The sequence below is a fragment of the Leptopilina heterotoma genome, unplaced genomic scaffold, assembly GCF_015476425.1.
Source record: "Leptopilina heterotoma isolate Lh14 unplaced genomic scaffold, ASM1547642v1 Lhet_148, whole genome shotgun sequence".
Taxonomy (NCBI): Eukaryota; Metazoa; Arthropoda; class Insecta; order Hymenoptera; family Figitidae; genus Leptopilina; species Leptopilina heterotoma.
The window spans coordinates 441,904-940,308 of NW_025110866.1; the positions used below are offsets into that span (position 1 = coordinate 441,904).

The 498,405-nt window shown below is 24.5% G+C and overlaps 21 protein-coding genes across 30 annotated transcripts; 11 read left to right on the forward strand and 10 right to left on the reverse strand.

Annotated features, from left to right (window-relative positions):
* Positions 1 to 31,315: 31,315 nt before the first annotated feature.
* On the forward strand, positions 31,316 to 167,056 carry LOC122498355 (cuticle protein 79-like). 2 transcript variants are annotated; one of them, XM_043606045.1, is made up of 4 exons: positions 31,316 to 31,400; positions 93,157 to 93,316; positions 137,383 to 137,420; positions 166,164 to 167,056. In XM_043606045.1, exons 3-4 carry the CDS (start codon positions 137,406 to 137,408, stop codon positions 166,773 to 166,775), a joined length of 627 nt encoding a protein of 208 aa, XP_043461980.1. In that variant the 5' UTR covers positions 31,316 to 31,400; positions 93,157 to 93,316; positions 137,383 to 137,405; the 3' UTR covers positions 166,776 to 167,056. The 2 variants fall into 2 exon arrangements, with proteins under 2 accessions (XP_043461980.1, XP_043461979.1); XM_043606044.1 differs by lacking the exons at positions 31,316 to 31,400; positions 93,157 to 93,316; positions 137,383 to 137,420 and adding an exon at positions 162,083 to 162,215.
* Positions 45,535 to 46,806, reverse strand: LOC122498359. 2 transcript variants are annotated; one of them, XM_043606050.1, is made up of 2 exons: positions 46,245 to 46,806; positions 45,535 to 46,099 (listed from the first exon to the last, which is right to left on the reverse strand). In XM_043606050.1, exon 2 carries the CDS (start codon positions 46,048 to 46,050, stop codon positions 45,649 to 45,651), a length of 402 nt encoding a protein of 133 aa, XP_043461985.1. In that variant the 5' UTR covers positions 46,051 to 46,099; positions 46,245 to 46,806; the 3' UTR covers positions 45,535 to 45,648. The 2 variants fall into 2 exon arrangements, with proteins under 2 accessions (XP_043461985.1, XP_043461986.1); XM_043606051.1 differs by having other exon boundaries at positions 46,241 to 46,264.
* Positions 48,428 to 48,880, reverse strand: LOC122498349 (probable salivary secreted peptide). The gene has a single exon (XM_043606039.1). The coding sequence runs from the start codon at positions 48,878 to 48,880 to the stop codon at positions 48,428 to 48,430; it is 453 nt and encodes a 150-aa protein (XP_043461974.1).
* LOC122498362 (probable salivary secreted peptide) lies at positions 49,512 to 50,092 on the reverse strand. The gene has a single exon (XM_043606054.1). The coding sequence runs from the start codon at positions 49,968 to 49,970 to the stop codon at positions 49,572 to 49,574; it is 399 nt and encodes a 132-aa protein (XP_043461989.1). The 5' UTR covers positions 49,971 to 50,092; the 3' UTR covers positions 49,512 to 49,571.
* Positions 51,545 to 52,726, reverse strand: LOC122498361 (probable salivary secreted peptide). Its single transcript, XM_043606053.1, has 2 exons — positions 52,576 to 52,726; positions 51,545 to 52,047 (listed from the first exon to the last, which is right to left on the reverse strand). Exon 2 carries the CDS (start codon positions 52,027 to 52,029, stop codon positions 51,631 to 51,633), a length of 399 nt encoding a protein of 132 aa, XP_043461988.1. The 5' UTR covers positions 52,030 to 52,047; positions 52,576 to 52,726; the 3' UTR covers positions 51,545 to 51,630.
* On the reverse strand, positions 53,625 to 54,292 carry LOC122498358 (probable salivary secreted peptide). The gene has a single exon (XM_043606049.1). It carries the CDS (start codon positions 54,128 to 54,130, stop codon positions 53,708 to 53,710), a length of 423 nt encoding a protein of 140 aa, XP_043461984.1. The 5' UTR covers positions 54,131 to 54,292; the 3' UTR covers positions 53,625 to 53,707.
* LOC122498363 (probable salivary secreted peptide) lies at positions 55,017 to 55,725 on the forward strand. Its single transcript, XM_043606055.1, has 2 exons — positions 55,017 to 55,141; positions 55,268 to 55,725. Exon 2 carries the CDS (start codon positions 55,276 to 55,278, stop codon positions 55,672 to 55,674), a length of 399 nt encoding a protein of 132 aa, XP_043461990.1. The 5' UTR covers positions 55,017 to 55,141; positions 55,268 to 55,275; the 3' UTR covers positions 55,675 to 55,725.
* LOC122498364 (probable salivary secreted peptide) lies at positions 56,440 to 56,907 on the forward strand. Its single transcript, XM_043606057.1, has one exon. The coding sequence runs from the start codon at positions 56,499 to 56,501 to the stop codon at positions 56,847 to 56,849; it is 351 nt and encodes a 116-aa protein (XP_043461992.1). The 5' UTR covers positions 56,440 to 56,498; the 3' UTR covers positions 56,850 to 56,907.
* Positions 57,853 to 58,687, reverse strand: LOC122498360 (probable salivary secreted peptide). The gene has a single exon (XM_043606052.1). It carries the CDS (start codon positions 58,471 to 58,473, stop codon positions 58,072 to 58,074), a length of 402 nt encoding a protein of 133 aa, XP_043461987.1. The 5' UTR covers positions 58,474 to 58,687; the 3' UTR covers positions 57,853 to 58,071.
* Positions 73,788 to 75,919, forward strand: LOC122498357. Its single transcript, XM_043606047.1, has 3 exons — positions 73,788 to 73,812; positions 75,024 to 75,262; positions 75,604 to 75,919. The coding sequence occupies exons 2-3, from the start codon at positions 75,033 to 75,035 to the stop codon at positions 75,902 to 75,904; spliced, it is 531 nt and encodes a 176-aa protein (XP_043461982.1). The 5' UTR covers positions 73,788 to 73,812; positions 75,024 to 75,032; the 3' UTR covers positions 75,905 to 75,919.
* Positions 75,927 to 78,167, forward strand: LOC122498353. Its single transcript, XM_043606043.1, has 6 exons — positions 75,927 to 76,133; positions 76,414 to 76,710; positions 76,824 to 76,979; positions 77,298 to 77,538; positions 77,627 to 77,731; positions 78,030 to 78,167. The coding sequence occupies exons 1-6, from the start codon at positions 76,131 to 76,133 to the stop codon at positions 78,143 to 78,145; spliced, it is 918 nt and encodes a 305-aa protein (XP_043461978.1). The 5' UTR covers positions 75,927 to 76,130; the 3' UTR covers positions 78,146 to 78,167.
* Positions 78,343 to 83,421, reverse strand: LOC122498351 (protein phosphatase 1H). The gene is made up of 7 exons (XM_043606041.1): positions 83,131 to 83,421; positions 82,617 to 82,922; positions 82,112 to 82,369; positions 81,738 to 81,955; positions 81,323 to 81,593; positions 79,888 to 80,147; positions 78,343 to 79,802 (listed from the first exon to the last, which is right to left on the reverse strand). The coding sequence occupies exons 2-7, from the start codon at positions 82,800 to 82,802 to the stop codon at positions 79,547 to 79,549; spliced, it is 1,449 nt and encodes a 482-aa protein (XP_043461976.1). The 5' UTR covers positions 82,803 to 82,922; positions 83,131 to 83,421; the 3' UTR covers positions 78,343 to 79,546.
* On the forward strand, positions 83,571 to 87,029 carry LOC122498350 (calponin homology domain-containing protein DDB_G0272472-like). The gene is made up of 4 exons (XM_043606040.1): positions 83,571 to 83,781; positions 84,131 to 84,313; positions 84,386 to 84,518; positions 84,805 to 87,029. The coding sequence occupies exons 1-4, from the start codon at positions 83,734 to 83,736 to the stop codon at positions 86,859 to 86,861; spliced, it is 2,421 nt and encodes an 806-aa protein (XP_043461975.1). The 5' UTR covers positions 83,571 to 83,733; the 3' UTR covers positions 86,862 to 87,029.
* LOC122498352 lies at positions 87,928 to 91,583 on the reverse strand. Its single transcript, XM_043606042.1, has 9 exons — positions 91,396 to 91,583; positions 90,297 to 90,370; positions 89,859 to 90,029; positions 89,507 to 89,589; positions 89,203 to 89,258; positions 88,907 to 89,117; positions 88,646 to 88,812; positions 88,422 to 88,539; positions 87,928 to 88,288 (listed from the first exon to the last, which is right to left on the reverse strand). Exons 2-9 carry the CDS (start codon positions 90,361 to 90,363, stop codon positions 87,974 to 87,976), a joined length of 1,188 nt encoding a protein of 395 aa, XP_043461977.1. The 5' UTR covers positions 90,364 to 90,370; positions 91,396 to 91,583; the 3' UTR covers positions 87,928 to 87,973.
* LOC122498356 lies at positions 145,058 to 149,007 on the reverse strand. Its single transcript, XM_043606046.1, has 2 exons — positions 148,877 to 149,007; positions 145,058 to 146,055 (listed from the first exon to the last, which is right to left on the reverse strand). Exons 1-2 carry the CDS (start codon positions 148,898 to 148,900, stop codon positions 145,498 to 145,500), a joined length of 582 nt encoding a protein of 193 aa, XP_043461981.1. The 5' UTR covers positions 148,901 to 149,007; the 3' UTR covers positions 145,058 to 145,497.
* A 36,456-nt stretch (positions 167,057 to 203,512) lies between the features above and the next one.
* LOC122498347 lies at positions 203,513 to 209,229 on the forward strand. Of its 2 annotated transcripts, none has more exons than XM_043606037.1 (17): positions 203,513 to 203,660; positions 203,740 to 203,754; positions 204,084 to 204,098; positions 204,236 to 204,250; positions 204,408 to 204,422; positions 204,571 to 204,585; positions 204,936 to 204,950; positions 205,126 to 205,149; positions 206,139 to 206,153; positions 206,442 to 206,456; positions 206,639 to 206,668; positions 207,225 to 207,239; positions 207,519 to 207,542; positions 207,646 to 207,660; positions 207,831 to 207,845; positions 208,818 to 208,835; positions 208,970 to 209,229. In XM_043606037.1, the coding sequence occupies exons 1-17, from the start codon at positions 203,589 to 203,591 to the stop codon at positions 209,060 to 209,062; spliced, it is 426 nt and encodes a 141-aa protein (XP_043461972.1). In that variant the 5' UTR covers positions 203,513 to 203,588; the 3' UTR covers positions 209,063 to 209,229. The 2 variants fall into 2 exon arrangements, with proteins under 2 accessions (XP_043461972.1, XP_043461970.1); XM_043606035.1 differs by having other exon boundaries at positions 203,517 to 203,660; positions 207,643 to 207,660.
* A 2,425-nt stretch (positions 209,230 to 211,654) lies between these two features.
* LOC122498346 lies at positions 211,655 to 224,850 on the forward strand. Of its 3 annotated transcripts, XM_043606032.1 has the most exons (10): positions 211,655 to 211,808; positions 211,987 to 212,023; positions 222,338 to 222,358; positions 222,453 to 222,617; positions 223,028 to 223,125; positions 223,299 to 223,366; positions 223,438 to 223,663; positions 223,802 to 223,971; positions 224,077 to 224,194; positions 224,394 to 224,850. In XM_043606032.1, the coding sequence occupies exons 1-10, from the start codon at positions 211,752 to 211,754 to the stop codon at positions 224,724 to 224,726; spliced, it is 1,293 nt and encodes a 430-aa protein (XP_043461967.1). In that variant the 5' UTR covers positions 211,655 to 211,751; the 3' UTR covers positions 224,727 to 224,850. The 3 variants fall into 3 exon arrangements, with proteins under 3 accessions (XP_043461967.1, XP_043461968.1, XP_043461969.1); XM_043606033.1 differs by lacking the exon at positions 223,299 to 223,366 and having other exon boundaries at positions 211,656 to 211,808; positions 223,601 to 223,663; XM_043606034.1 differs by lacking the exons at positions 223,299 to 223,366; positions 223,438 to 223,663 and having other exon boundaries at positions 211,656 to 211,808.
* Positions 224,851 to 239,201: 14,351 nt separating this feature from the next.
* LOC122498345 (cubilin-like) lies at positions 239,202 to 486,298 on the forward strand. 3 transcript variants are annotated; one of them, XM_043606031.1, is made up of 12 exons: positions 239,277 to 239,315; positions 239,405 to 239,571; positions 288,763 to 289,100; positions 290,429 to 291,042; positions 353,866 to 354,027; positions 355,751 to 355,934; positions 388,678 to 388,794; positions 428,396 to 428,508; positions 436,573 to 436,738; positions 484,986 to 485,114; positions 485,482 to 485,597; positions 486,036 to 486,298. In XM_043606031.1, the coding sequence occupies exons 4-12, from the start codon at positions 290,913 to 290,915 to the stop codon at positions 486,296 to 486,298; spliced, it is 1,380 nt and encodes a 459-aa protein (XP_043461966.1). In that variant the 5' UTR covers positions 239,277 to 239,315; positions 239,405 to 239,571; positions 288,763 to 289,100; positions 290,429 to 290,912. The 3 variants fall into 3 exon arrangements, with proteins under 3 accessions (XP_043461965.1, XP_043461964.1, XP_043461966.1); XM_043606030.1 differs by having other exon boundaries at positions 239,202 to 239,571; positions 290,370 to 291,042; XM_043606029.1 differs by having other exon boundaries at positions 239,202 to 239,571.
* LOC122498343 lies at positions 371,351 to 376,681 on the forward strand. Of its 3 annotated transcripts, none has more exons than XM_043606026.1 (3): positions 371,351 to 371,497; positions 372,822 to 374,320; positions 376,630 to 376,681. In XM_043606026.1, exons 2-3 carry the CDS (start codon positions 372,879 to 372,881, stop codon positions 376,640 to 376,642), a joined length of 1,455 nt encoding a protein of 484 aa, XP_043461961.1. In that variant the 5' UTR covers positions 371,351 to 371,497; positions 372,822 to 372,878; the 3' UTR covers positions 376,643 to 376,681. The 3 variants fall into 3 exon arrangements, with proteins under 3 accessions (XP_043461961.1, XP_043461960.1, XP_043461959.1); XM_043606025.1 differs by lacking the exon at positions 376,630 to 376,681 and adding an exon at positions 374,887 to 374,942; XM_043606024.1 differs by lacking the exon at positions 376,630 to 376,681 and having other exon boundaries at positions 372,822 to 374,649.
* LOC122498344 lies at positions 458,552 to 460,462 on the reverse strand. Its single transcript, XM_043606028.1, has 2 exons — positions 458,704 to 460,462; positions 458,552 to 458,603 (listed from the first exon to the last, which is right to left on the reverse strand). The coding sequence occupies exon 1, from the start codon at positions 460,454 to 460,456 to the stop codon at positions 458,987 to 458,989; it is 1,470 nt and encodes a 489-aa protein (XP_043461963.1). The 5' UTR covers positions 460,457 to 460,462; the 3' UTR covers positions 458,552 to 458,603; positions 458,704 to 458,986.
* Positions 460,523 to 462,750, forward strand: LOC122498342. The gene is made up of 2 exons (XM_043606023.1): positions 460,523 to 462,598; positions 462,699 to 462,750. The coding sequence occupies exon 1, from the start codon at positions 460,705 to 460,707 to the stop codon at positions 462,313 to 462,315; it is 1,611 nt and encodes a 536-aa protein (XP_043461958.1). The 5' UTR covers positions 460,523 to 460,704; the 3' UTR covers positions 462,316 to 462,598; positions 462,699 to 462,750.
* Positions 486,299 to 498,405: the final 12,107 nt, after the last annotated feature.

Genomic DNA, 498,405 nt, shown 5'->3' on the forward strand with positions numbered 1-498,405 from the left:
TATTTTTGAAAATTGAATTTTATTACTTTTGAAAATAATTGAAATTCTTGTGCTGAATATTGTTATTTATAAAAATAATTGACTTTCTTTGTATGATTTTATTATTTTTAAGAGAATAATTAAATCCATGAAAATAATTTTAAAATATATGAAAATAATTGAGTTACTGCGAAGAATTAAAAGGAAAATTTTAAAACATTTGATTTTTTCGAAAAAAATTATGCAAATTCTATTTTAAATAAACTAAAAAAAAATATTTGATTTTAATAACCGATTACTTGACTATTAACAATTTAATATTTAATTGAATCAAATAATATTTATTGGAGTCAATATAAATGGTATTTGATTCATATACTGAAATTATTGTTTCAAATACCATTTAATTGGCTGCAATAAATATTATTTGATTTAAGTAAATATTTAATTAAGAATAGTCAATTAAACGGTTATTTGAATCAAATAAATTTTTTTTAGTGTAATTGAATTCCTGTGAACATTTTATTTTTTTTTGAAAATAATTTTAATGTTCGTGTAGAATATTATCAAAATTTTTGAAAATAATTCAAATTTTGCCATGAATTTTATTAAAATTTTTGAAAATTATTAAATTTTATTGCTTTTGAAAATAATTGAATTCTTGTGATGAATATTTGAAATGTTGACAATTTTTTTTCGATTTTTTGAAAATAATTGATTTTTTGCGAATAATTTTATTAATTTAGAAAATAATTGAATTTCTGCGAAGAATTTTATTAATTTTCAAAATAATTGAATTCTTGTGATGAATATCGTTATTTATGAAAATAATTGAATTTTACAATGAGTTTTATAAAAATTCCTAAATATATTTTAATTTTGGCGAAGAATTTTGCTATTTACAAAGATAATTAAAATGTTGACGAGAATTTTTTTTTAATTTTTGAAAATAATTGAATTTCTGAAAAGAATTTTAATATTTATTAAAATAGTTAAATTTTTTCAAAGAATTGCGTTAAATTTATAAATTTCAGCAGAATTGAAATTAAAAATTAAATTAGTTAATTAAATTGAAATTAAAATGAAAATTCTTCAATAGAATTAAAGTTTTTAAAATAAATTATCAGAAATAGAAAAAATTTAAGGTTTTTTTTAGAATTCTTGGTAATTTCATAGTTTACAAGGTAGACAAAAAACACAAAAATTCAGAATTTTCTTATAAATTCTAAAATTTAAATTTTTTTTTTATTACTTTTAATAAAAATCCCCGATTTTTTCCTAATTTCCCTGACCTGTAGCAACAATTTTCAAATTGAAATTATGAAACTTTATCAAATTCGGTTAAATATAATTTATATTCAACCGAATTTGATATATTTTCATAATTTCAATTTTCATCAAATAGAATTTCCATTTAGCACATATTTTATTTTCAACCAAAATGATGTTTTTCGGTCAAATGTAACGGTGGGAATTTTTCTACAAATTATTTTTTCCTGAAGAGTTACAATTTCATCGAATGTTGATATTAAATTTATATGTACATGTACATGTTATGCAAGGGAATTAATTGAATATTACATATGTATCGGATATGTACAATAGTCGTTCTTCAAAACGTGTGTGTCGTGTGATGTTAAACTATCTCACAATCCTCTCCCCCTAATGTAGTAGGACAGCAATCAACGGTGGATCATTGAAAGTGCAATTCCACTGATGAACGCATCGTGGCCATCTGACTGGCGGCCGATTGGCTAGTTACCGAAGCGGTGATTTGATTTCCCGCAATAACGAAATACAGTGAAGTCTCGCGAGAACGAGTAATCCGGAAAACTGCCAGCAATAGAAATTCGATACTTGTTCCATTCGCTTTAACCACGAGGATTAAGGCCTTTACCACCAGTAAAAAACCTATTTCTCTATAAAGGTAACGAAAAAAAAGGTGCCGCTAAATCCTAAATCTACCTAGTATATGATTTAAAAATCTATTTTCAATCTTTTATCTTGGACTTTTTTCAGTTAAATTTTAATTAGAAATATTTTTTGTCCAATTTTCAATTTATTAATAAAATAATCAAAGTGGAAATAAAAAGATGGAAATTATTTCCAAGCAATTGTTATTTGAATCACTTTTTATTAGCACCTATATTATATTTTCTTTTTAATAATAATAAAAGAATTACATGGCTCAGCGGATTCTCTACTAGACTCGTAACTGGAAGACAAGGGTTCGATTCTTCGCGACTGCGAAATTTTTCCTTTCCGGAATAATGATACTAATTATTATTTAAATAATTTAATATTTAATTATTATTAAAATACTGCTAGTAAAATAATGCCTACTATTAATTGTTGTTAAAAATATTAATTAATAATAGTTATTATCTCAAATATGAGTAGCAAAACTCTTCGCCATCTATCGGTCAGCTTTAGAACTATATTGGCGCGAAATTCAAATTTTACTGACACGAAAAAAAGCAATCTAAGTAAAAGTAACTTTTGAGTGGATTTTAATTCACAGAACGTTAAAAATTCATTTCAAAAATAGTCTTACAAAGAAAAAAAAAGAAGAAGAAGAGTAAAAAGAGTAAAAAGAGTAAGAAGAGTAATAAGAAGAGAAAGAAGAAAATTTTTTACACGTGTAAATTCATGATACATTTTTATAACTTAATTAAAATACGACATGCCATTAAAAGTACAATCTCATTTCGTGAAGAGACTAATTTCTTCGAAAGTGTTGCGTGACTAAAATGTTGAAAAAAAGAATATTGACCTTATAAAAAAGTAAAGGGGAGGAAAAAAAAAGAGAGATTGACATACCAACTGACTGTAAGTAAATCGTTATTGTGGCATAAGTTGAACGAAATGAGAAGAAGAGAAGAAGAGAAAAAGAGAAAAAGAGAAAGAGAGAGAGAGAGAGAGAGAGAGAGAGAGAGAGAGAGAGAGAGAGAGAGAGAGAGAGAGAGAGAGAGAGAGAGAGAATGATATACAAAGTGACGTCAAAGTTAAGACCCCCTGAGGCATAATTTAGCGCGAAGAAGCGCGTTAAAACGCCATGGCGCTTTCAAGAGCACGCTCGAGTTAACGACACTCAAACTTGAATTAATGCGTAATCAAGGCGAGTCCTTTTTCGATTGGCGACACGATTTAAGGACCTTTTTACGATAACTTGTGCAAAAAAAAAAAAAAAATTGAGAACTCTTCTCTAAATACGCGAATTATAAAAAAAAGAAGATAGAGAATGCAGAAACGAGAGATACAAATTGAATAAGAAAGGGGGGATTTTTCTGTACTTTGGCCAAAAGAAAAAAAATTGTTGTAACAATTTTTTAAATTATTTTTTCCTTTTATTAAATTTTTTTGTAATTGTTATCTGCACCCAGGGAGAAATTTTATTTAAACCAAATATAATTTTTTTGAACCAAACAAAATTTATTTAAATATTTTAAATCAAATAAAATTTATTTAAACCAAATAAAATTTTTTTAAATGAAATAAAATTTACTTAAACCAAATAATTTTTATTTGATTTAAATAAAATTCAATTTTTGTCTTGTATCAATTTGATACTTTTAAATTAATTCAATTTCCGTTTGGCTCAATTTTTGCTGAAAAGAAAAGAAAGAAAAATTTCTTTTCCCCAGTTGTTCGCGTACATATTTTTTTTGCGCATATAATTTTATTTGTTTTCTTGTGCCCATTACAAGCTTGCGCTCATCACAACAAAGACATCAGAGGACGGATTATAATTAAGTCAAAACAAATGAAAGTTGCTTCTAATCCAGTAAGTCTCGTCATCTCAGTGAATCCTAACCTTGTTTCCAGTTCCCTCGTGGCGTCGTCGCAAGCTTGCACGATAAGAGATTATGGTACCGCGTTACATACAACTACGTTCGTTTGTGTGTACATGTATACATTCACAATTCAGCGTAGTTGTATTTTATGAATACATAATACGTAATAATAATAATAAAAATTAATTAAAATATATGCATTTTTATTTACTATTTCAAAATTGTAAAAAAAATTCTACTTTCTTTATTTTTGATATCGGAGTACTTTTCAATATTTTTTTGTTCGTAGTACATGATTTCGGATTCTAAAATTCGAGTACCTCGTTAGGATTTTGAAAAGAGTGGGGGTAAAGATCCAAAAAGCTAGTTTTTGGTGGATTTCAAGATATTTTTTCCCTTTCATCTGAATTTTTTTAGACTTTCATAAGGTTTTAAATTAGCGATTGAAACATGAACTTTAAGACACATGTGGGCAAGATAAAAACAGAAAAATTTGAGAAAAGTGGGGGTAATGACCTCAAAAATTTTTTCTTTTATTTGTTTTTGTTATAGTAGTGGTTTTCAATGTATTTTTGTCCGCTAAACAAGATGGCGGGTCCTAAAATTAACTTGCCAGGATCTTGAGAAGAGTGGAGGTAAAAACTTAACAAGATTTTGAGAAAAGTGGGGGTAAAGAACAAAAAAAAGTTTTTTGACTTATTTTTGATATGGGAGTCGTTTTCAATGTATTTTTATCAGCTGAATACAATGCCGGGTTCCAAAATTTACTAATATGTCACGATTTTGAGAAGAGTGGGGGTAAAGGCTCCAAAAAAGGAATTTTTGGGGATTTTCACCATTTTTTTCCTTTTTAATCACACTACTTTATTCAACTGAATTTGTAAAAAATCTATTGTCACTAAATGTTTAAATTTTTTCAAACGCTCAACAATGTTCAAAAATCAGTCTTAGAAACTACAACAATTTTTTCTATTACTATTTAAAATTTCCAACCTACAGCTCTCTGGATGATATTTATTTATTCATTTTCTACTTATTCATTGTTTACTTATTCACTTTTAGCAAAAGAAAATTTACCTTTGGTGTAAAATTTCGTCAAACAACTTGTTTACAAAAATTAACGTGTCTCGCTATATAGTCATCGTCTTTTTTTTCTTTTTTATTATTTCGAATTCATCAGCGTGAGCAAATTTCATATATACATATATATATATCCGATATTTTTCCAGACCGATGTGTTTTATTTTTCTCGTTCCACCAGTCGCATTTCGCTATCTGTTTTTCTCTGAGCTGTGATTTTTTTTTCATGTGCTAAACATTCGCGGTAGATAAAAGCAGCAAAATAAAAAAATGCCGCAAATATTGCATTCGAGTTTTTTTCTGCACGTATATATATATTTTGTGTCTAGTTAATTGAGTTTTTAGCGTTTGTTGATTACTGTATATTTATTTGTCGAAAAGGACAAGAAGAAGTGCTTTTGCATAACAAAAAATAGACAAACAAACAAAAACTAGTAATAAAAAAATAACTTTTGATTTACTTATTCTGTGTAAAAGTCTGGAATTTCGTGGACAAGAAAGCAAAAATAAAAAAAAAACTAAACGAGAGCAATGAAACTTACGGGACACTGTAATGAAAGTATTTTTCTTCGTAAAAATTGTCGAGCAGGGATATGTTCCGTACTTAATTTCTTTTCTCTTTTACGAGAAGCATTTTCTCACATAGAATCCTCTCTCTCTCTCTCTCTCTCTGCTTTTTTCACCAGACCTCTTCAACAAACGCATTTTAACTAAATATATATATTTTCATAAATATTTTTCTTCTCGTTTTATTCATCGAGTCACACTTCTCCCAACTTTTGAAATTTAGGTAAACTGGTAAAGTTTTCTGGACTTGCTAAGCTCCCCAAGAACTATATATATGGATAAGCCTCCTTTTCATTCTCGACCTATAAAAAAAACAAGTCCTCATATTTTTTTCCCACCACGAAAAACTTTTGCTCTTTATTTATTGTTTTCTGAAAAAAAAATTGTTCTTTCTTCATCTAGTCCAAAACTCTTCATTTGCGTGAATTCAACCACTTGGGCAATTTATTTTTCGCAGGTAAAATGTCGAGCGGGAACTTTAGGTCAGATAATTACACGGAAGCTTGGACGCCGTTTCGTGACACCGGAAGTCTTGCCGGTCGCGTATAAACGCCTGACATTAAAGAGGGATTAGAAATGAAGAGTCTCTCTTTCTTTCTCTCTCTCTCTCTCTTTAGCAGGAAACGGAAATAAATTTTCTTTCTTTTAGTAGATCTCCAGACATGTAGTACCAAAAAGAGGTAAAAAGAAAATTTTAGAAAATATTTTTAACAAGAAAAAAATAAAGTTTTGTTTTTAACTCGAACTTTTTGCACTGAAAAAACCTGGGTTCGAAATGAGTTGAAAAATGAAAATCCAAAAAGGGTCAGAATATTTTCCTACCAATTCAGGGCTCGAACTACTATAAAAATAAATTTTATGAAAGATTTAAATCATTTTCTTGATATAGTTTTAAAAATGTAGTTTTGGTTGACTAATTATTTTTTGATTAAAAAAAAAATTTCCTGTGAAAAAATTAAATTTTTTATTCAATTAATTGTCAAGGGGGGGGGCTAAAAAACAAAAAAAAAAAGAAGTGCGTTGTCGTTTCAAGCACCATTAACGTGTCTGACGATATAAGCTTTTCTGGGCTAAACGACAGTGTTACTTTGGTAAAATGAAATAAAGGCAACTTTCATATCGGCCTTGGCTCCCGTACTGGATGAGAAGGAAGGTTGAGTAACGAGGCTAAACGCTTCTCTTTTTTCTCCCCCCGCCCTCACCATTTTCTTTCCTCCTTTTACACTAAACTTGATCGCTTTATCTCTCGTTCACAATTTCTCATTTTTATCTACCGCTCTCTTGTTGCCCTCACTGATTTCTAACTTCCGAAAAACTTTTTCCGTTTCATCTTCTGAGAGCTGAAGAATAAGAAGCAGATTCTCGAAAAAATTTTTGTTACTCCTCGTGCATAATTTTTTTAACCCTAGACTCTAAGACTAATTGGGGTATTTTAGTACCCCAGTCTGAAATATCAAAAAATAAAAAAGGCAATTTTTTCTTTAGAGGGACTTTCAAAAAAACCCCTTCCCCTTCGCTCTTGAAAGCGCTAATTAATTATTAATTAATTATAAAAATTAAATTTAAAAAAAAATTTTAATAGAACAAATTTTTTTATTGATAAAAATAAAAAATGTTTATTAAGAATTCTATTTATTGGTAAATATATATTTGTCGAAAATTACTATTCTCAATAATTATAGTTTATTGAGAATTATTATTTACTTTATTTAGAATTATGAAAAAAAAATATCAACTAATTTACAGGTAAAAAGAAATAAAAAAAAAATTAAATAAACACTCTGACAAATTATTCACAGCACGTTTCAGAATGAACTGTTTGTCTTCGTTAGTCTTTGATTGCTGATTCTCTCTCTCACTCCCTCTCTTTTCTTTGGATTGTATACACACAATCTCATTTAAATCACTACAGATCCAATGATTCCCTGGAAATGGCGAACGAAGACAAACGGAGTATCAATTTCCGGATAAAATCCTCGTGTGCGAGAGACTATCGACCAATATGGGAATGAAGAAGAAGGAAAACTTGAATCGTTAAAAGAAAAGAGTTTTCCCGAAAAAAAAGATTCTCTCTCTCTCTCTCTCTTTCTCTTTCTTTTTTTTTCTTTTCTTCTATTTTCAATAAAAAAGGGGTAAAATCCTATATATCGACAATCGAAAAACCGACAAATTTCTTATATGAGAGAAGATTGTTTTGTTTCGACGCAAACTTTGCTTCGTGAATTCTTGTATATGTATATATATGTTGACTATAACGCTGGTAAAGAATCCTATAAACTATAACTATAGTACAGCAAGGTCCCACCTCCTCGCCGACATTGGAATGTAGTTGCCCGGGAACTTCTCTTTTGTCCACAAAAATATATTTACTGACCCGCCCAAAGTATTTGCTCCAGATAAAGTATCGGATACTTTAGTGTGTAGTGCGCCTATACATATATACTGACCATTCGAGGGAAATTTTAACCACACTCCAAAGGGGGAATGTAACCACTTGGAATATAAATTACCAAATGAGGAAAAAAAAATAATGATGATGATGACGATAATGATGATGGTGATGATGATGAAACGAATAGTGGAATAAGAAAAACAAGAAGAAAAAAAGGAGGTAAAAAGAAGAAAAGAGAAAAAGGATTTTATTATTTAAATATTATTTAAATAAATAAAAAAAAATAAAAAAAGAACAAAGAAAAGAATAAAAAAAAGAATAAAGAAATAAAAGACACCAAATTGAAACAGAAAAAAATAAAGTAAAAAGGAATAAAACGAGGGAGGAAATAAAAAATGTAAAGAAAAGGAAACAAAACAAAACATTGTACGAAATGTAGAGAAACAAAAATAAACAAACTAAAAAGAAGATAAAAAGAAAGAGCAAAACGAACGAAAGAGAAGAAGAATAAAAATAAGTACAAGAGGAACAAGGATAAAAATAGAAAAGGAAAAAAGAAGATAAAGAAGAACATAAAAACAAGAAAAAAGAAATAAAAATAAAGAAATGGTTTTTAGAATGAGAAAGATAAAAACATTTAAAGAAAAAAACATGGCTAGAATAAAGAGCAAAACAAAAATAATAAGAAAATAAAGGACGAATTGCAAGGAAGAAAGTAGGAAAATTCCAGCAAATAAAAGAAAGGTAAAAGAAAAACAAAAATATTCGAAGAAAAATGCCTAAGAAAAGAAGAAGAAAAAGAAGAATATATTTACAAAACAAATAAGAGCAAAAAGAAAAATTATAAGAATTGATAAAACAAAATTATGAGCAAAACAAAAAGAAACAGAGTTAGAATGAAGAGACAAATAAAAATAAAAAAATAAAAAAAACTTCAAAAACAAACTCAAAACAAAATTGTCAGCAAAACAAAAAGAAACAGAGTAAATATTAAGAGAAAAACAAAAAGAAGAATCACCGACGAAGCAAATGCAAAAAATAAAGACAAATAATAAGAAAAGGAACAAGTAGAAAAAAAATAAGACAGAAAGAAGAAAAACGAAAAAATCAATAATTGCAAAACCTGAAAACAAAAGAGTAATAAAAATAAAAAAAAGAAAATAAAAAGCTAAATAAAACTAAGAAAAAAAGATGCAAATGCAAAAAAAAAAAAAAAAAAATAAGGGAAAAAAGGGAAAAAAGAAACAATGGAAAAATTGCAAATAAGACAAATCGAAAAAAAAGAAACAATTCCAAAAAATGAAAACAAAATAATAAAAAAAAAGATAATAAAAAAGACAAAAAGAAGAAAAAATGAATCAAGTGCAAGAAAAAACAAAATAAATACAAGCGAAGAAGAATGAAAACGAGGCAAAATGAAGAAAGAAGCAAGTGTGAAATAAAAGAAAACTATTAAATAAAAAACTAAGAGAAAATGTAGAAAACAAAAAGATTAAGGAAAAGAGACAAAAATGAAAAAATAAAATAAAATTGATGAAAATGAAAAAGAAAACAAAAAGAAGAAGAAACATATGAAAAAGGAAAATTAAATGGAAAAAAAGAAAACAAGAATGAGAGAAACAATGAAAATCAAACAAGAAAATTAAAAAGAGAAACAAAAAAAGTAGAATCAAAACAAAAGGAGGGAATAGAGAAAAAAAGCAGCAAGCAAAAATAAAGCATACGAATAAAAAAGAACAAATGCAAAAATGAAAAAACAAAAAAAAAAAAAAGGACTTCTCCTTTGCTGTTCGTTTGCGTTATTTTTGCTTGTTTTTTTCCATTTCCTCTTCTTCTTTTGATTCTACTTTTCTTATTTCTCATTTTTAATTTTCTTTTTTGGTTTTCATTATTTTTTTCATTCTTGTTCTCTCTTTTCATTTAGTTTACCTTTTTAATATGTTTCTTATATTTGTTACCTTTTTCCTTCCATTTTCTCTCATTTTTTATTTATTTAGTTTTTCTTTTTTTTCCATTTTTTATTTATTTAGTTTTTCTTTTTTCCCCTCATTTTTTATTTATTTAGTTTTTCTTTTTTTCCCTCATTTTGTAAATATGGAACGAAGTTAAAAATAGAAAAGAAGGAAAAAAGAAGATGAAGAACAAGAAAAAAAAAGAATAGAAGAAGAGGAAGAAAGATATAAATAAAGAAGGAAATATGGAACAAAGATAAAAATATAAATGAAGGAAAAAAGAAGAAGAAGAAGAAGAAGGGATTGAGAAAGAGGAGAAAAGTAATAAATAAAGAAGGAAAAAGCAAACCGAAGGCAAAATAAAATGAAAACAAACCCAAAAGAAAGAAAGTTAAAAAATCCAAAACGAAGATAAACAAAAAAATACAGAAACAAAAAAAAGATGCTAATAAACAAAACTAAGAAAAAAAATTAATAAAAAGTCAAAGAAGACAAAAAAAAGGCCAAAAGAAAAAATAAAAGCAAAAAGACGAAGGGAAAAATTCCAAAAGGACAGAATTTATTAAATTAAGAAATGCAATTACACAGCAATTGCCCGTATCTTTACACGGAAGCTGGCTTGATTTTCGGCGAAACGAGATGATGAACTAAAATGCATGGTTAAGTGCAGACGAGGCGTACAAAAGAAACAAGGGGTCCAGGGGGTGGGAGAAAGGGTGAGACAGAGAGAAACGTGCGGGGGTTTGTTGATGCAGGGATGCTGTGTATATCGGAGAGAAAGAGTGAATATGAGCGATGAACAATCGTGAGAGAAAAAGAGGTGAAGAAAGACAGAAGAGAAGAATATATTATAGGTGTGTATATATATATAGCGTCAGCTGTGCTTTATGACCCAAGCATCGGGTGAGTTGACGGTGTGGGTAATCAGTTTATACGAGAACACTGCATCCAGCCAACCCTTACTAGTCTCTCTCTCTCTCTCTCTCTCACTCACTCACATTTGCGTGAGTATAAAATTTTTTTATTCCATCCTTTTTCCAGTAGTAATACGATGCCTCATTTCGTCTTTGTCAGATAAAAGAGAAACGCTTCCATTCGAGTACGAGCCTCGTTGGAAAGCACTCTACTATACGAATCGTTAGAGCTACGTTAACCTTTCGGCCGCAGATCTGGGATGCGTCCGATGGTCCTGCCTCAAGCAGCAGCCCTAATCAAATATATGGGAGCCACGTGACCCTCCACTAAAAGATATATTATTTAAAAAAAGAGAGATTCTCCCCTTCATCTACAAATTGCAAATGAAAAATTTCAACTATTCTTTAGTACTATTGTATATGTTCAGTTTATTCAAATCGGTCAATTTATTACCGACAATGTTTGAGAGAGAAATTGAGAAGATTATAAAATAACAATGAAATAGAAAAAATAATCCATTATAATCAATGTGAAAAAAAAAATTCCCTCTACATTGCTTTGGAAATAAAAATATTTAGAATTATTATTCTAAAGATAAACATATTTAGAAATCATATTTAAAGCTACTTAGTAGGAGATTGCTGGTAGATACTAGTAATAGTAGATAACAATTTTTTTCTAAAATTTGCCATAGAAATCAAATGTAAAATCTAATTACACAATAATATAAAATTGAAAAATATTATTTCACTAATTTAAATTCCTTCTAATTAAAAAACACTAAAATTTAGTAGAATTCATGTAGAAATTCTATAGAATCATTCTTATCAAATTCTGTAAAACTTTTTTAGCTGGGAAGACAATTGGATACAAGGATGAATAAATAAATAATCTAATTAAAATAGAGAATATAATAAACCACTAAAGATGAATATTGAAAAGCTTTCTCTTAGCATAATATCCGTTGAATTTTGCCTATATACCAACAAACAAAGTGAAATAAGCTAAAGTTAGCAACTTGCAAATGACTTTCATTGGCGAAGGTGCGCGCAGCAGCAAAAGTAATATTGACTTGACATTGGTTTCAGTATCTCGTAAATGTAATGTTACACCGTTAATACACAGCAAGTTGACTATTTCTCGTACGTGTAAATACGGGATATACGGTTACGAGTTCTCGAGGACCATACAGCGACAACTACGACTACGCCTGCGACGACGACGACATCCACGACGTTCATTTGATTGTGTTTAACTGTTTCACGTACGCAGGTCAAGTGCACACTAGGTAAACCGCCGATCTATTAAACAGTCTCGTACCCGGTGTATAATGTTGCCTTGTCGGTGGCTTTATTCCATAAGTTGCGCGAGTAAACGTGCTTGTTAAATGCCTAATTAAGTTTACGATTATGGGGACGAAGATAGCATCTTACCGCGTGGGGTTTGAGCCATCGTTTTCATATATATGTATGTTTATGTATATAATATTCAACTCGGTGGAGATTATTTTATTTTAGACTATAGCATCGAAATTATTATCAACTAAGAGAGGAATATGATCTTGTAACATTGGGATTTTTATTGCATACTCTATTATAGAACATGTCTCATGATTTATCGAAATTAACATTATTTTCCATCATTATTCGAAGGAAGAATTTTAGTTAACTAGAATCATAGTAAGCTGCAATTGCATACAGAAAAAACGGTAATCTAATTTTAAGAAGCGCCTTCTTAAATAGTAGCCAAGAATTACTAGGTCCAGAAGAAAAACTAATATCTTTGAAAAAATAAGATTATTAAACTATTCGATGTCTGCTATAAAATATCACAGCGAAAAGAAGAGAATTTATAATTTATTTGTATACACATAACAATAACAAAGAATACTTTTTCCACTGTTACATCAGCCAAAAGAAATCATCATTAAGATGAGATCCTTAAAAATCAAGCAAATAAATCAATCAACGTCCAAAAAATTCAATGAGTAAAGCAACACATATATATAATATGTATAAAATTGTCGAAGGAGGAAATTGGTGCTGTCGATTTTCTTGCAAACCTAATCCTGAAGAGATTGACATTGATAGATTCTTTGTTTTTGGTAGTCGATAAAGCGCCGGAGATAAACGGTGATATTTTAGCGAGCAAAAAAATAGGAGAAGTAAAGCGGGAAAGCTTCTGGATGAAGAGAGAGAAAACCGCCGCGAGCAATTGAAATGGCTCTTCTCGTCTCTCTCTTTCTAACACACCCTTCACATTTGTCCTATAGGCTAAAGGCATTTTTAAGGTCTTTTGCTATGTTTTCTCCATAGTTCGCGTTCTGTCGTCACGATGATAAAGTGAAAAGAAGCCGCCATCACCTCCTCCAACCCCTTCTTTTCTCTTTCTTCATCACTCGTACAGAGAAACAGAGAGAGAAAGAGAGAAAAACTTGGCAAGTTCTCAACTTTCAGCACCCAAAACCAAAGTCAGCAAGTTCCATTAGAGACTTACTTAAATGTTCATAAGACCTTGACTTTCGATTGACAGGTCACCCTCCTAGAAAACTTTCCCGCTTCTTCGCAAATCATTCTCTTCGCCTTTCTTTTTGCGTCGGCTTTCAACGGAAGTTCCATCAATGAATCATATAATAAGAAAAAGATTTTGTTGTTTCACAAAACACCCTTTTCTGTCTATCAAACTATTTCTATTTCTATTTATTAACATAGTCATTAGATGTATAATTTCACTGAAGTCAATTGATTTTAAAATCCTTTTTTTTTGTTAAATGCTTGTGGTTCGTTGTTGGAAGGTATAAATACATACACAGTATGTATATATGATTGCGTAGAGGTTATAAAGGCGAACGAGCAATGTATGCATGGGACACGTACATAACTATCAACGAGATGTATCATCCCCGCGGACCAAAGGCAGTACATGTTATGCAGCGACGAACCAATCTCTGAAATCCAATGGGAATTATTGTGCATCCCCATGATATAAATACAACGAGAAATCGACGGTACATGCGAACTCTATAAAACTCCTTTACTCACACACAAATATGTGAACAAACATTTCATTAAACGAAAGTTTAGACACAAAACAAAAAAATACGAAAACATGATATCATATGTCTTTTTTTTAGACAAACAAAACTTATACCCTCTCTTTTTCCATACATGAAAAATTATTATTCGCGTGTAAAAGTATATATTGGATATATGTTACAGAATATTGTTGTGTCTATGCTTGTATTTTATTGGCATTATCGGAAACATTGTCACTTAAACGAAATGACATACTGCCGATAGAAATTCCATTTCGATCAGCATACATTTATATGAAAATCGATATAATGATGTCGTATATACGAGATTGGTCAATTTCAAAGAAAAAAAAGTCATATATATAAATATCAATAAACTTCTCTATTTTCAAAGTGCATCCATCTTTTCTGTGCGCAGTCAGTGTACATATAAACGAGCGCGATTCAATTCCTGAAAAAGAATTGACAAAGTTTTCCACCTGAATTTCCGTATTGAATTCTCGATATTCATCTGCTATCTATTTACTAAAACTCGTGATTTATAGAAAATTGTGATTAGTGGACAAAATGTTAAAAAAATTCACTCAAACGGAAAAAAGATTCTTCTTTATTTAGCGAAAAAATTTCTCTCGAGTAAAAAAAGAATGGGGTAAGAAAAAAAAGAAGGGCAGGTCAGCGTTTGAATTTGGGACATTCGAATGGTAAGTATTGCATTTTATGCCGTGCTTTACACACGTGAAGGTCCGTTCGAATAATGTACGAACGTGGCAAGCTTTCTAAGTCATTCGTGAAAAATACGTAAAACCATTTCGTGAAGGAAGCAACGAAAATAGAGGGATTCAAGAACGCCTAAAGGGAAAACGCTTTAAAAAGAGAGGGAAAAAAAATTATCGCTTCAAAATGAAAACACCTTTCGATATTTTCCACAAGGATAAATTGTATGCTGTTTGTCAATTATTCCTTTAATGTTCCTTTCTTCGAAAGCTCTGTTATTTACCAATATTGGTTAATATTAAACATTAACTATATTAATCTCCGTATTCTTTCATTCATTCTGTCCGCAGTTTGAAATTAGTGTATACTTTGTCAATTAGAAAATTAAATTAAAAATTTTTGAATTTTTAGAAAATAAAGGAAAAAATTTTATTGTAAAAAATGTTCTGTTAAATTTATTATTTATATTATTATTATTTATTTTTAATTCTAAATCGAAATTTTCATTTTGTCTTGTTATTTTCAATTTTATTTATTTCTTTAGAATTAAATTAATTTTTAATTAAGAATACTTTCTTGTGCAGTTGAAAATAGCGAGCGCGTTATCCCCACTTTTTAGTATTGGCGCGCGCAGACTAGAAAGAGTGGGGATAGTGGTGCCGTGTCCTCATCTGCGCACGCAGTTTGCAGAGGAAACACCGTTCCAATTTCAAACTCAAATGAAATTTCCCTCTGACTAAATACAAATGAGCAGTAAATTTCCAAACAAAAGGAACAATCTTACCCTGCCAGAATCTAAAATTTACAAATTAGCGGAAAGAAATAATGTGAAAAATTCTAAACCGATTTTTCCAGTTGACCTAAAAGAATTTTTTTTTTTCTTCTTTTTGCTAAAGCAGAGAAAGAGGCGTTGTCTCTGTTTTCGCAGTTGAAAGAGAGCTGCGACCGAGGAAGAAACTCCGGAGAGAATTTGAAAAAAGCCAAACAAAGATAAGGCACAAAGGTATATAGGAGGTTACACAGGAGGTATGAGCTGGCAGATACGAGAGAGAGAGAGGGGGAGTTTAGAGCTTATACTGGTTACGGAAAAATGGAATACGAGGAAGTGTTATGGAAAAGTAAAGATACCGCACATTCCCAACAGACTCTCTTTCCCTCTCCTCTTTCTCTCTCTCTTGAACGATCTAGTGTGTGGTAGCATCGTCGGTGGTGTTCTCGATTCGAGATAATGTGATTCGGCATTTCTCGATATCAACAATAAGGACTCGATGGTGAAGAAACTTCATTCTCTATCCCACTCTCTTTTTATCTTTCTCTATCCGAAAACGAACATTTTCCCACAAATGACTTAAAATATCCGTTTTTTGAATTTTTCTAAACGGCGAATACGAAAAATACAAAAACAGAAAGAGGAAAGAGGAATAATGTTAAAAAAAAATTTTTAATTCTCGTCAAAATTTCAATTATTTTTAAAAATAATTCAATTCTTCTCCGAAATTCAATTATTTTCAAAACATTTAATAAAATGCTTGACAAAATTTCAATTATTTTCAAAAAAATTTCCTCAATTTATAATGATTTTTAATATCTACTAAATTTAATAAAATTTTCAAAAAGAATTCAATTATTTCAAAAAATTTTCATAAAATTCTTCGAGAAATGTAATTATTCTTAAAAATTTTATTAAAATTCGTCAAAAGAATTCTTGTTCATAAAATTCTTTATCAGAATTCAATTTTAAAAAACATTCAATTTTTCAATTTCTAAATTATTTATTTTTCTATTCAAACAATTAAATTCTTGTAGAACTTTTTAATAAGAATTGATTTAAATTTGAATTTCAGTAAGAATTTTAGATTATGTTCAAAATTTAAAAAAAATTCTCTTTAAATATTTCAATTATCTTTATAAAAAATAAAATTCTTCTATGAAATTAAATAATTTTCAAAAATTTCAATAAAATTCTCGGCAAAATTTCAATTATTTTCTAGAATTTTCTAAAAGAATTGAATTATTTAAAAAAAATTGTTGATAAAATTTTACTCAAACATTCAATTACTTTCTTAAATAATAATTTTCCAGAAATTCAATTATTTACAAATTTTTTTATAAATTTCTTCGCAATGATTAAATTATGTTCATCAAGAGTAAAACTCATTGCAGAATTTCAATTATTTTTAATACAATATTTATCAAATTTTCTCGAAAATTAAAAATTAAAATTAAAATTATTTAAAAATTTATTGATAAAATTTTTTATGGGAATTCAATTGCAATTATTTAATAAATTGTTTTTTTGTATTTAAATAATTTAATTTTAGTAGAACTTTCTAATAACGATTGATTTAAAAATGAATTTCAGTTAAAATTTTAGATAATAATTGAATATTAAATTTTCAGAAATTTTACATTTTTTAGAAATAATTGAATTTTGAAATTAAATTTTTAGAAATAATTGAATTTTGAAATTAATTTTTTTGAAAAATATTAAATTAATTTTTTTTTAATATTTTAAGTTTTTACTTTCTAAAACATATTAAATTGAGGAATTTTTGAATAAATGAAATTTCGTAAAATTGAATATTGTAAACAAATCAATTTGAAAATTGTCAAAGAACTTTTTCGAAAATTATTAAAAATAATCGATTTAAAGAAGAATTTTGGTTAAAAATTCTTAAAAATAATAATGAAATTGATAATGATTTTATCGATTTCTTCATGTTTTATAGTTATAAAAAATTTAATTTATAGTTTTAACAAATTAAAATAATTAAAAAATTTTGGCGTTCAATTAAACGTTCAAAACTTCAGGAACATTAAATAAAAACATATTGAACAGAAAAATATTAATTATAGAAAAATATTAAAACAGAAGGACATTGAATAGAAAAATACCAAACAAAAAATCAGTTTTTAACAAATATTTAAATTCAAAAATAAGAAGGAAAAAAAATGTCCAGTGCGTGGGAAATATTTCAAAAATATACATATTTAAGTGTATATAATATTGAGCAAAACGTTGCATAATTCAAATCAGAATTTCGACAGGATGCTTCGAAATATAATGGGGCTCATCAAAGCATGATCAAATTTAATCGAATATGCAGGAAAGCTTTCAGCTTTTGTGAAATTAATGACATCAGTTGACGTCATATACTGAAAATGGAATAGAATACGTCGCTCCATTTCTTTTTATTATTAATTTAAAAAAAAAAAAATAAATAAAATAATGCATAAATAAAAATTACGAAAAATACATTATCCAATTTTTAAAAAAAAACAACATGCACAAAAGAACTTAAAAATATTACCGAAATTTAATACAATAAGTGTTTATGAAAAAAAAACTCAATTACATTTTTTAAACAGAATAAATGAAAATTTATCGCAATCTTCTTCACATCAATTTAACATTATTATTTCAATGTTTTTCTTTTATTATGATTACCACTAAAATGAAATATTCACATTTACAAAAAAAAAAAATATTTAAATATAATTTTTTCTTTATTTTGAAAAAAGGTAATCGCGGTGCATTAATAAAATGAATGATAAAAAATGAAACAAAAACTCTTTTTCGTTATTAACCGTGTGTGTGCAGGTTGTGGTCCAAACTGGGAATCGATTAGCACTAGTCCAGAAGGAAATTAAAAAACCAACAATGGATTAATTCTTTGTCGTGAACGAGTTACCACAAAAGCTCTTTGAATTTCAACGATTGGAGCGGCTAGCAAGTTACGGGGATGAGGGGGGGAAGGGGAGGAGGAGGACTTAAATAAATTATCAGTCAGAAGGACGAAAACCATCACATAGAAAGAGAAGGAGAGAGAATAGAAAAAAAGAGTGAGGGAGAGAGAAGACGAGGGTAATTTAAAACGAAATAACAATAACAGTACAGTTTGCGATTGTGTGCGATTAAGCAAATGTCCGATAACCTTTTTTTCCATTCCCTGAAAGCGCAATATGAAATTACTTTGCTTTTTATTCGTCAATTTTTTTTTCTGTTTTTGTCTTTTTTTTCGGTTTTTATTCATTCAACCATCGTCGCACTTGCTTCGATATTTCAAACGATTATAAAACAATGGAAATATTAATAAAACTTTTTTTTCATTCTGTTCAATAGTGTTGTCAATTTGACTTATCTTCCCCTGCGCGCAAAACAACCCTGTATATTTGTTTGATAAACACTATTTTAATATTTAAAATTTATTAAGTATTATTTTTTGTATTTTTTAATAAAAATAGATAAGATTAAATCAACTATTTTTTTTATTATTAATGTTAATCAGGGTTGCCACGCTCTTTGCTCGTTTCAAATTCCCTGACTTTTCCAGGTTAAAAAACGAAATTTAAAAACGGAATTCCAGGTTTTTAAAACGAAAATTATTCGAAAAAGATCAATAACTTCATTTTTAAATAAATATTTAATCATTATTTTTTTATAGAAATTAAGATATTATTCAAAAATTTTAAATTCAATATAAGAATATTATTTTTATTATAAAACATGAAGAAAGCGATCACTCCAAGTCGAAGACTCGGAGTAATCGCTTTCTTCATGTTTTATAATAATTGCATCATTAAATCATCATTACGATTATTCATTTCTAGAATTTTCAACTAAAATTCTACTTTAAGTCAATTTTTTAAAAATAGTTTTTGAAAAAGTTATTTGTGAATTTTCAAATTATTTTGCTTACAATTTAATTCTACAAAATTACGATTATTCTGACATTCTTCAATTAAATTTATTAGAAATTAAAAACTTCAAATAATTAAAAAAAATTCCATTAAACTTATTGAGAAAAATTAATTCTACAGAATTCTTAATTAAAAGTGTAAAAAGTTAAAAATTTTCCAAGATTTTAATTTGAAATTAATTTTTAAATCAATATTTATACGAGAATTCAATTATTTTATTTATTTAACTATAAAGATAAATATTTTATTAAACAATTAAATGTTTCTTAAAATTGAATTTTCATAAAAAATTTTATAAAAAAATTTTTAAAAAATTGAATTCTCTTGTCAAATTTAAATAAAATTTTTAAGAATAATTGCATTTTTAGAAAAATTCGATAAAAATTGTATTAAAAACAATTGAAATTCTGTAATGAGTTTTATTATTGATGAACATAATTTAATCATTGCGAAGAAATTTATAAAAAATTTGTAAATAATTGAATTTCTGGAAAAATTTTACTATTTATGAAAGTAATTAAATGTTTGAGTAGAATTTTATCAAAAAATTTTTTTAATAATTAAATTCTTTTGGAAAATTCTTGAAAATAATTGAAATTTTGCCGACAATTTTATTAAAAGTTTTGAAAATAATTGAATTTTGGAGAAAAACTTTATTATTTATAAAGATAATTATTTTGAAAAAATTAAATTGTTACGCAAAGAATTTCATTAAAATTTTTAAAAATAATTTTATTCTTTCAAATAATTTAATTAAAAATGTGCGGAAAAAATACTTAAATTCTAATAAATAAATTGGAGCAAAGATTATTAAAATAAATTAAATTTCTTTGATAAATTTTAATAAAATTTTCAAGATTAATTACTTTTTTCGAGGAGTTCCGTTAAAATTGTATTAAAATTTAAAAATAATTGAAATTCAGCATTGAGTTTTATTATTTATAAAAATAATTAAATACCTTTCAAAACATGTTATTATTTATGAAAATAATTGAATTTCTGAAACCATTTGATAGTTTGCTTCAAAATTCGTTTTTTTGTTTTAGTGTTTTTAACTAAAATTCTTCTTATAAATACATTATTTTTAATAATCAATTTCAATATATATTAAAAAATTTAACTAATTTCAGAAGAATTAAAGTTTTAAAAATGTTTTTTAAATCTAAGTTTTTTTAAAATTCTAATTAAATTGATTTAAAATTGAAATTTTACAAAATTTTAAATCAAAATCTTTTGAAGTTCATCTACTTATGAAAATTGTAAACGCAATTCTTTTAAAATTGAATTTATTTTGAAATATTTAAGTGAAATTAGATTTCAAGAATAAACACAATAACTCTAGAAAACAACAATTTTCAAGGATTTCGATCAAAATTCTCAGACTTTTCCAGGTTATTTTACTTTTATTTTTGATTTTTAATTGTTTGGCTATTTTTATATTTTTCTTCCTATTATTACTACTATGTTAATTTTTTTAATTTTCTATTTTTGTGTTTCTAAAATAGAGAAAATGTTAAAAGAAGGTGAAACTCTAAACAATGATAATTTTTTTTACTTTTACGACGAATAAAACTCGCAATGTGTGTTCAAACACTCGAAACGCAATTTGTTCCCTGTGAAACCACAACGACAAACAACTGTTATGTCTACAAGGTGTATCTTTAACAAAAGATTTGCAAAAAAATCAGAAGGAAAGTCTCAGTTGATACCTTTAATTTCATGACAGGGAGCTTTATTTTCCTGTTTTCTTTCTTTTTTACTGAAATTATAAGTTAAACAACAAAAAGCAGCAGTTTGCTTCTATCTCAATGGGTCTTTGTAGGGAATTTTTTTTTCACTTTATTAAATTTGCTCTTCGGAATATTACTGTTTATATTTAATACAATACTCACAGAGAAAAATCGAATCTGAAATATATCGTGAATTTCAGGTTAAGTAATAATTTCCGTAAAATAACATTCATTTTAAAACAGTTTAGTAATCAGTCCCATGCTACAAAAGTATGAATATTTAGTAGTCAGTTTCTTAAAATTCGATTTTTCTCTGTGTAACAATTAAAAAACGAAAAAGAGATTATATATTGGATATATCTAGATATATTCAAGAAGTAATTTCAATTTTTTCGAGGGATGATAAAAGTAAAAATTTTATAGTAAAAAAGAAAATCTACTTAAAAACAAAAATAATTACTTTCCTTTAAATGTGAACATATATTTTAATTTTCATATATCGTGACCTTATTTCCGGTTAAACGTTTGTTTCGGAAACTTTGAAGCATAATCTTGATAAGTTCCTTGAAGTCTTGAATAGAGGTCCGTTAGAGATACACCCTATACATGGACTATAGTCGTTTGAAGTTCCTTTATAGTTTGCCCCGTATATATACAGGTACGATCCTAGTCGTCGAGAGTCAATTTCCTTGAATGAAACTACCGACAGGAAGAGAGGACGACTTGGTTTCCGGAGTGAAGTCCTCAAGCTCCTCGTGATCACATAGAAAGAGCGAGAGGGAGACAGAGAGTGAGAGGAGGAGAAATTCGAACAGCTTAGAACTGTATGACTTGGGAAATTTGCTAGCGAAATCTCCGTTGACATGAAAACAATCATCGACCATTTCAAGTGAAACGTTCTCTCTCTCACTCTCTCGTTCTCTTCACAAAACATGAAAACTATTTCCTCGATTTCCAGGGAAATTGAAGGATTATTAATTTTCCAAACTTAAAATTGTTTTCACTAATTTCTCTATCGAATTCGATTAAATTTACCCGAACACTATTTTTAAGTCAGTTTATGTTTGGAAAACTAAAGGAGGAATATTAAATTATCTAGAAAAACGATGAGAAATACTAAATTTGACTATTATTTTTCAAAAGCGGTAAAGAATTGTGCTGAATCTAGCGGTAGCCGCAGCCGTTAAGGCGCTTGCAATCCTACGCGGAACTTGAATTCATAGGTTCGATTCTTCCCAAAATAAAAATTTTTTTTCTATAGTGATAGTAATTAATTAAATGTTACGTGTTCCTGAATGTGAGGCTCAAGTCGGCAACATTTTATTCTTTCAATCCATTAAAGTACGTCACCTTTATTTAAATTATTAATAAGATAAATATTCGCTCGCAATTATTTGCCCGTAAAGAACAATGATAATTTTTGTTCGAAATGAATGAAATTCATATTGAATGAATTATGAGATTGAAATAAAAATAGAATTCAAAGGAAAGCGTTGTAGATTGAAAGTGTCAAAAATAAATGTTCTATGGACAAATTGTGACTTACATTGGATTGGTGGAGTTCCAATAGATGTCCGGCAGGCGGGAACAGGTGGCCTCCCGGGGGAAGGCCTCCATCACGGCAAGCAAAAGAAGAAAAAGAATAAACCAGGGCATGATGTCCAGCTGAATCTTGAGGCCGTTGATTAACTATTTCCAGGAAGAAACTCGGCGACTGGGCCACCTGTAACAAAAAAAAGAAGAAATTAAATTAATTAAATAATCTTCATTACACTACCGTTATGAAACTAACAATGGTAATCGAAATATAAATCATCGGAGTTTAATTACAGTGACAGGTGGGATAATTAAGGGATTTTTCCCCTCTTTTTTTCTTTTAATTTACCAAGTGACCTCGGAAACCTTAAATACGACTGAATCTTATTTTTTTGAAAGATTTTTCTATAAAAAAATATAAAGACATAATTTGTAAATTTTAAAACTACTTTTTTGCTCAATATAAACGTATTGAGGTCGAAAAACTTACAGGTCCGTTAAGAATGTCAGTAATAAGCACGCACTTGAAGAGAGGCTGCCTTCTCCTATCGGGAAAAAGGTGCGCGCGACGGTTTCCCCCACCCATTAGCAGACGACCAATCAGGAGAGACTTGCCCCGCCGAGTTGGTATATAAGAAGCGGTCTAAGCGTCAGTCTAGGACTCACGTGTTTCATTCAGCGGAATTATGGTATTCTATACATTCGTTACATTTTCTCATTCCGAAAACGATTTTTTCACCAGATTTCGAAGAAATTAAAACTACTCATTAAATTTGAATTATTAAAAAAATGTTTGATCAGATTCCCCTTAAAGGTGAAGTTTTGAAAGTAGCCTAACCTGGTTAGGTTTGGTTCTAGATTTTAATTATTTTACACCGGTAATAATTGAAAAATACGAAGTGTAAAAAACAAGTGCGTGTAGAGATTGAATAAAAGAACGACAAGAATTGAAAACCTACGATGGTCATGTATGTATATTGCATTGGCAAAAAAAGGGGTATGAGACGAAAGCGGTATAAGATAGTGGTGAAGAAAAAGACAGCTATGGATGGTGTTGAGATGCAGTTATTGCAGTCACGTCTAGTCTAACCTCGATAGGTCGTGGAGTTGCAGCCAACTGTCTCCGAACGCTCTTTTACTTCTTTTTCACATTAACCACGCTCCATTTAGTTCCCACACCCTTTCATATGACGCTCCTCTTTTCGAAAAAAGTGACAGCTTCACGGATTCTCAATGTTCAGGAGGAAAACTCCCAAACGCTTTCAATCGCGATATCAATTTTCTTTTCATCTCTTTTGTTACCTATTAGAAAGGAGAAAATGAGAATGAGAAACAGAGAGAAAACAATCTATTAGAGGAACAAATTTTTATTATTATTCTGTTATTTTGACCCCAAAATAAGTGGTAAACACTTATAATATAGAAAAGAAGAAATATAAAATTAAACACCCGCTACTATGGAAAGAGGTGATTCTCAGCAAAAAGTGTGCCAAGTTTTTTGCAACAGTACATTTCTTGAGAAACTGAATTGATCCCTAGCTTAAAATGAAAAAAATTTATAATTTTCATTAATTGAAGAACTTTTGGACAAAAGAAAAAAGAACAAAATGAGAAAGATTTTTAAATGAAAACTTGAGAAATGTCGAGAGAATTTGAATGAAAAAGAAATAACGAAAAACACATTTTTAAATTGCAAATTTGATGAACTGCGTGTTTCCTTTTGTATTATTCGTTGAATACGAAACGTTTTATACCCAAAAAAAAAACCGGAGGAAAAAAAATTTTAACAAAACAATAATAAAAAGTGGGTCACAATTTCAATTATTATACTTTCTTCTTTCTTCCCTCTATAATAGAGCATTACTCTATCTTAGGATTAAAAAAGGGCGTACATACATTTTCTGTATGTGCGCTCTTGTCCTTGATTCCCCTTTCTAGACCACCCACTCATCCTGAATCAAGAGTATATCGAGTGAGCCGAGTCGTGTTAGGAAGTCACCTGTTCTCAGGGACGCGCAGTGAACAACATTACAAGATATTTTTTTTGTTTTGTTATTATGTATCGCAAGTGGAATAAAAGCGAATTGGAAACGAGGATGGGGTGAAATACACACATACAAGTGGTTACAAAAGAAACTTTTGGCTAAAACATATTATTCAGTGAAGAAGATGCACATTAAAGATCCAAGCGGTGGATACCCCACAGCGGATCCTGTCAGCAGGACATTCAACCCACGGTGTTAGATATCTCCGCCAGTATATATACAGATTCCCTACGGATTCCACTCTTCACCATAGCACTCTTCCTTTCTCTCTCTGTCTGTTTTTATTATATGCATCTTTTCTCATACTCTTTTTTTTTAAACAGCAAAGTGCCAGGGACTACACTCAATTCCCCTTCGCCCCACACTCATACATTTCTTATTCGTTTAGAAAACAATTTTTCTCTAATTATTACTATTAAGGGGAGACGCACACCTAGGAGGCGCAAAAGTCGCTTTAATATTCGAAAGTACTTTCAAAACTCATTCGCAACTAGAAAATCAAAAATCTTATTAAAATAGATACTTGACGCAGTCGATTTTAAAAATAATAGAAACTGTAATCTGATCTTTGACGCGTAATCGATTTAGAAATTGATGATTTTGATAAAATAGCGATAATAGGCGGAACTATTGAGAAACCTTCGAGTCGCAATAGACTTCTGCGCAGACCAGCTGTGGGCAATATGCGCAGAAGACTACTGCGACTTGCAACTTATTCAGTTGTACTGCCTATTTCAAAAAACCAATTTTTCACGATGGGAGTAGTATAAGGAGACGGATCTGATTGTTAATTGAGTATTTTCTATTTTTGAAAATAAATACTTTTAAAAAGACAAATAATCAAATTTTTTTAAATTTAACCGATGCACCAGAAAGCGTTTTATAGTAATTATCTCGCGTTACAACCTATGAAATATTAATGTAATTACTACAGAAATTAATAAACTTACATACACATCTACGGAATTTTGGAAATAATATTTTGCGACCACCCTGCATTGAGATGCCAATTTTATGTTTCCAACAATTAACCGAGAAATATAAATTATAAGAATTGAAAGAAACCGCATAAAGTTTTTTGTTTCTAAAAATGTGTTAAAATGAGAATAACAAAAATTCACCAGTTGTAATTACTTTTTAATTTAATAAAATTAGGCTAATTATGCAAAAAAAAAAAAAAACAGTAGTAGAAACAAGAAGACTAAAAATATAAAACGTTTTGCTTCAAGCATGAACGCGAGTAATTTGACAACTTTTGGTACCACTCTAGGAAAGTTGGTAAATACATTAAAGTATCTGCGCTGCAGATGGCGCCAACATACAAAAGTGCGATACACTCTACAAATAGAGATAAACATTAGCGAATATTATTAATTACACAGAAAAAACATAAAGTTAATTAAAATAAATTAACTATGAAACCAGTAGAAAAAGTTACACTATTTTGCTAAGGATATCAAATTAAGAAAAAAGGGTATAAAATTTTGATATGTTTTTTCTCTCGATTTCATATCATTAGAAGAACTGTATAATTTTATCAAATCTTAATAAATAATTCTTTAAAATCAAGTAAAAATTGGAGAAAAATAATTAATATTATTATAGTAAATCTCAATAATTTTTTAACCAAAATTACCTCTAAAACCACTAGGAAAAATAACTTCATTTCAACGAAAAATCTTGATACACTATAAATAACAAAAATAAACTTTAGAAAAGAATTTCCTCAGTTAGTTGTTGTTACACAAATAAATAAGAAAATGTGGTTTATTGGTTTTCATTTTACTTCGACTTGAAATGACACATAGTCTGCATAGCGATAAAAATCCCGCAAAAGCTTGGAAATCAAAATTTCATTTTGATTCTGTACTGCAATAAATTTTGATGCGCAAGTAAAATATTCGCTAAATCAACATGATCTCATTTATGGGACCAACTTTCCAAGAGAGATAAGACTTTGAGAAATATAACATTCTTTTTACTCGCAAGTTTTTGTTTATCATTTCCCTTCTTTTTTATGTTAAATAAGAAAGAACAATTTTTGTAATTAAAGAAAAGTTTTTCTCATAACTTCAGAAAGTCATAATTCAGTCAAGTCACAGAAAACGAAAAAAAATCTCTTTTTCTGACAAAAAAAAAGTAATACACGTGTATTAATAAAAAGTTTAAAAAAAGGTACTAATGAAGAATTAAAAATTAGTAAATAAATAATTTCAATAAAGTATTAAAAACTTTGCAAATAGAATTATAAATTCCCTCTTCTGTAAATTTTTGGCTTGACCTAATTAATAATTTTCAAATGCCTCGGTTTTATATCTAGAGATAAATTAAACGATTTGTTGTAAAACAATTACAGTTTTACCTCTTATTACAGCCCTGGCTACTTCTTCACGGGGTGTCTACCGTATTCCCCCAAGTTCGTGGGTTCACGCATTTCAACCGGATCTTTATCAAAACATAAATTTTGCACATCCGAGTAAAAGATGCATGGCTTCAAACTACGAGGTTTGTGCACATGCTTCACATATACTCTTTCCCTCTCTCTCACTCACTCTTTCTCTCTTTCTTTCTCTCTCCACACTATTTGTTACAAAAAGATACAGTTATTTGGAAAAAGAAGAAATATTCTATTTCCTTTTTTTTATTCAAGAAAGTAAAATATGTTTGTCCATTATTCACTTATATGGTAGCGATGCATTTCTTCATTTACTGAACAACATTCCTATGGGTAATCGAAGCCTCTACATGAGGTGGCATGCCCTTAAATCTAATTTACCCCACAGACAGTATTATAGCTAAACTTGAAACTACATATAGAGACAAGAAAAAATAAATGCTAAATAAGTTACTTTCTGATCAATTTATTTATTAACTAGTGTTATTTAATTATTCATTTATGTCAAACCTTTTTTATCATTAATTATTTTCTTTAAAAATTTGTTAGTTGTGATTTAATTTCGTTAATTTTAGTTAATCAGTCAGTGAACTAGTGGCTAATATTGCTTTAATGAATTTAAATATTTATATACAGTAAATTGATTTTTATTTATATAGCTAATAAGTGAATTAGTTATTTGGTTGATTGCTTTAGTCAGTAAAGTAATTAATTTTAATTTGTGCCGTACTCCTATGAGAGTTACTTAAGAACCTAACGAATCATAGGTTATGTTTGCCTTACATTTATTTTTATTAGAACTTCTTTTTTAATTATTTAAATTTGAAACACTTTTTATTGAATATTTTGAATGTAATAAAGTCTTTAACATCAATGATTTGTAATAGTAATTGATTCTCTTTCTGTATTTTTACTCTAAAAATTGTAAACATAACCTAAAACTGTTTGCTTCTTAGATACCTTTCTTAGGAGCGCAAGTTATTTTTTTATTTAAAAAGTAAATAAATTCTCTGGTTGAATACCTTAATTTCATGGCCGATTTATCATTATTTACACCACTGTTAACTCAAAAGTATCAAATTGCAACGAAATGATACCAAAAATGTGGATCAAATAAAAAATTATGCTCTATATTTTTGGCATCAATTTAATCCACTCTAGTAAATAAGTAGTAGTAATTAGATAATTAGTGATTAATTTTAATTACAATTTTAGAATTTTATCTTAAAACAGAAAATACCAATTTTTACTGAAACATACATGTATAAACAAAAGGGAATTAATTTCATCTTTGACAAAAATGAACTCGAGTATAGAGGACAACAGGATCTATCCAATTTTCCATTGTTCTGATGAAAACAAAAATAAACCCACGTTTTTCTATGTGCAGCCGCTAATTGAATTCGTATGCATTTTTACCAATAAATGCTAAAAATACACTCGAGAGAAATAGTTTTACAGTGAAGTATTGGTAACTTTTATAATAGTTGTGGATAAAATCCATTACTATTTTATAGTAGTTAATTATAATGATGAGAGTAAATTATATCAAAGATAATATATCAATGGTAATATTGTTAATTATATCAAAAGTAATAATGTATTGATAATTAACACTACTGTTGTTGCCAATGATAATCATAAAAAATAATCACAATTTTTAATTTAAAAGTGTTGGTTACTAATTAATGCTGATGCTAAAAATAATAATGACAATTATATAACAAGGGGAAGTTTAATATTCAACTTTAAAGTTTAATTCCCAAAATTAAGTGAGTGTTGACATATGAATGCCAGTTTCAGCTTTATTTTATAATAATGATAATTCTAATGATGGAAATATGATACGGATTGTTAATAATAATAAAACTTGTACTATAACTATAATTGTAAGGAATAAAATAAATTTTAGAAAGAATTCGAAAAATGGTAATGGGGTATTAACGTTAATTATGACAAAAATAAGAATAATTATAATAATAGCAACAACCATAATGATAATAATAGTGATCATAATAATACTTTTGGTAAAATGATAAAAATAATGGTGGTAATTTTGAAAACAAATTGAAGTAATTGATTTATAAAAATTCTAAACATAATAATTAAACTAAAATATAATAATTAAAATATTCAATAAAATTACTAAATTTTACCTTTTTAATACTCCAGCCAAGAGTAATCCGCACTTTGCTCACTAAAACACTCACTCGAATGAAAAATCACGAAACAATAAACTTGTGTTGTTTTTTTCCCCACGAGAAAACAAAAACTTGACAATTATTGACAAAGAAAGACCCGCGAATCGAGGCGATCAAGAGGAAAAAAGAAACAAATTAACTTTCACGATTTAAAATGTAAAACACGTAATTGACAATATACGAAACTAATGCGGAATCAAGTTTTCTTTAAAACGCAACTAATGAGAAAAAATCACGACACAATAATAAGCGAAATATTTTGCGAAATATTATTTTCCGAAAAAATATTCTCTACTATACGTTTTCCACTATATTAATAAAAGAAAATAATTCTTCTTTTGACAGCGAGCGCGCAACACACGAATTGTAAATCCCCGATTGCAAGGTGTTTCGCACACGTGTTTACTCGCGTGAAATCACGGAAACGGTGTGGAGAGATGTTACTATCAAACGACACCAACTATATATGTATATATCACCGGCCCCGGATATTACAAACACTGGAAGATACAGAAAACTTTTGCTACTTAATCCGACATTAAAACAGTAGAATCTCAGTTTATCTTTTCGTGCGCGCACACAATATATAAACAGACACAAAATAAAAAGAGAGAGAGAGAGAGAAATAGAGAAACACTAAACTCCCGCGAAAAAACGACACAACAACCTCTCGTAAAGCGTCGTCGTCGTCAGTGAATCCCGGAAACAAAGCATCAAGCGGTTTTTACACCTCGAAGGAGAAAGATTTAGTCGAAAAGAAAGCTTTAATTTTTTTTCCCTTTTCTCACACGTGTGAGTATGTATGAGCCTCGATTCAACGTTCTTTCCTTTAGAAAATACACAATTTTTTTTTATTTTCAACTCCTGTCAGTCAATTTTTTGATGTTATTTATGCTACTGACAGGCATCAAAGTTGCGAAACAAAACAATAATTGGTTGAATAGTTTCCACCCAAAAAACTTTTGCACCACACGTCAAAACTATTATTGATATTTGTATATCCAAAATTTGTGTAGTTGAGGTTACGTTGCTTTATATTTGTAGCACTAATTACACACACACTTTTTTCTTTTGACACAACAAAAACTCTTGTTTTGAGGTTAGATTATACACACTCGTTTGTTGTAAACAAAAAAAAACAGATAAGTGGATCCGATAATCCTGGAGATTATTTTTTTTACGTGTGGAAGAGTCAAGGACTTTCCTTTCACGAACACTATGTTTTAAAAGCACGTGCGATATCTTTCGAAAGGGAGCAAAGAAGAAGGAGAAGAAGAAGATGAAAACAAAACACTGGTTTCGATTTATATCGATAATTTTTTTTTCACGATCGAATTTAAATTGGAGATAGAATTGAATTTGGATTTCGCCACTTTTTTTTGCTAAATAGATGTATAGTTCCGACCCGTGGTTGCTCCGACCGTTCGCGGGCTTCGAATGACGAACTCCGCTCCTTGCCCCACGCATCCGCGCACTTTCTATCCTTTCGTGCTCTCTGTCTCCGTTGCACAGGCGCACTGCACAATCGTTTCTCTCCCTTTAGCCTTGCTAGACGATTTTCTGTCTTTTGCCTATGCATTCAGGGGGTTGTTCGCGAATGAATGAGAGAGATGGAGAAAAATAAAGAGAGAGAGAGAGGTAATGAGAGAACATGAAGTTTGGATTGTCCACGAGTGAGAGTGAGAGAAAAACAATGGGAAGCGCAAGCGCCAACTTCATATGTGTCAACGAATAGGTAAAAACATGCCCCTGTGTCTGAATCACGGAAAATATAATATACATATTCTAAAGTTTCGTTTCGTCGCCTATAAAATTAATTAATATTTCATTGAATTAAAAATTATCTACATTCGCGAACCCTCACGAACCCTTTTAGGTTATGTTTATTTACTCACCATAACTGCCAGTGCCACAAGTCCTGTCCCAGAAGGTCGAAACAATAATCTGCTCCATCGTTTGATTATCCAATCCTGAAATACAAAATAAATTATTTAAAATAACACTGACGAAGTTATTATAATGTAACACTCTCGTATTTTTGATACTTACCGCAGGAAAACGAATTTTTCCTTTGATTCTCTTCAGGATTGGCAACGCACTGGACAGTTGGACACTAACGCGCGCATTTGTCCGTTTCGATAGGATAGGAAACCTTGTTACCGACTGCTGAAGCTGTATTATCGACTGCTAATAGTTTCACAGCTCGAGTTGAGAGGTCGCTGCTAAAGTGACACCGGGCATTAATTTTCTCATCTTTGTATGAAAGTATACAGTTAATATTTATTTTATGTGTAAAATTCGAGTTGATATTAAAAATAATATAATCAACAATCGTTTCACAGCTGCTGGAAAATTTAATCTTTCGGTGAGTCTCCAAACATAAATAATTATTACTCGACAAGTTAAAATTCGAAAAAAACTCGACTTCTCTTTGTCTATATGAAATTATTCGCTTTAGTCACGTAAGATTAATTTTAATCTTTGGATTTCTTTCCCCGTACAATACAATAATATGAAGAATCATATTACAAGTAAAGAGACTCCAACTCTTCAACTTAATTTCCTTTATTTATCATTTATCAAAGTAAATAAAGTAACTTTTAGGTTAGAAACTCTTGTCAATTATAGATGATTGCCAACCGTCTAAAAACAAAGCATTGTGGCGCGAAATTTGAATTTATTTTCGAATTAGTTAATATAACGGGTGTTCAAAAAGTATGGAAACCGTACAATTAATAATTTAATACATATTAATTAATGTAATTAATTATTACAAATTTATACTTATAAATAAATATTAAATAATAGTAAATGCTGATTAATTTAATTGATAATTAATGAATTTAATTAATTTTATAATTATAATTCGCATTTCGGTTAAAAATTGATTATAAAAATGAAATCTTGGTCTAAAATTGGCAAAAATTATAGCCAAATAATTAGGAGGGAAAAAAATTCATTTAGACAAATCTCACGGCGATTAATGAAAATATTCGCCTAAGTAGAAATAGTCGTTATGCGTCAGACAATCACCACATATCAAGAAGAGTAAACGTAAAAGAAACCCAATATTGATTCCATTCTACGTAGAGAATACCAACGTTAGCTAGAAAATTTCTTAGTCATCAGGTAAAAAGAGAAATTTAAAATTACAATAAAGTAAAATCAACGTGTTGTCAGAGAAATTTTTTACTATAGAAAAATTTCTTTTTCTAAGAACAAAAAAATAATTTTCCTCACAAAAGAAAAATATAAAGTAAATTTTCAATAATTCAGTTATTTTACAAAAAAAAATCTATTTTTTGATGCGATACAAATTTCTGTAAAAGAATTTCTAATTTAAATTTTTCTGCAATTGTCACACATCCATAGTATAAAAGTAATAAACTTCAAAAATATTTTACATCTTCGCAACCTGCAATTTACACCAAGGATGAATGTCTTTTTCATGTTATATACGATGTGACACAAATGCTTCATTAGAGGCGTGCAAGATTCTCATTCGTATATATACTTATATATATATACACACATATATATAATACTCTGTGTAATTAGCGTCCAGAAATTCATTACTCTTTTCATTTTTCACCCTTGAATATAATTAATTTTGCGTGAAGCATTGAAAACCGAATTACTAAAATTTTTTAAGAAAATATGAATAAAATTCTTTTTTATAATAAAAAAGACACTTTAAGATAAAATAAAATTTCAAATCAATTTCAATTTCCCAAAAATAGTACGCAAACATTTAATTATTTTCGAAAATACTAAAAATATATTTCTCATAGGAATTCAATTATTTAGAAATTTTTCATAAATTCCTTCGCAATAATTAAATTATTTTTTAAAATAATAAAATTTTTTTTAAGGAATTCAATTATTTTCATAATAAATAATTAAAAATTGTAGAAAATAATAATTGATTTGAAATGATGAAAACAATTTTCAAGAAGTTACTGTAATAATATTCTTATAATATAAAACAATAATTTTATCGCACTCGGTCATTTTTAATTATTATATATAAAACATGAAGAAATCGATCACTCCGAGTCTTCGACTCGGAGCAATCGCTATCTTCATGTTTTATAAAAATGTTCTTGAATTTAAAAAGATTTGAATTTTAATTTTTTGAAAATTCTTAATTACTATGGAAAAATAATATTGATTAAATATTTATTTAAAAATAGTACATTGTACAACTAGTGGCGAAAGTGTGATTTTTCGAGAGTGAAGTTTGCGGCTCGAGCGTAGCTAAAAATTACTTTCGCCACGCTGAATTTACTTTCGCCACGCCAAATTTTACTTTCGCCACGCTCTTCAGAGCAGTTGAGAAAAGTTCTACTTTCGCCACACTTTTCTACCAAGAAAAGTACTCCTTTCAGAGCAAGTGTTGGAGAAAAAGATTTATTGATGTTTTCGAATAATTTTACAATTAAAGAAATTCGTAAATAAATGTAACAGAACATTTTCTTGAGTAATATTTTTACCTTTATTTTCTAAAATTTCTAAAAATTTAAAAAGTTTCAAAAAGAATAAATTTCTGAACAATATTGTTATAGAGAAATATAAATTATGCATAAAATGGGTGTATTTCATAATTCTTAATTATAATTTTTGAACAATTAGGTAACAATTTTCTCATATTTTTTATAAATAAAAAGGAGAAAAATTTGCATAATTTAGATTCGTTAAACAATTTTTTTTCCATTAACAAAGAATTAATATTTTTTTGAAAAAATACACAAATTGAAATGTTTTTTACCTTCTGGTAAAAACAAATTTCCGTTCTTCTTCCATAAAGGAAAATTTGGGTAAAAATTTTTCGGCTTTATACTTGGAAATTTTGGTGATTAAGGAAACCCAGGTGTCACTGGTTATACGTACTTAAAGTTTCTTATCTGCGATGGCAAAAAAAAAGTCTCTTAAGACTATATACATATAACATCGAATGAGAAGATAGTGGAGAGAGCTTGCGAGCCTAGACTCACTTTGGCCATCAGCAAAAGGGAGATAATATCTCTCTTGTTTATCGACTTTGTTTGCTCGTTATGCGCTTTTCGTTCACACTCACACTTTTTTTTTAGAAATAATAGGGAAAAAAATTTTTTTTTACTATATACTGGATCAGTGAATCGTTTAATTAAAAAAAACATCAATTGTTATTTTTCCACCAATACATCTGTATTTTTATTTTCAATTTTTTCGTGTCCCCCTTTTTTTATCTGTTAGAAAGTAAACAAAATATATTGAATTTTTTTCCAATTTCTGTTATAAAAATTTAATAATGAATGGTTCTCTTCTTTTTTATTGGCGGATTGTTTTTTTTATATTCTTTTTCTTTTTGAGATATATAATAATACTTAGAAGAGAGTTTTTGCGGCTCATTAAAAACTTACTGTTGCATTTTACCAACGATTTCCTCTCTCAAAGATTCAACCGCCGGAGATAGTGAAGATTCCCCTGAGGTACTTGCAGCTGAAAACCGTGTTGACCTAACTCTTTTGCAAAAAGTAACTCCATAGAAAATGTCAAATACAAAAGCTTATATTCTTACAAGTAAAATTTACCATACCTCCCGTCCGCTATTATTTTTTTTCTCGTCACATGCGAATCAGAAAAAATCAAGTGTTATTACTATAATAATAAAAATCTATATTACTAATTGTCACGCAACCTGGAAAACCTGGAAATGTCGGAATTTTATAAACCTTAAAAAAATTTGGAAAAGTCAGGGAATTTTCATCGAAATCCTGGAAAATTATTTCTTTCTCAAATTATTGTGCTTATTCTTGAAATCTAATTTTACTTAAATATTTCAAAATTTATTCAATTTTTAAAAATTAGCGTTTACAATTTTCATAAATAGATAAACTTTAAAAGGTTTTAATTTGAAATTTTAGAAAATTTCAATTTTGAATGAACTAATTAAATAATAAAAATGTCACAGAAATTCTATTATTTACAATTTTTTTTATAAATTTCTTCACAATAATTCAATTATTTTTATGAAGAATAACATTTTTACCAGGAATTCTATTATTTTAAAAAATAATAAAACTAATCTTAGAAATTCACTTATTTTTAATATAATTTTAATGAGATTTCTCGAAAAATGTAATTATTGTTAAAAATTTTATTAAAATTCAATTTCCTCAAAGAAATTCAATTAATTTAAAAAGCCTTCCTATAATTTATTTATTAGAATTTAAGAATTATTGGCAATACATTTTTAATTTAATTTCTTAAAAGAATAAAATAATTTTCAAAAATTTTAATGAAATTCTTCGCAGAAATTTCATTAATTTTAATTTTAATTAATTTCGGTTAAAATTTTAGATAATAATTGAATATTAAACTCTTTTTACTGACATTTTTTCAAACAGAATTAGCAATTTTACTTAAATATTTCAAAATTAATTCAATTTTAAAAGAGTTGCGTTTAAAATTTTCATAAATATATAAACTTCAAAAGAATTCACTTATTTAAAAACAAATTTTAGTAAAATTCCTACGCAAAAATTTAAATATTTGCATAAATAATAAAAATTTCACAAGAATTTAAATATTTACAAATTTTTTATAAGTTTCTACTCAATAATTCAATTATTTTCAGAAATAATAAAACTCATCGCAGTATTTCAATTATTTTTAATACAATTTCAATCGAATTCCTTGAAAAATGTAACTATTCTAAAAATTTTTTATTAAAATTCCTCAAAAGAAATTAAAGAATTCAATTATTTAAAAATTTTTTAGTAAAATTCTTTATAAGAATTAAATTTTAAGAAACATTCAATTGTTTAATAAATAATTTACTTTTGAATTTAAATAATTGAATTATTCTCGTAGAATTTTCTAATAAAAATCGATTTAATGAATATTAACTAAAATGAATTTTAGTTAAAATTTTAGATAATAATTGAATATGAAAATAATTTTTAAGAAGTTACAGTAACAATATTCTTATAATATAAAATAATTATTTTATCTCTCGATCATGTTTTATAACATTTATTTTTAAATTGTTTAATTTCAAAAAGGTTTTGAATTAGAGTGTTTTGTAAAATTTTGATATTTATATAGAAAAATAATAATGATTAAATATTTATTTAAAAAAGAAGCAATAGAACATTTTTCTGAGTAATGCTTTTTTTAACTGGATGAGAATATTCTTTAGAGTCAAGGAGAAGTTAAAATTTTGTCTGGAATTCAAGGGAAAGTCAGGGAAAAATAAAATAAAATTTTTGTTGGCAACAATATTGTAGTTACTAAAAACTGGAAAAATGACGTTTTTTAATCTGGAAAACCTGGAAAAGTCAGGGAATTCGAAATGAGCAAAAGCGTGGCAATATATTTTTTGCATAAAATTGATATTTAAATAGATAACGATTTTTCTTCAACTACGATTAGTAGTTTCAGATAAAGCAACAAAAAGCATGAAACAAAAGAAATATGTTTTTAAAATCCGTTTTCTTCGATTCAAAAATTTGTCCTTAAAAGCAGAAGAGATTTAAGTAATGGAAAAAGGAGAGAAAGTTTGAATGATTCTTAAAATATAAATCCAATGCGGATAATCGGTTAGGATTGTGTTGGATTTGTACTTATTTTCACGATATTCCTCCCTGTTGGCAACCACGCACATATGGAAGAGAATATAATGAATATTTTACTACAGAAAATGGCATTTGAAAAAAATACGAAACAAATTTGTGTATTTCCTCACGTATATACATCATTGCTCTTTTCTCGCTAAAGTTGTATATATGTATATTTATATTATATCTCGACTTCTTCTTCTTCTTCTTCCTAGTCACTCGTTTTGCTACCCCTCGCGTATAAGTAAGTATTGAACTTTCTTGGTATGATTAAATATTTAATGAGCCGATCAATACACACAACGTAGTACACGGTCTTCCAAAGCTCTTCTTGACTCAACGAACGAATTGAACATATATTGAACATTTGCATATTTCGCAGTCAATAGTGAAAAAAAAACTCTTTAAATATTCATTTATCGAGAAGAATACATATTTTATATTAAAAAAATGAGAATTTACTGGGAAAAATAAATGCTGGTATTATTTGCAAATGTGAATGAATTACTGCGGGCAATTATAATACTATATTATCAATTTAGTTCATTTATTTATTAATTTATTTATTAATCAATTTATCAATTTATTTATTAATTAATTTATCAATATATTTGGATTCAAATATATTTCGATGTTTATCTAAAAACTAAATTATTTACGTTTTTTTCTTTCAATTTTTATTAACAAACTCTGGTAATAACACTTAGCCCATATTTTTGTTACTCAAAAAACGTAAAATTTTTCTAGAAAAAAATTTATTTTTTTCAATATCTTCCCTCTATTATCTCATATAAGATTATGAAAATTTGATGAAAACGACTGTCATTTCGGTGGAAAACTAAAAAATGAGAGAAAAGAATCATTAAAAAAAACTGTTTTTTAAGAGTATTTTCCACTAACTTTCTAATTTACAAAGTGCAGGGAAGAATTATCATAAATAATCCATTCAAAGCAGTGAGCTTCCTCCAAGGATGGTGACCTCATTTTGATGTTTTATGGGGTGTATTCATAAGGTAGACGGCGGGGACAGACACCTAAATTTAAAATTAATGTAAAAGACAACGATCAAAGATAATGAATACTTTAAATCAACTTAGTAAAAATGCATTATAAAAAAATGACGAGCAAATTTTCCTTTTATTTTTTTCAAGACTCAACTCAAATTATAATTTTTTAATTAAATAAAATAATGATTTCCTCCGAAACACTCTTTCCTTCTCGTTTTTCCCATTTTTTGGAAATAATTGCCTTTTTATTTATTTTTACACACAAAAAGTATTTTTTGAAAATATTCTATTTATAAATAATAGTGAGAAAAGTATTTATTTCGTTAATAGATTATATATTTTTAAATTTTTTACCGTTTCCTGTATTAAGAAAATAACTGTAACTCCTTTATTATTTTTATACTAAAATTTACCTGAAGTTTCTGGCGATTTCTGCTATAATCTCCGGAGTTAAATGAACTATTTTCGAAGTAATTTTTAGTACTAATTAAATAGAATTTATACTGAGGATTTAAAAAAATGATCTATAAATAATCTAGATTAATTGGAATAGTAGGTAAATTTTTTTTACACAAATACATTCGGATTTATTCTAGATTAAATTTTAAGTACATTTTAGTCAAAATTAGAAAAAATTCACATCAACTGCGGTAAAAAATGTGTAAAAATTTCTTCGCCTATAGTAAAAATTCGAAAAAATGTACTTCTGCTGCACTGAAAAGAAAAAAAGGTTACATCAATAAAATTTGCAAAAAGAAACAATAAAAAATTTTCAAATGCAGTAAAAAATAGTAAAATTTACTTCAAATTTAGTAAAAGGTAATTTTTAGCACAATTTAGTAAAAAAAAATTTACATCAGCTACTGTAAAAATCTGCAAAACTTTCTTCTGCTGTAATAAAAAATAGTATAGTTTACATCAAATGTAGTCAAAAAATAATTTTAGTTCATTTTAGTTAAAATTAGAAAAAGATTACATCAACTACAGTAGTAAGAATTAGAAAAAATTGACATCATCTGTAGTAAAAATTTTTTCTGCTTTAGTAAATATTAGTAAAATTTTCTTCAAATATATTAAGTAAAAAGTAATTTGTAGTTAATTTGAGTAAAGAATAGAAAAAAATTTACGTCAGCAGCATCAAAAAATAGTAAACTGTACTTTAGATGTAGTAAAAAGTAAATTTTTAGTACATTTCAGTAAAAAGTAGAAAAAATTTACAATTGCAGTATAAAAGTTAGTAAAAATTTTTTCGGCTATAGTAAAAATGAGAAAAAGTGTACTTCTACTGCAATAAAAATTAAAAAAAAGTTTACAAGTACAATAAAAATTTTGTAAACATTTCTTCTGCTATAGTAAAAATTAGTAAAATTTACTTCCAATGTGTATTTTAAAAAATAATTTTTAGTACATTTTATTAAAGAATAAGAAAAAATTTAAGTCAAATGCAGTAAAAAAATAGTAAAATTTACTATTTAAATAAAAATAAAAATAAAGTAAAAAAAAATAAATAAAAGTAAAAAATAGTACAATTTACATCAAATCTATAGTTAAAAATAATTTTTAATTCTTTTTAGTAGGAAAAAATTGATATCAAAACTGTAAGAATTTTTTCGGCTCTAGTAAATATTAGTAAAATTTACGACAAATGGATCAAGTAAAAAATAATTTTTAGTACATTTTATAAAGAATATAAAAAATTTACATCACATGCAATAAATAACAGTAAATATAAAATTTCCTCAGCTGTATTTTTAAAAAATTTTTTAAATTTTTATTTTTTCAAAAATTTCTTTTTCTGTAGTAATAATTAGAAATAGTAAAATTTACTATTTATTATAATTTATTAAAAATTAGAAAAATTTACATCAACTGCAGTAAAAATTTGTTGAAATTTCTTTTACTTCTGCTTCTGTAGTAAAAAATAGTACAACTTACATCAAATCTATAGTTAAAAATAATTTTTAATTCATTTTAGTAAAAATTAAAAAAATTGATATCAACTGCAGTAAAAATTTTTTCGGCTCTAGTAAATATTATTAAAATTTAACGACAAATGTATTGAGTAAAAAGTGATATTTATTTTTTTTTTAATTTTAAAAATTTTCATTTTTTAAAATTTCTTCATCTGTAGTAAAGATTAGAAAAAGTCTATACTTCTGCTGCAGTAAAAATTAGAAAAAGTCAAATTCACAGCAATTGTAGTAAAAATTAGTAATATTTACTTTAAACCTACAATAAAATTGACTTCCGGAAGTAGTAAAATTTGCTTTATTAGTAATACGCGGAAATTCCAGAAAGTTTCCATTTTACCTTCTAAATAAAAACAATAAAAGTTATACTTTACATTGTTTTTTCCCATGTAGAAGAAAAAAGTATACAAATAAAGTTTAAATCGATAACAAAGTCTAATGACACGAATTGACAAAACAGAAAAAGTTTATTGACATTACTCTGCGGTGCATAAGAATCTTATAATATGAAGTAAATAGTTTAGTTTTCTATAGGCAAAAAAGTTGTTTGTTCCCTCTACAGTTTCTTGCTGTTATTTATCATTCCACCTTTGGATTTAAATATACACAACGTGTATAAGTGAATTATAAATGTTTTATAATTACGTACACGTATGATTAAATTTTAATTTTGAAACATTTATTCCTAAACAGTTGAAAGGAAAAAAAAATTTTATTAAATTAAAGGTTGCTTGTAAATTCTTGACCTGTAATTGATAGGTTTTTTTTCTCAATTTTTTTTTCTCCTGAAACAGTGTATGATAGACGATGCTACTTAATGATTTAGACGAGTTCTTAGAAGGAGAAAGAGGAATGAAGGGTCGATACAGCAAATGCTGCATTCAAAGCGCTATATAGAGATAAGTTATTTACGTCTAACCGCATATCTTTCCCTCTGATTACCCAGTTTGAATTATTGACATCTGTCAGTCAATGAGGACATACTTCCGATTGCAAATGTCTTTTACTATTTATTCCGCTATTCCTTGAGAAAATTTTATATGTATACAAATCGTAATCCCTGAGTTCAAGTTGAAAAAAAACTTGTTCAATTTCACCCAACAATGATTTAACAATGATGAGAAAAATAATCTATTTCAATTTTTCCTCTACGTTTCTATAATTCAAGAGAAAAAATATATTTGTATGGAAAATTTTCCTTTATAATATATTTCAATAATTTTAAATTTAATTTTGTAAACATAAACAAGTAGTCCGCTACTTTGAAATTTTTTAAATTTGACATCAAATTTATAATCAACGATTCGAAAAAATTGCGAGTACCAAATATAAAGATTTTAACTTCTGATCGCCATATTAGATCCATTTATAAAAAATAAATTATTTGACGATTGGATTTTATATTTTTTCAATAATTTTCTTTTCTTTTACAGATAAAAGTTTGTTTTTATATAGTTCATCTAGTTTTCTATTAAAGCAAAGAAAAATAATTTTTATTTTAATTTTTAAGTAGTGAGGGTCAATGTGTCAGACAAATCGCACTTATTATTATTTCAGTAGAAAAAGTAAAATAAGTCAGCCTATTTACAGATAATTACTGAATGGAAAAGAATAAAAAATAATCACTATTTGTTTTTAAGTAGAAAAGGCTATTTTTCATCAGACAAGTTTTTATCGACGAGAAAACTGTTAAAACAAAATATAAATTCATTTTTAAATAGAAAAAGTCGTGTTTGGTCAGACAAATTCCACTTATCACTGAAGGAGCCGACAATAATACAAATAAATAAAATAAAAAGCGTTAATTTTTCTAGTTAATTTATATTTAATAACAAAAGTAAATAATTATTTTAAGTTTTAACTTTATAGTTATTGTTAATATTTATTCATTTATTTATTTTATTTATTTTTATCATTACGATTATTCATTTCTAAAATTTTCAACTAAAATTCTTCTAGATATAAGTAAATTTTTTTTAAATAATGTTTGAAAAAGTTCTTTGTGAATTTTCAAATTCTTTTGTTTACAATTTAAATGAATAAATATATAAATAAATTTAATTTAAAGAAATTTCGATTATTATGACATTTTTCAATTAAATATATTAGAAATTAAAAACTTCAAATAATTAAAAAAAAAAATTCCATTAAACTCATTGAGAAAAATTAAATCTATAGAATTCTTAATTAAAAGTATGAAAAGTTCAAATTTTCAAAGATTTTAATTTGAAATTCATTTTTAAATCAATATTTATTAGAAAATTCTACGAGAATTTAATTATTTATCTGTAAAAATAAATATTTTATTAAACAATTGAATTTTTTTTAACATTGAATTTTCATAAAGAATTTTATCGACAAATTTTTAAATAATTGAATTCTCTTGACAAATTTTAATAAAACTTTTAAGAATAATTGCATTTTTCGAGAAATTTGATGAAAATTGTATTAAAAATAATTGAAATTCATCCGTCAAGAATTTTATTAAAAGTTTTTGAAAATAATTAAATTTCAGAAAAAATTTTATTACTTATAACAATAATTGAAATTTCGGCAAGAATTTTTTGTAAATTTTTAAACATAATTGAATTTCTGTGAAGAATTATTAAAATTATTTTGAAAAAAATTGAATTTTTACGCAAAGAATTTCATTAAAATTTTAAAAAATAATTTTATTCTAAGTTCAATTAAAAATGTATTGAAAATAATACTTAAGTTATTTATGAAAATAATTGAATAATATATGAAAATAATTTGTAAATAATTGACTTCCTGTGAAATTTTCATTATTTATGAAAATAATTAAATGTTTGCGTGTAGAATTTTATTAAAATTTTTTTTAAATAATTGAATTCTTTTAGAAATTTTTATTAAAGTAGTAGATATTAAAAATCATTGAATTCAGGAAAGTTTTTGAAAATAATTAAAAGTTTGACAAGAATTTTATTAAAATTTTTGAAAATAATTGAATTTCTGAGAAGAATTTTACTACTTTTGAAAATAATTGAATTTCTGCAACAATTTGTACCTAACTGCTTCAAAATTAAATTAATTTTAGTGTTTTTAACTAAAATTCTTTTATAAATCCATTATTTTTAATAATCAATTAAATATATATATATATATATATATTAAAAAATTTAACTAATTTCAGAAGAACTTTAGTTTTAAAATTGTTTTTTAAATCTAAGTTTTTTTTATATTTCTAATTAAATTCATTTAAAATTGTCTTTTGAAAAAAATTTTCTAGGATTTCGATTAAAATTCCCCGACTTTTCCAGGTTTTTACAAGGTTTATAAAATTCCCTGACATTTCCAAGTTTTCCATGTTTAAACATATTTCTAAAAGAAAATTATTTCCTCACCTATAGAGTCGATAATTTTATGCTCATGTAATTAAAATTGTATATCGATAAAGTGCCTTTAATGACTATATTTAAACAATGGAAATAATAAAATATTTTTAGTAAACTATTGTTGTTTTATGGCATTGAAATGATTGTAAAATGTGTCTCTGCCATACATATAGGTACAATATTTACTCTATTCATGGTATTTGTATTCACGTATTTCTGATTATTGTTGATCATTTCACAACTTTACAGGCAATGAGACAATAACCAAATGTCGTCGGTTTATGATCGTATATTTCAGACCGACTCGTCACACTTCCAATATCGTCAGGTGCCCATTGGAGGGGCAATTTTCACGAGTCTTGTTTTTACGATCATAACGCAGTGACCATTTTGTCTCATTTTTGCAATATTACTCTCACATTGGGAATATTCTGATGTTTAAATTTCCTCTTCCTTTTTTCTTCACTCTTCACCTTCAACTTCACACTTCACTCTTCATAAAAAATGCAAACAGAAGTACATTTCAAAATTTAAAAAAATTTCCACTTTACTCGAATTGAACGCGTTTTTTAAAAATGATTTTAAAAAGGAAAAATTATTATCATTAATTTATTAAAACGAGAAAAAAAATTTTTTTTAAAAATAAAACGTTTTCGCTTTTATAATAAAAAAATAATGCAAATAATAACAATAATTAATTGTTAATAATAGTTATAGTAAATAATAATAAATATCAAGTCCCGTTCTTTCTAAATTTGAATTATAGTAACAATGTTTACTGATTTTAATTAGTTAATAACTTTTTGCTTTTGAATTAGTAACTTTTACTAATAAACAGTAATTTCTACTAATTTATTAACAATATATTAGAATTTTATTCTTTTTTTTTGTAAAATTTAATATAAAACGTTACATTTATAATAGAATTTTGATAAATGGGAAATTATAAATTTATATAAGTAAATTAAACTTTTTGTATCAGAACTGTAGCTGGTAAAAGGTAAATGTTCAATTTTCCCCTATATATATTGAATAATTAATATGTTTAAATTTATATAAATTTAATCGATTAAAGAACATTTGTGAAATATGCGATTTATTAAAAGACGAGTTTATATAGACGAGCTATTTTTTGCTCACGTAGATAGTTGCCGTTTTATTATTAGAAAGTTGTGATATAAATATGAACATAAATCATAGACTATAATCTAAAATGACTGAAAGACGTTATTGACCTTAATAGTATAAAAAAATTTCAGGACAATAGAAAAGAATTATATTTCAATATTTGTTTATCATTTTTCTTTTTTTTTTTTTTTGCATAAATATACTTTTTTGCATAAATGTTCTTTTAACAAATCCCAGAGTTTTAAATATATTCTTTGCTCTCTTTCTATTTTGAAAAATTTTACCCTGGGAGAGTGAATAAATATAAACTGATTAAATTTTAATTAGTAAAAATGTTTAATAATTTTGAATTAGTAACTGATTTTTTGCTTTTGAATTTGTCAATTTTTCTAATAAGTGAGTAGAAATATTATATGTAACAAAATTCATAAATTAAGAATGTGATTTTTTTCAAGATTTAAAAATTTTCAATATCTTATCGCTATTAAAATTGATAATTAATTAATTTTTTTCCAACAGTCACACGAATATCTTTTACTTACTCTGCTAATTGCATGCATTGTGTCTATAATTACCGATATTGGCAAATTTTATATTTTATTTAATTCTTATAAAATTTTAATACTCAGAATTTGTCGAGTGAATAAAATTCTTCTCACTATTGCATGTTAGACAAAGTTTTTTTTTCTTTTCCTCAAATAGGTGTTGGTGTTAATTAAACTTTTTATTTCGAATAAGATCAAATACTAAAACTATATCTATAACAGTAGGAGAGGGGGCGGGGGGTTAGGAGATCGATAAGAAAGTGAACAAAATCGGAACAGTTATAAATAAATGTGTAGAGAAACAATTCTAAATACCATAAGACAAGAATAGAATGCATATATATATTCTTAGATTCATTTACCTCTTATTATAAGTATCGATTGAAAAACTCTTCGAAACTGTAAGAATATGTCGCATTTATTAAAAGACACTAGTTCTCTGACATATAAATACAAAATTATTATTGAAGAAATGCAAAAATAGTTTTCTCTCATCTTAAAATATCAAACAGATAATTTATTATTTGTGCACAAAATGTGATATTATTGCTTTTCATGTCAATACTAAAGACATATAATATATAAAGATAATATCAAAACTACAAATATGAATTTAAAGGAAAAATTAAAAAAAAATTTAAAATTTAAAAATTAAATTAAAATTAAAAATTTTAACGTTTTGCATTATATTTTTAATTTTTCCTTTAAATTCACTTCAAAAATAAAATTTAAAAAAAAACATTAAAAATAAAAATAAAAATTGTAGATACAAAATTTTAATATAATATTAATGGTAGCATTAACGTTAACATTAGTATTGATAGTAAGATTAACATTGAAAGTAATAATAATTTCTTTTAATTCATTTTAATATTCATTAATTTTAGTTGTTTGAAAAGAAAGATTCGATTTCAAAAACGAAATGCCATCAGTTTTTTGGAAAATAATTTATTTACATTAGTTGGTGAATAGTTAATTTTTTTTCTTCGTTAACTGAATGTAAAAATTAAATAATCATAAAAACCTTGACGATATAATCAAATCCATAGCCTTCCTGACCGACAAATTTCAATGTAACATTATTTGTTCCAAGACTTCCATATTCAATACTAACTTCAGCTCCAGTACCATTTTTCCATTGATCTTCAACAATAAGTTGTGTAATTTTCATTAATTTGCTCAAAAGTACAAAATCATGAAAAATTGGAACTTTTGACGGTTTTGCCTTTTGCTTTACGACACTTTCCATAATAAAAGTGTCACCGTTTATTCTCGAACCAAAAATGAAATCGAGAGAAATATTTTTTCCACTATCTTCATTCAGCATTGTTGGATGACCACTGATTGTACTTACGATGATAAATATCAAAGTTGTCGCAAAAGTGAAAATGAAAATATTTTTGTTCATTTTGGAATCGAAATCACTTTTGTATACTTGAGGAAGGTTAATTTTTTATCTGAAATAATAATTAAATATTAAGTTTGTTAATAATAATATATTACTAAATATTAGTTTCTTTTAAAACTAAAAATCTGCAATATGTTATTTTTTAATTTTTATTTATTAGAATTTAGAAGACATTTTATTATTTACATACTTACGAAACTTATTTTTAATTTTAATTATTTACAAGTTCCTATTATTAAAATTATATTAACAATTATGTCAAATTGGAATAATGCAATCGATTTATAAGTCAATGGATGAGAAATCATATATTTAACTCTCAAGATAAGTTTTTATCGTAATTTTAGATGAATTTTGTTCCCTTTCAAGTGGATTTGCAGCAAAATTCTTTTTTATACAAATTATATGATATCTGACGATAAGATTAGCAATTTTATTCTTAATTAAATATTCTCAATTCGCAAAAATTTTTTGTTTACAAAAAGTAATAGAATTTAATTATTTTCTTAATGAACAATTTTAAGAAGCTAAAATTTTGATCTGTTTAATTATTTTATTGATGTCTTCTTATCAAATTTTTTTTTCAATTTCAAATTTACAAAACTACTGCGGGAATAAAATCCTTAACATTTTGAAAGACTGGTTTTTTGTATCATCAAATTTTTTAAATTTAATAATTTTTAATAAATGAATAGATGTTTTTGAAAATAATTTATTTAAGGGCATTTGAAACTTGATAACGTCACACATGCTTTGCACAAACTGAAACGTCATCAAGGTTCAAATGCCCTTAAATCAACAATTTTTCTTAGTAACATGATTGAATGTACGAATTAAAAAATATAGATCTTGACGAGATAATGGAATCCATAGCCTTCCTGACCGACGAATTTCAATGTAACATTATTTGTTCCAAGACTTCCATTTTCTATACTGACATCAGCTCCAGTACCATTTTTCCATTGATCTTCAGCAAAAATTTGTGTAATTTTCATAAAACTTTTCAAACGTATAATGTCATGAAAAATTGCAACTTGCGGTTTAGCCTTTTGCTTTACAAGACTTTGCATAACAAGTCTGTCACCCTTTATTCTCGAACCAAAAATAAAATCGTTGGAATTATTTTTTCCACTATCTTCATTTATCATTGTTGGATGACCACTGATTGTACTTACGATGACAAATATTAAAACTGTCGTAAAAGTGAAAATGGAAATATTTTTGTTCATTTTGAAATCGAAATCACTTCGTATAGTTCAAAAATTTTAATTTTTTATCTAAATTAAATAATTAATTAAATAATTATACAATTAATTAAGAATTAATTATTAATTTTGATAATTATTTTTACTTAAAAATTATATTGACAATTATGTCAAATTGTAATAATGCACTCGATTTATGAGTCAATGGATGCGAATTCTTATTTATTTAACTCTCAAGATAAGTTTTTATCGCAATTTTAGATGAATTTTGTTCTCTTTCAAGTGGTTTTGCTGTATAATTATTTTTTTAACAAAGTATTGATTTCTGGCGATAAGATAAACAATTTTATTTTTAATTAATAAAATAAAAAAAAAATTTTACTTTTAATTAATAAAATGAAAAATAAAATTGCTAATCTTATCGCCAAAAATCAATAATTTGTATGAAAAAATTTTTCGCAAAAAATTTTTGTTTCCAAAGAATAATACAATTGAAAATAATTATTTTCTTAATCATCAATTTGAAGGAGCTAAAATTTTGAACTGTTTGATTATGTATTTTATTGATGTCTTCTTATCAAGTTTTTTTTCAATTATAAAACTGCTGCGAGAAGCGAACTCCAACTTTCAGACTGTGAGACTAGAACGCTAACCACTAGACTATGAATCCTAAAATTAAGTTATTATTTTAAAATTCGTTTTTTGATTAAAGCCTTACGTAATTTATGAACGATCTCTAATTTAAAAAATTAAAATTTAATAATTACAGTTGATTTTTTGTCTACTTCTGTTGACAATAAATAAAATAAAAACTTCTGTTGATATTATTGTATTTATTTCGAAAATTTTATTATTTATTTCGAAAATTTTATTATTTAATTCGAATACATCATTATTTTGTGACTATTATTGCCCTTGGGTAAAAAATGGATTCCTTATTGACCTAGGACAATAATAAGTTCCTTATTAACCTAATACAATAATGGTTCTCTTGTTAACCTAGGAAAATAATAATTTCCTTATTGACCTAGGGCAATAATGGGTTTCTTATTGACCTCTAGGCTATTAGAGTGAACTTAGTATGCACCTCTATTTACGTACGTAAAGTGACTACAATTCCCCTGAGTTGTCATACAATAATTTATTTTTTAAATTTATATAAAAATAAATATTCAATTGTTATACTCATCAGGAAGTGTTTTTAAAGTGTATACTTGAAGAAGAAAGTCAATTCCATAACTTTCTTGACTTTTGAATGTAAGCGTGAAATTATTCTCCTCAACACTACCACTCTCCAATGTGACATCAGCTCCAGTTCCGTCTGTTTTCCAATCAACAGCAGCGATTTGAGTAATGTTATGTCCCAAATGAATAAAATACGTCGCACTTTTAATGACAATTTTCGACTTTATTGCCGGAGCAGTTACATTTAAGTCAATGTAAAGTTTATCACCCGGTTGTCTCGATCCAATAATTAAATTGTGCGAATTGTTTGGTTTTTCTTTATCTTCATTATTAATATTATTATTATTATTGGAATGTTTATCAGCAGTTATTGGCCAGATATTTACAATCAAAATTAATGACGTCACGAATAGAAAAACAATACTTTTCTCAAATGTCATTTTTATTTTTAAAAAAGAATGTGAATGATAGAGTTTTTAATTAATATGATTAATAAAAATTACTTCTTTCTATATAAATAACGATTATGACTTAATCTCAACGATAAGGATTTTTTTTATCGAAATATTTTGATAAGTCTGCATATATAAAAGAAGTGGTAAATTTTTTATTGATGTTACTTAATGATATAACACTGATTTATTTTAGTCTCTAATTTGTATAAACTATCGGGCGGATTCTAATAAAGTTAACAAAGGAATAGTGAAGAAGAGCACACGACGTACGACATTCGCCATCGAATGGCAACGGAAAATAGATTAACATTTACTAACAAACTTATTTAAATACTAATTGATATAATAAATAAATTTAATAATTAAGAATAAGAAATCAATGCAACAAGACAATTTTCAAAAAATAAGAATTTGAATTCAATATAACGGGACACAATTTACTAAAAATCATTATAATATTGTAATTATAATCTTATTAAAAAATTAATTGAAATTAATTAAAAAATTAAAAGAAATAAAAAAATTTAATTTAATTAAAATAAAAAAAAGTATATTTTAATTATTCAAAAAAATTGAATGATAAATAATTATTGAAAATAAGTACCATACGACACAATTTTTTTTACAAAATAAGTTTAATTATCTATTTGAGAAAATTTACAAAAATTTTTTTGTTTCAACGGGCAAATATTTTAACGATAAAATGAATTCCATGGCTTCGTTGACTTTTAAATCTAAGAGTGGCGTTCCTTTTTCCAACACCTCCACTCTCCAGTGTAACGTAAGCTCCAGTTCCATCAATTTTTTGATCTAATGCAGCAAGTTGTGTAATATTTTTGCCGGCTTGAAGAAGGAATTGCACACGTCTCGTTACAATTTTAAATGTCGATGCACTTGCCGTTATATTCTGTTGCATTACAAGTCGATCACCAGGTCGTCGCGATCCAATGATGAAATTGTGAGAAATATTTTTTCCACGATTATAATTATTGTATCCCGTTGTTGGCGAGACATTTGCAACTAAAATTAAGGCCGTCGCGAATAAAAGGACAAAAATAATTTTCTCGTACGCCATTGGAAAAAATGTTACTTTTAGGATTTAAGACTTAAAAACACTTTCAATTTTGAATTATAAATTTATAAATTCGTTTGTGGCGAATATTGTTAGAAGACTGTTGTAGATTGATGAGTGTTAAAGGCTTTTAAGTAGGTCTTGCATAAATGTATTCTTATCAGTTTTTATTTTTATTTATTTTTATTTTAACAGTCAGACGAAAAGTGGTTCTTGAAACTTTATTTTCTACATGAATTGTTATGAGTCATTGATGACACATGTGATTTTTGTGATAAGATTTTCTATTATCATTAATTAATTGAAAACATATTTTTTTCGATTGAAAAATGTCGAGCAGGAAAATAATGACGTAGTAACTAATAATATATTATTAACGTATAATATATACGACCAGGAAAAAAAATACAGCGAACACTTATTTTTAATTTACAGTTAAAATTCCATTCGTTCATTTGAAACGATTTCTCATAAGTGGATAATGTAACAAACTATCCAAGATTTTGTGATTTTTGTTTTTTATTTATTTAAATAATATTAAATAGTATCAATTAATAATAATTTATAACTTATTCATTAAAGCCAGAGAAATATGTTAAAATTTCAATTTTAAATGGTAAATCTGTTGTTTTTATTTTACATAAAAATGTTAATTACTTTTTGTGATGTAAAAAAACTTGTGTTATTGCCTATTATTATTTTTCACTTTTAACCATATTTTATCTAATAATTTTCAAATTATTAAATTGACATGTTTCACATCTTCAATTACAAAGTAAATTATAAAAAATGCCTTTTGTTTCCGGTATTGTTTTAGATTTATGAGTGAAAAAAAACATAATTGTCTAAATTGTAGGTATGCTTATCAGTTTTTTAAAATTTCGTTTTGTTTTTTGTTTCCTACTCTTCAGACTAAAAATACTTCTCTTAAAACTTCATTTTCTATAGAATTATTATGAATCATTAATATCACACCAGATTTTTGTGATAAGATTTTCTATTATCATTAATTAATTGAAAACATATTTGTTCTCATTTTTCGGTTTGAAATAAATAAATAAAATAATAATAATAATAATAAAATATTTCTTTATTGTTTATTGTTTAAAAATGCATTAATAGCATCTGACTGTTAGAAATTAAATGTTAATTTCTCAACCGTTTTTCTCTTAAAATATTAAATAAATTCAGCTATTTTTTTAACAACTCTAAAATAGCATGAATTTTTTGAATGACAATTTTTACCTTAACTATTAAAAAATAATTGGAAATATAAATTGTTTTTAAAAACTCAAAAAATATGAGTAACTTTTATTAATGTAAAGACAAATTACAAAATTTGATTTGTGTTTTATAAATTGAAAAGAAAACGAGAATAATTTCGAAAATTCAAAACAAAATATTAATTCTATATCAATTATAATTGATTTGATTTATTTTTAATTAAAAAAATTTACAAAATGATGATACACGTTGTTTGCTTAGTCAATTAATAAATAATTACCTTAAATTAATTACTATCAACTTAACTTTTTTAAATAAAAAAAATATTTTTTCAAAAACTTTGATGGAAATAGTAAATTGTTATAATTATTTATTTATTACATAATTAATTAATTATAATTGATTAAAATAATATTTAATTTTGAAAAGAAGATTTTTTTCAATGACGAGGATAATAAGTTCCGTAAATTTCAACGTCAAAATTGATTCCATGTCCGCGTTCGGATTTAAATCGTAGCGTAACATATTGTGCTTGTGGTCCTCCGGCAGTAAGTGCAACGTGAGCACCAGTTCCATCATTTTTGTGATCGTATGCAGCAACTTGTGATATGTAACCAGTAACGTTGAATCTTCTTTCAACGACGACTTTTCTTAACCATTTAGATGGCTCAATAACATTTGTCTTAAACAATAATTTATCATCCCAATGTCTTGCACCAGTTGAAAAATTATGGGATTTATTTTCTGAATATGAATCCACACTTTGAATTCCGTATGACGATACTGTCAATGCCAGAATGAAGGTTGCAATGATGAAAATACATTTTTTCGCTTCCATATTGATTCTTTTTTCTCTCTATTTGTTGGCGAAAAGAATTAAAATTATTAAAAATTATTTATTAGAAAAATAAAATTATTTATTTATTTTATAAATCATTTATTATATTAATTAGTTATTTAGTCAAAAAGTACAACATATGGCAATATTGTCACCATATGTTCTGCTATTTTGAGATCATCTCTAATTTTAAATAAATAAAAAAATTTTTAGATTCTTTCTTTTAATTTAATTATTTTTAAATTTATTTTGCAACAATTAGTAATTAATTTTTATTAATAATTAATAATTAATTAATTTTTATTATTTAGTAATAATTAATTTTTATTATTAAGTAATAATTAAATAATTTTTATTATTAAGTAACAATTAATTCATTTTTATTATTAAGTAATAATTAATTAATTTTTTGTATTGTTAATTATTTTTCATTACAAATTAATTTTAGTTTACTCTTTTTTTAAAATTTAATTATGTTTTTCCTTGCAAAATAATTTTTTCCTAATATTATAGTTTATATATGAATTTAATAAAATAAGTGCTTACGAATTTTTCTTGAATTCCAAAAGTTTTTTGAAACACGAATGTTTTCTTGAGATCTTTCTATTGTAAATAGTTAACGTACAATGAAACTAAACAGTGAGTGTCTTTTATTTAAATCTCATTCTCATCAAGGCGCTATGTTCGATAAGGAAATTATGTGTATTCGTAATAGAAATTTTGGGAAAAAACATTCATATGGTAATTAAATACAAATAAATGAGTAATTTCTATTTATCACCTGTAAATATGATTTTTATTCAGTGAATTTGTCAAAATTTTTTTTAAACGATTACACAGTTTTCAGTGTGTTGAACGATCAAATGAAAGATAACAATTTTATCAGTATAAATGACACGTATAATACAGTAAATTATTATTTCAGTGAGTAATCATTTTCTTTTTTCAAATGAATTTTACAAAATTAGAAAATGATTAATTATCAATTGATGTAAACAGAAATTATTTTTAACTTCTGAGAATAAGTTTCTTAGTTCTTTTGGTTGTCATTTTTTTCTTGTCTGTTTTTTTTTATTTATTAATTAATTTAATTGTATTGTTGTGAAATAATTAATTTATTACTAAACTTTTATCGCCGCACTATTAGCCCAGGTTTCGTTTTAAAAAGTAATTTTCAAGTAAAGCAATAAAAATTATATTTCATAAAAGAAATAAAAAGTAATATATTATAATATTTAAATTATTTTAAATGAAGAATAAAAAATTTTTTTGTAGACAAAATTTCGAAACTTCGGTTAATATTGGCTATGGAAAGGAAGAGTGAAAAAATAAACAGGCATATGGCTTTTTAAGTAAAATTTATCAATTACCAAAACGAAGAATAAATAGAGAAAAAAATATTAATTTGGAATTATTATGAATTAATTACAAATAATTAGTTATCAGTAGTTGATTATAAAAAATGATTTATTAATAAGTGCAAATAATTATTTAGCAATAATTAAGTACAAGTGCAAATAATTAATTTTATTTAGTACAAATTAATAAATAGCAATAATAATTAGTGACAAATAATTAATTGTCGACAATAATTGTTAACACATTTGAAAAAATTGACAATTTGGCATAATTAGCATAGTTAAATTTTTTTTTTTTTATTTATTTTTTCTTTTTCAAATTATTTGCCAAAGAGTTCAACAACAAAGTCGATGCCACGACTCAATTGTGAGACGAATCTCAAACCAACGTGTTGAAATCCAGGACCACCGGAGATAATAACAGCATAAGCACCAGTTCCATCGGATTTTTGATCATAAGCGGCGACTTGTGTAATTTTTGCATTACTAAACGTTATATTAATAATTCTCTCAATTGTAATGATTCTCTTCAATTCTGGACGTATATAAATATAATCCCTCGTCAAATCACTATCACCTGGTAATCTTGAACCAACAATTAAATGATGTGATTGACGTCCAACAGTTTCAATATTTCCTCCATTCTCATTAGGAATTCCCCACGAATTCACTGATAACAATAATATCACCACTATTATCGTGAAAATGAATTTGACAAATGTTTTCTCCATTATTTCAAACATTTTTCTTTCCGAAAAATTATATAGTAGTTGGTTTTTTTTATTGAAAAAAAATCACTGAATATTTTGTATTTTAATTATAAGTATAAATATTTTAATTATAAATCGGTTAAAATTGACTTTTTACAAAAGATATTAATGCAAAAAACAGTTTCTAACTTTACTGAGAATGTACATAATGAAATGAATTTTGTTTTTGAGAATAATTTTTATATTCTGCATTCTTATCAGCTGTGTTTGTTCTACAAAGTTTTTTATTGTACAAAAATAAGGAAAACTGTACTATATCGCAATCAAATGAAATGAAACTTATTATTTGGGGGTTTTTACAAGTTTTAAAAATTGAAAATTTATGTCAATTTAAAAATTCAAAATGGTGGATCCAATATGGCGAACAGTGGAAAATTTTCCCTGCATTCGAATTTTTTTTAAATATGACATTAAATTTGAAAGCAGTAACCCTAAAATGACCCAAATAGACATTTTTAGACGAATACTAAAACAAATTCTGAATTCTAAAAATCTTGGTCGCCATATTGGATCTGACATTTTGAATTTTTTAAATCTGACATTAAATTGAAATTTAGAGAACCCAAAAAGTTCAGTGACTTTAAAATAAAAATAAAATAACACTAAAATATATAAAACTGATTTTTTTTCATGAAATTAAAGGAATCGAATGAAAGTTAGTCATTCGACTTAAAAAACACAAATTTATACACAACGCAATATTATTTATTTATTTTTCTTATTTCTAAATAACTTATCGATAATATATTGTAAAGTTTTCCTTATTTTATAATAACAAATAAATTTTACAAATCAAATAAATCTGATAAGAAATCAGTATATAAGAATTATTCTTTAAAAAAAATCCATTACCTTCTCAAAAAAGTTAGAAACTGTATTTTGCTATAATAAATTTTCACAAAAATTGTTTTTAACAAATTCTAGTTTGATTAAAAGCGGGAAAATTAATATTTTTTCTTTTTTTGCAATCAAGGAAGAAATAAGGTAATAATTAGAAATTATAATTTAATTATTATAAACTGAAAAAATAATAAAACATTCAGTGAAATTTATTTTTCAATAAAAAAAAGCCAAATAATATATAATTTTTTCCTTTGAATGAAAAAAAAGTTGAAATAATGAAGAAAACATTGGATAAATTCATTTTCACGATTATAATTGTGATTTTATTATCAATGAATTCGTGGGAAATTGCTAATGGGGATGGAGGAAATGCTGCAAAACAGAGTGTTCGTTGTAGTAACTTAATTGTTGGTACAAGATCTCCATCTGATAAACTTTTGTGGAGGATAAATGTTAATGAACCACCACAATCAGGGCAATATATTACTATTAATAAACGGTTCAACGTAGACAGAATTCTTACACAAGTCAGCGCCTATAATCAATCACCAAATAATATCTGTGCTTTTCCGTCTCTTATTGGCGGTGGTCCTGGATTTAAATATGTTGAATTGAGATTCGTTTCACAAAGAAGCCGGGGTGTCGATTTTCTTGTTCTACTTTACGTCAAATAAAAATTAATTAAAAAAATAATAAATAATGAATTATTTTAATCATTCTGATTTTGTCACTTTCTAATAAAAAAATGTTCTGTTTTAAATTGTTAATAATTATTTATTAACGATTAATAATTAATTTTTTTTATGTTACATTTTGTAATTCACAAATTTAATTTGTAAATCAAATGGAGGAACCAATAAAATTATAAGATAAATTAAAATAAGAAAAATAACGATTGTTAGGTAATAATAATAATAATAATAATAATAATAATAATAATAATAAAAAAATGAAAGTTAGTAATTTGATTTAAAAAACAAAATTTATATATTACAATTTTATTTATTTATTTTTCTTCCTTCGAAATATATAAAATTCAAAATAACTTATTGATAATAAATATAGTAAAAGTTTTCCTTATTTTGGAACAAATAAATTTTACAAATCAAATAAAGCTGATAAGAATGCAGAATATAAGAATTATTCTCAAAAATAAAATTCATTGTCTTCTCAGAAAAGTTAGAAACTGTTTTTTGCTGTAATAATTTTCACAAAAAATTAATTTTTACAATTTCTTGTTTGATTAAAGACTGGAAAATTAATATTTTTCACAAGTTTATTAATTTCTTTACAAGAAAGGAAGAAATGAGGAAATAATTACAAATAAGTTAATGATTAGAAATTGAAAAAATAAAAAAACACTCAGTGAATTTTGTTTTTTAATAAAAAAAAACCAAATAAAATAAATTTTTTCTTTTAAAGAAAAAAAAAAGTGTAAATAATGAAGAAAACTTGTGGTTAATTCATTTTCACGATTATAATTGTGATTTTATTATCAATGAGTTCGTGGGGAATTTCTAATGAGGATGAAGGAACTACTGCAACTGTTGTTCGTCGTCGTAATCACTTGATTGTTGGTACAAGATCACCAGCTGATAGATTTTTGTGGTTGGAATATATTATTGAATCACCACAATTGATGAAAATTATTACTAAAGAAATAAGGATTGACGTAGGAAATAATAAAAATATTACACAAGTCAATGCATATGATCAAACATCAGATGGTACCGGTGCTTATGCCACTCTTATTTCCGGTGGTCCAGGATTCCAACACGTAGAATTGAGATTCGTTTCACAAATTGGTGGTAAAATTTACTTTGTTGTTGAACTTTATGGCAAAAATTAATTGAAAAAATAATAAATAAAAAAATTTATTTTAATGATTCGACTTTTGCCACTTGCTATAATGGAAAAAGTTCTGTTTTAAATTGTTAACAATTTGGTATTAATGATTAATAATTATTAATCATTAATTAAAACGAATCTATTTTTATTCTATGTTACATTTTATAATTTACAAATGACAGAATTTGTAATCTGTAGAGTTAATGATCTGTTACTATTACTACCGAGAAATTAGTCATTAGACTTAAAAAAGACAAAAATTTGCTCATCGACATTTATTTTTTATAACACAGTTTTCCTCATTTTTGTACGAAAAAAGAACAATGCAAATCAAATAAAGTTGATAAGAATGTAAAATAAAAATTATTCTCTTGTCAAAAAAGTTAGAAACTGTTTTTTCCATTAATAATAAATTTAGTAAAAATCTAAAAATTAATTTTTACTATTTCTAGTTGGATTAAAATAGTACATATTTTACAAGACTATTTCTTTTCCAAAAATGAGAAAATAAAGAAACATTAAATTAAATTAATTAAATTAAATTAAAAGAGGCGAAAAGTGAAAAAAATAATAAAATAATTGATTTTTTGGAGAAAGTTAATTAAATCAGTATTGAAATAATTGAATTCTTGCAAAAAATTTTATTAAAATTTCCAATTAACAATAATTAAATGGTTTTATTACAAATGTTTGAAAATAATAAATAATAATAATTTGTTAATTAGTTAATAAGTGAAGTCTTTTAATGTAGATTCAATTTAATTTAATTTAATAAATTTAATGTAGAATTTGGATTTTTCAAAAATTATTTTTAATTACTATTTACTATTGATATTTTCCTATTACTATTAATTATTGTTAAAATTATTGTTTCCTATTAAATAAGAAAATCGTTTAGAGAACTTTTGAAAAAGACGTACAATAAAAATAATAATTGTTCATTATTATTATTTTCTGTTACTGTTAATTATAAATCATTGAGAGGCAGAGAGAGAAATAAAAAATCATAGTTATGAATCGTTTCTTCCTTGTTATTAAAAATTACTTTATTTACAATAAATAAATTCTTATTAGCAAAATAATAATTACAATTGAATTTTCAAAAAAAGAAAACAATCATCGTTGATAAATTTTTGAACATTGAGAAAATTTGAAGAAAAGAGAGAACACTTTGTTTTCAAATAGAGAGAGAAAAGAATTTTTGTGAATTAAAAATAAAAAAATTAACGTGCATAGAGTTCGACGATAAAATTAATGCCATGTCCTCGTTGTGATTTAAATTTCAATGTGACCTTATCAGTTCCAGGACCTCCTTTAGTAAGTGACGCGTAGGCTCCATTTCCATTTGTTTTTTGATCCAAGGCAGCAATTTGAGTGATTCTCTGGAATTGTGTTGTGTTAAAAGTTTTTTCAACAACCACAACTTGCATCCAACTGGAATTTTTCTGGATATTCTGCCTGAGAACTAATTTATCGCCAGCTAATCTTGATCCAACAATTAAATGATGTGATTTATTTGCCGTTCCTCTTGCATAACGATTATGCTCATTTGGTATCGCATAAGAACTCACTGACAATGCAACAATAAATGTTAAAATGAGGAAAATACATTTTTTCGCCTCCATTATTTTTGTTTCTTATTTCTTTTTTTCACTTGGAAAATAATCTTCTATTTTTGTTGATTGCAAAAATAGTTAATAAACTATTTTTATATAGTTTATAATTTTAGAAGAATTTTCACTTTTTGCTTTTTATAAGTTTTTTTCTTACTGAATGCAACTGCAAGTGCTTTCGTTCAAGATTGTGGCACTTGACTAAAAAGAACAATTTGTTGAACGAGTGCGTTGTTTCCAGTGTTTTATACTTATCGAGCCTTATCTTATTCTTGATTCTTGAGAATGATGCATTATTTAGTCATATCATTTTTTTTAACAATATAAAGAAAAGGGAAAAAATTAAAAACTAATACTTACTTTATTTCGTAATCTGATTCTCGATAATTTTATAAAAGATGATAATTTACTTCGAAATTTTCTTTTGATAGTAAAACTATACTTTAAATTATCACAAACAATATTATTGTAATAACTATTCTTCGAAAAAATAATTTTTATTTTTCCACTTTACATTTTATTTTTTTTTAACATTTATAATTATTATATTTTGTTCGATGCAAAATAACAAAGTCAACTCAAGCAAAAAATAAAATACGTCTACTTTATAATTAGCATTATCCTCAGAACGTCATATAATTAGAAAAACCCTTTTTAACAAAATTCTTCATCATCTTTCTTTTATTATACATAATAATAAAGAATTTGTTTTTAATTATTCAGAAAAATTAATAATTCAATTTACAGTTTGATGAAAAAAAAAATTTTCGAGTCAAAGATAACTAAAAAAATACAAGATCATCAATTTCTTATATAATAAAATAAATGTTAAATTAAATTAATTGAATTAGTTAAATAATTAATTCGTTTTATTCAATAATTTTTTATATACGAAAAATTTATTATTTACTTCTTTACTATATAATTATTATTATCGTATTATTTTTTATTTATAATAATATGTCACAAAAATTTGATTTTGTATTTTCCTGATATTTTTTTGACTTTTAGATAAATTTTTGATTTTTCCCTAATTCCGTTAAAAAAGGAAAATTAAAAAAAATTCAATTTTAAAGAAAGAATTTTTAAAACAAAAATTTGATTTAAAAATTTGAAAAAAAAAATTTTAATTCATTTTTAATAGAATTTTAGAAAATTTAATTAATTCAATAAATTTTCTATTACTTTTTTATAAAAATTAAATTATCTCATGAAAAAATAGGACTGGAATATTTAAAAAAACTAATTTTAAATAAAATTATTTAAAACTTGAATAATTTTTTATATAAATATTTAATTATTATTAATCTCTTCACGGCCATTGAAATTTGCAAAAATTTCATTTTAAAACCTTTTGAAATTCAATTAAAAAGAAATGTTTACTAAATTAGTAATTTTTTTCTTTTAAATTAGTAAATTTTACTAATAAATTTGTGGAAAGTATACTAATAAGTTTCATAATAATTTCTTAATATTAAATAAATAAATTGTTTAGCCAATTATTACTAAATTTATTAGTAGTTTCTACTAATATTTTACTGCTACTTCTTACTAATTTTTACTAATTACTTTTAGTAATTGAAATTAGTAAATATTTTTACTAATTCAATTTTAGAGTAACAATTATTTTATTCGAGTAAATATTAGGTAATCTGACAATAATCGTCAATTTGAATCAAATAATATTTTTTTCAGATGTAAAAAAATAATCTATTTATAAAAAGTGACCAACAAAAGTAAGTGATAATTTATAATCACAAAATAATTAGGTTTCTGGGAAAAAAATCCCCAGATGATAAATAAAATTAGTCCAAAAAGTTAAAAAGACTAAGATATCATTCGAAAATATATATTTTTATCAATATTCCTCATCAACAGGTGTATTGCGATAAAAAAAAACATTTCCTTATTCCACTTTGTATGCATGTGAAAGCATATTTTTATAATAAATGAATTCATTTGTCGAGAATATATTAAAAACAATGTTATTCTTATGATATTCAAATTTTCATTATTACTTAATAAAATTTGTATATCTCAATTAAATTAAAACATTAAATTATGAATTTCTGTAATTCGTGAAACATGATTATCCTACATATCATTAATTTAATCACCTTATCATATTTCCGATAAATTGTAGATGCGATAAAATATATGAATCATACATATTATTAATATTAACATATAATATTATTAAAGAATATAATGTCTTATCATTTCTCAAGGATTAAAACAAAATTTTGTTAATTATATGAGAAATTATTAATTTTCTGTTTCTGAGCACATATTCTTATTCTTCTTATCGAATAAGAAAATATTGAACGGCAATATATATATTATTATTATAATTATTATTATTTTTATATAAAAAATGATACAAAATATAGCAATATTATTATATTTAATAAATAATTTCTAACGCCTGATAGCAGCTTGTTAAAAGCTATCATAATACACGCGGAGAACTACTTAACCCACAAAACTTCTAAGTGCTTTCACTTTATAAAGGGTCTTGTGTTCGCCACATTTTGGCCAAATGCAAATTACATTCAATAAGACGTTCTTATTCTCATTTGAACGACAATGCAATAATTTTCATCTCAAGACATCTAATGACTGTATAATTAGATACTTTTTTTTTAGCGAAAATAACTTTTTCTTTCGCCATTGTCGTATAAAACTATTTTCTTCATCCAAAATTAAAAAGAAAAGAAATTTATAAAGACATTTTTTTAACATTAAATTATAAGTTTTGGTCAACTTTGTTTCTTTAAAAAAAAATTAGGGGTAAGTTTTTTTAAAAATATATAATAAATAATAAATAGTTCCAATAAATAATAAAAATTAGCTTAAATTTAAATTCAACTCACCGAATTGTAGAAAATCTTTTTTGCCGAGCCCCAAAATTATTTCATTTGAAAAATAGTAAATAAAAAATCCATAATTAAAATGAAGTAAATAATAAACTCGCGTAGGTAAACATTTTATTATTTATGTAGACTAACAATTAATTGATGCGCTTTAAATTCAAACTTTTTGACTTTTGTTTAAGCAAAAAGTTTTGTTTGACCCAATGCGAAAATTTCGATTCGTTTCATTTATATATAATATTAAAAAAAACTTCTCTTGGTAAATTCTCTTTTCTTTTTCCTTCATGCTCCTCTTTTTTTTGTTTTTTTTTCTAATTATTAAAACAAGAATAATAATTCTAACAATTTACAGAACTCTCGTACACTAAAACGCAAGCATCGTGGTTTCATTAAACGAAATGAAGAGCGTGCATAGTGAATTTAAGCTTTCATAGTTTATTAACTATTTCTACGAATCCGCGTGCCAGTTTAATTAAAATAGAGCTTACATATAAAATTACTGTAGCTCATCAGACAGACGAGCTTCCTTTATCTATATAATTTTCAATTCTTGTTTGTTCATTTACAATAATAAAAAAAATAATAATCATAACCATAAAAATAGTAATAAATAATAATAATAATAATAATAATAATAATAATAATAATAATAATAATAATAATAATAATAATAATAATAATAATAATAATAAAAACAATAACATTAATAATAATTATTATTATTTGTTACTTTTATTATCATGATTATTATCAAAATAGTATGATAATAACAATATGAAATAACAATAATAATAATAACAATAAAAAATAACAATAATTCCTGCGATTTAAAAAGAAATTAATTAATTTTTTAATTATAATAAAAAATTACAATTGTTAAAAATAAAATATATTATAATAACATTTCCAAAATTGTATGAAACAGAAAATTGAATAGAAGCAGGAAACAAAAAAATAATTAAAAATACTAAAATATTAATTAATATAAATTAATTATAAACTAACTTTTTATTAACTTTTTACCAACTTTTTAAAATAAAATTAGCGATTCTAAAAATAATACAACGTAAAATTTTTTTAATCAAATTTATTTTCATAAAAATAAAATATGAATTGGAATAGGTAGTTTTAATATTATTATAACTAGAATAATTATATATTCTGATACAGGAAATTCAAGGGAAAGTAAGTGATTTTTATTAAAAGTACTGAAAAAAATTAAATTTTTAGAATTCATAAGAAAATTCTGAATTTTTGTGTCTTTTTTGGTTTGCCTCAAAAAATATGAAATTACCATGAATTCTAATACAAAACCTTCAATTTTTTCATTTTCTGCGACAATAATTTCTTTTAAAATAACTTAAATCTTGAGGAACAATCATAAAAAGAAAATTATTCAATGTTGAATGAATTTAATTAGAAATTTTAATGAACTTAGATTTTTGAAAAATTTTGATAATATTCAAAATCTTCTAAAATTAGTTAAATTTGTCAATATACATATTATATTTAATTAAATTATTCAAAATAATGGATTTATAGAAGAATTTCAGTTAAAAACACTAAAAAAAAATTGAATTTTGAAGAAGTTACAAATGATTACAAACATTCAATTATTTTCAAAATTTACAAAAAAATCTCGACAAAATCCTAATTATTATCTTTATAAATAAAAATATTCTTCTTCAAAATTCAATTATTTTCAAAAATTTTAATAAAATTATTGTCAAAATTACAATTATTTTCAAAAATTTTCCTCATTCCAATGATTTTTAATATCTACTATTTTAATAAAATTACCCAAAAGAATTCAATTATTTAAAAACAATTTTAATAAAACTGTACGCAAACGCTTGATTATTACAAATTTCACAGGAATTCAATTATTTACAAATTTTTTATAAGTTTCTTCTCAATAATTCAATTATTTTCAGAAATAATAAAACTCATCGCACAATTTCAATTATTTTTAATACAATTTCAATCTAATTTCTCGAAAAATGAATTATTTTTAAAAATTTTATTGAAATTCCTCAAAAGTATTTTAATTACCTATTTAAAAATTTGTTGATAAAATTATTTAAATGAGAGTTCAATTTTAAAAAACATTAATTTCTTCAATAAATTGAAAAAAAGAGTTAAAAAAAAGAGTTATTGATGTTTTTGAATAATTTTACAATTAAAGAAATTTGTAAATAACAGAACATTTTTTTGAGTAAATTTTTTCCTTTATTTCTAAAAATTAAAAAAAAAACACAAAAACTAACTTCAAACTGCGGACAGAGTGAATAAAATGGAATGAAAGAATATGAAGATTAATATAGTTAACTTGACAAAATATGGAAAATTTTCTAAAACATTAAAATAGAATAAATGTGAATATTATGTATGTGTTAATTAACGTAAATTAATTATAGATTTGGTAAAATATAGAATATTTTCTAAAACATTAATTTATAGAATAAATGAGAATATTTTATAAGAGTCAGTTAAAGTTAAGAGACATTCTTTTTTAAAAGAAAATTAAAAATTAATTCATTTCATTTCTCTATGTGCAAGTGAACTGAAAAAGATTTTAGAATGACAAATTAGATATTATTAAAGAAGTTAATAAATAAAAAGATTTCAATATTTAAAAATTTTTTTTAGTATGAATTAAACGAGAAAGAGAGAATTAAAATATATTTAGTTGATTAATAATAAATAACAGTTATTTAATCAAAAATTATCTGATATTAAAAATTGTAATCTAAATAAATTAATAGTAATGTATGAATAAAAAGAGAGGAAGAATCGAGATTTTAAATTATTTAACTAGTATAATAATTAAATAATATTTAGTATTAATATTAATATTTATTAATATTTATTAATATTTAGTATAATTTTCTTATTATTATCGCTGCTATTAATATGGTTATTTATATTTTTATTATAATATTTTTTTAGCTTTTATTAACAACTAATTAAAAAACTTACATCTATTATCAAAAAACTTTATATTGAAATATGTGAAAAAAAAGAATGTAGTGTTAATTAAAAATTGAAAGAAAGAAAAATAAATAAAGGAGAAAGTTAAAAATTGAGAAGATATAGGGTTGAAAATATTTATAAAAAAAAGTTCATGTAGTCGCCTTGAACGGGATTAATCGGAATATTTAATAACTAACGTAACATGATATAAAGTGTGTACATAAAAGAAGAAATTGATTAGTTCATAGAAAACTTTTCCGTCAATTTTTACAGCGTTCGCAACATGGTTGTAAACTCCATAGGTCGTAACTTTTCTCCAATATTAGTCCATGCAGATTGGCGGTTTACAATAATTCTCTGTATAGATGTATCAAGAATTATACGATCAATTTTTTTTTATTATCTTTCCTACTAAATTATTATTTAATAAGTTCTTTATATTCTATCTTGTGCTTGCAAAAAAAATGTATAATCTACTTTTAAAATTCTATAAATAAATTATTGTTTCGAATTTTTTCAAATTCATCTGTTCAAAATTTTTTTTCTTTGTTATTTATTTATTACTTTATTCATTTATTTATTTACATGTTTACTTATTTACTTATTTGTTTATTTATAAGTTTTCCTATTTTCTTATTTATTTATTAACTTTTAAAATTATTTGTTTGTTTGTGTTTGTTAGTATATTTATTAACTTTTAAAATTATTTCTTTGTTTGCAAAGAAGCAACAATTTAATTTCGAAATTAAAAATATGTAATTAAATTTATTGAAAGGAACAATTGATGTAAATTAATTTTGGTTTCGCATTTTTTTAATTTTTTTAAGATTATAGTCAAAATTAAATTAGAAACTTATAAATAAAATTAAGAAACAAATGCAACTGTAAATGATACTAAAATGAATAGCAAATAAAAAAATTAATTTAAATTTTTTTTAATTAATTAAATTTATTTCCTTCAGGTAATAATAATTAAAACAAAAATTGAAATAAAGGAAAAAAATTGTTGACTAACAAAAAATTCAATATTCTCTTCCATTAACAGCGGATGATATTAAATTTTCCCCAACTTCACTGTTTGTAAATTTTAATTAACATTCTTTTCAAACAATATAATCGAACAAATTTTATTTTCCTCGTTTAGTTTATATAATTCGCTTTTATTTTCAAATAAACCTGTCAGAAGTTTCTTTACAATGCATACGTTATTTTTTAACAGCACTATTAAAATTCGAATAAACAAAAGAATAACAGTTATTATATAATTATGTGTTCATATATCATAAATATTATATGCGGCGAAGGGATATGAAGTCGAAAAAATAAATATCGCGGTAAATTTAATAATATAATGATGAAGCGTTGGACAAGGTATTAAAGAAAGAAAAGATTTTTTTTTTTTTTTAGAATAAGTATCCGTATACTATATATATATGGTATTTTCCCAATTAAGTTTGAGATGATAGATGATCCCTCGTAAAATCATCCTGACCGTCCGCTCTTCCGGAAGAGAGGGTTGAGAGTTAAAGGTAAGCAAACTTGAAATAGCCGGGGCGGAAGGTATAGAAAGCAGGAGCTACAATTAGGAAACGTTTGTCCGTTTGAGTTTACTAAAGGATCTCTAACTAGCTTAAGCAATCTATCTGTTTACAACTGCCTTATATACTTGATATCATTATCACTTGGGATAAGTTTACATTTAAACAATTCATTTACTATGTATATAACAAATCACTTAATTGTTTAGTCAATTCTCTTGCTCATCGATTTACGAAATATCAATTTACTATTTCATTTATAATTATTTATTTATTTAACAATACAAATTTTATTCAGATTTATTAATCTTGAAATTTATTTAATTGATTTATTCGATACGCAAAAAAAAACTAAAATTTTTACTGATCAAAATTATATTAAATTATTTTTTTCGTACACGATATTTAAATTATTTTTTATTTCCCAACGAAAATTTATATTATTTATTTATCAACGAAAGTTTATTTTACTAATTTAGTTATCTGGGATATTTTAATTATTTTTCTATTTTTCTTAAAAATTTTAAATTAATATATTTATTTCAATACAAAATTTTTTTATTTACCTACGAAATGTTATTTATTTATCAACGTAATTTCAGTAAATTTCTTTAGTTATCAATGATACTTCAATCAATTTATTTTTTTATCAACGAAACTTCACTAAATTTATTTATTAACAAAAAAAACTTGACTAAAATTATTTTTTTATCAACAAAAACTTGAACTTATTTCATGAAATTTCATTTGATTTCTTTATTTTTATCCATACGAAATTTCGATAATTTCTTTTTTATCTATAAAATTTTAATTACTTTATTGATATTTATTATTACTTTATTTATCAACAAAATTTTTTTTCACTTTGTTTAATTATTGAAAGAAACAATTATTTACTAAAGTTGAGATTTTTTTTTATTATAAATTTATCAGAATCAGAATTGATAAGAAATTTTACTAGAAAAAATTTGTCTGATTATAAATGACTTTTACTACTAGATGAAGAATGTACATAAATTTGAATGTCTGACTAAAAATTAATTTAACTACTGATATAGAAAAAATTGCAACTAATCACACTTGCAATAGTAGCAATTGTAAATATTTTTTTTAATTAACTAAAATTGTCTTTTGCTGTACTACTTGTTTCTAATTATTCAAAAAAACATTTTTGTCTGACTAGAAATGTTCTATACTACTTTGGTCGAAAATAAAAAAAAAAATTATAATAATTAATTATGACTAGAAGTAATTTTTTGCCCTGAAAATAAAATTTTAAATATTAACTAATTCCCCTCGATTGCAAATAACTGTTTGTTCATTTATTTAAAATAAAATTTTCCAATTTCGCCAAAGAAATAAAATACGTTTTTCTGTCTGACTTGAACTTACATTTTCTACTGAATTTGATTTTATTTACCACAATTTCATTGAAATTAAGTCAGTAATATTTATTTTTAAAAATATATAAAAAAAACATTTTTGAAAAAATAATCACAATTTCTGAAACGAAAATTAGAAAAATTTTTTTTTCAAAAAAAAAAAAGAAAACATGGTATCATTAATTATCCAAAAAGCATAATTGACATTATATTACGCCCGGCATTTTTTGTGAAATATTTGTCAAAAAAAATTAGACTTTAATGAAAGGCATGTCTAATAGCTTGTTTTTATACAAAGAAAAAGGAAATCGAAGCATTTTTTTTACACGATGATGGATCGTTTATATAAAGTACTATACTCGCTCTCACTATATATATTTACAGATAAAAAGGAGACCCAGTTGATCAGGAAGAAGGAAAATTTCCTCTTCCGTTTTGGCCCCGCCTTGATCGCTTATGCTTTTTGCATCCATTAGGGGGGAGGGTTATCCATAAATGACGTCTGGTTCTATAAAAAGGAGAGGGAGGAAAATATTGTACGATGGAAAGAACAGAAAAAACAGACATAAAGCAAAGAAAAAAAAATAAATAATAAAAGAATTAAACACTCGTCGATATTCTAATTTTTTTCTTTCTCTCATATTTCAATATCATATATACTTCAATTTTTGTTGAAATTTCAATCAATTTGTAATTATAGGAAAACTTTAGGTATTTTATTCTTTACTCTCGTAATTATTTGTCATCACAAAGCGGAGGGTGAAGATTGTATTTTTTCGATTTATTACATTTATCTCGGTGAATGTTTGTCTAGAAAATTGTCTAGTCAAAGGAGGGAAAGAATTTTTTTTTTATTTTTCTGTCAAACTGTTAATAAATAAAAATAGACAAGTTTTCAAATAATGATTTTTTATAAAAAGTAAAAAATATTTTATAATTATTTTTATATTAAAATGTTTAAATTTTGGTAAAAGATGTTTTTTCCAGACAATGGAAGAGGAACATTTTTCCAAAAGGGAAAAAATATTTTCCCCATTCACAAATAATAAAAAAATGGTAAATTGTAGGTACTAGTACAAAAATAAATTTTCTGTCATTACTTTTAATAACAATGTCTGTGAAATAATATCAAAAGGAGAAAAATAATTTTTTCGAATTATATTTTTATAAGAGTTTGAATAGAGTTTGAAAACTTTACCAGTAAAAAATAATTTTGTTTTTAATGTGTTATACGTTTCGTTACATTTATCAATTTGTGTTCGTTGTCGATAAATTTAATTTAAACGAATATTGTAGTTTGACAAGAAAAAGAAAAAAAATCTGATTTGTCAAAGTATGTTTTTCAAGGGTGGTTACTTTTTTTGCAGATCTTTTTCACAGTCAATTTTGTCAATTTCCCTCCTCTCTATACTTGTTACAATTCGAGAAATTCAATTCAGAGAATCCTTTGTTGGGGACATTTTCTTGCTTTCCAACGCCAATGAACTACTAGAGAGAGAGAGAGCACAGCTTAATTTTATCATCTGTGCCAGGGACCGCAAATTACAACCGAGAGAAAAGCTTAAGAATCCGATCAGAAATTAAATTCGAACGGATTAGTTGCGATAATAACTTTTGCTCTATACTGTCGAATTTATTTGTAATTAATGTTTTATATGATGTATGAAATTTTTATACTGCTTCAATTATTACCTGAGACAGTGAAAATCCGGTAGTATTATGTTTAAATTTTTTTTTCTATTTATAAATCAATTTAATAAATTATTATTTATCATTATTTATTATGTATTTAATTATTTGTTCTGTATGTAGAAAATTTCAATTCTTCTCCTTAAAGTACAAATTTATTTATTTCTTTTTCTTTTCTTTATTTTTTTTTTAATTTTTAAAAAATATACCAATAATAGAAAAATTTTCAAATAGCTGAAATTTTGGAAAATTTAATTGAAAATAATTGATTTTATTCATTTTTATTCAAATTTTTGAAAATCAACTTCTGAAGAATTTTAATTGAAAATTATGAAAATAAATTGAATTCTTAAAAATTTTAATTGAAAAATCCTCAGGGAAAAATTAAAAAATTAAAATTAACGAAAATTTGTTTCTAAAAATTGTATAAAACATTTTTGAAAAAAGTAATTCTTCTAATGTTTTCATTCTAATTTTTTACAATTCAATTATTTGCAATATTTTTGAATTACTTACATATTTCCGAAAATTGGTACAAAAAACAATCTGCACATTAAAATTTTTTATAATTATTTTTAACAATTTGAAGAAAAGAATCATGTTGAAATTTTTTAATTAAAATTCTTCAAGAAACTAGTTTTTTTTAATTATACAAATTTTTTTTTTTAAATTCAATTATTTTCGAAAAAGTATAATTACAATTTTTTTAAAAAAACTAGTTTTTAGATTTTTCTCACAATTAAAAAGTAAAGAAAAAAGTAAAACATTTTTCTTATTATTCTTTTTTTCACAAATATGATACTAGAATAGTATACAAATATTATATATAATAGTATACAAAATTTGTCTGACCAAAAATGAATTTTACCACTGTTGGTAAGTTTTTTATAATTGAACAATTTTATCGAAAATTTGACACATTTTTCTTTAACTGAAAATTAAGTTTTACTCTTAATAAAACTCTCTTCTTTTCAAAATTATACACTTGAAAAAAATGCAGAACATTGTCTGACAATTATAGACATTTTCCACTGCTGCCTAAATAATAACATGATGTCTGACTAAAAATGTCTTGAACTACTAATTATAGAATTTTTAATATTCGAACAAGGATTTTAGTCTGAAGGGAGTCTTTTCACTAAATACCAATATATTTAAAAATGTAGATGAATGTCTAATTATTGACGACTTTTTCCACTAATACCGAAATAGTTAAAAAAAATTGTCTGACTACAAAAGTATTTTACCACTCATTGAGAAGGAAAAAATTATATATTTTTTTTTATTTTTCTAGTTTGTTTGCAATGTTGCCTTTCCTACTGACAACATTGTTACTTCAAAATAGAAATGTCTGACTAAAAATGTCCATTTTCACTGAAAAATTTTTTTTGATGAAAAATTCACTAATTGCAAATTTTTATCTGATTTATACTAATTATTATTATGCATATAATAATTATATAAATATAGCTAATAAATAAATAAATTTTTACTCCTTTTTTTACTAATAATGATAAAATAATAAAAAACTAATAATTATTTTTCCAGTTATACTAAAAAAATCGTTCTTGTCGTCTGAAAACTACAATTACTACTTTAAATTACAAATTATTTTCTTTACTAATACTAATTATTTTTTCGTAAATTAATTTTTTTTTTTAAATTATATCGTCTTTTTCCACTGACAACACTTTTAACGAAAAGTAGAAAAAGAAGAAGTAGAAAAAACATTTCTCGCTAACAATAAAATTTGAAAAATAAGACAAAAAAAGAAGCTATGCTGATATTTAGTGTTAGTCAGCACATCAACTTATCACTCTGAATAGTAGAGAAAAAAATATTTTTTCCTCGTTTTTTTTTGAGCTTAAATTATCTTATCTAATATTGAGTCTGGCAGAAGAAGATATATCATTCAATATATCGGTAGAAACTATCAATGGAGAAAACCAAGGAGCCGTCCAAAGAGTTTCTAACGATGATGTATCGTGGCAACTCAGGACCCTGAGTTGAAGGTACACTCTTTCTCGTCTGTCACGAGCAGCATCCCCAACACACATTCACATTTACTATATATACATATATATTATAAAACCCCCGTTGAGTTACGAACTCAGATGGCTAGTGTAGTCGTTCATCATAACTCGCGCGCGCAACCATATAATGTAGAAAAAAAATATATTAATTCATCGACGAAAAAATTAATCGCAATTCTTACGATGAGAGAAAAACGATTTTTTCTTTATCGCCAGCTGTCAAATTTTGACCTCACGAAAGAAAGAGAAATTAGGCAAATATACCTATTTTCCATTTTTTAAAGAAAATATTTTAATTTTGTAACAAAAAAAATTCTAATTGACAAATTACATGCAATTTTTTTTTTATAAAATGCTTATATTTATTTGACAAATCGAAATTATGCAAATTTTATTTTCTATTTAGAAACATTAGAAAATTGTTAAAAAATAGTAAATAAATATCCATTTTATGCATAATTTTTATTTCTCAATAACAATTTTGTTTTACAAATTCATTCTTTTATTTTGGGAAAAAAAAACATTACATATTCCCGTTTCTTAATATTTTTCTAGGAAATTTTCAATTTTCATAAGGAAATAATTTCAAAAATAAAGGAAAAAAATGTTTATAAATTCTATTTGTCAATTACAAATTTCCATTGAAAATGAAAATTTTAAAATTTTTAGAAAATAAAGAAAAACTTAAAAAAATATTCCGTTACATTTTTATGAATTTCTTTAATTGTAAAATTATTCAAAAACATCAATAGCTTCTTTTTTAAATAAATATTTAATTATTATTATCTTACGACAATTAAGACATTAAAAAATTTCAAATTCAAACCTTTTTGAAATTAAGCAACTTCTAAATGTATTTTGTTATAAAACATGAAGATATCGATTGCTCCGAGTCGAAGACTCGGAGTGATCGATTTCTTCATGTTTTATAATAATTTATAATAATTAAAAATTTTACGAAAATAATTGAATTATCCCGAAGAAATTTATAAAAAAAAATTGTAAATAATTGAATTCCTGCGTGGAATTTTTATTATTTTTGAAAATAATTAAATGTTTGTGTACAATTTTATTAAATTTTTGTTTTAAATAATTGAATTCTTTTCGGAAAATTTTAATAAAAACTTAAAATATTAAATATTAAAAATAATTGAAATTAGGGCAAGAATTTTATTGTCATTTTTGAAAATAATTGAACTTTGGGGAAAAATTTTGTTATTTAAAAAGATAATTTGTATTTTGACAAGAATTTTTTTTTTAATTCTGAACATAATTGAATTTTATTACTTTTAAATTTTAAAATAAAAATAATTGAATTTCTCCAATTATTTGTAATTTTTCAAAAATTTAATTTTTTTAGTGTTTTCAACAAAAATTTGAATTAAAAATTTTTAAATTCTATTAGGTATTTTTAAAAATGGCTAATTTTATTTAAAAAATGAATAAAAAAGTTAGCCGCGCGCTTTAGCGAGGGAGTTGTTGCTAGTTTGTTATTAATTAAGTTAAATTAGTTACAAATTGAATTAAATTTGTTACAAAATCATTTAAGTTTGTTACAAACTGAATAGAATTTTGTTATAAATTAATTGAATTTGTTATAAACTAATTGAATTTGTTATAAATTAATTGAATTTGTTATAAATTAATTGAATTTGTTATAAATTAATTGAATTTGTTATAAAATAATTGAATTTGTTATAAATCAATTGAATTTATTATGCATCAATTGAATTTATTATAAATTAATTGAATTTGTTATAAATTAAATTGAATTTTTTAAAAATTTGAAAGAAATTTATAAAAATTAAATTGAATTTGTTATAAATTTAATTTAATTTGTTACAAATTCAATTTTTTCACTTACAGATTTTGTTTCTGTTTGTAATAAAATTTAGTTCAATTCAGTTTGTTGCAAATTAAATTTAGTTTTGTTAAAAATTTAATTTAATTTCTCATAAATTGAATCTCATGTGTCAGAATAATTTTATTAAAATCATAACTTTATTTTTTTTCTTTACAACAATTATTTAATTTATTGCAAATTAATTTGTCTGCTAAAAATTAGTTTGCTAAAAAATTATTTCAAATTTTCACTAAATATTTTTTATACTAGAAAAAACTTTAATTGAATTTATTACAAATATCACTTTAATTGTTACTTTAATTTACTTCTCGACAAATGTAATTTAGTTGTGCACAGCTAAATTATTTCACTTATGCAAATTTAATTTATTCTCGTTACAAATTAAATTAAATTTTGTTGCAAACTCTCTACTTTGAGTTTGTTTCAACAAAAACTTATCTTGTAAAAAAATTCAAAAGATTTATTACAACTTTTATTTTCATTCTTGAAAAATTGTTTCTGTAGCTGCAAATTTAATTCAGCTTTTTAAAAAAGTAGTTGTTTAAAAAAAAATCAATTTGATAACAATTTTAATGTAATAATTTTCATCAAATTCATTTTTATTAATTTTTTAATTAATTAATTTTAATTAATTAAAAAAAACAATTTTCTACTATAATTCATTTACGAGAAAGAAAATAATGTCCTTAAAAAGTAATTTTTTAAGTTTCACTCCCAAGATTAATAGAATAAAAATTGAATTTTTTAAAATAGCAATAGTCTTTTGTCTCTTTTCACTCTCTCTCTCTCACTCTCGCTCTCTTTCTTTTTCTCCAAAAGAAGGTGTGTGTGTGTGTGTGTTCAAAAACTATTATTTTCTTACAACTTTTCTGTCATCTCAAATCAGTCGTCGAGATAAAGTGGTTTATGTTGTCAACACTTTGCAAAAATATTGAGAACACTTGGGAAGTTTAAGTAACATTGTCTTTGTACACAAAAGCGCATAAAAACGAGGACAAAGTAAGTAATCGCATTCTCTTTTCATTCAGTGAATTTCTCGTGGAGACAATATAAAGTATAATGAATCGATTTCATTTTCTTTTTTATTAACAAAAAAAAAAAAAGTAAAAAAGAAATGAAAGCATTTATATTTTCTTTTCATTTGAGTTCTTCTGAATAATAAACTTTTTTGCATAATAAGTTTCCTTTCAAGAAGTGTAAAAATAAAATTTAGGTTAAATTTCACATTTGCTGTCATTATTACTGTTCTTATTTTTTTTTTCTTTAATAAATTATCATTTATGTAAAAAGTTTTTCTTTTTAGTTTTCTGTTCTTTTTATCGTGGATTTAATTTTAAATACTATGTATTACAGAAATAGAACATAAAACATTGCAATTAAGATTAAATTACTAAATTATTTAATTATTAAATGATAAGGAAATTACTGTCGAATAATTTAATTAATAGCTTAATAATTTAAATAAATAATTATCATGTAGGTATTGATTAACGTTAAATTCATATTTATAAATATTTTAAACTTTACACATTCAATCTTTAGAAAATTAATTAACAATTATTATTTATTGCCATTAATTATTTATTTAATTAATTAATTGATTAATTAACGAAAAAATAATAATATTCTTTCTTCTGGAAGATGTTTCTTTAAAAAAAAGTTTCTAGAAAAAAATTCATTTTTCAATAGTAAATAAATTTTTAATTAAATTGTTAATAATAATTGTTTATTTTGTATTAAATTGCATTTCCTGCAAATTTAGAGCATTTATGCGCCATCTCTTCACTTCTCGTAGAATTCTTTAGAACTTTAAACTCATTCGGTACATGCTATCGATTTTAAAAATAAAATTATTAATAATAATAATAATATTATTATTGTTATTAATTATTTTGATTTATTATTATTTTATTTTATACTGTAATAATTATTTATAATTATATTATATTTTTTATGATTTTACTTTTTATTTATTTGATATACAACAATTTTAAATTAATGATTTTAAAATATTATAATAATTATACAGTAATTATAATATTATAATTGTTAATATAATCGTTTTTAAACAAAAATAGTCTCATTTAATTTTATGGCAATTTTTCTATTTTATTGTTTTTAATTATTCATTTATTTTAATTTTGAATATTACTTGAAATATTAATCTTTTGAAAAACAAAAAAAGAAATAAACAGAAATTTCTTTTAAAGGTTTATGCAATGTACACCCTGTCATGTTTGCAAGTGGCATACGAATTTTTAAATCGCGAATGGATGTATTTAATTTACGGCGATCAGAAAAAAACCTGTTACAAAATATTGAAAACAAAAATACATCAATTATATTATTACATATTGAATTTGTTTATTGGAAAAAATCGCAATGATTGGTATTCAAAGGATAATTATAAATTTTTAATTATCACTCTTGTCACGAGTTTTGGAATTCTGTAAGATATATATTTTTTCAAATCGAAAAAATTATCATTACCGCATTACAAAAAAATTTCCATTATCATTTCAATTAATTAAAATATAGGTATACAATTTGCAAAGTAATAATAATCGACTGTTAATTTTTTTTTATTAATTATTAATTAATTTATAAATCTTATAATTAATTCTAATTTTGAATTTTGAATTGAATTTATTATTAATTTTAATTTCAATTAAATTTCAGTTTAAATTCACAAAAAAAAACTAATAATGTTTAAGTTGATAATAAAATTGGAAGAAAAATCTCTCTCTGTATACTTTTCTTAAGAAAAAATCATATATATCTTCTTCACAGTTTTACTACTTACAAGGTAATGAAAATTTTACATTCACCGGAAGTGAAGAATATTATGGAATCACAATGGCGAAGAAATGAAAATTCCAACAAGATGTCTTCTGCTTTTCATGAGAATAACAATAATAATAATGAGAGCTCTCAAATAACAAACGATTTTCCTGGCGGGACATCTTTAACTGCCATTGTAAAACCGACAATTCGAAAGAGAAAAATGAGAAAAAGTTTAGATAAAAAAAAATGCAAATTTTGTTTTCTTTTTTATGAATTTAGACTCTTTTTATTTATACAAAGTTATTAATTACTTTTTTATTAACAATCGATTTCATTTATAGTTTATTTATTTTTTATTGATTGTAAATATATTTTATTTATCATTTATCAAGAATTTATTTATCATTTATTAACTTTAACAATTTATTTATAATTTTCTATTAATTTAACGCTGACTTTGTATAGATGATAAATATTCCGATGGCGAAAACTCTTCAGATTCTGAAATCAGTGGATCACGAAATAACTTGATCATGGTAAATTCAATTTAAATTAATTAATTGCAATTTTTCTTCAATTCATTGAAAAATTAAAATTAACTTTGAAATTCAAAAATTAAAATTAAAATAAAATTTAAATAAAAATTAAATAAAAATTGAGATTAATGAGAAACTTAAATTGTAATTAATTATTAATTACAATTATTACCTAATGAATTATTTAATTACAATGATTATTATACATTACAAAATGAATTTCCATAAATTAAAAAAATAAATTAAAAATTAACGAGAATGAAAACAAAATTTTTTCTAGAATTTTGCGGACAATTTTGATTTTCTAAAACCACTGAAAAAATGTACTTCATCGTTACGTGTTGTAACGAGTAAAGATTCCCTCAATGAACAACTTTTCAACAATTTGCCAAATATGAAAAATGAAAATAAAAGAACAGAAAAAAATGAAAAAGAAATAATTTCAAATGAAATTAATAATAATGAAACATTTGCAATTCAAGATACAAGTTCAGTTTTTGAAGTTGATGATTGTGTATCATTAGCACAAGATTCAATTAATCCTTATCAATTTTCAATGCTGACATCACCTGACACAGTAAAATATAAATTTTTTTTATCTAATCTCATCATGTTTTACATTACTATTTTTTTGCTTTGATATATATCAAGAAGATAATGATCATTTTAATTTTGTATTTTCTTTATTAGCAATCAATTCGTAAGAATTCTTCCTACGTCTCGGGACATTTTGTGGAAAATTTTCCTGATCTTGATTTGTCACCTATACCAAATATTTCGCCGAAAAATGATAATTGTCAACAATCTAAAATCGAATTTAATGATAAGGAATCTACGCATCTGAAAGTAGGAAAATTTTCTATTTTTCTTCAAATTAAAATAAGTTAATTAATCATTCAAAATGTAAATTAATAATTAACTAAAAAATAATTTAATCAGTAAGGTATTAAATTAATTTAATAATAAATTTGTTAATTAAATTATTTATTGACTAATTATTAATTATCTAAGCAACTCATTAAATTAATTAAGCAGTCAGTAAATAATTTAATTATTAAATTAGTAAACCAAAAAAACACATAAATTAATAAGTAAATATTTAATTAATTAGTGAAAAATTAATTTTGTAAAAAAATATCAAATAAAAAATTCTAACTTTACCAGGACAATGAAAAAAATCATCAGAAAAATTCATTGAAGTGTGAACAGATGAAAAATTTTTCCAATTCAACACAAAGTGTGAACTGTTTAGAAAAATCGTCAGACTTTTATTTTAGTTGTAGAGATTTTAAATCGTTATTATCTGATGAAATAAAGTCCAACGGGAGAAAAATAAAAATTCCAAAACTCAATTTAGAAGAAGAAGGATCAGAAATTCAAAAAACTAATACACCTGACGTGTTAGGTATTAAAAGAAAATAATTAAATTTTGAGAAATAATATTGAAAAAATATTCAACGAAATAAATATAGAAAATATTTGATAATTTGAAGGATCGAAAATTCCAATTCCTTCGAGAAAGTCGAATGTTTTTACAAAAACCGAATCAAATGAACATTTCAAAAAACTAGAATTAACTAGATTCGATAAGAATAAAGGTAATAAATCAATCTCTACATTTACTCTCTCAAAAAATAGATCAAATCTTTAAACAGTTCTTTATAAATAAATTTAATTTAATTTTTAGAAAATTTTGTAAGTGTTTTATTTTTTTAATTTGTAAAATTCAATTTGAATTTTTTAATTCGTTAGACTAAGAAAAATTTTTAATTGGTAAAATGAATTAAATTCTTTCTCAATTGAAAAGATTGGAGTTAAAAAATTGTTTTAATTTATTTAATTGAATCTGAATAAAAAAAACTTAAATTTTAAGACAAAATTAAATTTTCCCAATAGAAAATTTACGATTGAGGGAATCGGAAATTTCTTTAGAAAAATTTGTACAACTGGAAATTTCAACGGGCTGTTGCAGTGCGTCACATTTAAACCAAAAATCATCTAAAAAAACCTAAAAAAAAATTAGAGAAAAAAATTTTGAAATTAAAAAATAATTTAAAATTAATACAATAAAAATTTCAAATAAATTCAAATTTTTAATTTAAAATCCTGTCTTTTCCTTTTCTTTTTTTGAATTTTTAAAGTATTTAGCTGTAAATTTATGGAAATAAATGACGTATTTTTCATTTACAAACTCGTGAATAAAAAGACATTCTGTAAATCTGCATATAATTAAGAATAATTTTTATTGTGTACATTATACACTAAATCACTTATTAAATGTAGTTTACAAAGAATTTCATAAATTCTACTTAACAACACTTTCTTCCCCTTTCCCCACGAAAAAAAGACTGCAAGCAAAAATTGAACTATTTACAATTTTTTTTGTTTGTTATATTTTATAAAATATCAAATATTCCATTATTCGAAAAAAATTAATTGCAATTATTTTCAAACGTGAAGAAGAATGAAAAAAATGTAACATTCAATTAATGCCATTCTGTGTTTTTCTTTCATCATAATCATACAAATACTTTTTTTTTCACAAAAAACAATAAAATCACTCATTCACAAAAGTTACGTAAAAATTTCTTATTCACGAATAAATTTAGAATTTTAGAATATAGAAATACGTATATTTCTCAGTTACATACAAAACAAATTCACGCACACACAGTTAAACTGGAATGTTTCTTTTGTTCTTTTGGTATTTCTTGTTCCATTAATTTTAATCTTGGTATAATTTATCAGACTTTATATATTATTATAAACAGTGATAAATTATAGAAGTATAAAATGTACAATTATAAAATGCACAATTGTAAAATCACAATTGTAAAATTTACAATATAATTATAAAATATACAATTTTAGTTATGACATAGAATTATAATTGTATTGTTTATAATTATATTATATATAATTAATTATACAATATTGCATTGTATTTAAAAAATTGATAAAGTTAAAATTTAAAACAATAATTCAGTAAAATTAGTCGAGGAACAAATAAAAATAATAAAGAAATTAGTCCGTATTGACAATTGTAGCTGCCCTTAGAAAATATATTATCTACTTCGTTGAAATCATTAAAATAAAAAATATATATCACTTATTCCGTTTGGTACAAAAAAAATGCGCCCGTTCACATTTTAAAATGTGATAAACACATCAAGATTAAAGACTATTTTTAATTTGCGGCAGTTCATTCTGAGTTGATTTAATTAAATTCTAAAGAATACTGTAACTAATCGTTCGATTTCTAATGCACTTGTTTTTTTAAATGCTCAGTACTTTATATCGTAACGTGTTGTAAAATAATAAGATAAGAATGTGAATTTGTTTTTTTTTTCTTTTTTTAAATTTGTTCCTAAAGCATTTTTTCTATTGATCTAAAAATACCAACTCTCCATACCTCAAATTTTACTATTCGTTTGCATTTGTGATGAGTCTGTTGAATATCTTCTCTCTTGTTGTGCATTTTTTAGCCATTGTCGATGCTCACAAAGATAAGGATAAAGTGGTATCACCATTACGCTAATATCATCGACAGACGCAATTGGCAATAATGTCTCGTCATTGTCGTCTGGATTTTCCGATTTTCCACGCCATAAACGGCCAATTAATTTCCCTCTTGCCGCTTGTACTAATTCTTGAGCACCCATTGTTAATCTGAAAATTAAATCGATATACAAACAAGGAACAATTTTTTTTTCTTTTATATTAAATGTTTATTTATTTATTTTTATTAAATTACCTGTACTCTAGAGATGGTGTATCGGGTGCTAATGTCTTCCTGAGAATATTTGCAGCATCATTGTCACTGACAACGTCCCATAAACCATCAGTGGCCATGATAATGCAATCTCTTTCGCTTAAATTATAATCCTCTAAATTCAGAGATTGGACTTCTGGTTGTGATGATAAAAATGGTTTAATATTTACTCCCGTATTAACTGCCTTTAGGCCGTGATCGCCAAAACCCCTAGTCACTCCTATCGTTCCCATTACTCGACTCTGTTAAATAAAAAAAGAATTAAAATTTACCTTTCACAAAAAAGGAAAAAACAAGTTCGTCTTGAAAAATTTTATATTTTCAAGAATAAACATAAATTTTCGAATGATTACAGATTTAAAATTTAAAGAATCCACTTATTAAGTACAAAATATTATTAATATTCTTGTTTTTATTCAAAAATTTTAATAAAATTTTTCGCAAGAATTTCATTATTCTCATAAATAATATTGTTTACAGCAATTTAATTATTTTCAATACAATTTTAATAAAATATCTCGTAAGAAAACAATTATTGTAACAAATATTAATTAAATTCGATCATTTTCAAGAATTTGAATATAAATTCAATTATTCTTGACAATTTTAATAAAATTCTTCTGAGAAATTCAATTATTTTTAATACAATTTTAATAAAATTTCTAAGAAAAAATTCAATTATATTCAAGATAATTTCAATAAAATTTCTCTAACAGGTTTAATTATTTTTAAAAATTGTAATAAAATTTTTCTAAACAATTCAATTGTTCTCAAAAGTTCTTAATAAAATTTATTCTTTGTAAATTTCAATTATTTTAAAAAATTTCAATTAAAATTATTTTTAAAAATTTACATTATTTTTACGAAATATAATGAAATTCTTAAGAAAAAAATGTAATTATTTACAAAAACTCTAATAAAATTGTTTAAAAGAATTATCATTTCCTATGAATAATTTCAATATAATTTAATAGGAAAATTATGAATTACAATTAATTGTAATTAATTGAAATAAATTCTTCAAAACAATTAAATTATTTTAAAGAATTTTAATAAAAATCTATCCAAGAATTAAATTATTTTCAATACAATTTTAATTACATTTTCTAGAAAGAATTCAATTATTGAAAAAAATATGGATAAAATTCTTGAAAATAATTCAATTATTTTCAAATTTTTTGATGAATACTTTGCAAGAATTCAATAATTTTCAGTACATGAATTTTAAAATTGAAAACATTTAAAAAGGAAAATTATTTCAAATGTTAGGAAACAAAAAAGCAAACGGCAACAAACTTCAAACAGATTACCGGAATACAACGATTATTAATATAGATTATTTAATCCTTTATTAAAATTATTTTCTTTTTACTAATTAGTAAGAAAGGAAGATATTAAAAATAAAATTATTACTCACTCTCTTTCCATGGCCGGAAATAAGTGGTAATCTTAAATCCGGTTGTGTTAAGAGTTTATAGGCCCAGCCAGTCATATAGGGTTCCCGATACAAAATCATAGAGCCCAAATCTTTTTGCAATGGTCGCTTTTTAAACTCCAAGGACGTAAAGTGCCCCTTTAATAAATCATTGCCCTTTAAATAGCCTAAAGCTCGTATACGATTTGATTCAGAATCCGGAGTGTGATCTCTCGTTAAAGCTCGTTCACTTTCTCCAAGAACAAGAATTGCCCTAATTTCATCAATCAAAATTAGTTAAATTAGTTCGATATTATAAATATCAAATTAGTTAAGAAAAACTAAAAAGTTTCTTAATACTTGAATAAACGAAATAAAATATTTAAATATTAGAAAACAAATTAAAAAATGCAAAAACCTGGAATCGCCAGCACCAGCGGCATACAATCGTCCATTAAGAAATAAAACTGATATCGCCGTACAACCACCACCTCCATTTTGAGCTTGAAGCTCAACCATTTGATCCATTTGTCTATAAGCTAATTCTATCGCGCCAATTACTAAATCTCTGCCTTTGACTAAATTCTCTTCTTCTTCGCTCAATAAAATATTCTCCGGAATAGCGAGTAACCTTTCCTGAAAAAAAACAAAATTATTTTCACAATCATTTAAAAAACGAATCAACGTTCGCAAAAAGAATCTAAAATTATAAATTAAATGACAATTATAAATTTATAATTAGAAAGAAAATAATATAAATTTTTCAGATAGAAATTATTTTGTCCCTCTTACAAGAATAACTCGATGAAGATATAATCTCGAGGTGAGTGCAACTTGATATCCAGCATGTCCATCAAACATGGAAAATAGAATGTAAGGTAATGAAGTATTTGAATCGGGTAATTTTAAGTCTCCTCGCGTTGCCGTTGCCTGATCTTCATTCCAGGTACTTTTACCTGCATTTATACATTCTGCATAGCCAGCACACCAGGGCAAACGACTCAAATCTCGTGGAACCATAATCGGTCTCACTCGATGATCAGCACTAACCTGTAATTCGTAAAAATTCAATTAATCAAAATCATAATTTATAACTAAAAAATAAAAATTATTCATAAAATATATTTATACAATTATACGTAAAATTATTAATACAATATTAGTTAATAATTAAATTGGAAAAACTAAAAGAATAAGAATTGTCATAATGCAGACAAAAAAATACATAAATATTTATTAGTCAGTAATTAAGAGTTAAAATTAAACACATAAATTAACAGTATTTATATATTCATACCTGTATTTCATCATTGGTAAGACCTAAAAAACTCGGTCTACTGTAAGGTTTGCATTCCACTTCTAACACTAAATTGGAATTAATATAATCCGCAACTGCATCACTGTCTGAATCGTGAGGATATTGTAAACCCAATTCACTTGCACCGACAGCGTTCATTAACGCGGATTTAAATCGGCTCAACATATTGATAGACTTATTTTAAATTGTTCTTGGAGTGAAAATTTTTTTCAAATAAAAACAAAAGTTAATTAATTATACGAGGGCGAAAGGCGAGGTTATTTACATTTAGTAGGAAATCGATTTCTAAAACAATTAACGAAACATTATCATAACAATTAAAAAGAATCACGTGTAATAATTACTGTATTTGAATAATCCTTTTTTTTATCTTATCACACACCCACACAGAACTAAAACTTTTTTAGTTGTTTGTTATAAGATATTTATAGGTTAACTGTCAGCTGTCAGAATATATTATATATTTTTCACCATATGAATGAAAATTACATACGTTTCTTTAAATTGTAGACACTTTTTGTTTATATCTTTATATCTTTAAATATCCATAACTCATTAGGTGGAGATTTTATTTTTAAATAGAAAATTAAAATAACAAGAGGTTATTTTGACAGTAGTGTTGGCAGATCAGCTGCCGCAAGTGTACCAATTGTTTAGTGTAAAAATTCACGTCATCGCGTAAAGCGGGAATTTGAAACTATGAAAACACGTTAAAAATAAACTTTTTCATTTACGAGTGGAGTATAAAATTTAGTAAATAAATATACTATTAATTTCTAAGTATATATAAAATTTTTCACTTTTAAATAATATCATTTGTTGTCTTTGTGTTTCTTGTGTTTATAATGCAATTTTTAAATTTTATTGTTGTCAGTCCTGCCTGGTGACAACTTTGGTTCATACACGCATGCGCGTTCTAGACGTCAATACTTTGGGGTTATGTTTATATTTATAAAAATAAATAAACATTTCTGTGAGAAAAGAAATTATTGTTTTGCTTTTTTAAATGTTGTTTGTGCAAGAATTTGTTATTTAAAACTTAAATAGAAGAATTAAGTACGCAGAAGATTGAGTGCAGCATTTTCTGTATGTAATAATGTCTGAAAGAAGATCGAAAATGAAACCACCACGAAGGACAAGTCAGGTAAATTAAATTATTTCGTAACAAATTTACTATTTTTCAATATTTAATTAAAGTAATTGTAAAATATTTCGGATATTTTGATTTTTTTCTGTATTTGAAAATTATTTTGAATGTTTTTTATTTGCACGAGACATAACCTCAATCTTCGAAAAGAGTAATTTTGCATTATTTACACACTTTTTGCAATTATTATTATTATTATTAGTTATTATTATTTTAATTATAACTAATAATATCAATTATTATTTTTATTATTATTGTTTTTATTAATTATAAAATCTGAAAATATTAATATTTTTTACATTTAAAACAATGTAACTATAAATTTTCATTATAATTTTTTGATTAGAATTCTGAGTCCAGTTCGAGTTTTGAATGTACTTCGTCGGGATCCTCTGAAGAAGAGGAGACAGATGCCCGAGATTTAAAGCCAATTAAAGAATATTTAAATGATCGTCGAGAACTTGCTTCTCAACTTTTTAAATCAGTCAAAATTGAGAAAATTCGTATGATGTTGCCTCAAGCACTAAAGGTAAATTGAAAAAACCTGAAAATGTTGTTAAATTTTCTCGAAAAGTGTTAAAAATTACTTTATTTTTTGCAGAGTATGAATTTATACGATCTCGAAGAATATTGTGGAAATGAATTAAGTGGAATGTCAAGGAAAAGAATTCTTAGCATTATAAATGGTCAACGAATGGCCGAGTCTTCAGACACTGACGAAACTGACGATTCTGGTAAATATTTTTAGGAAACTTTGTTTCTTTACAAAAATTATAAAAAAAGAATAAAAATTCAATACTTTTTCATGTAATAAAAGCGTAAAAACAACTTTTTTTAATACAAAAAGCAAAATTCTATTTTATATTACAAAAAAATAGAATATAAAAAAGTAGAAATATAAAAGAGTAAAATTAATGAAAAAAGTAGAAATAATCTAAAAAAGTAAAAATAATATTAAAAATTATTTCCTTGAATTTAAAAATAATTGTGAATATTTTAAGACCAGTGAATTTTTTTTAGGTCCATCACTTGAGATAATATCCGACACAGAAGAATGGTTAACAGACGACGACGTTGTGATAAAAGAGGAAAATCCATCGGACAAATCAAAGCGAAAAAAGCCAACGGACAAATTAAAAGGTAAGACAAAACCTCAATCGAAAGATAAAACAAAAGCAGCAGCACCAAAACCAGTCGCCACCAATCAAGCAAAAACAAAAAAAGCAACCAACGTTAATGTTAAAATTGAAGGCGAAAAACCAGAACCAAAAGAAGGCGAAAGTCTCCTTGATCTTCTTGAACTTGAAATGAGAGCACGAGCAATTAGGGCTTTAATTCGCAAAGAAGAAGACATTATTCCAGATAAAAATACCAGTTCTACAAGTGCAACAAAAAATAATCCCACAACAGCAAATACAAATGCAAATGCATCGACAAGTAAATACGTCGTTCAAGAAATGCAACAAATCAGTCTTGCATTGAAACAAGGAAGTGGATTAGACGACGACGTCATGTTAGTCATTCAACCAGCACCGACAATTGAATTATTATCCAGTGAAAGCGAAAATGAAAACGAAAAGGAAAAGGAGAAAAACGAAGATAAAGAAGAGGAAATTGTAAAAAACTTGGAGAAGGAAAAAACAACGAAAGAGAATCAACAGAAAGAAAAATCGAATACCGAGGAATTTGAGGAAAACGAGAAAGCAGAGTCCAGTAAAAGAATAAACAAAAGATTAGAAAACGAACGAGGAACCGAAACTACGCACAGTACCAGTACAATCGGCGATGAACCGACAGAAATTCTCGATGACGATTTAAAACCAGAGGAAGCAACCAACAGCGAAAAGAATCCACCAGAAATTAATTTAATCGAAAAATCGTCTTCTGAAAATAATGAAAAATCTAATCAATCCAATTCAACCAAGGAGTCTGTAGTTGACAAAAATTCCCCAAAGAAAAGAAAATCCGAAAGTGGGACAACAATCCCCCTGATTGAAAATGAACCAACACTTAAAGAAATTAAAATTGAACAAATCGAACCAAAAGAAAGAATTGATAAATCAGAAAATCAAAATTTAGAACCAAATAAAGAAGAGAATACAGAAACAAGGGAAAAATCGCCACCGAAAGAATTGGAAGACGGTGAATTAGCTTCCGAAAGTGATTCAATAGAAGAGACCGAAGTGGTGACAAAAAAAGGTACAAACAAACGATTCAGAAAACGTAGACTTAAAAAAATGAGCGAATCATCTCAGAAGGATGTTGAAAATACGGAACAATGTGAAGATAATAAACTGAAAAAAATTGAAATCAGTCTGGTTGATGGTAAAATTTCTGAAAATTCGAAAGAAACAGAAAAAACTTCGTCAAAGAATGAAAGAAAAATTTCCGAAGAATTCGACAAAAATGACATGGATGAAATAATAGATCTCGATGATTATCCTGACGATATGGATGATTTGGACACCACTCAAACGAACAGTACGAGGGAAAATTCGAAAAATTCCAAAAATGCAGAAAATGGAAAAAATGCAGAAAGTACAAAAAATACTGAAAGTGCAAAAAATGCGGAAAGTACAAAAAATACCGAAAGTACAAAAAATACTGAAAATACGAAAAATACAGAAAATACCGAAAATTCGAAAAGTGACGAACAAAATGAAACAACGGAAACATGGGCATCGCGTTACTATAATACAGACGATGTGCAAAATGTCATCAAGGAATCGAAAATACAATCGGAAATACGTAAACGTTTACGTGAGAGGCAACGATTGAGTAAATTGAATAATTCCCCGAGTACAAGTAAATTGGAGAATAATTCGCCGACTGATAATAAAATTGAGGAGGAACAACAAAAACCATTGGGATTAGTTGAGGAATATTTAGCATTAAAAGCAGCGACTGCAAGTGCTGTTGAATCAAGTTCAAATCAAAAGTCTTCTACTGGGGAAAAAATTAAAAAATCACATCGAAAACGTGATAAAACAAAAATACATAATTCCAAACAAAAATCAAGATCTAGTGATAAAAATTCATCCAAGAATGGCGAAAATAAAAAAAACACTCTCCAATAGACTGGATTAAATATAAGTACTCAATTTTTTTTGTTCTTAAATTTCTTCTTAAAAAAAATATTTTATATTCAAAAAAATAAAAAAGTGGAGAAAAAAGACAATTGTTTTTTGGAAAAATTGAAATCCATTCTGCTTTCTAACAAATTGCTTGTTGGATTTATTTACGATTATATTTTAAAATAATACCTATGAATTTTAAATTGGAAAAAAAAATCTCTCAGGAGGTAAGAAATAATATTATTCAATATTAGTTTCATTAAAAAGTGAAATAAGAATTTACTAGAATATTTTCTTCATTTATTGAAAAAATTTATTTTATTAAAATGAAATTCGTTTTTTTGAAATTAACTAAATTTTTAAATCTATAAGTAATTGAAAAAATTTGGACAAAAACAGTTACAATTTTCAAAAATAATTAAAATTGAGAAGATTTTAAACTAAAATTTTAAAAAAATTTAAATTTCTTTGAAGAAATTAATAATAATTAAATATTTATTTTTAAATTTATTTAAATTCAATAATAATTTTATCTAAAGTTATGAAAAATATGTTTCTGAGAAATTTTAATTTGATTGTTTAAAGATATTTAAATTTTAAATAAATTTTAAAAAAGTTTATCACTCTAATTTTATTTTAGAAATAGGCAGACACTGTAAAAGATTTAAATTAAATGTTTGCTTCTGGAAATTATTTTTTTTAATAATAATAATTTTTATGAAAAAGATAATTTAATTGATGAACCCTCAAAATTTTTTAGTGATCAGGGAAAAAATTGAAATAAAATCTGGAAATCAGGGAAAACTGACATCAAATTTTTGTGTCAGTTCTGTTGAATAGTAATTTTGAGAAAAAATTCTAAAGGGAAAATTTTACCGAATAAAAATCCAGCTGATTAAAAATTCACTTTTATATTTTTTTATTATTCATTGCAAATATTTCTTAAAATAAACTTATAAAAAATATTATTTATAATACTGAAAATTGTTCGAAAAAAATGAACAAGTTTTACTGGCCACAGTTTTTTTTGAAAATCTTGTTAATTATGAATGTCAATTATAATAACGAGTTTTTCATATTTCTGACTTATTAATTATTGAAACGTCATTTTAATATTAAATTCTAAATTTTTCACAATCAAATTTATCAAGTTCGTAAGCGACAATTTTGGTGATTTTCGATTTTATCATTTCGATTATTTCATTTTCCCATTTTTTCGATATCCAAGTGGCGAGTGATGATGCCAATGAATTAAATGGCGATAAACCGGTGACATTAATAGTAATTTTTCCATAATCAAGAATTTTAAAATATTCCATTGTTGTTTTACATGGTTTTGAATTGTAGTCAACTGAAACTTTTGCTTCTATCGATATACCATCAATTCTCGCCGATAACACGCCATCGAGTTTTATTATTCCAAATTTTAACTGAAAAAATGATTTCATATGTTAATTGTTAAATTAATTATGTCATTTCTCATTGGGAATTAATTATTTCAGTTACTATAATTAATTATTAACTATAATTAGTTTAAAAAATTTTCAATTTCTTTTAACGTACCCTATATTGACTATATTGAATTAAGGCTTTTGTTAATCCAAAACCACAAGATGCTGAAAATTTTTTGCCATTTCGATCGAGAACAGCGTCTGTTGTTCTCTGAAGTGTTGTAAGGTCACTAAAATTTTATTTATTTATTATTTTTAGTACTTTAAGCAAATATTAATTATTTTATTGATTACAAAAATTTTTTTATGAAAAATTTATAGGAAAATAATTTCTACCTAAAGTAACCATCGACAGTGATAAAACGACCATTTGTTTCAAAAATTCCAGAACCAACTTTAAATCTTTCATCGATATTTGGAACTCTTATCATTTCATTGTGATTTTTCTTTAGGTGATTTATAACTTCATGCAAGACAAAATCGACAATATGATTTATATATGACTGAAAAAAATGATTAACAATAGAAAAATTATTAATTATTAAAATCAGTTCATCATTTTTTTTTTTTGAATGAAACAAATAATTATAATTTTACTTGAAATTGAGTAGAACTATTGAATAAATTCCTGGCATGTAGTTCAGGCAGTGAATATTCATTTTCAATTTGATTTTCATTTTCATCATTATTAGTGGAAATGAGAAATTCAGAAATATATGGCACGGTGATTTTTGTAAATAATTCCTCCACCATACAAATTTTTGCTTTATTTTTTATTGCAACTTCCAATGACTTAGGAATATTCAAACTGCAAAATAAAAAATTTAAATAACATTTTTCTTGATTATGACCAAAAAGTAAATTTTTAATTTCAATGATTTTACAATTCTTACCTTTGGCTTTCATTTCTCAGTAAATATATATTGCAGTTTTCAAGTGTTCTCGTGTCCTATTATTTGCAAAAATAAAATTGTAAATATTAATGTGAATTTAATTCTTTTTGCAATTACCAAAATAAATTCGAATTATTTAATTAATTAATTTATTTATTAATCTATTAATTATTTAATTTACTAATTAAATAATGAGTTAGTTGACTTAGCAAATTAAATTCTTTAATTAATAATTAATAACTGAGTTTATCAATTAATATGATCAAAAATTAATTTGATAAATTAATATTTTCAAAATACTCACCTGCAAATAAGCAGTGCCTAATACTTGATAATAAGATGCTAATGCAATTTTGTCTGACTGTCCTGAAGAAGTTATTAAGTTTCCTGATTGGGAAAAAATGTTTATAGGAATAATTTCAGTATAAAATATCTCGGAAAATTAGATAAAAATAATTAGCACCATTAATTTAATATTTAATAAAAAATTTAATATTTTAAACGTTTACAAATAAAAATTTATTAGATAAGAATTTGAAAAGTAATTGAAAATTTTAAATATGTAATAAAAACGGAATTTAAAAATTAACTCCAAGTTTTTAATAATAAAGAATTAAATTTATTATAATTATAAAATGTTTATAACTCAGACGTACCTTTAAAAATGATTATTGTGTCATTTAGAAGAATATTGACTAGATTTGTATCTGGATAAGTGAAAACTCTAAATTTATCCATTGAGTATAAAATACTTAATTCACCCTTCTGAAGTTGAATATCATTTCCATTTGATGTATTTACATCATAATCCCATATATTATTGCACTCTAATAAAACCATTAGTTTATATAAATAATATTTAAATCTAGATTTTAAATTCTTTAAAAAATTTTATTTAATAAAAAATAAAAAATCTAGATTTATCTTGACATTAAAAAATGTATTACATTTTTATTCTATTAATGAAACAACCAAAAATAATTCGATTTGCCAATGAAAAATTCTTAAATAAAAAATAAATAATAATAATAATTATTATGCGTAAATAAAATTGTTTCCTAATCTTTTGTTTAAAAAAGAAGATAATGACTCACCAATTCTTTCTAGAGATGAATAAGCCAGTGGCAGTGAGAAAATAAGAAGAAAAATATAACGTATCATTTCTAATCTGTTAAGAAAATTTATAGTATTTACTTTCTTTGTTATCAATAATTTTAACCGAATTTTAATTCTTTAATATTTACTATTAGTAATAGTAATAATAATAATAATAATGCTTAAAATAAAACAATGAATAGCAAACTGGTATTTTCTGTGGCCTTTGGTCCACAAACAATACTCTGTTATTCATACAATTAAAAATCTTTAAAAAAACTACAAAAATAAAATAATTTTTATAATATGGTAATAAATAATAAATATTAATAATTAATTAATTATAATTTCTAAAAATTAATATAAAATATTGAATAATAATAATGATTAAACATAATTATAGTAATGGAAATAATGATGATAATAATAATAAGAATATATACATATAATAATGATGCTATCACTCGGTCGATAAAATATTAAGATGATGAAAAAATCGATCACTTCGAGTCAGGATGATCCTGACTCGGAGTGATCGATTTTTTCATCATCTTAATAATAATAATAATAATAATAATAATAATAATAAAATCTAATTAATTTTTAAAATTCAGTGTTTATTTATTTATATGTTAACGGCCTGACAAAAGATTAATTAAGAAAAATTATTGTTAAGAAATTTTTAATTTGTTGTTATTATTCATAGGGACGAAAAGTTTTTAACACCCTGTATATAATGACAATTTCACACAAAGAATTCTATGATTTTAATTATAAGGTTCTTCAACAATGAAAAAAAAAATTTCCTCTCTAATTACTTATCACAATTGCGATAAAGATTAAATTTTTCTATTGCGTCACTAAATATAATAAACATGTCAATTTTTTCTTTTCAAACATTGCAATTATTATTTGTTAAGTTTTATATAGAGAAAATAAAAATAATAAATTGAAAAATAAATAGCAAATAATAATAACTAACAAAATAAATTTTAAATATATATATACAGAAATGCGTAAAATTGGTAAATTGCGTAAATTTTAGGAAAAAATGTGGAGGCAAATTTGGAGTAAATTTATTATAATTTTTCTACATACCTTGATTATTGTCTTCTCATTAGAAATACAGAGTGCAAATTGTGAAGGAAATCACAAAGAAGTCTTTATTTAAATATAAATGAGAGTACACAGATAAGTTGAATAAAAAAAATTACAAAAATAAAATATTTCATAAGATGCTGTTTAACGTCAGTTAATGTAGAGCATCACTGAAAACATATAATGAGAGTGACTAGTTTGTCCGAGGAAGGCATTCTTGTAATCAATTGTGGTGGGGGGACGCTTTAACTTCTCAAATGCGTGCGATCAAGGACGCTATTATTTTCTTTGCTGTTTACTTAACAAAATATTGTTTTAAATTATTAAAAAATTATACAATTATTATTTGTTTGTTTGTTAAATATTTATTTTATTATTCTTTATAATTTTTAACCAAATTTTGTTAAGTAAATATAGAAAAAAGAAACGGCATCGTTTCAATTTTCAAATAGTGGTAAAATGTCCCCTCAGTGCCGGAGATTAGGGATAAAAGAGTTAATTTGCAATTAAATTAAAAATTAAATTGTAGTTGATATAAAAATAAATGTCGATTATAATTTTCTGTCAAGCATATTTTTTTTTTGTAAATTAATGGTAATGTTAAATTTATTGCTACATAGTGGTAGTTGGCCCCTTTGCTCCCTTTCTCTTAATCCGGCACTGTGGAGACGCTTTAAGGCTGTTGCTGTTCCTATGTAGGTATTACAGAGTCCTGTGATTAAAAATTAAATTCAAAATTATAAAGTAAATATTAATGTTAATTTTTATATATTTATATATAGAGTAGTAAAATTTACTCCAAAAATAGTAAAAATTGCTATAATTTAAAGTAATTCCAGATAGTTTTAGTTTCAGTACACAAAAATATAGTAAAAATTACTTTATTCGTTTTATCATTGTTATAAAACATGTACGTACATTGTAATCAAGGATACTTGACTTGACTCGAGCTAATTATAGTTCCATACAAATTATTTATTAATTATGACAATAATACCATGATAATTGAACGAAATGTACGTGTACATTTAATGGGCATTGACCTTTGTTTAATGTCAATAATTGAACTTCAATTTGCTTCTCTCTCTTTCTCACTCTACTTTGCCATGAAATATTTACGAATCAATTAACCTTATTAATTGCCATATTTCATATTATTAGAATATAAATCAAAATTTCCGATTATTTAAAAATTCCTGAATATATGATGTATTTTTATAATTATGAGCAAACCTTTTAATAACTAACTTCAACTAGTCGTCTATACTTTTATTATCACTTAGAAAAGTTAAAAATTTTATTTAACTTGTTTTTGGCATTTTTAAAAAAAAGTGAATGTGATAAATAATTAAATTAATTAATTTAAATATATATTTATTTCGCATTCAATTATTCGACTAAAATTCATATGAAGAAAACTTTTTTAATATATCATTGTAAAAGGGTTTTAGGAGAACTATGTATATTACAAATTGTTTTTCATCTTGCCAATTAAGCATCACTTAAAAAGTGATAATTACATTTTAATTTACAAATAACGACTGGTGCAGTCGGCTTTATCGATTAAGACATTGTCTATTTCTAAAATTAAATTTATAATTTAAAAACAAAAAATTTCTTCAAGGAATAAACTATTTCTTCTAATATATTAAAATTTTATTGTAAATTTATTTTAATTTAGTAAATTTAACTTATTGTAAACGTTTACAACTATAAAGTGTATTAATATTTAATTTTCAATCATATTCTTCCATTTTTCAGTAATTTGGTTCATTCTTATAAAAATCAAGAAGAAGGACAGGAAGGATGTAGAAAGAAAAAAAGTTTCTACTTGTGTAGCAATTTGTATTTGAGCGGTATGTGAGAGAATTTTGTATATTTTCGTGTCAATCAGGAAGTGATTAAGGCAGTTTTTAATAAGGTAAGATTATTTATTTAAATTTAATTTATTTTCTATATTTTGCGAATCATCATAATCCTTACACTGCAAAAATAAGTGTCTTATTTGATATCTTAAAATAAGATGTAAGATGGAAAAATGGTATCTTACATCTTAAAATAAGATGTTTTCTAAAGTATCTTACTGATTTTTAAGATGTTTTATACGTCTTAGATATTTCTTCTATCTTAAAAAAGTAAGATACTTCTGTAAGTTTTTTAAAGTATCTTAAATTAAGATGTTTCTGTCTCAATAAGATGTTTAGCGATAAGATACTTGTGAATTGTAAGATGCGAAAAAAATTTAAGTTACTAAAAACTAAGATGCATAAAATGTCTTACATATAAGCCCATAGTTAACCTCAAAACTTTTTTCCCGAAAAATATGCTGAAAATATGTACGAAGATGCTTTTAGTATCTTAAATTAAGATATTTTAAATGACTAAAAAGTGACTACAATAACATCTTAGAAATGACTACCGAAACATCTTAAATAAGATACTACTTTTTGCAGTGTAGTAAAAAAAAGAAGAAATATTGAATATTAAGAAATTCGGTTTTTCGAATTTTTGATAATTTTTAATAAATTTAAATTTTTGACCAAAGAGTAGAGACTATTAAATAAGTAAAGTGTTTTTGAAGAGCCCAAAAATATTGAAGCTAAATGCCATAAAACACAAGAGAAAATTGTTGAATTTTAAGAAATTCGGCTTTTGGAATTTTTGTATTTTTGTAGCAACCCTGAAAATTGAAAAAAATAATTTCGATATTCATATATTAATTGTTTAGAAAATAAACCATTAGACGCAATCATAAATGCTGAATACTAAAAGAATTGCATTCCAATTAGTTCTACTGTAAAGAGTTTTAAATTTTGTAATTATAAAATCAGACTTTTGTATGTACGGTGCTAAAAATTAATATTTTCTTGCACGATTTATCATTTTAAGTAGTAAAGATTGTAAGTATGACAAAAATAAGAATTCTGTTGATAATTTGCACGGGCAGCATTTTTAAAGGTCTTAATCAATAAAAATAAGCCTGTCAATCTGTTAGGTATTAATAAGACTTGGAAATTTTTTCATATCCGATTAAAAAATATTAAGCTGAATGATAGTTATCATTTCTTCCAAAACGAAATGCATATTCTTTATTTTTTTTTTGGCAGATTGATGCAACACTATCCGTAGCTCATTTTTTGAGATAAATACAACCCATTTTTACAATAAAATTTCAAAATAATAAATCCGAATTTCTAATCAAAAAGCATAATTTGAAGAATTTTAAAAATTTATTTTCCGATTAAATATTTGTTGAATTGTTTAATGAAGTTTGTATTGATGTTTCTTGATGTCGAAGACAGGTAGGACAGGTAGGACATAGTTTTATATTTAAGTTACAACCTGTGATTATGGAAAGAGAGGAAATAATAGTAGTGGCAGTAGTAGAGAGTGCATGCAGGAAGAGAAATAATCGATTTCCGTAAGTGATATCCGCGTGTTGAAGAAGCTCTCTGTGGGTCTTCATAAGTCTTGACAACGAAGAGAAAGTAGTTTCCTTTTCAAATGTCCTTCTTCTTTTACTTCTGCAGATATCTCGTTACTTCTTTAAATTACATGCTGTCTTATGGAAGCCCCATCATAGCCGCTGTCACACGCACAAGAGTCTTATGTCTAATCTTGTGCAGTGGCCAGCAGCTGCATTAGGGTCCGTTTTTCTTCAACACTAATCTGCTTTACCTGTAAAGAAAAAAGAATTATTTATTTTACTTTTCTCATCTTGAAAGATATTCTCATTTTTGGTGAGAAAATCTTATATTTAATTCTATATTTAGCCAAATCGAATAACTTGATTTAAGAATCAGTTTACAACTGGAGTTTTGGGAAACATTCGATTACTTCGCAGATGATTTTAATTTTGAAGCAAATTGTTATATAGTAATATTAGTTAATAGAATTGTGGATATTATTTTACTTGTATTTAAAGAATAGTTTTTATTTAGTGACATAAAAAGATGTGTGTATAAAAGGAGGGTTTATGACACAGTTTCACTCGTGATAAAATATTCACGAGTGTAAAAGTTTTCCTTACATAATAATTATTCGATCACGGTTGTCGTTCGTTAACCTTGCATTACTTTCTGAAGAAAATAATTTTGCTATCAACTTTTTACATTTATAGGATTGGATATGTGGTATTATTTTTTCTTATGGCTACCACATTAATGTCTGGCTGACACAAATATTATGTAATTGTGTCGTCTGTAGTTTGTATAATAACTAAAGTAGTGGTATGGTTTGATGAGAATCAAAAATTTATGTACTTATGATAATAAAGTTTATGTATTTGTGATATAAAGTTTATGTATTTAGGACTTAAAGTTTATGTATTTAGGACTTAAAGTTTATGTATTTACGACTTAAAGTTATGTATTTATGATATAAACCCAGCATTTTTGCTGGGATACTGTTCGGTCTGATAACAGTACCTTGGGATGAAGATTAATTCAGCAAAAATGCTGGGTTACGTTCTAGGATGTTGTTAGTGCTTCTCTTTCTCTACTAATTTCTTTTTGCATAAGATGCATTTTCTGCTGTTTTCAGACATTCAGCTTCTTCTCAGTTCTTCTCTCAATACTTAAACCATGCAGATGATTTGTCTATTGTTGTAGAAACTTCCTATGATAATAATTATGGAACAATTTCTACCAACCGTTAAAATCAAAAATGTCTTCTTGGTAAATGCCTTCTTGTCCAAGGTGCTCTTCTGTCCCCTTGTCCAAAAAGAGTATTCCGGACCTTTTTGAGTCCCTAAAAATCTGATAGTCTTTCATACTTTTTTGAATCTTTAAAGACTTTGAAACTCTTCTAGACTTCTGTGAGTCCTTAAAGAATTTGTTGAAAGTCATGCAGACTTCTTTAAATCTTTCAAGAGTTTGAAAGTCTTGAAGCAATTTTTGAATCTGTTTTGAGACCTTAAATCAAGTCTTGCAGACTTTTTTAAATCTTTGAAGAGTTTAGAAGTCTTCCAAACAGTTTTAAATCTTTGGAGACTTTGAAAGCCTTCCAGATTTTTTTGAGTCTGTAAAGACTTTTTGTAGTCTTCCAAATATTTTTGGGTCTGTAAAGACTGTAGAAGTCTTCTAACTTTTGGTGTCTATGAAGACTTTGAAAGCATTCCTCAATTTCTATAGTTTCTAACTCTCCTTCTTCTAGAAATTCATTGTTACCTCTAAAACTTTTATTGACTCCTCTGGTCTTTTTGAACTTTCTCATCCAGACTAATGCTTTATAAAAATGCTATTCCACCCTTTTGGTGCTGCTTTCTTTGCCTTTAAATTCTTTAAAATTGATTAATTAGTATTAATAATTATAGTTTTTACTATTATTATTTACTATACTATTAATTGTTATAATTTTTACTATTATTTAATATTTACTATATATTTACATTATTTACCATATATTTATTCAGTCAAGTAAATAGTAATCGTTTTTAATATAGAAAATGGTTCGGAAAGTAAACTAATAATATAGTTAGGGGGGTAAAGCACGTTGATTTGCGATCGTTGAGGTTAAGCACAGTTGGGAACGGTTGGTACTCGGATGGGTAAACCTTTCTTGTAATAAAAAAGTTGTAGAAACATTTTTTCAACTAAAATTTTAGCAGAATATTTAAAAAAGTAGAGGATAAAGAAAAATAAAGACTGTCAATAAAAACGTATTAAATTAAAATTAAGCGCTTAAATAAGAAAAAATAGAAGAAAAAAAGTCAATAAAGAACTTTTCTATTTTTCCACTACTATCTTTTACACTTTTAACAACATCGTACCGTAAATAAAAATTTATTTATTATAAAAATTATTTAGTTTCGATATAGTATATTTCGTAACGAGTGCGAGCAGTTGTCAATTTTTGAATAAGCACTTTTTTTGGAACAAACTGTAGGCGAAGCGAAGCTTCGCCTACAGTTTGTTCCAAAAAAAGTGCTTATTCAAAAATTGGCAACTGCTAGCACTAGTTACGAACGATATTTTTCATAACAAGGTGCAAAAAAGTGCCCTTTTTTGCACCGCGTTATGAAAAATATTTATTTAATTCAAGTCGAAATTAAAATAAATTAGTATAGTAAATTATATAAATTATATATAAAGTATAGTAAACATTTCTTTAATAAATAGTCAAGATTGAACTATATTATAAATTAAACGTTAAATTCACAAAAAAGTTATAAAACTGACAACATAAAATTAAATACCCCACTCTTTAATGTGATAAGAATATAAAAATACAAGAACGTTTTTTCTGATTCGAAATCTTTTTGAAAAATAAATAAGAGGCAGAGGTAGTTTTCTATTGTATTGATGAAAAATTAATGAAAATGTGATGAAAATAGAAAAAAAAAATTATGAAAATTGCAATTGAGTAAATTAGTTTATAATGTGAATTGTACAAGTAGAGCAGTAAGTTTATATGTTAAGCTGTGGGGACTGGACATATGGTAACTATATAGAAGGGGTAATTCAGATCGAATACAAAATTCAGTATCTTCGATCTCAGTACAGCTATACTACATACCTACAAAAGATTGTCGTGTTGTAACTTGATCACAATTTTTCAAGTCAAGTGTTTATGAAATGAAAAAATTTTCCTTCCCTTTTACAGATGAAATTATAATTTTCATCACACACGCACATTTAGGGATAATTATTAATTTAATTAATTTGATTATTTATTCATCAAAGCAAATATTATTATTCATTTATTAAAATAATTGTTGCAACAATCATTATTCTTTATTTATTGCAATAATAATTATTTATTACAACAATTGTTATTTGTTAATTACAAAAAATATTATTATTTCTTCACATAAGTATAATACAGGTAAAAAAATTAATTCAAAACTAAAAAAAAAATGACGATTTTTTTATTTACAGTTTCAAAATGGTTTTATTTAAAAATAGTTTAGTTGTAACTAAGTTTCAAAGTTTTGAAAATTTATAAGAAACTAATTAATTATTGAAAACATTATAAATAATATAATGAAAATAATTTTTTTTGGAAAATATTTTCTAAAAATGGCTAATTTTTAAAGAAGTCATTTTAGATAAATATTTTTTTTGTATTTTATATTACATTTTGATAGTTTAAAATTAAATTGATTGTGATTCTTCAATTTTATGAAATTTTGTATTTTAAAACCGCATAAATGAATAAAATTATTTAATAAATGAGTGAATAAATAAATAAATAAATAAACTAATCAAAAATAAAATAGAAAAATAAACGAAAAGAATAAATAATTACAAAAATGAAATGAATAAAGAGTAGAAAAAATGTAATTTTTCAAAAAATTTTTTTAAATAGTTAACATAATAAATATGAAAAAAATAGACTAAATGATAAAAATTAGAGTCGTTAAAAAAAATTAATTTTTGTATAGTAATTAAACACTTGTTTACCTATCTCAGCACATGAAATATCAATTTGCATTTCTCCCTCGAGTAATTTTGATATGAAGTGGACTCCACTCACAAAATTAATTCACTTGACTAATTTTATAAGAAAAAAAGAAAATTATTTTTCACTTAAAATTAACTCTGACTATTGCATTGAAAAACAATTATTTTCACTTAAAGTTCAATACTACTAATTTTATTTATCACTTTAAATGATTACCGATTAATTTTATCACTTGATAAAAATTGCAAAAAAAATTTCTCAACACTAGGCTTAAAAATGAATTTCTAGTGTCTCCAAAAACAGAGCAAAAAAAAATCACTTGAGTAATTTTGGATTATAATAAAAAATAAAGAAAATACGTCCAATATTGTTTTTCATTCATGCTGAAAAAATAAAATCTCTCTCACCGCGAAAAACACGAAACAAAATGCACATGTGAAAATTCTAAAAACTTTTCAACGAAAAAATTCACTAATCAAAAAGTTGTGTATTTTTCTTGAGAGATCTTTTTTAGAAAAAATTCTATTCTCCACTGTAATTGAAAAAAAATCACTTTTATCCCGTGGAATAAATAATAAATGCGAGAGAAGAATTTTTTGCAAAAATAAAGAAAATCGGAAGACAATTTGCTTTTGAATCACATTAAAGAAAAGGGTCACAGTCTTTTTTATCACTGTTGGAGAACAACTGCTGTCGTTTCTTACTTCACCCTCTGTTTTATACTGGAACCCCAACGTGGTCATTTAATCCAACGACCAATAGTCGGTGGTGTTAGGTGAAGAAGGGCCAATCAGTTGTATGTATTAGCGGTCCGAGACACGTGTTCTTTGGAAATAAGGACATTGCCATATTTTATATATATACTTGAAAAAAGAAAAAAAATTTATTTCCCTCAAATAATTTATTAAATTGATCATTTTTCACTAATTTAATAATTATATTTTTGGATATAGAAACAAATTCGCTTCATTTGTAGACAAATTTTTTAGATATTGAAAATATGGACAGGGGAAGAAATTTATTTGATTCATGTAACCGAATATTTGTCTATTATCGCATAAAAATATTTATCTGAATCGAATAATTTTTATTTAAATCAAATAAATATTTACTTGAATCAAATAATTTTTATCTACACCCAGAGAAAAATTTCATTTGAATCAAATAAACATTTACTTGAATCAAATAATTTTTATCTACACCCAGAGAAAAAATTTCATTTAAATCAAATAAACATTTACTTGAATTAAATAATTTTTATCTACACCCAGAGAAAAATTTCATTTAAATCAAATATATATTTACCTGAATCAAATAATTTTTATCCACACCCAGAGAAAAATTTTATTTAAACCAAATATAATTTATTTGAGTTTAATAAAAGTGTGTTTGTCTCAGAACCAATTTGTTTTAAATGAAAATTTTGACCAAATTTTAAATATTACATTGATTGACTCAAGCAATTGTTGTAATTTGTGAATTACCGAAAATTGAAATTATATAATTTTTTTTTTTTTGCTTTTGCATATAAAGTTACATAAGTGTACTTTATTTCATATGTGCTTTGCATTGTTTAATGACATTGTGAAGAAGCGAATCCTTAAAAATGAACCTCGCATACATACCACCGTCAAGCAAATTACATCGTTTGGTAAATAATGGGATTTGGTTCTAAGATGACCCAAATTATGAATTACATTTTACATGATGACGTAACAAATTGTGTAAAAGCTTCTTTAAAAATAAACGTTCATTTTGAAAAGAACTTTAAAGTTATGCTTTAAAAATAATATTTTTTTAAAAATATTTCCTTCGCTATAATATTAAAAAAAAATGTAAATAAATATGAATTATTATATAATAATTATTATTTATGATAATTACTAATTACAATTACACTGAAGAAAAAATTATTTTATTCAAATAATTAATTACTTGTTTATTATCAACTAAATATTTGTTTGAATCAAATAATTTTTGTTTAAGTCAATATAAATTTTTTTGAACCAATATTTTCAGTATTTGAAGCAAATTTTATTTAATTAATTTACATAAAAATTATTTGATTCAAGTAAATATATATTTATTTGACAATAGTCGGTTATTTGAATCAAATAATTTTTTTATACTAATTAATTATTTTTTTAAATTAATTTCACCAAATTTTGCATAAATTAGAAACAATTTTATAGTTGAACGTTATAAATAACTGCTAATTGATCAATTACGAAATAATTTATTGATTGGTTATTTATTGACTTAGACAAAGATTGGATTGCTTTAATTCAATTTGGATTAATTGCCTGAGACAAATATTTGGTTGCTATGATCAAATTTGTGTGACTTCATGTAAATTAGTTGGTTTAATTAAATATTTAGTGGATTTAATGAAACATACAGTCAATAATTAAATTTTTGGTTCATAACCAAATTTTTCTAAGAGAAACAATTTTTTTGTTAATAACCAATTTTTTAGTCAACTAAAGATTTATTTTTAATTAAACCAACTTTTTGATAATTTAATAAACTATTTGGTTCGCCTAACCAAATGTTTTCTGAGCTAATGAACAATTTAGTTAGTAAATCGAAATGTTAAATAATAATTAATTTTTTTTTGTAATTAGTTTAGAGAAGTATTTGGTTAATTGAGCTAAATTTGGGAAAACATAAAGAAATTTGGTTAATTTGAACAAATATTTGGGTAATTAACCTAATGCTTGGTTAGTAACTAAATTTTGGTTTTGGTTTATTGCATCAATTAGTTGGTTTGACAATTGATTAATTTTCGGTTAATTAACCAATTTTTCGATTAACTTTGAATATTTTTCGAATGGTAAATCACAATGTTTGGTTGGTTTTTTTTTCGCAAAAAAATTTTTGTTTTTTTTAAAACCGTTTTATATATCAAACAATTTTTTGAGAGTATCAAATTTGATATAAATTTTTTTTAAAATTAATAAAAAATTCCCTTCAAAATTGATAAAAAAAAAAAATTTTAATATTTTTAAATATTATTTCTGTAGACGAAAACCATTGTTTCTAGACAAGTGTTATAATAAGCATCGTTTGGGTGTGAGGGTCTCTTCTTAAAAAAAAATGTCTTACACTAAAAGCCTACTTTTTCTTTTCTCAGACTGCAATACAATGAAAGCTGTGTAAATAATCTTATATCTCACTTCAAGTTTATACCAAAAAGAATTTAAAGCTTCATTCTTACGATATTCTTACATAAACTTTTGCTGCAAAAAATAATTAAATTTCACACGTCAACCATTTATTTCAATCTGCTGAATTTGAAAAATTATTTTATTACTATTAGGTATTATTAATTAGTTACTTAATTATTATTTTCTATTCTTTTTAATTTATATTTATCTTGTTCCCATTTCATTCTTCCAAAAATAAAAATAATAAATAAAAAACAAAAATTTCTTTATTCTCATTGATTAGTGAACACAAATAATATTTTATTTGGTTCGAATATAAATTTTATTTTTGTCAACTAAACAAATAGAATAAAGCAATTTTTTGAATCCTTTAACGCCCCCGGAAAAGGAGGAGGAAATTTTTAATGAACAAAAAAGATTCTTAGAGGTTTTTTAAGAGTGACTGACTTGAGGTCAGTTTTTTAAAATTCAAAATGGCGGATTTAATATGGCGGACGAAGTTTTAAAATTCTAATTGTAATTTCTTATTTTGTGGTTCTTTGGTTCAAATTTTGTTTAAAATTGTCAGTTTAATATTTTATTTCTTACTACTGTGGTTATAAATTAAATAAATATTTATTATATATAATATTATTATTTAACTTATATTATATTGTTTTATATATTTATTTTTTGATTTTTTTCGTCTTTTTTTTGTAAGTTGTATTCTAAAGTAGCGTTCTAGAGCGCAACATCGATAGGTAATGAGACGAAGCAAGGATTGAATCTAATAAGGGTGGAATGCGAGCACAGCAAAGAAAAAAAAGGGAACGGGGGACCCCCTTTTCATAAAAGTCTCTTTTGCTCTAGGTAACACTAGCCAAGTAAGCTCTCTCTGACACTTGACAGGATTCAGCTTAACTCTCCCACTTTGGGCTTCCCGTCTGCCTGCCCATACACGCACCTTTTCCACTGTCTGACTGTTCCTTTCATCTTTACTACTTTATTGATAATGATTTAAGAATCTGCTTCTCTACAAGATTAATTCAAACTTTATTTCTAAGAAGATAAATATTTTTTATTCAGAAATTTTCACTTTTTAAGTGGGAATTTCTTTTTATTGTTACTTCGAAACTTTTTTGTTTCTATTTTTTGTTCTTATTTATTCAAAACTTTTCCTGAATTTTTTCTCTCTCTGTTTGTTTTCTTTTATTTCGTTAGGAATTTGTTTATTTTTATTGTTTTGTTATTCTTTTTCTTTTCTGTTTTCCTTTATTCCCCCCTCCATTTTTATCTTGTTCTCCGATCATTTTCGATTCAATTTTCTTTCTTCTTTTCTTTTCCCTTTTTTTTCCATTTTCATTTTGTTTTTCCTTTTCTTTTTATATTTATTTTTGTTTTCTTGTTTCTTTTATTTTCTTTACTTTTTTCATTTTTTGCTTTTTCTTTTTTTAGTTTTCTCCTCTGTTTATCTTTTTTCTTTTTGTTTTCCTTTTTGTTTTTATTTATTTAAGTTTTCTTGTTTTATTTTTCTTTTTGCCATTTGGTTTCCATTTTTTTTGTTTCTTTTTTTTCCATCTTACTTTTTGTTTTGTTTTTTTTAATTTTCTGACCTCAAAGAATGTAAAAAAATATCAAAATTCTTTTACTTCAATTAAGTTATCAAAATTTCGTTACATGTCATACCAAAAAAATCTACTTTCGCAAATACAAATTACTTCTTATAAATTACAAGTAAATTTTACTAATTTGTTAGTAAAATTCAATTCAAAAGAACTAATTTAAAAGCAAAAAGTCAGTCACTAATTCAAATAAATAAATATTTTTAGTTTTTTACTAATTCAAATTTAGAGAGTATGACCTAAATGATAATAATTATAGTCTGATTTTCCACTTTATTTCTTTTAATTATACATCAATTATTAATTACATAATACTTGGAAAAAACAAAAATAAATAATTATAAAGAAGAGAGAAAAATGTTCTTCATTTCATATCCTCGCGTGCGGTAATAATCTTCATTCTTCTTGTTATCCGATAACTGTTGATTATATAGGGAACCACCTTAAGTTTATGTCATATTTCATATCTCAATTGTACAATGAAATAAGACAGAAACATAAGACGGCTTGCCTATGTTATAGTTTTCTTCAGATTTTACTCCAATTTTTTTTTATATTGTGCGACGATATTGATAAATTTTATTTTTTAAATTGTTCCTCCTTCTCTGAAAAAAAGAAATCAAGACTAAATTTTACATTATATTTATATTATTACATAAAATTAATTTAATTAATTTTTCTTGTCGTGTTACTGTGCAAAATTCTATACACCATATACAGTAAGCACGTAAAAACCAGTAATATATTTTCTAATTATTTTTTAATAGAAATAAAAAAAATGCTGAAATTCGAAAAAAATTGAACTGAATTAAGCATAATTTTTTCGTTAAAGAATCAGTTTCATGAAAGTGTGAGTCGATACATACGTGGAGTTGCATAAGAAGCCCTAAATCTGCCAGAAGTAAACTGGATTAATCCCAACCACCCCAGAGAAGCCATGTTAGAGTCACTAGCATAGAATGCAAAGAATATCCTTATAAGTAGAGAAACCGATGTATTTTCGGATTATTCAACATTGCAACAATAATAATTATTATTGTTGCAGCTTTCATAAGGAGAAGTTAATTTTTCTACCACCTAAATTTTCAAAAATTTGTTTTTTTTCTCAAAGGTTTGCGATTTTTTTTTTATTCATGACTCTTTCATCTATATATACCACTTGACTTTAGAAACCTAGAGTTTAGAATTTAACTTAACAAAATTTTAAGAAATCATATAGACAATATTTATAAATATTTATAAATAATTAAATATAATTACATGTAATGTAATTTATAATAAATAATAATTTAAATATAACTAAATTTTTAATTTGGCAATTTACAAATGTTAATTAACATTTATATATATTAAATTTACCAATACAAAATAATTACATGGTTTCGTGTATTAATTTTTATAGTTTAAAAAATAAGCTATGATCTTATTTATAGATTAAGGAGAAAGAGACTTTCTTCTATAATATTTATATATACAGTGTTCTTCTTTCTTGAAATTCAAATATCTAGAGTTTTTATCGACTATTCTTGTCGCTCTCATTTTTATCGTAAAGATTTTCTTATAGGTGTAAGTTGCGACTATAAATAATTTCGTCTCCTTAATGGTAAGAGCGGTTTCTCTTCGTACGTAAAACTATATTTTATATAATAATTATTTCAAGTAACATTTCGTCAATAAATTCGTTTTGCTAAAAATATAACATTTTTATTTTAAACTCTACTGCAATAAATGACAATCTAATTAGATGTTGAATTAGTAAAAATATTTTATTTTTTTAATTATTCTTCAAATTTGAATTAATAAAAATACTAAAAATGTTTACTAATTTGAATTAGTGACGTGACTTTTTGCCTTTGAATTAGTAAATTTCACTAATAAATTAGTAAACTCTACTAACTCAAAAGAAAAAAGTCATTCACCAATTCAAATTAGTAAACACGTTTAACTAATTCAAATTTAGGGAGTAAAAAATTTTTATAATTATAAATTTTTTTCATTAATTCTTTGTCTCTAAATTTGAATTAATAAAAATATTTACTAATTTGAATTAGTGATTGACTTTTTGCTTTTGAATTAGTAAATTTATTATTTAGATACTATTTTCTCTCTAAATTTTAATTAGTAAAAATATTTACTAATTTGAACTAGAGACTGACTTTTTGCCTTCGAATTAGTAAATTTTACTTATAAATTATTTCGAATTACTAATTATTAGTAAAGTTTACTAATTCAATTTCTTATTTACTCTCTAAATTTGAATTAGTAATAATATTTACTAATTTGAATTAGAGACTGACTTTTTGCCTTTAAATTAGTAAATTTTACTAATAAATTAGTAGGAATTATTATGTATTTGTAAAATTTACTGATTCATTTTATTAATTACTCTTTAAATTTGAATTAGTAATAATATTTACTAATTTAAATTACAGACAGACTTTTTGTCTTTGAATTAGTAAATTTTACAAATAAAAATTAGTAGGAATTATTATTTACTAGTAAAATTTACTGATTCAATTTAAGATTTACTCTCTAAATTTGAATTAGTAATAATAATTACTAATTTGAATTAGATACTGACTTTTTGCCTTTAAATTAGTAAATTTTACTGAAGAATTAATAGGAATTCTTATTTATTAGTAAAAACTTATTCAATTTATTATTTACTCTCTAAATTTGAATTTGCAATAATATTTACCAATTTAAATTAGAGACTGACGTTTTGCCTTTAAATTAGTAAATTTTACTAATAAATTAGTTGAAATTTAGAGAGTAAATAATTAATTTTTTATTTAAATTTATCAAAGTATTGATATAAACATTATAATATAATATACAATAAAGTGAAGAATCCTATTAATTATTGTATATATTTAAAAAAAAAGAAATGGAAAATGGAGAAGAAAAAATTATTCAAAAAGAAGGCAACGAACTTGAAATGAGAATTATATTTGAGAGGAAATTGAATTTAAGTGGAAGTGATACGTGTTTTGTCAGACAATTGAATAGAGCGACGCCAAGCGTTCGAATTGAGAACAATGTGAGATAACTCCTTCAATAATGTAACCCACGACCTCGACTGTAGTTTCTTTTTACCCTTTGGTTTTATGTAAACGAAACCAGCGCAACTGTTTTGAAAGCTTCTTTTATCGACCTTCTTGGATATTATAGTTTTCTCTAGGGTTTTATTATTATCAAATACGGACAAAAACGGAAGTTGAAAATTTTTTTTTTTGTGCTTGCTTTTAATTTTGAATTGAAATTTCTTCTTTTAAATAAATTTATTTTTAATTTAATTATTAATTCTTATTTATTGATTAATATTTATTGATATTTATTGATATTGATTAATATTTATTGATATTTATTGATATTGCTTAATATTTATTGATATTAATTAATATTAATTGATATTTATTGATAGGGTAGAGTGGGGTAAAAAAGCCATGGTGTAAAAAAGCCATTTGAGTTTTATTTGAAAACTATTAAGCCGATTTATCAGCTGTTTAGAATATAAATACTATTAGGTAATACGCAACTTTTGAATCTAATTTGAATGTTGTACCTAGATTAATATTGTTTTTATTGTAATTTTAATTTTTTGTTGCTTTTTTGAAAACATTTTGGTAAACTTTTTAAACATATTACAATCTGATTAAGTGAGCGAATAATAAAAGTAAACGTTTGTACATAAGGAGAAAAGTATACTGAAAACGTATGCAATGTTAATTTTTGGAAATTGAACTGAATTAACAATTTATTTTTGCTTTTTTTAATAACTGGTCTTGGGTGCAAAAAAGCCAGGGCAAAAAATCCATTGAATATTTTGTGAAATTCACTTGTTTTCTATTTAAACTAACCTTCTTATTTTACAAAATTTCTCGTGTTTATTTAATAAAATAAATTAAACACGACGAAAAAGTAGTTCAAAGTGCATTTAAAAAATAAACAATGAATAAACGGTTGCAACGAAATATGTTATCTGTGGTGAAACTTAAAGAGAACTTCTAAAAAAGGTACGAAAAATTGGCAGTGCAAATCGAAAACAGGTAAACTCAATATAATTTTTAATTTTGCTTGTTAAAAACTCTTTCATAATTATTAAAATATTTTTCAAATAAGACTATTTGTCATATAAATAAAGGAAAACTATAAAAATACCTACATTGATAACATGTTTTGCTAAAATCGTAGGGTGGCTTTTTCACCCCACCAGGTGGTGCAAAAAAGCCACTTACAGTGCTTCCGTAAAACTCTTATAACTTAGTCCTTTCATGAGATAAAAAATATTTCCGTCAAGAATTTTCAAGCTTAATAACTAAACTTTCAATAACAATTGGAAATTTGAGAAAAAAATTTTAAATACAGATTTTACAGCATCAAAAGTAAAAATGTGTCTTTTTTACCCCACTCTACCCTAATAATTGATATTTATTGATATTTATTAATATTTATTGATATATTTATAACTATTAATATTTATATTTAAAAGTTTTAGTGAATTATAAGTTAATTCTTTGGTTGTTATTTTGCATATATTGAACTTGACATTAATTGAAAATGAGGAGTAAAATTTTACTCTTTTTGCTTCAACTCCAAAAGGGTGGTTTTTATAAAATCCTATCGAGAGTTAAAATTTTACTCTTTTTTCTACAGTGTAAATTACTTCCAATTTTCCTCTAACTTTTTTATTGAATTTGTTACAATTTCACCCCTTTTGAATTTCATCTCCCACTACACTTATAATCAAGGTGTCTATTGTAATAGTTGTAATCGTAAATTTATTTTTTAGATTAGATATATTGGATTAAAAATTAGAATAATTGCATCAAAGTTATTCAACCACGTCCTTATTTCAAATAATATATATATATATATTTTTTTTTCAATGACTCAATATCAAAAATAATAAATCCCAACATTGAAGTGTCTCCCAATGTATAGACATAGTATTTTCTAAATGTTTTTTGGGTCAAGGAAAAAAGATTTCATGGATCACGATTATAATAATAACAATAATAATAATAACAAAAAGAGAAGTGCGACTTTTATGATCGTCGATGCAAGAATCATTTCTTACGACGGCTGCGGAGACGCAGTTCGATGACGTGGGGTCGTTGATGACGTCAGTGGGTAACACGCCTGCGCCAGGCCACTGAACTCCTGGTGCTTCTCGCGGAAAAGGTTATCGACTTCCTGAAAACGCGATTCCTGTAAATTTCAATTTTTTCCCCCTTTTTTTGAAGATCAACACTTGCAAAATTTTTATCTCCTTCAATATGGAAATTTCTTTTTTAAAATTTCAATTTTTCTCTCGTCAATTAATTTTTGTTTGAAAAAATTTTTATCAGTAGAAGTAATGAAGTAAAATTGCAATTTTCTTTTTGACAATTTGAATATAATATTATAATATATGTATATTATAAAAATTATAATTTCATCACCGGAAATGGAAGTCTTAAATTGTAATTATAATTTTTGAATAAAAATGTTTGTAAATAAATATTTTTATTATTATTTTATTCTGTATATTTATACATAATAGAATAAAATAATAATAAAAATGAATGTACATAAAAATTAATAAGAATTATAATCAAAATTAAATTTATAAGTTTCAATGGCAAATTTTACTTTTTGATTATTGTTCTTATGGAGAAAAATTAGTCTAATATTTCTCTTTATAAATAATTAAATAATAATAACATTATAGTATAACAACTTAATTAGTAAGTTATAGTATTAAGTTTTTGAGTACAAGGGTTGCTTCATTAATTAATGAACAAATGGATAAATTATTAGTGTGCCTATGGGTATATCTCGAGAAACATTATTGATTTTAACATTCATTATTTACAAGGTGTCGATCATATAATTATTTTTTCATGAAACTTTCAAGAAGAAAATTTACCGTCGCTGCATCGAATGTTTAATATTTTACACACCGTTTCATAAAAAAAAAACAAAAAAACAAAAAAATAGGTGTAAAAATAATTATATTTATTTACATTTAATTAAATGTAGTTTATAGACAGAAAATAGTAAATAACCAAAAACAAAAATCAAATATATTATATAATAATTATTATTAATAAATTAGTTTATTAATAATTTAATAGACATTATTTATTATTATTATTATTATTATTATTATTATTATTATTATTATTATTATTATTATTATTGTTATTATTTATTAGGGAAAGAAGTTTCCTTTTTCTTTCGCAAAATTTTTAGATAGAATTTTAAATCAACAATTATTTTCTGCTTTTTACTAATATATTATTATTATCATAATATTAATATTTTTTATCTATTTATTGTATTGTATATACACGTGTAGCGCCAATTCATATTATTTTCAATAATTTTATAATATTATAAATAGGTATAAATACGTGAAAATAAAATACAATGTAAAAATGCAGATAATAATTAATTGTTAATTTAAAATTATATCTAAAAAAAAATCTGCGATAAAAAAAGGAAACTGCTCTCGTTACGAGATCAGAACTTTTAATGTCAGACGTATTCTGCAAAGTTAATCGTAAGTTTTCATCCCCCTTCTATCGTAGGTCGTGTGTCGGGGTGGTTCTATAAATAGCAAACCGACTCTATATATAGACATTCAGGTCACTGGGGAAACCACGAGGTCGAACCAAGGGCGCCTTAATTGCACATTGTCAATTTCTTGTTTTTTTTGTCATTTGTTTATTATCGCAAATAATTATTGTATTAAAAAAAAAAAAATTTTCTATTAATCAATCAATTTTTCTTTAAATGATATAATATTGTATTATATAAATTGTAGGTACTAGTTTTTATTAAATTTATGGAAAAATTATTGAATGGAATTCGAATTTTGGGAAATATTCTATAATTTGTGATTAGAAAATAATTTATGAACAAGATTTTTATTATTATGGAGAAAATAAGTTTATTTTAGAAAAAAATATTATTAGTAAATTATTCTTGATTCGATCGAATTGTTTTTTTCTTTTTCTGATTTCATTTTTTGGTTTTTTTGTCGTCTTTTTGTTTTCTGTCTTTTCTGCTTTTCTGATCTCTTTCATCTTATGTTTTCTTTAATGTATTTTTTGCTTTTTGTAATGAATTTTTGCTATTGTTCTTATATTTATATTTTTTTCCTGTTCTTGTTTTTCTTGTTTTTTTTATTTTTTGTTTTCTTTTTTCTCTGTTTCTTGTTCTATTTTCTATTCCTTCTACTATTTTTATTATTTTACTATTCTTATTCAACTATTATTATTATTGTTTTTCCCTTTCTTTTGTTTTATCGTTTTCTTGATTCTTTCTTTTATTTTCTTCTGTTTTCCTTTTTTTCTTGTTTTACTGTTTCTTCTTCTAATTCTTTTTTGTTTTTTCCTTTCTCTTGTATTACCGTTTTCTTGATTCTTACATTTATTTTCTTCTTTTTTCGTTAACTTTTTGGTAAATTTTTTTTTCTTACTCTATTGTCTATTCTTCTCATTCTTTTTTGTTTTTATTTTCTTTTTTTGTTTCTTAAACTTCTTATTCAACTGTTTTTTATGTTCTTTTTCGTTTTTTGAACTTATTCTTATTCTACTGTTTTTTCTGTTTTTTCTGTTTTTTGTATTTCGTTTGTTTCTTCTTTCTTCGTTTTGTTTTTCAATTTCAATTTTTTCCATTCCTTTTTGTTTTCCCTTTTTGTTTTCTTCTTTTCTTTTGTTTTATCGTTTTCTTGATTCTTACTTTTATCTTCTTTTTTTTTCTTCTGCATTGTAATTTTTTGTTTTTTCTCCTTTTTCGGTTCTACTTTGTATTATCCATTCTTGTATTTTTTACTTTTCTTTTTTAGATTTCTTATTATATTGTTATTCTCTTTCTTTATCCTTTTTTCTTTATTTTCTTTTTTAATTTTTTCTTCTTAATCTTCTATTTTCTTTTCGTTTTACTATTTTTTTTTGTTTCACTACTTTTTTTTCGTTCTTCTTTTTCTTACTTTTATTTTTTCAATAGTTTGTTCTCTTTGCTTTCTTCTTTCTTCTTCTATTTTATATTTTCATTCTCCGTTTTTTCTTTCTTCTTCTTTAAGTTTTTGTTTTTAATTTTCTATTCTTTCTTATTCTAATTTCTAATATCCATTTTCTTTTCTATTTTTTTAAATTTGTTATCTTTTTCTTTCATATTTTTAATATTTATTTTTTTTGTATTTTTCTTCCTCTAATTTCTATTTTCCACTTTCTTTTCTATTTTTTTACAAAATTTGTTTTCTAGTTCTTTCTTATTTTTTTTTATAAAATTTGTTTTCTCTTTCTTTTATATTTCTAATATTTATTATTCTACTGTTAAACTTTTTCTCTTTTTGTTCGTTTTTGTATTTTAATTTCAATTTTTTTCTTTTTCCTAGTTTTCTTTTTTCATCTTCTGCTTTTTTGGAATATTTTCCACTTTTATAATTTTTCTTCTTTGTATTTTTCGGTTTATCGTTTTTCCCTCTTTGTCTTTTCTTGATCTCTTTTTCTTTCTTATTTATTTTTCCTTTTTTGTTCTTTTTCTTTTGTTTGATATTTATCGTTTTTCTTACTTAATTGTTATTCTATTTCTTACTTTTATCAAATTGTTCTTGTATTTTTTTTCTTCGTTTTCTTTTAATTATTTTCTATCCTTTATTATTTATCCTTTTTGTTTTTGTTATTTTTCTATTTTACTTCTTTTTTTTGTTTACTTTTTCTGTTCTTATTCTTCATTTTCTTTTATTATTTTCTAACCTTTTTTATTTTCTTTATTCTACTGTTATTATTTTTCATTCTTTACTTCATTTTTCTTGTTTCCTTTTTCTATTCTTGTTCTTCTTGTCCTTCCTTTCTTCCTTTCCCTTAGTTTTTCTTTTTCTTCTTCCTCTCGTCATTTTTAGACTTTTTTTTACTTACTTATCTCGCAATGAAATTAAAATAACATTTTTTTTCTTATTTGCATTACGAGTATGAAAATGTTGCTTGATTCATTTTTTTTTGCATCAGGAGTGTACTGTCTTTTTGTTTGTTGTACGTGTGGTGGGGAGAGATTGTGAATGACGCAAACGTGAATGTGGGTCACCAGGTCATGCTACTCCATACTCCATCGTCATTCTCCTCAATGGGACTTTATTTATGGAAGGAGATGACATCCCCGAAGGATACACAGCATAAAAATTATTCCCAGTAATTCTGGAATCATTAAACTTTACAAGATTTTCCTCATCATAATCTGTTTTTTTTCTCCTCTTCATTTTTATTATGAAAATCACGATTATCTCAGAAAATGAGAGGAAAATCGAAAGAGTAATTTTGTCGATATTTAATGACTAGAAATATAATTAATTGTACAAAAAATAATTTGCATAATAAATTATGTAATTATTTTTCTCAAAAAAAGAATGTTAATTATTTTTAGTATAAAATATTAACTCTGTTTTATAATCAGTAACAAAAATTATGGAAAATTAAGTTTAGCATTTTTTTAACAATTGTCCTTTTGTTAATATTTATTAACTCTGATTTGACAAGTGAATAATTGTTTAAATAATTTTTTTGTAAAAATGAAAATTGTTTCATTTTTCTCCAAATTTATTACTTTCTGGGTACTTAAAAGTTTACTGAAAAGTAATTTTGACAAAAGAATTATAAATTTTTAAATAACATTATCTTAAAAAAATTAAGAAAAATTAAAAATTAATTTCCGTTAATTATTGTTTAAATAATTTTTTCTAAATAACTTCTTCTTCATAATGAGAAATGTTTCTCAATTTTTCACAAAAAATTATTAATTCCAGGGTAGTTATTATAGAACAGAAAAAACTATTTTGTTTAAACAAATTTTATTTTTAAATAAATTATTCAAAAGTATAATAATGAATGTTTTTTCATTTGAATTTATTTTTTCAATTAAAAAAATTTTACTTACTTTTTTTTTGTATTTCATTAAACATTTTTTGTTTAAACAATTTTTATTTTCAAATAAAATAAAATTTTTTCCATTAACTATATTAGTTTGAATAATTTGTTTTAATAAATAAAATCCTCTTTTTATATTTTACCAAAATTATTAAATACAGAGTACATAAAGTATTTACTGAAAATTTTTTTTTGAATTATTTAAACAATTTTTATTTTCAAATAAAATAAATAAAAATAAAATAAATTGTTTTAACTGAAAAAAAATCCGATTTTTTGATTATGGTTTATAGAAGAAAAAAAAGGGTTGTGAAGGTTATCGAGGAGATGAAAAATGGGTAAAGGTGCGAGGAATAGGAGGGAGGCTGGGAGAAAAAATTCCCAATCTACCAACAACAAAGCTCGGCGACCTCAACGGACTGAGCAGCCTTTGGAAACTGGGACTTTGAACTCCAATGCACCCCAGTGTGAGATGCTTATTGCATATAGACACATGCAAACATACACAGACTTAAACAGTGACGTAGTTTGCCGTCAACCAATCAGATTTGAGAATTTCTATGACGTACTATCCACCCCCACCCCTCTCCATGTGACGTACATTTTACTTTAAGGATTGTGGGGGGGATTCATTGCTTAAATAAGGGGGGCAGGGGTACGCGTCATATATTTTGACCCAATTAACAAAAGCTGACAACTGATGCAAAAAAAAAAAAAAATTGTTCCCAAAAAATGTTTCACTCTTGACATACTTCAAATCTATATATCCTCTGTTTTTTTTCATTCATTTATAAACTCGAGTTTCTTGATTTGATTCATTTCCGCATTTCTCGATAATGTGCATTATTTCGGATATTGTATTTTTTCTTGGTTTTTTAAAAATTTTTATCGTTATTTAATTTTTGGTTTATAAAAAAATGAGAATTCTTTGTTTTAAAATTGAATTAATATTCAAAATTATTATTTAATATTTTTATTTAAAATAGAATTGTTTAAAATTAGAATTATTATATAAAAATAGAATTCTTGTTTAAAATTAGAGTTTTGATTTAAAATTAGAATTCTTCTTAAGCACTAGAATTTTTATTTAAAGTTATAAAGATTATTATAGTCTTATTAGAATTATTTATATTTTTATTTAAAGTTATATTTTTTGTTTAAAATTAGAATTTTTCTTTTAAAAATATATTTTATATAATTAAAAATATATTTTTCCCTTAAAAATCATAAAATTACAATTTTTGTTTTAAAATTCAATTTTTTAGAAACATTATTTATAATTTCAAAAATTAATCGAATTCTTTTTCCACTATATGAAATAAAATTTTCCGTTTAAAGTGAAACTTAAAATATCATTTATTTTTTTGTAAACAAAAAAAGTTTCTTTTTAATTCTCCAATTATGAAAAATGCTACTGGAATAAATCTACGTTAGGAAATTTGCATTAATTAATTATTTTAAAGAAACAAGTTGGAAAAAATTTTTTATTATATCCAACCACATTGTTTAAGGACTTAATTTATCAACTCAAACGACATTCTTTTATGCGAAAAATTCAAATTGAGTTTCCCTCAATTAAAAACTGTCGAGTAGTTACATATTTTTTTTATTAAGATAATATTGTACTTTTTGAAAAAATTTCTAATTAATGTTAATTGGAAGATGAAGAAAGTTTGTGAAAAAAATTAGAATGAAATTAAAAAGTTTCAGTTAATTTGCAAAAAACGTTAAAAGTTGCAAATGAAAATAAAGCATACAATTAAAAATCTTAATTATCAATTGTGAATTGTAAATTGTAAAGCAAATTGTTATTATTTTTATTCGATTATTTTCATTATATTTTTTAGGTAATAATCTTGTATTATTATTTAATCAATTATAATTATAATTTACTATTTATTTTTTATAATTATGATTGTAATTAATCAATAAATATTAATCAATAAATATTAATCAATAAATATTAATCAATAAATATTATTTACATTAAAATCAAATTTATTTTTGCAAATAAATAAGAAAATTAAAAAAAATATGCGAAATTATTTAAATACAGAATAGAAAAAATTACAATAGAAAAATGACTTTTATTATTTATTATTATAAACATTCATTATTAAAATTATCAGAAAATTGTACTTTTTTTGATTAAATAAAAAAGCAAGAGAAGAAAATAAATTGAAAGGATAGAAAAATATAAAAAAGTAGCAATTTTTTTTTGATAATTTTTCAAAGAATTTGAAAAATTCATGTTCCCGGAAGAACATTCCTTGAGAATCGATTAAGAATGACCTTACTTCTTTACCGCGAAATCACGAGCATCTTTATTCGTAATTTTATTACTTAAAAATTTGATATTATATTTTATAATATTATTATGAATTAATTAATTAATTTTCAAGTGAATTTTTAATTAACCAATTTTTAATTTAATGCATAATTTCGCTTTTAATTTTTTACTTTTCAATCTAGTAATTAATGTTTTTTTCCTCTTTAAAACAATTGAAAATTTTTAATAATCATATAATAATTTCAACGTTTCAAAAATTATTTTGAATTTTATTTGTTTATTTTTGTTTTATTTTTCATTAAATTATTAAAAGTCTAATTAATTTTAAATTACAAATAGAATTATTGATGATATTAATAATGTATTATTAATATTAATTTTGTTTTTCTTTTTTTTTTCTTTTTGTTACTATTATTATTATTATTATTCAGTATTTATGACTGTAATGAATTTTAATTTTTAAGTATTTAATTATGATTACAGTATTAAAAAAAATTGTTTTGTCTCCATATTTAATTATATTTCAATTTGGCAAATTTATAAAATTTTCACAACATTTTGTGTTTCAAGTTGGTAATTAAAAATTCATTTAACACAAATGTGCTTTGCAAATTTCGTTTATGCCTTTCGCCCAGAAACCTAAAAGAGTCGCGTCCGTTTATTGCTTGGGAATTTAAAATCTACTTTACCTCTAAGCTTTTTAAGGGAAATTAACTCACCAGCGTTTTGCAGAAATTGCATCCTCAGGAAAAGACATGCTTTACCTCAAGTCCTGTTATATAATCTCAATCTCAACTATGACACTATGTTCGTATACAATTTCTTTTTTAAACTATCTCCTCCACTTTTGAGCCTAAAAAACTTATAGTTTCTCTCTCTTTATACTCTCTCTGTATTATACAGTTCGATATCGCGTGAGAGATTTCATTTTCTTTTTTTTTGTGATGAAGAAAAAAAAATGGGAACAATCACTTTAATAAAATTCAAAAAATTAATTTAGAGAAAAAATGAATTATTTATTTATAAAAACACTTTTTTATACTAATGAGTACAAACTGAAAGGTTTTGATATTTTGGGTAAATTTTGTTGATTGTAAATAGAAAAAAGAATTTTTCAACAATGAAACAAGATTTTGAATTTTTGAATGTTGCAAAATAAAGAATTTTTTTGTTTGAAAAAATTACGAGAAAATAAGTGAAATTTGTGGTGAAAATGGTAAATTTGTACTTATGTTTTGATTTTTGAAAATAAACGAAAAAAAATATGGTAATAAAATGAAAATTAATTTAATTAAATTCAAAGAAGTGGATTATTGATTCAAAAGTTTTAAAATATAATTATTAATTTCAAATTTGAATAAATTATTGATTTTTTCATCAAGGAAATTTAATGATTAATTTTGCTACAAAAAGGTTGAAAATAAGTTTTCTTTATTATTCTTCTATGCCTACAACTGAGAGCACACTCAAAAAAAAGTTTTAATTTGAAATCAACGAACTCACTATTTTTAAGCTTTATTTTTTATTTATAATTTTAAAACTGTTTCTTTAACTAATTTTTCACTGGTAAATTAAAACTAAATGAGCTAAACTAAAGTAAACTAAAATAAACAAAATAAATATAATAATAAAGAAACTATAATAAACAAAATAAATATTAATAACAATAAATAAACTATAATAAACAAAATAAATATAACAATAAAGAAACTATAATAAACAAAATAAATATTAATAACAATAAATAAACTATAATAAACAAAATAAATATAACAATAAATAAACTATAATAAAGAAAATAAATATAGCAATAAGTAAACTATAATAAACAAAATGAATATAAAAATAAATAAACTATAATAAACTAAAAAAGTAAATTAAAACAAAATAAACTAAAGCATTAAACTTGAAATACTAAACTAATAAAAAACTATACTAAGACAAAGAAACTACAACAAAATAAGTTAAAACTAAATAAATTATAACTAAGTCAACAGAAATTATTAAAACTAAAAAAAATTAATTTCTACAATAATTTTGAAAATTTTTCTTATTTATAGAAAAGTTTTTTTCAAATAATTGTTTAAAAGAACCGAATATTTGATTTGTTTAAACAAACACTTGGTAAATTTTAAATCAACACATTTTTGTAAAAGAACAAAAATTTTGTGTTTGAATTTGTGTTTGTTGTTGTAGATTTTATTTAAACATTTGTAAATTTATAAACAAAAAAATTTTATCTGCTTCAGGTATAGATACTTTTTTAAATGGAGAAATTTTTGTTCAAACTTTTTTAGATTCTAAAGAGAAATAAATAGAAATTATCAACAAGAATTCAATTCAACAAAAAAATTCAATCTATAATTTAAATAAAATTACGTTCCTTTTGATCAAAAATTTTTTTTCTGAAATTTTCATTCTTATCAAGGAGAAAAAAATTGAATTTTAAATTCAAAGAATTTTTGAAATTAAAAACGTTTCAATAGGAAACTACTGAATAATTGATTTGAAAACTGATTTTCTTTTTAAATTTTATTTCTTACAATAAAAATAAAAATTTTTTTTAAAAAATTTTGAAATTGAAAAAAATTTCAAGATGAAAAAAAATTTTAATAGTGAATTAATAATGGTGGTTGTAATATGATAGAAATAAATTGTTTCCCGCAATTGGTGAATTTTTTGAGTGATAAATTGTGAGAGGGAAAAAAAGAAGTTTTCTTTTATTTTTTTTTGAAAGAAGCGCGACAAGGGTGAGATATTTGGAGGAAGCGAACCGTTGGTTACAGTGATCGAGGATGAACTGCAGTCGGACAAAGTCTGACGGAACTCGAAGAGTTTTCACTGAGAGCGAGGTTGGCGGGTTGAATGGAGCTGAGAGCCGATTGGTCAGTGTTGCGATGACGTCATTGCATTGATTGTTCCGCGCGCACACCGCAGCACGTGGTCCACACACTTGGATAAGGAACGGGGCGCGCACTGCTGCTGGGGTCGCGATCGACACTCGGCTGGATATTCCTCTGACCGAGTAACGGAGGCCACTTTGGATACATCCGAGAGAGAGTTTTTTTCTCTCTCTCTCTCTTTCTCTCAACTCTTTTTTTCTCCCCGTCGTCTTTTTTTATTATCGCCAAGGAAAGAAAATCACTTGAGTATCCCTATTCTTCTTTTATGTGACGCTTTAGAATCGATCTTTTTTTTCTCATGCCTTCTACGTCAAAAGAAAAATGTCATTTGTCGAGGCTGAAAATTCCAAAATCAGGCCACGGCCTAGGACAGTAATTTTCAATTTTGGCATTTTTTTTAATACAATTTTCCTTTCATATGATTTTTTTTCGTGGTCAAAGATTGAAGGTAAATATTTTGACCTGGCATTCAATTGTCAAATATTGGTTTAAAATTGGATTACATATATGTATTTATAAATTCGGGTCAACTTTTGGACCCAAAAAGCCAAGAACGCTTTTTGACTATTTTTTTACATTCAATTTCAATTCTTTGGTATAGAATTTCCCTAGTAGATCAAATTTCAAAATGTTGGAAAACATAAAAAAAAAGTTAGATTTGCTTAAAAATACTGATAAAAAAATTAAATTTTTAGAATTCAGGATAAAATTCTGCATTCAAGTACAAAACTTTCAATTTTTTCTATTTTTGACAATAATTTATTTTTAAATAACATAATTATTCTCAAAAAAACTATCATAAAATTACTACTTATAAATTATTTTATGAATAATTTTACTTAAATGTTTCCAATTTAATTTTAAAAAAGTTGAATTTACAATTTTCATAAGTAGATAAACTTCAAAGGGTTTTAATATGAAATTTTATATAATTTCATTTTTCGAATAATTTTAATTACAAAATTTTATAGAACTTAGATTTTTGAAGAATTTTAATAATTCAAATTCTTTTAAAATTATAGTTAAATTTTTTAATATATATTCAATTATTTATTAAAGATAATGGATTTATAAAAGAATTTTAGTTAAAAACACTAAAAGCATTGAATTTTGAAAAAGTTACAAATGATTGCAGAATATTAATATTCATTTAATGTAATTAAACATCAAAGTAATTACAATTCAAGTAAAATTAATTGTAATTTAAGTTCACTTAATTTAAATTTAATAAAATTTGAAAGAAAAGAATAACTCGGAGTCAAGGTTTTTACAATAAAATAAACGATTCTTTATGTGAAGGTTAAACAGAACAGCTGTTTGGATTTTAATTTATTTTCACTAAAATTAATTTTAATCTTTATTGAAGCAAAATTAATTATTAGAATTGATATCAAAAGCAATGAATAAATTATGTGACGCTCTCTGAAGAAATGCACTTAAATATTTAGACACTTGTAAAATGGAAGTCAATTTTTATGACAATTCTTAAATATTAATTTTACATTGTAACACTATATTGATGTATCCTGATGTAATTAGAGCAATGTGGTACTTTTCTCTATTTCCGGTGAGATATTCAGGAACTAATTACGCTAATCAATAATTAATTAGCAGACTATTGTAATGGAGTGGCTAATACCACTTGTAATAACTTCTTATTTTTTATATCTCAATTTTTCAATTCAATCAAATTTTTATTTAATACTTTCTTTTTATCTGTACTACTCAGCACTGCGTCAGTTGGTTTGCAGTGCAACAGAATTAATAAATTTACTTCGAATAAAGTTAATAATAATTTAATTTAAAATTTAAAAAATTTAACTTTGTTTTTCCCTGATCTAAAATTTTAACCGAAATTCATTTTTAAATCAATTTTTATTAGAAAATTCTATGAGAATTCAATTATTTCAATACGAAAATAAACAATTTATTCAATAATTGAAAACTTTTTGAATAATTTTATTAAAATTTTTAAAAATAATTAAATTCCTGAGAAGAATTTAAATAATAATTTATGAAAATAATTGAATTCATGCGATGGATTTTATTAAATTGTGTTTAAATAATTGAAATTTTGACAAGAAGTTTATTAAAATTTTTGACGATAATTTAATTCTTGAGAAGAATTTCGCTACCTATAAAGATAATTTAATTATTGACGAGAAAATTCCTTAAAATAATTGATTTTATGGGGAGAATTTATCAAGATAATTGAAATCTCTTGCTGCATTACTTTAAAATTTTTTGAAAATAATTGATTTCCTAAGAAATCAACTGCATTTTGCGAGAAATTTATTTAAAATTGTATTAGAAAATATTTAAAATTCTGCTGTGAAAATAATTGAATTCCTAAATGAAATTTTATTATTTATGAAAATAATTGAATCTTTTCGTAGAATTGTATCAAAAAGTTTTTTCTTTAATTAAAGCTGTTGATAAATTTTATGAAAATAGTAAATATTGAAGATTATTGAATTGCGAAAAACTTTTGAAAATAATTGAAATTTTGCAAAGAATTTTATTAAAATTTTTTTAAAATAATTGAATTTTTGACCAAAAAATTTTGCTACTTCTAAAGATAATTATCATTAGAGATATTCGTTAAAATTTTTAAAAATAATTGAATTTCTTCGAAGAATTTTAGTACTTTTGAAAATAATTTAATTTTTTGTGATAAATTTTGATATTTATGAAAATAATTGAATTTTGGAAAAGAATTTTATTAAAATTCCTTAAAATCATTGATTTTATGGGTATAATTTTGCTGTTTAACAAGATAATTGAATTCTTTTGCAGAATTACTTAAAATTTTTTTGAAAATAATTGAAATTTTGCGAAGAATTTTATTTCAATTGTTTGAAAATAATTGAATTTTTGGCAAAAAATTTTGCTATTTATAAAGATAATTGAAATTTTTCCAAGAATTTTATTAAAATTTTTGGAAAATAATTGAATTTCAGAGAAGAATTCTATTACTTTTTGAAAATAATTGAATTCTTGTAATAAATGTTGTTATTTATAAAAATAATTGAATTTTGCAAAGAATTTTTTTAAAACTCCTAAAAATAATTGAATCTTTGTGAAGAATCTTGTTATTTATCAAGATAATTGCATTGAAACTTTAAAAATAATATTAAAAAATTCATTCTGGACAGAAATAGAAAAAAATTTTGAAGGTTTTGTGCACTGAAAAAAAAATTTAATTGATTCAAATAACCGATTAATTGACTATTATCAATAATTGAATATTTAATTGAATCAAATAATATATATTGGCGTCAATTAAATGATATTTGAACCAACAATTTCAGTATTTGAAGCAAATATGAATTGAACCATTTAATTGACTCCAATAAATATTATTTGATTCAATTAAATATTTAATTGATAATAGTCAATTAATTGGTTATTTGAATCAATTAAATTTTTTTTCAGTGTATTAGAATTCGTGGTAGTTTGATAGTTTATGAGGCAAACAAAAAAGACACTAAAAATTCAGAATTTTCTTATGAATTTCAAAAATTTAATTTTTTTCAGTACTTTTAATAAAAATTCCTGACTAATTCTACTTTCCCTGACTTTTCCCTGAATTCCCTAATTTCCCTGATCTGTGGCAACCCTGTAGACAAATAATCGCTTTGTTAAAGTTTCTCATATTGAACTCTCGCAGATTTAATCTATTGGAAAGAAATATCTCGATTTTTGATAGAAAACTAAAGGAGGAAGGGCATATCAGCATTACCAAAACATTATCATCCATATTCCTCATTCACCCACTTTTCAATCCTGTTCCTCAACGGGCACTTGAACGATCCTCCAGGGGGGCGTCAGGTATTGGATACGAAGACCGTGAGAAGCTCGAGGAGAGTTGTATGTATGTGTGCATGTGTATAGCAGGTCAGGGGAGAGTTTGCAGAGTTCCTCTCACAGTCATTCTCCCGGCGTCCTCGGCACAGATATTCTCGTAGGAAGGGATGCTGGTGTGCGAGGCCGGGACGCCTAGCCAGGCAACTGGGGTTTGAGGTCGCTGCACCTTTCGACCAGGAGTTCGACGTCCTGTCATCGTTGACGTCAGTTGGTTGCACTATCCTTCCCTCATTCTCCTTCTTCCCGGTGCGATACATGTGAACGCATTTCGCGCGCGCCGTCAGGGTTTTGCCTCAGCCTTCCTTCATCTCTCCCCCTTCTCCCTCCGAAAAAACGTATAGGTCGGGGATAAATTTCCAAAAGTGGGACGACGCGACGCCACCACCCAATTTCTCCTAATTGGCGAGTCTTTCGGTATAAACGATTCTAGCTCTCGTGAAATTTCCCCTTTTTCTCTTCCTGACGCACGTACCACCTCTTGCGCGTCCTCGTACATAGTTTTCTTAACGAGCTACCTTTTTACACTCCCTGCAGTTTTGCAGCTTTCTGCAGTTTTTTTTTTTTTTTTTTTTGAAAGGGTTTGGGAGAAGTCAATCTTTTCGAAAAATGGTTTTTTTTGGGGTACTACTACAATTAGTGGAGGACACTCTGATCCTTGAAGGCAGGCTGATCCAAACCGTCTAAAAATCATCCAAGATCGGTTTTATCTTGGATGATTTTTAGACGGTTTGGAATAATTGCTGGTCAATGATCGAAGGACCATTTGTTAGACGTCCGCCCTAGGGTTGTGGACGACGTGACTAGAGTGAAGCGCTGCATGCGGATACCATATGAACTATTACCGACTGTCGGTAAATACTATCGCGAAACCATCAATGACCATGCTAGCATGGTGATTTTCAACCACTTCGAGATTTAAAATTAACGAATCAACATCGTCGCCCTGACGATCCTAATCATTACCAATAAGGCTAGTAGCAATCCTTCCTTAGACGATTTGGAATCTATATTACTTGAACCATACCTGCGCTTGAGAGAGAATTAACTATAGTTTATTCTCTCACAAGCGCAGGTTGTGAGAGAGTATTACTTGAACAATACCTGCGCTTGTGAGAGAATTCCAAATTACAAATATTCTAACGAGTCCGATTAACATCGACGTTCATCTAATTAAAAACCATTATGAACAAATTTCATTTCTGCAAAATGAATGTCAATTAATATTATCAACAGTAGCATAATTAAATTATTTCCAACTGAATAAAGTTTAGGAGTAAATAATTTAATTCATGTATAGCGTATATAAATATTGAAAATAGATTTGGTGTTTTTCAATTTATAGCAAAATCAATTGGTCTTGTATTGGAGTTGCAAGGACATGGTATACGATCTGCATCTGTTACCAAGAATATTTTCAATCAATACAGCGGATTAATATTCTCGGTGCAGTCGGTGTTCAGTCGATAACCTGCCCCTGACGTAACAACCGAATCAGGGTCCGAGGTTGGGGAAAAGCGTTGGGTGTTTTAATGGAGGGTGGCGTCTAAGTAGGTCACTGGAGCTTCATTCACATTACGCGACCATTCATGAGATCTGCTAAACATTCGACTTTTCAGTTTGTTCGATTTAAAAAAAACAAAAATAGCTTCTTCTTAAAAGTATTTTTAAAACTCTTTATCATTTTTTACTTTGAATTATTTCTTTTATTTATGCTATTTACTCACGATAGTTGTAGTTTCATGAAAGATATATGGTAATTCTGTTAAAGATCCCAATTTCTCATGGTCATTTTTAGTTTCGTAGGAATTTCTTTTCACTGTGATACTGTTTAAAAATAATTTCCACTAGTAAGGAAATCGGTATTTTATGGATAGAAATTTTATTTTGAGTTTGATTTCTAAAACTTGCATGACGTGGTAGCTGGATGGAAGGTAAACTTCCGCTGTATTCTTTCTGCACGAGGTAGCTGCTTGGTGGATTAGGACTTAACTTATTACCGTGAATGGGAAAGTATATCAACTTTAGGTAATGGTTTTTCTGAGGAATTATATCAGGCCACGCTTGATGTCGTGAAGAAAATTGCTTTTACTATGAGCAGACTTACGGCACCGGGGGAAAACGACCTTTTTTTATTTTTCTACTTTGTTTATTATGAAATTTTCTATGCGGCAGAGTAAAGTGTGCAAAAGACGAATTTGGGAATATTCCCGGTAGGCAAAGGGACGTAAGTTGTCTTAAAGACGTGTTTTGGAGATTTTTTGGACGTCAATGTGCATGAGTAAATGTCGTTTCATTCACGCTATTCCATCTGTCTTGGATAAATATTTTTTATTCGGAGATAAACTGCGGTAACCGGGTTCAAGATGGAATGAGACAGATTGTCAGATATTCAGCGGAATGCTGGTGGCGATATCGCCGGGGTATGCGATTTGAACAGGCCGAGGTCTTTGCGATAAAGAACTGCGATTAGATGACTTTAGAGGAAAGCTAGGTCGGGCAAAAGGATCAGTGTTTGTGTAGATAGGAATCTTTAGGAGCAGTGAATAATTCAACAATCGAATCGACGAATGCCGTGGATTACTCGAAAATTTTGATTCAGAACAACTTGGAATTAGAGGTACTTGCATTTTAATTGATGGTCTTGGAGGAAAGGGAGACAGTCGTAAAAAAAACCATCTGAGTGTAATCGTCAGTGTACAACACTTTATTCCGAAGTCAAACTGCCATCGTAACCTTAGTGTAAAGCTAGGATTCCATGAACGCTCATCAAGACTTTTGTGTGCCCAAAATTTTCCAGTATAGGTCAAGCGAATTAACGAACATCGGGTCTAATTTTAAGCAAAAACCCAGTATTTGTAGGAGTCTGACATTTCAGCTAGGATCGAGTCCCTTTAGTCCCAGAACGGATTAGCCAACTGTCAGTGGAGGAAATACTTGGTCTTTTGTAGAAGGACGTGTTTCTAGGTAAAATCACTATTTTCAAACTAACTGGCCACTGGATTTAATTCCCATTGAGTATCAAAACAAACAAAAATCGTAATTACATAATTAGTATCGTATTCGTCAAACTAAATATTACTCTCGATGAACTGTTTCAAGAAATCTATCTAAAAGGAAAAGAAGATTTAAAAAAATAGCCTGCATCTGAACGAAAAAAAGAAGTGTCTGAAAGGAGCGTTTCAGTTTTCCCGTCTGGTAAAAAAGTAGACAGCCAGGGGTTTCTTACGTTAAAAGTGACGCGTTCCACATTGACCATTTCACTTTGTCGCAAAATATGTTATTTCCAGCCAGGTACACAAAATTTATTTGGGAATTTCTCAATAAACTAGCCAGTTTCCCGTGGAGGAGCCTGGGTCTGCATGACCCAGTTTCGCCCGGGCAATGACGTTGAAGATGACGTCATATGAGGCAAACTGGGTCGCGGGGTCGTAGCTCCCCATCGGATTCTGAAGTAGTAGACTGGCTGACTTCGATGGCCAATTGATTTTTTCTCCCTATATTCCAATATTTCCTATATAAATTGGAAAAATCTATTTTTCTCCTATACTGGGAGCATATGAAAAATTACAAAATTTAAGAGGAATTATTATAAAAAAGTAGATCAAATAGAAAATTCCCAAAAAAAAGATGATTGCAAAAATCTTTTTTTGTAGTCTATCTTTTTTGAGGGATAAAATCTTGTTTTAAAAAATTCTTGCTTTACATGTGCATGATAGGATATATCAAGTCGTTCGATAAGACAGCTATGGCTTTAGAGTGAAATATCAAAAATGCAGTTCACAGATGTTCTAGCCGAGAATTATTGAATAGAACCAAAGTAGGAAACAGCCATAAGACGTATAATGTTTCTTGTGGAATATACAATAACGTTTTATCAATTATTTTCTAGAGCATCAATTGTATTGACCGATTGCTATGGATACTAGAAGTGACATTACACGGAGAGAAATTTCTGTTAATATTTACCGTGCTGACACCTGAAACTGTGTGCAAAGTACATTCTGGCAGTTTTTACCGTGCTGCCTCTATAATTTTGCATTACAGATTGTAGAGGCAGCACGGTAAAAACTGCCAGAATGCACTTTGAACACAGTTTCAGGTGACAGCACGGTAAATATTAACAGAAATTTCTCTCCGTGTACATATATTATTCCATATATTACTTGGGAAACTTTCATCAACCAAAAATGAGAAAAATCCCCTTCTCTCTTGTTTGATTTCGTAAAATTGAAAAATTAAATTTTACAAGTATTAAAATAGGGTGAAAATGAAATACTAATGATTATTTATAAAAAAAATGCAATGAATATTGTTGATTAAAATTTGTAGATTGGAGAATATGTATGATAAATTAGGTTTGAGGGAGGTAGAAAAGGGGTGAAGCTAGAAACCCTCTTTTGATATCATAACCTCTAACCTATTCACAACCGTGGATTGCAGAGGGAGGAAATTGACCCGGCGTCCCTCTTACTAGGACGAATGCTCATGTGACGTCACGGGAAAAGCTTGGGTTTATAGCTAAAATCGCTGCCTAGTTTTTTGAGGCTCTGTATTTATTCATCCATTTTTCATTCCTCGAACAAAAATCGGAGCATATTTTAAAAGTATTTTTTTTTATTGCAATTGAATTTATTATTCGTGAATTTCGTTTCTTTTAAAGGAAAAATATGAAATAAAAGATTGATTCTTCCTTTAACATTTTTTTTGTTTTTGAAATGGACCATTGAAACGCAAGAAATAAATTTTATTTACATTTACTCGGAGTAATCGTTTATTTCAATATTTTTACTAGAAAATAATCTCCTAAATAAATCCGTAATTAGTTCACTAAAAATTTAATACATTGTGAATTATGGTTTATAATCTAGAGATCTTGAGAGAAATTGTATTGTCTGGGTCATTTGGATATTATTTAAGAATTTACTATCTTGTAACTGAAATTCGAAACAGAACCAACATGGTGTTTACATCTGGACTTTTATTGCTAGGGTCGAACGATAGTAAAGATAAGGCTTAATTGCTTTTACAAAATTGTATTTAGAATTTCCTATCTATGTTTCATTTTTGAACTTTACAATTTACAATAAATTAGTTTATTTGTGTGTTAATCAAAAACTTTTTTATTACTAAACTTCTTGTTAGCATGTTGGAATAAAACAAGAAGAATTTGTTTTGGCCGTAGTGCAATAAAAAAACTTTGATTTTCACTGGATATTTGTCTATTTGTTTATTTATAAATGAGTTGTAATTTGAAATAAAAAAATCCTGAGTATTTCGGATGCAAAAAAAGTGTATGAAATTAGGGCAAGTAGAAGAATAAGAATACCGATCCAGTGAAAAATTCTGAATGAACGTTATTTTACAGAGGTAAAAGTTTGCCATCTAGTGTTACAGCTTTAGAGTTTAGAGTATGGAAGCTTTCAGGTCCTGACGGTATCAGCGTAGTCTGCTTTATCAAAGCATTATTTTCTACAATAATCGTTAATTAACTGCGTTTTCAGGGCTCGAACTAGGTCCGTAAATCCCGTAAAGGTCCGTAAATTTGCTTGAAGTCTGTAAAAGTCAGTTTTTTTGAAAAAAGGTCCGTAAAGTTCGTAAATTGTACGATATAATTTGCAGAATTTTAGAGAAATTACAAATGATTGCAGAAATTCAATTATTTTCAAAAGTAATAAAATTCTTTGCAGAAATTCAATTCAGTAACAAAATTTTTTTAAAATTTTCTTTAAAATTTCAATTACCTTTAAAAATAATTAAATTCATCTCCGAAATTCAATTATTTTTAAAAATTTTCATAAATAAAATTCTTGGCAAAATTTCAATTATTTAAAAAAAATTAATTAAATTCTACGCAAACCTTTAATTATTTTCAAAAAATAATAAAAATTTCACAGAAATTCAATTATTTACAAATTTTTTATATAATTCTGCGGAATCATTCAATTATTTAAAATAATAAAATTTTTACAGAAATTCAATTATTCTCGTAAATAATAAAATTCTTTTTAGGAATTTAAAAATGAATTTTAGTTAAAATTTTAGGTAATAATTGAATATTAAAAGCATTATAGCGTGAATTTTTAGAAATAATTAAATTTTGAAAAGGTTTCAGATTAAAATCTTTAAAAATCTGAATTTTTAATATTTTTAACTAACAATTATGTGGAATTAATTTTTTTGAGAAAGTTTAATTGTGGATTTTTTTAAAAATTATTTGAAGTTTTTATTTTTAAATATGTAATATTGAAGAATTTACGAATAATTGAAATTTTGCAAAATTGAATTGTAAACAAATGAATTTGAAAATTCTCAAAGAACTTTTTTTAAAGTAATGCATTTATAGAAGAATTTTAGTTAAAAAGACGAAAAAAAGATTTAATTATGTAAAAGTTACAAATTTTTGCAGAAATTTAATTATTTTTAAGAGTAATAATATTCTTTGCAAAAATTAAATATTGTTAAAAAATAATAAAATTCTTTTTAGGGATTCAATTATTTTCACAAATAATATAACTTATTGCAGAATTCCAATTATTTTTAATACAATTATTTTAATCGAATTTCTCGAAAAAATTCATAAAAATTTTCTTAAAATTCGTCAAAAGAATTTAGTTATTTAAAAATTAATGTATAAAATTCTTTGTGAAAATTCAATTTTAAGAAACATGCAATTATTCAATGAATTGTTATTTTTGCATTTAAATAATTAAATTCTAGTAGAATTTTCTCAATAATTGAATTTTGAAAGGGTTTCGGATTAAAATCTTTGAAAATTTGAATTTTTTATATTTTTAATTAACAATTCTGTGGAATTAATTTTTTTTTAGAAACTTTAATTGCAAAACTTTAATTTTTTTTTGAAATTATTTAAAGTTTTTATTTTTCAATATATATTTAATTGAAGAATTTATGAATAATTGAAATTCTGTAAAATTTAATTGTAAACAAATAAATTTGAAAATTCTTAAAGAACTTTTTTAAAAATTATTCAAAATAATGAATTTATTGAAGATATTTAGTTAAAAACACGAAAAAAATTCAATTTTGTAAAAGTTAAAAATTATTGCAGAAAATCAATTATTTTCAAAAGTAATAATATTCTTCGCAAAAATTAAATATTGTTTAAAAATAATAAAATTCTTCTTAGGTATTCAATTTAATCTAATCAATTTAATTTAATCAAATTTCTCGAAAAATGTAATTATTCTTAAAAATTTTATTAAAATTCGTTCATAGAATTCAATTATTTGAAAATTTGTTGCTAACGATTCTTTATGGGAATTGAATTTTAAGAAACATTCAATTGTTCAATAAATTATTTATTTTTGTATTTAAATAATTGAATTCCAGTAGAATTTTCTAATAAAAATTGATTTAAAAATGAATTTCTGTTAGAATTTTAGATAATAATTGAATATTAAAAGCAATGTAGCGTGAATTTTTAAAAATAATTGAATTTTGATTTTTAATTGTTTTTTTGAAAAAGTTTAATTGGATTTTTTTAATATTATTTGAAGTTTTTATTTTTTAATATACATGTAATTGAAGAATTTACGAATAATTGAAATTTTGTAAAATTGAATTGTAAACAAATAGATTTGAAAATTGTCAAAGAACTTTTTCGAAGATTATTAAAAATAATCGATTTAAAGAATAATTTTAGTTAAAAATTCTTGAAAATAATAATTAAATTGATAATGATTTTATCACCTTTTTTTAAGGATTCAAAGATACTTTCTTAGCCAGCTGATAAAATAAGCTAATTGACCAATTTATTCTTGTAATCAAAACATTTTATCAGTTTTTGATTGTAGTGAATTTAAATGATTCGAGCTTGTTACATTAATATCAGTAGGTAAAGTCGATTGCTCCAAGAGTAACTGTAAATTGAATTGCTTTTGAATTGGCGGGTGGTACCACCGACGGTAGATCAATAGTAGAAGGTACAGAAGAAAATGCAGTTTTTTTATTAATCACAAGAGTCGAGTAGCACACCATAACTTTCAGTTTGCTTTCTACCTTTAGAGAGGTCAGTACTGTTTCTCTTATTACACTTCTTTTTATATTTTCTCTTTCTCTTTTTTCTCATATCAATTTTCTTTTTTTTTTATCCATTTTGCTTCTTCATTGAAGCATTGCTTTATCGAAAATTAATCAAAACCAGAATTGTATAGCAGTAATTAGTTTTCATAATACAAATATTTACTATTCAATAATGAAGTTCACTTTTGCTGTGCATAAATTTAGAATTAACTAAATTGAAAATTTTTTAAATTATTACTTGTTAATAATTATTTTTTGTCCTAGAAAAAACTTTAATAGTAAAAGAAAAAAAACAGTGTAAACGTTCGTTGTATAGCTAGTAAATTAATAAAAATAAAAAACCATAATTAAGTAGGTGGTTTTTTTTAACGACGTGTTATAGACTAATGGGATGGTATAACTATTGGTTTCGTATCGTTACCCTCCGCCCTCCCCTTTCCCTTCCCTAACACACAGATTTAATTACACTGCGGGTAAATTCTTTTATCGTCGCTTATTTCAGGCTTGACGTGTGTTTTTACACGCGTACAACGCACACGACCTGCTTTTACAACCCATTAATGTCTTATGGCACGTTTCCGTGAGGATTAAAATGGAATCGCACACCCTGCAGAAAATTACGATCCACTAAATTGGTGCAACTGATTTCATTTATTTCTTTATAAATGAAAAAAAAAACATTGTCAATACTTTGCCCTATAACTTTCACATTAACTGTTATTAATTTTTTTAAATTTACTTTTGTAATGAAAATATTAAAACTTAAAATTATTTAAAATCAGTAGTACAACCAAATCAGAGTCAGACAATTTTCTTGACAAGAAGCTTCAGGGAAAAGATTTATTTTTATTAATTTCTTTTTCTTATTAAGCTCCTTTCTTTATTTGTTTCAGTAGTAAATGTAAATTTCTTTATTTTTATTAATTTTTTATTATTATTAAGCTCATTTTTTATTTGTTTAAGTACAAGAAGTAAATTTCAGCCAGTCAAATTTTCGACATAAGTAGTAAAAGCCATTTTTATTCAGGAAAAGCTTAAGCTAAAATTAAAAGTCTTGTGATTAAAAGCTTAACTTTTTCTTTGACCGAATATTTTGAAATTGTACTTTTCGTATTACTGGTTAAAATAAATTTACATGAATCAAATTTTTAGCATTAGTTTAGTAAAAGTCATTTACATTCAGACAAAGCTTTTATTTTGTCTTTTAGATTTAAAATCAGTAGTAAAGGCTAATTAAAGTCAGACGATTTTTTTTTACATAAATTCCTCCGTCGTTAAGAAAGTTTTCTCAATTGTTTCAGTAGCAAAATTAAATTATTTTTTATCAGACTGATTATTTTAAAATTGTGATTCTTGTATTAGTATATTAAAAGTGAATTTTAAACAATAAAATTTTTGGTATTAGTAGTAAAAACCATTTGTAGTCAGACAAAAGTGTTTTCTTTTTCTTCTAAATTTTAAATCAGTAGTATAAGCTAAATACAGTCAGACGAATTTTTTCCCATTATTTCCTTTTTATGAAGAATTTAAAGAGTGGAATTTTTAAAAAAGTGTTTTAATTTCAATCAGTAGTGGAACACGATTTTAGTCAGACTGAGCTTTTAGAAATGGAAATTTCGGCATTAGTGGTAAATGTCAATTTGTTTGAGTTTTTTTTTTTTTTGGTAATAGTAGTAAGAACTACTTGACCTCAGACAAAAATTTTCTTTCTTTAATTAAATTTTTAAATCAGTAGTACAAGCTTAATACAGTCAGACGATTTTTTCCCCATATTTTCCCTTTTCATGAAGAATTTGTAGAGTGAAATTTTTAAAAAAGTGTTTTAATTTCAATCAGTAGTGAAACACGATTTTAGTCAGACAGAGTATTTTGAAATTGTAATTTTGCCATCAGTAGTAAAAGTCAATAATCACCAGACAACTCTTTTTTTCCTCAATTCTCACAATTTTTTCCAAAAAATTCAAATATCAATAAATAACGTTTCAACGTTTTTTCAAAAAAGAATAAAATTCTGAAAAATTCACTGAAACTAAAAAGTGATTTTCGAAAATATTTCCCCTTATTGAATTTAACAAGAAATTCCCCAAGTTATTCCATCATCTCGTTCAACTAATATTTTCCTCGAAATATTTCCTCTTTCTTGCTCTAAAATTTCGCATAAATCGATTGTTGAATATAGTAATAATATATACCGCCGAAATATATTTTTCTTTCCTTCCTTATTTCTCTCTTTTTTTTTTATTTATCAAGTCAAGTTTGAAACAGGACAAATATTATTATATTACAAAACACCGACCAATATTTAAAAGAAAGAAAATAAAAAATCTAACTCGTTTATTATTGACGTCAATTGAAGCCAATCAATATTCTAAACTTGACATTAAATATTTGTAAATCGCAAACTCCAATCCATTGCAACAGTTTCAAGCGCAACGAAACCTTGTGCAATGAAATTGACTCTAACTCGATAATACATTATAAAAATGATAAAACCCATACCTTAATGAATTTATGTGGACATTCACTTCTCTATTAATCTAGTTATTGGTGTTGATTTTTTTTCCTTCCTTCACCAGTTGTATAATAACCTACGTACGACAAGAATTGGTCAATCGTCATTATTCGTGCCTGTTACAACTTGTCACAATTTCCTTCCTTTTTTATTTGCTCTTAAAATATTGAAAAAATCATTATAATTATACACTTGGTACTTTGTATATTAAATTGCATTTAATATTGATTATTTAATTTTAATTATTTAATGAAAGGGGTAAAAAACCGGATACATTAATACATATGATAATAAATATCAGGAGGATATGGAAAATTAATTTCCAAGTTGAGGAGAGGGGGGTAAATAAAAAAATGAAAAAAAAAATTTCTAAACTTTGTTGTAAGCTGAAGTTAATTACATGCATGTGTTTGTGTAACACTAAGTTGTGCAGTTTATGCGCTCTAATAGTTACTCGAGTTCTAGATGAAGTGTATAATGCAACACATGATACGCAACGTGCGAGCAATTTCTGAATGTAATTTACAAATATGTTTTTGATGCCTGTTTAAAAACTTATCTCAAATGATTATATATCTCGAAAATAGAGCGATTTGTTACAATTTTCATAACATGAGAAAATTACATTAATTATTGTAATTAGTTGTGTATACATATTCCTCACATTTAATCTCAGCAAAAATATTTCCATTCTTTTTTATTAAAAAATAAAAAAATATTTTACCAGACTAAATACTTCTTATTAATAACTTCTAAATTTTATTTCACTACTGATATAAATAAAAATATTTTTATTCAAAATAGTTTCCACCTGACTTATTTAAGAGTTTTTCACATTTTATTTAAAATCAGTAGTACAAACTTAATGCAGTCAGACGAATTTTTTTTTACAATGTTCACCTCTTTCAGGAAGGAATTGTAAAGTGAAATTTCTGAAAAAGTGGTTTAATTATGAAATTAATAAAGAGCTTTTTCTGAAACACGGAGGTACTCAGAAATTTTTTAGAATTTATTTCCGATTCAGAAAAACTTGGTGTCTTGAAAAACGACTCTGGTCTTGATAATTTTTTTTTTTTACCAATTTTTGAGTTCGAATATCAAATTTTGTCTTTTCTTTATCGAATTGGAGCTTTTTTATTAAAGAAAAGCTTTTTCCCAAACACGGAGGAATTCAGAACTTTTTTAGAATTTATTTCCGATTCAGAAAAAAATTGTATCTTGGACGCTGGGCTTTATAATTTTTTTAAACAATTTTTGGAGTCGAATGTCCATTTCGTTTTTTTTTCATCAAAATTGGAACTTTTTAAGAATTTATTTCCGATTCAGAAAAAAATTTGTGTCGTGAACAATTTTTGGTAGCGACTGTCAAATTTGGTCTGTTTTTTATCACATTAATGCTTTTTTTATTAAAAAGAGCTTTTTCCAAAACATAGAGGTATTCAGAAATTTTTTAGAATTTATTTCCGATTTAGAAAAAATTTGTGTCTTGAGAAACGACGCTGGTCTTCATAATTTTCTTTTAACAATTTTTGAGTTCGAATATCAAATTTGGTCTTTTTTTCATCGAATTGGAGCTTTCTTTTATTAAAGAAAAGCTTTTTCCGAAAGACGGAGGAATTCAGAACTTTTTTAGAATTTATTTCCGATTCAGAAAGAATTTGTGTCTTGGACGTTGGGTTTTATAATTTTTTTAAACAATTTTTGTGTCTAAATATCAAATTTGATCTTTTTTTCATCAAAATTGGAGTTTTTTTTTATTAAAGTAGAGCTTTTTCCAAAACACAGAGGAACTCAGAACTTTTTTAGAATTTATTTCCGATTTAGAAAAAAATTTTAACTACAATTTGCCTTTCTCAAATTTAAACATTAATTTAAATTTTAAAATCAGTGAAAATTCTAGATTTCTAGAAAAATTCTAAAAAAAAAACTATAGAAAGAAATTTCTGTGGCATTCATTTTAAAAAATTGTCTTTCATAAATATGGAGTATTGTAATATTTTCAAAGAACGTATTTCTTTTTATCAAAAAAATTCTAAAAATTTTCAAAATTGATTTTTTTTTTAATTTTTCACGTATTTTTCAATTGTTTATTTAAAAAATCAACATGTTTGTTGTTATTTTCTCTCCTTTTCACTATATGCTATATTCATATATTTACATAAAGCGCGCAACAGTATCCTTTTGCTTTTTGTCTATGAACGCGCGAATTACGCGATTTTCGAGTAAACAGAAGCCAACGTTGTGAGGATTTCAGAACACAATGAGTAATATCGTAACAGTTCGTGATCTTTTCATGAATAAACAAACAAATCGACATATGAACGTGACACACCATGTTGAACGCAGGATCTGTTTAAAAACATTCAATTCAAATTCATGTAGTTCGTTCGTGCGTTGATGTGAAAATCATCGGATTTTCAATTGCTCTTGGGTTTTTTTTTAAAAAACAGCACACAACAAGCTTTTTGATTCTGTCAAAGAAAAAAAAAATATTCAACACAACAAGTGTGAAAAGTTATTCATATAGTTTACATTCAAAGAAAATAAAAATAATTTTTTCTTTGTCAATATACTTTTTATTAAAGAATACAAGAATATTTATTTATATATTCTAATATTTCTTTATATTTTCTAATATCTATTTATATTTTCAAATATTTACCTAAATATTAGAAAATTTATTCTAGATTTATTCAGAAATTGTTTTTTAATTATTTTACAATCAAATTCTATTAATTTAATTTAAAGGTTTCATAGTTCTGCAATTTTTTTCAAAAAAAATAATATTGGATCTGTAGTTTCTTTTTTGTACAGCAGTATTGGATAGTTGAAAAGAAAAAGTGTAATGTTCTCCAAGTTCTTCAATATTTCATGTAACTTACAAGAAACATAATTTCACAAGAGAACTTAAGAAAACTTCTCAGGAAACCTATAGCAAATGTTGATCATAAAGTTTAGCAAGTTTGTTTAATTTGAGAACACTGAATTGATTCTCGCAAGTGAGCTGTTTCAACAGTGAGTTAAGACACTGTGTGTCAATATTTTACTCCACCGACCTTAACTGGTGAATTAAATTTCCAACACTTGTAAATAATTCAAAAACTCAATAATCCACTTTTATCGCAAAAAAGTAAAGGAAATTAAACAAAAATCTTCGTCTTTCAATTTATTGAATAAAAATAAAATTTATTTAAACTTTTATTCACTGAAAACAACAATGTTGACACAGTTGTCATTTATATTTTTAAAATTAACCAAATTCGATTAAAAATCGTTAATATAAAAATATAAATAGTATATTAAATTAAAGCTTTCTGATTTTCAAAGTTTTTAAATTGAAATTTCATGTCAGAATTAAACATTAAACTTGTTCCCGAGGGTGCATTTACGTAACTTTCACTTTCACTCAAAAAAAGTTTCATTTTCAAATTCACCCAAAAAAATTTCACTTTCAATTTTATAAAAGAAATTTTCACTTTCACTCAGAAAATTTTCACTTTATTGCAAAAAATTTTCGCTTTAACCCACAAAATTTTCACCTCCACTCAAAAAATTCTCACTATCAATAAAAAAATGTTCACTTTCACCCAAAATATTTTCACTACCACCAAAAAAAATTTTTACTTTTACTATCAATTAAAAAATTTTCACTTTCAATTTCACACAAAGAGTTTTCACTTCTAAAAAAATTTTTATTTTAATTTTCAGTTTCAATTTCACCCAAAATATTTTGACTTTCAATTTCACAAAAAATATTTTCACTTTCAATGAAAAACTTTTTAGTTTCAATTTCAACGAATATATTTTCACTTTCACTTACAAAATATTTTTTACTGGTCCTAAACTATTGCTAGAACAATTCCAATTAATGTCTGGGTCCTTATAATTAATTTAATTCACAATTCATAAAAAGCAACCACAGCCGATAATCAGCAGAAGATGAAAAATTATTTTTTAAGCGAACTTTATTTTTTGTTTTTGTTAGTAAAAATATTTTTTACTGGTCCTAAACTATTGCTAGAACAATTCCAATTAATATCTGGTTCATCAAAATTAATTTAATTAATTAATTTAATTAATCAAAATAAAGTTCGCTTAAAAAATAATTTTTCATCTTCTGCTGATTATCGGCTGTGGTTACTTTTTATGAATTGTGAATTAAATTAATTATGAGGACCCAGACATTAATTAGAATTGTTCTAGCAATAGAATATTTTTAAATATTTTTTTTTATTCAATATTTCCAGGATATCCATACCTTTTTCTTAATTCCATACTTTTTCCAGGATTTCCAGGCTCTGTGGCAGCTATGTATTATTATTTGGTAAGTTTTCATAATTATATAATTATTTTTTTTAATTGTATACTTAATTAATTGTCACCTCTTTCTATTGTTTATCATATTTAATCACTTATCATATCTTAAATTAATTATCACCACTTTTTATTAATTGCCATAACTATTCAATTATTATTTATTACAATTATTAAATAAGTTGACTCAACTATTTAATTATTAGTTACCACAACTATTCAATATTAGTTTTCCTAACGATTTAGCTACTTATTTAGCAACTTTAATTGCCAAAAATTTCATATACAATTTTCTATAATTTCTGCGGAAATTGCAATTAATTTTCTGTGAAATAGCTTAATTAATATTAATCTAGTTGTAAAATAAATAAGTTAATATTAAAAAAATGCCGAAAAATATTCATAAATTGTTTTATAAATATTTATAAATTTTATTATAAATATTCATAAGTTGCATAATAAATATTTAGAAGTTACATAATAAATATTCATAAGTTACACTCTCTAAATCTGAATTAGTAAAAAGTTACTAATGAAATGGCGAAAAGTCGTCCACCAAATGATTTAGTAATATATTACTAACAAATAGTGAATTTTACTAATTGATTAGTAGATTTCTACTAACAATTAGTAGAACTGTTTTATTAATAGTCGATAAAACAGTTTTACTAATTCATTTAGTGAAATGAGTGACTTTTAATTAGTGAATTTCTACTAAAACATTAGTAAAATTTTACTAAGAATTAGTAATATTCTACTAATTGAAAAGGGAAAAAGTCGTCCATGAAAACTACTAAAAATTAGTCAAATTTTACTATTCCTTAGTAGAATTCTACTAATTCAGATTTAGAGAGCATAATAAATATTAATAATTTACATAATAAATATTTACTAGTTGTGTAATAGTTATCACTAAATTGCATAACTATTCTCTATCAGTTGGATAATAATTCTCCATAAAATACCGACAAAAATATCCAAATTTGTACAGAATTAATTCACATATAAATTACATCATAACGTTTCTAAAAGAAAAATTATTTTCTCTCGTTTATTTATTTATTTATTTTTTTTTGCAATAAAATACTCTCTTGATACAAATTCTCATATTTCAACAGAAAAAGGAAGTGTTGGAAATTAAAGAAAAAAGCAATACATATGATCAAACAACAATGTAAAAACTGGTAATATTAAAGCACACCACTTTTTAATAGTTTTCCTTTTCCGTTGGACTTTCTCTCGCACGCAGGCCAACATTAGATATACATAAATATAAATAAATGTCCATATGACGAATCGATTAGTTTGTTATCACCCAGAGATTTATATCTTGTTTTAGTATTCATAGTGTACATATATAGTATACATTGAAACTTTAAAATATGTATCTGTATATATATATATATATATATATGTATATATTTTGTAGGGAGTAAACGAGGAGAAATTCGTGCCACTCATGTGTATAGACAAAATTGAACAATCACCCCTCTCGTATTCCCGTTGGCATTGCCGGAAATCATAGTTTCACGTTTGCTCTATGTCGTAACATTGTACTTCAATTCTATAGACATATGGGCACTTGACGTAACTTTGTTATACCGACTATACAACGGGATATAACGTGAAAGGCTTTAAAGGCTTTCGATTCTTCTCTCGAGTTCCTTGTCTTTCGAGCATGATTAATATCATCCATTGTGACAAGAGATATTCTTGAAAAATCGCTTCTTTCCTCAAAAAAAAAAAAGAAAAAAATGAGAAAGAATACAGAAGAACCTCGATAAAGATCCACAACTCTTTCACAATTTTACCCAGTGCAAAGTAATCGTATGGGAATTTCTGATTACATACGTGTACTATTTTTCTTAAACGTTTTCCATGAGAGGAAAAATATCGTAATAATAAATCAACGGTTTTTTTTTTACTGAGTTTAAATACAATTTCTTTGTAGTGTTTATTTCTTGTTTTGAGGAAAACAATTTATTTTTAATTTATTTATCTTGCTCTTAACCTAAACAAATTTGCTGTGAGGTTGTTGCAAACTTGAAGCAAGTTGGCTTAAATTTTTTCATCATAAATATTTTTTCAGTTCTTGTAACTTTTTATCTGAAATTTAGTTGTCAAAATTGTTTAATTATTATGTCAACAGTATGATCGTTGTCATAACAAAGGCATTATAATTAATTTATTGCTTGTTGTACATTTCTTCGTTAGTTGTAATAATTACTTTGTTAGTTGTCATAATTATTTCATTAGTAGTTGTACATTTCTTCGTTAGTTGCCATAATTACTTTGTTAGTTGTTGTACATTTCTTCGTTGTCACACATTTTTTTGTTGTCATTAATTTCTTCGTTAGTTATCATAATTACGTTGTTAGTTGTTATTATTAATTCGTTAGTAGTCATGAACATCTTTGTTTTCATACATTTCTTGTCATAAATTTCTTTGTTAGTTGTCATAATTACTCTGATAGCTGTCAAAGTTACTTCGATAGTTGTCATAAATTTCTTCTTTAGTTGTCATAATTACTTCGTTAATTGTTATAAATTATTTCGTTGTTATAAATTCTTTTGTTAGTTGTCACAAATATCTTCGTTTTCATATATTTTTTTGTTAAAAAAAATAAATTTCTTCATAAATTTCTTCGTTAGTTGTCATAATTACTTTGTTAATTGTCATAGATTTGTTCCTTAGTTGTCATAATTATTTCCTTAATTGTCATAAATGTCGTGATACTTTTCTTCATTAGTTGTCATAATTACTTTGTTAGTTGCCAGAACTATTTTTCTGATTATTCCAACTATTTCGTTTTCTTGAACAATTAAGTTGTTACGACGCGACGTATTTTTTCCGTTTGCTTGAACAATTTCTTTCGACTTACAACTATCCAATTTTCTTTCCATTGATTAAAATCGAATGCCTTCACAATGAATTATTTTCCCTCCTAAGAATTTCTGACTCATTTTGCAAAAAATACAAAAAAAATATCCTTTTGCAAGATTGCATTCCCTTTTTGTAACACACAACATTGATTTGCATCCTATACACACATATGCACACACCTTAATAATTTTTGCATCATATGCGCGAGATCAAATGAAAGGTAACATGCTGTACAATTGACACATTTAATGTACACAAGAAATAAAAAAAACAAGAATGTCTATATAAACACAGTCTCTGTGTCCTGCTTTTAAACATGAACATAATTGAACTTTGATACTGATCGCGAGAAAATTATTTTTCCTTCTTACAAGTTAGGCACAATTTTTTCCCTCCGTCAGCCCCCTTTTTCTCTACAACATAACCGGAACTTCCTGCTTCATTAAATATATTATTACTCGACTCAGTAATGTACAAGTTTAATAATACCTGATTCTTATATTTCACGTTTTCTATGTACAATTTAGATCACATTACAAAAGTATTTTCTCATTTTACTTTCTTTTTAGAAAATTAATTTTTTTACGTGAAAAATAATGATCTTGTAAACAATTATTTTTAGGTAAAAGAGATTATTCTTTTTTTTAATAAAAAGAAAATGTTTTTTTTTTAATACAATAATAATTAAGTAAAAATATTTTATTTTATTGAAAAACAAACTTATGTTTGATTTAAATAAAAATTATTTTATTTAACTAAATATTTACTTTTATTTTAATATAGATTATAAATAATAAACAAGTGATCGGTTATTTCAATCAAATAAATTTGTTTAGTATAATAAATTAATAATAGAATATAAATAAAACTAAGAAAACAATAATTTTAAAAAAAAAATTAAAATGGAAAAAATTATGACAAAAATAGTTATTGAATAAATTAAGAAAACTGATAATAAAAAAAGAATTAGAATAAAAAAATTAAAAATTGTATATTATTCCTTTATTTTATTTACTGTAATCGTGTAATCCTACAGTCGCTCTCGTTTTACTCTCGTTAGAGCGGAAATGTATATTGAAGATATGATAATTAAAATTATGAAATTTTGTTTATCGTTCAATATACACCAGCCAGCTATGGAAAATCGTTTCTTAATGCTTCAATTTACTTTTTTTTTTTTATTTTTTTGCTAAGTTATAATTCCATAATTTTAATAACTGCTTTGGAATTCTGTGTGTTATTTATTATTATTTGTAATTTCAACTCCAGTGAGTCATAGCTTGCAAAATTTGCGTAGGCATGTCATTTTGTATCTCATTAGTATTTTTCTTCTTTATTTACTTTACCCTATTTATCAATCTCACGTAACTTTATTTAAAAATAATTAAATTCAATTCAATTTATAATTTATTTATTTCACTTTATGTCTATATTCAAAATTTATTATTTGTTACATTATTTATAAAAATCGTCAAAAATATTTATTATTTCGAACAGAAGTTATATGATAATGTGTTAAATTAAAATTTTAATTATTATAATCATCAAGCATTAAATTATTGTTAATTATTATATTTATCAAGCTTTGAAATATTTATTAGGGATACTTATCATGTGTTAAAATGTTTATTATTTTATTTACCGTTAAAATATTTATTATTATATTTATTATATTTATCAAGCATCAAAATATTTATTATTATATTTATCTACTGTTGAAATATTTATTATTACAACTATCAATCGTTAAGATATATTTATTAATATATTTATAAATATCGTTAAAACATTTATTATATTCATCAATCGTTAAAATAATTATGAATATATTTATATAAATATCGTTACAATATTTTTATTACTTGTATCATCAATTATTATTTTAATTGCGTTATTTATTTCTTGTCACAAATTTAATTTTCCAAATAAAATAACTAGTTATTTTAACTTCTTTTTATTAACTTATTACTTATTATTTTTTAATACCTTTTTTTATTACTTTACTATTTTTTATTACCTCATTTTTTGTAACTTATTATTTATAAATTTTATAATTATATCATTAATTATTATTAATTATTCGCATAAGAAATATTTTATTGTTACATTATTTTTTATTATAGAAACACATTCTTTTCATGGTCTAATTCATCAAAAAAAATAATTATCCTCAACATTATCATTATTTTTAATTAAAAAAGAAAATTTTCAATGAAAAGCAGTTTTAAGAACACATTTCACATAATCTTTTCTTTTTTTTTCACTTTTTCTTGTCGACGCAACAAAAGTCGAGTCATTTATTGTTTAGAGCGAAAAGAAAAGTGTGTAATTTATTAACGATGTCAAAGTGAGGAAAGAAAAAAAAATGGCAGACAAAAAAAGGAAACCTAATGAAAAATGGGTCGAATATTTTTGTGTTACGCGACTTTCTTTATAATGTAATGTTGAATAGAAACGCGTAATAGTAATAGCGTAATAGTAATATATTCTTACGTCTTTCGACCCGCCCCAGCGTTCACTTTCGAGACGCTGCTCTATAGAGAGATCATTTACGCCAACGGGAGACTTTCAGTTTCAACGAGACTCTGTGCACAAGCATCAAAATACAGGATGGTGGATGGAGAGAAAGAGAGTGAGAGAGAGAGACAGTAGAGAGAATGTTGTTTTCGGAAGCGAATTGCTCGCCTGCTGTTCAAATATCCCTAGGGGTGTCTTCTATATATATCTTAAATCATAGATTTAGAAAAACAGACTTTTTCCACTATTTTAAATTTTATCAAGTCCCCTCTTCTATTTTCCATCCCTTAACTACTGAAATCGTTGAAAAAAATAAAAAATTTTATTATTTACTATTTTCTGTCTCCAAAAATCGAAGAAAAAAATTGTTTTTTATTATTTTCTGTCTCGAGAATTTTCGACTCATTTTGCAAAAAATGCCAAAAAAATGTCCCTTTGCAATATTTTAATTTTTTTTGGATATTTTTTATAAAATGAATAAAAAATTCTCCAGATTTTTGTTAAAAATACTAAAAAAAATTCAGTTTTGGAGAAATTACAAATAATTGCCGAAATTCAATTATTTTCAAAATTAATAAAATTCTTCTCATAAAATTCAATTCTGTTCAAAATTAAAAATAAAAAAATTCTCGTCAAAATCCCAAATATCTTTATAAATAACAAAATTCTTCCCCAAAGTTCAATTATTTTCAAAAATGTCAATAAAATTTGTGTCCTAATTTCAATTATTTTCAAAATTAAAAAAAAAATTATCGTCAAAATCCCAAATATCTTTATAAATAACAAAATTCTTCCCCAAAGTTCAATTATTTTCAAAAATGTCAATAAAATTCGTGTCATAATTTCAATTATTTTCAAAATTAAAAAAAAAATTCTTGTCAAAATCCCAATTATCTTTATAAATAACAAAATTCTTCCCCAAAGTTCAATTATTTTTAAAAATATCAATAAAATTCTTGTCCTAATTTCAATTATTTTCAAAAATAAAATGCATTTTTCTAATTTCAATGATTTTCAATATCTACTATTTTAATAAAATTTCCCAAAAAAATTGAATTATTTAAAGAAAATTTTAATAAAATTATAATAAAATTCTTCGCAAACATTCAACTATATTCAACAAATTTTTTTAAATTCTCGTCAAAATATCAATTATTTTTATAAATAATAAAATTCTTCTCTAAAATTCAATTATTTTCATAAATATTAGTAAAATACTTAGCAAAATTTCAATTATTTAAAAAACTTTTCCTCAATTTAATGATTTTCAATATTGACTATTTTAATAAAATTATCCAACAAAATTCAATTATTTAAACAAAATTTTGATAAAATTCTATTCAAAAATCCAGTTATTAAAATTTCACAGGAATTCAATTAACAAATTTTTTTTTAAGTTCTTTCCAATCATTTAATTATTTTTCTAAATAATAAATTTTTTTTAGGAATTTAATTAACAGTAAAAATAGTAAAATAAAAATAAAATAACAGTATAAAAATAATAATAAAAATAAAATTATGGTAAAAAATAATAATAAAAAATAATTAATATTGGTAATGTTAATAATAGATGTGATATTGTAAATAAGTAAACTACCTAGTGTAAATTTTGACAAGATAAATAATCATTAGAAGAGGTTATTGGAAGCAGACTGTTGTAATGTATAAATATATGAAACTAGACACGTAGGTGCGATCACACTAAAGAACCATCTATTCAGCAGTTAGCGGTGAGTTAATGAGCAGCTTCACTTGTAGGCGAGACAAACGCTCCTCGAAAGTCTTCCTCCTTCTCATTTACATGAAAACTCGACTCTATGTTGAAGGAAATGTCGAAACAATCGTTAACGAAGCGAATCGTCCGGATAACAATTATAAGTATGGCGCCAAAACCCTCTCAACAATGCAATATCAAACACATCTTTGAAAATAATTATCTAATAATAATAATAACAATAATAATAATATTAATTTTCCTCCTACGACTTATTATGTCTCTATTGGGAATTTCGCTATAATTTAAGATGATAATAATAATTATTACTCCTAATAAACGCAATTAAACAAACACTTCGTTGGAATTAGACGATATTCCAGAAGCAATCAAAGAAAATTTGAAATTACTTTCATTTCTGTTCGAATTATATTACAAGTAGCCAGGTTTCCAGGTTAAATAATTGTAATAAAAAATATGAAAAAGTGGAGAGAGAAAAAGAGTAAAAAAAGAGGGAGAGAAGAGAACCATCTTCCTTTTCTTAAATAAAAAGTATTCACTTCTATTTATTCGTGTAGAAAAAAATACAAATATTTTACATTCCAATTTACATCACAATGAATACATTATTGGTGTTTTTCTCAACTTAGATCTATTTCGCACGAGTTCACATATTTTTATTTTCTTTTTCATCAAGTACAAAACAATCCAGCTTTATCATCGCCGGAAAACAATTAATTAACTAAAAATCTAACACCCGGACAAAGAATTTCAATGTCCATCGAATTTAGGACCAAAAAGATCAATTGAAAAAATGAATTAAAAAGAAACAAGAGATTTTGTAAGAAAAAATTTCTATATCCATAGGATACACATATAAATATAATTAAAAATTCATACTTCCTTGCACTAAATTTTCACAAGTCCGGGAAATTTTTCAATAATAGGGCAAAGATTATTTAAAAATACAGCTCAGTAATGATGTCCACCCCAGCTGCCGATATCACCGAGTCCTTGATCCCAGCCATGATGAGAATGCTCCTTAACGTAAACTGGATATGGTTCCTTGACAACAACGGGGACCTTGACTGGATATGGGACGTGCTTGTGTACCTCGACTGGAACCTTGACGGGCACCTTCACTGGGTATGGTACCTCAACTGGGACATGAACTGGAACTGGGACATGTACTGGATAGGGACGGTCGACTTTGACTGGTACTTTAACTTTAACTGGAACTGGCACGTGCTTATCGACATGCACTGGATATGGTTGTGGCACGTGAATGTGCTTTGTTATTGTCACAGCTTTAATGTGTTCTGTTTCAATGTGCTCGGTGTGACCTAATCCACCTTCGAGACCAAGACCGACGCCAATACCACCAAGACCTACGCCAATACCACCATGATCACCCAGGACATGATCCAATCCTCTCTTGGGCTTGTCCTCCTTTTTGATTTCTGGTTTTGTGTCCTTCTTCAATTTATCCTCGGCAAAGGCCACGGCCAAGAGGCCGACCAGGAGGATCGCCTTTATTAGGAAAATTAATTTATTAGTAAAGTTGGTAGAAATTATGATGAAGGTGATGCTGATGAATATGATGATGATAATGAGAACAATATTAATAATCATAATAATGATGATGATTATGATGATAATAATAATATTCATGATAATGATGATGATGATAATGACAATGATGAAGATGATGATGACAATAATAATAATAATAATGTTGATGATAATGGGAATAATAATAATGATGATGATGATGATGATGATAATAATAATAATAATAATGTTGATGATAATGGGAATAATAATAATATTGATGATAAAGATGATGATGATGATGATGATGATGATGATGATGATGATGATGATGATAATGACAATGATGAAGATGATAAAGATGATGATGATGATGATAATGATGATATTGATGAAGATGATAATGATGATGATAATGAAAATAATTATGTTATTGATGATATTGATAATGACGATGATAAAGATGATATTGACAATGACGAAGATAAAGACGATTATGATGATATTGATAATGATGATGATAATAATTATGATGATGGTAAGAATTATTAAGATAACAACGGTTAAAAAATTTGTAAATGTAAAATTTTGCCAAAAGAACAATTTTTTCAATTAAAAAAATTTAGTCAATGAAATAATTTAGAAAGAGAAATTTTTTAATAAAGGAAATTTTCTTCTGAAAAATATTATTAATGGTATCATTAATGATAATGATGATAATGATAATGATAATGTTAATAATTATGATGATAGTAACAATAATTAAGATAATGACGGTCAAAAAATTTGTAAATATAAAACTTTGCCAAAAGAACAATTTTTTCAATTAAAAATATTTAGTCAATAAAAAAAAATTTCTAAAGAGAAATATTTTTAATAAAGGAAATTTTCTTCTAAAAAATATTATTAATGGGGAAATTTACCAATAAGCAATTTTTTTGATGGAAAAAATATTCTAATCGGAAATTTTACAATTAGAAATAACATTTTTCCAATGAGGAATTTTTCCAATGTGTGAAATATGTTGACAATGGAAAACTTTAAAAACAGGAATTTGACCAATGAAAAAATTTACTAATAAAAAAAATGTATTGGGGTAAAAAATTTTGACAACGAGAAAATTTTGCAATAAGCAATTTTCCCAATTAGAAAAATGTTTTCAATGAGGAAATTTTCCATTGAAAAATTTTATTAATGGGAAAATTTGCTAATAAACAATTTTTTCAAGGAGAAAAATCTGTCCAATCAGCAATTTTTCCAAATAGAAAAATTTTGCCAATGAGGAATTTTACAAGGAGAAAAATTTTGCAAATTAGAAAATATTCCAATGAGGAATTTTACCAATGAAAAACTTTTCCAATAAAAAATTTTCTCAAATGTAAAATTTTGTCAAGGAGAAATTTTTCCAAAAGGGAATTTTGCCAAGGAGAATTTTTTCCAAATAGAATTTTATCAATAACAAAAAAAAATGAGAAATGAAAAATTTTTGCGATAAGAAATTTGTCGAATTAAAAAATTTGCACAAATGAAAAATGTTGACAATGAGGAATTTTTTTAATAAAAATCTTTGCCAGAGTGAAATTTTTGTAAAATAAAAAATGTTCGTAGAACTGATGAATTATTTCAATGAGGAATTTCGCCAATTAAAAATTTTGCCAACGCAACGAGGAATTATCTCATTGAGAAATGTTTGCGAATAAAAAAATTTTTTTTTTATAATGAAAATTTTTGTTTAATGAGGAATTTTTATCAATATTAAATTTTTTAAGAGAAAACAAATTTTTTTTTTAATATTAATTATTATTGTTATTTTTTTTACAAAATTTTGAATTCTTTTTGTTCCATTGCTTATTTAATTTGGGATAATTAATTAATTTAAAAATTTGTATGAATTTGACACTGGCAAGCTAACTGTGCAAAATAATTGGTTCAATTTTCTTAATTATTCGAGCTGTTCTTATTGATATTTTATTAGTTCTTTAAAACTATTTTTTAATAAAATTATTTTTCTAATTAATTGGCATAATAAATATTTAATTATTTGAAATATTTCTTTGAGCCACAACGGTTTCAAATTATTTTCTCACTGTTAATAAATAATATTATTTATCCAAGCTTCTATGTTCATATTTTTGTTACTATTATTATTATTATTATTATTATTATTATTATTGTTATTGTTATTACTATAATTAGTTTTACACATTATTTTGCAACAAGTTAGAATGTAATTTATTAAAACAAATTAAATTCAATCAAACAAACAATTATAAAATAAAAAAATGTCAGTGTAGTTTTTTTTTAATTTTTAAGGAATATAAAATTATGCAGTATTTTATTTTTCTTAGAAGTTAAAAATAATTTTCAAAGACAAAAAAATGTTGTTTTGTTTTAAGAAACAATAAATATTTTTATATTTACAGAATAAGAGTAAACTGTTTCTCAAAATTAATTAAAAAAAAATTTTAAAGCCATTAATAACTTGTCAAGTTTATTTGAAATAAATAAACAACAATAAGATTATGATATTAAATTAAAAATATTAATAAGGGAGATAAAAAAAATAATAATAATGAAAATATAAATAATAGGTATAGTCATAGTAATATTAATAATTAATAATAATAACAAAATAAAAATGAAATTTTTTTTTTGGAAAAAGAAATTTTTAAAAATTAAATTTTGAATGTATCTTTCACTATTTTTTTTTTTTTTTTTTTGCAAAGAAACAAAAAAGAGAAAAGTTGCGCGTACTCCAGAGAATGCTAGATATGACGTCATTGGTAGTAAGTTTACTCACTGTCAGTTTAGCTGTGCTGCGCATGATAGTTACTGAAATCCTCCGCAGGCAGCCCTCGCTTTTATAAGGACGCTCAAGTCGAGCGCACCAAAGAAATCGTTGCCCGCCCGATAGTAGAGGAAGAAAATCAACAAGCGCTCAACAAACCTCTAACTTTTATTACATTTCTCCAAAACTCCACTCTCGTTCATTATCTCCCATTATATAGATCCTTAACTCTTCTTATATTTCATTTTACAATTAAAAATAAAAATAATAAAATGGCACATTCTTTTTGGAAAAAAAATTTTTTAATGTATCTGTCACTATTAAAATTATAATAAAGATTGAATATTGATAACTTATTAAAAATATTCGCTAATTAGCTTGTTATATTTACTTCTTATTAGTAGTAGAAAATTTTAATTAGTAGTAGAAAGCTACTATTTTTTTTTACTATTTACTTTTACTATTATTATTTAGTAGCAGAAATATACTAATTAGTCGAAGAAAATAATTATTTATTGGTAGAAAACTACAATTTATTTATTTTTTATTATTTATTTGTACTATTACTATTTAGTAGCAGAAATATACTAATGAGATGAGGAAAACAATTAGCCATTGGTAGAAAACAACTAACTAGTAGTAGAAATGTATTAATTATTAGGACACTATTAACCAGTACTAAAAATGTAGTAATTAGTAGGAAACTACTAACTAGTAGTAAAGAGGTACTAATTTGACGGAAACTACTAAATAGTGGTAAAAAAAGTACTAATTAGTAATTAAAAGCTATTTGTAGTAGAAAACAACTAATTAGTAGGCGAAAATTATTAATTAGTTGTAAAAGACAACGTTAAGTATGAAACTACTAATTATTATTAAAAAGAACCAGTTACTAGTAGGAAATTACTAATTTGTAGTAAAAGTAAGTTATTAGTTAGAAAGTACTATTTAATAGTAAAATGGAACTAACTAATAGTAGGAAAATATTAATTAGTAGTAGAGAGATACTACTATTAGTAGTAGTTATATTAGTAGTAGTTATATTTGTGCAAATTAGTAGTAAAAAAATACTATTTCAGTTAGTAAACTTACTGACTAAAATAGTATTTTCCTACTACTGTTTTAGTCAGTAATCTTACTAACTAAATTAGTAATTTTTTTACTACGAATTTGCATCATTCTACAACTAAATAGTATTTCCTCCTACTTATTAGTATCTTTCTGCAAAAACAAAATTACTTTCTTTCTAGTATTAATAAGTAGAAAAAATACTAATTTGCAGTAGAAACGTACTAATGAACACCAGAAAATACTACTTGGTTAGAAAATACTAGTCTACTACTACTAATTAGTAGTAGACTAATACAAAATCGTAGAAAATATACTAATTAGTTACTGAATAATTAGTATGAATTATAAATACTATAAATACTATAAATACTATAAACACTATAAATTCTCTAAATACTAAATTAATTTAATACTGATTAGAATAAAAATAAAAACTATAAAAAAAAGAAAAAAGTATAAATAGTAATTAGTAATAGCACTAATTACTACTGACTAAATTCGTACCTAATTATTTTACTATTAGGTACTTAATTATATTTGACTAATTTTTTGAAAAAAAAACAATTTCAAATTTATTTAATGATTAAATTATTCGTACATATTAAAAGTATTATCATCTAAAACTTTGTAAGTGTCACTTTAGAGAAAATCTGATACGATTGTAAAATTTTGTTTTTATGTCCTTTTTTATAATTTTACAAAAAGAGTTACTTTCTTACTAATGTTAATATAAAATATAAAATTATTAATTGCAACCTTGTACAATGTGAACAGTAAAATATGCAAATAGGCAATAAGCACATAATAAATATTTTAATATGCAATAAGTAAAGACAATGAATGCAAGAAATTTACTTTTATGTTAAACGCATAAAAATGTAATTCATTAATTAATGCAAATATAGAGAATAATACCATAATTAAAATAAAAATAATAATTAAGCAATAATGGTTTACAAAAATAATAGATATAGTAATAATAATTTCAGTTTAGAAAAGTGAATAAAAAAAACTCTTCTATTTGTTTTGGCCTTATATGACATATATTAAAAAAGATTAAAAATCATAACTAATACTACTACTAAATAATATAAATAAAAAAATAGAAAACAAATAAATAAAAAATAAATAATAATAATAATAAATAAATAATTGTGTAAAACTGAACAATACAGACAAAATGAATAATCGCAAAAGGAAACATTGTTAAGATTGATATAAACATATAGGTATATAAAAAAAGCATTAGTAAACGAGATGAAATTCATAAGTAAACAATAAACGCGTGCATGCTTAAAAAGCAAGTATAGATATTAAATAATTCACTCGCATAGTTCGATATTTCGCAGCTAATGGAAATTTGCAATCGAATGGATATTATAAAAGAAGTAATAACAGTTTATTGAAAGTTAATCATGTAATTAGGATATCCAGTGCATTAACTCATTGCCAGATATACATACCACAATATATCACTATTTCTCGATTATATTATTAATAGAATTCTCATAAAATTATTACGCACTTTTTTTGTTTCCATCACATATTTGTGTATAAAATTATATATTTATATTTAAATAGATATTCAAGAATACAAATAGAGATATCATATATCATCATTCGATTTCTCTATCCACAAATATGAAAGTCGATGGTACTTGCTTTTGCAAAACCAATAGAGGGTTGTAATATATGTATGTGGAGCAATTGATTATTGACCTCGCAGCATTCTATCCTGTATATATATATATATATATATATATATATATATATATATATATATTATATATATAATAAATGTATATATATAAATATTATACAAAAGCAAAAAAGAGATTTTATTAATTAAAATAGAAATATATTATTTACAAGAAAGAATACAGTGTATATAGGTATTTTGTATTCAATAACTTTTGTTCCACAATAATAATGTCTGAAAATGTATTTTTCTTATCAAATCAGATGTATACTTCAAAATGCTGACGAATTTTATTTCTCTAATGGAAAATATCAATTTCTCTCGTTTCTCGGGAGAAAAAAAAACGGGGACGAAGAAAAATATACAACAGCAAAAAAAAAAAAAAAAAGATAAACAAAAAATGTATCTTGTAGAAAATCTGAGAATAAAATAATTTTATTATTTTTTTGTGTTTTTATTTTAGGTAAGATATATTTTTGTTATTATTCCATGTCAATAATTAAATTTTGCAGTATTCACGAAACGAAACATTCGTGACGATACATTAATATTTTGCATTAAAGTCTATTTTGCATTCTCTCACTCTCTTCTTGGGGATTTTGTGTCTCTTAACATTATATATTTAAATTTACAAATGCGAAGACTAGGAATATATTTTTTTTTTGAGAACAAAATAATCTTCAAACATAGGAAAATGGGGGAAAAAAAGAAAACACTAAAAATTTAGGGCAAAAGACATGATTTAGGTCAAAAATTGTGCAGGTAAGCAGGAGAAAATAGCTTTTAAATTAGGACAATATTCGTACAAACTTCAAATTTAGAAACTGGTGAATATATTAAAAAAGAATTTAAATTCAGGTCAAAAGGTGGGGTTTGGGTCAAAATTCGTAGGTAAAGAGACAAAAGACCTATTTAATTAGGTCAATATTCATACAAATTTCAAATTTAAAAAAAGATAACAATATAAAAAAAGATTTTAAATTTAGGTCAAAAGGCAGGATTTGGGTCAAAATTCGTATATAATTTGGTCAAAGTTCAAAAGACAAAATTTACAAACAAACTTTAAACTTAGAAAAACGTAAAAATAACAAAAAGATTTCAAATTAACCTGAAAAGGAAAAATTTATGTCAAAAGAGTAAGAAGATCATTTTTATTTGGTCAAAATGCACACAAATTTTTAATTTAGGGGAAGGTCAAATTGAGAAAATAGATTTATATTTTAGGTCAAATCCAAAATTTAGGTCAACATTTGAAGGAAAAAAGTTAAAAATTCCATTTCTGTTTTGACAGAATTCATTAATTTTATCAAAATGAAAAAGGTTTTTTTCCTCTTTACCTGTTTTTACTTTTTACAAAAAGTAAAAATTTAAAAAAAGGTCAAAATAACAGAAAAATTGTAAAATTTAGGTCAAAAAGCAACATTTAGAAAATACATTAATCACAAACATTTATTTTACACTATATTTTATAATTTTGTTATTTTTTATATGAAAATTTGAATTTTAATGAAATTGAAATTTGATACAAGTATAAAATGAAAATGAAATAAAAATTAAAGTTAATTAGAAAAGTAAATATAGTTAAAATAATTTAAATATTCTTCTTCTTCTTCTTCTTCTTCTTCTTCTTCTTCTTGAAAATTATTGCCTACTTGAAAATTGACGTTATCTTGGAAGGTTACTTATACTATTACGGCAATGCAAAATAATTTAATACGAAAGAGAATTGCTATTTCATCAATTCGTATTTTTATTTTATAGTGACTATATTTTTTCCTCGCTATTGAATACAAACAAGGTATTTTATGTATTTGTGTTTGTGTGGCTGCTATACGATCGTCAGGTATCAATTTGAATGAAAAATTATTTACGGGTCAAAAGGGAAAGCTGAACCCTCCCAATGGTCGACAAACTATCTGCAATAAGATTAACCCACAACCTGTGGGCGCCGTGAGTGTTTGTTATGTGTGTGACCTCTCACGCAAGTCAAAGGTTTGCAAAAATTAAAGCGTCTTTTAAAAATAATATTCATATTGTGTGTATGTATATGTAAACAAAGCAATTATTATTAATGTAATAAACGCAGGAATATTGGAATTTTTCAGTATTTTTGCATTTTTTACCCTCAATATTTAATTATTTATATATACTGTGAGAATTTTATATCTTTTGTTTTTTTTACTTTGCGTATTTTTTACCTTCTGTTTTTTTTACTCTGCGTATTTTTTACTATGTGGATTTTTTACCTTCTGTTTTTTTTTACTTTGCGTATTTTTTACTATGTGAATTTTTTACCTTCTGTTTTTTTTAATTTGCGTATTTTTTACTATGCGAATCTTTAACCTTTGGTACTTTTTTACTATGGGTATTTTCACCTTCAGCATTATTCAGCTTTTAAATTTTTATTCTGCGAATTTGTTACTTTTTGTATTTATTTTTACTATGCATATTTTTTACTTTCTTCTATTTTTACTAAGCGAATTTCTTACCTTTGATATCTTTACTCAACGAATGTTTTCCCTTTGATATTTTTACTATGCGAATTTTTACTTTTTACTATTTTGACTAAACGAATTTTTTACCCTTGCAATTTTTAATCTATGCATTTTTTCTCTTTTGCGTGTTTCCTATTAAAAATTGTAGATAGTTAGTAATTGTAGATAGGTAATAAAAAATAACAACAGGTAAAATTTACCTAAATAATTACCTAATGAATTATAACATTACTATTGTAATTGATTAATTATTACTGTTATTGTTAATTATTAGTAAAAAATAAATTATTATTAAAAATTAATAGGTAATAAAAAGTGATTATTATTTAAAATTGCTAAAAAAATACTTATTTGACGAAAATACTGAAGATTAAAAAATCAAAAATAGTAAAAATATTGAAAGTTGAAAAATATGAATATAATTAGAAAAAGGATAAATATAATACTAAAAAAATATAAGTACAAAGTTAAAAAAAAATAATTAACGAGAATAGTAATAAATAATAATAATTGTAAACAAAAAGTAATGTTTTTCTTCTTTGATAAAATAATTTTTGCCTAGTTATTTAACGTACATAAAATTTCTTGAGCGATTATAACAAAAGTAACAATTCAAAGGATTCGATTTCAAAGTTTAGTCTTGATAATTCAAATATTAGAATATGGAAGCAATCCCCACGGTTTATCAGTCTTATCGGTGGAATACATTTCCATGTATATGGATTTGAAATCTACATATTTGAATCCGAAAATATTGATTCAGTGTTCCCATAGCGAAAAACGGGTACTATTCAACATCACTATAATTCCTATATATATGTAATTCGTTTATGTACTTTCAATTTGTATATAAGATAATTCGACTTTGACGTAGATAATTTACGAAGGAATAATTACTTGATTATATTCACATTTACTGACTCAAAAGGCTAGTTGAAAATATGCCAATATACCAGGTGTTCAAAAAAATACAAAAAGAGGCAACTAAAATAATAATCATTTTAATTATTTATTTATTTATTCGTTTCAGCTGGAAAATAATTGACAATTTCGGAATAAATTAAAATTCAAAAAATACAATTAAAAACAATTTCAAAAAATTAAAAAAAAAATTTTTATTTAATTTTAAACACCCGTTATATTGAAAATTTATTTTTCAATTAAAAATTGCATTTTAAAAATTACAACTAATCAGAAATATATTTATCAAGTTAACAAATATATATACCGAGAGCGCCTTTTGCCTTTTATATACCAATTCTAATTTGCATATAACAGAATTTCTATTCTTATTTCTTTAGAAAAACTGATTTGCATAGTTATTTAGTTACCTTTTAACATCTCCTCGGAGCGGTAAAGCTTTTTTTAATTTATTATTTTAGACAATTTCTTTTTTCATGCAAAATAATTTTCACATCGCGCGCCGCCTCACGAAATATAAGAATGGAAAAAGGGAAAAAAGTAAAAGCGAGCGATGAACACAAAAATTTCCATGATATGTTCCAGTGTTTTACTTCTCCAGAAACTTCTTTTCTTTTGAAACTATTTTCATTAAAAGAAAAAAAATTCCATTTATAAATAATAATTTTGCTAATAATAAATATATTATTATTAATTATTGTTAATAATAACTTTTATCATAGGAATTATTCTTTCTTAATAATTAATAATAATAAATAATAATTATAATTAATAATAATAAATAATAATTATAATTAATAATAATAATAATTTTTAACAATAGTTTCTTTTAGTAATAAATATTCTATATAATAATAATAGTTAATTAAAATAATTATCACCTTTTTTTCATTAATTAAATATAAGCCCACTGTTAATATTTTTCTCCAATCAATTTATTATTCCAAGTATGAAAAAATGAACAAAAATCTACATAAGTAATTCAAAAAAATTGTTGAATAACGATTCCAAAAATTTTAAGGCGAAAATATTTTTTTTTCCCAATTTTACTAACGGGAAACTGGTTTTAAAATTTTGCAATATTAGACATTCGCCCTAATAAATTACTAAAACTGGTTTCACGTTTTGCAAGCATTAATAATCTACTTTTTCAATCGTATATAAATAATGACATACCAAATTTTTGAGTGTTTATATTTATATACATATATATACTACAATTTTCAAACAATATTCAAAAAATTAATAAGAAAATGATTGAACTGGTTTTTGCTGTGTAAAAATATTGCCTGAAGTAAAATTATTTTTATTAAAATAGTACTTTAAATTCATTAAATATATTAGGTAAACAACTTTTTTTTTACATTTATGATTAAATGTTGGGAAAACAGGAAACTCCCATTATAATTAAATTTTTTGAAAATTCACATGTTTATTTATTTTAAATTAATATACATATCTATTATAGGAAATTATTAAATAAATATAATTTCGCAAATATTTATATTTTGTTGTTTTCCATTACATTCTATTATGTATAGAATAAAATATAAATAGTAATATTATTATATTACTTTACATTCTACAATAATTATTATAATTTTTCTATAAACTTAAATAATTTAATATTATATAATTTTTAATTATTTTTTATGTACATAAATATATATCTAATTAAATATTAAACACATGCTAGAGAGAAAATAAAAAATGATTATTAAAATCTTAATGAAATTGATTAATTGATTGTAAAATGGACTCGTCATTGTACAATAAAATCATCATCGATGTTTTTAAATTACCTTGTAATTATGATCATTTAGAGAGAAAATGTGATAACCATAAATGCTATTTGAATACTTTAATATAACAATCCAATATCTGTAAATTACACAATTATTATTTAAGCTCTAATTCATGAAAGCAGAAATTTTGTAATCAAAATTGGATCATTATATTACATTATCGTATCCATTAACTCTGTACTAATGGATAGAAGGAAAATTTCAAACTCAGGAAATTTTCACTCGCAGATATATATATGTCGAAAATTTAATTACAACCATTAAATAAAATTATTTAGTTACTATTAAAATAAATTAGTGTCCTACAGAAATAGAGATATAGAGATGGACTTTCTGCTACTTTTTTTTTGACAAAGCGCAGGAGAAAAATTCGATTTTTGAGAAAAAGATGGTTTAAGTGGAAAAAGTGTTTCAGGGTCAGACCAACTATTGTTAAGGAGAAAAAATCTTTTCTAGTCAGACCAGAAAATGAAGTAAAATATGTTCACTAGTCGAAAAACGCTGTTTTTGAATAAAATGCGATTTAAGTAGAAAAAGTGTTTAATGTCCAGACGCACTATTTTTAAGGAGAAAAAACCATTTTAGTCAGATTATTTTAATAAAATTTTTCAAAATGATTTTAATTATTTTAAAAAAATATAATAAAAATTTGTTGCAAGCAAATTATACAAATTATACAACAAATTATAAAAATTCTATTTTACTGAATCAATCAAATCTCTTTAATGAGAAAAATTTTACTCAATCGTACGTAAAGCTTTGAGTAGATAATTTTATCGAATCAGACGTAAATTTATGTTTAAGTAGTAATAAGTATATTAAGTCAGCCAAAAACTTTTTCAAGAAGAAAAATCTGAGAAAACAGAAAATAATTGTCTTTTAAGTAGAAGAAGAAAATGTAAAGTCAGACAATTTTTAAAGAAGGGTGAAATTTTTTTATTAACTAAAAAATTACTTTTTAATAAAAAATAGTAACAATTAATAATTTATACAAGAAATTTTGTATAAAAATTATAAAAATTCAAAATGACAAAGTTTAGAGCCTATTGAATTAAAAAAATAAAATAAAATAATAAAAATAATAAATGAAAATAAATGTAAATAAATTAAAAAATTAAGAAGTACCAAAAAATTTGTTTAAATTAATTATCAACAATTATTGTAATAAATAGAATTTAATTAGGTACAAAAACATTAATTTCCATTGAATAACAAATTATTAAATTATTATTACAACTTAATTCCTCTACATTACTTGACAACTTGTAATTTTTCCATTACCGCAAAGAAAAAAAGAAAACAATAACAACGAAAGGAAAATATCTAATTTTTGATTTCCTTTTCTTCCCACAAATCTTGTCGGAACTCTAAACGATTGATACGTTAAATATAAATCTAATTATACCCTCGAGTGTTAATTAATTACATAACAAAACACCATAATTACAATTGCGAAGTAAAAAAAACAATTATTTTTCCATTTCTCAATAATAGATTGATTTTAAGGTGTCTAATGACATCCGGTAAAACAATTTCAACTGTCACTGTATTCCTGTGTACGATATTTATCATCACTATTTTATAATTAAGCATAGAGAATAATATAATCACAATTCTATGAATTTACTGAAATATAAGTTTTCGAAGTCTGTGTTTGTTTGTCTATCTGTGTGTGTGTGTGTTTGTTAGAGCATTTATTGCTTTATAAAAGGAAGAGAAAGTTTTCGCGCGCGACTCTTATAATACCTGGTTATTATTTAACTCCATATTCTTGACCCGTACTCGTCAAAGTCAAATAATCCTGATAAGGGAAAATGTATAATCTAAAATCACGTAATAGAGGAATGTTGTCAGTGAAATAAATTTTTACTAATAAAACCACATTATTACCTCTCAAGAGGAGGTCACTGATCTCTCTTTATAATCTTTTAAATGATCGCAATTTTAATGGGGAAATTTCTAAAAAGAAACGCAACAACTTTATATATTTTTATATACGTTTATACTTACAAACATTTATACACATATATATATATATATACAGAGAGTGAGAGAGACATCTATGTATTACATACATACAAATAAATAAAATGAGACGCAGATGCAATGAACCGAACAGAATTACGAGAAATTTTATGTTTGATTACGTCTACAAGTATTGAAGGCGTAAAAAAAATTTACCACCCACCAGAAAAGTGAAAAATAAATATATGTTTAATATATGTATATATATATATATATATATATATATATTGTCACAGGTCAATAAATTGAAATTTAATAACCATATAAAGTGACTAACTGGATTTTATGTTTGTAAAGTTCTGGGGGGGGGAGGAAAGGGAAATATTGAAAAATCATCTTTTTTTTTGTAAATAAAAGTTTGGCGTGACTTTGGTTGCAATGTCAACAACACAGGTTTACTTTCAACAAATTTCACGCTTGACCGTCACGTTTAAATGTCACTTGTGGCTATAAGTCCGTTTCTACGCATTTAGAGCCGAAAAAAAAATATTAAAACGTTACCTTTTACGTTTTCTGGTATTTTTTTCATTTTGCTGATTTCTTATCGTCATGGGTATTAAAGTTGTTTTAATATACTTTTGATATAAGGAGTAATTTAGTTTCATAAATTAGGTAGTAGGCGAATAGATCTTTTAGCGGAGGAACTCTGGGTAAATGTTTAAAATAATTAGTTATGTAGTTTTATTTTTTTTACATTTCTTATAATTCTGTTTTTCATTTCTTTATTTTCTTATTTCTTATTTTCTTATTTATTTACTTATTTCTCGATTTATTTATTTATTTTTATTGTATTTGTTTATTTACGTTTTATTTGCTTTATTGTAGTTATTTTATTTATTTTTATTTAATTTTGTTTTATTTTATTCTTTTTATTCATATTTTTATTTATTTTTAATGTGATAATTTATGATTTTTTTTAGTACTTCTTGACTCGTCTGGCAGGTGTGAATGAAATATTTCATTGCCAACGTATTCGATGAAGTTGTTTCATTGCATAATAAATTGACCGATTTGTTTCTTTATTTTTAATTGGCAAGCGGATCTTGATTTATGGGAAAACTTGCTTTGTAAGTTGATTCAAAAACTGAAAATGATAATATTTTTTGGAAAATTGTAAAAATTTGAAGTGATTGTTATATTCTCAACAATTCGCATCGAAGTGATAAAATAATTTTTATATTATTTAATAAGAAAAAAATTATTTGAATAAATTTAAAAATATTTCATTAGATGTTAAAATTTTATTTCAAGAATTATAAATATTATTTGAGACAGTTTTAATTGTTTCAAAGAATTTTCTTTCAAATATTAAATAAATCTAAATAATAGAAATATTGAAAATAATGTTTAGAAATTAGAAGTTTTAAATTTAACGTATCACAAATAATTTACAAATTATTTTTATAATATTCTTGAGAAATTAAATAAAATTTGCAAATAATAATAATAATATAAAAAATAAATAGCTGAAGGAAGCGAAATAAAAAGTAAAAATCTAATATTAATAAATGAAAAATAAAAATTTTAATATAAATAAAAATATATGCATCAGAATAAAGAAGAGAAATAATAAAAATAGTAAATAAGTGAAATAAATGAAATAAATAAAGTATGAAAAAGAAAAAAAAGAAAAAATACAGAAATGGAAAAACATGTAGAAAAAGGAAATGCTCTATAAAAATTTCTATTTCTTTTACACACGAATAGGGTGAAAATGTGAAGAATATTATATTCTGACAACCTTGACGTAAGAAACTCTAGCCCAAGAGAAAAATCGAGATTGAATTCTCTCGGCTAGAATTGCCAGTACTTTCTTGAAAAATTGAACGACTTCTCATTTACTGTGACTTAAAAATTTTATTGAATATTGTTGGAATTTTTCACAATGTTCTTGAGAATTGTAAAAAGTTTTCTTTCAACTATTTCTTATATTTGCGCAAAAAATGATAATTTTAAGAAAAAAAAAAGAAAATCAAAAAATAAATAATCGTAAAAAATTTGTTTAATTTCTAAATTTGTACAATTATAGTAGTTATTATATTATTCTGGTAAATGACAAGTTGGAAAATTTCTAAAATACACGGTACAAAAGATTAAAAAAATTGGCATAATTAAATTTTTCTGTAAAAAAAATGCATTTTTGGTAAAGAAGAAAAATAGTTTATTTCTTATATATTATTTATTATTACTTCTTGTTTTCTTTGCAGTGTGATAGAAAATCGTTTTTTCAATATTTTCTAATTTTATTTCCAATTATTTTGTTTACTTTTTTTCCTTTTTACCTGTTTATCCTTTATTTTATTTATTCGTATTTTTAGTATTTTTTTTTATTAAATATTGATTCGTGGTTTATGTGGCTTTCATTCGTGGTTTCCTTTTTCTATTTTTGAAAATTGCTCTTTGTATTTCTGTTTCAGTAGAAAACCCATTGTTTTGTCAGACGAAGTCACGCATTTAGTAGAAAAACTATTTTTAGTCAGACAATAATAAAATTTAAAAGTACAATAACAAATTTTCCATTGGGTCTAAAATTATTTTTTTAGTGGAAAATATATTGTACAATCAAAAGTTTAGATTATAAATAAAAAAATTCCGTAAATAGAAATTAAAAAAATTTTTTTTCACATTAATATTAATGAAAAAAAATCTGTCATTCGAAGAAAATTTTTTTAAAAATAAAATTAACGTGGAGGTAAAAATTTAGAAATGCAGAAAAAAAATTGAAAAGTAGAAAAATCGTTTATGGTCAGACAAGTAAAAAGAACAGGTAATAAAAACTTATCAGTGTCCCAGTAACAACGAAAATTTCTTAATATAATTTTGGAATTATAAAAGGTACTTATTATATTTATTGATTTAATAAATTATAATAATTAATAATTGGAAAATATTACAATAATAATTAACTAATCAATGGAATAATAATTATTGGAAAAACTAATCAAAAGTTCAAAAAACTATTGCATAAAAGATTTTTTTAATGCATAAATTATTTCTCTGCTCAAAAGTCATTCTTGGAATAAATCATCAGTTGAAAAGATTTTTTGTTTGTCAACTTGCGCGCGGGTTTAAATAAATAAATAATTGATTAATTAATAAATAATGAGACCTGACGAATGATAATTAAGGCAAACGTGGGAATTATAGTTTGCAATAATATTTGTAGGGCAATATACAAATCATGAGTGTATATCGATGACGAAGACGAGGTATACGATTAACAACAACTTAGGAGTGTGGGTCTCCATGCAGCGAAAGTGCAGGTATATATTCAGGTGATAGTCTCAATGCAGTCTCAGTGTAAAATCCCGCAGGCTAACATGAGCATCCCACAGGTGAGCTCTCGTCGTCCGAGAGGATGTTTAATTACAATTTTTGTGGTGGGGATGGGCCAACGCGCGAGAGACGAAAAATTAAAAAAAAAAAAAAAAAAAACCCCGAAAAAAGCACAGCAAAAAAACATCCAATTAATTTTTAAAAAGAAAATAAGCTGAGACATAAATAAATAAATAATAAATGATATAAAAGAAATAAAAATAAAAAAACAAAAATAAAAACAAAAAAAAATAAAATAAAATAACAAAAAGTAAAAAAAAAGTAAAAACATAAGTAGAACAGAATAAGTAAAAAATAAGTAGTAAAAATAATTAGTTAAAAACAATAATTAATAACAATAGTATAACAACAATAAAAAATATAAATAATAATTAATAAAAATATGAATAAATAATAGAAATGTATGCAAAAAGTTAATGAACCTTCAATAAAGTTAAAAAGATAAGAAATAAAAGAGTAATATTAATATTAAATATAAAATAATTAAATAATTAAACTTTCAATCAAAATTAAAAATAATAAAAATATGAGAGAAATACTAAATAAATAATTTACTAATTTATTTATAATAAATAGGAGTAAATAATAGCAAAGAATAATAATAAATAAATAATGAATGTAATAAGAAAATAGAAATAAATAATTATAAATGAATAAATAAAAAAATAAAAAATCGTGTTTTTAAAAACGAAAACAAGAGAAAGGAAATATTGTTATCTTCGAATTGTGCTACGAAAAATACAGTGTCAAGTGTTTAAATAAAATTCACAAATGAAATTAAAATTCTTTAATTAAATGTCACTCACCCTTAAATTGTATTTTTGAAAAAAATTAAAACTGTGGGCAAAAGATTTCAGGGAATCGGAAAAAAACTGTGAATCGAGATTTTTGAAAATTGGAGATTGGTTAAACTCTATAAATTTGAATTAGTAAATAGTCGTTCACTAATGGAAATCAGTGAAAATTTTTACTAATTCTTAGTAAAACTGTTATTTAAATTATGTTTAAATAATTTTTATTTAAATTATTTATAAATATTTTTTATTTAAATTATTTATAAATAATTTTTATTTCAATTATTTCAATATTTTAGTAAAATTTAAGTGGAAGGAAATTTTTTTTACTAATTTAAATTAGTGGACGACTTTTCGCTAATTAAAACTAAGGGAGAATTGTAAAAATAAATGATAATAAGGAATTAAAATTGCACTAAATAAAAATAGAAGTAATAATTATTTTTAATTTTAAAATGAGAGAAAAAGTGAATTATTATATTTTTTGTCGATGTTTAATATTGTGTTTACCAAATCATAGTGAGTTTTTAAAAATTGTGCTTGTCCAATATTATATTACTGTAAATAAATAAATGAATAAATACACAATTCATAATAATTATTTTTATTATTATTATTAATATTATTATTATTATTATTAGGTATTATTATTATTTTTATTAAATTTGTTTTAAGTAACAGCTTTTTAAAAAAGGTCTTTACTCTCTTTATGAAAAGTAATAGAATAAAATAATAATTAGGAAAAAATAATTAATAATTATTGTTATGAATTTTTATTATATTTTTTCCTTAAATCTTAGTTATTAAGAATATTAAGTAAAAGTGTTGTACTTCATTTCAAAAGTATTTTATGTTAACCAAAAAGAATATCAAAGATTTTTTACTTTTCTTATAAAATAAAAAGAAAATAATAAAATAAATTGTTATTATTTTCATTGTTATTATTATTATTAATTCGTTTACTGTAATTTCACAATTAGATTCACGTCGACGCTTTAGTTTAAGGTTAAATCTAGGACTTGTAGCAAAGATGTGATATAAATTGAATTAAAATATTTCACCAAGAAATTGTTATTGTTATTATTACTATTAGTATTATTACTAGCATTTCTGACAAAAATTTCTTTTTAAATAACTTAAATCTTGAACAATATATATATATATAATTAATTATTACAAAAAATGGATTTATAGAAGAGTTTTAGTTAAAAACATTAAAAAAATTAAATTTTTAAGAAGTTACAAATGATTGCAGAAATTTAATTATTTTCAAAATGAAAATAATAATAATTTATAATAATAATATAATAATTTATTCTTATCACAAAATTCAATTATGTTCAAAATTTACAAAAAAAATCTCGACAAATCCAAATTATTATCTTTATAAATAAAAAAATTCTTCTTCAAAATTTAATTATTTTCAAAAATTTTCCTCATTTCAATAATTTTTAATATCTATCATTTTAATAAAACTACCCAAAAGAAATCAATTATTTAAAAAAAATTTTAATAAAATTGCACGCAAACATTTAACTATTTGATAAATATTAAAAAATTTCGCAGGATTTCAATTATTTACAAATTTTTTATAAGTTTTTCTCAATAATTCAATTATTTTCATAGATAATAAAACTCATGTCAGAATTTCAATTATTTGTAATAGAATTTTAATCGAATTCCTTGAAAAATGTTACTATTCTTAAAAATTTTATTGAAATTCGTCAAAACAATTCAATTATTTAAAAATTTGGTAATAAAATTATTTATAAGAATTAAATTGATTTGAAAATGAATTTTAGTTTAAATTTTTGATAATAATTGAATATGAAAATAATTTTGATGAAGTTCCAGTTACAATATTATTATAATATGAAATAATTATTTTATCTCTCAAACATTTTTAATTATTATAAAAAATGAAGAAATAGATCACTCCGAGTCTTCGACTCGGAGCAATCGATATCTTTATGTTTTATAACAATATTTTCAATGCTGTTTAATATTTCAAAAAGGTTTAAATTTGAAAATTTTGAAAATCTTAATTCCTGTGGAAATATAATAAATAATTAAATTTTTTATTTAAAAAAGAAGTTATTGATTTCTTTAAATAATTTTGCAATTAAAGAAATTCGTTAATAAATGTAAAAGCCAATTTTTTTTTAATAAAAGTTTTTCCTTTATTTTTTAAAAATTCAAAAATTTTTAGTTTCATTTCCAGTTAAATTTTTTAATTAACAAATGTGACGCGCTCCCAAGAAAGGTACCTAAGAAGCAAACGAATTATAGGTTGGGTTCGAGTTAGATTTATCTTGACTAAAAGTTCATTTTTAATTATTTGAATTTGAAACCAATATTCATTGAATATTTTGAATATAGTGAAGACTTGAAGACCAACAATTTTTAATTAATAATTGATTCTCTTTTTGTATTTTTACTTACAAAATTTAAAACATAACCTCAAATTTTTTGCTTCTTAGGTACCTTTCTTGGGAGCGCGTCACAAATATAATTTATAAACATTTTTTCACTTTATTTTTAAAAAACTTTGAAATTTATTTTAAAAATTGAAATTGAAAAATAGAATTGGTGCACAAATTATTTCCTTACGAAAATTGAGAATTTTCTACAAAAATATTGAGAAACGGGAATATCTTATGTTTTTCTTCCCAAAAGAAAAAAATTAGTTTGTAAACAATATTGTTATTGAAAAATAAAAATTATGCATAAAATGGGTATATTTCCTACTTCTTAATCAAAATTTTATAACCATTAACAATTTTCTAGTATTTTTTATAAATAGAAAGGAGAATAATTTGCATAAGAATTTAGATCAGTCAAACGAAATTTGTTATAGAAAAAAGCATATAACAAACAAAATGGGTATATTTTTCATTTGTTAATAATTTTTTTAAAATTTTCTAATTTCTAATAATATTTTATTATAATTCATGAAAATATACCTGCATATTTTTTATTTGTCAAACAATATTTTTTAAAGAAAAAAAAAGCAAAAGCATACACAGAAACTAATTTTAAACTGCGGACAGAATGAATGAAAGAATACGAAGATTATTGTAGTTAATTATTATTATCATCATTATTACTATTATTATTATTAATAGTATTATTAATGAAAAAATCCTGTTTCAGAGAGTCGTGCTACTGGTGCTACTGGCTACAGCGGTGGTGGCCACTGAAATAAAAAAAGCCGATGACCTCAAGAACAAAAGAGGTTTGGATCATGGACTAGGTAACTTGGGCGGTCTCGGTGACCTTGGACACGGTGATCTCGGAGTTGGTTTGGGAGTTGGCGGTGGTCTCGGCGGCGACATCGTCGTTGGAGGAGGAGGAGTGGGTCTCGGCGTTGGTGTCGGCGGCGGTATTGGAGGCGGTGACAGAGGACGCATTTCCGGTATCACAATTCATCGTGAAGTCACTATTCCCGTACCACAACCCTACACAGTCGAACGACAAATTCCCGTTCCATATCCAGTTCACGTGAAAGTGCCCGTCGATAATCCAGTTCCATATCACGTGCCAAAACCATACGCCGTTCATGTCGAGAAGAAGGTGCCCGTCAAAGTACCCGTCAAGGTGCCCGTTCACATTGAAAAAGAAATTCCCGTACCAGTTAAGGTGCCCTACATTGTCAAGGAATCGTATCCAGTTTACGTCAAGGCTCACGATCACCACGATCTCAGTGGATTGAGTGGATTGAGTGGTTGGTCTGGTTTGGGTGGTCACGATTTGGGACACCTTTGAAATTGCTCATTTTACATCATTGATAACTAATAATAATAAGAATTAAAAAAAAAAAAAAATACAATGTCCAGCCGAGCAAATTCATTTGTAAATAAAAAAAAAATAATTTGCTGGATTTTTGAATGTAAAGAATAAGCGTTACGTTATAAGCTGTGCGTAAATTTGTCAGAGAGACTGTTTTTAGTGCAATGCTGTAAGTAAATTATTAATAACAAATTTTTTTTTGACGAGATTTTTTTTATTAAATAAATTTGCAGACCTTGTCCTTTTTTTCGATATTATTTCCTGTTAATCATTTCTTATTCCTTGTTTCCCTTTTGTTAGTTTCTTTTCTTTTGAATTTAGTTTTTTTTTTTGAAAATTTAGAAGATAATTGAGGGAAATTTTTAGAAGTTACTCAAATTCTATAGAATTACAAACAACTTGAGATTCAATATAGAGATGCTACTCTCCACCTGCGAACGCCAAGGTCACCGCTAGATGTCAGTTTAGTTCTTTCTTGGAATTTCTCCTGCCACCTGGTGGCGACCTTGGCGTTCTCAAGTGGAGAAATTAAACCACCATTTTATGCCTCAAAAAACTATTTTGTAATTAAAAAAATGTTATTATGAGAATAATTTAAATTGTTGTAAAAACATTCACTAAATTTGAACAGGGTTGACAGAAAATTTAATTTTGTTTTTCCCTGATTCCAGACAAAATTCTTACTTTTTCTCTGACCCTAAAGAATATTTTGATTCACTCTAAAAATAATTAGATACTCAAAAAAATGTTCCATTAAATTTATTTACGTATTTTTTTCATTGTAAAATTATTCGAAAACATCAGTAGTTTTATTTAAAAAAAATATTTAATAAATATTTTTCCATAGGAATTAAGATTTTCAAAAATTCCTAACTCAAACCTTTTTGAAATTAAACAACTTCTGAAAAAATTGTTATAAAACATGAAGAAATCGATCACTTCGAGTCTTTGACTCGAAGCAATCGATTTCTTCATGTTTTATAATTAAAGATGCTCGAGTGACAAAGTCATTATTTTATATTATAAGAATATTTTCCTTAAACTTCTTGAAAATTATTTTTATCATTTCAAAAAAAATTAATTCTTCAGAATTGTTAGATAAAAGTATAAAAAAATTCAGATTTTCAAAGATTTTAATTTGGGACGATTTCAAAATTCAATTATCATAAAATTTTAACAAAAATTCATTTTTAAATCAATTTTTCTTAGAAAATTCTACGAGAATTCAATTATTTGAATAGAAAAATAAATTTATGAATAATTGAATGTTTCTCAAAATTTAATTCATATATAGAACTTTATCATCAAATTTTTAAATAATTAAATTCTTTTGGCGAATTTTAATAAAATTTTTAGGAATAATTAATTTTTTCGAGGAATTTGATTAAATGTGTATTATAAATAATAGAAATTGTACGATAAATTTTATGATTTATGAAAATAATTGAATTCCTAAAAAGAATTTTCTTATTTACGAAAATAATTGAATTCCTGTATAAAAAATTTTGTGACTTGTAAAAATAATAGAATCTTTGCGAAGAAATTTATAGAAAATTTGTAAATAATTGAATACCTGTGAAATTTTTATTATTTATGAAAATAATAATGAAATGTTTGCATAGAATTTTATTAAAAATTTATTTGAATAGTTGAATTCTTATGGAAACATCGATACTGGAACTTCATCAAAATTATTTTCATATTCAATTATTATCAAAAATTTAAACTAAAATTCATTTTCAAATCAATTTAATTCTTATAAATAATTTTACTACCAAATTTTTAAATAATTGAATTGTTTTGACGAATTTTAATAATATTTTTAAGAATAGTAACATTTTTCCAGGAATTCGATTAAAATTGTATTAAAAATAATTGAAATACTGCGATGAGTTTTATTATCTATGAAAATAATTGAATTATTGAGAAAAATTTATAAAAAATTTGTAAATAATTGAATTCCAGTGAAATTTTTTATTATCAAATAATTAAATGTTTGCGTCTAATTTTATTAAAATTTTTTTTAAATAATTGATTTCTTTTGGGTTGTTTTATTAAAATAGTAGAGATATTGAAAATTATTGAAATGAGGAAATTTTTTGAAAATAATTGAAATTTAGACAAGAATTTGATTAAAATTTTTGAAAATAATAAAATTTATAAGAAGAATTTTTTTATTGATTAAAGATAATAATTGGAATTTTGTCGTGATTTTTTTTGTAAATTTTGAACATAATTGAATTTTGTGATAAAAATTTTATTACTTTTGAAAGTATGTAAATAGAATTTCTGCAATTATTCGTAATTTCTTAAAAATTGAATTTTTTCTAGTGTTTGTAACTAAAATTATACTATAATCCAAAGTTAAGAATTTTTTTATGAATTCTAAAAATTTAATTTTTTGCAATACTTTTAATAAAAATCCCTAACTTTTCCCTGACTTCCCTGACCAATTTTACTTTTCCCGATTTTTCCATGACCTGTGGCAACCCTGTTGAAATTTAGAAAAAGTGTTATTGAATGAAAATTGTTTTGATAAAAATCGCGCAAGTTTTGGAATTTTGAAAATAAAAAGTAGTATCAAATATTAACTCGTTAGTGACGCAAGGCATGAAACTGGTAATTTGGCTTTAAACGCAGAATGCTCTTGAAAATACTGACTGAGTAGCTAAGACTTCGAAGAGAACTGTTTAAGATATAAGCAGATTAACTTCAAAGGAAACGTGTTTAGTAAGGTTCAGAGGTCAAAAGGACTAAGGGGGCGTTGCATCTCAGTTTAATGTTGTCACTCTAATTATCAACTTCCGTCAGCATTCCAAACTCCTCGTTGTCGTTAAATTTTCGAAAGTCAAAATTTCAGAACTACTTTTGTAAATTTCAAAAATTTTCTTTTAAATATATTTCAATTTACAACTTTTACTTTTTGTAAACTGTTGTTTAAACAATTTTACAACTTAGAAATTATTTTGAATTACCCGTGAAATTAAAAAATGTTTATAAATTAAAATCTTATTACTTTAGAATAGGATAATTTCTTAAAATTCACTCAACAATGGAAAGTTTATTAAATCAGAATTCTTTCGAGAAAATTCTTTTTTCAATTTCAACACATTTTTTTTTTTTGACGATTATTTTTATTCCTTCTTCGTGTTTTTTTTTATTATTTCTTTCTCAAACTATCTTTGCGCTTAAGCCATCTATCCACTCTTTTGGTAGATAAACATCGGGATCAACGTAATACCGCAGCAAAGGAAGCACACGGCAATCTCGTGGAGGCAATTTTACTCTTTACGAGCAAACATAAAGAAACTTTTGCACACTTTTTTTTCTGCCCACAGAAGGATTCAAGTAGATTAAAAATTCTATGAGTATTAAAAAAAATGTGTCACAAAGATTCGTTAATAAATTCGTAAAGGAAAACAAAATTTATAGAGGTGAAATTTTTGTTTTTTGTACACGAATTTGATAAAAGTAGAAAAAACGTTAGGAGTCAAAGAGCTAAAAAATCGGGTGTATAATAATTCACAATTTTCGACGACATCTAGTGAAAGATAATTTTTTTCTCTTCTCAGCTCTAATGCACACTTATGGACAACGAAAAGCTTTCAGAAGATTTCGAATAATATATTTCTGAGTTCTTTTTTTTTTTTTGCTCGGAAAGTGCGCAGAACTTTCCATAACGAGCAACTGAACATTGATCTTTTTCTAAAAAGACGAAATTCAAAAAAAAAAAAAAAATAACAGATTTCCAGTTATATGTAACTTCAAGAGTTGCGAGATTTTCTCCTCAATGAAAATTTGCTTGAAAATATTTCACATCATTAACATTTTATTGTCAAGAAAAATTGCAGAAAATTTAACCTTTTTATTTTTTATGTTCTTATTAAAAATGTTAAAAATTAAAATATTTTCAAACAGCAAATCAATAATTTATAAATGTTAATTAATTGATGTATTTTTTCCATGTCTCATTAACAATAAGTTGAAAATTATAAATAATAAAGAATAAGTAAATGATAGATAATGAAATAAATAATAATTTTTTGACAACTATTTTTAATTTATTTAATATTCAATTATTCAATTATTCAATTATTTTACATTCATGCAGAAGAAACTCCCTCTTCATAAGCGCACAGAGTATAGAATACATTACATTCTTAAATATATAAATAATATGGGTTTGAAAATAAATTATCTCGTGTTTGAAGCATTAAAATCAGTATTCAGTGTGATCTATTTATGTATGACAAGAGCGTATGAAAAGCGGATTTCTCGAATACTGCGTGAAACTTTTGCAACGCGTGGATTGACTGGAAACATGTATGTCTAATCGATTTTACAGGAATTAATTAGTCATGCTGAACTGACGCAAAATAATGCCACTGAAAAAAAAATCACCAACACAACTACAATACAAGAGAATAATGAAAAAAAGGGAAAAATTGTTTTTGGCATGTTAATTGCCATTGCATAAATTCCTTCTACTTTGATAAACATTATTATAATTATTGATATAACAAAAGCCTCCTGTGGTTCATTAAAAACTTTATCGTATATGCCAAATGAAAAGGTTTTCTATTAGCCAAAAAAAAAAGAAAAAGAAATTTAAAAAATTGTGTTAACATTTAATTGTATGATAAGAGAAAAATTTTTCAACTTTTTTTAAAAATATTTTCATTCTTCAGTTATTATGAAAGTAGGTGAAAAAAATGTTTACATAATTAATCAACTGTTCAACTTTGTATATTGAAATGGAATTTCTCTTTAGTAAATAATTAACATTAATCTCCGTATTCTTTCATTTATTCTGTCCGCAGTTTGAAGATAGTTTTTGTGAATGTTTTTTTTTAAATATTGTTTGGCAAATCGAAAATATGCAGGTATTTTTTCATGAATTATAATAAAATAATATTTGAAATTAGAATATTTAAAAAAAATTATGATTAACAAGTGAAAAATATACCCATTTTGTTTGTTATATGCTTTATTCTATAACAAATTTCGTTTGACTGATCTAAATTATTATGCAAATTATTCTTCTTTTAATTTATAAAAAATACTAGAAAATTGTTAATTGTTAAAACATTTTTATTAAAAAGTAGGAAATATACTATTATATTAAATTTATTAATTCTCAATAACAATATTGTTTACAAACTCATTTTTTTTCTTTTGGGAAGAAAAACATTAGATATTTCCGTTTCTTAATATTTTTGTAGAAAATTCTCAATTTTCATAAAGAAATAATTTGCATCAATTCTATTTCTTAATTTCAATTTTTTTAAATAAATTTCAAAGTTTTTTAAAAATAAAGTGAAAAAATGTTTATAAATTATATTTGTTAATTAGAAAATTTAATTAAAACTGAAACTGAAAATTTTTGAATTTTTAGAAAATAAAGAAAAAAATTTTATTGAAAAAAAATGTTCTGTTAAATTTATTTACGAATATCTTTAATTGTAAAATTATTCGAAAACAATAATTTCTTTTTTAAATATTTTAAATATTTAATTATTATTATTATTCTTTCGTAGGAATTGAAATTCTTCAAAACATTCAAATTCAAACCTTTTTGAAATTAAACAACTTTAAAAATATTGTTATAAAACACAAAGATATCGATATAAAAAATTTTATGATTTGTGAAAATAATTCAATCTTTGCGAAGAAATTTATAGAAAATTTGTAAATAATTTAATACCTGTGAAATTTTTATTATTTATAAAAATAATAATGAAATGTTTGCGTAGAATGTTATTACACATTTTTTCAAATAGTTGAATTCTTATGGAAATTTTATTAAGATATTGAAAATCATTGAATTAAGGAAAATTTTTGAAATTAATTGAGATTTTGACAAGAATTTTATTAAAATTTTTGAAAATAATTGAATTTTGAAGAAGAATTTTGTTATTTATAAACGTAATAATTGAAATTTTGTCCAGATTTTTTTTATTACTTTTAAACAAAATTGAATTTTGGGATTTGAATTTTATTCATTTTGAAAATAAATGAATTCCTGTAATCATTTGTAACTTCTCCAAATTTCAATTTTTTAATTAATTTTAGCTAAAATTCTTCTATTAATTAAATATTTTTAATAATTAATTAAATATATATTGACAAATTTAACTAATTTTAGGAGATTTTTTAAAATTTATTTATTTTATGATAGTTGTTCAAGATTTAAGTTATTTAAAAAAAAATTATTGTTAGAAATTGAATATATGATTATTACAATTTTAATAATATTAAAAGTAAAACTATATATTCCAATTCACATATTTTATTTTTATTAAAAAAAATTTGAATTAAAAATTTTTATGTTCCATTAATTTTTAAATTGATAATTTTATTTTAAAAAAGTGAGCGAGAAGTCGGCCTCGCGCGAATTGATACTACCTAGTATTTTTTATTAATTTTCATTTGTATAATTAATAAGTAATATAAATATAAAATAAAAAATAATAAAATTTATAATATAATTATTGTAAAATTATAAAGTAGGTACTATTTTTCTTTTGACCTAAATTTAAATGTATACGCTCGTCTTTTGACGTAAATTTTAACCTACATATTTGGTTCGTTCACGCTTTTTGACCTACGACATTCTATTGATTTTTTTTTACAATCGTTGTGTGTGTTTTTTCGATTCTCCGAGTTATTAAAAAGAAAATGGAATGGTCAATGTGTAATTCACTGGAGCGGGCAGAGGTCATCGTTTTCACCGTCAAAATAGGTAACCTGTGTGTAATGAAATACCATCCCTCGAAACGGTTCCTGTCCAATCGTAACGGTTCTAGTCGATACACAATTCAATATATATATATATATATATATATATATATATATATATATATATATATATCTACATTTATATATACATATATATCGACCACATTGCATGTATACACATTGAATCGCGAAATACATATATATGCATACATGTCCCTTCTGAACGAGGAAAAGCAATATGCCTGTTAATACCACAAATAGTATAGATTGATACATCCTGAAGTATGTATGTATATTCACTGCAATATCATTCCCCCATCTCATCTCTCAATAATCCGACTATTTTGAGAAATTTTCAATCTTACTTGTATATATGTGTATAAAAAATTGTCATTCGTTTGAATATTATTTATAAATGCATTTTTTATTATAAAAGTGAAAAATAAATTTAGTAAATTTTTAAAATCTAATTTAATTATTTAGTTATGGAATGATTAAATAAATTAGATATTATTGAATATAATAATTTAATATTGGTCAAAACTAATGAGAAATCGTGCTCTTTGTGTTTCAGTAGTAATAGCCAATTTTGGTCAGACGGATTTACAATCGAGTAATTTTGAGATAATTAGCGAGAGTAAGTAATGTTTTAGTCTGTCTAATTTTTTTGCAGATTCTTAAAGTTTCGGCATCAGTAGTACAATCCGTTTTAGTCAGACAAAATGTTTCTGAGTTCAATAAATTTTAATAAGTGTATATTTCAAGCGTAGGTTAGACAAAATTATTCCATTTTCTGGAAATTTTTTATATTTCAGTAGTACAAAATTTTTGTTTATTATCAACTTTCGGACACTCAAGAAATTTGTATAAATCAGTAGTAAGAGACACTTTTAAGTCAGCCTCATTGTTCTAGAGTCCGAAATATTTAATCCGCAGTAAGTGGAATGTATGGTCAGACATTACTTTTTAACATAAGCGCACTTCACAAGAAGTAGTAAAACCCATTATAAGTCAGACAGGTCGTAGTAAATTTCTCTATTTTGAAATTAATAGCCACGTTAATTTTACTCAGACAGGAATTTTATTTTTGGGAATTTTTATAAAAATCAGTAGAAACAGTAAATGTTGATCAGACACACCTATTAGAAGACCATATAATTTTACTGTAAATAACAAAAAAATTAGAATAATTGTTTAATTTTTTACATTACACAGAATTGTTAATTAGACAATGAAATCTTTGTAAAATAAATATTTAAGTAGTTAATTGTTATTTTAGTCAGACAGACCTTTCAAATTATTAACTAATTCAAGAAGCAGTAGTACTAGTAATTTTGTGTCATAGACATACTTTTTTAAATAAATAGATAAAATAAAATAAATAAATTATAGAATGTAAAATTTTTGTACAACTAACATGTAACAGATAAATTAAAAAAAATTTATTTATAAATTTATATGTAAATTTTAATATAGAGGGTATAGAGAGAGAGAGAGAGAGAGAGAGTGAAGCTGTCAACGATGTCACTATTAGAGAAAGTTATTTGACTCCGTTGGCCAATAGAAGTTTTACAAGTATCCTTGGACAACCACCTCGATCGTCTATTTCCTCTATTTCCGGTACATATATCGGCTTCCTGTAAAATCACTTTGAAAATTGCTTCAATGTGACCAGAGGTAACCAGACAAACTCAGCCAATTTTTCTCTCACAGCAAAAGCCGATTTATTACTACACCTATAAAATGTAACAACTAAAAAGATTGAATTGTAAAATCCTCTCTACATATATATTATAATATAGAAATTGAAAAGCAACGCCCAATTGAAAAATTCCATTTCAAATTTTCAACCAAAGTTCATAAGTTCTATCTGTAAAACTTGTAAATTTTCATTTTCATCAATTAAATAATTCAAATTGCGAAAATTTTAATTAGAATTAATTAATTAAATAACAACAATTCGCGCGCGAGAATAATTTGCATAATAATTTCGACCAGTCAAACGAAATTTGTTATAGAAAAAAGGATATAACAAACAAAATGCGTATATTTTTTATTTGTCAATCATAATTTTTTTCTAATTTTTTAATTTATAATATTATTTTATTATAAATAAATATAAATACAGGTCCCTTGCAATATTCACGATTCAATTATTGTCGATAAAATTAAAAATTGTTCAATTAAAAATAATAAATGAAGAGACATTCTAGAATGATTCAATTTTACATTTTTCGAAAAGCAACTGGCAATATAGAAGATTGAATAAAGAAAGAAGGAATATAAAGAATGTAAGGATAAAAAAAAAATTCAATGAAAAGACGCTTTTTCGATGGGCAAAAAAGATCCTCCGGAGCTTTATAAAACTCGCCAGTATAAATATAAATAAAAATAAGCGCGTCTATAAAAAGACACCGGGAGCTTTTTCTCAAAGTCTTAAAATAGAATTAAGAAGATTAATTCATTTTTAATCCAATTGAATTAACTGTATCGACTTCCAGGTCAATTTAAATCGAAAATAACATCTACTTATACCTTTTTTCCCTCTCTCTATGTATAAAATACAAAAAATGTATTTTTAATCAATTTAGTAATTTTCGTTTTAATTAATAATAAATATTTACATTTGTTTTATTTACCCCTCTCCCTCCTCTTCTTTTTCTCTCTATGGTATATAAAAAATTCAATTAAAATTTTGTATTTATTATTTACCGTTCCCCTCTATATGTATAGTGTAAAAAATTCATTTCGTTTTTTTCAATTAAAATATTTATACATTTATTTATAAATTTCATAGAGTATCTCTAAATCCCTTTTCTCTCTCACTATATAACAAATATTTAATTAAACATTTTTTAATAATTTTAATTCAATTCCATATAAAATAAAAAAAATTTTTCTCTGGTAATTTTATTTTAATTAAAATATTTTTTTTTCTTTTATAAATGGGACTGATTTTTATATACCCTTCAACCTTCTCTCTCTCTGTAGATAGGAAAAAAAACCACCGAATTCGTTATTATTTGATAAAAATTTATTTATAAATGTAAATATACGTTTTTATATCCCCTATTGTATATTCTCTCTTATAAAATTTGTTAAATTGGTATAAATATATTTTTTTTATAAATAGAATTTTTAAATATTGATTTATTACTATACTACTGAGTTATAGTAACAATGTGATAAAGAAAATAATAATTAGCTATTTTAGGAATTGATAGAAAATTTTTTATTACATACAAAAATTTCATCTTATAGAATCATAAAATAACGAACGTTTTTTTAAAATTTATTTATGGAAGAGAGAAACTGAAAAAAGATGCAAATAATTTTCCAGTGTGCGCAAACGCGAATTTATATATATATACAGAAATAGAGAAAAGCAATCGGTAATTGAGTCAGTGACGCGAAACAACGTGCAGTAACCCCCACGTGTAAACAATATTATGTATACATTTTCGCATCGTCAATTCGTAACTGAATATCCGTTAAGGCGTGATAGTACAACCTGATACTACAGCTTGATAATCCACTTTTTTTTGAATTGTAAATTGAAAAAAAAATTTATTGAATCTTCTTCTTTTCATAAAAACAAGAATTAATATTTTGTTAAACAAAAATGAAAAAACAAAAAAGAAATGATATTGTTTATTATAAATATTTTATACTATAATTTTAAAATAAATGAAAAATAATAATAAATAATATTAATATAATAATAATAATAATATAAATAATAATAAGTAATAAGTAATAATAATAATGATAAATTTTAATAATAAAATAATAAATTATAAATATAATTATAAATGGAATGTTATGTTACACATACAAGAGTCAAAGACAGATTTCCTCAGGGAACAGTTTGCGAATCAACTTTTTAAACTCTCTATTGGGAGCTTCATTAGAGAGATAACTCTCGAACTCGTCCGGATGCTACTCTGGATTTGTGAAAAACTTTAAACCTAATTTAATTAGAAAAAAAACTTTAGAATGCGCTTTTTCATTAATTTCTCATAAATCGCGTAACAAAAATTTTATGAAACTTTCCCACAAAGTAAATTAAAAAAAGCATATTCTTTAATTTTAATATTAAAGAGTAAATGTGTCAAAATTTATAACTGCAAAAAAATTAAATCTATATTTCTTTATTTATTTGAAATAAATTGGTAAACTTTATTCGAAATTCGATAATACTTTTCAGTAAAAAAAAATAAATTTACCACTTAATTGACAATTTAACTGATATTGGAAATTTAATTAAATAATAATTATTTTACAGACAATATAAATTTTTTGCTAAATATTTTTAAATGTTACTTAATATAAAACATAAAAATGAGTTAAATATTTATTGGTTGAAAAAATAAAAATTTTCGTTAATAAAAGTTTATTGAAAATGGAAACTGTTTTAATAGTTATTTAATAAAAACAAACTCTAATGCTTTAACACTAGAGTGTTATCTTTTGTTGAAAATAATTACTTAATTAAAAATAAAGAATTGTTAAGCAATTATTTAAAAAAAAAAAAATTTCTAGAACAATTTTTTTATTATCTATTAAATAAAAATTCGTTAAAAGTAGTTATTGAGTTAAATAATAATGAAATGTTTGTTAAACTTTTATTTAATTTCAATTTAATAAATTTTTTTCAGAAAATTATTTATTGCCAGTGACACACTTTAGAAAACGACTGAAATGCAAAATACGAATTACTATTCGAATGAGCGCGTAAATGATGTGCGAAGAGACGAAAGTTCTCCTTCTGAAGCTTTTCTCAAAATACGATTGAGAATCTTAGTTCGAGAATTTTCGTCTATTCAAAACTTTAGTCGATCAAAGAGATGAATTTGCTGATTACCACACGCGAGATAATCCTTTAATGTCAGAAGATCAAATGGAAGCTGACAGCTCTTCGACGGATCAAAGCATTAAACCTGTAGGAATACGCGTTAATACGTTAATAGTCAAAAACTTTTATAATTTCACAAATTTTGAAACAAAAATGAATATTTCAGAAAATATGAATTATAAGTAGTCTAAGTCAATATATGATGAGACAGCGAATTTGATTTTTTTTTAAAATTAAAATTAAATTTTCATCAATTTCCAGTAGTAAATAGAAAAATTTGATTTTAGTCAGACATAAAGAACTGCTGTAAGTATATTTGAGGAAAGATTGAAAAATAAGTAGATTATATCAATGAATCGTCAGACAATCAGTAGTAAAATTTCTTTTTTAAAAGTAAAATTTGTAAATTAGTAGAGCAATTCAATTTAAATTAGGTCAATATGCAGTCAGACGGTAAGTAAAATTTAATTTTGAAATATAGAGTTTCTACTTCCCGTGTAGAAAAATTTCGTGGCGCTAGCTAGCAGCGCTAGACTGCATGTAAATTTACCATGTATCTAGAACTGCTAGCTAGCGCCACGAAATTTTTCTACACGGGTTTCAGTAGAACTATTCAATTTTAGTCAAACATAATTACATAACGAAATTATTTTAATATTTAAGACAAATTACAATGGTAAGTAGTCTAAGTCAGTACATGGTCAGACAGTCAATTTAATTTGTTTCTAAATTAAAATAAGGTTTTCATCAATTTCCAGTAGGATTAAGTAGTCTAAGTCAGTACATAGTCAGACAGTCAATTTGATTTGTTTCTAAATTAAAATAAAGTTCCCATCAATTTTCAGTAGGATAACTAATTTTTTGGTCAGACGCAACAAATTTGTGAAAGTATTCAACCATCTGAGAACACATAAGGTCCTTCTGACCAAGGTTTTTTGTAAAAGATAATTTTTCATTAAAAAAGGTGTTTTTAGTTAATTTTTTTAACGTTATTAATTATTTGAACAGTCTATTTTGTACTAAATACTAAAATTTATTCTTTCAACAAAAATTGATTTTTAAGTAGAGCAATTCGATTTTAGTCAGACATACATAAGTATTTCAGAATAATTTGAATTGTAAGTAGTATAAGTCAATGCACAATCATATGTAAAATTTGTGTAAGTATTTCAGTATAAATTTAAATCTAAGTAGATAAAGTCAATATGTTGTCAGTCAGCATTTAATTTTGAAATATAGAGTTTGGCGAATACTTTCAGTACAACTATTCAATTTTAGTCAGAAATAAAAAAATATATTTAGTATTTAAGAAAAATTTGTATTGTAAGTAGACTAAGTCAATGCATGGTCAGACAGATAATTAGGTTTTTATTCTAAAATAAAGGATTCAGTAATTCCCAGTAGAACAATTTCTTTTTGGTCAGACGTAAAAAATTGATTAAAGTATTTAAAAAGTAATTAATATACTAGTAAATTAAGTCAATGCATAGGCAGACAGGCAGTAAAATTTATTTTTGAAATAAAAAATTTTTGAAATTACGTTCAGTAGAATAATTCCATTTAAGTCAGACATAACGAAGTGCTATTAGTATTCGAGAAAAAATTCAAAAATAAGTAGATTATGTCAATGTATTGTCAGTCTGTAAGTTTCGTTTTCTTTTTAAACCAAAATAACGTGTGTAGTAATTACTAGTAGATTAAATAATTTCCTTAATCATTTGTAACTAATTAATGAAAATATTTCTGATAAAATTGTAAAGTGAGTAGAATAAGTCAATTCGTAGTCAGACAGTCAGTCGATTTTTTTTAAATAAAAAATTTTAAAATTATTTGCAAAAGAATCATTTCATTTCGCCGTCAACGATTGTGAACTAATCTAATTATTTAGATAAAAATCATAATGGTAAGTAGTTTAAGTCAAGGTCTAGTCAGACACTCAATAAAATTTCAATTTCAATTAAAATTTTTAAACTATTTCCACTAGAGTAATTTAATTTAAGTTATTATAAAAATACTACAAGTATTTAAAAAATAATTTATTTTACGATTAATTTTGTCTATGAAAATGATTTATCTCTAAAAATCAAATTATTCGTGACAATTTATAATACAATAATCTTTCGATGGATTATTTGAATCCTTTGACGATGGATTATTTTAATCTTTTGAGGGATTATTTTAATCTTTCGATGGACAATTTTAATTATCGGCAGCTCAAAGTATCGTATATTAATTTAATCCATTTTAATGTTATTAAAATTATATGTCAAAATTTGCTATGGTAGGTATTTATTTATAATGTCTAAAACACTTTTTCAAATTCAAAAATTAGCAATTTTCGATTTTTATTTTTTTTGATTTATTTTCTTTCTTTTTTTGCTTTCTTATTCATCTTAATTTTGAACTAAATGTTTTGGGTTTTTTCCCCTCAATATGGTCTAATTTTGAAGTTTTCAATGAAATTTGACCTAAATTTTGTGATTTTTTCCCTCTCTGCCTGTATTTGAATGTTCACCTTTTTTTGTGAATCTTGAATGACACAATATTTCGCAGTTCAGTTATTTCGATTACAAAAGTAAAATCTCAAATGTCTGCGATATAAAAAAAAATGGTAAAATCGTAGTAAAAAAAAAACTCTTTTCATGGTCCTTCAACTTTTTTCCAGGTTTCATGCAAGGAAAAACGATTCGCGCAATCATCCGAAGACAAGTGCAGTATTCAGGAGTAATTTCGCTAGAAAGAGAGAGAAAGAGAGAGAGAGAGAGATAGAGGTAAAACTGTAAATGTATGTTCCTCATGGCAATAATGGCAAAACCTTGGTTGGACTGTAGGAAAGTTTTCGTCTCTCTAAATGTAAGGCACTCATATTCTACTAACAATACGTCTACCTCTATTCTATTTACTCGTGGTAAATCCCAGTAGACATGGGTATCATCCCGCTCTTATATAACTCCTTGATGCTGTCACACACACACACACTCACACAAAGCTGCTACTTACGAAACGAATCTATATATAAAGTGACTTCTTGCGACTTCACGCTTTTAATTAAAGAAAGAAAAAATCCCTTTCAGTTTGTACTTAAGACTAAAATGTGTTCTTCAAAACTTTCGTGAACAGACCTAAAGAACAGAACTGAAGTAGGAGATGTTAAAGATGAATAAGGATTCAATGATATACAGAGCTAATACTTGAGAGAAGTTGCATTTGTTGCGTTTATAACTCAATTGCGAGTAAATTGCATTATTAATACTAAATTTTAGTTGTAATAAATAAAATAAAGGTTTTTATTTATATTCATAAATAATAAAACTCATCGCAGAATTTCAAATATTTTTAGGGGAAATCTTAATGGAATTTCTCGAAAATTGTAATTATTCTTAAAAATTTTACTAAAATTCATCAAAGAAATTCAATTACTTTAAAAAGCCTTCAGTAGAGCAATTCCATTTTAGTCAGGCATAAAGAATTGCTGTAAATATTTGAGAAAAGATTGAAAAATAAGTAGATTATATCAATGAATAGTCAGACAGTTAGTAGTAAAAGATCTGTTTAAAGTAAAGCTTTGTAAATATTTTTAGTAGAGCAATTCGATTTTAGTCAAACATACATAAGTATTTTAGAAAAATTTGAATTGTAAGTAGTATAAATCAATGCACAATCATATGTAAAATTTGTGTAAGTATTTGAGTATAAATTAAAATCTAAGTAGATAAAGTCAATATGTAGGGGAGAGTTTCATAAATAATAAAACTCATCGCAGAGTTTCAAATATTTTTAATGAAAATTTTAATGGAATTTCTCGAAAATCGTAATTATTCTTAAAAACTTTACTAAAATTCATCAAAGAAATTCAATTACTTTAAAAAGCCTTCAGTAGAGCAATTCCATTTTAGTCAGGCATAACGAATTGCTGTAAATATTTGAGAAAAGATTGAAAAATAAGTAGATTATATCAATGAATAGTCAGACAGTTAGTAGTAAAAGATCTGTTTAAAGTAAAGCTTTGTAAATATTTTTAGTAGAGCAATTCGATTTTAGTCAGACATACATGAGTATTTCAGAAAAATTTGAATTGTAAGTAGTATAAATGAATGCACAATTTTTAATTAAATTTCTTGCAAGAATTAAATTATTTTCCAAAATTTTAATAAAATTCTTTTTAATAATTCAATTTTTTTTCAAAATAATTTTAATGAAATTCTTTGTAGAAATTTAATAAATTTTAATGATTTATTAAAATTCAATTATTTTCAATATCTACTATTTCAATAAAATTTCACAAAAGAATTCAATTATTTAAAAAGGATATTAAAATTCGTCTCAGGAATTTAATTATTTTCAAGAATTTTAATAAAATTCTTGGCAAAATTTATTCAATTATTTTCCAAAACTTTTCAATTTTGTAAAATTTTAATTTTGAATGAATTATTCAAATAATAAAAACACAGGAATTCTATTATTTACAAATTCTTTATAAATTTCTTTGCAATAATTCACATATTTTCATAAATTATCAAAATTTTTCACAGAGATTCAATTATTTTCATAAATAATAAAAATTTTTATAGATTTTCATTTATTTTTACAAATAATAAAACTCAACGCAAAATTTTAATTATTTTTAATACAATTTTAATCTAATTTCTCGAAAAATGAAATTATTCTTAAAAATTTTATTTAAATTTGTCAAACGAATTTTAATTGACTATTTAAAAATTTTTTGACAAAATTCTTCGAATGAGAGTTCAATTTTAAAAAACATTTAATTGTTAAATAAATAATTTATTTTCGTATTTAAATAATTGAATTCTCGTAGAATTTTCTAGTAAAAATCGATTTAAATATGAATTTCAGTTAATATTTTAGACAATAATAATTAAATATTATTAAACTCTAAATTTGAATTAATAAAAATCTTAGCAGATTTTACTAAAAATAGTCGTTTCTACTAATTTAATATTAAAATTTACTAATTCAAAAGCAAAAAGTCAGTCACCCATTCCAATTAATAAACATTTTTACTAATTCAAATTTAGAAAGAAATAATTGAATTTTGAAAAGGTTTCAAATTATAATCTTTGAATTTTGCATACTTTAACTGAAAATTGTGTAGATTTAATTTTTTTGAAAAAATTTAATTGAATCTTTTTTAAGTTACTTTAAGGTTTTTATTTTCTAATATATATTTGATTGAAGAATTTCCAAATAATCGATGAAATTTCGTAAAATTGAATTGTAAACAAAAAGGATTTGAAAATTTTCAAAGAAATTTTCTTCAAAAATTATTAAAAATAATTAATTTAAAGAAGAATTTTAGTTAAAAATTCTGGAAAACAATAATTGAATTGAAGTGATGAAAGTAATTTTGAATAAGTTACAGTATATTCTTATAATATAAAATGATTTTATCAGTCGGTCACTTTTAATTATTTATAAAACATGAAGATATCTTCATGTTTTATAACAATTCTTTATAAGTTAATTTAATTTCAAGTTTGCACTGCAAGTTTCATTTATTAATTCTCCCATATATGACAATGACAAAAAATAATAATATTTAACACAAAAAACTAACGACCATTTTGTTCCTAATTTTCAATCAAACAACGAAAACTAAACTAATTTAATGGTAAACCAACAAAAAGGGGTAGCAATTAAAATTGGATTTAAAAAAAGCAACAATAAAACGAAATCGCGAGAAAATTAAAAATCGTGAAATTGAAATTCATTTCTGAAGACGAGGAATATAACAACAACAACAACGTGCAAGCAAATGTATTTTCACCACACTATTTCTGTGGCAATGTGAGAGTTTAATGTGTAAAACTAAGCGTAAAATGAAATTATTCTAGCGCTCTTGCAAATGGACGAAATTTGAATTTTAACACAATAGAATATAGCAAGCAAGTATGACGACGCAATAGAGCAGAGAATTTCAGTGCCATTTCTCGATACTACCCTTCAGGGAAGTTCTGTTTACCTTGCCATCTAGTTATTCAGTTGTATTAGCCTTTCTCCTACGTATTCTCATATATATATACAATTCTCTCAATTTTCAAAAAAGTATTAGTGTCCTTAAAAATCGTTCCCACCAATGTCACTGTGAAATTACATTCAATAGAATCCAATTATGGTTAAAACTTTTTACATTATTGTTACATAACGAAATTCTAGGAATATTTCAGAAAATATTAATTATAAGTAGTCTAAGTCAATACATGATCAGACAGTCAATTTGATTTTTTTTAATTAAAATAAAATTTTCAGCAATTTTCAGTAGTAAATAGAAAAATTCAATTTTAGTCAGACATAAAGAACTGCTGTAATTATTTGAGAAAAGATTGAAAAATTAATTAATTTAGAATTTTTTTTTTAATTCTGAAATATTTTTTTTAATTAATAATAAAGAGTTTAGTACTTTCCTGTATAGAATTCAGTATAATTTCTTTGGTCATGTATAAAATTTGAGCAATTTTTTATAAGTAGAAATTGAAATGTAAGTAGATTAAGTCAATATGTAGTCAGACAGTCAGCAAAATTAAATTTTGAAACAATTTTCTGCTTTTTCTGAAAATTATTAGTGTCCTTAATCTGTCTACAAAATATCCAATAAAGACTAAAAATTTAAATTCGTGTTTGTCCATTTTTATAGTTCATAGGTCAATAGGTCAAATAAAGCATAAGATTTAGGTTCAAAAATCATACAGAGGTCGAGAAGATAAAAATTTTCGGACTAAAAAATTGAAGATCATGAATTGAAAGTTAAATATTTTATATCCAACAAAATTAATTCGAAAAACTAATTCAAGAAATTAATTCAAGAATTAATTTAAGAAATTAATTAAAAAATTAATTAAACAAAAATTAATCATCTACATTTCAAAAATTGTGAGTCTGTAAACACCACTTGTTATTTATGAGGTAAAACGTGATAATTCAAATCCTGGCGCATAATCGTCAGCAAAGTTATGAGAGACAGGAAAGAAAGCTGAGCGTGAGAAAAGATACTTTCAAAAAAAGAAAATACAAAAAAAAATACAAAACTTATTCACGATTAAGACAAGCGGATGTCGTTTGTAATAGTTTATAGCACTACTAAAACTGTGGGTTATTTTCTCTTCGCTATTTTACGGGTTTCTTCATTTTTTTTCTTATTTCTTGTTTAATTTTTTTTTTAGAAACTTTTTTTCCCTTCGAAAAGAAGAACGGTTAAACAAGACATTCTTGCCAGTCTTGTTGTGGTTTTCGTGAAATTGCTTTATAATTCCTGATTTATATTTCCGTTTCATCCGCTCTCTTCCCCCCCCCACCCTTTGAGTCCTCTTCTCCTTTTGTCTATAGTAGGGTTTTTGGTTCGCGTGCATTTGCAAATGACTGCGAGGGCTTTTGTTCCTCTTCATTATCAAACGGCGATTCATTAAAACTTTTCCCCGCGCGAGCGCCAGAGTGTTGAAAATGACTCAATCATTTTTGTACAATTTTAACGTGAATTCATTCTATACTCAAATTATAAACATATTGAATATTGGAAATATTAATAATTACAAGCTTCAATTATTTAAAGCAAACAACTTTCTTTCATCATGTGATGAAAGAAATCCACATTGTTTCCATATATTGTCTGAAACGGTCCATCGTCGATGGACGAAAAGCTTCACATTTGACATAAATAATCGTTTGAATAAATGTGGATTGATTTTTTAAAAAACAAATAACATCTTTTACTAAAGCAAACAACATTCGTTTTTATTTCTAAAATTTTAATAAATCCTTCGAAATAATTCAATTATTTTTTTAAATAGTAAAATCTTTGCAAAAATTCAATTATTTTCAAGAAAATTTAGCGAAAGAATTCAATTTTTTTTTCTTAATTCGTTATAAAATCTTTGTAAAAATACAATTATTTTCAAAAAAATTTTACCAAAGAATTCAATTTTTTTCTTAATTCGTTGTAAAATTTTTTTAAAAAATTTACTTTCTAAAATTTTAATCAAATTCAATAATTAAATGTCTAATTTCAATTTTTTTCAAACACGATTATTTAAAAATTTTAAAAGAAATTGTTCATAAGATTCAATTATTTTCAAAATTTTTAATTAAAATTTTTAAAGAAACTCCATTATTTAAAAAAAATTCAAGGACATTTTTGAAAAAGAATTCAATTAGAATTTTCAAAAATTTTAATAAAGTTTCACGAAAGAATTTAATTATTTTTTAAAATTTAAATAAATCCCTGTAAACAATTCAATAATTTTTTTAAATAGTAACATCTTTACAAAAATTTAATTCAAATTCTTCATGAGAATTTAAATAGTTTTATAAATAGTAAAATTCTTTGCAGGAATTCAATTATTTTCAAAACAATTTTAATTGAATTCCTCGGATGAATCCAAATATTTTTAAATATTTTCATACATTTCAATTATTTTCTAAAATTTTAATTAATTCTTCAAAATATTTTCAAAAAATTTTCGAAACAACTTTAATTAAATTTCTCGAAAAAATTTCATTATTTTTAAATATTTCTATAAAATTCTTCATAACAATTTATTTATTTCCTAAAATTTTAATAAATTCTTCGAAACATTTAAATTCTTTTTATAAATAGTAAAATTCTTCGCAATAATTCAATTATTTTTGTTAATAGTAAAATCCTTTGCAGAAATTCAAATCTTTTCAAAACAATTTTAATAGAATTCCTCGAAAGAATTTAAATTTTCAAATATTAACATAAAATTCATTTAATTTCTAAAATTTTAATAAATTCCTCGGAACAATTCAATTATTTCTATTAAATAGTAAAATTCTTCGCAAGAATTCAATTTTAATAAAATTCTTCTTCATAAAATTTAATTGCTTTCAAAATATTCAAATAAAATTATTAAAGAAACTCCATTAGATTCAAAAAAATTCAAAGAAATTCTTCAAAAGAATTTAATTAGGATTTTTAAAAATTCTAATAAAAATCTTTGCCAGAATTCAATTGTTTTCCTAAATAATAAAATTCTTTAAAGATTTTCTATTATTATAAAATTTTTTAATAAAATTCTTTGCAATAATTCAATGATTTTTAATACATTAATTTTAAAATTGAAAATAAACAAGTTGATCATTTCATGCTCATTTAGCTTCCTCAATACAATATATACCTATTGTATAATTTTTTATTTTAGAATAATTATTTAAAAGTGTTAAGATACACATGCTAGTGTTCAGTCGGGTTCAGTCCCTACTAGAACTCTGGTAATTTTCAGAGGATTAGATTAAATAAATTTGGATGAAATAAATTTTTATTTTCGTTTTTACCAAATTTTGATTGTCTGATGGCGTTCGGGTGAGGGTGCTACTACTAAAAAATTGAAATAAAATTCTCTATTCTTCAGGATTTTGTAGGGTTCAGTCCCTACTAGAACTCTGGTAATTTTCAGATGATTAGATTAAATAAATTTGGATGAAATAAATTTTTATTTTCGTTTTTACCAAATTTTGATTGTCTGATGGCGTACGGGTGGACCTGCTACTACTAAAAAATTCAAATAAAATTCTCTATTCTTCAGGATTGTGTAGGGTTCAGTCCCTACTAGAATTCTGTTAATTTTCAGATGATTAGATTGAATAAATTTGGATGAAATAAATTTTTATTTTCGTTTTTACCAAATTTTGATTGTCTGATGGCGTACGGGTGAGGGTGCTACTACTAAAAAATTGAAATAAAATTCTCTATTCTTCAGGACTGTGTAGGGTTCAGTCCCTAATAGAACTCTAATAATTTTCAGATGATTAGATTAAATAAATTTAGATGAAATAAATTTTTATTTTCGTTTTTACCAAATTTTGATTGTCTGATGGCGTTCGGGTGAGGGTGCTACTACTAAAAAATTGAAATAAAATTCTCTATTCTTCAGGATTTTGTAGGGTTCAGTCCCTACTAGAACTCTGGTAATTTTCAGATAATTAGATTAAATAAATTTGGATGAAATAAATTTTTATTTTCGTTTTTACCAAATTTTGATTGTCTGATGGCGTTCGGGTGAGGGTGCTACTACTAAAAAATTCAAATAAAATTCTCTATTCTTCAGGATTTTGTAGGGTTCAGACCCTACTAGAACTCTGGTAATTTTCAGATGATTAGATTAAATAAATTTGGATGAAATAAATTTTTATTTTCGTTTTTACCAAATTTTGATTGTCTGATGGCGTACGGGTGGACCTGCTACTACTAAAAAATTGAAATAAAATTCTCTATTCTTCAGGACTGTGTAGGGTTCAGTCCCTACTAGAACTCTGGTAATTTTCAGATGATTAGATTAAATAAATTTGGATGAAATAAATTTTTATTTTCTTTTTTATCAAATTATGATTGTCTGATGGAGTTTGGGTGAGGGTGCTACTACTAAAACAAGTTGTTCATTTCATGATCATTAAGCTTCCTCAATATAATATATACCAATTGTTTAATTTTTTATTTTAGAATAATTATTTTAAAGTGTTATGATAAAATGTCAAAATATACAAAATTTCAATTTTTTGTGAAAAATTAAAATATTTATTAATTCTATAAATTTTGATAAAATATATACTTTATATACATGAATCGATTCGTTTTTATGTCAGGAATGCATTTTTGACAACAAATAATAAAAATTTTAATATAGAAAAAAGTTATTTCAAAAAATCCAAAAATTAATTTTTTCAAAAATTAAAAAATTGTTGAAAAAAATTTTTTTTTAAGATATTTTTGAAAATCCTTCTGTCTGATTTTTGGTATTCATGACCGTAATACACCTACAAAATTTTATCAAAATCTGTCAAGACGTGTAAGAGAAAATTTGTCCACAAGAATCGGTGACATACACACACACACACATACATCCGGACATTTGTTCCTCTCGACGAATTATGTATACTACACTTGAAAATTTGTAAAAATAATTGATTCTAAAAAATTCGGAAATCGACATCACTATAAGGCTTCCTTTATGAGGAAGCAAAATTTTAAAAAAGTTAAGAAACAAAAAAGAAAACAACAACTTACTTCAAACTGCGAACTGATTACCGCAACATGTAATTTATTATTATTAAATATTATTATTATTTATTTTATTTATTTTTTAAAAATTTTTTTATAATTTTGAGAAACTTTAATTAATTAAAAAAAATTCTCGCTTATTCTTGTTCTTTAAAAAATTTTGGAAAGAAAGGAAGAAGAAAAAATTTACTTTTCAAGATACTTATTATTGCGTTGAAATAGTTTATATGTGAATTTTTCAAAAAATTTACTCAAGTTCTCAACGAAATAAGCGGACAACGCGTAATTCTCAAAAGCAAGAATATAAATTACTTTCGTGATAAGCCGGTATCTCGAGCACGATTTCTTCTGCCAAGTCGACTTTTATATCGTTTAGCTTCTGGCTGAACAGTTTTACTCATAGAGAAACACTCTATGACATTAAAAAAACAAATTCAGTTGAACTATATTTAATTTCTTTTTCAGTATAAATATTCTTTATTAATATTTATTAATATAATTAATTGTTTTCAAAATTAATAATTACCTATAATGTCAAAATTAAACAATTAAAAAAACTTTATAGATTATTTCATCGATAGCACCTTAATTGTTACATGTAGAAGTAAATATTTTACAAAAAGTTAATTCTAAAAATTCTTGGATAAAAATGATAAAAACGCAGCTATTATTTATAATTTTATTCGAGAAATAAAAGGAAATTAATAAAAAATATTTCTGTATTTAAAAATAATTTTATCTTCCGTAATCGTTTAAATGACGATACATTGTTTCTATATAACATTTCACTGTGGTCACGCAATAACGACGACCTGTTTTCATTATCGAAAATTTGATTTATGCTTCCTTTGGGAACGAGCTAAACAGCGGTTGTAACAAAGTTTCTGTTTTTGCTCAAATGCCAATAACAAAATATTACTCAAGTTAAATTAATGTATTCCTATAAATATAATTATAATTACATATATATGTACATGTATATTATGCTTTTGTTTTTTTTTTCTTTAAAAAATATTGTTTGACAAATCAAAAATAAGCAGGTCTTTTCAAATCTTTTTAAAATTAAACAAATTATAAAAAATTGTTATAAAACATGAAGAAACCGATCACTCCGAGTCTTCGACTCGGAGCAATCGATATCTTCATGTTTTATAATAATTATAAAGATGACAGAGTGATAAAATCATTATTTAATATTATTAGAATATTGTTACTGTAACTTCTTCAAAATAATTTTCATCATTTCAATTCACTTATTATTTTTCTGAATTTTTTAACTAAAAATCTTCTTTAATTCAATTATTTTTAATAATTTTTCAAAAAGTCCTTTGAGAATATTTCCAAATCCATTTGTTTTAGTTTCAATTATTTGAAGAAATTCTTCAATTAAATACATTATTAGAAAATAAAACTCCAAATAATTTAAAAAATAATCAAATTAAACTTTTTCCAAAAAAATTAATTGTACAGAATTTATATTGCTAAAAGGATGAATAATTTAGATTTTCAAAGATTTTAATTTGAGACAATTTTAAAATTCAATTATCTAAAAATTTAACTAAAATTCATTTTAGTGCCGTGAAGCTAGCGGCCCGCCATCCACCAGACACCTGACAAATCCATAGGCGTCGCAACTAAATAATACGAAATGATCCATTTTTCATTCTTTCTTTTTCGTGATAATTTCTGTCACTATAGAGTTAAATATAAATATTCTAGGAACATAATTTAACATAAAAATCATTTGTTTATTATCAATTGAATTTTTTAAAGCTACTAGTTTCGTAAAACCAAAAGATTCGATTGTCTGCTAATTGACGGATGGAGTTTCCTGACTAATATCTTTTCCAAAATTATTTTACAAAAATACATTCTTGTAAATAAACATGTAATAAACAATACACAACATAAAAATGAATTGTTTATTAACAATTGAATTTTTTAAAAGCTCTTACCTTCGCAAAACTCCAATTAGCAGACAAACGAATTTTAGAGTTTTGCAAAGCTCAGAGCTTTAAAAAATTCAATTGTTAATAAACAATTGATTTTGTTGTTGCTTATTGTTAACCAGATGTTTATTTACAAGAAATTACTTTTGTGAAATAATTTTGCCAAAAATACTAGTCAAAATACTCCATCCGCCAATTAGCAGACAATCGAATTTTCGAGTTTTGCGAAGCTAAGGGCTTTAAAAAATTTGTTTGTTAATAAACAATTGGTTTTGTTGTTTCCTGTTGTTCATCAGATAACTGTTTAAAAGAATTTTTATTTTTTAAATAATTTTGGCAAAATTACTAGTAAAAATACTCCATCCGCCAATTAGCAGACAGTCGATTATTCGAGTTTTGCGAAGCTAAGGGCTTTAAAAAATTTGTTTGTTAATAAACAATTGGTTTTGTTGTTTCCTGTTGTTCATTAGATAACTGTTTAAAAGAATTTTCATTTTTAAAATAATTTTGGCAAAATTACTAGTCAAAATACTCCATCCGCCAATTAGCAGACAATCGAATTTTCGAGTTTTGTAAAGCAAAAACCTTTAAAAAATTCAAATATTAATAAACAATTGATTTTGTTGTTGCCTATTATTTATTATATGTTTATTTACAAGAAATTACTTTTGTAGAATAATTTTGGCAAAATTACTAGTCAAAATACTCCATCCGCAAATCAGCAGACAATCGAATTTTCCTGTTTTACAAAGCTAGGAGCTTTTAAAAAATTCAATCGTTAATATACAATTGATTTTTAAGTTGTCTATTGTCTATTGTCTATTTATTGAATTTCAGAGAAGAATTTTATTATTTTAAAAAATAATTGATGTTTTGAAGAGAATTTTAAAAATTTTTTGAATATAATTAAATGTGTACGAAGAATTTTATTATACCTACTTTTGAAAATAATTGAATTTCGGCAATCATTTGTAATTTATCCAAAATTCAATTTTTTAAAATAATTTTCGAAAAAGTTCTTTGAGATTTTTAAAATCTATTTGTTTAAAATTCAATTTTATAAGAAATTTCAATTATTTGGAAATTCTTCAATTGAATATGTATTAGATTTTTTTAAGTGCTTTTAACTATTATTCTTCTATAAATCCATTTGTTTAATAATTAATATAACTAATTTCAGAAGAATTTGAATTATTACAATTTTTTAAGAATGTAAGTTCTTTTTTCTAATTGAATTTATTCGAAATTTTATAAAAATTTTATAAAACTTGAAATTGAAACCTTTTGAAGTTCATCTATTTATAAAAATTTTAAACGCAACTCTTCTAAAATTGAATTATTTCCGGGAATTTTTAAGTAAAATTATTCATTTAACAATTTCTAAATAATAATTTAATGATTTTTCTTGAAGAATTGTTATTAAAAAAGAAATTATTGTCAGAAATAGAAAAAATTGAAGGTTTTGTTTTAGAATTCGTGGTTATTTCATAGTTTGTGAGTCAAATAAAAAAGACAGAAAAATTATGAATTTTATTTAAAAAGTGAGAAAGAATATAATGTTAATAATAATGTTAATAGTACTGTAAATTGTAATATTATTATCAATAAGTTATTAATGGAATATTAATAAATATATATTCTATTTATATTATCATTTTGTATTATTTATTTTAGAGATGTGATAGTTTTAAAAATAAAATTTCTCAAATTATACGAGAGTGGCTTGTTAAAGTTGATGTAAGTTGTGTATATTGCAGTCACCTGCCTTCTCTAAAACCGGGAAGCAACGACAAATTTATGGATTTTCTTGACAATAGCGAGGGTAGAACGAAACAGGAGATGTTGGCAGATTTGCCAAGTGACGAGGTCCTTTTGCCCTGTTCTCGCTCTTCCTTCTTATTTCCTGTCTTGGAAATACTTGTGGACATATATATATATATATAGTCGAGCCTTGCCTCAACTTTCTATGGTCGGCAGGATTAGCAAACCAAATCGTCTGGACCGTGAGCGAGGAAAAAAGGTCAAATTTTTATGAGCTCGAATCGTTGTATTTATTGATTTTTTCCAATGCAACCTCCACTGTATTTTCAGCTTTGCACAATCAACAGAAAGAGAGAGAGAGAGAGAGAGAGAGAGAGAGAGAGAATGAGAGTATTTTTTCTCCTTCTTCAAATATTCATAGATATTAAAAATCATTTTTATCAAACAAAATTTTTCTAACAGTACAATACAATGAATTTCTCTAAATTCTCTGCCATGTTTTGATGCTAACTTATAACAAAATTATAAATAATAATAAGTATATAATAATAACAATATAACATAAAAATAAAAGAAGTAAATAATGCGTGAAAATAAAAACAAATAATTCATCAACAATATTAACTTTCAATCCAATAAATTCCAATACATTTAAAATTCAATTCAATTTCTAATACTAACCGGAAGTCCATTCTTTATCATAGTCACCAATATAAAATTTATTTTCAAAGAAATCAACTGTCAATATTTCCGATAAACGTTGAGAGTGTAATAAAACGATTTACAAATTGCGACGTTTCCCTCATTTGAAAATGAGATAATATTTTCTCATCGATATCGGCTTTTAGAATTATATGTATATATAAGGCATTGAAAGTTAAAATGTATGCGCTCCATTACACTCTTGGCTCGCTTCCAAAATATTGGCATTTTCTACGGTAAATTGACAAATTGTTAAAAAGAGAAACTTTGCGATGAGTTCTTTTTTAGGGATATGTAATGGAGATAATACAAATTTCAACTTTTTTTTTTGCTTTGTTAAATTGATATTTCATGTTGTTATTATTGACATTTGTGTAACACAGAATTGAAATTTTAGTGAGTTGAATGATACTCTAAAACTTGTTAAAATACATAGGATATCAATTAAAACGATTTGAATAATTAAGCAATAAAGTTGTTGGAATCTGTTTTTTTCTTCAAATTATTGACAGTTGACGCTTTTAGAGAAAATTTAAAATGCGAATTCTATAGTGAATATTCAATAGAATTTCACTAGAACGATTCTATAGAATTTCTACATGAATTCTGGTAAATTTTAGTGATTTTTAATTAGAAAGAATATAAAATTTGTGAAATAAATTTTTTAACATTATATTATTGATTACAGGAGAAAAATCCAATCCAATCTAACGTTTTACGCCATAAAATCGGAATTAAAAATGTTAATGCTAAAATCGCAGGATTTTAATTATTTACATAAATAATAAAATTCTTCACAAAAATTCAATTAATAACAAATAAATAATAAAATTCTTCACAAAAAATTCAATTATTTTCATAAATAATAAAAATCTTCACAAAAATTCAATTATATTTTCGTAAATAAAAAAAATTTCTAGAAAAATTTCAATTATTCTATAAAATTTTTAAAACAATTATTCCAAGAAATATACAATTATTTTCACCAATTTTGATAAAATTCTTTACAAAAATTAAATCATTTTTTTCAATATAATTTTAATTTAACTAATCGATTAATTTAATTATTTTCAGAAATTTAAAATGTTAAATTTATCTACTTTCGATTCACAATCATCGAAATGAGCAAATTAAAAAAAAGAACAATTTCATTCAAAACAGCTATTTAAATTTTTATATCTCAATTTTTTTCATTGGATTTTTAATTTCTTTGGACTTTTTGACCAGAACAAAAAATCCAAAAAATAAGTCTAAAGTAAAACTATTTTTTTTCACTTTCTTGGATTTCATAAACATTTAATTATTTTTATAAAATAATAAAAACTTCACAGAAATTCAATTATTTACAAATTTTTTTATAAATTTCTTTGAAATATAATTCAATTATTTCTATAAATAATAACATTTTTACAGGGATTCAATTATTTTTCTAAATAATAAAATTCAATTATTTTCATAAATAGTACAACTCATTGCAGAATTTCAATTATTTTTAATACAATTTTGATCAAATTTCATAGAAAATGTAATTATTCTTTAAAAAATTTATTAAAATTAAAATTCGCCAAAAGAATTCAATTAATTAAATATTTGTTGATAAAATTTTTTATGAGAATTCAATGTTAAGAAACATTTAAATATTCAATGAATTATTTTTTTGTATTTTAATAATTATTTAATTCTAGTAGAATTTTCTAATAAAAATTGATTTAAAAATAAATTTCAGTTAAAAACAAATAAATTTAAAAATTCTCAAAAAATTATTTCAAAAATTATTAAAAATTATGGATTTATAGAAAAATTTTTGTTAATACTAAATAAAAATTTAATTTTTGAGAAGTTACAAATTAATGGAGAAATTCAAAATTTTTCTTAGGAATTCAATTATTTTCATAAATAATAAGACTCAATGCAGAATTTCAATTATTTTTAATACAATAATTATTTTAATCGAATTTCTCGGAAAATGTAATTATTCTTAAAAATTTTATTAAAAATCGTCGAAAGAATTCAATTATTTAAAAATATGTTGATAAAATTCTTTATGAAAATTGGATTTAAAAAAAACTCAATTGTTCAATAAATTATTTATTTTTGTATTTAAATAATTGAATTCTAGTAGAATTTTCTAATAAAAATTGATTTAAAAATTAATTTCAGTTAACATTTTAGATAATAATTGAATATTAAAAGTAATATACCGTGAATTTTTCAAAATAATTGAATTTTGAAATCAATTTTTGTTGAAAAAGTTTAATTGAATTTTTTAAATATTATTTAAAGTTTTTATTTTCTAATATATATTTAATTGAAGAATTTACGAATAATTGAAATTTCGTAAAATTGAATATTGTAAGTAAATTGGTATTGAAAATTGTCGAAGAACATTTTCGAAAATTAATTGATTTAAAGAACAATTTTTGTGAAAACTTCTTTAAAATAATAATTGAATTGAAATGATAAAAATAATTTAATAAATTATATATATTTAAATGATATAAACAATTTTTGCCTAAAATTTGTCATAGAAATCAAATGTAAAATTTAATTACACAATAATATAAAGTTGAAAAATATTATTTCACGAATTTAAATTTTTTCTAATTAAAAATCACTAAAACTTCGTAGAATTCATGTAGAAATTCTATGGAATTATTCTAGTGAAATTCTATATAGAACTTTTTCAGTTGGATACAAAGTAATGATTTATTAAAACAAATAAAACTTTAAAAATTTTCTTTTCTTATGTTTCAGACACATAGAAGAAGAACTGTTGTATAGAGTCTAAAAAGTAGGATATGTTCTATCTAACTATTATTATTTTTCTCCGTGTCTGTGAGGAGTCAATTCGTAACTTTAATTATTTACGTAAAATGCATCAGAAAAGTTTGGTGAAACTGTAAAAAAAATAGTGGATAAGTTGAATAGGAAATGAAGAGTTCTTCCTTATATAGGTGAATTTGCACTATCTAAGTGGGTGTTTCCCTTGTGTCTCATATATTTTCTTCGCGGCTCTCTTAAAGTCTAAGCCCATGGGAAGAAGCTGAGATCGAGCGAGTGCTTGAGAAAGGCGTTTTAAAAAAGTCATTTAATATGCGCAAACATTTCCACCTAGTCATTTAACGCCTCTAAATGAAGTCAATCATTTTATCACCTACATTACTTTTTCCTTCCTACATTAATATTATTCAAAATATATCCTATATTAATAAACATATGGATCAAAATAAATTAACCCCTAAATACCTTTGTCTTGTAATGTGCAAAACTAACGAGTAAATTAAAAAAAAATAGTCTTAAAAATTCAAGAAATTATGAATATTTTTCTAATGACTAGGGAAGAGAGGATTTTATATTATTTTTTTTTAATGGAATTTTTTACTAAAAGCAGATAGTACGCCTTCGAATTTCTGACATAATGCTTTAATTAGCATAAACAATGTGTAGCACATTGAATGGAAACTTAAGTGAATTCAAGTGCAACTTGCGACAAAGCTAAGACAGAATATATCTGTCTAATGATCTTCATGAAACTTTAGAAACTGCGAAGGAAAGTAAGGAAATTGTTTGAAGTAACGCGAAGTGATGAAGTGATATATGTGTATATATATATACATACAAGGAGATAGTTTCCAACACAGTTGAATCCGAATTAATTATCACTGTGTCGAGTGATGATGCCACCATGTCAAAGTTCTTTACCGCAGTTCCTTGCTTCCAGCAAATTTACTTTGTGCGAAAATTGCTTAAGTGCCCGTCCAACAATGTTTATTGTCACTTTCAAATAATCGAAAACAACTGTCTATTGTATCCAGTTAAAAAAATTATTTCTATTTACTTGAATTAATTAATTCCGCTTAATTTTGTAACTGAGAATTATTAATAATAATTATTTTTTTTCTATTTCAACCATTCAGTTATTTTTTAGTTATTCTATTTACTAGCAAATGTTACTAATTAATAACTAATTTACTAATTAATTGTTCTCATTTATTAATTTCAAAAATTTTAATAAAATTCTTTGCAAGAATTCAATTATTTTCTAAAATTTTTTAAAATTCTTCGAAAAAATTTAATTATATTTAAAAATAGTATAATTCTTTGCAAAAATTCAATTATTTTTAATGCATTTTTATGAAATTTCATGACAGAATTCAATTTTTAAAAAATGTTTAAAAATATTTTTCAAAAAAGTTGAATTATTTCCTAAAATTTTAATAAATTCTTCGAAAAAATTCAATTATATTAAAAAACAATTTCACAAAGGAATTCAATTTTTTTTCTTCTTTCGTTATAAAAAGATTCAATAGAATTGAATTATTTTCTAAAATTTTAATAAATTCTTTTAAAAAATTCAATTATATTTAAAAAAACCGCTGCCAAGTTGTATTTTTTTTATATAATTTTGGTGCTCATTTCATGAACACTTTACTTCCTCATAGAGATAAAAATAATAGAAATATATGAATGACTTTTTATAAATATGGTAAAAGTGATTGAATTTTGAGTCAATCAATGTATTTTTAAATACACTACAAGATAGTTACAATAATTTAATAGTTAAATAAAAATTTTCAATCAAAAAAGTTGAGAAAATGTCATTTTTCACAATTTTTGGTTTTTAAAATACCAATAATTTTGAAATTTATGATCGAATTAGGTTCAAAAATAGGTCAATCGAAGCGTTTTTTAATGCTCTACAAGTTGATAACGATAATTTTAAAGTTACTTCTACGTTTTTTAACAAAATTTTCAAAAAAGTCTTATTTTCCAAAATTTTTGATTTTTAAAAGTTTAATAACTCCGGTTAATATGGACGAAAAATGTTCAATTAGGGCTCAAAAGATGCGTCTAAAAAAACTCTACAAAATTATGAAAAAACATTTATAGGTGTCCTAACATTTTTTTAAAGTTATGGTCAAAAAACGTTTTTTTGCAAAATTAAAAATCAAAAAAAAATTTAGTTAAACTTTATTAATATATCAGAAAGTACTCTCGCTTTATGTCCGCAGGTGAGATCTACAATTTAAAAAAAAATTCAGTCCAATAGCTCTTCATGATTTCGAGATATTTATGAAAATGTGATGTTTACACACACACACACACACACACATACGGAATGACATTTTTTAAAAATGTCATTTTTGAACTCCTGAGGTCAAATAACATAAAGATATGTCAAAAAATCGAACTCGAAAAATTTCGGTATTACAATACTTCCTCTATGAGGAAGTAATAGTATAATTCTTTGCAAAAATTCAATTATTTTTAAAAAACACGATTATTTTAAAGAATTGAAAGAAATTGTTCTTGAAATTTAATTCTTTTTAAAATTTTTAATTAAAATTATTAAAGAAACTCTATTTTAAAAAAATTCAAAGATATTCATCAAAAAGAATTAAATTAGAGTTTTCAAAAATTTTAATAAAATTCTTTCAAGGAATTCTATTAGTATCAAATTTTTTGATAAATTTCTTTGCAACAATTCGGTAATTCGCAATACATTAAATTGAAAATTGAAAATATTTAAAAAAGAAATATTATTAAAAAAGTTAAAAAACAAAAAAGCTAAAAACAACTTCAAAATGCAAACAGATTACCGGAAAACAAAAATATTATTAATATAGATTTTATTTAAATATTTATTACTCAATAAAGAGAAAACGAAAGTTTTAATTATTACACTTTTAGCATATTCTTTTTAATTTAAATTTTAAATAAGTAACTTTATTTTAAAAATTGGACATTCGATTAATTTTTTCAATTTATTCGCAATATATTCTTCTTATTAAACAGGTCAGTTTTTCTTGTGGAAATTTTGTTTAAATACTAAGATATTTTGTCGATATAAAACTCTTAAGACATGATATTTCGAGAGGACGAAAAAAAGTTTTTCTCCTACGAAACGAAGAACTTTGGATACTGATGTTTTTGAAGTCCCACTCAAAAAGTTATTTCAACTCAATAACATCCCGTTACTTTAATATATGACCCTTTATAACTGATGTTAAAAAAGTTTTTCAAAATGTACCTGAAATATTCAAAAAAAATTTTTTTTTACTTTTTTTGTTTTCCATAAACCCATTACAAGATTTCCACTTGTTGTATTTATTAAATAATTACAAATTTAATTAAATCTAAATATTATATTTCTTAACTCCTTTTCTGTATTTCTAAACTATTTTCAAATGTAAATTCTTCAATGTAATTGAAAAATTCTCTCAATTTCTCTTATATAAGCAAATAAATAAATAATAAATTATCAAAGAAATTGAGATTAAAATTTGATGAAAAAGGATTAAAATATATTCTTGAGGGGCAATCGTAGGATTATAGTGTTGGTTTATGATGTCTCCAGAGTGTCCAAAATGCTTACATCTCCTTTTTTCTCTCACAGTAAAAGTGCTTTATTCTCCATGAAAGCGAGTCTTTCGGGATTTTTCGTTTATGAAAACTTTGTATGGTCATGCAATCTTCTTCAAAAGCGTTATATGTGCGCGATGGATAAAATGGTTTCGAAATAAAAGAAAAGAGGGAAAAAACTGCAAATTCAGCTAAACCAACAATCGAGTTCGTTTTCTCTTTTTATATTTATATATATTATAAGCAAACACGCAAAAAAAAGTTATATCCATATTTGCTCCGCGCTTTTTTCCAATGAGCTTTCGAAGGAGGAGTGCATTCAAGCTAATATAGATAATTAGAGAAAAATTTTTTCCATTTACCACACAAGACGAAAAAAATACTATTTATTTGGAAAAATTGATAAAATTTTTTTTTTCTAAACTTACAGAAAAGAATTTTATTAATTTCAATGTAAAGTTAAACAAAGATGTAAATATCCAGATGTTTATTAAATTGATATTTTGCTTCCTCTTTACGATCAGCAAAAAAATTCTCTTCCTCGTGGAGGAAGGATTAAAATTTAAAGAACTATTTAATGATTTCTTTTACAAATCGATAAATTTTAATTTATAATTTATATTTATAATTTAATAAAAATATTTATTTATAGCCCAGGAGAAAAAAGATTTGGGAATTTCCAGGCAAGATTTTTTTATACTTTTTTTTTGAAAGGAGGAAAGCTTTCGTGTAAAATTTTGAGTCTGTTAATCATTGAGTTAAACCTGAGGCGACATTGTTTCCACAAGGAACTTTCCACTTTGAGTTGAGGACGAAATTCACAGAATAGATTATGCGGTAATCCACAATCGAATTTTATTAGTACTTTAACAGCCAATGGTGCCCAGGAAAGTTTAGCGCGTTTAGCTAACGACGTAACAACAAAATATCCCACATCTAGAGACAGTTTATTTACTCGAGATTTTTCAAATCTATTTTTTCAATTCAATGTATAAAATGTTTTGTTCTGTGTATTTGTAAAAATAGCTGAGGTGGTATTTTAAAAAAATTGAATTATTAAGCACGATTATTTAATTGTTAATTAAAAGATAGTTGGCTAATAAACTAAATAAATAAATTTATACTTTCTCACTGCATTCTCTTTCTTTTATTTAAATTAGATTTCTCTAGACAGATTTTTAAAATTCATTCCAACTTTTCAGGCCAATCTATTATTTACATTTATATTAACATAATAGATTGATGGTCAACAGTTCATTTTTTAAACAAAAGAATTTTTCATGTAACATCATTTGTGTTTGAGTAAACACCTGAAGAATAGTTTCCTGAATATAAAAATATTCTTCTATATACAATTTGAAAATATGTATTTTGGTTTAGTTTATTTCTCCCCCACATAAAAAAGAAACAAATTTACATAATCAAATTACAATATCGGTACATGAAATATTTTTATAAAACTTTATATTTAAACGAAACAATTGAAGGATATTTTCTGTTAGTCGCTTTTTAAACTGTTGTCCTTTTCAGTTTTCTTTTTTATTGTATACACAAAATTAGTTTTTTTTTCCTCTACCTCTCTCATTTCTTATATATATATATATTTTTGATCAAATTGCGCTTACAAGCTTTGTGCAAATGCTAACACACTGATTGTTTTTACTGCAGCATACTGTACACATACATAGAGAGAATCGAAGAAGAAAATGGATTCGTTTCACGTTTTCTCTTCAATAAAAAAAGAAGAAGAAAAAAAAATAGATAGTGTATTGACTTCCCCCAGCGTAGAGTCCGCATTCAGGATGCGCGACTCCGAGGTATAGAGAAAGAGAGAGAGAGAATTCTTGCCCACAAAAGCAGGTGACATATCGGACACCTGAGTCACTCTCAAATCCATATACATTGGATTTACGAGTCCCTCTTCCGTTTATCATGAATCAATTGAGATACACTATTATAATTTATATGCACACAATCAATATTTTTTACCGTCAACCCACTTTTTTTTCAATAGACATAGAGACGATTAGAAAATAAAAAAAAGAGTTTATTTGAGTTTCAGAAGAAAAATTCTTTTGAATACTTTATTTATTTATGAGAAATTAGTCCTTGATTGTGATTCGGTTTTAAATTTCCTTATTGCAATTACAAAATATTTTTTTTCTTCTATAAAATGCTATTATATTTTAATTATTTAAATTTTAAATGTTAGGTAGTCTCCAAAGGAAGCTTATTTAATTTTCAAAAAATATATTTTAATATACATTAAATTTTATAAATTAAATATTTTACAATTTGGGGAAAAACCGAAATTTTGACATAGAAAATACTAAACAGTGAATCAAATAATATAAAATTAAGTAAAGTTATATTAAAAAACTAAAATTCTTATATTTGATATAATTATACTAAATTTCACATAAGTTTCCGTTTTTTTTAAACTTTAGTATTTTTTATATCAAAATTTCGTATTTTTTCCCCAAATTATGAAATACTTTTACAAAATTTAATATAATTTTCTCACAGTGTATAAAATGCATTAATATTTTTTTTAACAAAAGAAACAAGAAAATACAAATTTTTTCATAATACAAAAATCTAAAAGATAAGCCGAAATCATGAAGTTTAATACTAAAGTTTTTTTTATTAGACAACCATAAAAGTTTACGTATCACTTTCTATTTAAAAATCACGTATCTCCACATGCCAATGTTCAAGATATATTTAATTGTTTTAAAAATTTAAAAACAACTAAATGAAACTTGAAATAGAATTTTTTTTCAAAAATACATTACCTACATAATTTAAATATTTAAAAAAAAAAAAAATAGAATTTAGATTTAATAAATATTTGAAATTATTTCTCTTTTAATATATCAGTGATTCCGAAAATAAAAATTAATCACTATTTTCATTTTTAGCAAAATATTTAAAATTTTATATTTTTTGGAAAATTTTTCTTAACACTTTGCAATAATTATTATGCTGCAATAAAAAATTAAATGATTGACAAATAGAAAGTTTAATTCTCATCAAATATTCGTAAAAAAATTAGAAAATTATGTTCCATGATAACATGGAGATTTTTTGCTTTTTCAAGAAGAAATAATTTGTACCTATAATTAATTGGTTCTCTTATGTTTCGAGATCATTTTCTTGTAAATTTAAGAATAAAAATATTTTTCAATATTATAATCAGTTGAAAACTTTATTTTCTTGAAAATAAATTTTTTTGTTACTTATCTTAAAACACGATTGAAGATCACGTTTTAAATATTGTTTTTAGAGATACATTAGAAAGAACATAAAATTCTTTAGTATATAAGGAAGAGTTTAGTGGATTTTTCGTATTGTGAAATATTCAAAGTCGTTGCTAAATAAAAGTGAAAATGAATCATTTTTCATTTTTAATTTTGACTGTCAGTTGTATTTTTATAATACCTTCTTACGCAGATCAGAATGTAAATATTCGTAATACAAAAATATATTCGATTTAAAACATAAGGATTAAAATACATTTCACTTTTATTTCTTTCACAGACTGCTGAATTAAATGTAAGTTTAACCTGATTAAAAAATCCTATTACTAATTAATCTGTCAATATTTCAAAACTATGTGATATATTGACTTTATAGTCATTAGAATACTGGAAATGTCTTCTATTATCATAAACTGCACTTTAGAGTTAAGAAATGAATAAGAATACAAACATTTTACTGTAAGGTGGTAGCAACACTTCACAAAGCGAAGTTTTAATGGATAGTAAAAAAATAAAGAATAAAAACATCTGTTTATTTTAAATTTATTTTTCTAAAAATATCGCTATAATTATTTTTACAATCTAAACATAATAATCATCATTTCTTTTTAATTTATTTTTCAGCGGTTAATAGAAAATGTAAGTAAATAAAAAAATTTAGATTGTACTAAATGAAGATTAATTTTAATAAATTTTACATATAATTAGCATATTTTTAAAAACAATTTTAATTTCATGAATTAACGTGCTTATATTCTTTGTTTCTTCTTTTTTAGTTGACTGCAGAAAAGGTAAGTGTAACCAAGTGAAAAATCAAAAATATTCATTTATTTAGCTGTATTCAAAAACTCTACCATTTGTTGCCTCAACTTCGCACACTGTTGAGACCTTATAAAAATAATAATAAATTTAATAATTACAATTAATAATTGGTAATTCATTTTTTAGAAATATTTGGAAGAAGTAAGTATATGTAAAATTAAAAACATTTATATGGGATTAAAGGAGAAAAAATTTCTATAAGTGTAACATATAGTTAACATATTTTATGAACACTTTTTATTCTCATATTGACAATTAAGACTTCATTCTGTTTTTTTAATTCTTTTAGAAAATAAGGGATGCGGTAAGTGTAACTTAAGTAAATATATATTAAAGGAAGAAGTTAACAATCTCTCCAAATCATTTCTTATTTAAAACTTCATTAAGATTGCATGTATATCGACAGCACAACCGTCTTAATAAACAATAAAGTAATACAGAAACCTGCTTTTTCAGAAAAATATTTTTCGAAATCAATTAACAATTTCAAAATTATCAAAAAACTCAGAAAAAACTTGTCTAAATGTATTAATTTTATTGTATTTTAAGATTAATTGTAACTTTTTAAATTTTTTGAGGACAAATTGTTTAAAAAAGTAAGTGTATTTACAATATCAAAAATTATAAATATGGCACAAATTTCTGTTCCCCTAGGATAGTCAGAATTCCGTACGTTAAACCCTAATTAACTAATATTTTAATTCACTTATCAGTAAGATATTTTTAAAAATCACTAGTTTAATTTATCATTTATTCTAAGGTTGACAAAGATTGCATTTTTTTAACTTATAAACAGCACTTAAATATTTCGACTGTTATGTAAAAAAAACCCATTTTTTTACAGGGGGCAGCGACAAAAACTTTCATGGTATTTAAAAAAAAAAAAAATTTATGGATATATTACCAACTAATAAGATAAAAATTTCGATTAAAAATTGTATTTAATCAAGTACACATATTTCCTTTTAATGAATAGAACTTATATTAATAAGGGTTCATACCACTTTGTTAACTTTAAGAAATCAAAAAAATTTTTATTACGGATTTCGAAAGTAAAATATGTTAAAAATGTGCAGTGAAAATCGTATTGACTATTAAATAAATAAGTTAATTATAAGTTTAAAAAAAAAGTGCACCTGCGCCAAGTTACCCTACCCGAGCGGGTAATACGGCGCACTCTAAGCCTGAAGTATAAAAAGAAAGGGAAATTAATTGCAATGTTAAAAAAATTTTATTTTGATGCAAAAATGTATCTTAATTCATAATAATAAGGTAATCAATAATAATCAATTCCCGCTAACTATTATTTCTGACTCTTAAAAAGTCTTGAATTTTTTAAAAATAAGAGTTTTTCTATAATCTTTCTTATTGATTCATATAAATTGAAATATATTTTCAAATTACATAAAGTTGTGGTAAACTATACACTGTAAAAAATTTAGGGAGTTAACGGACTCGGGAGTTAGGAGTGAAATTTTTCGAGTTAAAAATCAACTCCAAAAGAGAGTTAATTTACTAACTCCCTCTAACTCCCTTCATTTAACACCCGCGCGAGTTATTTTTTCCTTGGGGAGTTAGCATTTGGGTGTAAAGTTTTAACTCTCTTTATTTAACTCCCCTGGCATTAACTCCCCAATGGGTGCGACTTTTATAGACCCCCCGGGGGAGTTAAAATTTAACTCCCTTTTTTTACAGTGTATTTAATAAAGAGGTATAAACCCTTAAATTCATATTATTAACATTATGTTTAAAACGATTCACAATAGATGCAGATACATTGAAAAAAGAATTTTATTCACCTTGATTTTATTTGAAACATAAGAATTAAAATGCTTTTCCCTTTTGTTTCTCTTGTAGAGTTCTAAAATACGTGTAAGTCAAACATAATTAAAAAATTCTATAACTGATTTATTTGCTAATATTTTAAAACTATGTTATACATTGCCACTACTTTACAATTAATAAAATACTGGAGAAGTATTTTACTTTTATTTCGTTTAGAGTTAACAAAAATTTTTAAATATAATCATTTTACATTAAGGTAGTAGTGATACTTCACAAAGCGAAGTTTAATTATTATAAGTTGAAATCATCATTTCATATATTAATTGTAATCATTTTGACCATAATAAAAAATATAAATTTTTTAAAATTTTGCAGGAACAAGCTGAGTCAGTAAGTGTATTGACAATTTATAAAAATATCATTAAATTAAAAGAAATGTATTGTCAAGAAATATTGAATATCCTGATTAAAAGCTAATAGTGTATATATTTTTCTGTTGTACTAAAATATTGAGGTTTCTCAAATAGTATTATTTACATTATTATTCTTTTTTGTTTCTTTTTCTTCTTTAGAATAAGAGGGGATGGGAGCAACAACACAAGGTATAACAATACTGAATATTAAAAATATTATAATTGTTACTACTATTAATGCGATCAATTTGTAAACTTTATTGGTTTTGAATTTAAATTTCATACTGTAATTAACTATAAACAAATGTTAGCTGTTCCTCAAGGCACTTTTCCTATGTGACGGTTTGAAAAAATCGATTTTTATTGAGGTTCACGCGATAACAGTAAGCCTACTGAGTAAAACTACGTTTGATATTTTTATTTCAGACAATACTGAAGAAAGTTATCATTGCGACCGTTCACCCGTGCATTTTCAAAGGAGTCACCTTTGACTCATAAAAATAATTATTAAATGATTTGAAAAATCACTAAAAAAATTTTTTTGGTATATTTTTAGACACCAATTATAACATGTAAAATAAGTTATAGAATTATATTTTATTTTCTGTGAAACAAAAATACCTGAAAAAAGCCTGAAATTTTGGCCGTCACATAGGAAAAGTGCCTTAAAGGGATTATTAGCCCTAGGAACCATTTTTTTCTTTAAATAAATTAAATAAATATGACTTTCTATTGTCACCATTAGGAAGTGGAAACAATGGTAAGTTGTTTTTTAATTATAATGTGAATATTATTATAATTCATAATTCATAATTATAATTCATTATTCATTCAGTTTTTCATTTCATTTAAAACCACTGTCAAGTTTTATCATTAATGGTTTTATCTTGGTTATAATTTCATTAACAACTTTGCTTTATGCACTTAAAAAAAATTCTGGTTGGAAGAACCAGAATTTAATTTTTAAATTGTTGTTAACATTTTTTCAAGACCCTTAATATTATGACTTTAAATATAAATATCTCTTTCTGCCTTTTAGATTGAGAATCTACAGAAAGTAAAAGTATTGACAAAAAATTAATACTCTTGATATAATTTCTATGAAAATATTTACCCTAATAAATTAACTTAATTAACTTAAATAAATTAAACTTTTTTTGTAGCAGGAAAAACAAGAAAATGTAATTATTTTTGATACCTATAGTGTGCGAATAATAATATAAAAGAATTCATTTAAAAACCATTGAAAGAAAACATTATTTTACATTTAACTAAGTTTACTTCGCATATTTTATGAAAACTTGATATTCTTATGTTACTAATTCTTGATTCTTTTAATGTTATTCTTCAGAGAAAAACTACTCAGGTAGGTATATTAAGAGTTATCCGGTAGAGATAGAACACCTTTCTTAAGCCTTTCCAAATTTAAAAGAAATAAACATCGCAATCTAATTCAAGTGCAATGCATACTGTTCTCATTTAACAATATTTTAAACAATTTTTATAAACAAATAGTTTTTTGAAAGACACAAATATTGAAAAAAAAATTTGTCTCCATATCGCACTTATTTTTAAAGCTGCAATGAATGTTGAGAATAAAAATTTGTTTAACATTATTATTTAATAGTGTTATAAACAATTTTATAATTTTATCATTACTCTACAAATTTTATAAACAAATTAAGAATTGACAACAACTGAAGCTGATAAATAGTGTCTTTCTTTTTTGACTTTTTTACTGTTCTCTTAATAAATATTGGAGATAAAAATATTCACCACAATCATTTAACAACTTTATAAACAATTGTTATAAACAAATTCCAAATTTGAAACAAGTAAACGTTTAATAATTTCGTTTTTACTTTTACTATCTTTTTTTCTCAAGGAATAACGAATCTTGAAACTTCAATTTACTTATTAATATTGTTTAATAAAGTTATTAACAATTGTTGCAAACAAAGTACATATTAACAATAAAATTGAATATAAAAAAATTGTTTAATATTGACTTAATTCAAATGCAACAAAAATTAAAATACGTTTTTTATGTGAGAGTAATGGCAAGAACAGCATTTTACTTCATTTATTGTTTATAACTTTATTAAACAATATTAATAAGTAAATTAATGTTTCAAGATTCATTTTTCCTCTAGAAAAAAAATAGTTAAAGAAAAAAGGAAATTTCCACACGTTTACTTGTTGCTAATTTGGAATTTGTTTATAACAATTGTTTATAAAGTTGTTAAATAATTGTGGTCAATAATTTATATCTCGAAGATTTGTAAAGAGAACAGTAAAATTCTTACTAATTCTTGATTCTTTTAATGTTATTTTTCAGAGACCAATTACTAGTGGGGTAGGTATATTAAGAATTAAAATCTTAATTTAAATTAATTAAATTTATTATTCTGTCAAAAAGGAATCAATTATAATCCGCAATTAGAGAATTCTTGATTTTGTATAACACTAATTTTTTTTTTCTATGCGCAGAAAGAAGGATCCTCATGTATGAATACATTGGCCACCGTGTTATGCTCCTTGTTCTCTTCGTTATGCATTTTTCAATACTTACTTTATATTTAAAGTTATAGTTTTCTTTTCTTATACGAAATTAATTACAATTTTCTTTATAAAAATGTGGATTTTCAATTCTTTTACATACATCGTTCTTTTTTAAGGTTGAATTTTGATTGTAAACTAAAATTGCATTCACTATTGTATTTGAATAAATTAATGTTGTTAATATGAAATGCATCTTCTTATTGACTACACTGTTATCTCTCTTTTGAATCACAAACACATTACCAACCCAATTTATGCTTATTATATTATTATTTTACTATTTTTTTCACCATAGAAAAAAATGTTTAATTAAACCATTTTACAAAAAGGAATAAATTGCTATTATCTCTAGAAAACTGGAACAAACAAACTGGGCCTGATTTATGCAGACATACAAAAATATTCTACTCATATAAAATATTGCTAATGAAAGGAGCCATTTCCCTATACAGTCATAAAGAATTTTCAAAAAAAAATTTAAATTTCCGCTTTCAATTTGCGTTTGATGATTTATTTTTGTCGGAAAACTGTTGAGTGAAAAGTGAAGAGGTGTGTGAAAAATAATATGGTACAAAAGAGTAAGCGGCGAATTGAAGAAAAGGGTCTCGCGATGGTAAGAGTACAAGGGAGGAAAGAGAAAGAGGAAGTAGAATAAAAAGAAGAAGAAGAAGAAGAAGTCTTTTGGAGAACTACTGGGAAATCTCCGGTGTGATTTGTACGAGGGGTTTGATTTATAAGTCTGTGAGTATTGCGAAGAGAAGGGTGTAGTATTTCCCCTTGGTTTCTTCTTCTTCTTCTCCTTCAGAAGAAGAAAAACTGGAAACCGCGTTCACTGTGCAAAAGAAGGGGTAAAATGGGATGAGAGGGGAAATAAAAAGTAGAACCCCACAACCGAGGAATCGTGTGCGGAAACCCAGAAATCATGCCTGCGGCATCACTTACAAGCATGATGCATCGCTTCCAAGTCAATTTCAGGCATATAGAAAGAATCATATAAGCTTTAAAATGGACCATTTTTTTCCATGCTGAAACGATTTTTTCTTTATCTACATTTATTTTTTGAATTGTCCTCGCAACGGGAAGTAAAATATTTGTCGAATTGATTTTCCAAGTGAAACATTTTGAATTCGATGAAAATGGGAAAGAGATAAAAATGAAAGAAAGAGAGAGAGAAAAAAAGAGAGATAGAAAGGAGAGAGAGAGAGAGGGGGGTGCAGAGAAGAGAAACAGAAGATTTGTTTCAGTCGTGGCGAGGTCTTGAAGATCCAGTGGTTACGACGATGTTTCCCAATGGCAAGGAAATAGTAGCAAAGTGTAACCTGATTTATGTTAGTCCCTCGAATACCCCTTTTCCTTCTTCAAACCGTCCCCATTCCTCTTTCGAGTCCAGCCACTGCATTCCAAATCCCAAAGGCTTCCTGGGATCAGGTGATACCAGGTGTCCTAATATCTCACCATCTCAAGTTGCCCATTAGGAACTTGGACCACTTTGTGACTATAAAAAATACCATCGATGACCAACTTTCTTTAGGAAGAACAATATTTTTTATAACACAATTTTTCTTCTCATCTTTTCTAACAAATATACGTTCTATGAAGAAAAAAAAGTTTTACATTTCGAAAAAGAAATAATTTACCCAGGGTAATTCCGGTAGAGAAAGAACACCTTTTTTTTTAACCTTTTTGCACTTAAAAGAATTAAACATCGTAATCTAATTCAAGTGCATTGGATATTGCTCTAATTTAACAATATTTTAAACAATTTTTATAAACAGTTTTTTGAAAGACACAAATATTGGGAAAAAAATTTTGCTTACATATCGCACTTATTTTTATAGCTGCAATGAATGTTGAGGATAAAAATTTGTTTAACATTATTATTTAACTGTGTTATAAACAATTTTATAAACTTATCATTACTCTACAAATTTTATAAACAAATTAAGAATTGACAACAATTGGAGCTGATAAATAGTGTCTTCTTCTTTCGACTTTTTTTTACTGTTCTCTTAATAAATCTTGGAAATAAAAATATTGACCACAATCATTTAACAACTTAATAAACAATTGTTATAAACAAATTCCAAATTTGAAACAAGTAAACGTTTAATAATTTCGTTTTTACTTTTACTACCCATGTGGAAGAGTTGCGGAAAATTTCCGGAAGAGACTTACGGAAATCATCCGAAAATTGAATTTTTGACAGAAATCATCCGGAAATCTTCTGAATATGTCTTTAAAAACATATTCAAAATGTTGCCCTGCAAAAATTTTGATACGTTTTTTGTCTCAATTTGATATTATAAAAAATAAATAAATACCGATAAATTAGTTCAAAATCAAATTATTTCTTTAATTAGTTATTATTTATAGAAGAAAAATTCACCACGAATGACAAAAAATAATTTTTTCAGATAAGGTGAATTTATTCTAAGTCATATTTTAATAATTTTTAAACAGAAAAGCATTTTTCATGCAAATATTTTTTTATCTTTAAACTATAAAGAAAATTATTTCTCCCAACTAACATGGTAAACCTGTAGCATTCTTATTGGCTCGATGCTAATAAACTCTATATAGATAACTAAAACACATTTTATGTATTTTTAGAAAATGTAAAAATATTTGAAATAAAAACTTATTAATACGTGGCGTATTGTTAATTCTTTAACGTCTGAATAAGTTTCCAAAAATTAGTAGTGAACCGAAAATGATTTATGCCTGTGTTTTACTTTGTGCATTCATCCCATTCGCATACACATTAGAGGTAGATATTTTTTATTTTAAATCATAATTTGACAATATGTGACATTCGATACTTATCGCTAATCTGAAATATTATAATTGAAACTAAATATAACAACATTTTCCTACTAATGTAATCAGTAGTAATTAATAAATACTATTGTTGGTTCACAAAGTAATCAGAAAATTTTTTCCATTAGCCCGAACAGTATTTTACTGATAATGAAGCCAAAGAAGGTATTCAATTTTAAACATTTAAACCTTTTTTAAACATATATGTTTTTTCTAGAGGAATAATGAATCTTGAAACTTCAATTTACTTATTAATATTATTTAATAAAGTTATAAACAATTGTTGTAAACAAAGTATATATTAACCATAATTGAATATAAAAAAATTGTTTAACATTGACTTAATTCAGATGCAACAAAAATTACAATACGTTTTTTATGTGAGAGTAATGACAATAACAGCATTTTACTTTACTTATTGTAAATAATTAATTTGTTTACAAGAATTGTTTATCACTTTGTTAAATGAAAAATAAGAATTAAATTTATGTTTTAAGATATATTCACTCTAGAGAAAAAAGTATATTGGAAGAAAAAATAATTTTTTATATTCCATTACTGTTAATATTTACTTTGTTTACAACGATTATTTATAACTCTATTAAAAAATATCAATAGGTAAATTAATGTTTCAAGATTCATTCAGCCTCTAGAAAAAAGATAGTTAAAGAAAAAACGAAATTTTTACACGTTTACTTGTTGCTAATTTTGAATTTGTTTATAACAATTGTTTATAACAATTGTTTATAAAGTTGTTAAATAATTGTGATCAATAATTTATATCTCAGAGATTTGTAACGAGAACAGTAAAATAGTCGGAGGAAGAAGACACTATTTTTCAGCTTCAATTGTTCTCAATTCTTAATTTGTTTATAAAATTGTTTATATAACATTGTTTAATAATAATGTTAAACAATTTTTATCCTCAACATTCATTGCAACTATATAAATAAGAGCGATAAGGAAACAAAAATTTTTATTTCATTGTTTGTGTTTTATAAAAATCAATTTGTTTATTAAAATTGTTTAAAATTTTGTTAAATTAGTCATTTCTTGTTTAAACAATCGTAACTTTTAATCCTTAAGTCAAAAGCTAAATTTTCTATACTAATAAGTTTAATTATTGTTTTTATTGTTAGCCTGGGATAAAATAAAAATTTTATTATTAATATTATTAAATTTGACATTTCCTTCAAATAACTTTTCAAAGTAACTCAAAAAATGGTAATTTTTTCTTATTAACAATTTTATTCTCAACTTAAAAGGCATTAATTTAAAATTATGTTTCGTATATCTGCGCAATAGATAAAGAAATATCTATATATATATAGTTTGAGAATAACAAGAATAAGATGAACTAAAAAGAAACTGAGTAAATTTTCCACTTGGTCAGGAAATCCGTGCATTTCACAGACTTTAATGGAAGAAAGATAAGAGTTGAAAAGATAATGCAAAAAGGAAGTCGAGCGCTTTTCTTTACTTTAACTGAAAAATCAGTTTGTTTCGCCAATGCCAACCTCTTGAGAATTATTTCTGCTTTATTTCGTGTCCTTAATTAAATCTACGTGAAATCCGAAAATAATGACGAAAGTATTTAAATTCACTTATTATAAATTTAATTCAGAAATTTTATTGTTATAATTTCTTTCAAATCAGAAGATTATTTTCATCTTAAAATCTTAAATGTGATTAAAAAAATATATTTATTTTGTTTTTAAATGAATTTTAATAACAAATTTATTTTTATAATTTTAGTAATAATATTATATATTGTTTATCATTTTATTATTATTATTTCTATTATTATTTATTTTTATTAATTACAAATAATATACTGATCCATATGATAGGATTTTTAGAAAATATTTCAAAGTGGTTTCCGGAAATTGTCGAGCAAATTTCCGGAATAATTTCTGGTTTTATCCGGAAACTACCTTCGGATGTTTTCCTAAAATCACTTACTGACATTTCCCAAAATCTTTGGATCTCGGAATTATTATTATTATAATTATTATAATGTGCAATTTTAATGTAAAATACTTGATAATTATTATAGTATTATTATTTTTATTGTCTAAATAGTAATTTTTACAATTATTCATAATTTAATTTTTATTAGCGAGTTTATATTTTTAATAAAAATTAATGATTTTCCTCATCTCTATACAATAAAAAATCATAAAAATAAAATCTATTATACAATCGATTTCATAATTAGTGTTTGAAAAAATGTAATGTACAATATAATATATCAAATTTTTTATTTCATCGTTGAAAAATAAACATTTACGAACTATATATATATATGAGGTGAAAAGATGTCCATAAAATATGTTTTGGTTTATTACCTTACTCGACTCGCCTTCTCACATCAGTGAAATTTCCTCGCGTCTAGAGAGGATGAGGGATGCCGAGAAATGACTTTTCATTCCCCGAGGGCTGACGCGGATACAGGCAATTAAAATTAGGAGGGAACCGTGTCGATAAAGTTAGTCTATTTATTTTTTGATTGTATTCTAACTCTCGAGTATTTTAAAAAAAGGTTTTTCAATTTTACAAAAAGAAAATACTGTTTAGTGTTCATGTAATTTTAATTTAACAAGTTGGAGATGGGGTAATTTTTTCAAAACAATAAGCTTTCATAATTTTGTTGTAAAAAAGTAGTAATACTTTTTGCAGTAAGGAAATTGTCAATTTTTATTTGTAGTAAAAAATTAGCAATTTTAACTTTTTGTTATAAAAAAATTAGCATAAATTTGTTCTATGGAAAAAATTGTCAATTGATTTTTATAGTAAAAGGTTAGGGATCCATTTTTGGTATACATTTTTAATTTGTAGTAAAAATTTAGTGATTGTTTCTTGTGGTAGAAAAACTATCAACTGCTTTTTGTGGTAAAAAATTAGCAATAGATTTTTGTAGTAGAAAAAAAATAATATTAATAGTTTTTTGTAGTAAAAAATATTTAATTGGTTTTTAATTTTTTATAATACATCATTATTAATTCCTGTTTGTAGAAAAAAAATAGTGATAGTAGTTGTAGTAAAGAATTAGCGTTAATTATTTGTAGTAAAAAATTGTGAATTGTTTTTTATAGTTTGTAGTAAAAAATTAGTGGTATTTTTTGTAGTAAGAAAATTATCAATTTTTTACTTTAGTAAAAATATAGTTTTTTTACAGTTAAAATTTAGAGAGAGCATTTTTGCAGTTAAAAAAATTTTTAATTGGTGTTTATAAAAAATTATGAATTATTCATAGCGAAAATGATCAATTGTTTATTTAATGAAAAATTATTATTGATAGTTTCTTTAATAAATGATAAAGAAATGAAAAAGTAAAATGCTTCTAAAAGATATTTAACCAAAGGAGAGTGTTTTTTAAAAGATAAAAATGTTTTATAAGGGTAATAATAATGTTTATGACTTTTGAAATAAATATTTCACAAGCTCCTATTTCCCATTTTCAAGTTTGCTAAAAGTTTATTTTACAATTATCGCAAACGTGACATAATTATAGTAAAGCTCAGGTGGAAAAATAAGACATAAAAATCTACAGGGAATTTGCAATAAACCAAATATTAAACAATACACTTTAGTACAGTAAATCTTAACTAACGTGGAGTTAAATTTATCGTACTATTAGAAAAATACGTTTCTGATCATCGCCAATATTTTTTTTTTGTAATATATTTAAAAATTTTAATATTTACCCATTTTTCAATTACTGAAATTTTTTTCTTGGTTTAAAAAAAAAAGAAAATTATATTTGAACTAATATATTTTTTCATGGTATTATTTAATAGAAAGCTATAAATTATTTTCTTGTTTTCGTCTGTACAATATTCAAAAATGTTTTAACGAAACTGAAATCTTATGGGAAGGTTATAAAGTCAAGAGATGAGATTGAAGTATATTCTTATCTGAGGGCGACGTTTATTTTCGTTGTCAAATCGATAAAACTGAGGACGAATGAGAAGGAGATAAAGAAAAAAAAGGAAAAAGAAGTTTCGCGAGATTTATGGAACGACGAAAGCTTAGATTATGGTCAATTCGCAAAACTCTTGTATTGCGAATGAAACGGAAAAGATAATTCTCAACTTTTTCATTTTAATTTTATTGCTTATTGTTCTGTTACTTCTTGAATATGAACAGAACATAAATGTTTCAATTTTAAAAGAAAAATGTCATTTTCGAGTTTAAATTTTGTTAATTTAGAAAAAGTGGGATCGAAATTTGAAGCATTTAGAATTTAGGATAAATTTTTTAATTGTAGATAAAATTAATAAATATGTTAATATATAAAGTTAATTTAATAATTAGTAATAGAATTAGCAGAAAAATTAAATTACGATTCGTAGTCACAGTGCAATGGATTGAATTTCATTTGTTAAGAATCATTTCAATAAGGGAATGGAAAATTTCAATTTTTTTTCCAACGACCCATTAAGGTAACATCTGCTTTTTCTTTCCAGGCATTTCTTTTTTCTTCTTTCTTTCTTTCGTCCCTTATTTCTAGCTCCATGGAAAATATGTCTTGCATGCGAGGTTGAACTGCGAATAAGGTCTCATTTTTAACCATTCTTTAAACGTTTTCCGGTATCGCATTCTTCACTCGCGTTCCTGATCGAAAAGGGAGCTGAACTCTCATAACGTTATCTCTTAGCAGAACGACCATAATTCAACGTCTCATACTATGCACTCGGTAATTTCTTTCTTGAGAATTTCTCCAACTCGATCTGTGTGATGGATTTCTTGACACGCGGCACACGTATTTTATAATCGAGTAAATCGATAATGCTCGACATGAATTTCACTTGGTCTATAGATATATATATATATATTTTTCGACATTAAGAAAAATTATTCCACTGAAATTACATCGGATATATATTATTCAAAATTCAACACATTCTCCAAAGAATATTTTCAAATAAAATTGATATTGAATTAAAAATAATTTTTTTAATTACTGAAGAACAATAAAAAAATTACCGATTAATCACACAGTTTTTCGAAGGATATCGAATTGAAATAATAAACGTATCAAAATTGTTGCGGTGCAGCTTTATCGAAAGAGAGAAAATGTTGAATAAATAAATTACAAAATAATTATTTCAGTCTTTTTATTGTATGATTTTCAAAAGAAAAAAAAGATTGTTGGATCTTTGGAAAATGTTTTACTTCAGTTGTAAGAAATAAGGAAGCGGGTGTTTAGAAAAAAAAGTCTTTGGTCCATCTATAAAATATATATTGAGACGTTTCATCGCTTCTACGATAATAGAAGAGGAAATGAGAAAAAGTGTATAAACTCAAGTTTTTTTTCTTCCTTTTTTTTTGAAAAAAGGGAAACGAAGCCAATAGATATGACTCGACTGTGAAACCACGTAAAGGATATGTAACGCTTTTTCTTTCATTTTGACTTTTCGTTCAGTTTCACGAATCTTCGTCTGGCGAGACGCGATAATAACGCAAAGTTTTCCAGTGCTGGTGGTGGTAATACGGGGGGAAGGGGAATGTAAGACAGGGGGAAGGTTCCGTTGAGACGTGCATTTAGCTTTGGCATGGTGAAAAGCAACAACTGTGAGAAAGAAATAGGGATCTAAAAGTACATTGAAGCGTGGAAAACAGTCGAAGAAACAGAAGAAACGGAAAACAGTTGTGAAACTCGTGCAATTCTTTCAGTCACAGTCCCCTTGTGTATTTATTCCACTATATATGTATACACGTGTATATATGTATAGCCGACCAATAGAGGGATTTTATCATCTGCTAATAGCAAAACAAAATCCGGTAAATAAGACTCTAGTTTCTTTTTTCCAAATTGTAGTCGTAATAGCAAACTACAATCAATGCTGTTAAAAAATATTTACAGGAAATTAATATTGTCAAATTTTAATTTTTTTATCAAGTAAATCAAGAGAATTTTAGAACTTAAGTCACACCGGGTTCTATCAAATTTTAATTTCAAAAGTAAATTGTTCAGAATTTCTACTTAATTATTATGTTTTAAATTTATTTTTTAAATAAATAAATTTAATTTGTTTAAACAATTTTTATAATTGTTAATTTTCGTATATTATTAGTATTTAATATTAGTAATGGACTTTTATAGGTTTTCTATGTTGAAAAATTAAGAAAATGTTACAATTACTTAGCCCTATGAGACGAAAAGATTTAAATAAGCATTATTAATTTGTTTAAACAATTTATATAATTGCATATTTTAGTTTTTTACTAGTACTGGGCTTTACTAAAGCTAGAATAGTTGCAAAATTAGGAAACATTACAGTGCTGCTGTATTAAATAAAATGTTCCAAATAAACAATATTAATTTGTTTAAACAATTTCTATAATTGTTCATTTTAGTTTATTATTAGCAATGGATTTTTATAGGCTTGAAGCGTTTGCAAAATTAAAAAAAAGTTTCAAGTCTCTAGCTTTATAAGTTAAAAAGTTTTAAATAAACAATAATAATTTGTTTAAACAATTTTTACAATTGTATATTTTATTTTTTTATTAGTACTCAGCTTTACTAGTCTTGAATAGTTATAAATTTTGAATAAGTTACAACTCTCTGGTTGTAATTAATGAAAAGTTACAAATAAACTCTCTAAATCTGAATATGTGAAATTTCACTTATTGTACGTTATAAGTCGTCCTCTCGATCAATAAGTGCATATACACTTATAAATAAGTGAATTTTTCACTTATTCTGAGTGAAATTTCACTTACTATAAGTGTATATGCACTTATTGATCGAGAAGACGACTTATAACGTACAAATATGTGAATTTTCACATATTCAGATTTAGAGAGAACAGTATTCATTTGTTTAAACAATTTCTATAATTGTTGATTTTAGTTTATTATTAGCAATGAATTTTTATAGGCTTGAAGCGTTTGCAAAATTAAAAAAAAGTTTCAAGTCTCTAGCTCTATTACGTGAAAAGTTTCAAATAAACAATAGTAATTTGTTTAAACAATTTTTATAATTGTATATTTTATTTTATTACTTGTCCTCAGCTTTACTAGACTTGAATAGTTGCAAATTTGGAAAATTTTACAACTCTCTCCTTCTATTCAATGAATCGTTTTAAATTAACAATATTAATTTGTTTAAACAATTTTTATAATTTTTTAATTTCATTTATTGTTAGCAATAGGCTTGATAACGTTGAAAAATTAAGAAAAAGTTACAAACTCTTTAGACGAAAAGTTGCAAGTAAATCATATTAATTTGTTTAAATAATTTAAAAAACACAAGCAAGGATTGTTAGTAATTAAACAAATTTTGGTGGAAATTATTTTAAAAAGTAGTAATAAATATTTCACGACAATCTTGCCCTTTTTCTTCTTTTTATGATTTTTTTGTGGCTATCTAAAAAATAGTTAATAATTATTAAGAAATTGTCAATGAAATTATTTATTTTTATTCTGCATTTATTGTAATTGTAAGGAAGTTTATTTGGTTTATTGATGTTTGTACCTTGCCAAAAATATGTATAAATAAACAAGTTGTGTGTTTTTGGTGTTGAGGTAGGGGGAGGTGGGGGTTTATTGACACTTTACTAGTGGAATGTTTCGAAACATGTTTCCGTTTAAATCGATCTAGATTCCAATGGACTATGTTAAAGTTTCACATAGAATCACACAGTGCTTAAGTAAAAAATATATGCGATACAGGATAAATCCATTCGAAAGCATAAATTACGTAACATAAACCAAAAAGAGAGAAAAATTTCTAAATAACAATTTAATTCTTTTTTAGAATATTCATTTCAATAAATTTTTTATTCATCTATTAAATATAGTTAATTTTGTAGTTTTCAGTTATTTTTTTTTTTTTTGGACTTTGATAAATTAGCACGTTTATTATCCAGACACTTTTTCTTGCTGACAATGAGAAGAGAAGAAAAAGGAGTCTTATGAAGATTTTTCAGATCTTTTATTGTAATAGTATTTGCTTATAAAATCATCACGTTCGAACGATTCAAAAGAAGCAGTAATTGGTACCATCAGTTTGAATCTGATCCTTCAGTCTTAGGTTTACCTAAAAAATTCTTCTTTGGAGAAAGAAGGAAAGAGATATAAAAAGAATGAAAAAAATTTTGTCGTCTTTCAATTGAGATATTTCCCTGCACTTTTTTCCCTTCTATTATCTTTCGATTTTTTTTTTTGATTTTTCTATTCGAATTTAAGTATTTAATTTAATTTCTTTTACATTTTAACATTAAATAAAATAGGTATTACTTTTTTTGCATTATACTATTACACTGGAAAAAATTTAATATTTTTCAAAAAAGTGAATAATATTTACAAAAGAATAATATTCTTATCAAATATCTTATTAAGAAATAGTATAAGGTAGAAAAGAATATTATTCTTGAAATATTAAATTCAAAAAATTAAAATTATAATTAAAATTAAAATACAAAAAAGAATAATATTATTGAAAAATTACTCTTTAATGCATAATGATAAGCAATTTAAATAAATTGAACGAATAAAAGAATACAATTGAATAAAATAAAAAAATATCTAATAACATACCAAAGAGAATAATTTTCTTGAAATGTTAAATTCGAAAAAATTACAATAAAAAAAATCATCGATATGGCAAAGAATGGAAAATTATTGAAAGACATTCAGTTCGAATGTTAATGCTCTAAAGAAATAATTTACAGGAATATGTAGTGTTATTTGTATAATATTATGTAAATTTTCCACAGAATGGTTGGTTTTCGTTGAGGAAAGTTGGCTTGTATGATTTATGTGTCGGTCAAGTAAATAGTTTATACATTCACAAGATACTAGTATTCAAGAGTCATAGAGAAATATACATATTACGGTTGAAGCTCTATTTCCGTTCTTTGTTGTAATTACACATCCTATGACTCGTAATAACTTTAATTAATTCTCTACAAACGGTTTTCAAACATCCACTATTATATAATTTATTTGTTTCGAACATCAAGTTCATACAAAAGAGTTGCTTTGGACAGAGTACAATCGTTTCAATTACAAAACTTTTTAAATCTTAATCTATATTTTTAACACATTTCTTATATATAATATTATTGACTTTACATTATTATTATCTGGAGATAATATGAGGTCAAACCAAGTGTTCGGTATAATTGATTGTTCCTCGCTTGTACAGATATATTTTTTCCTAGTGTTGCTATGCAAATCACACTCTATAAGTACATGGTACAATTCTCTGCCCTTATATATTTTATACTCTCTCATTCAATATTATTTATAACATCCACTATATATAAAACGGATATTTGAATTTTCCACAATTAAATTTCTTTATCTGGTGTTATTTAGATATTTTTCACAAATAGCAATTTGCATTTTTTTATAAATTATAAATTTATAAATTAAATAAATTATAAATTTTTTATAAAGCTAGGGCTAATTAATTGCAAAAATGATAAATAAAAATTATAATAATAATTATAAAATATAAATATATTATATATATAAATAATATAAATAAATATAAAATAATAATAAAATAATAATAATAATAATAATAATAATAATAATAATAATAATAATAATAATAATAATAAAATAAATAAGATTTAATAGCACCTATAAATATCTTTATAGGTAGTAAAAAAAATTATTTTTAATATTTTCGACTTTATTTGCAAAAATTACAAATAATTATAATAAAATATTAATGGAATATTAACATTTAATTTTATACATAAATATTTACAAACTAAAGAATTTATTTTTGATACTTACAATTTTATTTGCAAAAACTACAAATCATAATAATAATAAAATGCTATTGAAATAATAATATTCAATAAAATAAATTTTTATAAATTAAAAATGGTTATTTTTCGTTTTATTTTACAAGTTGAAAAATATGTGTCTTATTTTATCTTTAATTGAAAATATTTAATTTGTAATTATAAAAAGTAAATTATAATACTTAATTCTAAGTTTATTTTCGAAATAAAAATTTTCATATTCATTAAAAAACTTTTATTTTCAGTTACATATTTTTGACTGTGAATTTAAAAATTTTAATTTTTAGTTCGAATATATTAATTTTTAATTGAGCATAATTTTATTTATTCTTTATTTTCATTTTGAAGCGGAAAAATAATTTTCTCTAATATTTTATTTGTTCTTTAATATAAATTTGAAAAGATTGTTTGATTAGGGGAAGGTTAAAAAATCATTTGCTGACGATCTGACATATGATTTTCTTCGAATCACTCTCTCGTATCTTTTTAAAACTGTATCAAAAAAACATTATTTTTAAAGCATTGTACATATTAAGAATTAAAAAAAAAATTTTATGAAAAATTTGGTGAATTTTTATAGTTAATGAAAATTTTTTTCAGTTTTTTTTATTTTACATTTTATTTTTAATAGTTTTTTTAGTTAAATACTAGTAATTATGAAAAAAATTGTTAATTTTATTAATTTATTTTTGCATTTCTGTTACAACAGTTTTTACATTGGAAGAAATAAGTAAGTAAACAGATTATTTTTTAAATATTATTTTATCATTTTAATTGGTTTTTTCAGACTTTTCAATTTTTTTCAATAATTTAAAATTTTTCAGAATGTACGGAACAAAAAAAATTTCTCGTAAATATAAATCATAAAGCCATCATAATTAATGGCAAATTGAGCATTCAATTTCCGAGAGAAGAATTCAAAGTCTTTACGTATAAAAATACGAAAGACGTTGATTTTTTTATAAGTGAAACGTATGTGAATTTTCAAGGTAAGTTACCTAAGGTTGAAGTCAATAATAAATTTTATTTTAATTGAAAATTTCATTTTGGTAAAAAAAGGTTAAATTTTAAATTCATAAAAATAAACATTTTTAGTTAATTTTTTATCAAAAACTAAGTTTTACAGTACAATTAAAATTAATCAATTTGATCAAAATTAAATTATTTGCAATTGAATTAAATTTAAGTTAAATTCAAAAAATCCCATTTAATTTAATTATGCTTTTATTTAACTTTAATTTAATTAAACTTTAACTTTATTTAAATTAAATTTATTTTAATTTAAGAACTTTAGTTTAATTTAATTTAATTTTAAAAATTCAATTTAAAAATTTTAATTAAATTCCTGAAGAAACTAAATTTAAATAAAAAATAATTTTTTAAATTTCAAATATTTCAGGACGAATGCTAAGTGATAGAATATATGAAAATCTGAAACCAATAAGTCAAATTTTTCACACGCGAATCTTGGGAGTTGCTGTCTTAAAGGTAGAAAAGGTAAAAACACTATTTATCTTTTTCGAAAAATCATTATATAAAATCTAAAATAATAATTGAAGATTAAAAATATTTTTATGTTGTAATTTTATACCCTATGTAATTATGTTATTAAAATTAATTTAACTAAACAAATTTAAAAAAAAATATATAACTATTTTTTTCTCCTAAAGGATATTTCTCCTTATGACACTATTCTCACACAGTGTCAAACATTTTTACCGAGGAATGAAAACGATAGGTTATTTTTTTTTTTTAAAAAAAAAGTTTACCAATTAAAAAACATTTTAAAATTAATTAAAAATTCTCTAGTTTCAAATTTCCCATTGAAGTGAGAAATAAAATTCTTCACTTGGCAGAGAGTTGTTTAAATATTGAGTTAGCGGTAAAAATTGGAAGGCTGTTGCCAAAGGATTTTCCAAAAATAACTGATTTTAATAATTTTGAACCCCATTCTGTTGATTTAAATCATAAGAATGGAAATTCATGCCCTAGTCATTCAATAACTGAGGAGAAAAAGAAATTGGATTCAATGCAGGTTTTGCATTTTTAATTTAATTATTTTTTTTTTCAATTTAAATTTTTAAATTTTATTTTTTAATTTCTTTTTTTACTTTCAATTTCTAAATTTTTACCTACAGGATTTCTTACTAATTTTATTTTCTTTTATAACAAGTTGGCGCTGAATACAATTGTCGATGTTGCATTTATAGAATTGAAAACGATCCTAAAAGAAAGAAAAATGGAGATAATAGAAATTCCAAACATTTTTCAAAAATATGATGCATTCAACGATACCTATATTAAAATGTCAGGTTATTTTCTAGGCGAAAATATTACTTTCGAGTAAGAAGATTTTTCTATTTAAATCAAATATTTTCATTTTAAATTGTGTCAAAAATTTTCACTTTTATATCATGTTTAATTTTTTTCCCCCATCATTTTTGTTAGAGATTTATCAACAGTAAAAAGAACAAGTGAAGTTGTCATTGATCAAAGAAATCAAAAGCTTTCAATTTCATTTGGCTTTGGATTGGACAGAGCGAAAATTCATCTTGGTTACTACGAGGTAAGAAAAAAATAACTACAAATAAAAAGAAAAAAATTAAAAAAAAACTGATCAAATAATTTTTTTAACTAATTAAAAATTAAATTAAAGTCTATAATTTAAAATTAATTTTTCAATAATTCAATTAAAATTAAATTAATTAAAATTCAATTAAAATTGAACAAAATTTACTTATTTTTCATTTTGGTTTCTCTTTCAGGCAAAATTCGTTGTTTTTTCAATGAGAGGAAGTATTTTGGCATCAGTTAAAAATATTGATGCTGATATCAAATTGTCAATGGATTTTAATAAAAAGCAATGCAAAACAAGTTTGGATGATTTTCGCTTTTCGCAATTCGATGATTTGCTAGTTAATATTTCCGGTAATAAAATAATTAGTCCCCTAGCGTCAAAAATAATTACGTCAATTATCAATAAATGGAGAACAAAGATTGCTGAGTTTATTGAAACAGCAATTGGTGAACTTGTAACATCTGAACTTGATGAATTCAATTGTGAAACTTACAGATCTGCTCTGAATCCAGAATATTAGTTTCTAATAAAATATTTACATATTTCAATGGTATATAGAAATTTTTTTCTTTTCTTTAATATTTTTTCAGTTAAATTTACCATTATAATTAATATTTATAATAAAAAACAAATTGTACAGTAGAAACGGGTGAAAAAGCCACATTTTTACATTTTACGCTATAAAATCTGAATTTAAAATTTTTTTCTCAAATTTCCAATTGGCATTGAAAGTTTAGTTATTAAGCTTGAATATTCTTGACGGAAATATTTTTTATCCCATGAAAGGACTAAGTTTTAAGAGTTTACTTTAGGTAGAACATCCACACTAGAATCAAAAGTTGCGTATTACCTAAATAGTATTTATAATCTAAATGTCTGATAAATCGGTTTAACAGTTTTTAAATAAAAGTCAAATGGCTTTTTTGGACCTTGGCTTTTTCACCCCGTTCTACTCTACATTATTAAGAGACATAATTGCGTAAATAATAATAATAATTTTGTAACAACAACAAACAAAATTTTTTAATTCTACTTTTATTAATAATTAATATTTTTATTTTAATTTATTTAAATTATTTAAATTGTTCTGTCAATAGTAAAAAATAATTTTCAATAGAAGACTTTTAAGTAGAAATTTTTTCTAATACCTATTTCAATTCTTGTTGTTATAAAATATTTCAGGTAGTTAGTTTCCCTCTCCACTGGCGAGAAAACCCATTAGACGGGTGGTCCAGGGAGTACTCCTAATTTTCAAGTCGTTCTGTAGGCGCAAAATTTAGTATAAGAAATAAATATAGAAATATTGTAAGAGAGAAATTTGTAAAGAGACACTTGTATAGCGAAGTTATGTAAGCTGAATACAGGTGTATAAACTAAATAAATAAATAAATAAAAAATAAGTGGTTCAAATCAGTTTTAGTCAGACTGATATTTCCTAAATTATTAAAATCAATAGGGGCAAAATTTCTCTAAAAAAAATTTATAATTTTTGTATTTCTTATTAAGTTTAATTTATAAAATTTATTTATCAATTTATCAATTACTGGAGTTAACAAATTTTTACATTCCTAAAGAGAAAAAAGTATAAATTTCTAATATATTCAAATTAGAATAATTATGTTTTTAAAGAAAAAAGAAAAATTGTAAAAGTAATTAAAATTTTTTTTTAAATGTAAAACATCCTCGTTGATTTTGCGGATATTTTTAAAGTAATAAAAAACGAATGCTTTTAGTTACTGAGAGGACAAGATGGGTTGTAGATTTTATCATCAATATTATTTTTTAATTCACCGTTCTATACAAGCTACTCACTAAAGCCTTCTTAACTCAAGTCTATACAAGAATTGTATCTCTCTCTCTCTCTCTCTCTATTTTTTTACCTCTCTTCATGTCGCTTGAAAAAAAACTTGTATATAAAAGATTATTTACAAGATATCATATTTTTTGCAAAAAAAAAGAAGGAAAAATAAGAGCAATTAAATATTTCAAAACTGATAATAATGATAATAATAATGATGATAATGATGATGATAATAATAGTAGTAGAAGAAAGAATCGAAAGAACTTTAAAAAACACAGACGCACATTACATATATGTATTTGAAAATGAATGTAAAATCGATTAAAAGCTTTTTTACGGTTACCTATTGAAATCTTTTTGACGACTGGAAAAAAATACCCACCAGTAAAATTGCCGCAATTAATGTCTATCATCTGTGCTTTTTTTTCTTCCTTCTTTTTATTTTCACCGATGAAACATTGCATTCCAATACAGCTTTGTTGCAAATGGATGAGCCATAACTTACAGGCAGTGTCGAAAAAGATATAAAAGAATAAAAGAAGCGACGTTGGAAAAAAAAATTGTATCTTGTTACTGTCCTACTTCTTTAATTAATTTCCCTCTTTTTTTTAATTCTCTAATTAATTTTCTTTTCTTTTTAATCTCCAATTAACTTTCTTTTGTTTAATTTTCTAATTAATTATTTCCCTTTAATTCTTTATGTAAATATTCTTTCCCCTAGCTACCTTTTTTCATCTTTTCTTTCAATCCTTTATCTCTTTATAATAATTAAAATAACTTTTTATTTTTAATTTTTAAATTTTCTCATTTCGAAAATTAAATTAATTTATTTCCTTCTTTAATTTGAAAAATAATCCTTTTCATAAAAAACATTTTAATTAAAGACATTTTTTTCCGAAAATTTTATTTATAAAAGTATTTTTTTTCAGAACAAGCGAAATAAAACGAAAAACTCGAAATAGAATTTTTCTTTAAAAACTCATGCGTTAGAAAATATTCGAAAATAAATAATATTGATTTATATTTTGATAAAGTAAAAATACGCGAAAAATATTGAAAGGAAATAACAATAGGGAAAAAATAATATATATATAAATCTTTATAAATATATGGAAAAAGAGCTAAACAAGCCTGAACAGAAGAACCTCGTCAACCAAGTTTTTCAATTTTCCAACTTTGAAAAAAGGGAACGAATCTCGAGGAGTTGGGAAAAATGCTGTTCCGTACAAATAGAGCCTATTCTATTTCCTCTTTTATATCCCCCGGTCTTTCAATGTATGTATTTCTTGTGGTCGATTTCCCAAAGTTCGAACAAAATTTTTTTTCAAATAACCACTCGTTATTTTCCATTTTAGTCAGAATAAATAAAGAAAAGAAAATAGTGAAAAATTTCTTTCAAAAAAAAAAATGAGAAGGGGAAAAATAATAAATAAGCATTTGCATTAGTAATAATATAATTAGCATTAACATCGAAATTTTTTGATTCAATAATTGTGATTAATTAAATACAAAAAAACCGACGAGTAAAACTTTTTTTTTTTAATGTCAAATTTAAAAATGTTTTTTGACGATATTGTTATTTTTAATTAATTCAGATTTAGAGAGTATATTTGTAGAATTGACCTATCAGTGGTAGAATTAATTTTCAGTCAGACTAAACTTTTTTAAATCTTAAATTTCCGTTTTCAGTAGTAATACTGAATTATAGTCAGACAAAAAATTTTAATTTAATGTTAAAATAAGATTATGTGTTATTTACTATTTTAAACCATTTTTTAAGATTGTTTCCATTACTTGAATCAGTAGTAAAAAACTATTTTAGTCAGACAAAATTAATTAATTTCTTGAATTTTTACTATTTCATAGTAAAAATTATTAATTATTACTTATCAAATGAATCAGTTAAAATATAAGCTTTTTAAACACTTGTATGTGTATTTATCAAAAATAAGTAGTTAAAGACAATTATAATCAGCCTAAAATTATAAATTTATAAATATAAATTATATTATTGAAAAAATATTGAATTATTGCAATTGTTCTGTCCAGTGGTAAAAAAAATTTAATAGAAGAATTTAAAGTAAAAGATTTAAAGTAAAAGATTTTTCTAATAAAGGTCATTTTAAAAGTTATTTCTACAAACTTTTTAATTCTCAATTTTTTATTCCATTTATTTTTTTAAAAATACATTTTTTAAAAACTTTAAAAAAGCGTTATTGATAGTTTCTTATAATTATAAATTTTTGAAGAATTATTTGATTAAAATTGATTATATCTCATTTCTATTTTTTACTTTATTTTTATGTTATTTAATTTTTTTTATACAATTTATAATTTTATATCTACTTTGAATAATTCTGATGCTGACTAAATTAGAAAATTTGTACAAAAATTATTTTCAGAAATTAATAGTTTTAAGAAAATTATATTTTTGAAACAAATATGTTAAAAAAATCTTATTTAAGATTTAAATAGATCCTAGAAAATTTTATTCTATTACAAATCGCTGCATTTGAAAAAGCCAAATGTCTTTTTAAAAAAAAAAAAAAAGATTTAAAAAATGTCTTTTTTTAGAAAAAAAAGATTTAAAAAATGGATTTTTTTTATTCTTTATAAGAAAAAGAAAGAATAAATTGTTAGTATAATAAAAATAAATTATTGAAAAAAAGAAAAATTGTAAATGTGAAAAAAATTAGTTTTCTGAATTTTTAATTTTACTTAAATTATAATAATTACAGATTCAATAATAAAACTGAATTATAGTAGGAAAAAATTTAATTTATATTAATTTTACCTTTTTTGTTTGAATTTTCCCAGAATTTTTCACCTTTATTGTAATTTTTGTATAAGTATTCAGTAGTAGAAAAATTTTTCGGTCAGACCAAATACATTAATTCCTCAGATCTTAAATATTAGTAAATGATAATTTTAGTCTGACGTTAAAAAAATTTCCTTATTCAGAATTAAGTTATGTTAGTAGTTAAAGTACTAGAATTTTACCAATTTTTGCAATTTTACTATTATTAGTAGTAAAGAATACGTTAAGTCAGACTAAAAATTTTGTAATTTTTGTAGTTTATGTAATTTTGTTTCAGTAGTATAAGTAAATGAGTCTAAAAATTTTTACCCTTTTGTAATCTTTCCATCAGTAGTAAAAACGTATATTCTTCAGACAAAATTTATTAATTTTGCATTGAAATGTTACTGTTTAGTAGTAAATTATATAAACCAGTAGTTAAAGACAGTTATAGTCAGACTAAAATTTTATGATTCAATTTTTTGTTTCTTCCCGAATTATCAAACTCAATTGGGGTACAGTTTTTCTATTTTTGTACAAATTTAATTTCTAATTACTACTTATCTAATAAAACAGTTCACTTTCAAATATTTAAAAAAAAAATTGTAAATGTAAAGAAAATTAGTTTACTAAATTTTACTTCTCCTGAATTGTCCTGGCAGCAGTAGAATTAATTTTGGGTCAGACTCAAATTTTCCAAATCAGTAGAAAAAACTTATTTTTGTCAGACCAAATTCATTAATTCTTTGGACCTTTAATAATAGTAGTGAAATTTAATTTTAGTCAGACTGTTAAAATTTTACTCATTCAGAATTAGTATTGAAAGTCAACTTTTAGTCATAATAAATTTTTGAAATCTCCCTGGCAGTAGTAGAATTAATTTTCAGTCAGACAAAAATTTTTTAAATCATAAATTTCCGTTTTCAGTAGTAAAACTGAATTATAGTCAGACAAAAATTTCAATATGTTGTTAAAGTAAGATTTTTCATATACTAGAATTTCACCAAATCCTGAAATTTCACTAAATTAGTAGTAAAAAATATGTTAAGTCAGACAACAACATTTTTAATTTTTCTAATTTTTGTTTCAGTAGTATAAGCATAAGGGAGTCAGTCAAAAATTCACACAACTCGTTATTTTCTATTTCAGTCAAAAAAAGGAAAAATTTTCTTTCAATATTCAGAGAGTGAAAGATAGAGAGAGAGAGAAAGAGAGCGGAGGGATAATTAATTTAACAATTACAACCCATAATTTGCTCTTAAATTCAATTACATAATTTTACATTAGATTCTGTACGTATATAAGTGTGTATGGGTGTGTATTTTACTTTCCTCATTTAGAATATAAACAGCTTAACATGGGGAGCATTAGCATCGAAATTCTTGAATCAATAATTTCGGTTAATTAAATTAATTATGCATGAAGCCAAGTTAGTGTCGGTGTTAGTCGATGCAATTTCTCTCCCTTCGATTGAAATACGTCCCTCTCTCTGAATCTGTGGGGAATTTACGAAGCAGATAACAAGACTTCTCGATTGCTGTGATTTATCGATTATATATAAAGGTCTATTTGCGGGATTATAAATTAATTCGACATCTTTTTCCAATTAATTCAGGTCACAAAAAAGTTTTAACAAAATATGACTTCTCTTTTTTTGCAAACCAAACTCAAGAATAATATTTATGTGTGTGTGTATGTCTGTATTATAAAAGGGTAAAATTACCTTTGATCTTTTAAACTGAAAAGTCATATTCACCACGATTATTATTAACTTAACATTTTTATTATTAACTAAATGACAGTGCGATCAATAAAATGCTCTGCTTTTGTTCTATATTTATTTTTAGTTCTTGTAATTTAATTAACGTTTACTGCATTTGATAAATTTTCTTTTCCTTGTCAAGAAAATTTCTTTGAAATTTAATTAATATTTTTATTTTTGAATTTAATTAGCTGGTTTCTATTTTTTGTGCTTTATTTTATATTTTCTATTAAATTCATACTTTATATTTTTATTATATTATTTTATTTTCTAATTTTGAAGTACTTTCTATATTTTGATTCAAATAATTTCCTGCTTTTCATAATCTATTTTCTATTTCTTATTTTTAAATTATTCTCAGCATTAAAATTAATATTTTACTTCTATTTTTTTACTTTGAACACATTTTCTGCATTTATGAATTTTTATTAATTCTCTAACTTCTATTTTTTAATTATTTCCTTAAGTTGCATTATTTGACTACTTTCTATTTTTTGAAATAATTCTCTATTCTCTACATTCTATTTTTAATTACTTTTCTTATTCTTATTTGCCAAAATAGTTTTTTTAGTATTTTTAAAATTTTTTATTTCTACAAATTTTAATTAAAATTCTACTCTAGGTACATATTCTAAACACTACACACATGATAAATTTTTTCTTCATTTACAAATTAATTTTCATATACTTTATGTTATTTTCTACCTTTCTTTCTATTTTTGTTTTTTTAATCAATTTTTTCATTCTTTTATTTACTTTTAATGAATTTTCCTTTGCTTCGTGTACTTTCAGAATTTGTCGAGGGAAAGCAATTTGAAAAGAATTTGAGAAGAGTCGAAGTAATTAAAATTCATGTTTTCGAACTGGTCAAACGGAATTTTTTTTTTCATTTTATCATTTTTCTTTTAACAAAGTTCTTACGACTTTTTATCTCCGGTGAAGTAATTTCTCGAGTTTCCTGAGTAAACGTCATTCCGCTCGTCCATTTGACAAACATCAGTGTTGGGCTGAGAAACTGAGAGAGAGTGATTCTGGGTAACGATTTACAGAAATCTAGTTGAAATCACTCAGGAAGAAACACAGATCACAATAAAGTTAGCAAAGGGCAATGTTTCTTTTCTTCCTCCTTTCTTTCTACTTTCATTCATTCTCTTTTTTTTCGAACGGAATTTTTCAACGTTCTAGGGAAAAAAAGTCTTTATGGTTCTTAAAGCCTAGAAATTGTCTCAGGTCGAAGACTCTCTCTCTCTTTCTCTTTCTCTTCTCTTCTGGGTGTGCTCGTTCGAGTAAATAATCCGCATCCCCATCTGTTCCACTTCCTATCTTTTCCGACACACGTGCCATGTACTTCCATTCTCATTCTTATTATCGCGATTTTTCTTTGTCGATTTCCTATTCTTTAAAAGGGACATTAATATTTTTTTACTCTTTTCATTCTGCTTTTAATATAAAATATTTCCCAATTAATTTTACAGATTTTTAATTAAAGTTTCCTGAATATTATAATTCCGATCAAATTTGACAACATTTTTGATTGTTTCAATTTTTTAAAATTCGAAAATACAATTATTTTTAAAAAATTTTAATTAGGTACATTTTTCAAGAAACAATTTTTCGAAATTTCTGAATTAAATTATTCAAAACTTTAATACTTTTAGTTAAACAAAAATTTAAAAACTTATTTATTTTTCCACAGGAATTAAAATTTAACTAATTTCAATGAAAAACCCTCATGAAATTTAATTATTTCTAAAAATTGCAACTGTAATTCTTTTAAAATTCAATTATTTCTTTAGAATTTGTGAATATAATTATTGAAAAACTTTAAGAATTTTTAAAGAAAAATAATGAAATTAATAATTTTTAAAAACAAAAATTTAAATATTTTTATACTTTGTCTTCCCTTAAATTTTCAAAGAATTTAATTCAAAAATCTTTTAAAATTTAATTAATTCCTAAAATTCCTGTTGTAATACTTTAAATATTCAATTATTTTCTAAAGTTTGAACTGAAATTTTTTTTTAAATCTATTCCTATCACAATTCAACTACGAAAATTGAATTATTTAAATAGAATAATTTTTGTAAATTCATAAAATAATGTATTTTCAAAAATACAATTATATTTATAAAAAATTTTTAACGATGAAAAAATAAATTTCTTTAAAAACTAATATTTTACAAAATTTCCAATTGTTTCAATTTTTTAAAATTATTTTCGGAAATTCAAGTACCTATATATCTTCAAAAAATTTTAATTACTATTTTTAAAACTCTAATTATTTCTAAAAAATTCTACTTTAATAATTTTAATTATTTTCTGAAGTTTTAACTAAAATTTCTTTTTAGTTAAATTAATTCTATTATTTAAATACAAAAATAAATAATTCATAGAATAATTACTTATTTAAAAAAATTGCAACTTTACCTGTATATTGTGTTTTTGAAATTGGGGTTAAATTTTCTTACTCCACTTATTTTATTATTTGCAAATTACCAGTCAAACTTTTGACATAACAATTCGAACTATAAAACAAAAGATTGAAATGAAACAACACTAACTTCACGTAAAGGCAGATTATGTCGATTATTATAATATAATATTTGGGTACAATTTTACTCTTTCTTTCTTAATTAATATACAGTATTAATTATCAGGAATATTTATTAGTAATGAAGAATTTATTCAAAATATCCAATTCTTTCTTTGTGCTTGATCGAAATTCCATATTGTAATTCAATAATTAATAAAAATTACTAAATTAACGTACAGCCATAAAGTTTTGATATGAAATTTGTTGTGTTTTCACAATACTAGTAAAATCGCTTTTAATTCATATTTATCTCGATTCTAATTTTACAATATAATGGTTAAAATTTAAAATTTTATATTTAAAAAAAAATTTGTTAAAAATATGAAAAAATTATTTTACTTCTTTAAATTAAAGTGATATTATTATAAAATTATTATATTTTTTTTACTTCTATATTCTACCACCTTAATTAAGTGGTAAAGATTATTATTAATCAGAGAAATATTATCCATATTAGTACAGTTTTTCAAGTAGAAAAGTTAGATTTTAGTCAGACACAAGGTTTTTATAGTTTTAAAAATAAATTTCAGTAGTAGAGGTCAGTTTTGGTCAGACATGACCTCCAATTATTGAAATTTCCTTCGCAGTAGTAAAAGTAGGTTACAGCCAGACGATAATTGAAGAGTTCTTGTTAATTAAGTGATGTTAAGTAAAATAATTAAAATAAAATAAAATAATTAAGTAGAAAAATGTAATCCATGATTTTACTATTTTTCTAGGAGTAGTAGAGTTTGGTTTTAATCACACCCAAGTTTTCTAGAGTTTTATAAGTTCGAGTAGTAGAGGTCAGTTTTGTCCAGACATGACTTTCTCTCCAAGTCTTGAAATTTCCTTCGCAGTAGTAGAAGTCAGAATAAGTCAGACGATAATTGAAGAATTCTTCTTAATTTGAACTCGAGTAGTAAAAGAGTGATTCTGTCAGACTTATTTTCTAAACTCCAAAGTTTTCGAAGTTAGTGCAGACGGACTGTTTATGTTAGACTGCATTTAAGTCAGTATTTATTTACTTATTATTTTATTTATTTATTTAATTTCCGTCAGTAGTAAATCTCTGTTTCTGTCAGACATAACTCCTGGACCTTGACTATATAGTAGTAAAATTCAGTTTTCGTCAGACAGAATTTTTAATTACATTATATATATTTATTAGTAGTATATAGGTCATTTTTGGTCAGAAATCTATAAATTTGAAATAAGTAGTAAAGCCAAGTTATAGTCAGACACTAAATACTTGATTTTTGTATCAAAAGCTAATAGAAGAAATATTTTATCACTTCGTCAAATGTTTGTCAGTAGTATAGGTAATTTTCAATCAGACATCATTCTCTTTTCTGCACAAATTATGAAAGTAGTAAAATATAGATGCAGTCAGGCAATACTACTTTTTAAATTTCTATTTTATTAAGAATATAACTAGGTAGTAGAAAATCAACTTTCATAAAAGAAAATAATTTTCAATTTTTTCAATATTCTTCCAAACTTCATTGTTTAATAGTGAAAAGTGAATTGTTAAAAAATTGAAGAGAAATCTTAAATTTTCGTTTGTAAAAAAAGTTAAATTCTGACAGAATATTTTCTTATTTGAAGTATTATAGAAATGGGAAAAGAATAAAGAAAGAAAGAAAGAGAGAGAGAGAGAGGGGGGGGGAGGCAAGATAAGAGAATCACCACTTGAGGGAAAAATTCAGCCAACTGATTAAGGAGCTTTTCTAAGACCGTAACGAGGATCAGAGATGGAAAACGTAAGAAGATCTCATGGGGAAATCGAAAAGGAAAGACGCTTCATCGCACCTCTGCGCTTTGTCTTTTCGCATTAATTTTCTCCTGTCCGTTTTACCCAGGGGTCTTGGGTGCTCGCAAAGTAATGGCGATCGTATTTTAAAGTTCCCCTTTGCCCCTCCTCTTTCCCCTCCTTCCAAAAGCTTTCTCTTACACTATTCTTATCTTCATTTGATCTAATCGAAAATAATTGCTCAGCAATATGTTACAATTTTCCTTATAAATTTTCCTAAATTGTTTTTCTTTTCTTTGAAAATAGTTACGTTCAAAGAAAATATATTCACGCGGCACATCTATAAACAGTTTACAAAAGAAAACATTTTTTCCAGAAAATAAATTTGATATAAATTATAAATTTTATAATAAGCATCCTAAAAAGGGTAATCTTCATTTAGAAAGATAAATTTTATTTATTTCACTTGAATTCCATTTGACATCAGAACTTAAAAAAATTGTTTTATTTTATTAACTACCAAACCAAAGAATAAAAATATTCTACATTTTAGTGGAATGCTTTTGTTTTGAGAGAAAAATTTAGAGAAATATTAGAAGATGATTTTTCCTCTAAATATGAGATTACTTCTTTCTAGGCAAGGTATAATAGTATCAGATAAATTGTATAGAATAAAAAAAATTTTTTAATGAAATTCAGACTAATTAATAATTTTTACTCAATATAGAAATATTGCGGATAATTACTCCAGAAAATGTAAATAAATGTCCTTAAAATTCACCATTTAATATTAATTTAAAAAAAGCGTTTTTCATGTTATTTATCGAAGAGATTATTTCGTATTTCTGTGACAGGGTTTTGAAAACAGTATTTAATTTTGATGATAATGAATGGAAATGGGTAAAAATTTAAAATTACTGAATTTTCTGCATGAGAGTAGAACCATACTAATATGTATACAGCAAAAAAGTAAATATATATATATATATATATATATATATATATATATATATATATATATATATATATATATATATATTGTATATGTATATAGCAAGTATGGTAGAACGTGTGAAAATTAAGATTACCCTAGAGATTACGCGTACGCAGAACAGTTCTGATAGAGTTCCCTGGCTCGACTGTTGAAAACGCTATGGGGATTTAACCCGTCATTGTAAATTACTCTAGTTTTAATTCTTCGCGACTTTCCTCATTTTCAAATCTCCTCTAATTATTTGATGAGTCTAATGCAATTAATAGAATAATCCTAAAAACAATATCTTGTTTAGATACAATTATTACTATAATAAACAAAAATTATTCTAACAATTTCGCGACAAATATTACTTTAATAATTCAACTAACAAATATTATTCTAATTATTTTACTACAACTATTAATAATTTAACCTTAAAAATTATTCTACTAGTTTGACTACAAAATATAATCTAATAATTTGCCTACAAAATTATTTTAATAATTCTCCATAAAAATTACATTTTAATAATTTGACAACACAAATTAATTGAATAATTAGTGAGAATGATAGTGAATGAATGATAGTGAAAATGAATGATAGTGGAATGATAGTAGAATGATAGTGGAAAAAAATTATTTTATTAATCTTAAAAGGAAAAAACTTAGAAATAATTATTAGCATTAGCAAAAAAAAAATTACAGATTATAATATTTTAAATAAAAGTGACATTATATCAAAGTTGTTCCAATTTGAAATTGATATTTTTCTTGTGTCGGAAAATAATGAGCTATTAAGAATATTTATTTTCCTTTACATATAAATATTTTTATATTTCATGTGTACACATAAAAACGAAAGGATGGAAAACGTATCAACGTATTATCAAATTACGCAAATAAAAGGGAAAACAAAATAGATTGCGGCAAATAATATGGAGTAAATAACATAAAGCAAAGTACAATAAAGGAAAAACGAAATAACGAATAAAATTGATTTTAAATTCACATTTTATTTGAAGTTGTTTCACATAAAACAGAAATCAGGTTAAATTTGAAGAACAAAGATTTTTAGTTTGTATAACAATTTCAAATACGGTAAAAAAATTTTCTTTAATATGAATACAATTAATTTGGAAATTCGAGAGAGATAAAAATTTTATTGCCAAAACGACTTAATTATTCTAGCTGACTGCAATAAGGTTTTTACTACTTCTTTCTAATTTATGTCCTGTCTGATAAAAAATTGACCTATACTACTCCCTGAAAATGAATTAGTAAAATTCTACTGACATTTAGATAAGAAAATATTCTTAGTATATATTATATTATATTCTAGTCTAAAAAAATTAGAATTTTGCAAAAAAAAAATTGCAGGACTCAAACCAATCTACTAATAAAATTAAATTACGAAAAATATTACTATTGTCTGACTAAAACTATTTTTACTACTTATTTTTTATTTATACAGAATCTAAAAGTCTGTCGGGTTGAGAATGACTAATACTATTAACTTACAAAAAAGACAAAATATTATGATTTTTTATAACAAACACGAGATTTAAAAATACTTTTTTTACCCAAATATATTTTAATGATTGCAATGAATAAATTACAGAAATTTTGGATTTTGCGTCTGACCTAAACTGGGTTTTACTACTTATATTTAAATGTTAGAGTTTCAATAGTTATGTCTGACGGAAACAAAAGTTTACTACTGACGGATGCAGAGTACAACAGTTAAATTCAGTTTAACATAAACTGACCTTCTGCTCCAACTTCGAAAACTTTTGATTTCAGATAATAAGTCTGACAGAATCACTCATTTACTACTCGAGTTCAAATTAAGAAGAATTCTTCAATTATCGTCTGACTTATTCTGACTTTTACTACTGCGAAGGAAATTTCAAGACTTGGAGAGAAAGTCATGTCTGGACAAAACTGACCTCTACTACTCGAACTTATGAAACTCTAGAAAACTTGGCTCTGATTAAAACCAAACTCTACTACTGCTAGAAAAATAGTAAAATCATGTATTACATTTTTCTACTTAATTATTTTATTTAATTTTAATTATTTTACTTAATATCATTTAATTAACAAGAATTCTTCAATTATCGTCTGACTGTAACCAACTTTTACTACTGCGAAGGACATTTCAATAATTGGAGGTCATGTCTGAACAAAACTGACCTCTACTACTGAAATTTATTTTAAAAACTCTACAAACCTTGTGTCTGACTAAAACCTAACTTTTCTACTTGAAAAACTGTACTATTATGGATAATATTTCTCTGATTAATAATAATCTTTACCACTTAGTTAAGGTCCGACTGAAAAGGATCTTTACTACTAACTGGAAAAATAGTACAATCATGGATTATATTTCTCTGTTTAAAAATAATCTTTACCACTTAATTAAAGTCTGACTTGAACAGGCTTTTCTACTTTCAAGTACTTTTTAGATAGTTTTAATCTCTGACACGAATTGACCTTTACTTCTGACATAAAAATTTCATAGCTCAAAAAAATTGTCTGACTAAATTCCGCTTTTACTACTCGGTATAATTTTTTTTGAAAAATGTGTCAAAATTTCTGTCTGGATAACTCACTTTTACTGCTATAAGGAAATTATATTTCACGTCTGACCAAAACATATCATTACTACTGACGTGAAATTTCCAAAAGAAACAGTCTGACTGAAACTGTAGTTGACTACTGATAATCACATATTTATTAAATAAAAAACTAACTGATTTTTTTTTTCTTCAAACGATTCACTATAAAGTTAGAAATAAAATAAAAGAACTTTTTTACCCACACCAAGAGAGAAATTTCAACTATTTCTCTGTATTGGTTAAAAATCCTCTGAGCACAAAGTGAAATTTTCTTTCCTTTTTTTTTTAATTGCAATGAGAAGAAAAAGTGTCTGAAATTTCTCCCTCGGGAAAAATGAAATGAAGAAAAAGAGTAAGAGATCTTGCTTTGGGCATTTTTTTTTGTCGGAACCGCACTTACTTAGAGTAAAATTAGGATAGGGCACGGTCTCGAGAAAGCATAAGCGCAGGCGTCCCAAGTCGTTGGTCGTAGTGAAACGCGGGGAGGGTTGAAAAGAGGGTTGCCTCGTAGCTTCTGTGGGCAACGGACGATCCACGAGTCAGTGTAAATCGCGTCGCGACGCCCTCCGCATTTCCTTCTCGTGCGAGCATTTTTTTTGCAAAAAATTCCCCCAAAATAGTTTCTCTATATTAATAAAAGAAACACCCGAAAAAAATGTCTCTTCAATAAATTTTTCTATTTTATAATATACAATTTTTTTTAACCAAGAGAAAAAAAATTTATTTTGAAAAGTGCAAGTGACGTTGAATTTTATTTTCGAAGAGTTATTAAAATTTTTGTTCTGTTTTTTTTCTTTGGTTCATTGAATTAAATAAAAATGTTGTTACTTGGTAAAATCGAAAATGTATCTCTAAATTTACTGTGGTTTAACTTCAATTATTATCAGAATTCCCATCAATGTAAATTAATTTCCATTTAGATTCTACGATAATTACGTCGAGTAACACGTCTTATAAAATTATTGAATCAAGTGATATAATTGATTCCAATGGATTACTATTGTGATTACAATTCAACTTTTTTCTCCAAGTGTTCCGGAAATATTCGGGAGATAAAAAAGAGACGAGCACGTGAAACTTTTTAAAGGTGCGTGACCTATAATTATATTTATAAGAAAGATAATTTCAATATCAAAAAATTTGTAAAACATTTTTTTGAATTAGCCTCTAAAATTAAACTTTTAAATCAACTGAATTTTGAAAAATAAAATTTGCTAAATTAACTACATTACATAAAAAATAGGTTTTCATTTTGTTTTAAAAAAATAATGATTTAAAAAATTATTCACACTTTAAAGTTCAATTTTTTTTCTATAAACTACAGTCAACTCTAGATAAACTGAAATTCCAGGAACAAAAAAAAATCCAAATTATCGAGGATTTTATTTATTGACCATTTTTTCAAGGAACCAGAAACCAAATTCAATTTATCGAAAATTTAATTATCGAGAGATAACTGTGTGTATTAAAAAAAGAATCTTTGCAAAGAAAATTCGTTTTGGTAAAAAAAATTATTTTTTTTAAATTCAAGAAGAAAGGGAATTAAAAGTTTAGGCTTAAAAACTTCATTCGATACAACAATTTGTCAAGGGTCGATAAATTGCTGATTCTTGGTTCTTAATTTTCGGTCGCCACCTTAGTTCATCGAGGTAATTTGCAGTCATATTTTATCGGGTAAGACAGAGACAAAAAGTGATGACGAGAAGGGAGAGAGAGAGAGAGAGAGAATTAAAACGACTCCCGCGCGTTAACGAGATTTTGTCGTTCACAGATGAGTGGATATCAGAATTTTGCTTCTTATAATTAAACAGATAATTGCAATTAGAAAAAAAAGCATCATTTAAAAAGTAATATTCAACGGACAAGAAGTTCATTAAAATAAAAAGTTCATTTCTCAATTGAGATCATTCTACTATCATATTAATAATTTAGCAAAAATAGAAAAATTAATTCTTCAGAAAAAAAAGAATTATTAAACTCATTTGATAAAAAATTTTTAATAAATTCATTTGATAAAAAAATGTATTAAACTCATTTCATTAAAGAAATTAATTATTATTTAATTGGATTTAATTAAAATCTTAACTTTGTTATAATAATGAAATTAATTTGCCTTCAGAATGAATTCCATTTAAATTGAAATTTATTAAAATTGTAATAACACAATTCTAACAAAATTTGTTGTAAAATAAATTTTTATTTTATCGAATTATTAGATAATAATGTATGATAATAAAAATGTTAATAATAATAATAATAATAATAATAATAATAATGTTAAAAATTTTTTCTTTCATCTCGATGAAAATTATTTTTAAACTATTTAAAAAACAATCTAAACATCCAACGCTTTATTATTACGCTATATCATTAAATCAGTGTAAGGACAAAATTTAATATTTTGTTTTCTTTCAATCTGACCTGTTTTCACAAACTTTATTTCATGGAAAATTCTGTTTTTAATGCAGAGTTTGGGTTAAGGGAAAAAAGAAAATTAAAAAAAAAGTAAAAGTTTTTTGTAAACGCAATTATTATTTTAGTTTTTCTTTTCATTTTGTACGCGTATTTAAAAATTGTGCTAAAGCATTGTTATATCCCGTTCAGCAAAATATGTGTGTTTGATATGCCTCGACCGTCCAAAAAAAAAAAGACTTGAAATAATTACAGAAATAGCAGTACGTCAGCATTTTTCTATATAATAAAATTTACTTTAATTTCTCTCTTATATTTTCATGTTAACATCTAAATTAAGCAGAAAGTGTAGTTTTTCAATTATTGCACCTTTTTTGTGAAAAAAAAAAATTTCTTTTTTTCAAAAGTAACTTATATTTTTTATTTTATAATTATACTTATTTTGTTTATTTTAGTTATTTTATTTATTATATTTATTATATTTATTTTAGTTGTTCAAATCAGACAATTCAATTTTTATTTTAAATAAATATTTGAAATATTTTTTAATAAATAATATTCTTTAGAAATAACTGGATTGAAATTTTATTTAAAATCCAATTTCGTTTAATCTCGATATTTAAATATAGAATATTTAAAATTCTTGTTTTTGTTGTTTATTTTATTTTTATTCTTAAATTAATTTTCATTTATTTATTAATTAAGCGTCACGTAGATTGTTAAACAAAAAACGCCCTTTCGTCGGTTGTTTTAAAGAATTTTCATTTTATCTCTATTCTTCTTATTTTTAGATTCTATACTTATAATTTTTGTGATAATATTTATAAGAAAAAAATTGTTTGAACACAAATTATAATATAAAAAATAGAATTATAATTTTTTAATTAAATTAATAACAAAAACATTTAATAAATGACTGCATTTCGAAAATTAAATTTATGCAAAAGAGGAAAATTATAATGTAACAAATACAAACTTGTGAATTGTATGTATATTGATTTTCAAATTGTTAATATTTGATTCATTTTCAGAGGCAAATAATAATAAATTACTAATTTTCCTCTTGTGTAATTATTCATTTAATAAATATATGAAAATAAGTAAATTACAAAAGGATTAAACATTAAACTTTAAATGATGTATTCATTACAAATGGCCTTTAGTAATTGAAAAAAAAAAAATCTTTTGCAAATTCGATTGGAATATTTGAAAAACAAAATTTAAATAATGTATAATCGTTAAAAAAATGAAACTTGCCTAGGGCTCTATTAGGCAATGATATTTAATTTTGAAACATTCTAAATTTAATAGAAAATTTACTAAAATCGTAAGAAAAGAAATTAAAAACTTCAAGAATATAAAATTTTTTTTGTAGTTAAAAATGTTTTTGTACAAAATAAATTCCTTCTCATTAGTTAATAAAATTTATGTACAAAGTAATAAATTCTTTATTTTGGATAAAAATTTTCTTTTTGACAAATAAATTCTTTTTGTTTGGTTAACAAAAATTTTTTTTTACAAAATAAATTCTTTTCTTTTTTGGTTAAAACTATTTTTTGTACAAAATAAAAGTAGAAAGAAATTAAATTATTTTCTTCTATCATCGAGTCCCGTAAAAATTGACTAATTAAACGCAGGTATTTGATGGAGGAAGAGTGGAAGGCGAGGGGAAGGTGTGGGCAAAGCTTTACCTATATAGACCAAGCGTTACTTTAATCGAAGCTTTCGCAACAACACAGTAGCAACCGGTGCCACCCATTTATTGCACGTGAATTTAATTTAGTCTCAGGGCGCTTTGTGAATACCAACCAGTAACGCTGGTTGCGGTTTGTCCACGTGCCCTTCAACAGACATTGCCTGTTAATTCCTCTGACTAGACTGAACCTCATCTCCCTTTGTGTCCTATTGTATATTCCAAGCTCTTAACGTCACCCAAAAACCTTTATAAAATATTTAACCCCAATTTTCAATTCTAACTCTAGACATCAAAAGGAAATTTCAAACGTTTTCCTTTAATATTTTTTTTTGTCCTTTAAAATATTCAAAAATTCTATTTTTATCATCGATTTTAAAGGTAAAGACATTTTTTTATATTTTTTAAAAAATATACATTTTCATTTAGAATTTATTAACTTTTTCACAGTCTAGTGATTCAAATAGTTCTCGGGACAAAAATATTCCAATGAAATCTTTCCAAAAATGTATTTTTCATATTTGAGGTCTTTAAGGTAGTTCAATTTATTTATTTACTAGCAATGGGCTTAGAAAACATTAAAAAGTTTTTGAATTTAATTTTTTCTATTAGAATAAAAAAAAATGATGAAGAACTTAAAATATTTTAAACTGACTATAAAAAAAGCGAATACTAAAATTTTTACCACTGGAACAAAATTTTGAAAAATTGAAATCAGTCTGAATTTAATTAGAAAGAAAATTCTTGAAATTGAACTTTATTAGAAACAATAAAAATGAATATATATTTTAGAAAAACTGGGCACAATCGATTTTGATAATTCAGGAAATTTCAGTCTGACTAAAACTGTTGTTTACTACTTACTTTGAACGAACAAGAATAGAATTATTTAAGAAGTACTCTACTTAAATTATTTCCACGTTTGAAAGTCTTTTATCAAAAATAATATTTACTACTGACAGGACAATTTCAATAATTCAGGAAATTTTAGTCTGACTATAACTGTCTTTAACTACTTAATTTTAACTGACAATTTAAAAAGTATTTAAAAAGTCTTATACTTAGTGAAAAAGATTTTTTCTACTTACAAAATAATTATAAGAATGAAAAAAATCGAAAAATAAAATCAGGAAATTTTAGTCTGACTATAACTGTCTATAACTACTTATTTTTAACCGACAAAGAACGAGTATTTAAAAAGTGTTAGACTTAGTGAAGATGATTTTTTCTACTCACAAAATAATTATAAAAGTAAAAGAAATCAAAAAATAAGAAGTAAAATTTTAGTCTGACTATAACTGTCTTTAACTACTTATTTTTAAACGACAAGGAACAAAAGTATCTGAAAAGTCTAAGATTTCGTGAAAAAGATTTTTTCTACTTACAAAATATTTGTAAAAATAGAATAAATCAAAAAATAAAATTGTAAAATTTTTGTCTAACTATCACTGACTTTAACTACTGATTTATATAATTATTTACTGCTAACTCACTTTTACAAGTGAAACAAAAATTAGTAAAACTTTTACTTCCAACCATCAAAAAATAATTTTTACTATTAATAACGAAACAATTTCAATAATTCATGAAATTTCAGTCTGACTAAAACTGTCTTTTACTACTTGTTATGAAACAACAAAAATAGAGGTAATGAAAAATTCTTGTATTTGAAAATTTGCTACCAAAAATGATTCTAATCATTGATGGAACAATTTCAATAATTCATGAAATTTCAGTCTGACTAAAACTGTCTTTTACTACTTGTTATGAAACAACAAAACTAGAGGTAATGAGAAATTCTTGTATTTGAAAATTTGCTACCAAAAATGATTCTAACCATTGACGGAACAATTTAAATAATTCGTGGATTGTTAGTCTGACTGTTACTGTCATTTACTACTTTTTTTAAACAAATATGCAAGTATTTGAATAGTTTTAATCTTACGAAAAATGTTGTCTTCTATACTTAAAATATAATTGCTCAAATACAAAAAATGTTATTAATAATTCAAATTCTTCTTGAAATAAGTTAAAGTTGTCAATAAATATTTAATTAATTATTAAAAATAATCGATTTATAGAAAAATTTTAGTTAAAAAGATTTTAAAAAATTAAGTTTTGGAGAAGTTACATATCATTGCAGAAATTCAATTATTTTCAAAAATAATAAAATTCTTCCTACAAAGTTCAATTATGTTCAAAATTTAAAAAAAATTCTTGTCAAAATCACAATTATCTTTATAAATAACAAAATTCTTCTACAAAATTTAATTATTTTCAAAAAAATTTTCCTGATTTCAATAATTTTCAATATCTACTATTTTCACAAATTTTCCAAAAGAATTCAATTATTTAAAAAAATTTTAATACAATTGCACTTAAACATTTAATTATTTTCATAAATAATATAAGTTCCATTAAATTATAACAAATTTTTTATTTTCTTCGCAATATATGATAAATAAATTAACAATAAATGATAAATTTCTTTTAGGAATTCAATTACTTTCATAAATAATAAAGCTCCTCGCAGAATTCTTTAAAACTTGATTAAAATTCTTCAAAAGAATTCAATTCAATATTATTATAATATATTTGAAAATTAGAATTTTCTATACTTTTAACTGTCAATTCTGAAGAATTGTTTTTCTTTTTGAGAAAGTTTAATTTATTTTTTTTTAAATAATCTGAAGTTTTAGTTTTCTAATATATATTAAATTGAAAAATGTTTGAATAATCGAATTTTCCTAAAATTGAATTTTAAACAAATGTATTTGACAATTCTCAAAGAACTTTTTAAAAAAAATTTTAAAACTAGTTGATTTAGAAAAGAGTTTTAGTTAAAAATTGTAGAAAATAATAATTTAATTAAAATGATGAAAATAATGTTTAAGAAGTGTTACAGTAACAATATTCTCAATATAAAATAATAATAATAATTTTATAAGTTATGTTTATTTGCAAAAAGGTTTAAAATTTTTAATTTTTGAAAATCTTACCTAATTCATGAGGAAAAATAATAATAATTAAATATTTATTTAAGAACTTCTAAAAATTTAGAAATTGTCAATTTCATTTTTAATTATGCAATTATAATAGAAAGTATTCCTCTCATATTGAAAAAAGTTTTTTCCAATGTAAATTGAAATATTATATAATATTAAATACTGAATTACTATTTTGTTTGCGATAAAAAAAAATATTTTTAAATGAAGAGTCTTTTCATATAAACAGTTCACTGAGTCGAAGTAAAAAAAAAATTGCGAATAATTTAAATATAAAAGGAAACTAAAGTGCAAAAGGAAAGCTTCAATTTCACTATATTGAAGTGAAATACTCAAAGAGAGGTTATAAGAGATGATCTGAATAAGCACCTGCTTTTTAGATGATTGTCCTCTTTTAAGTAGGTTTCTTTTTCTCCTTATTTAAAGGACATTCGCATGATATTATAACGTTGCTTCAAGATGAAACGAAAGCCGCGACTCTTATTCTCTCTCTCTCCCTCTCTTTCTCACTTTGTATCTGGAAAAAGCTTTAATTAGAGTGTGTGTGTGTGTGTTGGAATAAGGGCAAAGGAGAAAAGAGAATAAACCGTTAATAAAAAACGACCTATCCTTAATAGCGTCTAATATTAAAACTGGGTAACTATGAAAGTTCATATTATCAAAAATTTCATAATTTTCAATTTTAATTTGCTTCACTGAGCAGAAAATTCTCTTATTAAGAAAACGCTATATCAATAAGATTAATGTAAAGAGGTATTTCTTCACTTAACAGTGAAGACTTTTTTTTACTCATTATTTATTTCCCTTAATTTTGTATAATTTCGCAATTTATTTGCTTCAATTTAATTAAAAAAGTTTTTTAATTATAGTTAATTTTTAAATTCAAAAAAATATTTTTTAATTTTAAACTTTAATTTTGTTTTAATAGTTAATTAAGAATGTCTGTCTAAATCACAGCTATAATTTACAATAGAAATATTTTTGAGAATTTAGCCTAAATTGAAACAGTGGTAAAAACGAGTTTTGATCAGAAAAATTCTATTCATCAAGTAGTAAAATTAAATTTCAGTCAGACATATGATAGTCGATCGGAAAAATTTACTAAAATTTCTATTTACTAGTGATATGAAATTTTTTTTTTTCGAGTCTGACTGAAATTTATTTTTACTACTTAGAAATAGAATTTGTCTGGCCAAAAACAGTTTTTATCACTTACAACAATTAAAATTTTCAAAACTGATTTATAATGTTTGACCAAAACTGGTTTTCGCCACTTAGAACGAGAATTAAAATTTCTAAACTTATTTTCTTCATGTCTGACCAAAATCAGTTTTTACTACTTAGATTCACAATTAATAATTTTAAAGTCTGTTTTTGCTAGAAATTTTTTAGTCAGACAATTGTTTTATTTAAATAAAACAATTTTTCTTTATGTCTGACCAAAACTAGTTTTCACTACTTGAAAGGGTAACAAATGGTAAAAACCACAATTAGTATTTTAAAACAATTTTTTTTAAAATAAAATATAATTTTCTGTTATAATATTTTGAAGCTCTGTGTAGTACCTAAAAACACGTTTTACTAATGACAAAAGTCTAAAACAAAAAAATGTTTGACTAAATATTTGTTTTACCAAGCTGATACTAAAATTTTAAGAGATTTGACATATTTCAGTCTAATTAAAATTCAGTTCACTTCTGATAATAAAATTTAATGTGTGCCTGACTAGAATAAATTTTTACTATAGCTAAAACAGTTATAAAAATTTTCAAACATTATTTTTTTTTAAGTAAATAATTCTCTTTTTGGAATATGAAAAACTACAAAATTTCCCAAGTTTTGAATTTTTCACATTTCTGTACGACTGAAACTGATTTACACTACTTATTTTCCTTTAGGTTTGGTTCGTGTCCGACATGAATCTAATTTTTACTACTCAAAAACAATAAATCAAATTTTCCACTCCCGACTATTTTTGAACTCGAGAGTACATTAATTTTTTCTTTTCAATTTAAAAATACTAGAGTAATAAAATTATTTTCATAAGTAAAATTATACTACTTTTTCCTCATATAAAAAGTTATAATAAATTTTTTTTCGAAACCTGTAAAAATTTATTCATTTTTTAAATATAATATTAGAGGTATTATAAATTCATAGGTTTTTTTTTATTTCAATACTGAATTTTGTATTGCAATGTTTTATTAAAATTTTTTTGGGAACATATGGAAGAGAACAGATATATTTATTTTTCACTTGACACGTAACCGAGAATTGAAAAATTCACTTGCGGCCGAAAAATTTCACATTTATAAAGCATGCGGCCTTTTATGATTCTCCAGGGCCCGGCAAATTTTTTATCATATATACCCCATGTTCTCTAAAATATTATACACCGCGAAGAAATTTACTCGAGTCAAGAATGCTTACAAATGATTCTTTTTCTCAAGACACTGCGTTAAATATTAAAAATATACTAACATTCAAGAATTTAAAAAAAAAATTTTATTTAAATTAGTAATTTTTATAATAATAATAATAATAATAATAATAAAAAATACTAGTAACAATAATCATAAAAATAATAGTAATAATAGAAAAACTATTAAAGAATAGAAATATAAATTTTCTTTCACAATAAAATTTTCCCCAGTGATATGAATTTGAAAAATAGCTATCAAAATAAAGAAGAAAAAAAATTCACATAAACATGTAAAATAAAGTAACAATTTTTAGGAATAATTAATTTAATGGAAATTCTTTTTTATATGCGCAAATTATCATAAAACGGGGTGTAAAAACAGGTGGACGAATTTTGATAACGAAAGTAACCTCTTTTTCTGTATTATCATACATAAATTTGATGGAGAGGACAGGAGACTGGACAACAATGCAACCTTTTCAATGGTTGACATTTGCAAAGTGGTATGCGTTCAGGATAATTCGGTCGTTTCGCTGCAATGTGTTAATCTGATTTCACCACTTCAGGGTTTGCTAAAGTGCGTTGGATTATATGACATCGTCAAAACGCTCGGTGCTTTAAGAGATTGTACTATTGTCCCAATCTTATACTATATAATATAATATAATATAATTTTTTTATAATATAATAATAAAAAGTAATATATTATAATTTCCTTAAAATTAAGATTACAGAAATTAATTACAGAAACTAAAAAATAGTCAGTTTTTATAGTTTTAAAAGGAATTCAGTGGTTATTTTTTAAACAAATATCCAGAATTCACAAATTAATTGTGTTAAGTAATAATTAATTTTAATAAGTGTTCTCTCTCTCTCTCTCTCCCTCACATTCTCTTTATTTCTCTTCATTTTGTAAATTTTTCTCACCGTGAAATTCACGCTCTTTGTATTTCTCGCAACTTTATCAAATTTAAAAATTGTAATGCGGAAAAATTCTGTAAAACTTTTCGTTTCACAATGAAAAGTTTTGCGGGAGAAAACTCTTCCACTTTACGGATTTATGAAACAGAAGTAATTTTAAAAAGGAAACTATAATTTCCCTTCATTCTCTTATTTTCTTTTTTTATTTATGTTTTTTTTGTTTCATTTTATCGTCTTTACAAACAATGGAATTAGTTAGTAACATTGTCTTATATGTGTTCAATTAAAATTTTTTTAAACGATTCATTATTTAATTGTTAGTTATTTTTAATATAATTTTTATAATTATTTGTTATTAATTATTATAAATATACTTTTTATTTTATAAAAGTAAAAGTAATGTATAAACTAAGTTATTAATTATTAATTGTCAAAGTTATTATTTATTTAAATTAATTTATTTTCTATTTACATAATTTATATTTATTTATTTATATTTATATTTATTTAATTTACAAAACATCTCAATAATATATTTACAAATTACCATCATTTTTAGTAAAAATTCCATTTTTAAGATTAATCAAATCAATCAAAATACGACAATCAATTAATGTTTAATAATTTTTTTGCTTTGCGCGCAAATTTTCGAAATTAAAATCTAAAAGTCGTTTGTTGAAGAAATTGCTGGCGGTTATACATGGAAACCTCTTGTCAACTTATCCTGATCCGCATGCACGGTAAAACGAAAGATAATATTTAACTTGATTCTCGAGTAAAAATTATCCTTCGACACCAAAAAAAAAAAAAAAGAAAAAAAAGAAAAAAAAAGGAAAAAGAAAATGAAAAAGAAAACTTGTCAGACAAAAATTTGACCTACTTAAAGCTCTTAATCTTTTATTTTTCATCCATGTGTGTGCAATTAAGACTTTATATCGTCTCTTCTTTTTCTCTTTATTTTTATGTCAATATTTCTTCTCAACACTCGGAATTTTTTTCTCTCTTAACAATTTTATTTCGTTCGAAATTATTTTATAATTCTGTTTTTAGATTTTTATCCAGAAAATAAAAAAATTTTAAAAATAAGCAAAAAAAAAAGATAAATTTAAAAAATCAAAAAAATAGGTTTAGAAAATAAAAAAACAAATTAAATAATAACGAACAATATAATTTCAAAGTTTAGGTTAAAAATTATAAATAAATAGTCGAAGAAAATTTAAATAAATACTGTCCCGAAATTTGTTTGAAATATAGGTCAAAATTCACATCTAACGAGACAAGAATCTAACATAAAAGATCACATTGTCCAGTCCAAAAGTTGAATCTAACATCAAAATACATATTATTCTACAAAATAAATACCATTGTTTGCTGTTTATATACTTCCAAAACATGCAAAAAAAAAATAAATATAATAAAATTTTCAAATTCTGTCTCAAAACACTAAAATACTTGAATAGATATTCCAACGTCCAAGAATTGTAAGTGAAGAAAAAAAAAATTGAAAAGAAAATTACAAGAAAAGATTTATATTCTTTTCAATTGAAAAAAATTGAGAACACATCTGTTTGAAGAAAGGAAATACCTACATAGGAATATTACAAAGAAAAGATACCGAGAGACTCTACATAGTAAAGTAATATATGCAAAATGTAAAGGAATACTGAAATCAATGCGCTCATAACAATAGAATAATGTCGGTGGCGTATAAGAGTAAAAAAAAGGTATGGGAAGAGAAAATAATAAATAGAGGACAAAAGGTGCTTTAGAGAATTAAAAAAAAATGAAAAAATATTTTTTCTAAAACGTTTGTGTAAGCTTAAGAGATTTTTCTTGTTAGGAAACGCTTTTTTATTTTCTTTTAAGTGGAGAAAAATTTTTGCCATAGGCGATGAGAAATAAATTTTCTCTAAATTTATTTTCTAAAATTTTTTTCCATATTTCAACATTTCGTAAATAATACATTAATATTGCCAACTAAAATTCCTTAAATATTTCCAGAATCCGATAAATTTAAAAAATATGTCCACCATTTTGGATCCGCCATTTTGAATTTTGAAAATCTGATTTCAAATTCGTAAACAGAGATTGTAAACACCCTTAAGTGACAATTTTCAATAAAATTCAACCCCTAGGTCCAACACTGTCTACAAGTACAAGAAAATAATTCAATTATTCGAAGACTTTTATTAAAATTTTTGAAAATAACTAAAATCCTTTCGAGAAATTTATATTGAAATATTGTCATTAAAATAATTGAATTCTTTAGAAAAATCTTGAGGAAAATTTCATTAAAATTTATTAAAAAATATGTAATTTTTTCGAAGAATTTCATTAAATTTATTGAAAATAAAAATTACATTTTTTTGGAGAAATGCATCTAAAATTATAATAAAAATAATTGTACTGAAACTTTGCGAAGAATTTAATTTTTTGATATACATTTTTGAATTGAAGTAAACAATTTTTCTGAAATAATTAAATTTCTAAGAAGAATTTTCTTAAAATTTTTAAAAAAAATTTATGTCTTTTGAGAAATCTAATTAAAAATTATATTGAAAATAATCAAATTCCTGAGAGGAATTTTATTATTTCTAAAAATAATTGAAACTTTGGAACGAATTTGACTTTTTCAAATAAATTTTTGAATTGAAGAAAACAATTTTGTTGGTATAATTGGATTTCCAAGAAGAATTTTCTTAAAATTTTTTTTAAATAATTGAATTCTTTTGAGAAATCGTATTAAAAATTATATTGAAAATAATAAAATTTCTCTCAGAAATTTGATTACTTCTAAAAATAATTGAAACTTTGGGAAGAATTTAACTTTTTCAAATAAATGTTTGAATTGAAGAAAACAATTTTTTTGAAATCATTCAATTTCCAAAAAGAATTTTCTTAAAATTTTTTTAAAATAATTGCATTTTTTTGAGAAATCTTATTAAAAATTAGATTGAAATAATTAAAACTTTGGGAAGAATTAAACTTTTTCAAATAAATTTTTGAATTAAAGAAAAAAATATTTTTGAAATAATTGAATTTCCAAGAATAATTTTCTTAAAATTTTTTTAAAATAATTAAATTCTTTTGAGAAATCGTAATAAAAATTATATTGAAAATAATCGAATTCCTGAGAGAGATTTTATTATTTCTAAAAATAATTAAAACTTCGGGAAGAATTTAACTTTTTCAAATAAATTTTCGAATTAAAGAAAACAATATTTTTGAAATAATTGAATTTGTAAGAAGAATTTTCTTAAATTTATTAAAAATAATTGACTTTCTTTAAAGAATTTTATTAAATTTATTGAAAATAATTAAATTCTTTTGAGATATTTAATTAAAATTGTAATGAAAATATTAAGTTCTTTTCAAGAATTTAATTACAATTTTTGGAAATAATTGAATTTCCACCAAGAATTTTCTGAAAATTTTTTTAAATAATTTGAATTTTCACGACATATTTAATTTAAAATGTATTGAAATCAATTAAATTTCAGCGAAGAAGTTTATTATTTATAAAAATAATTGAAACCTTACTAAGAATTTAATATTTTCAAATTTTTTTAATGGAAGCAAACAATTTTTCTGAAATAATTGAATTTTTAAGAAGAATTTTCTTAATATTTAATTAAAATTTCATTGTAAATAATTGAATTTCTTCGAAGAATTTAATTAAAACTTTTGGTTCTTTTCACATTTTTATGTAATGACACAAAAAGTTAGGTTGTCCGGTTGATTAAAATTTTTTTTTTCATCCGCCATATTGTATCCGCCATTTTGAATTTTGCAATTTCAATTTTAAATTCGTAATCAGTAACTCTGAAAAACTTTTGATACTAATTATAATAGAATTGTGATAAAAATTGATTAGGTAAAAATAATTTGCCAATATTAATAATTAATATGCAATACTGTAATGATAATTTTCTTTTTAGGTAAAGATATAAAATCGAAATAAAATTAACGATAAAATTTGATTGGAAGCGATGATAAGGTTGACTTTAATTTTTTGATTTGATAATATTTCCTAATGAGTTGAAATGTCACAGTGGCGTAGTTGAATTTACAGTAGTTGAAATTCGTTCTAATATCTCCTGCGGTATAGTGCACAAACTTAACTCGATACAGAAGTGCTGAGAAGTGTGTAGCAGTTTACTATCTCTATGAATGCTTATTGCACCTGAGCTCACAAAGTCTATATGAGTTTTGTAGTTTGCTAAAACGTTTCCAGTTTCATTATTAATTTATTCTTCCTTCCTCACATATCAACGCACTTGAATAAATATTGTTTTTCTCATTAATTATATTCCATTGTTTTTCTCCTAATTTATTCCATTGTTTCTCTCACAAATTATTCTATTATTTTCAATTTTACTCATTAATTTATTCATATAAAACCAAAAAATATAATTTTACATAAATTTTGCGCAAAATTAATATGAACAACAATTAATATCACTAAACTATTAGGTTCAGATAATCTCGAGTTAGTTTATAAAATTTATTCTTTTCTTATAAAAAAAAACAGAGAGGGGGAGAGAAAATGAGAAAAACTTTTGATCGACATCAGTTTGAAAGTGAAAGAATTGAATCATCTTGAAAATTGCCTATATAGCAGATTTAAATATTACGCTGCAAAAGTGTTTGTACAAAGATGATTGGATGTGGAGAGAGGGTGAATCTTTTTGCCGAAAGTGAAGTATAATGGACCTTCAATGTCTCGAGGGTGCATACGAAATATCTTCTTTCCTTTGAAGGACAAAATGTAGTGTCGATAGCTTTTCAAAATACGATCAAGAGAAATGGATTGGAATATATTATATATATATATATATTAAATGACTGATTTTCCTGCTAAAAGAGATAAAGAGCAAAATATAGAGATGAGAGAGAGAGAGAGAGAGAGAAAACATTGCATTACATTATGATGTAATAAATCATCATCAACTAATGAGAATTTTGCAATTGTTAGAAAGTCATTTATCTTAATAATATTCATCGTATTCATTGATTCTGTCATCAATATTCTATCCTGATAGTGAATTTTGAGGGAAAAAATTCAGTTTCATCTAGTGCGATGCCTCAAATTTGAATATTGGACCAATATCAACAGAAAAGATTCTAGTTAGACATAAAAAAAATTTTGCAACATGAATAATAATAAAAATAATAATTATTGTTCTACTATTTTATTTCGTTTTAATAGTAAAAACAGCAAAACTAATTATCACCTTATTTAAATGATCCCCAAGTTTTTAACGTTCAAATGAACGAAATATTTTTTATTGAAGATATTTTTATGAATTACTAATCACAAAAAAAATTTACAAATTGAAATTTTACGTTTAGAAACTGAGTAATTAATTTTTTTGATAGAGACGCAAAATAATTGCAATAAAAATTTAATTTGTTGAAGAAATAAATAAATTTTTGTTCATTTGAACGTTCAGAACTTTAGAATCTTTTTTTTTCTAAATAATTTTAATTCAGAAACATTATTATTATTATAAAAATTAGTTAAATAATTGCTATTAAAATAATAATAACTAATAGAACAATAATAACTATTGAAATTTTTACTAATTCAGATTTAAAAAATAAATTATGTACCACTTTTTTTAGAAGAAAAATTTAGAAGTTATATAATTATCCATTAGGTGAATTATTTTTTAACTTTAGAAGATAACATTTTTGTTAAAAAAAAGAGTTACTTTTGTAACTTTTATAATTTTGAATCTAAAATAATTTAATTCCCACATAGAATTTTATTGAAAACTATGTAAATAATTCAATTATTTGAAGAATTTTATTAAAATTTTTGAAAATAAATATTATTTACCTAAATAAATTCTTTCGAGGAATTTAAATTAAAATAATTGAAACTCTTTATAAGAATCTAGAGAAGAATTTTATCAAATTTTTAAAAATAATTCAATTGTTTCGAAGAAATTTATTAAATTTATTGAAAAGAAATTTTCAAATTTTCTCTTACGAGAAATTCAATTTAAATTGTAATCAAAATAATTGAATTCTTCCCAGGAATTTAATTATATATTTTTTAAATAATTGAATTTCTAAGAATAATTTTCTTGAAATTTCTAAAAATATTTGAATATTGCTTCGAAGAATTTTGTTAAATTTATTGAAAATAATTAAATTTATAAAGGAATTAATTAAATTCCAGCTAAGACTTTTATTATTTTTAAAAATAATTGAAACCTTGCGAAGAATTTAATTTTTAAAATAAATTTTTGAATTGAAGTAAACCATTTTTTTTTAAATACAATTGAATTCCTCAGAAGCGTTTTCTTGAAATTTTTAAAAATAGTTGAATTCTTTTAATCAATCTTTTTGAATTTATGTTGAAAATAATTAAATTCCTGTCAAGAATTTTACTATTTCTGAAAATAATTGTAACCTTGCGAAGAATTTTATTAAAATTTATTAAATAATGAAATTGTTTCATAAACAAAATTTGGCAACATGAATAATAATAAAAATAATAATTATTGTTCTACTATTTTGTTTCGTTCTAATAGTAAAAACACCACCTTTTTTCTAAATAATTCTAATTCAGAAACAGTGCGAAATTAATAATAATTATATTTTCTAGAAAGCAATGAACTTTTTTCAATATTATTTCCGACTGGAGGTTTTCTTTTTTTTTTGTTATAATTTTATTTTTATATGTTTTATTCTCCCTAGAGAATTTTTGTTGACTCTCCCGTGGCCCTTTGTGTGTAAAGTTTATTTTTAAGTAGACAAAAAAATATTTTTATATAGACAAACTTTATATTTTAAGTAGTTAAAAAGTTTGCTTTTAACTATAGATAAAGTTTTATTTTCTCAGTGAAGAAATTCACTTTTAAGAAGCTGTTTCTTGAGGCAAAAATTAATAATGTCTTAAACACATAAAGTCATTTTGTCAGAAATAAATTTTAAAGCATCATTTAATGAGGGAACGAGCGAGAAACTTCACTCATTCTATTCTCTTTTCCTTTTACAAAAAGGAAAAATTGATAGAAATTTATTTTACACATTCAAAAAAAATTTAGCTCTAAAAGTTTTAATAAATATAAGAGATTTAGTAATTACTTTTTAATATTATTCAATATTTTTTTTACAATTTTTACCTATTTTTTTATTTTATTATTTCCAATATATTTTCCTGTGAAAAGGTCAGTTTTTGTTTCTGCTGTTTTTTTTCAATTTATTTTTCGCCTCTTTTTCTCTAGAATGACGTCAATAAAATTTCAACAATGACTTTGATCAAGAGAAAAATTCATTTTCGAATTGAAAAAATTTTTTCCAAACTAATTGTTGGAACAAAAAATTATTTTTAAATTTTTTGTTTCCATTTTTATTTCCCTTTTGTAAATAGCTCGAAAAATTAAAAATACCTCAAAATCTGTTAGTTAACATTGCTTTTGCATTTTTTTAAAATTTATTTAAATTAAACAAGAGGTAAATAAAAATTTCTTTTGCAATTGAGTTATATTGTTGAAAAGATCTGCAAAAGGGAAACATTTTTGCTGACCATTGTAAATTGATTTGACTAAATTTATAAAATTATAAACATGTCGAAAAAAAACCTACTCAAGGTTAGACCTAATAGTCAAGGTTGGACTATGTATTTATAATTTATTATTTTAAAAATTTATCGGCATTATCGATAAAAATTAAAATCATTTATAATTCTCATTTATTAAAAAATTCCTTTTTCTAATTTTGATAAATAAAAAATTTCAAAACTCACAAAAGAAAAAACAGTTTGATTCCAATCTAGTTATCCGATTTTTTTCTCTCGTCACACATGATATAAACAGATTTTGGAGAAAGGAATTTTTCAAGACGTTTAAATGAAAAAATGTCGTATGTGTGTATCAGCTTGAAGTGTCAGCTTTAAAAAAGCTCGGGCAAGTCAAAGGGAGAGAAAGAAGAAAGAGAGAGAGAGAGAGAGAAAGACGAGTATGCAGAGGAATTCTGAAAGCAGGGACTAGCCAAGAATGAGAGACAAGTCGATCCCCTTGCAGGCTATTTACTGTCGTGAATTTTCAACACAAAAGCTAGTTTGATCTTTTTCGCGTTACGGCCAATAAACGAGTGTACTTTTCCCCGGCAGAAGAACTCTTACTTTACCGAGTTAAGTCGTTTACGAAAACGATTCTCTCTCTCCCCCTAATTTTTTTTTTTTTTTTTCAAAGGTGCTGGAAAGTGAGGGGCAGAGTTTCTTTGCGTGAAAACAGAAATGAGACGCTTAATTCATGGGAAGGATTTTACTGTGTGCAAAATTTAATAGGATTGCAACTGATCTCTTCTTAATGAGCAAAAACACCCAGACGATCCTCATTAATTAATGGACCCGACTTATATTGTGTATATATTTTTAATCTTTAATGAAATTCAACACTGAAAATTGATAGAATTAAATTTTACGAAAATCAATTTTGTGTAAAATTATGAAGAGAAATTATAGGAGAATTAAATTTTTAATTATTACTATTAAAATTTTTATAATAATAATAAAAATAATATTATTATAAAAATTAATAAAATAATAATTAATAATAATAATAATAATACTAATAAATAATAATTAAAATAATAATAGAATACCTAATAATTATTGCAATTTTTATATATGTGACGCTCCACGAGAAAAGGGATCTTATTTACTCTTGTCATAAGGTCCCTTTTCTCGTGGAGCGTCACATATTCAGATTTAAAAAATAAATTGTGTGATACTTTTTTTAAAAGAAAATTTTAGAAGTTACATAATTATCCATTAAGTATTGAAATTAATTGCATTCCAGCGAAGAATTTTCTTATTTCTAAAAATAATTAAAACTTTGCGTAGAATTTAATTTTTAAAATAAATTTTTGAATGAAAACAAACAATTTTCTTAAATAATTAAATTTTTAAGAATAATTTTCTTAAAATTTTTAAATATTATTCTTTTCATTAGTTTAATTACTACTTTTAACAATAATTGCATTTCTACCTGAAATTGTCTTAAAGTTTTAAAAAATAATTGAGTTTTCTCAACAAATTTAATTAAAATTGTAATAGAATTGATTCAATTCCAGTAAAGAATTTTATTATTTCTAAAAATAATTGAAACCTTGCGAAGAATTTAATTTTTAAAATGAATTTTTGAATTAAAACAAATTTTTTCTGAAATAATTGAATTTCTCAGAAGCGTTTTCTTGAAATTTTAAGAAATAGATGAATTCTTTTGAGCAGTTTTATTAAAATAATATTGTAAATAATTAAATTCCTGTCATGAATTTTATTATTTCTGAAAATAATTGTAACCTTGCGAAGAATTATATTAAATTTTTTTTAAATAATGAATTTGTTTTGAATTAAAGTAATTTGAATTTTTCAAAATAATTAAATTTTTAGGAGAAATTTAATTTATATTGTAAAGAAAACAAACTATTTTCAAGAGTTTAATCACAAGTTTAGAAAATAATAAAATTTTTATGAGAAATTTTCTTAAAATTTTTAAAAATTAATTGAGATTTTTAGACAAATTTTAATTGCAATTGTATTGGAATAAATTAAATTCCAGCGAAGAATTTTATTATTTCTAAAAATAATTGAATCCTTGCGAAGAATTTAATTTTTAAAATAATTTTTTGAATTGAAGTAAACAATTTTTTTTAAATAATTAATTTTTTCAGAAGAATTTTCTTAAAATTTAAAAAAATAATTGAATTGTTTTGAAGAATTTAATATAACGAATTCAATAAAAATTGTATTGGAATTACTTAAATTCCTCTGAAGAATTTTACTATTCATCAAAATTGTGTTGAAAGTAATTGAAATCTTGCAAACAATATTATTATAATTTTTAAAACCAATAAAGAATAATTAATTACCTAATTACTTGATAAGTGAATTTTTTTAATTTTGAATCCGAAATTGTACAAGAATTTAAGTTTGTATTAAATAAATTGTAATTTTGATAATAAAATGGATATAATAATTAAATTTAAAATAAAAGGTAATAACATAATTACTAATCTTAAAATAATTATTATTGAAATAATTACTATTCTTAAAATAATTATCATTAAAATATTACAGCAATAATCAATAAAATAATAATTTTAAAAATATTTACTGTAATAAATAATAATAAATAATTTATAAACTAATTATTATTAAAGTTATAATGAATAAACTAATAAGTAGTAGAATAATAATAATTATCATTATTATTACCCATTTTTTATTAAAAATTAGTTTCTTTATTGAAATGAAATTTTTCTCCCCAGAAAAAAAAAATTGTACTACAAACAGAGTATTGTCGTTTATCAAATAAACAATTTAGAAAATTAAATAAATGAAAAATTACATCGAAAGAAGAGAGAAAAACAAAATATATATGACGTTGATTAATTTCACTGTGAAATTGTAAAAATGTCGAGAAGAGAATAAAATTGAGAATTAATTTTTTTTCTCTCAAAGTCCCTGCGACTCATGACGAGAAGTTTGTTGAGAAAATTGTTTTTCTGATTTATGTTACAAAAAAAAACACAAAAAAAAATAGAAACAACAAACAATCCGTTAGGTAAAAGCAAACTTAATTTGTTTACGAGAAACGTCGGTGTAAACGTGCATTGCATATATACATGTATGTGTACAGAGAGAGAGAGAGAGAGAGAGAGAGAGAAGAAGGGGTGAGGGTGAAAATGGAATGAGGAAAGTGTGACAGAAGTGATCTCGTACACGTACAGAGAAAGTACGTGTCCTTAGAGTCCTTACGGAAGCAGAACGTGTCTCAAGGAAGGAGCATTGTCGCCCTAGCATAATACCTCTAATAAGGTACCTGTTTCTCCGACAGGAATGTTAGATACTCTATCACCGAACAAACTCGACCTTAAATGTCGAGTGACATGTTTCTTGGAAAATCCGATATCGAGATTTCTAATGGAATTATCATGTAATTTCTTTGTATTCCATCTTGTCCTCGTCCACCTTCTCTTTTGTTACAGAAAAAAAAAGAATATTTGATACGATTTTTTTTCTTGTGGACTTTAAATTATATTTATTCGTAGGAGAAAGAAAAAAATTTTTTTTTCATATTTTAATTATCCTTTCGAGAGGAATTTGCATATATCTGCTCTTTTCTTTACATCTACATGTTGGGATTACGTAAGCTTTGACACTTTTTGCATTCTAATTTTCACGTTGTACATTTTACTTTTTACCTTCAAGGTTTTTTTAATTTTTGACTTTTTCACTTTGTAATTCTTATAGTCTGGGAGAGCCACTTTTAATTCTTAACTAGATATATATGTATCTTTTACGTTCTGTGTGGGAATGTTTTAATTTGGTTCTTATTTTTTACTTTTGGTATTTAAATTCATGCTTCCTACTTAATACTACGTGTTAACATAATAGATGCAGTAAAATACAACCTTTTCTTAGTTCAGATTGAGAAGAAAATAGTTTAGATTAGTTCACAGAAGAAGTAAAAAGTAAGCACCACTTTCTGCTTTCTATTTTTTATTTTTTAATTTAGTAGGAAGTAGAAAGTAACTTTTACTTCCTACTAGGTAGTGAAAAGCGACCTCTACTTCCCACTTCATACTTTCTACTACTTTTCAACTTCGCAAACAGTAGAATAGAAAGTAACCTTTAATTCCCTACTAGGTAGTGAAAAGTGTCCTCGACTTCCTAGTTCCTACTACTTCTTAACTTCCTATTAATTAAATGGATATAATCAATATTTTCTACTTTTTCTGTCTAAATCTTTTAATAGACAATAAAAATAAACTCCACGTACTTCCTACTAATTAAATTGTTAGACAGACCACCACTTTTTTTTTATCAAAAACTCCTAATAGAAAGTGAAAATATAAATTGTACTCGCTACTAAATTAATTTGTCTCTTAATCCTAACTTTGTACTTTTTCTGTCAAAATTTATTAATAGGAAATAAAAAATATCTCTACTTCCTACTAAATTAATTCGTTAGTTAATCCAAACTTTCTACTTCGTATATAAAAATTTTTTAATAGCTTCTACTTCCTACTAATTAAATTGCTACTTAATCCATGTTTTCTACTTTTTCCGTCTAAATCCTTTAATAAAAATAAACTTCACTTCCTACTAATTAAATTGTTGGATAAACCATACTTTTCACTTTTTTTTTATAAAAAAAAGTCTTAATAAGAAGTTAAAATGTAAATTCCACGTTCTACTAAATTAATTTGTTAGTTAAGCCATACTTTCTACTTTTCTTATCAAAATTTCTTCATAGGAAATAAAAAAAAAATCTCCATTTCCTACTAAATTAATTCGTTAGTTAATCCAAACTTTCTATGTCAAAATTTTTTAATATGTAATAACAGAAAACTTCTAATATGAATTCTAATTAAATTCTAATTAATTCTAATTCTTCTAATTAAATTTCTAGTTAGTCCATAATTTCTACTTTTTGTGTAGTAGTAATAGTAGGAATTAAAATAGTAGAATATAAGAAGTAGGAAATAGGAAGACTATAGAAAGCGAGTCGAATATATTAAAAGTAAAATGTGAGAAGGGTGAAGTCCAAAGTAAAAAATAGCAAGTAGAAAGTAAAAAGATGAGTAAGACTAGTAGGAAGCGACAAGTAGAAAATGGATAGTAGAAAACGGAAATGAAAAAATCCAAAATAGAAAGTAGAAGAAAGTTATAGAAAGTAGGGAATATGCTAGAAATAAGGCAGAGGCAGACTAGTAGGAAGCAAAAAAACAGGAAAAATGAATAAAATATCGGAAAGTAGGAAATATCAAATTGAATGTAGAAAGTAGAAAGAAGGTAAGAAAAAACTGTAGAAAGTAGAATATATTAAGTGAAATGTATGTTTGAGAGAAGTAGAAAATGGAAAAAATCTCTGTGGCAAGTAGATAACAAGAAGTGGAATGTAGAAAGTAGAAAATAGGTACAGTCGAACTTTAGAAGTTAAAAACTGAGTCACAATATACAATGCATAAAATTAAACTTAAAATAAAAAGTGTATAAAAGCGTTCTATTCATTATCAAGTTATCCCTCTTCTTCCTACTAACATTCAAAATAAACAATCTTCCAACTCTCCTCCATAACAAACGAATAACTTCTAAAAAAATAAAATATTATGCTCACAATATTATTCTTTGATATTATAACCAGCTTCATCAAAAAAAGAAAAACAAATGTATATATATATAATAATTAATTTCCCAAGCCAATTTCAAATGCTTACCAGTCGCATTCTATTCGAATGACTTTTTAAAAAAGTAAATGAAACGCAAACTCGCATTCAAGTTGCAATCTAATCTGCCTCGAGCTAACTTCTATTCTTGGGTAAGATCGAAAATCCAAGAAAGGATAAAAGCAAGTGAAGGGTACTTTGTTGTTCGTCTCTACCGTTTCTCTTCCGCGAGTCATGCAATTTGTGCCTGAAGTTTCCTAGCTTCCATTAGGTAGCCGGCAAGTTCTCCTATTATTGCAAGTAACGTTTCTCTATATTTTAAAGACACCGGAGTTATTGACCGACCAGCTCCATTATATTCTTGAAAATAGAAAATATCATTTTAATAGGAAATTTCATTCTTTTTTCCTCTTTGAAATTTATTGGATATCATAATTTTATAATATTATTGTTACATTCTTGACTTTTCAGTTGAAAAATCTCTATAGAAAGGAAATAAAATTTAATCATTATTGTTTCGAAAGAAAAACATAACCTCGAAGCGTAGGTCAACATTTTTCGGTCAAATATATAATCATAAATTTTAGGTCACAAGTCGAAGCAATGAACTGAACTTTTCTTTTGAAATGTATTTAAAATATTTAAACAGAGATAAATTCGTAAGTCAAAGAAAAAATTTTTAATTATACTTCAGGTCAAAATTCGAAGGTCAAGAGGACAAATATAACTATTATTTTTATGTCAAAATCAAAGAATTGAATTGAATCTTCATTTTTTAATGTATTTTCAATATTTGAGTAAATATTAATTCGTAGGTCAGGAGAAAAATATGTATTTCAGGTCAAAATTAAAAAGTCAAAAATACTAAATAAATATGAATTTTAGGTCAAAAGTCAAAAAGTTGAATTGAATCTTCTTTTTGAAATTTATTTAAAATATTAAAATAGAGTTTAATTCGTAGGCCAAGAGAAAATTTATTAATTATTTTAGGTCAAAAATACTGAATATATATGAATTTTAGGTCAAAAGACAAAGAATTGAACTGAATTTTCCTTTTTGAATGTATTTAAAATTATTAAATACAGTTTAATCATTAGATCAAGAGAAAAATATTTAATTATTTTAGGTCAAAAATACTAAATAAATATGAATTTTAGGTCAAAAGACAAAGAATTAAACAGAATTTTAGTTTTTGAATGTATTTTAAATATTTAAATATAGTTTAATTCGTAGGCCAAGATAAAAATTTTTAATTATTGTATATTCTATTTGTCTTCTTGACCTCCGAATTTTTACTCGAAGGCCAAGAAGACAAATAGAACCATGAATTTTAGGTCAAAAATTAAAGAAATGTGTCTAAAATATTCAAATACAGTATACGTAGGTTATGAGAAATATTTATTTATTTTTGAACAAAATTCAAAGGTCAAGAAAATTTAAAAAATATGGTTTTTAGGTCAACGTTAAAGAATTAAATTGAATCTTTATTTTTTGAAGTATTTAAAATATTAAAATTTAATTTAAATAGTAGGTTAAATTTATTTATTTCAATAAATAAATGAGTAAATACATAAATATAAACAACATTTAGGTCAAAATTCAAAGGTCAAGAAGCCAAATAAATTGATTTTAGGTCAAAAATTGACGTATTGAATTAAATCTTCAATTTTTTAATGTATTTTCAATATTTAAATAAATTTTAATCCGTAGGTCAAGAAAAAAATTTTTATTTTAGGTCAAAATTCAATGGTAAAAAATACTACATAAATATGAATTTTAGGTCAAAAGTCAATGAGTTAAATTGAATCTTCTTTTTGGAATGTATTTAAAATAATAAAAAAGAGTTTAACTCGTAGGACAGAGGGAAATATAAACTAAATTTACGCAAAAATTCGAAGCACAAGATGCAAATATAACTATAAATTTCAGGTCAAAAATTGTAGAATTGAAATCTTCACTTTTTAATGTATTTTAAATATTTACATACAGTTTAATCCTTAGATGAAGAGAAAAATATTTAATTATTTTAGATCAAAATTCAAAGGTCAAAAATACTAAATAAATATGAATTTCAGGTCAAAAGTCAAAGAATTGAATTGAATCTTTATTTTGTAATGTATTTAAAATATTAAAATAAAGTTTGACTCGTAGGTCAAGAGGGAAATATAAACTAAATTTAGGTCAAAATTTGAAGGTCAAGAATTAAATATACTCAAAAATGTAGATTAAATTTCGTACAGAGATCAACGAAAACTTGAAAATTAGCTCAAAACTCGAAAGTAAAGTATTTTTGTTTTGTGAATTTCGTTTCGTTTTGTTTTGTTTAGGCCAAAATTCACAAAACGAAAGGGAACGTAACCTCAAACTTTAGGTCAAAAGCGAAAAAATTTGACTAAGTTCTGTATAATTTTGGTGTAAATAAATAATAATAGTTATAAATAACATAACGTTTAGTATTTATAAATAATGAGAAATTATTTTTCTTTAAATCAATAAGTAATTATTATGAACAGTTATAGGTAAATAATTCTTTCGATATTAAATTTTACATATAAATAGTAATAATAAATAATTAGAAATAATTCTTCCGGTATCAATAAACAATAATTTATAAATAATATACATTTAGTATTCATTATTCTGTGGGGGGTCCTACCTTGACTAAGGTCCAACCTATGTTCCCCTATCTATAAATAATCATAAATTACTCTTTTGATGTAAATAATAAATAATTATGAACAATCAGTAGTCGGCATCATTACATTAAATTCGGTATCATTACATGAGAATTATAAATAATTATAAATAATTTTGGTATAAATAAATAATAATTGGGTTATAAATTAACTTTATAAACGTACACGTTATATTTTCGTAATAATTTAAATCATGCATCATGAGAATAAAGATAAAGACAAATCACAACCCTTTAATTTGAGAACTAATTTCAGTGACTCGGTAGTGAGTGCAAATGGTGAGGGGGGATAGAGGGAGAGAGAGAGACTTGGTGGTACAATTAACTTCATTTAGTTCCCTAGAGACGAAAAATGATCGATATCCACGGAGTTCCTTCACCCATCCATTCCCCTCTCACTCCACACTTCTCTTTAGTTTTCTCTACTTTCGCTCGATAAGACTATAGCGTGTGTCCATAATTCGTTTATAGAGTACGAAAAGGGTGAGGAATATATGTCAAACATCGTTTCATGTCACGCACAATTTATATATGCGAATATCATCATATATACCGTGTATAAATATGTTTATTTATAGAAATGATAATTCAATCATAAACCGTAAAGATCTAATATTGTACCAGACATTTTTCGTCTACACGGATGTGCATAATAATGGGGGTGAGTGAGTGGGAGAGAGAGAGAGTCTTCTTTTGAATAGCTGTCATGTAGAGAAGCTTTTCTAAGGGTTCACATTTTGAATATTACATTCAATATATGTATATATATAAAGTTACCGTGCGCGTATACTTTACTGATATGGCTTTTCTTTATGACAGAAATAATTTCATGTTGTAAGCTAATTAGTTATTCGATCTTACATAGAGAGAATGTCATATATATATGTGCTGTATAAACTCGTAAGTTTTCGTTTGACAAAAATTAAATGACGTTGCTTTATAATTTTATATATTGAAGTTTAATCAGGTTAATTGGAAAATGTCACTTTCATTAGGGTTTAATTGATTTTACAAAGGGACTGAAATTATTCAAAGATAGGTCATCCCCTCCACCATTGTTCACAATTTTGACTTATAATTACGAAATTTAATATCTTTTGCAGATTTTGGAAAAAATGTGGAGAAATCACTATTGAAATTGTGTTAAATATTGTTTTCGAAGAAATAACTTTTTTATTCTTAAAATATAGGTCATCCCCTCTACTAATACTGACAAAACCTACAGGACAAAAATTTGGGACTTTTTGATTTTTAACAGAAAAATGGAAAAAAGTACATACATACTTTTTGAACTAAAAATGCAAAACTTAATCCTTTTTGGCAGATTTTAGAAAAAATTTACAAAATTTACTACAATAGCATTTTTGAGAAAAAACTTTTTAATTCTTCATCGAAATAATTCTTAGAAAAGCAGGTCATCCATTGAAACTTAGAGAAGGAAAATTTAGGACTTTCCTGTACAGATTAATGATTATAAATAAAAAATACCTAAAATTCTGCAGGTACTTTTTGACATGAAAGACTCAAAGAAATAAAATTTCTAGAAATTAATTTTACTTTGACGAGAAGTCATTGTAATTATAGTTTAAAGTAAAAATGCAGCAAAAATGGTCAGTTCTGACAAACGGAACTTTGTCAAAGAAGAACGTAAAATAACTGGAAAAAATCGTATTTTTCGCCTAGAGCTTGCAGCTTTTTTTAATCTAGAGAGCTAAAATTTCGTACACTCTGGTTCAATTTTATATGTAGGTTACATAAAAAATAGATCAAACGTGATTGAAATTGATTTTAATATAGCTTTTTTTTAAAATCAAAAGTAAAAACTTCTAAAAGAAATTAATTGTTTTTCAAGTTACAGAGTTTTTTTACGCTGCATAGTATAAAAATTTTAATTTAGATATGCACTCAGAAAAAAATTATATTTAAATCAAGTATTCTATTTTATTTTACTCACACAATTTTTAGGATATTTTTAATTATGTTTATTTAAACGTATCCTTAAGGGGAGGGTACAAAGATATTTTTAATTGTATATCAAGAAAATAATTTAAATATTCGATAAGATTATTTTTATAGTAATTCTTTGATTCAAAAATTGATTTTTACATATTTTGAAGCATTTTTTTAGAAAAACTTTATTTTTAGACTGAAAATTCTAAGAAATACAATTGTTATTCAATTTTTTTTATTTTAAAATTCATTTGTTTATTTTTCTCGCACTAATTTCAGATCATAATTTTTATGTATAAAAAATAAAAAATCTACAAAAATTATGATAAAAATATGATTTGAAATTAGTTAGAAAAGTAAACAAATGAATTTTTTCAAATAAAAAAATCGAATAACAGTTGTATTTTTTGGTATTTTTTAAAATTAAAATTAAAGAAAAAAATTAAAATTAAAAAGTAAATTTTTTACAATATTTCGCATGGATTTCTTATCAATAGTAAAATGTATTTTCAGTCAGAAATTCTCAGTCAGTGTAATTTTTTTTCTGTGATTTTGGAAAACGTATCAAATAATTGCAAAAATTCAATAATTTTCAAAAAGTAATAAAATTCTTCTAAAAATTGAAAAAAAATTCTCGTCAAAATTTCAATTATCTTTATAAATAATAAAATTATTCTCCAAAATTCAATTATTTAAAAAAAATTTAATAAAATTCTTTGCAAAATTTCAAATTTTTTCAAAAATTATCCTCAATTTAATGATTTTAAATATATCTATTATTTTAATAAAAATTAACCAAAAGAATTCAATTAATAAAAAAAATTTTAATAAAATTCGACGCAAACATTTAATTATTTTCATAAAAATAATAAAAATTTCACAAAAATTCAATTATTTACAAATTTTTTATAAATTTCTTCGCAATATAATTAAATTATTTTTATAAAAAATAAAATTATTACAGGGATTCAATTATTCTTCTAAATAATAAAATTATTTTTAGGAATTCAATTATTTTCATAAATAATAAAACTTATCGCAGAATTTCAATTATTTTTAATAAAATTTTAATCGAATTTCTCCATAAATGTAATTATTATTAAAAATTGTATTAAAATTCGTCAAACGAATTCATTTATTTAAAAATTTGTTGATAAAATTCTTTATGAGAATACAAATTTTAAGAAACATTAAATTATTCAATAAATTATTTATTTTTGTATATTTAAATAATTGAATTCTACTTGAATTTTTTAATAAAAATATTGATTTAAAAATGAATTTCAGTTAAAATTTTAGATAATAATTGAATATTAAAAGCAGTATAGCGTTCATTTTTAGAAATAATGGTTACTTAGTTAAATGAATTATATATTTTTTTAATGATATAAACAATTTTTGCCTAAATTTTGTCATAGAAATCAAAATGTAAAATTTAATTACACAATAATATAAAATTGAAAATATTATTTCACGAATTTAAATTCTGTTTAATTAAAAATCATTAAAATTTAGTAGCATTCATGTAGAAATTGTATAGAAAATATTAGAAATTGTATAAAACTTTTTCAGCTGGGTTAATAAATAGTCAATACTAATTTATTACTTTTTGCTTTTTAATTAGTAAATCTTACTAATAAATAGTAATTTCTACTAATTTATTTCGTTAAAATTAATAATTAAATTAATAAGTGAAATTCTATAGAACTTTTTCAGCTGGGTTTATTACAACAAAAATAGAGTATTTAATTCAAGTACAAGAAAGAAAAAAAAACTGAAAAGAATAAGAAGAAGTTGATTATGAAGTAAAATAGCCATGAATTTACTACTGTTATATTTTTCCCTGCCAAACGAATATTTGCAAATCCCATTAAAAGCAACGTGAGAAAAAGATGATTACTTAATAAAGAGAATTTTTCGTGATAAAGTGCAAATAAAATTTCGTAGAGCGTGTAATACATAAAATGTGAATCAACTTACGGAGTCAGAAAGCCGGACAGTTTTCCTGAGCTTTGAGCATAAAATGCTTCTTTGCTTCTTTCTGGAGAATTATCCTTGAGAGGGTTGGCAAACTACATATCTCAGTTGGACTCTTAAACGGGGTTAAAACCGGCACTTCTCTCTCTTTCTCTTTCCTTCTCACTCTTTATTTCACTCTCTTTCATTTCTTCCCTTCTTTTTAGCATTAAATTCTAGGAGAGTTCAACACACACACAAAATGCGCTGTTTCGCATTTCTGGGTATAAATTTTGGATTGCTCCTTTGTCAGCTTTCTCTCGTCAAGACAGCGAGAAATGGAGCGTTTGAAATAAAAATCAGTTGTCAGCGTTTCGGTTGGTGGTGGATGTTTTGCTCTCAAAAAGGATCAGGTTCCGCGTCGATTCCATTTACGTTCAACTCCACCCGACAATAAGTAGATGGGTAACACACAGAAAAGACTATCGTCAAAAATGGAATAAAACATATTCGTTTTACTTTCGTCGCTTTTTCCTCTCTCTCTCTCTCTTCTTTTTTTTCTTTTCGCTTGTTCCATCTTACTTTATTCTGACTTTACCCCAAGTATAAAGATGGGAAGAAGCAATCTCTCATCGACGCGCGGAAACTAAAGTGCCTGCTAAAACCATTCTTGGACTGAGTTTCGTCTCAACCCCTTTTGTATATATATAAAGAGAGAGAAAGAAAGAGATCCAATATATGTAAAAGAGGCTAAGGTCTTTATACCAAACTGAATTTTGACATTGCACGAAAAATGAGAACTAAAGACGAGTGAAAGATCTGTGAGAGCTTTTCAGAATGAGCTTGTAATAAATTTGCGGTTTCTTTTTGAAATTTGGTAAAAAAAAATTTCGTTGATTTTAATAAATTGAATAATTTTGTATTTATTTTTTTTCTGTTAATATTTTGGTAAAAAAAAAATTATAATTTAAATTCCAATCACTTAATTTCTAATCGTCTAGAAATTGCAAGAATAAAATTTTCCAAAGCTGATTTTCTAGCTATATGAAAAAAAAAGTGTTAAAAGAATTATCCCAAATTGTAATGGCAGAATTAAGCAGCGAGCTTCTCTGTAGTTAATTTCACGATCGATCGTAAAACAGTATTCATCGCTCGCACACAAGTAAAGGGAGTGAAGAGCTTAGTTAAAAAAAAGAAGAAAAAAGAAAATAAAAAAAAAAATCCATCGAAAAATCAATTATACCAAATTAGTTACGCACGACAAGTAAAGGTGTTTGGAAAATTTCTACTTGCGAAACTTCGATTATTGAATTATCTCGACTAATTAATTGATATTACAAGCTGAAAATTTGTTTACAGCCATATATCCTAGAGTATATAGCTCAGTAGTCCATATATCATAATATTTGGTACCCCTGTAAATTCATCATTAATTCATTATAATTTTTGGAGAAAAAACCAACAATTCCCTCAATTACTGAAATTAAAATTTCGCTTTTGGGAAAATGACATAATTGCTTTCTCATCTCCATAAATTTGAATCGGTAAAAATGTTTACTAATTTAAATTAGTGACTGACTTTTTGATTTTCAATTAGTAAATTTTCTTAAAAAATAGTCAGTTCTATTAATTTATTTACTTTTCGCTTTTTAATTAGTAGTTTATTACTCAGCTAAAAAAGTTCTATAGAATTTCACTAAAAAAGGACAAAAAGTTCGTCAATTGTACGATATATTTTGGAAAATTATAGAGAAATTAAAAATGATTGCAAAATTCTATTATTTTGAAAAGTAATAAAATTCTTAGCAGAAATTCAATTCCGTTCAAAATTTTTAATAATTCTTGACAAAATTTCAGTTATTTTTATAAATAATAAAATTCTTCTCCAAAATTCAATTATTTTCATAAATTTTAATAAAATTCTTGGCAAAATTTCAATTATTTTCAAAAATTTTCCGCAAATTTAATGATTTTCAATATTTATTATTTTCATAAAATAATAAAAATTTCACAGAAATTTAATAATTTACAAAGTTTTTCATAAATTTCTTCGCAATATAATTCAATTATTTTTATAAATAATAACATTTTTACTGGGATTCAATTATTTTTCTAAACTCATCGCAGAATTTCAATTATTTTTAATAAAATTTTAATTAACTCCCTCGATAAATGTAATTATTATTAAAAATTTTATTAAAATTTGTCAAACGAATTTAATTATTTAAACATTTGTTGAGAAAATTCTTGATGAGAATACAAATTTTAAGAAAAATTCAAATATAGGTACAATAAATTATTTTTTATTTAATTATTTATTTTAATTTTCGAAGTTCCTAAAGCTAATGAATTTCAATTGAAAATAAATAAATTTGAAAATTGTCACAAAACTATTTTAAAAATTAATAAAAATACTTGATTCATAGAAAAATTTTAGTTAACACTAAAAAAATTGAATTTTGTAGAAGTTACAAATTATTGAAAAAATTCAATTGTTTTCAAGAGTAATAAAATTCTTCGCAGAAATTTAATTCATAAATTTCATAACTCAATGCAGAATTTCAATTATTATTTTTATTACAATTTTAATCAAATTTCTCGAAAAATGTAATTATTCTTAAAAATTTTATTAAAATTCGTCAAACGAATTTAATTATTTAAAAATTTGTTGATAAAATTCTTAATGAGAATTTAATTTAAGGAACATTCAATTGTTCAATAAATTATTAATTTTTGTAGGTATATTTAAATAATTGAATTCTAGTAGATTTTTTTAAATAAAAATTTATTAAAAAATGAATTTCAATTAAAATTTTAGATAATAATTGAATATTAAAAGCAATAAATCATTAATTTTTATAAATAATTGAATTTTGAAATTAATTTTTTTGGAAAAGTGTAATTGATTTTTTTTATTATTTGAAGTTTTTATTTTCTAATATGTATTTAATTGAAGAATTTACTATAATAATTGAAATTTTGTAAAATTGAATATTGTAAATAAATGGATTTTGAAAATTGTAGAAAATTTTTTGAAAATTAATTGATTTAAAGAAAAATTTTAGTGAAAAATTCTAAAAAATAATAATTGAATTGAAATGATGAAAATAATTTTGAAGAAGTACAATATTCTTACAATATAAAATAATGATTTTATCAATTTGCTATGTTTTATAGTTATGGAAAAATTTATTTTATGCTTTTAAATTAAAGGTTTTTTTATTTCACTCGGACTGGTTCTATTTTTGTCAGTAATTAGTCCGTATTTTTTCATTTTTTTTTTTATTTTTATGTAATTTAATAGAATTAGTGTAATGAATTATTATAATGAAATTCTGTAACATTTTTTTTAAAACTTCGTTTTTGTGATTTTTTTTATATTAAATTGAAATAATAAATAACAATAATGCATTTGTAAAATGCAATAATCGTAAAATGGAAATTTGCATGAGAAATCAAGATAAACGGAAAATTAACACAATTGTTTCAATTTTAATTTTACAGTGATTTTATTTATTTTTTACAGTGATTTTTTCTTATTTTTCTTCTTGGAACAAAAAAAAATTTACACGAAAGTGTAAACTTTGTTGAATAAACTTTTATTAAATTTATCTTAGAAATTAAAGGTACATTTACAACATCTGACAAAGATGATTGAATCAAATGACAGAGCAGCGGATTATATAATAAATATAGATATATATATAAACAGGAAAGCCTCATCGTTGACAAATTAATCCGATAGCGATTAATTAAAATCTATTGGAGACTAAGAGAGAATTCCGGGTTTACTAAGGAAGGTGTGTCACACGTAGAACAGGCAAGAAGTGAAACTCAATTCATCATGTTTTGTAACGTCACCGCACATCAATGATAATAAATCTTTGTCGTTGAGCATTTCGCGGTAGCAGCTTCGCACATCGCGGCGCTATTACGTAAACTCTTGTTTCGTGTGTGCATTATTTTATATATATATACACACCGGTAAAACCTTTGCTCGCCTTTTTCCGACACCTCCATTTTCCACTTCCTGGCCGCAAAAGAAGAAAAGTATATGCTTGCAAAATAATGATCTATATGCTTCCAAAACCCCCTTGGGTGCCACTCTTTCTCTCTCTCTCTCTCTCCTCCCAATACCAACGGGTTTAAAGTCAGATTTTCTCTTTTTCATAATCCTCACGCTCTCTTTCTCTTTCTCTCGTTTTTTTGCCAAGATTTATTATACTTTCTTCGATAAAAATTTTACCTTCCAAATTTTAACTGTCATTTCCTTTTTTTTATAATTAAGAAAAGAAATTGAAAAATTACTAATTAAAAAACGAAATTAAAAAGAAAATAAAATTTTCCTTTGTTTAAAAACAAGAAACTATTTACTTATTAAAGAATGAAACAACCGATTTTATAAACCATGGGTGGAAAATTAATAATTATAACAATGAACATAAAACAAACGATAATTACAAAACAGAAATATTAAAAATAAATCAAGGACGGAAATAAAATTATAAACAGTAATAATCGAAAAATAGAGAAAAAAAAATCTAGAAAAAAAATCTAAAGAGAAACGAATATTATTCTAATAAAGCAAATATTATAGAAAAAAAATAAAGATTTACGTCCGTCAAATGGGTAAATTGATTAAAAAAAGGGCGAAAAGTTCGTAAATTGTACGATATAATTTGGAGAATTTTAGAGAAATTACAAATGATAGTAGAAATTCAATTATTTTCAATATCTACTATTTTCATAAAATTTTCCAAAAGAATTCAATTATTTAAAAAAAAATTTAATAAAATTCTACACAAACTTTCAATTATTTTCAAAAAATAATAAAAATTTCAAAGAAATTCAATTATTTACAAATTTTTTATTAATTTCTTTGAAAAATAATTAAATTATTTTTTTAAATAACAAAATTTTTAAAATGAACGACATTTCAATTTGAGATGAATAAATAAATTTGTTACAAATTTTGTAAAATTATTCAGTTTTTTTTTTCTCTTCTTTTTTTCTAAAGGGGATAAAAATAAAATGAACATTGTCGACACAAGGTAAATATTTTTAAATCTAATTATTAATTTAACGTTTATATTCGCGCGAGTATATAAAGGGAAAATTAAAATATTGATAGTTCATTTATTCTGTCACTCATGACAAAAGAGAGAGACAGAGAGAAAGAGAGAAAAATCATTGATTTTCTGCTTCGTTAGAAAAATCAGCTCACACACAGATAGATGTATATATTGTGCACACAGCTTGTCTCGCGTAAAAGCGATAATTTAATTTTAATGCCCGCAACCGGTTAGCAACGATATCACAAGAAAATCGATTTAACTGTGTTACGTGACACTAAATAAAATATAATCTCAACTAAGGTTTCCAAAAAACATGTTCATAAAAATCCAAATGGTATAGAAAATAGAATTTATTATGGCAAAATATTGTCTCAATATTGTGATGATATTTGGGGGAGAAATTATAGGTTAATTGGAATTAAAATTCGTAGCGATTTAGAGATAGTATTTGAGGAAAAATTTACAGAAGTTGTGTTATTTTTACAATAAATGGAAATTATGTTAAATTATTTTTATATTAAATAAAATATTCAAACACAATATCACTTAACAATTGCTGTAAAATCAAATTATTCTACAAATACTTTTTTTCCGACTTTTTTTTCATCTCAAAAATAAAACGAAATTCACAAAAACTTAACTAAACATTAATCAGCAATTTTCAGGAGTTTAAGAACGAAAAAAAAATTTATCTTCCATCACGTAATGTTATATACATTGTCACAGTTTGTGTGAGATTCTATCGGTTTTCTACGACATATTTATGCCAAAATCGTGATCACGTTCCACACTCGTAATATGTGAGAATATCAAAACATTAAATGCATATGGCATATTACAACAACTATAAGTAAAAGTAGCTTGAAATTTTTTTTAGTAAAATATAATAAAAAACGTAATATAATTTATTGTATTATAAAGTTTATAGGTAAAAAAAAAATTGAAAAAAAAGAAAATGTAAATATTATATACACTATATTAAAAAAATATATATGCACAAACATCAGTTGAGTAATTTATTTTAATAAAAAGAAATAATAAAAAATGCATTAAACTTTATAGAGCTACAATATCCAATCCCTATATAGACATATATAGTGTGAATTCGAAACCATTTATTATTCACTTCATGGAACTTTTACTACTTCACTTGTCAAACTTGTCATTCTTAGGTAAATTGAAAAAGAAATATTTCTTCACCATAAAAAAATGGATAAAATACATCAATATTGATAACTTATTATACTTATTTTATAATAAATAAAATAATTTTATTGTTCAAATGATTTATTCAACTTTTTATGAATTTTATGAATTTTATAAATTCTCTTTTAATATATTTTTTCTTACTTTTTTATTTTATTTTATTAATTATAATTATTAAAAAAATAATTTTTAAAATTGATTATTATAATTATCAATTAAAGTACGAATCTAAAGATAGATGCCAGATAATAATAATTTTAATTTACTTAATTGAAAATTGTCCAACAAATTTAATACTTAAAAAGAAAAGTTGAGAAAAAAAATCCGAATATTCTAATTTCATTTTGAGATTTTGAACTTTTTGTTTTATTTTAAGACAAAGAATTCAATGTTTACATTCAAAAACTATGTTTCACGGTAGAAACAGAAAAGAAAAGTTATTGACCGCGACTTTACTTTTATTTTGAATTTCAAGTTTCAAAACTTTAGAATGTGCATTTTCTTTAGAAAATAAAACTTTGTTGTTGAAATAAAAGAAATTTTCTAATTTGATAACTATTTTTGTAATTTTATTTATTTTATATTTATTTATTTATATTTGTTTTCTTTTATTATTTTTATTTATAATTTTTATTAATTATTCTTTTGGTTATTGTTATTTATTTTTATTTATTAGATATTTTTATCTGTTTTTATTTATATTATTTATTCGTTATTTTTTTTTAAAAAAACGTTCAAAGAAGATGAAAGAGAAAAAAATTGTGAGAGAGAAATACCTAATTTTAAATGTAAAAAAAATTAAAAATTTCAAAAATTTACATCTCTCTCTTTCTTGTAAGTTGAGGGTATAATCAAAAATGTTCCATCACTTCAAAATTCTTCTCTCGCATTTTGATCGTTAAGGAAAGATTTCTTCCTATCGACGTAAAAATGCCACAAGAAGTAATCTAATAGCAGTCTCACGTCGACGAGATAGCAATCTGGAGAGAAACCTGACAAATTACAATTTTATTACATTCGGCAAAAAAAAAGAGACAGAATTTTAAATCGAATTTTTATAATATATCGATTATACAATTTTCGAATCTAATTTCCCGCGCAAAATGAAAATCTTTATAAATATATGGAAAAAAAATATATATATATATATGGAAAATTAATAAATGATGAATAATAAAAAATAATAAAATTAAAATAATTATAATAAAATTCTTACAAATTAAAAAAAAAAGTTTGTATAATTATTCGTCTAAATATTTTCTAATTCTAAATATTTACTGAAAAATGAATATCAATTTATTTACACACAAATGGAGATAAAAATTTAATTTAAACATACTATAAACGCATTTCCCGTTATTTTGAATTTAAAAAAAAAAGAAAAAAAATTTTTTTATTTTCAAATATTGTTGTCGATAATTTATTCCCAGGAAACGTGAACTTTTTCCTCAAAGCTTTCGGACTTTGCGTTTGAAGTTGTCAAGTGGAAAGAAATGCTTTCCGTATGAGTTAGCAAGGCCACGTCTCTTGACGTGAAAATATTTCTTCAGAAACTTTCGCTTACCGTGTCAGTTTGAAAAGACTACTCTACTGCAAATCTGAGAAGTTATCGATTTATTTTAAGAGAAAAAGTCACGTTACGTCAATGGCAATTAAAACTAACTTTCCAACTAAACGAAAAACGAAATTAGCGAATATCATCATCAAAAAGCAAAAAAATTATAATAAATTCGAAATTTTATCTTTTAAAACAATTTCATACGAAACTTTCAGAAAGTAATTAATTATTTCTCGTCTTTATTTACATCATTTTAAGTAAAAAAAAATTTTTTTATTTTAAATTAACAATTATTTTCTGTTTCGAATTTTTTTTAAAAGTGTAAAAAATATTGTACGAAAAAACATTTTTCAGCGAAATGAAAAAAACTATAAAATAAAATGAAAAAATTGTGAAAAATTGTAACAAAACAGTAAAAAATCATTTTATTAACAGAATAATAATTTTATTTTATTATTTTTTCCAAAGGATTTGTTTTTAACTCATTAGAATAAATAATAATTTTTATTATTCGAAAAATGAATTAAAACTTCTCTGAATTTCTTAATAATTGAATGGAAATAAATTTATTTTGTTTTAATTGATTAGAAAATTCAAATTCCGATTAATTTGGTAGTGATGAGGATTTAACGGGAAATTTTCAATACAAGAAGGACGTGTAATCAACCGATAACATCCAAGAATTAATACAGCAGGTGCATCAGAATTTGTCTCTCCGTTAATTTGCCTTTCATTTTCAGTATTATTCTCTCATTAATGCCATAATCCTATTAAAAGGCGTGGACATGTTTTTCAATATAATTCTATAAAAATTGGACATTTCCAATTTATTTCGAAAATAGAAAACAAAAAACGGAAATTAAAAAAAATTAATAAGAATTTAATTGAAACGAAAAAAAATGAAAACAAAAAATTGATTCATTTTATTTAATTGAAATTACAATTTTAGTAAATTATTATTACTACTTCATTAAATTTATCCTGAAAAATATTATTCAACATATTTCAATAAATTTGGTAATTTTTATTTGAATTCATAATAAATAAAAAAAGAAATAAATTTTTTTCACCATTTTAATTTAATAAACTCAAGTAAAATAATAAACATTCTCGCAAATTTTCATTATACATCTCGTAATAAAACTGAAAAAGAATGCACGCTCAAAGGAAATTCTCCTAAGTAGCTTTACGCAATCAACTCCGCGTTTTGCATTAAAAATTAAAGAGTTTTATTCGCTGTGCGAATATTTCGAAAAACTGTAAAAAAAATTTTCCTGTCACAGTTACTAAAAAAATTGCAAAAGGGCTTAAAAATTATACATTCGCGAATTAGAATAATAATTACATGATATGTTGAAAGTTAAAACTCCTCAAATTTCTTTTTACACAAATTATAAAATATTTTTGAAAAAAATTAAATTTTCAAAATAAAATACACACAAAAAATATGGTAAATTTTATCAACGTTATGGAAATAAATAATTTAATTATTTTTTCACTGAAGCGAAACATTGTTTTCGTTAAAAAAATTTTTGTATCTTTGATAGCATACAATTAACATTGCTTTTCACGTGTGGATAAATTTTTGTGCGATTTATTTATTTTTATTTAAAAAAAAATATACAAAATGGTTAAAAATGGTTTTATCTCTTTTTGGAAAATATTAAGCAATAAATTTTAATAAACGAAAAAAGGGTTATTCAATTGAACACTTCAATTGAAAATATTGCTCGTTATATGATGATTGAGTTACAGGACACGTCACCTTAATTAATTTTTCACTTCAGTTACAATAAAAAAAACTTTTTTTTTTTGCCCAATACTGAATGCCAATTTATTTCCATATTGTACATCAGTAGAGCCATTAAACTCTCAACCCACTCTGTTACACTCTAGTTAGCAGTGACGCTGTGTCCAGAGTTGCATATATTCGCATATGCTTTGCCATGGATATAATGAAATTACTATGGATCATTCGTCATCAAAATTTCAATAAAAAAGCAAAGTTTTTTGTTGGTGGGAAAAGAATTAAATTTTATTAGTATTTCATAAAGGTTGTTTTTATTTTATAAGGTGCTTGTTTAATTACAAAATTTTGAAGAATTTTTAATTTTGTTACAGTAATTATTTTTTTTACTTCTTAAAGGTTTTTAACTTCTTAAAAAAGAAATAAAAGGAATTTGGTGGTTAACAATCTGTAAAAAATAATAGAATTAAAAAGAATTAAATTTCAACGCATTAAATTTTATAATTTTAAAATTCTATTAATTGAAATTGTTCTAGCCGCAGTTTAGGATTAATAAACAATTTTTTATTAACAATTGTCAATAAACAAAAGCTAAGTTTGATCAAAAAATAATTTTTCATCTTCTGCTGATTATCGGCTGTGGTTACTTTTTATTAATTGTGAATTAAATTAATTTTGATGACCCAGATATTAATTGAAATTGTTCTAGCCATAGTTTAGGATTAATAAATAAACAATAAACAATTGTTAATAAACAAAAGATATTTCTTTCCGTTAGCAAATTCTCTGCATTCATTTGTTTGTTTTGAAAATTAATTTTTGTTGGTTATTGTCATTTATTTTAATGTCAAAAAAAAACCAAAAAAAAACTCGTTTTATTCACTTCACAAAATTGACAAAAATTCCATTTCAAAATTTTTTATTTTCCTGACTTTTTCCTAATTTTTATCAAAAATATTTACTTTTTTCTTTTCCTGATAATAAATTGAATTCCTGCTACGAATTTTATTATTCATGAAAGAATTTAAAAATAATTTAATTCTTGCGAAGAATTTTTAAAAAAATTTAAATAATCCATTTCTTTCGAATAATTTTATGCAAATTCTAATTTAAATAATTGAATTGATGAAAATTTGTATTATTCATGAAAACAATTGAATTCTTACGAAAATGTTTACAAACCATTTTTTTAAATAATTGAATTCTGTTTGGAAATTTTATGAAAATAGTAGATATTGAAAAACATTGAATTGCAAAAAGTTTTTAAAAATAATTAAATTTTACAAAGAATTCTATTAAAAAATTTGTCAATAATTGAATGTCTGTGGGAAATTTTATTACATTTTTTTGAAAATAATTGAATTCGTAAAAATAATTTTATTATTTATGAAAATAATTGAATTTTTTCCAACGATTTATTAGAATTTTTTAAAATAATGGAATTTCCAAGAAGAAATTTATTACTTTTAAAAATAATTGAATTATTGTGATGAATATTGTTATTTATGAAAATAATTGAATTTTGAAAAAAATTTTATTAAAATACCTCAAAATAATTGAATTTTTGGAAGTAATTTTCCTAGTCATGGACAAAATTGAATTCTTTCGAATAATTATTTGTGTAAATAATTGAATTCTTAGAAAAAATTTAATTTAAATTTTAAAAAATAATTTAATTATTTAAAAAAAATTTAATTAAAATTGTATTTAAAAAAATTAATTCCTGTAAAATTGTATTAAAAATAATTGAAATCCTGCTATGAATTTTATTATTTATGAAAATAATTGAATAGTTGCTAGGAATTTTATTATAATTCTCAAAAATAATTAAATTACAGGAGAAGGATTTTATTATTTTTGAAAATAATTTAATCAAATTTTTTTTTTAAAATTGAATTTTCATGAAAAATGTTATTATTAGTGAAAGCAACTGAATTATTGTGAAAAATAAATTGCACCAAATTTTGTTAAATAATTGATTTTTTCGAAATTTTTTTGAAAATTAGCGAATTAAAAGTAGTGGAAATTCTCTAAAAAAAAAATTATTTATATTCTTTGTTCAAAAAGTAGAATATATGTATATAATAATTTTTTTACCTTCTCTATTCTTTAGAATAATTAAAATTTTCGTAATTCAAATTATTTTTAATTTAGGTGTCAAATAATTAATTGTGAAATAAATTAATTTTAATGACCCAGATATTAATTGGAATTGCTTTATTTTTTTCTGAAAAGTAGAGAAAATATTTTCGACCAAAAAATTAAAAAAATTCAATATAAAGAAATAAAATTAGCAAATGTTTTATTTTCGTAAGTTAAAAAAAGTGTATTTTTTGCCCTTGTTGTATAAAGATAAACAGTGAAATTGGAACACGAACTTTATTGTTTTCGTGGTAAAAAACAAAGTTTGCATCGATTTGGGAACAAGTTACTGAGCTTTCTTTAAAAAAAAAAAAAACTAAAACTCTTTTCCGGTTTGCTTGTCTTGAATTTATTGTAAGAGACGAAAACCCCTAAGGGACTCTTGGTTTGGAATTCAATTAGACCCAGCATGTGAGTTTCTTAGTCGAATTGGAAGATTCCTTTTGCGTTGGGAGTGGAAATTCTGTGGAAAGTTCTGTTTTTTTTTTACTTTTTCTTTTTAAGAGAAAAAAAAGAAGCCATTTTACGTTCTTGGTTTTATATATACACCAAGTTAACTGTAGTACTTACATATGTGGTGTCACACACTTTCATGATTCAATATAGTTTTTGTGTGTGTGGTCAATTAGAAAAACTCTCACGAGTGTGATTACCTTTAGCCAGAAAGCTTCTTGTGTAGAACAACAATTCTTCTTTCATGAATGTCACGTATAAGTTGGTTTATAAAAAGAAACAATTCGTCTCGTTGCCTAGGACAATTTTTGAATTATTTTTTTTTCACTCGTTATATAGTAAAAATATTATATTTCTTGTTAAATCCTATTTTTTTGAGACAGTTTTTGGTTGGTGAAATTTTAAATATCAGTTATAATTAAGAAAGCAGAAATATAGAGAGAAAGGCAGGAAGTTGAGGGAACACGTTTACGCTAAAGATTAACCTCAACAGTCGAGAGAACAAGTTTGCCTTTTGGAATAAAATTATATAGTTGAGAAAATATGTTGATGTTGGAAGTGTGTGTGTGGGTGTGGTAGGGTTGTGATTGAAATTCATGAGGTAAGATATATTGACAATGGATCTCATGTTTATCCAAGTTGTTTTAGCCTCGTTAACATATCTGAAACTTCAATAGAAACTCAGCAGTCAGGACTTACACCAGTTCATGTAATAGTTAAGAGTATTTGGATTGTCGTCGAGCTTAGAGAAATGATAACCTAATTAGAAAGCAACTGAATTTGGTTTGTTAACGTAAATGTGAAATATATTATAATTTATGTAGCCGAACAGTGCAAAAGGCGTTGCGACAGTATACTGTCTCAATATTAAAGGGCAAGGTTTCGTATTGTAGGGAGCAATATTGTGACAATATTGTAACAGAGATGCAACACTATTGATTATGTCTAGCTTGAAATAATGTCTGGTAATATTGAGGCAAAAGTTGTCGCAATATAGTTGCTTTGTCGGACATAATATTGATAAAATGTCATTACAATATTTGCTTTTATGTTGTTGCAACACTGACATAATATTACCACAATATTACTACAATATTTTGCCATAATATTGCCAAGATATTATACTCTATTTTCTAACATCATTTTTGTTTTTTAATATTTTTATTATATTCCCTAATTACTGCCAAGATATTAAAAACAAATTTTGAGATAATATTTGATTTGATATTCCAGTAATATTGCCACGATAACATTAATACAATACAATTGCCATTATAATATTAACAGAATATTGCGACGATACTTTCTTTAGTATTGCTTCAATATTATCTTAATATTGCCACGACATTTCAAATACAATGATAATTAATAATATTACCAAAATATTACAAGATATTACAGTACAAAAAATTATAATAATAATATTGTAAACCCGTTTATAATATAAAATAAAATAACAAACTAAAATTGCCACGAAACTTTCTTTAATATAGCCACGATATTTTACTTAATATTTCCAAGATATTACAAAAATATAAATTATAATGACAATATTTCCACGATATTTACTTCAATAATGCCTCAATTTTATCATAATATTGCCATCCCAGCTGAAAAAATTCTATAGAATTTCACTAGAATCATTCTATGAATGAAATATGAATTCAATTATGGTTAAAAATTTTTTTAAATTCTCGTCAAAATTTCAATTATCTTTATAAATAATAAAATTCTCCTCCAAAATTCATTTATTTTCGAAAATTATAATAAAATTCTTGGCAAAATTTCAATTACTTTCAAAAATTTTTTCTATTTAATTATTTTTAATATCTATTATATTAATAAAATTTTCCAAAAGAATTTAATTGTTTAAAAAAATTTTAATATAATTCTACGCAATCATTTAATTATTTTTACAAAGTAATAAAAATTTCACCGAAATTCAATTATTTACATAAATTTTCTATAAATTTCTTCGCAATATAATTCAATTATTATTTTTCTAAATAATAAAATTCTTTTAAGGAATTTAATTATTTTCATAAATAGTAAAACTCATCGCAGAATTTCAATTATTTTTAATAAAAATTTTAATTGAATTCCTCGATAAATGTAATTATTATTAAAAATTTTGCTAAAATTCGTCAAACTATTTCAATTATTTAAAAATATGTTGATAAAATTCTTTATAAGAATTCAGTTTTAAGAAACATTGAAATATTTAATAATAAATTATTTTTTTGTATTTAAATAATTAAATTCTAGTAACAATTTAAAAAAAAAACTGATTTAAAAATGAATTTCAGTTAAAAGCAAATAAATTTGAAAATCCTCAAAAATCTTTTTCAAAAATTATTAAAAGTAATGGATTTATAGAAAAATTTTAATTAACACTAAAAAAATTTAATTAAAGTATCCATAAAGTTCGTAATTTGATTAAAAAAGGACAAAAACTTCCTAAATTGTACGATATAATTTGGAAAATTTTAGAGAAATTATACAAATGATTGCAAAATTTAATTATATTCAAAAGTAATAAAATTCTTAGCAGCAATTCAATTATGTTCAAAAATTTTTTTTTTAATTCTCGTCAAAATTTCAATTATCCTTATAAATAATAAAATTCTTCTCCGAAATTCAATTATTTTCGAAAATTTTAATAAAATTCTTGGTAAAAATTCAATTATTTTCAAAAATTTTCTTCAATTTAATGATTTTTAATATCTATTATTTTCATAAAATAATAAAAATTTCACAGAAATTCAATTATTTACAAATTTTTTATAAATTTCTTCGCAATATAATTCAATTCTTTTTTTGTATTTAAATAATTGTATTCTAGTAGAATTTTATAATAAAAAACATGATTTAAAAATGAATTTCAGTTAAAAACAAATTAATTTGAAAATTCTCAAAAAACTATTTCAAAAATTATGAAAAATAATGGATTTACAGAAAAATTTTCGTGAACACTAAAAAAAAATTTTATTTTGGAGAAGTTACAAATTATTGCAGAAATTCAATTGTTTTCAAAAATAATAAAATTCTTCGCAGAAATTTTATTATGTTCAAAAATAGTAAAATTTTTTTTAGGAATTCAATTATTTTCAGAAATAATAAAACTCAATGCAGAATTTCAATTATTTTTAATACAATATTTTAATCGAATTTCTCGGAAAATATAATTATTCTTAAAAATTTTATTAAAATTCATTAAAAGAATTCAATTATTTAAAAATTTATTGATAAAATTCTTTATGAGAATTTGAATTTTAACAAACATTCAATTGTTCAATAAATTATTTATTTGAATTTTATTTGTATTTTAATAATTGAATTCTATAGTAGAATTGTCTAATAAAAATTTTTTTTATATTATATGAAGTTTGGATTTTGAAAAATGTAGATCTTTTTTGAAAATGAATTGATTTAAAGAAAAATTTTAGTGAAAAATTCATAAAAATAATAATTAAATTGAAATGATGAAAATAATTTTGAAGAAGTACAATATTGTTATAATATAAAATAATGATTTTATCAATTTCCAATCTTTAGTTATTATAAAACACAATATGCACTGAATATTTTTTCTGATATTCCTGAAATATTAGTTTCCAAAATTGACGCAATATTGTTGGCATTTTTTTTTCTTTTTCTCCTAATTGATCATTTATTTGTTACCTTACCGATCGGAAAAAAAATTCCTTACACAACTTATGTACTTCAAAGAGTTCGTGGTCTGACATTGTCCTACGTGACTTGCCTTACACTTTTGCCTCCTACCTTCACAGGACATTTTCCACTCAGAATTTTCATCGAGGGGCTCATATTTCCTTCGTTTTTATAACTTTTCTTCTTTTCTAAAAAATAAGAAAACAACATACCGAAAAAAATATTACATTTGAATTATAAATACACCATCAAAAATAGGTGGAATATAAAAATTTGTTAAACAATTTAATATTCAAGAAGAAAATTTAATTGTCTGTTTAACTGAAAGTTTTATTGGATCTTTTTTAATTGGTTAAAGCACTGATTTGTTGCTTTTTCTCATTTTCATTTCGTGAAAAATTAAAAAAGAAAAAAAGAAAAAAATCTCTTTTTTTCTTCTTTTTTTTCGGCTAAGAATCCTTTATACTTGTAATCGAATTCCAATTTCCACTCGTATTGCGCGCTATCAATTAGTTTACAATTCCGTTAGCCGGGTACAATTTGCTAACCATCAGAGATGCGCGATCGGTCACGTTTATTAATCGAATCAGACTTCAATTAGCTGACATAATTACACATCAGGGATATCTTGGACTGGCCACAGAATTTGTAGGATTGTCTGTGGCTTTTCAATGACTGGGTCCTTTGTTGTGTAATTAATGAGCGACTCAGTGATTATTCACGACTATTAAGCATGCTTTAAAGTGACGCTCTACTCCATCAACTTCAAGCCACTTGTTTTTTTTCATATTTTTTTTTTATTATTTCTTTCAAGCACTTTTTACATTCCTTTTTTTCCCACCCAAAGTAGATTCTACTTTAGTTTTTTTTTTTAAACTTCAATTATTCTGATTATTTGTCATTCAAGTGATACTTGTGTTGAAATCCAGTGATTCGTGACGGATAATACTTTAGCTTTTGATTATATATGAAAGTGATAAGTTTTTTTTCAAACAATTTGTGGTTTTTTTCAATAATTCTCTAATGGGGTTAATTTAATGCTAATTTTATTGATGAATTGGGTTTATTGTTTTTAGTTGTTTGTCGATATTTATGAATATTAATCATTTATCTAAATTAGTCAGTTTATTAAATAATTCCAAAATTCAATTATTTTTAAAATTTTTAATAAAATTCTTTTCAAAATTCAATTTTTTAAAAATTTTTAATAAAATTTTTGGCAAAATTTCAGTTATTTTCAAAAATTTTCCTCAAGTTCATATGAATTCTATTATTTACAAATTTTTCATAAATTTCTTCGCAATAATTTATTTATTTTCAATAAATAATAAAATTTTTTACAGAGATAGAATTATTTGCATAAAAATTAAAATTCTTCTTAGGGATTCAATTATTTTCACAAATAATAAAACTCATCGGAGAATTTCAATTATTTTTAAAACAATTTTAATCGAATTTCTCGAAAAATGTAATTGTTCTTAACAATTTTATTAAAAATCGTCAAAAGAAATCAATTATTTAAAAATGTTTTGATTAAATTCCCTATGAGAATTCAATTTTAAGAAATATTTGATTATTCAATAAATTATTTTTTTTTGCATTTAAATAATTGAATTCTCGTAGAATTTTTTAATAGAAATTGATTTGAAAATGAATTTCAGTAAAAATGTTAGATTTGAATATTTATTATTCAAGTTATTCAAATAATTAGATAATATTTGAATATTAAAAGAATTATTGCATGAATTTTAAAAAATAATTGAATTTTTAAAAGGTTTCAAATTAAATTCTTTGAAAATCTTAATTTTTCATACTTTATAACCAAGAATTTTGTAGAATTAAATATTTTGAAAAAGTTTAATTAAATTTTTTTATATTATTTGAAGATTTTATTTTCTTATATATATATAATTGCAGAATTAACTTATTTCCAAAAGTAATTAAATTCTTTTCAAAAATTCAATTATTTTAAAATTTTTAATAAAATTCTTGTCAAAATTCAATTTTTTAAAAAATTTTAATAATATTTATGGGAAAATTTCAATTATTTTCAAAAATTTTTCTCTATTTCATATGAATTCTATTATTTACAAATTTTTTTTTATACATTTCGTTCGCAATAATTTAATTGTTTTCAATAAATTATTTTTTTTGCATTTAAATAATTGTATTCTCGTAGAATTTTCTAATAATTTAAAAAATATTAAATATAATTTAAAGAAGAATTTTATTTAAAAATTCTAGAAAATAATAATTGAAGTAAAATGATGAAAATAATTTTGAAAAAATTTAAGTGAAAATATTTCTATTATATAAAATAATGATCTTGAATTTATTATAAAAAATTAAGAAATCGATCACTCCGAGTCGAAAACTCGGAGTAATCAATTTCTTCATGTTTTATAATAAATATTCTTATAAGTTGTTAATTTTCAAAAAGGTTTGAATTTGAATGTTTTCAAGAATTTTAATTCCTGTGGAAAAATAATAATGATTGAATATTTATTCAGATAAGAAGTTATTGATGTTTTCGAATTATTTTGCAATCGTTTTTAACAAACAGAAATATTGTAAATATTTTTTCCAAAATAAATTTAAAATTTCTTGAACAAAATTTGATTTCTAACATTTTTTTACCTGAAACATGTACTTTGTTTATAAATTGTAATTGAGAGACAGGAAATGTGCAAAATATTTTCTACTTTCTAATTTTAATTTTCCAACAATTTTTTAATTTTTTTTAGAAAATAGGAAAAAATAGCTGCATAATTTCGATTTGTCAAACAATTAAGTTTTTCATATTAAAAAAAAAAGATAATATTTTGCAGGATTTACATTTTGTTAATTATCTAAAACGTTTTTTACAAAATGCTAATTTTTTTAGTAACAAAGAAATAATGAATAATAATATTAATAAATTTTTTAGATTAATAAAAATATTTTTGAATAATTTAAAAAAAAATATTTTATTACTAAAGAAAAATAATAAAACATTTTAGTCTCATTCCTAAGATGTAATTAATAATTATAAAGGTAAGAAGAAAAATTTGTTAATTTCCCCGGATGGACAAAATTATAGTCTATGTATGATTTTGTAATAGCCACACAGTCTTAATGGATTTCTGTCAAGTAGATAAGGAAATGTTTACTTAAACGTCAAAGGGGAATGTTGTCAACGAGAAATCTATTGTCCCCCTGTTCCATCTACCCCCGTTCCCTCCCCCTTCGCTCCTCTCATCCCATTTCTCAATTGGTTTACATTTCACGATTAAGTCATCAGGAACGAAAATTTAGTTTTCCCCCATCGGACTCTATTGGAATAAGAAATTACTTTCGTTTCGAGTCTTGTGGAAATTTTTCAAAGGAGAATTAAAGAAAATGTCGTTATAGACAAAAAAAAGAGAGAGAGAGAGAGAAAGAGAAAAAAAAATGAATATCGATTCTTTTTTGATGCGAAAAACTTCAAAGGACTTTAATGGAAATTAAGCTTTGAAGGTTGTTTTCTTTTGAGATATATATACATAGAGCTTGTAAAATGAGAGAGAGAGAGGGGGGGAATTTTTTTTTACAAGATATATAGCTTGTTCAACAGAAAAATACAGAAAATGATGATTTGTAAACCGAGAATTGTTGCAGCTCTCGTAAATATTCTCTTCCTTGGCTCAGCCGTCGTTGAGGAGAGACTAATGCGAGGAATAAACAAACTCGTATATTTCATTTAGCTGTTTTCCTCTCGCACATTCTGTGGCCTCTTTTAAATCCCGTCCTTTCCTTTCTTGTTTATCACTCTATATAACCCTCGGGTCTCTATGTTGAAAGCACTGTTATTAAATCGTTCATATTTTTTTCTTCTCCTTCCTCTTCTTTTTATATATTATTGCGAACTTTAAATTGTATCTGCTTTTCATTTTCTTTCCACAGTAATTTTTTATCCTTCCAATTGAATCGAATTTTCTTGTTTATTTTACAACTAAAAAAAAGGTTGAGAAAATATTTTGTTTTGCAAACTTTATATTTATTTTTTAATTCAATTATTATAAATATATTAATTATTTCAAAAAATTTATTTGTTTATTTAATATTTTTTGTTTCTTATTTCACGTTATTATATTAAATATGAAAAATTCTTTTTTATCATGTCAATAGAATTTTAATCGTAAATTTTTATTTTCTGTTCCAGATTGTTCGCATAAGAAACAACAAAAAGGAAATGAGAAAAAAAGCACAAAATGAATAAAAATGAAGATAACTGAGAGCTATTGCGTGGAATAAATTTTATATATGAAAAAAATTACCTACATAATAAAGTCTTGTGGTTTAGAAATAGTTATTTTTTAAAAGAAAGAAGAAAAAGAAGTTTTTTAAAACTTTTTTACATGGTGCATACAAGAATAAAGATAAATTTAACGGATACTCAGTTATGTTGAGAATAGTGTGATATTGCCATGATGTAAAACGGTGTAAGATGCCATTACAGACACCAACATAAAGTTTTAAAATTCAAGTATTCGCAAGAGCGTGAGTGCTTTTTCGATCGTTAAATCCATCCCTATTACTCTATACTATACGTTTACAAACTACATTTACTTATATCAAGTGCAAACAGTAGACTCAATTATTTTTTTTCTTTTATGTTACAAAAAAATAAAAATAAAGAAAACAAGTAAAATCTAATGTCTATTTTTTCAACTTAAAAATATTTACGTCTTTCTAACAATCAAATTTATTTTTCGCTAGTTTTCGAATTAAATAAACAAGCAGCATAAGGAAAATCTTATTTTATCTCAACTCTGAAGTTGAATTAATTTTAAAACTAAAACTAGTCTTTGGAAATAAATTTTCTCGAAAGAAAATCATTTTCTTTCGGGAATTTTTCTTTTTAAATTCTACATTTGATATTAGATACGTTTGAAGTTAAATTACTTATAAAACTTGATCTCAATTTCAACTGAGATTTGTTTGAAAAGAAGGAGACAAAAAAAGATTTTCTAAAAAAAATATAACTTTCTCTAAGAAAGTTTTTTAAATATTTTTTGTAATTGCCGAAATTAAAATTTTCTTTCAAACTAAACACGAAATAAAAATGAAAATAAATAAACATAAAATTAGGAATTTAAATTAAATATTTTTCTTGACATAAAATTGTTTTCTTGAAAAAGCAAAATTATCGTAAAAATCACTAACCAAATTTAAAAAAAAAACACTAAACAATATTCAAAATAAAGAAGATAAAGATGAATTAAACAAAAAATAAATAAACGTAAATTAATGAAGAACTGAATAGATGTTATTAATAAAAAGTTAAATAAAAAATAAATAGAACGAAAATTTAATAAAAAATAAATGAAACGAAAAATAAATGGAAGTGTAATTAAAAAATTATTGAAACGAAAATTAATTGAAAAATAAATAGAACAAAAAATAAAAAAATTAATGAAACGAAAATTAATTAAAAAATAAAAAGAACAAAAAAATGAAAAATAAATTAAACGGAATTGAGAATAAAAACTTTAATAGAACAAAAAGTGAAAAATAAATTTAAAAAATTAAATAAAAAATAATTAGAACAAAAATTACAAAATAAATGAAACGCAAATTGAATAAAAAGTAAATGCAATAATAATTAAATAGAAAATAATTGTAAAATAAAATAGAATAAAAAGTTGATAAAAATAAGAAATAGAAAGAGAATAAAAATAAAAAATAGAATAAAAATAGGAAATAGAAATAGAATAAAAATAAGTAATAGAATAAAAATAAATAAACAGAATAAAAAATTAAAAATAGATAAACATAAAACAGACAAAAATATTCCAAAAAGATAATAAAAAAAATCTTTTTTCCAGTGTTAAATGAAAATAATACAGCAATAACAATCGAGAAATTCAAAGAACCAAAAAAAAGGGAAACACTAATGAAAAAAAAACCCCCAAAAAGGAAATAATTACAATCTTTTGATTGTACGAGATTTGACATTTTTTTTCTCTTTCGCAATGGTTTAATTACACACATTGTATGTGTGTGTGTGGCGAAAAAAAAGTGTGAGACTTTTAGAAAAAAAGTAAAAAAAAAAGGTGTCGTGGAAATAAACTGTCGTCGATTAAATCGTATGAGGCAACATCTATCGATAGCGCAAGAGCGTGATGAGGCACACAAGGGTTCGTTCACATCGACCCCCGGGGATGTAACCTTTGCCAAGAAGGAAAAAAATAGAGGAGAAAAAAAGAAGAAAAAGAAAAGAGAGAGAGAAAGAAGAGGAAACTCTCATCGAAGAATCGAGCCACAAACTGAAGATGATATTGAGGAACCAAGACTGATTGAAAGTGAGAAATGGCGGCGTGTGAGGCTGCTAGTGCAATGAGCGTGGTACGCTGGGGATTGTGGTTAGCTGTCGTTTTTTTTGCGGTCACACCTTTCGTTTATTCACAGCTAACATGGACTCCAATTTACGTTGGATACAGTGAGTAATGTTTATTTTTTTCCATCATTTCTATTTATATATTCCATTGCAATTTCCTTCATCTCATTATTTACTGACTCAACATTTTCCTCTTTTTTCACAATTTTTATTATTACTGTTATTGTTTTTATTTTTGAAATATTTTATTATTTTATAATAGGTAATGTTCTATAATAAAATACAATAACAATAATAATTATTATTCAGCAATTTCTTGGTAAGTGATCATAAAAATTGCAATTTTGGGGTAAGATTATGTAATTTCAATTTCGGCTTTCATTTTCGTAAATTTTTATTTTTACTCTTATTTTTGCTTCCTCTTTCATTTGGTGAATTTTCACTTTCTTTTACACTCTCATTTTCACTTTAATAGAATTTTATTAAAATTACAAAAAATTGAAAGTGAAAATAAAATTACATTAAAGATAAAATGAGAGTGAAAATGTAAGTAAAAATAAAATTCTATCAAAGTGACAATATAAGTAAGAATAAAATTCTGTAAAAGTGAAAATAGAAGTAAAAATAAAATTTTATCAAAGTGAAAATAAAAGTAAGAATAAAATAAAACTCTGTTAAAGTGAAAATGAAAGTGAAAATGAAAGTAAATTTTGTTAAAGTGAAAATGGGAGTGAATATGAAAGTAGAAATAAAATTCTATCAAAGTGAAAATGAAAATAAAAATAAAATTCTGTTAAAATGAAAATGGGAGTGAAAATAAAATTCTATCAAAGTGATAGTAAAAGTGGACATAAAAATATATCAAAATGCAAATCAAAGTAAAAAAATCATATCAAAGTGTAAATGAACGCGAAAATGAAAGTGAAAATAAAATTTTATCAAAGTGTATGTGAAAATAAAGTGTATCTAAGTGAAAATAAAAAAATGAATCTAAATGAACTCTAAATGAACTCAAAATGAAAATGAGAGTAAAAATTGAAAAAAAGAATAAAATTCTATCAAAATGAAAATAAAACTCTATCAAAGTGATAATGAAAGTAAAAAAAAATTCTATATAAACTAAAAGTGAAGGCAAAAATAAAAGTAAAATTGATTTTTATTAGATAAAAAAAGATTAAAATTGAATTTTATTAGGTACAATTTTTTTTAGTATAATTGAATTCTATTCGTTAAAAAGCTTCTTGAAAATTAAATTTTGATTAAATGTAAAAAAATGTAAAAAAATTGTATTTTAAAAAACACTGTACCCCAATTCTTAAACAATACAATAAAAAAAAGAAAACAATAGAGTTATAAAAGATACACGTATATATAAAGGTTTTTTTCACGAGAGTGAACACAAAAGATCTTCTCCTTACGCAGGAATGTGGAAAAGCATTTGAACAGCCTCAAAATCATATGTTTTTCCCAGAATAACAAGAATATAGTAGGTATATATAGGTATATATATATACACCTATAGTATATGCTGTTTCAAGCAGAAAATACGTATAGTGAGCAATTTTTTTTCCTCATCGAATAAAAAAAATGGGGAAAAAACAAAAAATAATCAAGTTCGTGCTTCAACGGACAAAAAGTCTATATAGAAAGGATATCAAGTAAAAATCAAAGATATTATATTTATTTTATCGATGTCTTACTAAACAGAGAAACTTATCTGCTACATTCGAAATTGTATCTCCTTATTTTATTTCTCGGTATGATGAAAAAATATCAATCGCCAATTATTAGTATCTACAAATTTTTTTTTATTCATAATATTGAAATAAAAGTATATTTATTATTACAATAGTTTTTGAAATGATTATTTTTAACTCTTTTTGAAGTTATTATTTTTAATAATTTTTAAAGCTATTATTTTTTAAAATAGTTTGAAAATAACTCTACCAGTGGAAAAAAAATCCAATTGAAATATTTTATACTTAGAATAGTATTTTTACTCAAAGAGAGTGAGTGAATTTAATGTTAAGTAGTAAAAGTGTATTTTAGTCAGACACAAGATGAAAGAAAAATACTTTTACTTGAATGACAGCTGAAAATTCGCTTACACTACTTAACAACTTAGTTCAATGTAATAATTTTATTGATTATATAATTTTCATAAACAAATAGAAAAATTATTAAAATTCGTAAAATTATTATTAGTATTTGTGAAATTATTATTTACTCTGAATTTAATGAAATAATAAATTAAATGAAAGTCAATTGGACAAACATTTTCAAAACAAAGTTGAACTATTGCAAACGTGAAGAAATATAAATTTTCTCCTTGTGGTGGCAATAAACAGAGAACTAAGGTGTCATTTAGATGGAAGGGTGACTGTTACTGTTGGTCACGTTTTATGAGAAGTTGGCTTGCAACTTTTTTACGATCGTCGTTTCATTTCGGTGGCCGAAATACGAAGAAGGCTACTTCCTACCCTATATATATATCTCTTCTTTTACTTCAAATACCAAGAAAAATTTTTTAAAAAATTCTTTTTTTTAACAAAAAAGAGAAGAAATAAATAAAACCGAAATTTCTGAAAAAATTCGTTTCAATAAATATTAATTAGTTTTATATTGAAAAAAGACAAAACATAATTATTTGCCCTTGAAATTTTTAACTATAATAATTTCATGTAAAATTAATAAAAAAAAAAGAAAATTTATAACGAGTTAAAAATTAAAACAGTAGAAAAAAAATAACACGATTATAAGCAACTGAGAATAAAAGCAACAACAATACTTTAAGAAACTAAATTTTGACAAAAACAAGAAAATGAAGTTTTCCCAAGTACATTAGAAGAGCGAGAAAAAAAGAAACTTTTGAGAAAAAAAAATTCACAGAGTTTTATTTATAAAAATCTTTCTCCCTTCCACCCCCCTCTTCTATTCAAGAAAGTTGATTGTAACACCGCACTGATTAAATAAAGCGAGTTTACAAGATTGTTCGCAAAGGTCGATGAGGCGTAGAGTAAAAGTTTTTCGTCGAGTTTCGTCTTGAGATTGCGCAAAACTTTTTCTCCCCCCTCTCTCTCTCTCACAAGGAATATGAGAGTTAAAATGAAGTTGAGTTGAAAGTTTAAAATTTTACGAAACTGACAGTTTTTTGTTGTCTGTTAATTAAGCAATTATAATTTAAAGTATTTAGTCTTTGAGAAATTTTTTTTTCTTATCGACTATCGATATGAACTTTTCAATATCATAATCGTCTTTGGTGGTTTTTTTAAAAGTATAAAAGAAAATGAAGCGTTACAAGTTGCTCTTGTTGATATTAAAATGCAAGAGCATCATCCTTTTTTTAAGAGAGAGAGAGAGAAAGAGGCGAGTTATTAAAAACGGCTCTTCATCATCTCTGCGTGGGGAACTCTTGTTCTCCACTGTTAATTAGAGTACAGTCTGCTACTGACGACACAGCCAACTGTAAAGGAGAGTTTCGTCGTTCTCAATGTCCCTTTCCCTTTGCGACCCACGTCTTTCCCTACTTAACTCTGCTCGACACCACTAACACGATGTTTGTGGCTTGAATTATTCCAGACAAGATATCATATCCATATATAGAAGCACTACTGCGCTTTACAAACATCACTTAAATATGATACATTTTCCCAACTTTCCAGAAAATGAAGTTAACCAAAAACGAATTGCCCTACTGAATAAATAGTTTCAAAACTATGTTTTAAAAGAAATTTTACTTACTGTCTGACTTACTGTCTGACTGACTCAATTCACTCATATATCGATTTCTTCTTTAATTATCAATTTTTTTCGTCTGACGAGAAAAAATTCGCTCTACTGAAAATTACTGAGACCTTTATTTTAGATCAGAAAGAAAACCTAATTGACTGTCTGATCATGCATTGACTTAAACTACTTAAAAGTCAATTTTATCCTAAATACATACAACAATTCGTTATGTCTGACTAAAATCGAATTTTCTCACTGAATGTAATTTTAAAATTAACATTCTTTTAGAAAAAAATTTTACTAACTGTCTGACTTTGTATTGACTTGGTCTACTTACAATTTAAGGTTTCCTTAAATACTTATATAGCAATTTGTGATATCTGCCCCAATAAAATTAATCTCTTTGGAAATTAGTAAATCTTTTATTTCATTTTAGAAAGATAACCTGACAGTCTGACCAATAATTGACTTAGTCTACTTAGTAGAATTTAATTTTTTCTTCCATATTTATAGCAAGTTGACATGTCTGACTTAAACGAAACTGATCTACTAATAGTTATAATAAAACTGTTTTTATTTTAAAAAGAAATTTCACTGTCTGACTAATCACTGACTTAGTCTACTAACAATCGAAGCTTTCTTAAATTCATACAGCAATTCCATATGTCTGACTAAAATCGAATTGCTCTACTGAAAGTTGTTATAAAACTCTATTTTCTGGAAAATTTTTTCTCAGATCAAATTTATCCAATTCGTTATATACCTGATTAATAATTAATTATTCTATCCAAGATTATATAAAAACTACTATTTTCTTTAATATTAATTTAGTGTCTATCTTATAACTAATGAACCGAATGTACTTTATATTTCATTTTTACATTAATAATTAGGCTATTTGTTATGTCTGACTGGACACGATTTTTTCTACTCGAAATGATACGAAAACTACTTTTATCTCATAAAAAGCACTTTATTGTCTGACTACTCGTAAACTAAATATACTTCTATTTTTCTTTTTAACCGAAATAATAATAGCAAATTGTTGTGGCTGACTAGAAACGATTTGTTCTACTGGAAATCATTAAAAAATCATATCATACATTTAAGAAAAAAAGAAAAATATTATTTACTTGTCTGACTAAGTATTGACTTAATCTACTTGCATGGAATTTATTTTATCTACGTGCCATCTTATTTCCATTTAAACAATTACATTATTTTCGCAATGTCTGACCAAAAATCTTTTTCTTTTCCTAAAAGTCATTTAAACACACTTTTTAGCTGAAGAAAAAATTGTCTGTCAACGTGTGGACATAATCTACTTAGATAACAATTTTCCCTTGAATACTTTCAACAATTTTCGATGTCTGACTAAAAACGAAATGTTCTACTCTAACCGATTTGAACACTTTTTTCAGTTAACAAAATCGATTTAAATAATATTGAATATTTTGATCCATCGAGGATTAAAATTATCTATCGAAGAATTAAAATAATCCAAGAAAAGATAAAAATAATCTATAAGTGTATTACTTTAATCTTCTTTGTTTCAAATTTATTCTGTAAGGCTTTCTAGTACCTCATAGTTTACTGTATGTTGACCATATAATCTTATAATCTTTACTGTATTTACAATTTACATACTGCCTGACTACAGCTTGACTTATTCTACTTAAAATTTTATTTTTATCAAAATAATTACATTAGTCCGTTATGGCTGACCAAAAACGAATTATTCTACTGAAAATAATTAGAATTCTTTTCTGTACTGTAAAGAAATGTTAGGTTGACTATGCACTGACATTCACTACTTACATAAGAATTTTTTTTTTTAATACTTTTATTAAATTCGTTACGGCTGACCAAAAACGAATTGTACTACTGGAAATCATGGTAAAACTACTAAAAAAATCTGTATTCTGTCTGACTACGCATAGACTTCTTCTACTTGAAATGTTATTTCTTTCTAAATAATTCCACCTACTCGTTATGACTGACTGACGACGATTAGTTTTACTGAAAATCATTTGAACACAATTTTAAGTTAAGAATGAAAAACTTTTGTACTGTCTGACAATATATGGACATAATCTACAAACAATTAACAATAACAATTTTACCTTAATTGCTTTCGACCATTTGGTATGTCTGACAAAAAACGAAACGTTCTATTGGAAATGATTGTAAACAATTTTCTTTAAAAGAAACTTTTTCTTAAATACATCAATTTTGTTATGTCTGACTAAAACAAGAAATGTTCTACTGAAAATCGTATTTATACTCTTCAATTTAACCTTTAAAGGTTAAATTGCCTTTAAAATTATGGTTTTGAATATTAAATAAGAATCTAATATTCAAAATCATAATTTTAAAGTCAACCTTTCTTTGATGTCTGACAACATACTGGAGCTACACTATACTGAAATCCATTTTAATTTAATTAATAAGTAGTTCTAGTTAATGAAGGATCAAAATAAATAAAATAAATATCCAAAAACATACTTCAACACGATTCTCATAATTAAAGCAGGTTAACATTCTGCATTTGATTCGAATATGATAATTTTATATTCACCAAAAAAATATTCTCATCGTCGGTGAAATATAGAGAGTATTAGATTCTCGAGGATTTTCCACTTTATTTCATGGTTTCAGGATTTCATCATGTGCGGTGTATAAAAAAGTAGAATGTTTTGGGTGTACATGAAGTTTATTTTTTTCTTTTAGAGCTAAGCTATTAAATGCTTTTATGCGTTCATTTTTTTCCAACACTGTACGAGCGCGCCAAGAGAAGGAATATTAAAATTTTCGTAAAATCATAATCAAGACAGTCTTTCTCTTCATATACCAACAATATTTTTTTTTTTTTTTTTTTTGACAAAAGAAAAAAAAATACAAATTCAAATTCTTTGAAAGCACAAGAATACTTTATTAACATTATCGAAATAATACTGTAACATTGAAAAATATTCAATCAATACACAATAAAATAATAAATAATTATTACTTAAAAAATATAGAAATATTTAGTTGGAAGAATTTAATAATATTTCACTAGAAATATCCAGGAATATTCCTCTAAAATATTATACGAAAATCTAGGAATATTCCACTGAAAAATTACATTATAATATTCTATAGAAATTGTACAAAAATATCACTTTTTAAAGTAATGATTTTTTATGAAAAAATAAATTGATTATTTACTAATATAATACAAAAAAATTACTAGTTTCAATAATCTCTCAGGAATGTGAATGAAGCATTCCGTTCTTTTCAGGTTATTTCAATGGATATGAGGTTTGAATGAGATCAAAATATTATTGAATTCAGCAAAGAGAAAAAAAAAGGAAAATGTTATTCGTGTAAAGTAAAACTAAGGGTAAAGAAATATTCACTTCTTTTATGGATTATTCATTCAGTGAATAAGAAATGTTTGCTGAACGGAATACCGAAAAAAAACTATTAGATCCGTGAAGAGATATATTTTTCAAAGCGAAAACTTTATTTCTTGACATCGAGAAGTTCATTAAACATAAAGTTATGATAATTAATGGGAAAAATCAGAAAACTTTTTTAATATCTCAAATTATTGTCTTAATTAATATTAATAATAATATAATGTTTTTTAAAATTTTTTTCCTAAGCTTATTGATAAATTTTTTTTAACTGTTTTGAATTATTTGAGAGAAATTTAATGATCAGAAAAATGAAGCCGGACAAAAAATATTTTGACTCCTTTTGAATTTTTATTTTTCTTAAAAATGAATAGATTTTTAAATATCGATTGGTAATTTTGTAAAAAATATATTTTTGTATCCACAAAAAATTGACAAATGAAAAAATTGATTTTTACTATTTTTGAAGCATTTTTCATTAATTAAAACTAATTTTTATTAATGAAAATTCATCCGGAAGAATTTCCGAAAAATTCCCAGGAGTCACTTCCGAAAAACTGACAGAAGTGGTTTTGGAGAAACCACCTCCGGAAGTTTTCCGGAAATCCTACTACATGGGAAATTTCGTAAATGTTATCAAAAGTTGAAATCAAAATTTGAAGTAATTAAAATAATTACTAATTTCAAACAATAACTATAAATTATCACTTCTGAGTTAGATAAATTTTATAGTAATAAGTATTTTAAAAATTTATTAATTTATTAGAAAATTTTCATGATTTCAAAAACAAAAAACTTTTTAACTTTTATAATTCTTAATATAGAATATATTTTTAGAAAAATTAGATTCAAAATCAATTAATATTAGAATTTCAATTAATTTTGAATGTGAATAATTATTCAGAAATTGAGAAGTATATAATTCTAAATTCAGAAATTTATAATTTGCAAAATAATAAATTGAATTCAGCGTTTCGCGCGCTTTATTATTATTATTATTATTATTATTATTATTATTATTATTATTATTATTATTATTATTATTATTATTATTATTATTATTATTATTATTATTATTATTGTCATTATTATCATTATAAATAATAAACACCTTTTCTTCTTGTTTATAAAATCGTATTGACCATAAACAAACAAATAAATAGATAATAATCTAAACGAATGACATTTTCACTAATTATTTATTATCAACATTTATTATATTGTTATAAATTTATTAAATATTATATTTAAGTATTTATTAATTACTTCTAATTTATTAATTTTTTTTTATTAAATAAATAATAAATAATGACGTCGTTTCTATTCTGTAAAATTTTATTATTTCTTTGTCTTTAATTGAAATGGGATAATTTCATTTTAATTAATTCTCTAATATTAAAATTCGAAATTAATAATTTTTTGGAACTTTTAAAATAGACGCTTCACGATCTTAAATATATAGAGCACGTTTTCGATTGATTTCTAGTTGAAAAAGCCTTCGTGCGTCTTCGAGAAGATGCGCAGCAAAAAAAAGTCTTGATTACTTTTCGATCCGTAAAACGTGGATTGAATGATATTTCCTCAACAAATTGTAGATTTCGAAAGTTGTTTTTCAAGTATATCCATACTGCATCTATATCCCTAAATCTCTCATATTCGTAGGAACTTCAATAAATTCAAAATATCAGAATACAACTCAAAAAAGAAAGAAAATTCTTTTCCTGTAAAAAATATGCTGCAAATATTTATTTATTTTTTTAATTTTAATAATTTTATTTTATTTCTTTACTTTATTTTTAATAAATTTCGTTCGACTGATCTAAATTATTTTATTCTCCTTTTTATTTATAAAAAATACTAGAAAATTGTTAATTGTAAACAAATTTTGATTAAGAAGTAGGAAGTATACTCATTTTATGCATTTAAATTGTTTGAATAAAATTTATAGTTTTTTAAAAATAAAGGAAAACAATGTTTACAAATTATATTTGTCAATTAGAAAATTTAATTGAAAATGAAAAAAAATTTGAATTAAAATCTTTTACGTTGTATTATTTTAAAAATTGCTAATTAAAAAAGACGGAAAAGTAGTTAAATAATATATGAAATTTGATATTAATTGTTAATTAATTTTAGGGAAAGAAATTAATTAACAATTTTTATCATATTTCATATATTATTATTTAACTACTTTTCCGTCTTTTTTAATTAAAGAAGGAAAAAGATTTAATTAACGGTCACGTTGCGCCTTGTCTAATATATTAAGAACATTTTTTTCAAGATTTTAATTTTAAACAAAAATTCCTTTCTCAGAGCAATTCAAAGAGGGATAAAATCAGGAAAATAGAAACTAAGGAGAAAAATTCCTCTAAGAATTAAAAGAAAGTAAAAAAGAAAGCAAAAAAAAAAATAAAATAAGTAAAGGAAGATAGAAATATAAAAAGAAATTTATTAACTTTTTGTAGGAAGATAATAGGGTCGGAGGTCTAATCGGAATTTTCTTTGGATATAATGAAGCTCGGAAACTATTTCCTTAATTAGAGGCTCAAGGTAGTCGAGGTATAATGAGGAAAGCTGAAGCTCGATACGATATTTTGTGGCTATGAACAATGTTGCTTTTAAACTCGTTGTGAAATATCGTTCAAGCCTTGTAAAACTTAAGCGAACTTAGGTGTTCGATCACACAAAACAGGTTGTGCTTAGGTGCACTTTAAAGTCATAGGAAGAACACGAAACCATTATCAACTATTTGTATACAAAATACAAATATATATATGTAGAGAGAGGGGGGGAGGGTGTGTGTATGAGAGAGAGTGTACACAGGTGGTGGATGGTTCCTGTGGCCTTTATCAAAACCAACTAAACTGTAATCCTGTTTTCTAAATGCAAAGTAACTTCGACGAGAACGCATGCATAGCACCAAACCACAAACACTATATTCAACTGTTTCGTCTCTTTAAACAAGAACTTTAATTTCCATGTTGTTTTAGGAGTCAGTCTTATTTACCGTCATGCAAGAAATTAACCCCAAAATTGTATATTATTTAATTAAATTAAACACATTGTACACACTCGAGTTTGTGTAAAACTGACAAAAGCATAGTATACACATTACATGAGAGGAAGAGTTATTTATATATGCGTTAATTAAGAAAATAGGTGAGGGATTTTAGCGGGGAAAAAGGAACAGTTAATTTAAATTATGTCAATTTTTTGAGGAAAAAAGTAAAACCATAGCAATTTAAAGACAATTTAGGCTATAAGAATAAGAATTTTTTAAATTTTTTTCCAGATTCAATAAGAAATTCAAAAAAAAAAACGACAATAAAGTTAATTTTGATTTAATATTATTAGATTTAATGGAAACATTGATTTCTTATTTTCAGAATCATATAGAATTAAATACAATTGTCATTTTCAGATCAGGTCAAAGTTCATCACTGGTCAAATGATGTCTTTATCACACAACATGCAAATAGACTATTATTAGATTATCGATTAATTCCTTTATCAAACGCAAGAATAACTCAGAATCGGGGCTAATGACAAATTATTATTTATGAATGCTCATGTAAAGTACCTACAACATCTCCGATGCTAATATAAATTATAATTTACAGTCATCTATGATTTTAAATTTCCTGTTCATTTAAAAGGCAAATTATTAACGTTCATTTTTGAAATTTTTTTTCACAAATTTCATAACTTGATTTTAGATTTGAAAAATTTAGAAAGGAGCTTCGAAAATGACTTTCAAAAATTAACTAGCCAATATACTACTACTACTACTAAAAATAATAATTTTTAGAAATGAAAATTCGGTGTGATCTAAAGATTATAGAAAATATATAATTATTATATTATATCAAATTTGAATTTAGCTTCTGTAAAAAAGAAGCCGATCAGCAAGGTTTAAGAGATTTTGGTTAAGTTTCTTTTAATGCTCGCCATATTGGATCCACCATTTTGAATTTTGAATTTTGATAAAAAAATATAAATCCGAGATATCAAAAATCTTGACTATAACTAAATAATATTTATTTTGGCAACTTATTTTTACTCGACCGCATTTAACCCAAAGACTTCTTTTTCCCCTAGATTACGAAGGGTTTAAGTGGTGAGGTTAATGTCATAAGGGTATAAATTGAAAAAAACTACCCTAATCAACTTTTCAAAGGAGTCAGGTAGAAGGGGACGCAAAGAGAGATTTATTCCAAAAGACAATGATGATGTTTTGTGCCCCCATGTTATTTATATGTGGGATCACAATCAATGCGAGGGCTCATCATTTTTCTCGCCAGTATGCCCGCTGCTCTATCTCTCTCTCTCTCTCTTTCTATAGAAAACACGGTTCGTCGATTGCCTTTATCAGACACGATTTCTTTTATGTGGCAATAAGTTTTCCGACGCTTCCTGATAAATGTCCGCAGCAACTTCAAGGATTTTGTTCACTGAGAATAGAGCTGGGATTTTCTCTGAGTGGATCATAATTTTTCGTCCAGCAGCAGGTTCTCTCTGAACCCACCATAACCACGCGACCTTTACATTTGTAGAGTGGGTATAAGGTCCTTTCACCACTTTCCTCCCCTTTCTCCCTCACCCCTTAGCTATCCTCTCAAACGAATGCGACCTTAGTAACAAGCTTTCGAGATACCAAGAATTTAAAGGGGGTACTCTCTCTTCTCTCTTTCTCTTCTATCCCTCTTTTCCACTCTCGGAATCTAGCGACGAGAAATGCCCGACATTTATTGCCCGCACAGTTAAAATATTTTTCCAACTTGTTACTTAATCAAGAATTTCAAAAAGAAAAGTCAAAAAAATGACAGTTTTACTTTTCAAGCAGGGAATTTTACCTACTAAGAAATTTTTAATATAGAAAAATTTTAATTGTAGAGAAACAATTTATTTTTTTAAAATGTAGAATTTTAAAAAATTTCTAGGACAGTGTTTCCTGTGTTTTTTTTGCTAAATTCCAAGAACTAGCAATAATTTTTTGGAATTATTGATTCTAGAGAATTTCTATACAGAATTCCGAATAGTTTTGAGAGAATTTACGAAAATATTTTAGATAAGAAAGAAAACCTAATTTACTGTCTGATCATGCATTGACTTAAACTACTTACCAGTCAATTTCTTTCTAAATATATACAGCAAATTCGTTGTCTGACTAAAATCGAATTGTCTCACTGAATGTAATTTTAAAATTAAGTATATTTTAGAAAAAAATTTTACTGACTGTCTGACTATGTATTGACTTGATCCACTTACAATTCAACTTTTCCTTAAATACTGATATAGCAATTTGTGATATCTGCCTAAATAAAATTAATCTCTTTGGAAAATAGTAAATCTTTTATTTCATTTTAGAAAGATAACCTGACAGTCTGACCAATAATTGACTTAGTCTACTTAGAATTTAATTTTTTCTTCCATATTTATAGCAAGTTGACATGTCTGACTCAAACGCAACTGATCTACTAATCGTTATGTCAAAACTGTCTTTATTTTTAAAAGAAATTTCACTGTCTGACTAAGCACTGACTTAGTCTACTTACAATTCAAGTTTTCTTAAATACATACAGTCTGACTAAGTATTGACTTAATCTACTTGCATGGAATTTATTTTATCTACGTGCCATCTTATTTCCATTTAAACAATTACATATTTTCGCAATCTCTGACCAAAAATCTATTTCTTCTCCTAAAAGTCATTTAAACACACTTTTTAGCTGAAGAAAAAATTGTCTGTCAATGTTTGGACATAATCTACTTACATAACAGTTTTCTCTTGAATTCTTTTAATAATTTTCTATGTCTGACTGAAAACGCAATGTTCTACTTGAACCGATTAAAGAAAATTGTGGGATACAATTTTAACAACAAAATCGATTCAAATTATATTGAATATTTTGATCCATTAAGGATTAAAATAATCTATCGAAGAATTAAAATAATTCAACGAAAGATAAAAATAATCTATATATAGATTAATTAATCTATAAGTGTATTACTTTAATCTTCTTTGTTTCAAATTTAAGCTGTAAGGCTTTCTAGTACCTCATATATTACTATGTATGTTGACCATAATCTTATAATCTTTATACTCTATTTACAATTTACATACTGCCTGACACAGCTTGACTTTTTCTACTTAGAATTTTATTTTTATCAAAATAATTACATTAGTGCGCTTTGGCTGACCAAAAACGAATTATTCTACTGAAAATAATTACAATACTTTTCTACTTGCAATGTTATTTATTTATAAATAATTCTACAATTTTAAGTTAAAAAGAAAACAACTTTTTTACTGTCTGACAACATATTGACATAATCTACTTAAATCATAATTTTCCCTTAATTGCTTATCGACATTTTATTATGTCTGACCAAAAACGAAAAGTTCTATTGGAAATGATTGTAAACAATTTTCTTTCGAAGAAACTTTTTCTTAAATACAACAATTTTGTTATGTCTGACGAAAACAAGAAATGTTCTACTGAAAATCGTATTTTATACTCTTCAATTTTTAATAAAGGTTAAATAACCTTTAGAATTATGGTTTTGAATATAAGATAATAATCTAATATTCAAAATCATAATTTTAAAGGCAATTTAACCTTTCTTTGATGTCTGACAACATACTGAGCTACTCTACTGAAATCCATTTTAATTTAATTAATAAGTAGTTCTAGTTAATGAAGTATCAAAATAACTAAAATAAATAGCCAAAAACATACTTCAGAACGATTCTCATAATTAAAGCAGTTTAACATTCTGCATTTGATTCGAATATGATAATCTTATATTCTCCCAAAAATAACCTCATCGTCGAGTCGGTGAATGAAATATAGAGAGTATTAGATTCCTAGGACAGTGTTTCCTGTGTATTTTTTGCTGAATTCAAAGAATTCGCAATAATTTTCTGGAATTATTGAGGAATTTCTAGGGAATTTCTATACAGAATTCCAAATAGTTTTGACAGAATTTACGATTTCGTTCTGAATTTTGACGAATAAATTCCTGTCGTCCTCGTCAAATGCAACCTTAATGAGAAAACATAATTAAATAAAATACAAAAGTAATTTTCGATGATTTTCTTTAATTGAAATTAGTTTTTAAGCTTAATCCCAATATAAAGTAAAATCTTTTTCAAAAAAAGATTCGAAATGAAAAAAAATGTACAAGAAACTTTCAACGAAAACCTTTTGACCCAGAATTTAAGGATTAATTGATTCACAAAAGTAATGTACAATGCGTGACGAGTTACTTTAGAGAGAGAGAGAGAGAGAGAAAGAGAAAAAAATGGAGAATTGTCGACTTCATATACATTGACCAATTCGATATTGACCCGACACACTCGACGTTTTTCGTGCAATAACAGTTTCATTGAACTCTCACTATATTCACCCCTTGAAAATCGTTCCATTTGGAAGCAGTGTGTAACTCCACCCTCGGGCTATTCCGCATTCGTCCACCCACTCCCCCGCCCCTCTCCTAGCACTATCGATGACTAGACTATGAAATGAAGGAAAGCTTCGGTACAGAGGCATTTACCCTCACACACTAGTTCAACATGATTCTGCATAAATTATTGCTCGATCAAAATCATAATCAATATTCCAACCGTTTCACATTCCATCCGTTCGTACTGATTGAACCATATATCTTCAAGTTAAACACCCTTTGTAAGATAGTAATTTCCACGAGTTGATTGCACCTTCCGTTTTCTACGTTCACAAATATGTATTGGAAAAAATACATGCTCTTCCCTATCGGTAGTTTAGTGCGTTAAAAGAAACAGGAAAATATCAACACAAGAAATTTCTTTTTTAAATTCATCCTTTTATTTATTATGTTCCGTTTCCATTCTTAAATTAATTACTTTTCCTATGTTTTTTATTTATTTTATTTATTTATTTATTTTTAATTAAGATCTGGATTACAGTTTAAGTTTACATTACTTTCAATTACTAACTCGATTTTCATTCTATAATTATTATTTGATATTTAGTTGATATTTTTCTAAAACAATAAAAAACTTGCCACAAAATAATTTTATATTTCCCTGATTTTCCCTGATATCCGGACAAAATTTTTCTGTATTTTTTTATACATGTTTTATAGCAACTAAAGGTGACCGTGCGATAAAATAACTATTTTATATTATAAAAATATTTTTACTGTAACTTCTTCGAAATTATTTTCCTTGTTTCATAATGTAATTATTATTTTCTAAAATTTTTAACTAAAATTCTTCTGTAAATCAATTATTTTAAATAATTTTTGAAAAAGTTCTTTGAGAATTTATAAATTAATTTTAAAAAATGTTACTTGTTATTTTACAAAATTTCGACTATTTGTCAATTCTTCATTTAAATATTATTAGAAAATAAAAACTTCAAATAATTTGAAAATAATTCAATTAATCTTTTTTAGAAAAATTAATTCTACAGCATTGTTATAGTTTAATAGTATGAAAAATTCAGATTGACAAAGATTTTAATTTGAAACATTTTTAAACTTCAATTATTTCTAAAAATTCTAGAATATTTTTAATATTCAATTATTATTTAAAATTTTACCACAAAATTCTAATCAATTTTTATTAGAAAATTCTAATAATTCCATTATTTAAATATAAAAATAAATAATTGCATATTTCTTAATATGCAATTCTCATAAAGAATTTGATCAACAAATTTTTAAATAATTGAATTTTTTGAACGAATTTTATAAAAATTGTTAAGAATAATTAAATTTTTCTAGGAATCGATTACAATTGTATTAAAAATAATTGAAATTCTGCGATGTTTTATTATTTATGAAAATAATTGAATTATTGCGAAGAAATTTATAAAAACTTTGTAAATAATTCAATTTCTGTGAAATTTTTCTCATATTTATGAAAATAATTAAATGTTTACGCAGAATTTTACCAAATTTTTTTTTAAATAATTGAAATCTTTTGGAAAATTTTATTAAAATAGTAGATATATTGAAAATCATCGAATTGAGGACAATTTTTAAAAATACTTGAAATTTTGCCAAGAATTTTATTAAAATTTTTGAAAATAATTTGATTGCGGAGAAAAATGTTATTATTTATAAAGATAATAATTGAAATTTTGACAAGAATTTTTTTTTAAATTTTTGAACATAATTGAATTTCTTCTAGTAAGAATTTTATTACTTTTGAAAATAATTGAATTTCTGCAATTATTTTTAGGTATAACATATATCTCAAAAATTCAATTTTTAAGTTCATTTTTTATTCATTTATGACTTTTCATTTATAAATTTTCCTAAATTTACTATAGTTTATGTAAAATTTACAAAGGTTTGTGTAAAATTGACTGTTTAGTTTGTGCTTGAAAGCCTTCAAACAAAAACTTGGAATTTTTACAGAAATTTTATAAAGTATAATTTTTTGAACAAAAATGTTTCCAACCATCTTTTTTTGATCAAATATTGTAAAAGAAATTCACTGTAATTATTCGGAATAGTTAATTAGAGCGAAAAAGCAAATGAGTTTAGCAAAAAATTGAAACTATAAGAGAACTTTAAAAGCCTTCCGCACTGTGCCGTGAAACCGTTTGAAAAGTTTAAAAGTGAGAATTCTATTTTTCGTAATTACACTTGTAAAAAAAAAAAATAAATAGAATTGTCCAATTTTCTTAACCCGTTGCTTTTGTGTTATCAAATAAATATTTATATACTTGAAACATTATTATTAAAATTTATAAATTTTACACGAAGCATGAATTGTAAATGCTAAATTATATTATGTACTCTAAATTTGAATCAGTAAAAACTAAAAATAATATAATAAATAATCGAAACAAAATAACATCACAATAAAAACTAAAAATGTTTACTAATATGAATTAATGATGACGTTTTTCTTTGAGTTTGATAATTTTACTAATAAGTAGTAATTTTTACTAATATATTAGTTTTACTAATAAGTTAATAACTTAATAAATTAATTTTACTAATAAATAGTCATTTTTACTAATTTATTAGTAAAATTTACTGATTCAAAAGCAAAAACTTAATAATTCAAATTAGTAGAAATTTTTACTACTTCAAATTTAGAGAATAATTATAATAAATATAAAATATAAAATATATATAAAATTCTAAAAATAATAATAAGCTTTAGTAATAAACTTATACTATATGCTAATAATACTAATTGTGTATTATACTAAATATATATAATTGCTTTATTATATTTCGTATTTCGTACATTTGGACAAAACTAAAAATTACATAATTAACAATTCTTTTTTATCTCACACTCGAATCGAGAAATGTTTTTTTTCTGCGGAACGTTGCAAAAAAAGAAAGAGATGATAAAATCAAAGGGAGAAATTCAACGTAAAAAAAGTCGTTGAAATTAGGTTTTTTGCATGAAAGTCATTGAATTTATGCACTAAATGCTGTTAAGTGATCTTGAAAATAAGCTACAGCTTGAAGCTGAAACTTCCATTGAGTATAAGTTGTTTGCGTCGAGGAAACAGACACATTTGCATAAGGGTGAAACGCATAAGTTGGAATACACATATGTATCTATATGTATATAATATACTATATATACTCTATATATATGTATATATATAAAGAGTCATAGAGAGAGAGAGAGGAATATAGAGTTTAAAGGGATGAGATTTAAACTAGATATACCCGCAATGTGTTTCCCTTGGATCGAGAGAAGCTTCGCCAAGCTTTTTACCTACCTCTATGCTTAACTATTCTCTGTACCCCTCTGCACAAAATTACTTCCCGAGCGGTAGGAAATCTGCATAATTGTGCATCCTGCTTTAAGGAGGCCCTCATACTCGAAGGGCCTGGTGCTTTATGAAAATCGGGATTTTCTTGAAAAAAAACTTTGACAAAAAAAAAACAGCTCCAGAAGAAAAAGAAGTAAATTTACTGCTCTTTTTACTGTCTTTATTTTTCTCTGATTTATCTGAAGAATTCTTATTTTCTTGTTAAAAGTATCAGAAATTCTGGTTAGGAAATTTTTCGTCAAATTAACTATAATATGGTTAATAATTATTAATATTATTAATATTATCAATCTCCGTATTCTTTCATTCATTCTGACCGCTCTCCGCTCTCCGTAGTTTGAAGTTAGTTTCTGTGTATGCTTCTGTTTATTTTTTCTTTAAAAAAATATTGTTTGACAAATCGAAAATATGCAGGTATTTTTTCATGATTCATAATAAAATAATGTTATAAGTTAGAAAATTTAAAAAAAATTATGATTAACAAATAACAAATAAAAAATATAACAATTTTGATTGTCATATGTTTTTTTCTATAACAAATTTCGTTCGACTGATCTAAATTATTTTATTCTCCTTTTTATTTATAAAGAATACTAGAAAATTGTTAATTGTTAAAAAATTTTGACTTAGAAGTAGGAAATATACTCATTTTATGCATAATTTTTATTTCTCAATAACAATATTGTTTATAAACTCATTTTTTTCTTTTGTGAAGAAAAACATTAGATATTCCCGCTTCTTAATATTTCTGTAGAAAATTTTCAATATTCATATCAGGAAATAATTTGCATCAATTCAATTTCTGAACTTAAATTTGTTTTAATAAAATTCAAAGTGTTTAAAAATAAAGGAAAAAAATATTTATAAATTATATTTGTCAATTAGAAAATTTAATTGAAAATGAAACTGAAAATTTTTGAATTTTTAGAAAATAAAGGAAATAATTTTATTGAAAAAAAGTTTTCTGTTAAATTTATTTACGAATATCTTTAATTGTAAAATTATTCGAAAACAAAAATTTCTTTTTTAAATATTTAAAAATTATTTTTCCGTAGGAATTAAAAAACTTCAAAACATTCAAATTCAAATCTTTTTGAAATTAATCAAAAATCTATGAATTTTTATTTAATTAAAAAAATTCCAAAGGGGTCAAAATATTTTCTGTCCGGATTTATTTTGTTTACTATTGAATGAATATAAAAATAATTTTATAAAAGATTTAAATTATTTTCTTGATATAGTTAAAAAAAAAGTATCCGAACCCTCCTTCTTAGTTTTTTTCTTTTTTTTTATTATTATTATTATTTTCTATTATCATTATTATCACCATCATTTATTTTTATTTTATTATATTTCTCGTGAAAACGAAATTTACTTTTCCTGTAACAACAAAATATGTATGGGTCAAGTCCGCGTGAATGGCGTTTGAATGGAACGGAATAAAACGAGGAGACGAAAAAAAGGTCTCTCTCTCTCTCCATCCACTACTGGATAAAGCAGATGAAACGATCTAAAAATGTGTTCCACTGTGAATAGTTCGACATTGAATCTCTCTATGTTGAGAGCCTGATTGTGAACTTAGAAAACGTTGGAAACGTTTCATTTGTACTTTCCTCGTGAAAAGGTCTCTCCTCTCTCTCTCTCTCACTTCCAATATACGGTTAGAAAAAAAATCTCAGCAGATGGGACAGGACAAAAAAAAGAAAAAAAAACCTCCGGTAGTTGCTACTTTTGGCGTAAATTCGCTTGGGGAAAATACAATGGTGAACATCCGGAGGACGGCACGTCGCTACCACTTTTTATATCTCGCTTTTGCATTCAAGAGAAATAATAGTACCAACACATGTCAGGAAGGAAACGTCAAGAATTTTTCCGTAAAATCTAAATGCTTCTAACGAGACAATTTTGAAGAGAAAGAGTGAGGGATTGAGGAAGACAGAAAAAAGAGGAGGGTGGGGGGAGAGGGACACGTGTATAAATACGTGTCCCGAGTTTTCCTAGATTTAAAGTACGATCAACTTTTCTGGGCTTTAAAACCTTCGAACTTTCTGGTGGATATGCGCCTGGAAATTTCCGTAGGGTATAAATCTCTCCTACTCCACCGGTTCACGTCAAGCTTAAAGTATTTCACCTGAAAAATGGTTATGTATATTTCAATCTCTCTCTCTCCTTCTCTATCTCCTTCCTTCTCATTCTCTCTCAAGGCTTTTCTTGAAATTTAATTAATAAATATTCATTAGACAATATATTCAAATGTCCAGGCTTCACTGTCAAATAAAATTTCTCACTTTCACTTTCACCTGAAAATGTCCACTTTTAATTTAACAAAAAAATTTAACGAAAAAATTAACAAAAAGAAAGTTAACAAAAATTACCCAAACTCTTAATTGAATGCTTAGTTATAATTAATTTGTCCTTAGACTAACTATTCTTCTTAATTAAGATATGTTGAAAGTCGTTTTCTAAATCTAATGATAAAAACAGACTTGATAGTTCACTTTAGCCAAGGTACTGAAACGTATCTTAAAACCTCGTGAATTTCTAAATCCTTATAAATTTAATACTTTCGTTGAAATTGGACCTTAATTCCAAGATAATATACCTACTCCTCGCTCCTAATCCCAAACGTAATAGTAAGAAGAGTCTGAATATTTTATCTCATCTAAAATTCTTAATCGGATTCTAAGTCATAATAGATTCAATAAGTTTACATTCTCCACTGATGCTAATGCTTCGTTCTAATACTAATTCTGAAATATAGTCTTCATATTTTATCGAAAACCAAACTTCTAAATCAAATTCAAAATCCTAATAAATTTCATATAAATAAATCTTCTCCTTAATTCCGCTTCTCGAATGTACAATAAAAACAAATTTTCAGAAGCAGAATTTATAATAATAAATAGAAAAAATTATCTATTAATTCATAATAATTAATTAATAATTAGCGACAAAAAAAACCTCATTACATCAATCAGAAAATCCGACTAATAAAAATTCCAATAAAATAATAGAGAAAATTTATTACTTTCCTTAATTTCTCAAAATTTACTCACTCTTCATTTTTTTTTATTCCGCTCTAGACATCTGGCAGGCAATTTGGCAAAAGTGAAAAATTGTAAATTTCCCCCTCAAAAAAAAAAAAAAAAAAAAAAAAAGGAAACTATTGGAATTTCGTTTCTATTCAAGAGATATAGAGTGAGAGTGAGAGAGAGAAAGGGACTTTAACACTGAGTATATTCTCGAGAACAAGACGGCTCTAGAATCGTTTTCCAATATCGATTCTCTGCTTGGTAATTAGGAGTTTCCTTAATTGAAGCGATTCAATCGTTCTGTGGGCAAAGAGAGTTCGATTTTTAATCGCTCTCCTCCCCATTCCCCCATTCTCTCCACAATCCACCATATAAGAAAAAAAGACTCACAATGAAGAGTTAACTTTTATCAAGAAACATTTAATCACATTCACGAGAAAATCACTATTCTCTCTCTACATTTCAAAAAAAAAAGAAACAAAATTTTTCCAATTATATATTTTATTATCAATTGTATTTCGCTATTAAAGAATATAACAAATATTTTATATCAATTTTATTGCAAACTTGTATTTTTATTGCTCATTTGTATTTTTATAGCTAAAGTTATAAAAATTCTTTTTTAAAATTTTATTATATTCTATCTGTATATAACTATTTTATTAATAAAATAATTAACTTCACTTTCATTCAGTAAAACTATTCGCCTTAAGTCATTTTTTGAAAATAATAAATAATAATAGAAAAAAAACGAAAAAACAATATTCACGTATCAAATTACAGATCTGAACTGACTTTAGACAAAAATTGTCTGACCACTCATTGACTTAAACTACTTGCAATTCAACATTTCCTCATATAATTATAACAATTCGTTATTTATGACTAAAAAGGAATTTTTCTACTGGAATTAATTTTATTGTCTGACCATTTACTGACTCATACTACTCATTATGTCTGACAGGAAAAAATACGAAGAAATTTGCTTAACTGTAAATAATTTTAACAATTGTTAGTTTAAGAAGAAATTTTACTGGTTGCATACAAATTTTTACCTAAATACTTTTATTAGTTTGTTATGTCTGACTATTCTTTGATTTAATCTACTTTAGTATAAACTATTCTTTAAATTTTCTCAACAATTTGATAAGTCTGATCAAAAATAAAGTGTTCTATTGAAAATTACTGAAACATTTATTTTAATTTAGAGAAATACTGCTTTTCTGACCTCGCATTGACTTATACTACTTACAACTAAAAAAAAAATTTTTTCTTGAAATTTGTTATGTTTGACGAAAAAGAAATTTTCTACTTAAAAATATTTCATAACTTTTTTTTTCTTTAGAAATATACTTTTCCTTATGGTCTGACTACACATTGACTTAGTCTACTTATAAAAAATACTTTCTTCAAATTATTACACTAATTTGTTTTGGCTGACTAAAAACGAAAATAACTACTGGAAATTATTATTTTAACCCTTTCTCTCCTCACCTTTTAATCTGAGTTTCTTGAATAATACTTAAAACCAGTAAATTTTCGTGAAAATCAACTTCTCTTTGGATGTCTGACCAAATATTGAATAACACTACTTAAATGTTTTAATTAATTAAAAAGAAATAAAACTTTCTTCAGTCTTACCAATCGTTGATCTTTTCTACTTGAAAGAGTCTTACCACTATACGTATTTGCCCACTCTATGTACTTCTGACTAAACGTTGAGCTATTCTACTAGAATTATTTCTGAATTGAATTATACCACTTCAAATAGTCGACTGTCTGATTCAGTATTATTTTATTTTCAAGAGAAAACTTTAGTGACTTTTATTTTACAGAAATAATAAAATTAGTTCGAAATGGCTAATTAAAAACAAATTGTCCTACTAAAAATAGTTTCAAAAATATTTTTTTAAAGAAATTGTACTGAATGACTGACTATACATTGACTTAATTCACTCACGTATGAAGTTCTTCTAAAATACATTTGTTACGTCTGACAAGAAAAAATTTGTTCTACTGAAAATTACTGAAACCTTCTGTTTTAGATTACAAAGAAAATCTAACTCACTGTCTGACCAAGTATTGACTCCGACTACTTACAATTTCATTTATTTTCTTAAATAACTGTAGCATTTCGTTATTTTTAACTAAGAAGGAATGAACACTAAATTTGTCAGATTGATGTTTGATGACTCATTATTTTACTGTCAGCTAAATATATATGTGTTCTCTGGACTAATAAAACATAAAAACAAAAAAAAAGGAAAGAAAATATTGCAAGCCGCTTGGTTTATTCTACTGTTATACATGTCACATCGAAACAGGTTTTTAGCAAGCTTATTATTATCTGACACACGCAGTCGGACCAAACGAAAAAAAAAACTAAAACAGAAAAAAAAAATTGTACGCAAAAACTCAGTCAAAAATTTTCCCCATACTTTATATATACGTTGGTGCTGAACGTAATTGCACTTCAGAGTTTTTTATGACCCTCTTTTTTTATGACAGACAATGTGTACTGGCATCAACAATACCCCCTCCTTCTCCTCCACCACTACTCCCTTTTTCCCTTTTGTTATCATTTCACGGACTTTTTACAAATTTTTATGTATCGATTTAAGGGACTTTTCGTTGAACCGAAAATTTACAAAATAAAAAAGATTACAAAAGAATAGCAAGTTCAATATGTTTCCGTTCATTTTTTTTAATCGACACATTTTGATGTTAGAATTTCGATACGAACAAAAACTGTCTCTCTTTTAGTTTTTACATAATTTTCATTTTTTATCTTTTTTATTCTATTATCGAATTTATTATTATGTCGTTAAATTTTAACTGATCCCAATATTTGGAAAAGAAGAAGAATCAAAATATTCTTTTCTCTCTATATTTAATATTCAAATCGTAAATTTAATTTTCATCATTGTAATAGTTTTGAAAATTTAAAAAAAAAGGAACATGCAATCAGAATTTAGAACCTTATTTTTTAAAAAATACTTAACAATTTTTTATGAGAAAAAGTTTGTGTATTTTATTATTAATAAAAATGTGTAAAAGAAATATTTACAAAAGAAGAATATTTTAGATTTTTAATATTATATTTAATAATTTAAAAATATTTTTCTTATCCCAAGAATATTATCACCTTTCAACTCTAATTTCCATTTTACCTACAATTCCAAGCTATAAAAAGTGGATATTACTTTGCAAAAAAGTTTTATCACTCTCTTTTAATTCATTCATTTAATGAAACTTGATGTCTGACTATAAACATAATTTTTCACTTAGACAAGATTCAAAAATTCACAATTATTTTCTATTCTTTTGCACATAAAACAATTGCGTTTCTTCTCAAGAGCGAAAAGAAAAGAAAAGAATAAAACTGAAATAAAATTTTATTCGACATTTTTATATATGCAACCAAAACTAAAAACTATTCTCCATATCATTGATATTCAAAGAATTGTTATTTCAAATGCACACACGTGCATTTATAGTGTACTAAGTTTTAGATAAGACTGAAAGAAGTGCGCCATTTATATGGTTTTTTTTTAAAGAAAGAAAAATAAAATAAAAAGTTAAATTTTGTTTTTATGTTGTTATATCACAAAAGTTGATGTTTTTTTTTTTTGTTTGAAATGCCGAAAAAAAGAGCCTATAAGAAAAATAAAGAGACATCTTTTTGGGGTGGAAGAGAGAAATCTCATTTCAAAAAGTCTCTGAGGACATTTCTTAATGCGAAGCACGTGCTGAGAAATCGAGAATGCAAGATGCAGTAACACCATCGTCACGTCGACCCATTTTCAAGTTTTCCAAGAAAATTTCTACGGAAACTCATCGAACTAATTTTAAGGGTTTTTCGCGTCGTCGTGTCATAAATATATAAAATATTTTTTTAATGTACATTTCTCTAATATTACTAAAATTACTTTCTAATAAATAATATAATAATAATTAATAGTATTTTATATAAAATGTCAATATAACTTAAACTCACAAAATTAAATTATACACTGAAAAAAAAATATTCTTGTTTTGAGAGGAAAATTCCTCTTGCAAAAATCCTCTTGAATTAAGAATATTCCTCTTAATAGAAGAGGATTTTCCTCTTATTTTAAGTGAAATATTCTTAAGTGGAGAATAATCCTCTTAAAATAAGAGGATTATTTTTGAACCCTATTCTAGAGGAAAATATATCATTGAATAAAGAGGAATCCTCTTAAAACAAGAATATTTTTTTTCGGTGTAAATCACATTAATAAATCACAAAACAAAAAGTAATATTTATTTGCTCTTGATCTGTATTTCTTAAAATAATTTAAGAAATTTAGATCAAGAGCGAATAAATAAAAAACATCGTAAAAATATTTAGATTCGCAGGTTAGAAAAATAACATCTTCTTTACATCAAAAGGTAAAAATTTAACCTTAAATTCTAGTAAAAAGTCACGAATTAAATTGAAAACTGATTTTATTATTTAAGAATCAAATTACTGGTTACAAATCCAAAATAGGATTTAAACTTAAAGATTAAGGTCAAATGTTAGAAATTAGGTCAAAAATTGCACATGGCGAGGTAAACAGTCAATTGTGGAACAAACTCGAGAACTAATAATATTAAGATCGCAGTTTACAGAACAAAGACTGTAAATTAAGGTCAAAATTGAAACAAGTCAAGTGTTTCATTCCAAGAGTAAAGTGAGAAGAGAAGAGAGAACCTAAATAGGACCTAAATTATCGTCAAATATTCAACTTTTAATAATTTATCTTGATTTCCGTGTGAAAATTAAAGAAAGTAAAAAAATATTCTTTTATTGTTTTCTTAATTTGAATTAGAATTGATTGATGAAGAGGAAAAGAAAATTTTTACAGAAATATTGGTAATAATTTAAATATCTATCTGTTGTAATTTTTAACTTTCAGTAGTCTAAATATTCATTAAGTCAGACATTCGTAAAATGAAGATAATTATTTTCGAGAAGGGTAGATAGAATAATACTCAGTCAGATAGATGGTAATACGAAGTGCTTCAAATCATATCTAATAGTAGAATTCGCTTCTAGTGAGCCATATTTGAATGTGTTAGTAGATTAAGTCAATGTGTAGTCAGTCAGTATGTGAAAGTTTTTCTTTAAAAAAAAAAAGAAAGTTTAAAAATACCTTTCAGTAGAAAATTCTTTTTTCTTCAGTTATAACGAATTAATCTAATTATTTCAGAAAACATTGTTCTTTAAGTAGATTTAGTCAATGTTTAGTCTGACAATCACTAAAGTTTTCTTTTTAAACTAGAATAATATACTCAATCAGACAGACGACTTTTCGAAGAGGGATAATTCAATTGAGACACAATTCTAGTGGTATATCTCAACGTTTAGTCAGACGTACAGAGAATGGGCGAATACGTAGTGGTAAGACTGTTTCAAGTGGAAAAGATCAATGATTGGTAAGACTGAAGCAAATTTTATTTTGTTTTAATTAATTGAAACGTGGATTTAAGTAGTGTTATTCAATATTCGGTCAGACATCCAAAGAGAAGTTGATTTTCACGAAAATTTATTGGTTTTAATTATTTAGTATAATGATGATATTCCCTCCCTTAAGTATTGTTTAAGAAACTCTGATTAAAAGGTGAAGAGAGAAAGGTTCAAAATAATAATTTTCGGTAGTTATTTTCTTTTTTAGTCAGTCAAAACAAATTAGTGTAATAATTTGAAGAAAGTATTTTTTATAAGTAGACTAAGTCAATGTGTAGTCAGACCATAAAAGGAAAAGTTTCTTTTTAAAAAAAAAAAAAGTTTTGAAATATTTTTCAGTAGAAAATTTCTTTTTCGTCAAACATAACAAATTACAAAAATTATTTATTTGGAGTTGCAAGTAGTTTAAGTCAATGCGAGATCAGAAAATCAGTATTTTTTTAAATTAAGATAAATGTTTCAGTAATTTTCAACAAAAATTTTTTCCTTTAAACTTCAAATAAAATAATTTTCAATGGAACAATTTTGTTTTCGTCAGGCAAAACTTATAGCCATAAGTATTTAGAAGGAAATTGAATTGTAAGTAATATAAGTCAGTGCATTGTCAGACAGTAAATAGAATTTATTTTTAAAATAAAATTTCTATATTAATTCCAGTAGAAAAATTCCTTATTTGTTAAAAATAACGAAATGCTATAATTATTTGAGAAAAGAAATGAAAAAAGTAAGTAGTCGGAGTCAATACGTGGTCAGACAGTCAGTTAAACTTTCTTTCTAATCTAAAACAAAAGGTTTCAGTAATTTTCAGTAGAACAAATTGTTTCGTGTCAGACGTAACAAATTGAGGAAAGTATTTTAGAAGAAATCGACACGTAAGTGAATTAAGTCAATGCATAGTCAGACATTCAGTAGGATTTAAAAAAAAATATTTTTGAAACTATTTTTAGTAGGACAATTCGTTTTTGGTTAGCTATTTCGAACTAATTTTATGTAAAATGAAAGTTGTAAGTAGATTTAGTCAATGTATAGTTAGATCACTAAAGTTTTCTGTTTGAAATAGAATAATACTCAGTGTAAGACTAAAGAAAATTTATTTCGTTTTAATTAATTGAGGCACGGATTTAAGTAGTGTTATTCAATGTATATGGGCAGACGTCTGCAGAGAATTTTATTTTCACTTAAATTTAATGGTTTTAAGTATTATTAAAGAAACTAAGATTAAAAAGTGAAAAAAACAGTAAAATTTATTTTTTAAAAATTTGAAATTATTTTTCAGTAGAACAATTCGTTTTTTGGTCATCCATATTGAACTAATAGGTCAAGGTGGAGTCAGACAGAATGGAAAAATTCTTCTGAAATGAAAAAGCACATTCTACTGACTATTATTTCAAGGAATCCTGAATTGTAAACAAATTAAGTCAATATACAGACATAAAAACTTTATATATTAAAATTGTAAGAAAATATATGTTTCTCTAATGATTAATTATTATCGTCTTGGCGTTAATAACAGTAGCAAAATTTGTTAAACTACAAACAAAAAATTTTTTTTTAATTTTTTTATTTCAATTTAATAATTGTAAATTCGTCTCATCTCATTAGACTGTTATTTTGATCTAATATGCTTTATCTATAAAAGCAATAACACCCTCGCCCAGAAATCAATTTCGTTCTTTTATTATATATACATTTCTAATCAGTGACATTCACTACTTCTGCTAGCTTTGCAATTAGCAGCTTAATAACTTCTCCGCTTTGTAGAAATTAATTGGAAACCAATGAATGCGAATGAGGTTGCCGCGCAAGGACGGTAGAATTCCGCGGCCTGAGAATCTCTCTATTGTCTGGCAAAAGCTTCTGCGGGCTAAGCCAATTATCGAGCACAAGAAACGACAGGATTCGAGAAAGCCAATTTACAGTGAGATGCGCACATTTTCGTCCTTTTTTTATAGCTAAAAAAAGGGCGACGGAGACTGTGAGGTGTGGTAAAAATGAGCTTCTGCGTTTTTTTTACAACTTCCTCAAATTATTCTCATTGCAATAAATATAAAAATCCAAAAAGAAAACATTTTTTTGAACTGAAAATATTAGGTAATAATCAATGAAAATTTTTTATATACAATTTTCTTTTTATATAATTCAATAATAATTACATAATCGACAAGCGTAATTTCTCCATTCAACTGAATTCACTCCTTACACTTTAATGCACTATAGTCGTCGCTAATTTGAATCTTAGTCAGGTGCAGAAAATTATTTCCCTCCATGATATAATTATGTAAATTACTTTAAATCGTAAAATTGGACATCTCGTGAATAGGTAATCTTTTCAAATTATCTTTTTTATTCTTATTTTCACTATAGAATTTTTTAGAAAATCCCTTCAACTGTTTTTTTTTTCATTTCACCTTTTATTGACTGAGAGAACTTGATTTTTGCTTCTTTTTAATTTATCCAAAACACAATAATTATAAAATATAAAAAAATTTAAATTTAAATTTAAATTTTATAATTATAAAATATATAAAAATTACAATGTAACATATCATAATTGTTATACATTTATTTTAATTATTATTAATAAATATACTATATTTATTATTCTTTACATTACACTGAAAATAAAAAAGTATTTGATCCAAATAATCGATTATTTTCTATTATCAATTAAATATTTACTTGAATCAAATAATTTTTATTTAAATCAATTAAATTTTATTTGTTTCGAACACTATAATTTTTTGTTTTAAATAAAATTTAATTGACTAAATGGAAATTAATTGATTCAAGTAATTATTCATTAGAATCAAATCAAAATTAAGTGTAATCCAAATAATGATAATAAATAATATAATAAAATAATAAACTAATAAAATATACTACAAAATTTTTTAAAATGTTTCTCTATTAAAACTTACGCATAAGTACAATATTGACCTAAATTTCAAGGTTATTTACTTCTGACATAAAAAACTGTACCTGAAGATTAAATTTACGTTCACCAAATGATGTAAATTGTTGCATAAGTTATCAGCTATTGACCTGGATTTCGAGGCTACGTTCTTCCATGTAGCGAGAATTTACCTAAAATTCATTCTGCCAACAAAACTTCAAGAGTCGTTTAAATTTTTATTTTAATATTTATTTCAGGAGTAAGGAAGCCAAAGGCTAAAGGAAGAACATAACCTCAAAATTCAGGTCAAAACTGCAAGTTATGCGGTGAATGTTTATCGCGATAGTGATAATAAACTTAAGAGACGTTTAAGGTTTTAAATTAAAATTAATAAGTGACCTTAAAATTAAGGTCGAAAAACAGAGAGTAACCCATGTCGAAAAATTCCACGGCAATTCTGCAAGTTTTTTATTTTAAAAATATTTTAACATTTCAAATATTTTTGAAAATAATTTTTTATTTTAAAAATATTTTAACATTTTAAATATTTTTGAAAATAATTACATTTTTCGAAGAATTTACTTAAAATTGTATTAAAAATAGTTGAAATCCTGTGAAGAATTTTATTATTTAGGAGAATAATTAAATTCTTGTAAAGATGTGTTATTATATTTTTTTTAATTAATTGAATTCTTGGAACGCAATTTATTATATTTTTTTTAAATAATGAAACTCTTTTAAAAAATTTTATTAAAATATCAGATTTTGAAAATATTTGAATTTCATCGAAGAATTTTATTATATTTGTGAAATGTAATTGAATTCTTGCAAAAAATTTTTAAAAATAATTACATTTTTCAAGGGATTTATTTAAAATTATATTAAAAAAAATTGAAATCCTATGAAAAATTTTATTATTTATGAAAGTAATTGAATTCTTACAACGAATTTTTATTAAATTTTTTTTTAAATAATTGAAATCCTATAAAGAATTGTATTATTTATGAAAGTAATTGAATTCTTTGAACGCATTTTATTACATTTTTTATAAATAATTGAATTTCTGTGAAAAATTTTATTACTTGTAAATATAACTGAATTCTTGGAACGCATTTTATTACATTTTTTTTAAATAATTAAATTTTTTTTTTTGAAAAACTTTATGGAAATTTAAATTATTATAAAACATGAATATATCAATCATTCCGTGTCTTCGACTCGGAATGATTGATATATTCATGTTTTATAATAATGCTCTTATGAGTTGTTAAATTTCATAAAGATTTAAATTCGAAATTTTTGGAAAATCTTAATCCCTATGGAATAATAATAATGATTAAACATTTATTTAAAAAAGAATTTATTGATGTTTTCGAATAATTTTACAATTAAAAAAATTCGTAATTAAATGTAATAGAACAGTTTTTTGATTTTAAAAAACGACAAACCTTATTAGACTCTAATCATAATAGAAATGTTAAAATAATATTAAAATGTAAAACTTGAAGAATTTCCAGGGGGTACTTCCATGAAATTTTTCGAGTTGGAAGAGGAAACACATAACCTTAAAATTTAAGTCAAAACTACAATTAAAAGGAAAAATGTAAGAATTTTTATAACTTTTGAAATTAAAATTTTCGAAATTGAAATTGTTTTTCAATTAATTCTTTATAATAAAAAGGGAAAATTTTCCAGCAATTTACTAATAGAATTAATGTTTAGTGTATATTACAGTGAAACAACCATTTATAATAAATTAATAACAATGTATTATTAAACCTTTAATATCCTTTATTGTTTAGTGAGAGCGCATCTAAAATTCACACACCTGAAATATTTAAGGCGAGGCATCTCACGCGCCAGCATTTACCGAGCTTAAATAATAACTTAAGCCGTCGTCCTGGAGCACAAGTCGATACTGATGTAGAGAGAGAGAGTGAGTGAGTGAGAGAGAAAGAGAAATATATATGTATATATAGCATCCGGTGGAATGAGCGTGACGTTTCAGCCCGTTCAATCTCCTGAATCTTTTAACACCTCTACTATTTTCCGAACGTGAACTTTTGCCCTGTACATATAACCCGTCTCACTAAATTAAATTAGAAAATTAGTTTAAATCGATACGCCGAATTTAAACCTGTCTTGTTTCATTTCACTTCACACACCATTTCCGGAAACTCTAGCAATACTATTTCTCTCTCTTTCTGTCTCTCTCTCATTTTCTCCGTTTAAATAATTCATTCCATCAAATCGCATATATAACAATAATTGATGTTTGTTTCCCGGTTCCTAAAAAATCACAAGTCAATTTTACTTAGTCTCTCTCTCTCTCTCTCTTTTTTTAAAAGACAAATTGTCAAATTATTTATAACTAGTCGCAAATATATATATATCTATAATTCTCGTCTATTTTTGAAAAGTAGGAAAATTTCGTAAGTTTTTAAACTTGACTTCAAAATATTTCTTACTTGGTAAAAGTAAAACTTGACGATTTAATGATTATCCCCTGTACCCCTTACTCTTTCCAAAGAAGATTAAAACTTATGTCTTGGTAAACTCAACGTCAAACTATACTTTTTTTTGTCTTTCTTTTCTTCGACTATGAGAAGATAAAAGGTGAAGTTTTTAGCTTGTTAAAACTACTCCACAAAGACTTTGAAACAAAGCAGTGGACAATAAGAATTTCTATGACGATCGCCTTCTTTAAAAAAAAAAAAATACGACACGATTATTATATCAAAAAGTCCCTTCAACAATTTGCTTTTTATTTCGGAACAGAAAGAAAATCGATATTTAGACTTCTTACACGAATTTTTCTACAATTATTTTTTTCATCTAAACAAAAATTATAATTATATTCTTATAATTTATATTATTTTTAATATTTCACATCATTATAATTTTATTTATTATTTGTTTATTGTTTGTGAATAATTTGAATTTTTATGAAAAAAATTAAAATTCAAGAATTTTTGTAATATAATTCAAATTTATAGTATTAAATTATTTAATTATTTAATTTAATGTTTTTTTTCTTTTACTATTTTTACCACATTTTTTAAATTAACAAAAAAATCAAATCGCCTTTCTCTTTGTTATTAAAAAATTCATTGTTTTAAATTAATTTTTGAATCAACACAAACGTTCCAGCAGCGAAACAAATTTCTGGTGCTTTAGTTTCCTAATTAGAGAGTAACATATAAGTCTGCTACGCTAGGGAATCCCAATGATTTATAAACGCTTTTAATAATTTGTCTGACTAAAATCGACTTTTACTACTGAAACTGTATTCTAAATACTTTAAGACAATATGCCTGGCTTTAAACTGATTTTTACTACTGAGACTGTATTTTAAATAATCTAAGAACGTACATGCCTGGCTTAACACTGACTTGTACTACTGAAACAACATTTATAAAAACTTTACACAATTTATCTGATAGAAATAATTATAGAATATGTGCCTGACATTTAACCGACTTTTACTAAAAAAATCTGTATTTTAAATAATTTAAGAACGTTTGTCTGGCTTAAAACTGATTTGTTTTACTGAAAGATCATTTAATAGAAGCTTTTAACAATTTATCTGATTATAATTGACTTTTACGATACTGAAACTGTATTTTAAACAATTTAAGGTCGTCTGTTTAGTTTATAATTGGTTTTTATTACTGAAGCTGTATTTCCAAGAATTATAAAATTTAAATTGATTTTAAGTACAACTTATGTACTTTTAAATTAAATAAATGGTTTTATATACAATTTTAATTAATTTAAATGTTTTAAAGAAAAAAAATTTTAATTCATATTTTTCGAAAGTAAGTTTTTTTTAAACTACTCATATAATATATAGTCAAGGCCTTTGAAAACTCCTTCAGAAATAGAAAATTTATTATCGTACTTTTTCTTTCATTGAAAAATTCTGCCAAGAGAGAAAAGAAAAAAGAGAAAAAAAGGGTTTAAAAAAAGAAGACTTAGAAATATTATGAGGAGGAACAAAATTTTCTTTTATTTCTGTCATGTAAAATGCGCATATTCCTTATATAGTTCTATATATAATATATATATAGTCGTGTGTTGGCAAGAAGACGTTCACGAAAATTTTAAAGTAAACTCCTTAGGGAAACATAACTGCGCGAGCTATATACATATATATGAATGTGTGTGTGTGTGTGTGTGTGCCATTGAAATGAAAGCCTCTTGAGAAATAATTAAAACTTTTCCTTTAACTATCCATAGTTCCCCTTCTCTTCTTTAAGGGTAAAAAGTTTTGCGCAGAAAAAAAGAGAAAAAGTAATCAATTTATTCATTTCTTTAAGAATAAGAAAATATAAAAGGCGACGTTAGATATTTCAATTCTTACTTCAATATTGAATTTTCATAAATTCAATGAATGGACTATTACTTAATTTAAATTTACAATATTCGACGACTAATTAAAAAAGCAAGTGAATTTTGCTATTCATTTTATTTCTTTGAATAGTTATATACTTTTCTTATGTATTTAAATTGTAAAACGAGAAACTGTAACGGTGAAAGATTGTTTGCAATTTGCTTGAAAACTTTCAAGTACAGGCGAAAAATAAATACAAGAAAATCTGTTACTCCTTCAATTTGTATTATTAGGAATTAAAAAAAAACTTCTTATTTGAAATTATATTTTGATACTGAAAAATATAGTATTTAACATAAATCTAACTTCAAATAAAAGTTAGTTACTGACGAGTGTAAAGAAATTACAAAACCTTTTATTTTGACTGACTTTAAACTGACTTCTACTACTGACATATTTTTTACCTACTACTAATTTTCCAAGAATTAAAAACACTTTCACTCACTTCGAATCGAGCTTTATTACTGTAAAAACATTATTTATAAAAGTATTTAACACCTCGTCTGACTCTAACCGACATTTATTATTGAAACTAATTAACCAACAACTGAAAATTCTTAGTCTGAATAAAATCGACTTTCACTACTGAAACCCAATTCTAAATACTTGAAAAAATCTGTCTGACACCAAACAAACTTTTACTACTAAACTTGTATTTTAAATAGTTTATAACCGTATGTCTGCTGAAATTGAAATTTTAAGAATTTTAAAACCTTTGTCTGACTAAAAACTGATTTTTACTACTGAAACTGTATTTCCAAGTATTATATATGTGTCTGACTTTAAACGGACTTTTACTACTAAATCTTAATTTCCAAGAATTATATATAACGTGGGTCTGATTTAAGAATGATTTATAATACTAAAACATGATAAATAATATAGATTTTAACAATTCGTCTGACTAAAATTCGACTTCTACTACTGAAACTGTATTTTAAATCATTTCTTAACATCTGTCTGGCTGAAAACTGATTTTTACTACTGAGACTGTATTTTAAATAATTTAATAACTTATGGCTGACTTAAAACTGATTTTTACTACTGAAACAACATTTATAAAAGCTTTTATACAATTTGCCTAAACATCAACTCAATGTATTCAATATATTAAGAGAAAAAATGGTAGAAAAATTACAATTAAAGATATAACAGTCATATGCAGTTAAAAAATGATAATCATACAGTTTAATAACAGTTCAAAGGAAATAATCGTACATTTCGGTTGATTTTCTAACTTTAAAATGTTTCACTGCATGTTCCATGAAACGTCACATATGCATAAGCAACCCTTGTACATTCCTAGGCACGTAACATACTAAACGAGGAGATACATAGTAGGAAAACGAGGTGGGAGGAGAGGCAGAGAGAGAGGGGGGGGGGATAGTTTGTTGGGCACAGAAGCCATAATGGGTTTTGTACCTCAACCTCCGGTGGAAGATAATAAGGTGCGATATTAGGATTATTAAAGGACTCCACATCTCTGAGTTCATATTTGATATTATACAATTTCAACATTTACAATAATGTTTCAAATAAATTTTAACTATCAATACAAAATAATTCTTAGCAATAGTTATACTTATTTATCATAAATTGAACCATTATTCTCCATTAAATATTGCAATAATTTAATTATTAAAATAATTAAATTTTTTAAATAATTTAATTTCATGAAATATCAAATTAATGATAATGTCGATTAAGATTGATATAAACAATTTTAAATAAATTTATGATTTAAACCACATTTTTTGGTATTAATTATTTACTATCTAATAATTTCAAGTTTATAGTGATAGTAAAGAAAAGGACAAATCTGAAATGATGAAATCGAATTTTTTTCCTTCAAAAGCTTATAACCATATATAATAATGTATATTGACAATAATAGAAAATAAATGGAATTTCCCCATGTCATTAATGGGAGGGGGTCGAGGCGGTGTCTTTTCATAAAAATCATAACAATAGACGAGGGATTTATCTTTAGGATTTTGATAAAGCTTCACTCTTTACTGCCTTTGCGGTTTCCTTTTCATTGTTAGCGCACACAACGCGTGATACAGGAAACCAACTCGTAAAACGATAAAACACGATAGAAACGTGGAAAACTGGACCCAAAAACCGATCAGATATAATCACGTCAAACTTTATGGTCGTATTTATTGTCAGTTTAAGCCAGATTTTCACCACATTTAACTTTATTCCCATAATAAACAGTAGCAAGTGATCTGACCCCTGCCTCCTAACCCCCCACTCCTTTCAATATACACGTACCTGTACTTTCACGCCATTATATATATATCTATATACTTTAGACGGAAAAATAAGCTTTTCCCCATCAGGTGAAATCTCGTAAAAATAAAATTTTTACCGCCACTTAAAAAGTCACGTGAAAAGAAAAGAAAAATAACAATCTTAGATAATAAATAAATTCTATCGTTTTCTATTATAATTTAAGGTTATTGTTTCCATTATTCCCTTGTTAATTTTGTCTTAAAATTTGAAAAGTCTAAAAGTATTTTTAATGATAACCTGGTGTGTGTCTGACTTAAAGTTGTTTGTACTACTAAAATATAAGTTTTAAAAGCTTTTAACAATTTTTCTGACTGAAACTGAATTTTACTACTGAAAATGACCTTAAATTCACCGTCTCTACTGAAATAATAATTGGGTTAAAACTCAACTTACAAGAGTTAGAAATTTCTTGTCTTACTTAAAATTTAAACCGACTCTTACTACTAAAATTTGCAGCATGAATCGATATTTACTACTGAAATATGTAACTTCAGCAGAATTTTACTGATGAAATTGAATTTTTAAGAAATTTAAAACCTTTGCCTGACTAAAAGCTGATTTTTACTACTGAAACTGTATTTCCAAGTAATATATATTATGTGTCTGACTTTAAATGTACTTTTACTACAAAATCGAAATTTCCAAGAATTATATAACGTGGGTCTGATTTAAGAATAATTTATAATGCTAAAACATGATAAATAGAAGGTTTTAACAATTTGTCTGACTAAAATTTGACTTATACTACTGAAACTTGAATCATTAATCAACATATGTCTGTCTGAAAACTGATTTTTACTACTGAAACTGTATTTTGAATAATTTAATAACTTATGCCTAACTTAAAACTAATTTGCACTACTGAAAGATCATTTAATAGAATTTTTTAACCATTTGTCTGATTATAATCGACTTTTACTACTGAAACTGTATTTTACAACGAATGATACTACTAAAATTGTATTTCGAAAAACTTTAAAAAATCTATCTCACTTTAAACCGACTGTTACTACTGAATCTGAATTTCTAAGAATTATAAAACGTGTGTCTGACTTAAAGCCGATTTGTACTACTGAAACATGATTTACAAAAGATTTAAGCAATTTGTCTGACTAAAAGAACTTTCACCACTGAAACTATAAATCAAAGAATTATGAATCTTTTTATCTTAACTTTAATCACAATAAGAACCTTTAGAATTAACAAATTAATAGAAAAAAATAATTATAATTATAATAGAATTAAAAATAAAAAAAAATGCTTAAAATATTTTTGTCAAATAAAATTGTTAAAGCATGTTAATTTTACATTTATATTTAAACTTGTTACTGAATAGATCTAACCAATAGCAAATCTATAAAATTTCCCTGTTCTGAACATTAAAAGCGGAAAAATCCATTAACATTTAACATTTATCCTCTCACACACATTTCTTTTATTTTAAACCATGAAAATCGTTTATTTTCAATTCACAGAAAGGCAGCCAGAGAGTTTGTGAAATAAAAATTTATTCCGGAATGTATAAACTTATTTTGTGACTTCTCCGGAGTAATACGATAAATTTTTTTTCCCTAGAAACATTCCAATGAAAACTATAAAGAAAAAAAAGAAGAACGGTGAATTTTATAGTAAATGTGCTATAAAAATTCTATGAAATAAGAATTTAGTTATATTATAATAGAAAGTAATATTAAAGACAAAATTTTTTAATTATTAATTAATATACTATTTATGATTAATTAATAATCTCTTTTGCAATAATTTATTTAATATTTTTTTATTATTTAAATCTCCTTTCTATAAATACTGATTGTTTCTACTTTTTAAAATTAATTTTTCTTTACAATAAATTTTCTTTTACGAATTAATTTTTTTAAACATTTCTTTAAAACTAAATAATTCAATAAATTTTTTTTTCAAATGATTTTTTTAATTTACTCACTTCTTTATGAAATAAATTTTCCACCGCAAAAGTATTAAAGTACCTTTAATTTCTTTATTACTATCGCTATATAATAATTCCAATTTTATATCTCAAGAGATTTTGAGGAAATTTATCGAAAATGTTTACACGTGTTTTACTATAACCATTATTTTCCAACAAAAGGGGGAGAGTTGAAAAACAAAGTTTCCACGTATTTCTCTGTTCGATAATCTAAAATCATACCCAATTGTAACATAATTCACCTTAATAGCCTATAAAATCGAGTGTATTGCCCCATTTCTACGTCTATAAACAAAAGGGAAATGAACATTTTTCTCTCCACTTGTCAAATGGAAGGGGTAGGAGAACAAGTTTCGTGAAAAAAGTTCTTTACATTTCCTGTATTTTAATTACAATAAAAATGTTCTTAATCACGAAAAAAAATTAAACAAAAAATATCACAGGCATTTAAATTCGACTTTAAATAGTAGAATAAGATAAGAATTTTAAAAGGAAAATTTAAAGTTTGCGAGACATAAAGTGTAAAGTTTTTAAGTTTTGGTCGATAAGATAGAAAACTATCTAAAAAATTTCTAATTAAACTAAAAGAATTATTGGAGGCATTTAAATAGTACTTTAAGTATAACAATTCGATAAGAATTTTAAAAATGAAATTTAAAGTTTCCGGGAAATAAAGTGGAAAGTTTCTAAAATATGATCGATAATACAGAGACCTACAAAAAAATTGTATAGTCATACCAAAAAAATTATCAGCGGCACTTAAATTGAACCCTAAATAATACAATGTGATTCAAATTTTACAAACAATACTAAAAATTGTCGAGAAAATAAGTAGAATTTGTTGAGAATTTTTTCCTGTAATATCGAGATTTACCTAAAAATTTCAAAAAAAATAAATAAAGATTATTATAGGCATTCAAGATCTTAAATTTTACAATTGTGATAAAAAAGTAAAACTTAAAATTAGTAAATAGAAAGTGGATAAATACATCTAACAAATAATTTTCTAAATTGCAAATAAACAATTTTCCTCTTCTCCCAATATAAAATATGAATAAATATGAGAACAGAAAACTCGAATAAACATCTAAAAAAAAATATATAAAAGCATTCTCCTAATGGAATTTTTTTACAATTCTAATTTTTTCACAATGATTCCAAATTGCCTAGAAAAAATACAATCTACCGAAAAAAAAATTGCAACTTCTGTTGCACACATCGAGCGTTATATATCGGACCAAAAAAAAATTTAATATTTTGTAGAAGCTTTCATATATTCATTTTTTTGTATATGTGTATGAATTCACCATGGTTTGTGAATGAAGAAATTATTAATAATTCATAGGAGAAAATAAGACGATTTCTGGCAACCTCGAGAAAACTTGTCGATGAAGCAAAGGTTTTGAGAATTTTCATATATATATATATTGAATTGGTACACAGCAAATCAACGTTTTCTCAACTTGCGCATATAGTGTTTGTATATATGTATATATATAGATATATACATATAAATACACTTTACACTTCGAAAAAGATGGCACTCGCCAAGCTTTCCGCCTCTTTCCTGTTTATTTACAACGCCACGGCATTTCCTCGTCACGTTTCACGACGCTCTGCAATTCGCCAACGTGTATTATTTATTTTTCGCCATATTTTTCATCCTACCTCCTCCCCCCCCCCTACCACCCTACCTCTTCATTCCACCACCCTTCTAGACATTCTCACGACGCTCCGAAATTCTTGATAAAAGAGCAAACTTCTTCCGCCGCTGCTGCAGTATTACAGGTGTAGCGGCAAGCGGCACTGCGACACATTTTTAAAGCACTTTACACAATTCCAGTTATTCGCGTTTCTTTATTATTCCAGAATGTGTCTTTTATATTAAAAAAAAACAAGAAAACAAGAAAAATAAATTGCTCTCATCAAACTGTAAAATTTTTTTCATACAAAAGAAACAAAATTTATTTATACCAGATTTTTTCTTTTTTAATGAAGAAAATAAAATTTACTTGCAGATAATGTATAGCATGCCTTGTATCAAAATAAAGTTATTAAAAATCTAAGGCAGAGGTCTTAAAACTGTTTTTATTTACTAAAGCTAGATTTCAAATAATTATAAAATATATACCTGACTTTAAAACGACGCTATTGTTACTAAAAACGGAATTTATAGGAATTTTAAGACGTGTGTCTGACTTAACACTGATTTTTACTACTGAAACAGAATTTATAAACGCTTTTAATAATTTGTCTGACTAAAATTGACTGTTACTACTGAAACTGTATTCCAACTTTAAGACAATCTGCCTGGTTTTAAACTGATTTTTACTACTGAGACTGTATTTTAAATAATCAAAGAACGTACGCCTGACTTAACACTGATTTGTACTACTGAAACTGAATTTATAAACGTTTTTAATAATTTGTCTGACTAAAATCGACTTTTACTCTTGAAACTGTATTTTAAATAATTTAAGAATGTTTGCCTGGCTTAAAATCAATTTGTACTACTGAAACCTTACTTTCAAAAATTATAAAATGTAAGCCTGAATTTAAACCGACTTTTACTACTGCGTCTGTATTTTGAATAATTTAGGAACGTTTGTCTGACTTAACACTGATTTGTACTACTGAAACAGAATTTAAAAAAAATTTTAACAATTTGTTTGACCAAAACCGACTTTTACTACTATTATTTATTTAGTATTCTTAATACTTTAAGAATACATCTGCCCGGATTAAAACTGACTTTTACTACTGAAACTTGATTTCAAATAATTATAAAATGTGTCTGATTTTAAACCGACTAGTACTACTGAAACAATATTTCCAAGAATTATGAAACGTGTGTATAACTTAACACTGATTTGAACTACTTAAACATAATTTATAAAAACTTTTAAAAATGTGTCTGATTAAAACCGACATTTACTACTGAAACTGATTTCTACTACTTAAGTTACATTTCAAATAATTATTATCAAATATGTGCCTGATTTTTAACTGACTAGTACTACTGAAACATAATTTATAAAAACTTTTAAAAATTTGTCTGATTAAAACCACCTTTTACTACTGGAACTGATTTTTACTTCTAAAACTACATTTTAAATAATTTAAAAACGTGTGTCTGATTAAAAGCTGATTTGTACTACTGAAACATTATTTCTAAGAATTATAAAACTTGTGTCTGACTTAACACTGATTTGAACTACTAAAACATAATTTATACAAACTTTTAAAAATTTGTCTCACTAAAACAGTCTTTTACTACTAAAATTTTATTTTAAAGAGTTTAAGGACGTCTATCTGGCTTAAAATTGATTTGTACTACTAAAAGATATATTTCGAAGAATTATAATAAGAGTGAATTACTCTAAAACAACTATTAGTACCTAAACTAAATTTGAAACAATTATAAAACACGTATCTGTCTGAAAACTGATTTGTAATATCGACACTTAATTTATAAAATCTTTAAACATTTTGTCTGATTAAAATCGACTTCTACTACTCAAAACTTAATGTTACATAATTTAGAAGCGTCTACCTGGTTTAAATTGATTTTTTCTACTGAAACTGTATTTTAAATAATTGAAGAAAGTCTGTCTGATTTGAAACTGATTTGTACTACTGAAACAACGTTTATAAAAGCTTTTAACAATTTATCTGACTCAAATCAACAATTACTCTTGAAACTGTATTTTAAATAATTTAAGAACGTTTGTCTGGCTTAAGATTCATTTGTACTACTGAAACTAAATTACTAATGATTAGAAAGTATGTGCCTGACATTTCACCGACTTTTACTACTGAAACTGTATTTTAAATTTGTTTAAGAACTATTTGGATTAAAATTAATTTGTACTAATAAAACAACAGTAATAAAAGCTTTTTAACAATTTGTCTGATTAAAATCGACTTCTACTACTGAAACTATATTTCAAATAAATTTAAAAACGTGTGTCTGACTAAAAGTTGATTTGTACTACTGAAAGATCAAGTTTTTTTCAACAATTTATCTGAGTAAAATTAATTTTAGTCTAAGCTCAAAAGACACTATCGTGAAAATTTGTATCTTAATAAATAGGTTAGAATAGGCAATTTTTCTATTTAATCAAATAGATCAAGAAAAAATTGTATCTGAATTGCAATTTTATATTTTAAAATATCTATCTTATTGCGAAAATTACCAAGTTTATTTCTCTTTTTTACTTTCTCACACATTCTCAAAACAACATTTTTTTGTATTACAATTTTAAAATTGTAAAGCTGAATTTATTAGACTAGCAGTATTTCTCAGGAAAACAGCAGTTGCACACACACACACACACATACATATTGGAAAAATTGCTGAATTTACGCTACACGCGTGATATTGTACTTGATATATAGATTTTAGCAGACAGCAGTTGAACTCTGCAGAGGTAGGCCAATAGAAAGAATATTAAAGGTATTTTATTCTGAAGTTAAATCGAAGTTCTGTGTACATATATGTGTGGTGTTACAATATACATTGGTTTTTCTCTTTTTTTCTCTTTTTTTCTCTTTTTTTTCTTTTTTTTAAACTTCTTTTTTAACATTTTTTTTATCTATCACTTTTTTTTACACCTGAAACTTTTTCTAGATAGAAGAATGTGTAACTATCTGTGAACAAAATGTTTCTAGATGTATTATTGCAACCGAATTATTAAACACTTTTTGTCGAGAGAAATTTTCCCCTTTAATTAGAGTTTTCATTTATTAATAACTATTTTGTGAAAATAATTTATAACGTTCGGTTGAAAGCAAGACAGTTTTAATTATTTTCACATAAAAAGCAGTTATTATCTGTAATTGGATCGGAGAATTTAATCTGCCGATGAATACGGGGATTTTAATAAATGTAATGATTTCTTAAACGCAGATTATGTTATTAATTTGCAGTTGAAATGTTTCGTTTATTTTATAATACAAATAGTATTTTTTTCTCATTATTTATTTTTCTTTATATTTCTATAAAGCATTTCTATTGTTTATCAATTATCCACATATTTTATTAAAGTATATTCGAAACTTATTTCTAAATTCTTTTTACAAAATGCGTTTTTCCTATCTTTTAAAATTTTTCTTTGTAATTTTAAAATTTGAAAAAAGAAATAATTTATGAAACGAAAATGATGAAAAAACGATTTTTAAAATTATATGAGAAATTTAAAGATTTTTTTATACGTTGAATCTAAATTTATAGTTAGAATTTTTTTTTTTTAAATTCAATCAAAGGTCACAAGTCAATGGAATTTAAATTTAGGACACCAAAAAAAGAATCTAACAATTTGACTTTTAAAAATTTATTTTCATTTATATTTACAGGTCAATAAATAAAGATAATCTAAATTTAAAGGGAAAAAGTCAAAGTTTAAACTTTAAAGGAAAGAATAATGTTACAATTTTGACAGAATAGGTCAAGAGGCGAGTTTAAATAAAAACTAATTATAAATTCACTGGTCAATGAAGAATAATAAACTAAAAAATAAATAAATAATAAAATTATTATTCATAAAAAATAATCACATTTCTAACAGACAATAAAACTGAAACATACCCAAATTCTAATTGTCTACTGAATTACGGACTTAAATTAGTTTAAATTACAATTGTTCAACATTGTGATGACCTGCAATTTCAATTTATGAATGAATCAGTAAATCTGTTCTATATTAATAAAAGAGATGAATATATGTATATACACATGTATATGTATACGTAACTTTGCTGCAGGCGACTAGTGGACGCCGGCGTCGCGACGCCTCTCGTAAATGGATCCGTGTCACTTGAATGTATTGCCAGCTAGCCTCAGTACTATTCATCTTTTTTACCGTTGTCGTCGTCGACAACAAAGAAATCGATATCACCAAAACCGAATAACACTGACAGTTTTTTCCATCGCTTCCATATCCAAATCCCCGCGATGAAATTATATTACAGCTTTCATTGTCCCTTTGCCCGTCAAATATACTGTCACGCTATTTTTATATTAACAAGAAAAAAAGAAATCCGACCAAAATTTTCCAAATCAAATTTTTCTTTTTTGCAATTTTTGGTTCTAATTTAACGGATAATATCAATAAATTGTGCTTCTATTATCAATTAAAAATTACTGATTTTTAAAAGGGTGAAGAATTTTTTTTTTTTTTTAATGTTTCGCCTAAAATTTTCTATATCAATTTAAAATATTACTAACAACAATTCGCTAACTTCTCACTCACTCTTTTAAATAAAATTAGCAATTTTAAAAATAATAGAACGTAAAAATTTATAATTCAAATTTTTTTTTTAATAAAAATAAAATATTAATTGGAATATATAGTTTTAATATTATTATAATTATAATAATCATATATTCTAACATAGAGAATTAAGAGAAATGTCAGGAATTTTTATTAAAAGTACTAAAAAAAATTAAATTTTTAGAATTCATAAGAAAATTCTGAATTTTTGTGTCTTTTTTGTTTGACTCATAAAGTATAAAATTACCACGAATTCTAATACAAAATCTTCAATTTTTTCAATTTCTGACAAAAATTTATTTTTAAATAACTTAAAAATTGAAAAACTATAAAAAAAATTAAATTATATAATAAATATTTTTACTTAAATATTTCAAAATTAATTCAATTTCAAAATAGTTGCGTTTACAATTTTCATAAGTAAATGAACTTCAATCGGTTTCAATTTAAAATTTTATAAAATTTCAATGTTAAATGCATTTAATTAGAAATTTTAATGCCTTTTGAAAAATTTTAATAATTCAAAAATATTCTAAAATTAGTTACATTTGTCAATATATATTCAATTAATTATTAAAAATAAAGGATTTATAGAAGAATTTTGTGTTTTGGCTACCTGCTATGCAACAAGCCATATGTAACCAAAAAACAAAAAAATAGAAGAATTTTAGTTAAAAACACGAAAAAAATTTAATTTTGAAGAAGTTACAAATAATTGCAGAAATTCAATTATTTCAAAAAAGTATTAAAATTCTTATCACAAAATTCAATTATATTCAAAACTGAAAAAAAATCTCGTCAAAATCCCAATTATTTTTATAAATAATAAAATTCTTCTTCAAAATTATTTAATTTATTAATTAATATTTAATTATTTAAAACTTTTAAAAACTTGTCTCACTAAAACCGTCTTTTACTACTGAAATTGTATTTTAAACATTTAAAGGACGTCTGTCTGGCTTAAAATTGATTTGTACTACTAAAAATTATTTAAATTATTTTCAAAAATTTTCCTCTATTCAATAATTTTTAATATCTCTACTGTTTTAATAAAACTATCCAATAGAAATCAAAGCTTTAAAAAAAAATTTAATAAAATTGTACGCAAACATAATTTAATTATTTTCATAAATAATAAAAATTTCACAGGAATTCAAATATTTACAAATTTTTCATAAAATTTCTTCTCTCAATTATTTTTAATACAATTTTAAAGAAATTCCTTGAAAAATGTAACTATTCTAAAAAATTTTATTAAAATTCTTCAAAAGAATTTAATCATTTTAAAAATTTGTTAATAAAATTCTAAGTACATAATTTTGAAGAAATTACAATAACAATATTCTTATAATATAAAATAATTATTTGATCTTTCGAACCTTTTTAATTATTATAAAAAATGAAGAAATCGTAATTGTAATTAAAAAAAAAGAAATGATGTAAATTATTTTCTATTATGAAAACTGTAAATTTTCTATAAAAATATTAATAAACGGGAATATGTAATGTTTTTTTCCCAAAATAAAAGAATGAGTTTGTGAACAATATTGATATTGAGAAATAAAAATTATGCATAAAATGGGTATTTATTTACTATTTCTTAATTTTTTAACAATTTTCTATTTTTTATAAATAAACAAGAGAAGAATTTGCATAATTTAGATCAATCAAACGAAATTTGTTATAGAAAAAAGCATATAATAAACAAAATGGGTTAAATATTTTATTTATTTATTTATTTTTATCGAAATACACATATATTTATTTTTATTTCCAATTTTCATTTATGATTTATTTTATTATTGTTTATTTTTGTTTATTTTTCCGTTTATTTTCAATTTATTTCTCTCTTTTTTTATTTTTCCCTTTCCTTGTTTATTTTTACTTCCAATTTTTATTTATGATTTATTTTATTAAATTTTTGTTTATTTTTCCGTTTATTTTCAATTTATTTCTCTCTTTCTTTACTATCCCCTTCCCCTGTTTATTTTTATATACAATTTTTATTTATGATTATTGTTTATTTTTCTCTTTCTCATTTTGTCTTAATTTACAATTTTTTTTTGGAGCTATTGTTTAATTTTATTTATTTTCCCCTTATGACTAACGATATAATTGACCCTTAATCACTGATTGAAATGTTTTCAGTTAATATTAAAAAAATAACCGATTTTCAGTTAAATTATAATATTATATTTGATTTTTGACCTCCGACTTTTACCTCAAATGACAATTTGAATAAAAAATTAGTATTGGATATAAAAATTCAGTTACAACAAAAAATCGAATTAAATGAAAATTCGTATTTATTAATACGAATTAAAAAATTAATTAATTAGGTCAAATGGAAAATATTCATTAAAGCTCAAATGATTAAATTAAATTAAATTATTTGATTAAATAAAATTCATTTAAAAAGTTTATTTAATATCGATTCCCTGAAAGAAAAATTTAATTGTAGAATAATTTGATTAATTAAAAAGTATATGATAAATGACAATTTAGTTAAAATAAAAATATGACCACCCTCAATTATAAACATTCACCTCAATTTAAAGAGTAAAAAATAATAAGGAAAAATAATTTATTTTATTTATAAAATTTATTATTTATTTATTTATAAAATAATAAGAAAAAATCATTTATTTTATTAAATATTGTATTCGAAATTTTTTAATTGTAAAAACAATATTTTCTATAATAAATTTAAGCAAAAACGAATTAATTAAGAAGAATTTAATGCGAATAGAAATAATAATAATGAAAATAATAATAGTAAGAATGAAGTCTGACACGTAAATTTGGATCAAGGATGTTCCGCATTAAGAAATGCAAAGTATTCGAGAGAGCGAGACGACTTTAAAGCTCGCGCAGGCGAAGAACCATTTCCTATGGATTTTCTCAAGTCATTACTATATATATGTATGTATATATATAATAATAGTTGGAACCAAAAACGAGTGAATTATTAATGCCGAATTCCTCGAGGATTTTCCAAAGGGTGAAAGGATTTGGTGCTTGAGAAGAGGAAGCATATTAGAATGACGGAAGAAGAAGATTGGGAGAATGTTGAGGAACAAAAAAATAAAAAACGAGGAGGAAAAGAAGAAAAATAAACGAATGAGGAGAAAAAGAATAAGTTTTTTTTTTGAGCGCGGAGAAAAGAAATCGCTTTAAGTTATTGGTCGACCCTCAAGGGCCCATTCTTGATACTTAAATAAACGTCAATTTCTATCCATTTCATCAAAATAAAATTTCCTGTTGTTTTCCCCAAGACTTTCTCTCAGAGAATTCTTCTTTCTTAAAATACCAAGCACGTTTAATGTATAACAATAAAAATATACGTGAAATCAGTTCAATTATCAAAACGAGTTTTTTATCTGTTTTTCTTTTTTTTTTTTTTGAAAATTCGTAAGAAAAATTTAGATCGTAAATGAAATGAAATGATCAACACTTATTTTAAGAGGAATACTCACAAGTACAAAATAATCAAAATACACCGAAAAAAATTATTCTCGTTTGAAGAGGAAAATTACTCTATAATCTTGAATTAAGAATATTACTCCTTCGAAAAATATTTCCTCTCATTTTAAGAGGAGTACTCTCACGTAGAAAATAATCGTCCTAAAAATAAGAGAACGTTTTTTGAGCCATATATTCGAGAGGAAAATATGCATTCAAAAAAAGAAAGAATTCCCTTAAAACAAGAATAGATACTTTTCCGAGTAAAGCAAAATAGAAATTTTAATTGTGAACAGTGGGGCAAAAGTTAAAATACAATTTCTATATACATAAACATATAAAATACACTTTAAATTCAAGACTCGCTACATAGAATAAACTTAGTCATGAATATCTAAAGCTTCTTTGCAAAATCCAACCTCAGTGACCGTTAAGGGAATAACTGGTGAAACTACGCCAATAAGTCAACAATGACTTGGCTTCCTTTCATTAGGGGTTCGCTTCTCTGAACACGTGAGCATAGATATGTCACTAGAGAATGCGCAACCACGTGCACATGAACGTGCATCGTGTGTTACGATGGTAGAGTAGAGTAGAGTATAGTAGGAGTAGAGGGAGGGGGGAGGACTAAAAGTGGGCCAGGCTTTTGGGAGCACAGCCAAGCATTATTATTATTATTATTTGAACCGAACCAACATTATGTCAACTGCCTTCATAAAGCCATTCACCGAACCTTCTAAGGTTCGAATTTAAATTCAAAATTTCAAAATGCAGAACATGTTTTCATGCAAATTATTATACTTTATACTTTTTGAAAAATTGAAAAATTTCTCTTTTTAATGTCTTTTATTTCTTTTCGACAAAAGCAAAAAGAAAAAAAAGTTGCGTTTACATAAAAGAGAATCGAATCTCTGACAGATTTTTGGATAAAGAAAAAGAGAAAGTTTGTAATACAATTGAATTTACGAATTCTTCTTTAAATTTCATCAAATATTCAACGTTGCTCTAAGAGTTTTTGAAAATTTTAGTTTCGATCAGAATCGTGTTCAATTTATGATTTTTATTTTACAATCCCAGACAAAATTTCTAGAATTTGTTATTACTACTTAGAAATAACACTGCTAATATGAAATACAAATTTGTAACATGTCTGACTATATGCTTGATATACACTACTTAAAAAACCACTTCAGTAATTCCAGTATAACTTTCAGCTTATTAATCTGACTATTATAATCTTTTAATTAGTTTTCACTACTTAAAAGAACTTAATTTTATAGAATACAAGTTTTTCTATAGTAGTCTGACTATAATTGATATTTACTACTTACAAATATCACTGATAATTTTGTATATAACAAATTTACATCATGTCTAACTATATGCTTAACTTACGCTACTTAAAAATCTACTTCTGTCGTAATAAAACAAGTTTCTTTATAGAAGTCTGACTATATTTGGTTTTTACTACTTAAAAATACTACCGGTCCTATTGTTTAAAAAAAATTTGTATAATGCCTGAATATAAACTTTATTTAAACTACTTAAAAATCCACGTCATTGTTAAATACAAATTTCTACACAATAGTCAGACTAGAATTTCTTTTACTACTTAGAAATAATACTGTTCCTATTAAATACAAATTTGCATCATGTCTCCCTATACGCTTGACTTACACTACTTAAAAATCTGTTTTTGTTGTAACAATACAAGTTTCTTTATAGTAGTATGACTATATTTTGTTTTTACTACTTAAAAATACATCTAATTGTATTCTTTAACTAAGTTGTACAATGTTTGACTATAGAATTAATTTAAACTACTTAAAAATCCACGTCATTTTTTGAAATACAAATTTGCATCATGTCTGACTATACGCTTGACTTAAACTACTTAAAAATCGAGTTTATTTGTTACAATACTTTCTGCATTGTAGTCTGACTATGATTGGTTTTTACTACTTAAAAATAACACTTCTCTTATTGTATAACAAATTTTACCACGTCTGACGTATGCTTGACTTAAACTACTTAAAAATCCAGTTCATTTGTTACAATACAATTTTCTGCATAGTAGTCTGACTGTAATTGGTTTTTACTACTTAAAAATAACACTTCTGTTGTATAAAAAATTTGCATTATGTCTAACTATATGCTCGACTTACACTACTTAAAAATCTACTTCATTTGTTAAAATATAAAATTTAGCCTAGTAGTCTGACTACAATTGTCGTTCACCACTTAAAAATATCTTCAATTGGTAGAATATAAGATTTATTAAAAAAAACAATTTACAATTTTTTGTTAATATAAATTATTGTACCTCTAAAAAAATAAAAATAATTCATAAAATAAATAAAATTTTTTCATTTTGTTTTAATTAATTATTCAGAATAATAATTGATTTTTTTCACTTTTTTATTTAAAACAACATGCAACCTTTTTTTTAAGGAAAACTAAAACGTAAAATCAATTTGTAAATGTGAAAAATAAAAAATGCAAAATGTGCAATCAAAGTGGAAAATGTGAAATGGAGCAATTGTGACAAATTCATTTCGTGTACAATTTTATTGGAATTCGATTGTTCTCACAAAGTGGAAGGAGAAATAGGGAGATGGAGGGTGATGAGAGGGTAAAGAAGAGAATGGAAGAAAAATCAACTCCGCTTTCATTCGTTTCGCCAGGGATCATTCGCAAATAAAGAGCAAAGACTTGCATTTTTCTCATTGGAAAAGCTGACATTTTCTAAGTTCTAAAAACAAGATAAACTTTAAAACGAAAAAAAAGTTCCTCACGTGCAATAAAAAGCAGAAAGTTAATTTTCCCTCAAAATCTCAATGTTTCTATTTCATTTTATGAAAAAAGAATTAAATTATCAGCAAAATAATACAATTTGACTCTCTTTCATTTTAGTAACTTTAGTTAAAAAAATATATTCTAAAATAGTATCTTTTTGGTTTTTTTAATTTTAAATTATTGTTTATTTAAAAATTGTAATTCAAATGAAAAAGTTAAATAAAATAAAAATTGATTAAAAATTAAAATTCAATTGAATTTTAATTAAAGAGAGTTGCTTAACAAAATTCGATAATGTAATAATGTCGCACATTATTGTCGGAAAACAAGAATTATTATTTGTTAATAAACAAGTGTATATATGTATATGTATATAGAAGAAGAGGAACAAAAATGATGATAATTAAATGCATATAAATGATCAAATTCAAACGGGATATGGTTGGCTTAATTTATTAGCAATTGCGTATATAAACATTTTTTAATGTCATTCATGTTTAAATTTATGAGTGTCAATTAAAAAAGTTTATGTACGAATTTTGAAATATTGTTTACTCGGGAATGAAAATATATATTAAATTTATTTCTGGTTAAAGCTCACATTATGCCATAAAAAAATCAACTAAAATTTGTATCTCTTTGGGAAAAATATAAATATAATAAACCGTTACAATGGAAAATAAATTGAAAAATATCAGAATTGAGTTTATTATAATTTCAATTTGTTAGATGATAGTCTAACACCACTTTTTTAATACTTAAAACAGTAGTTTTTCATTTAAAAGAAAAACTCTTGTCTAGTCTGACTATAATTGGTTTTTACTACTTACAAATGACACTGTTTTTATTGGATAACAAATTTATATCATGTCTGACTATATGCTTGACTTACACTACTTAAAAATCTACTTCTGTTGTAAGAATACAAGTTTCTTTAAATAGTAATGTGACTATATTTGTTTTTTACTACTTAAAAATACCACTGATCCAATTATATAACAACTTTGTATAATGTCTGACTATATACTTGATTTAAACTACTTATATTCATACAAAGTAGAATTTTTCTATAATTTTAGTTGTATTTATTTCACGACTTAAAGTAGTAAATTAATTTTGAAGCTACCTTTAGAATACAAATTAAATAAAAATTAATATCTCTTTTCATTTTCGCTTCTCACTATTTTTAATCTTTCTTTGAAATGTTTTAATTTATGTTTGTACCACTATTTAGCTGTACCATCTAATGAAGAATAATAATAGAAAAATAAAGGTATTTCATCTCTTGTAAAGAAGCTTTTGTTTGAGACTACTTCCTTTTGTATAAATAGTACCTGTCGTATCCGGGCTCCGGACAGATTGGTCATACCTTTAGATAAAATTAAAAATTTTATCTATATGCTTAAAAATTTTGTTGCATATCAAGAATTTAATTTAACACTTTATTTTATATCCATTTATAGCCTGAATTGCAATGGATTTTTTAAAAAAATTTAACTTTATTTTAACACAATTTAAATATAGAGTTCAATTTTTTTTAAAATTGAGTAAAATTTTTCATTAACAAAAGATAAATTAATTGATTTTATTATTTTCAAATGATGATGAATATAAATATACCAGAATTTTCGTAGCAATTTTAAGAATTTGGTATTTTTTATAAGTATTCTTTATAAAATGCCAAAAATAATATCTAGAATAATAGAGAATAGAATCTTGAGGAAATGTAGAATAATAATAGATTTCCTACAGATATTTAAGGCTCCTCTTCATTGATTGCGTCTATTTCAAAGTAGTTATAAATACATACGGATGCAAGTGCAGTGCCCGACGGAAGAGGAAATCGTCGATACACGAGCATCCATAAATTTTCTTGTATATATAGAAATAGAGGGATAAAGTCATCGTTTTCTGTTACACGGTCCTCGGTGCTTGCGGCACTGGAAAAACGACGAATATAGAAAAAGTAGTCTGTATACATACATACATACATACATACATATAGGAAAATGCTTCATGGTGCTGACGACGACGCCTAGGAATCATGTGTGTATGCTAAATGCACCATTACGAACTTGTCGTAGTTCAGGATATCGGACTATCATTTCAAACCGGATGACCCAACGATAAATATCCAAGAAAATACACTGTACGCCGTTGGCCGTCGATCGAGTGTTACGATTGAAAATATAGTGACATACATGTGAAATGTACACTAAAATCAGTCACTCTCCTCTCTGACACTTTCTCACCCTTTTTGTTTGATTTTATTTCTAAACTTGAAGCAATTATTAAAAATAATGAAAACAAATCTATATTACACATTTCTTCATTCCATGCTAGTCTGACTTTATTTGGTTTTTACTACTTAGAAATATCATAACTCATATTGACTTGAACTACTTAAAAGCCACTAGACTTGCTACGATACAAATTGCTGTATAGTAGTCTGACATTTTAATACTTAAAAATTAACTTTCTTCTACTGTACAACAAATTTGTATCATGTCTGACTGTATGCTTGACTTACACTACTTAAAAATCCAGTTCATTTGTTTCAATCTTCCATAATACATTTGTTCTGCATGGTAGTCTGACTAAAATTGGTTTTTACTACTTACAAATAGCAGTGCTCCTATTGAGTATCAAATTTGCATCATGTCTGGCTATATGCTTGACTTATACTACTTAAAAATTCAGTTCATTTGTTACAAAACAAATTTCTACTTGGTAGTCTGACTAACATTGGTTTTTACTACTTAAAAACAACCTTTTTTCTACTGTACAACAAATTTGTATCATGTATGACTGTATGCTTGACTTATACTACTTAAAAGGTCACTTCATTCGTTCCAATACATTTGTTCTGCACAGCAGTTTGAGTAGAATTTTTTTTACTACTTAAAGGTATCACTGCTTTTATTCAGTAACAAATTTACGTCATGTCTGACTATATGCTTAGCTTATACTACTTAGAAATCCAGTTCATTTGTTACAATACAAATTTCTGCATGGTAGTCTGACTAAAAATGTCTTTTACTACTAACAAATAACAGTGCTCCTATTGAGTAAGAAATTTGTATGTTTCACTATATTTTGACTCACACTACTTAAAAATCAACTTTATTTGTAACATCACAAATTGCTGCATTTTAGTCATAATAGAATATGTATTTATTACTTAAAAGTATCACACCTATTGTATAACAAATTTGTATCATGTCTGACTGTATACTTTACTTACACTACTTAAAGTAATTTGTGTACTGAAAATTTATGTACAAGATGACTGTAATTGTCTTTTACTACTTAAAACACTTTTATGTCATATAAAATAATTACGCATGTTTTAAAGTTCAGTCTGACTAAATTTTTCTATTACTACTTATAAGTAGTACTAGAAAAATTTAGTCAGACATAATAACAGTTAATAATTGTTTGTTGACATTATTAATATTATTACATTATTATTGTTATTACTTTTATTTTCTGACTTTATTACCATTAAAACAATTGTAAAAAGATTTTATATCGTCTGACTATTCCTCGTTATTACTACTTGAAAAGAACTCCTAACAAGTCTGTAATATAAAACGAGAAAAATCTTTATTAAGTCTGACTATATACACATCTGTTACAACTTTTAAAAAGTTGCAGTCAATTCTTTTCTCTCTTGAATTCAATGTCTCCAATACAAATTCAATAGTTAAAGAAAAAAACTTTTTTCTAAATGGAACTATTGATTTTAAAAGCCATTCGAACTGAATACTCCTCTCTTTCCCTGAGGGTTACACGAGTATTTTACAGGAAGTCTCGTTAGCTTACTTTCTCACTACTGTGTGCTAAAGTTGTTCCAGCTGATTTAACTAGTTAGCGATTCATGGCCTCCGGGACCGCTGATATGCGGGGTCATGATATACAGCTCGGCATTGTTGCGTGTGGACGAGAGATCTCTCCACCTTTTCTGCCCTTTACACGTTATATCCTCGGTAGACGCCAACTGAGCGAATTCGATGGTTGAATAGGAAAGGGGGGAAAAAGAGTGAGTGAGAGAGAGAGAGAGAGAGAGAGAGAGAGAGAGAGAGAGAGAGAGAGAGAGAGAGAGAGAGAGAGAGAGAGAGAGAGGAACACAGTCGAGTTTTTGCCCCACTGCATTAGGAACGCGATATTTCAAACTGCGGCCAACTTTTGCTGCTGCTGCTGCTGTGTCTCCACCTCCGTCCTTTTCCCGCACGCTCCATAAAGCTCAGGTCTACCGTCGGCAGAGTACTTTAAAAACAATCGCCATAACGGTGACTCGTCCAGAATTCACGATCTCCGATAAACATCCCTACCACCACTACTACTACTATCCTTCAACACAACCGGAAGTCGAAAACGTCCTTCGAATTGCAATATACCGAGTTATCTCTTTCTCTTCTTTTCTATTTTTCTCTTTCTCTCTTTAACGGCTTTTAGGGTTCAGGGCAATTTCTGTTATCGCGATTGTCCTCTAATTCACGTTTTTCAAGAGCGCCATTTCGACTTGACAGTAAAAAGTTTTGGTATTTTTCAGGAATTTTGTTTTTTTTTCAAGTGAAATTCATACTCCTTTAATCGTAAATATTAGGATCGTAGGTACCCACACCGTAAAAAGAGCTATTTTCATTTTAGTGGATTTCTAATTTTAATGGGACCTCTACTGTCACCTTTTCACCATTTTTCACCTTTTATGAATTTTGTCATACCTTTTTCCCTTGATTTGCAAATTTTTTTAATTTCTTCAATTAGAAGGAACAATTTTTAACGAAATCATAAAATACTATTTTTCTATTTTGATTTTTCTGATATATCCTATAAACCTACATATGAGGTACAAAAATATACAGAAATATAAAAGTTTTATAAATTATAGTTTAATTCCTTTAGACAAAATTGAATTTAAACAAATGTTACTACATTTGTAACTTTTTAAGTAGTGTAAGTCTAGCATATAGTCAGACATGATGCAAATTTATAACAAAAATAAAAGCATTGTTATTTTTAAGTAGTAAAAACTAATTATAGCCAGATTAAGATCCTGATAGTTAAATTGTAACTATTGAAGTGGATTTTTAAGTAGTGTAAGTCAAGCATATAGTCAGACATGAAACATATTTGTTCTTCAATGGAAACTGTATTTTTAAGAATTAAAAATAAATCATAGCCAGACTACTATGCAAAAATTTGTATTGTAACAAATGAACATGATTTCCAAGTAGTATAAGTCAAGCATTAGGTCAGACATTGTAAAATTTGTTATACAATAGAAAAAGTTTTATTTTTAAGTAGCAAAAACTTAGTGTAGTCAGACTACTATGCAGAAAGTATTGTAACAAATAAACTGGATTTTTAAGTAGTTTAAGTCAAGCGTATAGTCAGACATAATGTATATTTGCAACTTAATAGGAACAGTGTTAGTTTTAAGTAGTAAAAACCAATTCTTGGCAGACTACTATATAGAATCTTGCATTTTACCAAATGAATCTATTTTTAAGTAGTGAACACTATCAAAATATAGTCAGAATAAAAGTAAAAATGCGTTAATTATTACACTAAGTATACAAATTTTTCCAGTAGTAAAAGTCAAGTATATTAAAACGATTATTTAAATTAAATATACAAAAGTATTTTTATTCATCTCTGTAATGAGTAGTAATATTAAAATTCCAATTTAAATAGATTATTTATTACCTAAAACAATTTTTTATTAAATATTTTATAAAAGTTGTTTTAAAATAACTTTTCTAAAGCAGTAAAACACATGTCTAGTCAGACAGTGTATGTAAAATTATTCAACTAAACAGTACGTGTTGTGTCAAACAGCAATTAATCGAAAATGTAAAGTTTCCCTTGCTAAACAATTAAATTGAATCAGATAAAAATATCCGTTTCACTGAATTGCAAGTGATTTATCTACCATTAAAAACGTTGAGTAACTTTTGCGATTAATTCGTCACGAGTTTGAAGAAGATGGTTACTCAAATTCAAATTAATGCAAATTAGTCTTTTAAATTGAAATACTTTTTCGAAAATTTTCACAAATGAAATTGAACTATTTGAAAACGAATCAATTTACTTTTAAAATTCGAAAACGATTTATCACCGCGTTTATTTATTCATTTTTAATTTTTCTATCATAATAGAAAAAATAACGATTTTTTAATAGAAAGTAAACATTTTCTAAGTTTCAAAATCTGTAAAGAATTATTTCTTTGAATATTAAAAATATTTTGAAAGTGAAATTCGCATATTCTTTGAATATGAAAAATGTTTTTAAAAAAGAAATTCGCATAGAATAATAATCTCTTCTTCGAATATGAGAAATGTTTTAAAAAAGAAGTTTTCATCCTCTATTAAAGCAAAAGGTTACAAACTGTCTTTCTGTATGTGAGTGAAATTTTAAAGTGGTCGCTATTTTGCGGTCGTCTTGATGCCTTTGCGGTAGAAATAGTCCTCTGTAAACTAGGATTAGTAGAGATCAACCTTGAAACTGTTTCTGAACCGAAACGAGCTTAGTGTTCGTACGGATGTTTCAGATTAACCAAATCGGATTATGATAACTCGCAGAGGCATCATCCAAGAACAAGTGGTAGCTTGTTTCGTGTATAGCACACAAAACCACTGTAGGCTATCCACACTCAATGGACTTAATTGATAACAGATCTCAGCTTTACGTCAAAATAAAGCTATTTTCCTATAAGCAATGTCCATTATTATCAATTTCGCCATTACTGCACATATACATATTCATTCGTATACATGTTCACATATATGTATATATGTATGTTTCATAAATATTCATATATAAGCGTACATTCTTATATGTATACATATACATTCATATATAAACAGAAAGTTGTTATTTCTTATCAGGCGAATAAATAGCACTGAAAAAAGGTTTCTCGCTGGCAACAATATTGTTTTTATTACACAGATTTGGTTTTGTTAACGAAATATAGTCAGACTCAATGTAAAATATTATTAGAAATAGTGTTAAAACTTTGAAAGTAGTAAAAACTAACTATCGTCAGACTACTATAAGGAAATTTGTAGTTTACTTATATTCTTCAGAGTTTAAGTAGTAAACACCAAATTTAGTCAGACTACTATAAAGAAACTTGTAGTAATAAAAATGAAAAAGATTTTTAAGTAGTATAAGTCAAACACATAGTCAGACATTATACAAATTTCTTACTCAAAAGAAGCACTGTTATTTGTTAGTAGTAAAAGCCATTTTTAGTCAGACTACTATGCAGAAATTTGTATTGGAACAAACAAAGTGGATTTTTAAGTAGTGTAAGTCAAACATATAGTCAGACATGGATTCAAATTTGTGCAGTGTATTCTATTTGTGCAATAGGAGCAGTGTTACTTTTAAGTAGTAAAAAGAAATTATAGTCAGACTACTATGCAGAAATATGTATTGTAACAAATGAACTGGATTTTTAAGTAGTATACGTCAAACATATAGTCAGACATAAAATAAATTTGTAATTTAATAGGAACAGTGTTAGTTTTAAGTAGTAAAAACCAAATTTAGTCAGACTATTATAAAGACACTGGTATTAATACAACTGAAATAGTTTTTAAGTAGTGTAAGTCAAGAATATAGTCAGACATGAAACATATTTGTTCTTCAATAGCAGCAGTGAATTTTTAAGTAGTAAAAACCAATTCTAGTCAGACAACTATGCAGAAATTCGTATTGTAACGAAAGAACTGAATATTTAAGTAGTTTAAGTCAAGCATATGGTCAGACACGATAAAAATTTGTTATTTAATAGGAGCAGTGTTATTGTAAATATTAAAAAAAGATAAACAACGTTAAAATTCAGAACGATATTATTTAATGTTATAACAAACAACGATAAATTCTAATTAAAATGTAAAAGCCAAACTTTGATGTATATATATATATATGATATAAATATTTATGGAATGAAGAAGTGAGAGAGAGAGAGTAAAAGCCTTAGAATTCAGTAGGTGAATTGTTTAGATGAAAAGCCAATTAAAGTGCAAATGCATGGAAATGTGTTCGATATGTCGGGACCCTTAGACCCAAGGCATACACAACACGTTTCTCCAGAACAAACCATTATTATACCTCTTCACGGTCAATGTTTGAATATCAATCAAATTGAAAATCACTGACCGCGAAATAAACACAACTAAGCCAAGGGGAAATCGTTTAAAGTTAATCGAAAATTTCCAAGAAAAATAATATACAGAAAATTGTTTTAAAATTACCAATTGAATATAGGTAATAAAAATTATTTCACATGAGAATTTGTAAGTATATAGAAAGAATATAATAATAAAAATTTATAATATGAATATTATTATTGTACGATTAGAATAATTGCAAAAACTGACCTTTACTCTGCAACTATTACACCGAACACTGGTTCTTCACACTGAAACCAAAAAAAAATGTTAATTTAAAAACAGTTTATGATTATTTAATATAAAATCATTAATTGTTCATACTAAATACAATTTTTTAATTACATATTTAACAAATTTACGAAATTTTTTTTTCATATTTTATAAATTTAATTTCTGTACGTAACTATTTTTTTCTTACTTTTTATTTTCTCGTTTTTCTACAATATTTTTTACATAAAAATCAATTAGGTGATATGGAATAAAATAAATAAATAATAAATGTTTCATGAATAAAAAGTCAATAAAAAAAATATTTACAGAGAAAATAAAAATATTGTTACATTTTTTATATCGTGTTGGTAATATTACTACCCTACAGAAACAAAAAAAAATAGTAGTAAAAAATTCAAAAATTGCTGTCAAGTTAGTGAAACGTGAAATGGAGTTGATGACATTGGCGGCAAGTGCCGCCCATACATTTTCGCAATATGCCGCACATGCAGCAAGTTTACATGAAATCGAATCATGTGAACGGATATGGACCGAACGAACATCCAAATTACATTCGCATAACGAGTGACGTAGTCAATAGTTTCACTCTGGAAACAGGTGGACATGGACAATGAAATGACCTTTGAAAATCTCAATCAACTATTATTTCACTGTTTTACATTCATATACACAGAGTACGAGTTTTTAGTGTAAAAAAAAGTTAAAATAAAAAAAAAATATTTTTTTTTTACTTTATACAGACATATCCCTCTCTCTCTCTCTCTCTCGCTCTCTCCCTCTGATAAGCCACTGCATCGAAAGCACTTGAATTGAAAGATGTGCTTGTATGCTCACGAGAAAAACTCAACAACATGTCCTGTACTTCCCTGATGTATAAACCTTTATACACAGATATCGAATTCCAGATAAAATGATAAAAAAAATATATATTACACGCTCTAAATCCTACTAGAAAAAAAACTATCAATGAAGCCGGGGAAATTTTCGTTAAAATACACCAAATATAAGATTATTAGTCAAGTTATTGTAGAAAAAAATTTTTTTTTGCCTGTGAATATAAATCTTGGAAATTTAGATAAAAATTTCAAATAAATAAAATAAATAATTATAATAAACATGAACTACAATCAATCATTATTTTACAATAGAAAAATATAAAGATTTGTAATTTGATTGTAAAAAAAGAATTTTTTTAAAATATTTACCAAAAGAATTTTGATGTTTTTTAGCAAAAGGTGAATAATTAAAATTTACAAAACCTTCTGCAATGAGATAATTGTCATCTTATTGCAGAATGACCCTTATTGACTTAAATTCTGAGGTTACATTCACTTTTTCACTTACGAAATAAGACCTAAATTTTTTATTTATTTTCCTCTCTAGATCAGTATAATTTTTTTTGTTCATTTTTATTATAGGAAAAGTTTTTAACAAAATAAAAAAAATATTTTTCTATTTTCTAGAAAAAAATTTTTCTGATTTATCCTATAAACCTACATATTATGTACAAAAATATACAGAAAAAAAGTATGAAAAATATATTTAACAGTTTTTATAAAACTCTTATCCTTAAAAAATTGTAAACTTTTATTAAACAAAATATTTTTAAACTATAAAAGTTTTAATAAATTATAGTCCAATTCCTTTAGACAAAATTGAATTTAAACAAATTTTACTACATTTGTAACTTTTTAAGTAGTGTAAGTCGAGCATATAGTCAGACATGATGCAAATTTATAACGAAATAGAAGCATTGTTATTTTTAAGTAGTAAAAACTAATTATAGTCAGATTAAGATCCTGAAAGTTATATTGTAACTATTGAAGTGGATTTTTAAGTGGTGTAAGTCGAGTATATAGTCAGACATGAAACATATTTGTTCTTCAATGGAAACTGAATTTTTAAGAATTAAAAATAAATCATAGCCAGACTACTATGCAAAAATTTGTATTGTAACAAATGAACAGGATTTCCAAGTAGTATAAGTCAAGCATTAGGTCAGACATTGTAAAATTTGTTATACAATAGGAAAAGTTTTATTTTTAAGTAGTAAAAACTTATTGTAGTCAGACTACTATGCAGAAAGTATTGTAACAAATAAACTGGATTTTTAAGTAGTTTAAGTCAAGCGTATAGTCAGACATAATGTATATTTGCAACTTAATAGGAACAGTGTTAGTTTTAAGTAGTAAAAACCAATTCTTGGCAGACTACTATATAGAATATTTAAAATATAAAAGTTTTAAAAAATTATAGTCCAATTCCTTTAGACAAAATTGAATTAAAATAAATGTTACTGTATGATATTTGTAACTTTTTAAGTAGTGTAAGTCGAGCATATAGTCAGACATGGTAAAAAATTTAACAAATTTGTTACTGAATAGAAGCAGTGTTACTTTTAAGTAGTAAAAAGAATTTCTAGTCAGACTACTATGCAGAAATTTGTATTCTAACAAATAAAGTAGTTTTTTAAGTAGTGTAAGTCAAAGATATAGTCAGACATAATGCAAATTTGTTACTAAATAGAAGCAGTATTACGTTTCAGTAGTAAAAACAAATTCTACCTAGACTAGTATACAAAAATTTGTATTGTAACAAATGAAGTAGATAAAAATGTAATAAATAGTTATAATAAATATGAACTACAATCAATCTAAGCAATCTTAGAAAACGTCAAAAAATTAAAATTTACACATTGTTCTGCAATGAGATAATTGTCATCTTATTGTAGAACGACCCTTATAGACCTGAAGTGAAAAATCATATTCGCCTTTAGTAGAAAATCGCGTCTTATTTGCAAAAGAAGGCAATTTTTTTCTGTTTGTTTACTAACTTTAAAACGAAATGAGAGTCAAATAAAATATTTATTTTTCGTATCGTAATTTAACGAAAAAATATTTATTTTCCTCTTCTATAAAAATTCGCGTTTATTTTTCAGCTTAAAGCAAGCTTAAAGTTGTCAAAATTCTTAACGTGTCAGGTACTTTTTCTTATTATATATATATATATATAAAACCCTGTGCTCACAAGGATTCCATGACCACTTTCTTTCACTTTACTGTTATCCCCGATCCATCTTAACCTGATCTCCTTTTATCCGAACATATCCTGACAGTGGCACAAAACCCTATGTCGTCTATCGTAATCAAGGTATAGAATCATTGAATTAAGAATCCAATAATCGGAAATTCTTAAATGCCTAGCGATTTTCTATTTTCTTTTTCTGTCGTTAAATTTTTTTCCTTTTTTTTTCTTTTTTCTTTCTTCTTTTTTTTCGTCTCTAATCGTACTTACAACACAACGAGCAAGTATTCTACTTTGTCTTCCTGAACAGCCATATAACCCAAGTTTTTTTTTGTCTTTTTTTCTTTCTCCTTTTTTTTCATTCTCCTCAACCACTTTCTCCACTTTTCTCCACTCGCCGTATTCCCAAAATACATTTCCAACAGTGAACGACCACAATAAAGTTGGTTTTATTTTTACTAGCGTTGAACCAAGTGCCCATACCGTATTTCCTCTCGGGATATTGACATATCGAGATGTCCCCTGAAAGATCGCTTCTTCCTTCTGCTTTGCTATCAATTTTACACCAAATCGAAAAGTAATTTAGAAATGCCATTTATATACATAAAACCAGTTTAAATTGATATTTACTTAATTAAATTTTTTTTTAAAAATGAAAATAAAGATATTTTTTTGAGGGACAAAAATTCAAATGTTATAAAAATGTTTTTTCAATGTTACAAAAATTAATTTCTCTTATTCTAAAAAAAACTTGTCTCTTTTTGTGGTAATTTTAAACGTTAAGAAAAATATATTTCAGCTGTTGTACATAAAAATTGTCTTAAAATTGAAAATTTTAATTCAATTTCAATACAATTTATTTGAAAAAAATTTAAATTCTATTTAATTAGAAAAAATTTAAGCTCAAAATTTAATTTAAAAAAATTTAAATTCAATTCAATTCAAATTTTTTCTTTGTGGGGAATTAATGGAAATTTTCTTTTCAAATTTCAGGTCAAGTTGACTTGTGGACCAAGAGCAGCAATGGCTGTGAGTGCAGTTTTAATTCGTCCAGCAAGGATTGTGCTTGCTGCGTTCCATCCGGCGGTTGTAGTTGCGGTGCAGCTTCACCAAACAGATGTGCTCAGTGTGGCTTAGAGCAACATTGTGCCAACAGTAAGTTATCATCAAAAAAAAAATTTCTATTAAGTAAACAAAAACACATTTCATTTCAAGTTCTCCTCAAAAAAAAAAAAAAAATTTCCCTTAAATAAACAAAAACTGTTTTCACTTCAAGGTTTATAATTCATAAATACATTATTTAGCAACACTTTTTTAGCAAATTAATAAAAACTTTCCCTCAAAAAAAATATAAAAATCAGAAAAATAAAGTTGTAATAAAAATTTATAATAATAAAATAAATATTTAATTGAGAAATTGTTTAAAATAATTAAATCGTTTGAAAAAATTTTACTAAAATTTTGTGTATTAAAATTGTATTAAAATGTTTTAAATTATTTCTAAGAGTTTTTATTATAAAATGTTTGAGAATAATTTGAGCTAACCAATTTGAGCTAAATATTATTTCTTTAAATTACTGCAAAATTTAAGAAATATTTAATAACAAAAAATGAAATATGTAACAAATTGAAAAACATAAAAATTTAAAAAATTCAATCTATTTAATTAAAAATGTGCATTAAAAGAAGCGTATACTCAAACTGATTAAACTAAGGATTGAAATAAAGCTAACAAAAATTTTTTACACTTTTAGTTTTAATTTAAAGAAGTACGCTGACGACAAACAAATTTTTTTGTAATTCTAGAAAATTAATGAAACATTGAAGAAGAGAATATTAGATAAAAAAAAGGTAAAATATATTTTTGAGTTTCCAATTTTTACATATATGTATCTATATTGAATATTGAAGGAAAATTTAGATACATCTTTACTGTAAACTATGATGAAATTCAATATATAGTTTTATATATATACGTTTAATGGAGAATTTCTGTTATCACGGATAAAATTCATTTTACCGAATTTACATTGATTGCAATTACAAATTGATTTAAAATGAGTGGCTACAAATGGAAGTAATTATCTTCTCAATTTAACTCATTTAATCAAAATGAACCCCTGGTAAAATTAGTATGAATGCTTTGAGGTTAATTAGGAGCCATGTTACAAATTCTAATGCATTGTCATAGTTTCAAATAAACTGTAATCAGAACAAAAAGTTTCGATAAACATATTATTAACATTAATTATATTCAATTTATCGGCAATATTTATTTGTTTACCAGTTAATTGGTAAACAGCAATAAATTGTTTCATAATCTTCGTTAACTACTTTTATTTAATTTTATTATTAATTATGATAATTATTATTATTATAATAATTATTAGCAGCTTTATTTACACTATTTTTTATTATTATTAATATTATATTATTAATATTATTATTACTTTCATTATATTATTAGGCTGGAAAAAACATTTTTTAATACAAAAATAAGTAACCAACCAAAAAAATATCTGAATTAAACTTATTATGTATTGAATCAAAATTATTATGTTCAATTCAAAAATAATTAATTAAATAATAAATAAAACAGTGTTACAAAATAATAATTAATTACAACGAAAATTAAACAAAGATAAAATCAAATATTACGAAAATTGATGGAAAAGAACTGATAAAAACTATGAAAAGAGTTGGAAAAAAGTGATTAATTTATGTGAAAGCAAACTTCAATGGTCAGCTTTTAAAGTTTCGAGAGTTTTCGAAAAAAAAAATTGAGAGAGGAGAGAAAAAGTGAAAAAGTATGTGACGACTTTTTATATAGAGATATATATCTAAAGTAAAAAAAAAAAATTATTTTCTGTCTTTTCAGTGTGCAATATAACTTTGGACAGCAGACAATTGTTCAGCAAATCAGATCGTGGCTTTGGACAAATAAAATCACCTTCACTACAAGGACCCACAAGATGCACCTATAAATTCATACCAGATACTGGCCAACGAGTTGAACTTCAAATCTACCGAGTGGTATCGATTGGAAAACACAATGGAACAGCGTAAGTGTTTTATTCTCTCAGCATTTCATATATATAGAAATATTACTCAAAAATCCCCATCCACCTTTTTCACTGATCAACTATTTTTTTATTCTATCTTCAATTTATCAACAAACGAGAGGGGAAAAAATCTCGAACCACTTTCTGATTGATACTATTAATAATTTTTTACAATATTTATCAATTTTTAAAATATATGACATCTTTTCTCTATTAAATTTCTATATTATTCAATTATTAATTATTATTATATAATTTTTAATTATTAATATTATTAAATTGTTAATTAATAATGTTATTCAATTAGTTATTTATTTTTAATATGATTCAATTATTAACTATTAATTAATAGTATTGAATTCTTAATTATAAATAATATTGAATTATTAATATATTATATTATTATGAATTTTATTATTATTATTATTATATAATCGAGATATTCTGTCCTCACGTGAAATTAGTGTTTTTTGACTTTAACATTGTTCTATTGTTCGAATGGTTATGTCAAAAGTTTAACAGTTAATTTCTAAATAATAAAGTAAGTGAAGTAAGAAAATCGGAAAATTTAACACAAAGTAGTAGTTAAAAATAGAATTATTAATTAAATGTCAAAAACACAATAAAGGTACATTGCCATTTAAAAAAAAATTGGATATATTTATTTGTTTTGTATTTAAACAATAAATTTAATTCTCGTAATTAAATTCTGATAGGAATTGATTTTAAAAGAAATTTTAGTTGAAATAAATTTTTTAAAATAATTAGAAGCATTAAAGTTGAATTTTTTTTAGAAATAATTAAAATTTAAAAATCTTTTAAGGGTATTTGAACCATTAAGACGTCACAATTTTAAAACGCATGTTTTGCACAAATTGTGACGTTATAATAATTAAAATGCCCTTAAATTGAAATCTTGAAAATTCTAATTGCTTTAAAAGTATAATAATATTTAACCTATAAAAAATAATAAATTCAATTTCCTTAAAAATTAAAAGTTTTCAATAATAATTAAAATTTTTTAAATTAATTGTATTTTGGAAGAATTACAGTTCGAATTTTTATAAATAATTAAATTTTAAAAGGTTTTACATTGAAAATATTTTTAAATTTCAATTCTTGAGGACAAATAAATAACAATAAGTATCTATTTAAAAAATTATTTTACAAAAATGATTTTGTTATTTATAAAGATAATTGGAAAATATTAAAAACAATAAAACATTCATAAAAAATGTTGGAACAATAACGTATATTTATAAATATTAGGACCTAAAAAAATATTTTAAAAAAGTATTCCTAATATTTCCACGAAATATTTACATAATATTGACAAAACAATTTCCACTATTTGCGTATTTTTCCTTCCATTTTAATAATAATAATAATAATAATTTCAGCCTTTTACTTCGAAGCGAATTCACCGGAAATGAATTATCAGGTAGAAAAAGTGAAACCCTATATATTTATGTAAATATAGCTAGTAATAATATGTAACTGGGTGTGAATAGAAATAAAGTGCCGGTGTGTTTGTGTCTGTGTGAAAAAGGAAAATGAGGTTTAAGTTAAATTTCTTCGATGAACGCGTCTCTCAGTGTCGATAGCCATTTCAATTTGTCATACTTGTACTATAACGGGCGCTACTCAAGTTTCTTTGGCGGGGATCGAAAAAGAAAAATTACACTTACGTTATTTCAAAGTTCCCTTTCTCTTTTGTCTCCTTTTTCTTGCGAGCATTATTCCGCCGCGACAAACCTCTATTGAGGGAAACTTTTTTCTAATAAAAAAAAATTACACTCCCACTTTGGTCAACTATAAAAAAAACTTTTTGCAATTTTTCTTCGACATTACTGGGGCGATGTAAAAAAGAAAATAACTTACATCGAAAAATGATGCTACTTTTTATTTTGACAATTTTTCAAAACTTGAAAAAATTTCTTCGACATTTTGAATATTTTCCGTTGAGAAAAATTACAATTGGATTTCCGATAAAATTCCGAATTATGTTCCAAATTTCTTTGGCATTTGAATAATATTATTTTCATAGTATTAATAGTATTAATAGTATTTTAATATCTGCAGAATTCATCACAAGTAAATAAAGAAATTAAACGACAAAACTACTATTTTTTTAAAAATATATTTTGATTTTTGAATTTCAAATTATTCCAAAAGCGAAGAGAAAAAATTGTGAAATATAGCACAAATAACAGAAACGTATTAGAAACTATAAAGAAATATAGAAATTCAATTTCACGAAAGAAAATACTATATCCATGTGTTTACGAACATTTGAAAAATAAAATTTTCTGCAAAAAAAAACAAACCAACAAGGAAAATGTTATAGCTTTATAGCTTTATTAGAGAATCATGAACTTCTGTTCTCCAAAAATGAGCCAGACAACTTGGAGCCAATGTTTGCAAAAATGAAAAAGGAGAAATAGAGAATTTTCAACCCCGCTTTTCTCTCACTCTCTTTCTCTCTCTTTTTCTGGATGGAAAGTGCTTGGCAATGGTTATTGCACTTTCGTATCTCGATATGTGCTTAACTATAGTTCCTCTCTTATACTCATGATATGGGGCATATCGGTAAAAAATCTAAACAGTTCTGGAAAAGAACCAAGCGACATAAAGAGAATTGCAAAACGAATAAAGATATTAATCAAATAAATTAGTTTCATTTAAAAAAGAAGATAATATAATAAAAAATGTATATAGTAGTTGAAAATTTTACTAATTTAATTAACAGACATTTATGATAATCATTCACTGATTATTATTATTATTATTTTGTATCATAATTTTCTTAATATATTTAATCTAAGGAAAGTTTACTTAACATTTAAAAAGTGAATCAATGAAATTACTGAAAAAATAAATAAAATAATAAATATTTTATTTATTCCTTCATTAATTCAAATAAAATAAAAATTATTTCAAGATAATAAAATTCATTCAAATCAAAAAATACATTTTAAACTTGGTGTTAATTTTAGTTGCAGTAATCAAATTCTAAAGGATGACGAGAAAAAAAGAATTTTTTTCAAATTTTTAGAATTTTTTTTCAAGCTGCACCCAGAGATATGTTTTTTTTTTAAACCAAATATAATTTATTGATGGTAAATAAAAGTATAATGTTTAGGTATTTACATTTTATAGTTTTTATTTTATTTTTACAAACTAAATTTTTTATTTACTTAAAAAAAATTTATTTACTTTCTTTTAAATAAAAATTTTATTTAGGACAAATAAAATTTTCATTTTAAGCCAATTACGATGTATTTGAAAGAAATAAATATTTTAGTTGGCTCACAGTCAAATATATCTTTTCCCTGGGTGTGTACATTCACATTAATTTAACATTACTGTCACATGACGTGAGAAAAAAGCTTTCGAAATAAATAGTAGGTCATTTTATATTTTGAATTACATGAATGATATTAGTGCATTTTTATACAGAATACAAAACTTATCAAACAAAACATTGTTTTAATAAAATTATACCCAAACATTTAATTATTTTCATAAATAATAAAAATTTCACAGGAATTCAAATATTTACAAATTTTTTTTATAAGTTTACAATAATTCAATTATTTTCAGAAATAATAAAACTCATCGCAAAATTTCAATTATTTTTAATACAATTTTAATCGAATTCCTTGAAAAATGTAACTATTCGAAAAAAAATTTGATGGAAATTCGTCAAAAGAATTCAATTATTTAAAAATTTGTTAATAAAATTCTTTATAAGAATTAAATTTCAAGAAATATTCAATTATTCAATAAATAATTTACTTTTGTATTTAAATAATTGAATTCTCGTAGAATTTTCAAATAAAAATTGATTTGAAAATTTTTTAGTTTAAATTTTAAATAATAGTAGAATATGAAAATAATTTTTAAGAACTTGCAGTAACAATATTCTTATAATATAAAATAATGATTTTAACACTCGATCCTCTTGAATTATTATAAAACATAAAGAAGTCTTCGACTCAGAGTAATCGTTATCTTTATGTTTTACAACAATATTTAACGTTGATTAATTTTAAAAAGATTTGAATTTGAATGTTTTGAAGAATTTCAATTCCTACGAAGAAATAATAATAATTAAATATTTAAAATATTTAAAAAAGAAATTATTGTTTCGAATAATTTTACAATTTAAATTATTTAAAAATAAATTTAACAGAACATTTTTTTCAATAAAATTTTTTCCTTTATTTCCTAATAATTTAAAAATTTTCAGTTTCATTTTCAATTAAATTTTCTAATTGACTAATATAATTTATAAACATTGTTATCCTTTATTTTTAAAAAACTTGGAATTTTATTAAAACAATTGAAATTAAGAAATAGAAATTATGCAAATTATTTCTTTATGAAAATTGTGAATTTTCTACAAAAATATTAAAAAACGGGAATATCTAATGTTTTTCTTCACGAAAGAAAAAAATTAGTTTGTAAACAATATTTATGCATAAAATGAGTATATTTTCTACTTCTAAATCAAAATTTTTTAACAATTAACAATTTTCTAGTACTTTTTTATAAATAAAAAGGAGAATAAAATAATTTAGATCATTCGAACGCAATTTGTTTTAGAAAAAAGCATATAACAAACAAAATGGGTATTTTTTATTTGTTAATCATAATTTTTTTCAAATTTTCTAATTTATAATATTATTATTATAAATCATGAAAAAATACCTGCATATTTTCGATTTGTCAAACAATATTTTTTGAAGAAAGAAAACAAAAGCATTCACAGAAACTATAACTTCAAACTGCGGACAGAATGAATAAAAGAATACGGAGATTAATATAGTTAATTTAATTTAATAAAGTTCTCATTATTATTAATTATTTCAGATTATCCTGTTTAAATATCCAATTTAGATAAATCAGATTTCGTAAAATTGGATTTAATCAGACACTATCGAATGCATCCTCCATTTAAAATCCTTTTTCCTTTTATCAACCTACGGGAAATTCTGTTTTTTAAAATTGTTAGTCTCACAAAAGCGTGTATATGTGAAAAGGAAGTAGTGGGGTGGAGGGTCAAAAAAATTGAACCTTAGTCAGCCAATCCTTAGAAAATGAGAGAACGGAGTCCCAGAATAGGTGGACAAAGCTCTGAACAGCTTTTACGCCAAGTTTGGTTGACTTTCGAGGACTCGAGTTCGGCACCTAATATTGGATGCCGAAGCACGAATCCTCTCTCTCCTTCTCACTCTCTTCGTTGGTCCGCTTACCTTATCCTCGAGACGAGGCAATTAGGTCACTGCTGTGTGAACATGCATTTCATCTAACGACAGTTGAAAGCCTTTTGGCCCCTTCACTCTGATTGGGAGAATTCAACCCTTTTCAATGCAAGATTCGAACAAAATTCCCTTTTCATCGCTATAAACTGAAATTCAATTTTTATTCTCCTCTCCCTACATCTCAATTGATTTTCTAATGTACGTTTTCTTTTTTTTCAACTTGTCTATAGAGAATAGCCATCACAACTGACCAACTTACACCTCACGAAATTAAAAAACTTTTACCATTTTCTTTTGTGCTTTCTCTACGTGAAACATATAATAAAAGAAATATTTTCATTTTATATATTAAATTTCGAGAAGTTTCACAAAAGAAGATAAATACAGAAAGAAGTATCTGTTGTAATAAAAAATTAAAAAGATTAAATAGAATCTTTTGTTATTTTTATTTATTTTTACTTTCAAGTGAAAGTGAATTTTATAAATGAATAAATGAATTTCTGTGAAAAATTTTGTTATTTCTGAAAATAATTGAATTCTTCATACGAATTTTATAAACATTGTTTTAAAAAGTCCACTATATTGGTTTCACCATTTTCAATTTTTCAAATCTGATTTCAATCACTTATTAGATTCGGATTTAGCATGACAATAACTTTCGAAAAGTATTGTTCAGTTTAGGGTATGAAATTCAAGAAAATTTTATCAGCCACTGTAATTTATGAAAATCATGATTAAAATTTTTACCAAACAGAGGATTAAAAAATAATTAATTTACAATTAATATTTTTATTTTCCGGAAATATTTCTCTTTAAAATTCAATGATAAAAAAAATTTTTTATGGAAAAAAGCAAAAATTCTGTTTATCTTCTATTGTATAATTGAAAAATTAAAATCTCATTATTCCGTGTCGAAAAGAGCTGAATTTCACAATTTTTTGTTTTTGGTGGAGTTTATGGGGAAGGTTGAATGCGCGACGTTATGCGGTTGTGGGTGTGAGTTAAAATTACGCCACTCAGCTGAATACTATTAAGTGGAACGTAGAGTAGAATAGCCCAAGGGTGATGGATGATCTTAATTTGAGAATGATTACCATCAGCTTTAGAATTTGTATGAAAATCGCTCAAAGCTTGCTTCTTTCACATGATGGTGGTGGTGGTAGTGATGGTGGTTTCCTATTTGCCTCAAAACTCTTGAAACCCAATGACTATACTATGTATAATTTTCACTCCATACTTGTCGAGTTGCATAGTTAAAAGCACATATGGACGTTTTCGACAAATATTACTCTCGAACCACAAAGTGAGATCGAGCATCACGCCCTTTTCGAAATTAACATATATAGGTTTATATTTGCATTGAAAGTACACTGTGACGAAATGGTTAGGTACTATCATTATTATTTGTGAAAATTGTCTCATTGTTTATGAATGGTGTGCAATAAAGTACTGTGTAGGAGAATACTTCAAAAATTAATTATTTAAAACAATGTTCATAAAATTCTTATAAAGAATTCAATTATTTTCAAAAATAACAAAATTTTTCAAAGAAATTCAATTCTTTTTAAACATTTTAATAAAATTTTTCGCAATAATTCAATTATTTTCATAAATAATAAAATTCTTCTCAGGAATTCAATTATTTTTGAAAATTTTAATAAAATTCTTAGCAACTATTCAATTATTCTCGCATAAATAATAAAATTCATCGCAGGATTTCAATTATTTTTAATACAATGTGACAGGATTTGCTTAAAAATGTAATTATTCATAAAAATTTGATTTCAGTTCCTCAAAAAAATCAATTATTTAAAAAAATTGGTTTTTTAAAATTCTTTGGAAGAATTCAATTATTTACAAAAATATTAGAATTTTTAACAGGAATTCAATTATTATCAAAGATTTTAATAAAATTGTTCGAACGAAATCAAATATTTTAAAGACAATTTTAATTTAATTTTTTTTTTTAAATAATTCAATTATTCTTTTAGATGTTAATAAAATTCTTTGCAAAATTCAATTGTTTTTATAAATAACAATATTCATCATAAGAATTCAATTATTTTCAAAAGTAATAAATTTCTTCTTGGAAATTCAATTATTTAAAAAAATTCTAATAAAATCGTTTTCAAGAATACAATTATTTTCATAAATAATATAATTCTTTTTAGGATTTCAATTATTTTAAAAAAATTTTTAATAAAACACCACAGACATTCAATAATTATTGTCAAAACTTTTAATAAAATTCTTTGAAAAAATTTATTTATTTTTAAAAACTTTACAAAATTCAATGATTTTTAATATCTACTATTTTCATAAAATTTCCAAACAGAATTCAATTAATTAAAAAATTTTTGTAAAAATCTTCGTAAGAATTTCATAATTCTTTATAAATAATAAAAATTTATCAGGAATTTAACTATTTAAATTAGAATTTGCATAAAATTAGTAGAAAGAAATCAATCTACGTTTATTTTTTATTTATTTTTTTTTACTTATTTTTCATTTTTCTTCTACTTACATTTTTTATTCTTTTCTCTTCTTTTCTGCATATATTTTTTATTCTTTCTTTTTCTATTTATTACTCTTTTCTTCTTATTTATACATTTTATTCTTTTTTTCTACTTTTTCCCCTATTAATATTATTTATAATTGTTTCTCCTCTTTGTATTACTTTTTTTCCCCTAAATACACGAGATCAATATTTTACCCAAATGTGGAGGGAAAAAAAGAATAAAATTAAAAATAATTAATTTCCGTCTCTCATCTGTTGTATAATAATAGAAATTAGAGGAAGATGAAATTGCCAATAATATTGGTCTGCAATTGTTAAAGATCACGTGGATGAAATCACTTCCATTAACTGTCACATTAATCTCGTTTTGATCGATTCTGTCAGAGACGGTTCCTAGTTGACGTGTAATTTCCATTTTCCCACCTATGCACATCTTCCAAACGAGTCACCGTACAATTACTCATTCGCTCGGAACTCGAGAAACATTTCAATTTCGCCAACCAGCTTGCCGAAGACATACAATAATTATGGTCTGCTTCATCAACTGAATTTCAATTTCTCCTTGAAATTCGTTACTATTACTATTATTATTATTTGTATTATTATTATTATTATTATTATTATAATTATCATCAACAATTAGTAAGACTGGGACAAAAACAAGGAACACTAAGTGCAACAATAGGAAATACAAATTAATTTCATTTTCATTGGAAGTAAAATAAAATGAAATAGGAAGAAAAAAGAAAATTATTTACATTACAGTTAAAAGTTCAATTAGAAAATCAAATCAAAGAAATTAAAAAAAATTTGTTAATAAATATTTACTATTTTATATAAAATAAAATATTTTTTTTTTGAACTGTTTAGCAAAATTCTTTTATTTTTTAATAAATGGAAATATATTTGTAAAAAATGAAATATTTTCTTGTAATCACTTCTCTTTTTGCTTATCAAAATAATTTTTCTAGGCAAAAGAAATTTTTTTTAATGAAAAAATTATTTTTTTCTAATAAAAAGAAATGAGGTCTCAAAGAAATATTATTTCGCAAATAAAAAAAACGTTTTTTTTATAAAAAGAAAATTTTGCAGGTATATTAAAAAAATTAATTTAAAATTTTTAATATTAATTTGAAATTTTAAATTTGTTAGCTTTAAGTTAAATTTTTTAATATTTAAAATTTTTCTAATAAAAGACTAATATTTTCTTTGTTCTCAATTTTAAAAAGAAGAAAGATTGCCAAAAATTTACTTTTAGTACTAAAACTAAAATTTAGAAATGTTAGAGAAGTATGAGTAAAATTTCATTTTACTTCTAATAGCTTAGGAAACAATTATCTTTTCTAAAGAAATATCTCATATTTTCTTCATCATTGGATAATTTTTTCCTAATAAAAACAAATACCACTTTCTGCATATTATTTATTAAAAAAATCACCTTTTCCCTAGGAAAAAATTAACTTTCTCTAATAAAAAATAAAAATCTCAATTTTCCTTCGTAAAAGAAGAGTATATTTTTCAGTTTTTCCTAATTAAAATACGATAATTTAAAAAATAAATATTCATCCAAATACAAACCAAACTCACATACATATATTTGTATATTAAAGTAATTTTTCTCATATATGATAATTTACATAACGCACGAAAACATCAAAGTTACAGTTCTAGCATTATTAAATAGCTTCAAGCGTTTACGTGAAACTGTTTTCCAAGAGAAACATAATTAAAACTCAGAACTCTCGAAAATTTGAATTCCAAAATCAAAATTATAAAAAGATTTTACTGATGCTGCTTAAAAAATTTTTTTTAAGTCTTCAATAAAATTTTGCTAAGTTTGAATACTATTTTATATTTACCAAAGAAAAATACAATTTAATATTTGATTTATTTAACAAATAGATGGTTGGCTGGTGGAAAATCGATGCTCACCCTCTATATGTATATATATAAGCTAAAGTTGTTTATTTACTTTGTCTATTGAATTGTTTTGTTCTATCGCTAACACACGCGTGCTGAAGAAAAAAGAAAAAAAAACTAAGCAAAGAGATAAAAATGGGGAAAACAAGGCACAGGAGGAGTCTCTCGATTTGATTTAATTGATCGAACAGGCGTTGTCGCAGGAAACCATTGCAAAGCGCGAGTCCTGCAAATTTCAATGCACGTAATGTTCACAGAATCGTGCTAATAAATAATGGTTCCATTGTTTCGTATACCGAGAGCCATTGGTAGTAAAACCGTAGTTTCGTCGCTCTACTCGCAATATTTATATATATATATGTATATATAAAAAGAGAGAGACAGAGAGCTCAAATCGTGTTGAAAATCATATTCGTTCTTTTCACGTAAATTTTTAAGTCTTATGTCGAATCCAGTTTTCTGGCACATAAAAGGATTTCAATTTTTAATATTAAACGAGAGAAAAAAAAATTGAAACAAAAATCAATTCCCATTCACATACAAATGCAGATTCAGTGTTTTTAATCTATTGCTTTGCAAATTTTCCCTCTCTGTGTGAATATATATATGTATATAAAAAAAGAAGTCTACTGCAATATTGAACCAAATATACTGAAGTTGTATCTTTCTGTGAAATTTTATTCTTTTAAAGTTTCGCCAAATATTTGAAAATGGGACAAAAGCCAAAAAGAAATAAAAACAATGTTTAAATTCACGGGAAATAAAATTTTCACTGATGAATTTTTCTTAAATTTTTAGATATTGAATTTGATTTATGTTATTTTTTCAAAAATCGATAAAAGAATTTTTTTTTATAATTTAAAGTTGACAAGTTTATATTTAAATATATATATATGAATAAAAAGTGTTTTTTACTTTTGTTGATGGAAAAATACGTGAATTTTTTTCAAACTAAAATGAGAAAAATAAGTCTGTCAGGAACTTGATTTATCTACTAATTTAAAAATTTTAAATACCCTTAATGTCTGACCAAAATTAATTTACACTACTGATTTTAAATTCCATTGAAATTGAAGTCTGACTAAAATATAATTTCACTACTAGTATACTAAAATTCGGAAATTTTAAAAAGTCTTACTGAAATATACTTTTACCATTAGTACTAAAATCCAGAAATTGTAAAAAGTCTGACTAAAATCTACTTATACTACTAGTACTAAGATCCAGAGATTATGAAAAGTCTGACTAAAATCTACTTTTACTACTAGTACTAAAGTCCAGAAATTATAAAGTCTGCCTAATTTCTACTTTTGCTACTAGTACTAAAATCCAGAAATTAAAAAAATTCTGACTTAAATCTACTTTTACTGCTAGTACTAAAATCCAGAAATTATAAAAAGTCTGACTAAAATCTACTGTTACTACTAGTAATCTACTCTAGAAAAATAAAAAATATGTTTACAATCTATTTTCACTATGTTCCCAGAAAAAAGAGACTACTAATAATAATAATAACTTTCAGTAGTGTAAGTTAATTTTAGTCAGACTTTAAAAGTATGCTAATAATATTTGCAGTTTATTTTATTTTTTTATTTTATTGTATTTTTTACAGTTCTTTGTTTTATAAATTTTTTTTCATTTTTTTCATTTTTCATTTTTCATTTTTTTCATTTTTTTTTCATCTATACTCAAACAAAAATTATTAATTTTTTGTGCAACATAATAATACTAGTTGTAAGTAGTAAATTTTGTTCTTGTCAAAAATAACAATTTCTTGAAATTTTAGTCTTTTTTTCTTTGTAGTAGTGGAAGAATCTATTAGTCAGACGAATTCTATTATTTTATATTTTTATAATATTTTACACTAAATTTTTATTAAATCATTTATTATGATCTAAGTGGTACAAGCGATTTATGGTCAGACCTTCCTAATTTTTGTATTTTTTACTATCAAACAGTAGAAGTATTTTTTAGTCAAATAAATCTTGTTAATTTTTCTCTTAATTTTGTCTTAAGTAGTGTAGGTCAATTATAGTCAGACTGCACATTTTTTCAATTTTTATCATCAATAGTTAGGAAATGTTACAGCCAGACTAATATTTCTTTAAATCGTGATTATGGGTGAAAAATTAAAAAACTTTAGTAGTGGAAGTATTGTTTTAGTAAGACTTTCCAGTTTTTGTACTTTTAGTCCCAGTAGAGTAATAGCTTATTTTAGTGAGGCAATTTTTTTATTTACATTGATTTGATTTTATATTCAATTTCTTGCCTAGTAGTATAACTCAGTGTAAGTCAGACTTTTAAATTTTATTCGTGTCAATTTAAGCTTCAACGCTTTTTAATACCTCGCAGTCCAATTGTAATTTTTTTTAAGTAGTGCAAGTCAGTTTTAGTCAGACGATCGAAACATTTTTTATTTTTCTATTAAAGAACGAAGCAAAAATACAGAACTCAATTTTGATACCAGTGCCAAAAAAAATTGTAAGATACAAATTTTCAAAAAGTTCTCAAAACTTTTTTCCCCATCCATTAGAAAACATAAACATGTCAAAAAATGTGTTGCAAAAGAAAACTTACAATTTTTTTAATAAACAAAAATATTGAAATTAGAATTTTCTCTTTCAAAAGACAATATTTCGCTTCAGAGATTGAAAAATGATGCAAAAAAAAAAAAATACAAAATAATGAAATTCAAACTAAAAATATCATCTTTTTATAGTTAAAAGGAGTAAATTTTCCTTTTTTTCATAAATCTCATGCGTTCAAAAAAAGGCAATAAAATAAATTGCGAAACTCTGGCAACAGGTAGACTGTCAATTTAGAGAGGAGAATTTCAGTTTAACGGTATATTGCAACTCTGGCTTTGAATTGAATGACGAAAGTACTATTAGTGGCCTTTTGCACGCTTTAGAACTCAATGGCAATAGTGGATTCGTGGTTTTCGAATATCCGCAATGTTCATAGACATTTTCGAAAATTTACCCTTAATGAGAAATATTTTCTAATTTGTCAAGAGTTCACTGTACTGATGCAAATTCATTGAAACTAATTTATTTTATGCTGAAACTGAATTCATTTTGTGGAGTGTTTAGTAATCAGTGTTTTATTGGTGTGGTGGGGATAGAAAGAAGAGAGTGATGGAGGGGGAGGGGTGGGGGGGTGGGTAATATAACTGGTTCAGGAGTTTTCTCTTCTTTGCCTCGTGTAGTTCAGTTGGTTTGTTTCATCGAGAGAATTTTCACGAGCAGTGCTTGCTTTGTTTTAATGCAGAAAGTTGTTCTGAATGCATCAAAAGTTTTCCAAAAACACGCTTCTCTGGCAGACCAGACACCTGAAAATAACGTCACAAGCACTGTGTTTGTGTCTTGTTAATTGTTATTCATCCTAGATATTACACATTGTTTGTATATATGTATATATTGGGGGTATTTCTATGCAATAAACTACTTCCTCTCATGAACACATTACGTAAGTGTGATTGCAAAACTAGGAGTTACTGATTGCGCAACATTCACTTAGAAATAATCAACTTGTTTTAAAATATTTGTGTCTCTCCGTCTCTCTATAATTATTTACTATGTTTTAATGGAAATGTATTCTGAAACTTGTGTTCGTAATTTTTTTAAATTATCTTCAAACACTGATATTTAAAAATATTTAAAAAAAATTAATTTTGCAGATTTAATTTCGTAAAATTGAAATTATCGAATATTAGATATAATAGTAATACTTTTCTCTTAATAATTTTTGCTATTTATTAGTCAAATTTACTAATTCAGAAACAAAAAGTCAGTCACTGATTTAAATTAATAAACATGTTCATATTAATTAAAATTCAGAGAGCATAAAATTGTAGCAATTATTATTAAAGAAATAAAATAAAATTAGTTCCTCGCAATCCTAAAATTATCGACTACCAAATGACATATTGAGATAAAAAAAAACCAACCAAGCGATAGGGGAAAAAAGTGTTCAATGGGAGCAAATGACCCGAAAATACACGCAGATAGAACATACATACGTCTAAATTGTATATATAGTATAAAAATGTCGAATGACCTGGTTTTATACAAAATATATTTGACCTCCAGCAAACCAAACGATGTACACTAGGTACGAAATTGTTCCGATCGTTAGAAATTTGATTTCACGCTCACCGAATTCAAAACATCGTCGGACGCACACGACAGCATAAACGTGAGGCACAGTATGGAAAATGGCCAGTGTTATGCAGCTACTATAATACTATATATGTATATAGCCAACTGCACTGGTAGATACGATTTTGTGAGTACCGAATAACGGACATAGATCAACGCATGCAGCTTTCCACGATCCTCTACTGAGCTTGCAGTGTGTCGATGTTTTAATAAAGCACAAACTCAACTCAATTATTCCAAACATTACGGTTGTTCAGATTCTCGACATTCATTTACCTAACGGAACTATGTATACACGGTTTGTTTAAAGTCTCTTCATTATTTCTGCTAAACAACAAAAGGTAAAATTGTATGATTATAATTTTCTTCTTTGATTGCGCTAAGCACTAAGAGGAATAATTGTCTGAATTGAAGCATTTTATTACTACTGATAAGCAAAAATAAGAATGACACCAAATTTGTCAAGTCCGACTAAAATTGACTTACACTACTTATGATAAAATTAGGCAAAAATTTAACAAATTAATGTTTAAAAACAATTTTTTTTTAGTGAAAAAATTAAATATACATTTACTACTAAGGAGAAATTTTCAGAAATTTTTACTCTTTAAATAAGAGTAATACAAATTAGGATTTCAGGGCTTAATGATAATAATAATAAAAACATTTATTGTAAATATAAAAATTCTATTAGGATTCAAAAATCTTTATGTTCAACAAAGCACATGTTTTTACTACTTAAAGTTAATCTACGAAAAAATGTTTAAATCTTACTGAAATACATCTCTACTATAAAAAGCAAAATTTCAAAAAGTCTGTCTTTCAAGAAATCTAACTACAAGTATCTTCTTTCTTCAAGATAGAAATTTCAAAAAATTAACATAATTCGTCTGACAAAAAAATCCTTTTCTACTAACAAAAAAACTAGCGAAAAAAAATTCCTTCTTACATTCATTTTGAATAGAAACAAAATTTATTCCAAACCACTTTAAAATCGATGAATTTGAAAACACATTTTCCTTCTTCTTCTTCTTCTACTACTACTACTACTACTACTACTTTTTAAAGAACAAAAGTTTAACCTTATTTTTTGCGATCGAAAAAGTTTTGTCAAGGATTTTCTGTCTCTCTCTTTCGCTCATTCTCATTTTAGAAATATTTTTCTTCACGAGACTCAATGTGTACATTGTTATTTAAAAATTTTTCCATCTATTGTAAAATTTCTTTTACAAATTCTTTTCTTTAAAAATAAAATCTAAACTAAAATTTCCTAAAATAATAAATATTTAAAATTAAATATTAACATTTAGGCGTTGAATTTAATTACAATTTAATAAAAAAATTTTCAACTTTTTTAAATACTTTTTTGATATAGAATTTAATGTAAAAGACAATTTTTGCAACAAACGGCACTATCTATCTGTAAAGATAAAAAAATTTTATATATTTTTCACTAAAAATTTATGAAAGTTTAATATTGTCGATTTATCTTCAACTTTTCTACTGGCTATCTGCACATAATAATATTCAAGGCTTTTGTAAATAAACAATCTAGTGAAATTATCAATTTTTTTATTAAAAACACAATTGTCAGCAATAATCCATTTGTTTAAAGCAAAATACAGAAGAATAAAGTGTTAAATATTCTCAGTGTTTTAACAAAAACTGTTAAACTGTAAAGGAAACATTTTCTGAAAGGTTTGAAATTATAAAATTTTCTAAAAATTCATCCTCAAATGTTTCCAATATTCCAATTATTATCTAAAATTTAAACTAAAATTCATTTTCAAAAAAATTTTTATTAGAAAATTCTTCGAGAATTCAATTTTTTAAATATGAAAATAAATAATTTATTGAACAATTGAATATTTCTTAAAATTGACGTTTCATAAAGAATTTTATCAATAAATAAATCATATTTTTAAATAATTGAATTCTTATGAGCAATTTTAATAAAAAATTTTAAGAATATTTACATTTTACGAGGAGTTTGAGTAAAATTATATTAAAGATAATTGAAATTATGTGATGAGTTTTATTATTTATGAAAATAATTGAATTTCTAAAAAGAATTTTTTATTTATGAAAATAATTGAATACCTGTGAAATTTTTTTTATTCATGAAAATAATTACCTGTTTGCGTAGAATTTTATTACAATATCAATTATTTTCAATATGTACTATTTTAATATTAATTTTCCAAAAGAATTCTCTTTTGGAAAATTTTATTAAAACAGTAGATATTAAAAATAATTGAATTTTGACAAATTTTTGAAATTAATTGAAATTTTGCCAAAAAATTTAGTATTTATAAAGATAATTGAAATTTTGACAAGAACTTTTTTAAATTTTTAAACACAATTTAATTTCTAAGAAGTATTTTATTACTTTTAAATAATAATTTAATTTTTGCAATCATTTAGTAACTTCTCCAAAATTTAATTTTTTTTTTAGTGTTTTAAGCTAAAATTCTTCCATTAATCCATTATTTCTAATAATTAATTAAATATGTATTAAAAAATTTAATTAATTTCAGAAGAATTTGAATTATCAAAAATTATTGTTTACAAGTTCTAAAGCAAAAAAAAAAAAATATGTATAGAAATACAAAATACAAAAAAGTAAGGAGTTATGTAAAGGGGGTCCAACCTTCACTGTACAAAGGGTCCGACCCTGAAGATTTCTTGCTTTTTTATCCATTTTTAGGGTTTTGTTTTAATTAGTTAATTAATTCACTCTTTTAATCAATAGATATTTTACAATCAAAATAGTAATTTTTATCTATTAAATTAAAAGTAAAGATTTTACTAATTTTTAGTAGAAAACTGTTAAAATTAGTAAATTCTTTACTTTTTAATTGGTATACGTCTCGGTATTTTCTAACTATTAAAAACTACTAATTCTAATTTAGAAAGTAGAATCGAAAATTTAGTAAAAGAAACAAAAAGTAATTTTGTTAAACACATGAGTAATGAAACCAAAAATTTCTCCTATTTTTAATGATTTTCTTTTACTTTTTAGAAATTAGTTAAAACTAGATTAGTACTAGTTTCGGAAAAAGATTATCATTGATTAATCATGATTAGACTATTAATTGCCTGCATACTAATTTCACTCGTGACTGGAAAAAGTTATGACTCGTATGGAATTAATTTAGAAAATTTAAAAGAATCCCTTCAAGTTGCGAGCCAAAATATAGAGTCTGAAGTAACATATTTAGATTCAGTTATTTTCATTGGCAATAAAAACTCTGGTAAAAGTACACTAATTAATTACTTAATCGGCAACAAACTAAAGGCTGTAAAAATTTCCCCATTTGAACCACTAAAAATAATAAAAGCAGAAAATGAATCTGAAGGACCGGAAATGGATAGTGGATCACAATCAAAAAATACAATTCCGACAAGATGGAGTTCGAAAAAATTGAACGATTTAACCCTGTGGGATGCTCCCGATATGGACGACAATGGAGAAGAACTACAAGACATCGTTAGGAGTTTTTATTTTTTTAAATTGATGAAAAATGTTAAATCTCTAAAAATTATTTTAGTTATTAACATTAGGGACATAGAAGATGATAGAAAAAATTATTTGTCACTTCTAACAGCCATGGAAAATATTTTTGGAAATCATTTCGAGGAATATTTTTCAAGTACTTCGGTAATTTTCACTAAAGTTCGAAACACTAGTGAAATTCCAGTTGATTATAAATACATAGGGTATCATTTAGAGAAGCATTTTTTAAATGACTCTGGATTGAAATGGTCCCAAGTATCAAAAAATTTTACCCGATTTTTATTGGCTAACAATGATCGTATTGCACTCTTAAAAGAAATGTCACATGACGGTGATGTTACTTCTGAAATCGATTTTAATATTTTCACTGCTATTGAAAAATCAAAAATTATTCCTAAAAGTTCTCTTCAAGATTTACGTCCAAGTATTTCAAATTCTTTAAAGCTTCGTTTGAGCTACTCCCAGGAAAAATTACAATTGGAATTATCAATTAAAGAAATTGAAATTATTCTCGCAGAAAAGATCGAAAAATATATTGTAGACGCAAACAATTTGGCCATTAAATCAAATATGATACAGAAAATGCATTTAGAATTATACCTAATTGGAGGTATTCTTCAGTCATCTTTGGATAGTGGATATAGCTTTGAATTGAAAATAAAATCTCTCTACCCAGTTGATGTGAAAATTAGACAAAAAATTGAAGAGAGTAGACTTTTGCAAAATTTTCAACTTTTAACGTTTATTGAAAGCACATTAAATATAAATATAACTAAATCATTAGAGTCCAGTCTATACGATGTTGTATTTTCTTCATTGTTAAAAGTTGAATCACTGACTTCCATGATTACTTTAAAATTGGAAGTTTTAATGGAAAAATTGAATAGGAAGTACTTGAGAAATACAATTAACGAGCAGATTCAAAAGATTTCATTATTAAAGAAAGTATATGTGCAAGTAATGAATGATAGTCATATGAGTATATCGGATTTTATTGCACAAAGGTATTATAACTTTATTAACAAAATTCAAGTTTCGCTCTTTCTAGTAAGAGAACTTTCTTAATTTCACCAATAAAACTAATCATTTTCTTTAAATTTTCTACCACATTTTATTAATTATCTATTTAATAAAATACAGAAAATTATCAAAATTCTTTTGGTAAATTTTATTCCAACATTTCTATTTAAAAATTGAACACTATCAGTCTTTTTCTTTCAAAGTTTAGATTCATGAAAATTATTAAAAGGAATAATAATTTTTAAAATATTCTTCAAATTCTTTTTCTAAAAAGTAAAATTAATAAAACTTAATTTCTATTTTAATTTACAGAACTCCATAAAGGAATTTTTTATTATTTTTAATTACCATTTTATATTTTTTATTTTATAATATTAGAACAGAGAATAATAATTTTAATTTAAACAATATCGTAAAAAAAAATTTCAGAAATATAAATTTTAAAAATAAAAGTAATTAAAATTCCTTTCTATCCAATTTTTTAAATTGTAATAATAGAAAATGTTTACTTAAGATTAAAAAATAATAAACATAATCGTTTTGATTTTAGGTTACAAAAAATCTTTTAAGAGTCAAATTTTTTATATGTTATTGATGGTTAATTTAAACTTAAGAAAAAGTGTTTATTCATTTTATTAAATTAATTAGTAAATTAATAATTATTATAATTAATTATTTTCCATTTTGTAATATAATTATTAAAAATTACCCCGAAAAATAAGAACCAAAAATTTTATAATTTCAAAACTTCAAAAAAAGAAATAACGAACTTAAAATGTTTACAGAATACACTGTAATTATTTTTCTCTGACAATAAAAGAATTTTTGTTAAAAAGACAATATTTCTTTCCAGTAGGGGAATGTAGTCAAGGTTGGCCTACTGTCTAGGTAGGCCACTCGCGTTTTTTTGTCAAGTTCACTAGCGCCACCTACGCGCATTTTTGTCGAAGCTTGTCTTAGTGAAACCTAACTTTTTGTTCAATTACATTTTCGGAAAATCGAAAATTGTGTTTTCTGTGACGTCGGTACAAAAAAAGCTCAAAAAAAGTTTTGTGCATAATGTGAAAAACCATTAATAAAAGATAAAAAACAAATTGAATCGTCAAGGCAAGTATGCAGAAAATTTGTGGGACTCATGGTTGAAAGGAAAACAAAGTAAAAAATCGAATCCCGAAACGTATTTCTTTATGGTTACAACAATTCGGTAATGTTACTTACTGTCAAGGTCGGCCACTATGTGTTTAAAATGCGCAAAGTTGAGGACGAGCTACTTCATTTGCAAAAACTGCAATTCTGTATAACTCATAATATAATTGATCATCTTATTAATATTTTTATTTAATTTTATTAATATTTTAGTGCAAAATTTTTTTTTATTTATATTTACTTTTTTATATTGTTTATTTTTATTATTTTATTATTTCATTAAGTTACAAGCTGTAAACAATAAAGAATCAATTTTCCGTAACTCCAAACATGTTATTTTTTTTTTTAACGATTAATGCCCTTTGAATTTTAAACATGGCCGACCTTGACTGTAATGGCCAACCTGGACTACAAATTTTTTTTTTTTTAAATCTTTATAACTTTTTCATTTTTAAACCTGTCAATTTACTTTGTACAGAAAAAATGTTCCTATTAAACAGGACTTTCCAACCATATACTTCAATTGTCCAAATTCATTTTTAAAAAAAAGTTATAAACAAAAGTCAAAAAGGTGGCCGACCTAGACTATGTTCCCCTACTAATACCTACTAATAAATAAATAAATGTCTAATAATCTAATAAATAAATAAATATCTAATAAAAATCTAAAATAATTTTTGTGTAAGCAATCAAAAAAGATAAATTTTCTTTATTCAATTTAACAAAATTCTTTTTACTATGAAATAAATAAAAATAAATAAAAAACTATAAAATACTTGCTAACGTTGATATCATTGTAAAAAACATTTATAATACACGACATTTTCTTACTTTATATAGATAAAAAAAATGTAATACTTTTTAAACTAAAAAATTATTCATTTTTTATTATTGGCGACTTATCTACAAATGTTTTACTGTAAAACAGCATATAATATTCAAAGTTTTCTTTCTAATAAAAAATTTTGTAAAATTATAAAATATTTATGAAAGAAACGTTCAGTTGTCAGCAAAAATTTACTTCTGTTAAACCAAAATTTTTAATAGATCAAAGTGAAAAAGTTTAACATTTTATAAGTTATAACGGATTTTTGAAAAGAAATAAGTACAATTGACAGCTATTGTAATAGAAATAACTGTTTTATAGTGGAAAAATATAAAGTTATCAATTGCAGTCCAAAGAAAAAATTTTCTTACAGGTAAACAAGTTTAAAATAATATAAATTTTCATAAAATAATTTTCTTATGAAATATGTTTGTTTATTCTGCACTTATATTGACTCATCTTCATAGAATTTTAAAAAATACTAGCAACAATTCGCGCGTTAAAGTGCTCAGTTAATTTCTTACTACCTTTTTTAAATAAAATTAGCAATATTAAAAATTTTAATATAATAGAATTTAAAAATTTTCTAATTTAAATTTTTGTTGAAAACACTAAAAAAATCCAATTTTAGTGAAATTAAAAATAATTGCAGAAATTCAATTATTTAAAAAAAAATTTAATTCAACTATGTTTAAAATTTGAAAAAAATTCTTGTAAAAATCCCAATTATCTTTATAAATAACAAAATTCTTCTCCAAAGTTGAATTATTTTCATAAATGTCAAAAAAATTCTTGTCCTAATTTCAATTATTTTCAAAAATTTTTCTAATTTAAATGATTTTCAATATCTACTATTTTAATAAAATTTCCCAAAAAGAATTCAATTATTTAAAAATTTTTTAATGAAATTGTATAAAAACATTTTATCATTTTCATAAATAATAAAAATTTCACAAGAATTCGATTATTTTCAAGAAAAAAATTTAAATTCTTCTTATAAAATTCAACTATATTCAAAATTTGAGAAAAAAAATCTCAATTATCTTTATAAATAACAAAATTCTTCAAAGTTCAATTATTTTCATAAATGTCAAAAAAATTCTTGTCCTAATTTCAATTATTTTCGAAAATTTTTAATAAAAATTAATTTTATTAACATTTAATTATTTTCATAAATAATAAATTTTTTCTATGGAATTCAATAATTATTTTTTTCATAAAAAATAATTTAATTATATTCTTATGATGTAAAATAATGATTTTATCTCTCGGTCATCTTTAATTATTAGAAAACATGAAGATATCGATTGCTTCATGTTTTATAACAATACTTTTATAAGTTGTTTAATTTAAAAAAGGTTTGAATTTAAATGTTTTGAATTTCTAAATTCCTGTGGTAAATCCTGTTCCAAAAATAAGATTAAAAATAGGAATTTTGCAAATATTTTTCTTCTTTTTCTAAAACAAAATAATAATTTTGTTAGAAAAATTGTGATTCATAAACAAAAATAATGAAAAATAAATAAATTTTCTATTTCTTATTCACATTTGCTTAACAATTTTCTAATTTTCTTTAGAAGTAAAGAACAAAAATCTGCATAATTTCAAATTAACAAAAAATAATATTTAACAAAATTTTAGTCTTTTAATGAAAAGAAGTGACAAAAAATTCTGATAATTTCTATTTGTCATTTGAATTTTGAATTAATTATAAAATAAAAATAATTATAACATATAATAATATAATATTCAATCTATCTGAAGTTTAAAAAAAACAAAAACAAAAGTATAAACAAAAGATAACTTCAGAGTGTGAGAGATAGAAAAAGTGAATGAATGAAAGAACATTCAAATTATTACAGTTAATTCTTTTTACTTTTCAGAAATAAATTACTTTTCAAAATAAAATAATCTACTTAACCAGATTAGTAAGCACTCGTACTATAAACGTCTACAAAGAATATCATCGATCAATCATGATCCGACTAGCAATCGTTTGCATAATAATTTCACTGGCAAATGGCAGCAATTATGATGCTTCAAAAATTAATTTACAGAATTTAAAAAAATCCCTTTTGGAATCGGAGAAATATTTGAATAAGCAACCGAAAAATGAAGATTCGGTCATTTTATTCGGCAATACAAACTCTGGCAAAAGTACATTAATTAATTACTTAATCGGCAACAAACTAAAAGCTGTAAAAATTTCGCAATTTGAACCACTAAAAATAATGAAAGTTGAAAATGGATCTAAAGGACCGGAAATGGGTAGTGGATCACAATCAAAAAATACAATTCCGACAAGATGGAGTTCAAAAAAATTGAACGATTTAACCCTGTGGGATGCTCCCGATATGGACGACAATGAAGAAGAAATGCAAGACATCGTTAGGAGTTTTTATTTTTTTAAATTGATAAAAAATGTTAAATCTCTAAAAATTATTTTAGTTATTAACATTAGGGACATAGAAGATGATAGAAAAAATTATTTGTCACTTCTAACAGCCATGGAAAATATTTTTGGAAATCATTTCGAGGAATATTTTTCAAGTACTTCGGTAATTTTCACTAAAGTTCGAAACACTAGTGAAATTCCAGTTGATTATAAATACATAGGGTATCATTTAGAGAAGCATTTTTTAAATGACTCTGGATTGAAATGGTCCCAAGTATCGAAAAATTTTACCCGATTTTTATTGGCTAACAATGATCGTATTGCACTCTTAAAAGAAATGTCACATGACGGTGATGTTACTTCTGAAATCGATTTTAATATTTTCACTGCTATTGAAAAATCAAAAATTATTCCTAAAAGTTCTCTACAAGATTTACGTCCAAGTATTTCAAATTCTTTAAAGCTTGGTTTATTTCAATCTTCGGAGACATTACACGCAAATATAGCAATTAAGGAAATAAAAAACATTCTTGAGAAAAAATTTGATAAAATGAAAAAAGTGTTAGATAATTCGATTAAAAATGAAGATGAAGTGAAAAGAACGAAGAAAGAATTATTGAAATATAGAAATACTCTCCATAAATCTTTAAAAACTGAGAATGATTTTGTAAAAAAGGTAAAATATCTTTATAATGTTGATGTTGAAATTCGAGAAAAAGTTGAAGAACATGAATTATTGAAAAACTTCCAACTCATAACATCTATTGAAAACTTATTAGCGGTAAAAATAAGTAAACCATTAAATTTTCTACTCAATTCTGTTGTATTTTCCACGGAGTTATATCTTCAGTCAGTGATTTCAATTGCTAATATGAAAATAGACATTTTATTAAAAAATAAAGGTAAAGAGAAAATGAAAGATGTTGTCAAGGAACAGTCTACACTAATTTCGATATTTGAAGAAGGCATCGAGAAGTACTCAACTGCTAATACAAGTATATTTAATTTTGTATTCAAAAGAATTCAGGAACATATTAACAAACTTTCCGTTATGTTGATACTGAAGGATGAATTATCAAAAGAAAATGAAACTGAATCTTAAGATTACAATAATTTTGCAATTTGCATATATATCCAGAATTTAAATTTAATATTTAATTTGAAAAATAATTTAAGAGGATAATTTATTTTTTTAATTGAAAGAAAATCTTACTAAAAATAATGTATTATCTGACAACTAATGAATTTCGCTTGAATTTATTTATAGAATAAACCATTGTGAATTACGTAAAAAGAAATAATTTTTTAATTTAATCTAGATTTAATACAACAGTGTTTAAACTTAACGAGATGTTTGATTAGAAATTTGAAAATTTGGCATTTTTTTAATTGTATTTTAATGTAAAGTATGTAAGTTACTCTGTTATTACTTTCAGCTAATATATTGCAAGTTAATTAAGAAAAGTCATATTTCTTCAATTCGAAAATTTCCCTTTCTCTTCCAATTATAAAATTTGTAGGTATTAAAATCTGTGTTTTTTTTATAAACTAATTTTAAGAATCTTTCATTTTGTTAGTTTATTAAATTAAAAATAATAATTTACTTTTTTCAAAAAACAAACATAAAAAAAGTTTTATATGCTGAAATTGAAATACGCAATTTTTATTTTTTGTTTATTTAAACTTGTACAAATACACGAAATGCAAAATCGTGAAACAGTTATCAAAATATAAAAGATATTTTTATGAAGTTCACTATGATTGGATATAAATTTAAACGTAAATAGAGTAAATAAAATTTATCGTTTTCTCTTAAAAATCGTTTACTGATCGTTCAAATGCGAAAACTATTTTTGAAACAGATACATACGTAAACAGCTTTCTATTTGTTAACAAATCATAAGATATAATGTAGTAAAAATGCGTAAAAAAAAGTCACTAAGATTTCTTTAAAGATACTTTTTTATCAATATTTTTTTAATAACTTTTATTAATACTTTTATTTAATACTTTTATTTAATACTTTTATTTGATACTTTTTATTAACACTTTTAATCAATACTTTTCATTAATAACATTTACTGATACTTCTAATTAACATTTTTTATTAATAGTATTTATTATAAAGTCTCATTAAATTTCAAATGAGAATTAAAAAATTAAAAATGGCGGATAATTTTTAAATTGGTTCACAAAATTTATTAACTGATGATTGTTAATATTTTTTGTATCACTACCTTCAATAAATGTTAAATATTTAGTAAATATTTAACCCCTTCAGACTATTACGATTAACGAACTGGAAATTTATCAACTCCATTTTCTTTTTTTTATTTCAAAACCGTGCAAAAAAAAAGATGTTTAAATCGAGTAAAATTTGATCAAAAAAGTGGAAAGTACATAAGGGCAATTTTCCTGAATGCGCGACTAACAAATATAACATTCGCGGGTTGAACCGTTTCTTGTTTGCAGGACAGATTTGGATTGTAAAGTGGAGGAAGAAGTTTTTTCCTGCTTTCACTCTTACACCCTCAACCCCTTCCCGTTCATCGTTCCCTTCCCCCCCCCCACCCCACCCGACCATTTCCTCTTTTAGACTGCATACCCCGTGTCTCGCAAAGTTTACATTTAAATTTACAATCTCTTGGCGCTACTTCTGCAAAGTGCTTTTGGTAAATTGATTTGCAGTATAACTCTCGTCTTTGCAGAATTTCTAGACAAGTAGAAGAAATAGAGTGGGGGGGGGGGGGTAGGAAAGGAAAGAGGATGTTCAAGTTAAAGAAGGAAGGAGAGAAGGGTGAAAGGAAATGTAAAATACGAGTTGATCTGTCGTGGTAAGCGATTTCTGCCTGACTGCATCATCTCCACAGACATTTTCACCTTTTCTAATATAACTTCATATTCCGAATCTATGTATATAAACATCACGCCGAGTTGATGATAAAATGCAATATCTCCCAAATATTAAAGAGATAAATTATTATTTTTTCCTTTTTTCACAATGTTAAACAAAATTTATTTATTTATTATTTAGAAACACTTTGAGGATGGTAATCAACTTGTATACCGAAACATGAGTTTTTTTTGTAAAATTCTTAATAAAATTGATCGTTTGACCCAAGCAATTAATAATTATTTATTATTTTCTATAAAATATTATTTTTTTATTCAAAGTGAAACATGTGATCTAAGTAATGTAAATAGACAAATACAGGCTTCGCACTCATCTACAATTTACTACTTTTTTTACGTTATGCTACTATATATTTGATGGGTACTTTTTTTAGATTTCAGCCACTAAAAGCTATTATTTACGTTTTTTTTACAATTTCCACTATTTTAAATTTGCTGAGACTCGAAATCGAACAACTATTCTTGAAAATTATACACAAATTCTTTAAAACGATTTTTGTATTTTCAAAAAATATTCCAAATTCAATTATTTTTAATGTCTAGTATTTTCATGAAATTTCGCAAAAGAATTTAATAATTAAAAAAAACTTGATAAAATTCATCCAAAAATCAATTACTTTCATAAATTATAAAATTCTTTGAAGAATTTTAATGATCTTTAATTCTTTTTTAAATTAATTAATCGAAAAATTCAATTATTTTCACAAATAAAGTTTTCCACCAGAATTCAATTTAAAATTAAATTTTCATAATATTTATTGTATTTCGAAAAAATTAATTATTTGAAAAAATGTTTATAAAATTCTTATAAAGAATTCGATTATTTGAAAAAAAAAATCAAAAATTTTCATAAAAATTCAATTCTTTATAAACAATTTAATAAAATTTTTCGCAATAATTCAATTATTTTCATAAATAATAAAATTCTTCTCAAGAATTCAATTATTTTAAAAATAATAATAATTTTTTACAAGGATTCAATTATTTTCATAAATAATAAAATTCATTCCAGGATTTTAATTATTTTTAATACATTTAATACAAGTTGACAAAATTTGCTCAAAAAATGTAATTATTTTTTAAAATTTGATTTCAATTCCTCGAAAAAATCAATTATTTAAAGAAATGTTTTTTTTAATTTTTTGAAAGAATTCAATTATTTACAAAAATATTAGGACTTTTCACAGGAATTCAATTATTTTCAAATATTTTAATAAAATTGTTCAAAAGAAATCAATTATTTTAAAATACAATTTTAATTAAATTTTCTTGAAATAATTCAATTACCTATACTTTTTGATTTTAATAAAATTCTTCTCAAGAATTTAATTATTTACATAAATAATTTTTCGAAAGAATTCAATTATGTCGATAAATAATTATTAAAAGAATAATTATTCCCGAAAATTCAATTATTTTCAGGCATTTAATAAAATTTTTTGTAAAATTCAATAGTTTTTATAAATAACAATATTTATCGCAAGAATTCAAATATTTTTTAAAGTAATAAATTTCTTCTTGGAAATTAAACTATTTAAGAAAATTCTAATAAAATCGTTCTCAAGAATTCAATTATTTTCAAAAATAATAAAATACTTTTGAGCCAATTAAATTATTTTCAAAAAAAAAATTAATAAAATACCACAGACATTCAATTATTGTCAAAAATTGTAATAGAATTCATTGTAAAATTTAATTATTTTCAAAAACTTTTCGTAATTCAATGATTTTCAATATCTACTATTTTCATAAAATTTCTAAACAGAATTCAATTATTTAAATTAGAATTTGCATAAAATTAGTCGAAAGAAATCAATTATTTACAAAATTTTATAAAATTCTTGGCAAGAATTAAATTATTTTTACAAATATTTAAATTCTTTTATGAATTATAAAATTCGTTGTAGGAATTCAATTTAGGTATTAGCAGGATAAAAGAAAAGTAAATTTTTTTGATGAAAATTAGGAAAAAGTATAGAATGGAATTTTTATCAGTTTTTTGAAGTGTCTAAAACGAGTTTTTTTGTTCGTCAAGTTTAATTTTTCGATAACTACTTTTTTACTACTTTTTTTTTAGTGTGAAAACTACTTTCTGATACTTTTTTTAAATTAAATTTCGAATGCGAAGTCTGCAAATATAACAATTTTGTGACTATTCATTGATCAAAACGATTGTTTATTGTTTTTTCTATTTTCGTTTGATGCAGAGATTTTTCCCATTTGTCAAATAAAACGTTTTTTCATTTATTAAAAAATGCTTAGAATTTACCAAAAAAAAAACCTTATTCATTTTATTGAAATAAAATAAAAAAAAATTGAAAAATTGAAATTAAAAAATTTATCTTTTAATTTTATCTTTTTTTTATTTAATTTACCTTTTGAATAGAAAATATTTTCCACATCAGAATTTGTTTTATTATCTCTATTACTTATATTAATTAAATAAAAACATTAAAAAAATATTAAAGGTATATATGTAATTTATTATTCACTTATTAATTAAAAAAATAAGATTATTATTTATATAAAAAATTAAATATTTGAAGCTTAATAATTAATATGTACCACTGTCAAAATTCAGCAAACTGTGGTCTGAAACCTAAACATTTTTATATTTTGACAATTTCCAAAATCTAGTAAACCATGGCCAAAGGCAAAAATAGTTTAGGACCAAAAAATATAGCTGTAGTCAAAATATTTATTCAAGGTTTAAACTATTCTTATCGATGGCAATGATTTTCTAAATTTTCTGTTTTAGTCAGAAAATAATATTTAATTTTACAATTTTTTCGAAAACTATTTCCAAATTTATATATTACAGTAAATAAATTCTCAGTTTTATAAATAGTTATAAAATGTAAAAAAGCGCCGACAATTTCTCAAGTCAAATGATGTTGCGCGCACACTAAGAAACGTTCTCTACACTTTGAAATTCAAGACTACGATTATAGAAGCTAGAACAAGGCGGTCCAAATTGCATCCGAGTTCGTATAAGTAACTCTCGAGTTGTGTGAGATGCTAATAAATTTGGTTGCCTTCGTTAACTGACATTTCAACATATTTAACCGCAAAAAAAAATTCGCTGTTCTTTAAAATTTTCAAATTCGAAAGAAATTTAATAAACATTAAAAATTTATTACAAACTTCAATAAATAAATAACTGAAATCCTTTTCACAACCTTTTGAAAAAAAATTTCCAAAACTTTAATATTCGTTTAACTAAAATATTCTGATAAAAAAAATATACCGTCTGATCAAAATTGATTCACACTACCTACTAAAGAAACTTTCAGGTTAAAATTTAATTTTGTTCTAATTCTTACTTTCAAATTCTCAACTTTTAGATCATATTAACATTTCAAAAAAAAAATTAATTAAAGCAATAAAGCTCTCACTTTTCTTAACGATATTAAAATTATTTTTACTTCCTAATTTTCATTTTTCCTCTTATTTTTCCCTTTTTTGTCTCAAAGATGTATTAATTTGAGCTTGAAAATTTTCAACGCAAATAAAATGAAAACAATATCAAAGTCGATTTTAGGTTGGTAAACACGAGCCGTTGGTATAATTAATTTGCCTGAAAATTAGTAGGTCACGTAGTCTTTTGTTTACACGATAAAGCATTTTAATTAGGAAAATAATCTGTGGTCTTTCCGTTTATCCTTTCTGAGTAGAAATCAACTCTTGACCCCGGTCTACTCTTTCCCCAATATTCTAAAATCCCGTCAAAAAGAACTTTTTAAAGGCAACAAAGTAATTTTTATGAAGCCAATATTAAACAAGTAGACCTCTTTTTTAAATTTAAGCGTATTACTACGATATGAAAAAAAATTAATTACTTAAATACTAATTTACTTAATATTAAATAAACATTAAAACGAATACTTATATATTTAAGTATTCAAGAATTTAAAATTTAGGGTTGCCACATTTTTGCTCATTTCAAATTCCCTGAATTTTCCAGTTTAAAAAATGGAATTTTTCCAGGTTTTTAAAACTATTTATATTTTACAAAATTTAAAAAATTATAATTTTTTCGTAACAATTCAAATTTTTAAAAATATTCAAAAATTCAAATCTTTTTGAAATTAAACAACTTATAAAAAATTCTTATAAAAAATGAAGTAATCGATCACTCCGAGTCTTCGACTAGGAGCAATAGATTTCTTCATGTTTTATAAATACCTAATTAAAAATAATCGACTGATAAAATCATTTTATATTATAAGAATAATATACTGTAACTTATTTAAAATTACTTTTATCAATTCAATTATTTTTTTCCAGAATTTTAAAACTACAATTCTTCTTTAAATTAATTATTTTTAATAATTTTTGATCAAGTTTTTTTGAGAATTTTCATATCTATTTGTTTACAATTGAATTTTATGAAATTTCGATTATTCGAAAATTTTTCAATTAAAAATATATTAGAAAATAAAAACTTCAAATAACTTTCAAAAAAATTCAATTAAACTTTTTCAAAAAAATAAAATCTACACAATTTTTAGTTAAAAGTTTAAAAAATTTCAACATTTAAAGATTATAATTTGAAACCTTTTCAAAAATCAATTTCTAAATCAATCAAATCAATTTCTAAAAATTCTAAAATTTCTCTCTAAATTTGAATTAGTAAAAAATAAAAATGTTTACTATTTTTGAATTAGTGACTGACTTTTTGCTTTTTAATTAGTAAATTTTACTATTAAATTAGTAGAAACGATTATTTATTAGTAAACCATGCTAATTCAGAAGCAAAAAGTCAGTCACTAATTTAAATTAGAAAACATTTTTACTAATTCAAATTTAGAGAGTTTAATATTCGCAATTATTATTTAAAATTTTAAATGAAATTCATATTTACATCAATTTTTACTAGAAAATTCGACGAGAATTCAATTATTTAAATACAAAAATAAATAATTTATTGAAGAATTAAATGTTTTTTTAAAATTGAACTCTCATAAAGAATTTTATAAACAAAATTTTAAATAGGTGATTAAAATTCTTTTAACGAATTTTAATAACATTTTTAACTATAATTTAATTTTTCGAGAAATTAGATTAAAATTGCATTAAAAATAATTGAATTTCTGTAAAAAAAAAAATTGATTGAATTGAGAAAAGTTTTTGAAAATATATGAAATTTCGCCAAGAATTTTATTAAAATTTTTGAAAATAATTGAATTTGGAAGAAAGTGAAAAAGTTTATTATTTATAAAGATAATTGAAAAAGTTGAATTTTTGAGACGAATTTTTTTTAATAATATTAATTTTTAAATACATAATTGAATTCTTTTGTGAAATTTTATTGAAATAGGATAGATATTGAAAATAATTGAATTTTGATAAATTATTGAAATTAATTAAATATCTACGAAGAATTTTATTAAAATTATTTGAAAAAAAATTGAATTGTTAAAAAGAAATTCATTAAAATTTTTGAAAAATAATTTAATTTTTTCAAGAAATTTAGTTAAAAATGTATGGACAATAATACTTAAATTCTATTAAATAAATTATAGGAAGGCTTTTTAAAATAATTGAATTTCTTTGATCAATTTTAATAAAATTTTTAAGAATAATTACATTTTTCGAGAAATTCCATTAATATTGTATTAAAAATAATTGAAATTCTGCGCGATGAGTTTCATTATTTATGTAAATAATTGAATTATTGCGAAGAAATTTATAAAGAATTTGTAAATAATATAATTCCTGTGAACTCTTTTAAAACTCTTTTAAAATTGAATTAATTTTGAAATATTTAGAAAAAAATAGATTTCAAGAATAAACACAATTTAGAAAACAATAATTTTCCAGGATTCCGATCAAAATTCCCTGGACTTTTCCATATTTTTTTAAGGTTTATGAAATTCCCTGACATTTTCAGGTTTTCCAGGTTTTCCAGGTTGCGTGGCAACCCTGAAATTGAAAAAAATTATTTTTGTGGAAATAAGAATTTTTTTTTCATTTTTCCAATATTTGGTTAGTAAAATTTATTCCTGTTTCCAATAATTAAAAATATCTCAATATTTAAATTGGTAATTAAAAATTATTCTAACGATGTAATTTTTTATATATTAATTAATTAAAAACATGAATTATCTCGATTATGTTTCCCAAGTAATTTACCATTTTATCCACAGGGAAAAAAACTTTCACTTTTTATTTTTTTTTATTTCACTAACTTTGGCTTTAAGTGGGAATATCGTGCACACATATATCATTTTTTTTAATAAAAATTTTTCCCCTTTAAATTCTATGACGTTAAAAGCATATAGAAAATTCGTCGGTGAAAATGAATCTCGTTTTCGCTACTTTAATTAAAAAGTGCTTCCTTTATGTTTTAACTCCTTTATACACGTATCTATATATAGTTGAAAGTGTGATAAAACTGTTTTTTCTAAGCTCAAAAACTGCCTATATAAAATTACTTCAATTTTCAATTGGCTCGTTTACATTATCAACACCCAATTTCTTTTCTCTTTTTTTAGCTATGATGATGAAAAACTGTTCTCGTTTCAATTATTATTTCCGATAAAAGTATCACACTCTAAATCAACTTTAAAACTCAATTATCTAATATTAAAGTTTGGTACGATAATATTGGTCTTTTCTTAATAAAGTTTAAAACCCAATTAAGAAAGTAAACCTCTAAATTATAACAAGAGAGGATATTGTTCTTCTTTAAATATCGATTTTTTTTAAAGTTTAATTTCTTAATTTTTTTGAAATTTAAGTATGAACTGAATTGTTAATTTTTTTTCAATTATAAAATGAATGTTTGAATTTTTAAATTTATGAATTTATGAAATTTACAAAAGAGAAGAGGGAAATGTTTTTGATAATGAAGATGATGGTAGTCGAGGACAACAATTGCCCTTTTGAGAAATGAAGTTAGATGTATTATTGAATTAGGGTTCACTTCCTGAGTGGAGAAAAGTAGTCTTTTAGAAGATTACCAAAACTAATTAGTTGAACATTTTGAGTAGAGAGAACAACGCTTGTGAGAGCACCTAATAGATAGTTACCAAAGGTTACTTGTCTTTTTGTTGCAGGTGCGAGGGTGGTTGGCTTCAACTTCAGGGTGGAGCTCGAGTTTGCGGTCGCAATGAGCGATTCGACCCACCAATTGTTCTATTTTCTGACAAGCCTGCAGCAATTTTACATATGCAGTGAGTAAAAAGACAAAATACCTTATTTCCGTAAATAAAAAAAAAATTAAAATAGTTTTAATTTTTTTCACTCATTTTTCAAATGTCTGACTTTTACTACTGAGACAAACAATAAATTAATAAAAAAAAAACTCTGTCTGACTCGATCGGTTTTTTCTACTGATGATGACAAAAAAACAAAAGCAACAATATTTAAATATTATTATTGTTGGGTTCACTTCCAAAGTAGAGAAAAGTTATTTTACATTTGAAAATTTACTGTCTGACTAAAACACCCCTTTTCTACTAATACTAAACATTAAAAATTAGAAGAGCTCTAAAACTTACAAAACTCGAAACTAAAAAAAGAAAATTGGCAACAATTTGACAGACTAAAAACTTAGTTTACTAGCAATGGAAAAAGTAATACAAAAATTTAACAAGTCTGACTAAAACTAACGTTCTCTACTAAAATTAAAATCAAAAAACGAAAAAAAAAAACGAATAAGTTTGACTGAAACTGACATTTACTGCGCTAATAACTAAAATTAGAAAAAAATCCCTTGTTCCACTTGTACTATGTAAAATAAAATGTCAACGAAATTTAAGTCTGACTATTAATGTCTTATACTACTTATGGTAAAAATTGTCGCACGATAATAAGGTTGTAAGTCTGACTGTTATTGATTTGTACTACTCAGACAAAAATTGTAGTTTGTCTGACGAAAACAACTCTTTACTACTGATACAAATAATTAGAAAAATTACAAATGGCGCACTAAAAGTGTCAAAACTCAAAATTGAAGAAATGAAATAATATTAAAAAATTAAGTTTAAAATATTCCAATTCGACAAAAGGGGGAAAAAATTGAATTTAGAAAAAATATTCAATGATAGGAATAGAGAGATAAACATTGAACAAGTCTGACTAAAATTAAATTTCTCCTCTGAAACTAAAAAGACAAAACACTAAAATATTTCAAAAAAGTGTTCTATTAACTTTTATTTACGAATTTCTCTAATTGTAAAATTATTTGATAACATTAATAACTTCTTCTTTAAATAAATATTTAATAATCATTATTTTTCTATAGGAATTAAGATTTTCCAATTCAATAACTTGTGAGAATATTATTATAAAACAAAGAAATCGATTTCTTCATGTTTTATAATAAATTTAAGATGAGAAAATAATTGAATTCCTGCAACAAATTTAAAAAAAAAATTTTTTTATAAAATTGAATTCCTATGAAAAAATTTATTTTTGAAAATAATTGAATTCTGGAGAAAAATATTATTACTTATGAAAATAATTAATTTCTTGTGAAGAATTTTATTCAAATTTTTGAAAATAATTTAATTTCTCAGAATTTTTTAAAACTGTTTAAAAATAATTAAATTCCATCGAGAAATTTCATTGAAAAATTGAAAATAATTGAAATCTGACGAAGAATTAAAACAAAAAAAAAATTTTAAATAATTAAATTGCTTTGAAAATGTTTATTTTTAAAAAGAATTGAATTCTTGGAAAGAATTTTCTTAAAATTTCTTAAATAATTGATTTACTTCGAAAAATTTTATTTTTTACGAAAATAATTGAATTGTTTTGAAGATTTTTACAAAAATTTTTTACAATAATTGTATTTCTAGGAAGAATATTATATTTTACGAAACTAATTGTATACTATTCTATGATCTATTTGATTATAATTTTTCAAATTTATATAAAACATTTTTTTTTAATTTTTGTAAATAATTCAATTCTCGAGAAAAATTTTATTATTTATGAAAATAATTGATTTCTTTCGAAGAACTTATTGCAATTTTTTTAAATAATTGAATTTTTAAGAAGAATTATATTAAAAATAATTGAATTGTATAGGAAAATTTTGTTAAAATTGCAATTTTAATATTTTATTAACTAAATTTTGTAATGAATTTTGTCAACATTTTTTTAAATATTAGAATTTTTATTTATTTATTTATTAATACTATTTTTTTCAATTCTCTGAATATATTTAAATTCTTTCGAGAAACTTTATTAGAAAATTAAAAATAATTGAATTGGTTCGAAGAAATTTACAAAAAATTGGTAATTCCTGTGAAACTGTTATTAAAATTTTGTTTAAATAATTGAATTATTTTGGAAAATTATATTAAAATAGATATTAAAAATAATTGAAATGAGGAAAATTTTTGGAAAATAATTGAAATTTTGCCAAGAATTTTATTAAAGTTTTTGAAAATAATTTAATTTCAAAGAAAAATTTTATTATTTATAAAGATAATTGAAATTTTGACGAGAATTTTTTTTTTTATTTTTTGAACATAATTGAATTTATGCGATGAAGTTTATCACTTTTGAAAAAAATTAAATTTCTGGAATCAGTTGTTCTTAATATTTCAAATTGAAACCTTTGAAGTTCATCTATTGAAGATTCTAACCGCAACTCTTTTAAAATCAAATTAAGTTTGAAATTTTTAAGTAAAATTAATCATTAAATAATTTATAAATAATAATTTTATGATAGTTGTTCAAGAATTAAGTTATTTAATATTTAATTAAGTTATTTAAAAAGAAATTATTGTCATAGAAATAGACAAATTTAAGGTTTTGTTCTTCAATTCTTGACAATTTCATAATTTATGAGGCAAACAAAAAAGACTCCAAAATTCAGAATTTTCTTATAAATGCTAAAAATTAAATTTTTTTCAGTACTTTTAATAAAAATCCCTGACTTTTTCCTGAATTCCCTGACATGTGGCAACCCTGTCTTAAAATACAAGAAGAGGATTTTTTTAAAAAGCAATTCTGAATTTCAATTTAATTTTTAATCTAGACCAATACTGGAAAAATTAGCGAAGGCTCACTGCAATGCAGTCATCTAAACTAGTAGAAAAAATTAGAATAATTGATTGACACATACTGTTAGTAGACGAGGAAAAAAGAAACTTGGAGGTAAAAAAAAAAGAGTTAAACACATAAGTATTGAAGTAGTCAACATTTATTTTGGCCTGTAAAACTATCTCGACTTGTTTCTTTAAATCGAATCCCAGTTTGAAATTCATGCTCACTTTCTCCCTCCATCTCTCTCTCGTTCTTTCTCTCTCAGGCTCGGGATTAAAATGAATACGAAATTTACGCGATAGAATAAATTACGCAAAAAAAAAAAAAAATAAAAATAAAATAAACCGGATCAATGCTCTTCTTTTTATTTATTACGTTCTAAAACAAACACAAACTCGTTTCCATTGATTTCAGTTAATAGAAATAAATTTAAAAAGTTTCCCCTCACATTTTTATTTTTTTTTTTTGCATTAACTTCTCTCTAAATTTTATTATACTTTTATTATGTGTTTATCATTTTATCATTTATTATTATTTTGTTATTCATACATATTTTTGTAAATAAATTATTATTTTGTATTTTAAATTTTTCTATATCACAACTTTCTTGAAATTATCAAATTGATACTAAAGTAAATCAAATTGATACAAAAAATTGGAATTAATTTTTTATTTGATTCACATTTTTGATATCAATTCGTTTGCAATTTGATTCTTTAAAGTTTAACCGATTACTTGACTATTATCAACTGAATATTTGCTTGAATAAAAAAATTGTTTATTAAGTTTTTAATTTTTTTTCTTTTTATCATTTGAGTTTCTAATAGGATTCATATACGTGATACTCTATTTCCTAAGAGGAAGCCCTGCGTTTATGAAATGAACAGAAAAATGTTACGCAGACAAAATTAAAGTTAAGTCAGTGCACGTCCACTTGGCAGCGGTTTTTATTTTTTCTTTTTTTCGAGAATATTAAAAGTTGGAAAGAAATAAAATTCAGTAATTCCTTTTTTCATTTCTCCGAAAACGTGTAATATTTCCTGTGATAGATCATTAATTTTGGGTCAAATTCAAATAACATATATACATGGATAGAAATCTAAATCTAGGATTTTTTGGCAATCCGTATTTGAAAATTTTGGCATCAGACAAACTCTTATCTTCTTGTAAGTGTATGTTATATGGAAAACGAAGATGGAGAATTCGCGTATTCGCAATTTTCCACCGTTTTTCATTTTTCAGTGTCCCTGCGCGCCCGGTATTCAGAATTTCAATTTGCGGTATGAGAGAAAAGAGAGCTCTCGTGACTCCCTTTTATCGTCCAGATTTTCAGTATCTTTTATTGAAGACAAGGATTCCGTGGGCTTTTGTGCGCGCTAAAGGCTAAAAGATCGTATATCATTTTTCTCGACACATTTATGCCAGTCGCGCCCCGCCGCTTTTGCCCACGTTACACTCAACTTTTCAAGTTATATAAATTTCATCGTTCAGTCGACCTCATCATTCTATTTCCATGTCACATGATATATACAAAAAGAATTATTTGTTTTAAAAATTATTATGTATGTACTTTTGTGATTTTTTTTTTCTTCAATATCTTATCCTCGTTGTATAGTAAAAAAAAATTAAAAAGTGTCCAAATAATAATAAATAATAATAATAATAACATAAATCACTAATTTTTACCTATTGTGACTATTATTAAACTTTTAGTGAACCGAAATTTAAATCGATTAATATTTATAATTTTTATTGGTAAAAATTGTAATCGATTGCAAATAAAATTTCCCTAAATTGTACTTAGATGTTAATTTGAATTTATTGTAAATTTAATCAGGTGGTCGATTACGTAATTTAATTTTCAATTTCACATTCAAAAATTAAAATTAAGGTCAAGGTATGAAAATAAAAATCTGTAAATGTGAAAGCCAAAGCAAAAATGAAATATAAAATAAAAATGAAAAAAAAATTGTGAATGTGAAAGTGAAAATATAAATGTTTCAAAGTAAAAGTGAAAATGAAGTGAGAATGAATGTGAAACTGAAATTTTGTAATCGACCCCCAGCTACCAAAATTTAAATTATTTATTTGTTTATAAACGGTATTCAAAGTATTATACTATATTTAGTATTTTAATTAATTTTTACTTAATTTTATTTAATTTAAAAAAATTTCCAAACAGTAAATTTAATGGCATATAAATATTTATCAATCTTCATTTTATTCTATTCTTTCATAAAACTCAAATTTAATTGTCTCAAATCTTAATCGATTTTAATTTCAATAAATCTACATTTCAATTTATACAAATTTTATTTGTTCCAAATTTCAGTCGATTTTAACTTTAATTACAGTGATAATTTCAATAGATTCTAAATTTAATTCATTCAAATTTTAATTGTGTATACAAATTTAATCAGACTCAAATTTCGATCTATCTAAATTTTTAATAAATTTCAATTTCAGAAAATTCTAATTTTTATTATAGTGAAAAGTTAAATCGATTATCATTATAATTACTCGAAATTTAATTAATTACCATTTTAGAAAATTCTAATTTTTATTAGTGCAAAATTAAATCGATTCTTATTGTAATTTTTTATTTTATTTAATTAATTTTATTTAAAATTTAATAAGCCTTAAATATTTAATTTATTCAAATTTTTATCGTTTTTTTAAATGAATTATTAAAAAATTTTAAACAACAAAAATTTACTAGTTAAAAATTTTAAACAAACAATATAAATTGCACCTATTTTCAGGAAAGAATAGAATAATTAGCTATTAACTAAATGGTCGTTCTACAATGACACTATTTGCATTGAACTCTTTTTGACAAATGGTCCAAAAAATTCCCAAAGAAAAATACATGTAGATAAAAAAATTAAATTCATCAATGTCAAGAACTATAATAGTAGTAAAATTCAACTAACATAAAGTAAAAGTTTAAATTATTACCTATTTTTGGAAATTACTTTGAAAATTTTTGAAAAGAATTGAATAATAAATGGAGATCAGATATTGTGAGAAAGATGTTGAGAATGAGAGAGAGAGAGAGGGAGAGAGAACTTTCTTACTGCAATATAATTAATGTTTTTAGTGTGAGAACCAGCAATTCTTTTCTTTTTGCAGTCTTTTAAAATTAAACGATAAGATGTGATCTAGTTTTGCAGGAGTAAGTTACTCATTCTTTTATATATATATCAAAAAGCAGAGCACAGGGTTACTGTAGTTAACGAGACAAATATCGATTTCTTCATCCACTTGATTCCGCACCATTGGCAGCTACAGCGTGCATAAAGAGAAAAGTTCACCACCATGCGAGAAAGAAAATCACGAATCTCTATTTATGAGGACATTAAATTTTTTCTTATGAAAGAAAATGTCACATAAAGCAAGATAAATATTATTATAAATCTAAACCAGTATAACTATATTCATAGATTAATCTTCTCTTTTTTTTTTGGAGAAAATATGAAAAAAAAAGTATTAAAAATTCTATAAATAAAACCTTAAAAATCTAAATTTCTTTATATGCCAAAGCAAGAAGTGAAGGCAAATTTTACAAAATTCAAAATGCAGACTTCGCACTCGATATTTAATATTAAAAAACTAGCAGAAAGTAGTTTTCAAGCTAAAAAAAAAGTAGTAAAAATGTAGCTATCGAAAAATTCAACTTGACGAACAAAAAAAAACTCATTTTAGACACTTTACAAAACTGACAAAAATTACATTCTATATTTTATTTTCCTGACTTTTTCCTCATTTCCATCAAAAAATATTTACTGCTCTCTTATATCCTGCTAATAAATTGAATTCCTGCAGCGAATTTTGTAATTCATGAAAGAATTTAAATATTTATAAAAATAATTTACTTCTTACGAAGAATTTTATAAAAATCTTTTTAGATCATTGATTTCTTTCGACTAATTTTATGCAAATTCTAATTTAAATAATTGAATTTCTAAGAAATTTTTATTATTCATAAAAAGAATTGAATTCATACGAAGATTTTTACCAAAAATTTTTGAAATAATTGAATTCTATTTGGAAATTTTCTGAAAATAGTAGATATTGAAAATCATTGAATTGCGAAAAGTTCTTAAAAATAATTAAATTTTACAAAGAATGCTATTAAAATTTTTGACAATAATTGAATGTCTGTATGGTATTTTATTAACTTTTTTTTGAAAATAATTGAATTCGTAAAAAGGATTTTCTTATTTATGAAAATAATTGAATTCTTGAGACGATTTTATTAGAATTTTTAAAAATAATTGAAATTCCAAGAAGAAATTTATTACTTTTAAAAATATTTGAATTCTTACGATAAATATTGTTATTTATGAAAACTATTGAATTTTGCAAAGAATTTTATTAAAATGTCTGAAAATAATTGAATTTTTGGGAATCACTTTGTTATTTATCGGCATAATTGAATTCTTCCGAAGAATTATTTATGTAAATAATTGAATTCTTGGGAAGAATTTTATTTAAATCTGAAAGAATAATTAAATTATTTCAAAAAAACTTTAATTAAAATTGTATTTAAAATAATTGATTTCGTTGGAACAATTTTATTAAAATATTTGAAAATAATTGAATTTCAGTGAAAAATTCTAATATTTTTGTAAATAATTGAATTCATCCAAAGAATTTAACAAAATCATTTTTTTAAATAATTGATTTATTCGATAAATTAAAATCAAATTATTAGGAATAATTACATTTTTTGAACAAATCCTGTCAAATAATATTAAAAATAATTGAATTCCTGTGAAATTTCTATTATTTAAGAAAATAATTGAATAGTTGATAAGAATATTATTAAAATTTTCAAAAATAATTGAATTCCTGAGAAAAATTTTACTATTCATGAAAATAATTGAATAATTGCGAAAAATTTTATTAAAATGTTTAAAAATAATTAAATTTCTGTGAAAAATTTTGTTATTTTTTCAAATAATTGAATTCTTCATAAGAATTTTCCAAACATTGTTTTAAATAATTAATTTTTTCGAAATATAATAAATATTATGGAAGTTTCATTTTAAATAATTGAATTCTTGTGGAAAACTTTATTTGTGAAAATAATTGAATTTTTCGATTATTTAATTTAAAATAGTATTAAAAATAATTGAAATTCTTCGATGAGTTTTATTATTTATGAAAATAATTGATTTTTGAAAGAATTTTGTCAATTTTTTTTAAATAATTAAATTCTTTTGCGAAATTTCATGAAAATACTAGACATTAAAAATAATTTAATTTGGAATATTTTTTGAAAATACAAAAATCGTTTTAAAGAATTTGACTATAATTTTTGAGAATAGTTTTTGATTTCGAGTATCAGCAAATTTAAAGTAGTGGAAATTGTAAAAAAAACGTAAATAATATAGCTTTTAGTGGCTGAGATCTAAAAAAAAGTACCCAAATAGTAACATAACGTAAAAAAAAGTAGTAAATAGTAGGTTTTAGTAGGATGAGTGCGAAGCCAGAAAACGGTGGTTAAAAAAATTTAAGAATTTTAGAAATCACTGACAAAAATTCCATAACTCTAAAAATTGCTCAAATTTTATTTCAACGAAAAATCAGTATCTTCCAAAAAGAAAAGAATAATTTCCTTTCAACCACATTTTAACACTCTTTATATGTCTCGCTTTCAACGTATATAAATTTCTTATTATATTATCGCAATTGATGAAAAATTTGACACGCAAACCAAGACACAATTTCTCATTCTCTCTCTCTCTCTCCCTCCCTTCTTTCACTTTGCTTATATCCATAAAGTTTCGAAAAGCGATGAAAGTTTTCCCTTCTGCAAATGACGGAAAACGTTGGGATGATTGCTTTACAATGACTTGATAATTTACTCGCTTTCTCAAACACTTTACGAGTTTCAATCTCGCAATGCATTTTCCTTGGCTGACTCTCTACAATAGATAAATTAAAGGAAAATAGCTGTGGAAATTGGCAGCACTCCATTTTGGCAAGAATTGTGTCATACCCACTCTCTCCTTCTCCCCCAACCCCCATTGACAATACATACCGATACTGAATTAATACGGAAGCATGAAAGAATTTAAAAATTAAAATCAGGAATGTATGGGAATTATTTTTTTCAAGAGTCAAATAAATCAAAAAAACACTTAACACAATGAAAATAGAAATGAAATACCTTGTGAATTATTATTATTATTATTTATAACAAATGGTATTCAAACACATATAGGAAACTAGAACAATATTATAACATACAATACTCAGTGTATACTAATAACGTTTTTGTTAATTATTGTTTATTCAATTGAATAAGCATATTATTTAATCAAAATGTAATTCAATAATCGACTTGTTATAAATGTGAATTAAATTAGCATATTGAAATTAATTTGTTATTCATATCTATATATAGATATCAATAGTTATCAAAGTCATAAAGGTTCATCTTGATGGAGTAAATTACCAAACCAGATAAAGTACAACGTGCGGTATAACCGCGAATTTGGTTTCACGTGTATGTATATGCATGTACAATATCTATATGTATATGTATATAAGCTTCAAGCATGCTGATTGAATGGATGCGGGTCGTGCCGACTCTGCATCTCTCGATTCTCAATTCTCTTCCCGCGATGGAGTTAAAAGGGAGGGGGGAAGAGACCCTGGGTCTCATCCTCTATATACTCTTATGAAATCTGATTGAATTTTGAAATACGGCAAACAGAGATAAATTGACGCTGATCTACTCGAGTGCAACGATAAAACTCACTATCCCATTTCGTCTATTAATCTTTTTCTCATATTTGGAGAAAACTCACTAAAAATCGGGGTCGCGCATATTCCAATACGAAATTTCATTTCCGTTAAAATCAATTTTACAATGAGCTTGAAAAATTTTTCCCCCAAAAAAGAAAGAGACTCATATCAAATGAAAAATCTATATTTTAATAAAAATGAAAAATTTGCGAGTGTACGTTGCTTTAGAACATTGAAATTCGTGTATAATTGAGAGTATCGTCAACTCAAAATTTAATTAGATGTAAACCAATGTTTCCTTTTTATGAAAAAAAAATCTAGAATCTTTTTCATAAAAAATAAGGAGCATTGATTCCAAATGACCAAAAGTCAGGGCTCGAACCAGTGAAAGTATTTACAAGAATTTTTAACTAAAATTCTTCTTTAAATCGAATATTTTTAATATTTTTCGAAAAAATTCTTTGACAATTTTCAAATCCATTTCTTTACAATATTCAATTTTACGAAATTTCAATTATTCGTAAATTCTTCGATTAAATAAATATTAGAAAATAAAAACTTAAAATAATATTTAAAAAATTCAATTAAACTTTTTCAAAAAAATTCATTTCAAAATTCAATTATTTTTAAAAATTCACGCCATATTGCTTTTAATATTTAATTATTATCTAAAATTTTAAATAAAATTCATTTTCAAATAAATTTTTATTAGAAAATTCTACTAGAGTTCAATTATTTAAATACAAAAATAAATAATTTATTGAATAATTGAATGTTTCTTAAAATTCAATTCCCATAAAGAATCGTTATCGACAAATTTTCAAATAATTGAATTTTATCAACGAATTTTAATAAAATTTTTAAGAATATTCTATTTAATTACATTTTTCGAGTAATTCGATTAAAATTGTATTAAAAATAATTCAAAATTCTGCGATGAGTTTTACTATTTGTGAAAATAATTGAATTCCTTAGAAGAATTTTACTATTTTATAACATAATTAAATTTCTGCTAAGAATTTTATTACTATTGAAAATAATTGAATTTCTGCAATAATTTGTAACTTTTCTAAAATTTTATTATTTATTATTTTATTATTTATTATAAAAATAATTGAATTTCTCCAATTATTCGTAACTTCAAAATTCAATTTTTTTAGCGTTTTTATGCTATTATAATATTTTTATTTTTAATATTTTTTGAAAAAGCTCTTTAAGAATTTTCAAATTCAATTGTTTACAATAGAATTTTACAAAATTTCAATTATTCGTTAAAACTTAAAATAATTAAAAAAAAATTTTAATTTTCAATGTTTATGAGAATATTCTACTAGAATTCAATTATTTAAATACAAAAAAAAATAATTTATTAAATAATTGAATGTTTCTTCGAATTCAATTCCCATAAAAAAATTTATTAACAAATTTTTAAATAATTGAATTCTTGTGAAATTTCTATTAATTATGAAAATAATTAAATATTTGCGTAGAATTTTATTAATTTTTTTTTTTTAATAATTGAATTCTTTTGGAAAATTTTATAAAAATAGTAGATATGGAAAAACTCATTAAGTTGAGGAAAATTTTTGAAAATAATTAAAATTTTGCCAAAAATTTTATTAAAATTTTTAAAAATAATTTAATTTTAGAGAAAAATTTAATTATTTTTAAAAATAATTTAAGTTTTGACGAGAATTTAAAAAAAATTTTGAACATAATTAAATTTCTGCGAAGAATTTTTTTACTTTTTCAAATAATTGAATTTCTGCTATCATTTGTAATTTCTCTAAAATTCTCAAAATTATATCGTACAATTTACGAACTTTTCGTGCTTTTTCAATCAAATTACAGACTTTACAGACCTTTTTTCAAAAAACGGACTTTTACGGCCTTCAAGCAAAGTTACGGACTTTTACGCGATTTACGGACCTAGTTCGAGCCCTGAAAAATTTATTTTTAAAATTTATTTTTTTTTTAATGAAACAAAAACTTACCGACAAACTTTGATGTCCCAAAGAAAAGATCCGACTTCCATAGACCCTTAGAAACATCTCCAAGCATTGCGCTGAAACGAGAAAGTAGAATATTCAGCTAATAAAATTCGTTACAGTTTAACATAAATTTGTGTACTTATTAGAAGTTTAACTAATTTTATATTAATGAAATCAAATCTTCACTACTTCTACAGTAGATAAATGAACAATAAGTTAGTAATTTCGTTTAATTTTTTTATTTTATTGAAAAATAATATTTGAAAGCTAATTTTTTTATTAATAAACGACTATTTTGCACTTTAAATCAAGTAAAACGATATTTTTTGCTACTTAAAGTTTATCTGAGGTCAGCAACTAAATAATAAGCTTTCAAAAAAATTATTGATCAATATTTCTTCACAATTTTCGATCATTAAAAAAATATATCAGTACTCGGTATACGTGAATAAAAAAATATTAAAAAAAGACACGGGAAATTATTTAAAAAAAAAAAAGAAAAAATACCAGAAAGAAGTATTTACTTTCAACTCTGATAGGAGAGAAATTGAAAGATGTTGGGAATTGTGAGAAAGAGAGAAAGAGAAAATAGTTCAATGTGAGAGGGAAAAACTGAGGTAAAAGATAGAGAAAAAAAGGAAGAAAGAGAAAGCCGGAGGAGCAAAAAAAAAAGAGAAGAGAAAAAGATTAGAACTCTCTAGCAATCTGTCTTGTCTATGGCGTACAGAGGGAGCCCCTCAGAGATGTGGAGATACATTTTTCGAGATAATTTGCCGACGTAACCCCCTAAGGATAAGCATAGAGAAGAAGACCGTCTGGATAGGATTCGGTCGAATGAAATCGATTTGACGTTTTATGTCTCTATATAAAAAAAACTAATATACACTTAACAAGAATTTTTTTCTCCCTAAAAAATAATTTTCTTTTACTAAAGACTATAGGATAATATTTTATTCTGTTTTTCTAAAAATGAAAAACAATCGTAGAATGAAATATTATCGAGAACTGTTTCATTTTACAAAAAATACAAAAATTACCAACATTTCTATTCGAAAATATGCTTTTAGGAATTCTTTAAAATTAATCGAAATAAAAAAATTGTTGATATATAATTTAATTTTTTTCATTTGAAGAAAAACTTTGCGACTAATGTTTTATTTTTTTTAAGGATAAGAAGTTATAATGTTTTTAATAAAATGCATTTCTCCTTTCAAGAGGAAGAATCTTTATCCATTAAAGCCCAAAAAAAAATACTCAGTGGTCCTTGATTATAAAAAGTCAAATTTAAAAAATTCAAAATGGCGGATCCAATATGGCGGACGACTTTGTAAGAAATTTACTAAAAAAAACCCAGGGGTTTTCGGGGTCGGATTCACCATTAAACATATAAAATATTTAAAAAAATACACCGCTCAATATTTCTATTCGAATTAACAGAAATTTGACTTTCAAGACAAATTTAAGTTCTTTTTTTAAGTGTAAAATATATTTTCCAGATAATGAAAAACAATTGAACTAAATAAGAAAGAATTATGATTAGAGAACAACATAACTGTAGTTGTTCAAGAAACAAATATAATGAGCAAATGATCTCTGCTTTAATTAGATAGTTTCTCAAAACCACAAATAGTAAGTGGTTGCATTACGTTAAAGCGAGGAACGTTGTAGTTTAACACTTCATCTCGAAATTTACTCAACTATTTGAGAATAGCTCCAAAGCTTGACTCATCTCTGTAATAGCGAAGACAGATCGATATGTACTGTATATTAACGTGTATTTACATATATAGTAAACACTAATAATACAAATTGCTAACGCCATTAAACTAATCCTACCTCCATATGTTATTTAAATAAACTAATAAACTATAACCGAAAAATGTCAAATTTTACGGTGAAAAGTGGAAAAAGACTTTCGAACTTCAAATAAATTTAACTGATGTGTACACAGTAAATCGTGAGGTATTAAAAAGTGTTGCAGATTAAATTAACACCAAAAAAGCTTAAAATAATCAATTTTGGTGTTATTTCTTACAATGAATGAAATTTTAGTTCATTAAATTTTTTTATAACTATAAAACATGAAGATATCAATAACTCCGAGTCTTCGACTCGGAGTCATCGATTTCTTCATATTTTATAATAATTCAAGATGACCAAGTAATAAAATCATTATTTTATATTATAAGAATATTATACTTCTTCAAAATTATTTTCATTATTTCAATTCAATTATTATTTTCAAAAATTTTTAACTACAATTTTACTTTATATCAATATTATTTTTAATAATTTCCGAAAAAGTCCTTTGGCAATTTTCAAATCCATTTGTTTACAATATTCAATTTCACGAAATTTCAATTATTCCTAAATTCCTTAATTAAATGCATAGGGGAGGATGGGGCAAGGATAGTTAAGGGGCAAGGATAGTTAGTTGCTGTTATGCTTAGACGGCTTGCTCAAAAATCGCGTAATTCATAGTATATTCGCGTTTTAACACCAAAAGGTGATTGTAAAAATTGCAAGTCAATCTGTCACCATTTGCGAAGTTGGGAGATTATTTTTGAAAAAAGTCTGTTTTGCTAAAATGTCAACGTAATGTTTATCATATTGTTTTCTACATTAGAGTTTCAGAATATTTTTTACGTAAAATGTTTTCCGGAGTGGAATTTCCTGCTGAACACGAATATCGTATTTATTTTCAAATTAATTCACGTCGTTCCTTAAAATTTGGAATAAACTGAAATATGGGCTCATGGGGCAAGGATAGTTAGAGATAATACGGCACGGTAAAAGCGTGTTAATACCATTGAAAATTTTAAAAAACTGTTTAATTGTTCTTTTTAGGTTGTTATACATAATGTTGCGTAATTATATACGGAAAACGAAGCTTATGACCAAGAAATAGGTGGTCGTCTGAAAAAAATTGGTTAAACTTCTGATTCTAGTTCAGATGAATTTTAATATAATAATTGCAATTCAGAAAATGTCCCATACATATTTTTAATACTTGGGATATCAATATTGAATAGTCTAAATCCAGTAAAATAAAAAAAACAAAAATTTACTGATTTTCTATAACATTTTTGGCATTCGAATTCTTTTAACTATCCTTGCCCCGGTACTGGGGCAAGGATAGTTAAAAATTTTTGTTTACTTTTTCATTCGTATCTCGTAGGGATTTGAGTCTACAGTAAAATAATGTACAGCAAAATTATAGCCAAATAACCAGGCTTTCCAAAAATACTTTTCATTTGCAGATACATAATCAAGTTTGGCCGCTAGATCCGAAAAGGTCTTACCTAACTATCCTTGCCCCATCCTCCCCTATATTAGAAAATAAAAACTTCAAATAATATAAAAGAAAATTCAATTAATGTTTTTCAAAAAAATTAATTTCAAAATTCAATTATTTCTAAAAATTCACGCTATATTGCTTTTAATATTCAATTATAATCTAAAATTTTAACTGAAATTCATTTTTATGAAATGAAAATCAATTTTTATTAGGAAATTCTACAAGAATTTAATTATTTAAATGCAAAAGTAAATAATTTATTAAATAATTGACTTTTTCTTAAAATTCAATTCTCATAAAGAATTTTAGTAACAAATTTTTAAATAATTGAATTCTTTTTGTCGAATTTTATTAAAACTTGCATGAACATAATTACTTTTTTTCAAGGAATTCAATTATAATTGTATGAAAAGTAATTAAAACGTTGCGATGAGTTTTATTATTAGTAAAAATAATTTAATCCTTAAGAAGAATTCTATTACTCTTGAAAATAATTGAATTTCTGCAATAATTTGTAACTTCTCTAAAATTAATTTTTTTTCTAGTGTTTTTAACTAAAATTCTTCAATAAATCCATTATTTTTAATAATTTTTAAGAAAGTTCTTTAAAAATTTTCCAATTCATTCGTTTACAATTCAATTTTACAAAATTTCCATTATTCGGAAATTCTACAATTTTATATTGAAAAATAAAAACTTGAAGTAATTTCAATAAAAATCCTATTAATCTTTTAAAAAGAATTAATTCTACAGAATTGTTTGTCAAAAATATGAAAAATTAAAGATTTCAATAATTTTAGTTTGAAACTTTTTTAAAATTTAATTATTTCTTAAAATCCACGTTATAATGCTTTTAATATTAAATTATAATATAAAATTTTAACTGAAATTCATTTTTTAAACCATTTTTATTAGTAAATTCTACGAGAATTCAATTATTTAAATAGAAAAATAAATAATTCATTAATTTCATGTTTCTTGAAATTAAATTCTCATAAAAAATGTTATCAACAAATTTTTTTAAATCATTAAATTCTTTGGACGAATTTTAATAAAATTTTTAAGAATAATTACATTTTTCGAGGAATTCGATTAAAATTGCATTAAAAATAATTGAAATTCTGCAATAAGTTGTATTATTTATGAAAATAATTGAATTTCTAAAAGAATTTTATTATTTATAAAAATAATTGAATCCCTTTAAAAATGTTATAATTTATGAAAATAATTGAATTATTGCGAAGAAATTTGTAAAAAAAATTTGTAAATAATTGAATTCCTTTAAAATTTTTTATTATTTATGAAAATAATTGAATGTTTGCCTAGAATTTTATTCAAATTTTTTTTAATAATGGAATTCTTTTGGAAAATTTTATTGAAATAGTAGATATTGAAAATCATTGAATTTTAGTAAACTTTTGAAAATAATTGAAATTTTGACAAGAATTTGATTAAATTTTTGGAAAATAATTGAATATCAGAGAAGAATTTTATTATTTATAAAGAGAATTGAAATTTTAACGAAAATTTTTTTAAATTTTTAAACACAATTGAATTTAGTAACTATGTTACTAAGTTAGTTAGTAAGTTAGTAACTAACTTACTAACTTACTGTTCTCCCTGGAGAAGCTAAATTCGTTGAATTTTTACAAATCGTTGACTTTAGTGTTTTATTTAAAGTAAAATTTCATTCATAGCTAAAAATAATACCAAAATAGATTATTTTAATCCTTTCTGGTGTTAATTTCATCCGAGAGGGATTAAACTGTTGCAGATTATTTTAATCCATTCTGGTGTTATTATAACACCTCACGTTTTACTGTGTAATTAAATTTTAATTACAGTAAAAATTCTAAGAAGAAGCAAAAATAAGTTTACACTTGAATAAAGTGAATATTCAATTTTATTCCAATTTAAATAGAGTAGAGAAACAGAGAAATTGAAAGCATTTGCTTATTTAATATTCTCTTTCGTCAAATTCCAATCAGTAAGGAATTATAGTCAGCCGACTGAATCTACTTCATCATGTTTCTAGTTCTGTTCTTGTCGTTGACTCAACGGATATTTGATTTGGGTTCAAATCGCAAGTTTGGTACTGATGCGAACTAATAAGATCAAATAAGCAGACGATATTGGTATTTGTCTATCCTCTGGGCAAACTGACCTGGCAAATATCAGAGATCAAAATGAACATAGTATACCTGGATGAACGTATACCATTCATATAAACGTCAAATATATCCTCTCTCTCTCTCTCTCTCTCTCTCTCTCTCTCTCTCTCTCTCTCTTTCTCCATCCCTCTCTACGTGAGTGTATGTTTATGAAATGTATATATCTCACATCAGTATATTATTGTAATTTAGGAACATTCACACAGATTGCTATAGTTCTATTCACCCTATCGCTTTGCCTAAATCGAGAATTCAATCCCTCTTTATTGTTACATATCTACAAAAAAAAAAAAAAATTCTACAAATTAAAATAGAAAATTACTTTAAAATTAAATTGAAAAATTTTAATAGGTTGATTAAATTTTTATATAATTAGAATTGTCAGTGACAAATAATTCGACACTGCTAGATTATGAATTAACTATAATAATTTGAATATATTTTCATTCATTCACTTTTTCTCTCTTTCACACTCTGAAGTTATCTTTTGTTTATACTTTTGTTTTTCTTATCTTTAGATAGATTGTATATTATATTATTATGTTATAATTATTTTTATTTTATAATTAAATCAAAATTGTAATGACAAATAGAAATCATCAGCATTTTTTTCACTTCTTTTCATTGAAAGATTAAAATTTTGTTAAATATTATGTTTTGGCAAATTAAAATTATGCCGATTTTTTGTTCTTTACTTCAAAACAAAAATAGAGAAGTTTTTTCAAATCTCTATGCAAGTTTTTCAAAATTCAAAACAACAAGTCTAATATGTAAAAGTAAAAAAAAGTGTATTTTTGCAGAAAAGAAAAAGAAATAAAATCAACAGAACAAGACAAAAGAAAATGAAAAATGCTACATACAATAGTAATAAAAAGAGAAGAGAGTACACTTTTACTGACTTCTCATTTAAAATGAAAATTGAATTATTCATTTAATGGAGAAAGCTAAAAGTAGAAAAGTTTTTATATTTTCTCGATTATATATATACATATATATATATATAAAAGTTCCATCTTGAGTTTTACTATAGAGGTAAGTAAACTTCGATTACTGGGTTCTGCATTTCCGTATAACGAGAGAAAGCAGAAAGAGAAAGAGAGAGGATCGTTTTTATTTCTAATAAGATCAAACAGACAAAATAGAAGCAAAGTCACGAAGTTCATTTCATTAACTCTCGCAGGAAGAGCCATTTATCCGTTAATGGTTCACATCCCCCAGATGTACGTCTTATAACTACATATAACGTTGAGAAGGTCACCAAATAATGTCCTATAGGTACAATATAATAGGCGCGCCACCACCCCTAAGCTTTCTAACCGGATGAAGCAGGCAAACCTTAGCCAGATTATTTCATTAACTTCGAGGATCATATCATATCATTCTATGCTTTCTGCTGACTGTAACTTTTGAGATAATATTTAATCTACTTCACGACTCTTCACACATATATATACACTCGCACAGTCACAATTCCACACAATAAAATTTTCAATTGAGTAAACTTACATTCTCGTTAAATAAATATTTTTGTCTTTCTTTACTTCATAATATTTTTTATTATTTTTTTTATTTTTCTAAATATTTATTACTTTTATTTTATTTTTATTATTTTTTTTTTATTATACAAGGTTCCTACAAATTTCTCTTTATAAAATTCCATAATTTTTCCATGATATTCAGGTGATAAATGATAAAAATTCCATGACACATTAAAACAAAATTTTTGTCCGTTAAGTCAGGTAAATATCATGAAAGAAATTTTTTGTCAGGGAAATTAAGAAAATTGAGACTTTTTCGACTATTCTTCCAAACATTCCAACAAAATACCACAAGTTTTAGTTAAAAAAAATTGCAACTTATTTTCATTTTTATAATGCGAAAAATAACTACAAAACAAATCTTTCAAAAATTGTTTTTGAATAGTTAAAATTTTGTAAAATTTAATTGAAAATAATTCCTTTATTTCAAGTATTTTGTTACAATTTTTGAAAATCAACTTTTGAAGAATTTCAATTGCAAATTTTGAAAATAATTGAATCATCAAAAATTTTAATGAAAAATCTTTAAAGGTAAATTTAAAAATGAAAATAAGCTTCTAATTTTTTAAAATTCAATATTGATTATTAATTATTATTATTATTATTATTAACTATAATAATCGTCGTATTCATTCTGTCCAGTCTGTCCACACCTGAAGTTAATCATGGTTATTCTTTTGTTTTTTATTCGTTTTGATAGAAAATAGAAATAAAATATAAAATAACGATTTTTTAACAAAATTTATGCTTTTGTTTTTTATATGTTTTGAATTTTTGATAGATAATATTACATTTCTTTATTTTGTTTTTATTTTTTTAATTTAATAATATTATTTTTATTTCTCAAATAATTCAAAAATATTTTTATTAATCTAAAAAAATTATTAATATTATTATATTATTCATTATTTCCTTTGTTTATAAAAAATTAGCATTTTGTAACAAACAGTTTAAAAAATTAACAAATGTAAAACCTGTGAAATATTTTCTTTTTTTTTAATATGAAAAACTTTATTTTATTTGCGAATATCTTTAATTCTAAAATTATTTGAGAACATGAATTACTTCTTTTCTAAATAAATTTTAATCATTATTATTTTCCCACAGGAATAAATTATTTTTAATAATTTTTGAAAAAAGTTCTTTGAGAATTTTAAAATCCATTTGTTTACGAAATTTAAATTATTCAGAAATTCTTCAACTAAATACGAATTAAAAAATAAATACTTAAAATAATTTCAGAAAAAAATTCAATTAAACTTTTTTAAAATAATTAATTCTACAGAATTGTTAGTTATAAGTATGAAAAATACAAATTTTTAAAGAATTTGATTTGGAACCATTTTAAAATTTAATTATTTTTTAAAATTCATGCTATAATGCTTTTAATATTCAATTATTATGTAGAACTTTAACTGAAATTCATTTTGAAATAAATTTTTATTAGAGAATTCAATAATTTAAATGCAAAAATAAATAATTTATTGAATAATTAAAATTTCTTAGAATTTAAGTCTGATAAAGAATTTTATCAAAACATTTTTAAATTCATTTTTTTGAAGGCACAAATATAAAATTTTATGCAAAGTTAGCAAAGCAGTGATATATTTTGTAAATTTCAATTTTTAACGAAATTTTTAAAAATTTTTAAATTATTTTTTGTGATTAAGTAGTTAAGTGATTAAGTACCAGTTTTTATTGTTAATAGGCATTATTATTAATTATCTATTAATACTAGGAGAAACTACACGCGCGTTTTTTTAGCTGTCATCTGTAATAATTTCAAAAGATAACATTTTTGTAATTTTTCATAAATTTTTCGAAGAATTTTTTATTGAAATTTTGTAAAGATAATCGAATTTTTTTTAATAATGATAATAATAATAATAATAATAAATTAAATACTTTGTTTGGCAGGCGTGACATTTACTACTTATTTATATTATTTATAAAAAAATTTTAAATACAAATTTCATAAAATTCAATTATTTTTTTAATTTTTAAATAAAAAATTATTCCAAAATAATTAATAAAAAATAATTTTTTCTCGATAGTTTTTCAAAAATTAAATTATTTAAGAAAATTAATTTTAAATATTATTGTTAAAAACAGGAAGAGTTTGAAATATACCTATAAAATCTTTTCAATGCTCAAGAATAACATTCAGAATTTTCTTATGAATTCTTGAAATTGAATATTATTCCAGCACTTTTGACAAAATTTTCTGACTTTTTCCTGATTTCCCTGAATAAATTTAGAAAAATAGTGATTTTGTGTAGAATTCTTCTGAATAATTGAATTTTTGAATGTTAATGATATGAAAATAATATTAATTAATTTTGACTAGAAAACTATTAGAAACAAAATAACAAATAAATAATTAATTGTAATTAAATGTAATTTATTTTTGATAATTAATAAGTCAAAAATAATGTAATGAACATATTTTTCATTATCGTCTCATTGGCATTCACGCTTTCATTAACTTTTATGTGACATGTAATGTAAAAATTACATTATTGTTATATATATATATATGTTAAAAGTGAAACAAGAAACTTCACGCGCGCGTTATTTGTGCTAGTTAAGTATAATAATCTTCGTATTTCATTCATTCTCTCCGCAGTTTGAAGTTAGTTTTTGTGTATGCTTTTGTTTTTTCTTCTTTTAAAAAATATTGTTTGACAATTCGAAAATTAAATTAAATATTATATAACATTTTCCTGTCCTAAAGAAAATGCCAAAAGTTAAACAGTATCAAATTTATTATATAGGACAAGACATCAATAAAAAAACTTTTAAAAAATTAAGATTAACAAATAAAACTCATTTTCCGTAAACGAAGAACTAAAGAATTTTGTTAGGGAAAGTAATTTTAATGTCCGTAAATTGTCAGGGAAATTGATAAACTGAAACTTGTGACGATTTAAATAAAAAATTTAACTGTTTTACAAATAAGGGAAATTTCTTTTCCGCCTTTTTTTTTTAATTACCAGAAAAAGAGGAAAAAAATAATTTCGATTTAAATAACGATAATCGTGTCTTTCTTTTATTCTAATTCAGTGCAATCAGTTTCAAAGCATTAATATTCCTTCGCTTCTAATGGTGAACGTCACGATAAAGCGCAACGCAGTTCAAGAAGCTCATTGATATTCCGAGGGCAAAGCCCTCCCGACATCTCTAGTCAATGCATATAACGTAATTAAGACATTGAACGTCCTGAGATAACGTTTTCCGTCTATCTCCTATTTTCATCCCGCTTTCCCTTCATCTCAACATTCGCTCTTACTCACTCTGTTTTCAAATTTCTGTCTGCTTCTTTATGATAATTTAACAAAGACAATTATCAAACAGATAATTGCCTGCAAATCGTCTGCTACTTTTAAATTTTGCAATCATCGCGTCTCGCAAAATAGTAGACAATCAATTTTTATTTTCATTAAATGTAAAAAATTAAATTTGTTAAAGAATTTATAAAAATTCATAAATTTTATAAATTTTTTATTTTCCTTAATTTTATTATTTATTTTTAAAAAATCGAATTTTCAAAGAATTTTAATTTAATAATTGGTGAAAATTATTTTTGAAAATTATTAAATTATTAAAATTTAATCTCAAATAATTTAATTATATTAAATTTTCATAAATTGTATATAAAAAAATAAATAATAATAATTAATAATTTAATTTTAAGCTGATTTAAATTAAAAATTTTAAAATAAATTGAAAGTTCAAAAAATTTTATTTTAAATTCTAAAGCATAATAATATAAGTATATATTGCGCAAAAACGTTCGATAATTTTCCTCATTAGTGGAAAATTAACATATTTCGTGAGGCATTATCTCCATTGATAGTATCACTAATAAAGGTTATTAAACGGATTTTCAATATTTGCTATTTATTTCTCAAGGGAACTACTGGGAAACTCGTTCAAAATTCGAGATTAAATAAATTGTGAATAGAACATTTCTTATGCACAATCATATTCCTATTGACTCACTAATTATTCCAATAAATTTCCTCCAGTATCTCTCTCTGCATATAATATAATAATAATAATAATAATAAATTCTAAATTCTTCCGTAACATTATAATATAAAACTAAAATTTTACATTTTTTTTTGTGAAAAAAGTTTCAGCATTTTAAATTAAAAATTTTTTAATAAAAAAAACAGAAATTTCAAAGTTCAAAATTTTATCGTTTTAGTATTAGAATTAATAAATAAATCTTTTAAACTATATTTAAAAAATTCGTTGATATGTAAAAATTTATACAAATTTAAACTTTTATTCTAAAACATAATGTGAAAATAAAAATTTTAATTAAATTTCTATTAGTACTATTATTTTTATTAATATTAAATTCTAAGTCAATATTAGTTAAAAATAACTAAATTTTAGTAAAATCTTAAATAATTTTTTGCTTCAGAAATTAGTAAAATAATAACTAATTAGTTGTAAAACGGAAGGAAAAATTTTTAACATAAAATCTGTCAGAAAAAAAAATTTAAATAATTTTTTTCTATTTAATAACGAATTTTCATGTCGGAAGATTTTCTTGTGAAAAAAAGTGAAATAGGTGGAAGCTGAAAGTCATTAATATGTCAAACCTAAATAATTAGCTGGTAAACGATATTAAATCCTGCTTTCGATGGATAAAAACTTTTCTTGTGCATAACGAACCATGAAATTATTTTCTTTGCAAGTGTATCAAAAACTTTATTTTTTCTTCTTCTTCTTTCTCTTAATTTTACAAGCGAGTTGTGTATTAATTGAATTAAAAACTTTTTTGTGAAGTATCAAATTCTTTTTTTCTTCATCTTTTTTTTTCTTTTCATTATAACTATATATAGGAAATACAAGACGCTTCTGCTTTTCTGACAATCGTCATATTTTCACGTACCAATACTTATATAACAAGCAGAACTACTACACTTTCCTCCATTCTTTCATAATTGGCAAACGATTTCTGAAGAAAAAAAAATTCAATTGGAACCATTTATATTTTTTGTCAAATATTTTTTTTCGATATAACTTTCTAAATTTCAAATAGTTTAAAATAACTAACTATTAGTGTTATTAGTATTTTACTATTTTGCTTCCTCATAAAGGAAGCCTTATAGTGATGTTGATTTCCGAATTTTTTAGAACCAATTATTTTTACAAATTTTCAAGTGTAGTATACATAATTCGTCGAGAAGAACAAATGTCCGGATGTATGTGTGTATGTATGTATGTGTGTGTGTGTGTGTGTGTGTATGTCACCGATTCTTGTGGACAAATTTTCTCTTACACGTCTTGACGGATTTTCATAAAATTTTGTAGGTGTATTACGGTCACGAATACCAAAAATCAGACAAAAGGATTTTCAAAAATATCTAAAAAAAAATTTTTTTCAACAATTTTTTAATTTTTGAAAAAATTAATTTTTGGATTTTTTGAAATAACTTTTTTCTATATTCAAATTTTTATTAATTCTTGTCAAAATTGCATTCCTGACATAAAAACGAATCGATTCATGTATATAAAGTATATATTTTATCAAAATTTATAGAATTAATAAATATTTTAAATTTTTACAAAAAATTGAAATTTTGTATTTTTTGACATTTTATCTTAACACTTTAAAATAATTATTCTAAAATAAAAAATTAAACAATTGGTATATATTATATTCAGGAAGCTTAATGATCATGAAATGAACAACTTTTTAAGTAGTAGCACCACCACCCGAACGCTATCAGACAATCGAAATTTGTGTAAAAATATATTAGAAATTTATTTATACCAAATTTAATATTTCTAATCATCTGTAAATCACCTGATTTCTAGTAGGGACCGAGCCCTACTTAATCCTAAAGAATAGAAAATTTTATTTCAATTTTTAAGTAGTAGCACCACCACCCGAACGCTATCAGACAATCGAAATTTGTGTAAAAATATATTAAAAATTTATTTCTTCCAAATTTAATATTTTTAATCATCTGTAAATCACCTGATTTCTAGTAGGGACCAAGCCCTACTTAATCCTGACGAATAGAAAATTTTATTTCAATTTTTAAGTAGTAGCAGGTCCACCCGAACGCTATCAGACAATCGAAATTTGTGTAAAAATACAATAAAAATTTATTTCTTCCAAATTTAATATTTCTAATCATCTGAAAATCACCTGATTTCTAGTAGGAACCGAGCCCTACTCAATTCTGAAAAATATAGAATTTTATTTCAATTTTTAAGTAGTAGCACCACAACCCGTACGCTATCAGACAATCGAAATTTGTGTAAAAATATATTAGAAATTTATTTATACCAAATTTAATATTTCCAATCATCTGAAAATCACCTGATTTCTAGTAGGGACCGAGCCCTACTTAATCCTGAAGAATAGACAATTTTATTTCAATTTTTAAGTAGTAGCAGGTCCACCCGAACGCTATCAGACAATCGAAATTTGTGTAAAAATACAATAAAAATTTATTTCTTCCAAATTTAATATTTCTAATCATCTGAAAATCACCTGATTTCTAGTAGGGACCGAGCCCTACTCAATTCTGAAAAATATAGAATTTTATTTCAATTTTTAAGTAGTAGCACCACCACCCGAACGCTATCAGACAATCGAAATTTCTGTAAAAATATATTAGAAATTTATTTATACCAAATTTAATATTTCTAATCATCTGTAAATCACCTGATTTCTAGTAGAGACCGAGCCCTACTCAATCCTGAAGAATAGAAAATTTTATTTCAATTTTTAAGTAGTAGCAGGTCCACCCGAACGCTATCAGACAATCGAAATTTGTGTAAAAATACAATAAAAATTTATTTCTTCCAAATTTAATATTTCTAATCATCTGTAAATCACCTGATTTCTAGTAGGGACCAAGCCCTACTTAATCCTGAAGAATATAGAATTTTATTTCAATTTTTAAGTAGAGCACCACCACCCGAACGCTATCAGACAATCGAAATTTGTGTAAAAATATATTAAAAATTTATTTCTTCCAAATTTAATATTTCTAATCATCTGTAAATCACCTGATTTCTAGTAGGGACCAAGCCCTACTTAATCCTGAAGAATAGAAAATTTTATTTCAATTTTTAAGTAGTAGCAGGTCCACCCGAACGCTATCAGACAATCGAAATTTGTGTAACAATATATTAGAAATTTATTTATACCAAATTCATTATTTCTAATCATCTGAAAATCACCTGATTTCTAGTAGGGACCGAGCCCTACTCAATCCTGAAGAATATAGAATTTTATTTCAATTTTTAAGTAGAGCACCACCACCCGAACGCTATCAGACAATCGAAATTTGTGTAAAAATATATTAAAAATTTATTTCTTCCAAATTTAATATTTCTAATCATCTGAAAATCACCTGACTTCTAGTAGGGACCGAGCCCTACTCAATCCTGAAGAATATAGAATTTTATTTCAATTTTTAAGTAGTAGCATCACCACCCGAACGCTATCAGACAATCGAAATTTGTGTAAAAATACATTAAAAATTTATTTCTTCCAAATTTAATATTTCTAATCATCTGAAAATCACCTGATTTCTAGTAGGGACCGAGCCCTACTCAATCCTGAAGAATATAGAATTTTATTTCAATTTTTAAGTAGAGCACCACCACCCGAACGCTATCAGACAATCGAAATTTGTGTAAAAAAGCATAACAAAATTTTTTATACCAAATTTATTATTTCTAATCATCTGAAAATCACCTGATTTCTAGTAGGGACCGAGCCCTACTCAATCTGAAAATATAGAATTTTATTTCAATTTTTAAGTAGTAGCACCACCACCCGAACGCTATCAGACAATCGAAATTTGTGTAAAAATATATTAGAAATTTATTTATACCAAATTTAATATTTCCAATCATCTGAAAATCACCTGATTTCTAGTAGGGACCGAGCCCTACTCAATCCTGAAGAATAGAAAATTTTATTTCAATTTTTAAGTAGTAGCAGGTCCACCCGAACGCTATCAGACAATCGAAATTTGTGTAAAAATACAATAAAAATTTATTTCTTACAAATTTAATATTTCTAATCATCTGAAAATCACCTGATTTCTAGTAGGGACCGAGCCCTACTTAATCCTGAAGAATAGAATATTTTATTTCAATTTTTAAGTAGTAGCAGGTCCACCCGAACGCTATCAGACAATCGAAATTTGTGTAAAAATACAATAAAAATTTATTTCTTCCAAATTTAATATTTCTAATCATCTGAAAATCACCTGACTTCTAGTAGGGACCAAGCCCTACTTAATCCTGAAGAATAGAAAATTTTATTTCAATTTTTAAGTAGTAGCACCACCACCCGAACGCTATCAGACAATCGAAATTTGTGTAAAAATATATTAGAAATTTATTTATACCAAATTTAATATTTCTAATCATCTGAAAATCACCTGATTTCTAGTAGGGACCGAGCCCTACTCAATCCTGAAGAATATAGAATTTTATTTCAATTTTTAAGTAGTAGCACCACCACCCGAACGCTATCAGACAATCGAAATTTGTGTAAAAATATATTAAAAATTTATTTCTTCCAAATTTAATATTTCTAATCATCTGTAAATCACCTGATTTCTAGTAGGGACCGAGCCCTACTCAATCCTGAAGAATAGAAAATTTTATTTCAATTTTTAAGTAGTAGCAGCACCACCCGAACGCTATCAGACAATCGAAATTTGTGTAAAAATATATTAGAAATTTATTTATACCAAATTTAATATTTCTAATCATCTGAAAATCACCTGATTTCTAGTAGGGACCGAGCCCTACTCAATCCTGAAGAATATAGAATTTTATTTCAATTTTTAAGTAGTAGCAGGTCCACCCGAACGCTATCAGACAATCGAAATTTGTGTAAAAATATATTAGAAATTTATTTCTTCCAAATTTAATATTTCTAATCATCTGAAAATAACCTGATTTCTAGTAGGGACCGAGCCCTACTCAATCCTGAAGAATATAGAATTTTATTTCAATTTTTAAGTAGTAGCACCACCACCCGAACGCTATCAGACAATCGAAATTTGTGTAAAAATATATTAAAAATTTATTTCTTCCAAATTTAATATTTCTAATCATCTGAAAATCACCTGACTTCTAGTAGGGACCGAGCCCTACTCAATCCTGAAGAATATAGAATTTTATTTCAATTTTTAAGTAGTAGCATCACCACCCGAACGCTATCAGACAATCGAAATTTGTGTAAAAATACATTAAAAATTTATTTCTTCCAAATTTAATATTTCTAATCATCTGAAAATCACCTGATTTCTAGTAGGGACCGAGCCCTACTCAATCCTGAAGAATATAGAATTTTATTTCAATTTTTAAGTAGTAGCACCACCACCCGTACGCTATCAGACAATCGAAATTTGTGTAAAAATATATTAGAAATTTATTTATACCAAATTTAATATTTCTAATCATCTGAAAATCACCTGATTTCTAGTAGGGACCGAGCCCTACTCAATCCTGAAGAATATAGAATTTTATTTCAATTTTTAAGTAGTAGCACCACCACCCGAACGCTATCAGACAATCGAAATTTGTGTAAAAATATATTAGAAATTTATTTCTTCCAAATTTAATATTTCTAATCATCTGAAAATCACCTGATTTCTAGTAGGGACCGAGCCCTACTTAATCCTGAAGAATAGAAAATTTTATTTCAATTTTTAAGTAGTAGCAGGTCCACCCGAACGCTATCAGACAATCGAAATTTGTGTAAAAATATATTAGAAATTTATTTATACCAAATTTAATATTTCCAATCATCTGAAAATCACCTGATTTCTAGTAGGGACCGAGCCCTACTTAATCCTGAAGAATAGAAAATTTTATTTCAATTTTTAAGTAGTAGCAGCACCACCCGTACGCTATCAGACAATCGAAATTTGTGTAAAAATATATTAGAAATTTATTTATACCAAATTTAATATTTCCAATCATCTGAAAATCACCTGATTTCTAGTAGGGACCGAGCCCTACTTAATCCTGAAGAATAGAAAATTTTATTTCAATTTTTAAGTAGTAGCAGGTCCACCCGAACGCTATCAGACAATCGAAATTTGTGTAAAAATATATTAGAAATTTATTTATACCAAATTAATATTTCTAATCATCTGAAAATCACCTGATTTCTAGTAGGGACCGAGCCCTACTCAATCCTGAAGAATATAGAATTTTATTTCAATTTTTAAGTAGTAGCACCACCACCCGAACGCTATCAGACAATCGAAATTTGTGTAAAAATATATTAAAAATTTATTTCTTCCAAATTTAATATTTCTAATCATCTGAAAATCACCTGATTTCTAGTAGGGACCGAGCCCTACTCAATCCTGAAGAATAGAAAATTTTATTTCAATTTTTAAGTAGTAGCACCACCACCCGAACGCTATCAGACAATCGAAATTTGTGTAAAAATATATTAGAAATTTATTTATACCAAATTTAATATTTCTAATCATCTGAAAATCACCTGATTTCTAGTAGGGACCGAGCCCTACTCAATCCTGAAGAATAGAAAATTTTATTTCAATTTTTAAGTAGTAGCAGGTCCACCCGAACGCTATCAGACAATCGAAATTTGTGTAAAAATACAATAAAAATTTATTTCTTCCAAATTTAATATTTCTAATCATCTGAAAATCACCTGATTTCTAGTAGGGACCGAGCCCTACTCAATCCTGAAGAATATAGAATTTTATTTCAATTTTTAAGTAGTAGCACCACCACCCGAACGCTATCAGACAATCGAAATTTGTGTAAAAATATATTAGAAATTTATTTATACCAAATTTAATATTTCTAATCATCTGAAAATCACCTGATTTCTAGTAGGGACCGAGCCCTACTCAATCCTGAAGAATATAGAATTTTATTTCAATTTTTAAGTAGTAGCACCACCACCCGAACGCTATCAGACAATCGAAATTTGTGTAAAAATATATTAAAAATTTATTTCTTCCAAATTTAATATTTCTAATCATCTGAAAATCACCTGATTTCTAGTAGGGACCGAGCCCTACTCAATCCTGAAGAATATAGGATTTTATTTCAATTTTTAAGTAGTAGCATCACCACCCGAACGCTATCAGACAATCGAAATTTGTGTAAAAATACATTAAAAATTTATTTCTTCAAAATTTAATATTTCTAATCATCTGAAAATCACCTGATTTCTAGTAGGGACCGAGCCCTACTCAATCCTGAAGAATATAGAATTTTATTTCAATTTTTAAGTAGTAGCACCACCACCCGAACGCTATCAGACAATCGAAATTTGTGTAAAAATACAATAAAAATTTATTTCTTCCAAATTTAATATTTCTAATCATCTGAAAATCACCTGATTTCTAGTAGGGACCGAGCCCTACTCAATCCTGAAGAATATAGAATTTTATTTCAATTTTTAAGTAGTAGCACCACCACCCGAACGCTATCAGACAATCGAAATTTGTGTAAAAATATATTAGAAATTTATTTATACCAAATTTAATATTTCTAATCATCTGAAAATCACCTGATTTCGAGTAGGGACCAAGCCCTACTTAATTCTGAAAAATATAGAATTTTATTTCAATTTTTAAGTAGTAGCACCACCACCCGAACGCTATCAGACAATCGAAATTTGTGTAAAAATATATTAGAAATTTATTTATACCAAATTTAATATTTCTAATCATCTGAAAATCACCTGATTTCTAGTAGGGACCGAGCCCTACTCAATCCTGAAGAATATAGAATTTTATTTCAATTTTTAAGTAGTAGCAGCACCACCCGTACGCTATCAGACAATCGAAATTTGTGTAAAAATATATTAGAAATTTATTTATACCAAATTTAATATTTCCAATCATCTGAAAATCACCTGATTTCTAGTAGGGACCGAGCCCTACTTAATCCTGAAGAATAGAAAATTTTATTTCAATTTTTAAGTAGTAGCAGTCCACCCCGAACGCTATCAGACAATCGAAATTTGTGTAAAAATATATTAGAAATTTATTTATACCAAATTCATTATTTCTAATCATCTGAAAATCACCTGATTTCTAGTAGGGACCGAGCCCTACTCAATCCTGAAGAATATAGAATTTTATTTCAATTTTTAAGTAGTAGCACCACCACCCGAACGCTATCAGACAATCGAAATTTGTGTAAAAATATATTAAAAATATATTTCTTCCAAATTTAATATTTCTAATCATCTGAAAATCACCTGATTTCTAGTAGGGACCGAGCCCTACTCAATCCTGAAGAATAGAAAATTTTATTTCAATTTTTAAGTAGTAGCAGGTCCACCCGAACGCTATCAGACAATCGAAATTTGTGTAAAAATATATTAGAAATTTATTTATACCAAATTTAATATTTCTAATCATCTGAAAATCACCTGATTTCTAGTAGGGACCGAGCCCTACTCAATCCTGAAGAATAGAAAATTTTATTTCAATTTTTAAGTAGTAGCACCACCACCCGAACGCTATCAGACAATCGAAATTTGTGTAAAAATATATTAGAAATTTATTTATACCAAATTTAATATTTCTAATCATCTGAAAATCACCTGATTTCTAGTAGGGACCGAGCCCTACTCAATCCTGAAGAATAGAAAATTTTATTTCAATTTTTAAGTAGTAGCAGGTCCACCCGAACGCTATCAGACAATCGAAATTTGTGTAAAAATATATTAGAAATTTATTTCTTCCAAATTTAATATTTCTAATCATCTGAAAATCACCTGATTTCTAGTAGGGACCGAGCCCTACTCAATCCTGAAGAATATAGAATTTTATTTCAATTTTTAAGTAGTAGCACCACCACCCGAACGCTATCAGACAATCGAAATTTGTGTAAAAATATATTAGAAATTTATTTATACCAAATTTAATATTTCTAATCATCTGAAAATCACCTGATTTCTAGTAGGGACCGAGCCCTACTCAATCCTGAAGAATAGAAAATTTTATTTCAATTTTTAAGTAGTAGCACCACCACCCGAACGCTATCAGACAATCGAAATTTGTGTAAAAATATATTAAAAATTTATTTCTTCCAAATTTAATATTTCTAATCATCTGTAAATTACCTGATTTCTAGTAGGGACCGAGCCCTACTTAATCCTGAAGAATAGAAATTTTATTTCAATTTTTAAGTAGTAGCAGCCACCACCCGAACGCTATCAGACAATCGAAATTTGTGTAAAAATACATTAAAAATTTATTTCTTCCAAATTTAATATTTCTAATCATCTGAAAATCACCTGATTTCTAGTAGGGACCGAGCCCTACTCAATCCTGAAGAATATAGAATTTTATTTCAATTTTTAAGTAGTAGCACCACCACCCGAACGCTATCAGACAATCGAAATTTGTGTAAAAATATATTAGAAATTTATTTATACCAAATTTAATATTTCTAATCATCTGAAAATCACCTGATTTCTAGTAGGGACCGAGCCCTACTCAATCCTGAAGAATATAGAATTTTATTTCAATTTTTAAGTAGTAGCACCACCACCCGAACGCTATCAGACAATCGAAATTTGTGTAAAAATATATTAAAAATTTATTTATACCAAATTTAATATTTCTAATCATCTGAAAATCACCTGATTTCTAGTAGGGACCGAGCCCTACTCAATCCTGAAGAATAGAAATTTTATTTCAATTTTTAAGTAGTAGCAGCCACCACCCGAACGCTATCAGACAATCGAAATTTGTGTAAAAATACAATAAAAATTTATTTCTTACAAATTTAATATTTCTAATCATCTGAAAATCACCTGATTTCTAGTAGGGACCGAGCCCTACTCAATCCTGAAGAATATAGAATTTTATTTCAATTTTTAAGTAGTAGCACCACCACCCGAACGCTATCAGACAATCGAAATTTGTGTAAAAATATATTAGAAATTTATTTATACCAAATTTAATATTTCTAATCATCTGAAAATCACCTGATTTCTAGTAGGGACCGAGCCCTACTCAATCCTGAAGAATAGAAAATTTTATTTCAATTTTTAAGTAGTAGCAGCACCACCCGAACGCTATCAGACAATCGAAATTTGTGTAAAAATATATTAGAAATTTATTTATACCAAATTTAATATTTCTAATCATCTGAAAATCACCTGATTTCTAGTAGGGACCGAGCCCTACTCAATCCTGAAGAATAGAAAATTTTATTTCAATTTTTAAGTAGTAGCAGGTCCACCCGAACGCTATCAGACAATCGAAATTTGTGTAAAAATATATTAGAAATTTATTTATACCAAATTTAATATTTCTAATCATCTGAAAATCACCTGATTTCTAGTAGGGACCGAGCCCTACTCAATCTGAAGAATATAGAATTTTATTTCAATTTTTAAGTAGTAGCACCACCACCCGAACGCTATCAGACAATCGAAATTTGTGTAAAAATATATTAAAAATTTATTTCTTCCAAATTTAATATTTCTAATCATCTGAAAATCACCTGATTTCTAGTAGGGACCGAGCCCTACTCAATCCTGAAGAATAGAAAATTTTATTTCAATTTTTAAGTAGTAGCAGCCACCACCCGAACGCTATCAGACAATCGAAATTTGTGTAAAAATATATTAGAAATTTATTTATACCAAATTTAATATTTCTAATCATCTGAAAATCACCTGATTTCTAGTAGGGACCGAGCCCTACTCAATCCTGAAGAATAGAAAATTTTATTTCAATTTTTAAGTAGTAGCACCACCACCCGAACGCTATCAGACAATCGAAATTTGTGTAAAAATATATTAGAAATTTATTTATACCAAATTTAATATTTCTAATCATCTGAAAATCACCTGATTTCTAGTAGGGACCGAGCCCTACTAATCCTGAAGAATAGAAATTTTATTTCAATTTTTAAGTAGTAGCACCACCACCCGAACGCTATCAGACAATCGAAATTTGTGTAAAAATATATTAGAAATTTATTTATACCAAATTTAATATTTCTAATCATCTGAAAATCACCTGATTTCTAGTAGGGACCGAGCCCTACTCAATCCTGAAGAATAGAATTTTATTTCAATTTTTAAGTAGTAGCACCACCACCCGAACGCTATCAGACAATCGAAATTTGTGTAAAAATACAATAAAAATTTATTTCTTCTAAATTTAATATTTCTAATCATCTGAAAATCACCTGATTTCTAGTAGGGACCGAGCCCTACTCAATCCTGAAGAATAGAAATTTTATTTCAATTTTTAAGTAGTAGCAGGTCCACCCGAACGCTATCAGACAATCGAAATTTGTGTAAAAATATATTAGAAATTTATTTATACCAAATTTAATATTTCTAATCATCTGAAAATCACCTGATTTCTAGTAGGGACCGAGCCCTACTCAATCCTGAAGAATAGAAATTTTATTTCAATTTTTAAGTAGTAGCAGCACCACCCGAACGCTATCAGACAATCGAAATTTGTGTAAAAATATATTAGAAATTTATTTATACCAAATTTAATATTTCTAATCATCTGAAAATCACCTGATTTCTAGTAGGGACCGAGCCCTACTAATCCTGAAGAATAGAAAATTTTATTTCAATTTTTAAGTAGTAGCAGCCACCACCCGAACGCTATCAGACAATCGAAATTTGTGTAAAAATATATTAGAAATTTATTTATACCAAATTTAATATTTCTAATCATCTGAAAATCACCTGATTTCTAGTAGGGACCGAGCCCTACTCAATCCTGAAGAATATAGAATTTTATTTCAATTTTTAAGTAGTAGCACCACCACCCGAACGCTATCAGACAATCGAAATTTGTGTAAAAATATATTAAAAATTTATTTCTTCCAAATTTAATATTTCTAATCATCTGTAAATCACCTGATTTCTAGTAGGGACCAAGCCCTACTTAATCCTGAAGAATAGAAAATTTTATTTCAATTTTTAAGTAGTAGCAGGTCCACCCAACGCTATCAGACAATCGAAATTTGTGTAAAAATACAATAAAAATTTATTTCTTCCAAATTTAATATTTCTAATCATCTGAAAATCACCTGATTTCTAGTAGGGACCGAGCCCTACTCAATCCTGAAGAATATAGAATTTTATTTCAATTTTTAAGTAGTAGCACCACCACCCGAACGCTATCAGACAATCGAAATTTGTGTAAAAATATATTAGAAATTTATTTATACCAAATTCATTATTTCTAATCATCTGAAAATCACCTGATTTCTAGTAGGGACCGAGCCCTACTCAATCCTGAAGAATATAGAATTTTATTTCAATTTTTAAGTAGTAGCACCACCACCCGAACGCTATCAGACAATCGAAATTTCTGTAAAAATATATTAGAAATTTATTTATACTAAATTTAATATTTCTAATCATCTGTAAATCACCTGATTTCTAGTAGGGACCAAGCCCTACTCAATCCTGAAGAATAGAAAATTTTATTTCAATTTTTAAGTAGTAGCACCACCACCCGAACGCTATCAGACAATCGAAATTTGTGTAAAAATACAATAAAAATTTATTTCTTCCAAATTTAATATTTCTAATCATCTGAAAATCACCTGATTTCTAGTAGGGACCGAGCCCTACTCAATTCTGAAAAATATAGAATTTTATTTCAATTTTTAAGTAGTAGCACCACCACCCGAACGCTATCAGACAATCGAAATTTCTGTAAAAATATATTAGAAATTTATTTATACCAAATTTAATATTTCTAATCATCTGTAAATCACCTGATTTCTAGTAGGGACCGAGCCCTACTCAATCCTGAAGAATAGAAAATTTTATTTCAATTTTTAAGTAGTAGCAGGTCCACCCGAACGCTATCAGACAATCGAAATTTGTGTAAAAATATATTAGAAATTTATTTATACCAAATTCATTATTTCTAATCATCTGAAAATCACCTGATTTCTAGTAGGGACCAAGCCCTACTCAATCCTGAAGAATATAGAATTTTATTTCAATTTTTAAGTAGTAGCACCACCACCCGAACGCTATCAGACAATCGAAATTTGTGTAAAAATATATTAAAAATTTATTTCTTCCAAATTTAATATTTCTAATCATCTGTAAATCACCTGATTTCTAGTAGGGACCAAGCCCTACTCAATCCTGAAGAATATAGAATTTTATTTCAATTTTTAAGTAGTAGCACCACCACCCGAACGCTATCAGACAATCGAAATTTGTGTAAAAATATATTAAAAATTTATTTCTTCCAAATTTAATATTTCTAATCATCTGTAAATCACCTGATTTCTAGTAGGGACCAAGCCCTACTTAATCCTGAAGAATAGAAAATTTTATTTCAATTTTTAAGTAGTAGCAGGTCCACCCGAACGCTATCAGACAATCGAAATTTGTGTAAAAATATATTAGAAATTTATTTATACCAAATTCATTATTTCTAATCATCTGAAAATCACCTGATTTCTAGTAGGGACCGAGCCCTACTCAATCCTGAAGAATATAGAATTTTATTTCAATTTTTAAGTAGTAGCACCACCACCCGAACGCTATCAGACAATCGAAATTTGTGTAAAAATATATTAGAAATTTATTTATACCAAATTCATTATTTCTAATCATCTGTAAATCACCTGATTTCTAGTAGGGACCGAGCCCTACTCAATCCTGAAGAATATAGAATTTTATTTCAATTTTGCTTCCTCATAAAGGAAGCCTTATTGTGATGTCGATTTCCGAATTTTTTAGAACCAATTATTTTTACAAATTTTCAAGTGTAGTATACATAATTCGTCGAGAGGAACAAATGTCCGGATGTATGTGTGTATGTATGTATGTGTGTGTGTGTGTATGTATGTGTGTGTGTGTGTGTGTGTGTGTGTGTGTGTGTGTGTGTGTGTGTGTGTGTGTGTGTGTGTGTGTGTGTGTGTGTGTGTGTGTGTGTGTGTGTGTGTGTGTGTGTGTGTGTGTGTGTGTGTGTGTGTGTGTGTGCATGTCACCGATTCTTGTGGACAAATTTTCTCTTACACGTCTTGACGGATTTTAATAAAATTTTGTAGGTGTATTACGGTCACGAATACCAAAAATCAGACAAAAGGATTTTCAAAAATATCAAAAAAAAAAAAATTTTTTCAACAATTTTTTAATTTTTGAAAAAATTAAATTTTGGATTTTTTGAAATAACTTTTTTCTATTTTAAAATTTTTATTAATTCTTGTCAAAATTGAATTCCTGACATAAAAACGAATCGATTCATGTATATAAAGTATATATTTTATGAAAATTTATAGAATTAATAGATATTTTAAATTTTCACAAAAAATTGAAATTTTGTATTTTTTGATAATTTATCTTAACACTTTAAAATAATTATTCTAAAATAAAAAATTAAACAATTGGTATATATTATATTGAGGAAGCTTAATGATCATGAAATGAACAACTTGTTTTATAACTTAGTAAACAATTAATTAAATTGTTAGTAAAAATTTTAGCACGTAAAGAAGAAAGTGACTTTTTTTTGTTAATAAGATATTATAAACGTAAATAAAATAATTAAATAAAAACTTTAATTATTTTTAATTAATTCAAATTTAGAGAATGAATAAATAAATTTTTACTCATAAAAAATTGCCTTTTTTGCGATAAACAACATCATGAAAAGTAATGAAATTTATGTAACCAGGAGGATAGATAGATAGATGGAAGAAGATTTATTATGAGATAATGGAATTAAGAGTTACGAGTACCTCGAGTAACCTTTGCCAGTCTTGTTTGTGTCTAGTGCTAACCTCACCTAACTAAATAACTGAATTAGTATTTCCTTTCTACTCCACTAAAAACAAATTCTTTTTAAGCTTAAATTCTTATCAAAAGAAAACAAGAAAAAAATCTTTTATGTATTTTTTTCTCTTCTTTTCGTTTTTGAAAGTTAAGGAAAAATAACTAGAAAACAATAAAATAGAAAATTAAACTAAAAAATTAGTTTAATTGTTCTGTGCAAGAAAAAATTAATTTTCACCAATGTACAATCAAGAATCTAACATTATAAATAAAAGGTTTTTTAATAACAAATTTTTATAATTTTTTCCAAAGTATCCCAAGTAGAAATGTCCGGAGTTAGGACGGAGTTAAACACCGACATGGTACTGATTCAGTACTGACCGTCGGTACTGACTTTCGGAACCCGATCAGTACTGGGAGTATACTGACTCCAAAACCGAATCAGTACTCTGTCGGAGTTAGAAAAGTTCTAAAATCAGTACTGGCAGAAAACTGGCTTAACACTAAATCAGTACTGCGAAGGAGTTAAAAAAACAATCAAAATTTGTTATAATGTAATTAAACATTAAACATCGTTTGATTTATTAACAATTAAAATATTTGCAAAGATTTGTAAAAACATTATTCATCAACAATAATATCAAACATTTTATTAATTTATTATTAACTAATAGATATATTTTAATAATATAATAATAAATTATTATTAATTAATTATTTTTTGAATTATTACGTATTATTAATAATAAAAAAAATTTTATTTTTTAAAGCTGTATATATATTTTTATTTATTTATTTAACAAAAATTTTTCTTAAATAAATTTTTTTTATTATTATTTTAATAAATAATTAGATTATAAATAATAAATAAATAATTATATTCATAATTTTTACCATATTATTATGATGTATCTATTAATTACTACATAATGACTTGATAAAATGTATATAAAGATATATGTATAATAATTTTTCTTGAAATAAATATAATATGCAGTGGATTTATTATTAAAGCACTGTATATATCGGTCCCACAATTCAAAAGGAAGTTTATGCGAGATAACTCCCGAGCTTGCGTGGCTATGCGGTATGTGTATTCGACTTGCGTCCTCGAGGTCTAGGGTTCGGTCCCCCGTGCGTGCGTGCGATATTTTTCCGTCTTAGTTTTAAGTGTTTTGTGTATAATTCTTAACAGTGTTACATAAAGTATAAGTTTAAATAATTAATAACCAGTAATAATAATAATTTAGTCATTAATTTAAATAAATAAGATTTAAATAAATAATGAAAAAATAAGAAAAATATTTTTTAAAAACTTATTTTAATAAAAGGAATTCTAATAATTAATTAATAATAATTAATACTAATAATAATTATTAGTATTCAATAAATTACTCCCCATGCTTTAAAAATTAAATAAGGAGCTTATACTGACCGCCGGTAAAAATCAGTACTGGACAGCGTTACCAGCCAGGGTTTTCCCAGTACTGACTTAGTATTGGAGTCAGTACTGCAATACTGGCAGTCAGTACAAGATCAGTACTATGCCAGTATTACATTTCTACTTGGGTAAATCTTTAAAATATTTAAAGTTTAGAAAAATAAAGTTGTATACTTTTTTTTATGAAATAAACTATAAATATTTCTCTTTGATTTGGAAAAAAGAAAGACAAAAATAGAATTGAACAACTTTTTTCTTTGACTGTCCCTCCGACTCATCATTAAGATTTTCGAAACAAATTGTCAAAAGTTTTTAGTAATTACTTTTTGTAATGGAAATTTTAATTCATCCAATAGAATGAGCTTCTAAAGATGGAGAAACTCTCAAGCACTAATTGAAAAGTTAAATTTTAGAGAAATATTTTATATATATATATATATATATATATATATATACAATAACAGAGCTTGTAATGGATTTTCAAACACAAAAAAAGCAAATTGAATTTTCAAGACAAATAATACAAATAGCGACTTGTTGTTAAATTTTCCTGAAGAGAAATGGATTTTAATGGAACCTTTCTCGTGCATTTCTCGAATTACCCATTTTCCTCTGGGTTGACAATATTTAAAATTTCTATATTGAATTTTTATATGTAGGATTTTTATATTAATAACAATAATATAATAATAATAATATTGAATTATTTCTTTCATTCAACTTTATACAAAAATAGATGTAACAAGTGAAATTTTTTCTCAAAGTAACTTATTTTTGTTTCAGAATTAACGAAAACACATCGAGATCACAGTTTTTGGCATACTTTAGTTTTGCCTCTAATGCCAGTACATCCGTAGGATATCCAGTGCGAGGGGGCACACCCGTAAATAATACAGGTAAAAAAATTGTCATTTTCAATTTTATTAGTGGAACATTATTTTATTTTTTGAATCTTTTCCTTTCTTTTTCTTTTTTGCAAAAATCTCTTTGTAATTTGACTTTGATTTTCAAATAAACTTTGACTTTCACTTTGATTTTCAAAGTCAAAGTCAAAATCAAAGTCAAAATAAAAGTCAATGACAAAATCGAAATTTTATCCTCTCTTAACAAAAAAGGATAATTTTTGAAAACACAAGAACCAAAGTAATTTTCATGATTAGAGAATTTTTTTTGAAATTTAACGTGCGTGCGTATGTGCGATGTATAAACTTTCTGGCGTAAATGCAAATTAACGGAAAATAAAATAGGGGGTTGGGTTTATCACATTGCCAAGGCGCATAAAGGTGGTAAATTGTCAGAGCGCAGATCTTTCACGTTCCCTTATTCGTTTAAGTCTGGACAGTCCTCTGTGCTTAAGCTCGTATAATTTTGTTCTAACTACCGAGAAATTACGTTGTACTTCGCGGCTGCCTTTCATTTTTCTTTTTTCCTTTTTACTAAGGAAATGTCTTTCCTATTTTAAAAAGTAAAAGTCAAAAGAAAATTTTCAAATACACTTTTCGAACATAAATACTTCACTCTACTCTCTTTTACTTGCATAATAAATAAAGAATTCTAATTTATAAAGAAAAATTAATTTTTATAAATTAATTTTTATATTTAGAGTAAAAAGAAATTTTTTTACTTCCCGCTTGAATGAAAATTCAACGATTTTTTCACATTCCATTTTTGTAATCAAGAGCTACTTTTAATCACGAATTTCAGAGATACATTTATTCATAAAATTTCATTTCATTTATTCATAAAATAATCTCTTTTCGCATTTATTCACATAGACGAAAAATATATTAAAAAAAAAAACTTTTTTGTTAATTACAAATATTATGTAAATGAAAAAATTCATAAAGAAAAATTATTCAACTTTTTCATCAATTTTAAATAAAACTAAAAAACTTTTTTAATTAAAAATAACTTAAAAGTAACTTAAAAGCAAATTCTCAATTCTTTTTTATCCAATTTCAAGCTTTTGCGAACTATAAACTCTAAAATTATCTTTCATTTCCTTTTTAGCATAACGGTTGAAAAATTAGTACAAAAGTTTTTCTGATTCATAACTTATTAGCATTTAACTTGCAGACATTAATTTAAAATTTATTTTCGGAGAAATCTTATCCAGCAAAAAAAAAAGAGAAAAGAAAAAAAAACAGTGAAACGGAAAATGAAGAGAACTGACAAACTGATCAATCTACACAGACTTTGAAATCAACTTTTTTTTCTACTCATCTTTATATATATATATATGTATATTTTTCCTCTTTCTTATCCGCCTCCATAATTCCAATACCCTCTACTCGCATTTCGTTTCCATTCTAAGTACTTTCCAAGTTTATTATAACTTTCATAAATTTTTTCATTTCATTTTTTTCATCAACTTTCTTCCCCAATAAGAAAAAACCATTGTAAAAACAATAAAAATTTCAATATTTACAGAGGTTTCCTATTCAAATTTCAATATTTATTATTTATTTCAACAATTAAAGAACCCTTTATGTAAGTGAGCAAAGTTTCCTTTATTGGTGAAAGAAAAAAAAACAGAAAGAAAAAGAGACAGAAAAAAACAGAAAGAAAAAAATGAAAAAACAAACAAACAAGAAAAAAATTTCATTTCTCGTAAAGAAAAAACAAGCTTCTCATAACTTTATGCCATACATAAAATGTTTTACCGTTTGCTAAATAAAAGTCCTCGTTTATCAATGGTAATTTTCATTTATAACCATTAAAATATTTTACTAAATGTCATAATAAATTTCAAGTCTAAAACGCACTTTTAAAATGAAGTAAAAAATGATAATAAAAGAATGAAATTCAATTTTTAACAGGTTTGCCACAAAAATTTAATTTTGTTTTCCCCTGACTTTTCCCTGATTTCCAGACAAAATTTAAATTTTTTCGCTGAGCCTAAAGAATATTCTGATTCACTCTAAAAATTATTAGATACTCAAAAAAATGTTTTATTACATTTATTTACGAATTTTCTTTATTGTAAAATTATTCGAAAACATCAATAACTTCATTTTTAAATAAATATTTAATCATTATTAATTATTATTCTTACATAGAAATTAAGACTATCAAAAATTTCAAATTTTATATTTATATTATAAGAATATTGTTACTATAACTTCTTCAAAATTATTTTCATCATTTCAATTGAATTATTATTTTCTAGAATTTTTAACTAAAATTCTTTTTTAAATCAATTATTTTTAATAATTTTTGAAAAAGTTTTTTGAGAATTTTCAAAACCATTTGTTTCCAATTCAATTTTTCCAAAATTTCTATTATTTATTAATAATTAATTTTAAATCCTTTTTTTTTTAAATTTGACTAATTTCAGAAGAATTTGAATTATTAAAATTTTTGAAAAATCAAAGTTTTTTATAATTTCTGACTTAAATTCATTGAAAATTGAAATTTTCTTAAATTACAAATTAAAATCTTTTGAAGTTTATTTATTCATGAAAATTGTAAACGTAACTCTTTTAAAATTCAATTAATTTTGAAATATTTAAGTGAAATTATCCATTAAATAATTTATAAGTAATAATTTTGTGATATAGTTCTTGAAGAATTAAGTTATTTAAAAAGAAATTATTGTCAGAAATAGAAAAAATTGAAGGTTTTGTATTAGAATTCGTGGTAATTTTATAGTTTATGAGTCAAACAAAAAAGACACAAAAATTCGGAATTTTCTCATGAATTCTAAAAATTTAATTTCTTCCTGTACTTTTAATAAAAATTCTTGACTTTACCTTGATTTCCCTGACCAATTCTACTAACCATTGAAGAATAAACTGTCAAAGTATTAAAGAAAAAAAAAGTTTTACTTTCACGTATTTCTAATATAAATTTTATAGTTCGTTTTTTTATATTTTTTATTCGAGAAAAAAAATATGACATCCTTTTCTTTTTTAAAATGGCTTTTTTCTGCTGATATTTATTCAAGAAAGCGAAAGAATTTATAACTTTAGAGAGAGCAGGAAGGGTTTAATATACCTATTTATATAGATCTATATAGTTTTCTTCACGAGGGAAAGCTTTTGTTTTTTTATGTTCTTGTATATGTATATATAGAAATATATATACAATATACCACACTGGTCACTCGATATCATGAATTTCCAACTCTTGAATCTTCTCGAACCTCTTTAAACCATCTCGAATAGCGTCGAATAAATACACCGCGACACTCACACAACACACATGCTCAGAAAACCGAAGGTAAATGCTCGCACTTTTTTCACTTGACTGATCACGTCTACCTCTGTAATCTACGAGATTCCCTTCACGAACGACCTGTTCGATTTTACTGACCCTTACACCATTCAATTAAAATTCTAAACCCACCACACTCTGAACATTCCCTTTATAAAAAAAAGTAGTAAGGAAAAAATAAAAAAAGTATTCTTGAAAAAAAAGATTTTATGTAAGGTATTTCCTTTTCTAAAACCACAACAAATTGGATGAAAAATAATAAAAGTTGATTCAAAGCAAATTTCAAAAATTTAATAACAGTTAATTTTGAAATTATTATTATTAACATAGCTAAAATAACGCACTCAAAAACACAAAAAAAATTGAATTTTGGAAAAATTATAATTGATTGCATAAATTCAATTATTTTCAAAAGTAATCAAATTCTTTTCCAAAATTCAATTATTTTTAAAAATTTTAATCAAATTCTTGGCAAAATTCAATTTTTTAAAAAGTTTTAATAAAAGTTTTGGCAAAATATCAATTATTTTCAAAAATTTTCCTCAAATTCATATGAATTCTATTATTTACAAATTTTTCTATAAATTTCTTCGCAATAATTTAATTATTTTCAATAAATAATAAAATTTTTTACAGGGATTAAATTATTTTCATAAGTAAATCTCATCGTAGAATTTCAATTATTTTTAAATTTTAATACAATTTTAATCAAATTTTTCGAAAAATGTAATTATTCTTAAAAAATTTATTAAAAAATTGGTCAAATGAAATCAATTATTTAAAAATTTGTTATTCTTTATGAGAATTCAATTTCAAGAACTATTTAATTATTCAATAAATTATTTATTTTTATATTTATATAATTCAATTCTCGTAGAATTTTCTAATAAAAGTTTATTTAAAAACTGAATTTCAGTTAAAATTTTAGATTTGAATATTTATTATTCAAATTATTCAAATAATATTTGAATATTAAAAGCATTATAGCAAGAATTTTAAGAAATGATTGAATTTTGAAAAGGTTTCAAATTCAAATTAAATTAAATTCTTCGAAAATCTTAATTTTTCATACTTTATAACCAAGTTTTGTAGAATTAATATTTTTGAAAAAGTTTAATTGAATTTTTTTGTATTATTTGAAGATTTTATTTTCTAATATATATTTAATTGCAGAATTCACTTATTTTCAAAAGTAATTAAATTCTTTTCAAAAATTCAATTATTTAAAAAAATTTTAATAAAATTCTTGTCAAAATTCAAATTTTTAAAAAATTTTAATATAATTTTTGGCAAAATTTCAATTATTTTCAAAAATTTCCCTCAATTTCATATGAATTCTATTATTTACCAATTTTTTTGATAAATTTCTTCGCAATAATTTAATTATTTTTAATAAATAATAAAAATTTTTACAGGAATTGAATTATTTTCATAAATAAACAAATAATAAAATTCTTTTTAGGAATTCAATTATTTTCACAAATAATACTCCTCATTTGGAGAATTTCAATTATTTTTAATACAATTTTAATCGAATTCCTCGAAAAATGTAATTGTTCTTAACAATTTTATTTAAAATCGTCAAAAGAAATCAATTATTTAAAAATGTTTTGATAAAAATTTTTTATGAGAATTCAATTTTAAGAGATATTTAATTATTCAATAAATTATTTTTCTTTTTGCATTTAAATAATTGAATTCTAGTAGAATTTTCTAATAAAAATTGATTTAAAAATGAATTTCAGTTAAAATTTTAGATTTGAATATTTATAATTCAAATTATTCAAATATTCAAATAATATTTGAATTTTAAAAGCATTATATCATGAATTTTAAGAAAAAATTGAATTTTGAACAAGTTTCAAATTAAATTCTTTGAAAATCTTAATTTTTCATGATTATAGATAACAATTCTGTATAGAATTAATTATTTTGAAAAAGTTTAATTGAATTTTTTTCTGAAATTATTTGAAGTGTTTATTATTCAATATTCGTATTCAATTGAAAAATTTCTGAATAATTGAAATTTCGTAAAATTGAATTGTAAACAAATAGGTTTGAAAAATCTCATAGAACTTTTTTAAAAAAAATATTAAATATAATTGATTTAAAGAAGAATTTTATTTAAAAATTCTAGAAAATAATAATTGAATTAAAATGATGAAATCAATTTCTTCATGTTTTATAATAAATATTCTTATAAGTTGTTAAATTTCAAAAAGGTTTGAATTTGAAGCTTTTGAAGAATTTTAATTCCTATGGAAAAATAATAATGATTAAATATTTATTTAGAAAAGAAGTTATTGATATTTGCGAATAATTTTACAATCGTTTTTAACAAATATAAATTTTGTAAATATTTTTTCCAAAATAAATTAAAAATTTCTTTAACAAAATTTGATTCAGTATATTTTTTTACTTAATACTTGTACTTTGCTTGTTTATGAATTGTAATTGAGAAGCCGAAAATGTGTAAAATATTTTCTACTTTCTAATTTTAATTTTCCAACAATTTTTTAATTTTTTTTTAGCAAAATGGAAAAAATAGCTGCATAATAATTTCTGTAATGATTTATAATATGATTACATTTACAATATAAATCTATATTCAAAAAAATTGTAAGTGCGAAAAAATTGAAAATTATTCGCGAAACATTGAATAATATTGAAATATAGTCTATTATATTTGATATTGGCTTTTGACGTTTAAATTTACGTGAGACAAATTTATATTACAATGAAAGTTTCTCAAATCCAAAAGGATTCGTGATTTGTGAAGTTTATTGGTTCCTTTTCGTACAGAATGTAAATTACATTCACTCGGCGAATCGATTTTCCATTTTCAAACCTTATCCTTTTATTCAAACCTTTATATATTCGACTCTCGTAAACAGAGAAGACGTAGATACCATGGGTATAATTTTCTTTCTCGCAGGATAAAGAGTTAAAGAGTCGGTTGAATCTTTTATCTCTTTTTTTCCTCCCCTCCTTTTTTTTTACTTCTTTTACTTTTCTCTCTTCCGTGAAACTTGCGGATGACCTTTTCCTTCTGGTCTTCGTTTAGACTTACAATTCCACAATTGTCATAATGGGCCAACCCATTAGCCACATACAGAAATAATCCAAAAAAAAGGGAAATAGATAGAAAAAAAGGGAAACTTTTTTCCGAATTTATGTAATGTACTTTGAATCCTAGGAATTCCATTTCTTTTTCCTAATCGACAAAGCTTGTAGTTTTTAGAGCGAAAGTAATACTTTTAGAGGGAAATTTTTTTATCATCAACCTTTATTTTCTACAGTTCACCTCGATTTTAAAAGCATTAAGGGTCTTGGTTTTTTTTTAACTAGTGAGAGTGGTTCTTTTTGCAAAGTGTTAATAGCATTTTTGATTGCTAATTTCGAATTTTGGAAAAGAGGTTTCTTCCTTTTTGAGAGTGAGACTCATTGATTTTTAATTTTTTTTGTTCTTATTGACAGTAGCAGACTTTGTACTCGATAATTAAGTTTAAAAAAAGTAGCAAAAAGTAGCTTTCAAACTAAAAAAAAGTAGTAAAATAGTAGCTACTGAAAAATTAAACTTGACCACCAAAAAAACTCGTTCTAGACACACTTTACAAAAATGACAAAAATTCCATTCTATATTTTATTTTCCTGACTTTTTCCTAATTTTCATCAAAAATATTTCATTCTTTCTTGTCCTGCTAAAAAATTTAATTCCTGCAACGAATTTTATTATTCATGAAAGCATTTAAATATTTATAAAAATAATTTAATTCTATCGAAGACTTTTATAAAAATTAAATAATTGATTTCATCTTTCGACTAATTTTATGCAAATTCTAATTTAAATAATTGAATTCCTGAGAAATTTTTATTATTCATGAAGAGAATTGAATTCTTATGAAGATTTTTACAAAATTTTTTTTAAATAATTGAATTCTGTGTGTCATTTGATTCAATTTTTTTGAAAATAATTGAATTAATAAAAAACATTTTATCATTTTCGAAAATAACCGAATTTTTGCGAACGATTTTATTAGAAATTTTTAAATATTTTAATTTCCAAGAAAAAATTTATTAAAATTTAATAGAATAATTGAATTATTTCAAAAAAATTTAATTAAAATTGTATTTAAAATAATTGATTTCTTTTGAACAATTTTATTAAAATATTTGAAAATAATTAAATTCCTGTGAAAAATTCTACTTAATATTTTTGTAAATAATTGAATTCCTGTGAAAAATTCTACCTAATATTTTTGTAAATAATTGAATTCTTCCAAAGAATTTGAAAAAACATTTTTTTTAATAATTGATGTTTTCGAGGAATTGAAATTAAATTTTTAAGAATAATTATAATTTTAAGCAATTCCTGTAAAATTGTATTAAAAATAATTGAAATCCTGCGATGAATTTTATCATTTTTTTTAAATAATTGAATTCTTTTGCGAAATTTTTTGAAAATACTAGATATTGAAAATAATTGAATTTATTAAAAAAGAGAATTTCAATTTAAAAATATAGCCTCCGTAAATTTTTTAACACCTTTAAAATTTTTAAGATCTTTCTATATAAAAATTTCCCATAATTTTTTACTAGTTTGAAAAATGCTATGGAAAATTCTTTTCAATCCATAAACCGATTTATCTTCTGTTTAGTGGCATTTTTTTCCTTTGCTTTCCTTTTTTTTTTGTTGTTGTCAGGTTTGTGATGAATTTTTCATTTTTTCGTTTGTTTCCTAACAGAATGTGACTGGGTTTACGAGGATATGGAATGTCCGAGAGATTGCATTTTGGCGAGCCCTGGATATCCTGGTTTATATGCACCTAATATGCGTTGCCGATACCTCATCACTTCTAGTCGACAGGTTTCCATCGCCATTAACTTTACTGCAGTCTTAATGCCGCATAAGTAAGTAGTATCACTTAACTAAAGTAGCTTTTAGCCGTGTATATTTATCATTATAATTACCGACTACAGATAATTAATTTAAAAAACAATAATGTAATATTATCCAATTCATTAAATATAATAAGTATTTATAAAATATCAAAAATAATATTTTTCGAATATAATAATAAAAATAATAATAATAATCCATGTAAAAAGAATTCCGGAAATTTTTGGGAGTTATTTCCGAAATTATCTCGGAAATCCTTCCACATGGGAATAATAATAGTAATTTATTACTATTTTTATAATAAAAATTATTATTATTCTATAATAAAAATAATAATTATTGATAACTTCTTTCACCTTTAATAATAATAATTATTATTATTATTAATTTTATTAATTTTTAAAGAACAAAATGTAATTCTAAAATTTTCCCCACAATTAAAATTCAATTCATTTTCGTATTAAATTTATAATGTTAGTAATTTCTAAAACATCCTTTTTGCATTTAATTTTCCATTATACAATTAATTTACACGTTTAATTAAATATAACGACGCTAAGAATCAAAGGATTTTGTAGTCTTGAAAGAGAAATTATTCTACCACAATTTAGGAAAATTTAAAATCATTTGAAGATTCAATATTTCTCTTCCAACAAAAATAAAAAATTTCTACTTTGTAATTATCCTGAAAACTTTTTAACAAATCTAAATATAATATTTAAACTGATTAAACTAATTTGAATTATTTCATAGAAAATAATCAGTCAACTTAGAGAAATTTTATTTATTAAAAATATTATTTGCAATAGGGAAACATAGACAGGGTTGGACCACCTTTCAAACATTGTTTATAACTTTTTTTAACCCCTTAACGCCGTCGGAAAGGGAGGAGAAATTTTTTAAAAATCAAACATGTTTTTAGAGGTTTCTAGGAACGATGATTACGAATTCGAGGTCAGTTTTTCAAAATTCAAAATGGCGGATTCAATATGGCGCACAATTTTTTTAAAATTCATTGAATTAGATTGAGAATTGACACTCGGGGGTTATTTGTGTCACTGATTACTAATCTGATGTTACTTTTTCAAAATTCAAAATGGCGGATCCAATATGGCGAACAAATTTTTTTTTTAAATTGATTGAATTAGCTAAAACTTGACACTCGTAATGTATATGACACAAAATAACTCATATTTTACTGAGTAAAATTAAAAAGAAAACTTTTATTTCATTTAACAGAGAAAATGAAATAAATCAAAGTAAATTAAAAGTTACTAGGTACATAAATTTCTCCAATTCAGATTTTTGCAAAATTGAAAAAAACATCGACATTATGAAAAAAAAAAATAGAAAAAAAAATTGAAAATAAATTTAAAAATTCGAAAATAGAAAAGAAGAAGAAATAATTTTTCATTCTGAGTAATGAAAATATTGAAATGTAACTGTGAAAAAAAATAGTTGAAGAAATATATTACATTGAGAGATGGATGAAGACGATAAGGAACCGATTTACAACGTAAATAGCGATAAAAATCTCCACTTAACTTTATTTTCTTTGGAGAAAAGTAGGTTTATGCGAGGATTTCTTTATAGTGAGAAACGAAAAATTCATTAAGAGTAATGAAACGTTGCAAGAAGAAAAAAGGAACGAAAAAAAGGAGAAATAGAAAGAGCGCATTTGCATTATACGAAAGGGAAATATATATATAATACTAAAAAGAACTTTTTTCTTAGTAAATACTAATTCTTAATCTCAGTACTAAGCATTAACATATTTCTTTTTACAATCCTTTCTTTTATTTTCCGCTTTGCAAAGTCTTAATTTTCATTTTCATTATTAAAACTTTTTCTAATTTTTCGCAATTATTACTTATATTTTTACTTCAAACTAATCATTTATTTATTTTTGTTATTATTCGTTTATATTTTTAAATTTCTTTTGTATTTTTGTATATTTAATCATTTATACGAATTTAAATAAGAGAAAACGAAAATAATAATAATTATGTATTTGAATGTGTTCTTTCGAAATATGTAATTTTTTATGGCTTTTATTTTGATAAAACATAAGTTTCATGACAAATTTAGTAAATAATACAAAATTCAAAATGGCGGACAGAATTTTTAGAAATCGTTAAATTTAGGGGAAAATGGTTACTCTGAGTTTTTTGGACTCGCTGAATTCGAATATCTTTGTTAAATTTAATAATTCAAAATGGCGCATTCAAGATGGTGGACAGAATTTTAAAAATCGCTAAAATTGACTGAAAATGGTTACTCGGGGGTTTTTGGGGTCACTGAATTCGAATATGTTTCATAAATTTAAAAATTTCAACAATAGTTTCTTCTAACATCCATATAAATTATTATATCTTAGAGAAATTTTTTGTCGCCAAAAAACTATTACCCCTCGTGGTGGTGAAGAAATATTCGTTGACTAAATTTGAAAATATTGAATTTAAAAGGAATAAATCAACGTGTGCCAACAGACGGGGGAAAAAAGGGAAGAAATACCAATCTCAGATTCTATTATCGTGTATCAGGAATTACTCTTACCCTATCTTTCGAGGCGTGAAGCCCCTTTAAGTCCTCCAATTCTATCCCGCCAACACTATCTCATTCTCGCCAAAGTTTGCTCAATGTCAGTTTCCTCTTTCAAATTGTGTGCAAGGTTTTTCGCCACTCTAACTCGGTGAATTGCAATCGAACTGAAATATCCAGAAATTCGCGAAACCTCCCTAAAGATATGCCAAGTCACGTGCCAAACCATTCCTTTACAAATCCAAAAATCTATTTCACAGCAACACCTTCACGGAAATAACCTTTTTTTTCGGGTCCAACTTCAATTCGAAAAACCACTTTAATCTTTAACTTTCTTTTTTCAAATAAATAATAAAATTAGAATCGAGAGGGGGTTGTATATAAATATCGCATAGGATTTCTCGAAATATTTATTTGATTGAATATAATCCCGATGGAAATTATTCTTAACTGCGAATTTTTATTTTTTAAACTTTAACGAAATTATTGACCAATAATAACTCCTCCTTAATGAAATTTACTCAAGTAATTTATTTATTTATTTTATTATTATTTAGTCTTTTATTCTATTGAAGGATGAAGTAAAAAAAAATCCAAAATTAAACTAGAATTTGATTTTTACTCTGAAATAGAAGTATGAAATTTCAAGTAATTCCGGAAATTGGAAAAAGGAATAAAATAAATTTTATCTGCAAAATTTTTCCAAAAAATACAAAATTAATCTTACTATTTTTCATGATATGAGATAAAAATGCAAAAACGTAGAAAATAAATTTATTTCTCGCTTCGACGATCAGAAATTAACTTCCTTAACTCCATACGAGACTGAATTGAAAGGATTACGTGTATCCGATTTATTTATTACAAATTTACAACTAAATTTGTAAAAGTTTTTCTATTGCAGAATATTTTACTACATTGAGATACTCTTTTAAGTCGGAATTAGTAGAAATTTATCCACCATTTCAAAAAAAGTATTCTACTCAAACTATACTTCTAGTTGAAAATCTTCTACTAAAATTATTTTTACTAGGTACTGACAGGATAATTTCATTTCATAAAATTTCAGTTCAAACTTCTCATACAACTCTTTCAAAATTCAATCATTTTTGTTTAATTTTTACATTAAATTATTCAAAACATTAATAATTTTTTAGAAAAACAAGAAATTAATAATTCATACTATAACGCTTTTAATATTCAATTGTTATCTAAAATTTTAACTGAAATTCTTTTTTAAATAAATTTTTCTGAAAAAGTTCTAAACGAATTCAATTACTTAAATTTTAAGAACAAAAATAAATAATTTATTGAATAATTGATTATTTCTTAAAATTGAATTCTGATGAGGAATTTAATTAAAATTTTTTAATATAATTGAATTCCTTTGAAGAATTTTCATAAAGTTGTTAAAAATAATTATATTTTTCAAAGAATTTATTTAAAATTGTATTAGAAATAATTGAAATCTTCCAAAGAATTTTATTGTTTAAGAAAATAATAATTAAATTCTTATAATGGATTTTATTGAATTTTTTTTAATTAATAATTAAATTCTTGAGAATAAATTTATTATTTAAAAAAATAATTGACTATTCTTACAAAGAATTTTGTTAAATATTTTTTTTAATAATTGGATTTTTATGAAACATTTTTTAATAAAACTTTTGAAAATAATGAAATTTTTCCGGATAATTTAATTAAAATTCTATTAAAAATATATATATTCTTATAAAGAATTTTTTTTAATAATTAATTTCATTCAAACAATTTTCTGAAAATCGTATTTCAAAAATCTGAATTTCTGTGAAAATAAATTTGAAAATAATTTTTTTTATGAAATTAATTGAATGTTTGTGAAGAATTTTATTAAAATTTTTTTTAATAATTGAATTCCTTTCTGAAATTTTATTAAAATAGAATAAATTAAAAATAATTAAATGGCATTATTATTGTGAAAATTATTAAATTTCTGTGAAAAATTTGAAAAAGAAATTGTGAAAAATAAATAAATTGGTTCAAAGAATTTTATTAAAAAATTTGTAATTGTTTCTAAGAATTTTATTATAATTTTTGAGAATAATTTTTTTATTTCAACTATTAGATGATTTACAGTAGTGCAAATTCTAAAAAAAGGAAAAAGTAGCTTTTAGTATTACAAATCTAAAAAAAAGGTGTTCGAAAAAAGAGAGGAATTCACATGTACTTTTTCAAGTTTTTTTTTGGGTCGCCATATTGAAACCGACATTTTGAATTTTTCAATTGACTAAAAAATGTTAAGCAAATCAGATTAATTTTTGGAATTTTTTACACAAATTTATGGAAACTTTTTTAACAGCCTTGCGCACATAAAATTTACACAAAAAAGGATAAAAATAGTTAATTGTTGGATTAATTTTTTTTATCACAAAAATATGTCTCTAAATCAAAACCAAATCATTCGTAAATCGTAACCAATTAGAAAAAAAGAATTTCGACGGATAATTTTAATCCTTTGATAAATTATTTTTATTCTTCATGGATTTAATGCACTAAAGGATATTTTATGATCCATTTTGGTGTCTAAAAAAAAATACTCCACAATTTTCTGTGTGTTACTTACAAAGAATTTGACGAGAATACAATTTGTAGGAGATTACGAATTCGCGTGAAAGAAAAGAGAAAAGGAAACATCTGCAATAGACGGTTTTCTGCACTTCTGAAACGCTTTCTTCTTGACTTTTTTTTCACAAGCGAAAGACCAACTGAAAGGTTATTTTCAACGAAACTTTAACGCGCGTCATGAGTATTATGTACAACACTATTTGTACTTATTATCCACTTCAAGTTTTTCTCGAGAAAGAAAAAAATGAAATACACAAAGCGAATGTATTCACATCATACAATTTTATATAAAACTTCCTTATCTATACAATTTCAATCTTTTTTTTTTTTTTTACTTTTTTTATAAACTCTGTAATCCTCACATGAAAAACCTAAATCCCGTTTTACTCGCGTATATACGAAAAGAGAATTTTCTATATTGTCAGTTAAGAGCATTTTATTTATTTCTGAATAATATCAATATTAATAGACTGAAAATTCTATGTATTTTCATTTTTCTTTGTAGTTTAATTTTCTCTTGAATTTTATAATTTTTCATTTCATATATTTCTTCTTATTTCCGATTCTAATCTATGAATTTTTCATTACTTTTTCTATATAGAAAATTTCTATTTTTATTTATCTTATTTTTATTTCAAAAAAATATGATTATAAAAAATACAAAAATAATAATATAAAAAATATAAAAAATCAAAACCAAGAAAAAATATGATTTATTTTTCTTCTTCAAGAATTAAGTTCAATTTCAAGAATTTTCTAAAGCACTGTTTTCTTCTATTTTTTTTTTTTCTTTTTTTGCGTTCATTATATAATTTATTCGAAAACGTTTGAAAGTCAACTTTACAAAAGTCGAAAAGAAGAAAACGAAGACACAACTTGGCCTCATACATGCAAACGTTCAAATTATTCCAATTGCATCGTGGAAATTCCAAGGCTGCGATTCTCTTTATTTCTCTCTCTATTTTTTTACATTCCTTCCTTTTTTCCTCTCATTCTTTTATTCTACATCTTTTTTCCTCTCATTTGACGTTTTTTCGACTCATTTTTTCTCTCTCCTTTTTTTTTTTGTTTTTTCCTCAGCACTTCGACACACCTCGCACAAATGGGAAGGTTTTTCCCTGTTTTCTTCGTTGCAAACGACATCGCTTTACAAATAGAGATATCACTTCTTATGTGTGATTTCTCTATCACAATTTTCTTTATTGTAGGTACAGCAAGAAAACTTGTTATCGCACACCGGAAACTATATTCTTATATCTATCTATCTATATATATACTATCATAAAATTATTTATCTATATTTTGTAAAAAGATAAATATATATCTTCGACATTTGCTTACGTAACAGAACAAAATAGTTCACTATTCTAACCTCAAAATATAGGTTGAAAAGAAAATAGGTCAAAAGTGTCTTCAAGGAGAAGAAAAATAATAATTTTAAACAAAAATTATTAGAGTGAAATTAAAATTAGGTCAGCAATCACAGGCAAATATGATAAAATAACTTTCAAATTCAGGTCGTAATGCACGTTTCACTAGTAATAATAATAATAATAAAAATAAATATTATTAATAAATAATAATAACAGGGCTAGAATCAGAGCAAGTATCTTCTAAAATTATTAACTAAAATTCTTCGTTAAATCAATTATTATTTAAAATAATTTTCGAAAAAATTCTTTGACCAATTTTCAAATCCATTAAAAAAAACTTGAAATAAATTCAATTAAACTTTTTCAAAAACAAATAATTCTACAGAATTTTTAGTTAAAAGTATAAAAAATTTATATTTTCAAAGATTTTAATTTGAAACCTTTTCAGAATTCAATTATTTCTAAAAATTCATGCTATAATACTTTTAATATTCAATGATTTATACTTAAAATTTTAACTGAAATTAATTTCTTAATCAATTTTTATTAAAAACTTCCACGAGAATTCAATTATTTAAATATAAAAATTAATAACTTATTGAATAATTGAATGCTTGTTTAAAATGAATTCTCATAAATAATTTTATCAACAAAATTTTAAATAATTGAATTCATTTTGACGAATTTTAATAAAATTTTTAAGAATTTTACATTTTTCGAAGAATCCGATTGAAATTTTATTAAAAATACTTGAAATTCTGCAATGAGTTTAATTATTTATGAAAATAATTGAATTCATAAAAAGAATTTTATTATTTACGAAAATAATTGAATTACCGTAAAAATTTTATTATTTATGAAAATAATTGAATTCAAAAAATTATTTTTATTATTTACTAAAATTATTGATTCCCTGTAAAAATTTTATATTATTTATGAAAAGAATTGGAATTTTTGCGAAGAACTATATAGAAAAATTTGTAAATAATTGAATTCCTGTGGAATTTTTATTATTTTATGAAAATAATTAAATATTTGCGTTACATTTTATGAACATTTTTTTAAATATAATTAAATTCTTTTGGAAAATTTTATTAAAATAATCTATATTGAAAATCATTGAATTGAGGAGAATTTTTGAAAATAATTCACATTTTGCCGAGAATTTTATCAAAATTTTTTTCAATAATTAAATTGATATGAAGAATTTTATTAAAATTCTTAAAAACAATTGAATTCTTGTAACGAATTTTATAAAAACTTTCAAAAATAATTGAATACTTGTGAAAAACTTTATTAATTTTTGTTTTAAATAATTTAATTCTAGCGAAGAATTTTATAAAAATCATTGAAAATAATTGTTTTTTCTCAGAAAAATTTTATGAAAATAATTAAATTAATGTGGAAATTTTATTATTTATGAAAATAATTGAATTGCTAAAAAGAATTTTATTATTTACAAAAATAAATGATTCCCTTTAAAAATTTTATATTATTTATGAAAATAAATGAATTTTTACGAAGAAATTTACGTGAAAATTTGTAAATAATTGAATTCTTGGGATATTTTAAGTATTTTATAAATATAATTAAATGTTTGCCCAAAATTTTATGAAAATTTTTTTAATTATACTTAAATTATTTTGGAAAATTTTATTAAAATATTCAATATTGAAAATCATTGAATTGAGAAAAATTTTTGAAAATAATTGTTTTTTTCAGAAAAATTTTATGAAAATTGTCTTTGAAAATAATTAAATTCATGTGAAAATTTTATTATTAATGAAAATAATTGAATTTCTAAAAATAATGTTATTATTTACGAAAATAATTGATTCCCTGTAAAAATTTTATATTATTTATGAAAATAATTTAATTTTTGGGAAGAAATTTATAGAAAAATTTGTAAATAATTAAATTCTTTTGAAATTTTTAGTATTCTATGAAAATATATACATGTTTGGGTAGAATTTTATAAAAAAAATTTTTAAATATTTAACTTCTTTTGGAAAATTTTATTAAAATAGTAGATATTAAAAATCATTGAATTGAGAAAAATTTTTGAAAATAATTGAAATTTTGCCAAGAATTTTATTAAAATTGTTGAAATTAACTGAATTTCGGAGAAGAAATTTATTATTTATAAAGATAATTGAAATTTTGATGAGAATTTTTAAAAATTTTTGAACATAATTGAATTTTTGCAAAGAATTTTTTTACTTTTGAATAATTCTCCAAATTATATCGTACAATTTACGAACTTTTTTTGATTTTTCTATCGAATTTCGTACTTACGGACCTTTTTGAAAAAAAACTAACTTACGGACCTAGTTCGAGCCCTGAAATAATAATAGCAATGAAAATAGTGGATTATAAAAGTATAAAATTCCTCAACAATGCAAAATTTGTCAAAGAAGTAATATAACCGGTTGAATGAAAATTACGCCCTCGGGGGCATAAATTAAATTGTGATTAATAATAAAATCGTCGAAATAGCGATGGAGAGTTACGATATTGATCATAAGCATAAATAACATCGTCATCATCCCAAACGATACTTGTCGACTATGGAATTTAATAAGACCCAGCATAAAGTAGGTAAAGGAGAATGGGGCCAAGATTGCTGGGTTTATTCGCTTTTGGGTTTCACGATTGTGTGTGTATTTATATTCATAAATGTTTCACGTATATATTTTCAAACCTATATTAGAATATGCTTTATAATAATTTGGCTAAATGGCAATGCGCAGGTAAATGAGAATTTACCTAATAAATATCAAATTCAGTTGAATAAAAATTAGGTGAAATTAAAATTTGGCTAAATGACAACGCAGATAAATATTAATTCGGCTAAATGACAATTCAGTTAAATAATATTTTACCCAACTGACAATTCAGTTAAACAAAAGAAAACACAAGGAAAGAAAAGAAAAACAAAGTAGACATAGTAAAAAAGTAAAACAAAAGATGTCACCGTCTAATATTGTATTATTTCGCATATAATGCTGAATTTACTCCTAATTTATTATTTCTAGCCCCTTGTGGCTAAAAGTTGTACCGAAGAAAATTAGTATAATCCGAGAATAATGTACCTTGACAATGGTACACTTGAAGAATATCCTGCGCGCAACTCCTTCTGAACAAACCAAAACTTTGGACATGATCGTTAAGTGCTACTGTTAAGCTTGGAGACATAAATAGAGGTGAAAATATATTTCATGTCCTGTCTGGCTTTATTGTTACTCCACCACGCAGGCAAGGAAAACTTTTCGTTAGTCTCCAAGCTACAATCCAAATGTCACAATTGCCAGTTTTAGATCGTCATTTCGTTTTATATATAATTTTCATGACACATGCGTTCTCTTCTATCTCTTATATTACTATTATATTTACCTCCCCCCCCCTCTCTCATAAACTTTATATTTCTAAATGTTAATTTAAAACAGCCTAGGCAAACAAAATGTCATAATAATCTCCATAAAATATATAAACATTTTTTAATGTGTCCTTTATCTTTTTTTACTTTAATGCCTTATTACTTTAGTACCTTAATGGTTAATATTTTACTTATTATTATTATTATTATTATTATTATTATTATTATTATTGTTTTTATTATTTTATTATTTTATTATTTTACTAGAAAAAAATACATAATTATATTGATTTATTTTGTGAAATAAATTTCAAGGTTATTTTTTATCTCCACCATGCTTTTATGACAGTTCAAAATTAATCGAATTGTAGAAATATTTTAAAAGTAACGGAGCTATAAGAACAGTGCAAGATTAATTGTATTGTAGAAACGCCTTAATAATAATGGTACTTTATTAACAGTACAACAATAATTCGAATAATAATTCACTGTGGAAATTATCTAACAGTAATTATTTTGCATCTATAATAGTTCAACATTAATTGTATTGTAAAAATACCCTAAAATTTCTGTCACTCTTACAACAAAACATCATTAAAAAATCCTAATGTAGAATATGTTTAAATGTCGAAACCACCAAAAGGTCAGGGCACTTCTACAATGAAACGACATTAAATAATCCTAATGTGGAATCTATTTAAATATCGAAACCTCCTAAAAGTTATGGCCTTTTTGCTACAAAGCAATATTAAAAAATCATTTGGATCCGGTTTGAATGTCAAAATCCTATAAAAGTAATGATATTTCTGCAACAGTACAACAAGAATTCAATTTTTGAACCTAATTGAAGGTCAAAAGTTCCTTAAAAGTAAGGAACAAAACAACATTTACAACATCTTATTGTGGAACCACCCTGAATGTCGAAATCCTCTAAAAGTAATGGCACTTCTACAAACAGAATCCCATTAATCAAACTTCGAAATCCCCCTAAAGATCAAGTTTCCTAATAATAATGGTGCTTCTACAATAATTAAACATTAATCAAATTATAAAGTTTTTCTATAAAAGTCGAAAATTTCTTCAATGTAATAATAACGGTCACCATTACTTCAAAAGTCAGAAATCTGTAATGTTTAATTTCTTTTTTAATTTCCTTAACTGTATAGTTTTACTTTTGCTTTAAATTTTCGAAAATAATTTCGCAATAAATTTTAAAGAAAGCTTAAAAAATTCATAATCTAAAAGGAATTTTACCTATCAGCATCAACGCAATATATATGTCATTCCAATCATTTGTCACTTGAATTTCACTCACAATTTTGTCTAGAATATAAATCTAGTGAAAACTTCTCAAGGGGTTTTCGGTAGTTGTATATCTTTCCAGAGTGGAGTATTGATCTTAGTCTCTTTTCGTTTACGCTCTACCTGTTTCTCTGTTTGTCTCTTTGCAAAAGGATAAAATGACGACTACCTACCTCCTCGCAAGTCGAGATATATCCCGCAAAATTTCAACTTGAAATGATAAAAAGAATTCACTCTCTCTCGCTCTCTCTCTCTCTCTTCCAAGGCAGATTTAAGTTCCTTTAAAAAGATAAGATCCAATCCAAATTTCTAAATATTTATCTTTCACATTCCCCTCTTTCATCTTTATTTTCTTACGTTTCACTGAATTTCTGATAAACTTTCCATTCTGAATACTGTCTATTTTCGTAATTAAATAATAATTATGATAAAAACAATATTAATAATAATAAGAATAAAAATAATTATATAAATAATTATAATTATTACTATTATTGTAGTCTAGCAAAGAAATTCAAAACATCTGACTAAAATTAACTTTTACTATTGAAATCGAATTCATAAGAATCTAGTAAGTTAATAATATATTATTATATTAAAATAATCCGTCCTTCAAATAGGAAACAATTTTCTTTAGTCTGACTTAAAACGGGGTTTACAAGAAAAATAATTATAAAGAAAATTACAGAAAATTTAGAAAAATTTAAACATTTAATATTCTGTCTGACTAATATAAATTTTTACCACTGAAATTAAAATTATAATAAATCCATTTGTAAAAGAAAGTTGTTTGGTTTTTTTATTCTACAACAAACAAAAGACAATTTAATTTACTACAAACTTTGTGAATTCCCGTGACTACAGTTCCAGTAGTAATAGTTAATTTGAGTCAGGCTTAAATGTTTCTTTCTTTATTATTTTTGTTTTCAGTAGTAAAAGTCGTTTTTAATGAGACATAATTTAAAGTTTAATTATAGGCGCAGTAGTAAATAACAACCTATGTCAGACAAAAAATCAACGGATTAATACAAAAAGATAATTAAGATTATTCTCATTAGTATAAGATAATTTTACTCAGACTAAAAGTTTGTAAGTTATGTTCTCAGTAGTAAAAGACAAGTTTGGTCAGACAGAAGCGTCGTAAGACTTTCTTTTAGTCAGACTACTTATGTAGTAAATAATGTTAAAAGTAATAATCACTTTTCAATAATAAAAAAAAAATTTTACCCCAAATTTATGTTTTCCATTTAATATTAAATCGCTTCCACTTAAAAAATCTAGTAATTAATAATTTATATTTTGCAGAAACAAATTTATTTTCTATTATCTAAAAAAAAAAAAACAATATCCTGTTAATAATTAAAACAATGAAAGCAGTAAAACAGTAAAATTATTTTATTACACTTTATAAAGCAGTTTGCAAACATAGAGAAAGACATATAAGAGTTGAGACGCGATAAATTTTGAATTTTTACGATATATTTTAAAAAGAAAAAGAATTGTCGTTGTTTTTTGTATTTTACTTTTTTATTTTTTTTTATTTGTGCACGGATGAAGTTCCTAGCGGTTTGCGGTGAAGAGAAATTCAATTCACGTTCTTCCTAATAAAATCAATCGGGTCAGAACGCCGAGAATACGGTCGTCGCATCATTGAAAATGTATCGGGTTTGACTCTTTGGCAAAAAAAGAGAGAGAGAGAGAGAGAAAATAGTGCTCCCACGACAAATATTTAACTGACGAGTATAAAACATTAATTAGAACTTTATATTTTTTTTCCTTCTTTTCTGTTCTACATTATTTTATTATTTCATAATTTTTTCACAAAAATTGATAAATTCCGCTTAAAAAACGAAAGCAAGAAAAAAATTTAGACTTCGCATAATCAAATCTTTCAAAAATTATTAATGGATAACTTTTTTTAAGATAATTAAATTTTTTGAAAAATATAATTAAAATATTTTTAAATAATTGAATATTTCTAAAATTTTACTGAAAATAATATATTTTTTAAGCAATCAGTTAAAATTTTTTAAAATCGAAATTTTGGAAAATTTTAATTGCAAAATTTTTTAAATTTAATTCAATTTTCAAAAAATTTTATTTGGAAATTTTAAATTTAAAATTTAAAAAAGAAAACTAGTAAAAATTATAACAATCAAATGTTTTTTTTAAGTCATTCTTAAAATTTGGTTCTTATAATTTTTTAAAATTAAATTATTTGTAATATTTTGAATTACATATTTTCAAAAATTCATATACCTGCAATTACAACTTGATTATTTTTTTATATGTTCAAAATATTTAATTACTTACAAAATATTTTCTATTAGAATGAAAATAATGGAAATTATGTATGGTTTCGATTTTTCTTTCTTGAAAAATGTTTTAGGTCGTTAGTCTTCTTTTTAGAATTCCCATTAGAAAATTCGTGGTCAGGATGGGTCGAGTGCACTCTTCTCAGACGAAACGCAAAAGAACACTAATTTATTAACCCCCTTAGAACTAGTTTTAACGAGTAGGTACCATTGCTGCCTAAATGGAGATATATATCTTCCGTTGGGTGCACTTATCCGTTTCTGGCTGACATCTACACGTACGAATTAATGGCTTTGCTCGAACTCTCTTACTTGCTGGCTCAGTGGTGACGGCTATAAACTATGCGCGTGTACGATCAACCGGATCGATTATGGATCCTTTGGGATTTCCGCTTCTGATCCGTGAAACGTGACTCACTATACCGCGAACATAAATTATAAATATTAATATACATTTTTCATTGCCCTCTCTTTTGTGCGCGAGCGAAAAAACGAACTCTCCAACTTTTCAGGTTCATTCGTTGAAAAAAAGAGAACTTTTACTTCATCCGTTCAAGAAATTGAAATATTTATTATTTAAATTATTGTGAATTTATCGTATTTCTCACTCTACTTTTATTTCCAAATTATTCTTATAATTTTAATTTCTTTATTATTATTATTAACAATACTTTTAATCAAAAAGGTAAATCTAATGCAATTTTAATATCAGTGGGTATTTATAACTTTTCACCTAAATTTATCTTGCGTATAGTATTTGCTCACAGTAGTAAAAACTATTTTTAGTCAGACATATTGTTTCTTCAAATTCGAATGCCGAATTTTTATTTTTGTTATTAGTAGTGAAAGAATATTTCGCCAGACAAATAATTTTTGCAACTTCTTTTTACTACTTTTAATATTATTCACTACAACTATCCTAAGTAAAAGAAACATTTACGACGTTTTTGTCTGACCAAACTTGTCTTTTACTACTGAGAACATAACTTCCAAACTTTTAGTCTGAGTAAAATTATCTTATACTACTGAAAATAATCTTAATTATTCTTTTGTATTAATCCATCGATTTTTTGTCTGACATAGGTTGTTATTTACTACTGCGCCTATAATTAAACTTTAAATTATGTCTCATTAAAAACGACTTTTACTACTGAAAACAAAAATAATAAAGAAAGAAACATTTAAGTCTGACTAAAATTAACTATTACTACTGGAACCGTAGTCACAAAAATTTACAAAGTTTGTAATAAATTAAATTGTCTTTTGTTTGTAAAATTAAAAACCAAACAACTTTCTTTTACAAATGGATTTTAATACCAAAATATAGAAAATTACAAAAATATTTACAACGTTCTGTCTAACAATAACTGTCATTTACTACTAAAACTATTCAGAAAAATGTAAAACATTTATTCTTTACAAAAATAATTTTTCAGTTCTTCATGTTTTATAATAATTAAAAATGACCCAGTGATAAAATCATTTACAATTCAATTATTATTTTTAAGAATTTTTAACTAAATTTCTTCTTTTAATCGATTATTTTTAAGAATTTTCGAAAAAGTTCTTTGACAATTTTCAAATTCATTTGTTTACAATATTCAATTTTACGAAATTTAAATTATTCGTAAATTCTTCAATTAAATAAATATTAGAAAATAAAAACTTCAAATAATATTAAAAAAAAATTCAATTAAACTTTTTCAAATAAATTAATTTGAAAATTCAATTATTTTTAAAAATTCACGCTATATTGGTTTTAATTTTCAATTATTTTTTAAAATTTTAACTCAAATTAATTTTTAAATCAATTTTTATTAGAAAATTCTACTAGAATTCAAATATTTAAATACAAAAATAAATAATTTATTGAATAATTCAATGTTTCTTAAAATTCAATTCCCATAAAGAATCGTCACCAACAACTTTTCAAATAATTGAATTCTTTCAACGAATTTTAATAAAAATTTTTTAAAATAATTACATTTTTCGAGAAATTAAATTAAAATTATTAAAAATAATTAAAATTTTGCAATGAATTTAATTATTTATAAAAATAATTGAATCCCTAAGAAGAATTTTATTACTTTTGAACAATATTTTATTTTTTGCGAAGAATATTATTACTCTTGAATTCATTTGTTTACAATTAAATTTTACAAAATTTAAATTACTCGTAAATTCTTCAATTAAATATACATTAGAAAATAAAAACTTTACATAATTTCAAAAAAAAAACCGCAATTAAAGTTTCTCAAAAAAAATTAATTCCACAGAATTATTAGTTAAAAATATGGAAAATTCAAATTTTCAAAGATTTTAATCTGAAATCTTTTCAAAATTCAATTATTTCTCAAAGTTTACGCTTATTGCTTTTAAAATTCTATTATAATCTAAAATTTGAACTGAAATCCTTTTTTAAATCAATGTTTATGAGAAAATTCTACTAGAATTCAGTTATTTAAATACAAAAATAACAATTTATTGAATAATTCCATGTTTCTTAAAATTGAATTCTCATAAAGAATGTTATCAATAAATTTTTAAATAACTGAATTCTTTTGACTAATTTTAATAAAATTTTTGAAAATAATTACATTTTTTTCGAGGAATTCGATTAAAATTGTATCAAAAATAATTAAAATCCTGCGATAAGTTTTACTATTTTTGAAAATAATTAAATTCCTAAATTTTATTATTTACGAAAATAATTGAATTCCCGTAAAAAATGTATTATTTATGAAAATAATTGAATGATTGCGAAGAAATTTATAAAAAAAAAATTTGTAAATAATGAAATTCCTGTGAAATTTTTATTATTTTTTGAAAATAATTAAAAGTTTGTGTAGAATTTTATTAAATTTTTTTTAAATATAATTAAATTCTTTGGGAAAATTTTATGAAAATAGTAGATATTGAAAATCATTTAATTGAGGAAATTTTTTGAAAATAAATTAGTTTCAGAGAAGAATTTAATTATTTCTAAAGATAATTGAAATTTTGATATGAATTTTCAAAAATGTTTGAAAATACTTGAATTTCTGTCAAGAATTTTATTACTTTTGAAAATGATTGAATTTCTGCAATTAACTTTATTATAATTTTAATGTCAGTAGTAAAAGTTTATATTAGTCAGCTGAATATTAAATGTTTAAATTTTTCTAAAATTTTTGCAATGTTCTATGTTTTACTATTAAGCGCTATTTAAAGTCAGAAAAAAGAAAATTGTTTCTTCTTTTAAGGACGAAAGACAAATATCAATAACTTTCTGTTATTATTTTTGAACCACAAGACTTAATATTAATATAAACTTTGGAGATATTTATTAATTCGATTTCAGTAGTAAAAGTCAGTTTTAGTCAGCCTTTTTTAATTTTCATATCTGAAAAAGAAGATAATTTTAGCCAGACTGATATTATTTAACTGTCGTCTTACCCACAGCAGGGGCAAAAAATCAGTCGAGAACGAAAGGAAAAAATAAATCAAAGTTCGAAAAAAATTCCTTTCACTTTCTTTTGTTGCTTGGGAAAAGAGCAGGTTACAAATAACAATTGTAGATGCGAAAATAAAGTCACTCACAATTTGTTTTCCGATTTTTGGTGCATTCTTTTTTCTTCAATAAAAGGGGCTTTTCAGAGGAGGAATGAGCCGATAATACCCGTGCAGAAATCGCCACTTTTGTTCCCGATTACCGCCCTGGCCCCGGTCGGGTTTTCATGATCTGGCCCCGACTTCGTGGCCCCGACCAGGACCAGGCCGGGTTTGCCCAAGGATCTACAAACAGCGCACAATGGGATTTTTTTTACAATTTACTGTTCAAAACTGTCTACAGCCTACAATTCTTAACCGGTTTCAGTATTCTTTATTTTAAATTAAAGGCAAATAAATTCTTAAGACATCCCTTAAGGTCAATTTTTTAGTTCTTAATTGTTTATAATTTTTATTTTCAATCAAAGTTAACAAATTAATACAATTTTTCAAAAAAGGAGGCTTATTTTCTTATTCCGTTGCTGCATATGATCTGAATCAGTTCAAATTAATACAATATGACCACCACACAATTAATAAAACAGAAAGTAATTTATATCAATTGTTATAAACAGTATTAATTAACAAATAGTTAACTTTGATTTCTTTCCACTAAAAAATGTTTTTTTCACCTTTTCTTTTTAATTTAAGTTCATTTAAAGAATATTTGTCCTTTTTGATTATAAAATAACTTATTTAAATTGTTATAAACAATATTAATTAACAAATAGTTAACATTGATTCCTATTCCACTAAAAATTTTTTTTCACATTTTCTTTTTAATTTAAGTCTATTTAAAGAATATTTGTCCTTTTTGATTAAAAAATAACTTATTTAAATTGTTATAAACAATATATTAAATAATAAATAGTTATGTAACTTACGTTCCTGTCCACCAAAAAAATTTTTTTCACATCTACTTTTTAATTTAAGTTCATTTTAAAAATATGTGTCCTTTTTGTTTAAAAAATAACTTATTTAAATGGTTACAAATAATATTAATTAACAAATAGTTAATTTTTGTTCCTTTCCACCAAAAATTTTTTTTTCACGTTTACTTTTTTATTTGGATAATGTTAAAAGACCACGGATATATAATATTAAATATTTAAATAAGTTATATTATAAGAAAAAAGACATATTAATATTTTTTATTGGAGAGGAATCAAAGTTAACTATTTGTTAATTAATGTTGTTTATGACAATTGAAATATATTACTTTATAGGTTTTTAATTGTCTGCTGGTAATATTGGATTAATTTGAACTGATTTAGAGCATGTGCAGTAACGGAATAAGAAAATAAACGTCCGTTTTTAAAAAATTGTGTTAATTTGTTAACTTTGATTGAAATTTGAAAATAAAAATTATAAACAATTAAAAACTCAAAAATTGGCCTCGAGGGATGTCTTAGGAATTTATTCTCCTTTAATTTAAAACAATAGGACAAACGCACCAATTATTTTTCACACTTAAATTGAAATTCCATGTTTAAGGCAAAAAAATAAATTATTATTAATTAATAATTTTTAGTATTATTGTGAATTATTAATAATAAAAATTTTTTTATTATTTTAAAAAATAGTTAAATTATAAATAATAGAGAATAAATAATTAAATTAATAATTTTTACCATATTATTATGATAAACATATTAATTTATATATATATATATAACATACATTTTTAATAATTTTTCTATAAATAAATATGATACAGTCAATTTATTATGATAATACTGTATATAACGGTCCCATGATTCAAAAGGAAGTTTAAGCGAGGTCGCTTCCAAGCTTGCGTGGCTTTGCGGTATGTGTATTTGACTTGCGTCCTCGAGGTCTAGGGTTCGATCCCCCGTGCGTGCGATATTTTTCCGTCTTAGTTTTAAGTGTTTTGTGTATAATTCTTAATAATGTTACATAAAGTATAGGTTTAAATAATTATTAACAATAATAATAATAAATTAGGCATTAATTTAAATAAGATAGTCTGTCTAAATTAATGAAAGAAAATAAGAAAAATATTTTTTTTAAAAACTTAGTTCAATAAAAGCAATTCTAATAATTATTTACATTTTTAATGACATTCATAAAAGTTTATTTACTACAAAAATAATAATAATTATTAATATTGAAGTAAATACTCCCCATGCTTTAATAATCAAATAACGAGCTTTAATATAATAAAATGCAGTCAGTATTGGATTTCTACCTGGGTAGCGAAAAGATCGGGGGAAATCCCATGGCCCCGACCGGGTCCCGACAGGGCGGACAGATCGGGCAAAGTGCCATGGCCCCGGTCGGTTTTAGTGTTTCAACCAGACCGGGGCCAGGTCGGGTTGCCAGATCGGGGCCCGGTTTGTCCCGATCTGGCCCCGATCTGGCCCCGGTCAAAATTTCTGCACGGGTACTTAAGACACATTGGAAAGGATTACAGGAGCATAAAGTACGTCAGAAACGACGTATAACATGGTTCTTCGTCATTCCGATTGGAATCCGAAAAGGAAAGGGAATCTAGGATGGATGTACTCAATCGTCGATAGCAGGTGCGGACGAAGGAGAATCGTGTTTTTAAAACTAGTCAAGAGAGAATGAGAGAAAACGAGAGAGAAAGATGGAAGAAGTAAACGAAGATTTTCCAGGTTGGGAATGAGAGGGTTGATGCCATCTTAATGGATAACCTAGCTTAACCTCAGTACGAAGACTCGTCTCTGCTTTCCTCAGTTCTATTCATCTGCACGTTGAATTTAATTTAATGAAACGAAATACTTCGAAACGTGAATTTGCAGACATCTCATGCTGATTTCTTCTCGCACAGGTCGTCGTCGTCGTCGTCGTCGTTTTCTTCTCTCGACATATAAACAGCGTCAGAAAACAACATTGCACTGAGTTGATAAATACTTGCATTTCTTTTCCTCTAATATTCTTCTCTTTTTCTCGGAATGAGGTGCATGGAGTAATGAGAGAGAGTGTACGAGATAAATATAATCATATTGTGTACATTTCCTTCTTGATTATCTTTTTTTCCTCTTTACACACTATTTACACAGTATTTCTATTCACTTTGTGACCAATGGAGGGAAAAAATAAGAAATATAGAAAATAGAGTTTTAATTTTTCGTGAAAAAAAAGATAAGCAATTTGTGTGTACTTCAGAAAATAAATGAAAAATTATACAGTGTTGGTGAAAAAATAAGTCATCCCTTGAGAACTTAATAATTCTCTTTTCCTCTGTGAGTTTTACATTTGAAGTTCATTTAAAATACAAGAGGAAAATTGTTTCTACTTAAAAAAAATTTTCTTTAAATTGATAATTTATGCTGTGGAAATTGAGAAAACTTGAAAATTTGGGGATAGAAAATCCATGTCTGGCTAAAATTTACCATAACTACTAAAAAAAATAATTAATGTTTATACACGGTCGCCACGCTTTTGCTCTTTTCAAATTGACTTTTCCAAGTTTTCCAGGTTAAAATGTGAGGAAATTACAAAATGAAATTTTCTTTTACGACATGGAATAAAATAAACGACTTATTATTAACAATCGAAAGCCTCTATTTGCATGCTGTCTGAATGCAATTGACTTTTACTACTGTGAACACATCTAGACGAATGAAAAATATTTCTGTCTGATTGAAAGCGACTGTCACTACTGAAAATTCCAATCAATACTAAATTTTGAATCTTTAACACTTTATTCTAATTTACCGATTCCAAACAACACGAAATTTGCAGTTTTCCAAGTTCTGAAAAAATAACTGAAATAACAACCTTCCCTTTTTACCTAACAACCCTCATTCACTTTCAATACGATACTTGTATTAATGGCTCAAATGGAATAAAAGTTCGAAAATGAAAAAAAATTCCCTTTTAAGCTTTCAAAAAAGAAAACATTTGGAGGAATTTTTGTTTTTATTCGTAATTCAACGCTTTTTATGGAATGTTACTTGAAAATACTGAAAAATCAAATAAAATATCGTAGAAAATCAATATTGCAGAAAAATGGTTTTTTTGGGAGAAAATTGAATAAAGATATTTCGCAACTCTTCCAAAAAATACAAAAGATGACCCGTGTGTCCCGTGTAAAATAGAACATTCTGGCAAAATGACACAACGAAAGTGCACTCTAAGCTTAGAAAATTTATTTTCTTTTTTTATCTCCTTGTTCACTGCAACACATACTATTCTCGCTACTCTACTTTCAACGAACGAAAAAATAAATATATATATATATATATAGGAAAACCTAGGCAGGTTCTGAATTGCATCTTGCCTCAGAGAGATTTTCATTTCTGAATATATACTATAGTGTATATGCAGCATACAAATAATACATCATAAGATTCACACTTCTTGCTATGGCAATTCCTACTTGCTTTGATTTATGCCTCCTAGAGACAAAAAACTGCATTTGTATTCATATAGAGATAAATAACATTTTGACAAAAATTTTTCATCGAACTTCCAAATTTTATTTTATTCTTTACTAGCCAAACTATCCGCGCGCAAGCACGAGGGAGAGTTGTATAGGGCTGCTTATTTTAAACAATTTAAAAAATTTTAAAGAAATAATTATTATAACCTAACAAAGAGATTTAACTAACTAAAATTCAAATAATTTCACTCAATGGTCTCAATTTAAATAGAATTTACATTACCAGACTTTAACTATGGCTATAACAATTCCAATTAGTAATTGAGTAGATTTAAATCCTTCCATGGTTTAATTGATATTTGATAAATAAATGATCATGGGAAGGTAAATAATTGAATAAGAAATCCAATGTGTTTCGTCAGTAATGCGACGTTTCGTTGGCTAAGGTTTGCCAACCTCATCAGGCTAAATTTATTAAAAACAGAAAAGGCACTTTAATATTTATAAAGGTTTTCTAAAAAACACTATTTTTCACTAAAGTAATTAACAACGAATAATATCCTACCTAATTCATTAAAACATAAAAACACTATTTTAGTTCGTCATGAAGAATAAAAATTAAATAAATAAATAAATAAATTAAAAAACAAAACACGACACATATTCCACACAAGAGATTAAATTTATAATTATATAGAAGAAAAGGAGACATTCCTCTACAACGACTCAGTGTCAACTGAAATAAAATTAGAAACTGAGATAAGAAAGTCAAAACTATGAAAACTAAAAGAGTCAATGAACTGATATGTAAACACAGGTGGTCAGCAAGATATGTTATTGTTTTGTCATTATGGACATGAGTCTATACGTCTGAAAAGAGGAAAGAACGTTTTATTTAGAGTGAGAATATCTTCTTTTCTGTTAATAGTGGAATGATTTGTTTTTATGTGGATCATTTCCGATATTCGTCGTTTTATAAAATTTTTTTCATTGTCCAAAACCTTCACATTTTCCCAATCAAAATCATGATTGAAATTGATACAATGTCGGTACACTACAGAGTTGTCATTCACTTTTTTATGTTCGTTTATGCGAGTTAGTAAAGATCGTTTCGTCTCGCCAATATATGTTGCAGGGCAGGTTTTACAATCAAACTTATATACAACATTTGTTCTATCCCATTTTTTTGTCGAATCTTTACCTAGTTTGATGATAGAACTAGAATTTTTATTTATAAGAGGAATAGACGTGCAATTAAACTCTCTAAGGATATTTGACAACTTGAAAAAACATTTTTCATTAAAAGGTAAACAAACTTTTGGAATTTTACTATATATATTAGTTTTGTTATTATTATTATTAACATCAGAAAATTTTATTTTATTAACACGAATCTTGATATGTTTTTCAATGAAGTCTGAAGGATAGTTATTGTTTTTTAAAATATTTTTAATTTTTTTCAAGTTGTCAAATTGGAATTTTTTATTGGACAATGAAAATGCCCTATCTACAAGATTATATACAATATTCTTCTTCTGTTGAAGTGGATGATCTGAAAAATAGTTAATGAGTCTATCTGATGAAATCGGTTTTTGATACCAATTTGTAATAATTTTGTTGTTGTCTCTGATAAGCTTTAGATCGAGAAAGTTAATAGAATTTTCTTTTTCTTTTTCAACAGTAAATTGTAATTTTCGATTGTAAGAGTTAAAAGTGTCAATGACCAGATCAACATGTTCTTTTTTTATGGCTAAAATTGTGTCATCCACATACCTATAATAGAAAAGTGGAACACAATTATGTTTTTCTTTTAACTCTTTTAAACATTCAGTTTCCAGATCATCCATTACAATATCCGAGACGAAAGGTGAAATTGGAGAACCCATCGGAGTTCCGTATGTCTGTCTGTAGAATTTTCCATCAAAAGAAAAATATGTATTATTAAATACAAATTTAGTAAAATCAATAATGTCAGAGAATGGAATTTTACATTTTTGGTTTATACAACTAACACGTCGATCCAAACTCTGAATGACCAACTCACAAGACACATTTGTAAACATGGAACTTACGTCAAGTGAGATAAAAGTGTAGCTGTCGTCCATAGTAACATTGTCTAATTTGTTTTTAAGTTCTAAACTATTGTTAATGTGTGACCGAGGTAAAGTAATACAATTTTTTAAGGAGTTGTACAATATTTTTGCGAGAAAATGAGTAGGGCTATTTATTAAGGAAATAATCGGACGAAGTGGGACATTTTCTTTATGTATTTTTGGGAGTCCATAAGCTTTAGCCAAAACAGTGTCAGTCAAAGTCATAAACAAAGTTTTGTTTATCAAAAGTCGACATTGATGAAAATTCAAAAAATACTTTAAGGGGAAAATTTTCTGATGTTTTGTCAAATAATTTGAAAAATAAGAATTCATTAACTAATCAAGATAAATCTTTTTCAAAAAAATTAAATATTACAAAAACTTTTTTAAAAAATAATCCTGAACTTTTTTTCACTCCTGCCGATAAAGGCAATGTGACAGTACTTTTAAAGAAAACTGACTATAATCAAAAAATGACAAATATGTTTACTGACACTACAACATATGAACTTATAAAAAAGAATCCAATTAAAAAACTTATCAAAAATACATCATCAATTCTTAAATATTTAAATGAAAATGAATTCCTTGACAAAGTTTATCACCCGAATCAATTGACTTTGACTGACACTGTTTTGGCTAAAGCTTATGGACTCCCAAAAATACATAAAGAAAATGTCCCACTTCGTCCGATTATTTCCTTAATAAATAGCCCTACTCATTTTCTCGCAAAAATATTGTACAACTCCTTAAAAAATTGTATTACTTTACCTCGGTCACACATTAACAATAGTTTAGAACTTAAAAACAAATTAGACAATGTTACTATGGACGACAGCTACACTTTTATCTCACTTGACGTAAGTTCCATGTTTACAAATGTGTCTTGTGAGTTGGTCATTCAGAGTTTGGATCGACGTGTTAGTTGTATAAACCAAAAATGTAAAATTCCATTCTCTGACATTATTGATTTTACTAAATTTGTATTTAATAATACATATTTTTCTTTTGATGGAAAATTCTACAGACAGACATACGGAACTCCGATGGGTTCTCCAATTTCACCTTTCGTCTCGGATATTGTAATGGATGATCTGGAAACTGAATGTTTAAAAGAGTTAAAAGAAAAACATAATTGTGTTCCACTTTTCTATTATAGGTATGTGGATGACACAATTTTAGCCATAAAAAAAGAACATGTTGATCTGGTCATTGACACTTTTAACTCTTACAATCGAAAATTACAATTTACTGTTGAAAAAGAAAAAGAAAATTCTATTAACTTTCTCGATCTAAAGCTTATCAGAGACAACAACAAAATTATTACAAATTGGTATCAAAAACCGATTTCATCAGATAGACTCATTAACTATTTTTCAGATCATCCACTTCAACAGAAGAAGAATATTGTATATAATCTTGTAGATAGGGCATTTTCATTGTCCAATAAAAAATTCCAATTTGACAACTTGAAAAAAATTAAAAATATTTTAAAAAACAATAACTATCCTTCAGACTTCATTGAAAAACATATCAAGATTCGTGTTAATAAAATAAAATTTTCTGATGTTAATAATAATAATAACAAAACTAATATATATAGTAAAATTCCAAAAGTTTGTTTACCTTTTAATGAAAAATGTTTTTTCAAGTTGTCAAATATCCTTAGAGAGTTTAATTGCACGTCTATTCCTCTTATAAATAAAAATTCTAGTTCTATCATCAAACTAGGTAAAGATTCGACAAAAAAATGGGATAGAACAAATGTTGTATATAAGTTTGATTGTAAAACCTGCCCTGCAACATATATTGGCGAGACGAAACGATCTTTACTAACTCGCATAAACGAACATAAAAAAGTGAATGACAACTCTGTAGTGTACCGACATTGTATCAATTTCAATCATGATTTTGATTGGGAAAATGTGAAGGTTTTGGACAATGAAAAAAATTTTATAAAACGACGAATATCGGAAATGATCCACATAAAAACAAATCATTCCACTATTAACAGAAAAGAAGATATTCTCACTCTAAATAAAACGTTCTTTCCTCTTTTCAGACGTATAGACTCATGTCCATAATGACAAAACAATAACATATCTTGCTGACCACCTGTGTTTACATATCAGTTCATTGACTCTTTTAGTTTTCATAGTTTTGACTTTCTTATCTCAGTTTCTAATTTTATTTCAGTTGACACTGAGTCGTTGTAGAGGAATGTCTCCTTTTCTTCTATATAATTATAAATTTAATCTCTTGTGTGGAATATGTGTCGTGTTTTGTTTTTTAATTTATTTATTTATTTATTTAATTTTTATTCTTCATGACGAACTAAAATAGTGTTTTTATGTTTTAATGAATTAGGTAGGATATTATTCGTTGTTAATTACTTTAGTGAAAAATAGTGTTTTTTAGAAAACCTTTATAAATATTAAAGTGCCTTTTCTGTTTTTAATAAATTTAGCCTGATGAGGTTGGCAAACCTTAGCCAACGAAACGTCGCATTACTGACGAAACACATTGGATTTCTTATTCAATTATTTACCTTCCCATGATCATTTATTTATCAAATATCAATTCCAATTAGTATCTGGGTCATCTTTTGCATTGCTTATTTTAAAAAGCCATTTTAAATTAAATACTTTTTAAAGAAATAATAATTATTACACACTAAATTTCTAAATTTTTTCAGTTTTCCATTTTTTCTCTTAAATAAGAATTCAAATAATAACAAAGCTAAATGGCATAAAAGAGAAGAAAAAATGTTGAATTTTAAAAAATTCGATTTTTCGGATTTTTGATAATTTTTAATAATTTTAGATTTTTTACCAAAGAGTCGAGACTATTAAAAAAGTAAAGTATTTTCCAAAAGCACAAAAATAATAAAGCTAAATCCCATAAAAGAGAAGAAAAAATGTTGAATTTTAAGAAAATCGGATTTTTGAATTTTTGATAATTTTAGATTTTTTACCAAAGATTCGAGACTATTAAATAAGTAAAGTATTTTCCAAAAGCACAAAAATAATTAAGCTAAATCCTATAAAAGAGAGGAAAAAATGTTGAATTTTACGAAATTCGGATTTTTGAATTTTTGATAATTTTCGATAATTTTAGATTTTTTACCAAAGAGTCGAGACTATTAAATAAGTAAAGTATTTTCCAAAAGCACAAAAATAATTAAGCTAAATTCCATAAAAGAGAAGAAAAAATGTTGAATTTTAAGAAATTCGGATTTTTGAAAATTTTCGATAATTTTAGATTTTTTACCAAAGAGTCGAGACAATTTAATAAGTAAAGTATTTTCTAAAAGCACAAAAATAATTAAGCTAAATTCCATAAAAGAGAGGAAAAAATGTTGAATTTTAAGAAAATCGGATTTTTGAATTTTTTCGAATTTTTGATCATTTTAGATTTTTTACCAAAGAGTCGAGACTATTAAATAAGTAAAGTATTTTCCAAAAGCACAAAAATAATGAAGCTAAATCCTATAAAAGAGAGGAAAAAATGTTGAATTTTAAGAAAATCGGATTTTTGAATTTTTTCGAATTTTTGGTAATTTTAGATTTTTTACCAAAGAGTCGAGACTATTAAATAAGTAAAGTATTTACCAAAAGCACAAAAATAATAAAGCTGAATCCCATAAAAGAGAGGAAAAAATGTTGAATTTTAAGAAAATCGGATTTTTGAATTTTTTCGAATTTTTGATAATTTTAGATTTTTTACCAAAGATTCGAGACTATTAAATAAGTAAAGTATTTTTCAAAAGCACAAAAATAATGAAGCTGAATCCCATAAAAGAGAAGAAAAAATGTTGAATTTTACGAAATTCGGATTTTTGAATTTTTGATAATTTTCGATAATTTTAGATTTTTTACCAAAGATTCGAGACTATTAAATAAGTAAAGTATTTTCCAAAAGCACAAAAATAATTAAGCTAAATTCCATAAAAAAGAGGAAAAAATGTTGAATTTTAAAAAAATCGGATTTTTGAATTATTTCGAATTTTTGATAATTTTAGATTTTTTACCAAAGAGTCGAGACTATTAAATAAGTAAAGTATTTTCCAAAAGCACAAAAATAATGAAGCTGAATCCCATAAAAGAGAGGAAAAAATGTTGAATTTTAAGAAAATCGGATTTTTGAATTTTTTCGAATTTTTGATAATTTTAGATTTTTTACCAAAGAGTCGAGACAATTTAATAAGTAAAGTATTTTCCAAAAGCACAAAAATAATGAAGCTGAATCCCATATAAGAGAAGAAAAAATGTTGAATTTTAAGAAAATCGGATTTTTGAATTTTTTCGAATTTTTGATAATTTTAGATTTTTTACCAAAGAGTCGAGACAATTTAATAAGTAAAGTATTTTCCAAAAGCACAAAAATAATGAAGCTGAATCCCATATAAGAGAAGAAAAAATGTTGAATTTTAAGAAAATCGGATTTTTGAATTTTTGATAATTTTAGATTTTTTACCAAAGATTCGAGACTATTAAATAAGTAAAGTATTTTCCAAAAGCACAAAAATAATTAAGCTAAATCCTATAAAAGAGAGGAAAAAATGTTGAATTTTACGAAATTCGGATTTTTGAATTTTTGATAATTTTCGATAATTTTAGATTTTTTACCAAAGAGTCGAGACTATTAAATAAGTAAAGTATTTTCCAAAAGCACAAAAATAATTAAGCTAAATTCCATAAAAGAGAAGAAAAAATGTTGAATTTTAAGAAATTCGGATTTTTGAAAATTTTCGATAATTTTAGATTTTTACCAAAGAGTCGAGACAATTTAATAAGTAAAGTATTTTCTAAAAGCACAAAAATAATTAAGCTAAATTCCGTAAAAGAGAGGAAAAAATGTTGAATTTTAAGAAAATCGGATTTTTGAATTTTTTCGAATTTTTGATCATTTTAGATTTTTTACCAAAGAGTCGAGACTATTAAATAAGTAAAGTATTTTCCAAAAGCACAAAAATAATGAAGCTAAATCCTATAAAAGAGAGGAAAAAATGTTGAATTTTAAGAAAATCGGATTTTTGAATTTTTTCGAATTTTTGATAATTTTAGATTTTTTACCAAAGAGTCGAGACTATTAAATAAGTAAAGTATTTACCAAAAGCACAAAAATAATAAAGCTGAATCCCATAAAAGAGAGGAAAAAATGTTGAATTTTAAGAAAATCGGATTTTTGAATTTTTTCGAATTTTTGATAATTTTAGATTTTTTACCAAAGATTCGAGACTATTAAATAAGTAAAGTATTTTTTAAAAGCACAAAAATAATGAAGCTGAATCCCATAAAAGAGAAGAAAAAATGTTGAATTTTACGAAATTCGGATTTTTGAATTTTTGATAATTTTCGATAATTTTAGATTTTTTACCAAAGATTCGAGACTATTAAATAAGTAAAGTATTTTCCAAAAGCACAAAAATAATTAAGCTAAATTCCATAAAAGAGAAGAAAAAATGTTGAATTTTAAGAAATTCGGATTTTTGAAAATTTTCGATAATTTTAGATTTTTTACCAAAGAGTCGAGACAATTTAATAAGTAAAGTATTTTCTAAAAGCACAAAAATAATTAAGCTAAATTCCATAAAAGAGAGGAAAAAATGTTGAATTTTAAGAAAATCGGATTTTTGAATTTTTTCGAATTTTTGATCATTTTAGATTTTTTACCAAAGAGTCGAGACTATTAAATAAGTAAATGGCATGGTGCATTGGTAGGCGTTAGTCCCGCGAAAGGCAGCTATTAACTGGGGTTCGAGTCCTCACAGATGCACAGTGCAGTCGTTCACGCAGCTTATTTTTTCAGATCAAAAATTAAATTCAAGAAAAAATAATTATTTACCGACAACCATATCGGAATAATTATCTTAAGAATAACACCTGACTCTAAACCAAAGAGTTCAATTGACGTCTAATAGATGTCACTAATTGCTGATATAGTCGAAATCTTCCTTAATTAAAATTCTTAATCAGCAAATAATTTCCTACATTAACTATACAGCTCTTCGACTAGTGTATGGGCTTGATCTGAGATTATAAGAAACGTGAACGTCCAGGCTGTGTTGGCATGGTGCATTGGTAGGCGTTAGTCCCGCGAAAGGCAGCTATTAACTGGGGTTCGAGTCCTCACAGATGCACAGTGCAGTCGTTCACGCAGCTTATTTTTTCAGATCAAAAATTAAATTCAAGAAAAAATAATTATTTACCGACAACCATATCGGAATAATTATCTTAAGAATAACACCTGACTCTAAACCAAAGAGTTCAATTGACGTCTAATAGATGTCACTAATTGCTGATATAGTCGAAATCTTCCTTAATTAAAATTCTTAATCAGCAAATAATTTCCTACATTAAATAAGTAAAGTATTTTCCAAAAGCACAAAAATAATGAAGCTAAATCCTATAAAAGAGAGGAAAAAATGTTAAATTTTAAGAAAATCGGATTTTTGAATTTTTGATAATTTTCGATAATTTTAGATTTTTTACCAAAGATTCGAGACTATTAAATAAGTAAAGTATTTTCCAAAAGCACAAAAATAATTAAGCTAAATTCCATAAAAAAGAGGAAAAAATGTTGAATTTTAAAAAAATCGGATTTTTGAATTATTTCGAATTTTTGATAATTTTAGATTTTTTACCAAAGAGTCGAGACTATTAAATAAGTAAAGTATTTACCAAAAGCACAAAAATAATGAAGCTGAATCCCATAAAAGAGAGGAAAAAATGTTGAATTTTAAGAAAATCGGATTTTTGAATTTTTTCGAATTTTTGATAATTTTAGATTTTTTACCAAAGAGTCGAGACAATTTAATAAGTAAAGTATTTTCCAAAAGCACAAAAATAATGAAGCTGAATCCCATAAAAGAGAGGAAAAAATGTTGAATTTTAAGAAAATCGAATTTTTGAATTTTTTCGAATTTTTGATAATTTTAGATTTTTTACCAAAGAGTCGAGACAATTTAATAAGTAAAGTATTTTCCAAAAGCACAAAAATAATGAAGCTGAATCCCATAAAAGAGAAGAAAAAATGTTGAATTTTAAGAAAATCGGATTTTTGAATTTTTGATAATTTTAGATTTTTTACCAAAGATTCGAGACTATTAAATAAGTAAAGTATTTTCCAAAAGCACAAAAATAATTAAGCTAAATCCTATAAAAGAGAGGAAAAAATGTTGAATTTTACGAAATTCGGATTTTTGAATTTTTGATAATTTTCGATAATTTTAGATTTTTTACCAAAGAGTCGAGACTATTAAATAAGTAAAGTATTTTCCAAAAGCACAAAAATAATTAAGCTAAATTCCATAAAAGAGAAGAAAAAATGTTGAATTTTAAGAAATTCGGATTTTTGAAAATTTTCGATAATTTTAGATTTTTTACCAAAGAGTCGAGACAATTTAATAAGTAAAGTATTTTCTAAAAGCACAAAAATAATTAAGCTAAATTCCGTAAAAGAGAGGAAAAAATGTTGAATTTTAAGAAAATCGGATTTTTGAATTTTTTCGAATTTTTGATCATTTTAGATTTTTTACCAAAGAGTCGAGACTATTAAATAAGTAAAGTATTTTCCAAAAGCACAAAAATAATGAAGCTAAATCCTATAAAAGAGAGGAAAAAATGTTGAATTTTAAGAAAATCGGATTTTTGAATTTTTTCGAATTTTTGATAATTTTAGATTTTTTACCAAAGAGTCGAGACTATTAAATAAGTAAAGTATTTACCAAAAGCACAAAAATAATTAAGCTAAATTCCATAAAAGAGAAGAAAAAATGTTGAATTTTAAGAAATTCGGATTTTTGAAAATTTTCGATAATTTTAGATTTTTTACCAAAGAGTCGAGACAATTTAATAAGTAAAGTATTTTCTAAAAGCACAAAAATAATTAAGCTAAATTCCGTAAAAGAGAGGAAAAAATGTTGAATTTTAAGAAAATCGGATTTTTGAATTTTTTCGAATTTTTGATCATTTTAGATTTTTTACCAAAGAGTCGAGACTATTAAATAAGTAAAGTATTTTCCAAAAGCACAAAAATAATGAAGCTAAATCCTATAAAAGAGAGGAAAAAATGTTGAATTTTAAGAAAATCGGATTTTTGAATTTTTTCGAATTTTTGATAATTTTAGATTTTTTACTAAAGAGTCGAGTCTATTAAATAAGTAAAGTATTTTTTACATGAAAAAGTTTGACATTAAAAAATATATAAAAAATGCCCCCACAAAATTTAATTTTCAAAACAAACAAATGAATGCAGATAATTTGCTAACGGAAAGGAAACTTACGATTATTATAATTTATTGCAATGCAGTAATAATTGACCATAAAAAGACAAACAAACTTATAAAAATATAAAACAAAATAGTTAGTCGCCATACTTTGCCCACAGGTCAAAATGTTGACAACATTAAAAATATAAAAAAAACTTTTCTCCCCATGATTCTATCTTTTAAAGATTATAGAAAAATTGCAAACCGAATTTAACAGAATTGGCGTTTAAGAAAATTTTACCGAATTGTCATTTGAAAATGAAGGAAAAAACTTTATAATGCATTTTCCGGTTATCGAGAATTTTAAGTATGGAGAACAAGTTTCGTTGAGCCGAGGCCAAAATCTCTTTAGGAATCTAGATGAAACTTTGGTGTTTTCTCTTAGATAGTAGGGAAAGGGAGTTTTAGTAGAAATTCGAGCCTTTACATATATATAGCAAGGGAGCAAAGACCTTAGTGGAATATTTATGCCTGCGCGCACAGTTAAACGTTCTACAATACATCCTTATCCAAACTCTCGCGAAAGACTTTTAATGAAATGTTGTGACAAACGCATAATGGCAGTAAGTACCCTGTGTCTCTAGAAGAAGCAGCCGAACCGAAGAAACCTAGTAGAAACTTTCTTCAATAGTTTAAGACAATGTGCCAGTAATAGTTCATGTGAAATTGAGTTAACCCAAAAGAAAATAATAATCAGTAAAGGCAAAAGTGTAATTTTTTCTTTTTAAATCACTCAAGAATTTTTAATTTTTCAGCTAAATGAACATTTTTATAAAATGTTCTTTTTTTGCCTCTTTAACATTACTTTTCTCAAAATTCTAACATTCTAGTCAATTTTAGGACCAGGGATCGTGTTCAGAGGACAAAAATACATCAGAAACCATTACAATATCAAAAAAATTCAAAAAAAAAATTTTTATGGGTCTTTACCCCCACTTTTTTCAAAATTCCCAATTTTTTTATCTTACTTATATGGGTCCTGAAGTGCGTGCTTCGAGGTTGAATTTGAAACCTTATAAAAGTCTTTAACACTTTAGTTTAAAGAGAAAAGGAATCTTAAAAACCTCAAAAACACGTTTTTTGTCCTCTTTCACCACTTTTCTTAAAATTGTGTCATGCTAAATAATTTTGAGACCCGACATATAGATAATTGCAAAAAAAAGTAACAACAATTTTGTACTAATAAATTTTGTTTTCGAAAAATGCCCATAAATTACATTCGCATGCCCCAATTGTTTTAGAATTACAATTGAAGGCCATTTATCATTAGCTTCATTTATATCGACAAATTACATATTAATTACACATTAATTATATAACAAACACACAAGAGCTATAATGAGGGAAAAAACTACCAAAACTTGAAACTCAATAATTTTAAACGTAAACAAGATATTATTACACATGTCATTAGTGTAATTTAATTCTCCGCGAATGTACAAATATGTTCTCTGCACATAATCACACTCACAAATTATTTAATCTGTGCAGTATTCAGTCAAATTAAATAATTAAACACCAGTTTTCATTAACGTTAACAAATTTATGAAATGCCTGCAAGAAAATACAGTATTTGTATTTGGTATACCTATTTTCGATAATAGTTTCTTATTTTTAAAAAAATCTGCTGCACACTTCAAGAACATTAGGAGATCAAAGAAAAGCGAGAAAAACCTCAAAATTCATGTGAAAAATGATAAATAAAAAAAAACAAAAGAAAATGCAAAAAATTGAAAATGGAATGTGAGAAAGTATTTAGAAAAATTAACCTGAAGAGTTTGAAAGAGATATATTCACTGAGAGTGTGCTTTGTAAAATGAGTGGAGGAATTTTTCATTTTCCCAGAAACTAAGTCAGTCAGAGCAACAGCAAGTGGTTCAACAAACGTTATATATGTAAAATGTAGAGCACGAAGATAAGGCATGACGGCATTTGTGACTCCACGACTCTCAAAGCAGTCAGATTTTCCTCTCCCTACGTATTTGCCATTTTCATTTGCCTTGTACATTGTGAAAGGGCGCTTCAACTTTAATGCTTCTATTTGAAGTTTCAACGTTTTAGTCATAACTTGACTGAATGAGTAATTCTCAACTCTCTCTTTCTCTCTCTCTCTCACACTCTTCTTCTGTGTATTTCACTTCTCTACTGAACCATCAAACAATATCTGACCCATTCAGCTACCATTAATTATAAGATTTCTGCTTCGCTTTTCTTCACCGTGAAACATAATTTCACTAATTTTACTTCCTTGTAACAAGTGTAACAAGCATTTGCTCTATAAATGCATCTAAAGAAAATGAAAATGGTGTCGAGAGAGAGGAGAGAGAGATGTTTACAATGAGAATATTAAGTAAAGGAAAACTTGAGAAATAATTATTTCGAGACAACGATTTTTAATTAACATTCATAAAATTAATTAATATTCATAATATTCTTTAATTACAATCACAAATATTTTGAAAGATTTTAATTCAAAATTGATATTTATGATGAATATTTTTAAAAATTATTTAGATATATATTTTAAAAGTCACAGTTTTCTTGAAAATATCAAATTGATACTAAAAAATTCATTTATTAAGTACAAAATTAATTATTACTGTTTATGTTTTCAAAAATTTTAATAAAATTTCACTCTCTAAATCTGAATATGTGAAAATTCACATATTTGTACGTTATAAGTCGTCTTCTCGATCAATAAGTGCATATACACTTATAATAAGTGAAATTTCACTCAGAATAAGTGAAAAATTCACTTATTTATAAGTGTATATGCACTTATTGATCGAGAGGACGACTTATAACGTACAATAAGTGAAATTTCACATATTCAGATTTAGAGAGCACGAAAGAATTTTCAATTATTTTCTAAACTTTTATTTTCTATTTTATTTTCTAAACTTTTTTTTTTTAATAAATCCTTCTAAACAATTCAATTATTTTTTTTAAATAGTAAAATCTTTACAAAAAGTCAATGATTTTCAAAACAATTTTAATTAAATTCTTCGGATGAATTCAAATATTTTTAAATATTTCCATAAATTTCAACTATTTCCTAAAATTTTAATAAATTCTTCGAAACAATGCAACTATTTTTATAAATACTAAAATTCTTTGTAGGAATTAAATTATTTTTAATCAAATTTAAATAAAATTACACGAAAGAATTTAATTATTTTCAAAAATTTTCATAAAATTCAATTTCAACAAGAATTTAAAATTCTCTAAAAATAATTCAATTATTCTCAAAATATTTTTAAAAAATTCTATTGTATAAGTTAAATTCCTATCAATGAAATTTTTAAATATATTCGTTAAAAAAATTGAAAGAATTCAATTATTTGCAAAAAATAATAAAATTCTTGTGATGAATTCAATTTTTTTGAATATACTTAATTTTAATCAAATTCTTTAAAGAAATTCCATTATTTTCGAAACAACTTTAATTGAATTCCTCGAAAAAATTTCATTATTTTCAAATATTTCTAAAAAATTCTTCATAACAATTTAATTATTTCTTAAATTTTTAATAAATTCTTCGAAACATTTCCATTATTTTTATAAATAGTAAAATTCTTCGCAATAATTCAATTATTTTTATAAATAGTAAAATCCTTTGGAGGATTGTCGAACCTTTACAATCAAAATTTTTAATCAATTTAATATTATCAAAGTTGTCAATAAATTAATTCTTGAATATTTTTCATAAAGTTGGTCTCAGTATAATAATCAAAAAAAATAAAATAAAATTCTCACAAAGAAAGATTTAATAATAAATTTCTAATAGAAATAATAATAAATACAAATATAGAAAAATATTTATGGTGACTTTAAATAATATTTCTACTTAAAACTTCCACGTGAGTCAAAAAAAAATTTTTTTTTTAGAAAAAAATTTCTACAAAAATTGTGATTATAAAATAGAAATTATGCCAATTTTTTTTAAATTTCTAAAGAAATCAATTGTGATTAATCGAGATTGAAAAATATAAATTTTTTTCACTGTTTTAAAAAAACTCAGAATTTTGTACAAAACTTGTGATTAAACTTGTTTTTTTTAACATAATTTCAATTACGATTGAAAATAAAAAAAAAACGATTATTTTTATTATTTTATTTATTTTTAAACAAATTTTTTAATTTTAATTATTTTTTCTATTATATGAAAATTCTACCATTTATATGGAGAATTTATTCTTTCACTTTATTTAAATACTCTATTCTGTAAATACCAATTACTAAATTTAATAAAAAAAAATAAACAAAGACAAATACAAAACAATAAAAACTTGTATTTCAAAAGCAAAAATCTAATAAATATCACTCTTCATTATTTCATTTCCATTAAATTCTCTGTATCGTGAATAAAAAAAAATATATAGTTTTTTTCCCTACATTTGATGACACGGAGAAGTATTTTGTTTCCAGTTATTGGACTCGTCAAAGCAATCAAACGATATAGAACAGACGAAAAAATGAAGGCAATATGGCAGAGTAATTAGAAAATTTAATTGCTCCACTTCAGTATTTTTACAAAGTGAATAAATTGGCGAAAAACTAGTCCTCCCTCTCTTACCCATAACCCAACTAATAGTAAAATAGACATCTTGAAGAATAACAAAAAACGAATTCAATAGGTAAAATTTAATTTTTATTTATTTTTAATTTTTATTAATTTTTATTTATTAAGAAATAATTATTTATTTCCCTCTTAAACGGTAGCATTAAAAATGTAAAATCCCTCTAAAGTAAATCCCTCTAAGTTTGTATAATTATTTAATAATTTTAGTAAAATATTTTCATTATTAATTTACTTTCTAATTATGGAAATAATTTAATTAATTAAATTAAAGTAAATAATTTAATATTATTAATAATTTAGGTACTTATATATTATAATTATTATTATTTGTTGTATAAATGTGAAGCGTGGAAGTGAAACGGTGCGAGTTCATGAACGTTTCATATCTCAATATGAAGCGAATGCAAACGTGTATAATATAGTAAAGGGAGGAAATGGATAAGGATGACGAGACGTTTGGTTAATTACTCCTCGTGATTAATAGCATCATTCAACTAGAGAGAAATTTATACGCAGCTTTGTGAGAATCCACGCCGGCCTTTAGAGATACATGTCTTTGTTAGACACTTGCGCTATCGAACCTAAAGTTTCATCGATTTCACAATCCCAAAAGCAATTCTGATACGTTAATCGTCAGAAACAAGAGGTATGCATTAAGTTAAATCCAACATTGCGTGTATATACATATATTTATATACAATATACAATGTGTCTCAGTTAATTTTCGTTTACATTCAAATATTTAACAAAATAAAATCAAAATAAATTCAAAATAAAATTAAAATCAAATCAAATTAGAATCAAAATAAAATCAAAATAAATTCAAAATAAAATTAATAAAATCAAATCAAATTAAAATCAAAATAAAATCAAAATAAATTCAAAATAAAATTAAAATCAAATCAAATTAGAATCAAAATAAAATCAAAATAAATTCAAAATAAAATTAAAATAAAATCAAATTAGAATCAAAATAAATTCAAAATAAAATTAGTAAAATCAAATCAAATTAAAATCAAAATAAAATCAAAATAAATTCAAAATAAAATTAAAATCAAATCAAATTAGAATCAAAATAAAATCAAAATAAATTCAAAATAAAATTAATAAAATCAAATCAAATTAAAATCAAAATAAAATCAAAATAAATTCAAAATCAAATTAAAATCAAATCAAATTAGAATCAAAATAAAATCAAAATAAATTCAAAATAAAATTAAAATAAAATCAAATTAGAATCAAAATAAATTCAAAATAAAATTAATAAAATCAAATCAAATTAAAATCAAAATAAAATCAAAATAAATTCAAAATAAAATTAAAATAAAATCAAATTAGAATCAAAATAAATTCAAAATAAAATTAATAAAATCAAATCAAATTAAAATCAAAATAAAATCAAAATAAATTCAAAATAAAATTAAAATCAAATCAAATTAGAATCAAAATAAAATCAAAATAAATTCAAAATCAAATTAAAATCAAATCAAATTAGAATCAAAATAAAATCAAAATAAATTCAAAATAAAATTAAAATAAAATCAAATTAGAATCAAAATAAATTCAAAATAAAATTAATAAAATCAAATCAAATTAAAATCAAAATAAAATCAAAGTAAATTCGAAACATAAATAAAGACAAAAAATATAATAACTTATTAAAAACAAAAACCTAATAACAAAGTCAACTAAAAAAAAGAAGAAAAAATTTACAAAATTTCTTGCAAAATTATTTTTCTAAAAGTTTTCCAATATTCTCGCAAAAACTCTTTTCACAGTATCAAAACTTTCGGAGAGTTATTTTTAGAAAAGAAGAAAAAATTACCTTTTCAATTTCTGTCCTCGTCAAAAATATTTTCCTTTCAATCTTCAGAAATATACAAATAATTTCATATTTGACTAAATTAAAAGCTAATTAATTAATTTTTAAAAAAAATTCGAAATTTGGGTCTAAAGTTAAAGGTCAAGAGGTAAAGAATAAGTCGAAATTTAGGTCGAAAATTTAAATTTCAAAGTTAAGGTGTAAAAAATACCAATCCAGAGTAAAAAACAAACTCAATCTTCAGGTGAATTTTCATTACTTTTATATTATTTCATTTTATTTTATATTATAAGAATATTGTTACTGCGTAACTTCTTGAAAATTATTTTCATAATTTCAATTCAATTATTATTTTCTACAATTTTTAACTAAAATTCTTCTTTAAACCAATTATTTTTAAAATTTTTTGAAAAAATCCTTTGAGAATTTTCAAATTCATTTGTTTACAATTCAATTTTACGAAATTTCATCGACGATACGGAAATTCTTCAATTGGAAAATTTCTTCAATTGGAAAATAAAAACTTGACATAATTTCAAAAAAAATTACAATAAACTTTTACAAAAAAATTAATTCTACAAAATATTGTTAGTTAAAAGTATGAAAAATTTAAATTTTTAAAGATAATAATTTAAAACCTTTTCAAAATTCAATTATTTCTAAAAATTTACGCTATGATTTCAATATTCAATTATAATCTGAAATTTTAACTGAAATTTTCTTAAATCAATTTTTATTGCAAAATTTTACGAGAATTCAATTATTTAAATAAAAAAATAAATAATTTATTGAATAATTGAATGTTTCTTAAAATTCAATTCCCATAAAGAATCGTTATGGACAAATTTTTAAATAATTGAATTTTTAAATTAAAATTAAAAATAAATTAATAAATTAATTAATTAATTAATTAATTAATTAATTTTTAAATTAATTTTTTAAATTTTAATAATTGAATTCTATCAACGAATTTTAATAAAAACTGAAAATAATTGAATCCCTAATAAAAACTTTATTACTTTTGAACAATATCTAATTTTTGCGAAAAATATTATTACTCTTGAAAATAATTGAATTTTTGCAATAATTAAATGTTTGGGAAGAATTTTATTGTGTTTAATTTTGTTTAAATAATTGAATTTCTTTTGGAAAATTTTATTAAAATAGTAAATATTGAAAATCATTGATTTAAGGAAAATTTTTTCAAATAATAGAAATATTGCCAAGAATTTTATTTAAATTTTTGACAACAATATTAATCAAATTTTTAAAAATAATGGAATTTTGAAGAAGAATTTTATTTAATTGAAATTTAATTTAATACATTAAAATGTATTAAAAATAATTAAATTTCTGCGATGAATTTTATTATTTAAGAAAATATTTGAATCCCTTAAAAGAATTTTATTATTTATGAAAATAATTGAATCCCTGTAAAATTTTTTATTATTTATGAAAATAATTAAATTATTGCGAAGAAATTTATAAAAAAATTTTAAATAATTGAATTCCCGTGGAATTTTTATTATTTTATGAAAATATTTAAACTTTGTGTAGAATTTTATTAAAAAAAATTTTGAATAATTTAATTCTATTTTGAAGAAATTTTATTAAAAAATAAATATTGGAAATCATTGAAGTGAGGAAATTTTTTTGGAAATAATTGAAATTTTGCCAAGAATTTTATTAACATTTTTTCAAATTTTTTAACATAATTGAATTTCTGCGAAAAATTTTTTTACTTTTGAAAATAATTTTAAAAATTTTGAAAGTCTGATTTTAGATTCGTAATCAGCGACCCCAAAAACTCCTGTGTAAGAAGTTTTAATCGAATTTGAGGAAATTTTAAAGAATTAAATTTCGCTATTTTTATTATTAATTTGAGGAGTTAAGTGATTGCTGATAACTGAGTGCAAGTTTTAGCTTCATAAAAATGTTTAAAGTTGAAATTTAATTTCCAAAATAAGGTGAATTCTGATAATTGGGTGTCAGCTTCAGCTTCATTATTTTCCTCAATTAGTATATGGAAAATGTTTAAGGTTGAAATGCAAAATAATGAAATATACAAATAGTGAGAATTTTGCAAATAAATTTAATTTGAACACCTTGTATGTATGCTTGCACTAAATTGGTCACGATAGTTGCACGCGTTAACGACCGTCGCAATTCTCTGATTACAGCATGCACATTGCACATGGCTACGCCTATGCACGAGTAAAATAGGGCTAGTACACCAACCGTGTTGAAATGAAACAATCAATCGGCAAACAACATTATTGTACGCGCGTTTGGCTTATTTGTGCTTCGAATACAAATGTTACATTCATTTTCAAATTTCAACTCATTAATTAAGAATTTCATAAACTCTATGTGTGAAAGTTTTCCAAAAACTATCAACCAAACAATTGTAAACAAAAGTTCAATTATATTCCCAAGTTTACATTTTACCATTAAATTATTACTGTTCTCTGTAAATCTGAATTTGTTGAAAACGAGCCATTCATTCACAAATTTTTTTATAAATTTTTTCTCAATAATTTAATTATTTTCAATAATAATAAAATTTTTTACAGGGGTTGAATTATTTTCGTAAATATAACTCATCGCAGAATTTCAATTATTTTTAATACAATTTTAATCGAATTTCTCGAAAAATGTAATTGTTCTTAACAATTTTATTAAAAATCGTCAAAAGAAATCAATGATTTAAAAATGTTTTGATAAAATTCTTTATGAGAATTCAATTTTAAGAAATATTTAAGAAAACATTACTTTTTGTTTTGTACTTCTAATTTTTCTTTGCTAAAGTGTCAGTAGTAAAGAGAGTTTATTACCATATTATTAATTGTTATAATGATACTGTAAATAAAAAAATGATTAAAAAAAATTATAATTCTGAAAATTGTAACAGTGAAATAAAGAATTAAGAGAATAAATAAATGAGAATGAAATTAAAAAAATGCAAACAAGCACACGCCAATTTCTTTCACCTTTTATAATGTGGATTCGACAAATAAACATTATTACAGTGCGCGAATTTAAACCATTTTTGTTTAAGAGTTTTTACATAGCGAGAGAAAATAATTTTTATTTGCGAAACTCTCATTTTTAACAAGATGCGAAATATTGTCTGCTAAACAAACACTATTATTCATATATCATATAAAAGAATAATTAACGAACCTAAAAATTTAGATTACAGAGTTTTTTATTACACAATTTTGAATTTTTTTTTAAGAAGAATAAAAAAAATATTCGCAGCTTTTATTAAGTAATTATCCCAGTAGACGGTAATGAATAGAGAAAATAATATTGAAATATATTTTGCAAAACAATTTTTAAAGGTAGCAGTAGGTTCATCCCTAGGGTTGTAGCATTCTGATAGTTTATTTTAATTACTAACAAGTTTTTCACTCGCGAAATCTGATATATATACGAAAATGAAATCGTAATTCTCTAAACCCACAAGAAGGAATTACGAGCTGTCGCGTTTACGTAGAGAAATTTTAAACAGATTACCATCTCACTATGGCACAAAACGCTTTTACTATTATTATCCTTGCGAACAGAGATTCAAAGTACTTGAGCAATGGTAACAAGTCTATATATACACAGAAGAAAACGGCATTTGAAAGACGATCTATGAGACTCGTTTCGAAACATTATACTAAAAAGAAAATAAATACACTGTCTTCACGATAACAAAACGGATTACTGTAAAATTAGACGTTTCACTTCTTGGCTTACAATGAAAAAAAAAATAATTTGCTGTACTAACTAAATAGATTTAATTAACTAAACAAAATTAAACTAAACAAATTTCGTTTGACTGATCTAAATTATTATGCAAATTATTCTCTTTTTTATTTATAAAAAATACTAGATAATTGTTAATTATTAAAAAATTTAGTCCGGACAACAAAATTTATTTTGATGGCACCAAACTTTCTCATAGTTAAAAATAAAAATTTTTAATTTGAATTTAATTTTTTTAATATTAAATTTACTTACAAATTTAATTGAATTTAATTCAACTACTAATTGTAGGAAAAAAATTAATTTAAATGCATAATGCATCTGGACAATAAATTCCAACTACAAAGTTTACTGTTTACAGTTTATATTTAGTTAGGAAGGGATATCCTAAGAAAACTTGTTCACTCTTTGCTTCAGTAATTACTGGCAAATATTGTTCGTGAGACATGTCCCCGAGGACTTGTCCACTCATGACGTACCTAAATAAATCAGTAGCATTTCCCGTGTAGAAATTTTGACCGCAAGGCCTAGTTAGGGCCAAGTTAGGAAGCGTAACTCTGTGCCTGTGCTACAGAACCAAATGTTTGGGTCTAATGGCCAAAACCATATTTAAACACAACTAAAATTCAAAATTTTTTTTCGTCTTTCTTTATAAAAAAAAAAAATTTAACCAATTCGTAAAGAATTTAATTTAATTTAATTCTTTTTACTACTAATAAAGTAGTAGAAAGTTTCTTTCACTATTTATGCTACTTGTTAGTAGAAATTTTTCTACTATTTTCAGAAAAGCATCTTCACTTGAAATTTAAAGATTCAAAATGGAAATCGAAAAAAATTTAATTCCAAATAATCGAAAATAAATTAAAAACTTTTCATTTGACATTTTGAATTTTTTAATTTCTGGAGAGCGTAAATTATTATAATATAAATCGATTTAATAGGATCATCACTATGAGATATTTCGAATTTTGTTACAACTTGCCTTCGGACAATTTTTATATGAAGACAAGAGGGACTTACCCGCTCGAATCGAAGATTTTTTTCCCGCGTTAAATGTATGCTGGGGACCACTTCATCTCAATTTCCTAAGAAGGATCAAAATTTAACTTCCGCGTGGCACTTTCTTCCTTATTTTTCCTCCCTTGCACTCTGAAAATAGAGAAGAATTATTTTTATAAATTATATTTTATAAATTTTATAAATTTTTTTTTAATTTATAAATTATTATAAATTTATAATAAAATGAATATTATAAAAAGACAATATAAAAAATATAATATACCAAAAAACAATATTAAAATTTTATTATATATTTTATTTGACCTTTTTTGTTACATATATAGAAAAAAAATTATGATTGCTTCAAATTAAATCAAAATAAATAAAATAATACCTACTATACTGAAAAATATATATATAGAAACAAATAAATATTTATTTGAATGGAATATTTTCTTAAAACAAATATTTATTATAAATAAATAAAAAAATATGTTTCTTTATACTAAATAAATATTTTATACACATAAATATTTACTCAAAGAAAAATATTTACTTAAGATAACAGAATATGTATTTTTCTTAAAAACCTTCAGCTTTCGCATTCATCACAATAAAATTAATTTGATAAATTCTTTTATTTACAATAACTCGTTAATTTTTTTTCACATCATTTTCCAGAAATTAAATAGAAACGTATAATTAAATTTTTTTTTCGACATATTATAATGAAAAAAGTTTTTATACATTGGGACTGTAGAATGGGACGAAGTATGATATATAAAAAAGTTGTCGGATAGAAATAAAATTGATCTGTCGCGTAGTTACTATTCAGTTTGACAGTTCTAATTTATTTTTTCCTCTTGGGTTTCATGGATTCGGAAGGCGTTCAGAATATATATATATATATAAATATATATAAATGTAACGTACATACCGTGGCTACAATATACCAATTTTTTTTCATCCTTTTTTCAAAAAAGAAAAAAATAAAATATCAAAAACTTTTTTTTTACCCGTCGCACAAGGGATCGGTACGAAATGGAGCTGGAGGAATCCGATTTTCTGCCGTTGATGTTGCCCAGGCAGAAAATGGTGTAAAACTATTTCCGTGGTCAATACGAGAAATAAAAGGGGGACTAGAAAAGTTCTTTAATAATAGAAATGCCAAGGAATGGATTTTCCTGGAGTTGACTGTAAAGAGAATGAAAAGAAGGCAAAAAGGACCCACTCAAACATGTTCTTAAACTCGTAGAACTCAGCGAAATCTCAAGAATAATAAGAGAAGCAAAAAAAAATAAAAATGAAAACTAAAAAAAAATAAACAAAAACTTAAAAAAAACATACATAACAGTTTGCAAATACAAAAGGTGACCAAGTTTCTTCGTACCTTTATTTGAAAACTTTACGCCAAAAAAATTATGTTCTCTATTATATTAATTTGTCTATTATCAAATAAATATTTATTTTAATAAAATAATTTTTATTTTAAATCAAATAAATTGTATAATTCAACCAATAATTCCACTGTTTGAATCAAATACCGTTCATTGATTTAAATAAAAATTATTTAATTCAAGTAAATATTTATTAATTAATTAATTTAAATCTACACTAGTAGGTTATACTAATTCAGATTAACGAGACTAAAAAAGAGAAAATTTGAACCAATTTTTCAAAGTAAAATTTCTTAAGAATGTGATTAATCGGAATTTAATGAAAATACTCTCCCTGATCGTTTCATTACATACTCTATGTATATACTAAACAATAAGTTGTATTTAATGGCTCTTAATTGGCTGCAAGATTAAAATCACATTTTCTCAAGAGTCTACGAAGTAAGGAACCACAAGAGAAAGAGAGAGAGAGAGAGAGAGAGAGATAAAAAGATAAAGAGAGAGAAAAAGAGGGTGAGAGAGTAAGAGAGAGAGAGAGATGAGTAAATGATGATGAAGTTTTCTCATAAAATAAATTACGCAGTCCTCTCCTTAATTCAGCACAGCCGACTTGCCTGACTGGTAATATTACATATTTTCCTAACGGCAAAAGTTCCGGAAGTCTTGTTGAAGTATATCCTCAGTTCATCCACGTGAACTTTCATAGGATTTCCGTCGAGAGAACGATAGGCGCAATTTTGGCAATAAAGAAAATGAGTCACTTGCTAAATTTATGCACATTATTACATATAATACTGTCCTCAATATTTCAAAATTCAGATATATTACAATTTCCATACCTATAGATCATGTGATTTTCTCCTTTTTCTTAAAAATTATAAATAGACGATAAAAAATGTGGAAAAAAATTCGATTCAAATTTTTCAAAAGCTATAAAAACTCTGTTTTTTTTAAGAATATCAAATTTGGACAAAAAAACGTATCAAAATGTTGTTTTGCAAAAATTTTGATTCATTTTTTGTCTAATTTTTTTATACAGGGCTCGAATCAGTGAAAATATGGAAAAATACGGACCTTAAGGAACAAAAATGAAAAATTACGAACCAATTACTGACAAAAATATTAATACATTCCGAGTCAAATAAGACAAAATTTTACTTAAAACTATAAATTAAATTTTTTATAATAATTAAAGAAGATTCAAGCATTTTTAACTAAAATTCTTCTTTAAATAGATTATTTTTAAAAATTTTCGAAAAAGTTCTTTGACAATTTTTAAATCAATTTGTTTACAATATTCTATTTTACGAAATTTTAATTAGTCGCAAATTCTTCAGTTAGGGTAGAGCGGGGCTAGTTGAGCATAGGGGTAAGTTGAGCAACCGAAATATCTCAGGCTCTATAAATTGGCCGCTAAATTTTTTCAATGCCAGAAAGAAGCAGGCACTTGCGCAGTTATGTTCCCTCCTGCGCCTGCTTCTTTCTGGCATTGAAAAAATTAGCGGCCAATTTATAGAGCCTGAGATATTTCGGTTGCTCAACTTACCCCTATGCTCAACTAGCCCCGCTCTACCCTAAATATATATTAGAAAATAAAAACTTCAAATAATATAAAAAAAATTCAATTAAACTTTTTCGAAAAAAAATTAATTTCAACATTGAATTACTTCTAATAATTCGCGCTATATTGCTAATATTCAATTATTATCTAAAATTTTAACTGAAATTCATTTTTAAATAAATTTTTATTAGAAAATTTCACTCGAATTCAATTATTTAAATACAAAAGTAAATAATTTAAATTATTTTTATTATTGAATAATTAAATGTTTCTTAAAATTCAATTCCCATCAAAAATTTTTAAATAATTGCATTCATTCCACGAATTTTAATAACATTTTTAAGAGTTATTACTACATTTTTCGTGGAATTCGATTAAAATTGTATTAAAAATAATTGAAATTCTGGGATGAGTTTTATTATTTGTGAAAACAATTGAATCTCTAAAAAGAATGTTATTATTTTTAAAGAATATTTAATTTTTGCGAAGAATATAATTACTCTTAAAAATAATTGAATTTCTACAATAACTTTTCCAAAATTAAATTTTAGAATTTTCTAATAAAAATTGATTTAAAAATGAATTTCAGTTAAAATTTTAGATAATAATTGAATTTTAAAATTAATTTTTTTGAAAAAGTTCAATTGAATTTTTTTTATACTAGAATTCAATTATTTAAATACAAAAATAAATAGTTTATTGAATAATTGAATGTTTCTTAAAATTCAATTGAAAAAATAATTGAAATTCTAAGATGAGTTTTATTATTTGTGAAAAAAAAGTTGAATCTCTAGAAAGAATTTTATTATTTTTGAACAATACTTATTTATTTTTTGTGAACATTATAATTACTCTTGAAAATAATTGAATTTCTACAATAACTTTCCCAAAATTAAATTTTCTTCTCGTGTTTTTAACTATAATTCTTCTACAAAATCATTATTTTTAATAATTTTTACAAAACTTGTTTGAGAATTTTAAAACTAATTTCTTTATAATTTACAATCTACAATTTCAAAAAAAAAATCCGCAATTAAACTTTCTCAAAAAAATTAATTCCACAGAATTGTTAGTCAAAAAAAATTAAAAATTCAGATTTTCAAAAATTTCAAATTCAAACCTTTTCAAAATTCAATTATTTCTAAAAATTCACGCTCTAATGCTTTTAATATTCAATTATAATCTAAAATTTTAACTGAAATCCATTTTTAAATCAATTTTCATTAGAAAATTCTATAAGAATTCAATTATTTAATTACAAAAAAAACCATTTATTGAATTAATGCATGTTTCTTAAAATTTAATTTATTTAACGAATTTTAATAAAACTTTTAATAATAATTACATTTTTCGAGAATTTCGATTAAAATTGTAATAAAATTACATCAAATTTTGCAATGAGTTTTATTATTTATGAAAATAATTGAATTCATAAAAAGAATTTTATTATTTACTAAAATAATTGAATCCCTGTAGAAATTTAATTATTTATGAAAATAATTAAATAATTGCGAAGAAATTTATAATAAAATTTGTAAATAATTGAATTCCTGTGAAATTTTTGTTATTTTATGAAAATAATTAAAGGTTTGCGTTAAGTATATTTAAATTTCTTTAAATAATTAAAATCTTTTGGAAAATTTTATTAAAAAATAGTAGATATTAAAAATCATCAAATTGAGGAAAATTTTTGAAAAGAATTGAAATTTTGCCAAGAATTTTATTAAAATTTTTGAAAATAATTTAATTTTGGAGAAGAATTTAATCATTTCTAAAGATAATTGAAATTTTGACGATAATTTAAAAAATTTTTTGAATAATTGAATTTTTGCGAAGAATTTTATTGCTTTTGAAAATAATTGAATTTCTGCTATCATTTGTAATTTCTCTAAAATTTTCCAAATTATATCGTACAATTTACGAACTTTTCGTGCTTTTTCCATCAAATTACGGACTTTACGGACCTTTTTTCAAAAAATCTGACTTTTACGGACTTTAAGCAAATTTACGGACTTTTACGGGATTTTCGGACCTAGTTCGAGCCCGTATAAGTTATAACTTATATAAACGGTATAATTGGAAAAAAAATAATAAATAGAAAAATCGAACTACAAAAGTGTCACTTTCAGAAAAATTATCCACATAGGGATAAATATAAAAGATATATGAAGATATTTTCACCATAATCCCTCTTTCCTCCACCATCTCTAAAATCCATTAGTTTAGATTATCCCCCAGTATTTTTATTATATATATCTAAGCTTTTTTTATGATCAAAGGAATATAAGAAAATATATAAAATGAAAAAAAAGGAAGAAGAGAAAATTGAAAATTTTAATCCAACCTTCTCGCTTTTCTGTTCCAGCCATTGTACAAATGATTATATCGCTGTCTACGCTGGATCAGCGACCACTAGTCCTCTCTTAAAAATGCTTTGTGGAAATGAAAAAGCTTACGTCACACATGTCGGACATGACCTTCTCGTTGAATTTCGGTAAGTTTCAAACTATACCCCTACACTCATTGTTAATGTTCTTATTTTTATTCCAGAAACCAAATTATTTTTACTTTCAAATTTTATACTAAGTAAAAAAAATAAAAGAATACATAACTAACTAAGAATTAAATGAATAAGGCCGTTTTCGGCATGGTCATGGATCGCGATGGATCGTGATCCAGATCACTTTTCCTATGCTGTGATTGGTTACTTTGTGATCCGGATCGCGATCCATGATCATACCGAAAACAGCCTAAATATCGAACTAAATAATAAATGAATAAATACCCAACTAAAAAATAAATGAATAAATAACGAACTAAATAAATTATTCCTATATATTTACGATAAAAAATTTTTTTAGATCTGGATATGAAGTACCACCATATAACTACAATGGTTTCATTGCGAGTTTAAATTTTCTCGAATTAACCACTGAAGCTCCAACAACAATAGCAGCGGAAAGTACAAGTAGAACACGTAAGTTCTTTTTTTTTGGGCGAAATAAAATATAAAAACTAAATTTAACTTTTGCTTGTAGTTATAAATTTTCATCAAATATAAAAAACATGTTCGTAGTTCAAGAGGAATTTTCATTTTTAAAAAATGTAAATCGGTTTTTTAAACAAAAACAAATTTCATCTGAAACGAAAATTAACTAAAACTTTTAATTTAACTGCTCATGCAAAAATTACAAAAATTTTGTTAAGATTTTTAAAAAATAATTTTCAATATTAGTTTCAGTAGTATAAATCAATTGTGGTCAGACAGAAGTATTAAAATTATTTCAGTTTTAGGGAATATTTTATCAAATTCAGTACCACGAAAAAAATCATAAAAAGAAATAGATTTCTAACTTTGCAAAAAATGATAAATTAATTAAATTTTCTGTTTTCTTTTTAATTGAAAACAATTTAGCAATGCCGTTCGCAATTGAAATGATTCGCTCGCCAAGCATCAGCAGTAATCATGAAATGCGATACACAAATCGTGATTTACAAGATCATCGAAAAGATCAAGAATCATCGAGTAGCTGTGAATTAGAAGTAAGTGGCGATAAAGTCAGAGATGGCCATCATGACACTCGCGGAAAATTAAAATCTACAACTTGTCGCCTTATTCTCCGAGGACGTGTTTACGACACTGTTCATGTTTCCCTAGTCAGCTACAATCTCAGGTAAACAACTTTTAATTTCATCTTACAACTAACAAAGAAAAATTTAAAAATTCACAATTCGAGAAACCATAGTATAACGAACAACAATTTTCAAAAAATTAATTAAATTCGCTTGAAACTCCCACTAGATCGGGATTTAAAATTAAAAATTTGAAAAGTATAGAAAATAAATAAATTCAAATTTTTAATTAAAATTAAAAATGTCGGGAAATTTCAAAATTGATGCTTTTTATAAAATTTCCTGATTTTACACACAATACTCTGACAAATTTCTCTTTTTAAGACTTTTTTTTTGACTTTCAAAATAAGAATAAATGAATAATAACAATAAATGAATTCAACTCAATTTTTCATATACAGGTTTGCCTTTTTCCCTGACCCTGAAGAATATTCTGATTCACTCCAAAAATTATTAGATAGTCAAAAAAAGGTTCTATATTCTATTACATTTATTTACAAATTTCTTCAAAAGTAAAATTATTAGAAAACGTCAATAACTTCTTTTTTAATTAAATATTTAATCATTACTATTTTTCTATAGGAATTAAAATTTTCAAATTCAAACCTTTTTGAAATTCAATAACTTGTGAGAATATTATTATAAAACATGAAGAAATCGAAATTTTTTAAAATAATTGAATTTCTCAGAACTTTTTAGAACTTTTTGAAAATAATTAAATTCCATCGAGAAATTTCATTAAAAAATTAAAAATAATTAAAATCTGACGAAGAATTAAAAAAAAAAATTTTTTAAATAATTGAATTGCTTTGAAAATGTTTATTTTTGAAAAGAATTGAATTCTTGGGAAGAATTTTATTAAAATTTCTTAAACAATTGATTTGTTTCGAAGAATTTTATTTTTTAAGAAAATAATAGAATTCTTTCGAAGATTATTATAAACATTTTTGACAATAATTGTATTCGTAGGAAGAATGTTATATTTTACGAAACTAAGTGTATTCAATAATCAATTTTATTATAATTTTTCTTTATATAAAAAATTTTATCAAATTTTTTTTAAATAATTGTATTTTCGAGTTAAAAATTTTATTATTTATGAAAATAATTGATTTCTTCTGAAGAATTTTATTCAAATTTTTTAAAATAATTGAATTTCTTAGAATTTTTTAGAACTTTTTGAAAATAATTCAATTCTATCGAGAAATTTCATTAAAAAATTGAAAATAATTGAAATCTTACAAAGAATTAAAAAACTCATTTTTTTAAATAATTGAATTGCTTTGAAAATGTTTATTTTTAAAAAGAATTGAATTCTTGGGAAGAATTTTATTAAATTTTCTTAAATAATTGATTTGCTTCGATGAATTTTATTTTTTACGAAAATAATTGAATTGTTCCGAAGACTTTTACAAACATTTTTTATAATAACTGTATTCCTAGGAAGAATGTTATATTTTACGAAACTACTTGTATTCTATGATCAATTTTATTATAATTTTTTAAATTTATATAAAACATTTTATCGAAATTTTTTTAAATAATTGAATTCTCGAGAAAAATTTTATTATTTATGAAAATAATTAATTTCTTATGAAGAACTTTATTCCAATTTTTTTTAAATAATTGAATTCTTAAGAAGAATTGTATTAAAAATAATTGAATTGTATAGAAAAATTTTATTAAAATTGCAATTTTATTAACTAAATCTTGTAAAGAATTTTGTCAAAATTTTTTTAAATAATACAACTTTTAAAAAAATTTTATTTAAATTTTTCGAAATAATTGAATTTATAAGAACTATTTTTTTCAATTCTCTGCATTTATTTAAATTTTTTCGAGAAACTTCATTAGAAAATTAAAAATAATAGAATTGGTTCGAAGAAATTTATAAAAAAAATTGGTAAGTAATTGAATTCATGTGAAACTGTTATTAAAATTTTATTTAAATAATTGAATTCTTTTGGAAAATTATATTAAAATAGATATTAAAAATAATTAAAATGAGGAAAATTTTTGAAAAATAATTGAATTTCGAAGAAGAATTTTATTATTTATAAAGATAATTGAAAAATTTAATTTTTTCCTGTACTTTTAATAAAAATCCCAGTCTTTTCCCTGAATTCCTTGACTTTCATGTCCTGTGGCAACCCTAATATATTTTTTTAATACGGAAAAAGAAATTCTAGTAGGAATATTTATCCAATTCATTCTCTCCTCTATCTTTGTACACATTTTACCTTCAGAAGTCGGTTAACATTGTTTTCGTAGAGTAAAGAAATTTCTTTCTTTTTAAATTTTTTTCCCCTTTTTTATTCACCTTCAAGGCAAAATTAGCGAGTGGTGTGCTGCGAATGACGGTTCTTCAATTTCCTTCAATCCTGAAATAAGATCCTCGTCGTGAGAACTCATTTCGCGGGTCTGTGGTTTCCACTCAAAGGCATTTCACCCTTATCCAAACTCCCCTACCCCCCACCTTCCCTCTCACCTCAACTTCCTCCTCGTCAATCGACTTTGCTTTCTACACTTCAGAACAGGAAGATACACCAGACACTTTAATTGATACAAGACAAAAAGAAAAAAATTCTCCTTTGATAAAAGGGAAAAATTTATAATATTTCTAACAATGAACTATCATATCAAATATTGTACTACCGAACATTCTAATTAACTTTTGTATAATTATTTCCATATTCTTGTAATTAATATTTTTTTAATGTAATTTCTTTAATTAAATATTGTATTAATACGATTTATTATTGCAAAGAATTGAAATTTTCTAAAAGTCTACTAAAAATAATTGCCACAGTAAATAATTTAACTTCTAAAATAGAATTTTTAGAATTTTAGAATTTAAATTCTAAAATTTTGCTTTTAAAAATTATCTTATTTTTTAAATATTTTAATTTAAATAATATTTCAATCAATGCCCACAAATATTTGTAAATCGACAAATTTAATTAATTTACATAAATATTAACGAATTTTAAATTCAATAAATTTATATAAATTAATTAACTACAATTTAATGTAATCTAATTTGATTTAAAATCTCTATGGAATATTCATTACAGATGAATTCATAAGAGAGGAAATAGGAGATAACGATAAAGGTGAAATTACAATATTAAATTATACCTTGAGAATAATTAATTACACCTTTCATTACTACCAAAAAAAGGAGAAAAAAAACTAAATTAAAATTTACCAAATGAAAGACATTCTATTATTCTCAATGTGTATTGTTAATTGAAACATTAAATAATAGAATTTATAATTCAATTTTGATATCAAATTATAAAATCTACTCTAGTTGGCAGAATTTGCATATAATACAAAATAAAGCGTGTACCATAAATGATAATTTATCATTCGAGTACTTTTGAATTCGACACTTCTCGGTTAGACTAACGTAATATACATTCCAGAGATACGATAAGGTTTCGCTCTCTATTGTAGAGATCGAGGCATATTACGACCAATCAATATTGAACTCTAGAAACTTATAAATAAAATATCAATGTCCACTTTTGCCCAAGCTATGATTGGATTCCAAAGGCAAATATGTAAACAATAAATATAAAGAAAAATATGGAAAATGAAATTCTATTCAATTCTTATCTGCAATAATAAAAGAGAAACTGCATTTCACAAATACAGTTGTTAGAATACAAAACAGAATATAGAAAATGGTTTTCAATTTACCATAAATTTTATCACTCTCGCGAGAGAGTTTCATGAAAATTGCGCGTTATTTCAATAGCAATTAATAAATTTTGTAATATCTGAATTATTGTTTTTCAACAGCTCTATTGAATTTTCCTCTAAATCTGAATTAGACAAAAGTAACTAATTAGTTATAAGATAATAATAATTAGTAAAATAAGTAAATAATAAATAAATAAATAAATAAGATAAGTAAATGAGTAACTTTAAGTTACAGTTTCAGTAGTAGCATGCCATTTTAGTCAGACAAAATGATTAAAATAAAAATTTTGTTCAATTTTTTAAAAAAAATATTAGCATCAGTGGTATGAATCAATTTTGGTCAGATAGAAGTGTTAAAGTTATTTTAGTTTCAATAGTATAAAATTACATTTTAGTCAAACAAAACTGTTGAAATTATTACTGTTTGAGTAGTAGAATTACAATTAAGTTAGACAAAATGGTTGCAATTAAAATTTAGTTGCATTTTTTAAAAATATATTATTATCAGTAGTATAATTCAATTTTGATCAGACACAACTGCTAAAATTATTTTAGTTTCTGTAGTTTAATTAGAAAAATTACATTTTAGTCAGACGGAAGTATTGAAATTATAGTTTCAGTAGTAGCATTACGTTTCAGTCAGACAAAATTGTTCAAATTAAAATTTAGTTCATTTCATTTTAAATATTAGTATCAAAAATCCAAGAAAAATTCCAAAGTACAAAAAATCCAAAATAAAAATGTCCAAAGTCAAAAAATCCATAGTAAATGTTAAATGTTAATGTTAAAATCGAAGGATTTTAATTATTTACATAAATAAAAAAATTTTTCAAAAACATTTCATTATTTTCATAAATAAAAAAATTTCCAGAAAAATTCCAATTATTCTATAAAATTTTTAAAACAATTATTCCAAGAAATACAATTATTTTCAACAAATTTTGATAAAATTCTTTACAAAAATCCAATTATTTTTCTCAATATAATTACAATTAAATTACTCGATTAATTTAATTTTCAGAAATTTAAAATGTTCAGTTTACCTACTTTCGAGTCACAGTCATCGAAATGAAAAACTCAAAAAAAGGACAATTTCATTCAAGGCAACCATTAAAATTTTTATATCTCAATTTTTTTTCATTGGATTTTTAATTTCTTTGAACTTTTTGTCCGGGACAAAAAATCCAAAAATAAGTCTAAAGTGAAACAATTTTTTTTTTTACTATTTTAGATTTTATTTACTTTGGATTTTTTTGTTTACTCTCTAAATCTGAATTAGTAGTTTTCTACTAATGAAATAGTGCGGATTCGTTTACCAATTGAATTAGTAACTGTTTTTACTAATTTTTAGTAGTTCTTTACTAATTATTAGTAGAAAATTTACTATTTTGAAATAGTAAAAAATACGTTCTACTAATTGAATTAGTAATTTTCTACTAGCAATTAGTAAAAAACTAGTAAAAATTAGTAAAAAATGTTACTAATTCAAATTAGTAAACGAATCCGCACTAATTCAGATTTAGAGAGTAGACTTTTTGTTTTGGACTTCTTGTCCGTATATCCAGTGATATAAATCAATTTTGGTCAGACAGAACTGTTGAAATTATAACTGATTTAGTATTACATTTAAGTCAGACAAAATAGTTACAATTAAAATTTAGTTGAATTTTTTTTAAATATTAGTTTCAGTAGTAAAATTACATTTTAGTCAGACGAAACTGTTGAAATTATAGTTTCAGTAGTAAAGTTACATTTTAGTCAGACGGAACTATTGAAATGTTAATTTCAGTAGTAAAGTTACATTTTAGTTAGACGGAACTATTGAAATGTTAATTTCAGTAGTAAAATTACATTTTAGTCAGACGGAACTATTGAAATAATAATTCCAGTATTAGTATTACAATTCAGTCAGACAAAATTGTTTAAATTAAAATTTAATTTTATCTATTTTAAATATTATAATATCAATAGTATAAATCAATGTTGATCACTGATCTACGGACACTAATATTTATACCAATTTAATTAATTCGCCATTAAATTGTCATCAAGAAATGAATGAAAATAAAGTTTTCGTGAAAAAATAGTGAAACGAAATGGAAAATTTAATGAAATAAATGAAAAATTTTAGAACGTGCGAAATTTTATTTATTAAATAAAGAGAGAAATGTACGATTAAACTACTGGTATATAAAGTTTTATCTCACTTTGCTAAAGAGTGCTCTCAAGTTATAAGAAGAAAAGTTTTCTTATAACTTCACGGCTTGTTTCTCAAAGCGTGCCAGTTTAAAACAAAAACTTTTTAAACGAACCGACAACGCCGAGTTGGCTAATCGAATATATTACTTACATTATGCATGTGTCGCTAAGTTTCAATTTAATTAACACACACACAACTCGGCCAAACTTACAAAAGTAATTAGTTAACATACTTCAATTTGTGTCAGTTGGAGAAAATTATTGTTCCTTTCATTCAAAACGTGACGACAACAAATGAAAAGGAACAAATTTTTTTCTAATGTTGTAGTAGAAAGTTACTAAGAATTTATAAAAATGAAAATAAAAATAAAAATAAATTTAAAATAGTAAATTATTTTAAATTAGTATTAGACGACTTTTTACTAAAATTCAGATTTAGAGAGAAGTAATAGATAAAAAATATTCATAAATATTAATTTTATAATTAATATTAAAATTAATTAATACCTAATATAAAATATTAATTATTCATAATTTCGTGTATACGTAAACTTTGGACATTAATTAAACAAGTTGATCATTTCATGATCATTTAGCTTCCTCAATACAATATATAACTATTGTATAATTTTTTATTTTAGAATAATTATTTAAAAGTGTTAACATACACATGCTAGTGTTCAGTCGGGTTCAGTCCCTACTAGAACTCTGGTAATTTTCAGATGATTAGATTGAATAAATTTGGATGAAATAAATTTTTATTTTCGTTTTTACCAAATTTCGATTGTCTGATGGCGTACGGGTGAACCTGCTACTACTAAAAAATGGAAATAAAATTCTCTATTCTTCAGGATTGTGTAGGGTTCAGTCCCTACTAGAACTCTGGTAATTTTCAGATGATTAGATTGAATAAATTTGGATGAAATAAATTTTTATTTTCGTTTTTACCAAATTTTGATTGTCTGATGGCGTTCGGGTGAGGGTGCTACTACTAAAAAATGGAAATAAAATTCTCTATTCTTCAGGATTGTGTAGGGTTCAGTCCCTACTAGAACTCTGGTAATTTTCAGATGATTAGATTGAATAAATTTGGATGACATAAATTTTTATTTTCGTTTTTACCAAATTTTGATTGTCTGATGGCGTACGGCTGAGGGTGCTACTACTAAAAAATTGAAATAAAATTCTCTATTCTTTAGGATTGTGTAGAGTTCAGTCCCTACTAGAACTCTGGTAATTTTCAGATGATTAGATTGAATAAATTTGGATGAAATAAATTTTTATTTTCGTTTTTACCAAATTTTGATTGTCTGATGGCGTTCGGGTGAGGGTGCTACTACTAAAAAATGGAAATAAAATTCTCTATTCTTCAGGATTGTGTAGTGTTCAGTCCCTACTAGAACTCTGGTAATTTTCAGATGATTAGATTGAATAAATTTGGATGAAATAAATTTTTATTTTCGTTTTTACCAAATTTTGATTGTCTGATGGCGTACGGGTGAACCTGCTACTACTAAAAAATGGAAATAAAATTCTCTATTCTTCAGGATTGTGTAGTGTTCAGTCCCTACTAGAACTCTGGTAATTTTCAAATGATTAGATTGAATCAATTTGGATGAAATAAATTTTTATTTTCGTTTTTACCAAATTTTGATTGTCTGATGGCGTTCGGCTGAGGGTGCTACTACTAAAAAATTGAAATAAAATTCTCTATTCTTCAGGATTGTGTAGAGTTCAGTCCCTACTAGAACTCTGGTAATTTTCAGATGATTAGATTGAAAAAATTTGGATGAAATAAATTTTTATTTTCGTTTTTACCAAATTTTGATTGTCTGATGGCGTACGGGTGAACCTGCTACTACTAAAAAATGGAAATAAAATTCTCTATTCTTCAGGATTGTGTAGTGTTCAGTCCCTACTAGAACTCTGGTAATTTTCAAATGATTAGATTAAATAAATTTGGATGAAATAAATTTTTATTTTCGTTTTTACCAAATTTTGATTGTCTGATGGCGTACGGGTGAACCTGCTACTACTAAAAAATTGAAATAAAATTCTCTATTCTTCAGGATTGTGTAGTGTTCAGTCCCTACTAGAACTCTGGTAATTTTCAAATGATTAGATTGAATAAATTTGGATGAAATAAATTTTTATTTTCGTTTTTACCAAATTTCGATTGTCTGATGGCGTTCGGCTGAGGGTGCTACTACTAAAAAATTGAAATAAAATTCTCTATTCTTCAGGATTGTGTAGTGTTCAGTCCCTACTAGAACTCTGGTAATTTTCAGATGATTAGATTGAATAAATTTGGATGAAATAAATTTTTATTTTCGTTTTTACCAAATTTTGATTGTCTGATGGCGTTCGGGTGAGGGTGCTACTACTAAAAAATGGAAATAAAATTCTCTATTCTTCAGGATTGTGTAGAGTTCAGTCCCTACTAGAACTCTGGTAATTTTCAGATGATTAGATTGAATAAATGTGGATGAAATAAATTTTTATTTTCGTTTTTACCAAATTTTGATTGTCTGATGGCGTACGGGTGAACCTGCTACTACTAAAAAATGGAAATAAAATTCTCTATTCTTCAGGATTGTGTAGTGTTCAGTCCCTACTAGAACTCTGGTAATTTTCAAATGATTAGATTGAATCAATTTGGATGAAATAAATTTTTATTTTCGTTTTTACCAAATTTCGATTGTCTGATGGCGTTCGGCTGAGGGTGCTACTACTAAAAAATTGAAATAAAATTCTCTATTCTTCAGGATTGTGTAGAGTTCAGTCCCTACTAGAACTCTGGTAATTTTCAGATGATTAGATTGAATAAATTTGGATGAAATAAATTTTTATTTTCGTTTTTACCAAATTTTGATTGTCTGATGGCGTACGGGTGAACCTGCTACTACTAAAAAATGGAAATAAAATTCTCTATTCTTCAGGATTGTGTAGAGTTCAGTCCCTACTAGAACTCTGGTAATTTTCAGATGATTAGATTGAATAAATTTGGATGAAATAAATTTTTATTTTCGTTTTTACCAAATTTTGATTGTCTGATGGCGTACGGGTGAACCTGCTACTACTAAAAAATGGAAATAAAATTCTCTATTCTTCAGGATTGTGTAGTGTTCAGTCCCTACTAGAACTCTGGTAATTTTCAAATGATTAGATTGAATAAATTTGGATGAAATAAATTTTTATTTTCGTTTTTACCAAATTTCGATTGTCTGATGGCGTTCGGCTGAGGGTGCTACTACTAAAAAATTGAAATAAAATTCTCTATTCTTCAGGATTGTGTAGGGTTCAGTCCCTACTAGAACTCTAATAATTTTTAGATGATTAGATTGAATAAATTTGGATGAAATAAATTTTTATTTTCGTTTTTACCAAATTTTGATTGTCTGATGGCGTTCGGGTGAGGGTGCTACTACTAAAAAATTGAAATAAAATTCTCTATTTTTCAGGATTGTGTAGAGTTCAGTCCCTACTAGAACTCTAATAATTTTTAGATGATTAGATTGAATAAATTTGGATGAAATAAATTTTTATTTTCGTTTTTACCAAATTTCGATTGTCTGATGGCGTTTGGCTGAGGGTGCTACTACTAAAAAATTGAAATAAAATTCTCTATTCTTCAGGATTGTGTAGAGTTCAGTCCCTACTAGAACTCTGGTAATTTTCAGATGATTAGATTGAATAAATTTGGATGAAATAAATTTTTATTTTCGTTTTTACCAAATTTCGATTGTCTGATGGCGTTCGGGTGAGGGTGCTACTACTAAAAAATGGAAATAAAATTCTCTATTCTTCAGGATTGTGTAGAGTTCAGTCCCTACTAGAACTCTGGTAATTTTCAGATGATTAGATTGAATCAATTTGGATGAAATAAATTTTTATTTTCGTTTTTACCAAATTTCGATTGTCTGATGGCGTTCGGCTGAGGGTGCTACTACTAAAAAATTGAAATAAAATTCTCTATTCTTCAGGATTGTGTAGAGTTCAGTCCCTACTAGAACTCTAATAATTTTTAGATGATTAGATTGAATAAATTTGGATGAAATAAATTTTTATTTTCGTTTTTACCAAATTTTGATTGTCTGATGGCGTTTCGGCTGAGGGTGCTACTACTAAAAAATTGAAATAAAATTCTCTATTCTTCAGGATTGTGTAGAGTTCAGTCCTACTAGAACTCTGATAATTTTCAGATGATTAGATTGAATAAATTTGGATGAAATAAATTTTTATTTTCGTTTTTACCAAATTTTGATTGTCTGATGGCGTTACGGGTGAACCTGCTACTACTAAAAAATGGAAATAAAATTCTCTATTCTTCAGAATTGTGTAGTGTTCAGTCCCTACTAGAACTCTGGTAATTTTCAGATGATTAGATTGAATAAATTTGGATGAAATAAATTTTTATTTTCGTTTTTACCAAATTTCGATTGTCTGATGGCGTTTGGCTGAGGGTGCTACTACTAAAAAATTGAAATAAAATTCATCTATTCTTCAGGATTGTGTAGAGTTCAGTCCCTACTAGAACTCTGGTAATTTTCAGATGATTAGATTGAATAAATTTGGATGAAATAAATTTTTATTTTCGTTTTTACCAAATTTCGATTGTCTGATGGCGTTCGGGTGAGGGCTGCTACTACTAAAAAATGGAAATAAAATTCTCTATTCTTCAGGATTGTGTAGGGTTCAGTCCCTACTAGAACTCTGGTAATTTTCAGATGATTAGATTGAATAAATTTGGATGAAATAAATTTTTATTTTCGTTTTTACCAATTTCGATTGTCTGATGGCGTACGGGTGAACCTGCTACTACTAAAAAATGGAAATAAAATTCTCTATTCTTCAGGAATTGTGTAGTGTTCAGTCCCTACTAGAACTCTGGTAATTTTCAATGATTAGATTGAATAAATTTGGATGAAATAAATTTTTATTTTCGTTTTTACCAAATTTCGATTGTCTGAGGGCGTTCGGCTGAGGGTGCTACTACTAAAAAAATTGAAATAAAATTCTCTATTCTTCAGGATTGTGTAGAGTTCAGTCCCTACTAGAACTCTGGTAATTTCAGATGATTAGATTGAATAAATTTGGATGAAATAAATTTTTATTTTCGTTTTTACCAAATTTCGATTGTCTGATGGCGTACGGGTGAACCTGCTACTACTAAAAAATGGAAATAAAATTCTCTATTCTTCAGGATTGTGTAGGGTTCAGTCCCTACTAGAACTCTGGTAATTTTCAGATGATTAGATTGAATAAATTTGGATGAAATAAATTTTTATTTTCGTTTTTACCAAATTTCGATTGTCTGATGGCGTACGGGTGAACCTGCTACTACTAAAAAATGGAAATAAAATTCTCTATTCTTCAGGATTGTGTAGTGTTCAGTCCCTACTAGAACTCTGGTAATTTCAAATGATTAGATTGAATCAATTGGATGAAATAAATTTTTATTTTCGTTTTTACCAAATTTCGATTGTCTGATGGCGTTCGGCTGGGGTGTTGCTACTACTTAAAAACTTGAACATAAAATCTCTATTCTTCCGGATTGTGTAGAGTTCAGTCCCTACTAGAACTCTGGTTAATTTTCAGATGATTAGATTGAATAAATTTGGATGCAAATAAATTTTTATTTTCGTTTTTATTATTCGATTTTATTTTATGTTATTTGTTTTATTTAATTTTTTTCACGAAAAAATTTTGATTTTGATGGCGTGTTCGGCGTGCGGGTGCTGCACTACTAAAAAATGGAAATAAAATTCTCTATTCTTCAGGATTGTGTAGTGTTCAGTCCCTACTAAACTCTGGTAATTTTCAGAATGATTAGATTGAATAATTTGGATGAAATAAATTTTATTTTCGTTTTTACCAAATTTTGATTGTCTGATGGCGTTCGGTGAGGGTGCTACTACTAAAAATGGAAATAAAATTCTCTATTCTTCAGGATTGTGTAGAGTTCAGTCCCTACTAGAACTCTGGTAATTTTCAGATGATTAGCGATTGAATAAATTTGGATGAAAATAAATTTTTATTTTCGTTTTTATTATTTTATTTTCCTTTATGTTATTTGTTTTACTTAATTATTTTAAATGAAAAAATTTTCTATTGTCTGATGGTGGTTCGGGTGCGGGTGCTAAACACTACGTAAAAAATGAAAAAAATTCTCTATTCTCAGGATTGTGAGATTTCTCTAACTAAACTCTGGTAATTTTCACAGAATGATTAGATTGCTAAATTTG

Coding starts and splice junctions, on each gene's coding strand:
- LOC122498346 (XM_043606032.1), top strand. CDS start 211,752: ATGATTTATGCCTGTGTTTTACTTTGTGCATTCATCCCATTCGCATAC. Junction 222,618..223,027: donor AACGTATGTGAATTTTCAAG/GTAAGTTACCTA, acceptor CAAATATTTCAG/GACGAATGCTAAGTGATAGA. Junction 223,664..223,801: donor AGAAATTGGATTCAATGCAG/GTTTTGCATTTT, acceptor TTTTATAACAAG/TTGGCGCTGAATACAATTGT.
- LOC122498342 (XM_043606023.1), top strand. CDS start 460,705: ATGACAAATATGTTTACTGACACTACAACATATGAACTTATAAAAAAG.
- LOC122498351 (XM_043606041.1), bottom strand. CDS start 82,802: ATGTTGAGCCGATTTAAATCCGCGTTAATGAACGCTGTCGGTGCAAGT. Junction 81,594..81,737: donor GCTGGTGCTGGCGATTCCAG/GTTTTTGCATTT, acceptor TGATGAAATTAG/GGCAATTCTTGTTCTTGGAG. Junction 80,148..81,322: donor TTTCCGGCCATGGAAAGAGA/GTGAGTAATAAT, acceptor TTTATTTAACAG/AGTCGAGTAATGGGAACGAT.
- LOC122498355 (XM_043606044.1), top strand. CDS start 162,168: ATGCAGTCTCAGTGTAAAATCCCGCAGGCTAACATGAGCATCCCACAG. Junction 162,216..166,163: donor CTAACATGAGCATCCCACAG/GTGAGCTCTCGT, acceptor ATCCTGTTTCAG/AGAGTCGTGCTACTGGTGCT.
- LOC122498352 (XM_043606042.1), bottom strand. CDS start 90,363: ATGATACGTTATATTTTTCTTCTTATTTTCTCACTGCCACTGGCTTAT. Junction 90,030..90,296: donor TTCATCTCTAGAAAGAATTG/GTGAGTCATTAT, acceptor TGGTTTTATTAG/AGTGCAATAATATATGGGAT. Junction 89,118..89,202: donor CTGAGAAATGAAAGCCAAAG/GTAAGAATTGTA, acceptor TTTATTTTGCAG/TTTGAATATTCCTAAGTCAT.
- LOC122498359 (XM_043606050.1), bottom strand. CDS start 46,050: ATGAACAAAAATATTTTCATTTTCACTTTTGCGACAACTTTGATATTT.
- LOC122498345 (XM_043606030.1), top strand. CDS start 290,913: ATGGCGGCGTGTGAGGCTGCTAGTGCAATGAGCGTGGTACGCTGGGGA. Junction 428,509..436,572: donor CACACCCGTAAATAATACAG/GTAAAAAAATTG, acceptor GTTTCCTAACAG/AATGTGACTGGGTTTACGAG. Junction 485,598..486,035: donor GGAAAGTACAAGTAGAACAC/GTAAGTTCTTTT, acceptor AAAACAATTTAG/CAATGCCGTTCGCAATTGAA.
- LOC122498343 (XM_043606024.1), top strand. CDS start 372,879: ATGATTAGACTATTAATTGCCTGCATACTAATTTCACTCGTGACTGGA.
- LOC122498358 (XM_043606049.1), bottom strand. CDS start 54,130: ATGTTTGAAATAATGGAGAAAACATTTGTCAAATTCATTTTCACGATA.
- LOC122498344 (XM_043606028.1), bottom strand. CDS start 460,456: ATGACTTTGACTGACACTGTTTTGGCTAAAGCTTATGGACTCCCAAAA.
- LOC122498357 (XM_043606047.1), top strand. CDS start 75,033: ATGTACACCCTGTCATGTTTGCAAGTGGCATACGAATTTTTAAATCGC. Junction 75,263..75,603: donor GTCACGAGTTTTGGAATTCT/GTAAGATATATA, acceptor TCTTCTTCACAG/TTTTACTACTTACAAGGTAA.
- LOC122498353 (XM_043606043.1), top strand. Junction 77,539..77,626: donor TAATACACCTGACGTGTTAG/GTATTAAAAGAA, acceptor GATAATTTGAAG/GATCGAAAATTCCAATTCCT. Junction 77,732..78,029: donor TAGATTCGATAAGAATAAAG/GTAATAAATCAA, acceptor TTTTCCCAATAG/AAAATTTACGATTGAGGGAA.
- LOC122498350 (XM_043606040.1), top strand. CDS start 83,734: ATGTCTGAAAGAAGATCGAAAATGAAACCACCACGAAGGACAAGTCAG. Junction 84,314..84,385: donor TGTTGCCTCAAGCACTAAAG/GTAAATTGAAAA, acceptor TATTTTTTGCAG/AGTATGAATTTATACGATCT. Junction 84,519..84,804: donor TGACGAAACTGACGATTCTG/GTAAATATTTTT, acceptor AATTTTTTTTAG/GTCCATCACTTGAGATAATA.
- LOC122498361 (XM_043606053.1), bottom strand. CDS start 52,029: ATGGAAGCGAAAAAATGTATTTTCATCATTGCAACCTTCATTCTGGCA.
- LOC122498347 (XM_043606035.1), top strand. CDS start 203,589: ATGAATCATTTTTCATTTTTAATTTTGACTGTCAGTTGTATTTTTATA.
- LOC122498360 (XM_043606052.1), bottom strand. CDS start 58,473: ATGGAGGCGAAAAAATGTATTTTCCTCATTTTAACATTTATTGTTGCA.
- LOC122498364 (XM_043606057.1), top strand. CDS start 56,499: ATGAGTTCGTGGGGAATTTCTAATGAGGATGAAGGAACTACTGCAACT.
- LOC122498356 (XM_043606046.1), bottom strand. CDS start 148,900: ATGCGCAGCACAGCTAAACTGACA. Junction 146,056..148,876: donor GCAGCACAGCTAAACTGACA/GTGAGTAAACTT, acceptor TTCCTAATAAAG/GCGATCCTCCTGGTCGGCCT.
- LOC122498349 (XM_043606039.1), bottom strand. CDS start 48,880: ATGACATTTGAGAAAAGTATTGTTTTTCTATTCGTGACGTCATTAATT.
- LOC122498362 (XM_043606054.1), bottom strand. CDS start 49,970: ATGGCGTACGAGAAAATTATTTTTGTCCTTTTATTCGCGACGGCCTTA.
- LOC122498363 (XM_043606055.1), top strand. CDS start 55,276: ATGAAGAAAACATTGGATAAATTCATTTTCACGATTATAATTGTGATT.